Source organism: Lepus europaeus, chromosome 18 (assembly GCF_033115175.1).
Source record: "Lepus europaeus isolate LE1 chromosome 18, mLepTim1.pri, whole genome shotgun sequence".
Classification (NCBI taxonomy): Eukaryota; Metazoa; Chordata; class Mammalia; order Lagomorpha; family Leporidae; genus Lepus; species Lepus europaeus.
The window spans coordinates 46,955,815-47,430,080 of NC_084844.1; the positions used below are offsets into that span (position 1 = coordinate 46,955,815).

At 50.1% G+C, this 474,266-nt stretch overlaps 10 protein-coding genes and 3 non-coding genes across 24 annotated transcripts; 6 read left to right on the plus strand and 7 right to left on the minus strand.

Annotated features, from left to right (window-relative positions):
* Positions 1–12,917: 12,917 nt before the first annotated feature.
* Positions 12,918–87,524, minus strand: RTN4RL1 (reticulon 4 receptor like 1). The gene is made up of 2 exons (XM_062174969.1): positions 87,335–87,524; positions 12,918–15,942 (listed from the first exon to the last, which is right to left on the minus strand). Exons 1-2 carry the CDS (start codon positions 87,345–87,347, stop codon positions 14,609–14,611), a joined length of 1,347 nt encoding a protein of 448 aa, XP_062030953.1. The 5' UTR covers positions 87,348–87,524; the 3' UTR covers positions 12,918–14,608.
* A 3,839-nt stretch (positions 87,525–91,363) lies between these two features.
* Positions 91,364–103,265, plus strand: DPH1 (diphthamide biosynthesis 1). Of its 2 annotated transcripts, none has more exons than XM_062216193.1 (13): positions 91,364–91,473; positions 93,344–93,496; positions 93,616–93,679; positions 95,164–95,285; positions 95,698–95,855; positions 95,971–96,092; positions 97,490–97,558; positions 97,857–98,013; positions 98,110–98,210; positions 101,753–101,831; positions 102,109–102,249; positions 102,425–102,532; positions 103,180–103,265. In XM_062216193.1, exons 1-12 carry the CDS (start codon positions 91,413–91,415, stop codon positions 102,512–102,514), a joined length of 1,317 nt encoding a protein of 438 aa, XP_062072177.1. In that variant the 5' UTR covers positions 91,364–91,412; the 3' UTR covers positions 102,515–102,532; positions 103,180–103,265. The 2 variants fall into 2 exon arrangements, with proteins under 2 accessions (XP_062072177.1, XP_062072178.1); XM_062216194.1 differs by having other exon boundaries at positions 91,407–91,473; positions 93,399–93,496.
* On the plus strand, positions 102,708–103,679 carry OVCA2 (OVCA2 serine hydrolase domain containing). The gene is made up of 2 exons (XM_062175097.1): positions 102,708–102,876; positions 103,180–103,679. The coding sequence occupies exons 1-2, from the start codon at positions 102,708–102,710 to the stop codon at positions 103,677–103,679; spliced, it is 669 nt and encodes a 222-aa protein (XP_062031081.1).
* A 7,845-nt stretch (positions 103,680–111,524) lies between these two features.
* On the plus strand, positions 111,525–115,522 carry HIC1 (HIC ZBTB transcriptional repressor 1). Of its 2 annotated transcripts, none has more exons than XM_062175688.1 (2): positions 111,525–111,678; positions 113,124–115,522. In XM_062175688.1, exon 2 carries the CDS (start codon positions 113,144–113,146, stop codon positions 115,301–115,303), a length of 2,160 nt encoding a protein of 719 aa, XP_062031672.1. In that variant the 5' UTR covers positions 111,525–111,678; positions 113,124–113,143; the 3' UTR covers positions 115,304–115,522. The 2 variants fall into 2 exon arrangements, with proteins under 2 accessions (XP_062031672.1, XP_062031671.1); XM_062175687.1 differs by lacking the exon at positions 111,525–111,678 and adding an exon at positions 111,999–112,064.
* A 789-nt stretch (positions 115,523–116,311) lies between these two features.
* SMG6 (SMG6 nonsense mediated mRNA decay factor) lies at positions 116,312–377,789 on the minus strand. Of its 5 annotated transcripts, none has more exons than XM_062175680.1 (19): positions 377,609–377,789; positions 373,843–375,598; positions 373,120–373,312; positions 372,238–372,348; positions 365,384–365,490; positions 365,047–365,125; positions 352,590–352,700; positions 352,007–352,219; positions 313,839–313,900; positions 303,904–304,049; positions 252,716–252,832; positions 250,711–250,882; positions 236,404–236,605; positions 139,543–139,719; positions 135,460–135,606; positions 125,434–125,587; positions 121,946–122,157; positions 121,571–121,652; positions 116,312–118,052 (listed from the first exon to the last, which is right to left on the minus strand). In XM_062175680.1, exons 1-19 carry the CDS (start codon positions 377,694–377,696, stop codon positions 117,922–117,924), a joined length of 4,260 nt encoding a protein of 1,419 aa, XP_062031664.1. In that variant the 5' UTR covers positions 377,697–377,789; the 3' UTR covers positions 116,312–117,921. The 5 variants fall into 5 exon arrangements, with proteins under 5 accessions (XP_062031664.1, XP_062031665.1, XP_062031667.1 ...); XM_062175681.1 differs by lacking the exon at positions 377,609–377,789 and adding an exon at positions 377,352–377,441; XM_062175683.1 differs by lacking the exons at positions 373,120–373,312; positions 373,843–375,598; positions 377,609–377,789 and adding an exon at positions 372,768–372,828 and having other exon boundaries at positions 116,316–118,052.
* On the plus strand, positions 360,197–360,603 carry LOC133777290 (protein Churchill). The gene has a single exon (XM_062216800.1). The coding sequence runs from the start codon at positions 360,197–360,199 to the stop codon at positions 360,557–360,559; it is 363 nt and encodes a 120-aa protein (XP_062072784.1). The 3' UTR covers positions 360,560–360,603.
* LOC133747362 (U6 spliceosomal RNA) lies at positions 368,000–368,102 on the minus strand. The gene has a single exon (XR_009864318.1). It is a non-coding gene; the product is annotated as a U6 spliceosomal RNA (small nuclear RNA).
* Positions 377,790–377,900: 111 nt separating the features above from the next.
* On the plus strand, positions 377,901–394,118 carry SRR (serine racemase). 5 transcript variants are annotated; one of them, XM_062175690.1, is made up of 8 exons: positions 377,904–377,988; positions 386,383–386,554; positions 390,955–391,081; positions 391,230–391,333; positions 392,633–392,752; positions 392,866–392,940; positions 393,415–393,624; positions 393,906–394,118. In XM_062175690.1, exons 2-8 carry the CDS (start codon positions 386,387–386,389, stop codon positions 394,116–394,118), a joined length of 1,017 nt encoding a protein of 338 aa, XP_062031674.1. In that variant the 5' UTR covers positions 377,904–377,988; positions 386,383–386,386. The 5 variants fall into 5 exon arrangements, with proteins under 5 accessions (XP_062031678.1, XP_062031674.1, XP_062031676.1 ...); XM_062175692.1 differs by having other exon boundaries at positions 377,913–377,993; XM_062175693.1 differs by lacking the exon at positions 377,904–377,988 and adding an exon at positions 378,049–378,749.
* TSR1 (TSR1 ribosome maturation factor) lies at positions 393,243–409,023 on the minus strand. The gene is made up of 15 exons (XM_062175686.1): positions 408,888–409,023; positions 408,589–408,692; positions 407,809–408,028; positions 407,570–407,704; positions 406,772–407,196; positions 405,203–405,362; positions 403,812–403,969; positions 401,432–401,628; positions 398,683–398,845; positions 397,898–398,008; positions 397,074–397,206; positions 395,439–395,555; positions 394,895–395,035; positions 394,729–394,803; positions 393,243–394,599 (listed from the first exon to the last, which is right to left on the minus strand). Exons 1-15 carry the CDS (start codon positions 408,982–408,984, stop codon positions 394,421–394,423), a joined length of 2,415 nt encoding a protein of 804 aa, XP_062031670.1. The 5' UTR covers positions 408,985–409,023; the 3' UTR covers positions 393,243–394,420.
* Positions 396,858–396,951, minus strand: LOC133747406 (small nucleolar RNA SNORD91 family). Its single transcript, XR_009864358.1, has one exon. It is a non-coding gene; the product is annotated as a small nucleolar RNA SNORD91 family (small nucleolar RNA).
* On the minus strand, positions 397,665–397,758 carry LOC133747407 (small nucleolar RNA SNORD91 family). Its single transcript, XR_009864359.1, has one exon. It is a non-coding gene; the product is annotated as a small nucleolar RNA SNORD91 family (small nucleolar RNA).
* Positions 409,024–410,153: 1,130 nt separating the features above from the next.
* On the plus strand, positions 410,154–453,715 carry SGSM2 (small G protein signaling modulator 2). 2 transcript variants are annotated; one of them, XM_062175707.1, is made up of 24 exons: positions 410,154–410,270; positions 414,357–414,432; positions 428,889–429,051; positions 429,316–429,477; positions 429,754–429,821; positions 429,915–430,060; positions 430,388–430,522; positions 431,042–431,166; positions 431,525–431,592; positions 431,835–431,995; positions 432,136–432,262; positions 433,772–433,906; positions 437,597–437,747; positions 438,492–438,556; positions 438,640–438,785; positions 439,209–439,337; positions 439,614–439,796; positions 449,373–449,753; positions 450,008–450,132; positions 450,618–450,700; positions 450,853–450,962; positions 451,333–451,429; positions 451,898–452,065; positions 452,245–453,715. In XM_062175707.1, the coding sequence occupies exons 1-24, from the start codon at positions 410,214–410,216 to the stop codon at positions 452,331–452,333; spliced, it is 3,150 nt and encodes a 1,049-aa protein (XP_062031691.1). In that variant the 5' UTR covers positions 410,154–410,213; the 3' UTR covers positions 452,334–453,715. The 2 variants fall into 2 exon arrangements, with proteins under 2 accessions (XP_062031691.1, XP_062031693.1); XM_062175709.1 differs by lacking the exon at positions 433,772–433,906 and having other exon boundaries at positions 410,155–410,270.
* Positions 453,716–456,127: 2,412 nt separating this feature from the next.
* Positions 456,128–471,258, minus strand: MNT (MAX network transcriptional repressor). Its single transcript, XM_062216114.1, has 6 exons — positions 470,805–471,258; positions 465,185–465,764; positions 464,685–464,726; positions 464,450–464,561; positions 459,784–459,976; positions 456,128–459,599 (listed from the first exon to the last, which is right to left on the minus strand). The coding sequence occupies exons 1-6, from the start codon at positions 470,875–470,877 to the stop codon at positions 458,836–458,838; spliced, it is 1,764 nt and encodes a 587-aa protein (XP_062072098.1). The 5' UTR covers positions 470,878–471,258; the 3' UTR covers positions 456,128–458,835.
* Positions 471,259–474,266: the final 3,008 nt, after the last annotated feature.

Genomic DNA, 474,266 nt, shown 5'->3' on the forward strand with positions numbered 1-474,266 from the left:
GTCTCTTTCCTGGAAGGTAAATAAATCAGCCCGATGCACGATCCAGAGGTGGCGGATGGCACTGTATACGTACACGACGTCCCGAGCCTGGCTTCTTCAGAGTGCTTCAAACGCTGATTCATGACGCCTTCAACCGGGCCAAGGAGGGAGGGAGGTGGTGAGAATTACTATCCCGGCTCTAAAGCCAGGGCCCGAGCGAGGTTAAGAGGCAGTGAGTTGGGAGGAGAAGGCGGCAGCCCAGCCACTCGATCGTGCTCCACTTAGAAACTAGTAATTGTCAGGTAACCTATTTTCCGGGGTCTAATTTCGGCCTGGGAGGGCTTTGTCTCCTCCATATCTGGGAAACCTATGAGCTTCGGGGCCGAGCATAGCTGAGCAGGATCAGGTGCTAAGCTCGTTAAGGGCCCACAAAGCAGTGAGGCAGCAGGTGAATCTTGCGCACCTGCCTCAGGCCCCACCTGCGGGGAGGCACATGGGCTCGGAGTGGAGCACGTGGAGGGTGTGGAATCGGGGCTGATCGCCCGGGGGTCCCGAAACCGTGGGTCTGAAGTAGCTTTGTCCTGAAGAATCTTCCGAGCAAGTATCCCGAGAAAGGGCTTTGCCCAGCACTGGCGGCCGGAGGCGCCGGCGGGCTGAGGGTTCCGCCCAGGCCCCTGTGCTGGAAGATGGAGTCCCAGGTGAGGTTTGCACAGGGGTCAAGAGTGCAGCCCAGGGCAGGAGTCCAGCCCCACCAGTCCAGTGGGAAAGCCAGGCGGCGGGGAAGGGAAGCCATTCGGATCTCAGAGGGCAGGTAGGCGGAACAGAATTCCCTACATTTTTGGCACTGTGTGTGCACTGGACAGTGTGGGGTGCTTCTCCTTGCCCCACACCCTACAGCCCTCCCGGGGCACCCAAGAATAGGTGAGGGCAGGCTAGGTGCCGGCTGAGCTCTGCCACGCAGGGCACCAAGCAGCGAGTGAGCAGAGGAAACTGCCTTGAGCGTCCCCAGAGACCAATTTGCCCCTGCCCCTGCAAGTACCAGGTGTTAGAGTGGCTGCGCCGGCACTGGCATCTTCCTGATGGCCGGTGCGGCACCGCGCCATGCTCCGGATCCGAGGGAAGGCACATCCGGGCGTGCCAGCCTGGGTGGAGGGAGCGGCAGCTGCTTACCGAGCCTGGAGCCGCAGGGCCCTGACTGATCCCCGCGCTACCAGGCAGGCCCTACGGGCTGCCGCCAGGACACCTCCCGCCACCGCTGCTGCGGGAGCGGATGCTCGCCTGCTCCCCACCCCTCTTGCCTTCGCTCCCTTCTTCCCCCCTTTCTCTCTCTCTCTCTCTCTCTTTTTTTTCTCACTCTGTCTCTCTGCTGAATTCTGCATTGACATCAGCACTTCCAAAAACAACAACAGAAGAAAGTAGGTCACCGGCAGCGCTGGATCGGAGCTGGGCCCCGGGGCTGGCGGATGCTGGGGCTGCGGCCCATCTCAGAGAGTCGAGGGACCCCCTGCCCACATCCGCTGCCTTGCAAGCGGACCGTGGTTCCTCTGTGTTCTTACGGGGAGGGGAGGCGTGCGTGGCTCATGGGCCGTACACTGGCTCTGGTTCTGGTCATGGTGCTGGGGGGTGGGCAGGGCCGCAGGAGTGGGAAGCCAGCCTGCACATGTGTGTGTGTGTCCTCCCACATGTGTGTGCACGGGCTCAGCAGGACCCGCCTTCTCTGCCCTGTTCCTTGGGGGCTTCACACGTAACATTTCCTCTGCTCTTTCCACGGTCATGGAACTCCCAGTTCTACTTGAAAGATTACCCAACACGCTAATTGGGACTCCTGCTATGATTAAAAAGAAATTTCAGATTAGAGCCACCATGCCATAGAGCTCGGCAAGAAAACAGCTCTTTATAGACCCAGCAGGGGCAGACTTTATTTATTTATTTTTTTTCCTAACTTCGAAGCGAGCTGCATCTCGCTGCTGTTTTGCCCACGATGACTCAAGTACAAATAGCCACCAGGTACTGCCTGGGCCTGAGGAGTGGGGCATCTGGGAGGAGAGCAAATGCCAGCCTTTGCCCCACCTGCTAACAGGGCCCACAGTGGAGCCATTTTTGTGAGCTTGGAGCCTAGCCCGGGCCAGTGCCTGTGGCCGCTGCTGGGGGTGCCACCCAGGATACAGCTGCTGTGAGCCGCAGACTGCGAGGAGCACGTTTCAGTCCCACTCCCTGAAGCCCTTAGCCCTGGAGGTCCTCGGAGGTGGCTGAGGGAGGGGAGGGGCGGAGCTGTGGTCAGTGAGAGGCAGGTGCCAGGGCAGCACGTCAGGACGAGCTGGCTGGCAGGGCTAAGCTCATGGCCCCGGGTACTTTTAGATCTCATTAGCTTGGGGAGGGAGGGAAGGCCACACACTGCACTGTCCCTGGGGCATCGTGCCGCTTACAACAGCTCCTCCTGTTTCAAGAAGAAAAAACCCCTCCCAATTCCTTTTCTACCCCAAATCTCCATTCCTTGGTTAAGATTTTAAAATATTAAGGGGCCAGCACTGTGGCGTAGTGGGCTAAGCCTCTGCCTGCGGCACTGGCATCCCATTTGGGCGCCGGTTCTAGTCCCAGCTACTCTTCTTCCAGTCCAGCTCTCTGCTATGGCCTGGGAAAGCAGTAGAAGATGGCCCATGTGGGGGACCCAAAGGAGGCTGTTGGCTCCTGGCTTCAGGTCGGCCCAGCTCTGGCCATGTGTCCATCTGGGGAGTGAACCAGTGATGGAAGACCTTTCTGTCTGTGTCTTCCTCTCTCTGTTTGTAACTGTCTCTCAAATAAATAAATAAAATATATTTTTTTGATAGGCAGAGTGGACAGTGAGAGAGAGAAAGAGAGAAAGGTCTTCCTTTTGCCGTTGGTTCACCCTCCAATGGCCGCCGCGGTAGCGCGCTGCGGCCGGCGCACCGCGCTGTTCCGATGGCAGGAGCCAGGTGCTTATCCTGGTCTCCCCTGGGGTGCAGAGCCCAAACACTTGGGCCATCCTCCACTGCACTCCCTGGCCACAGCAGAGAGCTGGCCTGGAAGAGGGGCAACCGGGACAGGATCAGTGCCCCAACCGGGACTAGAACCCGGTGTGCCGGCGCCGCAAGGCGGAGGATTAGCCTGTTGAGCCACGGCGCCGGCCAATAAATAAAATATTTTTTTAAAAAATTGAATCCAAATCTTTCCAAAAGGGATTTTTTTTACTTTATGTAAATAAAGCATCTCCTTGATGCCAGCTTCCTTAAAAGACCCAAGAAAAGAACATCAGTGTTTACTGCTAGAGCAGCGTAATGGACTTGAAGGGTGACTGGCTACTTACGGAAAATAGCGGTTTGAAAATAATGGAGACACAGGCAACAGCGAGGAGGCAGGTTGTGCAACAGGGGCCAGCACAGGTAACCAGGCCCCTCTGCCCGAGCAGCATGGGGTTGGGCCTGCAGACGGAGAGAAGCAAGCAAGGGCCACAGCGCCAGGCTCCCCCCAGCGCCACCTGCCCAGGGTTTGGGGATTCCACAGAGCAGTAACTTCCAGGAAGCATTTGGAGGGCCTACCTCGGGTTGCCAACATTTTATTTGGCTAAGTAGAGACTGAGAAGCAGCTGCTGCTGTCCATCACTAGTGGCAGTGCCTAAGAGAGAGATCTTTTTAGGACAGCCTCTCTCTCTCCAGCCAAGAAGAGGGACATGACTACAAAATAAAGGATTAGCTTTAGATGGAATAAATGTGGCCTAATGAAACGCTCACTTTATTTGCAAATCAGGCCAGTCACAGGCCCGGCACCCTGTCTTCCTGCTGAAGTCTGGGAACCATGCTGTGGGCGGGGCTTTGCCTGTACAAGCAGCCACTGCTTCCAGTGGAGGGAAGGTTGACGGTCTCCAGGACGGTGCTGTCTCCTGGGATCTTCTGCCCTTTTGCCCTCCTACCCTCACACCCTTTGTGTGAGAGTGGAGGAATAGACAATGTGGTCAACACCAGAAGTGTTGGGAGTACAGATTGGTCAAGCATCATTTTCCGTCACAGCCTCTGCGGCTCCCGGCGCCCTGCCCTCCTCGAGGCACAGCGCCTCCTATGGTCGGGGTGTGCAGGTGCAGCGGTGCCTGGGATTAGGATACATGAATGAGGCGGGTCCTGGGGCTCTCAGCCTTTTTCAGGATTTTTCAGGAAAAGCTCTCTCTAACCCCTGCACCTTCCTGGAAGATCTTATTGCAAATTCCAGAAGGTTTCTGGGCACCTCTTCCTCCTGCACCCCCTGATCTTGGAGGGGGCTGCTGGACAAATTGTTTTCTCTTTACCTTTCTTGGTCCAGTGACAAAAATACACTTCAGATCCTCGTGTTGGGGAGGCACTTAGCCTAGGATTTAGGACTCCCACATGGTAATTACCTGCTTCCGAGACTGGCCCCTGGCTCCGGCTCCCTGCTAATGCAATCCTGAGAGGGGGCGGTGCGGTGATTGGCTTCCTGCCACCTACCCCGGCATCAGCACAGCCCTGTCCCAGCTATTGCGGGCCCTTGGGGAGTGAACCAGCAGAGGGGGCCTCTCAGTCTCTGTGCGTGATTCTCTCTCTATATAGGTAAATAGGGAAGGGTGTTTGGAGCTGCAGTTGTGTCGCTGCCTGCAGCCCATAGCAGAGTGCATGTTTAGAGTCCCAGCTCCTCCACTTCCAGTCCAGCTTCCTGTTAATGCACACTCTTGGAGGCAGCAGCTGGAGACTCAAGTACTTGGGTCTCTGCCACCCGCGTGGGAGGTGGGAGTTTCATTCAGAAACATCAAAGCATTAAAAAAAGGGAACATTCCTTTCTTTGTCCCTGTTGGAAACCTTAGCTTTATCAAAGTTTTTTAAATATATGAAAACTAGGGTGGACATTATGAAGCAGTGGGTTAAGCTATTCCTTGGGACACTCTGCGTCACCTATGTGCCAGGTTCAAGTCCCGACTACTCTAATCCAGCTTCCTGCTAGTGTGTACCTCTCTCTGTGTCAATCTTTTCTTTCTTTCTTTCTTTCTTTCTTTCTTTTTTTTTTATTTTTTTGACAGGCAGAGTGGACAGTGAGAGAGAGAGAGAGAGAGGTCTTCCTTTTCTGTTGGTTCACCCTCCAATGGCCGCCGCGGCCGGCGTGCTGCGGCCGGCACACTGTGCTGGTCCAAAGCCAGGAGCCATTTATTGAGGCCGGCACCACGGCTCAACAGGCTAATCCTCTGCCTAGCGGCACCGGCACACCGGGTTCTAGTCCCAGTCGGGGCGCCGGATTCTGTCCCGGTTGCTCCTCTTCCAGGCCAGCTCTCTGCTGTGGTCCAGGAGTGCAGTGGAGGATGGCCCAAGTGCTTGGGCTCTGCACCCGCATGGGAGACCAGGATAAGCACCTGGCTCCTGCCTTCGGATCAGCGCGGCACGCCGGCCATGGCGACCATTGGAGGGTGAACCAACGGCAAAGGAAGACCTTTCTCTCTGTCTCTCTCACTGTCCACTCTGCCTGTCCAAAAAATTTTGAAAGGCAGAGTGTTGGGGGGGCAGAGACACCAATCTTCCATTTGCTGGTTCACTCCCCAGGTGGCTGCAACAGCCAGGGCTTGGCCAGGACAAAGCCAGGACTCCATCCAGGTCTCCCACATGGATGCAGAGTCCAAGCACGTGGGCCATCTTCTGCTTTCCCAGGTGCATTAGCAGGGAGCTGAGTCAGAAATGGAGCAGCAGAGTCTCGAACTGGAGCTCACATGGGACATTGGTGTTGCAGGCCCCTGCCTGTTCATTTTTTTAAAAATATTTATCTATTTATTTATTTATTTGAAACAGTTACAGAGAGGCAGAAAGAGAGAGAGAGAGAGGTCTTCCATCTGCTGGTTCATGCTCCAAATGGCTGCAATGGCCAGAGCTGCACTGATACAAAGTCAGGAGTGAGGAGCTTATTCTGGGTCTCCCACGTGGGTGCAGGGGCCCAAGGACTTGGGCCATCTTCTGCTGCTTTCCCAGGCCACAGCAGAGAGCTGGATTGGAAGTGCAGCAGCCCGGTTTGAACCAGCGCCCATATGGGATGCCGGCACTACAGGCAAAGGCTTTACCCACTATGTCACAGCACCAGCCCCCTGCCTATTCTTTTTTAAGCCAATTCCACTGTTAGACAATAAAAAGTTGGAAACAAAATTTTAAAATCATAAAAATATTCCAAGCAAGTGAAGTAGACATACTTGGTTAAAAATGCATGTGAAATTTTTTAAGTGAATTTTTCTAATGAACAATTAAAAAGAAAATGCAAATTCCCAGAACAGTCCCAGTATTCACAAAAGCTCTGAGAAGAGCCCCAAAATGGATTAGCGAAAGTGCTTGAAGCAGAAAGAGCTATTAAAAATGGGGCCACTTGTGGGGGTGACAAGGGACGTATCCGTTTCATGTCGGCATCCAGGAGCCCCCGATGGTCCTCAGTGGCTTGAGTGGCTGGGGAGCACCTCGGCTCGGTCCGCCTTGTCTGTGGTAGGAGGAGCGCCTTGTGCAGCCTTGCGGAGCCCTGTGGGAGGAAGGGCATCGGGACCAGGGCTGCTTCCTCCGCCTGGATTGCTGGAGTCTGTTGCACTCAACATGGGGTCCTTTTGGGGAGGGGGATGAAGAACCACCCGGGTCACTTTCTGGTGGTTTCTGCCACAGCACTTCTGTTCTTGGTGGGAGGAAGACAGGAGGGGCTCTGGTCTGGGAAAGTTTGAGGGGTCAGAACAGCAGAGAGAGCCTCCTGGACCAGCCTCCCCAAGGCTTTTGCACATCAGCTGTCTTGGGCTTGAAATTCCTGGGGGTGGGAAGGACGAGTTGGCTCCCCCTAAGGAGATCCCATCTGCTGTGGGCCTGGGGGACGGGGTCTCCTCTAGTGACACCTTGGGGTCCTTCCGCGCTGGGCGAGGGGCAGGGCCGTTGTGGGGAGAGAGTCCCTGTCTCAGACTCAGCAGCACAGACCCGAGGAAGAAGGCCAGTTTCCTCCTGTGTGGAGTGGGGGTTCTAACCCAGCCTCCCAGGGGGACGCTGCTCAGACGGGAGACAGAGGCAGGTGTTTGGGGCAGTGGTTAAGATGTCAGTTGGGGTACCTGCATCTCCTACGCCAGTGCCTGGATTTGAGTCCTGGCTCTGTCTGCAGGCCCAGCTCCCTGCCAATGTGCACCCTGGCTGCAGGTGACGGCCTAAGTCCTTGGGTCCTTGCCCCCCACTTGGGAGACCCAGATGGAGCTGCTGGTTCCTGGCTCTGGCCTGGCTAAGCCCTGGCTGTTGCGAGCATGTCTCTGTCTCTCTGCTTTTCAAATAAATAAAAATATTTTTTAAAAGACCATAAATATCCAACTCTGTTACTTTTTTTAAAAAAAAAATTTACTTATTTTTTAAAGTCAGAGTTACAGAGAGACAATGCTATTCCATCCGCACTTCACTCCACAATGGCCAGGACTGGGCCAGGCCCAAACCAGCAGCCAGGAGCTTCGTCCAGGTCTCCCACATGGGTACAGGGGCCCAAGCACTTGGGCTATCTTCCACTGCTTTCCCAGGCACATTAGCAGGAAGCTCGATTGGAGGTAGAGCAGCTGGGACTCGAACTGGCGCCCATACGGGGGAATGCTGGCACTGCAGGGGTGGCTTTACTCTCTGTGCCACAGCTCCGGCCCCTCTAAGTTATTCTTTCTGTTGCCACTGGTCTGAGGAGGGGAAACAGAGTGCAAGGAGACGGCTGTGGCCTGGCTGGAGTCCGCCTCAGGGGTTGCCTGAGCAAGAAGGCCGAAGGGGGAGTGGCAAAGGTCAGGCAGCTTCCCACAGGGCTGCTGGGGAGGTTGAGGCCAGCATGGGCCCCATGTGAGCATGGTGGGGAGGAGGGAGGTGGCAGAGCGCCCCACCCTGTGCCTCACCTATGAGGCCGGTATGAACATTTCTCTGCTGGGTGGAGGGACCGGGGCATCTCAGAGGCTTGGGGCACAGAGCAGCTGGCTGAACCTGCCTCTGGCTCTCAGCCCCTGGCGGCTGAATGCCCAGTCTCTGCCTGGCCTCCCTCTTGGGGCATCCTGCAAAGCGGGCCCCACCCCAGGTGGACTTGAGCCTCTTCTCTGATGGGCTCTGATGGGCTCTGCTCCGGCCGCAGGCACAGACGCAGGGGCCCGCCCTGGGGGCAGCTCCCGAGAAGGCCGCTGGTGCGGAAATTCAGAAGAGCCTGGCTTTCCTCTGCCGGCCGAGCACCAGACGCCTGGTGACACTTGAAACGCCACAGATGAAACCGCGAGAGGCGCCCTCCCCGGCAGGCGAGACAGGGGTCAGGGACCTCAGGGCCTCTGGGTCTCAGCACCGGCATAAGGAACAAAAACACCTTGGAGACCCGAGTGACCCCTGGCACGGGGGGCGAATGTCAATGTGGCCTACCCAGGCGGGGAGTGCAGAGCCTGCAGGCACACATCAGACACGGGGGCCTTTGCGGGCTGCGGCTCGGCCCCCACCACAGAACTCCCCGCAGCCCAGACCCACGGTCACCAGCAGTCACCAGTATATGAGGACGGTGGCAGCTGGTCCCACCCTTCACTCTTCCCAAGTGACTCCCCTGGCAGACCCCTTTGCCCCTCTTCTGGTGAGCATCCCTGCGATCGAGTAAAGGGGGGTGTGGGTTTCTCCTGCTACCTCTCACAGGTAGGGAGCACTGGGCCTGGCGGGGGCTTGGAAGGTGGCCAGGGCTCCAATCTGTGGACCACGTGGGTGTCCCACACTTGGCAGCAGGGACAGGACACCACACCCGCGGGGTGTGAGCATGGGCACAAGGGCCTCCTCCTCACCTTGCCCTCCCTGCCTCTGACCCTGGCCGCAGGACTGCCCTGTAGGGCTGTGCTTTTTGCTCCCCAGCAATGCCACCCCTGTGTGCCCTCGGGGGTCTGCCCTGCAGGACCCCCTCTCCCACCCCACTATGCAGCCCACACATGCTTCCCTCTGTGGCTTTGTCCTGCTGGCACCTCACCACTGAGAAGGTCCAACTTGGTAATTACCTCTTTTTTAATTAGATTTTTTTATTTATTTGAAAGGCAGCATTAGAGAGAGGCAGAGGCAGAGAGAGAGAGAGAGAGAGAGATCTTCCATCCGCTGGTTCACTCTCCAAATGGCTGCAATGACCCGATCTGAGCTGATCCAAAGCCAGGAGCCAGGAGCTTATTCCGGGTGCAGGGCCCAAGGACTTGGGCCATCTTCTACTGCTTTCCCAGGCCATAGCAGAGAGCTGGATCAGAAGTGGAGCAGCTGGGACTCGAACTGGCGCCCATATGGGATGCCGGCACTGCAGGCTGCTGCTTTACCCACTACGCCACAGCACCAGCACCGGCCCCAGGTAATTATCTCTTGAATCTCATTTTGCCTGGAGCAGAGAGCGACCTCCTGGATGCTGCCACTCAGAGGGGATCAGTGCCTCTGGGTGACTGTCCCCAGGGCTGTGGGGGTGGGGAGAGGCAGCCTCCGAGGGCTCCCAGCTGTGTAGGTCCTGAGCACTTGCATCGCCCTGTGCCTCGTGCCTCCGACTCGGCCTCCTGGGAGATGGCACTTAGAGAGACCGGGGGCTTTAATACATGTCTGGATTCCTCTCTCTTCTCAGGGCCCTCCAAGGGAGTCTCGGAAGCTGCCGCTGGCAGGGGCTCTGAGAGGCCTGGGAGAGAGGGGCGGGGGTGCGGTGGAGCCTGAGCCAATTTGGAGAAGCACTGTGACCTGAGCACAGCCTGCAGCAGCGGTGTCACATCCTCCGTGCAGGCATGCCATTAGTGTGCCCGCTGCCACAGACGCCGGTGGCACAAAGACAGAGCCTTCTCCACCCTCCCGGTGCTTAGAAACTAACGGCTCTAATGAGGAATGAGAGCTGAAAGAAGAGAGACGGGGGGCGGGCCGCACAGTGCAGGCTGCTGCTGCGCGTGAGGCTGACCCACTTCTTTCCCAGGGAAGGGGCCTTGGGAGCCAGGCACGGAGATGATGCTTCGGTTGCGCCCCTGGCGCTCGCGGCTCCTGGGGCGGGGCCCACGGACCCTGCATGGTACCTGCTCTCTTCCCTCTCTCCCCTGGGACAGCCTCTGTCCCTTCAGCCTGTGGACTTTTCAGGGCCACAGACTACTCAGATTCCAGCAGTCCTCTTAAGACAGGTGAGGGAGAAAGTGCAGGTGGCAACTGTGGTGCCCAGCCCCGCCCCCAGCCTCCTCCTCTTTTTTTTTTTTTTTTCCCCCATGGCTTTTTGGTTGTGCTGTGAGTTATTTAGCCAACGATCCATGTTTCTGTTTTTTTTTTTCTTCTTCTTTTTTTTTGGTGCTCATAGTTATTAGCAGCATGAAAGGGGGGAGCCCGGAAGATTTCTACTGAAACCACCGTGAGTTAAAAGGGACAATTGTAGGAGCCGAGAGGGAGAGGTCCAGCACAGAACTGAAAGGGTGTTTTAACGCACAAAGGTTCCTGACATTTTCCCAGAGTAGACAGAGGTAAAGCAAAATTGGCCCATTAGAGCTGATAGTGGGGGACTGGTGACATGGGGTGGGGTGGTGCTGCACTCCCACTCGGAGGACAGCGAGCCCGGAGAGCCTGGCTGGGAGATGAGCCCGCACAGGGTCACAGCCGTGTCAGTCAGAGGATGAACACAGCAGGCGGGGCTGGCGCAGGCGTTGGGAGCAGTCCTTAAGCTGCCAGTTGGAGGGCCTGGGTTCCAGTCCCCGCTCCACTCGACTCCAGCTCCCTGCTAACGTGCACCCTGGGAGGCAGCAGGCGATGGCTCAGGTGCCTGAGTCCCTCCTACCCTCCTGGCAGACCTGGATGGCATTCCTGGCTCCTGACAGCAGCCTGGCCCAGACCTGGTTCTGGTGGGCATTTGGGGAGTGAACCGGCAGATGGAAGATCCCCTTCTCTCTCTGGCTCTCCCTCTCTGTAACCCTGCCTTTCAAATAGACAAAACTGTATTTAAAAAATTTTAAAGGCACACAGAGAAAGACAGGCTTCCTCCAGGTCAGTGAGGGGTGGAGACTTGAGGAGGGGGTCTGGCTGGGTATGGGTGCGGACAGCCCATGCAAGTCTGAGGGAGGAGGCCTCCCAGGGAGCCTCCGTCTCCAGTCTCCAGCAAACTCAACCCTCTCTGAGCCCAGGCCCCGCAGCTCAGCCTTCGGAAGCCTTCCCGGAGCTGCCAGCTCCCCAGACCTGCTCGCAGGCCGCGCTGGTGCCTGCTGGCCCTGGTGGCAGAGTGCTGAGTGATTAGCTAGGTGATGAGTAAACATTTGCTAAATGGGATTCTTGGCTCCCTGGCAATGCACAGGCCCAGCAGGGGAGGGAGCGGGGTATGGGTTGGGGGCGGGGGCTCTTCCCTGCGGTGAGCAGAGTGAGCCAGGGGGTGTTGGGCAGGCCAGGAGAGGGGTGTGGGTGAATGGAGAGCTGGGGGTGCAGGGCTTCTGCGCTTAAACGGTTACGGTTACGGGAACACTTTCCCAGCGTGGAAGCAGCAGGTGTCTGGGAACGGGACTGTGGCCCTGGCAGGCTTCCAGTGAGCAGGCGAGCGCTCCAGCTTGCTGGCACCGGGGAAAGCTCTGGCTGTGTGCTAGAGGCAAATGGCGCGGATGGAACCCTCTGTTGAGGAGCACTGGCATGGGGACCGCGAGCTCGGGGAGGGTCTGGAGGGTCTGGGGGAACCCGAGTGGGGAAGCTCTGAATTCCTCCACTGCCAGGGCACAGCCCAAGGGCCTCCCCCTTACCCGGCTGGTCTCCCACACCTCCTGGAAGCAAGGGTCTGCAGAGCCAGCGTGTGCCCCCAGCCCTCTGCCCAGAATACGCCCCACATGTTGGCCTGGCCGACTCACCAGGAGACCCGAGACCCGATGGGGTCTCTTCCAAGTCCTCTCTGACTGCCCCACCCCCGCCGAGTTCCCCACTTCCGGGGCGGGGACTGTCGCAGGCAGGGATCCCACGCTGGTAGTCACACTTGTTTCCACTTCTAGGCCCCCAGCTCCTTGCTGAGAGCCACCTCTTATCCCTTTGATGTACCCAGAGCCTGACAACGGCTCAGCATCTGTCTGTGGCATGCACTCTAGGGGGTGGCCCTTCTGGGGGCCATGGGAAGAGCTTGTGTGGGGAGACCCTGAGGCTGGCTCTGCTCCCGCGAACCCAGAGTGGAGAGCATGTAGGGGCGGAAGTGGCAGAGAGAGGCAGCTCCTCCTGGGCCCAGCCAAAGTGCAGAGCAGAGGCTGAAAGTTTTTTGGAACTGGGAAGGTGGCCGCAGCCTCAGAGTGGAGGAGGGGCACCTCGGCACACCTCTCCCTGCCCTGAACCCAGGTCTCGGTGGCAGCATGTTTGGGGCAGCTGTGTCACTGCGTGGCAGGTGAGCTGCTGAGTGCCCTCGCCTGTGTCAGAACAGGGCCACGGTGGGAGCCCCCACAGGCCCAGGACTGCTCGCTCTGCCACCACAGGGCTCCCGGTCCCGAGGATCTGTCCAGAAGGGCCTGAAACCACAGGCCTTCTGCCCTCCGTGTGGGCAGCTCTCTCCTCCCTGCAAAGCCAGAGGGGCCCGTGCGACCTCCAGGCCCCTCCTGCAGCTACGTGGGCCGCTCCCTGGCCCCCTGGATGACCCCAGGGCCCAGGGAACTGGCTGTTCCCTTGCAGCCCCACCACCACCCTCTGAGAATCAGGAGCTCTTGGGAACAGGCCGGGAAGGATCCGGGACCAGCCTGCTCTGGGGAGAGGCGCAGACAGGCAGCCAAATCAGCGCTGCCAGAATGTGGGAAGTGAATCATGCAGTGTGCGGGCGAGGGGAGGACTGGGGGGAACAAAGAACACGTGTGTGCGTGCGTGTGTGCGCTCCGCGTGCCCCTGTCCCCCATGGCTCCTCCCGCCAACAAAGCCGTGCCCAGCCAGCCTTGCCTGCCAGAGCCCGGGCTCCGCTACCCGTCAGGAATGCGGGGTTTGGAAATGAAATACAGGGTTCTTGTCCAAGAGAAACGTTTTTATTGGTATCGTTTTCCTCCCTTAATTGGATTCGGCATTTCTCTCTCCTTGTACACATCTTCTCGGGTGGGAAGTTCAGGTCTGTGCAAAGCGCAAAAGAGATTGTGCCCACCTGGCCCGGTCAGCAGCACGGCCAGTTCTGGTCCCCGTGCACCATCTGCTCCCACTCCTGACCCCTGAGTCTGCCACCCCCTGACCTCTGTCTGGCTCCGGGCACCTCCTGGCCAGGGCCTCCATAGTGTGGAAGGGCCTGAGAAGATTCTGGAAACGCCCTCAGGGCTTCCCTTCTGCTAATGCCCCAGGTACATCCCTCTGGACAGCCTACACAGCGCCCTCGCCAGGCTGCCTACCACATAGCGGCAAGGGGAACTTCAGCTGTGGTGGAGGCCCAGGCCATGCTCGGTGTCCACACTGTCCACACTGTCGCTGGCCAAATGCTAGGCCGATGATCCCATCCAGCCTGTGGACTAACACTGTGGATGCTGCCGCGTCTGCTGGTTTCAGAAACCGAGGCCCCCTTTCTCCCCTTCTCCAGCCAGCCAGGCCCGGGCTTCCCGCGGCTCACCCTGACGCCAACAGCTACTGTAGGAAGAGGGGAGGGAAGCTCGGGGCGACAGACAAGCTGTGTTGCATAAAAAAAACCAAGGTGATGCTCTAAATGTCTAAGAATATTGGTCCCCTGAAGTGATTCTCACCGCCTTCCCTTCTCCCTAACCCTCATTGCTGCTGGCAGGCCCCTGGCAGGTCCAGCGAGTGCAGGGGCCCCCGTAGCCAGGTTAGGGATGCCAGACACAAATGCTATACCTTGTTCTTGCTAGAAGTCCCTAGTACGATCCTTAGTTCAGCAGACATAGTTTTCCGTGTAGTTTATAAACATGATGAGACGTAGAGTTTGGAGCTGGAGTGGGGCGGGCGTCCTGTGCATGTGAGTGTGTGTCTGCGTGTGTGTACATATACGTGTCGGGTGTGTGTATATATATATGTATATATAAGTGGACGTAGGTAGAAAACTGCACCTTCCGAGAACCTCACTGCAGGTGGTGAAGTTCTACGTTTCAGCCTCTGATGATCTTTCCTTTGGTAATTGGTTCTTGGACCCCAGCAGTTGGGCCTGGGTCTGCCAGGGTGGCCTGAGACATCAGGAATGAGAGGCGTTGCCCCCCAAGGAAGGGCCCAAGGTGGAGCGGGATTGCATTCAGGGCAGGGACAAGTTGCCACCTGCTCCAGGGCTCCCGGGCTGCTGGTCGACCCAGCCTCTTGGGTGAGTCTGGTTGTTCTCCTCCAAGCCCTAACAGTGGGCCCTTTGGACCTCTCTCAGCGGTCAGCATCCGCAAGAGCCCAGGTCCTGGGAAGGGCGCTCATCCCGTCGTTGCTAATGAAGGATTCGAGCTGTGCGCCTTTCTCTGCCTTGCTGGAGCCCACACTGTCCGTGGGCGGTCGGCTCAGCGGGGGCTGGCGGGGACAGCTGGTGCTAATCCCCTCCCACCTAGGGCTGTACACTTTGGGTTTATAATCCACGGGGTAGGGTCCAGCCAGCGGCCGAAGGCTCTCTCAGCCATTTCCTGCTACCCAGCAGCTGCTCCCCTGGTTAAAAAAAAAAAAAGAAGAAGAAGAAGAAAAGGAATTCTGTCCCTTGGTGGACACGTGGCAGTGCGGGGGGCCAGCACCCTGGGTTCTCAACGGAGAGTGACTGCCAGCCCCAGTATCCACGCCAGGAGCGAGGCCCCCAGGAAGCTGCCTGAGGAGGCCTGCTGCACCCCGCTGGGGGCACGGATGGGGGTCCTGCGGGCACACTTGCCCTTCCTCTTGGGCCGTGCCGTGGGCAGAGTGTCGAAACTGAACTTGTGCTGGTAGTCGGGGACGTAGTCCTGCAGCTCCTGCACCTGCTTCCCGGAGCCGGCCTTCGAGACCTGGTTGCGGTTCCTGTGGCTGGTGCAGTTCTTGCCTGGCTTCTTGTGGCCCGGCCGGGAGCCGGGCAGGTGGCCATGCGGGTGGCCCTTGTCCCTGGCGGGGCCGTGGGATGGTGGGTGGTGCTCCTTGCGGGCAGCCCTGTCCGTGGTGGTGAGCGTGTGCGACTTGATCTGGTGCGGGGATGCTGGCCCGGTGCAGTTCCGGAAGTCCTCGGCCCTTAGCAGCTTCAGATCCTGGCCCTGCCGGGGCTCAGGCGATGCACAGGGGACAGCCGAGCTGGAGCCGCGGAACCTCCGGAGCCACTCCCACAAGGAGCGCGCCCGGCAGCCGCAGTCCCAAGCGTTGCCGTTGAGGCGGAGGAACTCCAGGGCGGCCAGTGGGGCCAGGCAGTCGCCCTGCAGCTCTGTGAGGCTGTTGTTGAACAGGAAGAGAGTGGTCAGCCTGTGCAGGTCGTGGAAAGCCCGGTGGTGCACCCAGCGCAGCTGGTTCTCGTGCAGCAGCAGGCGGTCCAGGTTCACCAGCCCCCGGAAGGTGTCCTGACCCAGGCTCCACAGCTTGTTGCCATGGAGGAACAGGTGGCTGAGGTTGACCAGGTCCACAAAGATGTCATCCTGGAGGTACTCGATGTGGTTCTCCTGCAGGTAGAGGTACTGCAGGCTGTGCAGGCCGCTAAAGATGCCCGCCGGCAGGGCGCTGAGCCCGCACTTATAGAGGTAGAGGGCGTGGAGCTTCACCAGGCCCTGGAAGGTCTCGGGGGCCAGCGTCCGCAGCTGCCGGTTGTCACCGAGGTCCAGCTCCTCCAGGTGCACGAAGCCCTCGAAGGTGTTGGGGTCGATGAAGGTGAGGTTGTTGGAGTAGATCCACAGGGTGACCATGGCGGGGCTGAAGTGGCCGGGCTGCAGGAGGCTGATACGGTTGTTCTGTAGGAAGATGCGCTCGCTGTCCTCAGGGATGCCCTCGGGGATGGCAGCGAAATTGTGCGCCTGGCAGCTGACCGTCATGGGTGCCGGGTAGCACACACAGTCCCTCGGGCAGCCGCCGCCCAGCGGCAGCTCCCCGGCCAGCAGCAGCAGCAGCAGCAGCAGCTCCACACAGCACCCTGGCAGGGAGACACAGCACAGCCAGGTCAGGGGCCGCGCGGGGAGGGGGGGCGCCGGCAGGAGACGGGCACGCAACCGCCCCCCCCCCCCCAAGACACGGATGCTCTTTACGTTGGCTGCTGGGAGCCACTTGGGACCAGGTGCTTCTTCCTCCTGCCGGGCATCCACACCTCTCCTGGGGCAGGCAAGTTTGGGGTGAAGACCCTGATCACCCCCACTCCACAGTGGCTGAGCCCTGCCTCTCGGGCTTAGTCAGGCATGCCGGCTGGGGTGGGGCCGCGGCCTCTGTACACAGCCAGGCCGCTGTGGGCTCTCATCCCAGCTCTGCCGCCTGCTTCCCGCTCTCTGAGTTCACAGTGGCGTGCTGTGGTTCCAGCAAAGGAAATCTCTCACAGAGCACCAGGTTATTCCCAACCACACAGTGTGCACACGCCACCAAGGTGCACTGCACGAGGTGTCCTGTTCACTTTGTCTTCCGTGTCCCCCAATACGCAACACCTCCTCCGTGCCTCAGTTTCCTCTTATCTAAAATATGCACAGCAATGGCTCTGTCTTGCACAGTGTTGCAGAGGTCCCAAGAGGGGGCCTGGTCGGGTGACAGCAGGGCCGACACAAAGCCGCTGTGGAGCCCACGAAGCTGCCCACTGAGGCCTAGTGCTTCCCTGTCCCTGCCCCGCCCCAGCTCCCAGGCTGCGGCTGCACGACCAGGCTTACCTCTCGACCGTCCAGATCATTTCCTCTGTAGCTTCCCCCTAATTGGGCATTAATTAGGCATTCTTTAATGGATCCTTAAAATAATTTATTTTCGGATGCGTCCAGCCTGTGGTCGGATAAGAGCCCCACGCTCGTTACCAGAGCAGCCTCATTATGGATGCTCATCGTCACCTGCTTTTTCCAGGGTCACAGCTGTCCCGAGTGGCCTGTGAGGTGCGCCAGGGTGTGGGCGACAGGCTCCTCCCTGCCCGGTTGGCCTCTTGCCCCTTCTGTTCCAGCCTTTCCGGCCAGGCCTCTGGGGACAGCCACAGTGCCTGGGGCAGCTCAGCGGGTTTTTCTCCTGCCAGCTGCGCCCCGGGCATGCAGGACGGGAAGACCACCCTCCTGGCCACCCCCACACCCAGCATCTCATCGGCCGGACGCCCATTCTCCGGGGCCTGCCACTTCTCGGGCTCTGGGCCGAGCAGGCCTCATTGCCACCGCTGCCCCCTCGTTCCAGGCAGAAACGGTGCTGTAAATAAGTGACAGCTCCCAGCTGTTGGGCGTTATGGGCTCCCAGAGTGGCAGCTGTTTCCCGTCCCCCTGTAATCACCCGGCGCCGACCGAACGTTTCCTACATACAAAAATCATCGCACATAATTTGCTTTCTGCATAATTGGGTTCGGTTGCGATTTCAGAGCAATTATGACCTGGGAGGCGGTGGCAGTGCGGCAGCACGGCTTGGAGGGCGCTTTGTGGGCGCGGCCGTGCTCCATGTGGCCTCTGCTGTGCCCTCAGTCACCCCAGCCCCTGGACAGCCCACAGGCCAGGCCAAGCTGCTGCCCCTCAGCTTCAGTTCCTCCCCGCCAGAACGTGAGTGGCCACAACCGCTGAGGGCAGCCCTCCCCACTCCAGTCCCCCAGTGCCCGTTTTGCATAGGGAGGCGGGGCAGGGGTGTAAGACAGTAGGGGTGGGGCTCCAAATCCCAGCCATGCCAGGGGACCCTGCACCTGTCTCCTGCTTTAAGCCCTACAGCCAGGGCTGGGGGGGGCCCAACCTTAGGCAGAGACGACGAAACCCCTCACCTCGCTCCGTTCCTGCTGCTCACCCCTGCCAGAGCCTCCCCCAGGAGCGGCTCTGGGGGCACCAGGCCATCCCTCCTGGCCCCCGGGGTGCCCGTCCCACAACTCAGGCAGAAGGGCCCAGGCCAGGGCTGCACAAGCCCCCAGGGGGTCCTGCACACGGGAAGGCATGGCTTCCCCGTGGGCAGTTGTGAGCGGGGGTGAGCCGTGGGGCTGGCGCTGACCCGACCTGACATCTGTCCAGCTTCGTGGAGTTTACAGCAGGCGCTGCTCAGGGTCAGAGCTGCCTCCCCCGCTGGACCGTGGCTCTGTTTCTGGAAGCCCCAGCATGGGGCTCTTTGAAATGACATCCAGAGAAGCTGGGAGCCCCCTGGGGAGGCGTAGCCCCCTCGGAAAGCAGTGTCAGTGGGCACAGGGGAATCAGGGGAGGGGCCCCCAGTGGAGGTGAAAAGGCCAGACCTCCCAAAAATCAAGATGTGGGTGGGAGGAGCCTGGGGCAGGGGTGGGGTGAAGGCGGGGTCCCTGGAAGGAGCCTCCTGCCCTTCCACTGTGAGGGCCACAGAAGGGGGAGGCAGGGGCCCCAGCCAAGGCCTAGCTTACACCCCCTGTTATCTTGAGGAAGATGGGTTGGGTGATGGGGCAGCCAGGCCACAGCTAATACAGCACAGGGACTTCCTTCCAAAGGCCCGAGGACAACTGAGGCATCTCTGGAAGCCGGCTGGTGGGATCCGAACCCGGGGGAGCTGTTTCTCTACCCTGCGGTACTGCCCGGATGCCAGGGGCACCAGAGAGGCTGCCCCTCCTACAGGAGGATGGGTGGTCCCAGCCAAGTCTGTGTCTCCACCCTGGAAGCCTGCTCTAGTCCAGGACCCTGGATCCCCTGTCTCAGGCAACTGCTTCTTCCCAGGGAGGCACTCATTTCCACAGCTCCTCCCCTGGCCCTCCGTGCAGCCCTTGGGAGCCCTGACCCGCTGATCACCAGATTAATGTAGTAACAGCGAGGCCCTGTTGCTGTGCATTGTAAGGTTGCAAATGAGCAGGGATCCAAGTCTCCCTGGAGGAGCCTCCCAGCCCCCTCCCCTATTGGGCAGGGGTGGGGAAGAGAGCAAGGATGGGCCTTCCCCAGGTCTCCCCCCCCCCCGCCCCCGCAGGGCTCACTCTGCTCTCCACTCAGCCACTCCTGAGGCCCCTGGCCTCTCACACCTGAGCTCACCTGCATCCCTGCAGTCTATTCACTTGCCGCCCTAGCCTGGAGCATTGGCGGTACCTTCGTGGGAGGGGCCCTCGACAGGGTGGGGGGGCTCTTAGGGGTCTTGGGGGAGGGCCCATCCCAGGTCGGTGCTGGGCACTTGGGCGTTTGTGTGGAGAGTGGTGGGGCTCAGTGAAGCCCCCCACCTCACCTATGCCACCATGCACATCGCTCTGTCACGGCTCAGCTGCCAGACACGGGCGGTCCTCAACTTGCTGGAATATTTAATGAAAGGGGATAAGAAGGGTCCTGGCCCCATGGGGTTGCCTTGGAGTCAGTGAGAGGGTGCATGCTTGGTGCCCAGCCCAGAGTGCAGCTCCAACTGTGTGGTCTGGGAGAGCTGGGATTGTCAGGGCCTCCACCCAGCAAACCCCAGACTTGGCCTGCTGGACAGACTGGGGGCAGAGAGGAGAGCATGGAACCCAAGGCCGCCCAGCAGCCCCCAGATGTTTGTGAACGAACGATCCCGCGGGGGCCGGACTTGGTGGGGATGATGGACAGGGAAAGGCAAAGGACACAGCGCGTGCAAAGGCACGGAGGTTCGACAGCAGGTGACAGGGGTCCCGCTAACCCCTGCCGCTCTCTCAGGCTCTATGTGTGCAGAGCTCTCCTGGGTTGGGGGAACCCAGGGCCAGGGAGGCAGAGAGCTCCCGATGGCACCAGGACTGACTGTGTGTCGGGGACCCTGCAGCATCCCAGCCCCTAGGAGCAGGAAGGAAGGTGAGGAGGACCCAGGCCTAACAGGGCACCGAGTTCTCCCTGCCCCGAGATGGGCTGGCGTCCCCATGGCACCCAGGCAGCCTGGGGTTCCCGGAAACCTGGAGACTGGGCAGCTGCATGAGCAGCCCCTCTGGCCCTGCGGCCGCCCCCGCCCCCACAGGACTGAGGTTCCCCTCTCCTGCCGCTCCCGCCTTTGCAGCTGCTCCTCTCCAGGCTGATCGATGCTAACCCAATGCTCTCTGCTGGACGGATAATGGCCTCAGGCCAGGCCGGCAGTGCTCACAGGGCTGCTGGCGCCTCGGGTCACTAGGCATTGTCCTTCTTTGTTGGACCTAAATGCAGGCTCCTACTTAGTGAGTGCCCTCTGCCCTGGCAGCCCAGCCCAGCCCTGGAGACAAGGAGGCTGGCCAGGGCACAGCAGGGCTTCACTGGGCAACCCCCACTGCTGGGGTGGGGTGGGGTGGGCAGACCAGCCGGCCACACCCTGTCCCTGGCACAGGGCAGCAGGAAAAGCATGGGCGTTGCAGCCAGAGAAACCTCAGTTCGCATCCTGCTCCCCCTCTAACAAGCATGTTGTGTTACTGGCATGAACCTGTAAAACAGGGCAGTCATTTAAAGCTCCAGCCTGGCCCTCCGGCCTGTGGACACTGGCGTCGCCGTCTCTACCACATGGCCATCACTCAGATGTCACCTGATCCTCTCCACCCCAGGTTGAGGTAGCTTCCTCCCTTTGGCTGTTTCAATCACAGCAAGTCCGCCTCTCTCACTCACACCCACCTCTCAGAAATCCCGTGTGAGAGTGTGGGGGTGTGTGTGTTGCGGTACAGCGAGTTAAGCCTCCACCTGCGATGCCAGGATCCTGTATTTGAGCACCGGTTTGAGCCCTGACTGCTCTGTTTCTGTCCAGCTCCCTGCTAATGCACCTGGGAAGGCACTGGGTGGTGGCCCCAGTGACTGGGCCCCTGCCACCCACGGGGAAGACTCAGTTGGAGTTCCAGGCTCCTGGGTTAGGCCTGGCCCAGCCCTGGCTGTTGGGGCCAGTTGGGGAGTGAACCAGGACACAGATCTCTCTCTCCCCCTGTCACCCTGCCTTTCAAATAAACACATCTTAAAAAATAAGAAAAGAAAGAAAATAAATTCTGTCTGCTCAGCTTCAGAATCGACCCTGCCTCTGCCCACCTCTCACGGCTGTGACCCTCATCTCTCACTGGGACTGGTGCTACAGCTGCCAGTGGCCCCTCTGCCACACCCTCGCCCCTAGGGGTCGGGTCCACGTCAGAGCAGGCCGCTCCTCTGCTCCAGCCCTCCCGGCTCCCACCTCACTCAGCAAGGTCCCTCCAAGTCGGTACCATGGCCCCGAGGCCCCGCTGATCTCAGCCTCCCCTTCTCTGCCCTCCGTGCCTCCAGCCTTTCACATATCTGCTGCCCAGCCCAGGGCATCTGTGCAGCCCGGCTCTCCCTGGGCAGCCACGTCGAAGGCCTCCCTTCCCTGTTTTGCTCTGCTCTTGGCATGCGTCCTAACGTGCACACAGCTCACTGCTGTCTCCCCTGCCCCGGGACCACAGTGATTTGTCTCTGTTCCTTGCGCACCGTCCGGAGCTGGGGAAAAGCCTTTCTGAGGCTTTGGGAGGATTGAGGCCACGCCCAGAAGGCCCTAGGCCTGGGGCCTGGCTCCTGGCACGCGCTTAATAAACACGGAGGCTCCAGGGCGACAGCAGAGATTTGGTCTTGGCTCTGTCCCCAGGCCTCTTGGTCCATCTGAGAGGTGACCAGATGGGAGCACGGCTTTGAGGAAGGGAATGCAGTCCCAGGCGTGCCCAAGGCCATGGGCAGGGTGAGCAGCCAGGGCAGGTTCAGCTGAGACTGAAGGCCTTCCCAGGCCTGCCTCAAGCAAATCAGGCTGAGTCCCTCAGGTCACCCCCACCCCAAGGCCAGGACTGTGCCCACCCTCCACAAAAACCCAGCTCAGGCTGCAGGAGAGGGTGCGGACAAACAGCACCAGGAGCCCGGGAAGAAGGCCTGGGCCCAGACCGAGCCTGTGTGTGGCTGTGGGCACAAGTGCATCTATGTGTGAGCATGTGCCTGTGCGTGCCATGTGCACACGTGTGTGTGTGCACGCAGCTCAGTCACATATCTGCACGTGTAGAAGCACACTTGTCTCTGGGGACCGCATGTGATGTGGCTGCATGTACGTGCCATGTGCACGTGTGCAGGCATGTGTGTGTGCACGTAGCTCAGTCACGTATCTGCACATGTAGAAGCACACTTGTCTCTGGGGACCGCATGTGGGGCTGGCGGCTGGGCCCCTTTCCTCCTGCAGCATCCTGGGCAGGAGGAGCACACGATGTGGGGGTGTCCTGTCTCATCTCATGCTCACTGGCTTTGCCTTGAGCTCCTGCTCTCCCCCAGCAGCGACCCGCTGCTTCCTGGGTGCACCGGGATCACTCTCAGGCTCCTTTCTGGAGTAATCTTTCGGCTTTCATCTGCCCGGCTCGTCCCCGGCCGTGGGCCTGGCCAGGAACTAAGTGGGCGGCCAGATTCTCAGGGGACCGTGCTGGAGCTGCCCCTGGCTCCCCCACCGCTTCCTGGCAGTGGAGGGCTCCACACGAGGGTGGGGGCCAGAGGCTGGCACACCGGCAGCTCTGCTCCTAGGCACTGCCCCAGCTCAGGGCCAGCACCTTTCACCTGGGCAACCTTCCAGCAGGTCACTAACCCAAGGTCTCGGTTTCTCAGCCTGGAGACTGAGAGTCAAAGCACCTGCCTTGGAGGTACTGGGAACGCTTACTGGAATTGTTGAACACGGGGCTGCTGCATGGGGGCCTCCATAAGGGCTGAGGATTGTGTTATTGCTTTTGTCAGAGAGAGTTCTCTCCCTCCTGGGGCTCTGTCCCGCCCTGGGGACCCCTTGCCCCCTGTTGCTCCCAGGGCCCTGCAGATGGACCTGCCAGATAGGGTGGCCAGGGCCGGGCTTGGCCTCGGGACTGAGGTGCCCTGCCAGGCTGCAGCTGCAGGTGCGGCTGCCCCTGGACCTCTCCCCGAGACGACCTTGACTCTATCTGGACCTGGCAGCCCATGGGCTCCACCTCCCCCTCCCCCTCCTGCAGCCCTTCCACCAACCCAGGGTTTGTAAAATGCATCCTCATGTCACATTGCTCCTCGTGTGGGGGCCTCAGAACCAGGCTGCCGCAGCCCAGGTTCCAGGGCTGAGGACTGGGGGCTTCTGAGCATCTGTGCTCCCCAAGAAGTCTCAGTGGGAGGCCTGCCCCCCCCCGGGGGGGGGCTCTCTTGTGGAGCCAACTGCTCCTCCCGAACTGCAGCCAGTGTAGACACCTGCACCATCGTGGGTGTGTCTGGGGGGAGCAGGACAGTCCTCAGCAGCAAATGTCAGCAAGGAGGCCTGCAGGGGAGTGAGGCGGCCTCTACCAAATCCCGCAGGCCCTGGGCCCGGGCAGGTCTGAGACAGGAGCTGGTCTGAGGAACAGGAGCCCTGGCCCCGGTCCCCACAGGGGCCGCCCCTTCCCTGCTGTCAGTGAGACGAATTCAGAGCTGACCTCTAGGCTTTGAGCACAGCCCTTGCCCTCTGAACCCATCACCCACTCGTTCTTTCACAGCAGCAGCTGAGCCCTGGCCTGGGAGATCCTCCCCTTGTGGGCCAGCATCCTGGGAGGAATGAAACAAGAAGAGACAGAGTGGCCCAGAGCAGAAACTGTGGCCGCTGCCTGCGACTTAACCAGTGCCAGTGTCTCATACGGGCACTGGTTCCTGTTCCAGCTGCTCCACTCCCAATCTAGCTCCCCATTAACGTGCCTGGGAAAGCAGCAAAAAACGGTCCAAGTGCTTGGATCCCTGCACCCACGTGGGAGACCCGGAAGAAGCTCCTGGCTTCAGCCTAGCCCAGCCCTGGATGTTTTAGCCATTTGGGGAGTGAACCAGTGGATGGAAGACCTCTCTCTCTCTCTCTCTAACTCTGCCTTTCAAACTTTCAAATAAATAAATAATTCTTTAAAAATAATAAGTCTGCTCAGAGACCCATCTCCTGGCTTCCATGAGCTGACCCGCAAAGCGTCCAAGAGAACGTAGCTTGCACTTCTGTTGCTCTTCTATGCCTCAGCCTCTGCCTGTAGCCTACATTCTTTTTTGTTAAACATTTAAATATTTTTTGCTTGAATGAGGTAAGGCTGGTGTTACATGCAAATAAGAATCCTCACCAATGTGAGGTCCCTGTGCCTTAGCAGGGCTGACGCTCACTCCCATCGCAGCTCAAGGCCCTCCCGCTCCCCTGCCCTGCCTGCTTGGGGGGGCCGCCCCTCCTCCGAGGCAGATGAGGAAGCAGGGCCATCAGTCGACTGACGGGAGTAGATTCGTCCCCCAAGAACTGGCAGCTGAGGCACAGTGACCTGCTGGGAGACGTGTCCTGGGACTGCCATCCTGAAGCAGCCCCCAGAGGCACCCAGGCATCCTGCTGTCCCCAGTTTCTCTCCAAAGGCATCCACCCAGCTCCCTCTTCTTGGGTGGCCACATGCTCTAGAGGAGCTGGGCTCCCCACACACAAACTCCAGGAATGAGTCTTTATTTAGCTGCTCCATTGCCAGTGATTGGTTTAAATAGGAGCTTGTGACTTGATTCTGACCAATGAGGCGCAAAGGAAGGGCCACCAAGGGACTTCTGGGAAAATTTGCTTCCCCCTTTAAAAGGATGCAAGGAGAGTATGTTCCTGCCTCTGGGGGTGCTGGGGTGAGGACCCACCAGCGCACAGGCCAAAGCCCGCCTGCCAGAGGCGACCGGAGCAGAACTCTAGGGAGAGCCTGGCTCCAATCCTGGAAATGCCGGAACTTCTCTTGGGCGGCATGCTCAATCCTCTTCCTGTGAAGCATTTTGGGTGGGCTTTCCAGTAGCTGCAGCCCCAAGTGTCCCAACACAGCTCTCAGCCTCTCATCTGTGCTTAGCCAGCCAGGGGGGGCTTCCTCTCGCTTACAGCCAGAGATCTAACCCAGCCCATTCCTTGTCCTTCCCTGACCCGGCTCAGACAGGACCCGCTCCACGAAGCCTCCCCAGGCCCTTCTTGGTTAGGGGCGCCACCCCCTCCAAGCCCACTCTCCTGACATCACCGGCTTCCACCCCCAGAGCTGGCGAACTTCCGGGTGAATGGCGCCTGGTATATACAGACCATCCAGGCTGTGTGCGACTGAATGAATGACTTAGTGGATGCAATTCTAGCTGGACTCAATGTCGCCCAGGTGGCCTCACTGTGGGTAAATGCGGACCCACGAGAGCTTCCAGCTGCCCCAGTGCAGCCCCTGCCTCCCACAGGCAGCTCGGAGTATTCAGGGCCCAGCCCAGCTGGCCTCCCCTTCACTGCTGACCTGGGCCCAGCTCTGGCACGTGGCAGCCCCAGAACAAGGAGGTTTGGCCCAGGCAGCAAGGTCCCGAAGCCCCGCTTTCTCCTCTAAGGCTTTTCTTTAAAGTCACTCATCCAATTTCCTTTCACTTTAAGGTAATTCTTGCCAGGTGAGGAAAACATGAAACACACTGAAGTTAAAAAGAAGAAAGCTCACTACAGCCCCATTACCTTTGACAACTGTTGACAGGCCCTGCCGCATCGCCTCTCCAGACGGCCTTCATTTGCATAGGGCTACACAATTAAAATAAACATTTATCTAAAGCGCTACATTGGGAGTGTGCTGTCCCATCTTCCCCTCCTCGGGCCGTTCCATTCCCTCGGCACCGCTCTGCGCTAAGGAAGCTGTGGGGAGCCCAGCAGGCAGGTGGGCCCAGCTCACAGCTGAGAAGGATCTACTGGGGAGACAGGCCCAAGGTCATTGCACCTTGTGACGGCGAGTGTAGACAGCCGCCCACGAGACCATGAGAACTGTGGGGGCTCTTCTAGACAGTGGGGGTAGGACCCCCTCAGAGGCCAGGGAATTCCAGCCAGAGGGAACAGCCCGTGCTAAGGGCCTACACACACACTCACACACACTCACACACACGTTAAGTAATAGAAGCAAGAGTGATGCAGTAGGGGCCAGCGCTATGGCATAGCGGGTAAAGCTGCTGCCTGCAGTGCTGGCATCCCATATGGATGCCGGTTCAAGTCCCAGCTGCTCCACTTCTGATCCAGCTCTCTGCTATGGCCTGGGAAGGCAGTGGAGGATGGCCCAAGTCCTTGGGCAACCTTGCACCTGCGTCGTAGACCTAGAAGAAGCTCCTGGATCCTGGCTTCAGATTGGCACAGCTCTGGCCATTGCAGCCATTTGGGGAGTGAACCAGCAGATGAAAGACCTCTCTCTCTCTCTCTCTCTGCCTCTCTGTAACTCTGCCTTTCAAATAAATAAATAAATGTTAAAAAAAAAAATGATGCAGTAACAGGCAGGATTTTCAGACTTCAGAGTCTCCTACTGGATGGATAGACCATAATTTATTTATCTGTGAATCTTCCTTATCTATGAAACATTTAGATTGTTTCTCATTTTTCACTGTTATAAACGATCATGGCAGAGATTGGTAATACCAGTGGCCTCCTGGGAGGGCCGCCAGGAAGCCCAGCATCCGGGATGGGGCACATGACTGACACCTGTCAGGAACTTGCGACTGATTTCTGTGTGAATGCGTCTAGTGACTCCTTTAAGAAAGCGGGACAAGTTTGGAATGCACATTTTTGCGCACATTGCTTTGTCTGATTCCTGATCCTTTCTTAGGGCAGGTCTGCGAGCTCAGGGCCTCTCGGTGCACACTGGCAAGTTCCCTTCCGGAGGGTTCAGCTCAGAAAGCCTTAAGTTCTACACCCAGAAACCTCCACCTTTCCTGCCTTTGCCCTTCCAAGCAGACTGTGAGTCCCCCCCAAAGAAGCAAGACCCCCATGCTGCACAGAAAGGGGGGGGGGTGCTGGCTGCCCTCCAGGCTCCAGCCTATCCATGCTGGGCACTCCACATGCACCCCTTGAATACCCCCCAAAGAATTACACAGGTTTTCTTGTCCCTGTATCAACCACCGTCAAGACTGTGCTGGCCCCAGCTGGTGTGGCACCTGACACCCACGACGGGAGGGGCCTCTGCTGACTCCCAGACACTCTCCCACCCCCACACGCAGCTCCGCAGAAGACAGCCCCTTCCCTGCCTCCCGTGAGCCTGGTCCTTGCTCTGTGTTCCTCTCCCTGTGCTTCACACCCTGAGGCCAGGGGATGGGAACAGAAGCGGGGATTCTGTGCGATGCCAGCGTCTGTATCACAAAACTTGTCCCAAGCGCCAGCCCCAGGGATTTGTTAGAGTTGGTGCGGCCGAGGTGGGGCTGAGGTCAGATTAAATTGGACTAGTAACTCCCAGAGGGGCACTTGCAAGAGACGGACACAAAAACAGTTTCCGGCAGGAGAGTGGGAGGCGGCCAAGGCGGGCGGTGGGCAGTGCGCGGGGCCAGCCGGGTCCAGCTCGCTTAGCGGGCTCTGGTGGTGACAGGCCTGGGTTCACATGTCCTCCCCCAGAAGCCTGAAATCTTGCCTTTTTCTCCCAATAATGAGTTGGTATAAAAATGGATCTTGAATAAAATTGTCTGCAGTTTTCAAATTTCAAACTGCATTAGTCAAAATACATCAAATTTCCATGTGCTGACTTTTCCACCTGCTTAAAAATCCGATCCTTTTCAGCGGGAGTAGATTGAAAGTGGAGTCACCTCCTCAGGCAAAGGGGAAGGGGGGTGGAGGGCAAGGCCCTTTCAGAGGGGGTGGGAGGCGGGCTGCAGCCCTAGCTGCTCTCCGCTCCCCACCTCCACCTTGCAATGGTGTCTCAAAAAGGAAAAAAAAATGCTTATTTGAGAGGCAGAGACAGACAAAGCAAAGACAGCTCCCCTCCTTTGGTTTGGTCTCCAAATGCCCACAGTGGCTGGGATCTGGGATATCATTCCAGGACGCCCACGTGGGCGGCAGGAACCCAAGTACTGCAGCTGTGACTGCTACCTCTAGGGTCTGCATTAGCAGGAGGCTGGAATTGGGAACTGGAACTGGGCATCAAACACAGGCACTCTGAGCTGGGCCTAGGCGTCTGAACGTGTTAGTTTTTTCCTACTTATTGGAAACACAGACAGAGACAGCAAACAGAGTTCCCATCTGTTGGTTCACTCCCCAGATGGTCACAGATAGAAGGGCTATGCTGAGGCCAAAACCAAGAGCTAGGAACTCAATCCAGGTCTCACATGTTGGGGGGCAGAGGCCCACATCTGAAATCCTCCAGGGTGGGGAGGGCGTGGTGGCGGAGCAGGTTAAGTGGCCACTTGGGACCCCCACATCCCAGGCTGGAGCGCCTGGATCGAGTCTCACGTCTGCTTCAGCCCCAGCTTCCTGTGAACGCAGACTCTGGAAGGCAGCAGACGATGGCTCAGGTCTTTGGGTCCCTGCCACCCACATGGGAGGCCAGGAAGGAGTTCTTGATTCCTGGCTTCAGCCTGACCCAGCTCTGGCTGTTGTGGGCATTTGGGGAATGAAGCAGTGGATGGAAGATCTCTCTCTCTCTCTCTCTCTCTCTCTGTCACTCTGCTTTTTGATTATAAATGAATAAATAAACTTTGCAATAAATCTAGCAGTTTTTATTAAAAGAAGAAAAGGAAAAAAAAAAAAATCTTCCAGGGTGGAACAGGTCACGGAACCAGGACTCAAACCCCAGGCAGTGTGACAGGGGATGCACGTGTCCCAAGTGATACCTTAGCTGCTGCAACAAATGCCAGGCTCTTGGCTGGCATCTTAATCACTACGCCACACGCCCGTCCCAGCAAGGGCTCCTTTTATTTCCTAGGTGGCCCAAGCCCCTCGGCCACTTCCCCTGACCCCAGATTCCCAGCTCAAAGCCCTCTGCTCTGGGCAGTCTGTAGCACACGGCACAGAACACAGCATTCATGCCCTGGACTTCTGCAACTCACCAGGGAGGCCTGCCATTACATTCCAAGCCGGGAGAGGCTTGTTTGTCCTCATCTGCTTCCCCTCTTGAGTACTGGACACAGTTGGCCACTCTTCTAGAACTTTGTTCCCTCCACTTCTGAGACACGGCTCTGCTGGTTTCCCCAGCCTTGCCAGCTGCAGTTTCTCTGTTTGCTATTTTGCCACCTCCTCTCTACACATCCCGACTCCCCAAGGCTCAGCCCCTGGACCTCTTCCCCTTCACTGCCACAGCTCTCTGAAGATGAGCTCACAGCTGGCGCTGTGGCTCAACAGGCTAATCCTCTGCCTTGCGGTGCCGGCACACCAGGTTCTAGTCCTGGTCGGGGAGCCAGATTCTGTCCCGGTTGCCCCTCTTCCAGGCCAGCTCTCTGCTATGGGAGTGCAGTGGAGGATGGCCCAAGTGCTTGGGCCCTGCACCTCATGGGAGACCAGGATAAACACCTGGCTCCTGGCTTCAGATCAGCGCGGTGCGCCGGCCACGGCGGCCATTGGAGGGTGAACCAACGGCAAAAGGAAGACCTTTCTCTGTCTCTCTCTCTCTCTCTCACTGTCCACTCTGCCTGTCAAAAAAAAAAAAAAAAAGATGAGCTCACTCAGACTCATGGGGCTGAGGGTAGATGTACATCTTGGCCCTGAACTCCAGCCCTGCCACACGGGCACCTAACAAACAGTTCAAGTTTCCTGTGAGCTCTTTTCCTAAGCCCCACAGGTTACACCTTTGAAACATATCTCGGTGGGGCCCGGTATTGTGGCACAGCAGGTAAAGCTGCCACCTGCAGCTTTGTGCGTCTCCCATATGGGTGCCAGTTCGTCTCAGCTACTCCACTTCCAATCCAGCTCCATGCTAACGGCCTGGGAAAGCAGTAGAAGATGACCCAAGTGCTTGGGCCCCTGCACCCATATGGGAGACTTGGAGGAAGCTCCTGGCTCCTGGCTTCGAATCAGTATAGCCATCTGCAGAGTGAACCAGCAGATGGAAGACCTCTCTCTCTGCCTCTCTGTAACTCTACCTTTCAAATAAATAAATCTTGAGAGAGGGAGAGAGGGAGAGAGAGAGAGAAAGAGAGTTAGCAGGTAAAGCAGCCGCCTGTAGTGCTGGCATCCCATATGTGCACTGGTTTGAGTCCTGGCTGCTCCACTTCTGATCTACCTCTCTGCTACAGCCTGGGAAAACAGTGGAGATGGCCCAAGTCCTTGGCCCCTGAACCCATGTGGGAGACCTGGAGGAAGCTCCTGGCTTCAGATTGGTGCAGCTCCAGCCGTTGTGGCCATCTGGGGAGTAAACCAGCAGATAGAAGATCTCTCTCTCTCTCTCTGCGTCTGTAACTCTGCCTTTCAAATAAATAATAAATAAATCTTTCAACAACAACAACAAAAAAGAAAGTGAACCAGCAGATGGAAGACTTCCTCTGTCTCCCTCTCTCTGTAACTCTGCCTTTCAAATAAATACATCTCTCTCTATCTCTCTCTTCTCTCTATCGCTGTCGTTCTCTCCAATCTGGGGTAGGTGTTTGGCACAGCAGTTAAAGACAGAATTTGGGACACCCACATCCCACACCAGAGTGCCTGGGTTTGAGTCCAGGCTCAGGTCCGGATCCAGCTTCCTCCCAATGCACACGTTGGGTGGTAACAGGTGATGGCTCAAGTACCTGGGTTCCTGCCACTCCCAGGGGAGATCAGGATTGCGCTCCAGACCTTGCCTCTGGCCTGGATCAGGCACTTGTTTTAAGGTTTATTATTTATTTATTTGAAAGGCAGAGCAACAGAGAGCAGAGATAGAGATCCTCCATCTGTTGGTTCACTCCCCAAATGACTGCAAGAGCCGTCTGGGCCAGGCCTATGCCAGGAGCCAGGAACTCTGTCCTGGTCTCCTACATGGGCACCTGGGCCATCCTCCCTTGCCTTCCCACAAGCCTTAGCAGGAAGTTAGAATGAAAACAGAGCAGCCAGGACTCGCACTGGTGCTGTAACCCACTGCCCCATTTCAGGCATCTGGGGAGTGAACTAGTGGATGGAAACTCTCTGCCTTTCAAACAAAATGAAAATAAAGCTTTTAAAGATTGCCAATCCACGTCACTCTGGCCCAGCTTCCACACCCCATCCTCATTGCTCCCTGTTCCTGGTTCCCCTTGAGCTGTCCCCCTGGTGGGTCTCCCCAGCCCCCCACCCTCCACAGCCAACCCCATAGCTGGATCTTCAGACACAGCCAGTGCTGCCCTGTTACTTGCTTGCTTTCTGTCTTCTAGAGCCTTCCCCAGGACACCAGAATTGGATGCAAATTCCTTCCCAGCCCACAACCCTCCCACCAGGCACCCTGGCCGACTCTCCGTGCATACTCCTTCCAAGCTCCTTCTTGCCTTGGAGGCTTTGTCTTGTCTTATGGTAAAACACAAATATTTATTACAACAAACATGACATTGACCATTGTAAAGCATGCACCAGGTCGTGGATGGGTATCCCCAGCGCTCGCTCCAGGTCCATAGCACTTCCAGCCCCCTCAAAGGAAACCCCAGCTCCAGAATCACGCACCCCCCCACTCTTCCTCCCCCAGCCCCTGGCAACCGCTCATCTGCTTTCTGACTCTGCGGAGTTGCCGATTCTGGAAATTTCACACAAATGCAATCATGCCACGTTTGCCTGGGAGTTTGAGCACAGACAGATCCTGCACAGCCCACTCTGCCCCAGGCCTTGCAGAACCCTCTCCTTCTTAGCATTCAGTCCTCAGCTCAAACTCACCCCTGTCTACGCAGAGGCTCCCGCCACCCCCAGGCTCTCCAGATTTCTTGAGTACCCTGTGCTATTTACTTCCCTCTCAGCACTTCCCACTCAGAGAGCACCTGCTTAATCATTTGTTTACGGTTGATTGTCTTTCCCCTTGTTCCTGGGGGTTATCATAGGACAGTGCCAGGTATCTCAGAGGCGGGAGGCATGCACTTGACCATGGTTTGCGGATTGCATGAGGCAAGGCTCTGATGGGGCGGGAGTTGACTGCAGTGGATGAGGAAGGAAGAGGGGGAGGCTGCTGGGGAGCGGGAGGCTGCAGGGATGAGGGGAGCTGGGCTGGCACTCCGGGAGGACAGGAGGGCATTCCTGGGTGCCTGAGGTCTGGGGTCCTGTTGGAAGCCTGTGCATCCTTTCTAGTTCTGTATTTTGTCTGTTACTGGTTTCCCTAGCCTTCCACGAAGAGGAGACACCATACCAGCGAACCCCAAAAAGTTCCTCGGAAAGTGGGATGAAAAGATCAGTTTATTTTGGTGCAAAGAACCCTTGAAGTCCTCACATATTTTGGGGAATTCAGTTTGACACAACATATAAGTTCTTCCAAGGAGAGGAATGATGGAGCCCCTTGTCTGTTTCTCCTCCACCCACCCCATAGACACAGACTAGTGCCCAGTTTTCTGATTTTAAAAAATTATTTACTTTTATTTTACTTAAAAGGTAGAGAGAGAGAGAGAGAGAGAGAGAGATCCTCTATCTGCTGATTCACTCCCCAAATGCCCTCAACAGCCAGGGTTGGGCCAGGTCAAAGCCAGGAACCCAGGACTCCATCCGGTCTCTTACACAGGTGGCAGGGACCCGTCTCCTGAGCCTCCCTGGGAGTTCAGCAGGAAGCTGGATGGGAAAGCAGAGTAGCTCAGACCCAACCACTGCACCAACCACCAGCCCTGGTTTTCTGATTTGGAGTCATCCTGCAACCACCTTTAAGAGAAATGAGAAAGGGCAGGCACCTGGCGCAGTGGGTGAAGTGCCACTGGGGATGCCTGCAGGCCACTTCGTAGTGCCTGGGTTCAAGTCCCTACTCCACTGCCAATTCCAGCCTCCTGCTAATGCGCACTCTAAAATGCAGCAGGTGACAGCTCAAGTACCTGGGACCCTGCAACACATGCAGGAGACCTGGACTGAGTTCCAGGCCCCTGGCATCAGCCTGGTCCAGCCCTGGCTGCTGCAGGCATCTGGGGAGTGAGCCAGTGGATAGAGGGTCTCTCTGTCTCTCTTTCAAATAAAATGAAAATAAATTTAAAAAGTTTTCTGTTACAAAAAGAGGTGAGGTGGGGAGCTAGTGATGTGTATGTCAGACAACTGGAACGGTGTTTGAGGGTCGGGAGAGCGGCCCAGATCTTTGAGTGGAGCAGAGCTAGGGACACCCTCCCCCACTGCTGTCACCACTGGCTCTCCCCAGCCTCATCTTCCTGGCTGAGCCACCAGCCCTCTGGGCACTGGGCTGTCTGTGAGCCCTGTGCCCTTCATTTCTCCTGATTGAATCAGGCCCAGGGGACCCAGGCCCTGTGGCTCTTGAAGTCTAGCTGAGCTTCCAGAAGAAGAGGCCCTTCCCCCAGAGCCACAGGACTCAGGAGGGGAAATGCAATTGTGTGCAGGGCAGGAGCCATTAACCCATCTGTGGACGCAGCACCGGGGCTCCTATCACCCCAGCCTCTTGGTGCAGAGTGGGTTTTAAGCTTAACCGATGGGGAATCTTCCCCAGGTTTGGAGCCAAGCCTGGCTTCCGACTCTGCCCACTCCTGAAGCTCTGGGGCGCATCCCCCTCAAGAGTCTAATGAGGGGCTGGCGCTGTAGTGCAATAGGCTAAGCCTTTGCCTGCAGCACCAGCATCCCATATGGGTGCCGGATCAAGTCCTGGCTGCTCCACTTCCCATCCAGCTCTCTGCTGTGGCCTGGGAAAGCAGTGGAAAATGGCCAAGTGCTTGGGCTCCTGCACCCGCTTGGGAGACCCAGAAGAAGTTCCTGGCTCCTGGCTTTGGATCAGTGCAGCTCCGGCTATTGTGGCCAATTGGGGAGTGAGGCAGTGGATGGAAGACCTCTCTCTCTCCCTCTGCCTCTCTAATAAATAAATAAATCTTTTATAAAAAATGTCTAATGAAGGGGCTCTGGAAGTGGAGGCTGGGGCGATTAGGTCAGGGAATCTTTTTTTTTTTTTTTTTTCCGACAGGCAGAGTTTGACAGTGAGAGAGACAGAGAGAAAGGTCTTCCTTCTGTTGGTTCACCCCCCAAATGGTCGTTACGGCCGGCACGCTGCACCGATCCGAAGCCAGGAGCTAGGTTCTTCCTCCTGGACTCCCATGTGGGTGCAGGGCCCAAGCACTTGGGCCATCCTCCATTGCACTCCCGGGCCATAGCAGAGAGCTGGACTGGAAGAGGAGCAACTGGGACAGAACCCAGCACCCCGACTGGGACTAGAACCCAGGGTGCCGGTGCCGCAGTGGGCAGTGGTGCTAGCCCAAGGTCAGGGAATCCTGAGATCTCCAAATAGCAGAGGGTGGTGGCAGGGTGTGGAGGTGCAGTGCAGTGCACCCCCAAGACATGGCTGCTGCAGTGCCGACATCCCATATGCGCACTGTTTCAAGTCCTGGCTGCTCCACTTCCGATCCAGCTCTCTGCTGTGGCCTGGAAAAGCAGTAGAAGATGGCCCAATTCCTTGGGCCCCTGCACCTGAGTGGGAGACCTAGAAGAAGCTCCTGGCTCCTGGCTTTGGATCAGCACAGTCTGGCTGCTGTGGCCAATTGGGGAGTGAACCAGTGGATGGAAGACCTCTCTCTCTGCCTCTCCTTCTCTCTCTGTGTAACTCTGACTTTCAAATAAACAAACCTTAAAAAAATGAATTTCATCTGTAGCTTTTTACTTTTCTTTAAAAAAAAAAAAATTTATTTGCTTATTTATTTAACCTGAAAAAAGCAGAGACAATCAGACAATGAAATCTTCATCCACTGGTTCACTCTCTAGATGCCGGGAAGAGGCAGGGCTGGACCAGGCCAAAGCTGAAATCTAGTACTCAACCCTGGTTGAGTGGCAGGGACCCAAGCTTGAGCCATCAGCTCCTGCCTACCAGGGTGCGTGTTAGCAGGGAGCTGGAATCAGGAGCAGAGCTGGGCCTGGAACCCAGGCCCTCCCCTATGGGATGTGGATGTGCCAAGCAGCGTCCCAACCACTACACCAAGCGTGGCCCCGCTTTTTACTCTTCTGGACTGCTTAACTGCCAAGTGTGAGGTGCAGGTGGCTCAGCTCCCCGCGGGACAGAGCTGGTGCCCGGGGAGGGACGCAGGCTCTAGGTGCTGCATCTCCTTGGCCCTGTGGGTTCACTGCTCTGTGTGTGCGGGTGTGTGGTGGGTGGGGGGAGTAGCAGGAGCGGGTCAGGTGGGGCCCTCTAAAGTGGGTGCTGCTTGGAGACTGGTCCTGACACCCCCACAGGGCTCCCCTAAATGAGCTCTGGCAGGCCATGGACAGGTGAGCCTGAGAGGCCCTGGAGGCAGCCCCCAGGGAAGGGCATGGCCTGTGCTGCCACCCCCTCCAGCACTGGTGGAGGTGTCTGTGGCTCCCCGGGGCCCCGTGGTCACCGCTGTGGGCAGGACAGATGCGGTGGCTGCCTGGTGGCTCACACGGTCCTGGCACAAGCAGAACCCCCTGGAAGGCTGGGGCAGAGGCAGAAGGGGAGGGAGAGGGTGAGCGGTGCCCAGAGGAGGCCAAGGCAGACAGGTGCCTGTGGGCTGCAGTGCCAAGGCCTGGGCTGGGGGGGGTGGTCCCACCAAAGGACAAAGAGTGGGACTGAGGAGACTGCCTGGAACGGGAACAGAGTACTCAGAGGCTGCACCTGCCACCCCAGCTCCCTGCAAGGAGAATGGTGCCACATGAGGACACACCAGTGGCCTGATGGCCATGGTGAAGGAGGGGCTGTCCCCGGAAGTCCAGGCGAGCAGGGTGGGGGCCTCTCCCAGGGTCTGCCCTCCTCTGAAGACCCTGCCCCAGGCCTCCCTTGGCCCTATCCAGCCCCTTCTCCCACGGGTCCGCTCCTCTACCTCAGTACCCTGCACTTTCAGCCAGGCTGGTCTGGCAAAGGGCCAGGGAGCTTCTGCCGCCCACGCCCCAACGGGGAGGCCTTGCCCACTGCCTGCTTCAAAGTCCAGAGTGTGCTTTCAGGCTCTGGCCTCCTGCACAAGAAAGAACGGGGCCAAGGAATCAAATCGCCAGGTGCTCCGGGGCTGAGTGATCTGAGCTTCCGCACGGTCAGCGGCCCCACCGCCCCACCCCGGGAGACAGGTGGAATTTCCCCACCACCGCCCACTTACATTCCAATCCTCTGCGAGTGTCCCCGAGGCACCCGCAGTCCCCAGTCCTACCACAGCGGCGGCGGGAATGCAGATGGTGTATGTGGGGAGCCCCAGCAGGACACCCAGCAGCAAGCCCACCTGGGTAAGTGCAGAACCGGGCACAGGGCCACAGCGGGACACCATGGGAATTCTGCGTGGGAATCTAGGGAGCACCCAGGCTTCTCAATGCAAGGGCTTGCCCACCTGGGCCTCCTCCCAGTGCTAAGTGGGAGGTCTCAGGGTTTTCTCAGCCTAGGACAGTCTCTGGCCTGGGGTAGGGTGAGCTCTATCTTCTGGGGGCCCCCATCTGCATCCAGGGACTGCCCTCACCCTCCAACCGATGAAGGGACACTGGCACTGTGGGAGACACAGCGGGGGCCTCGGCGCCTCGTCCTCGCTACAGCCCTTCTTGTCACCCAGTGATGGGAACTGGAGCCACTGCAGGTCCCTGGCTCAACCCCTTAGTAGGTGGCAGCATTGTCACTACCCCAGCACTCTTCCAGGTGGCCTTGACAGCTCCCTCCCCCACCTTCTCCCTCACCTTCCCCCAGGCAGGGAGCTGCAGGCCTGGGGCTTCCCACCCAGGTCCTACCCTCCCAGCACTAAACACTTAACAGGGCCAGGCAGGAAAGGGGTAGGGGGCAGGTGGAAGCCAGGCCCCCAAGGCTCCAGACTCAGAGCATCTTTGAATGTTGCCTGAGGCTGGGAATTCAGATATTTTTTCTTTCTTTCTTTTTTTTGGCATGAAATTGGTTGGCAGCAAATTCAACAAAAAACAAAAACAAAGCAGTGTGTGGGCTCACACAGCTCCACCTGCAGCCTGGATTCGCCTGAGGCCGCCGGCTCTGACAGCTGCCTTCCCTGTCTCGTGTGCCCCCTCCCACACCTGCAGCTCTGTGTAGTAGAGGGAGAATTCCACAGAACCAACTCCACCCAGCGCAGCCTCCTCGTAGGCCCCCTCTCTCTCCTCCCTTCCCTGGGCAGCTTCTTGAGAGAGCGGTCTCCGGTCTCCAGGGCTGGCACTTGGCACAGCGGTTAAGTTGCCACAGTGGCCGTCTGGGAGGCCCGCATCCCATATCAGGGTGTCTGGTTCGAGTCCCGGCTCCTCCGCTTCCTATCGAGCCTCTTGCTGTGAGGCAGCAGGTGGTGGCTGAAGTGCCTGGGCCCCTGCCACCGGAGCAGGAGACCCAGATGGAGCGTCTGGCTCCCGGCCTTGGCCTTGGCCTGGCCCAGCCCCCGCTGCTGCAGGGATTTGGGAAGTGACCCAGCACCTGGAAGCTCTCTGTCTCTCTGCCTGTCAAACAGAAGCAGATTTTACAAGAGAGCAAAGTGCTGCTGTCCCTGAGAAGTGGGCTCACTGCCCTCCCGCTCTCCCCAGGCCCTGCCCTGGGATTCTGCTGGCCCCGAGGGCAAAGCCCCGTGACCTGGAGACTCCTCCCTCGATGTCCTTGGCACAGCTCTCTCCCGGGTCTGCTCTACCTCTTGGGCCCCTCCTCTTGCCCACAGCCCCGGGTGGGAGTGGAGGGCACCATGACTGCTCCAAATTCATCTCCCCTTGCTGCTGTCCTGACCCCACGTCCGCGTGTCCACTGGCTGCCTGCACACACCCTGCGGGGTCTCCCAGGCTCTACCACTCAGCCTTCCCCAAACACATCCATCAGCCCCTCCGAGAGCACACCCTTCCCCCGCCCCCTCTCCAGGCTGCCAGGAACCTGGGGCCCTGCATCCCCTCTTCCCGTGAGTCCAGCTCACCACGCCCTGCAGCTCCTGAGCCGCACAGCTGTCTCCCCACCGTCTGCCTCCGGCCTTGCTCTCACCACCTTCTCCATCGGAGTTCTGAAACTCAGCTCTATTGATATCACTCCAAATTTCTCTTATTTCAGGAGGAATTCTTTAAAATCTTTACAATTTTATTCTTATTTATTTATTTAAGAGACCGAGGGAAAGCTCCCGTCTGGTTCACTCTCCAAATACCAGCCAAAGCCAGGATCCAGGATCTCAGGCTGGGTCTCACACACAGGTGGTGCAGGGATTAACTCCTTGACAACCTGCTGCGTCCCAGGGTGCACCTGGGTAGGAGGCTGGGACCGGCACCCGGGAACTCTGATAGGGGATGTGGTGTTCCACATGGAGACCTTGCCCCTGGGACCAACGCCTGCCCCCAGGAGGTTTTTTTCCTCCCTGTCTCGCACCCTGGGCCCTGAGCCCATGTTCACCGGTGCTGCCCGCCCAGCCACATGGGTCTGAGATAGTTCCTGGCACATGTCCTGTTCTCTCACCTCCAGGCCTGGGGTCATGCTGTCCCTGCCACCTGGGATGCCCCCCACCCCTTCCCAGCCAATTCCCACCTCTTCTGCACACTTGGCAGAGGCTGGGCGGGAGGATCCGCCCTTTGGCTCGTCCAGCACAGCATCCGTTCACCGTGGCCCCCTAGTTGTCCATTTGCACGTTCCTATCTATTACCGAGCGCGAGACTGAACAAACGAACAGGGTCAGATCATATGTAAAGATAGGACTCGGACCCATAGTCTGAAGCCCCACCCAGGAAACCACCCCACGATCTCCAGGAGGCAGCCCGCCATCCACAAGTCACTTGCAGGAAGCGAGAGAGCAGCATCTGAACAAACGGCCTTTACCCGTTCCTGCTGGGTCGGTCTTTATCTCCACATACTCCAAAGGCGGGGCTCTGTCTCCTCCAAAACTGACCTGGATGCTTTGTCCCAACACAGCAGTGCTGGGAGGTGGGCCCAGCTGGGGGCATTGGGGTCACGAAGACAGAGCCCCTGTGGATGGGTGCCTGCCTTTCTCCTGGGAGTGAGTTACAAAGTGAACCCCATATTCTCTCTCTTCCACGTGTGCCGCCGGCCCTTCTGCCCTCCGCCAAGCACTGGAGCAGCACGAGGCCCTCCCCAGAGGCTGAACAGCTCCTGGGCTTTCCAGTCGTCATAAACCTCTGTCCTTAGAAACTAACTGGCCTGGGGTGTTCTGTTACAGCAACAGGAAACACACTTAAAACCATTTCGGGCTGGGCATCGTACAGCGGGTTCAGCTGCCACTTGGGGTGCTCATAGCACATGTCAGAGTGCTGGTTCCAGTCCTGGCTACTCTGCTTCCAATCCAGCTCCCCACTAATGTGCTCGGGAAGGCAGCAGGTGATGGCTCAAGAACTTGGGTTCCTGCCATTCACATGGGAAACCCTGATGGAGCTACTGGCTCCTGGCTTTAGCTCAGCCCAGCTCTGGCTGTTGTGAGCATTTGAGGAGTGAACCAGAAGATGGAAGATCTCCCTTCCTTTCTGCTTTCCCCTCTCTGTCTACCACTCTGCCTTTTAAATAAATAAATATTAAAAAAAAAAAATCCATGACCTCCTGTCCCTGTGGGTCAAATGGACTCCTAGGCTGGGCTGTTGTTCTCAGTTGGGGCTCATATGGCTGCAGTCACACGATGCCAGGAGCTGGGGACATCTGGGGAGTGAGCTCAGATGCTGGGACTCTGGGCCTCTGTCCGCTCCAGGGGCCCCAGAGCTTCTCCTCTCGGCCCGTCTCTATGCATACTCTCGCTTTCTAGCTAGTGGATGTTTCCATAGTGGCTCAAACCTTCCCGAAGCACAAAAGCAAAGCTTCTTAAGGCTTAGGACCAGAATCGCCACTGCATCCACAATCTATTATGTTCTACTACCAAATCAAGTTGCAGACCCAGCCCAGATCCCACGCAGGGTGGAACCCTCACCAGCGCATGACCAGCAAGAGGTTGGGGGCCATCTTCAGAGAGGGACGGGGTGCCCTGGGCATCTCGCAGGGGGCCTGCGCCAGAGCTCGGTGCACTTGATAACCAGGGGAGTGGATGAAGAATGATGGAGCCAACAGATGGACCCAAGGGCTCCATGCCAGCTTCCCTGCCCCCAGGCCCTGCCACCACATTCAGCTCACATCAACACTGCTCTCTGCTGCTTAGTGCTCTATTTTTAAACCTCTCAAGCAATGAGTGGTGCTTAACATTTTTTTTAATCAGCGACCCCTTAAGGAATCTCATGAAAGCTGCAGGAGACCCTGTCCCTCGAGAAACACGCTCAGTGCCAGAGCAATGCGGCAGCATATTCCCGACAGCAGCCCTGCCCCGAGCTCCCACTGAGCACCAGCAACTGTGGACGCACTGCAAGTGTGCCACCCGGCGCGTTACTCCAAACGTGCTGGGTAGCAGATAACACCATGGAGCTCCACTGTATAGAAGGGAAAGCTGAGGCTCAAAGGGGTCAAAGAATAACTGGGGGAGGAGGCGACACTGTGGCACAGCTGGTTAAGCCACCGCTGGCATGCCCACATGGGTGCCAGTTTGATTCCTGGCTGCTCCACTTCCAGTCCAGCTGTCTGCTAATGCTCCCGGGCAAGCAGTAGAGGATGGCTCAAGTGCTTGGGCGCCTGCACCCACGTGGGAGATTAGGGTGGAGTTCCAGGCTCCTGGCTGTGGGCCCAGCCCCAGCCATTGTAGACTTTTGGGGAATGAATCACTGGATGGAAGATCTCCCCGCCACCCCCCCCCCCCCACCTGTCTCTCTCTGTATACTGTGCCTTTCAAACAAACAAAACAGAAAAAAAATTTTTTTTTTTTTTAAAGATAACTAGAAAGTGGCCAAACGGGGACTGAAAGGGCCTATCAGCTCCACCATCCCCCAGCACCACACCCTTTCTAAAGGTTCAGGCATACTCTGAAGTCCACCTGTGAGCCCCGGGTTAAGAATTTCTCCTTTACAAAAGAATAAAGGCCTCCTCCCCCTGCTCCTAAAGCCTGCTTTCTGACACCCTACCTGGGACAGGTGTTTGGTGCTACCGAGAAAATGCTGCCTGGGCTCCACTCCCAAGTCCAGCTCCCTGCTAATGTGCAGTACCTGGGTCCCTGCCACCCATGTGGGAGACCTGGATTAAACTTTCGGCTCCTGCCTTTGGCTTGGCCTAGACCGAGCTGTTGCAGGCACTGGGGCAGTGAACCAGTGGATGGGAGATCTGCCTCTGTCTCTGCCTTTCTCCCTTTCCAATAAGATGGAGACAAATTTCAAATTCAGAAAATAGGTAAAGACTATTGAAGACCCTGAGTGAGACCCTGGCCACCCCCTGTCCCTCTCTCTTTGGGCTCCGCCCCAAAATGCCCCTTCCATCCTGTCTGCACCAGAAGATCAAGGCTCCCTTCTCCGGGAAGCTTTCCCTGGCCCTGGTTGCCCAGACATGCACCTGCCTGCCAGCGGGGCTGCCTCTTCTGCTTGGGCTGCCATCATTCTCTGAGTGCTAACTGCCCAGCAGGGCTGTGAGCCCCTCTGAGCAGGACACCCCCCCCACACACACACACAGGCCTGCGCATACACTCTGCGGCACAGAGACTCCTCCCAGGCCCGTTTTCCATGCTGTCCTGTGGGTCCTGAATCCCGAAACCCCAAGCCTGCAAGAGACTCCAGAGTGGCCCTGGGCAGACAGGGGCCACCTGCAAGTGGTCAGGCCTCCTCTTTGCTGAGAAGCAGCAGCTGGAACCCAGCCTCAGGGCCGCCCCCACCTGCTGCTCCAGCAGGGCTGTGTGGTGTCATCTGTCCCTTTGTTTGCATTCTCAGGGGACTTCATGTTACATGAAATCTGTAGCTGCTTTGTTTCCTGATAACCAGAGGTAAAGCCCAGAAAGAATACGCACCATCAGCAGGATGGATGGCTTCTTTGGAAGCTCACAGGACAAAAGAAACAGCAGTGTGATGATCCCACGAGAGTCTGCTCCCTGGGGCCTCCAGGCCGCTGGTCAGCAGCAGCCGGCACAGGGCGACAGACACGACCTAAGACTGCCATCCGTCCTCGGACAGAAGTGGCCAACCTTCCTTGCCTCCTTCCGCCACTTCTGGCTGGCACCAGGCTCATGACCAGCCTGTAGGTCAAGGTTACTACTCTCTAGGCCCTGGGTGAAGCTCTTCAAATACAGTGTTCCGTTTAGTTCTCACTACAACCACACAAGCAAACTGCTTAATACTGACTCCACTTTAGGGGCAGGCATTCGTTTGTTCTTGCAACTAAAACACCTGCATCCCGTATCTGAGTGCCTGGGTTCGAGTCTTGACTCCAGCTCCCGATTCCAGCTTCCTGCTAATGCAGATCCTGGGAGGCAGTGCAGTGATGGCTCAGTTGGTTACTTGTCACTCACGTGGAAGACCTGAACCAGCAGGTGCAAGATCTCTGTCCTATTTTTCCTCTCTGTTGCTCTGCCTCTCTAAATAAATAAATAATAAGGGACAGAAGCTCAGAGAGGAAATGACCTGTCCATTTAATGAAGGGACAGCTGACACAGATGTGGGCAGAACCTGGGGTATCCTCGCAGATAGCAAACAGCAGTCAAGAAAACACTGGCAGGGGCTAGTGTTGGCAAAATGGTGAACATGCCCTTGAGAGACCCCACATCCCACATTGGAGTGCTTTGGTTTGAGTCCCGGGCTATGCTTTTATTTTTATTTTTATTTTTTAAGATTTATTTACTTATTTGAAAGTCAGAGTTACACAGAGAGAGGAGAGGCAGAGAAAGAGAGAGTTCTTCCATCCACTGGTTCACTCCCCAATTGGCCCCAATGACCGGAGCTGCACAGATCCAAAGCCAGGAGCCAGGAGCTTCCTCCGGGTCTCCCATGCGGGTACAGGGGCCCAAGGACTTCGGCCATCTTCTACTGCTTTCCCAGGCCATAACAGAGAGCTGGATCAGAAGTGGAGAAGCTGGATCTCGAACTGGTACCCATATGGGGTGCTGGAGCTTCAGGGTAGGGTATTAACCCGCTGTGCCACAGCGCCAGCCCCCTGGGCTCTACTTCTGATCCAGCTTCCTGCTGGGAAGGCAGCAGGCTCAAGTGGTTGGGTGTCTGTCACCCACATGGGAGCTCCTAGTTTGTGGATATTTAGGAAGTGAACCTGCAGAAGCCAGATCTCTGAGTCTCTTTCAAGTAAAGTGAAAATAAATAAATACAATTCTTTCAAAAAGAAAACACTGGCCTGAAGGGGCAAGAAAAGGGGCCCCAGAACCCAGAGCCCAGAACCCGAATGCGAAGGGCCAGGGCTGAAGCCACTGCGGGGACAGCCGGCGGGCAGGAGGGTGAATACTGAGCCACTGCAGGGCCCTGGTGCAGGAGGGAGGGGGATTTCCCGGGCTCTCCACCAGCTGGGACAGAACAGAGCCCTCATTCAAACTCCGGCGCACCCGTGTCCAAAGCCAAGATTTAGCCTGTCCAAGGTTAGAAGCCAGAGGGGCCCAGGGGGGTGTGCTCAAGCCTGAGGTTCCCCACCGTCCTAAGTGTTGCCACCCCTGTGAACCCCAGCACCGCAGTCCCACACCCCCTTGATTCCCTACTTCCTTGAAAAGATCTGGCGCAGGGAGCCGAAGCCCCCAGCGGAGGCGGGTGTGGCTCTACAATTAACCTAAAAGCCTCTTATTACCATCTTGGCCTGAAAGGCCCTAAACGCCCACACAGAAAGTGGCCTCCCCCCGCCCGAGTGGCTTCCAGCGTGGGGTAGAGAAAGGGTTTCAGCAAGGGTGCAGGCCGAGGCTGGGCAATTGGGAACATCCACAGAGAGCCCAGCCCCTCGGCTGGGAGGCGGAGCCGGCTGCACGCCCAGGACGGGAGGACCCAGGTGCGCTACCACCACCTCATCTCACCAAGCCCGGCCCCTTCTGCAGATTTATTAAATCAAGAGCCAATTCTGACACGCTTTCTTTCAAGCAGCTTACCTTGCAGGTGTGCGGAATTTGTCTGAGATAAAGAAAACCATTACAGAGAGAGCACAGCCTTCAAAGCCCACCTTGGAGACTAGAAAGAAATAGAAACAGTAGCCCGGACAAATGTGCAATTAACTTTCCAAATACTTGGGAGCCTGAGAAACAACATCCCCGCAGAGAGCAGGTCTTGAAGGCAATTTTCTTGAACTCCATTCAGTACTCACTCAAAATGCCTTTTAAAAATAACACACGATTTCCCTCCCTCTCCAAACGCGCCCTTGTTCTTTCTCTCCCAGGTAAGAATGAGCTGGCTCTGGAGTGAGAAATGCAGCCACCGATTTCGACAGGGGGTGATGGGCTGTGTTTTCCAGGAGGGCAGGTAATGGAGCCAACAAACACCCCTGCCGGGTAGGACAGGAGCTGGGCTGGGTTGTCGGAAGAGCTGGGTCTTCAATGGTTCCAGGGACCAGGCTGGGCTCCCAGGGCTGGGCGGGGTTCAACAAAGGCCCAGTCTCCCCAGGTGGAGATCTGATTCCCTGTGAGAAGGGGAAGGCTCAGGCTCAGGTCTGCTTTGCTAATGAAAGAACCAAGGGAGTGGGTGTTGGGCTCAGCAGCTAAGCTGCCACTTGGGATGCCCGTGTCCCATATCGGGGTGTCTGGGTTCGAGTCCCGCTTCTGGTGTCTGACTGACTCCGGCTTCCTGTTACTCTGGACTTTGGGAGGCCCTGATGATGGTCCAAGTGATCGAGTCCCCACTACCCACGTGGGAGACCTCAGCTTTGGCTCTGCTCTTTGGGGAATGAACCAGTGGGTCCGTAGATGATAGCGTTCTGTTTCTCTTTGCCTCTCAAATAATGATTTTTTTTAAAAGGCTGGCCTTAAACTGGGACTCAGTTTGGATCCTAGCTTGTCATTCAGTGTCTGTGTGCCCCTGGATAAAGCCCTTGGCTATTGTGAACCCATTTCCCCTTCTGTGAAATGGGGAGATTAATAATAAGAGATCAAATAAACTAATCCATGTAAAGTGCTTAGCTACTGCTGGCACAGCGCTAAGTGCTTAATAAGCAGTTATTTTGTTATCATTACAGCCCTCTCAGATGGGGCTCCATGTGCTAAAATTTAATTTCTTTGTATTTATTTTTGCAGTTCCTGTCTATTTATGGCAAGCGATACTGAATCTCCGTTTACAAAAGTGTTATCAAGTTTCCCTTTAAAATACATTTATTTAAGCTAAAGTGGGTCAATCTACAAGAAAAAAAAAAAGACGTGGAAAAAAAAAAAACAGTGCAGGCGGTGCACAGATGCGTGAGGCAGGGACCCAGATCTGGGGAACACCCAGAAAACAATCTGGGTGTCAGGCGAAGGCACCCACCCCAGGGTCGTTCTGAGATTCCTAACCGTGGCGGTGACCTTGGAGCCTGCTCTGGCGCACCTCGGGGCTCCTCCTGGACCCTCCCACATCGTGTCCCAGGCGGAAGTCCCCAGCTCCCTTGAGGATGACTTTCTCAAAGAGGAACTGCGCAGAGCCGCCCTAGGGCCCTGGCCTGCCTGCCTGCCTCCCTCGGGTCTCTGGGATCCAGGCGAGGCCCTCGGCCCTGGCTGCTGGGCGGGGGACTGGAGCCGGAGCGGGGGTGGGGCGGGATGGGGCGCTGGCTCTTTGAAGACGGGAGCCTAACGAACGCCAGCCTTCTGCAACTTGCGAGAGGCTGAGAGCAGCTGGGAGACACAACACCCTCCTGGCTCTCGCTGAGGTGTTACAACTCGGGCCGAGTTGCCTGGCAACCGTGCAGGTGTCTGATAGGGCGAGCAGCGCGCCCGGGAGCCAACCGGGGCGCGTGGGGCCGGCCCAGGTGGGTGCCCATAAAGGGGCCCGGCCGCACCCGCTCTCCACGCCCCTCCTGCTGCTTCCCGCCCCTTGCACGCGGGTGCGAGGTTGTGGCGGCTGCCAGGCCCACCGTGCTCCTGCCTCTGGGAGGGGGTTCAGCGGCAGAGCGCCTCGACAGGTGCCGGCCGGCCTCCTGGGCCCCACCCGACTCCGGCCCTAATTCAGCACTTGTGAGAGACTCACGAATGGGGGCAGGTGGCATCCCCCACGCTAGCACCCGGGCTCTCCCGTGTCATATAAGCACACTTTCTTCCGTCCCCCAGAGAAGGTGCTAATGGAGCAGGCACCTTGAGAGGAGGGCCTGGGTGGGAGCCATTTAGGTGGGTGGGTTCTGAGTCACCAGAGAGCAGGCAGGAAGAGCTGCTGTGAGCTCTAGGCGTCCGGGCTCCATTTGGGTTCCAGCCAGTGACTGAATGGCTATGGAACCTTGAGCTGCTCTCTCAACCTCTCTCTTTGCTCATTCCTAAAATGGGGGAAACCAGGACCCACTCTGCAGGGCAGCAGTGTGGATTAAGCCAAGTGATGCCCATGGGAGGTGCAGCTTGGTGCTTAGCCAATGCTTAATCCAAGAAACATAAATAGCACTGGGGCGTCGCTGTGACCCCTGGTTAAGCTGCCACAGGCGATGCTGGCATCCCATGTTGGAAGCACTGGTTTGAATCTCAGCGGCTCCACTTCCAATCCAGCTCCCTGCTAATGTACTTGGGAAAGCGATGAAAGATGACTGGAGTGCTTGGGTCCTTGCCACCCATGTGGGGACCAGAAGGAGTTCCTGGTTCCTGGCTCCAGCCTGGCCATTGCAGCCCTTTGGGGAGTGAACCAGCAGATGAAAGATCTCTCTCTTTTCTATATATAATTCTGCCTTTCAAATAGATAAATCTTGAATAAACAAATAGTTCCATTTGGATCTGGAAGCTGTTGCCTCTGGGCTCAAGTCACAGAGTGGCTCCTACTCAGCACCATGGTGTTCTGAGCCCCTCACCAGCCCCACTCCCAGTGACCCGTGCAAGTAGCTACTCACAGCTGGGTCCAGAGAGCAGTGAGCTCTCTGACTTCAGCTTGCAGTGGCTACCCCCAGCCAGCAAATGGCACAGCCCCATTTTCAATAATCCTAGGGAGAATGGGGCATTTGGCTTGGTGATTAAGATGCTAGCTGTCGGGGCTGGTGCTGTGGCGCAATGGGTTAACGCCCTGGCCTGAAGTGCCGGCATCCCATATGGGTACCTGTTCTAGTCAGGGCTGTTTCTCTTCCAATCCAGCTCTCTGCTATGGCCTGGGAAAGCAATAGAAGATGGCCCAAATTCTTGGGCCCCTGCACCTGCATGAGAGATCAGGAAGAAGCTCCTGGCTCCTGGCTTCGGATGGGTGCAGCTCTGTCTGTTGTGGCCATCTGGGGAGTGCACCAATGGAAGGAAGACCTCTCTCTCTGTCTCTCCCTCTCACTGTCTGTAACTCTACCTCTCAAATAAATAACTAAAATCTTAAAAAAAAAAAAAAAAAAGATGCTAGCTGTCGTATCTGAATGCCTAGTCCCAGCTCAGCTCCGGATTCCAACTTCCTGTTAGCGTGCATTCTGGTAGACAGCAGGTGGTGGCTCAAGTGGATGAGTCTCTGCCACCCACATGAGGAGACCTGGGTTGAGTTCCAGGCCCCTACTCTCTGCCTCTCCAGTATAACTAACTAACTATCTAACTAACTAACTAACCAAACCTAGAGAAACTCCGCCTAACCCAGCCGCTCTCTCCCAAGCAGCGTTCTCTGCAGGGTCCTCTGTATGAGCTGCTCCGCCTTCTCAGGGCACAGTTGCTCACCTGAATTCCACAGGGCCAGGCACAGTTCCCCTCTCCCCAAGAAAGGAAAGGGAGAGACAGGTCAGCCAGGTCTAGCTCTTCCCTCCCCATCACAGCCACGACGTCCACTCACTGCCAGGCAGGCAGGCCAAATGCGAGAGCACCTGCGCCGGGCAGTGCGTGGCCGAGGCAGACTCCACCCAATCTTCTGGAGGCTCCTGGGAGGCCAGGCTGAACCCCACGGGCTGAAGGCCAAGATGTGTTTGCCACACACACCCCCAGCCTGGGGACATCTCAAAACCCTGCACTCCAAATCCACCTGGCTCAGATACGTCTTCTGAAAAAGATTCATTTCTGTTCCATGGGATCCCAGGCAGCCTCTGACATTGGTGTTTACATGGGTTTTCAAAGCTTTGGCTTTTCAGTGAAAGTCAACAGACTAAAATGTTACCAGTGGCGTTTGGGCTTCCCCCAGTTTTTTCTTTCTTTCTTTCTTTCTTTCTTTTTTTTTTTTTTTTTTACTTATTTGAGAGGCAGAGGGAAGGAAAGAGAGAGAGAGAGAGACTCCCATTCACTGGTTACTCCCCAAATGCCTGCAACAGCCAGGAGCTGAGAATTCAATCCAGGTCTCCCACGTGAGTGGCAGGAACCCAATTACTTGGGCCATCACCTGCTGCCTCCTAGAGTTCGGATTAACAGAGTGGAGCTGGGGCTCAAACACAGGTACTAGGGTGTGGAACGCAGGTGTCTCAGCCACTAGGCCAAATGCTCACAACCCACCCCCCACCCATTTCGTTATAGTTTTCCATATGTTTCACATTTTCCACAGATGATGTGTATTGCTTTTACAGTAGCAAATGAAAAATAAACAAAAAACAAAGATTAATTAGTGGGCCCATTCAAGAATCTGTTTAAATACTTATCCAAGGAAGAGCAAGGCTCCCTAGGGGACTGGAATGGGCCCCGACCCCTGGCTGCTTTGTGGAGCCACACGGCAGGGACTGCGGGGTGGGGGTGGGGGGGCAGTGGTGGGAGGAAGAGCCCAGGGAGGCTCCTGTGAGCACCCCCACAGGGCACCGTGAGCAGCAGGAGCCTGGCTGCTTCCTGGGAGCCTGCCCAGGGCCCTAGCCAGAAGCTGCCCTCCTAGGAGACACGAAGCTGACTCCATCCTTGTGTCTTGTCTTTGTCCAGCTGGCTCTCTCTCCACGGGGACTTTCGGGAGATAGAAGAGGTGGCTCCGCCCATCTCTCATCCACTGCAGCTGCCCATCAACAGGCTGGTTGCCCAGAGCCCACCCTGGCTCAGCCCCACACGAGTTGCTGCCTCCCTCCAGCTCAGCCTGCTTCCATCCTGTGGCCGATGGCACCCACACGTGGGTATTGCTGGGGCATCTCTCTCCATGTTTTGGCCTTGACCTCTCTTCTCCCAGAAAGCTCTAGAACTTGCCAGAAAAGGAGCTTCCGCAGGATGCCAGGGTGTAAAGTCCAAGAGGCAGGACGGTGCTTTCAAAACCATAGCAGTGAGCGCGGACAGGTGGTGAGGGGCGCCAGCACTGTGCTCAGCCCGACACTGTGAGATCGCTCATCCGCAAACACCCCCACAAGCCGGGGTGACTGTCCATTCTCTGGAGGTGAACTCGAAGCTCAGAGAGGCTCAGAGGCTGCCACAAGCACCCAGAAAGAGCAGAGCAAGGGCCAAAGCCGGGTCCTCGGTCTCAGCCTCCTCCTGCTCCTGCGAGCATCTTCCTCACCAGCCTAGCCCCAGGGCAGTGTCTGGCTCACAGCTAGTACCCAGCAACCCCGCGGTGAATGAAGAAGGCAGGGACGGAGGCAGCTCACGGCTCCTCCACCCCAGTGTCCTGCTCTGCTCATCTCTACAGGAACACTGGGAAGGGGCACTGCCACAAACACGGGGCCCCTCCGTGGGTGCCCTGTGGGAAGCGCTCTCCTCCTCCCGCTCCGGGGTGCACTGCCAGCCTCCCTGACAGCTCTGCCCGCTGGCTAACCCTCGAAGGGGGGCCAGGGAGGGGCACTGGCCACAGGTGACTTTATAACTGTTGCTGCGCCTCCCTTTTTTTTTTTTTTTTTTTAAATTTATTTGACAGGTAGAGTTATAGACAGAGAGAAAGGTCTTCCTTCCATTGTCTCACTCCCCAAATGGCCGCCACGGCCGGAACTTTGCTGATCCGGAGCCAGGAGCCAGGTGCCTCCTCTTGGTCTCTCATGTGGGTGCAGGGGCCCAAGCACCTGGGCCATCCTCCACTGCACTCCTGGGCCACAGCAGAGAGCTGGACTGGAAGAGGAGCAACCGGGACTAGAACCCAGCATCCATGTGGGATGCCGGCGCTGCAGGTGGAGGATTAGCCAAGTGAGCCACGGCGCCGGCCCCTGCACCTCCCTTTGCTGGGAGCTCCAGGCCCTGGGAGGCCATTTATTTGGGGGGTGAGCTCCCTGAGACCTCACATTCTTCTGAGGATTTTTTTTTTCTCACAGGCAGAGTGGACAGTGAGAGAGAGAGACAGAGAGGAAGGTCTTCCTTCCATTGGTTCACCCCCCAAAAGGCCGCTGCGGCCGGCGTGCTGCGCCGATCTGAAGCCAGAGCCAGGTGCTTCCTTCTGGTCTCCCATGCAGGTGCAGGGCCCAAGCACTTGGGCCATCCTCCACTGCACTCCCGGGCCACAGCAGAGAGCTGGCTTGGAAGAGGAGCAACCGGGACAGAATCTGGCACCCCAACCGGGACTAGAACCCGGTGTGCCGGCGCCGCAGGTGGAGGATTAGCCTAGTGAGCCACGGTGCCAGCCTCTGAGGATACTTTTTAAAAATTAAATTAGAAGCTTTTTAAATTCAAAGATTCAATCATTATTTGAAAGGCAGAAAGAGAGTTTTCATCTGCTGGTTCAATCCCCAAATGGCTGAAACAGCTGGGTCTAGGCCAAGCCAAAACCAAGAGCCCAGAGCTCCGTCCTGGTCTCTCACATGGGTGGCAGATGCCCAAATACTTGGGCGATATTCCAGTGCCTTCCCAGGTGCAATATCAGGGTGCTGGATGGGAAATGGAACAGCTGGGACTCGAACTAGCGCTCTGATAGGGGATATCAGCATTGTAGTTAGTGGTTTAACCCACTTCACCACAGTGCTGGCCCCCCTGGGCCTAACTGGGTACTCAAGAGTTGTCATGCTTTTTCAGAAAAGAGGGCACAGAAAAGGATGTTTTTAGGTTCCACAAAATCAACCTGGTCTGGAATGCCAAAGCCCGGAAACCCCCTCTGCCAATGGCAAGGCCCATAGCCTGCGCAGCTGACACACGTGAGCTGGTTTGCCTGTAGAACAAAAGCTAGGCTGGGATAAGGGCCCCAAGGCCAAGGCAACCCCAGGTCCTGTATCAGGGCCAGACGTACATAAAATGCAGGCAGGAGGAGTGGGAAGCACCCTCTTCCCCCACCCCCATTTAGTCACACTATCATATAGTCCAAAAAAAAACCTTTTTAAAAAAGATTTATTTATTATTTGAAAGGCAGAGTTACAGATTTTACAAAGAGGGAGAGTCAGACAGAGATCCCATTCACTGTTCACTCCCCAAATGGCTGAAACAGCCAGGGCTGGGCTAGGCCGAAACCAGGAGCCTGGAACTCCATCCGGGTCTCCCACGTTGGGGGCCCAACCACTTGAGCCATCTTCTGCTTCCTTCCCAGGTGCATCTTCAGGGCGCTGGATCAGAGTGGAGCAGCTGGGACTGACACCAGTGCTCATGGGGGATGCTGGTGTTGCAGGCGGCAGCTTAACCCATTCCAGTTGACTTCATGAACAGGGGATCCTTTTGAGAGTCTGATGAAGGCTCTCAAGCTCTCTCTCCTGGAAGGCACCTGTGCACAGAGCCATGCCTATTGTTCTATGGGCTGTGGATGCCAGAGCCCCACCAGGCCCAGGTCAAGATGGCATCTGTGGAGGCAGAATGACATGACGCGGACCGCGGTGACAGTCAGCAGGCTGCGTGCCATCCCAGCTTCGAAGTCTCATTTCCCCAGCTCCACTGGGCTTTACATTAGGTGCTCTCACCATTCCTTCCAGGTCTAGAATTCTGATTATTTCTTCGACTTTCATCTTCTGCGGCCTGAGCACTTCCCCCGCCCCTCACCAGGCCTTCAGGAAAAATAGGAGCAAGGGAGCTGGCTTATGCCAAGCAGCCATCATATGCAGCCCGCATTTTTCATACACTGCTCGCTTAGTTCTCTCAATGACCCTGCGGGGCAAGCGTTCTTTGTGCCTTCCTACAGATCAAGCCACTGCTTTAGTCACCTACATCCCATACCGAGTCCCGGCTCCTCCTCTTCCAATCCAACTCCCTGCTAGTGGACCAGGGAAGGCAGCAGAGGATGGCTCAAGTGCTTGGGCCCCTGCACCCACGTGGGAGACCCGGATGAAGATCTGAGCTCCTGGCTTCAGGCTGGCTGCTGTGGGCATTTGGGGAGTGAACCAATGGATGGAAGATCTCTCTCTCTCCCTCTGTCACTCTGCCTTTCAAAGAAATAAATAAAACTTTAAAAAATAAAAAGAAACTCCCCTGCCAAGTGAAGGCACTTCCGCAAGGGTGCAGGGTGAGTGGTGGCACTTGGGTTTGACCCTGAGCATGCCTGTGCTGTTCCCATCAAGGAGGCCACTTCCCCTGTACTCTGCACCAGTGGTCCCGGGCCCCTCCTCCTCACACCCACTGTCACCTCTTCCTTGAAATATAGGTCTTTCCTTCCACATCTTGCACCTCTTGACCTCAAGCAGCCTGCCCTGAACTGTCCCCAGGGGCAGAAGGCCCCATTCCCATCCATCTGGGTCAAATCCCCCTGGGGCCACGGCTTCACTGGGGGACAATTAATGGCTACGCTTGATGGCTGGGCACTTATGCACGGAGCAGCATAAACCAGGTTTGCATTCCCAGCTTAAAAGCCCAGATTAATCGCCTTGGGCTGGTTCTGTCACACACAGGGATATATTTTCTTCTTGGAATTTACAAGTAGTTCCATCTGAGAAATAAACAACCAGAGATAAAAATTACATTGTCACAGTGCAGGTGTGATCGATGTAGGTAGCAAGCCGCCGTGGTCGCTGAGGGGGTGCTCCGCCAACAGATTCTACCAAATGAGGCCTGGAGGAGCCCCAGGTAAGGGGAATGAGATGCTGATGGGATCTGGGACTCGCGGGAAGCGGGAGTCGTGCAATTTACATTTCATCACTCTAAATCATAGGGTTCCCAGGCCGCAGGGTGAGGGGTCATCTGGAGGCCTCCGCGGGCTGCCCGCCTCCCAGCCGCGGGCCTCAGGAGCTCCCGCCTGCCCCCGCTGGGACAATAGGATGGCCTCAGCTGAGGACACTTGGCGGTAACCTTGACAGCTCTGCCTCTATGAAGACATCCACTACTTGTCTCACGTCTACTACCAGCTGGGGGGCACTAGGCCTTGCCGTGGGAGGAAGTCGCCTTGGCGAAGGCCACGGGGAGACCAGACAATAATCATAACCCCAACAACTAACACTTATTAAGCACCCATATGAAGGGCTCAAGGAGGATGAACTTGTATTGGTCCCTAGGACGACCCCATGAAGTAGGTACTGTTACCTCCATTTCACACCACATAAACTTGAGATTCAGAGGTCGGCTTGGGGCAGGTATTTGGCCCGGGGTTGAGCCCCTGTCTTTGGTCCCCGGTTCTGGTTCCTGACTCCAGCTTCCTGTTGATGCACAGCCTGGGAAGCAGCAGGTGATGGCTCAAGTGGTTAGGTTCCTGTCACCCACATGGGAGGCCTGGACTGACATCTTAGCTCCCAGCTCAGACCCAGCCCAATCCTGGCCATTGTGGGCATCTGGGGAGGGAACCAGCAGAGGGAGCTCACTCTGTCTCCTTCTCCCTCTCTCTAACAAATGCATTTTTTTAAAAAAATTTAATTAAAAGTTAAAATTAATTAAAATAATGAGCCTGCCCAAGCTTCCTGGAGTGGACTGAATGATGGCTTCCCCCAAATGTCCAAACCTGGAACCTGGGATGTGAGCTTATTTGGGAAAAGGGTCTTTGCAGATGTAACCAAGTTAAGGACCTTGAGATGAGGCATCCTGGGTTACCCAGATGGGCCCGAGATTGAATGACAAATGTTCTTATAAGAAACGAAGAGGAGAAGATGGAAAGAAGCCACACAAAGTCGGAGGCAGCGACCGGAGAGACGCAGCCACAAGGAACGCCCACAGCCACACAGGCTGGAAGAGAGGGAGCAGATCGGCTCCTGCAGCTTTTGCCCACCCCTCGATTTCAGAGCTCTGGCTCCAGAACCCTGAGAGACCAATTTCTCTGTCTTCAAGCACTGAGTTTGTGGTCACTGAGGACAGCCCTGGGAAAAGCACAGAACCCCACAGCTCACGTGCGCGTGCGTCACAGGCAGGATTCTGACCCAGCAGGCTGACCCCAGCCCCGGGCCCACTGCTGGGCTCCAGTTCCAGCTCGGCTGCAAGTGAGCTGTGTGACCTGGGCACGCTGGCTAAGGCTCTGCTTCCTTATCTCAAAACGAGGGGGCTGGACAAGATAAGTGCTGTGCCTTGGGCTGCCACTGTGGACAGCAGGGACAGACAGGGCTCTGAGCACACAAGCCAAGTGTGAATGAGGAAGAAAACAGGTTCAGCAGATCACCGTGGACAGCGGTGTGTGCGGTGCTCCGGCCGCCTGTGGTGTGTTCCCCTCCTTTTGGCCCCGGCGGCCCCAGCTCCTCACCCAGGCGCTTTGATGGAGCTGAGCTGGTGGCTGTCCCCACCTCCAGCGGGTGGGGGTGGGCTTGTACCCACTCAGCACCTATTCTCAGAGCTCAGTGACTGGGCCAGGGCTGCACCTGAGCCAGTGACTTGCAGCCCACGAAGTGGTGGGGGAAAGGGAGGGAGACATGGGAAACCGGAGACTTCTGAGCACCAGGGCCACTCAGAGAAGCCATGCCAAGCCCTCGACGCTGTGTGATCAGGTGGCACCTGAAGATGCGGCGTTCAGCTTCCTGAGCTGGCGGGAGTCCTTTTCCGTGCCCAGGTGTGGCCATTTCTCAGGGTCCAGCCAGCTCAGAAGCGGTGTGATTTCGGGGCTGAGGTGTCACTGTGTACACTTTCCATGCAGGATCCCCGACATCTCTGTCCCGAGATGAGCGAGACCCCAGCCCCATGAACACCTCCCTCAGGAAGTGGTCCCAGCCAAGTCTTGCCAAACTCTTCCTGGATTCTCCAGGTAGCTTCCAGAGGACACCCTGGAGCCTTCAAGGTTTCCCCCAAATCCCTTCCTCCAGGCAGGCGACCACATGACTCCTTCCAGCAGGGGTGGGGAACAATTTTTCAGCCAAGTGCCATTTGGATGTTTATAGCATCATTCACAGGCCATGCAAAATTACCAACTTAAAAATTCACCTGCCTGTGTTTGCCTTGGCAGGGCCAGATGACATGACTTCTCGGGGCCTTATACGGCCCACGGGCTGGATTGTCTCAGCCCTGCTTCAGGGGCTCCTGACATGACCCGCTGTCTCAGCGACTTCGCTAGCAGAGCCAGGGCCCACAGTCAGAATTCACCAAGCACTCAGCATGTGCCAGGCGCAGGGCTGAGAGCCGAGGTCCCTGTAGACCGTAAATAAGCAAACACAAGCCGGTCCTCACGCACCCACACCCCGGGCTGGCATGGCGAACCCAGCGCCCCACCCTGAGTGGACGCCTCTCTCCTTCCCGACTCCGCCTCGTTAGCGTGGCCCCTCCTCTCGGGCCCTGCAGTGTCTCTTAGCTTCTCTCTCTGCTCCCACTCTTCCCTCTCAAAGCCTCTTTCTCACATGGCAGTCAGGGTGATCTTTCCAAAATAAGAATCCTTTAAAAATGTAAGCCAATCCCTCCCGTGGCTCCCATCACACAGAATAAAATTCAATGACCTCACCATGGCCTGTCTCCCCGGCCCTCCATCCCTGTACCCAGCCCAGAGCCACGTGCTGCTCCGTGCGTGCACCAAGCACCCCCTCTCCTTGGGTCCCTGCATTTCCTATTTCCTCAGCCAGGCTCTGATCCCCCACACTCCCTGGCAAAGCTTCCCTGAACACCTTAATCCCAGCCACCACCTCTGCACTTCCTTTTGTTGTTAAGATTTACTTATTTGTTTGAAAGGGGGAGTTGCAGAGAGAAAGGGAGAGACAGAGAGACACTGGTTCACTTGTCAAATGCCCACAGTGGCTGGAGCTGGGCCAGGGCACGGGCAGGAGCCAGGAACTCCATCTGGGTCTCCCATGTGGGTGGCAGAGGCCCAGCTACTTGAACCATCCTCTGCTGATTAGCAGGGAGCTGGATCGGAAGCAGAGGAGCCAGGACTTGGACTGAACCTGTGCTCTGATAATGGGATGCTGGAGCCGCAGGCGGTGGCTTAACCTGCTGGGCCACAAACCTCTTCACTTTGTTTGCCTACCCCTCCGTGGCCCTGTGACAATCACGCTGTGACACTGCTTGATTGTCTGCCACCCTTGCTGCAATGTCAGCTCCGTGAGAGCCGGGGCTGTGTCTGTCTCTCAGCACCCTGGAGTGTGCCTGGCACCCAGCTGATGCCATTACATCTTTGCTGAATAAAGGAATACCTGGTGCTGCGAGCTCCGAGACCTGACCTGGAGGGCTCAGGGCCACTTTCTTCTCCTCTAGAGGAAAAGAAAGAATTCTCCAGGGGAGTGGAGTGGAGTGGGATGGGGGGGGGGGGGCATTCCCGGCAGCACATCCACATGGGTGAGGCCCCTGCGTGTCCAGGACCCTGGCCGGGTGAGGACAAGGAAAGAAATCAGTCAAGGGGCAGGCATTTGGCGCAGCTGTTGAGAACGTCTGCAGCTCCTATCAGAGTGCCTGGGTTCTGCTTCCGCTTCATTTCCTGCTATGTGCAGGAGGGGAGGCAGCAGGTGGGTGGCTCAAGTGCTTGGGCCCCTGCCACCCACGGGGGAGACCCAGATGAAGTTCATGGTTTTGTGCTTCAGTCTGGCCTAGCTCTGGCTACTACAGGCATTTGAGGAGTGAACCAGCAAATGGAAGATCGATCTCTCTCTTTCTGTCTCTGTCTCTATCTCTTTCTGTCTCTTTGCCTTTTAAATAAAATGAAAATAAATACATTAGGGGCCGGCATTGTGGCACAGTGGATTAACACCCTGGTCTGAAGTGCCGGCATTCCATATGGGCGCTAGTTTGAGACCCAGCTACTCCATTTCCGATCCAGCTCTCTGCTCTGGCCTGGGAAAGCAGTAGAAGATGGCCCAAGTCCTTGGCCCCTGTACCCACATGGGAGACCCAGAAGAAGCTCCTGGCTCCTGGCTTCAGATCAGCACAGCTCCAGCTGCTGTGGCCAATTAGGGAGTGAACCAATGGATGGAAGACCTCTCTCTCCTCTCTCTGTGTAACTCTGACTTTCAAATATATAAATAAATAACTACATTTAAAAAAAGAAAATCAGCATGAGGGAAAGTGGTAGGGGGCAAGGTGGGAGGACAGGCAGGGGCCGAGACTCACACGGTCCCGAGTGAGAGGCCTGTTAAGAGGGACTGTACCCCGAGAGCTGTGGGACGCCACTGAAGAATGGCAAGCGATCAAGGGATCTCACTGACACGATCAGACTACGGCCCCTCACACGCCCTGGTATGGACAGGAGACCGCAGATGACAGAGAAGACCCTAGAACGCCAGTTAGGGGTGCACCGCCAACATTCCAAGCTAGAGAGATTTAAGACGGCAGTGGTGGGGAGATGGAGAGAAGGGGACGGCTCCATGGGTGGAGGATGACGAGGGAGAAGATGACTCAGTGGGTGCTGAGCACACAGCGAGCCAGATTCCGCACCGTCCCAGATTTGGACGCTTCTATTAATGTGGTCAAAAATTATAGATGCTTTTTTTTTTTTTTTGGAAGGCACATCAAACTTTGTGACTCACTGTGCTAGCAGGCAAACGCTTCCTCATCATAATAACCCTTGCTGGGACAAGCAGCCTCTCTGCCAGCGAGCTGCAGGATCACAGCGGTGGGTGCCGAGGGCATCCCACCAGGCGGGGCCAGCCAGTGAGGGGCTGCATCCCAAGAATGCAAAGGTGGGTGTGGGCCAGGGAGAGGTCATCTCTCTCCCTCCTCCAGGCCAGGGGATTTTGAGATATGAGAAAAATGGAAGGAGAAAGATCACCAGAAGGGCTCACCTTCACACCTGTTCTCTAGAGGATTGCATGTATCCCTGATCTGCTGGTGCCTGGGGATGGTCTCAGACACAGAGGAGAAATCCAGCAAGCCTGAGGCCCCAGAAGCCAGTGCCTGGAAGATGCAAATGGAACACAGGCCAAACCTGAGACAAGGCCACCCCGGGAGCGGAAATCTGGTGGCCAAGAAGAGGTGCCGCTCACTGCTGGGACCATCAGCAATGGCCAGGGGGCAGCCCTAGGCGCGAGATTAAGATGCTGGCCAGTATATCACAGTCCTATAGCAGAGCCCCTGGCTTGATCCCCAGCTCTGGCTCCTGAGTCTGCTTCCTGCTGAAGCACACTCTGGGAGGTAGCAGGCGACGGCTCAAGCAGCTGGGTGGCTACCACCTCACTGGAAGACCAGGATTGGGTTTCTGGCTCCTGACTTCCACATTATTTCCACCCTGGCTGTTACGGGCATTTGGGGAGTGAAGTGGGCAATGCGAGCTCTCTGTTTGTCTCTCTCTGCCTCTCAACTTAATGTATTTAAAAACAATTCCCTCTTTAAAAGAAAGGTCAAAATATGTTGCATGACAATGTGAGTGCCCTCAATGTCTCAAAATTGTACTTAAAAATGGATCAAATGTGGGACAGGTGTCTGGAATGGTGTTAAGATGCTGCTTTGGGGACCGGTGCTGTGGCATACAGGTAAAGCCACCCCCAACAGAGCTGGGATCCCATATGGGGGCCAGTCCGTGTCCCTGCTGCTCTACTTCCAATCCAGCTCCCTACTAATGGCCTGGGAAAGCAGCAGGAGATGGCCCAAGCGCTTGGGCCCCTGTACCCACATGGTAGACCTGGAAGGACCTCCTGGCTTTGGCCTGATGGCCCTTGCAGCCATTTGGGGAGTGAACCAGCAGATGAAAATCTCTCTGCATTTCAAGTATCTAAATAAGACTTAGTAAAATGATCCACTAGAATAAACAACTACCTCATGCTTTAATTTCAACAAAATGCCTGCTGGTGGTCGCTTTCCAGCCTGTGGTGAACACATACAACAGGCCACCCATGCCCACATGAGCAGAGAACTCCATCACTGATATATTTATTGAAGAGTTCTTGTAATAAAATCTAACTAACTTTAATTTTAAAAAAATAATAAAGAAGGAAGGAAGAAAGGAGAGGAAAGAGGGAGGGGGGGAAGGAAGGGCGAGAACTAACCGGAGCCTTTGGGGCCGCAGCTGCTGCTCTGAGCCAGGAGCTCTGCAAAGCTGGGTCTGCACGCCCATCACACTGGCGCACTTCCTGGCCTGCTTCCCACCGTCGCTCTGGGCTGTGTCTCCAGGAGGGAGGTGGCACAGCCCCAGCCCTGCACCTGCCCTCCTTCCTTGTACCTGTGGCAGCCCTGGGGTGAGGACTGGGACTGCACACAGGGAAAGAGTCCCCCCTCAATTCAGAGACAGCCAACCTGTGTGGGACTCGGATGCCTGACCTTGGCCAATTAGTCCCGTGCTCGGTGTAACCAACCGAGTCACAGATTCAATTTGATTCAGCAAACACTGACGGAGCGTCTCGGTGCCAGCCGTGCAGTGGAGCTCAGCCTTCTGCCCGGATTAGAGCTATTTGTATTTCCAGGCAGAAAGGTAGGCTTTAAGCACCTGCAAGAGGCGGTAATATTATGGTGCCTCAGGGAGGGGTGGGCACGGGCTGGGGCAAAGCAGCAGGACCTGGCTGGAGACACGGAACAAAACAACCTGAGGAGGCAGCTAATGCCTGGGGATTTGTGGACACCCCCCTCCCCCGCCCTTTCCTTTTAATGGAAATGATAATGCATGCACATAGCAAAAAAATTTTTTTTCAAAGAACACAAAAGTGCGTACAATGAGAAATAAAGTCTCCTTTCCTCTCCAGACCTCCAGGATCTTTCTTCAGAGGCATCTCACAGCTACCAGCTTCTTTTGTGTCTTTCTAGAAAATTTCTATCACGTACAAGTATATCTTTCTTTTTAAAAGAAAGCGCAGTACACACATCACCACTGCTTTTCCACTTAGCAATACATCTTGGCACCTATCCCATGTCTGCGCATGCAGAGTCACCCATTCCTTGGAGCGCGGAATCCAGTGCCGGGTACTACTGCCCCTACTGCCGGGTATTTAGATTGTTTCCAGTTGCTGCTGCTACAAGCAAGGGCAACATGCAGGCTGCTCCAGGAGCACTTCTGCCCACAGGTGCCAGGGTATCACTAAAACAAATTGCCAGGAGTGGAATGGCTACTTTTACAGAGCTGTGCCCATGACTCTGTTTAAGTCCAGCTTGGAGCCACACCCAACCACCTTCCTTCCTTGCACATCCACACGAGCGCCTGTGTGCACACATACACACACGCACGTGCGCTCCCAGTTCCCTCAGGACCTGTAGCTACATCAAAGCAAGGGATTACCTGCAGGGAAAGAGTCCTTTTCTGGATTCAGACAGAGCCAGCCTGGGTCGCTGGAAACCCAACTGGGGGCTGAGACAATACGGATTCTGCTACGTTGGGAGCTATGAGCATGGGACTCCAGCTTACCGATGCAATGCCAGGGCGAGGAACACGAGTGCCCCAGCAGCATCCGCTGTTGTCACTATTGTTATTATTACTACTAACATGACCCACAGGGAGCCCCGGCCAGCCAGTGGCCAGGAAAGCTCCCAGGACTGGTCTGTGCAAGAGTCCATATGATTCAAAGGCATTGAATATGAAGGCCTGCTCAGCTCCCGGAGCTGGACGAGAGCTGAGCTAGGCATTTCCCACAGTTCGCGGGCCTTTGCCAGGACCTAATAAGCACCATACTTCATGCCTCGCCATTGTCACCCACATGTCCCCCGACGCTGCTGCCACTACATGCAGTCAGCAATTCACCCTGACACATGGCTCTTCGTGACCTGCTTTCCTTTTCCAGTGAATGTGGCCTGAATGACATCACTGGGACACAATGAAAGCACAGTTGCGTATTTCTGGGGATGGGATGAGTGAGGTAGATCTACCAGAACTTACGCATCCAGAAAGATTAGCCTTGACTTTGGGGGCTAGGCAGATCTGGATTCAAATCTTGGCCCTCATACTAACAAGCTCAGTGGCCTTAGGACGTCATTGAATTCCCTGGAGTCTTGATTTCATCACCTGTGAAATGGGCTAAGCGCTTGTTCTAATACAATTATTATGAGGAGTAGGCAAGAAAATGGATTATTTATGAACTTTTTAATAGACAGGCTTTATTCCAAGAATGACTTCAGCCCGCTGAGATAATGTGTATGTCAAGTGCCTGGCCCGTAGTAGCAGCTCAGTAAGGAGTCCACTTCCGTGCCCTGCCCTTGTGCCTGAGTGGTCACTTCCAGGCCCAAGCCCTCAGGCGCTGCCATCCCTGGAACCTTTCTAGACTTTCCTTTCCAGAAAATGGGCTCCATTCTTTAGAGTCCCCTCTTGTTTTGGTTCTTTAAAAAATAAAAGGGAATAAACTCCCCCAGACAAAAGCAAATCCCATTCTGCAAGTCGCACATCCCTTTGATTCTCAACACATAGCTTCACCTTACTTTTGGCCTTTCCTGAAAAATCAAACCCACCCTCAAAGGTCACGGAGGAAAATGCCGAGCCGAGCGAGTTGAAGGAGTTTCCCAAGGAGAACTCGACAACCGTTCTGAGCAAAGCAGAACCGGAAGGCACAGTCTCTAGCCCTACCCTGACCATGCTGAGCCGGCCCCTTCCTTGAGACTCATTTGAATCCCAGTACAGGGAGCTCTGCCGGGGGGGGGGGGGGGGGGGGGCGCGGCTCCCCACAGGAGAGAGTATTTCCCAGTGGCTGGGGCAAGAGCGGATTTTGCCGCCGCTGAGGCGTGGGTGCTCAGGTGGAATTCACAGACACCGTGTGAGATGATGAGGGGCTAGTAGGAGGTGCTAGCAAGTTTGAAAGCACAGAGGGGCTTTTCCCTTCCGTCTTTTAACATTTTATTTATTTTCATTTTATTTGAAAGGCAGAGAGACAGAGAGATCTTCTATCTGCTGGTTCACTCTGTAACTGAACACAACAGCCAGGGCTGGGCTAGGCTGAAACCAGGGGTCCAGCCTGAATCCGGTCTCCAGTTGTGATGGCAGGGACCCAAGTACTTGGGCCAGCACCCCTGCCGCCTCCCAGGGCACGCATTAGCAGGAAGCTGGAATCAGAAGCAGAGCTGGGACTCAGACCAGGCTCTCCGATATGGGATGCCGATGTGCCAAGCAGTGTCTTAAATATTTTTTTAAAGATTCATTTATTTGAAAGAGTTAACAGAGAGAAAGAGAGACCTTCTATCTGCTGGTTCACTCTCCAGATGACCACATGGCCAGTGCAGGGCCAGACCAAAACCAGGAGTCAGAAGCTTCATCTGGGTCTCCCACATAGGTGCAGGGGCCCAAGCACTTGGGCAAACTTCTGCTATTTTTCCCAGGCCATTAGCAGGAAGCTGGACCAGAACTGGAACAGCTGGGACTTGTACCAGTGCCCATATGGGATGCCAGCTTTCTGGGAATCGGCTTTACCTGCTATACTACAATGCTGGCCCTCCCACGCAGTGTCAGCCACGGCACCGAACACTCAGCCTTGAAAGACCTTTTTGAAAAAAAGAGAGGTTTATTTTTTTCTTGAAAGGCAGTTAGAGAGAAAGAGATCTTCCATTTGCTAGTTCACCCCAACAGGACCGCAACAGCCAGGGTGGGCCAGGAGCTTCTTCCGAGTCTCCCACATGCGGGCAGGTGCTCAAGAACTTGGGCCGCCTCTGCTACCATAGCAGGGAGCTGATGGGGAGTGGAGCAGCCTGGATTGGAACTGGCGCCCATATGGGATGCCGGTGTTGCTGGCGGAGGCTTGACCCACTGTACCACAACGCTGGCTCCAAGCAAGATCTTTTGCCTTCCTCTCCTATGGAGGAGGGCACTGCCTGTTGCTGTCAGCAGAAACCCCACCTGCTAGAAGGCAGTAGAGTGCGATGGGCGGGCCTGCATTTGGTGCTGAGGACACACCTGTATCTCACTATCATCCCTCTCAATGGCTCCCTGCAACACCTACAGTGAGTGAAGGATAAACAGTCCTTAACCTCTGGCTAATTGGTTCAAATCGATTGACCTTGTAAGTGGGTCTAATGTACGATTGGTAAAAGATGGCCTGTATGCCCAGCAACTGTGCATTTAGCTAGATGTCGCTCAAGCAACTGAACAAGGCTCTTTAAACTTTCCTAGCTCGCCTGCACCTCCTCCATTGGGCTAAAATGCCTGCTGTGTCACCAGGCCTGCTACAGGCACCCATATCCTTTTAGGAAAGTGTAACAACACTAGTGTAGGGGTCGGCGCTGTGGCGCAGTGGGTTAAAACTGTGGCCTGAAGCGCTGGTTCTAGTCCCAGGTGCTCCTCTTCTGATCCAGCACTCTGCTATGGCCTGGGATAGCACTAGAAGATGGCCCAAGTCCTTGGGCCCCTGCACCCACATGGGAGATCGAGAAGAAGCTCCTGGCTCCTGGCTTTGGATCAGCGCAGCTCCAGCTGTTGCAACCATCTGGGAAGTGAACCAGCGGACAGAAGACTCCTCTCTCTGTCTCTACCTCCTTCTGTAACTCTGTCTTTCAAATAAATAAAATAAATCTTAAAAAAACAAACAAACAAAAACAACACTAGTGTAGGCCTCTGAGGGGCTGGGCGTGGCTGCACCTGTGGCTAGGTCCCTAGCCCACCCAGCCCTGCCCTGAGCTGGCTCAGGCTGCCTGACAGGACGAGGGTGCTGAGTCCCAGAGTCCCACGCATCGGCAGAGGAGCAGCAGGAAAGCAGTTTTCCTGGTACTCTCAGGACCCGGTCTTCCCCCAGGAGAGCTTGAGTCTGTCTCACGGAACCCATCTCCGAGGCTCCCCACCGCTGCTGTCCAAGCGGGAGCTGGTGCTCCGTCTTTTGTTGGTGCCAGTGTCTGAGATGGCTCGAGAACTGGTAAAGACAACAGGCACCGGGAGATGGCCTAAAAATCCTGGCCTGAGTACAGGTGAGCAGCAGCTCTCAGAGCTCCCCGCATGTCCCCTTGCGGAGGGCTGGCTGCTGGCCAGCGCTGCCTCTCAGCCCCCCGGGGAGCTGGCCAGTCGCCCCCAGCTTGCCTCTGCTCCCTTAACAAACCTCAGCTGAGAGCCTTCGGCGCCCCTCCTTGGGGCTGGATCCTCGCTGGTTTGCCTTATCAGCCTTGCTTTTCACGAGCACTTAAATTCACGAGAAAAGGGAAAAAGTGAAATCAGATAGAAATGCAGGTCTGTTTGCTGTTTTCTCCAATGAAATGGTTCTGGGTAAACAGCAGACGCCTTTGATGAAATCCCAGCAGGCTTAAACAATAAAGCTGGTTACAAACTCAATCTGGCGGAGATATCAGATCTGAAATTGTTTCAAAAAACATGTCAACATTTTCTAATGCTCCTTAAAAAAAAAAAAAAAAAAAAAAATCCTGGGCTGCCCACTGTGGAATGGGGTCGAGGTACAGGACCCGAGCAAACCCGGGTGCAGGCCTCTTTCCAGGCCTCCGGGGACTGCTGCACCAGCAGCGCAGGAGCCAGCTGTTTGCTCCTGGCTGCTAGGGGTCCGGGTCAGCCGCACAAATGTAAACAGGCACTCCACAGCCATCGCTCCAGCCCCCCTTATGCACCACCCCTCCACTCGGTGCCCCACCTCCCTCCTTAACTCCCTATCTTCCATGCGCCCCACTGCAGCCAGCTGGAAGCTTTTAAAAATGTAAATCAGATCATGTCATTCCTTCACTTAAAACCTCTAATGCCTTCGCACTGCACTTAGAATAAAACCCAAACTCCTCCCGAGGCCCACAAGCCCCTAAGGGATCTGCCACTGCCTGCTTCCCTCCCACTCACCACATCCAACCTCCCTGGCCTTCTTCCCACCCCTGGAACACACGGGCTTCTTTTCTGCCTTGGGGGCCTTTGCACTTGCTGTAAACTCTGCAGGACCCATTGTCACCAGTCAAGCTCCCTGGCCACAAGATCACACTATGGCTTTATTCTCCACACGCACTTCACCCAGCCCTGAAGTCACCCTTTGTGCTCACTTACCAATCTCCTTCCGAAGGCACTTTCTCTGCAGGCCAGGACCTGCGTCCCTCCTTGCTGGGAGCCTATGACTGGCATACAGCTGGTGCTCAGTCCTGACCCACCTGCTGCATGAATGAGTGAGCATCCAGGAAGTCATCACCCCCTCTCGGTAGCCGCCGGGGCAAAGGCCAGGAGCACGGAGTAGGTGCCCTAGGAACACCTTTCCATCCTCCCTCTATGGGCTCCCTGTCCACCCTGCCCCATCCAGGTCCCACCTAGGTAAGACTCAAGTTCTCTGCCAGCTTTAGGTACCAGGCATCAGCTGAGTCAGGGCCGGGGGGAGGGGGAAGGTGCCCCATCCCCTTCACCACTCCCTTTCCACCAGCTCACCCCTCATTCTCTTAGAAGGGAAGTGGGCAGGGGCCAGCCCATAGCAGGGAGCGCAGGGCAGTTCCCAGCAGGCCTTTTAGGAAAAGCATAAGTGCAGGTGAGCTCCAGAGAGCCCCCAGAGTATGGGGAGGGGGCGATGCCACCCCTAGGGTGCAGGCCTCCCCACCCTGCCCGGGGCGTGATCGATCCCTGCCACTCCCGGCCTCATTACCGAGGAGAGCTCCCGGGGCTGGCAGAGGAGCCAGACGGCTGCGGGAGGGGGCGGGGAGGCCTCCTTGGCTCCCTGGCTGGAATTAAATATTTACTATGTTTTGTTTGGCCTTTGGGGGCGGGGCGGGGCGGGGGAGGGCTGTCGCATCGATCCGGAGCTGCAGGGCGAGGCCGGCCGGCCCAGGGGGCCAGGGCGGTGCCCAGCCCAGCGCCGGCGCGCCTCCTGCAGGCCGCAGGGCCGCGTGGAGAGAACCGGGTTAGAGCGCGAACAAGCCGTGGCCCGCTCGGGCGCTGGTTCCCTCCAGCAGGGCGGCCGGCCGGGTCTGAGCGCGAAGCCAGGTCGCGACCCGACTCTCGCTGGCTCTCCACAGCAGCCCATTCTACAGATGTGAGGTCTGAGGCATAAACAGGCCGGTGTGGGGCTCTCGAATTCGGGGGGTGACCCCTCTGGGCCCGCCGGGGATCTGGCTCTCCACGGGGCCCCGACGGCTTCCTACTAAAGTTGGAGCTGCCTGAGCATTGGCCTGGCGGCGTCCAGGAGGGCTCCAGACCCACCTGCTGGGCGCACCCTCAGGCAACAGCCCAGTAGGCCCCTAGAGCCCCTTCGCACTCTGGGGGCACACACGCAGTTCCTGGTTGTCCACTGAACGTCCCACACGGTTAGCACCCAGGTCCTGGCCGTCTGCCTCTGCAAGACCTGAGCGGCTGTGGTCTCCTGACTGCCCCAACCGCTGCCCATACACATTTGCCCTACAGGGCTGCCCGCCTTACCTTACACATTCTGCACACACACGCATACACACACACACTCACGCCCTGGCCTGGCCTGGTCCATATGTACGTGTGCACAGATGCTCGCACCACACAGAAACTAAAGAGCAGCTGCCTCACTCCACGCGCACCCACGAATATAAACCCGCACACACAGACACGTTGAGAACTGCCCATCCCTGTACACCCGTGCATTGAGCAACCACACACAAAGAACAATTCTCCCCCTTCCCTGCATACATGTTGGCTGGTGCAAGGTACACAGAACTAGCCACATCACGGAAGTGGGCACTCCACCCCATCCCTGTGCATGTGTCACACACGGACACACGCGCGCGTGCACACACACACAGGCACACACGCGTGCCTGCTGACTGCAGGCGGCTGGGGAAGAGCTGCAGCCTCCAGCCCTGCTCCTATTTAAAGAGAAGCATTGCTGGAAAAGGAACAAAAGCAAAGCTGGCTATAAATAGCCGCCTCCCTCCCTGCTTTTCCTGCCCTCCGGCCTCCAGGCCTTGCCTCTCCTCTCCCCTCCTGCCTAGGGCTCACAGCAGCCAGGGCAAGCCTGTTCCGGGGTGGGGGTGGGCAGCAGGACCCCTGAGGGCATGAGCACTGGGGCAGGCCGGGGACTCCAGGCTTGGGTAGCTGCAGGGGCATTGGGCGGCCACCTGCAGCCCGCCCTGTATGCATGTGCCTGGCACAGAGGGAGGGGTGGCTTGGGCCAGGGCAGCTGCCTCAGCAGAACCGCAGAGGTTGGCAGCTGTGGGGGAGGAGAGCAGGTGTGGCCAGCAGTAGCCACTGCTGCCCCAGGTGCTCCTTCCCCGCCAGTATCTTTCCGTGCGCCCCAGGACGGAGATGGGGATACTAGGTACCCTGTCAGGAAGTGGCACAGAGAAGACTAAAGTGTATCAGGACAAGAGATGGGGACAACCCAAGTCCTGCCTGGGTTCTAGTTCTGACAGCCCTGAGCAAGGCTCCTGACCACACCACGCAGCCTCGGGTTCAACCCCCTCTTCCAGGGATGTTCAGGAAGCTGCATGAGAAACTGTGGCAGGGCTTGCCGTAGTGATTCGGACACCCGCGCCCATCCTGGTGCCTGGCTCTGAGTCCCGGCTCCTCTGCTTCCGCTAACGCACACCCTGGGAGGCAGCACCCGATGGCTGATGTACTTGGGTCTCTGCTACTCACGTGGGAGACCTGGAGACCTGGGTGTGGCCTGGCCAGCCCGAGTTATTGCAGGTCTTTGGAGTGAACCAGCAGATGGGAATTCTCTGTCTCTTGCCTTACAAACAAATAAAATTAATTTTAAAAAGATTTATTCATTTTACTTTAAAGTCAAAGTTACAGAGAGGCAGGGGCAGAGAGAGAGAGAGAGATGTCTTCCATCTGCTGGTTCACTCCCCAAATAGCCGCAACGGCCGGGGCTGCACTGATCTGAAGCCGAGAGCCAAGAGCTTCTTCCAGGTCTTCCATGCAGATGGATGGGCCCAAGGACGTGGGCCATCTTCTGCTGCTTTCCCAGGCCATAGCAGAGAGCTGGATCGGAAGTGGAGCAAAGCCAGGACTCGAACCAGGGCCCAAATGGGATGCTGGCACTGCAGGTGGCGGCTTTACCTGCTACGCCACAGAACTGGCCCCAACAAATAAAAGTATTAATCACTGATTTTAGTTATTTTATATTTATCCTGGTGTGGGACACCGGACTCTCTTAGCTAGTTTGATCCTCTGTGAGGTAGGTACTGTCATAATCCCATTTTACAGATGAAGAAACTGAGACTCAAGTACTTGCTCCAAAGTCACACAGGCCCCTAAAGTGTAAAGTGGAGCTGGGACTGTCTGAGACCAAAGCCTGCCTTCCTACACGCTGTGCTGGTGTGGGCGTGTGTCGGGAGGTCCCTGGCTCACAGGTTGGCCCCTCTTCAGCGGCCAGAGAAAACAGGGCTGGGCCAGCCTGTCTGCCCCAGGCCATCGCAGGCCTGGATGGCTACAGGGAGGGCCAGCTTCCTGGTCCTCCCTCCTAGGGTCCCCAGCCAGGATTTGCTGCCGGGGGGCCTCTCCACACCAACCCTGGGGGCAGGGAGGGAGGCAGTGGGGGAGAGCTCAGGCAGACCTACTTTCAAGGCTTTAATCCTTTTTGCTTAAAGGATTTCTCTCTCTCTCTCTCTTTTTTTTTTTTTTGCTTGGGGAAGACTTGGTCTGATCAGAGGAGAGACACAGGGAGCTGACAAGCTTCGGAGGGTGGGGGGTGGCGAGGAGAAAGAAATACATATTTATTACTCTCAATTATTAAAAAAATAGATAGTACCAGATCTTAGGTCCTGGCAGGCACTGCAGCGGCATTTGTGCAAGGACTGTTTCCTTCTCTCTTTTGTTAATTCTGTTGAGAGTGTAACACGGTTAGCTCCTTAGTACAGCCAGCTAGTTCTCAGCAGGGGGGGCCAAGCACTAGCCAGGCCAGCAGAGCCAGCAGCCAGGGAGTCCCGACGCCCCAGGTATGGCCAAGGGCCCAGACCCCCGGCAACAAAGAGAGGGTGGGGCCGGGGCGGGATCTGGCCCCCATCCTGGGCTGCACAGGTTCAGCCAAGGCAGGCACGTGTCCCAGCTGTTTCCTTGTGCCCCCTCTGGTCTCTCAGAACAAACCTCCACCACCACCTGGCCTCCCCCGCCCAGCAACCAACACGCCCCTCCCGCCACTTCCTACTGCCCACTGCCCACTGCCCACTGCTGTTCTTTTCAAGGGAGTGGAGAAAAAGAGAAATCTATTGCAGCTTCCTCTGGAGGGGAGGTGACAGCACTGGCCCCAGGCTTCTGGGGGCTTCACCTGGGGGGCTGGCCCTGGCACCTAATCCTGCAGGCTGGCGGACACGCACCTCACACCCCAGGCTCTTCCGTGGTGGCTCCTACAACCGTGCAAGGCCGGGCCTGGAATGAAGAAGGGGGCTGCACCCTGAGGACAAAGGCCAGGGAGGCAAAGCCACCCAGACGAGGAGTGGCGTCCCTCGGGGCACGTATCCTCCCGGTGCGTGACGCACAGAGGCTGCTGAACATTGCTGAGGCTGAGGGAGACCGACAGCACCGCTGTCTCTCTCAGGCCTTGCTCCCTGCCAGGAAGGCGCTGTACATCCGCTTTGTCACAAATTCGCAAAAAAGCCCAAGAGGCAAGTGGCATTGAGGGCACTGGTTCCCACCTGGCTGGCTCCACAGCCCTTGCCTCTGTCTGCCTGACTCAATCTACGGCAGTGCAGAAAAACCCCAGCAGACCAGCAGGAGGCGCACGAGGAACCAAGCAAGAGGCAAGTCCATTGTGCAGGCCGAGAGACCGAGGCACTGGGCTGGGGCTGGGTTTTCCTTTCTGAGCAGGGAGTCCCTGAGAGAGAAGGAAGAGGCCAAGGAGCAGCAGGCGTGGGCTGGCAGAGGTGGTGACGCAGCAGTCCTCTGGGGAGGCCTTCAACCTCTCGTTACTTCTCGAAGCAAAGACCACTTGCGCTCTCCCAGCCCCCCACTCCCACCCCGCCCCACCTCAGGGGACTTCTCTGTGGCCCTGGGCATGAAACAGAACCCCTATCAAGTGTCCCTACCAGCAAGATGTCAGTGAGACCAGCAGCCTGCCACCTTCGCCCAGGGTGTCCTTGCCAGTCCTTCAGGATCTACAGCGATTCACTGAATTGAGAGTAACACAGCTGGCCCTGCCAGGTTCTCATCACCGGACTAAAGCAGTCGTTAGCAGGACTGGCTTTGTGGTGCAGCCGGCTAAGCTGCCATCTGCAATGCCGGTCTCCCGTATCTGGAGCACCAGTTCAAGTCCCACTGCTCGGCTTCTGATCCAGCTCTCTGCTCATGCACCTGGGAAGGCAGCGGAAGATGGCCCAGTGCTTGGCCCCTGCCACCTATATGGGTGATCTGGATGGAGTTCCTGGCTCCTGGCTTTGGCCTGGCCCAGCCCCGGCTGCTACAGTGAACCAGCAGATGGAAGAGCTCCTTCTTTTTCTGTCTCTCCACTGTCTGCCACTCTGCCTTTCAAATAAATCTAAAAGAAAAAGAAGTTATTTGCTTCTCCGATAGATGAAACTGTGGGGAGGGGCCATTTAGGGAAAGTCCAGGTCTGGGGCAGAAGGTAACTAGCACCTGCAGGCTACCCCTAGACTGACTGAAGCCCACTTGGCCACTGTAAAAACTCCCCCAAGAGCACAGCATTGTTGGCCAATCAAAGGCATCTCACGAGCATCACTGACCAACCAGGAACTTGGACGTGAGCTGAGCACGCTCCTCCCAGTTCCAAGTTCAATTTCACCCCAACTCCTCCAGGAGCCCAGGAATTTAAGCCATAGCTGTCCAGCTCCTTATTCTGTGCTTTGCAATAAATGCTTTCTTCCACCACCCCATGCGCATCAGGCAGGTGGCTCCAGGTTTGGAGGTTCCATAGCAACACCTCCAAATAGTCTGGGGAATTGTTCTGCACCAGGCAGTGTCCAGGACAAAATACAGAGGGTCCTCCCCAAAGGGGGTGGCTCCCCTCACCCTTGGTGACCTGTCCCTGTGGTCTTGAGGTTCCTGCCCCTGGTCAGGGCTAGCATGTGCCTCACCTCTGGATGCAGAAGGCAGGACTTCAAGGACAACTCTGTCTGGGCAGAGCTGGGGGGAGGTACCGTGGCTACTGCTGATCCCGATGGCAGCCTGCACTGAGCTCTGGTTCTGGGTCAGGCCACGGTCAAGTGCTGAGAGCTTCCTAAGCACTGTCTCCTTTGAGCTGCAAGATCCTATGAGATGGGACTACTATGAGCCCTATTTACAGATGGGGAAACTCAAGTCCAGGAACTAAGTCCGGCCAGACCCTGTGGGCTTAATGACCTCACTCGGAGGTGAAGGGCTTGGCCGCTGACCTGGGGATGAGCCCTCTCCACTGAGCAAAGTCAGCCACCAGTGTGGCCAGAGAGGTGGCGGCAGAGGCTCGGGACAGGTCCTGGAGGTGAGTGCTACCAGCCAGTGTGGTGGCACCGTTGTCATACCTGTCCCTGGTAGCTTCCTCCCCTGCCTCACTACGTACCCTTGGTCCATGTCCACTGGTGTCTAACTGCATGGATTCCACCCTGAATCCCAGCCACACCCACACCCACTCCTCAGACTCCATGCGCTGACTTCATCCCGACCTCATTGCCCACTGCTGGGACCACCCTCAGCCTCTGCCTTGCCCTGCTGGAACCCCAGCTGCCAGGGACAGGTGTGAAGGGGGTACTACCAGCCAGTGCATCTCTCAGTCATTTCTAATGCTCTGTGACACTGGGCAAGCCTCTGCCCCTCTCTGAGCTCCAGTTTTCTCAGCCGAGCCATAAGGTTCCTTCTAGCACCAAATCTGAAAGGGTCTCAAGCTGTCAGAACCACACAAAGTCAGGGGCATGGCCTTCTCCATACTCCACCACCAGGCATTTTCTTTCTTTCTTTTTTAAAAGATTTATTTTATTTATTTGTAAAGCAGAGTGACAGAGGGAGGGTAGGGGAGGTGGGGAGAGGGAGGAAGAGAGAGGGAGAGGAAGGGAGGGAGAGAGGGAGAGAGAGAATCTTCTATCTGCTAGCTCACTCCCCAAATGGCTGCAATGGCAGGGACTGTGCCAGGTCAAAGCCAGGAGCCAGCAGAAGCTCAAATCTACGTCTCCCAGGTGGGTGGCAGGCCATTCTCTGCTGCTTTCCCAGGTGCATTAGCAAGGAACTGGATCAGAAGTGGAGCAGCTGGGACTTGAACTGGCACTCTGATGTGGGATGCCAGTGTTGCCAGCACCGATTTAGCCCACTGCATCACAATGCCAGCCCCCATCCTCAGTAGCTTTCTAGTGCCACCCTAGTCCCCAAGAACATGTCTCTGTGCATCGTCCCCTCTGACCCGTGGGTTCACTCACAACCTGTGTCACTGGAGGCCTAGACCATGCTTATGGGTGCTACGCACATGCACACACACACACAACATGGGTCCTCCCCAAAACTCTCAGGTGCCATTAGATCCTGTCTGCCTGTAGCTTGAGACAGTGCCAACAGGTGTCATGGACCGCCCACAGCCTCCACCTGCTTGGCTCCCTGCAGAGGCTCCAGCCTCTCATACTCCTCTCCTGCTCCTGCTCAGAGGCCCACGAGCTGTGGCTTCCAAAGGTTGGCTGTGGCGTGGGCCCCAACACTGGCCTTGCCGTCCTGACTGGCAGGTCACACGATGGAGCACTTTGCAGCCATTAAAACTGAGGCTTGGAAAGGTGGGTGAGGAGCCACAGCTATGGTGCCATGGGCTGAGCTGCCACTGGAGACACCAGAGCACTGGTCCCAGCTCCCTGCTAATGAACTCAGGAAGGCAGAAGATGGCCCAAGTGCTCAGGTTCCTGCTGCCCACGTGGGAGATCCGGATGGAGTTCCTGGTTCCTAGCTCCTGGCTCCAGCCTAGCCCAGACCTGGCTGTGGCAGCCATTTGGGGAGTGAACCAGCATGGGAGATCTCTATCTTTTCTCTCTGTGGTTGAGCTATGGTGTTAGCCAGACAGGACACCGTGCCAATGGAGGTACGAAAGAAGCAGAGGATGCACACAGCCACCCATGCCCAGAGGGGCGAGTCCTCCGACACTTTGCTCTGAGTTGAGAGATGACAGTGGTTTTCCGATGTGTTGTGCCATGGGCAGGCATCATTTGGAAAGTTTAGGAAATCAAGCACATGGCTGTTGGGTGAACCAAGCCTTTTGTTCCTGGTACTTAGGGACTGGAAGAGGCTCCTGCCAGTGCAGCTCTATTGCAAACATGACCATGGCCTCCTCCTCCTCGCCAGCTTGCCCACCCTGCCTCCAAGGCCCTCTTCTTCTCTCAAAGACTCCCAGGGTGAGTCTGGCTGCTTGCCCACCCTGCTTGCAAGGGCCTTCCTTCAAAGCTCCCGCATGCTGTCACGTCTCCTGGCTGGGTGGCTTCCCTCGCCCATCAGCAGTCAGTTTCCTGACGGTGAGAACCAACACTTGGGCCACTGCTCAGGTCCCACCATAGCTGGTCCACAGAGAGCGTTCGGCTGTTCAGGAGATGCCCACGGGCTACAGGGAGTTCAGGCCTGCTCAGAGCCGAGGGCCTAAGTCGGGGAGGGAAATGGTGTGTGAATGAGACAGTGGTGGAAGAGATAGGAGCACCCAAGAGCTGAGTTCTGCATTGGATGTGTTGGAGGAAAAGGGAGGGGTTTACAGGAACTGACCTTGTGCTTGGATTTCGGTCTGTGCCACAAAAACAGCCGAGCAGGAGAGGTGCATGAGCCTGGTGAACAGGGAGAACCCCAGACCCCCCTCTCTGCCGTAGCTGTTGCCCTGGTCTCTGAACCCAGCCAGGTGGCTGATGGACTTGGGGACTAGTCCCGAGGTCTGACCCACTCCAAAGAAATCCGAAACTACTCCCCAGGAAGCCTGTCCTGCCACAGCCTCAGCCATTCAGCCAGTAGGGGCTGCACCAAGCCCCGCCCTGCCGCAGCGCCTTTCCACCTGCTGCTGTTCCCTCAGCCCGCAGAGCTCCTCCCAGGCAGAAGCAGCTCCCTCTCTCTCCACTGAGGCATCTGGGGCAACCTCCTCTTATCGGAAAACCTTCCCAGCCCATCTCTGTCACTTATCAGCTCTCTGGTCACCTTCAGTTCTTTTCTGATCTGAATCGAGTTTTGTCAACGGTAATCTACCTCCAATTAGAAGGTATGCTCCAAAAAACCAGGCACGTAGTGTTCAGCCTTTGTTCCACCCTCAGTGCCCACAATAGGCAGGCAGTCAAGAGATGCTAAGTAAACCCATGTCACACAGAGAGCCCACCTGTGCCCCTCTGTGCAGGCCAGGAGGGGCCAGCTCATGCGTGGAATGGACAGTGTGCAGGCGAGGCTGATTTGTAACATGATCTGACATGAGCCACGGCATGGCTGGTCCAAGCAGCCTCTCCCTCTGGGAAGATGCTGCTCTGAGGCAACCGGCTGTAGGAGGGCAGGGTGAAAGGTCACCTTGATGAGCAAGTGGGGCAGCCTGTGCAAGATGAAAGTCCATGGTGCAGACCGTGGGGCAAGAGCAGGCGCTGGCTGGGTGGAGGGAGAGGCCAGGGCAGAGAAGCCACAAGAGGGACCACAGAGGAGCTGGGTTTCCTAGGGCGACCCCCTTTCTTAGAGGCTCCTGAGAGCCCAGGTCACTCATCTCCTTGCAATAACCCCCCATGTCCAACAGGCTGCCTGGAACCTTTGCAGTCTGACTTGTCTGCCAGCCTGTCGGGGCTGTGGGCCAACGACAGGAAGATGATACCCACTAGGTCCTCCAGGCAGCCCCAAGGGACTGGGTGGGGAGATGTCCCCTTCGGCTGGCCCGTGCCCCTGAGTGTGGCCCTGGGAGCCACCCCTGCCTCTTTCCCTCTGCTCTGAGATTCTGTTTCAACCTCAGGCCTGGACAACAAGGCGAGGGGGCATTTTCGCATTTTCACAGAGGGGAGAGGAGACAAAATGGGCAGGCTTCTCACCCTGGGCACCCCAGAGCTCTGCTTTATCTGCCAATTTTATTTGTTCATGTTCGGTCCAGCCTCATTTAAACATTTCAGATCTCTGAAGCCCAGAGTGTCCACGAGAGGTTTTCATTTGCCACGGAATCGATAGTGCAAATTTTGTTCCATAAAATTCTGCCAAGTACAACTCTGAACTCCTCCAGGTGTGAGTGGTGCTTCTGCTCCCAGCCCAGCGCCTTTCCTGCTGCCTTCTTGGGGAAGCTACGCAAGCTCTGTAGCCTCCCGGAGCCTCAGTAGCCTCACCCGTAACTGCAGCTTTGAAGGAGGCATCGTGCAGGGAAAACCTGCGTGGTAGGCCTCGTTCCTGCATGCCGCTCACTGAAAAAAAATCCCTCTTCCCACCTGGGTTCTTGGTACTGAGTTTCTTCTTTTCCTTCTTTCTTTTTCTCTTTCCCTAAAAAGCTCTAGGTTACCATGATCTGATGGTTACAGAACAACCTGAAACTGAGTTTTTGGTACTATGTTTCTTGTGTTCCAACCTATATGTGCAATCATTCAAATCAACATTGACTAGTCATCTCACAAAGCCACGCACGCATTTATTGATGCAACACGTTTTACCCGAGGTTACTGCCTGCTACATTGTAGTGCATGCTTGAGTCCGGTCTTGGTAGGAAGCGGCGGGCACCCTAGGATTGAGTGATTTGGTAAGGAAAGAAGGTGTGGGCTGGTGCTGTGGCATAGCAGGTAAAGCCGCCGCTTGTATTGCCAGCACCCAGTATGGGCACCGGTTCGAGTCCCAGCTGCTCCACTTCCGAACCAGCTCTCTGCTATGGCTTGGGAAAGCAGTAGAAGATGGCCCAAGCCCTTGGGCCCCTGCACCCGCGTGGGAGACCTAGAGAAGGCTCCTGGCTTTGAATCAGCTCCAGCTGTTGCAGCCATCTGGGGAGTGAACCAGCAGGTGGAAGACCTCTCTCTGCCTCTCTGTAACTCTTTCAAGTAAAATAAATAAATCAAAGAAAGAAAGAAAGAAAGAAAGAAAGAAAGAAAGAAAGAAAGAAAGAGAGAGAGAGAGAAAGAGCAAACAGGGTTGGGAAATCCTGGAGATAGTATATTACTCCCACTGTAACCACACACGTCCAAGCCTGAGATGGGGGTAGAGGATCTTAGGGAAGCTAGAGCTACAGGGACAGCTGTTTGGCCTGGTGGTTAAGTACTAGTTAAGACACTCCAGTCCCATATCGGAGTGCATCAGTTCGATTCTGTTTTTTTTTTTTTTTTTTTTGTGACAGAGTTATAGACAGTGAGAGAGAGAGACAGAGAGAAAGGTCTTCCTTCCATTGGTTCACTCCCCTAACGGCCGCTACGGCTGGAGCTACGGCCGTTCCGAAGCCAGGAGCCAGGTGCCTCCTGGTCTCCCATGCGGGCGCAGGGCCCAAGCACCTGGGCCATCCTCCACTGCCTTCCCGGGCCACAGCAGAGAGCTGGACCGGAAGAGGAGCAATGAGGACTAGAATGCGGCACTCATGCGGGATGCTGGCACCGCAGGCGGAGGATTAGCCAAGTGAGCCACGGTGCCGGCCCCCTGCTCGGTCTTCTGATTCCAGCTTCCTAGCAATGCAAACTCGGAGATAACAGGTGATGGTTCAAGTAGCTGGGTCCCTGTCACCCATGCAAAAGACCTGGACTTAGTTCCCAGCTTCCTCCCCTAGCCCTGGCCTTTGCAGGCATTTGGGGAGTGAACCATTGGACTGCAGCTCTCTGTCCTTCTCATTCTATCTGCCTCTTGAATAAAAATAGCTTAAAAAAAAAAAAAACAGCTGGAGAGGACCTCTGGCAGGCGCTGTTTGACAGATGCCGCAAGGGCCCGCACACGGCCCCCACTCTGCCCGGTTCTGCACGCACACCAGCCTGGCTTCGCACTGCCCAAACCGTATTCTTTTTGCCTGAGGGCTTTCTCTAGCAGTGGCGCTGGCTTTGTTCACCCACAAAGCAGGCCAAAGGGCTGTGGAATTAAAACCTCCAAGGAGCTGCACTCGGCCATGACTGATGGGAGCCCCGCCCTCCCCACTGGTGGGATCACTTTGAGGTGCATCCCCAGTCGCCCAGTGGCATTAGCTGGGGCTGCCCTGCACTAAGTGGGCCGCTGGTGTGCCCTCTCCTGGCTCCTTCCCTCCTCTCCCTCACTTCCTTACTCACCTCACGGCAGCTCCTTCTATTACTTCCCAGATAAACCACTTGCCTGAATCCAGGTCTCAGGCTGTGCTTCTGGGGAAACCTGTGAGTGACCTTTGGTGGGGGGAGGCAGAGAGCCCATGGCGACTCCCCAGTGGGCGAACCAAGCTAGCAGCAAGGGAAGGCGGAGTCCATTGTTGAACCTGGGCAAGCCAACCTCAGGGGCAGGTAGCAGGTCTAGAGGGGCAAGGGTGGAAACAGGAACCAGTCACCTCACGGAGCCGGCCAGACAGACCAAAAAGTCAACGCAATGAAGTGGGTTGAGTCCCGTGACAGGGATGTACGATGACAGGTACTAGGAGCCTCCCTGTAGCCCTGCGCTAGTCCAGGGGGCAGAGGGTACGCTGAGACCTGAAGGAGAGGTGTGAAAAGAAAGACGCAGCAAAGAACGAGTGCTGCGTGTTAGCCCGAGAGACAGAGAGCATGATGCAGTCAGCCTGAGACAGGCTCAGTGGGCCTGGAGCTCAAAGCAGGAAGCGGGCAAAGAGCAGCCCAGAGCCGCAGGTGCGGCAAGGTGGAAGGATCTGGCACCTGGGCTGGACATCAGGCCAGCTCCTAAAGGAAAAGGGAATGGAGGGGCCAGCGTTGTGGCCTAGCGGGTAAAGCCGCTGCCTGCAGTGCCAGCATCACGTATGGGCGCCAGTTCAAGTCCCGGCTGCTCCACTTCCAATCCAGCTCTCTGCTGTGGCCTGGGAAAGCAGCGAAAGATGGCCTAAATCCTTGGACCCCTGCACCCACGTGGGAGACTCAGAAGAAGCTCCTGGCTCCGGATCAGCGTAGTTCTGGCCATTGTGGCCAACTGGGGAGTGAACCAGTAGATGAAAGAGCCCTGCCTCTTCTCTCTCTCTCTCTGTCTCTCCTCTCTCTGTGTAGAAAAAAAAAAAAAAAAAAAAAAAGAGGCTAGAGGTGAAGTGAGTGAGTGACAAGACCAAGTAGCCTTGGAGAGTCCAGCAGAGAGGCCAGAGAGGAGGTGAGGAGGCTGCTGGGCTGGAGAGGAGGGGTCAGCGGGCTGGGCTGGGCTGGAGGAGGGGCCAGCTGTGCAGGACTTGAGGAGAGAACAGGAGGACTTGTGATGGACCACAGGGAGTGGCCATCACCTGTGACTGCAGGTCTTGGGCTAGGGGTGGCTGTGAGGCCACTTCGGGGTCACCTGGACAGATGGCTCTGGACATCAGATCAACATCCAGGCAGGACATCCAGGGGACAGTCAGTAAATGTGTGTGGTGAAGCCCCCAGCGCAGGGCATAGAGGGCAGAAGGGGCACTGGCCAGGGAGCCACCTCCCTGAGGGATGGCAAGAAGAGAAGCTGGCCCGGCCGCGGAGCAGCAGCAGCCACAGTCCCGGGAGGAAGACCAGGGACGCTGCATGAGGGCAGCTGGGGCAAAGGGCACGGCCACCAGCGTCAACTGCTGCCGGAGGGCCCGCGGGAGAGGGCAGTGTCAGGCGGGCTCAGCATGGGGCTGGGGCGGCGCTGTGGAATGACCCGGAGAAAGCCAGAAGTCTGGCGAGGCAGGTGTGGGCAAGGAGGCTACAGGTGTAGACAACTCCTTCCCTCCAGGATGCTGGGAGGAGACAGCCAGGTGGGCCCAAGCACTGACAAGGAGAGAGAAAGCAGCCCACCAGCCGCCGAGGCCCGTGGCTCACAATGCTCAGCACACACGCGGCTTTCTTGTGTGCAGTGTCTGCCTAGGAGGGACCCCGGAGGACCCCGGAGTGTCCAAACTGCAGGGACAGTGGGGTAGCAGGGAGGCCAAAGGAGGAACACCCCCCCCCCCCCGCCCATACATTTCGTGTTCTGCAGAAAGTCCTCTCCAAGAACACTGCATCACAGATGGGGAAGCTGAGCATCCAGGGTCCACAAGGTCAGCCACGGGGAGGGAACCGAACCCAGCCCCAGGGACGCCACCATGCCACAGTCAGGCCCACGGCAAGGCCAAAGCCAGGGTTGTCAGAGGGCTGCGGCGGGAGCTGGGGCCGGCAGCCAGTGGTGGAGAGAGGGGAGAGAGAGAGAGAGAGAGAGAGAGAAAGAGAGAGAGAGAGACAGGGGAGTAAACACGCAGTGGGTGGCGGGCGGCGGCCTGCGGTGCAGGAGCTCAGCTGCTGCCCTCCAGCGTCCGGCCTGCCACCCGGTGACCTCCCCGACTCTGGCTCCTCCAAGGCTGGCAGGCCTCAAGCTCCCCCAGCCCACCTCTCCGCATGCCCCTTCCTTCCCCCAGCCTGCTCACACAAGTCCATGAATAGAACATTAAAGGCAAAGCCTTCTAAAAGCAAAAGCAGCTCCCCGGTAGGAGTCACCCCACTAAATGTCAAACGCAGAGCAGGGCTTCCTGCCTCGTGTGCCTCTCACTAATGGAGGCACCGTGGCCTCCACATCCCCATCATCCAATCGCCCTATAAATAAATCATCCTGCGAAGAATGCCAGTTTTCCCCCCAGGGCCTCATGAATCTGCAGAGGGCAAGGCCCCTTCACTAGGACTTGGCTCGGGCGCGCAGAGAGACACAGCAAACCCCACTAGTACAGTCTTGGAGGGAGAAGCAAACTTCCACGCCACCTGGCCGGGCCGAGGCGCGACAGCCTGCATGCCTCCCGACTCGGTTCATTTCCAGCAGGCCACCCTGGCTGGTGCCATTATCCTCGGGATCCCACCGCCCAGTGAGCGCGCAGGAGATCCCATCTCGGGCCTGCCGTGGTCTGTCCCCGGGCAGCCACAGGATGCGTCATGCCCACCCAGCCCCTGCGGGGGCAGCCCACACACCCACTCAGCAAGCTTTGCATCCATCACATGGCAAACCCAGTGCCGGCCCACCCACTCTTAGGGGCCCCAGTGAGTGGTGGACGGAGGAGGGTGTGGGTGCCAACGTATGCTCCAGCACACTGCAGGGAGACTGTTGCACGCTCACCAGGTGTGTTTCTGTCTACAGGAGCACACATGTGCGCACGCACACACACACACACACAGAGTTTTGTGCCAACCCTGGTGATGCGCCAGTACAGAGGCCTCCAGAGTGAGTCTCCTGAATCAGATCATGGGGTCTGTGTGCAGTTTTGTATCCAGACTTCCCTGACTGATTAGACAGTAATCACAGGCTCGGGAGCACCAGCACCGCTGAATCTCTTAGATAAGACACCCCGCCTCCTGGGCGGGGGAGCAGAGCCTCGGCTCCTAAGCGGGATTCTGCTCCTCTCCTGCCCGAGATCACTGAGAAGCCCCGCCCGCCTTCAGCCTCTTTCTGGTCCAAAAGAACTGTGGGAAGAATGTGGCCTCTCTGGGACTCAGTAGTGGCTCAAAGGGGTCAGAAGCGCTTTCTGGAGGTCAGCTCTGGGTCCTGCAGTAGCCACCCTGGCTGGCAGGCCAGGGCTAGATCAGGGGAAGGCCCCAGGGGTGAGGGAGTACTTTGCAGGAGGAGGGGCAGGTGCAGGGGTCTGCCTCACCCAGCCAGTGTGAGGTGTGGCTGTGCTAGCAGGTGCATCAGGTAAGTCTGGAAGGGGAATCAGGGAGAGCAACCTAAGGGGAGGGCAGAGAATCAGGCAGTCCCTGCCCCCACGGAAACCATGGCTTTGGGCTCTTCTCAGGGGAATGAATGGAGGCAGGAGGGGACCGGGGCCCATTGTCCCATTTCTGTCCCCAGTGAAGAAACCAGAGCAGGAGACAGAGGTGAGGGTGTCTTCCAAGACATGGAGAATAGAAGGCATGAGAGAGCAGCTCATCCAGGAGCCCTGGATCTAACCAGGGAGCCTCCCGGAGGGACACCAGGAAGGGAGTGCGTGGGAACTACTGGGGACCTCTGCAACAGGACATAGATGATTCAGCAGTGCTCGGCACCCCACAAAACACATGTCACAGAGATGGGGACAGATGGGCACGTGAGACAGAGGAGCTGAGGGACTGAGACAGCAAAGGAAAGACTGGGTTTGGCAGATTGTGTCCTGACTCAACAACGTGCCAGCCAGGTGGCCCAGGGCAAGAACCTGCATTCGGCCGGCGCTGCGGCTCACTTGGCTAATCCTCCGCCTGCGGCGCCGGCACCCTGGGTTCAAGTCCCGGTTGGGGCGCTGGATTCTGTCCCAGTTGCTCCTCTTCCAGTCCAACTCTCTGCTGTGGCCTGGGAAGGCAGTGGAGGATGTCCCAAGTGCTTGGGCCCTGCACCCGCATGGGAGACCAGGAGAAGCACCTGGCTCTTGGCTTCGCTTCGGATTGGCAGAGTGCGCCGGCTGTAATAGCCATTTGGAGGGTGAACCAACAGAAGGGAGGACCTTTCTCTCTGTCTCTCTCTCTCTCACTGTCTAGCTCTGCCTGTCAAAAACCTGCATTGATCTGAGCTGCAGGTTCCTCTCTTCATTACTTTTTTCTGTATTCTTAAGTAAGACTTGTTTATTGGACATGCAGAGTTACAGAGAGAAAGGAAAAAACAGAGAGTGATCTTCCATCCACTGGTTCACTCCCTCAAATGACTGCAATGGCCAGGGCTGGGCCAGGCAGAAGCCAGGAGCCTGGAACTCTATCCAGGTCTCCCAAATGAGTGCAGGGGCCCAAAGACTTGGGCCATCTTCTGCTGCTTTCCCAGGCCATTAGCAGGGAGCTGGATCAGAAGTGGAGCAGAGGCCACCGCTGTGGTGTAGCGGGTAAAATCATTGCCTGCGCCGGCGCCGCGGCTCACTAGGCTAATCCTCCGCCTTGCGGCGCCGGCACACCGGGTTCTAGTCCCAGTCGGGGCACCGGATTCTGTCCCGGTTGCCCCTCTTCCAGGCCAGCTCTCTGCTGTGGCCAGGGAGTGCAGTGGAGGGTGGCCCAAGTCCTTGGGCCCTGCACCCCATGGGAGACCAGGATAAGCACCTGGCTCCTGCCATCGGATCAGTGCGGTGCGCCGGCCGCAGCGCGCCTACCGCGGAGGCCATTGGAGGGTGAACCAACGGCAAAAGGAAGACCTTTCTCTCTGTCTCTCTCTCTCACTGTCCACTCTGCCTGTCAAAACAAAAAACAAAAACAAAAACAAAAAAAACCACTGCCTGCAGTACTGGCATCCCATATGGTTCGAGTCCCCACTGCTCCACTTCAGATCCAGCTTTCTGCTATGGTCCGGGAAAGCAGTACAAGATGGCCAAAGGCTTGGGTCCCTGCACCCACGTGGGAGACCTGGAAGAAGTTCCTGGCTCCTGACTTTGGATTGGCACAGCTCCGGCCGTTGCGGCCAATTGAGGAGTGAACCAGCAGATGAAAGGACCTCGCTCGCTCTCTCTGCCTCTCCTTCTCTCCCTGTGTAACTCTGACTTATAAATAAAATAAGTAAATAAAATAAAATAAAAATAAATAAATAAATAAAATAAGTAAATAAAATAAAGAAGTGGAGCAGCCAGGACTCTAACTGGCTCCATATGGGATGCCGGCATCAGAGGCAGCGACTTAACCCGCTGTGCTACAACGTCAGCCCCTCAGTTTCCTCTCTTTAAAGTAGAAATAAAGGACAGGCATTTGGGGCAGCAGTTAAGGTGCCATTTGAGATGCCTGCATCCCATACAGGAGTGCCTGGGTTCAAGACCCAGCACCACTGCCGATTCCAGTTTCCTGTAATGCACACCCCAGGAGCAGCAGGTGATGGCTCAAGTAGCTGGGTTCCTGCTACCCAATTGGGAGACCTGGATGGAGTTCTAGGCTTGTGGTTTTGGCCTGGTCCAACTTGGATAATGTGGATATTTGGGGAATGAGCCAGCATCAGATGGAAAATCTCTGTCTCTTCAAATAAATAAAAATTTAAGTAGGAATAAGTACAGATAGAACCTGCAGGGTAGTTGTGGAAATGGTATGAAGGCACAGAATACACTTAGCTGTCCAGGACCCACACTCCCAGCATGGACGTGAGTCCCCCCATTACAGGAATGAGCCCTGGAGTTTCTGGTCTCTCTCTGCCTGGGCTCACCAGCCCCGAGCGGGCCCTGTGGAGGTTACACAGTGTGGCTCCAGGAGACCAGGTAGGGACCTGGAGCAGGCGCGCACTTGATGCGGGTGAGGTGCTTGGCCACGTTGGGAAAGGGAAAGTCTCGTTAGGGAAAGGGAAAGAGAAGCCTGCTGACCTGTGGCACCTGTTCAGCAAATATGAGCAGCTATTGTGAGCACGGGGCCAGGGATTGGAGCAAGGGGTCCCAGGGCAGGCTGGGAAGAGCAATGCATTCCCTGCTGCCTGTTTCCACTTAGCACTGCGTCTCCTCCCAGCAGACCAGCCAGGCATGCTCTGTGAGACTCAAGGTGGCTTCGCCTCACTCCGGTGATGGGCAGCAAGTCAGCTGTACCTCCTCTCCCCAGTTCACCGCTATCCTAGGTGATCCGTGCTCCAAGGACCCTAGCCTTGAAGTTGATGGCTTCCCGGGTCTCCTTCCTGGCCTTTGGGGAGACCCTTCTGCTGAGGCCACACAGCCTGGCTCCTCTCGCTCTGACTGACTTCTGCCAGCGGTGGTCTGGCCTCGGAACCCCAGGCAAGGGCTGCTCCCGGCACTGTGCGCGGAGGTCCTGCCTTCTGCTGTCCCTGGAGGCTCCGTTCCCGTTTCGCCAGCTATTTTGCTTCCTCGGCCATCTGTTCCCTCGCTGTCATCTCCTCTCTGCTTTAACCTTACCCGCTACTTCACTGCAGATGGTACCAAGCAGATCCGTTCTTGACATCCTTCACGATACCTGCCCCTCCTCCCCTCTTCCCCAGCAAGTGAACTGCTCTGTCCTTTTCCAGGCCCTGAAGACACAGCCAGAACTTGGAGTTGAGTCACCCCACAAGGCTGCCCTTCCTGGGGCTCACCTACCATGGGTCAGCAGGCTTTTCTCTTTCCCTTTCCCAACGTGGCCAAGCACCTCAGCCGCATCAAGTGCGTGCCTGCTCTAGGTCCCTACCTGGTCTCCCGGAGCCACGCTGTGTAACCTCCACAGGGCTCGCTCGCGGCTGCTGAGCCCAGGCAGAGACCAGAAACTCCAGGGCTCATTCCCGCAATGAGGGGACTCGTGTTCCACGCTGGGAGTTTGGGTCCTGGACAGCTTCCTTGGGAAAACAGAACTCAAGACTCCACAGTAAGGACCTGGCCCTGTGTTGGCATGACAGGGCCAAGCGTATTGTCCATGTTGTCCGTCTTCACGGGGGCGCGTTGCACTGCTGTTCTTCCTTTTATCCTAGCCACTGATGAGCAAGTGCCCACATGAGCTTCACTTAGCAACTCATTGCCTCTCTGTCGAGGCGTCCTGGTGCCCTCCTAAAATTCCTCCTCTTGGCTTCTCTTTCCTGGCATAGGACCAGGAGCTTTGAGGAGAGAAGCTGCCCAGAAGCTTCTAATGAAAGAGGCTGGCTGGGCCAGATTGGTTCCACCAGGCTGACTCCCTGATCTGGACAGAAGTGGGCTGGGAAATCTGAAATTCCATGTCTGCACCTGAATTTGGGCTCAAAAGCCACACTTCCTCTGCAGCAAAAAAGCGCACCTTGGGTCCATAGACCATTCTTCCCTCTCATTGTTGGAGCCAAGAAGGGCCCTCTTACCAGTAGCTCCAAACCCTGTTGCCTCCCAAGAGAAGTAGAGATGGAGCCCACTCCCACCTGCCCATGAGGAGGCCCCCTGGTCACCTGGGGAAGCTCCGGATTCAAATCCAACAGCCACCTGACAATACCATTCTTCCCACATAGGAGAAGGCCAACTCTACCACCAAGCCAACCCATCTGGCTATGGGAACCAAGAACAAAATGCATCTTACTGGGTTGCAGGCCTTAATCTAGCTCTTTGTGAATTATTCAGGGATGGCATTAACTTATAAATGAGTGTGTTTGACTGATTTTGTGGTTGATGTACAGATAAATTCTAATGAAAGACAGCTACAAGATTTTAAATTATTAATTAGACTGCCACTTAACAAAGCCTATTTGGCACTCTATTTCCTTGCTTAACAAGACAAAAAGTTTAAGGAAAGGCTCTGTATTAGCCCAGAGGCTCTTGATTTGCATTCTGTTTTTATAACTCTAAAAATGAAAACCATAGATCCCCAACTTCAGCAGGCTGCTTCTGGCAAAGCAAAAACCCCCACCCAGCAGGCTGCCCTTCCTTCCTGGACACTGCTGGTTGGCGGGGCCTCAGCTGCCCTGCCTGCCTGCCATCTCTTGACCAGAGGCCTGCTTTCTCCATCCCAGGTTTTGCCAGGGCAGGCGAGGAGATGGGAAAGCAGGCAGGGAAGCCACCAAAGCCTTCAGCCCCCAGCCCCATCAGCAGTAGGCCCCACTGGGCTGTTTCTGTTCACAGAGGTGGGCTGTGGCCAGTAGAATCTGCTCATCAAGAAATGCAAGGCCCTCAACCCCCTAAAAGGTCCTGCCAGGGGACAGTTTTAATAGGACACCCTGAAATCAGTGATGGTTCTTATGGTCCTAGGACTCCTCTGGGGGCCTCCTACCACGGAGCCCCCTAACTCCACAGGGCACTCTACCATCAGCACCACGAGCCCCACCCTTTGCAGAAAACCAAAAGTATTTTTCTCTTCCTCCTTCCCCCAGGATTATCCTTCAAATCCTTTTTTGGATTATAAATAGAGCATTCAACTTCCTCAGGTCCAGGGGCAGGCTCTGCAGCAGCGACCGGAGCCCATCCTACAGCATGTTTGCAGTCCTCGAGAACGAATCTAGAAGCAGACACTTCAATGGCGCCCCTGTTGGCATCAGCCTCAGGCACAGTCTTGGCTTTGGGCACACACCTAGAATCCACACGGAGAATCTGAGCTTCCACTGTGTGTGTGCAGCAGAGACAAATCCAAGGCATCAGGACCAGGGCTGAGGGAGAAAAATGCCCAGCAGGGGACCCAAACAGAACTCATTTGCCCTTACAACATCCCAGCAGCAGGCTCCAGGCCACCCAAGCCGAGCCCAGCCCAGCAAAGGGCTTCTGTGTGCTGCTCTCCTCAGGCCAAAGCAGGTGCAAACCTCTTTGTTGGTGGAACCTCTCCTGCTACCCAAGCAGAGCAGGAAGGGAAAAACAGCCCGCGTGGTACACGCACACGTGACCACCAGGCCTCCAGCGGCCACCTCTAGGGCAGGGTAAGGAGCCTCCCCCAAGGGAGCGGGCCCCAGAATGCACCGGGCTCACCCAGAGTGGGGCCCGGGGATGGTGGGGATGGGAGGGAGGCTCCAGGAGGCTGCCTGGGCACCTAAGCCATGTAAACAGCCCGTGTGGGCCGTTCCCAGGCTCTTTTTTAACTGTAAATTGCCCAAAGACCAAAAGGGAGATCAGGTGCCAGTTCCTCTCCATCATCTCCATCACAGACCTGCAGCCCAGACACCGCGGCCTCCTAAAACTGCCTGGGAAGCCTCTACCTCTGGGGCAAGGCTGCACACTCCAGGCCTATGCTCCCCAGACCAGGGCCTGTGCTCAGCTCCGCAGGCAGCAGGCACCTTCTCCCGCTGAGAGGACTTCTCGTCCCTTTCTGCAGGAACCTGGAAGCGGGGCGCATCGCTGGAGCAGACTTTTCCCACACCACAGCAGAAGGCAGCAGCTGCACCCAGCCACGTGGAGGACACAAGTCACACACAAGTTTGCGACTGTGCCCACACCGCGGGACAACCCAGCCTCCTCTCTCGGCCCATCTGCGACCACCACTCAGCCTTTGCTGCCTCCACCGAAGGCTTCTTCACCCCCACATCTGACCTGCTTATCTGGGTGGGTCTCGCTCATCACCCCCACATCTGCTTCTCCCGGCCCACCCTGGGGCTTCGCTCCCCGCTCCCCACCTCCGCCACCTCCCCCTGCCCGTTTTCTCCTTCCCCATCCTGCTGTGAGGTCAGAATGCTGTGCTTACGACACCTCGGTCTGTTGCCATGGAAACAGGGGCGGATTAAGGCTGGAGCGCGGTGCGCAGGGATCAGGCCCCTCCAATACCTGAGCTCCCGCCTCAGCCCGCTCCCGCAGGGCCGGGGCCGCCAGCCGCAGGCGCCGCGGCGCGTCCGCCGCTCGACCGGGACCAGGGACCGGGGTGGGGGTCCCTGCGGGGCGCCACAGCCCGCCACCGGGACTCGGGATGGGGGGCGAAGCAGACGCAGAGACCTGAGCAGCGGGTGGCGGGTGCCGAGCACGCGGGTTCAAGGCTGGTCAGCTGCCCTCCCTGGGCCCCGAGAGACGGCGCCCCGCGCGGCCACCACGTGGGGGCGCGGCGGGACTTCCAGGAGCCAGCGCCAACTTTGCCGCGCTTGGTTCCGGGGACCCGCTGCCTGAGTACCCGGCTGAGATGGTCGCGCAGCCAGCTGTCCTCAAGTTGAGCCTGGCACCGGCGGCACACACTTGCCGGCGCGGCCTCCGCTTTCGCGTCCCTCTGCCCCAGCCACAAGGAAAGTTTGAGCGTCCGGCCATCACGCGCTTGCAGATCCCCACCCTCGGCCGCGAAGTGCCCGGAAGCCGTCCCTGAGTATGAGGCAGGGCTGCAGGGAAAGTGCCCGCGTCCGTGCCGCGCGTGTGGAGCCAGGGCGCGCGCCGAGCGCCGGGGCAGCGCGGTGACCGGCCGCCGTCTGCACTGGTTGGGAACCGGCCTCGCCGAAGCGGCAGAGGCAGGAGCGGGTGCCCGCGCAGGGAACGGAGCCTGGAAGTGCAAAACTTTATAATGGCAAAGCAAAGGTCCCAGGAGACCGGCTCCCCTTTCGCCACGGGCCGCTCACTCTGTCTCAGACTGACCCCTCTCCCTAGGCCTGCCCACTTGATCCACGGAGCAAACCCCGCGTTTCGCAACCGGCCGCCGACGGGAGCTGAGCTCCGGCGGCAAAGCTCTTGGTGGGTGCGTCCGGCAAAGCCCGCCTGCCCGCCAGAGGCCGCTTCCCGGAGCCAGAGCCCTGGCGCCGGGCGGCTCCCGGGCTCGTGGCTCTGTCCCGTGCGCACCCAACTCCAACTTGCCCCTGAGGCTCCAACTCACCTTTTCGAAGCATGTTGGCCGCGGGGCCGCCGCTCCGAGGTCGGCCTAGGCGCGCTTCCTTTCGAGGTCCAGATTCAAATCCCTGGGCGCCAGCTGCAGCTAATCCGAGCGCGTCGAGGCGGGGGCAATCCCGGGATCTGCTTGTGCCCGGCGGCCCGGCCCCGCAGGGGCATGGTGAGCCCAAGCCCCGCGCCGAGGACACCGGCGCCCGCCAGCAACCGCGGCGCTGACGGGCAGCCCCGCGCGCTCGCTCAGCCCCCGGGCGAGCGCTTTGCTCCGCGCCGCCGGAGGCCTGCTTCTGCCGCCCCGAGCACTTTGCAGGCGGCTTTGACGGGGGACGCCGCCCCCTGGCCGGCCGGCCGCGGCCCCCTCCTCTCCGCCCCCTCGGGCAGCGGCCGCCGCGGCTGCTGCAAAAGGGCGCTCGCACGCACCGCCGAGCTCCGGGGAAAGCGCCCGGCGCGCGTTTGCAGGACCGAGCGAGCGGCGGAGCGGGGCGCCTCCCTTCCTCCCCCCCGGCTTCCCCCACCTCTCCTCCTCCTCCTTCCCTCCCTCGCTCGCTAGCTCCCTCCCTCCTGCTCCGCTCCCCGCCCCCGCTCACGGAGCGCCTCCCATACAAAATTTATGAAAGTGCTCTCAGCTCGCGGTGCCGAGCGCCGTCCTATTCCCAGGGCAGCGGCGCTCAGCCGCGCGGCGCCGCCTCCCAAGGTGTTTTCGCTGCGCCCGCCCCCGGGGACGATCCTCTGCCCGCGTGCGTCCCAGTACCTTCCCGGGCCCCTTTGGTCGGTCGTCGGGCCACTTGAGCGCCCCTCCCTGGCCCCGCCAGCTTCCCGGAGCCCGCACCCGCAGCCCAGCCCCCTCCCGCTCGCCCTTCGCGGCTGGAGGTCATCGGGAGAGGCTGCTGGAAGCGTGCGCCCTGCCACCCGGCGGGGACGGGAGGACGGCGGAAACCACCCCCAACCCCAAGTGTGCACCCCGGCCCCCATCTCCACGACCAGCGCCCCTTCCTCCTCCAAAGCTCGACGGCTCTTCCCCGCCCGGAGCATCTCCGGCGCGCCCAGCCGCCCCGCATCCCGTGCCCCAGGGGGAAGGTGAGGGGCGCGAGCACTCCGGGAGGCCCAGTTGCAAATCCCAGAGAGGGGAGGACCAATGCGGGATTTAGTCGGCCACCTCCGCCACGGGGGTCTCTGCTCGCCCTCAGCCCACCCAGACCCCGCCCCGGAGACTGGAGAAAATGGAGGAGACACGGCTTAGAAAGCGGGTCCGGCAGGGGGCCCGGTGGGCTGGGTGCAGGGAAGGCTCAGGCCGGGCGAGATCCTGGGTGGAGGCCGGCACCCCCTACTGGCCCGGGATAAGAAGGATCCAGAGGGAGGAAAATGGAGCGAACAGTCACTCAGGCAGCACCAATGAAGGGGCGCTACTATTCCTGGAAACTGAGCCAACGACAAGGGTGGCATTTACATTTTTCTAGAGATCAAATGAGGGAAGTCCGGATGCTTGGAAGAAAACAAGCTGGGTAGAGGGGTCAAGGAAACTGCTCTGAGCAGGTTGCACGAAGCACAGACCTGGCTGCCGCCCTCCTTGGAGGGAAACTGGGCGTGACAGGAAGTCAGAACGCGGGGCACATTCGCTATCCGGAGGCTCCAGGTCGAGCTGAGGACAGGGGCGTGATGGGAGAAGACAGACCCAACGACCGCCCGTCGCAGGCATTTGCTGCCGCAGTGCAGGCGCTGCTTGGGATGCTCTCAGTCCATACTGGAGCACCTGGGTTCAAGTCCCGCCTCCACTTCCCGCCCGGCTTCCTGCTAATGCACACCCTAGTAGGTAGCAGGTGATGACGGCTCAGAGTACGCGGATCTCTGCCTCTCAAGCGAGAGATCCAGCTCCTGGATTCCACCTGGCCCAGCCCTGGCTGCTACAGGCTTTTGGGGGGTGGGGGGGAGTGAACCAGTGTCTTAGAGCTCTCCTCTCCGGCCCTGCCTCTTAAATAAATAATAGATAACTATTTACACCATCTTAGAACAGTACTGGTTACATGTGGCACCTCTGTAAAGGGGTGAAGGACATTGGGGAACAGAAGAGGTGCCCGTAAGGGTCGAGATCCTTAGGCCAGGGGGCCAGGACATTCCAAGGAAGAGAGAATGCACTAGTGCCCAGAGGGGAGATGTGGCCTCCTTCTAGCCACGAATTAGCCCTGGTTCCTTTTGGGGGTGGGGACAGAGGGGAGGCATTCCTTCTCCTAGCCCCCACCAACTGCAAGTCTGCACTGACCCCACATCCTGCCAAGCCTTACAAGGCAGGTAGGTACCTGAGCTAACCTCCATGCTGCCGAGGGCTGCACAGAGCCTCCAAGATACACTGAGGTTTCACACAGCACGTCGGTGATAAAGGTGTGCCAGTCCTTCTCCTCCTCCCCAAGCCTCCTCCCCATGACCCCTACCCCACAACAGCAGCGGCTTAGGCAAAGTTGGCTGGAACTGGGCGTGAGTGTGAGAAGCAGAGTTATTTCAGGCCCCAGGAGGGCTGAGTGCTGCCTTGGAGTCCAGCCAGGGGGTGGGGGTGATTGTAGGCGGGTGTTGTGGTATCATGTGGGGGTGCACGGTGCCCGCCTTCTTGTCAGGCAGTAATTACTCAGACTGCTGAGTAACTGAGGCAGGGAGACCCCCCACAGCCAGATGGAGGTGTCCTTCGCCCAAGCTCCACGGCAGCCCCCAGTGTCCTCCCCTGCAGGGCCGTGGGGAGCGAGCGTCCTCACGGCTGGGTCGATGTCCAGTTCTCTGGGTGTTGCCTGACTTCCTAACGTTCAGCACAGGGGCTTCGGGGCGATGTCAGGAGAGGATGGGGCCTTCACCGTCAACAAGCCCCAAGGCTGAGGGGAGAAAGGCCCTGTGGGAGGGGTACCTGCTGGGCAGAAGCCACTGGTTCTCTGTAGCCAGAGCTAAAGTCGCCCACACCCTGGGCCTGCTGGCCTAAGAGGGCGGGGGCTAGGCTGATGGAGCCAGACTGGACTCTTACCAAGGCGAGGGGGTTATTCCTAGGACCCGCCTCAACCACGTTCTGGCCCAAGACTGCAAGGGTTCTCAGAGTGTCAGGGTCCTGGGGGCAGAGTGCTGGCCCCTTCCCATCCTCCCCTTGGCTGCCCACTCCCAGGCTGCCTAGCTTTGCCTTTTCTCTGGGCAGCCTCCCAGGCAGGGCCAGTCCCTGGCTGCTTGTTTTCACTTCTCCCTGCACCTTAATTAGGGGTTTCCAAGCAGGGAGGGCCTCAGGGGGAGCCTGAGGCCACAGAGCTGCCTTAAAGGGCCAGCTGTGCTCACAGCACCACTACAGAAAGAGAGGAGGAGGATGCCGGGGGCTGGGTGGACAAACAGCCCTGGGCAACACTGCTCCCCTGGCAGACATAGCTGGAGGCCAGGCCTGCGGGCCACTTTGTTGTTCCAAAGGTCAAGGCTTTCATTGGAGGCTCTGCTTTCTCTTTGGGGTCCCAGGATCTCTGGCCACTGATCAAGATAAAGAGACTCCCTGGACCCAAAGGCAGCCTGGGCAGGGCCAAGGTGGGCCAGAATCTAGAAGGTTAAGGCAATGGAGACCCCACCTTCCGGTGGAAGGAAGCCCTGGGATCCTGGCAAGCCAGAATCCACACCGAGATTCAAGCCCGGCTGGTGAGCCAGGGTTCTGTGCGGCCAGTGCAGAGGCAGGAAGTACAGCTCCACCCACACACGCTTCGAGCAGGACCGACCAGGAGAGGAGCCGAGGACGCTTTGGGGGGCGTGCCCATCCCCACGTATAGGAGCACTGCTCCAGGAGGGCCAAGTTCGGCACTGGTCGGGGAGGGGTGTGGGGCAGAGATCGCCTGGAGAGGGCTACTGCGCTGGTCGGAAATCGCTAGGGGATCCTGAGGGTCCGGACCTTGGAGAAGGCAGACAGGCAGACGACTATAGCCCCGCCCATAACTCCTCCCTCACGGTCACCGCCCAGTGAGAATCCCCGCCCCTCGCTGACTGATCGGCGATCGACTGCGATGTCTGCGCTCTCCTCGTTCCTCTAGCGCTGTCTTTTTGGTCCCCACGTGGGCCGGCGAGTGATGGCGGCGCTGGTTGTGTCTGAAGCCTCGGAACCAAGCGGCCGAAATGGCCCGGGTAGAGGTGGGTGCAGCCACGCTGCGGCCTCCAGACCTCCAATTTCAGGGTGGGTGGGCCCCCCAAGTCAGGCACAGGACCTGCCCTGCTTAACGACGATGGCGCCTTTCGCCACCAGATCCGGAAGTCCCGCTGTTTGCTGTGGGCTGCTGTCACCGGAGCTTTGAGGGACCGGGCTTTTCTTCTGCACCTTTAGGGTGCGATCGAGAGCAGCCCCTGTTGGGGAAGTCACCTGGTTATCGGGAAATCAACGTGATTTTCTTGCTGCTGGGCACTGTCACGGCTTATTACCATTTACCAGGTGCCGGGGTAACCTAGGAGCTTGGTGTCTTGGACCGAAAACTCGCCCTGCGTTGGCTGGCGGACAGACGCATGCAGATCGACTAAGAAATGGCTAAGAGTGGCCCTGTTGCAGTGGGCCCTCAGAGAAGGAGCGCCCGGTGTGGCTCCCTAGGCCTTAACTGAACTCCCGCTGAATTCCGGGCCTGTCCTACGAGTAGAATATAGTCCTTGCCCTCAGGGGTTTCAGTCTCCCGGGGAATACTCATATAAACAAGCTCACCTCCCCACGGTACCATGAGAGGAGGCACCTGTTCACCCAGGAACAGGTCTAAGTCTAAGAGCAGCAGCTACCGCACCCGGACTACCACAAAGGGCTGGGGGCTGCCAGAGGAGGTTATGCGTGGCCCCAGGGAGGCTCAGCTGGTTACGCGAGGCCTTCAGAACAGTGGTAACGTTCAAACCTGCTCTCAGGACCCCGGCCTGCCAGGCCAGGTCTCCACAGCACCATCACCACCTCCCCACCCACCCCGACACACAGCGGGAGAAGGTGCAGACCTGGGAGGGTGCCTCTAAAATGGGGCTAGATGGCAGAGCTTTATTTTGGAGCAAACATTTTTGAAATCCATGCGTAATTTTGTCGTCATGCACCATCTCCATGTACTTTTTTGAAGACCCTGCTGTCATAGGGGCCCTTGCAGAAGTAAAGTACAGGCTTAGTGTAGGTTCTTGGGAAAAGTTAAACTGTTGCCTTTTCACACTCCCAAACTGGCTCCTAAAGAGAGAAGTGGGGTTGGACTGAACTGAATTACTGGGAGAGGGTGAGTCCTGATCGAGGGCTGTAGCCCTGTGCATGGGCGGCCATATTTTCTTCTTTATTCAAGGAGTTGTAAGTGTTGTATTCCTGCCTCTGTCCCCACTGGCCTGCTGCCCCTCGAGGGCAGGGGCAGTCTCTCTTTACCGAATGTCCACAGTCCTGTCGAGAGTGTTATTTTCTGTCCTTCACGGAGCAGAATGGACTAGGGAACTCATCAATCACTTAAATGTACGGTGTTCGTTCCTTTTTAAAGGAGGAGAAGGAAGGATACAGGAATTAGCCGGTGCAGGTGTGGTACAGGCGTGGGACAGGGGACCAGGAAAGAGGGCAGTCTGCTAAACGAGTACTTATAACCATTTGCCTATAGAGCTGGGATCTGGGACCTCAGAAACTTCCAGAGGGAGCGAAGGGGATGAGAGGAGAAGGGACTTCCTCCCAGACTGGTTGGGCTGGCCAGGTTCTTGGGTTTTCCCAGGGTTGTTCTCTGTAAAGGAGCTGTATGGACTCCAACTCAGTCCCCTGGAGAGACCCCTCCTCTGGCCCCTGCTCATGGGCTCAAGACTTTGATTCCCAATAAGGTCACAGTGAGGAAGTCAACGATGCAGGTTCCCTCCTGGCCTAATATCCTGCCACTCTACCTTCAGAATGAACTGTGGGGAAGAAAGCCAGGCACCTCCGTGGCATCTGGGATCTGGGCCTTAAACCTGGGGGAGTAGGAGCTTAGCTCCGCGTAGCCATGGTCTAGGTGAGACGCTGACTCGGGCCCTACATGTGTCCTAGGTCGGGTCCCTCGGGGCCGCTTGGCCAATCGGATCCCCCCTGACATCCTAAACAGCCCCCAGCTGCAGGCAGCCATCCAAGTCCTGCCTTCCAACTACAACTTTGAGATCCCCAAGACCATCTGGAGGATCCGACAAGCCCAGGCCAAAAAGGGTGAGCCGTGGACATCAAGCTGGGAAGAGGGTGGAGAGGTTGCCTGGCCGGATGAGACGGTGGTGCCATCCCAGGCTCTGCTGTCCCTCCGTCTCTCATGTCTCTGCTCTGTCTTGCAGTGGCCTTGCAAATGCCGGAGGGCCTGCTCCTCTTTGCCTGCACCATTGTGGATATCTTGGAAAGGTAAGACTTGGGGTGGCTGGACCCCTGCCGCCACGCCGTGCCTGCTACTGTTGTCCTGTAGACCTCTGCCTAGCCCCTTCCTCTCCCACAACCATGCACGCACCAAGGGAAAAAAAAGCCAAAACCAAGCTCCCGGCGTGTGAGAAGCACTGCTTGTCCATGGAAATCTCCTCTCTGACAACTGCTGGGGAGAGGAAGAATTCCGGTCTCCTCACAGCCAGGCCAGGAGTGGGCGGTGGGACCTGCGCAGGAACCCAGGACTGCAGAGCTGGCCCTGAAAGGGGCTGAGGGGTCAGTGCGGGGTCTGGCAGGGGTGGCGGCAGGAGCGAGGTGCCTAGGGGAAGGTATTTAGTTCCTCTGTGGAACAAGTCCCCCGTTCTAAGTTTCTTCAGCGCAGTGAGCCACGCTCGGGAGGGGGAGTGCTCAGCCATCTGGAAGCAGCCAAGGCAGAGGGAGGGGGACTGAAGAAAGGGGAGGTCATCTCGTGCTGGGAACCTCCCACTTCCCTGCTGCCACCCCCCTCCCCCATCCTCTGCCACAGACTCACTTCCCTGCTCCCACCCTCTTGCCCCTTGGGGATGCTCTCTGGGGCTCAGGCCAATTTGCATACATTTTAATCTATAAAAAATTAAGTGCTCTGGCTGACTCAGAGCCTGGGCTGCATCCTAAGGAGCTGAATAATCTGCTTCTGCGCACAGCCTGATTTGGGGAAGGGGGCGGAGGGGGGCTGGCTGGTGGCAGCTCAGTTTCCCCGCCGCCGCAACCTTAGGGGAAGAAGGAGGGGCCTCAGTCCCTGAGCCAGCCTCCAGGCCCCTGCTCCCAGGGGTGGGGGTCCCTTTCAGGGAAGAACTTGTCCTGCTGCTTTTTGGTGAGTTTGGGGGGGGGGGTCTTGGCCACCCTCCCCCGCCCCCTGGTGATTCAGGCCTGGCAGCGGACTCCTGAGGCATGAGGCGCGTGGGTGGCGCCATGTGCTGTGGGGGAGCTGTGCATGGGTCCCCCTCTCCTGGGCACTGAGGGCCCTGCCGATGGGAGAGGAGTAGCGGGGGTCTGGGCGAAAGGGAGGCGGTGTGCATCCACACATGCGTGCCCACGTACAGGCCGTGGGAGTGGGTCCCTTGCACACGTGTGCACGCTCCCTGCTCTTCGTGGGGTGAGTCAGGGCACTATGGGTCTGCATTTGGCCCCAGGTGTGCTGGGCTGGGGCTGGGGTCCCTGCTGCAGCCTGAGCCTGAGCAGAGAGTCAGAGCACAGCGGAGACCCCCGCCCCCCGCCCCCCGCAGCAACAGTTCTAGGAGCTGCTGCCAGGGCTGAGCGAGGCGGCAGCTGTGCCCCTCCTACTCTTTGTTGGCAGAAGTGGCAGCTGCCAACCCAGGCAGTTGGGAGAGGTAGGGGGAGAGGCGCTGGGCCCCGAGACACCTCACAGAGTTAGATCTCTCACCTACCCTGGTCACTGTCCCTTTGTGTCTCCCCCCGCCCCCGCACAGGTTCACAGAGGTCGAGGTGATGGTGATGGGGGACGTGACCTACGGGGCCTGCTGTGTGGATGACTTTACCGCAAGGGCCCTGGGAGCTGACTTCTTGGTGCACTATGGCCACAGCTGCCTGGGTATGGTGGCCTGGGATACCCGCATCCTGCCGGGGCTGGTGGAAAGGCGTGCCTTCTGGCCCCACTCGCAGACACTTGGTCCCTCCTGGCTTCTGGGATGGCCTTGATCTTCCTGCTCTGGAGGTGGATCTTTCCTTTGGATTTGTTGCCTTGGAAACCATGCTGCTGCCCCAGATGCGGGTGTTTGAAAGGCTGTTGGTGGTAGAGCAGGGCTGGACCCCTGGCCGAGGGATGGGAAAGCCTGACCCAGAAGGAGCTTCTCGGGGACCTGCGACCCTTTTGCCAGCTCCCCTGTCACCCTCTCACTCTACTCCCGAGCTGAAGCCACCAGCTGCTCAGAGAGCACAGGACAGGCAAGGCCTCTGCCCCTCCTGCCTTCCACTACAGAGTGTCCTGAACTCTCTCCTCCCAGTTCCCATGGACACCTCGGCCCAAGACCTCCGGGTGCTGTATGTCTTTGTGGATATCCGCATAGACACCACCCACCTGCTGGACTCCATCCGCCTCACCTTTCCCCCTGCCAGTGCCATCGCTCTGGTCAGCACCATTCAGTTTGTGTCAACCTTACAGGTAAGGGGAGTGAGGACCCCCGCGTCCCTGGGACCGCCACAGCCACCCTCAGGCTGTCGCTCTGGCCCTGGCTCTCCTTCCCCAGCCCCTTGCTACCTCCTTTCTCTGCCTGCAGGCAGCTGCCCAGGAGCTGAAAGCTGAGTACCGCGTGAGTGTCCCGCAGTGCAAGCCACTGTCCCCCGGGGAGATTCTGGGCTGCACGTCCCCCCGACTGCCCAAAGAGGTGGCAGCTGTCGTGTAAGTGAGAGACGGAGCCAAGGCGTAGAGACGCAGCAGAGGAACCTGGGTCTCAGCTCCTTCCTGCTTTGCTCAAGGTCACACTGTGAGGTGGGGGCCAGAGAGAGCTGGGACCTGAGGTGTGCCGTCTGCCTCCCCAGGGCCCTGCCCACCATCCATCCGCGAGGCCGGGCCTGATGGCGAGATGAGGGTGGGCTAGAAAGGGTGGGAACATAATTGGGGAAGATGGATGGGCACGCCCAGGCTGCAGCCCCATTAATTTAGCATCCGGACAGCTAACAAGCAGGAGCAGCGTGTCTCCTGCCGCCTAATTATTTTAGGTAATGGAAATGCTTAATGTTGTGTGAATGCAGCCAGCCTCAGAGCCAGCAGCTCCCCCAGCTGGGACTGGGGAGGGCAGCCCCGTTCCCAGCTAATGGCAGGAAGAGAGGGAGGGGCACTCCCTGAGTCAGTCCTACCTCTAGGGCTTCAGATGCCGGTTCCAAAGCCCACTGCAGCCGCACAGGACTCTCTGCCCCTGGACAGACCCCGCCAGGGCCTCTCCCTGTCCCCCGAGGGCGTTCCCCCAGGGCCAGGGCCTGGGCCTGAGTGACTCTGCTCTTGATGCCTTCCCTTGGGCCATCAAGGTCCATGTTGGAGGGACCCTGCATGTTGGCCATTCGTCTAAACGAGGTGTGGTCTCAGCTCATGTTCACAAGGAGCCGTCAAGGGCAGATTACCTTCCATGGCCTGGGAAGGAACTGCTAGGGACTGCTCCAAAGCCTGGAGTCAAGCCACTGACACATGGCTTAATAGCTGTGTGACTTTGGACACGTTTCTTAACATCTCTGAACCTCAGCAATGTCATTTGCGAAACGGGATACTGCAGGTGTCTTGGAGGATTACTTGATAGGACCACGTGAACTCCTTGCCATCGGGTACTTAGTCTGGGCCTGGTACACGGAAGGCACGAGGGACATAAACACTCAGTGACTGGGCACACGAGCTAATCTGGGTAGTGAGTAGCTAGCGCATGCCCTGAAACCTCATTTCCGGCATTGCTGGCCCCCGGGGGGGCTTCTCACATCTGCATGGAGCTTGGCGAGGGAGACTCAGTCCCCAGCCTGCACATCGGCGTCTCTGGAGCCCCCGGCAGCTTTCCCGCGGCCCTGGCTCGCTTCTCCTCTTCCCCCGGAGCGCTGGGGCAGGATGCTTCCTGGATTCTGCCTTACATAACCAGAGGGAGCTTGCAGTCATCCGATCCAGACTCCTCACTTTACACGCGAGAAAACCAAGGCCCCCAGAGTGACATGATGACTTGTCCCGCTTCACAGCTAGCCGGGAACTGCTCCTCTAAGCCAGCGAGGGCCTGTTCTGCCCGCCCCACCCCCGCTTACAGTCTCCTTCCACCCCTGCAGGTATCTTGGAGATGGCCGCTTCCACCTGGAGTCTGTCATGATTGCGAACCCCGAGGTCCCTGCGTACAGGTAGGGGCTGGGCTGGCTGGGCTTTCCTGTCCTGAGGCCCCCAGTCTGCCAAACCACCTTTGTTCCCCGGCCCCGGAACCACCCTGGCCCTAGGATCTAGGCATTAGGCCCGAGTCTCCTGGGATGCAGCCCGAGCTGTGAGCTCCTAAATCCCTCCCCGGTTCTTGTCTGCCCCAGGCGTGGGTCTGAGGCTGCTGGCAGTAATCCCGGCTTCCCGTTCTGTTCCTGATGACCGGTGTGGGGTGGGGTCCGGGAGCTGAGTGGGCTGACACCCTGACCCCGACTCACTCATTTCCAGGTATGACCCATACAGCAAAGTCCTGTCCAGGGAGTACTATGACCACCAGCGCATGCAGGCCGCCCGCCAAGACGCCATAGCCACCGCCCGCTCAGCCAAAACCTGGGGCCTCATTCTGGGCACTTTGGGCCGCCAGGGCAGTCCCAGGATCCTAGAGGTCAGCGGGCCTGGGTGGCCTCTGGAGGAGGGGACTGGCTGGGGCGCCAGCTTTGGCTGCTTGGTCGTGGTGACCCAGCCCTGCCTCTCCCGACAGCACCTGGAGTGTCGACTGCGGGCCTTGGGGCTCCCCTTCGTGAGGCTGCTGCTCTCGGAGGTCTTCCCTAGCAAGCTGAGCCTGCTTCCGGACGTGGATGTGTAAGTCTCCTGCATGACTCCAGCTAAGGGAGCTTCAGGCTGGGTCCTGCCCCAGCACACGTCCACGGCTGGAGTCCGTGACAACTGCTTTTGTGCCCATGACAATTAAGAGATTTTTTTTTTTAACCTATCATTTTATTGACTTGAAAGGCAGAGAGAAAGACAGACAGAGAGATCTCCCATCTGCTGGTTCACTCCCCAAATACCTGAAATAGCCAAGACTGGGCCAGGCCAAAGCCAGGAGCCTGGAATTCAATTTGAGTCTCTCACATGTGTGGCACGGACCTAGTTATCTGAGCCATCAGCTGCTGCCTCCCAGGGTGCCTGTCAGCAGGAAGCTGGAATCAAGAGCAGAGCCAGGACATGAATCCAGGCACTCTGATAGGAGATGTGGGCGTCCCAAGTGGTATTTTAACCACTGTGCCATATGCCTGCCTCTTTTTTAAATTATTATTTTTTTGAAAAGCAGAGAGACAGAGTGAGACAGAGCTCTTCCATTTGCTCGTTCAGTCTTCAAATGCCTGCAACAGCTAGGGTTGGAGCCAGGAGCACTGTGCAGGGTGCGGACCCAGGGACTGGGGCCATCACCTGTGCCTCCCAGGATGCCATTCGCAGGAAGCTGGAATTGGGAGCAGAGTCAGGATATGAACCCAGGCACTTCAGTATGGAATATGGGTGTCCCAAGGGGCATTAGTCACTGTGCCAAACAACTCCTCCCAATTGCTTGTCAAGAAATTTGAATATTATTATTTTATTTTATTATTATTTATATTCATTTTATTTGGAAGGCAGAGAGAGAAAGAGAGATGGATCTTCGATCTGCTTGTTCATTGCCCAAATTTCAGCAGTAGCCAAGGCTAGACCAGGCCAAAGCCAGGAACCCAAAACTCCATGTGGGTCTCCCACAGGGTGGCAGGGGCCTGAGCACTTGGGCATCATCTGCTGCCTTTCCAGGTGTATTAACAGGAAACTGGATAGGAAACGGAGTAGCTGGAACTCAAACTGGCACTGTGATGTGGGAAGTGACAGCAACTTAACCTGCCACGCCACCGTGCTGGCCCACAAAAAAAATTTTTGGCTGTATTGAGAATCAGAGACACAACAGAGAAAGAGCTGCCATCTACCAGTTCCCTCCCTACATGCCCACAGTGACCCCCAGTGGGGCTGAGGCCGTGTGAGGCAGAGGGTAGGAGCCAAGAATCCAATCCAGGTCTCCCATGTGCATGGCAGGAACTTAGTCACTTGAGATAGCACCACTGCCTCCCAGGGTTGCATCAGCAAGAAGCTGGAGTTGGGTCGGTGCTGTGGCGCAGTGTGTAAAGCCGCCACCTGCAGCACCAGTGTCCCATACAGGCACCAGTTTGAGTCCCGGCTGCTCCACTTCTGATCCAGCTCCTGCTGATGCATCTGAGAAAGCAGTGGAGGATGGCCTAAGTGCTTGGGCTCCTGTACCCACGCGAGAGACCCAGAAGAAGCTCCTGGCTCCTTGCTTCAGCCTGGCCCAGCCCCAACTATTGTGGCCATTTGTGGAGTGAACTAGTGGATGGAAGACCTCTTTCTCTCTGTTTCTCCATCCCTCTCTGTAACTCTGCTTTTCAAATAAAATCAAGCTTAACAAAAATAAAAAGCTGGAGTCAGGATCGGAGTCAGTATTGAATCCAAGTACTCTGATATAGGATGGGGCATCTTAACTACTACAAGTGCTTGCTCCCTTTAACATTTATTTGAGGGGCCTGAGTGGTGGTGTAGTGGGTTAAGCCTCCGCCAGCAGCGCCAGCATCCCACATGGAGGGTGGTTTGAGTCTCAGCTGCTCCACTTCCAATCCAGCTCCCTGCTAATGCACCAGGGAAAGCAGCGGAGTATGACCCAAGTCCTTGGGCCCCTGCACCCACACAGAAGACCTGGAAGAAGCTCCTGGCTCCTGGCTGCAGCCTGGCCCAGCCCTGGCTGCTGCAGGCCATTTGGGGAGTGAACCAGCAGATGGAAGATCGCTCTCTGTCTCTCCCTCTCTCTGTGTCTTTGTAACTCTGCCTTTCAAAAAAAAAAAAAAAAATCTTTTAAAAAACCACTGCATTGGGCCGGTTCTGTGGCTCACTTGGCTAATCCTCTGCCTGTGGCGCCGGCATCCCATATGGGCCCTGGGTTCTAGTCCGGCTGCTCCTCTTCCAGTCCAGCTCTGCTGTGGCCCGGGAGGGCAGTGGAGGATGGCCCAGGTGATTAGATGCCTGCACTCGCCTGGGAGACCAGGAGGGGGCACCTGGCTCCTGGCTTCGGATCGGCACAGCTCCAGCCGTAGCGGCCATTTGGGGAATGAACCAAGAGAAGGAAGACCTTTCTCTCTGTCTCTCTCTCTCACTGCCTAACTACCTGTCAAAAAAAAAAAAAAAAACAAAAAAAACACACTGCATTTATTTGAGTCACAGAGACAGAGCTTATCAACTGGTTCACTGCCCAGATGCTCACAGCAGCTGGGGCTGGGGCTGGGCATGACGCTGAGAGCTGGGGATGCAGTTCCCGTCTCTTACACGGGCGGCAGGAGCCCGGCCACTTCAGCCGTCATTGCCGCCTCCCAGGGTTTGCATTGGCAGGAAGCTGGAGCCTGCTGTACAACCCAGGCACTCTTAACCACTAGGCTAACTGCATGTCCCGCGCTGTGAAATGTTAATGTTTATAGAGCATTTACCCAACAGGGGGTATGGTTCTCACTTTCCTGACTATGGGGTGCAACATCATGGTTGTTCTGTGTGAGAAGTGTTTTATTTTTTTTTTTTTTAAGATTTATTTATTTGAAAGGCAAGAGTTAGAAAAAGAGAAAGAGAGAACTTCCATCTGCTGGTTCACTCCCCAAATGGCCACAAAGGCCGGGGCTGGGCCAGGTCGCAGTCAGGAGCCAGGAGCTTCTTCCTGGGTCTCCCATGCAGGTGCAGGGGCCCAAGCACTTGGGCCTTCTTTTACTGCTTTTCCAGGTGTATTAGCAGGGAGCTGGATCAAAAGTGGAGCAGCCGAGACTCCAAATGGGGCCCATACTGGATGCCAGCCTTGCAAGTGGCGGCTTAACCTGCTGTACCACAGCACCAGCCCCGAGTGGGAAGAGCTTTGGTGGGGGGGGGGGGGTAGAGCACTTGCGCTGTAGCAGGCACTCAGTCCGACAGCTCCCCCAGAAGGCGGGAGTCCGGAGGAAAGAAGCAACAGTCGGGCTTCCCTCCGGGCCAGCGTTTGGCACAGTGCTTCAGATGCTGCTGTACACAGAGCCTGGGTCTGCTCCTGACTCCAGCTGCCTGCTCGGGAGCACCCTGGGAGCCAGCAGCTGATGCTCAGGTGTCTGGGTCCCTGCCGCCGGGGTGAAAGACCTGGGCCAAGTTCCTGGCTTCTGGCTTTGTCTTGGCCGGGCTCTGGCTCTTTAGGGTCTGATGAACTAGCCAGTGGGAGCTCCCTTTCTCTCTGCCTTTCAAAACCCTATCAGTTAACGATGTGTTGGAGACATTGTTGACCCCTGAAGGGTAGGTCCGTGCCTTGGGCCTGACGGGACTTCCCTTCCCAGCTGGGTGCAGGTGGCCTGTCCTCGCCTCTCCATTGACTGGGGCACAGCCTTCCCCAAGCCTCTGCTGACGCCCTATGAGGTAATCCCGTTTCCAAGTTCCCTGGGAGAGGGTGGGCCCTGCACCTTGATGTATCAGGGTAGAGGTCTAGCGGAGTGGGAGGGCTGGGCAGAGGTCCCCGGGTCAGACTCCACAGTCCTTGAGCTCTGGGCAAGTCCCATAACCTCTCGGAACCTCGCGTTTCCTTCCTGCGGGTTGGAACCATCCGCCCTTCTTCACGGAACTGGTGAGGACTGAAGTCTGTGAGCAGGCCCAGAAAAAGGTCGCCAAGCGTCGCCGTCCGGTTTTCTTGCCCTAGGCGGCCGTGGCCTTGCGGGACATTTCCTGGCAGCAGCCCTACCCCATGGACTTCTATGCCGGCAGCTCCTTGGGGCCGTGGACCGTGAACCACGGGAGGGAGCGGCCCCCTCAGCCCGCTGGCCGGCCAGCACTCGGGAAGGTAGGCGGGAGGCACTAGGGAGGGAGGAGAGACCGCCCCTGGGTGCGGCCTTGGCACTGGCTACCTCCCTGGCGACACGAGCCGAGACCGCCGCCCTGCGGCCACGGCGGTAAGCGCACGGGAGCGGGGCAGAGGACGTCGCAAAAGCGAAATCCTGCCCGGTCTGCGGCCCTAGGAGCAGGAGGGATTCACGCGCCCGTCTCCAGCCGCGGCTTGCGAGGATTGCAGCTGTAAAGGCGAGGAGGTGGCGCCGCCTGCTCCGTGAGACGCTCCGGGGTCTCAGGTATCCGCCCCTGTTCTGGCTGCGCTCTGCCCCTCCCTGTTGTCATGGGAACCCCTGCTCGCTCCGAGGCCCACCCCCGAGGGTGTGGCGTCGGCGTGTGGCCCCGCCCCCTCGCGTTCTACTTCCGCTCGGGGAAAGGCCGCTTCCGCCGCTTCTGGAGCACGCCACCCGCATGATGGCCGCGCGTCGGCCGCTACGGGTGTTGTGCTTGGCGGGCTTCCGGCAGAGCGAACGGGGCTTCCGCGAGAAGACTGGCGCTCTGAGGAAGGCGCTGCGAGGCCGCGCCGAGCTCGTGTGCCTCAGCGGCCCGCACCCGGTCTCCGAAGCGGCCGAGCCTGACTGCGGTGAGACGAACCCTGCTTCCTGCTCCGGAAATGCATCCAGAACGTCCTCTCCGTTTTGCTTCCCCGCGCCGTGTACCCCCTCCGTCCACACCCTCATTCCTCCTGCCCTAGCCCCTCACCGATTCCAGCCTTGTCCTCCCAGGCCTCGGGGTCCAGGGCCACGGGCTCACTCCCTGCCTCCTTTCTCCACGTGTTCTCCCCTCAGCCCTCCCCCGCTCTCTCGCCCCCCAGCCTCCCCCACCCCCATTCCTCCCCTGCAGGGTCCTCCTTGCGCTCACCCGCCTCTTCCCCGTGTGCCTGCAGGTCCCTGCGCCCCGGAGGAGCAGCCTCGAGGCTGGTGGTTTTCAGAGGCTACAGCGGACACCTTCTCCGCGCTGGAAGAGCCCGCCGTGTGCCGGGGGCTGCAGGAGGCCCTGGGAGCGGTGGCCCGGGCCCTGAGCAGCCTGGGGCCTTTTGACGGACTCCTCGGGTTCAGCCAGGGGGCCGCGCTGGCCGCCCTGGTGTGTGCCCTGGGCCAGGCGGGAGACCCGCGCTTCCCCTTACCGCGGTTTATCATCCTGGTCTCTGGCTTCTGTCCTCGGGGCCTTGTTCTCAAGGAACCCATCTTGAAGAGTCCCTTGTCACTGCCTTCCCTGCATGTTTTTGGGGAAACCGACCGTGTGATTCCTGCTCAGGAGAGCGTGCAGCTGGCCAGCCGATTCCCCGGAGCCGTCACCCTCACCCATTCTGGTGGTCACTTCATTCCTGCAGCTGCAGCCCAGCGCCAGGCCTACCTCAAGTTCTTGGACCAGTTTGCAGAGTGAAAAAACAAAAGCCTCTCCCCTGGCCTCCCCACGCGGGGCAGCCTCTAGTGTCTTCCTGCTCCTTTCCCTCACCTCCCGACGGCCACTGCGGGAGCTCCTTGCCATGGTCAGCCTGAGGACTCAAGTCATGTGAGCCCTGCTTGTCACTGGAGGAAAGGGGAGGAGGACACCTTGATGGAAGTTTTGAGTTCTGATACTGAAACGTGAACAAAGCCAGAGAAGCCTGGGTGAGAGGAGAGTGACACGGGAAAGCAGGGGCTGGCCTCACCGTGGCCGCCACACAATAAAGCGGTGACTTGGATGTGGAGCAGAGAGTCCCACTTAATGGAAGTCCAGTTCCGTGGCCATGCTGGGCAGCAGGGAGATAATCCCAGTTGTGAGCTCCCAGAGCAAAGCTCATTCGGGTGTGCACGGACGTCTGCAGTCCCAAGTGGGAGGAAAAGGGGCCTCGGTGGCTGAAGCGGGGAAGGATTTCCATCCAGCGAGGATCTCCCCGAGTTTGCTGACCTTGGGCTTCCTCCACCGTAGTCCCTGCAGCTTGTACGCCGGCCTCCCCTCCAAGCCTGTGCTCCTCCCGAGGGGAAGGCCAGAGACAGCAGAGAATAAATGGCCTCTTCCACACTTGAGCCCACCCACGGGGTTTTGGGGATTGATGCTGGTCGTCATTGCTGTAGCGAGTGCAGCCCAGCTGGTCTGAGAGCAAGGTCACTGCTGCCCAGTTTCCTCCCGCCACCATTGCCCCCGCCCCCGCTCTGACTCAGGACAGAGACCTGTCTCATCTCAGGAGGAGCACGCAGACAGGCGCAGCCCCTAGTGAGCTTAGTCACTGAGCAGGAGCGGGGGGGGGGGGGGGGTTCAGCGCAGGTTGTCCAGCCCTTGCTTCTCACAACCCCACTGAAACTGCCTCAGTTCTAAGCTCCTCACTACAGATAGCTGTCCAAGTTTTTTTTTTTAAAGGTGGGGGTGTTGGCAGCATGGGTTTTCTGTGTGGAGTCTGAGTTAGTGCAGAGAGTGCTGGGAGGGGTGGAGGGCTCTTCTCTCACTACAGTTGGCCTCTGCCTTGCTCTTGGTGTTACTTGTGTATGCCTGTTGGATTTGACCCATGAAGCTTTAGAAGATTCCAAAAAAAAAAAAAAAAAAAACCTTTAAATGCTAGGTATTTCACACAGAAATTCGGATTTCTGCCTTTTCAGGAAATAACTTGGATCTGCACTGAAGGGCTCATGTGCCCTGGCGGCAGTCTGTGAGCAGTTGTATGCTGCCCCCTGTGGTTAGGCCCAAGAGGTAAAAATGATGCCTTGCACACCCTTGCTGCTGCAAATTGGGATTATGACAGTGAAGGGACAGAGGGGAAGGAATTTCCAGCCCAGGCTTAAAGCCAGAAGTGTGTATGAGGGAGAGGGGCAGGGCCAGGAAGGGTAGGGTAGGGTGCTCACGCTGGGGGTAAGGAGAGAATCAGAATGCAGGCTGGATGCGAGGGAAACGTGTGGCCCACTGGCTCCTGACCCGCGAGCTAAGTCACCAGCCAGCATGCCCTCAAGGAACAAGAACTTCAGCTTGTGCCCTCCCCCCTACATATACAGAGGCCCACTCCTACCAGGCTCCTCTGTTGAAACGTGGAATCCTGGGGCCAACTCCAGAGCAAGTGAGTCACAATCAGTGGGGGCCAAGAGCCTGCATCCTGGCGACCACCCCTGGGCATTCCCATGTGACACACTATTGAATAGCACTGCCTTGGGGGTGGAATAGAAGTTTCTGGTATGTATGATTAGGGGAAAACAACGAAAACCATGTGATGCTCATGCAATGCACCAGGGACAGGGAGGAAGCTCCCCAGAAGGGTCGTTGATCTAAGGCTTGCAATGCGTAGCCATGGAAGATGAGGTCTAGAGGCTAGAAATAGGAGCAGCATAGTTACTAACTGCGTGCCAGACGGTGGTAAGCAGCAGCTGTAATGTTGCCTAATTGGGTCTCACACCTTCCTGAGGTAAGCACTATTATTAGCCATTATTAGCCTAGTTTTGCAATTAAGTAAACAGGCACGAGAGGCTCAGTAACTTAGCCAGAGTTGGGTTTGGGTGTAAGAACTCAACATTCTTGACCTTCACTGTTGCTTTTCTGCTCTAGAAAGTGAGCGGAGTGCTCGCCCTCCCCCGCACACCTGTTGGGCTGTGTCCCGTCTGGGCTTCAGGTCCCCAATCCAGCAGATGTGTGTGCACACTGGATGATTTCTGAGACGGTGAACAGCTCTGTGGGTCCTCCGGTGGTTTCCACCTCTGGCCTCAGTCTCCAGAATATCCCTACCATTTCTTTTCTCTCTGACTCCACCTTGGATTCCTAAAGCTCTTGGGAGAAAAAGTCCCTTAGCAAAGAGCCCCTCCGCAGCAGTCCTGCTGCACTGGAGCGCCTGCTCAGGGACCTGTATCCCCCTGCACTTTCTGCTTACGTGACCAGAGCTCCGGCAGTAGCCTGACAGAACGCTTAAGAAATAGCATTCTGCTGTGCACATGGTTTTTCTTAACTTACCTGAGCCAATTGGAAGCTCACAGTACACTTGCCAAGAGAGATTATCATTCCTGTTTTAGAGAGGGGTCAGAAATAGAACCTGGCCCCTTAACCAGCTGCTGAAGCCAGCTTGGACCTCCTGCTTCCCCCCGCAAACACTGCAGTCTGCCCACGGGTGGCCCCTGGAATGCAGAGTCAGGTGCACGGGGATCTGTGGAAGACCTCAGGGTCCTGGGCGGGCACGGATGTAGGGCAGCATGTGGATGCTGATTACCAGGGAATCGGCCGCAGCCGCTTGAGTTCTTCAGCGAAGCAGGGAGATATGTGGAGACGTAATGAAAAGCTGGGTTAATGAGCAGAGGGGCTGGGCTGCACGAACACGTCCCAGCACTGCCCCTGGAGGATTCGCACCTGACAGACAGCAGCCGGCCCCTCAAATGAGTGGCAGATGACCTGCACGTGTTTTGGGTTTTGTTTTTGAAGTCATTGCTCACGCTTCTCTGGTATAACAGGACCTTGGCACCTGTGATCCTCCTGTCTCCTCTTTAGGGCTACTTTGACACCTAGAGAGGCTGAAGTGAGCACGCAGCTGCTCGGACGACGCTTCGGAGAACAGGTTAACTTTCCTGGCCCACAGGCATGGCGAGGGTTGAGAGCCTCTGTTATCCTCTGTGGGGAGAAGTGTGTGCGTGGCGGGGGGCGGGGCTCCTGCGGGATGAATGGAGTAGTAGCGTGTTTAAGAAGACTTTCCTCCGTCTCCTCCTCCAGGCCCCGGGAGGCAGAGAACATTTTCCCGGGCCTCGGGTCCCAGTAGCTTCCCTCCCGCCGAGCAAATAAAAAAAATCCCAACCCCAGAACTAGCCCTTCGCCCACCCCTGCTCTGCTCCCCTGGCTGGGACGGCGGGACGGTCAGCTTCCTGCTCTGCGTCGGCGGCTGCGGGAGGCCCTTCACCGCGCCGGCGGCCGCGTGGATCTCGGCTGCCCGCCCCCGCCTCCTCCTCCTCCTCCTCCTCCTGCTCCGCGCCCCAGGCTGGCGGGGAGCGGCGCGGCGCGTGGGCGTGCTGCGGGGCGACCATGGCTGTAGACTGTTACCTCCGGTTCCCACAGTAACAATCGAAAGCCACGGTTGCCCTGGAGACGCGGGGGCGGGGTGCGCGCTGCTGACGGCACCGCGGCGGCTCGGAGCAGGCTGACGTCAGGGCCGCGGGGCAGGGGCGCGGGCGCGCGGCGGGGACCGAGCCGCGGCTGTGGAGCGTGCGTGCGTGCGGGCAGGCCTTCGCAGCCCCCAGGGGCCCGGACGGCCCGAGGGCTGCGCCGCGCTGGATCAGCACCGCGGACAGCGGCAGCGCAGGGTGGCGGGCCCCCGGAGGGGGCGGCGGGCGGCCCGGTCGGAGGTCCTGGGGCGGGGCCAGGCGTCGGTGGCCGTGACTGGAGACTGTTACTGAGGGCGGCCCGGGCAGTAAGCAGTCTAGAGCCAAGGTGCCGGCGCTCTGCCCAGGCGGGGGTGCCCCCGGCGCCCTGCTGCTGCTCCTCCCCCACGTCTCCCGCCCTTCTCGGCCCCCGCGCTCGCGGACAGGCACGCGACCCCTGACGTCAGAGCCTTGTGACGTCAAAGAGGTCCCAGCGGGGAGGCACTTCCGGTGGCGGGCGGGCCGAAGCCCCGCCCCCGCCTGGTCCTGAGAGGACAGCTCCGCTCGCAGAGGCGGGAAGTCGTGGGCGCCGCGGGACAAGTCCGACGGGGCGGGACGAGGAGGGGGCGCCCCAGCGGCATGCGGGGTGGGGGTCTCGAGAGAGGGCCAGCCTGGTCGGCGGGCCGGTGGGCCCCTGTCTCTTGCCTGCGCCCCCGCTCAGCCGGTCGGGGGCCGCGCGGCTGAGTCACCGCGCTGCGGGGAGGGGAACGAGGGGTTGCGTCTCCCGGAGCGCCAGCCACCTTCTCGCCACTTTCTTGCGAGGGTGGCGCAGGAGCCCCAGGGAGCGCCACGGGGTCTCTGGGGTCCGTCCTCCGCTCGCTGCTCCTCCAGAGTGGCCGCGTCTCCATCTGGGCGCAGGCAGGTGCTGCGCGGGCTGGTGTCCGCCTCCGGCCGGGCTCCCCCGGCTTCGAGGGACCCCGGCCGGCCCTCTCCCACCTGCCCCGTGTCCGGCCCGAGGGGCCCTCCAGCCCACCGCCCGCGGGGCTCCTCCTCGCCCTCCCGCCCGTGTCCGCGCGCCGGTCCCTCGGTGGCGCGGCGGCCGCTCAGTCCCCCTTACCTGGCGGGCCGCGTCGCCCGGCGCCCGCTCGCCTCCCGCAGCCCGGCCCGGCGCGGCGGCTTTTATAGGCGCGCGTAGTACTCGTGCGGCGGCTCATTCATGCGGCCGCGGCTCCTACACACTGACGCGCTGCCGACGTCAGCAGGGAATTTAGGAAACGGGAAAAGGGGCTATTTATAGTGGCGAGGCGGGGGGGGGGGGACCGAGGCGACAGGGCGCTGGAAGGGGGAGGAGGTGCACGGAAGCAGGACCGGGGTGGACGGAGCCCGCGCCCCCTGGCGAGGCCCACAAGGGGTTAACTTTCCGGAACTGCGGGCTTGGGGCTGGAGGTGCACAGCGCAGGCAGGGTGCGGAGGGCCGGGTACATGTTTGTTCACTCTCTTCTTCCGGAGCTTCGGACTCCCAGGGACACAGTCCCTGCCACGCCGCTCTTCACTTGGTAGCCCCCACCCCCACGCCTCAGTACTGGACTGACCGGCCCTATGACGTCACGCCCGCACGGCCACTGCGGTGTCGTCACCTTCTGGGAGGGGGTGTGGAGGGCGGGAGAGGAAACTGGACCCAGAGGGGATTAGGGCACAGCCGGGGGGGGGGGGGCCGGGGGCGAGTAGAGGAAGAATAGTTGGGGAGCCCCAGGGGTCTGGAGAGAGATTCAGGCAGGGGCTGAAGACCCCAGGGATCGCAGGGAAGTAGAGAGATGAGCAAAGGGGTCTTCTGCGAGGGATTGAGGGATAAGGATCAGGACTAGGGGAGAAGAGGAAGACGCACCCAGGAGCTACCACGGGGCCATCTGTGGAATGATGGGCACTGGCAGGGCTCCTAGGAGGGTGGGGAGGAGAGGAGACCAAGGGCCCAGCAGCTTGGAGAGGGGCCGCTTCCTAGAGGAATTGAGTCCCAGAAATAGGGAGAGCCTAAGCCGGGGGCGGGGGTCTCCCTGAGCAGGAGCAGGGAAAGGAATGGTCCCTCCATCAAGGTTAAGCGAGGCTGGCCCCCGGCAGTACGGGGAGCGGCGCGTTCAAAGAGGAGCTGCCCAGGAGTGGGGAGGGGCCGCCAGGCACGGCAGGGGGAGTCCAAGGGTGAAGTCCACAGGAAGGCAAGAGGGCCCCGCGGCTGCCACCGCTGGGAGCAGGGCTGTGCGACCCTTCCTGGGGGAAGGGGCCAGGGGCAGTGAGAGCTGAGGAATGAAAGCGGAGCAGTCCCTGGGTGGGACGGGTTGGCGGCCCACAGTCACACCGCACAGAGGACCCGTGGGGCTGGGGGTCCTTGCGCGGCTGGGCTCTGACCCCTCGAAGGGAGACGTGCGAAGCAGACAAGCCCTGCTTGCCCTTTGGGATCTGACTTCCCAGAGCTACTCCTTTCCTGCCACCAGCCCCTGTTCCGTGTCTTCTTGCTACGTGGGAGTACTCCTATTCAGCCTCAAAGCCCACTTTCAAAGCACGTCTTCTGGAGGCCTGCCAGCGTCCATACTCTTTCACCTGGTCCCACAGCACGCCCCTTAGCCGGTGCGCCTCGGGCCACCTCCCCCGGAGGCCCGCAGGCCCGGTGCCCGCCGTTTTCACCTCCGGGACCGCAGCACTTCTCCGTGGGGAGCCGGGGAGGAACTGGTTAAGACGGATCTGGAGCAGCGGGCGGAAACGGGCTGGGCGGCGGGCGGCGGGCACCGGGCGTACATGCGTGGACCACAAGCCGCCGCCGGGCATCCGAGGCTTGAAGCCGCCTGCGAGGAAAGCAGCCTCTGGGGGGCGCCCAAGGCCTTGCTGTCTGTCAGGGACCCCTGGTGGGTCCTGAGTGGCCGCCCCTCGCGGAATGATTCAGACACCACCTCTAGCGGGGACGCGGGGGCGCGGGGGCGCGGGGGCCACGCGGGAGGCAGCGAGAGCGGCCCCCGCCCCGCTGCGGCCCCGCGCGGTTGCTAAGCTCTCCAAGGCCGCGGAGCTGCGCGGTCGGGGCGCACCTCACCGGTTACCATGGTTACCCGGCACTCCAGCCTGTCGCGCACGGCCGCGGAGGGATGCGCAGCCAATCAGAAGCTGCGGGCGTTCTCGGGGCCGCCCCCCCGTGTGTGGGCGGGGGTCAGGAGCCCTGCGGAGGAGGCGGAGCGTGGGCCACCGAGACGCGGGGCTCGCCACCCTCGCGTTTAGGTGGGGCCGCGTGGGGACACTTCCGGAGTGGCCGTTGGAGCACCTGCGCGCCAGTGCGGGGGCCTCTCCCTTCCAGGACAGCCGTCACCCTTATGAGCCTGGCCTTTATGTGGGATGCAGGACCTTTGGGGAGGGGTCCCGAATCTCAGCCCCTTCTGTCGTTTTTCTCTCGGGACGGGGGAAGGGGGGTTGGAATTAAAGCACTCATTCACGAGAAGTCTCTCCAGACGGCTCCCTTTGGGAATCTGGGGGCTGGGGTCCCCAGGAGGCGCCATCCAGCCATTTGCAGTTCGTTATTCTGATGCCCCACTGGAGACCCGCAAGTCCAGGGAGGGCTGTTTGGGGAACGCCTCTCCCCAGGTTCACGGAGAGCGCTACCCTACGCGGCAGCCCCTAGATTGTCCCAGGGAACTGGGCTTCTGGCAGCGGTGGTGCGTGTCTGCAAACGCGCGCACCAGCGTGGAGAGGGTGTGGGCGCGAGTGGCTTATGATGTGCAAACCTGATCTAAGGACCTGAGTGAGGGTTGGTATGCTGCATATGTTGGGTAGGCCCGAGTGGACAGTCCCTTACAGAGATGTCTAAGGAGAGGCACCCAGAACTTGTCTACCTTGGTCTGGTTTAGGATTTCCACAACCTCCCTCCCACCACCTACTGCCACCAAGAGTCCCCTCTTCCGCAGGCAGGAATTTTCTGGATCGGGGCTCAGTTCAAGGCGCCATGGTTGGGAGGGGATCGCAGGTCTGGGGTCCGGGGCCCCAGGTGGGCACATCTGGGAGCGCGAACCTGCGGGTGGATCCACCGCCCAGCTGGGCATCGGAGCGGCGCCCGCCCAGGTGTGCGGAAGAGTAGTCGCGAGCGTGCCGTGTAGCGCCCTGCGCGGCCGCGAGGTGGCGCCACAGCCGCAGCACCGCCCGCCGGCCCGGGCCGCTCCAGATAAGAGTGTGCGGAAAGCGCGGCGGGGCTGAGACGCGACCAGGACGCGGGGAGGACGGAGCAGCAGGACAGACCGACCGGGGGCCCGGCGGGCGGAGGGCAGCGCAGCGCAGCCACGTCCCCCCCTGGATCCGCCGACAGCCGGGCCCGGGGCTTCCGACATGCCCCCCAGGTGGGTCCTGGGGCTGGGGACCGGGAGGGACAGGGGACCCGGGACAGCCCGGTCGTCGCGCGGCTGGCCGCCTTGGGCGCATCCTCTGGCGTGGGCGCCCCAACGCGCCCGGCGGCTGGCGCTCGGGGCTCTGGCTGTCGCCCCTGGAGGACGGGGGACCGCCGGGCCGCTGCTCCGCGCCGGGTTCACGCTGGGGTCAGCGGCCCGGGGCCGGCTCTGCCCGCACATGGGCTGGAAAGGCGAGGGGAAGGGAAGGGGAGCTGGCGGGCGGGGCTGCAGGGGCGCTGCCCTGGCACAGCTCGGCGCCTGGCAGCGGGGTCTGGTGGGGCGCCGGCTAGGAGCTGCCACCGCCGCGGGGAGGGCTGCTCGCCGGGCTCCGGCCGCAGGTAACCAGCTGCGAGGCCCTGCGGGCGAGGCGGGGAGCAGGGTGGGGCGGGCGAGGAAGCTCAGGGCTCGGGCCCCACGGCCGCCTGACCGCCGCCGAAATTGGGGGCCGAGAGCAAAAAAGCTGGGAGCGGAGGGACCGGGGCCGGCGCGCTCGTCCCGCCCTGTCTGAAGTTGGGAAAGTTTCCCCCCAAGTTTGGGGCGGCAGAGTTCCGGGGGAGCAGGGGTCCGGGGAGCTGCGGAGGGAGGCGCCGGGTCCGCGAACGTCGGGCCGAGGCCGGGCCCGGGGCCGGAACGCGGGTGGGGCGCAGGCCAGGGTCAGGGCCACAGCCGGCTGCGCGCCGTGCCCGCCCGGGGCGCTGCCCCCTCCCTCCCCTGGGAGCTGCGTGGCTCCCCCCTCCCCCCCACCTGCTTCCTGCCTCAGCCTCCTGCCCCGATATAACGCCCTCCCCGCGCCGGGGCCCGGCCTTCGCGCTCTGCCCGCCACGGCGGCCGCTGCCTCCTCTCCCCGCGCCGCGGCCGCTGCCCGGGCCCCGAGCGAGGGCCTGACAGCCCCCGGCCGGGGCGGCGCCACGGCGGGGCCCCGCGCTCCCGTGCTCCGTATCACTTCCCCAAGCTGGGGCAACTTCTCCCGAGGCGGGAGGCGCTTCTCGCTCGGCTCCCCTTCTCCCCACTTGAGCAAACTTCTCGGCCCTGAATGACTTTTCCTGAAGCGGACATTTTACTCAAATCGGGTAACTGTCTCCGAAAGGGTCACCTCGCCTGAACAGTTTTTTTCTCCTGGGAAGCACCCAGTCCGTGTGCCCAGCAGCGCCCGGGGCTCCGGGGCGCGCACAGCCCCGGCCGGGCCTCCTCTCCACCCGCTGGGCGCTCTGCTCCGCTCCTCCTCTTGCTTCGGCCCAGGCGGCCTAGGCGCCCACTCCCGGAGGCCGCTGGTCCTCCGCCAGTGCCCAGGCCGCGGTGCTCCATGCCCCTGCTCAGCTGAGGGGAAGGGGAAGGGGAAGTGCCGGCGGCCGGGTCGCGCTGCGGGCCTCTTACCCGGCTGCTGTGTGTCCCCGCAGGAGAGTGTGCTGGGCAGACGATGCTGGACACGATGGAGGCGCCCGGCCACTCGAGGCAGCTGCTGCTGCAGCTCAACAGCCAGCGCACCAAGGGCTTCTTGTGCGACGTGATCATCGTAGTGCAGAACGCCCTCTTCCGCGCGCACAAGAACGTGCTGGCGGCCAGCAGCGCCTACCTCAAGTCCCTGGTGGTGCACGACAACCTGCTGAACCTGGACCATGACATGGTGAGCCCGGCCGTGTTCCGCCTGGTGCTGGACTTCATCTACACCGGCCGCCTGGCTGACGGCGCGGAGGCGGCGGCGGCGGCGGCCGTGGCCCCCGGGGCCGAGCCGAGCCTGGGCGCCGTGCTGGCCGCTGCCAGCTACCTGCAGATCCCTGACCTTGTGGCGCTGTGCAAGAAGCGTCTCAAGCGCCACGGCAAGTACTGCCACCTGCGGGGCGGCGGCAGCGGCGGCGGCGGTTACGCGCCCTACGGACGGCCGGGCCGGGGCCTCAGGGCCGCCACGCCCGTCATCCAGGCCTGCTACTCCTCCCCAGCAGGGCCGCCGCCGCCGCCGCCGCCGCCGCAGCCGCCCACCGCCGAGCCGTCGTCTGGCCCCGAGGCCGGGGTCAACACGCACTGCGCCGAGCTGTACGCCTCGGGCCCCGGCCCCGCCGCTGCGCTCTGCGCCCCGGAGCGTCGCTGCTCCCCGCTCTGCGGCCTGGACCTGTCCAAGAAAAGCCCGCCCGGCTCCGCGGCCCCCGAGAGGCCGCTGAGTGAGCGCGAGCTGCCCCCGCGCCCGGACAGCCCGCCCAGCGCCGGTCCCGCCGCCTATAAGGAGCCGCCGCTCGCCCTGCCGCCGCTGCCGCCGCTGGCCTTTCAGAAGCTGGAGGAGGCCGCGCCGCCTCCGGACCCGTTCCGCGGCGGCGTCAGCCCGGGACCCGAGCCCCCCGGCCGCCCCGACGGGTCCAGCCTTCTCTACCGCTGGATGAAGCACGAGCCGGGCCTGGGTAGCTACGGTGACGAGCTGGTCCGCGAGCGCGGCTCCCCCGGCGAGCGCTGCGAGGAGCGCGGCGGGGATGGGGCCGCCTCGCCCGCGGGGCCCCCGCTCGGCCTGGTACCGCCGCCGCGCTACCCGGGCAGCCTGGACGGGCCAGGCCCCGGCGGCGACGGCGACGACTACAAGAGCAGCAGTGAGGAGACTGGCAGCAGCGAGGACCCCAGCCCGCCCGGAGGCCACCTGGAGGGCTACCCGTGTCCGCACCTGGCGTACGGCGAGCCGGAGAGCTTCGGGGACAACCTGTACGTGTGCATCCCTTGCGGCAAGGGGTTCCCCAGCTCTGAGCAGCTGAACGCGCACGTGGAGGCGCACGTGGAGGAGGAGGAGGCGCTATACGGCCGGGCCGAGGCGGCCGACGTGGCCGCCGGGGCGGCGGGCCTAGGGCCCCCTTTCGGCGGCGGCGGGGACAAGGTGGCCGGGGCTCCCGGCGGCCTGGGAGAGCTGCTGCGGCCATACCGCTGCGCATCCTGCGACAAGAGCTACAAGGACCCCGCCACGCTGCGGCAGCACGAGAAGACACACTGGCTGACTCGGCCCTATCCATGCACCATCTGCGGGAAGAAGTTCACGCAGCGCGGGACCATGACGCGCCACATGCGCAGCCACCTGGGCCTCAAGCCTTTCGCGTGCGACGCATGCGGCATGCGCTTCACGCGCCAGTACCGCCTCACGGAGCACATGCGCATCCACTCGGGCGAGAAGCCCTATGAGTGCCAGGTGTGCGGCGGCAAGTTCGCACAGCAACGCAACCTCATCAGCCATATGAAGATGCACGCCGTGGGTGGCGCGGCCGGCGCAGCCGGGGCGCTGGCGGGCCTAGGGGGGCTGCCTGGCGTCCCCGGCCCGGACGGCAAGGGCAAGCTGGATTTCCCCGAGGGCGTCTTCGCCGTGGCCCGCCTCACGGCCGAGCAGCTGAGCCTGAAGCAGCAGGACAAGGCGGCCGCTGCCGAGCTGCTGGCGCAGACCACGCACTTCCTGCACGACCCCAAGGTGGCGCTCGAGAGCCTCTACCCGCTGGCCAAGTTCACCGCGGAGCTGGGCCTCAGCCCGGACAAGGCGGCGGAGGTGCTGAGCCAGGGCGCTCACCTGGCCGCCGGGCCCGACGGTCGGACCATCGACCGTTTCTCTCCTACCTAGAGCGCCCCTCGCTGCTGCCGCGCGCCCCTACCCATGCCCCTAGGGAGCGGTGGCGGCAGCGGGCAGGCACACCGAGCCCGGGACAACTGTAGCAGCAGCGGCAGCAGCGTCACCGCAGTGGCGGCCCCACCTCTCTGCGGCCTCACCTGGCCTCACTGCTTTGTGCCTTAGCCCCGGGGTGGGGGTGGGGGAAAACCCCGGGACAGGGGTGGGATGGGGGAGGGGAGATTTATATTTTTGATATCAGCTTTGACCAAAGGAGACCCCTGGCCTCTCCCCGCCTCTTCCTGTGGTTCGTTGGCCCCTCTCCCCCGGCTCCGTGCTGCTCTTGGGGGAGGGGTGTCACTGTTGGGGCGCTCCTAGCCCTACCTCCGGCCCTTGCGACCACACCCATTCTCACTGTGAATCTCCCCGCTGGGGTCGGAGCGTCGGGCAGAGCTGGGGGGTGGGGAAGGGGACTGAGCCGGCCGGAGGGCCCCCCGCCCCCACTCCCGCCCGCCCCGGGACTGATAATGTGAAGTTCCTCATTTTGCACAAGTGGCACTAGCCCCAGGGCCAACCTTTCCCTCCCGGACCACCAAGGGCCGGGAGTTCCGGAGGAGTCTGGGCTAGGACAGCCAGCTCAGGCCTACCGGGGTCTCCCACTCCCGCGAGGTCCCGTCCCTTCCCTGGGGTCCCGGACCGTATTTATTGCATGCGCCCCGGTGGGCTGGGCTGGAACGCGGTCTCTCTAGCTCCCTCCCTCCTCGTTTGTATATTCCCTACCTTGTACACAGGCTCTTTTAGAGCCGCTTCCATTTTCTATACTCGAACCAAACAGCAATAAAGCAGTAACCAAGGACCAGGACCTTGCCGCTGTCTTCCGCCCTTGCAAAGACCTGGGTGGGCTGCACCCCGGTGCTTGGAGGGGCCAGTAAAGGCTGCCCTCACACAGGTGCAGAGGCTTGGATCTGCTTCCCCTCCCCAGCCCCAGAAATAGATCAGCAAGAGGTCAGGTATGTTTCATAACTACAAATTTATTAAGGAAACAAAACCAGCGCTGCAAAGGGGACAGAGAGGAGAGATGGGTCTTCCCCCTACCCAGTCACTGGCCTTCCGCCAGGGGAGAGCTCAAAGGAGAGGCTGGGGCCCCCCGCCCCCCCCCTCAAGAGCCCAGCCTTCTGGGGCCATGGCGGGCCTCATCCCCCTAACCCCTGGCCTCAGCCTCCTGCAGAATGCTGCCTCCTCCTGGCATAACCTTGGGCCTCAGGGAGGGCACAGTGTCCTACTGTACTCTGGGCAGTCTGGACAGGCAGTGGGCTCTAGGGGGAACTCTCCCATCGGCCCATCAAGATTTATCCCTGGTTCCACCTAAAACCCTCTCTCCTTAACTCCTCATCCCCGCTCCTGGGCTGGAAGAACTTATTTCCAGCAGGAAGCCTACCCGGTGAGATCTGGAGTATGGGCACCAGCTAATGTAATGGCGCAGTACAAAACTGGAAGGCTTTCAAGGGGCCCCCGTGGCAGTTCTTCCGGGAAGGCCGGGCAAAGCTAGAAACAAGGTGCAAAGCCCAGGCTGGGCTATGCTCCCTGCAGGCCCACGGGCTGGGCTCTAACAGCCTGCTAGTTTTGAGGCTGGGGCCTGGCAAGGAAGGGCGGGGTGGGAAAGCCTTCTCGGGCTCCTGCCACAGGTAGCAGAGCAGGAAGAGAGCGAGTAGGCCCTTGACAAGGAACTGAGGTGAGGAAGTTGGGGGGACGCGGGAGGTGAAAGGGATCAACCTGAAAGGGCAGGAGGAGGAGGGGTGGGGATGGGGGTGGGGGGATGTGTGGATATGTGTGCGTGGGTGTGGCGCTGAGAGGAGTTCGAGGAAATTTCCCAAAGAGGATACTAGAGCAAAAGGCAGGCCAGTGAGGGAGAAGGGAGCAGGTGGAGGCCCCCAGGGAGCATGGGCCTGAGACCCACGTCCCTTCCCTCTAGACCCATGGCCGTAAAAGGTGAAAACTAGTGTCTACAAGGGGCTACACTGCTGAGAACCAGAGGAGCAGTGGGGTGGGGTGGGGATGTACTGGGGTGGGGAGGAGGAGGGAGCGGTGGGGGCCTGGGGCTGCTTTTAGGGAAATGGGGTCCAGAACCCAACTTGTGGATTTCCGGGGGAATCCAGGCCTCTGAGAGATGGAGACATGCCCCAGGCACTCTCTTCAGGAGACTAAAGCCCTGCGGACACATTCGCGACCTGTGATTTCACCTCCGTCGGATGGAAACTAAAACCTCTGCCTCATCTCCACTGGGGAAAGTGGCTGAGTCCCTGGGGTGAGCAGGCCTTCCCCAGCCCTGGGGTGAGATAGGGGAGGCAGAAAGGCTGACGGCATGGGCGGCCCAGCTGGCTTGCCCACCTGCTGCTGCTGTAGCCAGCCACCTCCCTGCAGCCCAGAAGGGTCCCAGCAGCTTCCGCCCAGCCCTTGGGAGGGGCTCTGTGAGGAGCAGCTCCCCCACAGCACGGCCACGGCGTGGGTTGAAGAGGATGGTTTATTGTCTGGGTGGATTGGTGGCTCAGGCACGTGGACATCTTCCGTGCTACACTGGGTGCCTGGTGGCCTCTCAGGAACGGTTCCAGGGGGTGGGCCCCAGCATGGCCCCCTCAGCCCACCTGGGCCCACGTGAGGAAGGCAGGGATGTCCCGCACAGGCACATTCCTGGTCAGTGCCTTCACACGTAGGTTCCGGTCATCTGTCAACAGCACCACCTCCCGCAGCAGCCGGATCGGCTCTTCTGTAGGCACAAGAGAGCAAAAGGAGCTCACTCAGGGCAAGAGGCAGAGGCCCTGGCTGCTGCTGCTGATCCCAGAGGAGAACGTGGTGCAGAGGAGGGTCGGGGCAAGCCATTTCTTGGCCCTCTCCTTCACTCGGACTCTCAGTCAACAGTGGTCCTCCCCTGCCTCTTCCCCTACTGGCTCAGCCAACAATGGCCCACCGTGCACAGGACTCAGTTCTGCCTTAGGTCTGACGGCCCCGCCAATCCTGGCCTCCCAGGCCCCTGAACTGAGGGAGTGGAGACCCTTGCCCGCTCCTCTGACTGCATGGCCGGGCCTGTGCTCACAATAACCCCGCCTTTTCCCGCATCTCCTCCCTCCAGAGCTGGCAGGCCGATGCCATATACACCCACAGGGAGAAAACTGGAGACAGGAGAGGAAGTGTATGTGGGGCTCTGGGGTGGGGAGAGGGGTCAGCTTGAAGGGGTCTAAGGAGAGGTGGGGCAGAGTTCCTGGCAGAGCAGTGCCAAGGGGGATCGTGAGGCTAAGGCCAACTGATTTCCTTTGTTCAATCAAAGTAATCCATATACACGGAGAGCAGCTCTGAACAGGAAGAAGAGTAAACAGGGAAAGCAGGGAAGACCATGCTCTCAGCTCTCCCTCCGCCTCGCACCAGGGCTAGATCTGAGCATCCTTCTAAGTTTCTTTACGCACGTTTGCCAACACTCGTACTTGTATATAAGCTTTTACTCCGACAACACTGCACTCATACCTGCCACACTCAATTCAAATTTTTTTTTTTTTTTTTTTTTTTTTTTTTTTTTTTTTTTTTTTAATTTTTGACAGGCAGAGTGGACAATGAGAGACAGAGACAGAGAGAAAGGTCTTCCTTTTGCCGTTGGTTCACCCTCCAATGGCCGCCGCGGTAGCGCGCTGCGGCCGGCGCACCGCGCTGTTCCGATGGCAGGAGCCAGGTGCTTCTCCTGGTCTCCCATGGGGTGCAGGGCCCAAGGGCTTGGGCCATCCTCCACTGCACTCCCTGGCCACAGCAGAGAGCTGGCCTGGAAGAGGGGCAACCGGGACAGGATCGGTGCCCCGACCGGGACTAGAACCCGGTGTGCCGGCGCCGCTAGGCGGAGGATTAGCCTATTGAGCCGCGGCGCCGGCTCAATTCAAATTTAATACACATAAAAAGATTTTCTGCCGGCGCCGTGGCCCACTAGGCTAATCCTCTGCCTTGCGGCGCCGGCACACCAGGTTCTAGTCCCGATCCTGTCTTGGTTGCCCCTCTTCCAGGCCAGCTCTCTGCTGTGGCCCAGGAGTGCAGTGGAGGATGGCCCAAGTGCTTGGGCCCTGCACCCCATGGGAGACCAGGAGAAGCACCTGGCTCCTGCCATCGGATCAGCGCGGTGCGCCGGCCACAGCACGCTACCGCGGCGGCCATTGGAGGGTGAACCAACGGCAAAAGGAAGACTTTTCTCACTGTCTCTCTCTCACTGTCCACTCTGCCTGTCAAAAAAAAAAAAAATTTTTTTTTTCTGTATTGGCAGAGATAACCTCCATCCTTTTTAGATGAATCTTTAGCACAATTTCTCTACCACCTCTCTCCTCCCAATTCCCTAACCTTCAATGTACCAGAGAATTTAAAATGGGGCCACACACTCACAAGCTGACGCTGCGCTGGGGTGGAAGCCCACTCCTTGGTCCAGGCTGGGCATTTCCCGGCGGACGCCTGGCAGGCAGTGAGGCACAGGACACGTCCTGCAGTGCTCACTGGCTGCGTGGGCTGGCGGGGACGGGGATTGCAAACATGCGTGTCTGACCTGAGCCTCGGGCTTGCCAGCTCCAGGCAGGGAAGCTGAGAACTGGCTTTCAGCCTCAGAAACGCGGGGAGCAGGGGGGGGGGGGGGGGGACGGGGAGGGAGGGAAAGGCTCGTGGGGCTGACAGTGGTGAGGAAGGAAGGGAGAGCAGGGGAGGGTGTGACAGAGGCGAGGGGCTGTGGCGGCAGAGGTGAGGGGATGCACCAAGACCACTCGACTGCCTGGGCCTGGCCCTGGGCTGTGTTAGTGTGGGTGGGGCATGCGGTGCTCTGCGGGGCTCCCAGCGGCCTGTCCAAGTCTGTGTGCAGCCCCACCACTCCTGCCTCGGGCCTCAGACCAGGAGAGTCCCAGGCCTTGGGTCAGCCAGCCAAGGCCTGGTGCTGCTGGCAGGGGTCTGCAGGGGTTTCTGTGGATACTTTGAGACATTTTTAACAATAAACATCCTCTGTTTTGACACTGGTAACTTCACTTTGTTAGAAACCAGAGACTGTCATCTTGTCAGGCCCCATCCGCCATAATCCACATGATTTTAAAATTCAACATCGTTTACACATAAACATTTGGTGACGGTTTCTCTGTGAATCTGACAAGTTAATCTGCTAAGAATTCACACTGACAAATGGGGTTTGATTACACGAGCCGTTGCTGATGTAATTCTGATGGGGCGGTCCCCAGGATGGCAGTGGGTTCCTGTAGGCTGTGTGGAGTAAAGTGGGGGTTGGGGTGGGGGTAATAAGGCCAAGGCCCACATGTGTCTGTGCAAAGGAAGAAACCGTTCTGAGGCTGAGCACTTCCCAACAAGGCCCCTGCGACCCTCGGGAAGCTGCCTGCGAACAGAGCACAGCCCCTCCGCTGGCTCAGTCAGGACTCCCTTTCATCCTTGAATGCTCCAGAGGTGGCCCTGGGGGACACTACACATAAGGCATGCAGCAGGGCCACTCTGAGGGACAGCTGTGGGCTCATTACCGGCCCCAGGCAGACTCAGGCCAGAGAGAGGGGCCAGCCTATCACAGGTGGGAACAGCTAGAGGCAGGGGAAGAGGATGGCAACCTATAGACATCCTGACGGCCCCTCAAGCCCCACTGACACTGAAGCTGTGCGGGAAGAAACACAAAGATGTGGATGAAGTGGTCAGGAGCTTGGAATAGCGCCCCGGGGGAGCCTTTGGCCCAAAGGTGGGGTTTTTCTCACCAAAAAGGGCTGAGTGCTCAGGCTCTTATCTCCTCCAACGAGGAAAGGCCCACTACTAGCTGGGGAAGTGTCCCTGCCCCAGGCCTGATGCCCAGTCAACATACAGGGGTGAATTGAGAACATGGCCAAGGAAAGGGGGTGTGCCCCAAAGACCACTGGGGCTGTCCTCCTCAGAGCTGCAGAGCGCTGGGCTCAGGAGACCATAGCCAGAATTAAGCTACACTGAGTCAGACATTGTTGCTATCCAGGAGAAGTCACTGAGGACCCAAGAAAGGAAATGGATGTACACGTGGTGGGTCAAAGCTCACACCTGAGACAGGCTGCCCGGGCCAGCCTCGCCTCTGATTGGCCTAAGGCTGACCCACATCCCCGCGTGTGGGGAAGCTGTGACAGGGAGGCCTGACCCAGAGGTGCACAGGCCCCTGAGAGGACTCCTCAGGCTCCCCGGGCAGAGTCCGTGGCCTGAGGACGGGAAGGATGAGCAGGGCAGAGGGTGGATGACCCTGAGGCAGAGGCAGAGCTGTACCTTTGCTTGTAGGCATGAAGTCCTTAGCCTTGTCTTTGCAGTAGTGGAGGCAGCAGGAGAGGATCAGGTCATCGTTGTTACCCTGGAGGAAGACAGTGTGAGAGGAGCCACTGGGCAGGAGAGGGCGCTGTGTGGAGGCAGCAGAGCCCTGGAAGGGCCACATCCCCGGTCCCTCCCGGGAGTGCTCTGGCCCCGCCTGGCTGGGTCTAACTGTGCCGACAGTGATCTAGCGGACAAGGAACTCCCCCGTCCTGGGCCTCAATGGTGGCTGTTCCCTCAGCTGCCAAGGCTGATGGACCTTTCTTTAGCCCTTCCCTGCCAGAGTCCCTGGCTGAAGGCTGGCTGGGGACTTTCCCTTCCTGCCAGGGAGCTCACCAGTTGGCCAGTGATGTCCTCACTGCGGAAGGCGATGGATTCGAGTTCATTGCCACGGCTGGTCAGGGCCCGCAGACAAGAATCCCGACTCTCGAATCGCCGCTCGAGGAACTCGATGGACTTGCGGGCCTTTTCTTGTACCACGCGGGCGTAGCCCCCAGCCCGGTGGTCTGTCTCTTGCCCTTTGGCCAGGCCGTCCAGCTCATTGATCACTGATGAGACAGAGGCCCACAGTGTGTCAGCCACCACAGTCAGCAACGGTGTCTGTGCACCCCAGGCCTCTGTCCACTCACTTTCCCAGCCAGCAACTTTCCAGGCCACACGGTCCACCCTTCCCCTACGGCGTCTTCCCGTGAAGTGAGGAGAGGAGGGGAGCTTTTGGGGGCAAGAAGTATCCCAGACTTTCAATGCTCTATCCTCTTCTGCCTCTCCTCCTAAGCCCCTCCCTGCTCCTGGGAGGAACTTAAAGGGATGTTCTGAAGCTGGGTATTTAGAGGAACAAACCTGGCTCCCAATGATGCATTTTTCAGTTATAGGATCAAACTGGAAGGCCCTCTTGGGAGAGGCAAGGGTACACAGCAGCAGCAAAAGAGGAAGTGAGGCATTCTCCCTCACTATGGGCCCCTAACCACAACAGTCCAAGAGGGTCAAGTCCTACGACCCCTCTTCTGGATGGGGTACAGGGAAGTCACCATGGAGGAAGGGGCAGTGAAGCCTTGCTTGCCAGGGCCCTGGCATTCCTCAAAACCATGCCCTTGGCACATCTACTTCCTCTGATGCTGCACGTGTGTGTGTGTGTGCGCCTGCCTGCCTGCCTGTCTATGTGTCTGGGACACGGCTTCATTTTCTGGTGAAGATTCTTTCCAAAATTCCAGCCAAAAGCCTGAGGTCAAGTGGGAAATATGCACTCCTTGGGGGCTCCGGGAGAGTTTGGGGTCTGAGGCCTCTCCTCAGTACAGTGATTCATGGCTTGGGGAGACGGCATGAGCACGCTGTTCCATGGTGAGCCTGGCACTCATTGTCTGGGTATTCCGAGACACTTTCTGGAAGGGGCCCATGTGGGAACACACACACACACACACACATACACTGTGTAATGCCCATGCTTTCAGCAACCTGAGGCTGCAGTGTATATACAATGTATGGAGGAGACTGGGGAGCAGTGATGGATAGGTGTATGGTACAGCAAACAGAAGATCAAACAGGAAAAACTGGTATTCTATCCCAAAATCTGCTTTCCTGCTTCCAAACTAAACAGGCTTCAAAGGAGAAGCTTGTTTGTGCTTCTGCACCAGGCGGGGCTTCTCAATGCTGGGGTCAGACCTAAGGAGCACAGAGCAGGTTAAAGAGCACAAGAAACAAGCCGGGAGAGCTCTCAGCTTAACCCTCTGCTGCTCTGGGAAGAGGGCAAGAGACCACGGTGGAAAGCACCGGGGAACAGGAGACCCTCTTATAGCTCCCGAGAGTCCAGGGACCCACCCAGCTGAGGCAGGTTCAAGACGCTGGCCTGAACTGCCGTGAGAGCCTCAGCTACCGCCGGCCTGTTCAGATGCATCCTCTTGGGTTTTCTCCGTCTTCACCAAATCTGGATCTCCTGACGAAATCATAAGCTCCTCAGGAGTGAGGGCCAGAGCTCTGTCCTTCCCTAGGCCTGGGAAACAAGGAGACTGGGCACACAGCAGGGGCCCAATCAGTGCCTGTGACCAAGAACTTACTCTCCTGGGACGGTATCTGAGCCACTGAATCTGAGGGGCTCCTGTGATGCCAACAACCTCCACTAGTTATGCCATTTCCTGGCAAAAAAAAAAAAAAAAAAAACCCAAAAATGACCAATTCACTTTCCTTCTCCCTCAAAAGCTTCTGGGAAGGAAAGTACAGACATTCTGTCCTGAAAGGCAGCTCACCCCAGCACCCAAGGAGGGAAGCTGGGAAGCTTGGGACGTGATGGTCTCACAGCTCTGCCTTAGTGACAGAAGTTGCTCTTCTTTTGAAGTACAGAAAACCTTCCCGTAGGTCTAAGGGCCTGGGTTTAAGAGGCTCTGGCCAGGCCACATGGGGAGGGGAAGGAAGACAGGGAGGGTGGAGGCGAGGAGGAGGGCTGCTTCAGTGCCAACATTCTCAGGTGGTGCTAGCGTGTTTCCCACAACCCCCCAGGGCTCTACCGCCTTTGCAGGGCGGATGCTTCCTGCCCTTTGTTTCCACCCCCATCTGGCACGAAGACACTGGGGACTGAAAGGGAAGGCCCCATGGAACACCTTGGCATGGGAGTCAGAGGTGGCCTGGCAGGCAGACTGCCAGTCTGGTGGCTTTTTCAGAGAACAAACTTGCTCCAAGTGGCTGCTGAAAAGAAAGCTTGGGCTAGCGGTGGGTGTTTGGCCTAGCAGTTGAGCTGCTGGTTGGGATGGCCACATCCCTGCTGCAGTGCAAGGTTCGAGTCCCAGCTCCTGACTGCAGCGTCCTGCTAATGCACACCTGGGAGGCAGTGGTGTTGGCTCAAGTAACTGGGCTCTTGTCATCCACGGAGGATACCTGGATTGTGATCCCAGATCCCAGCTTTAACCTGGCCCAGCCCTGGCTGTTGCGGGCATCTGGGGAGTGAAACAGTGGATGAGAGCTCTCTGTCTCTGTCTCACAAAACAAAACCAAAAACAACCAAAACACCAAACAAAAAACACCCAAACAAAAACGCCAGGCCCTCCAAAAACACCAGGCCCTCCCCCTCACAGTATAGCCATCACCTATATTTGACAGGCGCCCAGAGCCCAAAGCCCACCCTGAGGCTGACCCACCACAGAGCTGAGAACTAAGAGTGCCCAGACAGTCCTCTGGAGACAGCCTAGCAGGGCTTCTCTGGCCAGAGTGTGGAAAAGCAAGCTAGCTGGGTTCCAACAGGCTGACCTTGTACCAGTACCAATGACCAGATGGTGGTAAGGGCCCAAGTGGTAGGAACCCACAGACATGAGCCAGGGGCTTGCTCTGGATGGTTCCTGTCAGCCTGGCCTTAGGGTGACACTGGCCAGAAGAATGCTACCTCGAACCAACAGAATGATCATGAAAAGCTACAAGACAATCAGACTAAAGGCATCTAACCACTTCAAAATCCTCCCAGCCTCCCTGCCAGACCACCCAGCAGCACTGCCGTTATCTGCCAGGGCTGAGTGTTTACCAATAACGGGAACCAGCTTTGCTGTTTTACTGCAAGCTTTATAAGGATAAAAACAAGGGCTGGGCTCATGCAGCCTCTGGTTGCTGGGACACAGGAGTCCATTTGCTCAAGCAGTTTAAGCCACGGATCAGCCATAATAATTTGAACTGCTTTGATTATTAAACACTTTTCCTTGCCCCACGCATTCCCTACCTCCCTGCAAATCCTGTCTTATACACGCACAGCAGGGCTCTGCCTGCCTGGCCCCTGGCCATGGGGCATCTGTATGGGGGCGGGCTGCTGTGCACGTGCAGGGCTGCTCTGCCCTTCCCGCCTGACTCACCGATGAGGGGCACCACCAGGATGTACTTCCTGCTCTCCAGCAGCCGGGCTAGACTGGCCAGGTGGTCGATGAAGCCATTGGTGTCTGGGACGAGGAACAAGGGTCTGATCTCGAGCTCCATCTGCCTCATCTGACTCTGGTCTTCCAGGACAGCCTATAGGGACACAGTGAGTGAGCCAGAGTGAGCAGGCAAGCAGGTGGGTGAGCCAGGGCCCTGACTCGGCCGCACGTCAGCTTCCTGCTCCCCACACCCCTTCCCTTCCAGAGGAACCAAGGGCTGAGCAAAACACTGTATCACAATTAATACAGATCAAGGGGCTGGTGGATGGAGCATGATTAAAACCGTGCCTAGGACCGAGAAAGGACCCTCATGGTATGAAAACAGTAGGTCCCTGAAAGTAGGGCTTCGGGCTAAAAATCAACAGGAAAGAGTGGTTTCAACATACAGAGGGCCCTTCTCAGTCCAGACACTTACGCATACCCTGAGCAGAATTTACTAGTTCAACTTATTTCACTGTAGCCAAAAAAAGAAGTTACACTCAAAGGCTAGGCACAAAGTGATGCTGATAACACCAAGCCAAGTCTCCCGCAGCAGCAGGGGCCACAGGTGGTTAATTCTGACCCACACTGGTGCTGCCGTACAATGGCACCCAGACTGACTCCAACTGCCACCTTCTCCTCAACTGGCATGGTGAATCCTAAACGCTGGTCACTTCTGTCCTTTTTTCCCTCGTTTGTCACAGCCCTGGACAAACGACACTACTCTTCTTCCATGTGACGCTTTCCTCTAAACGGCCTTCTAAGTCAAGTCACTTCTTGTCTTCCTCAGCAACGCTCTCCATGGTATCAAGGGCTTGACAGCCCTGTCAAACGTTCCCCAGTGCAAGCTAGACTGCTAGAAGACAAGGTCACACTGTCTCCTCTGCAGTGTGGAACACACTCCTCCAGTGGCACCAGCCCTCACCCTGGGGAACCACGGGGCTGTCTGTCTTCAGGACTTCCATGTCTCTCACGGAAGCTCTGTGCACATTTGGGAAAGCCCAATTTTCTCAAGTGTGCGGCAGCGGCCCATCCAGATAGGCTATGGGTATGTCTGTGACTACAGAACATGGTCACTTTCGTGCTGCTTCCTCTTCTGGGGACCACGGCCAAGAAGTGAACTGATCTGCTGCCATCTGCCCAGCCTGTAAGCTCTCTGGGTAGGGAGCTGGCGGGCACCAACACAAAGCTGGCAGGGGCCAGGCGAGCAGCGCAGCCTCCTACGCCCTCTCATGGCCTTCTGCCACACCGCAGCTCGCAGGGACGACGGATGCAGGTTCAGGGCAGGGGCAGTGGTGTGCGTGCCAACTGAGATGGGGCCCACGGCGCCGGGCCCAGCCACCAACAGTCAGCGAGGAGGCTGCTCAGGTTTCACTGACAATGACAGTAAAACTGAAAGGGCATGCCTTCAAATGATGGGGGTGGCTTCTCTGTGACCTACCAGGGACCTCTCCCTATGAGTAAGTCGTTGCTGCCACTGCCACCACAGCTGGTGGAAGGCACACGCCACAGGACGCTGGCAGGCATGAGAAATGCAGCCAGGAGGCTCAGGCCGCTCAAGTCTTCCCACTGATCTCACCTCTGAAGGGGAAGCACCACTGCTGCTGGCCACTTACCCATGGGACTTGGGTCACCGCCCCTCCCCATACGGCTGCCAGCTAGAGGGTGACACACATTCTACCAAACCTGGCTGGGGCATTTTGCAAGAGCAGGAAATGGTCCTGCTCAGGTTCAGTAAGCAACTGCCCTTTCTCCTCCGCAGACGAGCAGCAGTGCTGCTGTTCCTCATTTTCCCAGCTGCACGCTCTGCCTCTAGCTCTTTCACTGCCAGGACACTTACCCTGGTAGCCCAGGCCCCCTGCTCTCTCTGTCTTTCTGGGTGAGGAGACAGAACACGCACTGAAGGGCCAGCATTGTGGCACTGCAGGTTAAGCCGCTGTGACACTGGCAACCTACAGGAACTCCAGTTTGAGTCCCAGCTGCTCTGCTTAGGATCCAGCCCCCTGCTCATGTGCCTGGAAAAGCAGCAGAAGATGGCCCAAGTGCTTGGGACCCTGCCACCCATGTGGGAGACCTGGAGGGATTTACAGGCTCCTGGCTTCAGCCTGGCTCAGCTCTGGCTGTTGTGGCCATCTGGGGAGTAAATCAGTATATGGAAGCTCTCTCTGTGTCTCTCCCTCTCTCTTGCACTCTGCCTCTCAAACAAAAACAGAGAACGTGCACTGACACTGACACAGGCTGGAGGAAGATGAACGACAGGGGTAGGGTCCTAACTGAGCACCATCCCTCTGCCGCATCCTACCAAGACTCCACTCACACCTGTTGTCCTGCCTCAAGAGATGAGTTCCAGCTTTGGCTTGGTTCTGTCAAAGAAGTGGAACTGGCTGCTGCTTTTTACTCTATGCAAGTCATTAGCTCCTTGGACCCTGCTCAATGCCCAAGCCTTTAGCTCATCTGACTTTTACTGGTGGCAACGGGCAGGTGGGTCTCTCAGCCAGTTGGCCTTGGGAGGCTGGGAGCAAACTAAGCCTACTGTGTGATGTGGTGATAGGACAGAAAACCTCTAGGAGAAAGGTTCAGGGACGTTCTGACTTTCCTGAGTTCTTGGAGCTCTGGCACATGGCCAGAAAGGTGAACAGGCCACAGCCCCTTAGGGAGGTCTGGTTCCCTGGAGGTGGGGTGGGGCCAAGCTGCGTGAGGGTGGTCAGAGCTGTGCTGCCATCATCCGGTCCCAGGGTCACCCGCAGACAACTTCCCTTAACCTGGCTCTGCCCAGTGAGTCACCACACAACTGCTTCCTGTTCCCCACATACCCTCAGGAGTCTCAGGAGACTAAATGAGGCTGTTCTCTCTTCTCCTGGGGTGCCAGTGGGCCTTGGAGGGGGTTATACCTGGGTCATGAGACTGACTCAGTCCCTTAACGAAAAAAAAAAAAAAAAAAGGGCAGATGTAGGATGGAGGAGGGCCTGGGAGCCCACAGGCCCTCAGATGGGTGTCTGCATTTCCGGCCCTTTCTGAGTGGTGCTGTGTGTGTGTGTTTAGCATTTGCCCTCCCAACTTTTCCAGATTTTACCCGTCAGATTCCTGGCAGCTGTGCACGGCGCCTGTGCCGGCCGTCACGTCCCATTCCGATCCCTGGGTCGCACGGTGAGAGAAGGACACAGGATGCGCAGGGAGTGAAAAAGTGATGTCGGTGGGGAGAGTGCCAAGTCCCCGCTCACAGCCATGGGACGCTTGGGGAGAGGGGAAGCATGCGGCTGTGGAGTTCAGAGGCCGGTAGTGAGATTTATTTTTGTTTGTATGAGTAAAAAGCTGCAGAAGCCTCTGGTGGGGGTGAGGGGGGGCACAGTTGGAATGCTGTGATTCAGACAGACTGGCCCTGGCCTGGAGTCAAGCGTGCTGACCCGGAAAGGAGAGTTCCATAGGATCCTTGCTAACTGCAGCTGAGGCTGGACCACAGTGGTCCTTGGATGGTGTGCTGGGAACACAACAAAGCAGGGACACACCGAATCAAACTGATGGCAAGAAGGACTGTCACTATAAACTCGGAAGAGCGAAAGAACAATTTTGCTTCTGGAAGGTGCTTTGTAAGCAAGCTAGTGATCTGAGTGAGAGACTGTGTGCAACACCACCTGAGGAGGAAGCAAACAGGTTTGCGAACCCAGGGAGGGCTCCTTGCACACAGTGGTGGTGAAAATGGAGACACGAGAATTACAAACAGAAGTAGCTCAGCCGGCTGATACAGGACATGTGGGACTTGGAGATACCCAATCATGAGGCAGAGCCACCAGGAAAAGGCCTGGGGGGTCTCCCTTCTGCGTAGGGACTCCACGTGGACTCAGCCGCTTCTTCCCTCCCACAGGGCAATGGGGGCACTCACCCCGGGACTCACGGGCCTGAGCAATGTCTACACCAGAAATTGCAAGTCTGATGACAGCACATTTCCATGTTCACCTGTATGTCAAAGGCCCCAGCAAAGGGTCTGACACATGCATTAGTAACTCAACAAATGCCTGTTTCCTTTCTTCTTGCCCAGGTCCATTTTTCATTTTCTATATATCCAGAAGGAAAAATATCTGGGGAAACCACCAGGGAGAAGAACTGGGGTTTTGGAGGGATGAGGCAGAGGACCACTGATTGTGACTGCAAACTTCACAATACTGCTGTTTTTTGTGTGTGGATGTATATGAAAAATTAAAAAAAAAAATGGAAATGAAAATAGGAATAGTTAGTGAGATAACCACTGGCAGGCAATTCCTTCTTGAGCCAGCAGAAAGCAGCTACCGTATCTGCTGTCAGAAGCAGGCCCAGCCACCGCAGTCACCGGAGAGCAATCGGGGTCAGCAGCTTAACCTGGGGTGTACTGCTAACAGGAAACCTGCTGCTTAGGACCCCTTTCCTAGATGTCCAAAAGCACCATAGCACTTAATATACAGTTGCCTTCTTTCTTAAAATTATGACCTCTTGTTTGCTGTTCTTGCTTTATGAGGACTGATTTTCAAAGTACACTGTCAGGTGCTCAAGAATGGGAAAATCGGCTGCTTTCCTTGTAGTTTCTTTTATAATATCTAGCATAGCACTCAACGTACCACACAGGCTCAGAGTTGAAAGGTATTGTAAAGATAATCTGAAGGATTTTAACCAGTAACTCTTGTTCTGAAAAAGCCAAAGAGGTTAAGCGTGACAGCTCTGAGCTGGCTCCAAGCAGCAGCCTAAGGGGGTTTTAGGCCACAGCCTGAGCACTCTATCGGAGGATGGAACCCCATGAATGTTGCTGGAGTCAGGGAGGTAGCAGCAGCTGAAGCACTTGGACCCAGGAACAGTGCGTGCAGAGCAGCTGGAGCCGGCCTGGGTGGGGTGGGTGGCTGCCTGGCTCCGCAGGCTGTGCTTTCCTGCCCTGGCGTGAACGTGCCCCTGGCCTGGTAGTGTGCTGGCTCCCACCCTGCCTCCGACAGCTAGGAGCCAGGGCTGAGTGTCTGCCTTCCGCTAGCTTCCATACAGGTGTGGGGGGCTCTGTGCATACCCCATTGTTCCACAATGCCCCCCCACCCCAGCTGGGTGACAGTGTGAATGGACTGCAGCTATATTTAGAGTGAAACTCCTGGGGCCGCCACAAAGGAGTGACTGCATCTTCAGGAGGGTGGGTGGGCGGGAAGGGGACAGGGGAGCAAGGCTATTTTCAGAACACATGTCATTGCTGGCTACAGAGCAAGACTGTGGCCATAATGCGGAGGGAAACAATAGCTGTGGCCAGAGGAAGAGCCTGTTATGTTTCAGGTGGGATGTTTGCAGCAGCTCAGGAAACCTGACCCCGCCCGACAGCAGCACAAATCACAGCAAAGCCTCATGCAGGCAGCGAGGCGGCAGGGGATTCACAGAGCCAGGGCCAGTAAGAGGTGCCAAGAGGCCACGCCTCAAGCCTGGAGGAGGATTTTCAGTGACCGCTTTGCCCTGGAGGCCTGGTTAGGAATGAAACACTTCTGACCAGTTCCCAGACAAATCATGTACCGGTGCTGGTCTCTGGACATCTCCCAAGAATGGCAGTGGGAATGAAAAGAACTCAGGCGGAGAGCAAGGTGGGCAGAACCAGCCCACTAGGAGGAGCTGTCTCTGGCAACCAGGCCAAAGCCTGGGCTGAGCCTTAGAGTGGGGCCTCAAAGCCCCCCCGGGGTGGGGGAAGGACTTGGCGCCCCCAGCATCCAGGGGCCTGCCTGGGTGCTGCAACTCCAGCTGCATGGGCCCCGAGAGCTCCCCACACCCCTTTTCTGACCTCCAGTCGGCCCCACTCACCAGCCTCTGTGCAACGCCGGAAGCTGGGAGGGACAGGCTGTGGAGGGAGGCCAGGCCTCACCTCCCCCTATCCCTACAGATGAGCTTAGGCCCAGGGGTCTAGGTGGGAGCAGGGAAGTGGGGGCGTGGCTACAACCCCAGATCTCACTTGGACTTTATGGCCATCATGGGGGCCAAGAGGATTTTTTTCAACCCTATCTTCATATCCCCTTCCCAAAACATGTGTGGTTCCTGTTTGCTGCATCTGTAAAAGGCGCTGGGAGCTGGGGACTTGCCTTACACCTCTCGGTTAGCACCCTGGAGACTGGTGGAGTTCGGAGCAGTGTAATTTACAGCCCATCTCTCCGATCTTAATTCACTCGATGCTCCTTTCTTCCTTATTGTATTAGTGTGACCCAGGTACCTGCCAACAATAATGGCCTCTCTAGCTAGAAGCCTCTCCCCCACTCCCAGGACAATTTATACCTTTTCCTTGGGATTTTCCCCCCCTTAAATTAAACAAAAAGAGGAAAAATAAGAAAAGGTTAACATGGGTTTGGAGCACTGAAGCCCCCGTGGTTCTGGGCAGGGAGCCAATGGCCCGAGGGCACACACATGTGTGTGCTCTCCCAGAAGGGCCTTCACCGGCCCTGTTTTACAGCCACCTCGGCACAGACTCCAGGGTTCACGCATATGGCCAGACAGATGTGTCTGGCTTACGTTCAAGGCTGGAAAATGAAGAATTATGGAAGTGAAGGGCCCCGGGCATTAAAGGGGGGGGGGGAAGGGAAGGGGGGAATTTTTCCTCTGCTGAGAAATCCTCCTGTGGCTGTGAGGCTGGAGGAAGGAGGCTGACAGGAGGCAGGGCCGCCAGCAGTGGTGCATGTGGGGCCTGTTCTTAAAGGGGCCACAGCAACTCATGCTCTGCTGGTCAACAGCAGGCCCTCAAGGCCAGGGTTGGAGCAGCTTTCTCTGCACCGAGCTGATGGGAAGAAGGGGGCACTGGAGGTCAGGGCTTATGACGATCTCTAATTTTCAAGGTACTGCTTGTTGCCAGAGGGGTAAAGCTGAACATGGCGCTCCAGACAGGGACCGCACCATGTACTCTGACAACATCTTGTCTTTCCTTTTTGCACAACACCATTCACACCTCCAATCAGTTGTTTAAAAAGAATGGCTTTGGGCCAGTGCTGTGGCGTAGCTGGTTAACCTGCTGCCTGCAATGCCAGCATCCTAAATGGGCAGAGTACCGGCTGCTCCACTTCTGATCCAGCTCCCTGCTAATGCAACTGAGAAAGCAATGGAAGATGGCCCAAGTGCTTTCCCCTGTCACCTGCCCCTCCCACCCATGTGGGAGACCTGGATGAAGCTCCTGGCTTTAGCTTGGCCCAATCCTAGTCACTGTGGCCATTTGGAGAGTGAACCAGGGGATGGAAGATCTATCTCCTTCTAGCTCTCTGAAACTGCCTCAAAAAAAGAAAAAAAAAAAAAAAAAAAAGACAAGACTGGCTTCTCCGCTACACAGTAAATGCTCAACATCACTTGCTAAACTGAGTGAAGACATGGTCCCTGATTCCAAGACAGTTCACAGTACAGAGGGGAAACGGGTCCAGAAATAACTGTAATATGAGACATGATAGCAGTTCCACCCGTGAGGTATAAATCAATGCCACAGCAAAGCTGAGCAGAGATGGATTCCTCCTAGGGGGAATCAGGGAAGGCTTCACTGGGGAGATGGGGTTTCATCTGGGGATAGAAGGAGGAATAGAATTTCAACAGGTAACAGGAAATGTGGGGGAGAAAAAAGGTACTCTGGTTTGAGGGACAGCACTGAGGAAGACCCGAGGGTGGTAAAGGGCAAAGGGTATCTAGGGACACTAAGAGGCAAGTTAGTGTGTTGTCCAGGCAGGAAGGCCTTAGTGTCTGGACAGGCACTTTCAGGCACTATCATTCATTCTGAGGCTTTGTGACAGCTCTAATGGGCAGGTGCTATCACCACTTCCATTTTACAGATGAGGAATCCGGCTCAGGGAAGTTAAACTTTGTCTGATATCACATAGCTAGCAGGGGATAGCAAGTGGGGTAGTGGTAGAAGTTGGAAATACAGAGTGGGAACGGACCAGAAAGCCTTAAATGCCATAATAAGGATTTAGACTTTATTCTACTAGCCAAGCAAAGGTACTGATGATCTCCGGGCAGAGGATTGGCTGTTGTGGGAAGAAAATGATGCACTGGAAAGTCTGCTGGACAAGCTATGGACTACACAGCTCTGGGAAGGGGCAGGTGCCATTCACAGACTACTCAGCAAGTGCAGCCCTATAGCTGTGTAATGGAGAGGCCTTGCTGCTACAATTCAAGCACACAGCAGACCCACAACAGCAGCGGCAGCAATGGTATCACAGAAGAGGAGGAAATGAGTAAACAGTCAGGATTTGGTAAATTGGATGCAAGGGATTAAAAGGCAGGCTGGAATTTAAGATGTTGCCCTAGTTGGTACCATCTATTAAGTCACTGAATAAATATTTGCTGAGCAACAACTCAACTTGCTGAGCCTAAGTAATGGGAAGGAAGGAGATTAAAAAAAAAAAAAAAAGAATGAACGAAAGAAAAATGGTGGTGAGAAGCCTAGAGTGGTCCAGTCAGCAGAGAGAAGCCAAGAGGTTATTAGTTTGTGCTAAGGGAAGTTGGAGGAAGGGGGCTTCAGGGCCCAAAGATACAGGGATGTCAACTATGACAGGGACTGAGATTTGATAAAGGCAGGCCCTTGGTGATTTCTTCTTTTTTAAATGTTTGTTTATTTTCATCTACTTGAAGGGGGGAGGGAGAGAGAGAGACAAGGAGGGAGGGAGGGAAGCAGAGATATCATCTATCTCCTGGTTCACTCCCCAAATGGCTAAAACTCCATCTGGGTCTCCAACGTGGGTGGCAGGGGCCCAAGTAATTGCACCATCACCTGTTGCCTCAACAGGATATATTAGCAGGGAGAGGATCTGGGACTCAAACTGGTTTTCAATATGAAATATGGGCATCTCAAGCAGTGGCTTAATCTAATGCACCACAATGCCAGTCCCCACTGGTGATTTGACACAACACTTTTGTATAACTGCTGGGTTGCAAGTCAAGAAACACGGGTGGTGAGAAGAGACAGGACTTTAGGACTGATGGTGAGGGAGAGAAGAGCCACAGGGCAGGAAGAATATGAGCTGAAGGAGGAGCTGCACTGAGGGCTGAGGCAGCCGTCACTCTACAAGAGACGAGTTGGCAGAAGTATGTATTGTGCGCTGGATTCCAAGGGCAGTGAGGATGTGAATGCATCTAAAGAATGACACATCCCAAGTGATCTTGGTTCCCCTTCCCAGAAGGAGCGATTAGGCTAATATCAGACACCACCACTTATGGACTGCATACAACGTGCCATGCATTGTGCTCAACACTACACAGGCACAGAAGCAGGTGCTGTCTCCACTTACATGTTACAGATGAGGAAGCTGGCTCTGAGGAGTTACTTGTCCAATGGCACAAAGCTAGTTAAATGGGGCCTGCCCTACCACATGCACAAGGAGAGGGGGCCACAGAGGGGACTGGAAACAGACATCTCTAAGCAGCTGAGCACTGTGGCTCTCTGCTTCCTCATGCAGTCAGTCTTTATATGGGGCTGCATGACTGGCTCTTCCCTGAAGCCCAGATAAGGGAGATTGAATTTACTGTGCAAGGGGACGGACCTGGAATAGCCATAAAGGAAACCTGCTGGACTTGAAGCTGTGAGTCCACCAGAGGGCTGATGGTGGTGAAGCAAGTGCACAGAGAGTGCACAGTGCCCTATCTAGAGGGGGTTCTGCCATCACACTGGGAATCCAGTTAAGTAGACTGTGGCTGGGGCCTCTTCTCCCCCTGAGAATTCATGGCCTCTCCATGAGAACAATTCAGGGGAACTCTGAAATCCCTGAACTGTATGAGAGGCTTGGTGTACATTTACAGATCTTCACTGTGGTAGGAGCTGTCATCAGAGGTTCTGCCTGCTGCTGGGGCCCAGGATGAGGGCACCCATAGGCATCAAACATGCTCCCAGAATTGAGCTGGGAGTAAGAAAACTGGCAGGCAGCACGAGACAGCACATTGTGAGACCCTGCCTGAGAGCATCCTAACTCAGCTCCCCCCATGTCCTGTACAGCCACCACCTCAGTAGGAACCACACCACCCTCTGCAGCCAGGCCCTACCTGGATCTTTTCTTGGCGACGCTGCTGCTCGGCTATCTTCCTGGCCAGAGCCAGCTTCTTGGCTCGAAGTTCCCTGATGTCATCCTCGCCTCCGCTGCCTTCAGCCTCTGAGTCTTCCTCAAAGTCTTCAATCACCACGTCCTCCTCCTTCAGGTGATAAAGACAAGCAAAAGGGGAGACTGTAAGCCCACAGCACATACTGAGCCCCATACCCTGTGCTGACTGGGAACATTCTTTGCAAAGGGTCCTACTGTCCCTGAGGGGCTGAAGGGGATTTGAGAGATGTTCCCCTTCCCCAGTTGCTCCCCTTCACACCCCAGGCTGCTTCTTAAGAGGCACAATCACACATACACAGTTGCAGGCTTGTCTCACTCTCTTGGTTCACCCTTGCACATACTCAAAAAGCCAAATATTGGGCCTGTTTGCAACATGAAATCATAAAGGATTCAAGGGGGAAAGGACAGACAGAGTTAAACCATTCAATTTAAATCTAATTCACACTAATGATCTGATAGCAATCAACTCTGGCCAACAGCTGGGAGTTGGGCGTGGAAGCGCTCTTGCCCCAGACAGCATCAGGGAGCAGATGCTGTAGCTCAGCAGACATTGCCCTGCTTTCTTTTCAAGACCACAGCCTGATGGTGTGGGGGCTGCTGGGCCCCACTGCAGGAATTCACATACTCCAGCCTTGCTCAGCCGCCCTCCCAGAGCCTGGGCAGGGTAGTGAGTGGCTGGCGAGTGTAAGGAGCCTCCTGCCAGGTTGGTGGAGCAGTCCCCAGGGATGGCACCGCCCTACTTGCAGCCTTGGCTCTCAGCAGCCATCACTCCCCGGGTGGTCCCAGACTCTATTCCTCACTCTCTTACTTTTGGCCTTGGTCAGTAGAGAACATGCAGCTGCCCCAGAGAACTTCCTGTGGGGGATAGCATGGGTACACAGGGAATGAAACAGCAGGAGAAGATTCTTGGGTTTCTAATTGGATGACAATGATAACAATGATGACAACAGCTACCATTCATGGAGTGTTTATTGTTGGCCAGGTAGTGAGCTAAGCATTTCTCATGTATGGACTCATTTTATTTTCACAATGGCCTGTGAAATACTCTCTATGGCATAGAGAGTAAAGCCAGCACCTGCAGTGCTGGCATCCCACATGGGTGCCGGTTTGAGTCCCGGCTGCTCCACTTCCAATCCAGCTCTCTGCTGTGGCCTGGGAAAGCAGTAGAAGATGGCCCAAGTCCTTGGGCCCCTGCACCCATGTGGGACACCCATAAAAAGCTCCTGGCTCCTGGTTTGGATCAGCCCAGCTCTGGCTGTTGCGGCCATTTGGGGAGCGAACCAGCAGATGAAAGATCTCTCTTTGCCTCTCTGTAACTCTGCCTTTCAAATAAATAAATACATCTTAAAAAAAAAAAAAAAAAGAAATGTAGGTGCTGTTATCACACCTATTTTATCAATAATCAAACTGAGGTTTAGAACAGACAAGCTGCTTAAGGTCACTTAGCTAGTGAGTGGAAGAACAGATTCAAAATCCAGGGCAGCCTGACTTCAAAGTCTGTGCTCTCAACAAACACACTGGGCAAATCCACAGAGCTCAGATCCTGAATCCAGAGAAAGCCTATGTCTGGCCTCAGTGGCTCAGCTTTGACAGGCCTGCCCACTCCTCTCCCCAACTATCCACCTCGTGACAGTATCTGGACAGATTCTCTTGGGTTGCAGGTGGTTAGGGAAATGTGTGGGTGGGGAGGTGATACAGGTGCTTTGTATCAGGAGAATACAGGGATGAGAAGACAGGTGTTTCAGTGGCATCTCCAAGGAGCTACACCCCGTTATGTTCATGACAAGAGATTTTCTGAAGCGAGAACTCTCCAGACCTCTCCCAGGAAGCTTAAGTGACTCAGGCTTGCAGCCTGAGGAGAGAGGAAATCTGAGGATGGGGCCACAACTGCTGCTGTCCCAAGAGGCCTCAGGGGTCTGGGGCTCTGCCCACAGTCACCCTCGCTGGACAACATGCGTGCTATAGTGTCACACGGCTCACCTCCAGAGAGGCCCAGGTGACGGAGAAGAGGAAGGCTCTCTGTACATTACTTCCCTGTTTGTGGGGTTAACCTGGAGGCAGTAAGAGGAATGGGATGCCTGTTTAGCCCATGGCGGAACACTGCCTCTGCCTGCTCTGAACAGGGTACGCAGGGTTATCATGGGGCTTGAATGAGGTCAAAGGAGGGTCAGAGAAGCTTGTCTGAGGTTCGCTCAGCTCTCACAGCAAACGAGGAAGTGCTGGGTTATGAAATTACACAGACCAGGGTAAGTAGGGTTTCCCAGGGGCCACTAACCTACAGGAACACAGGAGGCTCGTGGGAAAAGGAAGAAGTGGGCAGCTTGGTGTGGGTCACAACCTCTGTCTGGTCAAAAAGCCTCAGAAGGAAGGAGAGTGTGGCACAGCCAAGATCTGAACCAGAGAGCTAGCGTGCTCTTGTCAAAGTGGAGGGGCCTCCTTGGCTCTGACACTGCTGCCTTCTCTCTGGGCCTCACTTGCCTGAGTTTCCTGCTGCTGGCTCCACTGGCCAGAACACATTTCTTATTACAGCAAGCCTGGCAAGCTGGCCTTGCTCATTCTCCACGGCCTGCCTCAGCCCTGCAGTATGGGTGAGATATCGGGCTGAGGCTGACCCCACCCCGTGCTTCCCGCACAGTACCCAGAGCTCGGTGGCACTGTTCTCCTCGCCTGATGTCTGGACACCAAGACGGCTTTGGCAACCCCACCATCTCCTCCCACACGGACAGCTCATTCTTTCCCGTTGTTCCCTGCCCAGGTTTCATGGGGAGAGTCTGGAATCATGGGCTCAGCTTTATCCCTGGAACCACCTCTCTCCTGGAAGCTGAGCCCTGTGTCATCAGGGTGGAGTGGGTTCTCCAGCTATTCTAATGAAGCCAGTCCAAGACTCGGCTGCTCTGAAGACTGTTCCGAAGGTGGCCACTCTATCACTGCTTCAGATCCCAAACGACAGCTTCCAGCTGACATCTGGCTTCCCTGGCCTGGTGCTGATTTCATCCCTGCACCCCGCCCTGCTCCACCGGGCGCTTGAGACTGCTGCGGGCCAAATGACTGGGTTGGCCTATGGGTGACCTGGCCTCTGGCTAGAATTGCTTCCGTCCCTTCCCTCGATCCCACGTTCCTTCCCACCTAAGGCTCCTCTGTCTTGAACACTGTGGGGGTAAAGAGTGAACCTTCAGGCAAAAGTGAGGTGTGTGCACGCCCACACCCAGACACACAGCAGGGCATCTGGCAGCGATACTAAATGCACACACAATCTGACACCATCACACACTCACACTTGCTCAGAACCACACACAGCAAGGCAGTCAGTGGTGGTGTTCACTTAGACTGACACACACACACCCAGCTCATGCACACCCACATCAACAGTCACCTCCAGAAAAGCCACATATGTAGATGGCAAGGCAACTGCCAGTGGGATTTTGCAGGGGTGGTACACGGGCTTGCACACTCACACGCATACACACACACAGTCTGGAGTGAAACAAGGGCTACAGGAACAACCAAGGGCAAACAAACAAGAGGAGAATTCCTTAATCACATCAGGATGTGCAGGAGGGAGGGAGGGAACAAGGGAGGGAGAGTAGGCCGGGGGAGGGGGTGATTTTCCACACGGGGCCAGCAATGTCAGTTCTTCCTGTACGTGTGCTGGAGGCTGGAGTTCAGGCCTGTGCTGCACTGAGCTCCACACATCTATAAACTTGATCCTCAGCCTGAACCCTAACACCCCCCTCTCTTTCCTAAGCCTCCAGAGCTGCACATTATTAAACTCTTTCTTTCTTTCCCTCCCTTCTCCTCCAATGCAACATTAAAAAGAAGCATCTGGAACTCGTAGCAGAGTGAGATGAAGGTACTGGGGTGGACTGGCAGGAAGGGGCACCACAGAGCGCACTCTTGAGAGGCTGGTTGGTCACGTTAACACAGACACTGCTCTTAGTGGTTATAAATAACCCGGAGTAGAAGCTGAAGCCATGGGCGGGGGAGGGGAGCCTTCCCTCTGCCACAGCGGGCTCTTCCCGCATAGTACCTCATCTTCCAGTTGTTTTCCCTCTTGGCTTCCCATTTCCTTTCCCATGGTGTCTGGGACGGGTGCCACTGACACATATTTTCCACCCTTGAATGCCAGCAGAGGCTCTTCTTGTCCACAAAGGGCTTCCAGAAAATACTTCAGCACTGTGACCCTTTTGCAGTCGGCTGCAATAACCTACAGGGCAAGAGGGAGAGAAGAAAAACAGCATTTTCTGAAACAGAGATGAAGATGAGAGACGCTGTTGGCTGAGGGGCATAAAGAAGTATGTCACAGTTCCTGGACAAGGGAGGTGGAGTGGGAGTGGGAGTGAGGGGGTGTGCATGTGTGCTGTAGTGAGGGCCAAAGTCGGCTCAACCAAAGACGTTGTCATAGTCTCTCCTCAGGTCATCCCTGGGGCAGCAGACAACCCCAGGACCAATGCCAGGTGCCCCTGGGATTTTGTCTTTCTTTTCCCAAAGTCCTGATATAAAGAAAGAATAAATGAAATTCTTCTAAGTTTGGTCTGTAATCAATGGAAAGAGCAGGGTGCAAGCACTGGGTCCCACAGAATGCAGCCTCGAGTGCCTCTGGCTCAGCTTCTTTCTCCCCAGATGGCCAAAAGGAGAACTTTCCGCCCAAGTGCAAAATGAATGATGAGGGCTTTCTTGGCTGCTCCATGTCAGCCAGATCACGCTGGGCTTCCCCTGACAGGTTCCTGCCCCACCTCAGAGCTTCTCATGCTCTAGAGACTGGGGCCAGGCAGGAAACCATCAGGAGCAGGGAGACAGGCAGAGCAGGTGGTGGGTGTTTGGCCAAGCTCTGCTTCTTCAGGATCCACATCGACGGCTCACATGTGCCCATGCTGGCACACAGACCAGTGCTTCAGAGGCCGTGGGACTGATTCAGCATCTCAAGCAAGCGTCACATTTTAAGTGTCCACAGTCACCCAGTCTGGGATCCTCCTTTGAGACCAGAAACACATACCCCCCAACCTCCAAACCCGCTGTCTTTGCTTACACCCGTTACCACCCTTGTCCGTTCGTGTCCTCTTTCTGACCTCAGAGACTGCTCCCCGCTGCAGCAGGGTACTCACCAACAGAGGGGGGCCCTGGCTGACCTGCAGTCAGAAAGCTAAAGGCCATTCCACCAGGGAAACCCATAGCAGTGGTCACATGTGCCACCAGGGCTTGGTCTCGGGGACTCCAGCCCAGAGAGCACCTTGCCGCTGCTGCCCTTCACATGTCTCCTCATTTCTGAATGTGGAAGGGACTTTCGGCACTACACAGGGAAGGGTCGTGGAGACCTTTTCTGCTCACTGTCTTACAGGTGCTTGTGCAATCTCCCTCATCTGGACAGCCACCGCTCTGGTGGACAGGACCACAAAGACTACATGGAACCACTCTCATACTTCACTGGCTAGAGCTGTTAGGGCACATCCAGGCACAGAGTAGAGACTGGGAGGCATAGGGAAGATCGGAGGGGCAGCACAGGGAAGGGGTGCAGCAGGCATGACCCATGTCCTTTGCCACTCTCACTCACCAAGCTCCCGTTCCCTCACTGCCCGAGGGTGGTCTCCACTTGCCTTTACCACTCTAGGCCAGAACTCTGAGGCCGAGCCCTTGACCACCAGCACCTGAGAGGTTGACCTGAAAAGCTCCAGGCTACCCAGAAGAGGTGTAGGACACAGAGATCCTCTGGAGCTTAGGGCACCTGGTCCTGGGGTCACCTCCTTGAAGAAGGAAGGAAGCTCTCTTTGGGCCAGGGCAGGTAACCATGGTTCCATCGCGTGTGTTCAAACATGTGATGAGGAAGGCTAGAAATACAGAAGCAGGGGCTACAAGGCATTAAAGAACAGAGCTGAAATGAGTAATGGCCTGGCAGGCAGCACGCACAGTGGCCTCCCTGCATCCCCAGCCTCTCACTTGCAGAGGAAACTTCTGCATTTCCACAAGACTGCCAGTTTCCTCTCTGTGGTCTAATTTTAACCACCTTGTCGTTACAGTGTGTGTCAGCCACCTGACCCCACTATGACCTCTGACCTTATGCCCCAGCTACTGCTTGCACTATGGAGAATTATGTAATGGGTCCAGGACTTTCCTTTCTGGTGTGAGGCTGCTGCCACTGAATGGAGAGGAGGTGGGGGCGAGGAATGGGAAGAGGATTGAGGAAAAGCTTGCGATGGTCCCTGGCCTTGTCTGGCTGGTGAGCACAGGCAACCCTGCGCAGCGTGCAGCAAAAACCTGCCCTGGAGAGAAGAGGGTCTCCTGGGGGTGCACTGACAGGGGCGAGGAGCACTGTTGCTGGCAGGGCACGGCTGGTGGCTTGTTGACTGGCTTGGGAAGAGTGTGATGCCGGGCCAAGGAGAAAGGCCACATGTATGGATGTAGGATTCCTGCCGCTGGGGATTTCCAGGGCACAGAGGGACCCAGGGATGCAGCCATCCTGAGCCTGCTCAGGGACCAGCCTTAGACAGTCAGTAGGGATTGTCTGCCACACAGACATGCAAGCAAGAAGAGGTTCTTCCTTCTTGGTTTTCATTTCATGCCATTCAGAGGGAACCTGGTTTCCTTTGGGACTTGGCCATTTTTCCTTTCCCTAGGGCCAGGACACCCCTGGCTGATTTGCAAAAGGGCTCTAATCCACTGAGGGGCCTAAGCTGGTGCTAAGAAGTCTGAAAAGGATTCTGTTTGGAGAAAGCAAAGCCATCCAGTCTTTGGGAGGTGCTATCTGTCCTTTGTAACCCAACTAGCAGGGAGAACAGCCAAGGCCATACACAATCTCTTAGGTTTCTAAAATGTATTATGAGAGGAAGAAATGTGGCGTTCAAACTGGGGAAACTGAGAGGCAGGATGTCCAGGGCATACCCAGGGGCCCAGAGAAACCTCTGTCTCTAGTCTGCTGGCCTGTGACAGCATTCTGTCTTCAGGTGGCAGGAATAAGCCCAGCGAGAAGACCTCAGCCTCTCTTGCTCCTGGAGGTCCACAGGAAGCTGATGGGAATATTCTCCTTCACAAGGCCTCCAGCATTTGAGGGGAAAAAACCCAAACAACAGTTTAAATAAGGTTAATAAGGGCTATCACGATGGAAAAAGTCTTTTAAAGCTTCTATGAAAAGCAGACTCCAGGATTATCTCTGCTTGGCCAAGGAAGACTCCCTGGTAGGAGAAGGGTTAAAGCTAGGCTCCCCGTAGGAGGGGAAAGAGTCCAGATGAAGTCTGTGACATAATCCGCACAGTAACTGTTCATGAGCACATTTTTCCATTCTGTATCAATGAAAAGCAGAGAATGTAAGTAGCATGTACATGGCAGCTCCAGGGGAGCCAGGCTCCCCAGCACAAGAGCGAGGCAGCGGAAGCATCCTCCCCGGGCTCTAACAGAGGGGGCTAAAGTGCAGCTGGACAGGGGGTGAAAGGGCTGCTGACCAGGGAACACGCTGGGGAACCTGGGAACCTTCTCATTGGCCGGTCCCCCTCCCGAGGGAGAATCACAGCATAGGAGATTATCTGGAAGTCCAAAGTTCATGGGCAAAATGTCTCACATGAATCATTCCAATCAGCTTTCAAAAGAATACTAGGGCTTTAGGTCAGGGAAGAGTGGAAAGAAAGGTACCCAAAGAAAACCCCATCCCCTTCCCTAAAGCCCATTGGAGGCAGCTTGCCCCACCAGTGGGAACTGAAACCTCTAGCTTCAGGACTCCAGCTATCACCCTGATCGGTCCACACGCAAGGAGCCAAGCAGAAAGGAAAACTGAAAGTGCGATGAGAAGAGGTGACATGGGGGCCCTGCCTGCCTCAGGCTCAGCTCCTTAGAGAGTCTGTGAGCCAGTACCAGGTGAGTGGGGGCTGGAGCTAAGGAGAAGGTTAAGACCCAGATGAATGCAGGATGAAACCCCTAGGTCGAGAGAGAAGAAAGCTGTGGCATAGCAGGTAAAACCAACCCCTGCAGTGCCAGCATCCCATATGGGTGCCGGTTCGAGACCCGACCACTCTACTTCTGATCCAGCTCTCTGCTATGGCCTGGGAAAGCAGCAGAAGATGGCCCAAGTCCTTGGGCTCCTGCACCCGCGTGGGAGACCCGGAAGAAGCTCCTGGCTCCTGGCTTCGAATCAGCACAGCTCTGGCCGTTGCAGCCATTTGGGGAGTGAACCAGTGAATGTAGTCCTCTCTCTGTCTCTCCTTCTCTATGTGTAACTCTGCCTTCAAATAAATAAATAAATCTTAAAACAAACAAACAAACAAACAAAACTGAGCTCTTGCTCTAGGGTGGAAAGGTGGGTAAAAAGAATGATGTTCTATGAAAACTTGTGACTCTTCACACATAGCTACTCGGCAAGGGACAAGCCCAGCCTGGGCACATGCCTAGAAAGGGACAGAAAAGGAGATCTATGCTGCCTTATGGAAGGTGGGGGAGGGTGGCAGAGAAAAGGAATTGAATACCAGACATCACGCTGATGTACTCTGAGCTGCAAGACTTCATGCCTCTATGAACACAGCCGCGGGGAAGGGAGAAACCCCCAACCTGGTCAGGACTGGTTGGAGAGCTGAACCAGGCCTCTGGAAGCAAGCTCTAGGGAATGCGGGACTTGCTCCACTTTTATTGGGTCCTTGTTTTCTCCAAAGAGAGTTTTGGGAGGCACAAGCACCACGGTGGCTACTCTGCAAAATTTCTTTTTCTCAACCTTTGGTTTGGAAGACTCAGAAATCAAACTTGTACTATCAGCCAGTTCTTTTTTTCTGGTCTTAAAAAGTCCAGCTTGCTACTGCTCCTCTGGTTAAAGAGAAAAATCACACGGGTTTCCCCAACAAACTCAAGTTTACAGGTTGTTTTTCTTGTTTCCCTAAATGGAGCCAATTATTCTCACATTTGCTGAAACCTTCAATCAAACTTTATAGCTTGTTAATTTTACAGAATGTCCTTAGAGCAAATAAGATGCAGACAGGAAAGTGAAGTCTTGCTGAGATTATTAAGAAACCTTAAAATAGCCTCCAAATCCACCAGCAAGGCTGGTAAAATACAGGCTGCTTGGCTGGCTTCTGAGGTCAATTAGCAATGGGTTAATTATCATCTTTAATGAGCCAAGCTTACAGGACTGGCTACAAGAAATTTAACTCAGACTAACGTGTTTTCACAAACCAGGAACCTCCAGTTACGCACGACTCCCCTTCACAGAAGCCTGATGGGTGGGAAGCACAATTCTGTAGTGGCCAAGGGTGGGTTGGCCTGAGATGGGGTCTGCCAACGAAAGTTCAGACATGAGACATAAAAAATACCACACAGGGAATCCTCTGGAACTGGGAGGACAGAGGAAATGGTTTATCCACATTCCTAGGGCAGGGGCTTCCTGGCAGGGAGCAGACTCCACAGGCAGGAGGGAAACTGGCCACAAGGATGCACAGTCATTCTGAAGACTGGCGGTCGTTCAGGGAGGCCAAGAGACACCCACAGCCTACCTGAAACAGATGAGCTGGGATGCAGAAGGAAGAGGGAATCAAGGGGGAAAGAAAGGAGGAACCTGTGCAGGAGCTAACAACAAAGGAGATGCAGGGAGAAAAGCACAGGTCCTGTACCAGATGTGGCTCTGATGACTGCAGGCATGGTGTCCAAGGGACTAACTCACACCAGTATTCCATGTCCCCTACACATCCCTGCTGCACCAGGGCCTCGATTCTATGCAAGGTGCTAAGCATAGGTCACTTCCTCAGTCACTGTTGATCCCAGTGTTCAGTCATAGCCCTCCCTAGTCCTATGGTTGGTCTTCTGTGCCAGGGCAGGGGGTCAAGAGTTATGAGATGAAATGCTAAAATCACTAGTCAAGCCACAGCAGCTACACTATTCCACATGTCAGGTCCTACCAGCTGTTTTCTTCTGAGCAGAAGTGATGTGGGCCATTGCCCATCAGTTGGCACTAGACACTGGCAGCGAGTGTTCTCAAGAGTGGAAGGTGGGAGCTGACAAAAGGCTAGTGGGGAAGACTTGTGGTGGTGGAGAAGCTACTCCAATTAGATTTTTGTCAATGATTCCAAAAGGTTCAGGTACACAGCTACTGGGAAGATTATGTTCACACTGGATTGAGAGCCAAGAGGAACAGAGCAGCTGTGAAACATACAGCAAGGAGGAAAGTATAGCAGGAAACATGGGTCCATTCTGGGAAGAGGCAAGACAAGGAAGGAAACACTGAGAGTTGAGTAAGAGCCCGTGCTTCATAGTCAGAGAGACCTAAGCTCAAGTCTTAATTCCCACCTCCTAATTGCATATCCTGTGACAATTTACTTACACTCTCTTGAACCTCTGTTTGCTCAAGTTTTCTGTAAAGTTTAAAAGAAATGATGCAGGGCCAGCAGGTTAAGCCACTGCCTGTAATGCTGGCATCCCATATGAATACTGGTTCGAGTCCCAGCTGCTCTACTTCCAATTCAGCTACCTGCTAATGTGCCCAGGAAAAGCAACGGAAGATGGCCCCAGTACCTGGGCCCCTGCCACCAATGTGGGAGACTAGGATGAAGTTCCTGGTTCCTCACTTTGGCCTGACCCACTGACTGTTGTGGCCATTTGCAGAGTGAACCAATGGATGGAAGATATCTCTCTGTAGCTCTTTCAAATAAGTAAATCTTAAAAAAACCAAAAAACAGAAAGAAGAAGAAGAAATGATGCGTATCAAGTACTGAACAAGAAGCCTGGGCCCCCTAAATGCTCTCTCTGCTTCAGTCTGCTCAGAAGTGGGAGAGGCACTCAAACACCATGGAGATGTTTGCAAGTGAGATTCAGAGGCAAGATGGGAAGCATGGAGCTGGCACACAGCCTAGGGCTAGGGCAAATGCCTATAATGCTCACCTTGCTGTTGATGCTTGCTGAGTTACTTTATTCAGAGCTAAGGTGCCAGACTGAGACCACTCTGTAGGCCACTTGGTGGAGGGAAGGCCTGGCTTCTCTCCTGCAGTCCCTCTTCCCCTTCTCCAGAAGATTCCTGGACCTCACCAGGGGCATGAATGCATTCTACAGACTCGAGTGGGTTTTAGATGAGCATGCCACTAATACATATGTTGGAAACAAAACCCTGCAGCCAGTGGCACAGCTATCTTGTCGATTTGGTCCCTTCACAGTGGGGCTGAGTGGTGACTCTGCCCTTGCTAATGGCATTTTCCTTACCAAGATTCAGCTGGGGGCTCACACTGTGGCACATCAGGTTAAGCTGCTGCCTGTGACACCAGCATCCCATATTGGAGTGTCGGTTCAAATCTCAGCTGCTCTGCTTCTGATTCAACTCCCTGCTAATGTGCCTGGGAAAGCACCAGTAGATGGCCTAAGAATCTGGGCCCCTGACAATCATATAGGAGACCAGGATAAAGTTCCAGGCTCCTGGCTCTGGCCTGGCCCAACCCTGGCTGTTGTAGCCATTTGGGGAGTAAACTACCAGATTTCTGTTTCTCCTTCTCTCTCACTCAGCCTTTCAAATAAATACATCATACATACACACACACACACACTCGGCGGTGGTGGTGGTGGTGGGGGCTGGCATTGTGGCATAAAGGATAAAGCCACCCACCCGTACTGCTGGTATCCCATATGGGTGCTGGTTTGTGGCCTGGGAAAACAGTGGAAGCTGACCCAAGTGTTGGGCCCCTGCTACCCATGTATGAGACCTGGAAGAAGCTCCCGGCTCCTGGCTTCAGCCTGGCCCAGCACTGGTTGTTGCAGCCATCTGGGGAGCTAGTCAGTGGATGGAAGAGCTCGCTCGCTCTCTGTCTTTCCTTCTCTCTATAATGCTTTCAAAAAAAATTTTTTTAAAAGATGCTACTTGGAATGCCCATATCCCCTCTCCAAAAATAAAAAAATAAAAAAAGGACTAAGCTGAATTTTTGCCCCAAGTCTTCCAATGTGAGAGAAATGATGAGACACTTCCCAATATGGCATTTTCTACTTACCTGAATTTCCTGAATTTGGTTGGACATTCTGAAGAAAGTCAGAGAGGAGTCAGGTCTCCCCTGGGCAGAGATAGCTTATGCATTTTGAACTGTTTCCCCATGGGAAGAGGTGGTTCTTTATCCTAGGGCTCTGAGTTCTGGCTATAGCAGCAAGGTGCCTTCTCAACAGTTAGGGCATCTCAGACAGCCAGCTATAGGCAGCAGTAGCTTGTGGGCTGCAGTCCAATCCTGCTTCGACTGCACAGTGCTCTGAGAACAGCCACCCACATTGGCAGGCGCTGGGGCGGATATTGGCACTGCCAACACAAGCCATTCAGGTCTGGCTGGCTTCAGCTAGACTGAAACCTGGAACGCAGGCACTGGGGCCCTCACTTACTAAACCAGCAGGGGAGGCTACAAGCTCAGCCCCTGGGGGATGAAAGTGCTCCAGTCTGTCTCAGTCTGCAAATATCCACATGCAGTCTGCTTCTACACTGCCAGTTAGTTCTGGGCTGGGAGCACTCTCAGGCTTCTGTCACTCACTCTGAGCTACTTGCTCATTTGCCATCAAGACAGCCAGGGCCAGGAGGCTGCTCCTTCCCCAAATTTTAGTTTTATTGTATGTGTGGGGGAAGAGCGGCTTTTCTGAGACATCCACAGCAGTCAGCACATTTAGTTAACATTCCATTCAGCAAATATTCATTAAGTGCCTACTGTGTGTGAGGTATTGTTTGGGTCCTAGTGATTCTGAAGAGAACAAAGCAAAATCCCCGTTCTGTGTGTGTGGGTGGGTGGGGGTCACATTCACACCAGGCACATCAGAAGACTCTTGGGACAGGTGTCTGGCCTAGAGGTTAAGACACTGTTTGGGACTCCTGCATCCCTTATGCCTGGGTTCAGGGCCCAGCTTAGTTCCCAATTCCAGCTTCCTGCTAATGTAGACTCTGAGAGGCAGCAGAAGATAGTTCAAGTAGTTGCATCCCTGCCACTACGTGGACAACCACACTTTGGCCTGGCTCAGTTTTGGCTGTTGCAGGCATCTGGGGAGTGAACCAGCAGATGGGAGCTTTCTGTCTCTCTGCCTTGCAGATAAACACATTTTAAAAAAAGACTCATTCTGGTAAGAGAAAAATATATGTCCTTTCCCCATTATCCATAGCACTCAGGAAGGCAGGAGGGAGAAGAGGGGTTCCTTGCAGAGACCTGGAACACTGCTCCTTCATTCCTTTCTGGCTGATGTGTCCTGAGGACGTCTGCAAGGAGACTTGGGCTCAGCTTTGCTACAAGAGGAAATCCCAGTCTCCCCCACTGCGCTCTACTCCTACCTACCCTCCCTACACAGTCACCCCTGTTATTCCCTAATCTTGACTCTGGCTTCAGAAAGCCCTGTTTGCCATCCTTCTGCAGGGCATCTGTTCACTCTGGCACCTCTAAACTTCACAGATGACCCCCCTTACCCTACAGTGACTTTACCTTTACGGAACCAATTAATTCATTCCTAGTCTTTATTCAAGTTTGGTGAAAACCCTGTCTTTTCAAGAAGCCAGTCAGCTACTATCCAGCCTGCTGGCCAACCATTCAGAAATCTTTCCTAGGGTACTACTGGGTAACAGGCACTCTCCAGCTATCCTGAGTACACAAGAGAAGAGGGCAGACGCAATCCCTGACATCACAGCACTTTCATCCACAAAGGACTCCACAGTGACCTGACCACTCGAGGCTTGTCCCTTTGGCATATGTGAGTTAGGCCTACACTTTATCCATCCTCTCTGACCCCACTGGCAGCCCTCAATATTGACACCACTTATACATCAGAAACCGAGCGACCTTACCCTGTGTTTAGAAAAGACCTCGATAGGCATTCAGAGCCACAAGAAAATGTCCCCCAGGAACTTAACCCTTTCTTGAATACTACAGGTGGAGAGGATTCAAGTTGCTGCTGGGGGTTGGGGGGGTGGCACTATGGCACAGCAGGTTTAAGTTCCAGCCTGCAGTGCCAGTATCCCGTATGGACGCCGGTTCAAGTCCCAGCTGCTCCACTTCTGATCCAGCTCTCTGCTATGGCCTGGGAAAGTAATGGAAGATGGCCCAGGTCCTTGGGCCCCTGCACTCTCGTGGGAGACCCAGAGGAAGTAACTGGATCCTGATCAGCTCAGCTCTGGCCATTTTAGTCATTTGCGGAGTGAAGCAGTAGATGGAAGACTTCTCTCTCTCTGGCTCTACCTGTCTCTGTAACTCTTTTTTTTTTTTTCTTTTTTAAAGATTTATTTATTTGAAAGTGAGTTACACGGAAAGAGGAGAGGCAGAGAGAGAGAGAGAGAGAAGGGTCTTTCATCCAATGGTTCACTCCCCAGATGGCTGCGACAGCCAGAGCTGTGCTGATCCAAAGCCAGGAGCCAGGAGCTTCTTCCCGGTCTCCCATGTGGGGGCAGGGGCCCAAGGACTTGGGCTATCTTCTACTGCTTTCCTGGGCCATGGCAGAGAGCTGGACATGTGGAGCAGCCGGGTCTCGAACCGGCACCCATATGGGATGCCGCGTTTCAGGCCAGGGCGTTAACCCACTGTGCCACAGCACCGGCCCCAACTCTGTCTTTCAAAAAATTAAATCTTTAAAAAAAAAAAGATGCTGGGGAAAGTTTTAAATAATCATTACTTAATATCCAAGAGATACAGAAGTGATTTTTATCATTAACTGCATTAACAGATTTTTCTTTTCACTGTTGATTTCCAGTCCTGGTCATGCTGTGTCAGAAGCCTGTTATTATCTTGAATCTACAAAAATTGCCTACCAGGAGCCTGTTCCATTTTACCCTAACTGGTGGAAATGTCTATCCTTTTTAAGCCCATATGTGCCTCAGAGCTATTTTTCTTTTTCTTTTTTTTTTTCCTTTAGATTTATTTATTTATTTGAAAGAGTTAAGAGTTGGGGGAAGGGGGAGAATTTTTCATACATTGGCTCACTCCCCAGATGGCCTCAATGGCCAGGGCTGGGCTAGGCTGAAGCCAGGAGCCAGGAGCTTCATCCAAGTCTCCTATGTGGGTGGCAGAGTCCCAAACACTTTGGCTATCTTCTGCTGCTATTCCCAGGCCAATGGCTCGGAGCTGGGTCAGAAATGGAGAAGCTGGGATACAAATTGGTGCCCATGTGGGATGTTGGTGTCGTAGGTGGTGGCTTACCTGCTATGCCACATCTCCAGCCTCAACTGCTTCTAATTCTGTTCTCTAGGGCCCCATAAAATTGCTGCTACCTGACTGGCTTCGCTTCAGTTGAGGCCTTCTGCGTTAAACTTCTCCAGGGAGACAGTCCCACTTCCTCCGATTCAAGTGTTCAGCTTCTTCTCAACACCCTGCTTGTTCTTTCACTAAGACTTTCCTAAAACTAAGGTGCCTCCTCTGTTGGTGGTAATGCAAATTAGCACAGCCATTATGGAAAACAAAGCCATTATAGAGGTTCTGTAACAAGAAAGAAAGAGGGAAAGGAAGGAAGGGAAGGAAAGGAAGGAAGGAAGGGGGATATCTTATGTTTCAGATAAAACATATATACCATTACTGGAAATATATCTAAAGGAAAAGAAATCAGTATATCAAAGACATCTGCACTCCCATGTTTATTGCAGCACCACTGACAAAAGCTAAGATATGCAATCAAATTGTCCATGGAATGAATGGATGAAGAAAATGTGGTACATACACACACAGACTAGTATTCAGCCACAAAAAAGAGTGAAATTCTGTCACTTGTAGCACCATGGATGGAACTGGAGAAATTCATATTAAGTGAAATAAACCAGGTGCAGAAAGACAAGCACTGCATGTTCTCCCTCAAATGTGGAAGCTAAAAAGTTGATCTCATATAAGTAGAAAGGAGAATGGTGGTCATCAGAAGGTAGAAAGGGTAGGGGACTGGGGAGAGGGGGGAGTACCAAATAGTTACACAGTGAATAAAGTCCTAGTTTTGCCCCCCCCCCTTTTTTTTTAAGATTTACTGATTTATTGAAAGGCAGAGTTACAGAGGGAGGGAAAGGAGGAGGGGGGAGGGGGAGGGGGAGGGGGAGGGAGAAAGAATGAGAATGAGAATCTTCCATCCACTGGTTCACTCTCCAAATGGCCACAATGGGCAGAGCTGAGTTGATCTGAAGCCAGGAGACAGGAGCTTCATCCAGGTCTCCCAGGTGGGTGCAGGGGCCCAGACACTTGGGCCATCTTCCACTGCTTCCCAGGTGCATCAGCAGGGAGCTGGATCGGATGTGGAGCCGCTGGGACATGAACCAGCCCCCATATGGGATGCTGGTCCCACAGGCAGCAGCTTAACTCGCTACGCCACAGTGCTGGCCCCAGTTCTAGTGTCCTATATAGCACAGTAGGGTGGTTAGAGTTTAAAGCAATTTATTATATATTTTATAAAGAACTAGAGAAAAGAAGTTTCAAAGATTCCAACACAAAGAAATGATAAATGCTTAAGGAGATGGATATGCTAACTGCACTGATTATACATTATATACATATATCAAATTAGCACAATGTACCCCATAAGTGTGTACAATTATGTGTCAATTAAAAATTTAAAAATTAGGGGCCAGCACCGTGGTGCAGCAGGTAAAGCTGCTGCTTGTGATGCCAGCATCCCATATGGGCACTGGTTTGTGTCCTGGCTGCTCTACTTCTTCTTCTTCTTCTTCTTTTTTTTTTTTTTTTTTTTTATTTGACAGAGTTATAGACAGTGAGAGAGAGAGACATCCCATATGGGATGCTGGCAACACAAGGTGGAGGATTAACCAAGTGAGCCATGGCACCGGCCCTGGCTGCTCCACTTCTGATCCAGCTCCCTGAAAATGGCCTGGGGAAAAGCGGTAGAGATGGCTCAAGTGTCTAGGCCTCTGCCACCCACACAGGAGATCCAGGTGAAGATCCTGGCTCCTGGCTTTGACCTGGCCCAACTCTGGCCATTGCGGCTTTCTGGGGAGTAAACCAATGGGTGGAAGATCTCTCTCTTTCCCTCTCTCTGTTAACTCTTACTTTCAAAATAAATAAAACTTAAAAAAATTAAAAATTATTAAAAGGCTAATGTGTCTCACAAAGTAAGTGCCCATCTGTGATGTGGCAGCTGAGAACAGAGCAGAACAGCTCCTCTCTTGTTCTGTTTTGGAATCGTCAATTCTATGAATATACCAAAAGGTAGTGATGTTGTTCACCACCTTGTGCTATCAACAGATTGGGAGTTTCTGATCACCAAATCCCCAAACTGTTTTCACGTATGTGACTGATTCACATCCCACCAAGTGTAAGCCCTCCACTATCATTAGGTTCACTGAGGTCTCCCCACACTGCAAGAAATCCTATTTATTATTTTGCTACATGCTACTTCTTATGTGTTGCTGACTAAAATTTTTAGATAAGTGTAGAATTTTACAATTATATCATTTCACTTTGTCATTTACCTTTTCCATTGCAGTCTATCAAATACTTTTTGGATCCTAAATTTGTTATCTGAGATTGAATTCCTTCTCAAGTTCATGCCACTCATAAATTTGACCAAGTGATCAACTGGTTTGTTTACGCTTCTTAATATTTTTCTACCATTAATCTGTCTTGTTTGCTCTCCTAAGTAAGACTCTTAAGGGCAGGCACTGTGTGTGTAAAATAAAACCTGGGGTCAGCACTGTGACAAAGAGGGTTAGGCCACTGCCTGCGATGCCAGCATTTCATATGAACACTAGTTTGAGTCCTGTCTGCTTCACTTCAAATCCAGTTCTCTGCTAATGTACCTAGGAAAGCAGCAGAGGATGGCCTGAGTACTTGAGCCCCTGCCACCCACGTGGGAGACCTGGAGGGAGTTCCAGGATCCTCGCTTTGGCCTTGTCCAGCCCTGGCTGTTGCAGCCACTTGGGGAGTGAACCAGCAGATGGGAGACCTCTCTCTCCACTCCCCTCTCTCTCCTGATCTCTCATTCTCTAACTCTGCCTTTGAAATAAATTAAAATAACAAAAAAAAGTAAAACTCATTTCTGCAGTATCTAACACACACTACAGATACCTGGACAATGTGCATGGCTGATCATGTAAGGCAGCCTTTAGACAATTCCAAAGGATAGGAATTCTAGAAGATGTTTCCTTAAAAGAGTTGCACAGAGAAGGAGAGGCAGAGAGAGAGGGAGGGAGGGAGGAAGGAAGGGGTAGAGGTCTTCCATCCACTGGTTCATTCCTCAATTGGCTGCAATGGCTGGAGCTGCACCAATCCGAAGTCAGGAGATAGGAGCTTCTTCTGGGTCTCTCGTGTGGGTGCAGGACTTGGGCCATCCTTTGCTACTTTCCAAGATGCATTAACAGGTTGCTGGATCAAAAATAGTGCAGCCAGGATGCGAACGGGTGCCCATATGGGATGCTGTCACTGCAGGCGGTGGCATTACCTGCTATGCCATAGTGCCAGCCCCCGAGTCCAAAGTTCTTGCCACTTCACCAGAGGTGACTTTTTCCTGGGAGTGTCAGGGTCTTCCAGCGCATAACTTAACAAAATCTGCTGCAAGCTTCACTCACCTGTTCAGTTACAAGCAACATGCAGTGAGTGGTAACTACATGCCAGGTACTGTGCCAAATGCTTTACACCAACCAACTTATTTAAACCCCACAACCTCGTGAAGCCCCTCATGAAGCAGGTACTGTTCAAGCACCTCCACTATGCCGATGAGGAGATCAAGGCAGAGAGGTGAAATAACATACTGAAGGTTATGCAGCTCGTAAGTGGAGGAGCTGGGATGTGCTTATTCTTATGGAATAATAAGAACTTATTATTCCAGCTGCCCCAGGAACTCAGTGATGAGAGTATTTGCATGTGCTTCAGAGACCCTCCTCGTCTTCACAAGGGGAAAGGTCTGGTCTAGAAGACAAAGTCACAAGAGAAGAGAAACTGGCAGTTTCTTATTCTCACTTCTTGAAGGCTGATTTTTTCCTGGCTTGGTACATTTTTCCTGGGCAGCTAACATGGCACAGGTCTAGAGAAAGCAGACTACAGATCCTCACTTGTGGGATCATGGATCAATTACTAAACCTTGTCTGTAAAATGCTGGTGAATTCTGAAAGCTTCTTTCCCTACTCTTTTAAAGTTTTTGATGTAAATTGGCAATTTGTAACTGCATATATTTATGGTACAAAGTGATGTTATGAGGCCAGTGCTGTGGCATAGCGGGTAAAGCTGCCACCTGTAATACCGGCATTCCATATGGGTGCCAGTTCGTGTCCCAGCTGCTCCACTTCAATCCAGCTCCCTGTTAATGGCCTGGGAAGAGCAGCAGAGGATGGCCCAAAGTGCTTAGGCCTCGTTTACCCACCTGGGAGACCTGGAAGAAGCTCCTGACTCCAGCCTTTGGCCTAACCCAGCCTTGGCCGTTGTGGTGGAAGATCTCTGTCTCTTCCTCTCTCTCTGTAGCCCTGACTTTCAAATAAGTAAAATAAATTAATTAAAAAAAAAGGTAATGTTATGACTTAAGAACACAATGTTGAGTAATTAAGTATAGCAAGTTAAATATATCATCTCAAATATCTATTTTTTTTTGTGGTAAGAAGATTTGAAATTTAATTTTGATAATTTTGAAACATACAATTCACTAATTTTTAAAAAAATTATTATTTTAAAAAGATTTATTTATTAATTTGGAAGGCAGAGTGACACACAGAGAGGAGACAGTGAGAGAACAGGAGTGCACTCTTCTATCCTCTGGTTCACTGACTAAATGGAAGTAACATCCAGGTCTGGGTGAGAAGCCTGGGACTCCATTCTCATCTCACACATGGGTGGCAGAGGCCCAAGTACTTGGATCATCTTCTGCTGCTTCCTTAGGTGCATCAGCAGGGAGCTGGATCAGAAGCAGAGCAGCCAGGATTCAAAGAGGCATTCTAATATAGTTTGCTAGCATCGGCATGCCAAGTGGTGGCTTAACCTTCTATGCTGCAAACCCAGTCCCATGATATACTATTTAACTATGTTCACCATGTTATGCAATAGATCTCAAAAACAAAAAAATCTATTCTTCCTGTCGGAGATTTTGTATGCTTTGATCATTGTCTCCCCATTCCTTTTACCATCAATTTGGGTAATCACTATTCCACTTCCTATTTAAAATTTTTAAAAAATACTTAATTTTTATTTGTTTGAAAGGCAGAGGGAGAGGGAGAAGGCTGGGCCAGGCTGAAGCCATAAGCCTGGAACTTGATCTGGGTCTTCCACATGGGTGGCAGGGACCCAAGTACTTAGGTCATCATCTGTTGTTTACCAGGCATGTTAGCAGGGAGCTGGATAGGAAACAGATTAGACAGGACTAGAACTGGCACTCTGACATGAGATGTGGGTATAGATGTAGTCCCCACTGCACCACACTGCCTACTGTTACTCTCTGCTTCTAAAAGTATGACTGTTTTAGAGTTCACATATAAATGAGAACATATATTTGTCTTGCTGTTCCTGCTTTATTTCTTTTTTTAATTTATTTTTTTTTTTAATTTTTTTTTTGACAGGCAGAGTGGACAGTGAGAGAGAGAGAGACAGAGAGAAAGGCCTTCCTTTTGCTGTTGGTTCACCCTCCAATGGCCGCCGCGGCTGGCGCGCTGCGGCCGGCGCACCGCGCTGATCCGATGGCAGGAGCCAGGTGCTTATCCTGGTCTTCCATGGGGTGCAGGGCCCAAGCACTTGGGCCATCCTCTACTGCACTCCCTGGCCACAGCAGAGAGCTGGCCTGGAAGAGGGGCAACTGGGACAGAATCTGGCGCCCTGACCGGGACTAGAACCCGGTGTGCCAGCGCCGCAAGGCGGAGGATCAGCCTAGTGAGCCGCGGCGCCGGCTCCTGGTTTATTTCTTTTATAATTTTCTGATTCCATCCATGTTGTAGCCTATGACAGTAATCTCTTTTTTAAAGGCTGAATAGTACTCCACTATGTATGTATACTACATTTTCCTTATCCACTCATCTGCTGATGGACACTTAGGTTGACTCCGTAACTCTGCTATTGTGGACAGTGCTGCAATGAGCAAGGGAATGTAGACACTGCTTTGATAAACTGACTTCAAATCTTTTAAGTCAACTCCCACAAGTGGGGTTGCTGGAACTCTCTTTCTGTTCCTACAGGTTTCTATGTTTCTGAGCAGTCATCTTGGAAAGGAGGAAAGAAAAGACAGTTCTGCCACCGAGTTCAATGCTGGAGCTCAGATTTGTCAGAGGTCAGTGCCAAGAGCTGGACTTCACCTTTTTGGAGGGGTTGTAAATGCAGAATTTGAACTAACATGATTCTGATGGAAAAAGGTGGTAGATGCTCTTCTCATATGATAAGGCACTCATGAAGACTTGGAGAGTTTTATGGAATCATTAGCACAGAACTTCCCTCTGGCCCCGGAGCAGAGGAAGAAACGGCAGACCAGTTTATAAAGCTCCAGAGCGGAAAATTTCTGTTGGTGTCCAAACTAAGGTTTTGGCTTTCTGCAGAGCTTGGAAAGGCTTATACTGATGTTTTAATCACCTGTTTAGTGTTCTGAAGACTCTTGTCAGCGGCCTCACTGAGCTTGCTCCAGCCGGCAGTGGGGAGAGCTAGCTGGCTCCTGCACCCTGCTCTTTGTGTGAGCTGTTGCTTTCCCATGGTTGTAGCTCCCTGGGCACTTGGCAGGTATAAGCCAAACCTGTGAGATTGCAGGAGACTCAGGACACTCCTTCTAGCTAACTTCTCACCAGATCTAAAGTCAGGAAGAACCCCTTAAGAAGAGCCAAGGCACCATGAGTGGTCTGTGGAGATCAGACTGCCTGCTACACGCCTGTGGCAGCACACAGGAAACAGGCTTAGAACTACCAACCAGACACTCTAAAGCACTTCGGTATCTGTCATAAAAGATGTTACTCCAAGTGAAAAAGAATACTGGACTAAGTACAGGACAGGACGAGTTCCAGAAACAAAAGTAATGAGCCTGCAAGAAGATCACTGTGAAGGTTCAGGATGGCAGCAGGTAGAGCAAGTCGGCATTTTACTGCCTCTGCAATTTTCGGCAGTCACAGCTGCTTGGTGGCTGAAATGTCCCACCTTACTGGGAAAGTAGTAGTGCAGAGGAAGTGGTGACTGACATGTTATTTTATTTGATTATTACAGTAACCCTGTGAGATACGAAGAAGAGGAAACCAATGCTCAGAGAAAAGGAACATTCAGCAAGTGGTAAATCTGGGATTTGAACTCAGTCCATTATACCTTGTGGTCTCTTAAGAAGGTAAGGTGCTTTTGCTAGGAGCATAGGGCACTTCCGGAGAAAGGGACCCACTTCAAGTCCTTCTCACTTAAAGGGTACCACACTCAGCCCAAAGCCCAGAATAAAACAAACAGCTGTGATAAATTTGCCTCTAGATGAGCACAAACTGAATGGGGGCTTGGCGGAGCTACAGGTAAGAAAATAAATACTGAATTTAAACATTTCTCTGGATACCCGCCCTGAAAGCAGTTCTATCATTTGAATTCATTTCACTGCCTCGGGTATGACATGGTTAGGACTTCTGCTGATCAGCTAATGAAGTAAAGGTACTTGGGAAGCCAGTCTCTGCTGGATGCCAAGCGAAGACCTAGCCACGAGGGTCTCCTGAAAGCTCTTGGCACCACTCTTGACCTCTTAAATCGATGCACAGCATGGGTACAGGGAAAAGGAAACCTAAGCTCCCTCTGTCCATCTGGCACCCAAAAACTCTGACAATTTGTCTTCCCAAGAAAGTTATGATACAAGTGACAGGCTGTGTTGCTCATCTGGCAACCCTTGATTTTGGAAAAAGGCTTCTATAGAGGGGAAGGGAGAAGGAGCGATAATTTACTTCTCAGGGGAAGAACCACGCTCAGAGAGAAGAGGTGTATTTCTGATTTGAGTCCTCAGAGAGCATGTCCCTACCACAGAATTTTCCCTCCGCATCCTAACCCTCTTCTTTTCTCTGCAGAGGAAGCCTCTTCAACTGTCTCCTCTCCCAGGCTGAGAGTCAGCTTCCCTCTGCCTGGCCAGACCACTCTGCATATGCCATTGTTCCCTGCCTGGTTACTCCGGAGTTCAAACAGACATGCTGCCAACACACTTTTAATGAAGGAAGGGAGGGGGTCTCCCAAAGGAACTCTGCTCACTGAGGGAAGAGACTCGTATGGCAGCACACGGCACATACTGCCCTTCCTCGGTGACCTCAGAGGAACCTACTTACAGAGCTTCCAGCTAGAGAGGGCAGAGCACAAACGAGGAGAAAGAGAGGGGACATGATCCGAGAGGTCTTCAGTCCCATAGGAATGACTGTGAGGAAGGGAAAAGGCAATCCTGTCACAAGGGCAAAATTAGTCAGACCCACCTGATCCTGACAGGAGGAAGGAGGGTGCCAGGAAAGTGAATGGGGCAAAGCTTACAGACCACTGCATACCCTGGAGCAGGGGGAGGGAGGGTGTAGGAGGAAAGTGCTCCAAAGCTGATGACAAGGCAGACAGGAAACCTCCATGTCCTTGCTGACAGGAAAGAAAGGGTGAGATTCTGGGCCTCCTCTCTCTGCAGGATTTCTAATCGGCTTCTGAAGCTTCCCTCTTCCCAAGGGCGTGCTGACAGCTGGGAATACTGCCCTTCAGGTCAGGCAGGGCAGGGATCTAGACCTCTGAGGAGTTCAAGAAGTTCAGTAAGGACTCAAACCACGAGCCCAAACACAAATGGGACTGCCATTTCCTGTTGGGTTTCCATGCTGTAAAGAAGTAGGGGAAAATGACAACTACAAAGTGCTCTTGTGTTTGCCGTGGAAAGTGGAGTGGACGATGGATCCTGTTCCAGGCTCTGACGTGTAAATCTAAGTGAGAACTCCCTGTGTGCTGCTAGAGGCTCACGGCATTAAAGAGACATCGCACCACAGCCTGCCAGCCTGCTCACTGTCCATAGACTTCTAGGGAGCTGATGACAAAGCTGTCGAGCCACCGAAGAAAGGGCAGTCAGGTTCTGGCAGCTACTCCTGGACCCTAGTTCACCGTCCTCTGTGTTCTTAAACAGCTTGGATGGAACACGCCATCTGTGAGGGCTATTTAACTTGGAGTTGGAAGAGGATGAGGATGTGGAAAAAAATAAACTGAGCAGCCAAAGGATAGAGCCAGAGAGAGAGAGAGAGAGAGAGAAGGCAGGTGGCATGTTTCTGGGACTATGTGCCACGGCCAACAGTGGGGTGGGAGTACAGAAAGGAATGGTGCCGAAAGGATGGTACCAAAGTCTATAGAATGCTCAGGATATCATAATTTTTATTTCCAAAGTTGGGTTTTGTTGCTCTCTTTAAAGGCTCACAAACCTTACTTGAGGGTTCCCATTTATACGAGAATCCTGCGATGGTGTGACTGTAAGCTCACGTTCCTTGCCTTCTGAGAAGCTACCTGAACCCTCCCTCATTTCTGGCTGATTCTGGTTCTTAGCCTCTGAGGCAAATATTTTTTTTTTTAATTTTTATTTATTTATTTATTTATTATTTGAGAGGTAGACTTACAGAGAGAGGGAGACACAAAGAGAAAGGTCTTACATCAGCTGGTTCACTCCCCCAAATGGCTGCCATGGCCAGAGCTGGGCCATTCCGAAGCCAGGAGCCTGGAGTTTCTTCCAGGGTTTCCTGCATGGGTGCAAGGCCCCAAACACTTGGGCCATCTTCCACTGCTTTCCCAGGCCATAAACAGGGAACTGGATTGGAAGAAGAGTAGCTGGGAATGGAACTGGCGCCCAAGTGGGATGCCGGCGCCACAGGCAGAAGCTTAGCTTACTACGCTGCAGTCTCCTACCCCCACCCCCTGCCAGGTAAATCTAACAGGTTTTCTCTTCCCAAAGTCACAAGATAATGGTAACAACTGAAACAGGAGAAATGAAAATGGTAGAGGATCTAAGAGAATACATATGAATTCTGGAAAGAGCAACAGAAACTGCAGGATGATTTGGGAGTCCAGATGACTGGACTGAAATTGCTTGTCTAGGGGCTAGCACTGTGGTGTAGTGGGTTAAGCTGCTCTGTAGCACAGGCATCCCATATGGGCACCGGCTAATGCACCTGGGAGAGCAGCGGAAGATGGCCCAATTGCTTGGGCCCTTGCACCCAAATGGGAGACCCAGAAGAAGCTCCTGGCTCCTGATTAGCCCAGCTCCAGCCGTTGCGGCCATCTGGGGAGTGAACCAGTGGATGGAAGACTTCTCTCTCTCTTTCACTCTCTCTCTCTCTCTCTCTCTGTACTTTGCCTTTCAAATAAATAAATAAGTCTTTAAAAAAAAAAAAAAAAAGAAGAAGCTGCTTGTTTGTTTGGGGTATTCCTAGTTGTCCCTCTGCTCTCACTATGAAAACACATACCAAGAAAGATTTTTACTTTCTACAATCTAGGCTTTTTCACGTTAAAAAAAAAATCTCATTAATTCTTTCTTTTTAAAGTTTTATTTACTTGAAAGGCAGAGTGACAGAGAGAGGAGAACAGGCAGAGAAAGAGATTTTCCATCTGCTGGTTCATTCCCTAAATGGCCACAATGGCCAGATCTGGGTCAGGGCAAAGCCAGGATCCAAGAACTCCATCTGGGTCTCAAACGTGGGTAGCAGGGGCCCAATTAGTTGACCCATCTTCCACTGCTTTCCCAGACACATTAACAAGGATCTGGATTGGAAGCAGAGTAGCTGGGACTCAAATCAGCACTCTGATGCGGGACGCCAGTGTTGCAGGTAACAGCTTAACCCCTGGACCCCAAAGCCAGTCCATCACTTAGTTCTTATGTGGTGATTTCTGTCATCCCCATTTTACAGAGAGTAAACTGAAGTCCAGACAGAATAAATTAACTACCTGGAAATTTCTTGTGACTAGCACTGAGCATAATGAAGACTATGACTTCTATCTAGAACAGAGAGATGGGTTTTCCTGCAGGTTGTTCCGGAAAATGGCATTTGAGTTGATGGTGTCTCATCTGATCCATTTCTGATCATCAACCCTGTGTAGCAAATCCTTGCAGGATTTGAAAAACAGACCAAAAAGCTGCTGTTAAGCATATATTTCTGATTCTTTACTAAATCTTTCTAAGTCAGTAGACTAAGCACAAGCTTAGAGACAGCAACCCAGTTACTATGAATGTAGCTTCCTCTATTTTTGAAGCCCACACCTAGAAAGACATGCAAATAAGTTTCAACGACTTTGAAGTACCATTTTAGTGCTTTATACTAATATGACAGAAAGAGATAAAATTTCAGGATTAGCCTTTACTAGGGAAACCTACATACAACCTGAACTGTTTTAAAATTGACAACACAGAACTGAAAGCTGTCCTGAGAAGGTAATGCCACTCTTGCTCTGATAAAGTAGTAAAGAAGTTCAATGAGTGCTTCTCTTCTGGGAAGCATTGAAGATACGGCAGCACCCGACCTTTAAGAACCAGGCCCGACTGAAGCAGCTTGGTAATGTGTAGCTTAAAAATGTGCAGGGGACCACTGCTGTAGTGTAGCAGGTTAAGCCACTGCTTCCAGTGCATACATTCCATACTGGTTCAAGCCCTGGCTACTCCACATCTGGTCCATCTTCCTGCTGATGCACCTAGAAAGGCAGCAGAACACCGCCAAGCTCTTGGGCCCCTGCCAGCCATGTGAAAGACCTAGATGGAGTCCCTGGCACCCAGCTCTGGCCTGGCCAGACCTGTTATAGCCATTTGGGGAGTGTATCAGGGAACAACATATTTCTTTCTCTCTGACACTCTGCCTTTTAAAACCAATCAATCTGAAAAACAAAACAAAACAAACAAAAAAAAAGTGTGGGGAATGCAGAGTAAAAACAAAACACACAAAAGACCGAATTTAAAACAAAATCTTCCTATTTCCTATTTCTGGATCCTCTTTTTTTTTTTTTTTAATGATTTATTTATTTTACTTGAAAGAGTTACAGAGAGGCATAGGGGAAGAGAGAAAGAGAGAGAGGTCTTCCATCCACTAGTTCACTACCCAAATGGCCGCAACAGCCGGAGCTGGGCCAATCTGAAGCCAGAAGCCAGGGCCTGAGCCATCTTATACTGCTTTCTCAGCCCATGGCAGAGAGCTAGATCAGAAGCAGAGCAGCCAGGACTTGAACTGCGCCCATATGGGATGCTGGCACTGCAGGTGGTAGCTTTACCCGCTACGCCACAGTGCCGGCCCCTGGATCCTCTGTTCTATAGCTTTACTACCAGCTTCCAGAGTGTCCTTCAGAGGTATTTATGTATATACTGCCACATGCAATTTCTACTCTTTTAAAAAACAGATTTATTTATTATTTAGAAAGGCAGAGAGAGAGAGAGAGAGAGAGAGAGAGAAAACGAGAGAGAGAGAAATGATGATGGAGACAGATAAAAAAAGACCTTCCATCGGCTAGTTCACTCCCCAAATGGCAGCAATAGGCGGGGCTGGGTCAGACGGAAGCCAGGAGCCAGGAGGTCCATCTGGATCTCAAGCACGGGTAAAGCGGCACAAGTACTTGAGTCATCATCCACTGTTTTCCCAGGTGTGCTGGCACGAAGCTGGATCTGAAGAGGAGCAGCCAGGACTCAAACAAGCATTTGGATACGGAATGCTGGCTTTGCAAAATAGCAGCTTAACCAGCACTGGGGCTAGCGTTGTGGCACAGCAGGTAAAGCTGCTGCCTGCAGTGCCAGTATCCCATATTTCTGCCCTCAAAAGCAGTGGAAGATGGCCCAAGTACTTGGGCCCCTGCACCCATGTGGGAAATCTAGAAGAAGCTCCTGGCTCCTGATTTCAGACTGGCCCAGCTCTGGCCACTGTGGCCATTTGGGGAGTGTGCCAGCAGATGGATGATCTCTTTCTCTCTGTGTCTCTCCCTCTCTTTCTCTGTAAACTTGCCTTTCAAACAAATAAATCTTAAAAAAAAAAAAAAAAAAACCTACTGTGCTACAAGCCTACCTCTGCTATCAGCTCTCTCTATACTTTTTAATCAATATTTTTTGTATACATGATGATAAACTATGTAATACACATATACAAATTAACTTAAAATCATATCTTAGAAATATTCAGCATTATTTTTTTAAAAAAGATTTTATTTATTTGAAAGATAGAGTTACAGAGAGGGAGAGACAGAAAGAAACAGAGAGATCTATCCACTGGTTCACTCCCCAAATCGTTGCAACAGCTGGGGCTGTGCCAGGCTGAAGCCAGGAGCCTGGAGATTCTTTCAGGTCTCCCACATGGGTGCAGGGGCCTCAGCATTTGGGTCATCTTCCTATGCCTATCCAGGTGCATTAACAGGGAGCTGGATCAGAAGCAGAGCAGCCAGGTCTGAAACCGGTGCCCATATGGGATGCCAGCATTGCAGGCAATGGTTTAAGCCACTATGCCACAACGCCAGCTCCTCAACATTATGTGTGAAGCATAATTCATACCAAATGCTAAGCATCAACAATAAGGCTCTGGAACAGATTCAGAAAACCTAATGTATTATTCCAACGTTTCTCTGGATTGGAAGGACAGACAGAAAGACCCAGCAAAAGCAGGAGAAAACCCCCTATAAATGTATAATCAAGTTCATCAGTCATTGTCAAGTTCAACAGGACTAGGGGAGGTCAGCAACAACAGACTCCTCAGCTAGGCAGGGTCTCAGATGACAAAAAGTTGGGCAAGAGAGAGAACATTTACCTAGAAGAGAAGGTGAAACGTGAAGAGAAGGTGAAAAGTATAGGTATGGGGTCTGGTCCCCATGCTGCCCAGAAAGAGCTCCCATATCACAACAATCAACATCAGAAAAGTCTTCAACAAATTCAAGGCCAGAAACAGTAATGCAAACTATTTTTTTTTTTTTTGACAGGCAGAGTGGACAGTGAGAGAGAGAGACAGAGAGAAAGGTCTTCCTTTTGCCGTTGGTTCACCCTCCAATGGCCGCCGCGGTAGCGCACTGCGGCCAGCGCACCGCGCTGATCCGATGGCAGGAGCCAGGTGCTTATTCTGGTCTCCCATGGGGTGCAGGGCCCAAGCACTTGGGCCATCCTCCACTGCACTCCCTGGCCACAGCAGAGAGCTGGCCTGGAAGAGGGGCAACCGGGACAGGATCGGTGCCCCGACCGGGACTAGAACCCGGTGTGCCGGCGCCGCAAGGCGGAGAATTAGCCTGTTGAGCCACGGCGCCGGCCTATTTTTTTTTTTTTTACTGTAAACATTAAACTGTTCTATCCACCATTCCACATCTTTGTATAAGCCAGGCACTACAGCTAGGCTTATATCTAAAGGCTTATGTACCACATGAAGTGCTATTTTAATGAGGGGCCACAGATGCAGAGAGCAATCATAGAACGGAGTCAGATATATGAAGGATTTCAGGCTGAACTCACAGTCTGTGCATACTACATAACTCACTACTTCCTAGATAGCATTTCCTAAGATATTTTAAGGTATTCTAGTAAATTCATCCAATAAATATTAGGCACCTACTATATCTGGGCCAGCCCTATTCAAGGAGTTAGGAATAAAGCAGTCAGTGGTGAATAAAGCAAGGTTCTTGCTCTCATGGAACTTAACATTCTGTGGGATGGCGAGTCAAATAAGCAGACAGTGGTGGCAATATGGTGAAAAGGGGGCAGGTATTGTGGCTTAGCTGGCACCAAGTACATAATTATGAATTATGGCATTCTTTATCAGTGCATCGGTTTGAGCCCTGGCTGCTCTGCTTCTGATCCAGCTTCCTGATAATGTACTTGGGAATGTAGCAGACAATGGCTTGAGTCCCTGCCAACCACATGGAAGACCCAGGATGGAGTTCCTGGCTTTTGGCTTTGGCCCTGGCTGTTGTGACATTTGGGGAGTGAACCAGCTGGGAGCGCATTCTCTCTCTCACGTCTCTGTCTTTTCCTCCTTATAACTCTGCTTTTCCAAAAAAAAAAAAAAAGTAAATAAATCAATCTTTAAAATACTGTGAGGAAAGTAAAGTAAGGCAAGAAAGAGAGGAAACAGGGTAAGAAAGATTACTGTTATTTTATGCACACTAGATAGGGGAAGGCTCTAAATAAGGTGACATTTGATAAGACCTGAAGATGTGAGCCACCAGGCAAAAAGGGCCTTGGGGTAGGCTTGTTGGGTGGGTGTTTAGAGTACCAAGGTGTCCCTTCTCAGAGGGCTCATGAGCCACACAGTACAAGGGAAGGAGAATGGGTTTTTCTAGCCCAGCCTGGTGAGAGTTTATGAATGCCCTCCATGCAGTTTCTGGAAAGCTTCTATCACAGATGAGAGTTTTATGTTGAATTTAAAGTTTGACCACAAATATTTAAACTTCCCTGGACCACTAATACAGTATCTTCTCTGTGGCTTAGCTGGCACCAAATACATATTTACAAATCTTTATATGTCTGCCTGCTATTTAAATTTCTTACAGAAGTGCCAAGGTCTTTAGTTGTGATTTATCCCCTCCTACCCCATTTTGGGGTATGAACATTGATTAGGCCTAATTCTTGGGGAAAGGAGAGCTCTTTACAATTGAAGTTTAGGGCTTCCTACTTGAATTTCCTATTACTCTTTTTTAAAAAGTCAATGAGAAGACCTATTCCAAGTTCTTGTATTTGAATTACAATATGTAAATTGAAAAATTTCTGTGCTTTGCATCCACAAAGGTTAACAATAAACCTTAAAGATAAAGAAATCTTTAGTTTGTCCAATGTTGTTATGGAGTGAGCTAAGCTACCTGCAATGCTGGCATCCAGTATCGGATGCCATCCAGTCTGAGTCCTGCTGTTCTGCTTCCAATCCAGCTCTCTGCTAATGTGCCTGGGAAGGCAGTGAAGGATGGCCCAAGTGCTTGGGCCCCTGAAAGATGTGTGAGCTCCGGGTTCCTGGCTTCAGCCTAGACCAGCCCTGGCCATTGCAATCATTTGGGGAGTGAACCAGTGGATAGAAGATCTCTCTCTCTCCCTCTCTCTCTTTCACTCTGCCTTTCAAATAAATATAGCTTAAAAAAAAAAAAAAAAAGGGCAGTAACAAGTATCCAACTTCTAAATTATAGAGTATAGAGTAGGCTAGTAAAAAAGCCTCACAAGTTAGAGCTATGTACTGATGTGTTTTCAGTATGATGAATAGGACTTAATTTAAAACCTCCAAGAAAAAAAATCTGGCAGGAGGACAAGAAAAATGATTAAAAGATATTGGGAAAGGTTGATAACTGCTCAAGCTATGTGGTGATTCATTATACTATTTTTTTCTCTTTTTCTGCGTTTAAATTTTTTAATAGAAAAAGCCAAACTCCCAAGAGCGAAAGTAGACACATTGAATTTTAAAAGACAGCAGGGGCCGGCTCCATGGTGCAGTAGGTTAATCCTCCACCTGTGGTGCTGGTATTCCATGTGGGTGCCAGTTCGAGTCCCGGTTGCCCCTCTTCCAAACCAGCTCTCTGCTGTGGCAGGGGATAGCAGTAGAAGATGGCTTAAGTGCTTGAGCCCCTGCACCCGCATGGGACACCTGGAAGAAGCACCTGGCTCCTGGCTCTGGATCAGTGCAGCTCCAGCCATTGTGGACATCTGGGGAGTGAACCAATGGAAGGAACACCTTTCTCTGTCTCTCCCTCTCACTGTCTGTAGTTCGACCTCTCAAATAAATAAATAAAATCTTAAAAAAAGACAGCAAGATAAATAAAAGACATTTAATTCTATATGTTTTGTTACTAGGATTCTGAAATAGTTAAGATGGTCAAAAATTACTCCTCAAAGAAAAGATACACAATGTAAAAACATTTAATGATTTTGAAATCATTAACTTGTAGAGTGGTTAATCTAGGTATGATGGCATGAGTTTAAATTACTGGATGCTAGACCTTAGGTAAGGCCTAATATCTTTCTGGGTCTGTAACTATAACTCTCAAAAATAAAAAATAAAAAAAAATAAAATGAAAGCCACATCAGCAGACCAACAAAACAGGAAGAGCCTGGGTTCTAGACACTGCAGAATCCCAACCTGGAAAACCTCTGTGCTGGTTCTACTTGAGAGGGCATCTATTTTTATCCTGAGTTACTGTTATCTTGGGATTTTCTGTTTCTTGCAGCTGAACATAATCTTAGCTAAAGTGAGAGACTGTTACATTCTGTTTAATTCTTCCAGTGGATAAGTACAGAAAAAGAATTGAAAGCATTTTATTTTAAAAGTTAAAAATGACTGGAATTAAAATGCAATGTATATAGTAGTGGTGACTGTGTAACACTGTGAACATTCTAAATGTCACTACATTGTTTAAATGGTTAATATTATGTTATGTGAATTACATTTCAGAGAACACATTTTTAAAATACATTGTATAAATACTGTTTAGAAAAGATGCTTACAATGAGATTACAAAACAGGGGGAGGGTAGGCTTTAGGCTTAGCAGTTAAGATGACTCTTGGGGCACCCACATCCCATATTTTCGTGCTTGGCTTCAATGCCCACCTCCATTCCTGATTCCAGCTTCAGGCTAATGTACATCCTGGAAGGCCACAGATGATGGCTCAAGTGTTTGGGTCCTTGCCACGCATGTGGGAGACTCAGATCAGGTTTCCAGCTCCTGGCTTTGACCTGGCCCAGTGTTTGCTGTTATGGGCATTTGGGGAGTGAATCAGCAGATGAATGATTTCTCTATGCCTGCCTGCCTGTCTGTCTGACTCTACCTTTCACATAAAAATGAAAATTATGAGGGCTGGCGATGTGGCGCTGGCATCCTATTTGGGTGCTGGTTCTAGTCCTGGCTGCTCCTCTTCCAATCCAGCTCTCTGCTGTGGCTTGGGAAAGCAGTGGAAGATGGCCCAAGTCCTTGGGCCCCTGCACCCATGTGGGAGACCCAGAAGAAGATCCTGGCTCCTGGCTTCAGATTGGCACAGCTCCGGCCGTTGCAGCCATTTGGGGAGTGATTCAGCGTTCGGAAGACCTTTCTCTCTGACTCTCCCTCTCAGTGTTTGTTAACTCTATGTCTCAAATAAATACATAAAATCTTAAAAAAAAAAAAAAAAAAAAGATAGGAAGTAGGAAGGTATAGACCAAAATCTTAGGCAAAGACTAAAAAACAAAACAAAAAAATCTAAGCAGGATTCAAGGCAAGAATGAACATGTAGTAAACAAAATTTTTAGAAGTACCAGGAGAAACTGAAAAAATCAACTGCAGTGGTAGACTAACACTACTTTTACTCATCAAGGAACTGATACAACTAGAATAATGTAATTACTAATGACTGATAGCTACGTATTGGGGGACCAGTGCTATGGTGCAGCAGGTAAAGCTATCACCTGCAGTGCCAGCATCCTATATAGCTGCTGGTTTAAGCCTCAGCTGCTTAATTTCTGATCCACATACCTGTTAATGTACCTGGGAAAGCAGCAGAAGATGATCCAAGTGTTTGGACCCCTGCCACCCATGGGGGAGACCTGGATGGAGTTCCAGGCTCCTGGCCCAGCAGCACCACTATGGCCATTTGGGGAGTAAACCAGCAGATGGAAACTCTTTCTCTTTCTGAGACTCTACTTTTCAAATAAATCTTTAATAAAAATTATCTCATATAATTTTTTTATTTTTATTTTTTATTTTTTTTTATTTTTGACAGGCAGAATGGACAGTGAGAGAGAGACAGAGAGAAAGGTCTTCCTTTTTGCCGTTGGTTCACCCTCCAATGGCCGCCACGGTAGGCGCGCTGCGCTGTTCCGATGGCAGGAGCCAGGTGCTTCTCCTGGTCTCCCATGGGGTGCAGGGCCCAAGCACTTGGGCCATCCTCCACTGCACTCCCTGGCCACAGCAGAGAGCTGGCCTGGAAGAGGGGCAACTGGGACAGGATCGGTGCCCCGACCGGGACTAGAACCCGGTGTGCCAGCGCCGCAAGGCGGAGGATTAGCCTAGTGAGTGGCGGCGCCGGCCTATCTCATATAATTTTTAAAATCAAACAGAAAAAAATCAACATAAGGACCAATTAGAAAACAACCATTAGAACAGTACATATTTAAAGTTTTATTTATTTATTAAAGATCTATTTATTTATTTATTTGAAAGAGTTACAGAGAGAGGAGGAGAGACAGAGAGAGAGAGGTCTTCCATCCGCTGGTTCACTCCCCAGATGGTCACAACAGCCAGAGCTGTGCTGATCTAAAGTCAGCAGCTAGGAGCTTCCTCCAGGTCTCCCATGCGGGTGCCAGGGCCCAAGGACTTGGGCCATCTTCTACTGCTTTCCCAGGCCATAGCAGAGAGCTGGATTTCAAGTAGAGCAGCTGGGACTCAAACTGGCACCCATATGGGATGCTGGCACTGCAGGCGTCGGCTTTACCAGCTATGCCACAGTGCCAGCCCTTAAAGTTTTATTTATTTTAAAGACAGAAGTACAAAAACAGAGACAAACATAGACAGAGACAGAAATAATGTCTATATACTGGTTTACTAGTTAAATGTCCGCAAGTCTCAGGGAATGGTTGGACCAGAGCCAGCAGCACAGAGCCCTACCTGGTTTTGGCATATGGGTGGCAGGGACCCAAGTACTTGAGCCATCATTTGCTATTTCCCAAAGTGCACATAAGAAGAAAGCTGGGATGGGGAGTGGAGCAGCTTCTGGCTCCTGGCTTCAGCCTGGCTCAGCTTTGGCTGTTGTGGCCATTTGGGAAGTGAACTAGCAATCAAATCTCTCTCTCTGTCCCTCACTCTCTGTAACTCTGCCTGTCAAGTAAATAAAATAAAATAAAATAAAATAATTAATATAAAAAATCAGGAACAAGGATAGGAAGCCCACTCCCAATAACATACCACCCGTCCCAGAATTGCATTGATTAAGAAAAACAAATTTAGGGGCCGGTGCCGTGGCTCACTTGGTTAATCCTCCCCTGCAGCGCCGGCATCCCATATGGGCGCTGGGTTCTAGTCCCAGTTGCTCCTCTTCCAGTCCAGCTCTCTGCTGTGGCCTGGGAAGGCAGTGGAGGATGGCCCAAGTGCTTGGGCCCTGCACCCACATGGGAGACCAGGAGGAAGCACCTGGCTCCTGGCTTCAGATCAGCACAGCGCCAGCCATAGCGGCCATTTGGGGGGGTGAATCAACGGAAGGAAGACCTTTCTCTCTGTCTCTCTCTCTCACTGTCTAATTCTATCTGTCAAATAAATAAATTAAAAAAAAAAGAAAAATAAATTTAAAGCATAAAAATAGAAGTGTTACCTCTGGTTGCAGTTGTCATGACCATTTAATACAGAAAATCTTAAAGAAACTATACATTAATTACTAGAAAAAGTCCGAATAAGAACACCAGATGGTGGCGCCGGGGCTGTGGCATAGTGGGTAAAGCTGCTGCCTGCAGTGCCAGCAACCATATGGGCACTGGTTCAAGTTCCAGTTGCTGCACTTCCAATCCTGTTCTCTGCTATGGCCTAGAAAAGCAGTAGAAGATGGCCCAAGTCCTTGGGCCCCTGCACCAGCGTGGGAGACTAGGAAGAAGTTCCTGGCTCCTGGCTTCAGGTTGGCGTAGCTCCAGCCATTGCAGCCATCTGGGGGAGTAAACCAGCAAATGGATGACAGCTAGCTTGCTCTCTCTCTCTCTCTCTCTGCCTCTGCCTCTCTCTAACTCTACCATTCAAATAAAAAAAAAATTAAAAACACACACACACACACACAAGGTAAGTGTTCTGCCTCTGCCTCTCTATAACTCTACCATTCAAATAAAAAAATAATTAAAAAAAAAAAAAAACACAAGGTAAGTGCTTTGTCTCATAGTTGAGATTTTGGTTAGAAGTCCTTGTCCCACAACAGAGTGCCTGAGTTGACTCCTGCTTGCTATCGTAGACCCTGGGAGGTAGCAGGTGAGGGCTTAAGTTATGGGGTTCTTGTTATGCACATGACAGACCTGGACTGAGTTTCCAATTCTTGGCTTTGGCCCTGTTCCACCCTGGCCATTGTGCGTACTTGAGATTAAAAGCAGATGTTGGAACCCTCCTTCTGTATATCTTTCAACCTCTCCAAAAAAAAATAAATAAATAAAAACAAAGGTTAATGCAAAATGTGCAGTATTCAAAAAAATAATTCAGAGGCTGGTGCAGTGGCACAGTATGTTAAGCCTCTGCTGTGGCACTAGCATCCCATAAGGCGCTGGTTAGAGTCCCAGCTGCTCCACTTCTGATCCAGCTCCCTGGTAATGGCCTGGAAAAGCAGAGAAGATGGCTTGGGCTCCTGTGCCCACGTGCAAGACCTGGAGGGAGATCCTGGCTTTGGATCAGCCCAGCTCTCACAGTTGCAGCTGTTTTGGGGAGTGAATCAGCAGATGGAAGACCTCTTTCTCTGTCTCTCCCTCTTTCTCTATAGCTCTGTCTCTCAAGTAAGTAAATCTTTAAAACAATTTTAATAGGATTGGAGGACACATTAATATATAAAAATCTGTATATCTCTGAATCTGTACATTTTAATATTCTGGAAGCAAAATATTAGTAGATAAAACTTAGAAACACTGGTAGATAAAATTTAGAAGTGTCAAAATACTGTACTGTACCCCATAAAAAAAGTATTACATATTAAGTATTACATAAAGTATTACATATTAAGAATTCAGGGGCCAGCGCTGTGGCATAGCGGGTAAAGCCACCACCTGTAGTGCTGGCACCCCATGTGGGTGCTGGTTTGAGTACCAGCTGCTCCACTTCCAATCCAGCTCTCTGCTATGGCCTGGGAAAGCAGAAGATGGCCCAAGTCCTTCGGTTCCTGCACCCACATGGGAGACTGGGAAGAAGCTCCTGGCTTCGAATTGGCGCAGCTCCGGCCATTATGGCCAGTTTGGGAGTGAACCAGTGGATGGAAGATCTCTCTCTTTCTCTCTCTATGTAATTCTGACTTTCAAGTAAAATAAATAAATCTTTAAAAAAAAAAAAAAAAAGTGGGCTGGTGCCGCAGCTCAATAGGCTAATCCTCCACCTGCGGCGCCAGCACACCAGGTTCTAGTCCCGGTCAGGGTGCCGGATTCTGTCCTGGTTGCCCCTCTTCCAGGCCAGCTCTCTGCTATGGCCTGAGAAGGCAGTGGAGGATGGCCCAAGTCCTTGGGCCCTGCACCTGTATGGGAGACCAGGAGAAGCACTTGGCTCCTGGCTTCGGATCAGCGCGGTGTGCCAGCCGCAGCGCATGGGCCGCAACGGCCATTGGAGAGTGCACCAATGGAAAAGGAAGATCTTTCTCTCTGTCTCTCTCTCACTGTCCACTCTGCCTGTCACACACACACACACACACAAAAAAAAAAGTGGAGCTGTGGGGACTTGAACTGGCATCCATATGGCTTTTTAAAAAAATTTTTTTTTAAAGATTTATTTATTTGATAGGCAGAGTTACAGACAGTGTGTGTGAGAGAGAGAGAGAGAGAGAGAGAGAGAGACAGAGAGAAAGGTCTTCCTTCCGTTGGTTCACTCCCCAAGTGGCCACAACGGCTGGAGCTGCGCAGATCCGAAGCCAGGAGCCAGGTGCTTCCACCCGGTCTCCCATGCGAGTGCAGGGACCCAAGCACTTGGGCCATCCTCCATTGCCTTCCTGGGCCTCAGCAGAGAGCTGGACTGGAAGAGGAGTGACCGGGACTAGAACCCAGTGCCCAAATGGGATGCCAGTGCTGTAGGCGGAGGATTAACCTAGTGCGCCATGGCACCGGCCCCACCCATATGGCTTTAACCTACTGTGCCATAGCACTGGCCCCTAAACTTACCTTATATAAAAAAAAGAATTCAACAAAATGGGCTAAGCTGCCACTTGGGTTGCCAGCATCTCTTATCAGAGTGTCAGTTCAAGTCCCATCTGCTATGCTTCTAATTCAGCTTCGTTCCAATGCATTCCGAGAGGTATTAATGATGATTCATGTGCTTGGACCCCTATCACCCACCTGGGAAACCCAGACTGAATTCTTGGCCCAGCCTTGGCTATTGTGAGGATCTGGGGAGTGAACTAGTAGATGGGAGATTGATCTTCCTGCCTCCCAACACAAACTGTTTCTATTGCTCTGCCTTTCAATTAGATATAAAACAGATAATATTAAAAGAAGTCTTAAAATTTTTTAAAAACAATAACTTTAAAAATTCTAGTTTAGAGGCTGGCACTATAGTACAGTGGGTAAAGCTACTGCCTGAAGTACCAGCATCCCATATGGGTGCCAGTTGAGTCCCAGCTGCTCTACTTCCCATTCCAGCTCTCTGCTATGGCCTGGGAAAGCAGCAGATGATGGTTCAAGTGCTTGGGACCCTGCACCTGTGTGAGAGACCCGGAAGAAGCTCCTGGCTCCTGGCTCCTGGCTTCAGATTGGCCCAGCAGTGCAAAATGGCCCAAGTGTTTAGGTCCCTGCCACTCACGTGGGAGACCCAGATGAAGCTTCTGGCTCCTGGCTTCAGCCTGTCCGAGGGCTGACCCTTGCCATCATCTGGGGAGTGAACCAGCAGATGGAAGATCTCTCTCCCTGTCTCTCCCTCTCTCTCTGTAACTCTATTAAAATAAATCAATCTTTTTTAAAAAAAGATTTTATTTTTATTATTTATTTGAAAGGCAGAGTTACAGTGAGAGAAAGAGAGAGAGAGAGAGAGAGAGAGAATCTTCCAACTGCTGGTTCACTCCTCAAATGACTACAACATCCAGGGCTGAGCCAGGCCATAAGCAGGAGCCAGGAACTTAATCCAGGTCTCTGACATGGGTACAGGGGAACCAAGGATTTGGGACATCTTCCACTGCTTTCCCAGGCTCATTAGCAGGGAACTGGATCCAAAGTAGAGTAGCTAGGATTTGAACCCTTGCCCATATGGGATGCCAGAGCCATAGGTGGTGGCTTAACTCATTACACCACAACACCAGCCCTTGTACTAGGATTATTTTTTTAAAAAAGATTTTATTTATTTGAAAGGCAGAGTTACAGCGAGGCAGTGGCAGAGCCAGAGGCAGAGAACAAGAGGTCTTTCATCTGCTGGTTCACTCCCCAAATGGCTGCAACAGGCAGAGCTAGGCTGATCTGAAATCAGGAGACAGGAGCTTCTTCTGGGTCTCCCATGTTGGTGCAGGGGCCCAAGGACCTGGGCCATCCTCTACTGCCTTCCCAGGCCATAGCAGAGAGCTGGATGGGAAGTGGAGGAGCTGGGACTAGAACCAGCACCCATATGGGATGCTGGTACTGCAGGCAATGGCTTTACCTGCTATGCCACAGAACAGGCCCTCTGAAAATAAATCTTAAAAAAAAAACCAAAAAACAAAAAACAAATGCAGAGATGCAGATGTTTGGTGCAGCACTTAAGAAACAGCTTGGGACTTCTGTATCCCATAGCAGGGTGCCCAGTTCAAGTCTCAGCTCCTTTGCTTCTGATCTAGCTTCCTGCTAATGTGCACCTTATAAGGTAGCACATGGTGGCTAAAGTGCTTGGGTCTTTGCGGGAGGCATGGATTGAGTTTTGGGCTCCTGGCTTTGGCTTGGCTATGCATACGTTTGGGGATTAAATCAGTGATGGAAGATCTATCTATCTGTATCTCTGTCTCTTTCCCATAAAATAAGTTTAAAAAATTAAAAACAATTTAATTCAAAATGGTAAAACAAGTATTACAGAAAAAACCTCATAGACAATGTATAAGACCTACATAAAGAACACTATCAAAGAAGACCTAAACAAAAGGAATACTGTACCTGTTTAGAAAAAGAATGCTTTCAAGATGTCGGTTTTTCCCAAACTAATATTCAAACAAAAATCACTCTTAACTATAATTCCACTGTTAATCATAAAGATTACTAAATAGATTAATGAAAAGAACAGGAGATTCCCCACTTATATGCTACGTGATACCTAATAAAAGTGGCATGGCAATTCACTGAAGGTAAGGAATGACTTCTCAGCAAATGGCACTGGGGTGAAAGAAAATGAACCTCAATGCTTATCTTCTACCATTTACAAAATAAGTGTGAAATGGATCACAGATCTATTGTAAAATTGAAATAATATAGCTTTTAGAGGAAAACCAAGTAGAAGACCTTCTTGACTTAGTTTTTTTCTTGTTGTTTCTTAGATTTATTTATTTGAAAAGAAGAGTTACAGAGAGAGGGAGAGTCAGAGAGAGAAATATCTTCATTTGCTGGCTTACTCCCCAAATGGGTACAATGGCCAGGGCTGGGCCAGGTGGAAGCCAGGAGCCAGAAGCTTCATTTGGGTCTCCCATGTGGGTGCAGGGGCCCAAACATTTGGGCCATCCTCTGCTGCTTTCTTAAGCACATTATCAAGGAGCTGGATTGGAAGTGGAATAGCCAGGACTTGAACTGGTGCCCACATGGGAAGCTGGTGCTGCAAGGGGTGGCTTAACTTGCAGTGCTGGCCTCTGAGTTATGAGGTTTCTTTAGCTCTCATAATGTAATATTCAAAAAATAAAATCATGAAAAATTCAGTTTGAGAAAAATTAAAGCTTTTGCTCACCAGAAGACATAGTTATGAAAATGAATAAGAAAGTAACAGTGAAAATATTCTCAAATCATATATCTGACAATGTACTTGTATCCAGAATATATATAAAAAAAAAATAGGAAATCAAACAGCCCAATTAAAGAAAATGGGCAAAAGATGTGAATAGACCCTTCAGAAAAGAGATAAATATAATGGTCACTAAGCAGAAATAGAAGTAACCTTGTTCATAAGTCACCAGGGAAATGAAAATTAAAATAACCCATCACCACAAATCCACCATAATGAGATTGTGGAGCTACTTGAACTCTCACATAATGTTGGGAGATCCTGTGGTACGATGACCTTTGGAAAAAGGTCTAGCAGTCTCTAATAAAAAAAAAAATGTACATCTTCCCCATGACTCAGCAATTCTAATTCTCGGCATTTAACCGAGGAAATCACCTGTCTGCAAAAAGATCTGTATATAACTATTCACAGCAACGTTATTCATAATAGACACAAATTGGAAATAGCTTAGATGTTCATAAATTGAAGAATAGATAAAATGATATGTGCCTAGAGTAGAATACTGCTCAGCAATAGAAATGAATGTGGCCGGCGCCGTGGCTTAACAGGCTAATCCTCCGCCTTGCGGCGCCGGCACACCGGGTTCTAGTCCCGGTCAGGGCGCCGGATTCTATCCCGGTTGCCCCTCTTCCAGGCCAGCTCTCTGCTATGGCCTGGGAAGGCAGTGGAGGATGGCCCAAGTGCTTGGGCCCTGCACCCCATGGGAGACCAGGAGAAGCACCTGGCTCCTGGCTTCGGATCAGCGTGATGCGCCGGCCGTAGCGGCCATTGGAGGGTGAACCAACGGCAAAAAGGAAGACCTTTCTCTCTGTCTCTCTCTCACTATCCACTCTGCCTGTCAAAAAAAAAAAAAAAAAAAAAAAAAAAAAAAAAAAAAAAAAAAGAATCTATTACTTACATATCTAACAATGTAGAGGAATCTCCTAAGGGGGGGCTGGAGCTGTGCCAAAGTGGGTTAAGTCACTACCTGCATATGGGTACCAGTTTGAGCCCTGGCTGCTCCACTTCCCATCCAGCTCTCTGCTATGGCCTGAGAAAGCAGTAGAAGATGGCCCAAGTCCTTGGGCCCTGGCACCCACATGGGAGACCTGGAAGAAGCTCCCGGCTCCTGGCTTTGGATCAGCGTAGCTCCGGCTGTTGTGGCCAAGTGGGGAGTGAACCATCGGATGGAAGACCCCTCTCTCCCTCTCCCTCTGCCTTTCCTCTCTTTGTGTAACTCTTTTAAATAAATAAATAAATCTTAAAAAAATTATCCTAAAAACAAAATAAAAAGTTTAAAAAAAGATATGCTAAATGAAAGAAACCATTTTAAAAAAAGATTTATTTATTTATTTGATTGGTAGAGTTACAGAGAGAGGGACAGACAGAGATAAAGCTTCCCCACCCATTGGTTCACTACCCAAATACGGCCAGAGCTGAGCCAATCCAAAGTCAGGAATCAGGAGCTTCTTCCAGGTCTCCACATGGGCACAGGGGCCCAAGCACTTGTGCCATCTTCACTGTTTTCCCAGGCCACAAACAGAGAGTTGGATCAGAAGAGGAACAGCTGGGACAAGAACAGGCACCCATATGGGATGCCAGCCCTGCAGGCGGAGGTTTAGCCTACTATACCAGGCCCTGAAAGAAACCACTTTAAGAGTATATATGAGGGGGCCAGCGCCGCAGCTCAATAGGCTAATCCTCCGCCTTGTGGCGCCGGCACACCAGGTTCTAGTCCTGGTTGGGGCGCCGGATTCTGTCCCAGTTGCCCCTCTTCCAGGCCAGCTCTCTGCTGTGCGTGGCCAGGGAGTGCAGTGGAGGATGGCCCAAGTGCTTGGGCCCTGCACCCCATGAGAGACCAGGAGAAGCACCTGGCTCCTGGCTTTGGATCAGCGCGGTGCGCTGGCTGCGGTGCACCGGCTGCAGTGCACCGGCCGCGGTGGCCATTGGAGGGTGAACCAACAGCAAAGGAAGACCTTTCTCTCTGTCTCTCTCTCTGTCCACTCTGCCTGTCAAAAAAAAAAAAAAAAAAAAAAAAGAGTATATATGAGGGGCTGGCGCTGTGATGTAGCAGGCAAAGCCACTGCCTGTGGTGTCGGCATCCCTTATGGGCTGCCCCACTTCCAATCCAGCTCCTTGCTAATGTGGCTGCTGAGAAAGCAGAGGAAGATGGCCCAAGTGCTTGGGCCCCTGCACCCACACAGGAGATTGGAAGAAGCTCCTGGCTCCTGGCTCCTGGCTTTGGAACAGCCTAGCTCTGGCTGTTCTGGTCATTTGGGGAGGATGGAAGAACTCTCTCTCTCTCTCTCTCTCTCTCTCTTTCTAACTGCCTTTCAAATAAACACAAATCTTACAAAAAAAAAAAAAAAAGAGTCCATATTATATTATTCCACTTACACAAGGTTCTGAAATAGTGATGGGAAAACATCTGTGGTGGCCTCTAGAGGTAGAAGTGGTGATAAGGGACAGGATAAGATCTTACATTCTGAGGGGTTTCAGGTTACACAAGTGCATGCATGTGTCAAAACCTAGCAAAAGTTTACTTAGTACTAGTGGATTTCACTGGATATAAATTTTAACCTCAAAAGAAAAAACTATAAGTATTAAGTTCTGGTTAATGAATGATATACAAATGTATTAAGGACATACAGCAAAGAAAGAAAGAAAAAAGAAAAGGAAAATGCCTGGATAGAGAGAATGGAGGACAGGTAAGGCAAGTACAGCAAAATAAGAATTACAGAGTCTAGGTGCTGGGTAAAAATGAACTCACTGTAAAATTCTTTCGGTCTTACTATACAATATGGGGGAGGGTAGAAGACACAGATGGCACAAGGTTGATTAATGGGCATTAAATTATATCAGAGTAAGATGTTCTAGTCTTCTATACAGATAATGTACTGTATACTTTTTTAAAAAAAGATGCACATTTATTTATTTGAAAGGCAGAGTTGCAGAGAGGCAAAGGCAGAGAGAGAGAGAAGTCTTCCATCCACGGTTCACTCCCCAAATGGCCGCAATGGATGGAACTTCTTCTAGGTCTCCCACAGGAGTGCAGGGGCCCAAGGACTTGGGCCATTTTCTAATACTCTCCCAGGCCATAGCAGAGAGATGGATCGGAAGTGGAGCAGCCAGGACTCAAACCGGCACTCATATGGGATGCCAGCACTGCAGGAGGCAGCTTTATCCGCCACACCACAGCACCAGCCCCTGCACTGTATTGTATACTTCTTAGACAAACTTGGGAGTAGGTGATTAGCCAAGCAGTTAAGAAACACTTGTTAGACATCATAATGCCTGTGTGTATTTCCCAGTTTCTGCTCCTGACTCCAGCTTCATGATAATGCAGACCCTAGGAGGCAGCAATGATGGCTCAAGTAACTGGGTACCTGCCACTCATGTGTGAGACCTGGACTCTGTTCCTGGTTCTTGCATTCAACTCCATTGTGTTGTTACAGGCATTTGGGGGAGCTAATCAGCACATGAGAGCTCTTCTCTCCCCTTGGCCTCTCAAATAAAGAAAAAACAAACTAGAAGGGCTTTGAATGTTCAATGTTTGAGGAAACAGGTATGTCTATTCCAATTGGACATTACATAATATGTATACAAATACTGAAACATCATGTGGTACTCCATCAGTCTGTACAATTTTTGTCTGTTAGTTAAAAATAAAAAAATAAAATTAGGAGGACCAATTACATCACTAAAAACAAAAAGATAATGAACATCTGGAGGCACTGGACATGAATTAAAAGAGAAAATCTGCCTTTATTCCTGTCATTTTCAGTAAATATCTATTTGATTAGCTATTAAGGAAAACATGGTTAAAGAAAGCAGTGTCAGAATGCTGGTTTTATTACCTAAAAGAAGTCTTTAGCTGCTTATGTCGTAACACTAGTTCTCACAAATCCCCAAATTCTAATGGCTGGATGTGCTGAAGACAGAGGCAGTTTTGATATGCAGGAGGCAGGACTGGGATCGAGAAATACACACTGGGCTCTAGCAGTAGGTGAGTGTGGGGGGTGGCAGCTGGGAAGCTGTCAGAAGCAGCCAGTCACTTAAAGAGTCTCTCAAACTCCAGTAGTTCTGTGTCTGGATGTCAGCCCCATATACTGACTTAAAACCTTGAGAAATGAGAAGAGCTCGCCAGAGTGGGACCAGCCAGAGCAGCTGAAACACATCCTTGTAAACAATAAATGTTTATCTGGGCAGATAACCTGGCAGAGCGCCTTGTTCTGATCATAGGCAACTTGAAACCTCACAGTACAAGGCCAAGCACAGAGGGGCCCTTCATTTTTGCCACATGGGTAGGAAGCAGAGATGGAAGGTGGTCCTGGCTCCTGCCACAGGAGAGGCTTCAGGAAGCCACTTTCTCCAAATGCCAGCTAGCTTCTTCCCTGCTGGGTGACAGCCAGATTCCCTTAAACACAGAGGGTGGGGACAGAGAAGTCAAGTCAACCAACACTAAACAATGCCACCGCATAAAGCTGGCTGTTACACCACAGCCCTGAAGGTATGAGGAGCACTGGCGTGTTTGGCTGCTGCCACAGGAACCACATTGGCTGAGGGCTTCCCCAGGCCTGGGTGGGAAGCTCATCATTGACTCCGGCCACACACACAGGCTCAGTCGCCACCTCGGTCAGTGGCAAACAGCTGCTGAGAAGGAAGGAGCAGATCCAGGGGTGCTGTGCACTGCATAGCAAAATTTTCCACTTAAGGAGACTCTAGACAATAATTTTATAAGAGCCATATGGCTTAAACTCCACGGAAATGCCAGGGAAAAAAAGAGGCAGCTGGAAGGAATGAAGGTGTGCTGATGGCACAGAGATGCCTTTTACTGACAACTAACGCTGCACACAATTTTACCACCAGTTCTAAAGCCCCACTCCCTAACTAAGGGATTAAGTCTTGGCACTTGGTTACCCCTTCTTTCTCTATGTCTCTTTCTACACTCTTCTTGGAAGGGGAACCTAGAGCTTGCTTCAGGGAAAGTTCAGCAGACTACTGATGAGTTCTCTTCTAAGGAAGAGAAGGGAGATAGTTTAAGAAAGGTTTGTTGCTCTGAAATAGTACTAAAGTTAAGCAGCAAAGAACAATAAGGGTGTGGATCTCAGATGGAGTCCAGAGGAGGAGAATGTATGTGTGTTTGTGTTCATCCAGTGTTTTTTTGTTTTGTTTTGTTTTAAGGCGAGGGGATGAGAAGATGCCAATCCATTCTTTTGACTTCATTTGCACTTAAGGCTGCTTTATAATTATTTCCTGAAAACACAGTAGGATGAGTGTGGTATGTGTTTACCCCACCCTCCATCTAACACTGCCTCAGCTATCCAACTATGTGCTCTACGCTGAGAAGAGGCCAGCTTTTTGCCTTTGGCAGCACTAAAGGCCAGACATTACCAGTACTCCTGTGAACAGCTCAAGGCTCCACCCAGATCAGACTGCACACACTGAAATCCAAGAGGAGCATCATTCCAGCACGACCCAGGAGTGACAGAGAAGAGCTGAGGAGGCTGGGTGGGGCTGCTGGGACACTTCTAAGTTCTGACAACAGAACACCCAAGTGGTCAGCCAAGGGATTTTGGTAGCAGGGTGACAGATCAACTATAGTGTGGGAAAACCCAAAAGCTGTAATAAAGATGTTATCTCTGGACAAGAAGCAGGGTAACAATAAGGGTTATGTGCAGGCCACAGGTCAGCAAGGTGGGGAAGTCATTTTTAGGGAACTAGTTATCTGCTGGTCTAGTCAATTCTCAATATCCAAGAGATGTTTCAGCCAGTTTTCAGAGCTTGGCTCCTGACTTTGGCTTGGACCAGCTCTGCCACATCGCCAACTGGGGAGCGAACCAGTGGATCAAAGTGCTCTCTCTTTCTGTGTCTTTCCCTCACTCTCTGTAACTGACTCAAATAATGAGTCTTTAAAAAAAAGAAAACAAAAAACCCCACTGTTCCTGGATGTCCAAGGCCAAAAGCATCTTATTCCTGGAGAACTTTGTCTCATAGCCTTTAGGCTCAAAGACTTCCTATTTTACTTATAAAGTTTTCCTGTGTACTCTGAGCTCTGTAGATCTCACTAGGGAGTCCTTAGCTAGATGCTATGGAGGGGCACAGCAGGGAGACTGTTGGGAACAGTACCAAGGACACAGTTTTTCTGCATTTTCAACATTACTTCTCACATGATAGGGAGGAGTATGGACCCTGAGAGTGAGTTTCTGAGTTTAATTAACTAAATACTTATACCATTTGTCATTTACTTTTCATGATGTGCAGGGATTGACTCTTGACATCAAGGAAAATAAAATGGAAGTTGTAACTGTTATTTTAGGTTCTTTTTTAAAAAAAAATATTTATTTATTTAAAAGGTGGAGTGATGGGGCTGGTGCTGTGGCCAGTGGGTTAAGCCATCACTGCAGTGCCAGCATCCCATATGGGCACTAATTTGAGCCCCGGCTGCTCCACTTCTGATTCAGCGCCCTAGGAAAGCAGCAGAAGATGGCCAAATTGCTTGGGCCTCTGCACCCATGTGGCAGACCCAGAAGAAGCTCCTGGCTCCTGGCTTCAGTCTGGTCCAGCCCTGGCCATTGTGGCTATTTGGGGAGTAAACCAGCAGATGAAAGATCTCTGTCTTTTTCGCTTTCTCTCTCTGTAACTCTGCCTTTCAAACAAATAATTTTTTTAAAAGGTACAGTGAGAGAGACAGAGACATCTTCCAGCTGTTGGTTCCCTCCCCAAATGGCTACAACAGCTTAGGACTGGGCCAGGGTGAAGTCAGGAGTCAGGAGCTTCTTCTTTGTCTCTCACATGTGTGGCAGAGGCCCAAGAACTTGTGCTGTATTTCGGTGCATTAGCAGGGAGCTGGACTGGAAGCAGATCAGCTGGGTCTCAAATCAGTGCTCCAATATGGGATGCCAAAATCACAGGTAGTAGCTTATCCTGATATGCCTCAATACCAGCCCCTCTCCCTTTCTATTGTTTGGAATAGTTTGAGAAGAAATGAACTCTTTATTACTGATTAAATCTTGTCACTGGTTAATTTTCTGCTCAGGTTTTCTATAATTTCATTATTCAATGTTGGTGACTTATGTGTTTCCAGAAATTTATTTTTTTTCTAGGTTTTTCAATTTGTTGGCACATGATTATTCATAGTAGTACTGATTCCTTATATGTTTGCAGGTTTGACTTCATTGATTTGAGTCTTTTTTCTCTTTTCTTCATATTTTCATTTTATTTAAAAGCTATGGACAGAGAGAGAGAGGGAGGAGGAGATCTTCTTTCTGCAGGTTTACTCTCCAAATGCCAGGGATGGTTCAGGCCAAAGTGAGGACTCTATCTGGGCCACCATGTGGAGACCTGAAACACTAGGCACATTAGCAGGAAGTTACAGACAGGACTCGAATCTGAACTCCAATATTGGATGTAGGTGCCTCAAGTGAAAGTTTAAGTTGCTGTGCCACACACACCAGCTGTCTGTCTCTCTAGAATTCTATTTATTTATTTGAAAGGCAGAGTGACAGAGACAGGGACAGAGAGGTCTTCCACCTGCTGATTCACTCCCAAAATGGTTGCAACAGCCAGGGCTGGGTCAGGCTAAAGCCAAGAGGCAGGAGCTTCTTTCAGATCTCCCACGTGGATGGCAGAGGTCCAAGCACTTAGGCCAACATTCGCTGCTTTCCCAGGTGCATTAGCAGGGAGCTAGATGGGAAGTGGAGCAGCCAGGAATCAAACTGGTGCCCATATGAGATGCTAGTGTCACAGGCAGTGGCTTTACCTCTTATGGCACAATGCCCTCCCCCTACCTTTATGTAGGTCTTTATTGCTATAAACTTTTCTCTTAGTACTGCTTTTGCTGTATCCTGTAAGTTTCAGGTTTTGTTTTTGTTTTTTTTTTTTAAGATATATTTATTGAAAAGCAGAGTAACAAAGAGAGGGACACAGAATGAAAGAAACCTTCCATCTGCTGGTTTACTCCTCAAATGGCCGCAACAGCCAAGGCTCAGCCAGGCTGAAGCCAAGGGCCTAGAATTTCGCCTGTGTCTCCCACTTGGGTGGCAGGGGCCCAAACACTTGGGCCATCTTCCACTACCTTTCCAGGTACTTTAGCAGGGAACTAGATTGGAGGTGGAGCAGCCAGGACTTGAATATATGCCTAAATGGGATGGTGGCATCACAGGCCACCTTAATCCGCTGCAACAAAACACAGGCCCTCTCAGTCAGTCTGTATCTTTTAATTGGGGAATTTAGTCCATTTAAGATCAAGGTAATTACTGATAATTAGTGACCTGGTCCTAACATTGGTCTTTTAAAATTCCTTTTGTTTGTTTTGAATGTCCTTTGCTCTTGTTCTAGGTTCTTCTTTTAATAAAGATTTATTTATTTTGAAAGAATTACAGAGAGAGAGAGAGACACACACACACACACACACACGCCACAGCAAACAGCCCCGAATGCTCACATCTTTTAAAGCTAGGTAGAGTGAAACTAAGTGTTTTTCAATTATTTTCTGTATTTTCCTTTAATATAGGAATCATTTCTTTTAAAAACCCCAAGTCTTTGGGTAGAAACCAGGATCAATTACCAAAACAGTTCTAATTTGAGCAAGGGGAAAGTGCAGCCTGATTTATGACTGCCACTTACTATCAGTTCTTCTGCTATCAGGGCAAATAGGAGCACAAAGCAGTAGGTGCTAGAATAAGGTTACCTGACTGACTAAATCAATTCCCACCATCCATCTCTTATCAAATTGCCATTTTATTTCCTTCATAGTGTTTAATACACACTAAATTTATTTTGCTTATTTCCTTCTTCTTCTGTTTCTTCTCTGTCTCCCCTTAATTACAACATAAGGTCCAGGAGTTAGAGGTGGTATCTGTTTCTGTCTCATTCAGCAGAGAACCTCCAGTACTGTGAATAGTGCCTGGCACACAGCAGGTACTCAATAAATATCCAATGTTAAACGAATGCATTAGTCCAGCCTGTCAGAGTAAGTTAAGAGGCAATGGCTGTCCTTGCAGGGGCCCAGGCTACACATGGACTGAAGCTTAAGCATAGTCTCTGTGAGGTGCAACTGGGAAAAGCATGCAACGATAAACTGCAAAAATAAATGAAAAGAGAAAATAAAAAATTGTTTTTGGAACCCAAATTTCTATTAACAAGATATGGAAACTTTGAACTTCTGGAATCTCTACAGACATCTAATTAGTTACCCAGCACAATGTTCTCATGCAAGTTCCAACATGAGTTACAGGATATGAGTTTTCTGAAAACCTAAAGCATATCACTCAATCTCTTTTCTCAGCCTCAGGTGTAGGAGAGGGACTGAAGAAAAAGGGTACATAAAATGTAAAAAGAAGACACATAAAATGTATGGTTTTTAATACAGTTTTTCAATAAACCTGAGGAGGAGGACAGCATGCTGTTAGGTAAGTAGCTTGAAAGACTCTCTTGCCTGGGCTGGAGTAAAGGCCACCACTGACCCCTAGGCAATCATAGCCATCCTCCCTCATCTTCAGTCTTGCTTTCTGAGGTCTCAGTTATCCATAGTCAACCATGGCCTGAAAATAAGACATGGATTCCAAGATGTCGTACAGTGAGGTGGAGAAGGCTGTGTGTCTGCCAACATGGTGAAGCCAAGAGGTAGAGTCTACACAGTAGCTCCAAGTTGTCTATTTCTGGACTCTTAATGTGACAGAATAAATCCTTTTGTGTGTAGGCCTCTATAATGCAAGTTTTTAATTCACCTGAACCTAATACTAAATGATGTATCTTAATTCTGGTGTATTATTGTTATATGATCACAAATAAATTAGTCTCCCTAGGGTTGGGCACGTAAGATGCTGCTTGCCCTACTGGAGTGTCTGATTTGAGCCCAGCTCTGTTTCTGACCTAGTTTCCTGCTAACATGCATCCTGGGAAACAGAAAGCTATGACTAAGCACTTGGGAAACCTGTGTTAAGTTCTGGGCTCCTGGCTTCAGCCTGGTCCAACTCAGGCTGTCATAAGCATTTGGGGAATGAAGTAGTAGATAGAAGATGTCTCTCTGGCTTTCAAAAATAAAATGAAATAAAAATTATTCTAAATCTTTATTTATTTATTTATTTTTTATTTGACAGGTAGAGTTACAGACAGTGAGAGAGAGAGAGACAGAGAGAAAGGTCTTCCTTCTTCTGGGTCACTTCCCCAAATGGCTGCTACGGCTGCAGCTGTGCCGATCCGAAGCCAGGAGCCAGGTGCTTCCTCCTGGTCTCCCATGCGGGTGCAGGGACCCAAGCACTTGGGCCATCCTCCACTGCCCTCCTGGGCCTAGAAAGCTGGACTGGAAGAGGAGCAACCAGGACTAGAACCCAGCACCCATTTGGGATGCTGGCGCTGCAGGGGGAGGATTAACCAAGTGAGCCATGGTGTCGGGGGGGGGGGGGGGGGGCCCTAAATCTTAGTTTTTTCACATGTAAAATAATGCCTCATGTAGCTGAGAGGGAATCAAGTAAAATAACACATCACAATAGCACTGTATCAATGAAAACAAGAACAGAAAAGTAGGTGTTAATGATGGGGCACACAAAGATAAATTAAAAGAAGATACTTTGCTTATAGGAGTAGAAAAATTTCTTACAGATCATTAAAATTGATCACTTTGGAAAGATAATATCCTGTATCCTGCTAGATACACTACTAAATTACCTCCACAGGAACCTTGTAATTTTCCACTCATTGAAGTCCACCACCTCTGATGCTGACTCATTTCTAATTAGATGACTTTAGACATTCAAATCCCAATACCTTCTTTCCCATATCCTCCCTGTCATTACTTCAACACTTTTTAAAAAAATGTTTTATTTTCAATTGCCAAATAGCATATTTATTAGGCACAATGTAATGCTTTGATAAATCTATATATCATGAAATGATGAAATTAGGTAAATGAATACAACCAGCACATCATAGATTTATCTTATGATTGTGATGAGAACACTTAAAATCCATTCATTCAGCCAGTGCCGTGGCTCACTTGGCTAATCCTCCGCCAGCGGCGCTGGCACCCCAGGTTCTAGTCCTGGTCGGGGCACTGGATTCTGTCCCGGTTGCCCCTCTTCCAGTCCAGTTCTCTGCTGTGGCCTGGGAGTGCAGTGGAGGATGGCCCAGGTGCTTGGGCCCTGCACCCGCGTGGGAGACCAGGAGGGACCTGGCTCCTGGCTTTGGATTGGCACAGTGCATGTGCATCAGCTGTAGCAGACATTTGGGGGGTGAACCAACGGAAAGGAAGACCTTTCCCTCTGTCTCTCTCACTGCCTAACTCTGCCTGTCCAAAAAAAAAAAAAAAAACCCAAAAAAACAATTCTTTCAGTTCTTTATACATTTTATACATATATATATATATATATATGCACATACACACACACACACACACACACATATATATATATATATATTATTAGTATTAACTATAGTCATCATGCTGTGTAACAGACCACCAGAACCTATCTCACTTATTTAATTGAAACTTTATACCCTTGGACCAATATCTCTCCTCTTCCTCTCCATATTCCCAACCACCATCAAATCATGGCGTAGTAGGTAAAGCCTCTGCCTTCAATGCTGGCATCCCATATGGGTGTAGGTTTGTATCCCGGCTGCTCTGTTTCCAATCCAACTCCCTGCTAACGGCCTGGGAAAAGCAGCAGAAGGTGGCCCAAGTGCTTAGGCTCCTGCCACCCATGTAGAAGACCCAGACGAAGCTCTGGCTTCTGGTTTCAGCTTGGCCCAGGGCAGGCCAAAATGACTATCTGGGGGATAAATCAGTGGATAGAAGATCTGTCTCTCTCCCTCTCTTGCTCTCTGTAACTCTATCCAAATAAATAAATAAGCAAATAAATCTTTAAGAAAATCAAATCATACTTCTTTACCTGAAAGGCAGAGTGACAGAGACGGAGACAGAGACAGAGACAGAGAGGTAGAGAAATCTTTCATCCACTGGTTCACTCCCTAAATGACTACAACAGCCAGGTTTGGGCCAGGTCAAACACAGGAGTCATGAACTCCATTCCTGTCTCCCATGTGGGCAACAGGAACCCAAGAACTTGAACTACTGTCTGCTGTCTCCCCTATGCATTAGCAGGAAGCTGGATTAGAAGTGGAGTAGCTGCGACTCAAACCAGCATTGCAATGCAGGATGCAGTTGTCACAAGGGGCAGTTTAATCCATTATATCACAAGGCCTGCTCCTCAAGCTGTACTTCTTGACTTTATCAGGAAGCAGACCTGCCCAAGAGAACTTCTGGCAATGATGGAAATGTTCTGTATGCATTTTTTATTTTTTAAGATTTATCTATTTGAAAGGCAGAACTACAGAGAGAGAGAGAGAAGGAGAGAGAGAGAGAGAAAGAGAGAGATTTTCCATCCATTGTTTCACTTTACAAATGGCCTCAATGGCAGGGCTGGGCTAGGCCAAAGCCAGGAGCCAGAAGCTTCTTCCAAGTCTCCCATGTGGGTGCAGAGGCCCAAAGACTTGGGCCATCCTCGATTGCTTTCCCAGGCACATCAGCACAGTTGGATTGGAAGTGAAGGAGCAAATATGGGATGCTGGCAATGTAGGTGGAGGCTTAACCTTTTACGCTATGTCAGCCCCATATGTATGTATTCTTGACAATACAGTAAGCATTAGTCTCATGTGGCAACTGACCACTTGAAATGTGGTTACTATGACTGAAGAATTAAATTTCATAATCAATTAAATCATTAAATTTTATGTTAAGATTTCCTTTATATATATATATATTTTTTCTCTTAAGACAGGCAGAGTGGACAGTGAGAGAGAGACAGAGAGAAAGGTCTTCCTTTTTTGCCGTTGGTTCACCCTCCAATGGCCGCCGCGGTTGGCGCGCTGCGGCCGGCACACCGCGCTGATCCGATGGCAGGAGCCAGGTGCTTCTCCTGGTCTCCCATGGGGTGCAGGACCCAAGCACTTGGGCCATCCTCCACTGCACTCCCTAGCCACAGCAGAGAGCTGGCCTGGAAGAGGGGCAACCGGGACAGGATCGGTGCCCCGACCGGGACTAGAACCCGGTGTGCCGGCGCTGCAAGGTGGAGGATTAGCCTAGTGAGCCGCAGCGCCGGCCCTCCTTTATATTTATTTATTCATTAATTATTTTCATTCATTTAGCAGAAATAGAGATCTCCATCTGCAGAATGGGCTGGCCAAAGTCAAGTGCTCAGAACTCCATCTTGGTATCCCTCATAGGTGGCAGGGACCCAAGTACTTGAGATGTCATCTGTTGCCTCTCTTAGAATGCACATTAGCAGGAAGTGGATTGGGAACAGATGAGCCAGGACTTGAATCAGGTACTCTGATACAGCATGGGTTCATCCCAAGTGGCAATTTAACCACTGTATCTTTGAAAAAAATATTTTCCTTTTTGTTTGAAAGGAAGAGAAGAGAGATTTTCCATTCACTGGTTCACTCTCACAAATACCTGCAACAACTAGAGGTAGGCCACATGGGTGGTAGGGACTCAACTACTTGAGCCATGGCCTCCCCCATCCCAGGGTGCTAATTAGCAGGAAGCTGGATCCAAAGTTGAACAGGTGAGACCCAACCAGGCACTCAGATATGGTATGTAGACATCCCAACTGGTGTCTTAACCATGCAAATATGACTAGTGACCATTATTAGTTATTTAGTCAGCCTCAGAGTGAGCACTAAGAAAGAGAAGCAAACTGTATGTCACTTCTTCATTCCTATCTAATTTTTTTCTCATTATCTATGCCAAAATGCTTTCTTCTAACTTACTTCTGATGTGACTAAATCCTTGAAAAGCCTTATTTCCCTATTTGGAATTTGGGTTTTAAGATCTTCCCAGAGGAAAAGAGATGTTCAAAACACAAACACACACACACACACACACACTCCTGAGACAGAAAGACATCCTAAGGGCAAATGTCAATGAGCAAACCAGAATAACTAGATTAATGGAACCCACAAAAACTGTACCAAGTAAGATTTAATCCCTGAAAAGACCAGAATTTGTGTTTCTTTTTTTTTTTTTTCTTTTTTCTTTTTGGACTAAAGACATCATCAGTTCAATTACAATTCTTTGTGAGTTCTATGCACTCAATTTAAATTTATTTTATTCTTTTTATTAAAACAAGGAGAAATGGGCATGTCCTGCTCCTGGGAGATCAAACTAAAAGAAACATCCCAAATTACAGTTTGTAACTGCGGAAAGCTTTTTAGTATAGTAAACAAAGCTGTCAAAACAAGTAGTTTGTGAACTTGAGGAACTAGTATCTTCATCATCAGGGATGGGAGGTTGGTTAAAATAAGACTGCAGATAATTTACCTTCTAAATTACAGCTCATACCTCTCACCAATACTAGCCAGATCCCAAGAGGGATAAGACCAACAACTGACTAGCCTCTTTCTATTCTGTCTACACATTTTTAACTATGATCTAAGTACTTCAACTCAGCACTGGGCAGCTTCTCTTGGGTTTCTACTATTAGGCTGATAGGCAGGCAGGAGAAAAGGAACACCAGAAGAGGCTACCAGAGGTGGGATAAAACACAGAGAAATGTTTTCATGCTAGAAAGGCAGAGTCACACTCACCCTGACCTGATGACCCCTCCAGCCTGCTACTCAGGTGTTCATGTTTTAAATGTGAGCAAAAGTTAAACTTGTTTAAAAGTCCGTTGATGTGACTCCAAGAAATGATGAGACTGTACTTGATGCAAATTTCCCTTAGAGGCATACCAACACGACCTTTTACAAATGCAAACTGGTTTACTCATTATAGCTGTCAGGTTTCTTGGCGGAGAGTTTAAAAAGGCAATGCTTCCTTCAGACTGGGATGAGGAGCGTGGCTGGCCCTGATTAAGTGGGAACGAAGGGACAAAAGATACCAGGAGAGTGATCCCTGTGAGCAGAAGGCACCATAGGACTCAACCTGGTTAGAAATGGATGGGAAATGGAAGTCTGTGGCTCTGCAGATTCTCTGTTGAGTCAGACTACCAGCATTGATTCTGGTACACCACCCCCATGTTGGCTTAGGTATTCATTGATCTTAGAACCCAAAAGTCCCCTGGACCTCCAAGTCAGATCTCCCTTGTCTTGAGGGCAGGAGTGCCCGTAACAATGTCACTCAGCTATGCCTCACCGGCTCTTAATCACACAGCCCTCACCAGATACACAGCACCACAACAGTCACTTGAGGTGTTAATTATAGAGTAGTCTCATAGAGCTTGCAATCTCATGTTGAGTGTATAGTCTTTAGGGGAGGTACAAACAAGAGGGATGAAAGATGACACAGGAGAATTGTGCCCACGCTTGGAAAACACCTGTGGTCTTTCTAGGGGTTATCATATCACAACATGGAAATACAGTTATTTAATAGGAGGTGGAAGGGGGGGTACCTGGAATTTCAGAAACCAAGGGAAAAAAGTGAGGCAAATGAAGGCAGTGACTGAGATTAATGAAAATGACAGATTAGAAGCTTTAGATTCTTTCAAATATAAAGACTAAGGAAATGAGAACTGGAAATTCAAACATGCCTAGATTAAGGAGCCTGTTCTCATCTACAGGAAGTTTATCCCTAACATCTAAATAGTCATGTTTTAAAATCAACAACTTTGCTGCTTTTCAGCTGCCACTGACCGGAACCCCCAGTGGCTCTGGCCCACAGTGTAGGCAGACTGTGCCCAGCCAGACTAGATGAAGACATGCAGCCGGAAGTTAACCAGCCAGCAAGGACCCCTCCCAGACTGAGGCAAAGTCTGAGCAAACAGCTACCCAGCCAAATGAGTAGTAGTCAAGATGCTTTAATCCTAGGCTGCACAGGGCTGTATCAAGGATTCTGTATCTCCATCAGCAAATTCAGGGAATTAAGTGGTCTAGGACCAGAGAGGAGTCCAAGAATGAGAACAGAAATCCACCAGCAAGTTCAGCAGAACTTCTGGTCATCTCCCCCAGACTCTCCCCACCCCCACCCCAGACCTCTTTCCCTTCCTGTCCACTGCAGTTGCACATTCACATCCACAGCCACATATCTTTAAAATTCGATATAATTATCTCCTAGAAATTATTGTATGTAGCCTCTTGGGAGCTAAAGCAATTAAGTGAAGATAAATTTCTTTCATGGAGCAAGCTGTCAAAGGATGAAGCAATTTCATTCCCCATTTGAAGTGGAAGCTTTGGGTCACGCATGGTTTATTTGAAACAATGCCATCACCTAAAGCTGCTGATCTTATCTCAAACTCAGTTCTCCATTTCAAACTGCTGGAGATATGTAGCGTGGCACTGCCTGAAGTTATGACATCTGGCTCACAGCCAGCGAAAAGAACAAGCCAACTCGTCTTCTGGGTTTCAAGTCGAAGAGGAAAAAAAATCATATTAAAAGAAGATAACTATATAGGTGAAATCTGTTAAACTCTAAAACAAGGAGATGTTCCCAGGGCACCCAGGTTTGACTACAGGAACAAGCAGAAACGCCCCCTTAAGGGGAATGGGTGAAATACATGCCAAGGAGCCAGATTTTTCTCTTCTAGGAGACACCAAACCAAACAAACAGTGGGACCTCTTTTATGAAACAGCATGATAGATGGAAAGCATACCAGGCCGAAAATGAAGAGCCCAGGGTTCTAATTCCAGGACTGTAATATTGTGTGCTAGATTTAGAAGAAAGTTCCCGTTAACTATTTATTTTTTGAACTGCAGCTAACAATTAATTTTTTTAAAAAATTCCCCATGGCCACATTTTACTTGCTTTATAATATGCAGTCAATGTGTTACCTACATAATAGTAATCAATTTTTTTAAGTCATTGAAACTGTCTTCAGGAGAAATCCATGCACGTCAGACTATGTCTGAGTACTGCTTTTAACAGAAGAACCAGAATTGGCTTATAAGTGTTAGTGTGCTGTAATCATCTGGAGAACTTGTTACAAGAGTTTGCTTATGTTCATAGGTCTGGGGGAGTGTCCAAAATCTGATGTTAGGCCGGCGCTGCAGCTCAATAGGCTAATCCTCCGCCTTGTGGCACCAGCACACCAGGTTCTAGTCCTGGTTGGGGCGCTGGATTCTGTCCCGGTTGCCCCTCTTCCAGGCCAGCTCTCTGCTGTGGCCAGGGAGTGCAGTGGAGGATGGCCCAAGTGCTTGGGCCGTGCACCCGCATGAGAAACCAGGAGAAGCACCTGGCTCCTGCCTTCGGATCAGCGTGGTGCACCGGCTGTAGTGCGCCGGCCGTGGCCGCCACTGGAGAGTGAACCAACGGCAAAAGGAAGACCTTTCTCTCTGTCTCTCTCACTGTCCACTCTGCCTGTCAAAAAAAAAAAAAAAAAAAAAAAGAAAGAAAGAAAAAGAAAAAGAAAAATCTGATGTTGCTTGTACCTTACCTTACACCTTACCATACCATACCATACCACACCACCCCACCCCACCCCACCCCACCCCACTCCACCCCACACCTACACCATACCATAGCATACCATACCATACCATGAGAATCAGTGGTTTACAGGAATCTGGCCAGGAGAATGATATGGAAATTGTAGTGCTTAATATAGTAGCTACTACCTATATGTGGCTATTTCAATTTAATTAAAATTATATTTTGTTGGGGGTCGGCACTGCACCCTGCATCCACGTGGGAGACCCAGAAGAAGCTCCCGGCTCCTGGCTTCGGATCAGCCCAGTTCTGGCTGTTGCAGCCATCTGGGAAGTGAACCAGCAGATGGAAGACCTCCTTCTCTGTCTCTACCTCTACCTCTCTGTAACTCTGTCCTTCAAATAAATAAAAATAAAAATTTTTTTTGACAGGCAGAGTGGACAGTGAGAGAGAGAGATAGAGAGAAAGGTCTTCCTTTGCCGTTGGTTCACCCTCCAATGGCTGCCGTGGCTAGCGTGTTGTGACTGGCACACCGCGCTGATCCAAAGGCAGGAGCCAGGTGCTTCTCCTGGTTTCCCATGGGCTGCAGGACCCAAGCACTTGGGCCATCCTCCACTGCACTCCCTGGCCACGCCACAGCAGAGAGCTGGCCTGGAAGAGGGGCAACTGGGACAGAATCCGGCGCCCCGACCGGGACTAGAACCCGGTGTGACAGCGCCGAAGGCGGAGGATTAGCCTATTTGAGCTACGGCGCCGGACAAAAATAAATCTTTTAAAAAATTATATTTTGTTCCTCAGTTGCACTAACCACATTTCAAATGCTCAATATTTACATGCAGATATTTGAATTTAAATTTAATTTGTTTCTTAGTTGCACCAATCACATTTCAAATATTCAACAATCACATATGGCTAGTGGCTACTGTACAGGATGGTATAGAAATAGAATGTTCCTCATCATCACAGAAAATTCTATTTTTATTTTTTTAAAAAGATTTGTTTACTTATTTAAAATGCAGAGTTAGAGAGAGGCAGAGCCAGAGAAAGACAGAGAGAGGAGAGAGACAAAGGTGAGAGGTCTTCCATCTGCTGGTTCACTCCCTAATGCCCATATGGGATGCTGGCATTGCAGGCCCGGCTTTACCTGCTACGCCACAGGGCCAGCCCCAAGATGATCACTATTAAAAATCATTCCTTCTTGGCTGGTGCTGTGATGTAGTGCCTAAAGTGCCAGCATCCCATATGGGCACCAGTTCGAGTCCTGGCTGTTCCACTTCCAATCCAGCTCTCTGCTATGGCCTCAGGAAGCAGTGGAGGATGGCCCAAGTCCTTGGGCCCCTGCATCCACATGGAAGACCCAGAGGAAGCTCCTGGCTCCTGGCTTCAGATCAGCGCAGCTCTGGCCGTTGTGGCCAACTGGGGAGTGAACCAGCAGATGGAAGACTTTCTCTCTCTCTCTCTCTCTCTCTCTCTGCCTCTCTCTGCCTCTCCTCTCTCTCTGTAACTCTGACTTTCAAATAAATAAATAAATCTTAAAAAAAAAATTAGTGATCAACTTAGAGTGAACAATGGAAAGTATCTAAGGGAGAGGCTAATCCTCATGGTTCTAAGAGGCCTTTGACCTCTATGATTCTTCTGTAATCAATCAGATCCAATTTTACAGTTAACTATTATTACTCCCCTTTAAAAATTTTTTTTAATCTGGGATAGTTTTCCAAAGTATATACATCAGGCAGAATGAACTTCCTCTAGTAAAGATATCAGGTGATAAACTCAGTTTTTATTGCTTAGGAATGTCTTTATAATACCAATGCATAAGTCACAAAAGGAAAAACCAGATTAACTGGATTTCATCGAGATTAAGGACTTCAGAGCATGCCTCTGGTCTAGTGGTTTGGGAAGCTGGCTGGGATGCCTGTATCTGAAACCAGTGTCCACTCTGGATTCCAGCTTCCTGATAATGAGCACCCTGAGAGGCAGCAGTGGGAGCCCTGGATTGAGTTCCTTGCTCCTGGCTTTGGCCTGGACCAGGCCTGGCTGTTGTGGGCACTTGGGGAGTAGACCAATGGATCACAGTTCTCTGTCTCACTTAAATAAATTTTAAAAATTAAGAAAATTTTTGTTTAAAAAACTTGAAGAAAGTAAAGCCAACCAGCTCACAGAATGCCAGAAATACTTGCAATCATATCTGATAAGATACTTGTGTCCAGGAAATATAAGTAATGGTAACTCAACAATAAAAGACAAATAACACACCTTAAAATAATGTTCCAATCACTGAATACAGTTCTCCAAAGAAGATATACAAATAGCCAGTATGCATATAAGAAATTATTCAGCCTTGTTAGTTTCTGAGAAATGCAAACCAAAATCACAATGAGCTATGTACTCCAGGGTGGACAGAATCAGAAAGAACATATAAGTACTGGTAAAGATGTGGAGAAACTGAATCCTTATAATATCTAATCTAGAGAGACTGTAAAATGCTGCACTTTGGAAAAGTCTAGTCTGGAAATACTTCAAAAAATTAAACCTAGAATCTATCATTTGACCAAATAATCTCATTTCTAGTTATATATGCAAGAGGAATGCAAACTTACATCCACACAAAAATGTGTAGACATATGTTCATAGCAACATGATTTGTAACAACCCCAAAGTGAAAATAATCCAAATGTCTATCAAATGATGAACAGGTAAACAAACAGTGGTTATCCTTACAGTGGAATATTATTCATCCATACAAAGAAATGAAGGGATAGATATCTGATCTAGTAATTGAGACAATTTCATCTCCTACTGGAGTGACTAGGCTCCATATCCAAATCTGGCTCCTGACTGCAGCTTCTTGCTAATGCAAACCTGGGAGGCCATGATGCTGGCTCAAATAATTGGGTACTTGCCACCAACATACAGGAGACCTTAGCTACCAGCTTTGGCCTTGCCTTGCCTGTAATGGGCAGAGGATGGTGGCTCTCTTTCTATGTCTGTCTGTCTCTGCTTCTGAAGTTGAAAAAACAAAAACCAGGGGGCTGGTGCTGTGGTACAGCAGGTTAAGCCACTGCCTGCAGTGTCAGCATCCCATATGGGCACTGGTTCGAGTACCGGTGAAGATTTATTTATTTGAAAGACCGAATTACAGAGAAAGGGAAAGAGAGAGAGGGACAGAGAGGTCTTCCATCTGCTGGTTCACTCCCCAAATGGCCACAACAGCTGGGGCTGGGCCAGTCTGAAACCAAGAGCCAGGAGCTTCCTCCAGGTCTCCCATGTTGGTGCAGGGGCCCAGGCACTTGGGCCATCTTCCGCTGCTTTCCCAGACACACTGGCAGGGAGCTGGACTGGTAGTGGAGGAGCCAGGAATCGGAACTGGTGCCTACGTGGGATGCTGGCACTGCAGGCGGAAGGAAGCTTAACCTGTTATGCCACAGTGCCAGTCCCTAACATAAATCTTACAAAACAAAACAAAACAAAACAAAAAGTAATGAAAATTGATACTTGCTGCATCACAGATGAACCCTGAAAACATTATGCAAAGTCAAAGATGCCAGATACAGAAGACCAGATAATTTTGTCTGAAATGTCCACAACAGGCAAATCCAGAGACTGAAAGTAGATGAGTGGTTGCTGGGGATTAGGGGAGAATGGGAGTGACAAAATGGGTAGGGGGCTTCTTTTTCTGAGGTGATTAAAATGTTCTGGTATTTGATAGTGGTGACTGCTGTAATACTACAAGAATACACTGAAACTACTGAGTTATAGATTTTAAAGGGATAGGATAAACTTTTTTAAAAAATGTACTTATCTATTTGAAAGTCAGCGTTACAGAGAAAGAGAGGGAGAGTCAGAGAGAGATATCTTCCATTTACTGGTTTACTGCCCAGATGGCCCCAGTAGCCAGTGCTGGGCCAGGCTGAAGCCAGGAGCTTCATCTGGGTCTTCTACATGGTTGGCAGGGACCCAAACGCTTTGGCCATCTTCTGTTGCTTTTCCCAGGCCATTAGCAGAGAGCTGGATTGGAAGGGGAGCAACTAGTACATGAACTAGAGCCCATACAGATGCTGGCATTTCAGGCAGCAGCTTTATCCGCTGTGCCACAATGGCAGCCCCTAAAAGGTAAGCTTTTGGGGATGTGAATTACAAAAATTATGAAAAAATTAAATTCTTATTTTTCAGTTAGTAGATAATCAAATGTATATTTCTAACCTAAAGGGATTTGAAAAAATATCCTTTTATGGATATTTTTAGGGAGGTGGGTATTTGGTGCAGTGGTTAAGTCACCACTTGGGATACCTGCATCCCAAATCAGAATGCCTGGGCTAGACTCTTAGCCCTCCTCTCCATTCCAGTTACCTGCCAATGTGCACTCTTGGAGGCAGCAAGTGGTGGCTCAAGTAGTTGGGTCTCTGATACCATGTGGGAGACCAGCATTGAGATCTGGTCTCCAGTTTCAGCATGGCCTAGCCCTGGCTGTTGTGGGCCTTTAGGGAGTAAATGATCATTAGATTCTTTTCAAACACATAAATTATAAAAGTTTAAAAAATATCCTTTTAGCCTTTTTCTTACAACTTTGAGTTATAACTAAAGTACATCAAAGCACAGAACACATATATATGCTATATATGTTTGTGTGTAAGAGAGAAAGAAACCACCACCATCGTCAAGACATTAAACATATCCATCATCTCCAAAAATTTCCTCATAGACACATTTGAGGATGGTAGGGAAAAAAAACTTGAGACTTTCAAGTATAATAAGGTAGTTCAGGTATAGAAAAACTAGATAGTGAATTTGAGAAAATGTGTCAGTATTATTTTCTTAGTGCAAATGTAATTATGTTAATATTCTTTCCTATAGCATTTCTTAAAAAAAACACAACAACTAAATAATGTATTTGGGACATCTCCTCTTATTAATACATGTAGATATAGTGGGCTTTCATTAAAATATTCGTTCCTCCACCCCCATCTCCAGGACATCACTGATCTACTTTGTCACTACAGATTAGTTTGAATTTTTGAAACTTTCATATAAATGAAAGCACACTACATGTACTTGTTTTTGTCTGGCTTCTTTCATACAACATAACAATACTGAGATTCTAACTACTTCACTCCTTTTTATTGCTGAGTAGTATTCCATTGTATGGACATAAAAATCGTTTATCCACTCACCTCTTGACGGACATTTGAGTTGTTTCCAGTCTGGGGGTATTAAGAATAAGGCTGCTATGAATATCTGTGTACAACTCTTGGTGCACATGTTTTTATTTTTCTCGTGGTTTTTGCTTTAAAAGATAGTTTTGCTAGGAATAACAATTATTTTCTCTCAACATATTAAAGAGTATAGGCTGATTTCCATGAAATTTTTTCTTAAAGAAAATTTATATATTTATTTGAAAGGTAGAGTCACAGAGAAAGAGAGAGAGAGAGGGAGAGAAGGAGAGAAGGAGAGAGAGAGAGGAGAGAGACAGAAAGAGAGCTCAATCTTCCATCCACAGGTTTACTGCCCAAAATGGTCACCATGGCCAAGGTTGGGCTAGGCTGAAATCAGGAGCCTGGAACTCCATCCAGGTCTCCCACATGGGTGACAGGGGCCAAAGTACTTGGGTCATCATCTGCTGCTTTCTCAGGAACATTACCAGGGAGCTGGATCAGAAATGGGATGCCAGCATTGTAGGTGGTGGCTTAACCTGCTGCAACACAACGCTGGCCCCATCGATGGGAATTCTTGTGGCCTGAGTTGAAGCTGCATTCCCTCAGAGAAGTTTTGTTGTTGCTTATGCCAGCCACTCAGGGACATCATCACTTAGAGGTCACTTTAAACAATCTGCCCGAGGTTTTCCAGAGTACATAGGTGATATAAATTCAGACTAAAAGCCCATACAAGGGTTAACTCATGGTTATGCCATCTCATAGGTATGTTTATCAATTCCCCTACAGTGAGTCCCAGCTTTAGGCAGGGTCTCCTATAGGATTCCTCACCTAGGATAGGTCCTACTCTTTCTTTCCCTTTTTTTTTTTTTTTTTTTTTTTGTGAGCAGAGTAAGATTGATTTAAGTCAGAAACCTGCTGCAGCAGCCAGGAGAGAGGCTCCAAGAGAGGCAGACCCTGGGTTCTACACTTTCCTGCCTATCCTCTTATAAGCCCAAGCAGCTTTTAAAACATAAGCTCAATGTTTCCAGGGTTTGACAGAAATCATCAGGGCAAGCACCAGCCCTAGCCTTCTGTACTCAGTCACTTACTTCTAAACAATCTTGTTTTTATTTAGTTCTTAAGATCCATAGATTTCGTGTTTTCATGTCAGCTCAGGATGCATCATGGTCAGCATTTTAGTTGTATCAATCAAGAGAAATGTTTAGGCTGGCGCCGTGGCTTAACAGGCTAATCCTCCGCCTTGCGGCGCCAGCACACCGGGTTCTAATCCCAGTTGGGGCGCCGGATTCTATCCCGGTCCCTCTTCCAGGCCAGCTCTCTGCTATGGCCCGGAAGGCAGTGGTGGATGGCCCAAGTGCTTGGGCCCTGCACCCGCATGGGAGACCAGGAGAAGCACCTGGCTCCTGGTTTCAGATCAGTGAGATGCGCCGGCCGCAGCGGCCATTGGAGGGTGAACCAACGGCAAAAAGGAAGACCTTTCTCTCTGTCTCTCTCTCTCACTATCCACTCTGCATGTTAAAAAAAAAAAAAAAAAAAAAAAAAAAAGGAAGAGAAATGTTCAGTGTATCAAATGCTACCAAGCAACTAAAATGGAAGAACCTATTAAACTGAGTCTTAAACTCATCATGTAAAATTGGTGGAACTAGAGTAGGTTCTTTTTCTTTGAAAACTATTTATGATTCATTGTAAAAGCAACACATATTTACAGTAACAAAGTTAAATGGTGGAGTTGAATAAAACATCCTCTCTTTTCAAATCCTATTATAATTTTGTAGAGTATTCACTGTTGATGATTTCACTTGTAGCTTTCCAAAACCAACAAAAACACTATCTTATGTACATTGTCTTCTGGGTTTTTCTTTTGAAAACACAAATGTAATTATGCTATGTATTTTTCCTGTAGCTTTTTAAAGAAACTCAACAAGGTATCTTAGACATGTTCTCTTGTCAGTACATGTTGACTGAGGTTGGCACTGTGGTGTAGTAGGTTAAGCCTCTTCCTGCAGCACTAGCATCCCATATGGGTGCTGGTTTAAGTCCCAGCTGCTCTACTTCTGATTCAGCTCTCTGTTGATGGCCTGGGAAAGCAGTGGAAGATGGCCCAAGTGCTTGGGTCCCTGCACCCACGTTGGAGACCTGGAAGAAGTTCCTGGCTCCTGCCTTTGGATCGGCTCAGCTGAGACTGTTACGACCATTTGGGAAGTGAGCCAGCAGACGAAGACCTCTTTGTCTCTCCCTCTCTGTGACTCTGAGTCTAAAATAAATAAATAAATCTTCAAAAAAATGTTGCCTAGTATCTTTCTTAAGATGAGGAAAGAGATTCGAAATGGTTAATATCACAGATTTTGGAGTCAGAAAGACCTGAATTCAAATCCCAATTCTGGTACTCAATAAAAGTGTGATCTTGTACAGGTCACCTTTATTTATTTATTTATTTTTTAAGATTTCTTTACTTATTTGAAAGGCATAGTTACAGAGAGGCAGAGGCAGAGGCAGAGGCAGAGAGAGAGAGAGGTCTTCTATCTTCTGGTTTACTCCCCAGATGGCTACAATGGCTGGCGATGTGCCGATCTGAAGCCAGGAGCCAGAAGCTTCTTCTGGGTCTCCCATATGGGTGCAGGGGTTCAAGGACTTGGGCCATCTTCTACTGCTTTCCCAGGCCACAGCAAAGACCTAGATCAGAAGTGGAGCAGCTGGGACTCAAACTGGCACCCATGTGGAATGCTGGCGCTGCAGGCAGTGACTTTACCCGCTATGCCACAGCACTTGCCCCACAAGTCATCTTTTAAGCTTCAGTTTCCTCATTGTACAAATGGGGACAGTAATATCATATCATCATAGGGCTCTTGTGAACATAAAAGAAATTCATGCAAAGTGTTTACCATGGCTGAGTATATAATTTCACAGTTGCAATTGCTATTATTATAGTAATCATCTTCATCAAATAGGCCTATGGGTCCATAAAAACTAGAAGCTTCTCATTTTGTCTTTTTAGAAAAAGGCCTTTAGGAAAATTAAGAGAGTCAGAGTATAGGAAAGAAAAGGATTGAGTTAGGGGTGGGGAATGTCTAGGCCTGTGGGCGTTTAAGGCCTGCAAAATCATTTGGTCTGGCCCTGCCAAAGCAACCGCAGGTGGGACTTAAAATTCAATAAATCTACAGCAGGCTAATTTTTAAGTTGATAATTTTGTATGGCCCGTGAATGACACTATAAATATCCAAATGACTCTTGGCAAGAAAAAGGTTCCCCATCCCTGAATTAAGTAGAAAGATCTTTATAGGTCCCTAAAAATCAGCATCTCTTTTGAACCAAAGCCTCAGAACTGAAAAAACAAAGGCAATAATTGTCTCTTCCTTTGGTAGCAGCCCTGAATTTACCTAACAATACTGTCTTGGTCCTCCTTGGTAACTTGGTACTCCTTGGTAACTTGGATAGCAAGGCTGCAACAAAAATATCATGGTTACTGTGAGAAGACAATGTAAATCTCTATTCCTGTGGAAAGCCAAGACACTGTGGCAAAAAATGACCTACATAAAAGATCTCTGTGAGTGAGATCCCGGTGGAAAAGAAGGGGCCATCAAAGAAGGAGGTACTGGGGCCGGCCCTGTGGCTCACTTGGTTAATCCTCTGCCTGCAGCGCCAGCATCCCATCTGGGCGCTGGGTTCTAGTCTCGGTTGCTCCTCTTCCAGTCCAGCTCTCTGCTGTAGCCTGGGAAGGCAGTGAGTGGAGGATGGCCCAAGCGCTTGGGCCCTGCACCCGCATGGGAGACCAGGAGGAAGCACCTGGCTCCTGGCTTCGGATTGGCGTAGTTCCAGCCATTTGGGGGGTGAACCAACGGAAGGAAGACCTTTCTCTCTGTCTGTCTGTCTCTCTCTCACTGTCTAACTCTGTCAAATAAAAAAATAAATAAATAAAAGAAGAAGGAGGTACCTTTCTCTGAAGGGAGGGGAGAACTTCCACTTTGATTATGGCCTTGTCTAAATAATGTCAAAGTTTGTGGACTCAAGAGGCTTCCAAAGCCTTGGCAGCTCGTAACAAGAACCTTGGGTGATCACCGACGTCATAAATAAGAGTGTCAATTGTTAAATCAACAACGGGAGTCACTGTGCACTTGTTCCCCATGTAGGACCTCTGTCCTTAATGAGTTGTACTATGAGAATTCACGGTAAAACAAGTCTTCAGACAGTACTTTATACTTTGTGTGTCTGTGTGGGTGCAAACTGTTGAAATCTTTACTTAGTATAGAGCTGATCTTCTGTATATAAAGATAATTAAAAATGAATCTAATGAAGCGTGGGATGGGAGAGGGAGTAGGAGGTGGGATGGTTTGCAGGTGGGAGGGAGGTTATGGGGGGAGAACAGCTATAATACAAAGGTGTACTTATGAAATTTATATTTATTAAATAAAAGCTTTCTATAAAAAAAATCTCTATGCCTGTTAGAGACGAAGTGTTGTGGAAAGCCCCCTTTCCCTTTAAATTTTTCCAAAGAAAAACGCACATAGCATTCTGTCCAATCAACAACCACAGGGAGGGAAGCACATTCCTGCTCACCCATTCTGAACTCAACAAGGGAACTGTTTGGTACCTGGAATAATCCTGGAAGGCACAATTCATCTTGAAGTCTGGATCAGCCTAGATCCTAACTTTCTGAGACTATTCCCACCTAGGCGAATGATGCCTCAATCTAAATGTTAAGGTCTATTTCAAGTCTTTAGTTACTCAGATGCTACCTTCTTCCCTAAATACTTCTCTTTTCTGCTGCAAACAGAAGAAAAACAACAGGAGAAACAGGAGTCTAGGAGATATGACTAAATGAGTTTATGTGGGAGCTCACCACCCCAAATGGATGACAGTGTCACAAAAACAGGATGCTGTGACACCTGGTGAGGTGTGTGGAAAGCATGAACACTGATGCTTGGTACACAGTAAGTAGGAAATATGTACATAATACACTTACTTACAAGTGAGTGACAAGCCAATGCATCCATATCCCTAAGCAAAGCTGCTCAGACTTTGTGGTCATGACAGGGAGAAAACCATGCTAAGCACTTCATCTTTGCCTAAATTCAGAGGAGACAACTCCATGCTGCAGGATGGAGAGATGGAAGAAAGTAGATCACCTGTGCTCTGCTCCCCTCATCCACCAAAGAAACCTACACCCTCTGGTTTAAGGCCGGATAAATGAATAAATAAATAGTAAATTTATCTTTCTATCTTGTTTGATGAAAAATTTCAGCAACTATGGACTTAAGATGTTATACCTTTATAAAATCTTTACAAGGTACTTTCACAGATCTTAGCTCTTTTTATCCTTACGACAGCTTTTTGAGTTGGTTAGGACAGTTATAGGTTCCCTTGTTTTGCTTAAAAAGATACAGAAACCTAGAGAGGTTGTATGAATTGTTTTACGGCTACAAAAATAGCAAGAGAAGATCAGAACCCTGTCAGATAACTTTTTAAAATTCCATTTCTGCCTCCTTTTGTCTCAAAGGGAGAAAGTTAATGTTCAGACATTCTAAGGCCAATCAACTGAGAAAGGAGAAATTCAAAGAAATTCCATTTTTTAACATGTACACAAAGAATAAGCACATGAAAAGATGCTCAACATCACTAATTATTAGGAAAGTGCAGACTCAAAACCGTGATGAGAAAATCAAAACCACGTCACACTCATTAGGATGACTATTAAAAAAATCAGAAAATAACAAGTGTGGTGAGAATATGGAAAAATAGAGTCCCTGTATACCGTGACAATATAAAATGGTACAGCTACTGTGAGAAATGGTATGATGATTCCTAAAAAATCAGAACACAGAATTACCTTATGATCTCACAATTCTATTTCTGGGTATATACCTAAGAGAACTGAATGCAAAGTCTAGAAGAAATCTTTGTGCATCCATGTTTGCTGCAGCATTATTCACAACAGCCCAAAGGCGGGAGTAACCTAAGTATCCACCAACAGATGGATGGATAAAGGAAAGTGTAGTATGTACCTGTAGTGGTATATTAGTCAGCTTTTTGTTACCACAATGAAACACCTAACACAAGCTAGTTATGAACGAAAGAGAGCATTATTCAGCTTATATTTGAGGCTGAAAGTCCAAACAACAGAGTACAGACCTTGGAGAAGGTCCCCTGGTGATGTCAGAGTACACAGGCAGAAAGGATCATGTGGCAAGCCAGGAAGCAGAGAGTGGGTGGGCCCACACTCAGGCTTTTATAACAACTCTCTGGAGAGAATGCCTTCTGAGGGCATGCGTCCAATGACCTGAGGAACTCCTACTAGGCTTCATCTCCCCAAGGTTCCATCACTTCCCAACAGTGCCATCCTAGGACCAAGCTTTTAATATATGGGTCTTTGGAGCACATTCAACACCCAAACCATAGCAAATGGAATATTACTCAGCCTTAGAAAGGAAGGAAATTCGCCGGCGCCGTGGCTTAACAGGCTAATCCTCCGCCTTGCGGCGCCGGCACACCGGGTTCTAGTCCTGGTTGGGGCGCCGGATTCTATCCCGGTTGCCCCTCTTCCAGGCCAGCTCTGTGCTGTGGCCCGGGAGTGCAGTGGAGGATGGCCCAAGTCCTTGTGCCCTGCACCCACATGGGAGACCAGGAGAAGCACCTGGCTCCTGGCTTCAGATCAGCGAGATGCGCCAGCCGCAGTGGCCATTGGAGGGTGAACCAGCGGCAAAAAGGAAGACCTTTCTCTCTGTCTCTCTCTCTCACTGTCCACTCTGCCTGTCAAAAAAAAAAAAAAAAAAAGGAAGGAAATTCTAACATTTGCTACAACATGAATAAACCTTGAAGATATTATGCTAATTTAAAAGCCACCCATCAAAGAACAAATAAATTCCATTTATATGAAATTCACAGACTAGCCAAATTCATAGAGACAGAAAATAGAATAGTGGTTGCCAGGGACTGGAGAGTTCTAATTTAATATGTATAGAGCTTCACCTGGGGAAGATGAAAAAGTTCTAGAGATGGTTGGTAGAGATAGATACACAACAATGTGAATGTACTTAATGCCACAGAACTGTATACTTTAAAAACTGTTAAAATGGCAAATTTCATGCTATGTATATTTTACCACAATAAAAATGGAATGAGTATGTTTTATTTATTTAAAAACATTTAAATTTATCTGAAAGGCAGTGGGGAAGAGAGACAGCCAGACACAGATATTGCATCCACTGCTTCACTCCCCAAATGCCCATAATAGCCAGGGCTGAGCCAGGTTGAAGCCAAGCACCTGAGAACCAGTCTGGGGCCCCTATGTGGGTGGTAGGGATCCAATTACTTGAGACTTCAATGCTGCCTCCCTGCTTCAGCTTGAAGACAGAACTGCACTCAAACCCTGGCACTCTGAAACGGCACGTGGGTTTCTCAAGCAGCATCTTAATTGCTATGCCTGCCCACCTAAATATGTTTCAAACAGTAACAGTAATTAAAGGAAAACCTCCTTTAACTATCTCCTCACCCTCTTAAGTTGTCTAACATAGGCATTGTGCAACTATTTCCATTGACAACACCAGGAAGAAGAGATAAAAGCTACCAGTGAACCAAAAGGAGCTACCCGGTGACTCTAGTGCGTTTGGAGCAAAAAAGCCACAGAGGTAGGCTTGAGGCACTCTCAGACACTGCAGTCTGACTGTCAAGGCCGAAGGCTATTCTCAGCTCTGAGACAGAGATGAAGGAAGAAAGACCAAAACCAAAGAATTCCTTCTGTTGTCAGTCTATGGGCTGGGCACTCTAGGAGACAAAGCTGACCCTTAGTCCTAGAAAGCTTGCCTTATGTCAAAAAGTAAATTCATGGCAAAACACCAATTCCAATATTTAAGTTCTATGTCCACAAGACTTTAATGTCCCCACAGAGATGATCCTTGCTCATGTTTTGTAATCCTGAAAGGCAGAAGTGCCTGTTTTTAAGGTTCAGTTTAGGTTGAAGACTAGAAAGGATACAGGTTAGATTCTGGGAAGACAGCTTCCTCTAGTTGATTCCACCTATAGGTTACAGCAGGGGTGGCGAACCTTTTTCTGCCAAGGGTCATTTGGATATGAACATAATCATCTGAGGGCCATACAAAATTATCAACTTAAAAATGACCCTGCTATAAGTTTACTGAATTTCGAGACCTACCTGTAGTTATCTTGGCAAGGTCAGACCAAATGACTTTGTGGGGCATACATCATCTATAGGCTGGACCTGCACCTGGTTCCCCACCCCTGGGTTACAGCAACAAGGGCCTAATACCCTTGCATTGGACAGGTGTTGTTAGTGTTTTCTACTGTTTATCAATATCCCCCCAAGAAACAGATACACACTCAGTCAAGGGGTAGCATGTTCTCTCAGCCTATAGATGTTATGGAAGTGATCAGACTCAAGTCTAATGGCCATCTTGAGTTTTCTTATACATTGCACTTTATATTGCTATTCCCAGAGTCAGAGAGAGGCAAATCACAAAAGGTTTCTGCCTACATGAAGTGTAACTCTAAAGTAGTAAGATATGTTTTTAAAAATCACAAATGAGTACCGGTCTCATTAGGATACTTGACAGTTATACCTTACATAGTCTGTGAAATACCTTTTCCCCCAACTTACAAGCCCAGATTGCAATTGAATGTGGAGGATTTTTTTTTTTTAATATCCATAATCCAGCTGTGACACTTCCATTTCTACCTGTACATCTGTTTCCTACAGTGTACTGCTGCCTCAAGTGAGATGTGTGAGGCTTCTGGAGATGCTAGGGAACAAGACAGAACAAAAATGCTTCACACCTGGCTCCCAAATTACAGGAACGCTGGACTGGAGCCAACATAAGCTGGCACAACACCAGCTGAGATGGACATCAATTAAGGAGCCTGTCATCTTTCAAGACTACAGGGTCTTTTTTTCACTCCACAATCTGCACTGCTTCACAAACCAGCCACAGCACCACTGGTAGGATTTTCCAGATGGGATCATTTCCCTTAGATTCTGCATTTGCAGATTTATTGCAGAACTTGTTTTTAACCCCTCCCTCTGTTTTAAAAGCCTGAACTATTATGCTACATTTCAGTTTTATCTTCAATTAAATTTATCTGTCCTTAATAAATAGAGAAACTTGTACCTTTATGAGCAGAAAAAGAGAAGTTTTAAACTTGTCTACAAACTGTTGCTTTGTTTATAAAAAGACATTCAAATAACTGAGATTAGTGAAGGCTCAGAAATTCTTCTCTGAACACATCACTCCCACTGGGGTCAGAAGCCAGAGAGCCTCTAGAGGACTCCATGATGCTGGAGGAATGGAAGGGCCTCCAGCAACAATGCAGGCCTCCTGTGACCACCACATGCAGTGAAGTGGTCCATGGCATGCCCAGAAAGGAAAGGGACGCTCTCCTAGTGTCCAGTTAGCAGCAAATGCTGTTTAAGAAAAACTTCTTTACAGGGACCTGCAATTAAAGAGTGATAAGACCCACAGAGCACCTTCACTGGACTTTTGTCTAAAGGCCAGGGCATACTTTTGACTCTATACCTAAGTGGGCTACTCGGTAGAAAAAATTCCATGCAACATGAAAGGGTCCCATGATAAATAAATATCTCATCTACATTTAATATGTGTTCTGAGAAAGTGAATTCCATTGCCTCAGGGGGCTGTCTGTTGCTGCCAATTTGCTTCTCATGGCAGAACCCTGAGTGGCAGAGCTCTGACTCGGCCCTGCTGATGCTTGTTTGGAAAAGAGTCCAGCTGGAGATGAAAGCAGCTCTTCAAAGCGGGTGACTCCTTGGAGGCTCTCACTTTAGGGCTTGGGAATGATTACTTACTAGAAACGACTTCAGTCTGGGATATGCTCTCGGCAAGAAGTGGGGCTGCCCTCTCAGGTATTCTGCTGGAGTTTGCAGAGCTGGAGAGGTCTCAGTGGGTTCAGGGTGATGGCAGGAACTGAAGAACCCAGCTGACGGTAAGAGCTCAGAATCTACAGTACTGGAGAGAGGGAAGGAACTGAAAACAAGCTTCAGCCATCCTCTCTACACAACTCAACCTTGGTCCAACCTTTACTCCCCTATTTTATTTTATTTTTTTTGGTGGAAAAACATATATTTAGAATTAGCCAGCTGGACTCAGTTCAGATGATCCCAATTTTGTTGGCAACGTCCAGAGCATCATAGTCAGGAGCCAGCCGCACATAGGCCTTCTTCTCTCAGTCAGGTTTGATCAGGGTGTTGACTTTGGCCACATCAATGTCATAGTTTCTTCACAGCTTGTTTGATCTGGTGCTTGTTGGCCTTGACATCCACAATGAGCACCAGGGTGTTGTTGTCTTCTATCTTCTTCATGGCCGACTCCGTGGTCAGGGGGAACTTGATGATGGCATAGTGGTCAAGCTTGTTTCTCCTGGGGGCGCTCTTCTGAGGGTATTTGGGCTGCCGTCGGAGGCGTAGTGTCTTGGGCCGTCGGAAGGTGGGGGATGTGCGGATCTTCTTCTTGTGGCTGTGGACGCCTTTCAGCACTGCCTTCTTGACCTTTAAGGCCTTTGCTTTGGCTTCAACTTTAGGAGGGGCAGGAGCTTCCTTCTTCGCCTTCGGCGCCATCTTGGTGAAAAGCCCCTCTTTTATTTTAAATAAACAGCTTCAAACTGGTGGTCCCCATATCTTTCTGTTGACTAAGGTCTCAATTTCCTTACTTTTCTCTATCAAGAGAGCCTGAAACTTCTAGCTCTCAGCATTTAATCAGTCAAAACTTAGTCTCTGAAGTGAAAAGACAAGCCACAGACTGAGAGAAAGTATACGCAGTACATATTACCTCTGACAAAGGACTTGCATCTAAAATACATAAAGACTTCTCAAGACTCAGTAAAAAAAAAAAAAAAAAAAAGCAAGCAATGCAATTTAAAGATAGGCCAGAGAAGATATACAGATGGCAAATACATACATGAAAAGATGCTCATCAGCACTAGTCATCAGAGAAATGCAAATCAAAACCACAATGCGTATCTTAATAGAATGACTTAAAAAAGCAAACAGACAGTATCAAGTGCTGACAAGGATGCAAAGCAACTAGAATTCTCATATAGTTTCTAACAAAGTTAAACATACACTTCCCATATAAACCATCCATCCAGTCCATTGCAAGGTATTTATCCAAGAGAAATGAAAACTTAAATTCACAGAAAAACTTATATGTGGTAAAAATGCCTGCATGCCACAATCAGAGTACCTAGGTTTGAGTCATGGCTCTAGTCCTGACTCCAGCTACCTGCTAATACAGATCCTGTGAAGCAGTGGTGATGGCTCAAACAACTGGTTCCCTGCCATCCACATGAGATATTCAAATAGATAAAAATACATTCTGAAGATAAACAATAAATTATTTTGGTGTGAGGAAATTTTTAAATCCATGCAATAGTTTTTTCCTAATATGCATTTTCCTAAATGTCTAGGTTTTAAAAATTTTATTTATCTAATTTATTTGAAAGGCAGAGAGTCAGAGAGAGATCTTCCATCTGCGGGTTCTCTCCCCCAATGCTTGCAACAGCTGGGGTGGGGAATGCCAAAATCAGGAGCCCAGTCCTCATTCTGGGTCCCCCATCACCAGCTACCCTCCAGGATGCACATCAGCAGGGGGCTATTGGGAAGTAGAACCAGGATTTGAACCCAGAAACTGTGGTAAGGAATGTGGGACTCCCAAGCAGTGAAGTAACTGTTGGCCAAACATCTGACTTTCCATAAACTTTTCAAAAACCTTCACATATGATGGGATACTACTCTGTAACAGGAAAGAACAAATTACTGATTCAGGCAAAAACATGGATGAACCTCAAATGCATTATGCTATGTGAAAAAAGGCAGAATCAAAATGCAAAGTTATATACAGAGAAAACAGATGAGATATTACTAGGGTCTGTGGGGAGGAAGAGTAGTTGGTTGCATGAGGCAAATTTTGGGGGTGATAGAAATGTTCTCTCTCTTAACTATGGTGATAGCTACATGACTGCCTGTGTTTGGTAACTGCATAACAAAGAATATATTTTACCATATGTAAGCCAATTAGTCTCTGGGTCTCAAGAGTCCCTAGAGAAGGGGAACATCTCCATCCTGTGATTTGCAGCCACAGTGTGACAGGGCTGAGAAAGATTCCACTTTCATCCTGAAATCAGAAGTAACACTAAATAGACTCGGATTTCTGTTGGAAAAAAAAAAAAAAAAACTTTATGCCCTCTGTCCCCCAAAACTTTTCATTATTGGGGATAGTGCAACCCTCTTTATGCAGATAAAAAGATACCAAGTTCCAGCTGGTTTTCCTCCTCCCCCTTCATTTCCTGTTTCATTTGGGCAGAGGTCTCTGTTTCTGCAAAGAGCAAAGTATATTCAAGTTTAAATCACAGGGGAAATCAGAGGCCTAGGCTAACCAGAGGCCTCTTGGCCCGAATGGGTTAATGTACACAGACTCTAATAAAAATAAATCCTGAAACACATTTTTAATAACAAACAAACACCTGTCAACTTCTAATTAAAAGTACTCCAAGAAATCTATGTTTTCAGTGAGTGGGGTTAAAAACATAAAATATTCCTGAAATAATACAGCTTCTTTTAATATCATTATTATCTAATAATGAAATGACAGGAATCTCCCAAAAGTGCAATAGTTGGAAAGAAAAAATATACTTCTTATAATGAGGTCACATGACTATGGGGAGCAGGTAGGTTGTGTGGATAAAAACATACATTGTAGCATTACCTGGAGGGCTGTGAAAGTAGTTAGCTTGAAAAAGAGAATGTATTCCCAGTCACAGGGTAGTGGCTGATTTTCACACCTATGCTTCACGACATAGTCCTTCTAGTGCTTCTTGGGTGAGGAAGGAAACGGTACTTGGAAACTACAGCTCAGCTAGAAACTCTGAGGTCTCACCTTCCTAAGCTAGAAACTCTGAGGTCTCACCTTCCCAGAGCACAAGCATATAAGCGTATGCACACATAGAAATGCACAGAAAGAGCTTTTTCATTTAAATGGAGGAAGCTGTCGTGTCTACCTCTATAACCTAAAGTATTAATCATCCACCGTCTGGTTTTAATCCACATGCTCCTGATCTTGCATCTGAATGTATTGTTATCAAGGGAAGGAGCATTTCTGCTCAATCTTATTCACTGGCCAAAAACCTGAAAATGTGAAAACCACATTGGTGAAGTACCTTCTTGGGGACCCGAAAACTCTGAGCTGAGCTGCTGCTTTTTTATTGTTTTCTTTCTTTCTTTCTTTCTTTTTTTTTTAAATGATGAACAAATGTGAATTTTGGGGAGGGAGGGGAAGCTGGAAGGAGAAAAAGAAACGGCTCAAGTTACCCGTCCCTCATATCTTGGAGTGACACTATCCTCAGGGAAATGAGCACTTTCTCTTCTGTATTTCCCAAAGGGCATCCAGCCACACAACCTGTCAGATGCTACCTTGGGCACCCAGGTGCATCCCTTATGAGCATTTACAAATGAAACAGCAAGCCCAAACAGCAAGCTTTCCCTCTTGTCTCCATTCTTCCCATTCACGCCTTGCCAGCAGTCAAAGCAGAGACTGAAAAAGCATCTGCCCGAATGAAGAATGCTTGTCCCACTGTCTGTGCTGGACCCTCCCCTGCCTCAGGCTAGTCCTCAAGAGGATCCTGATGCCCATATGTGGGCTTCAGTACCTTCAAAGCCGTTAGTCACCACCCTTGCAGTCTCACTCCAAACTGTGCATGGGGCCACCCATGACACACAAACTCTGGCAAGATCAGGGTCTAGCAAGAGCAGAAGAAACCACAATACGCCGGAGACTCCCTGGAGAACAATGACTAGCGCGGGTAGGGAACAGACTGACAGAGCAGACAGACTCTACCCAGGCCTTGCTGTTTTTGATGCAACACAAGTGTTTTCCATTAGAAGTTCCCTGCCCCACAAACACTCATATATGCGGCTATGAAATCCACATACTTCTGCTTTTCTGGCACTCTGACCCAACTACCTCTCCTGTTCCTCTGGAACAGAGCAAAGATGAGGGGGAACAGATGCCAGTACCCCCAAAGGTAGGTGAAAGAGAATCAGCTGCATGCTCGCCAAATACCATCAGACAGGGGTATGCCGAAGGGAAGAAGGGAGAAAACAAGGACTTTCCTTTTGTCAAAGTCAGTCTTCTAGCTCTAGATCTTACTGGTGGGCTCCCATGCCTTCGCCTTCAAGTCTGGCTTTACTTTCTAGTAAGGTCTGCAGCTGATCTTCGTCAGGAGGTGCCAGTCGCCATTGAAAGTAAAGCAGACAAAAATCTCAGAGAGCACTCATTTTACAAAATTTGCACAACTCTACTATTAAGAAATTAGGGAATGCTGACTGACTGTGACCCATATCAGACACACAAAATCAGCTGAATCAAAAACCATTAAGGCAACAGTTACCTCTGCCCCAACCACCAGCACTCCTGCCCAGGTCATTTCTACTCAAAGTCACAGAGGTGGAGAAATGTCGATGTTTCATTAATCCCTTAAAGGAAGAAAAGGAAAACAGAAACCGCAAATAAGTGAGAATTTAATGAATAATAAAAGGAATTGAAAAGAAGGGTAAAAGTGAATTTTTAAAGTGGCATGTAAAAAATAAAAAGGAAATCCCCTATCCCTATTCAGGCAGCTCTGGAGTTCCCTAATTGCACAAGAGCAAAGGACACCCCCAATGTGTATGCCTTGTTAAGCAATTGCTCAACCTACACTCATTGTGCAATCCAACCTTCCAAGGCTTTCTGCTGCACATATGCAAACCACGTTTTCCTCCGCACTCTAGAATTAAGAACAGTTTCTCATTCTTCTCTTCTTCATTTTAGAGGGTATGTATGCATGAGCCAAATAAGAAAAAAAAATAGTACTAGATAAGCATTCACAACAAATGAGGTTTTACGTAATTTCATCTGGTTATTTCTGAGTTTATTGGTAGGTAAGAAATATTTGAATTTACGCTTAGGCAGCTAAGTTCCATTTTTTCCCTGTCACCGACAATAATATCACACACACATACACAAAAAACTGTCTACAAAAACATCAAACCTTTAAAAGCCTTTGTTCAGTATTTGGAGCAGTTAAACGCAACAGTAATTCCTTCAGAGTCAAAATTCCAATGGAAACCTGGATAAATCATGGTGATTCTTTTAATTAGAAACTTTCCTTTTTAGAGAAATTAAGTTAAACAATCAGCAAGAACAATACAGGTATGTGTGAAGATGAAGGATCCATGAAAAGGTAACTCAGAAATTACACAAGAAAAGAGCCATGGGGGACTCTACAAAAATTTTATTATTGTACTCATAAATATGTTAAATCATTGTCAGTTTAAAAATCTTAAAATTTAAGTTGTACAATGTAAAAACTATAAACAAGATTATAGAAATAAGCTAAATCAGGAGAAAAATATTAGCAATATACAAAACAAAGTATAACCATATAAAGCACATGAAGAACTGGGGCAGGAACTGTGGCACAACAGGTTAAGCCACCTCCAGCAGCACAGTACCAGCATCCCACATGGGCGCCAGTTCCAGTCTCAGCTGCTCCACTTCCAATCCAGCTCTCTGCTAATGTGCCTGGGAAAGTAGTGGAAGATGGCCCAAGTGCTTAGGCCCCTACAAACACATGGGGGAGACCCAGAAGTAGCTCCTGGATTTGGACAAGCTGTTGCAGCCAGTTGGGGAGTGAACCAGCAGATGTAAGATCTCTCTCTCTGTAGAACTTCTGCCTTTCAAATAAATAAATAAATCTTAAAAACAATAGATTAGAAAGTAAGGGTCAACTTCTAGAACTATAAAAACTTCCTCTAGCACTGCTGGACTTCTATCATAAACTAGAAAGTCATCTTCTATTTCTGAACATAATAATGGAGTAGCTGGCATAGTCTGCTCATCATAAACAGCTATAAAACATATGAGGCAATTTTTTTTAGGCAATGGACAACAGGCAATGCAAGACAGTGATCCCTGAGAGAACAGAAACTCACAAGATGGGCCTGTGATTATCCAGTCCTCTGCTTTGGGATAATTCCCCAATAATGACCCAGAAAGCTGGTCAAATTATGGTGATCCTGCTGAGCTGAGGAGGTAACAGCAGAATCTGAGGCAGTCAAAGTAGCTGGAATCTGTGAGCAGGGAAATGGACAGGAAGACGTTGTACAAAGAAAGGGCATGGAGTGCATGTGGAAGTCCTCAAGAGAATGCCAGTGATGGCATATGCCAGCCAAGACCACCAAAGACTTTCCAGATTGCAGCTGCTATGGAGTTGAAGATAGAACACAGAGATAGCAGAGGCTCAGCAGTGCTGCCTGGGGACAGAGTTACAACACTGCCAGATGAAGAGATGTTAATACAGCCAACACTCAGCATTCTTTATGAGTAAGGGCCATATCCTACATTTAGACCTGAATCTGCATAGAAATAGCCCAGAGACTGACTACTGCCAAGTTATTCGGATTTAGAAAGTACTCTGGGTTTAATATGTATCTTTACTAATAACACAAGTTCAAGATGATCAGGCAGTAATTTATATACCAGTTAAACTAAATAAACAACACAACAAAAATCCACAATACTCTCCAGAGGAAGAGAATAAGAAGATCTAAGGTCTCCACAACAAATTATCCAAAGCAAGAGAAAACAAAGAAACAGGAAAATGCAATCCATGTTCAACAGAAATCCAATGTGAGATGACCCTGATGTTGGAGTTGGCAAACCTTTTCTTTCTCCCTTTTTTTTTTTTTTAGATTTATTTTATTTATTTGAAAGAATTAGAGAGAAAGGTAGAGACAGGGAGAGAAAGAGAGCTTCCATCTGCTGGTTCACTCCCCAAACGGCTGCAACGGCCAGAGCTGAGCCGATCTGAAGCCAGGAGCCAGGAGCTTCTTCTGGGTCTCCCACATGGGTGCAGGGACCCAAGCACTTGGGCCATCTTCTGCTGCTTTCCCAGGCACTTTAGCAGGGAGTTGGATCAAAGTAGAGCAGCCAGGATTTGAACTGGTGCCCATATGGGATGCTGGCGCTGCAGCCTGGGGCTTTAACCTACTGCACCACAGCACTGGCCCCTGGCAAAACTTTTAAAACAACTATTACAAAGATGTCCAAAAAATTAATGAGAAAGATGTCCAAAGAATTAAAGGAAAATATGGTCTTAATGAGTGAACAAACAGGAAATGTCAGCAGAGAAGCAAAAATTAGAAGAACAAATCAGAAATCTGAGCTGAAAAGTAAGATAATGAACAAACAGTAAAGTAAAAATTTCACTAGAGGAGTGTTTTTTTTTTTGTTGTTTTGTTTTTGTTTTTGTTTTTGACAGGCAGAGCGGATAGTGAGAGAGAGAGACAGAGAGAAAAGTCTTCCTTTTTGCCGTTGGTTCACCCTCCAATGGCCGCTGCGGCCGGCGCATCTCGCTGATCTGAAACCAGGAGCCAGGTGCTTCTCCTGGTCTCCCATGCGGGTGCAGGGCCCAAGGACTTGGGCCATCCTCTACTGCCTTCCCGGGCCACAGCAGAGAGCTGGCCTGGAAGAGGGGCAACCGGGATAGAATCCGGCGCCCCAACCGGGACTAGAACCCGGTGTGCCGACACCGCAAGGTGGAGGATTAGCCTGTTAAGCCACAGCGCCGGCCTCACTAGAGGAGTTTAACAACATAATGGAAATGGCAGAAAAGTCAGTGATCTTGAGGACAGATCAACAGAAATCAAGAAATCTGAAGATCAGAGAGAAAAAAAACACTTTAGAAAAATGAAGTATCACAAATCTGTGGGACTAAGAGTATAGCAAAATGTTTAACATACACAAACTTCCAGAAAGAAGAGAGAGTAACTGCGGCAGAAAAAAGAATCATCTCTGAAATATAGCTCAAACTTGACGAAAAACACCAGAAGGCTCAGTAAACATCAAGGAAGACAAATGTAAAAAGAACTACACCCAATACATACCTCAAAATCAAACTTCTGAAAATCAAAGATAGAAAAAATTCAAAGCAGCAGCTTCTCTCAAAAGATACGTTACAAAGTGGGGCATTAGAACAGCTGCTGACTTCTCATGAGAAAACAGTGGAAGCCAGATAACAGAATCACTGTTTGAAAATGCTACAAGAAAAAAAAAAAAATCCATAATTTTACATCCAGTACAAGAAAGCAAATAAATCTTTAAAAAAGGTGAAAAAAAGAAAATCATTTTAAGATAAATAATGGTTATGGGAATTTGTAACTAGTCAAACTGATAAACTGTAGGCTAAATAAAAATGGTATCAAATGGAAACTAGGATCTACAGAAAAGAATGAGGGGCCGGTGCCATGGCGCACTAAGTTAATCCTCCGCCTGTGGTGCTGGCATCCCAAATGGGCACCAGGTTCTAGTCCCGGTTGCTCCTCTTCCAATCCAGCTCTCTGCTATGGCCTGGGAAAGGCAATGAAGGATGGCCCAAGTGCTTGGACCCTGCACCTGCATGGGATACCAAGAAGAGCTACCTGGCTCCTGCCTTCTGTGGCACTGGCCGCAGCGGCCACTGGAGGGTGAACCAACAGTAAAAGGAAGACCTTTCCCTCTGTCTCTCTCTCTCTCACTGTCTACTCTGCCTGTCCAAAAAAAAAAAAAAAAATCTAAAAAAAAAAAAAAAAAGATTGAAAAACACCAACAAATAAGTGGATAAACATAAGTCTATGTTTTCTTTTTGTTTCTATTTTATAGACAACTAACTCCTTATGCATAAATAATAACAGTCCAGTAGGGCTCAGAACATATGAAAACTAAGAGAAAACAACTGCACAAAACAAGTGGGGAATGGGGAAATGGAATTATATTGTCATAAGGTTATTACATTTGTGAGGTGTGAAGCAGGAAGTATAAAGTGTGAAATATCAAGCGGTACAATATCGTCCCTAAATGTATTCTGAAAAGTTAGGGATGCTAATTGTAAATCCTAGAACAACTAATAGAAATAATAATAAAATAGAAATCAGTACAGTTAAGACAAAAGCAGAAGTGAAATGTAAGGTTAAAAGCAATGGAGAAGGGGGCTGGCGCTGTGGTGCAGTGGGTTAACGCCCTGACCTGAAGCGCCGGCATCCCATATGGGCGCTGGTTCTAGTCCCAGCTGCTCCTCTTCCAATCCAGCTCTCTGCTATGGCCTGGGAAAGCAGCAGAAGACGGCCCAAGTGTTTGGGCCCCTGCACCCACGTGGGAGACCGGGAAGAAGTGCCTGGCTCCTGGCTTCGGATGGGCGCAGCTCCAGCCGTTGCGGCCATCTGGGGAGTGAACTATCGGAGGGAAGACTTCTCTGCCTCTCCTCTCTCTGTGTAACTCTGGCTTTCAAATAAATAAATAGATCTTTAAAAAAAAAAAATGGAGAAGAATCTTCATGATTTCAGGGGTTGGGCAAAGATTTCTTAAGACAACAAAGACACTAATCATAAAGGAAAATGCTGAAAAATTTAACTTTACCAAAATAAAAAATTCAAGACTATATAAACAAACACAAAAAAGGGCAAACTAGCCATATACAGTGAGAAATATTCACGGGACATACTCATATATCTGACAAGTATTTGTATCCAGAATATATAAAAAATTCTTACAACTCAATAAGGAAATATCGCTATGTTTACAAATGGTCAGTGGATTTGGGCATTTACCCAACTGAAGATACAAATGGCTTGACTAACAATCTTTTTATTTTTATGATGGTATGAAAGCTATATATATGTGTGTGTGTGTGTGTGTGTATGTATGTGTGTATATATATGTATATGTGTATGTTTGTGTATATATATATATATATATATATATATTCAGTAGAAGCTGAACTGTGAATTTAGTCCTTATCCAGGGCTAGCAATATGCAATACAATACTCTCTTGCAATGTTGGGCAGGGACAGGGAGTCAAAGCTCCCAGTAAGCCATGCAATTACGAGGACAAACAACCAAGACTCTAGTGTACTGTGTTGTTAGGCTACGGTGTTTGGTAGGTTAGACAGGCTAAATACATTTTTGACTTACAATATTTTCAATTTACTTTTTTTAAAAAATGTATTTATTTACTTGAAAGGCAAAGTTACAGAGAAAGAGGGAGGGAGAGGGAGGGGGAGGGGGAGGGAGAGAGAGAGAGTGGGAGGGGGAGGGGGAGGGAGAGAGAGAGAGTGGGAGGGGGAGGGGGAGGGGGAGAGAGAGAGAGAGAGAGAGGGAGGGGGAGAGAGAGAGAGACCTTCCATCTGTTGGTTCACTTCCCAAATAGCCATAACAACCAGGGCTAGGCCAGTCCGAAGTCAGGAGCCAGGAGCTTCATTCAGGTCTTCCACATGGGTGGCAGGGGTCCAAGCACTTGGGCCACCTTCTACTGCTTTCCCAGACACATTAGCAGGGAGCTGGATTGGAAGTGGAGCAGCAGGGACTCAAACTGTTGCCCATATGGGATGCTAGTGCCGTAGGTGGCAGTTCAACCTGCTATGTCACAGCAGTTTAAATGGCCCTAAATTTACAATGGATGTATCTGCACACAACCCCATTGTTTAAGTCAAGGAGCATCTACACATGAACTGTCAACAGAGCAATGAAGAGATGCTCATCATGAATCGGGAATGAGATACTACCTCACACCTACCACGGCTAAAATTATAAAGATTAGAAATATCATGTGTTGACAAAGATGTAAAGCAAATGGGACTTTCATACATTGCTAGTGGAGTATAAAACAGCGCAATCACTTCAGAAAATAATTTGGTAATTTCCATTAAAGTTCAATTTATGGGGATAGCATTGTGGCGTAGCAGGTTAAGCCTTTCCTGCGACGCCAGCATCCCATATGGGCACCAGTTCAAGACCTGGTTGCTCCACTTCCAACCCAACTTCTTACTAAATGCACCTGGGAAAGCAGCAGAAGATGGTCAAAGAGCTTGGGCTCCTGCACCCATGTGGGAGATCTGGAAGAAGTCTTGAGCTCCTGGCTTCAGCCTGGCCCAGCCCTGGCTGTTGCGGCAATTTGGGGAACGAACCAGTGGATGGATGATCTGTCTCTCCTCCCTTCTCTGTAATGCTGCCTTTTGCATAAATAAAAAATAAATCTTAAAAAATTTAGATTTGTATTTATTATAAGGCTAAGCAATTCTACTCCTAGATGTTTACCCAACAAAAATGAAAACATGCCCATGAGAGACTTTTATATTAATGTTCACAGCATCTTTATTCCTAACAATGAAAAAATGAAAACAGCCCAAAAGTCCAACATCAATTGAATGCATAAACTGATATATCCATAAATGGAATATCAGTTATCAACAAAAAGAGTGACCTTCAGACAAAACACAATGCCAGGGTGGATGTGTGGCACAGCAGTTAAATTTCCACTTAGACGCCTGCAACCTATATCAGAGTGCATGGGTCTGAGTACTTGCTCTGTTTCTGATCCAATTTCCTACTGTCACATACCCTGGGAGGCATCAGGTAATGGCTCAAGTTTCCCACTCACATGGGAAACCTAGACTGAGTTCCAGGGCCCTGGCTTGGATCTGGCCCAGCCTTGGCAGTTATGGGCATTTGGGGAGTGAACTCGCAGATAGAAATCTCTCTCTGTCTGCTTGCCTCAGTAACTCTTGTCTTTCAAATAAATACAAATTTTAAAATAAATTAATTAAAATTACTTATAAGATGGGGCTGGCGCTGTGATGCAGAGGATTAAAGTCCTGGCCTGCAGTGCCAGCATCCTATATGGGCACCGGTTTGAGATCTTGCTGCTCCTCTTCCGATCCAGCTCTCTACTATGGCCTGGGAAGGCAGTAGAAGATAGCCCAAGTCCTTAGGCCCCTGCACTCAGTGGGAGAACTGGAGGAAGCTCCTGACTTCGGATCGGCTCAGCTCTGGCCATTGCAGCCATCTGGGGAGTGAACCACTGGATGGAAGACTTCTCTCTCTGTCTCTGCCTCTCTCTTTAACTCTGTCTTTCAAATAAATAAAAATAAATCTTTAAAAATAAAATAAAATTACATATCAGTAAGTTGATAAATAAAAGTAATGGTGTTAACTATAAATTACCTAAAACTATGAAGCAAAATATGTACTTTTATGTAAGAGGAAATTATATTAGTAAAGAAAAAAGAATGGGACAGGAAACACTGAGGCAGAATAGTTTTTTCTCTAATTGCAGTATATCCTCCTTTTACCAATTTCAGTTTTTAATTAGGATCCATATTTACTAAGTCTGGAGCCAAAGACTGTTTGTATGTAGATAGGTAGGTGGGTAGGAAGGCAGGGGTGCACTGCACAGCTTATCTTCAGGTTTTCATGTCTCAGTCATCCCCATCAGCCAACTTCAAGACTCACCATTCATCTACAAGCAATCCTGCCTGCGAAGTTTAGAGGCTACGACAGCGTCCTGACCTCTGGTCCTTAGAAGCTGTACTGCCACTACTCTTAGATTTCTGCCCTTTGACACACTTTCAAAACAATGTAGATCATCCTGTGAATGCAGTCGGCACTCCTTACAGTACTTTCAAGGGTTTGCCTTAGAACAAAAAACCGTCACACTCTCTCTCCAAAGAGACACAGGTGTCCGAATTCAGGGCATTTCAAGACTTGAAAAAAGTACAACCCCAAGAGAGACACGCAGGCAAATTCAACCTGGGCGTCCCATTCCACTCATACGAACTTTTACTTCTTTGTTCATCCTTAAAACTATTCTGGGAAGATCAGATAATCTCCCTAAAACCAGGTCAACAGTTCCCAAGTTCCTGGTGAGAAATCAAGCTTCTAGTGAAAAATAAAACTGTCAAAGTCAAGAGGAGAACTAGAAGTACTGAGTTAATATGTATGTTCAATCACTCTACTACCATATTTTTATTTAATTAAGAATGTGCCTTATGGGGGTTGGCGCCGTGGCTTACTTGGTTAATCCTCCACCTGCGGCGCCGGCATCCCATATGGGTGCCAGGTTCTAGTCCCGGTTGCTCCTCTTCCAGTCTAGCTCTCTGCTGTGGCCCGGGAGTGCAGTGGAGGATGGCCCAAGTGCCTGGGCCCTGCACCCGCGTGGGAGACCAGGAGGAAGCACCTGGCTCCTGTCTTCGGATCGGCACAGCGCCGGCCGTAGCGGCCATTTGGGGGATGAACCAACAGAAGGAAGACCTTTCTCTCTGTCTGTCTGTCTGTCTTAACTCTACCTGCCAAATGGAAAACAAAAACAAAAACAAAGAGTGTGCCTTAGAGCCCGTGCTGTGGTGTAGCCGGTGGGGCTGCCGCCTGCAGTGGCAGCATCCCATATGGGTGACAGTTCAAGACCTGGCTGCTCCACTTCCAATCCAGTTCTCTGCTATGGCCTGGGACAGCAGTAGAAGATGGCCCAAGTCTTTGGGTCCCTGCACCTATGTGGGAGACCCAGGCTTTTGGGTTTGGATTGGCCCCAGCTGTTGAGGCCATTTGAGGAGTGAACCAGAGCATGGGAGACCTTTCTCTCTCTCTCTCTCTCTCTCTCTCTCTCTGACCCAGGCTTTTGGGTTTGGATTGGCCCCAGCTGTTGAGGCCATTTGAGGAGTGAACCAGAGCATGGGAGACCTTTCTCTCTCTCTCTCTCTCTCTCTCTCTCTCTCTCTCTCTCTCTGCCTCTGCCTTTCTGTAACTGCCTTTCAAATAAACAAATAAATAAAACATTAAAAAACACTTAAATTCATTAAAAAAAAAAAAAGAGTATGCCTCTAAACTTGAATTGCTTGGATTTGATTCTGTTATTTTTAGCTGTATCATCCTGGGTAAGCTCTTTCCTGTAGTTCAAATTCCCATAGGGCTTCTGTGAAATTTAAATGGAGTAATGTAAAGCATGAACACAGTGCTGAGAACATGATAAGCACTCACTGCATGTTGGCTATCTGGCTGGATATCCAGACTTGAGGCTCTTCACATACATTTATAACATGTTCAGTACAACTGCGTTCTGAAGAGTTCAGAAAACTCTATGGCAAGTTGAGGGCAAAATCTATAAGCTCTCAGGTAATATGCTCTACATTCCAAACTCTAAGAATTAGGAAGACTACTTATACCTGGGATCTTTATTTTCACCTGGGCCAAATTCTTTGCCTAATTGCTACGATGTTAGTCCTAAGGTTCCTAAAGAGCAATGGTTCTCAATGTGTGGAACCCAGACCATCAGCACCATCTGGCAGTGTGTTAGAAATGCAATTTTCAGTCTTTCCTCCTCCCCATTAATCGGAAACTTTCAGCATAGGCCCAGCAATGGCTGTTGTAACAAACTCTCAAACATGATTCTGATGAATACAAAAGTGTAATTATTATCCTTGGACGACATGGTCACTGATCTATCTGTATTCTGAGCACAAGGTAACTGAGTTTAACAGGGTCCATTTGAGGAAGTAGACTTATAAATTAGGAGTAACTGATATAATCTGAATGGGAGTAGAGGGAAGTGGTAATTAATATTTTCATAAATTTAGGGCCGGTGCTGTAGCGCAGCGGGTTAAAGTCCCCGACTGCAGCACCAGCATCCCATATGGGTGCCGGTTCAAGTCCTGGCTGTTCCACTTCCGATCCAGCTCTCTGCTATGGCCTGGGAAGGCAGTGGAAGATAGCCCAAGTACTTGGGCCCCTGCACCCATGTGGGAGACCTGGAAGAAGCTCCTGACTCCTGGCTTCAGTTCAGTACAGCTACAGATGTTGTGCCATTTGGGGAATGAACCAGTGGATGGAACACCTCTCTCCGCCTCTCTCTGTAACTCTTTCAAATCAATAAATAAATCTTTAAAAATATTTTCATAAATGTATAACCAATTCATAGAGATAATAGCATTAAAATAGGTGAGGGCAAAACTGAAGGAGGTGTAGAGAAATATACAACATAAATGGTCAGTACCAAAAGGCCACTGGCAAAATAATGCACTAAATGAAGATTTTCATTGCATCCAGAACAAGAGGTTAAAAAAAACCTTGAATTTGTTATATTTTCTAGATATAAACCTAGGTATTTTTCTTACTTTTTTAAAAGATGTATTTATTTATTTGATAGGCAGAGTTACAGAGAAAGAGAAGGAGAGACAGAGATCTTCCATCCACTGGTTCACTGCCCTAATGGCCATAATGGCCAGGATTGGGTCAGGCAAAAGCCAGGAGCCAGGAGCTTTTTCTGTGTCTCCCACATTGGTGCAGGGTCCCAAGCCCTTGGGCTATCTTCTACTCTTTCCCAGGCACATTAGCAGGGAGCTGGATCAGAAGTGGAGCAAGCAGGACTTGAACAGGGCCCATATGGGATGCTGGCACTGCAGGCTATAGCATAACCAGCTGTGTCACAACGCTGGCCCCATCTGGAGACTTTTCAAAACAACATATAATTTTTACTAAGGTTAACTACACAAGAGGCTCCTTGGATTAAACCGGCGAAACAGAAAAGGAAATGATCCAGTTCATAGTTCATTTCTATATACCTGACTGGATATGATTTTTCTTTAGATATCTTTGAACTGATAGGGAGGTCTAAGGAGAAACTCACAAAGGATGAAAACAAAGGAAAGATCTTATCTAGCATGACATGGCAAAAGAATATTTCTTTTTTGTTAAGATTTATTTTATTTATCTGAAAGACAGAGTTACAGAAAGAGGTAGAGGCAGAGAGAGAAAGAAGTCTTCCATCCACTGGTTCACTCCCTAAATGGCCACAAAGGTTGGAGCTGAGCGATCTGAAGTCAGGAGCCAGGAGCTTCTTCTGGGTCTCCCATGTGGGTGCAGGGGCCCAAGGACCTAGGCCATCTTCTATTGCTTTCCCAGGTGAATTGGCAGGGAGCTGGATCAGAAGCGGAGCAGCCAGGACTCGAACTGGTGCCCATATGGGATGCCAGCACTGCAGATCAGGGCTTTAACCAGCTGCACCACTGCGCTGGCCCCAAGGGAACATTTCTTATTGTCAATATAATAGTGTTACACCTCTGCTTTTAGTTTTTAAAAGTTCTCATTTCATTGAGTACCATTAAGAAAAAAATATGCATGAGCATTCCAATGCTAAAAGGGGCAAAAGACACAGAGGCAATTTAGGATAAACATAACACCAATACATAGAAGCGACAAGCACAATACTTAAGAGAAAACCCAACCCTACTGATAATTAAAGAATGAAAATCAAAGCAAGAAGGACCCCCCCCCCCAATCTCAGGGAAAGATAATAAAAAGTTAAACTATTCAGAATTAGAATGTAAGAAGACAAAAAACTTCATTTTCTGTAGTTTAACTGGTATAACCTTTTTTTTGGAGAGCATTTTGTTCGTATCTGTCAAAAGCCTTTATAAGAAATGATTCCATTTTGTTAAAAAGCAAAAAAGTCACATATTTTCAGCTATCCATATGTCCATCCATACAGGTTGGAAGAATAAGGAATGAAGCGTTTACGAGTGGTTATGTCTGGATCAAGGAAATCTTGTTTTTAATTGCTAATCTTGATTTTTTAAAATACTTTTAAAATGAACTTCTATTTTGTAATCCAAAAAAGATTATTTTTACAATATAAAAACTTGAGAGCAGAGTAAGACACAGAAGTCCCATCAACTGGTTCACTCCTCCAATGACCAAGGTGGTTGCAGATGGGAACTCAATTCAGGTCACTTACATAGGTGGTAGGGACCCATCCATTACTTGCTGCCTCCCAGGGTCTGCATTAGCAGGAAAATGGAGCTGAGAATCAAACCCAGGTAATCTCATGTGGTATGCAGGCATCTTAAAGCTTAGGCCAAAAGCCAGCCTGTAAAAGAAACTTTAAAAGCATAGATTTCTGGGGCCAGTGTTGTGGTGCTGTGGGTTAAAGCCTTGGCCTGTAGGGTTGGCATCCCATATGGGTGCTGGTTTGAGTCCCAACTGCTCCACTTCCAACCCAGCTCTCTGCTATGGTCTGGGAAAACAGTAGAAGATGGTCCAAGTCCTTGGGCCCCTGCACCTGCTTAGGAGACCCGGCAGAAGCTCCAGGCTTCGGATCAGCTCAGCTCTGGCTGCTGAGGTTATTTGGGGAGTGAACCAGCGGATGCAAGACCTCACACTCTCTCTGGCTCCCTCTCTTCCTGTAACTCTTTCAAATAAATCAAGTTGGGGCTGGCGCTGTGGCGCAGCAGGTTAACACCCTGACCTGAAGCGCCAGCATCCCATATGGGTGCTAGTTCTAGTCCCGGCTGCTCCTCTTCTGATCCAGCTCTCCTCTATGGCCTGGGAAAGCAGTGGAGGATGGTTCAGGTCCTTGGGACCCTGCACCCACTGGGAGACCCAGAAGAAGCTCCTTCCTGGCTCCTGGCTTCGGATCGGCACAGCTCCAGTCGTTTTGGCCATTTGGGGAGTGAACCACCGGATGGAAGACCTCTCTCTCTGTCTCTACCTCTCTGTAACTCTGTCTTTCAAATAAATAAAATAAATCTTTAAATAAAAATAAATAAATAAAGTTAATATTAAAAAAAAGCGGCCGGCGCCGTGGCTTAACAGGCTAATCCTCCGCCTTGTGGCGCCGGCACACCGGGTTCTAGTCCCGGTTGGGGCGCCGGATTCTATCCCGGTTGCCCCTCTTCCAGGCCAGCTCTCTGCTATGGCCCGGGAAGGCAGTGGAGGATGGCCCAAGTCTTTGGGCCCTGCACCCGCATGGGAGACCAGGAGAAGCACCTGGCTCCTGGCTTCAGATCAGCGCAATGCGCTGGCCGCAGCGGCCATTGGAGGGTGAACCAACGGCAAAAAGGAAGACTTTTCTCTCTGTCTCTCTCTCACTATCCACTCTGCCTGTCAAAAAAATAAAAAATAATAATAATAATAAAAAAAAAGCACAGAACTGTAAGTTAGATAACCCTACTTCCAATACTGTAATAGAAGTGATCAAACTGATCACACAAAGTATACCCTTCCAGCTCCATGAAGCCTTCCTTGTCTATTGTGTTCACTGCTATGGCTGTAGTATGCAGAACACTCAATAGCTGTTATATGGGGAAGTGACATCCATCTGCCATAAATCACAAGGAATTGTTGCCAGATGACAGGGTGTAGCTGGAGACAGGTCATTAAGAGAACATTCACAGCTGCCCTTCTTAAAAAAGCAACTTTTAAAAAAAAACTTCATTCTGTTTAATGCTAGTATGCAGATATGGAATTGATTTTTGTATACTGACCTTACTTATATTCAGAAACTCTGCTAAATTCACTTATTAACTGGAATAATTTATCCTTATGCTATTTTGGGTTTTCTACGCATTATGTTATTTGCAAATAAAGATAGCTTCATTGATTTCTTCCCAATAACTCTTTTAGTATTTTTATTTCTTTTTTTTTGTCTTCCTGTACTGGCTAGGAACTCCAACACAAACTGAATGGAAAGGGCAACTAATTGCCACTGTCTTCTCCTATTTCTTGATCTGCTTGGTGTTTATAGGGTTGCTTGCTTTGTGGTAACCTGCTATGTATGTTTCATAATAGAATGAATTAAAAAGGGAGAGAGAAAGAATGCTGCAGGAAAGGTAAATATCAAAAAGCCTGGCAAAATTCTCCAGTTTGGAAGAGAGTACTAGTTTCCTACTGCTATAGTAACAAATTTAAAGACTTAAAACAATATAATTTATTACCTTACAATTCTGAAGGTCAGAAGTTCTACAATCAAGGTGCTGGCAGTACTGCTGTTGCTCAGGGGCTCTGTGGGTGGCTTTGTCCTTGCCTTTTCCCTTGGGACATCTTCTACTGATTTCCCAGGCCATAGCAGAGAGCTGGATTGGAAGAAGAGCAGCTGGAACACGACCCGGGGCCCATATGAGTGGCAGTACCACAGGCAGAGGCTTAAGTCTACTGTGCCACAGCATCGGCCCCTCAACTGAGCTTTTAAAATCATGGACTCTGGGATCAGCACTGTGGTATATAGCAGGTTAAGTCGCTGCCTGCAGCACCAGCAACCCATATGAACACTGGTTTGCTTCCTCCTATTGCACCTGGGAAAGCAGTGGAGGGTGGCTCAAGTGCCCTGCACCCACCTGGGAAACTTGGATGAGCTTCTGGTTTCAGTCTGGCCCAGCTCCGGCCATTGTAGCCATTTGGGGAGTGAACTAGTAGATGCAAGACTTCTCTTTCTCTGCCTCTCTGTAATTCTGCCTTCCAAATAAATAAATAAATCTTTAAAAAAAAAAAAAAATTCAGGCCGGCGCCATGGCTCACTAGGCTAATCCTCCGCCTTGCGGCGCCGGCACACCAGGTTCTAGTCCTGGTTGGGGCGCCGGATTCTGTCCCGGTTGCCCCTCTTCCAGGCCAGCTCTCTGCTGTGGCCAGGGAGTGCAGTGGAGGATGGCCCAGGTCCTTGGGCCCTGCACCCCATGGGAGACCAGGAGAAGCACCTGGCTCCTGCCTTCGGATCAGTGCGGTGCGCCGGCTGCAGCGCACCGGCCGTGGCAGCCATTAGAGGGTGAACCAACGGCAAAGGAAGACCTTTCTCTCTGTGTCTCTCTCTCACTATCCACTCTGCCTGTCAAAAAGAAAAAAAAAAAAAAATTCACAGGCACTGTGAAGTACCTTAAAAGATAAATGATGGGGGCTGGTGCTGTGACACAGTGGGTTAATGCCCTGACCTGAAGCGCCGGCATCCCATATGGATGCCGGTTCAAGTTGCAGCTGCTCCACTTCTGATCTAGCTCTCTGCTATGGCCTGGGAAAGCAGTAGAAGATGGCCCAAATCCGTGGGCCCCTGCATCCACGTGGGAGACCCAAAGGAAGCTCCTGATCGGCGTAGCTCCAGCCATTGCGGCCAATTGGGGAGTGAACCATCGGATGGAAGACCTCTCTCTGCCTCTCCTCTCTCTGTGTAACTTCTTTAAGTAAAAATAAATAAAATCTTTTTTAAAAAAAGATAAATGATGGAGACTGGCATTGTGGCAAAGTGGGTTAAGATGCTGTTGCCTGCGATGCTAGTATCCCACTGAAGCACCGGTTTATACCCCAGCTGCTCCAGGAAAGGCAGCAGAAGATGGCCCAAGTACTTGGGCCCCTGCCACCTAGGTGGGAGACCCGGATGGAGTTCCAGACTCCTGGCTTCAGCCTGGACCTGGCTGTGAAGGCATCTGGGGAATAAACCAGTGGATGTAATATCTGTCTTTCCCCTTTCTCTCTGTCACTCTTTCACATAAATAAGTAAATAAATTTTTTAAAAACTCCAGAAAATAACAAACCATATATTATATGATCTCAATTTTATGAAAGGCAAAGAATAAGTAATACAAGGGCAGAGGGGAATGACTAATATATAAACTATAAACACTGGGTAACTCCTTTCTCTTTCTCAGAGGCGGAGAAAGACAGATATACACACACATATAACTGGGGGTGAGGGGGGTGGCAACCAAGCTCCAATCCATTGGTTCACTCAACAAATGCCTGTAATCATGGGCTGGGCCTGGGACAAAGCCAAAGCTGAGAGGCAGGAGCATGAAACTCAATACAGGTCTCTCACCTGGGTGACAAGAATCCAGCTGAACCATCACACTGCTTCTCAGGGTCTGCGGTGCAGGAAGCTGGAGTCAGGAGCCAGAGGGGAGAACTGAATCCAGGCACTCTGATGTGGAATGCAGGTGTCTTAATTGCTAGGTTAAACAATTGTTCCTAACTTTTTTTCCCTTCCTATTCACACTCCTATCCATCTCCTTTCCCCAGACTACTCTGAAGTATATCCCAGACATTAAATCACTCATCAGAACATTTTTTAAATTAATTAATTAATTTGAAAGAGTTACACATAGAGCGAAGGAGAGGCAGAAAGAAAGAGGTCTTCCATCCACTGGTTCACTCCCCAACTGGCCGCAAAAGTCGGAGCTGCTCCAATCCAAAGCCGGGAGCCAGGAGCTTCTTCTGGGTCTCCCACGCGGGTTCAGGGGCCCAAGGACCTGGACCATCCTCCACTGCTTTCCCAGGCCACAGCAGAGAGCTGGATTGGAAGTGGAGCAGCCAGGACTCGAACCGGTGCCCATATGGGATGCCGATGCTGCAGACGGCGGCTTTACCGGCTATGCCACAGCACCGGCCCCATGAAGAACATGGGGTTTGAAGTCATGCATGTAGGAGTTCTAATCTTACACTTCCCTACTAGTTATATTACCTTGGGTAAGCTACTTTGTCTCCAAGTTTAGGTACCTACCAGTCACTCACAGAATGCAAGATCACTTTCTCTCCCCTATTGACTGCAATTATTCTCTCTCTCTCTCTCTCTTTTTTTTTTTTGACAGGCAGAGTGGATAGTGAGAGAGAGAGAGACAGAGAGAAAGGTCTTCCTTTTTGCCATTGGTTCACCCTCCAATGGCCGCTGCAGCCGGCGCATTGTGGCCGGCGCATCGCGCTGATCCGAAGCCAGGAGCCAGGTGCTTCTCCTGGTCTCCCATGCGGGTGCAGGGCCCAAGCACTTGGGCCATCCTCCACTGCCTTCCCGGGCCATAGCCGAGAGTTGGCCTGGAAGAGGGGCAACCGGGATAGAATCTGGCGCCCCAACCGGGACTAGAACCCGGTGTGCCGGCGCCGCAAGGCGGAGGATTAGCCTGTTAAGCCACGGCGCCGGCTTGCAATTATTTTCGACACCTGTGATGTTTCTCTTAAAGTACAGTTGGCTTGGAGCCGGCACTGTGGCGCAGTAGGTTTATCCTCTGCCTGCAGTGCTGGCATCCCATGTGGACACCGGTTCTAGTCCCAGCTGTTCCTCTTCCAATCCAGCTCTCTGCTATGGCCTGGGAAAGGAGAAGAGGACAGCCCAAGTCCTTGGGCTCCTGCACCCACATGGGAGACCAGGAAGAGACACCTGGCTTCTGGCTTTGGATCAGCACAGCTCCAAGCATTGCGGCCATCTGGGGAGTGAACCAACAGATGAAAGTCCTTTCTCTCTGTCTCTACTTCTCACTGTCTGTAACTCTAATCTCAAATAAATAAATAAAATCTTTAAATAAAAAAGTACAGTTGGCTTCAGTCTACTGCTTTTACCCTAATCTATACTCATTTTATATTACTCCTGGGTAATTCCAATAACAATCCATTTTTTGGGTCTGGTGCTGTGTCGCCACAGGTTAAGCCTCCACCTGTGATATCAGCATTTTATACAGATGCATGTTCAAGTCCTAGCTGTCCATTTCCAACTGAGCTCCCTGCTACTGCACATGGGAAAGCAGAGAAAATGGCCCAAGTGCTTGGACACCTGCCACCCACCACATGGGAAACCCAGATGAAACTCCTGGCTCCTGGTTTTGGCTCCTGCCATTGCAGCCATTTGGGGAGTAAACCAGAGGATTGAAGACCTCTCTAACTCTGCTTTTCAAATAAATAAATCTTTAAAACAAACTAAAACCTATCTTACCTCTTGCTTATTCTATACCTGGGTTTTCTACTATTGTTTGTTTAGATTTTCAGTAAATCACAAAGTTCAAGAGAGAAGCAAGTTTGGGAAATATTATAAAAGCTATCCTACTTTTTTTCTAAAAAGGATTTGTTTATTTATTTGAAAGGCAGAGTCACAGAGATGCTGAGGTAGAGAGAGAGACAAAGAGAGAAAGGGAGAGACAGGTCTTCCATCCACTGATTCACTCCCCAAATGTCCGCAACAGCCAGAGCCAGCCCGATCTGAAGCAGAAGCTTCTTCCTGGTGTCCCATGTGGGTGCAGGGGCCCAACAACTTGAGCCATTTTCCACTGGTTTCCCAGGCCATAGCAGAGAATTGGATCAGAAGTGGAGCAGCTGAGACTAGAACCAGTGCCTATGTGGGATGCCAGCACTGTAGGCAGCAGCTTTTACTTGCTATGCCATAGCACCGGCTCCAAAGCTATCCTTCTCATAAATGTACACTATAACATTAAAATATCCAAGAAGTCTCACTGTAATGGGCTCTAACACTGTTTTACCCTTATATGATCACATATCCCCCCACCATAACAATTAGGAACCTACAACACAGAACATGCCTGGAAAACATAATGATATACTAATACCACATCAGTGCTCTTAAAGCAATGCCTTCATTGGAATACTATCAGCTCAACAAAACGTCAAGACCTCACAGCCAGACTCAAAGTGACACATGTTGCTATTGGATCTCCCATGTCATATGACAACACACGCTCAGTGAATTCTGTTCAATGAACATCAGGCTAGACCAAATAACTAATATTGACCAGTAATGAAACTGCTCATGAAATGAAATTGCTGCTACTGACTAGTCCTTGAGATATATTACATTTCTTAGTAGTGAACATCAGAATCTGGAGAAAACATCTAAGACATTCTTAGATTTCTAAAAGGTCATAAGTTCCTAAAGAGTCCTTCTGACACACCCATACTGATTTTCTAGTTCATCCTTGGAATGACCCACACAAGTTAAACATCATTCCTCACTCTTGAGCTCCAGTCTCCTCTTTAAATGGGGGTACTAACACTTACATGGTAGGCTTATTAGGAAAACATAAAAACTGATGGAAATCTATATCCCAGGGACTGACACATGGTAGATGATTATTTTTCCTTGCCATGGAGAACAATAAAGCTGAGTAAAATGAAAAGAAACATGGATAACACTTTATACAGAATGGCAAGGGAAGATCTCTCTAATAAGGTGACATTACAAAAGGAGTGAGAAAGCCACATGACTATCTGGGAACAGAGCATTCCAGGCTTAAGAAAAAAGCAATGGGGAGACCGGTGCTGTGACATGGTGGGTAAAGCCGCCGCCTACAGTGCCGGCATCCTATATGGGCACTGGTTCGAGTCCTGGCTGCTCCACTTCCAATCCAGCTCTCTGCTGTGGCCTGGGAAAGCAGTGGAGGATGGCCCAGGTCCTTGGGCCCCTACACCCACGTGGGAGACCCAGAAGAAGCTCCTGGCTCCTGGCTTCAGATCGGCACAGCTCCGGCTGTTGTGGCCAATTGGGGAGTGAACCAGTGGATGGAAGATCTCTCTCTCTGCCTCGCCTTCTCTCTCTCTGTGTAACTCTTTCAAATAAATAAATAAATAAATAATTTTTTTTTTTAAAGCGATGTCAAAGACCCTTAGGCACAAGTAGTTGATTTGCCCAAGGAACAGCAATGATATCAGTGTGAGCAGAACTTACTGGGAATGAAAAGAGCAGTAGCAGATGAGGTCAGCGTTGCAGTGAGGAGGGATTGAGGTAGGATCAGACCATGAAGGTCATCATAGGCCATTTTTAAAATCTTAGCTTTTACTCTAAGTAAGAAGAAAAGCCACTGGAAGATTTTGAAGACAGAATTGACATAATTTCCCGATCTTTTAAAAAGATTATTCTTGGTGCTGTCTGAATATAGACTTGGGAGCAGGAAGAGGGAGGAACTGAAGAAACCAGTTAGAAGGGGTTTCAATGAATCAAATTAGGGCACAGTGATAAGAAGGAATTGCATTTGCTTGTATGTTGATGGTTAAGTAAGACATTAATTATTGGTGGGTTAGATAGAGAGTCATAAGATAAAGACAAGAATCAAGAATAACCCTGAGGGGCTGGCGTGTTGCATAGCAGGCAAAGCTGCTGCTTTAAATGCCAGCATCTCATAAAAGCGCCAGTTCCTGTCCCAGCTGCTTCACTTCCAATCCAGCTCCCTGCTAATGGCTGGGAAAAGCAGCAGAAGATGGTCCAAGTGTTTGGGCCCCGGGCACCCATATAGGAGACCCAGATGAAGCTCCTAGCTCCTAGCTCCTGGCTTCAGCCTTTCAGCCCTGCCATTGTGGCTATCTGGGGAGTGAACCAGAAAATTGAAAATCTTTTTCTCTTTCAAATAAATAAATAAATAAATCTTAAAAAAAAAAAAAAAAATCCTGAGAATTGTGACATAAAGAAACCTAAAAAATCAAAGCTGCCATTTACCAAGGTGGGGAACAATGAAGGAAGAGCAGACTTTAGAGGTAGGGGAGTAGCATAGGATTTAGGAGTATAGATTTGGAGATGTTAGATTCAGCATACCTCCTTCACAGCCCTTGAGTGCAGACCTACCTTAATCTGAATGTGGTGGATTCCTGGGTAGCCTGTGAATCACCAGTACAGGCTGAGGGCTGGACTGCTGGCTCTGTGCTCGTCCCTAGCCAGATCATATACTCACTATCTGACACTAAAGCTGGTGGAGCTGATGAGCTAATGAAAATGGGGCTTGGGAAGTCTCAAGCTGGATAGGACTCCTCCCTTTGTTCTTCACTAAAGAAAACTAACTCAACAGGCAAGCCATCAAAGCACTCTCTGGAATCATTGTTAACCTGTGATCCAAAAAGAAGAGTACCAGAATCCTTTGGCCCGAGTCAAGGATGTCCAGTTTCTCTTCGAACCCAATATTTTCCACAAAGTATAAACAACTTGTTCACTGTCCTCAGCCTTGCATACTATACATGCATATTACTGTCCCTTTCTGAAACCAAAGTGCAGAATTTCACTCCAAAGTTTTGCTGGCAAGGCATAAAATGATCTAATCACTAGGTTAAACACCTGTTTCATGGTGGGCTTATTAGGAAAACATAAAAACTGATGGAAGTTTTAGCCTAGGGACTGACACATCATAGATGATTATTCTTCCTCACCTTGGAGAATAAAGCGAAATAAAATGAAAGGAAGGCAGATAACACTTTGAGAAAGACAGTTTCTCTCATCCCTAGGATCCATGAGTCATTAAAGGGATCCAAAAGTATGGATTTTTGATCCATCAATGTCTAGAACCTTTATCTATTTACAGAAATTTAACCAAAAGGAATATATGCCCTAATTCAGCTGTAAGGCATCATTACTGTTTATGGCAGTGAAAAAAGATGATAACATTCTCTGTTCAATAAAGCAAAGATGGTTAAGGAATTTTGGCATATAAAAGAATACCAGGCAATGACCAAAAATGATCCTGAGTTGTGTATTTGGCCTACCAGTTCAGATGCTGGTCAGGCCCAGAACGTCCCACATAGGCGTGCCTGGGTTTCAGTCCTGGCTCCACTCCAGATTCCAGCTTCTTGTAATGCATGTCCTGGACGGCAGCAGGAGATAGCTCAAGTAGCTGGGTCCCTGCCACTCCTGTGGGAGATCTGGATTGAGTTCCCAGATCGTGGCTTTGGTCCTCCTGCCACTGTAGGCATTTGGGGAATGAACCAGCAGATGGAAGCTCTCTTGTCTGTTTTTCTCTCTCTCAAATAGTAATAATAAAGATTGAATATAACAATATGTTAAAAATACTAAGCAATGAAGCAGATTATATATACTATGAGTAATATGGACCCCAGTTTTTTTTTTTTTTTTTAAAGATTTATTTATTTATTTGAAAGTCAGAGTTACACAGAGAGAGGAGAGACAGTGAGAGAATCTTCCATCTGCTGGCTCACTCCCCAATTGGCCACAACGACCAGAGCTGTGCTGATCCAAAGCCAGGAGCTAGGAGCTTCCTCTGGGTCTTCTCATGTGGGTGCAGGGACCCAAGGACTTGGGCCACCTTCCACTGTTTACCTAGACCATAGCAGAGAGCTGGATCAGAAGTGGAGCAGCCGGGACTTGAACCAGCGCCCATTTGGGATGCCAGCACTGCAGGCGGTGGCTTTACCTGCTAAGCCAGTTTGTTTTTAAAAACAATGTGTGGGCCTGCCACTGTGGTGCAGTGGGTTAAAGCCCCAGCCTGCAGCACCAGCATCCCTCATGGGTGCCAGTTTGAATCCCGGCTGCTCCTCTTCCAATCTAGCTCTCTGCTATGGCCTGGGAAAGCAGTAGAAGATGGCACAAGTCCTTGGGCCCTGCACCTGTGTGGGAGACCTGGAAGAACTCCTTGCTCCTGGCTTTGGATTAGCCCAGTTCTGGCAGCTGTGGTCATTTGGGGAGTGAACCAGCGAAATGGAAGACCTCTCTCTCTCTGGCTCTACCTCTCTCTCTGTAACTCTGTCTTTCAAATAAATAAAATAATTCTTAAAAAAAAAAAAGTGTGTGTGTGTAGTGAAAGTTAAATAACAGCATATACAGTTAACAAAATAACATTGCTGTTATCTCTGGGTAGTGGAATTAAGGACAAATTTTTATTCTTTTTATTTGTCTGTGATTTCCAAACTTTCCACAAATATTCTTCTATATTAAGAACAAGTTTTTAAAATTTTATATTCAATATAAAATCTCATATTTGCATTATTTGCAATTCATGCTTGGAATTATTTTTTACTTATTTTGTTTGTTTTTAAGTTTTTAAAAACTGGCTACCAATGTCCCTAGAACACACCTCACTTAGATAAAAAGACTTCCTTCTGAGAAACCATTTGTGGGCTCCTCTCCAAAGGCCTCTCTCCTCTCAGAGTTTATAATGCTAACAATTCTGCAGAAAATCAGAAAGTCAGTTGCAGGGTACCCCTGCCTCAGCACAGGTGGCCTGCTGCCACACCCACAGCCTAGTGACTGCTCCTTGGGGAAATGTGGAACAGCGTGGAATGCCCTGCCCTCCACCTGGCTGAAGACCCAACAGTTAAGCAGGGACTAGGAGCCCCATAGTCCCCACCGGCGCAACATGGAATGAACTTTGTTTTCTATAAACAGACAGACAAGAAAAAAAGTTTAAAACATAATCCTTAGAGGAAAGAAAATAGAAACCAGGCAGCGGGGAATGCTTCATATTCCTAAAAGCTTTTTTTGTAAGTTAACACATGGTGTCTGCTTCTCTCTAGTCACCTATTTATCACTCTCCTCCTTAGAGAAGGGAAAAAGCCCTGGCTGTTTTCCTAGTGCAGAGTTTTGTGGCTGGGGGGAAGGAGGTAGGGGGGAGGAAGGAGGGTGCTTTAAGCATGATGCAAACCATTTGGAGCTAAGTGAGAGCACTGCCAACACAAGCTGCACTATTTAAACAAGTGAGGAAATGATCGTATATACAACATGCCAGCGAGCACACACACACACACACCAAAGGAAGTCGAGAGGGCCTTTTTTTTTCTTCAGGACACAGAGCTGGATGTCAGCGGCTAAAAGGTCGATATTTTCCCTTAACACCCTTCTCAATGACTTAATCATGTTCCGTTTGCACAAAAAACTTCCCAAGAATAAAAAAGTCTGGAGAATTAAGAGGACGGGTGAACAGGGAGGGATATTTGGCCGGGGGCTGACCTTCTCCGAGGTTTTCTCCACGTAGCAGGGGTCCTGAGGGGCAGCCAGCAAGGGGACAAAGCCCGAGAGAAGCCGATCCTCTTCCAGGATGAGAAGGGTGAGGTCATCGTCCGGGTCCTTATACAGTGGCACCTCTGACTGGTTCACTGCAGTCAGTATGTTACAGAAATCAGCCAGCGTCGACCACACATCCACAGCAACCCTGTGAGGAATAAGATAAGAAAAGAAGTGCAGCTCTAAAGTGGGACCAGTAAAAATGCCAGTGGTGTATGTGAGCAGGAAGGTCCTGGCAGCCAAGGCTGTTCTACGCTGGCAGCTGCTAGGAAATTGCACCAGAACGCTAGGACGGGGAACTGTCTTGCATGGCAGTCATCTGGGGTGTATGTGTCCACCCATGCACACTTTAAATTGATTAGGGGGAATTTTTAATCCTAAACAGAAAGGAGAAAGAATTCAGAGAACCAGTTGCCTAATGCAGGTCCTGTCACCTTTCCAGACAGTGTGCCTGAGACACTTACTCACTCTAGACACGCAGTGCCCCAGGCATCTCCCAGAACTGCCCCCTCCTGTGCAGCCAAGTATATGCCACCCAGAGAGCAGCAGGGCATCAGCCTCCCTCTTCCAGCCACAGTCACAGACAGTCCAGTTACTGTGCAGTCATGTGGGGCTTTCCCCTACAATGCTTTAGGACTATATATGTATAAGCAGGAAAACAAACAAACTGTCAAACACTGATCCAACAAAAACCTCATTTCTGCCTGCCAAGATCCTCCCAGGAAGGTGAAGTCTCTCATGCACTCCAGCAGACGCATCAGCCTCAGTGCTGTCTCAGCCCTCCTGGGCCCTCTCCCTTCTCTCACTCACCTGACACTGTCCCAGTTTTAGCTGAAAGTCCCATTTCCCCAGAAACCTCCCAGTCCTGGGAAAACCAGGCTAGTTGGTCATCCTAATTGTGTATCTCAGGTTCTGGCTGAACCTGAGAAAAAAACCCTTAAACTATGGAATCTGGCTCTCCCCAGGTGAAATTCCATTAAAGAAAGAGGGTTCATTTCTCTGTCACCATCACTTGTCAGTAGATGTCATCATTTACTGTGGTTGAGATTCCTGTGTTGGTGGGTGCTGCGAATTCATCAAGTATTTGTTGCTGTGGTTTTTGCTTGCCCAAGATACCTCAAATTGTGGTTAGATACAGGGGCTGACAAGGATACAGACTTGGCTTTTCTTCTCCAGAGAAGCACCTAACCTGGGAGTTTCAAACAGGTGGTACTGTCTGGATGCTAAGTTTTAGTCCTAAAGGAGTGAGATGCATAGGAGAATTACAAAGAAAAACTTCACAATTAGGTTCAAGAGGTGGAATGGCAAGAGGCAGTAAGTAGAGATCCCTAAGAATCATCCTGGAATTACCCTAGGGGAGTTACTGCACAGGAGCCCCACCTGCTAGGGAGTGACCTCAGACCTAAGCAATTTGTTTCTCCTGGTGACTAGCAAAAAGATGGCTTTCAAGGGACAAGCCGCTGGAGAAAGTGAGGTAGAGGTATGGGAACTCCCTGACTGGCTCCAGGTGGAAGGAGGCTGCACTGGTTTATTTACTGTAATCACTGCACTAAGAAAAGGCAATGAAATGAAACATCTTGATTTCAATAGTGTCCTGGGAACCAGGTGGAACACAGCCCCATTAATCACACAAGGCACATAATCAACACACGTGTACTGCAGAAGTAACTTGCTTCATAGTGTTTGCCCAGGAAAAAGAACATGTTTGGGAAGAATCACCGGAGGGACAGGAGTTTTCCAAAGCTTCTCTCTGCACAGACACCAACAACCAGACTCATTCACAAAGCTCCATCTTTTGGCTCAGCCTGGTTTGGCTGTCAGAAATGTTTAAATATGGAAAAAAATAAACAGTTGCAACACGTTTCTGCGAAGAGATCTGCCTGAGCCCCTTTGTGATGTAATGGGAAACTCGGCATTCAGGCTACCAGCTGTAGAATAAACAGAACTTCGAGGGTTAAAAGGAACTGAACTTTCCACGACCCCATCTGCAGAGAAGAAAATAATAAGAGGAATGATGCACTGCCCCACAGCTCTGATAGTTTATCCTCCGGTCCCGGCTGCAGAGACAAGCACCGGATGTGATAGGGCTGCTCAGGGCCGCCTCCGAGGTTAGCGCTGCCCATGGGAGACGCACAGGGAGGCTCTTCCAGTTCCCCGCTTCCTCCCCCAGTGCCCTGCTGGCCACTTGAGCCCACTGCCTGAGTCTGATCCCACAGCGCTAGTGAGCTCTAGCCAACAGGCATTGCTCGGCTGCAGAGCAGCAATTTGGAAAATAAACAGGAAAGACGACAGTGAGAAGGAAGAAGGTGAAAAGTCTCCCAGCTGAATTCTTGGCTTAGGGGCCCTGGTTGGTGCAGAACAGGTCAAGGCTGCTATAGGACATAGGGCTGGGGTGGAGATGGGGAGAGCAGCAGCATCCCCAGCCAAAGAGTGGCAGCAGAAAATTACCCATGGCTGACAGTGGGAGGCCCCACATCTCTCTCTCTCATCCTCCCACCCCTACCATTTTGGGTCCAAGACGAAGAAATATGTGGTACCATGTGGTTCTCATTACCAAGCTCTCCTGTCCCCTAAGGCTCAGATAAACCAAAACTGACTCCTCCCAGCCATTGCTGGCCACCACTAGGGACCCCTGCCCACATCTGCCTTTTGCCCATTACCACCCACCTTGTACCAAAACCTTAAGACTCACTGCAAAAATAAGGTGGATGAGAGTTCCTACTCCAAGATTGATTTGTAAGACAGAAGCTGATGCCAAAAGACATAGGAAGTGCCCTGAGTTCCCAATTCAGAAATATAAATAAAAGTGGTCAAAGGGCCAAGCTAAACTGAGCAGAACCAAGGGAACACACAAAATTCTTCAATGAAAGGTCATTTCTGCCCTGATCAATTCAAAGTGATAATGTTTTGAACTCTAACTCTGAGAAGGTGATTTCTTCTGCTGTCCCAGTGGGATCATCCAAGCTCAGTTCACATTTCCCTATCATTATCTCCACTCACTGAATACCACAGACATGAATACAAGTATGTGTGTATCCACAGGTCATGCATGGCCCTACAGGGGAGTGGGCAGTGTTAAGAAACTAATCCTAAAAGGAAGAGGTGCTTCACAAAATTAGGTGAGTTGGGGCCGGCACTGTGGTATAGCAGGCAAAGCTGCCACCCGCAGTGCCAGCATCCCAAATGGGCGCCAGTTCAAGTCCCAGCTGCTCCACTTCTGATCCAGCTCTCTGCTATTGCCTTGGAAAACAGTAGAAGATAGCCCAAGCCCCTGGGCCCCTGCACCGCGTGGGAGACCCGGAGGAAGCTCCTGGCTCCTGGCTTCGGATCGGCACAGCTCCGGCCATCGGCCATTGTGGCCAATTGGGGAGTGAACCAGTAGATGGAAAACCTTTCTCTCTGCCTCTCCTCTCTTTGTGTAGCTCTTTCAAGTAAATAAATAAATCTCTAAAAAAAAATTAGGTGAGCTGTCTGAAGTCACAAGTCAAGATATCTGCAAGAGGATGAGGTAATTCCTGGAATCCGGGCAACAGCACCTTAGCTTACCCCCATCAGGCCTCTGGCTGGGAGGTCAGTTCCATGGGTGAACACAGGCCTTCCTGTCTGTGTAGAAGGGGAAAAGCTTAGCTTTTTCCTGCTTCAGTTCCTTTTCCCAACTAGGAGCACTTTTTAACCTTCACCTCACAGCAGCCCTTGGACCCTAAAGAATTCAAGGTTGGCCTGTGCCAGAGTCCAATGTCAACTGTGGGTGGCTGTGAGGAACTTTAAACAGCTCCCAATCTTCTGGAAATGCTTGGGAAATGATTTCCCAAAAGGTTTTTCTGACCATCTCAAACCACCTCTGACTCTAAATGGACTGTGGGCTCAGGCAAGTCCTCTGGCTCGTTCCAGTTCAACTTGGACTTGGGGGAAACTCTCAGAGCCCACAAAATCCCACAAAAGTTAGGGTGTAGCCTTCACCAAGCAGACACAAAGCAGCCAGAGAATATGAAACTGTCCAGTGAGCCCATTTATGACTCCCCAAATGGTGGCAAGGGAGTCTCTCAACAGCTGTGATGTGATTAGTGAGCCGGGATCAGCAGTTGCAGGGCGACCCACTGGCCCAGCCCCACAGAACACACCACACACCAGGAGAGCAGACCCCTGGCTGGAGTCTGAACACCAGATCCTAGCTGGGGACAGACCAGCAGTGAGTAGTGAGAGGTATGCACTCAGAACCAAGGCTCACTCACTTCCCTACAGACATGCATTCACTTACTCCACCAGGAAAGGAAAAAAATAAGAGTTAATTTACTTTTTATTGCCTTAGAATTCCAAGGTTTAATGTAGCTGTCAGTTTGAGTGCAGTGCAGCTGCTGGCCGATACAATGCAGCCCAGGCCAGCCCAGGTGACTGGGGAAACACATTTCACAGAAATGAACCAACACACACTCCTGGCTGGTTGTTTGGGGGATATTGACTTGGGGAATCAGATTAACCCTTCAGGCTGGGGTTAGTTCTGCAAACAGTATTAGAAAAGCAGCTTCAGTCCAGAGAACTGAGAAGTCCTACTCCCAGGCGGGCCAGTCGGTTTCTGTGTTTCTGAGTTCAGAATTTTCTCCTGGGACAGGTTACCCAACTACAACATGCTCCAAAGATGAAGGTGTGAGGTATGTGAGGCATACTATATCGAAACGATCTACTGTCTAGCCTGGAGCTCAGAAAGAAAGGCAGATCTGCCTGCTTTACAGGAAAGGGGTCAGGTGGGACTCTCCTGAAAACATCAACTGAGGTGGGACTGAGAGATGGAGAGAGTTTGGAAAGAGCAGAGTGCCAAGGCTCAACCAGAGCATGGTCTATCTTTCTGGCAAACACAAGGAGGACTGAGTGCTCACTCCTTCATATTTTTACTGGGGGAACAGGCTGACTGGTGATTAATATCAAGTACAATGACCCCATGTTACAAGCCTGCAGGGGCCTGTGGAGGTGGCCATTTCCTGTGTAATACCAGCTTGTTTAAACACTAACATTCAAACTCCACAGCTGCAGAACAAACCCGGAAAGAGTTGAGTGAGAAGAAGCCCTGCATTGTGTTTCAGAGCTATAGAAGATCAGAGAAGTAGTGCAGATGGGAAAGGACTTGGGTCTTCTGGCTCCTGGGGTGAGGAGATCTGGAAATACAGCTAAAGTGGCACAGAAACTGGGCACCAAGAAGCTGAAAAATTGAAAATCCATGGACTTGGACACAAAGGGGAAAGACAAAAAGCTACAATAAGGAAAAGTCTTCTGGATACATAATATCTCATTTTTAAAAGGGTCAAGTAAGACCACCTAGGCTGTGGAAGCCCTCAGTCAACTGGAGAAAACTGCAAGAGATGGGCAGCTAATAGCAGAAAGGGACCCGGTTCCAAAATACCTGGTCTTAAAACACAGCTTAGCAGCCCCTTGGAAAGCCAAAATGTCACGCTGCCACTGCTTGCGACAGGCTGAGGATCTGGTTGTAGTGCCAGAGTGCTAGGTAGTTCAACAGGCCCTGGGAGGAGGTGGTGAGATTTAAGAAATGAAAACAGTATCTTCCAGATGCCACCATGACACACAGACGAGGCAAAGATGACAGTGGTCACCATTCTAGAAGTTAACACATGGGCAGCAAGATAATTTTCTCCAAAAATACAAGATGTTTATTGGGTCACCCAAAAGAATCTAAGATGTAGTTGAAGATGAACCTTTCCACCTTTCTAGTTTATAAAAGCAAATCAACTTGGGTATTTGGGAGAGTATTCAACTTTAAGTCAGTTTTGTCCAATAGGGCAAATCAGATTCTGAAGCTCGGTCATCCTGTACTACTGCAAGAACATGACCTTCATGTTCAAAGCAGTGTAGCTGGAACCTTATGGCCAACAGCAGGTCACAATAACCTTACCCTGGGATTTCTCAAGTACAGACCACCTCTCTACAGTGCCCCTCAGCCCTCAACCTCTATCTAGGTCAGAGCCTTATTTGATTTCAGTTCTAAGCTGCACTCTTGGGTATAGCCTCTGTCACATCACTGCAGTGTGTTAAACCCATCAGCTCTGTCTGTTTGGGAAACAGCAGCCCCTAGGGAATCTCGACATCTCCACGGCATGAGTAGAGACCTCGGCGGCCTCCCTGGTGCCGATTCTCACGGTTCCTGCCTCTCCAAACTTTTAGCTGTAACCACTCCAACACGTCTTCTTAGTTTAGCACACACTGGACCCAAATAACCTCAACCCAGAGCTGGAAAGTACTCTCTCTGGGGTCAGCTGCTGTACCCTGCTGGGGTCAGACTGCAGCCTTAGGCCAACACCCCTTCCTCTTACAAGGAGTCCTGTGGGAGGAGTGAGGAGGGGATGCAGGCTCCTGCCGTGGGAGAGATCACGTGTGCCCCACATCAGCACTTGGAGGAAGAGGAACCCCCTGGTGCCAGGCTGTAGTGCTGACGCCCCAACCCGGAGCCAGGGAGACTGGGTGGGGAGCCAGGGTAGCAAAGGGGCTTCCCACAGTCACCACCACTTCCTTCAGGGAAGTGCTGATGGACTATTACTTAGTGACCTCCTAAAATGCCCTTTTGGGAACACGTACTAAGCGTCCTTGAAGGGGTGCCGATTAGACTTGGGATTAGTTCCTATTTCAGACCTGCCCTATGAGGCTGAGTGTACTAGCAGTTTTTTAACTCAAGAATTTCTATCTCGTCGTAGGTTCAGCACTAGTAAGCTCCCTGAGGAAACTGACTCACTGCACACTCCCTTGTATCTCCAGTTCTCCCATGTGACAGTACTTCAGAGGGCTCCCTACAAGCCTTTTCCAGTGTACTCTGTAGACTATATAAGACAAACCATGAAAAAGCAGCAGGTCCAGGAATTTCTGGAGTTTTTTTTTTTTTTTTTTTTTTAACAGTACTCCAATCCAACAGTGTGATAAATGCATCCGAGCTACAATTAGGAAGATATATAGCATCAGAATGCGAAGGTCTGGGCAGCCTGGTGAAACGCGGGCTCTCCAGAGCCCCAGCTATGTTTCCCATTATGTAACCCTGGTCATGGGCAGACAGCCAGACTCCAAATGAAAAAGAGACTCTGGCTTGGCACTGGTTCTATTTTCCTATCCTCATTCGGGGTCAGCGCAGTGTCATACAGCTGCAGAGAAAGCTCTGGGGATTAAACCTGGGAAAGCCTCCAAGACCAGGACCTGGGTTCAAGTACCAGCTGAAAGCAATAAACCAACTGCCACAGCTGGGCTAGGTTTGGATGTTCTCAAAGTCCCCTGATTCTTTCACTTACTGAGAACCAGAGATCAAGATGAGGGAAGATTTGGCTTCAGCAGAGACTGTGAAATGAGGTAGGTTGCACCCTGCCCTGGCCTTGCCACAGGTCCAGGGATGCAAGGGTTCCCTTTGCTGCTGCTCTGCTCCTCCGCACAGCTGACAGGTACACCTTTCCTCATGCTCACCTGGAGGGCAGAGAGCAGCTGCCTCTCCCTTCTCACAAGAGGCCTGGTTTAGAAGCTGAAACTATGCCAACACACGGGGTAAGTAGATGGTTCCTCCAAAGATGGTGGTCTCTTTGAAACAGACCAAAGAACTTCATACTGTGTTTTACAATGGAAAAGGCCACTTGTCACACCATGCTATAATCCTCTACACCAAAAATCTCCTGGGATAGGAAGCCGGCCTATTCTAACAGGTAATATGCTGGCTCTGGCACACACTGTGAGGGAAGGCACCACAGAACCTGCAAACTTGCCTGCAGCACTCTCCAATGACAGTGCTGCTCTATCACCATCAGCGGCGGTATTCTACATGTGCCACCTACTACCCAAGAAGAGCAGATTTTAGCAGTAAGAAGGGGATTGTGGGCAAAGAGGAGAGAACCAAGGACACTAATCATGAATTCTGACATTTCCCTAGGACAGTGGAGGATGTTGTGCAATGATTCTCTAACTGCACAAGAAAAGAAGCAACCAAATGAAAGACAGGGAGGAGCTGGAGTGGGTAAGATGAAATAAGGGTCCAGCAGGTCAAAGAGACTATTTGGGAGCGGGCTTTCTGGAGGAAAAGCAAATGGAAATACAGACTATCTGGTCACCCTATCTTAGGGTCAGAGGAATTTGTCTTTGCAGAGAACAAATGCAGGCAAAAATCAAAGAAAGCAAGCAAAGGAGAGGTGTTATTTGGAAGCTGTTTCCTTGCTACTCCCTTGAGAGCATATCTAGACCCTCCAAAATGAAGAGCTGCAACAATAACCTTTGGAGTGTCAGGGGGTTACAGTTCTCACATCTACAGAACCACATGTAGGGGCCAGTGCTATGGTGTAGCGGGTAAAGCTGCCATAAAGTTTGAGTCCCGGCTGCTCCACTTCCAATCCAGCTCTCTGCTGTGGCCTGGGAAAGGGCCCCTGCACCTGCACAGGAGACCTGGAGGAAGCTCCTGACTCCTGGCTTTGGGTGGGCATAGCTCTGGCTGTTGCAGCCATCTGGGGAGTGAACCATCGGATGGAAGACCTCTATTTCTCTATTTCTCTCTCTCTCTCTCTCTTCGTCCCCCCCTCCCCCATCTCTCTCCCACTCTCCCTCTCTCCCTCTCTCTCCTTCTTTCTGTGTAACTCTTTCAAGTAAATAAATAAATCTTTTTTTTTTTTTATTTTTTATTTTTGACAGGCAGAGTGGACAGCGAGAGACAGAGACAGAGAGAAAGGTCTTCCTTTTGCCGTTGGTTCACCCTCCAATGGCCGCCGCGGTAGCGCGCTGCGGCCGGCGCACCGCGCTGATCCGATGGCAGGAGCCAGGTGTTTATCCTGGTCTCCCATGGGGTGCAGGGCCCAAGGGCTTGGGCCATCCTCCACTGCACTCCCTGGCCACAGCAGAGAGATGGCCTGGAAGAGGGGCAACCGGGACAGGATCGGTGCCCCGACCGGGACTAGAACCCGGTGTGCCGGCGCCGCTAGGCGGAGGATTAGCCTATTGAGCCGCGGCGCCGGCAAATAAATCTTTTTTTAAAAAATAACCACTTGGGGTGTATTATTCTTAATAGAAAGGACCCCAAAGTATGGGAGATCAGGGAGCATGAGATCCAAGTCTGAAAACCCACAGAACCACGGTACCTTGCCAATCTCTCAGCTTTGGTATGGACTCAGCAAGTATTAGGGAGTTACCTGAGAAACTAGGAAGGAAGGACATAAAATCCTGATCTTTCTTGTGCTTGGATCTGACAGCTACAAGGTGGGACTGTTCAGGGGCATCAGGTTTGCTCTATTGAACTGTGACACCAGTCCTTAAACAACCACATGTCTTAGAGTCAGACCCCAGGACAGCAAGCCCTTCCTTTATGCTTAAACTTGCACCCCAAACACAGCCAGCTGCTGATCCTGACTGCAGAAAGAGTGCAGCAAGTATTTTATCCTTGATCACACTGACTTCTCAAGCCCAGACTGGACTCACAAGAGACCAAGTGGTATCCACAGCTACAGGAACTTATTTACTGGGCAATCTGATTCAATATATTCTTTGGTTAGATTTGCTCTCCCTGTGAAGAAAAGTCTGAAAAGACTAAGCAAATATGATTCAAGTTTCCCAGCCCCAACCCCTCCCTCTTCCCCTACCCCCTGCCTCTCTGTAGCCCAGGATGTGAAGTCCAGCTGGGGATGGCTGTAGCTTGGACCACGTGCCCAGCTGCAGATTGAGCCCTTGCCCAAAGATGGGCAGCAGCTCGCAGAGCCGGCAACGGGCCATTTGCTGCAGCATCCAAAGGGAAAACAGACTCAGCACCTCAAGCATATGAAGCCCAGCACTTCCTGTGTGAGCTTTCCATTTCCTCGGCCAAACAAAAGCCAAAGGGAGTGAGAGGGAGGAGGGATGAAGGGAGACATGTGGCAGCAGAGAGCTAACAGACCTGACAGCTCAGGCTATGGTGAACAGAGGCTGAGTGGATCACATCTAAGGAACCTGTGGTTGTGAGGCGAGGTGACCCAGAGAAGGCCCACGGACAGAGGGTCTGCCTCCGCACCCTGCAGAGAGGAATGCTCAGAGACCACAGCTTAGATACTTGAGCTCGTTCTTGGCATTTTCTTCCCAAAACTGCAGACTGGCCTAGTCTACATTATACATGAAAAGTTTGAGGCTATGCATGTTAACTCTTTGAGGACCACTGCTGGGAAACAGCTGACCCCTACTAGCAGTTTTGTCACTTCCTTTGTGTGGCCCCCGCTGCCCAACTCAGGGTTCAACCCTGGCTCATGATGGGAGTGTATTTTGGAAACCTAGGAGCATTCACAGGAAGGATGCAGAGAATGGTCCAAGGCCATGAACATTATCTATTCAGTTATAGAACTATAGCTGGGAAAGGAACAGGGAGAGCGGAATAAACAGTTCAAGGGTCCTGGTTGGATTGAGGAATAAGAAAAAAAATCTAAAGGAGGGAGAGTCAGACTACACGATCCACACAGAAAAATCAACAACTGCTGCTGTAGCCTCCCCTGTGGGTTACCCAGGAGTTTAGGGGAGCCACATGGTGTTCCCCCAACCCATTCCAAGGAGGTGTCACGAGTGCAGTGAAGGCCCCCTTACTCATCATCCTGTATTTGCCCCACTCCCAGCCCCATCCCAAGAGCACAGGAGATGAATGCTGAGGTACTGGGTATGGATACCTGTATTGAAACATATGCTTTCACTCCACACAGAGCCTGGTGAGAACCTAAAATGCAGAGAATGGGGGACGGGGAGGTCCGGGAGAGAAAAGAAGGAGAAGGTAAGGAGAAACATAGAGGGAGGAAAGAAAGCAAGGCAAAGAGACTGAGAGAGTTGGAAATAAGAAAAAAAGAGAGTGAGGACGGGAGCAGGAGGGAAAGAGATGAACAGTGAACACAGATAAACAGAAAAGCAGCCTACTGCACACACATGAAAACAGCCATGTGCACATGAGCACAGAGACACAGACACAGAGAACAGAACACAAGGGAGCACGGACAAAATCAGCAAGCCTTTTCTGTAATGGGCTGGACAGTAAATATTTCAGGCTTTGTGGGTCATCCCATCTCTGTGGCAACGACTCAGCACTGCTGCTGTAGTGTAAAAACAGCCACCAATGGGGCAGAAACAAGTATGTGTGGCTATGCTCCAACACCACTCTAATGGACGCTGAAATCTGACTTTCACATCATTGTTATAACTCATTAAACAGTATTCTTTTGATTTTTTAAATCATTTAAAAATGTAAGCCATTCTTAGCTTGTAGGTCATAGTTTGCTGACACCTGATATAGATACACACACAGCAGAGGTAGACAAGAGAAGCAGGCAAGGGATAGACGGAGTCAGGGAAGTGAAGACCAAGCAAGCCAGGCAGGCAACAGGTGAGGCAAGCAGAAATGAACAAAAATGAACACAGATGTAGATATTCACAAATATATAAACATACACTGTCACAGCACAGGGTTGCATACAGCAATACCAAAGGGACCAAGGCAGACAGACACAGACAGACAGACACACACACACATACACCAGACCCTATGTGGACATATGAACCTCACATGGTAACACATATATCCAAGGATACCATATACTGACAGACACAGACATACTCTATAGACACACATGGATTCAACACATGTGGCCACAGATGGTTACACATAGACATATATACACAGACGGACATGGACAGCAAGACCCCAGCTATACAACTTCCCAGAGGCAGATACACAGAGACTTTCAAAGTCAGACACATATCAAGAAAGGTATAAGAGTCAGGCAACCCAGGCACAGATATAGACAAAGATACAGCAAAAGAAACAGCTATACATGGCTGCACAACATTTTAAATGTAATTTATGTAACAGAATTGTAAACTTAAAAACGGCTAACAGGGAGCTGACATTGTGGTCCAGTGAGCTAACTTGCGGACTGCAATGCCAGTGTCCCATATCAGAGTGTTGAGTAGAATCCTGGCTGCTCCACTTCTGATCCAGCTCCTTGCTAATGTGCCTGGGAAGGCAGCGGAGGATGGCCCAAATGCTTAGGCCTCTGTCATCCACGTGGGAGACCCAGACAGAGCTCCAGGCTCCTAACTTCAATTTGGACCAGTCCCAGCCATTGTAGCCATATGGAGAATGAAACCATGGATGGAAGATTGATATATTTCTCTCTCTCATTCTGCCTTTCAAATCAATCAATCAATCTTTAAAAAAAAAAAAAAAGTTTAAGGGGTAGGTGTTGTGGCACAGCAGGTTAAACAACCACTTGTGACATTGGCATCCATACTGGAGTGTTAGTTCGAGTCCTGGCTAAGCTACTTCTGATCCAGCTCCCTGCTAATGTGACTGGGAGGGCAAAAGATTATGTCCCAAATGCTTGAGGCTCCTGCCACTCACATGGAAGATCAGAATGGCATTCCTGGCTTTGGCCTGGCACAACCCTGGTTGTTGTGGTCATTTGGGTTATGAACTAGTTGATGGAAGATCTGTCTCCCTCTGCCATTCTGTCTTCTGGAATAAATAACTAAATCTTTAAAAATAAAAATAGTTGCAAAATGATCAGTTGAGAAGAAATGACACATACTGAGCAAATACTATGAAAAATGATAAAGATGGAGAATTTTGTTATATATAAAAACCATGATTTTTATGTTATATATAAAGCCATGATTTTTTACTAATTAAAATATTTTTATTTTATTTATTTATTTATTCTGAAAGGCTGGATTACTCAACAAATGCCCACCAACAGCTAGGGCTGGCCAGGTCAAAGCAAGCAGCTAGAAATACAATCTGGGTTTCCCACATGGGTGATGGGGACCCATACACTGAAGCCATCATCTGCTGCCTCCCACAGTATGTATTAGCAGGAATCTGGAATCAGGGATGGAACTGTGGCTCAAACCCAGGCAGTCTGATCTGTGATGCAGGTATCCCAAGTAGCATGTTAACTGCTGCCAAACACGTGTCCTTTACCACGATTTTTTTTTTTTTTGGACAGGCAGAGTGGACAGTGAGAGAGAGAGACAGAGAGAAAGGTCTTCCTTTTCCTTTGGTTCACCCCCCAATGGCCGCTCCGGCAGTGCGCTGCAGCCAGCGCGCCGCGCTGATCCGAAGGCAGGAGCCAGGTGCCTCTCCTGGTCTCCCATGCGGGTGCAGGGCCCAAGGACTCCCGGGCCACAGCAGAGAGTTGGGCAGGAAGAGGAGCGACAGGGACAGAATCCGGTGCCCTGACCAGGACTAGAACCCGGTGTGCCAGCGCCACAGGCGGAGGATTGGCCTATTGAGCCGCGGTGCCAGCCTTACCACAATTTTTAAAAAGAGAGTCAAAGGCCACACAAATACATAAACAGATGTACACAGACACACCCAGGCAGCCACACATACTCCCAGATCAACATACCCCAGCTGACAAATGTTTTGAGGTACTATGTTGAGACAGGAGACAGAGGTAGACATGGTGAGAAGGAATGAGTGAATGAAGACAGATAGGCACTCATCCTCTTCACACATGAAGATCACATGAAAGATGTACACTGGGGCCGGAGCTGTGGTGTAGCGGGCTAAAGCCCTAGCCTGTAGCACTGGAATCCCATACGGGCACTGGTTCGAGTCCTGGTTGCTCCTTTTCTGATCTAGCTCTCTGCTATGGCCTGGGAAAGCAGTAGAAGATGGCCCAAGTCCTTGGGCCCCTGAACCTGTGTGGGAGACCTGGAAGAAGCTCCTGGCTCCTGGCTTCGGATCAGCTCAGCTCTGGCCATTACGGTCATTTGGGGAGTGGACCAGCAGAATGGAAGACCTCTTTCTCTCTCTCTGGCTCTACCTCTCTCTGTAACTCTGTCTTGCAAATAAACAAAATAAAAATCTTAAAAAAAAAGAAAAGAAAAGAAAGATACACACAGAAAAACTAAAAAGGGAGAGCCAGATAGAGATCAAGTCTCTCATATATTCGTTTACATACATCCTGACTCTAGAGACAGCTGCAAAGAGATGAGCATGAACCACATGAAGAGAGGATGGAGGATCAAGAACAAGGACAAAGACCAAAGAGTGAGCAAGCTATGGGGGAAAAGATAGAGAGAGACTAAGTACTCGTGCAAGAGGAGGAGGAAGAGCACTGGAGGATAGGTAGACATAACCCAGAGCATCAAAGGACAAGGGAGGTATGCACGGAAGGGAAAAACCAAAGTTCACATGAAGAGGGAACAGAGAAACAGTGGGTTGTGGGAAGGAGGAAACAATGAGCAGTGGCTGAGGCTAGCAATGAAGGAGTGGGCAGGCCGACTCACCGCGAGGGCAGATCCAGGGACGTGGGTGGGGGATTCCAGGTGTCTGGATGCCCGAGCATCCAGTCTGACCAGACTTTCACACTGGGAAGTAGTTCCTTCAGGTCTGGGACGAAGGAAGACACCTTGATGTCATCTTGGTCCTGATCCTGATCCTCAGGAGAGGACAGCTGAGCTGCAGAGGCAAAGGGTGAGAACTGGGACTATGTCTGCTACAATTTCCAAGTGACATCTGGGGAGCTCGGACAGTAGCAAGCTCTTAGGCGAGGGAGAATAGATCTAAGGGAAAACTGGGTCCAGAGGTAAGCACAAGTGCCTACCCCTAAGAGGATTCTGAAAAGCAGAACAAAGAAGCAGTGCACCAGGTTTGCTCCTTGAGACAACTGTTTCTGCCTCACTCGAGGCTTGGCTGAAGTCACTACTCTGGCCTCAAGACCACCCTTTAAACTTTCCTTCAGCACAGTGCCAAGATGGCACCAAAGTTCCTGTCAAGACTGCATAACCTGAATTGAATCATGAAGAAACATCACAAAAACCCAAACTGTGGGACATTGTACAAAATAAATGGCTTGTACTCTTCAAAAATGCTAAGGTCATGAAAGACTTAAAAAATAAATAAATAAAAGGCTGAGAAACCAGTCCAGATTAAAGGATACTAAAGAGATAGGGTATCCTCATGCACCATGGGATCCTGAAGCAGAAAAGAACAGCTTTGGAGGCTACAAAGAATGTTATTAGGACAACTTCTACAAACTGAGTAAGGCCTATAGACTCAGTGATGGTATTCTATCAGCGTGATTTCTTGATTTCAGTTGTAGAAATTAAGAAAATGTCCCTTTTAAGTACTTAAGGGTAAGCACTACCATGTCTACAACTCCAAATCAAATGGTTAAGAAGAAAAAGAATGAGGAGGCCAGCACTGTGGCATAGCAGGTAAAGCCGCCGCCTGCAGTGCTGGCATCCCATATGGGCACCAGATCGAGACCTGGCTGCTTCACTTCCAATCCAGCTCTCTGCTATGGTCTGGGAAAACAGCAGAAGATGATCCAAGTGCCTGGGTCCCTGCACTCATGTAGGAAACCTGGAAGAAGCTCCAAGTTCCTGGTTTTGGATCAGCTCAGCTCTGGCCATTGAGGCCGTTTGGGGAGTGAACCAGTGGATAGAAGATGTCTCTCTCTCTCTCTCCCTCTGCCTTTCTAATAAATAAATAAATCTTAAAAGAAAAAGAAAAAAAAAGAATAAACTTAAGCATATAGGTGGGCGGGTAAAGAATTAAAGTAACAAAATGTTGGTAACTGGGGGAGTCTGGGTGAAGAGTACATTAAGAATTCTTTGCATTAGTTTTGCTACTGTCTTATAAATATAATTGTTTTCAAATAGAAAAAAAAAAGGTAGCTGGAGGCTGGAAGCATTCATAAAGCAGGTGTGGTAGGCAAGGGGTAACAACGGGGTCTCATTACTCACTAATACTGATCTGGGAGCCAAAAGAAAGATGCAGCCTTCAGCCCTACCTTACACTTACTGCTACATCAGTCTTGCTTAGAATTCCAAAGGCAGCCATCCAGGATATGGGTTATGGGATACTACCTCAACCCAAGGGCTAAGAATAGCACCCACTCCTACCCAGTGAGTCTCCCAGGACCATGGACCTATGGTGCTTCAGTGACCACCAGGTACCAGCCAAAGAGAAGCATAGGGATACAGGGGGAAAACCAAAACATCAATTATGAATAAAAAGGTAAAATCTACTCTTTTGATTTTTTAAAGGTGCAAGAACAGGTAGCACCTCATAGGTACAGGCAAAAATCTAACTATTAAAGGAGGAAAGCAGGGGAGACTAGCTCTACAAAGAGGAATGAGGGCCTCAGAGGTAATCAGGCTGCAAAAGGAGATGGGCAAAGGGAAAGGGTTTGCATTGGGAAGAGGAAGAACAGAGAATGAGAAGACACTGAGAAAGCAGCACAGCAGTGTCAGGCAGCTGGAAGGTCAGGGGCCCCCTCCTGCTTACCTTTGGCAGACTCCTTAAGTAAGCAGGTGCAGCGGCGGACCAGAAGAGAGAACATGGCCAAGCCCAGGGCTGCAGCCTGCTCCTGGATCACGGAGCGGCACTCCTCCGGGAAGCAGTCTGAGGGGAGGGAAAGGAAACTGCATCAGGACCCCAGGGCCACCATCTACTTACTCTTCCCTACCTAATGAGCTGCACATCCTCACCCTGCTTCCTCCTCTTCATCTAAGATGGGGTGGTAACATTCCCTCTCCCAAAGGGAGACTGTACAGTTAAGTCAGATAATGCATGTCAAGCACTCAGCAGGATGCCTGGTGTGCAGGTAAGCACTAACACTGTATCAAGATCGTCAGTGTATATTTTGCAGCCCAGCACTTCCGTAGGACCAGCTGCCTCAAGGTGGGCACTTTGAGCAGAGTTGGAGGAATTCTGCCTTTAATTGGCTATTGAAAATGGAAAGCTAACAGCAACAAAAACCCAAATTCAATTTACTCAGTCTCTTTAATGTATAGCTAGCATGAGCACAACATTAATTAAAATTAGAAAAATAAAAATTTGGCCGGCGCTGTGGCTCAACAGGCTAATCCTCCGCCTTGCGGCGCCGGCACACCGGGTTCTAGTCCCGGTCGGGGCACCGATCCTGTCCCGGTTGCCCCTCTTCCAGGCCAGCTCTCTGCTGTGGCTAGGGAGTGCAGTGGAGGATGGCCCAAGTCCTTGGGTCCTGCACCCCATGGGAGACCAGGAGAAGCACCTGGCTCCTGCCATCGGAACAGCGCGGTGCGCCGGCCGCAGCGCGCTACCGCGGCGGCCATTGGAGGGTGAACCAACGGCAAAAGGAAGACCTTTCTCTCTGTCTCTCTCTCTCACTGTCCACTCTGCCTGTCAAAAAAAAAAATAAAAAAAAATAAAAAAATAAAAATTTAAAAATTGTCTCCTTGAGGGGCCAGTGCTGTGGTATAGTGGGCTAAGTTCCGCCTACAGCACTGGTATCCCATATGCGTGCTGGTTCATGTCCCAGCTGCTCCTGTCCCAATTCAACTCTCTGCTATAGCCTAGGAAAGCAGTACAAGATGGCCCAAGTGCTCCCCTGTACCAGTGTGGGAGAGCCAGCTCCTGGCTCCTGGCTTCTGATTGGCTCACTGTGACCTTCTGGGGAGTAAAACAGCAGATGGAAGACCTTTCTCTCTGTCTCTCCCTCTCTCTATCTGTAACTCTACCTCTCAAATAAATTAATAAAATCTTTAAAAAAATTATATTTTTGAATCACAAATCTTTGGTTCCATCTGCACCTCCTTTATGTACCTCCTCTTAATTGAACACATGATGACATAAATAACCCATTCTTACAGAATGAGTTAATTTCTTTTTTTTTTTTTAAGATTTATTTATTTATTTGAAAGTCAGAGTTACACAGAGAGAGGAGAGGCAGGGAGAGAGAGAGAGGTATTCCATCCAGTGGTTCACTCCCTAGATGGCCGCAACGGCCGGAGCTGTGCCGATCCAAAGCCAGGAGCCAGGAGCTGCTTCTCGGTCTCCCACGCGGGTGCAGGGGCCCAAGACTTGGGCCATCTGCCACTGCTTTCCCAGGCCATAGCAGAGGGCTGGACAGGAAGTGGAATAGACGGGTCTCGAACCGGCGCCCATATGGGATGCCGGCTCTTCAGGCCAGGGTGTTAACCCACTGCGCCACAGCGCCGGCCCCGAATTAATTTCTTTATTTTATTTTATTTTTTTTAAAAGATTTATTTATTTATTTGAAAGTCAGAGTTACACAGAGAGAGGAGAGAGGAAAGAGGAGAGAGAAGAGAGAGAGAGAGGTCTTCTATCTGATGGTTCACTCCCCAACTAGCCGCAAAGGCTAGAGCTGCGCCAATCCGAAGCCAGGAGCTTCCTCCAGGCCCCCTGTGAGTTCAGGGGTCCAAGGACTTGGGCCATCTTCCACTGCATTCCCAGGCCATAGCAGAGATCTGGATGGGAAGTAAAGTAGCCGTGTCTTGAACCAGCGCCCATATAAGATGACAGCACCTCAGGCCAGGGCATTAATCCACTGAGCCACAGCACTGGCTCCTTTATTTTATTTTTTATTTATTTATTTTTTGCCAGGCAGAGTTAGACAGTGAGAGAGAGAGAGAGAGACAGAGAGAGAGAGAGTTATAGACAGTGAGAGAGAAAGGTCTTCCTTCCGTTGGTTCACTCCCCTAATGGCCTCTATGGCTGGTGCTGCACTGATCCGAAGCCAGGAGCCGGGTACTTCCTCCTGGTCTCCCGTGCGGGTGCAGGGACCCAAGCAATTGGGCCATCCTCCACTGCACTCCCGGGCCACAGCAGAGAGCTGCACTGGAAGAGGAGCAACCGGGACTAGTACCCGGCGCCCCAACCAGGACTAGAACCCGGGGTGCCGCGCTGCAGGCGGAGGATTAGCCGAGTGAGCCAAGGCGCTAGCCCGAATTAATCTCTCTTTTTTTTTTTTTTTTCTTTTTGACAGGCAGAGTGGATAGTGAGAGAGAGACAGAGAGAAAGGTCTTCCTTTTTGCCGTTGGTTCACCCTCCAATGGCTGCTGCAGTCCAGCCTGCAGCCTCAGAGGAGGAGACAATCCAACACCCGAAGGAAATGGAGGTAGGGGGCCAAGCTCACTAGCTCTGGCATCAACTAATCTGTTAATCCCTTCTCTAACACAGAACTCTCAGAAGCTTCAAGTGTTAAAAGGATAATTAGGGGCATGGCAGGTAAAGCCGCCGCACGCAGTGCCAGCAACCCATATGGGCACTGGTTCGAGTCCCAGCTGCTTCACTTCTGATCCATCTCTCTGCTGCGGCCTAGGAAAGCAGTAGGAGATGGCCCAAGCCCTTGAGCTTCTGCACCCACGTGGAAGACCTAGAAGAAGCTCCTGGTTCCTGGCTTCAGATTACTGCAACTCTGGCCATTGTGGCCATCTAGGGAGTAAACTAGCAGATGGAAGACACCCCCCCGACCCACTTTTGCCTCTCTGTAACTCTGCCTTTTTTTTTTTTTTTTTTTTACAGGCAGAGTTAGACAGTGAGAGAGAGAGACAGAGAGAAAGGTCTTCCTTTTTGCCATTGGTTCACCCTCCAATGGCCGCTGCGGCTGGCACATCACGCTGATCTGAAGCCAGGAGCCAGGTGCCTCTCCTGGTCTCCCATGTGGGTGCAGGGTCCAAGCACTTGGGCCATCCTCCACTGCCTTCCCGGGCCATAGCAGAGAGCTGGCCTGGAAGAAGGGCAACAGAATCCGGCGCCCCGACCGGGACTAGAACCTGGTGTGCTGATGCCGCAGGCGGAGGATTAGCCTATTGAGCCACAGAGCCGGCCCTGCCTTTCAAATAAATAAATAAATCTTTAAAAAAGAAAAAAAAAAAGGATAATTAGTCACATGTTTGATCTCTGTCCCTGCCTGCATTTTAACCTCAGTAGCCAAGAGGGAGCCTACTTTCCGTCAGCTCACTAGTCTTGTCAATAGGGCCTAATTGAAGCCATTACTCCAGGAGATGCTACACAACCACAGTTATTGCTAACAGTCTTCACCACAGGAGCAAGTGTGACTGGAGTATCTAATGCCAGCCCCAAGCCACTCTGAAAATCCTAAGAGGGAGTAGACTGCTGCTCTGGAGGGGCCAACATATGAGCAGCATCAAAGCAGCAATTCTTCTCCTGGGGCTTTCCCACTGTCCTTCCAGATGCCTACTGGTCCTGAATGTCACCCTCTAACTTTCCAACGTAACTGGCAGGCACAAAGGAAGCAGTACATTCCATGAGATTAGAATAGATCACGACTCTCATTCTTCTAAGACCCTAACCCTCGTCCTCTGTTACACAGAAAACAAGCATCCGAGAACCAAGAGGAGGAAGGATGGGAAGATGTGTAAGTCATTCCAAAACAAGTTGCCAACCTCCCCTCTCCACCGCTGAGCAGCAGCACCGTCGGTTCCGCCCTAGCCAAGCATTGCCAGCCGCCTGCCTCTAATTAGTCACAAAGCCTAGAATGAGGGAATAAATCCAGAACAGAGGAAGCTGGGACAGAATATATGGAGGCTACATCCTGGTGACTGACAGAGCCAACATTATTGTCCTTTCGTCAACTGGGCATCTTAGGCAGAGGTTACCCACACACTGAAGGTGAGGAGGTGGCTCAGCTCCAAAAGACCGGCATTTTGAGAGGCATAAGGCGACAGTAAGATACTCTCATTAGCTATGAAAAGGGTAAGATTGAGTGGGTGGTGATTGTTCTTACCAAGCCCATTTCTACTTTAATGACAAATAGCAGTCTACGGCTATGGTGCCTCTCACAGTTCCAGATGGTCACCAGGAATCAAGGGTGAGAAAGAGCTTCTTAAGAACAATGATCGGGGCCGGCGCTGTGGCTCACTTGGCTAATCCGCTGGCACCCCGGGTTCTAGTCCCAGTTGGGGCGCCGGATTCTGTCCTGGTTGCTCCTCTTCCAGTCCAGCTCTCTGCTGTGCCCCGGGGGGGCAGTGGAGGATGGCCCAAGTCCTTGGGCCCTGCACCCACATGGGAGACCAGGAGGAGGCACCTGGCTCCTGGCTTCGGATCGGCACAGTGTGCTGGCCGTAGTGGCCATTTTGGGGGGTGAACCAATAGAAAAGGAAGACCTTTTTCTCTGTCTCTCTCTCTCACTGTCTAACTCTGCCTGGCAAAAGAAAAAAAAAACAAAACAACAAAAAAACAAAAACAATGATTGGGGCCGGCGTTGTGGCTCACTCGGTTAATCCTCTGCCTGCGACAACAGCATCCTGTATTGGTGCCAGGTTCTAGTCCCAGTTTCTCCTCTTGCAGTTTAGCTCTCCACTGTGGCCAGAGAAGGCAGTGGAGGATGGCTCAAGTGCTTGGGCCCTTGCACCCGCATGGGAGACCAGGAGGAAGCACCTGGTTCCTGGCTTCGGATCGGCACAGTGCGTTGGACGTAGTGGCCATTTGGGGGGTGAACCAACAGAAGGAAGACCTTTCTCTCTGTCTCTCTGTCTATAATTCTACCTGTCAAATAAAAAAAAAATTTAAAACAACAATGATACCTGCTGGCCTCTGACACCCTCCTTTACGCCTCCTGCAAAAAAGTCTGGGACAAAGTAGGGTTGGATTGACGGGGAGGTATAAACCAGTAAGCTGTTCTGCCCTGATCAAGCAGGTAGAGGTATTACAAGTTACGCAGGGGGCCAGCCTTCTGAATGAAGCGTGAGCTGGAAGGCCTGTTCTTCTCCATGGCTCAGTTATGAACCCTGTAATGTGTTAGACCCTGTGCTGGGTATTGTGGAGAACACAACTACATGTAAAACACAGTCTCTGCAAACACAGCACGCCTCAGTAGGGTACAGAAAATCGTGATTTACTGTAGTAATCTCAGCAACTTGGACCCTGGCCTCAAGGAAGGAATGTACTTGGTGCAGGTATCTTCAAGAGATGCTCCTGGGCTCACACAGGCGTCCATGGGCTAGAAGCCATAATATACTGCTCCTTGAGAGTATTCACCATTATACAGTGGGTGGGAAAGCAGCATCTGCATCCACTTCTAGGGAAGTCCACCCACTTCAGGGATAGACCTAGGAAACCGGCCCTAGTCTGATGCATGCCCATATATATCCCTAGAGTTGGGCTGGGTCAGGCCAACAAGCCATGTGGGGTGGGAAAGGAAAAGGCATTGTTTGCCTTGGTATTTGCCTGGGTTCCTCTGGCTTTGTGTCAGGTAGCAGGAGCCTGACTGAGCTGAGGAACTCATTAACATTGTGAAATAGCCTTTCCCCTTCTTTCCGAAAGCACACTTGCTCAAGGGTTTAGGGGGATGGTTTTGGCTAAGGAAGTCAGACGGAAATATTTCTTACCAAGAAAGTCACCTGAGGTCTGAACTTGGATCTGTCCCTTCCCACATGTGGGCACATGACCACAGATCTCAGTATTCCTGTGGCCAAATACCTGTGCACACAGAAATATTCTTTTCACTCTCATGTAACAGGGATACTTTTTCATTTTTCTGAGAACATATTCATGGAAAACATAAACCAACTGTCGTCAAAGTTGTATGAAATCAGGAAATGGAGCGGCCGGGAGAAGGCTGCCATGTGGCCGGATGTTATGTATTTCTAATTAGTGCTATACATCTTTCAACAGCAAGTGTCCTTCTGCTGGGAAACACAACACGCTGCCCTTGTTATTGTAACTGTCAGAGAAGTGCTTAAACAGATAATCTCCAGGAAAAGTGATAAACACGTCCCCTCTCCCACCAGTGTGTGTGTGACGGTGCTGCCAAAGCAAAGCTGTGCCTGACGGCTCCAGGATGGCAAAGCATCCTCCGGCAGGAAATGGGAGTGAGGCAGGAGGGGTGGAGAAGGAAGGGGAGGGAAGGGGAGGGGAGGGGAGGGGAGGGGAGGGGAGGGGAGGCAGGTCCACCTGCTTGGACCTCTAAGCCTAGCCAAGGGACAGTGGTTCAAGACCTATTGCTTCTGTTCAACTCGTGGGACAGGGTACCAAGTTTTTTGTCAGGGAGATGTTTGGAGAAAATCATGTATCAGTGGGATGAGGTTTGGCTGATCACAAAAAAATCTGGCCATGGTGGGAGCAGCAGAGTTTCCTTGGCCCACACAGCCACCTTGCTGGCAAGAGGATAATGGGAATAATGAAAGGAAGACACAGGATGGATGGATGAATGGCACGTTAAGTCTGATACCCTGGAAGCAGCAGAAGAGATCTGGAGGGCACTGTGGCCCTCTAGCCTTTCTAGCAGAGAAAACCAACCATCTGCTTGACTGCTTCACTAACAACTGGAGAAAAATGCAGGCAAGACCATTCTTTCTCCCATTCCCTGCCCACCATCTCCTCCCAAAGAAAGGAAATGAATGGTCAGTCACCTCTAAAATAACACCACCTGGAGGCGATTTGTTGGCTCTGATCTTTCAGACATAAGGCTGCTTTTCTCATGAGTCACCAGTCAGACACAGGGCTAGCACAGTTCCTGAGCAGCCCACCAAAATGTCCTTGTCTACAGGAAGTGGGCAGTGAGAGCATCTTTCAACTGCTGCTGCTTGAGCCATAGAGTTCCCTGTGGCAACTGCTGGCTGAAGAGGAGGAGGGGGAGGAGGTCACTACATAGGAACCAGACAGCAACAAAACCTCAGAGCAAAAGCAGAGATGTCCATGCCCTCAGGGCATCATTTTATTTCCTGGGGAGCAGAATGAGTGACTCAGAAGAATCAGGCACTGATAAACTCAAGCAAATTTCTCACACACAATGGCAGAACAGAGTGATATTGAGAGGGTAAGCCATGACATATGCCTGAACAGAGTATGTTAAGGGCAGGCAGAAGATCACAGAAAGTAATGTTTCTTTCTTAAGAGCAGTCACTGTCATACCTACAGCTCCATTTGGATTTTCCAGGATTGTAAAACTCTGGCTTCTTCTAGAGCTGTTCCGAAAGTGAGATGTGGGGGAGTAAAAAAAAAAAAAATTCCAACATCCTAAGAAAGTGACTACTCCCATTAATTCCAAAAACAGTTATTTGGGTGTCCAGCTGTGGAGGATAAAAAGACAAATAGGATCCTGTCTCAGATAAAATGATAATCCAATGAGGAAGACTGGTAAAGTACACATACCCAAGTAACTATAATTCAACACAGTATAGTGCGTGCTGTAAGCAAGATGGAAGGAATATGCTTTCTGTCACCAGAGGGCAAGGAAAGCACTTCAGTCAGTGTATGTTAGAGAAAGTTTCATGGAAGGGACTGTGTCTGAATGGGGCTGCAACACACACACAAAGATGGGACTGGTGGGTACAGCAGGGACTGTGTGTGCTACATGAAGCACACACAGGTAGGAACATACAGAGTATCACAATCTGCCTACATGTGGCTGGACCACCAAGTACAGAGCCTTCAGTGCTAGAACAGGGAACAACAGATGACGAGGGGGCATGCACTCCAAGTTTCTGAATGAAGAAATGGTGAGTAGCTTAGTTAAAGCATTCAGAACTGATATGGGTAACTGGAAAGAAGTAACAGGCAGGAAGACCAGTTGGAAAGCCGAGAGGGCTTGTTTTCATGAAGAGAAATTACATGTAGACCATGATGTGAACTAAATATAATATCTTCCTTCTAAGAGAGAACAGGGAATGGAAAGGAGTGTGAAAAATGCTGCAGAAAGAGAATCAAGAAAAGGTAGTGATGATGTTGGTAGGGAGGGGAGGCAAGAGATTACTGGAATAGATCAAGAACTCTAACTGATATTCCCAGTAGGTTCCAAATCCTGGGGACTCAAGAAGTGGTAACACCCACCAAAAAGATCTGAGAAAGGGGCAGAAACTTGGAATTGCAGAACACCTGGTGGGGTGGGGTGAGGGGGTGTTTCACATCAAGGAGTCCCCAGGCTCCTACCCACCTGGCTCTGGGCCAAGTCCTGTCTTTCCAGAACAAAGACACTTCAGGGGATCAGAAACATTTGAGGAAGACCTTGCATGAGGAGGCCTGGGAAGTCTGAACTGGCTCTCCCTGTGGAAGCCATTAGATATTCAGCACTTCATTTGTTTCCAATTCTTGTAGGGGTGCAACTCCAGGCTGTGGGGTGAGAGGCTCCTCTGTGACGTAACCAGGAAGCAGCTGCAAAATTAAGGAATCCCTCATGACATCATAAAAAGCGTCAACGGTTTACTGGGGAAAGTATAAAAATTAATTACATATTCCCACGACTCCATCCCTGCACATGACACCCCTTTTTACCGCATACATTCACCCATCAACAATACCCAGAAGCTACCCTGATGAACAGGGCACAAAAGGAAAAACAAAACCCTGGAAAAGAAAGCTCTGCAACACACACACTGCCTGACCTCTGTATGTGGAACTTAACAAGCAATAATACCTTGTCCTGGAATTTTTATACATATAGCATGTTTCCCCAACAAAATTATAAGCCCCTTGAGGGCAAGAGCTATGTCAAGACTTCACATCCTTAAAAATTAGCACAATGAAAAAGGTTCAAGAAATATTTGCTGGGGTGGGTATTTGGTGCAGCAGTTAAGACACTGCTTCAGGGGCCAGCACTGTGGCACAGCAGGTTAACGCCCCAGCCTGAAGTGCCAACATCCCATATGGATGTCGGTTCAAGACCCGGCTGCTCCACTTCTGATCTAGATCTCTGCTATGGCCTGGGAAAGCAGTAGAAGATGACCCAAGTCCTTGGGCCCCTGCACCCACGTGGGAGACCCGGAAGAAGCTCCTGACTCCTGGCTTCGGATTGGCGCAGCTCCAGCTGTTGCAGCCAATTGGGGAGTGAACCATCAGATGGAAGACCTCTCTCTTTCTCTCTCTGCCTCTCCTCTTTCTGTGTAACTCTGACTTTTAAATAAATAAATAAATAAATAACCATTTAAAAAGAAAAAAAAAAAAGACACTGCTTGGGACATCTGCATTCCATATTAAAGTGCCTGGGTTCAAGTCCTGGTTCTGCTTCCAAACCAGCTTACTGCTAATCTGCACCTTGGGAGACAGCAGGTAATGGTTCAAGTACTTGGGTACTGCTACCTATGTAAGGAGACCTGAATGAATTCCAGGCTCCTTGCTTCAGCCTGGTCCAGCCTTGGCCTGTGACCCTTTGCAGAGTGAACCAGTGGATGGGAGATCTCTCTATCACTCTGCCTTTAAAATAAATAATAAATAGTTGTTGTTCACGATAGTAGACACTTGCCTCTCTCACTTGTGAATCTGAAACATGAACATGATTCTACTGTGGCCAGAGGTAATACAAAGATATATTGAGACCTGTGTTAGGCACAGAGGATTTTCATGTATTATTGCAAGCCTTTACAGAAGATCTGCAAAAGAGGCATTATTCTCCTCCTCCTTTTAAAAAAGATTTAGTTGAAAGAGTTGGGGGTGGGCAGGGGAACAGAGTGAGATTTCCTCTGGCTCACTCTCTAAAGGTTCTGCTGGTTCACTCCCCAAAGACCACAGTGTTCAGGGCTGGGACAGGCCAAAACCAGGAGCTTGGAACTCCATCTGGATCTCCTACATGGGTGGCAGGGGCCCAAGTACTTGGGCCATCAGCTGCTGCTTTCCCAGGCCATACCAGAGAGCTGGATAGGAAGTGGAGCAGCCAGGACTCAAACCGGCGCCCATATGGGGTGCCGGCACTGCAGGCAGCAGAATTACCCACTACGCCACAGCACTGGCAGCCCATGGCTGGTTTTCAAAGGCCTATGACTCAAGCTTCACACTCCAACAGTTCCTCTCTCCTTTACTGTCAGTACAAAGAACTCAGACCACTCCAACCACAGTTCTGCACAAAAAGTTTTGATATAATGACACAATACCATTTACAATATTGCCAAAGTAAATAAAACACTTAGGTATAAATCTCACAAAACATTCAGAGGATCCCTGTGCTAAGAATTAGTGGTTAAGATATCAGGTAGGACGCTTGAATCCCACATCAGAGTAACCAGGTTCAATTCCCACTCTGGCTCCTGACTCAAGTCTCCTGCTAATGTGCACTGTGGGAGGCCGCAGTGATGGCTCAAGTAACTGGGCTCCTGCCACCCACATGGGAGACCTGGTCTGAGTTTCTGGCTTCCAGTTTTGGGGCCCTTTGGCCCACTGTGGGCATTTTGGGAGTAGGCCAGCAGATGACAGCTTATCCTCTCTCTGCCTCTCAAACTCTTAAACAAATTTTAACTAGGAGTCAGCACTGTAGTGCAGTAGTCTTGAACTGCCACTTGAGACATTGGCATCTCATATTTGAATGCCAAGCTGGAGTCCCAGATGCTCCACTTCTGATCCAATTTCCTGCTAATGTACCTAGGAAGGCAGTGGATAATAGCACAAGTGCTTGGGCCCCTAACCCACATAGGAGACTAAGATGGAGTTCCCAGCTCTTGGCTTCAGCCTGGCCCAGTCAGGGCCATTTGTGGAGTGAACCAGTGGATGGAAAACCTCTCTCTCCCTTTCTGTTACCCCCATTTCATCCTATCTCTCTGACCCTTTGCCTTTTAAATAAATAAATAAATCTTTTAAAACATTTTAACTAAAAAAATGCTGAAAGAAATCAAGGACAATATAGATAACTGGAGATTTTACCATTTTCATGAATTGAGAGACTCCACATTGTAGAGATGTCAACTGTACTCTAATAAGTTTAATGCAATTGCTATCAAAATCTCAGAAAAAGGCCGGTGCCGTGGCTTAACAGGCTAATCCTCCGCCTTGCGGCGCCGGCACACCTGGTTCTAGTCCCAGTCGGGGCGCCGGATTCTATCCCGGTTGCCCCTCTTCCAGGCCAGCTCTCTGCTATGGCCCGGGAAGGCAGTTGAGGATGGCCCAAGTCCTTGGGCCCTGCACCCGCATGGGAGACCAGGAGAAGCACCTGGCTCCTGGCTTCGGATCAGCGAGATGCGCCGGCCGCAGTGGCCATTGGAGGGTGAACCAACGGCAAAAAGGAAGACCTTTCTCTCTGTCTCTCTCTCTCTCTCTCTCTCTCACTATCCACTCTGCCTGGCAAAAAAAAGAAAAAAAAAAATCTCAGAGAAAAAAAAAATTTTTTTTTGACAGGTAGAGTGGACAGTGAGAGAGAGACAGAGAGAAAGGTCTTTCTTTACCGTTGGTTCACCCTCCAATGGCCCCTGCAGCCGGCGCATCATGCTGATCCAAAGGCAGGAGCCAGGTGCTTTTCCTGGTCTCCCTTGGGGTGCAGGGCCCAAGGACTTGGGCCATCCTCCACTGCCTTCCCAAGCCACAGCAGAGAGCTAGACAGGAAGAGGGGCAACCGGGATAGAATCCGGCACCCCGACTGGGACTAGAACCTGGTGTGCCGGCGCCGCAGCTCAATAGGCTAATCCTCCGTCTTCGGCGCCGGCCTCAGAAATAATTTTTATAGACAAAGAAAAGCTTATTCTGAAGTTTACATGGAAAGGCAAAGGATCTAGAATAGCTCAAATAATTTTTAAAAAGAAGAATGAAGTGAGAAGAATAATACCTCTGATGTAAAGTCAAAGGAAGAAGACTAGCCTTTTCAACAAATAGTGCTAGGTCAATCAAATCTCCATATGCAAAAAAAAAAAAAAAAAGCCTTACAGTTTCACAGCTTATTCAAAAAATCATCTCATACTAGATCAAGGATTTAATATAAAACCTAAGACTGTAAAACTTTTAGAAGAAAAACTTCAGTATCTGAGACTAAGTGAATAAGTTTAAGATTTAATGGCAAACGCACAATCCACACAAAGACTGATATATTGGATCTCATAAAAATGAAAAGCTAGTGTTACAAAGAAGACCCTTGTAAGATGATGAAAAGGCAAATTACAAAGTATACATTACAGAAAATACATTTGCAAACTAAGTATCTGTCAGAGGACTAGTATCTAAGCTATATAAAGAATTCTCTAAACTTAATGGGAAGAAAACAAACAATACATTTATAAAATGGGTAAAAGACACAAACCAACATTTTACCAAAGAGGATATTCAGATGGAAAACACCAACGAAATGATGTTCTTTATCATTAACACTAGGGAAATGAAAATAAAACAAGTATCACTATACATATATCAAAATGACTAAAACAAAAAACAGAACCACCACCAAATATTAGTGAAGATGTAGAGAAAAGGTATTACTTATATGCTGATGATGGGAATGTGAAATTGTATAGCCATTCTGGCAGTTTTTTCTAGAACTAAAAATATACTTATGATACAACCCAGCAGCTAAACTCTTAGGCTTTATCCCAGAAAAATAAAAACCTACATTTAGATAAAAACATACACGAATGTTCAGAGTAACTTTATTTTAATAATAACTCCAAATTAGAAACTCAACTGTCCACAAGTAACAGCTACAGAAACTGTGGAACATCCATATACAAAACACTACTCAGCCATAAAAAAGAACAAACCACTAATACATGCAATAAGCCAGTTAGAACTCCAGGTACTGTGGCATAATAGGTTAAATCTTTGCCTGCAGCGCCAGCATCCCATATGGGCGCCAGTTCGAATCCAGGTTGCTCCACTTCTGATCCAGCTCCTTGCTGATGGCCTGGGAGCAGCAGAGGATAGTCCAAGGGCTTGGGCCCCTGTAGCCAACTAGGGGACTGGGAGGAAACTCCTGGCTTCCAATCGGCCCAGCTCTGGTCATTGAGGTTATTTGGGGAGTGAGCCAGCAGATGGAAGACCCCTCTCTCTGTTTGTAACTCTACCTTTTAAATAAGTAAGTATTAAAAAGAATTTTTAAAAAGGCTATGTACTGTATGATCCCTTTTATATAATATTCTTGGAATAATATAATTACAGAGGTGGAATATAGACTAGTAGCTGTCAGGAGCTAGGATTTGGGAATGGAAGCAGATAGTGATGATTCAAAAGGGGTAACACAAAGGAGTCTTGTAGTAATGGAACTGTTCTGCATCTGCACTGTGGCAGTAGTTACATGAAGCTACATGTGTGACAAAATTAGAACTACACACACACACACAGTATAGATATAACAGGTGAAACCTGAATAACGTCTGTGGGTTATAGGAATACAATTTAATGATGTTGTTATGCACTCAAGTTATACAACATAATACCAGGGAAGGAGAGGTGAAAGGTACACAGGATCTCGTGTACATTTTGAAAGTAACTTCTTAGGGTGAACCAACGGCAAAAGGAAGACCTTTCTCTCTATCTGTCTCTCTCTCTCACTGTCCATCTGCCTGTCAAAAATAATTAAATAAAATAAAAAAAGAAAAAAAGAAAGTAACTTCTTACAAATCTATAATAATTTTAGAATAAAAAGTTTAAAATGAACAAAAAGAAAACAAGCAAAATCCAAAATGATCTAGCACAGAATTCTAGAAACTTTGTATTTTTCACAGAGGTTACTTGGGCTTTTTGGGGACATTTTCTCAACTAACTGGCTGATTACTCTGTGCAAATGCTGACTTGTGCTGCCTGGTTCTTTCATCTGGCCTGAGCAAGAAACTGTCAGGAGCATCCAAAAAGAAAATAAAAAAGAAGGTAAAGTTCACTGAAGACAGAACTCCTGTCTAAAGAATAAGGGATAATGCAGAAGAACTTCATCACCAAGGCTGTGATTCATCTGCTCAGTAAAATCCATGTCAAACAGAGCAAAGTGAAGGTGAAGAGCAAGTGAGGAAAGAGGACAGAAGCAAATCACAGGAGCTAAGTGAGCTGTTTCGACACGCTCTTGTGTCTCAGAAAATAAGCAAAGGTACAAATTTCAAACCAATGGTATGTGCAGTCTTCAGGCCAAAAAAAAGCTGCTTAAAACAGGAGCGCTGTTTTCTTCATGAATGGAATTGCACATTTTTAGTGGGGTTTGTGGACCATTAATCAAATGTATATAAAGATATATTTTTTAATTTGCAGCATCAGCTGCAATACTCTGTTAAACAGCCTCCGGGCCACCACTCTATCTGTAAAGTTCAAAGTTTAAGAAGAAAAAGATAATTTCTTCAAAGTAAAAAAATGTTATTTTTCAAAAGAAAAGAGAAGCCACAGAAAGTGTTCTCACTGGGAGAAAATATTTGTAAAACATGTATGACAAGGGACTCACATCTATAGTATATAAAAAACTCTTTCAACTTAATAAGATAAACAAAATATAAGACAAAGAAGATTTATGGATGACAAGTAAGTACATGAAAAATGCCCAACATAACTAATCATTAGGCAAATGCAATTCAAAACCAGAAATACAACTCTATATCCAATAGGATGGTTGTTTTATAAAAGACAGACAATACTAAGCGCTGACTAGGATGTGGAATAACAAAGTGGAACACAAAACTCTGAGGATGTAAAAAGATGCAACTGCTTGAGAAAACAGTTGGGCAGTTTTTCAAAATGTTAAAACGTACACTTACCAAAAGACCCAGCTATATCACGCCCAGGTATCTATCAAGAGAAACGAAAGGGTATGTCCACACAAAGACTTACACTTGAATGTTTATAGCAGTTTTATTCATTTCAGTCAAAATCTGGACAAAACCCAAATGTCCATCAACACGTGAGCGAATAAACAAATTGCGGTATATCCATACAATTATTACTCAACAATAAAAAGAACAAATTATTCGATCACTCGACAGCATGGATGAATGTCAAATCATTATGCAAAATGAAAGAACAAACCGTCAAGATCCATTTATATAATGGTCCAGAAAATGCAAACTAATCCATAGTGACAGACAGCAAATCAGTGGTTGCCTGAGGATGGGGAGGGGAGGGCTAGGGAAGAATGGATTACAAAGAACACAAAGAAACTTGGTGGTAAAGGATACATTCAGTATCTTGATTGTGGTGATGATTTCACAGATGTGTGTATAAATTCATAAAATTGTATAAATAGACATCATCTAAAAAGCATATTGTAATTTAATAAAACTTTAAAATTTTTTTAAAAAATAAAGGAATGACATTTAGAAAGACATTAGCTTAACTTATCACTTCAGATGTTAAGAGTTCATTAATTAGAGGCTGATTTGATAAAACTGGGTGAGGCAGGTATTTGGTACACTGATTAAGACATTGCCAGGGAGGCAGGGAGGGGGTGGCATTGTGGAATAGCCAGTAAAGCCACTACCTGCGATGCTGTCATCCCAATATAGGTGCCCGTTCATGTCCCAGCTGCTTTACTTCCAACCCAGCTCCCTGCTAGTGGTCTGGAAAAAGCAGCAGAAGATGGAGTAAGTGCTGGGGTCCCTGCACCCATGTAGGAGACTTGGATGAAGCTCCTGGCTCTTTGTTTCTGCCTAGCTCAGCCCTGGCTGTTAGAGCCCCTTTGGGGAGTAAACCAGTGGATGGAAGACTTCTCTCTCCGTAACTTTAAGTTTCAAATAATAAATCAATCTTGAGAGAGACAGTCAGATACACAGACACTGCTTGGGACACCCACATTCCCTATTGGAGTGCCTGGGTTTGAGTCCCAGCATTGCCCCCATTCCCAGCTACTTGCTATTGTGCACCCTGGGAGGCAGTAGGTGAATAGTACTTTGGCCCTAACACCTATGTAGGAGTCCTGGATTGAGTTCTGGGCTCCTAGTTTCAGGCAGGCTCAGGCCTGGCTTTGTGGGCATTTGGGGTAGTGAACTAGCTGATGGGAGAGCTCTGTCTCTTTTTCTCTCTCTTTGGCTTTCAAATAAATAAAAATAGACCATTTTTCTTTTGAAAAATAGACATCTTCTAAGTGCCTAGTACATACCAAGGGCCTGGGCAAGGTTTTTTTTGTTTTGTTTTGTTTTTTTGCATAAGTTACCTAACATTCAGGAAAACCTTAGAAATTGGCATTGATAGCCCTACTTTATAAACAGGGAAATGAAGCCTCACAGAGGGTTATGTAAATTTTCTTCATTAAGGTCATACAGTTGTTAAGTGACTGAGTGGAAAATTTAAATCCTGAGTAAAGTTGAGTCCAAAGCTCTTTACAGCATTGTAACATAACCACTACCTTCTAGAGGTGAGAAAAAAACACCCAGGAGTGCTAGGACCTCTCCAGAGGAGAGTGTGGCTTCCCTTCTGCTTAATATGGGACACTAGAGGCAAGAAATGTCCTGGAGGCTCCATCAATACATCTCGGCAAGAAGTACAATATACCATCCACTCTCCATAAGGAAAATGATAACACGTCTAAGTGACTGTTTAGCTGTCTCCTGGAAATATCCATGCAATTTTAGTAACAATACTCCTACAAACTGCCTGGAAAATTAGCAAATAAATAAAGTACCAGTCAAAACACACACTGGCAATTTCAGGTTAGTTGCATCTTTGGATTGATATTTTTATCACTCAGAAGTTCCTGTTTAATTCCAGGGTAACTGAAATACATATCCTTCCTTGTGCAAGCAGAACTACTGCCAACAGAGCATCATGCTGGCACTGGAGATGTCTCATAAGAATAGGGCCCAGGACTAACTGATATAATCAAAAAGGGAGAGAACGATCCCGCTTCCCACAGCAGACTCATAGAATGGCAGATGTCCTAAATAGCACTCTGGCCTCAGAATCAGCCCTTGAGACATTTGGATATGGCTGAAGAGCCCATGAGAGTATTGTAGGCATGGAAAGCCAAGACACTCTGGAAAGAAAAAAAAAAAAGAAGAAGAAGAAGAAGAAGAAGACGACGACGACGACGACCTACATGAAAGATCTCTGTGAGTGAGATCCCAGTGGAAAGAAGGAGCCATCAAAGAAGGAGGTACCTTTCTCTGAAGGGAGGAGAGAACTTCCACTTTGACTATGACCCTGTTGGAATAAGATCAAAGTTGGCGAACTCAAAAGGCTTCCATAGCCTTGGCAACTCATGACTAGAGCCTAGGGAGATTACTGACACCATAAACAAGAGTGTCAAATTGTTAAGTCAACAACAGGAGTCACTGTGTACTTACTTCTCATGTGGGATCTATCCTTAATGTGTTGTCCAATGGGAAGTAATGTTATAACTAGTACTGAAAGTTTTTTACACTTTGTGTTTCTGTGTGGTGCAAACTGATGAAATCTTTACTTAATATATACTAAATCAATCTTCTGTATATAAAGATAATTGAAAATGAATCTTGATGTGAATGGAATGGGAGAACGAGCAGGAGATGGGGGGTGCGAGTGGGAGGGAAATTATGGGGGGGGGGGGGGGAGCCATTGTAATCCATAAACTGTACTTTGGAAATTTATATTTAAAAAAAAAAAAAAAAAAAAAAAGAATAGGGTCCAGGAGAGAGAGCCAGCCATTTTAGCAGCTCATTTGGAAGAGGTACAAGTAGACCTTGCAGGACAGAGTTTCTACTTCTACACTGTTTACCAAAAGTTTTAGGAGGCTTGCCTCTTTCCCAATATTTGGGGGAAGCAAACGTTTGGGGAAGCAGAACAGAGTGGTAGCTCTGTAATTACATCAGATAGGTGAGGCCATTTGGAATTCCATACTGCAGATTTGAGGTGTCTGAAGTTATTTAAGGCTGTGGAGGAGCAGAGAGGTGAGGAGGTTTCAAAGAGGCATCCTATTAGCATTAGCCAACCTAGACCTAGAACAAGTTTTTAACGCAACAGTGAGAAGGGATAAAAACAGCTACATTCCTTCTGATGGACAGGGAGACAGCTGATTTAGACAAACAGCTTGAAACCCACTTCTATTATATAAAGCCTTAGGAGCACTTTGATTCTAAATTAAGAATTAATGAGAGGGGGCTGGCACTGTGGCATAGCAGGTTAAAGCCCCAGCCTGAAGTGCCAACATCCCATATGGGCACTGGTTCTAGCCCTGGCTGCTCCACTTCTGATCCAGCTCTCTGCTATGGCCTGGGAAAGCAGCAGAAGATCGCCCAAGTCCTTAGGCCCTGGCACCCACGTGGGATAGCCAGAAGAAGCTCCCGGCTCCTGACTTTGGATCGTGCAGCTCTGGCCGGTGCGGCTAATTAGGGAGTGAACCATCAGATGGAAAACCTCTTTCTCTCTCTGCCTCTCCTCTCTCTGTGTAACTCTGACTTTCAAATAAATAAATGAATCTTAAAAAAAAAAAAAAAAAAGTTAGCTCTTTCTGGAAGCTTCCAGAATGCAAAGAAGATTAGAGTCATCAAAGTTTGAGGGTTAGTGCTGAAAAAGGAGACCAAAGAGAAGACAACACTCTCTGGTGGATTTTCTATGAAAAGCCAGATCTGCACATTCATTCGGCTCTGCTCCAGCTAATTCAACTTGAAAGGGTTCCTTCAAAACTTACTATCCAAGATCAGTACCCAAACTAGATCCTGTAAATAATGACCTCATCCAACCCCACCTACTGTGTGACACCTGTTTTTTTTTTTTTTAAACTTTTATTTAATAAATACAAATTCTGAAAGTATAACTTTTGGATTTATAGCAGTGTCTCCGCCCATAACCACCCTCCCATCCGCAAACCACCCCATCTCCTACTCCCTCTCCCATCCCATTCTTCATTAAGATTCACTTTTAATTGTTTTTATATGCAGAAAATCAACTTAGTATATACTAAGTAAAGATATCAATAGTTTGCACCCACACAGAAACACAAAGTATAGAGTACTGTTTGAAGACTAGTTTTACTGTTAATTCTCGTAGTATAGCACATTAAGGACAGAGGTCCCACATGGAGAGTAAGTGCACAGTGACTCCCGTTGTTGATTTAACAACTGACACTCTTATTTATTATGTCAGTAATCACCTGAGGCTCTTGTTATGTGCTGCCAAGGCTATGGAAGCCTCTTGAGTTCACAAATTCCGACCTTATTTAGACAAGGCCATAATCAAAGTGGAAATTCTCTCCTCCCTTCAGAGAAAGGTACTTCCTTCTTTGATGGCCCCTTCTTTCCACTGGGATCTCACTCACAGAGATCTTTCATGTAGGCATTTTCATGTAGTCACAATGTCTTGGCTTTCCATGCCTGAGATACTCTCATAGGCTTTTTAGCCAGGTCTGAATGCCTTTAAGGGCTGATTCTGAGGCCAGAGTGCTATTTAGGACATCCATTCTATGAGTCTGCTGTGTAAAACTTCCCCAATATTAAGTCCTTGTTGAATTTGATAGTTATGTACTTATTGTTTATAAACTTGCATCACACCCCAGTAACACTATATCAGTTTTTATTTTTATATGCAAGAAGAATTGATGTTATTTTCTATAATACTAATTTCTGTCTAATCTGACCCCACTAGCTCCCACAAACAATGATGTACACATTATAATAGCTTTGTCTATTCCCAAGTCCTGAAGTACATTTCACAAGAAGGTTTTCCTCAGTTTTAGGAAGTTACTCTATTTGTGTCTTAATGGGATGACTGTACATCTTCAAAGAGCCCATTTCCCAATACCTGTACATGAAATAATATTGCCTGTGAAATCTGAAAAGTAGTAAATAGCAATGAAAAAAAAAATACTTAACCCTGAAAATAAAAATACCAAAGTAACAACAACAAAACAAAGAATCAGCAGATCTCTCTCTCTCTCTCTCTCTGTAACTCTGACTTTCAAATAAATAAATCTTTTAAAAAACAAAAAGAGGAGCCAGCGCTGTGGAGCAGTAGGTTAATCCTCCACCTTCAGCGCCAGCATCCCATATGGGCAACAGTTCTAGTCCCAGCTGCTCTAGTTCCAATCCAGCTCTCTGCTATGGCCTGGGAAAGCAATAGAAGATGGCCCAAGTCCTTGGGCGCCTGCACCCTTGTGGGAGACCAGAAGAAGCTCCTGGCTTTGGATGGGCGCAGCTCCAGCTGCAGGCGGCCACTTGGGGAGTGAACCAGTGGACAGAAGACCTTTCTCTCTGTCTCTCCCTCTCACTGTTTGTAACTCTCTCTCTCAAATAAATAAATAAATAAAACATCTTGAAAAAAAAAAAAAAGAAAAAGAAAGTACTCTAAGGAGCTTAAGGACAAGGTTATAGGCAGGCCTCAGAGGGGAAGGGAACCAGGAAAACCTTTTTCTGCTTCTCTGCTTCTTTCAGCATTTCACTTGCACCGCTGCTTCCTCCCCTTCCTGGCACACAGTAGGGGATCAACAAATATGTCATGTCATAGATTTAATTAGTGCATCGGGTTTTTTTAATATATGTATTTTTATAAATAGAGCTATCTCATTCTTCTTAGTGCCAGTCAATTCCATTGTATGTTCTATATGCTCTATAATTTAAGTAGTCCTCTATTCATGGAAATTAGGTTTTTTGCCATCTTTCCCTTCCAAACTATACTTGCTTAATAGCAAAGTTCCTTATTCATATCATTTCCCATTATCACCTTCAACCCCGAAGACATTTTTTACTTTCTTTGATTTGTAGTTAACTGCATGCAAACGTCCTGTAGTACTTCATCTTCTGGAGGGTCTGTTTCATCTTTAAAAATGAAATGCCTCACATAGGTCCTTGCATGTAGTAGCTGCTCAGTAAATGTGTATGTGACTGAAGAAATTAACTGGTCCAGTTCTATGTGAAAAGTTCTATCAGATCACATAGAACTTTTCAACTCAGAGCAGATCAGCTCCAATGTGCACACACTACAGTGAGTGCTGGAGTCTGTGCTATAGCCCCTGCCCTGTTGGGATGTCCAGTCTATTGAGGAAGCTTAAGAGATTGGAAGTCCTGTGCTAGGGCAGCTTTGAGCCACATGGCCAGCCAGTGTTATGGAAAGAGCTATTTTTGGAGTCCAGAGGAAGGAGACCTTTTAGGGAGCACAGTCCAGGTTTAATATATCTGGATCTGGGGCCAGCGCTGTAGCATAGCAGGTAAAGCTGCTGCCTGCAGTGCTGGCATCCTATATGGGCACCAGTTCAAGTCCCAGCTGCTCCACTTCAGATCCAGCTCTCTGCTATTGCCTTGGAAAACAGTAGAAGATGGCCCAAGTCCTTGGGCCCCTGCATCTGCATTTCAGACCTGGAACAACCTCCTGGTTCCTGGCTTCAGCCTGGCACAGCCCCAACCATTTAAGCCATTTGGGGAGCAAACCAGCAGATGGAAGATATCTCTCTCCCCCTCTCTCTGTAACTCTGACTTTCAAATAAATAAATCTATCTGGATCTTGGGGGCCGGCGCTGTGGCATAGTAGGTTAAGCCTTCGCCTATGGCACTGGCATCCTGTATGGGTGCTAGTTCCTGTCCTGGATGCTCCTCTTCCAATACAGGTCTCTCCTGATGGCCTGGGAGGGCATGAAAGATGGCCCAAGTGCTTGGGCCCTGGCATCTGTGTGGAAGACCAAAAGAAGCCTCTGGCTTCTGGCTCCTGGCTTCGGATCAGCTCAGCTTTGGCCATTTAGGGAGTGGACCTGAAGAGAGAAGACCTCTCTCTCTGTCTCTCCCTCTCTCTGTAACTCTGCCTGTCAAAAAATAAATCCATATATATATATATATATATATATATATATATATATATCTGGATCTTGAAGGAGGGACTTAGATAAGGAGAAGGAAAGAGGGAAAGAGGCATGGGCATAGATGCACAGCTGCTATTTTGTTTCTTTTTGGCAGTGGTCATCCACCATCTTTTGCTGTGGAATCTTTTTAAAGAAAAGGCAGTGTTCTATAAATAAACCTTTTAGGTCTTTTGAACCAGGCAGAAGCAGGTCAATTTTTTATCCTCCAAATGGAGGAAGTCTCAGCAAGAAAATGAAGCTGAATGGGTACTTTAAAAACTGGCAGGGGGTGCTTATCCTAGAATTATAGAGCTTTGTTCCATATATCAGTGTTCAAATATAAATTCGGCTTTAGTGTCCTCATGATTTATAGCTATTATATCTTCTGTTCTGGAAATACCCAAAATGTGCATAAATTGAATTTTACAGTGTAGACAACCTCCCTTTCATATCCATATAGCTGCTCATATATTCATATATTTAATTGCATATATATATTAAAGATTTATTTATCTACTTGAAAGTCAGAGTTACAGAAAGGGAGAGGCAAAGAGAGAGAAGTCTTCCATCTGCTGGTTCACTCCCTAAGTGGCCATAATGGCCAGGGCTGGGTTAGGCTGAAGCCAGAAGCCAAGGAACTTCATCTGGATCTCCCACGTGGTTGCAGGGCCCAAATATTTGGGCCATCTTCTGCTGCTTTTCCCAGGCCTTTAGCAGGGAGCTCGACTGGAAGTGGAGCAGACAGGAAGTGAACCAGCTCCCATGTGGGATGCTGACTTCAGAGGTGGTGGCTTTACCCACTGTGCCACAGTGTCAGACCCCATTCATGATTTTTTTTTTTTAATTTACTTGAAAGGCAGAGTTATATAAATAGAGGAAGAGACAGAGAGGGAGGTCTTCCATCCGCTGGTTCCATCCATTGGGTTCACTCCCCAATGGCCATGGTTGGGCCAGGCTGAAACCAGTAGCCAAGAGCTTCATCTGGGTCTCCCATGTGGATGGCAGGAGCCCAAGCACTTGGGCCATCCTCTGCTGCTTTCCCAGGTGCATTAGCAGTGGACTAGATTGGAAGCGGAACAGCCAGGACTTAAACCAGTGCCCATATGGGATGCTGCCCCTGTAGGTGTCAGTTTAACCTGCTACACCACAATGCTAGCCCCTCACGGATTTGTTTACTTGAAAGTCAGAGTTATGGGGCTGGTGCTGTGGAGCAGCGGGTTAAAGCCCTGGCCTGAAGCACTGGCATCCTATATGGCCACCGGTTCTAGTCCCTGCTGTTTCTCTTCCAATCCAGCTCACTGCTATGACCTGGAAAACCAGTAGAAGATGGCCCAAGTCCTTTGCCTCTGCCTTTCAAATGAATAAATAAATCTTTAAAAAAAAAAAAAATGAAAGAAAGAGGGGCCGGCGCTGTGGCTTGGCGGGTAAAGCCGCATCCCACATGGGTGCCGGTTCGAGTCCCAGCTGCTCCACTTCTGATCCAGTTCTCTGCTGTGGACTGGGAGACCAGTGCAAGATGGCCCAACTCCTTGGGCCCCTGCACCCGTGTGAGGGACCTGGAAGAAGCTCCTGGCTCCTGGCTTCAGATCGGCACAGCTCCGACCATTTTGGTAATCTGGGGAGTGAACCAGCAGATGGAAGACCTCTCTTTGCCTCTGCCTCTCTTTAACTCTGCCTTTCAAATAAAATAAAATAAATAAATAAATAAATAAATAAGAAAGAAAGGAAGGAAGAGAGAGAGAGAGAGAGAGAGAGAGAGAGAGAGAGAGAAACAGGCAGAGAGGAAGGGGAGAACAAAGAATTATTAAACTGTGCTTCTGGAAAATATGCAGTAATAATGCCTCTCTCTCTCTCTTACAAACACAGACACACACACACACACAGTAAGAAGAAGCGACCTAATGAATGTTTAACAAATCCTTGCTATCTGAACTGAGTGGAACACATGGCCTGCAGGATGCTCAGTCTTTGTAGGATGTCTTCAGCAGCTTCTGTCCTACAGGAGGCAAGCAGAGAACCTATCTCAATGCCCAGGAGCAAAACCCACCATGATTAGGCTGATAAGCAAAGAAAAGCTGAAATGCTAGTACATAAACCTAAGTAAGCCAAGGCATAAGTCAGCTGCTTGAACAATCTGGAAGAAACCCCCCTTGTGAAAGGCTTCTTTTAAGAGCATTCCCAGCATTCTTCTGAACAAACAGCTGGAATCCTTGAGAAGGATCATGGTCTTCACCCACCAAATTTCACCCTTAGTCACACCCAAGGACTTTCAAATAGACAGACCTGATTCTAATACACCTAAAAGTAAAAATAAAAATACAGGTGTTAAAGGGAGAAGTGGGGTAAATAATTTACAATATTAGCAATATCATCATTGCTTTGAATGCAAATAAATGAACTCTTCTTGGTCATGGCATTCTAAAGAAAATAGCAAACAAAACAAACAGGTGTTATGTGACCCCCAAGCTTGGTTGGAGCAGTAAACAGAATTTATCTTTTGTGAAAAGAAGGAATTTACCTTCTGCTCCTGTGCTCAACACAGCTATGCAATATTCAGTGACTCAATGACTTCCCCTATTTTACTCTGGGTGTGGCTGGGAATCCCCACATCAACATCTGCCCTAAATCCTCCTGCTCAACCTGCAATCCAAGGCCAAGGCACAAAGTGTCACAGACTCCACGAGAGCCACTGTGGCTTTATTTTCTGTAGAGATCTGAAAACCTGTTGGAGTTCCAAAAGTCAGCACCAATTTCAAATCTGATCAGCGTCTCTGAAAGTCACAGTTAGCATACAGCTGAGTAAAATATTTTTTCATAAATTTAACGCCAGTGTGTCTGTTTGGAAACTTTGAAAATACATGTTGTATGGTTTACTGCATTGGAAAAGGTGCCAACAGACTTTCAAAGGAAGGGAAGTGTATAACTGTTTCCTTTCAAATGCATTTTCCAATGGGATCCATTCAGGGAAAAGGCTGGAACTAACTAAAACATTATTAAAAACTGTTATGGAAAGAGACAGAGAGATGGAAAAAGATAGACCCAAAGAAAGTGAAACACACTACCCAGAGTGAGAAAGACATACAAGGAGAAAGAAGGGGATCTGGGCAGAGATACAGGTTGGAGAGGGAAATGGGGTGAGATGGAGTTTTGTCTGGCAGTCGCTGTTCGTGGTTTCATATTGTTGCAGATCAATCGATCGGGACTGCAGCGCTGCTGGCCCAGTGGCACAAGACAAACCACAGAGTTGGCTTCAAGTGCGGCACTTGCGAACTGCTGACCTTCAGTTTTCAAACCAAAAATATTCTTTGGGAAGCAGTAATACCAGGTTCAGTCCAACCAGCCAAGCAAAAACAAGGACTACTAACCTGAAGTAACACCCTATTCAGTTACATCAGGCACCAACCCTTCACAGACATCAGCCCTGGGGAAGTCTGCAAACCTGAAACCACACCCAATCATGCTAACTCCAGGTTCTGACTTAACCAAGCAGGCAATGATAACCAGAAATGCTAGAACAAGTGACATGCTGTTTCAGAGTTGGCTTAACCAGGACCTACTCAAACAGAAAGGCTGGTCCTTGCTCTCAGTGCCAGAGATAGAGCAATTCTTCCTGGGTCACATGTGTACGACTCCAGTGGAATCTGCAGGCAACACTTAAGGCAGGGTTTGGCATCGCCTGACATGGCCATTATATTTCTAGACAAAGAATTAACAGTTTGTAGGGAGTGGGGTTTTTCTCATTTGTTTTTTCCTAACTTCATCTAAGCTAGTGTGATACTAAAACTTCCTGCCTTACCTTGAGTGAAAGGGTGTGCTACTTACTCACTCATCTATCCCTGGGCATACCATGACTCACAGTCACCCTCACCTAAACTATAGTAGCTTTTCTCTTCTCTGGGTCAACATTATACAATTTTAGCTCAAAAGAATTTTTTTTTTTTTAAGGCAGAACTGCTCCTGATTAGTGCCAAAGCACTTTCTTTGTGAGCTCCTCCAACGGAGAGGTAAACAAATCAATTAAGTTAACTGCAAAAACTAACAAGAAAGATTGAGCTGACAATCGGGATTCTGGAGCAGCTCAAAATTCCAGGCAGCAGCTCCAGGGGAAAAGGGAAATGTGCCACAGATGGAGCTGCGGAGGCTGCTCCAGCAGGCCTCTCAGCGCTAGGCCCTGATGCCTCCGCCAGCTTCAAACAGCCGAGTGTAGGGCGGGCAGACCTTGGTGCGAGTTTGCTGAGTTCCAGGACATCATTCTTGAGGGTGTAATAACCATGGGCTGTAGCACACATGTTGAGGGATGAGGGAAAAAAATAAACAGAGAGACAAAAGAATGAGGATGCACTGCCAATTTCAATTGTGCAGCTTTTATTTTTAAATGCTTATCAAGCTGAGAGAGAGCAGAGTTCTTGGAAAACAAGGTTTCCTTTTTTCCAATGCCAGCGTAAAACACCCTCAAGGACGGGCACTGCACAGACTGTAACAACAAGGAACGTGGCTCTGCATCCTCCTTGCAGCACAGTCCACCACGGGTCCCACGCTGCTCTGATTTCGGCTCAGCCGAGAATGTAAAATAACAGGCCTACCGCCTCTGGTAAAAACTGCTCTTTTTAAATTTTTTATTAATCTCCAAACTGGCTGTGTTAGAATTACAGTTCACTACCTACCAACTCTCTTCTCTAATAAAATAAATTTGTAAAAGGCCTAATTACTACTTTTACTGAACTATACTGCTTGGGGATCAAGTACAGGAAGCTGAGGGCTCAAGCAGTTGTCAGCTAGGGGACGATGGGGAGGGGCTAGGGGAGGACCAAGAGTCAGCAGCAGGAAAGAACATAAGGTCCAGGAACAAGCAGGCCCAGGAACAAGCCTCAGAGCCCATGCCCCCCCCCCCACCGCCCAAAAAAAAAAAAAAAAAAAAGGGCACTAACCCTGTTTCTGTTGAGAACAGCTCCATGAGGATCCATGCCATCATGGCACTTTGGGAGGCCTGTCACGAGTTACAGAGGCCCATGCTGCCCACGCCCCAGCTGAGCTGAGAGAACTGAAGGCCAAGCAGATGAATCCTGCCTGGACTCTCAGCAGAGAGCCTGGAGAGTCTGACCAGTAAGAAAACAAACAACCAAACTTCCCACCTATCCCACTCCATCCTCCCAACTCAATCAAGAGGAAAAACAAACAACAACAAAAGCAGGCACTGCACAAGAGCTATATCATAAAGGCAAGGCGAACTGCAACAACTTCTGGGCTATGCCCCATACCTTATCCCAGAACACTGAGTATAATAAAGCTGGAAATGTTCCTCACATGCTGAGCCAGTCAGCCCCTCACCCAGGGCTGGTGCTGAGAAGCCTGATGAGAAAACAGCAGTCAACTCAGCCACTCATTGTAACACAAGGTGTGTGTTACACAGACCAGTCCAAACCTTAAACAAAAAGTAATGGCCAAACATGAGTGTCATTCCTAACAGTGCCCACAGTTTCTGCGCAGCAAATCCCAGGTGTCTCTTGGACTTTGATAAACATTACTTCTCCTCCAGAGAACATAAAAATTCAACTAGTGAAAGAAACCTGATAAGCAAACCTGTTATGGTAGGTGAGTTAAACCTGTGGTGGGCGCCCCTTTTGGGGAGCAGCAGACTAGCACACAGAGACAGCGGGGTCTGCAGTGACTCTGTATGCAACACAGCTAGCCCTGAAGAACCGAGGAACGCTCTCAGCGGGAGAAACACGGCAGCAAATGCTGGGATACCAAAGCCACAACTCCACAGGCCCCTGGAGCCTCTAGAGCTCGGCTGCCAGCTAGGGAGCTAACACTAGCTTTGGATAAAACACAGCTCTGCTAGAGTAATTAATTTTTTTCTTAACTAGGATTACATTAATTTTCAAGGACTAATGGAGTCCAGCTGTAATGGGAAGAGCGGCTGCCGATGTACAAAGGCACTTGTGCGTACAACATTATAAACACACACATACACACACACACAGACCTATAAAAAGGATCCACTATAACAGGATATTTTTAGTTTCTACAATGCTGCACTAAAAATACAGCCCCGGCTGATACATCATAGCAGAACTATTCTCTCTCTGTCCCTTCAGGAACAGTTTAAAACATTTATTTTTGTTTCCTTTTGTGATGGTCAGAGTAGAGAGAGAAAATAGCAACTCATTGATAAGAGGAAACGAGAGAGACATGAAAAATTGAAAACTACCTAAAAACTCATGGAGAGGTTTATTTTATTAGTTCTTAATAAATATCTTGCAGATTTCCTCAGGAAATACACCAGATCACATGTAAAATAGTTTGATACTGATGTCAACTGCATCAACATATGAAGTCTATTAGGATGAAGCCGCAGCAGGGTGATCAGCGTGCTGAAAAACTCCACAGTACTTGTGGGGGGGGGGGGGAATCTCACGGCCTTCCAAATTCTTCGAGAGGTAAAAAAGTCAGCCAAGACGCAGAGAGAGAAGGAGAAAAAAAAAAAGATCCCACATCCTGCTTTCAGCTGCCAGCAATGTGAAGTGCCCAGAGATTAATTCTACGTCTGGCCTGGAAATGTGACTTTAAAGCATGAGAGAGGGGAGTGGGGGGGGGGGGGCGGAGTGTACAACGAGGAGGAAAGAGGAAAGAGAAGGGCAGGCTAACTGAGGCTGGCAGCAGGCCACCAACCCCCTCTCAAGCCATGTTTCAATGTAGACAGAAGTAAACCCCAATAGACAGCAGCGCCTCAGCCTGCCAGGGCCTTACACCAGCTGCAGCGCATCTCGCTTTCTCCACTCAGCCCCAACTGCAGATGTTCCCTACAGCATCACTTCCGCTAGACTTTCTTTTAAAGAAATAGCACACATATGTGGAAGCATTTCCACCCCTTCCCACCAGGGCTCTTTGCCTTTAGGGGCCTCGAGCAAGGTCAAAATTCTGATGGTTGGTATCACGACAGCAGAGCCAGGTGCTCTAGTCTCCCTTGGAAGGGAAGAGCATCCTGGGTTAAAAAAGATTAGTTAAGTAATAGCAATTACTTTCTAACTTTGGCCTTCAATTGTCTTCAGAGGTAGACAGACAACCATATAGTTTGCAGCTAGGAAAATGGGGGAAAAAAAACACTGAAGATTTTAATCCTGGTTTTTTTAAGCAGTCTACTGTAGCATTGCCATCTAGAAGGGATTCACTGTTATTGCCAAACATTTTTAGAAAATATAATCTAGGGGCTAGGTTATGGAATAATGGGTTAAGCCGCCAGACTGCAAAGCCAGCATCCCATATAGGCACCAGTTCAAGTCCTGACTGCTCCACTTCTGATTCAGCTCCCTGCTAATGTGCTTGGGAAAGCAGTGGAAGATGCCCCAAGGGCTTGGTCCCCAACACCCATGTGAGAGACCAGGAAGAAGCTCCTGGCTCCTGACCTCCGCCTGGCCCAACCCCAGCCACTGCAGCCATTTGGGGAGTGAACCAGCAGACAGAAGATTTCTCTCTCTGTAACTCTGCCTTTCAAATAAATAAAATAAATCTTTAAAAATATATATATATAATTCTAACATTAACATTTTGCCAGCCAAAATATTAAGAAATTTAAAGAAATATTTAAACTTCTTTAAAAATTAACAATGTATTAATTTATTTGCCTACACTCATTTTATATGTCCTTAGATTCTAATCAATCATTATTGATCAAGCAACTAATTCTGAAATCATCCTTAGACACTGTTAAGAATTTGATAAGGGGCCAACACTGTGGTGTAGCAGGGTAAACTACCACCTGCAATGCAGGCATCCCATATGGGTGTCGGTTCGAGTCCCAGCTCATCCATTTCTGATCCAGCTTTCTATTTTGGCCTGGGAAAACAGTAGAAAATGGCCCAAGTCCTTGGGCCCCTGCATCTGCGTAGGAGACCCAGAAGAACCTCCTGGCTTCGGATTGGCACAGCGCTGGCCATTGTGGCCATCTGAGGAGCGAACAGAGATGGAAGACCTCTCTCTCTCTGTCTCTCCCTCTCTCTGTGTGTAACTCTTTCTTTCTTTTTTTTTTTTTTTTTTTTTGACAGACAGAGTGGACAGTGAGAGAGAGAGACAGAGAGAAAGGTCTTCCTTTGCCGTTGGTTCACCCTCCAACGGCTGCCACAGCGGCGCGCTGCGGCCGGTGCACCGCGCTGATCCGAAGGCAGGAGCCAGGAGCTTCTCCTGGTCTCCCATGGGGTGCAGGGCCCAAGGACTTGGGCCATCCTCCTCTGCACTCCCTGGCCACAGCAGAGAGCTGGCCTGGAAGAGAGACAACTGGGACAGAATCCAGCACCCCAACTCCGACTTTCAAATTAATAAATAAATCTTAAAAAAAAAAAAGTCGAGGCCGGCACCGCGGCTCAATAGGCTAATCCACTGCCAGCGGCGCTGGCACCCCAGGTTCGAGTCCCAGTCAGGACGCTGGATTCTGTCCCAGTTGCCCCTCTTCCAGTCCAGCTCTCTGCTGTGGCCAGGGAGTGCAGAGGAGTATGGCCCAAGTCCTTGGGCCCTGCACCTGCATAGAAGACCAGGAGAAGTGCCTGGCTCCTGGCTTTGGATCAGCACGGTGTGCCAGCCACAGCGCGCTGGCCGCAGCGGCCACTGGAGGGTGAACCAACGGTAAAGGAAGACCTTTCTCTCTGTCTCTACCTCTCTCACTGTCCACTCTGCCTGTCAAAAAAAAAAATTCTATAAAATATCATAGTCTTTTGTCTTCATGGGGACATATTCTAGTTGAGGGATCTATGCATTTAATGAAGCTAAAATAATTTCATTTTCAAGTATAGCTAAATATTCTCTAGTTGGTCTTGTCAGGTTGTTGGATCTTCTAGAATGAAAGAAGAGTTGAAGAATCAGCAATATCAAAAGAAAAGCAGCCAGCTGATAAACCCTCAAAATCTTTTTTTCGAAATTCAAGTTCAAGAGAAGAAACAAGCTTCCATGAGAGAAGGAGAAAAATACTGGCAATCAGTAGCAAACGTACTATGGTGGGAAGATTTAGTTCAATAAACACTTAATGAATGTCTTCTATGCACATGGTGCTAATACAGTACCAATCCAAGGATAATGACTATCTGTGGGGCTTTCTAGATCCAGTTAGAACGAAACAGAGCAAGATTGCTCTAGCACAGGTTTAGAAGTGGTAGTAATCTGCATGATACAATAAATAAATAAGCAAATTAGAATTTAGTTTCAACTAATGTATTTGGTTTTTCTCATTACAATTTTTAAAAATGTCTCATTACTAAAATATTGTGATCATCACAGGATATACAGGAAACATATGGAGATCAACAATAAGAAATCTAAGATACCCAGAATTCTACCATTCTAAGAGAATCTTGGTTTTCATATACATGCATTAGTTTTTAACTCATATACATATGTATATTATAATTTTATAAAAATATAATAAATTACAAAGTTCAACGTCATGATGCCACATACCCTTCAGAGAAATGTGAAATCACATTTTTGGCAGCTGGCCCACCTCCCAAGTGCCAATCATCCAGAAAAGGGAGAAATCATGGCCGGACTCTCCACATTGGGCAAGGCACAGTCTCTTGTACCCCTACACCTCCCTCTGAGCTCCTAAAAGCACAGAAATTTCAAATATCATACTTTCCCCTGTATATCACTGAGAACCTGAGTCAGCGAAGTGTACTGATTAGTAAATCACAAAGAGCAAAAAAGATACCCTCGGCACACCTTCCACAGCACACCTTTGACTACCAAAGCCAAGGAATACAACTAATGATGTGAGCCATTGGAGAGTACAGAAAACATCTGTATCCAAAAAACCCGCTGAATATAGTCATGAGGTGGTGCCCAAGAAGCGGTACCACATAAGCCCCATAGGCACAGCCAATTCCCTTGTTGTTCAGCTCAATAAATGGTTTTATCTTGATAAGCTTTTACTCCAAAATAGATATATTTCTCACATAACATTCTGTTAAAGCACACACTATTCATCTATTACTGAAAAATAGGATAACCACAAAAGACAGCTACATTTTTTCCTTACCAAAATCGCAAGCCAACAAAACTCCTAATTTATATCATGTACTCATGCCAACCTTCTAAGTTTGAGCCTTTTCTGGCTGGAAAGTTCTCACCTAAGGTGAGGTGAAAGGTTTAACCCTGATATTGCAGTGCATGACAACTCAAACCTTACCTCAATCAAAGTAATGTATAAAAAGAGACTGATCTGTTGGCCGAGAACTTTTATATCTGATGCAAAAGATCTATCCTCACAACACATTTAATTAAGCATGTAAGGCTCCTCACATCTCTTACCAACTGGATGAAATTACCCAACAAACATGCCAGAATTCCCTCCAGCTGACAGAAATGAAAAAATATTTGCAGAGCCTAATAGCTGCATCTCAGTGGAAATACCTTTATGTGAGCTTAAAAGCAATGGAATACATCACAAAAGAAGAAAGCATAATTAACTACAAAAAATGTTACAACTTTTGTACACTAAAGAAACCATAAACATAACAAAACCAACACAAATAAAAAATTAGATTTACTATTTGAAAAGCCCAAATTGATATTAAGCTAGAAAAGAAAAATGAGCAGAGAACAAGACTACACAGAGGTATAAATGGTTAATAAAATGAGAAGAAAGTGTCTATTCTCACTAGTAACAAAAGAAATTTAGGAAAAGATGGGTTGGAAGAGTTTGATAGTTTCTTACAGTCCAACAATCATGCTTCCTGGTATTACTCAAAGGAATTGAAACCTTGTGTCTGTACAAGTTGGTAATAACTATAACTGCTAATACTTAGAAGCAACCAAGATGTCACTCACTAGGTGAATAGATACAAAGACTAGTACATCCAGACAACGGAATATTACCCAGTGCTAAATACAAAGCAGCTATCAAGTCATGAAAAAGACACAGAGGAGCCTGGAATGTGTAAATTATAAAGTCAACCTAAAAGGAATACATACTGTATGACTTCAACTATGCGACATTTAGGAAAAGGTGAAACTATGAACATGGCCAAAAGATCAGGGGTTTTCAGAGGCTAAATGGGAGGAGAGATGAAGAGGCAGAACACAGGGTTTTTAGGGCAATGAAACTACTCTGTATTATACTCTAGTGGTGGTCACAGGTCATTATACACTAGCTAAAACTCACAGAACACACAACCTTGAGTGTACCCTAATATATACTACTGATTTTGGGCTCCTCAACAAGCAAACGTGCCATGCTGCCATGGGGATGCTGACAGTAACGCAGGCTGTTTCACGTTTGGGGTACCTAGGAAGTCTCTGGATTTTCTCTTCCATTTTGCTGTGAATGTAAAACCACTCTAAAATTTTAAGTTTTTTTTTTAAAGGACAGGTTTTTTGTTTTGTTTTGTTTTGTTTTTCTATCACTTCTTCAATAAACATATGAGAAAGCCTACACTAGTCCAAGGACTATAAAAAATTAGAAATGCTCACAGGAAGGTAGCTGGGTCTTCTCAAACACTGCTGATAAAGCGTATGCTGGCACGGCTGATGCTGTGGCATAGTGGGCCAAGCCTCTGCCTGCAGCACCAGCATCCCATATGGGTGCTGGTTTGTGTCCCAACTGCTCCTCTTCTGATCCAGCTCTCTGCTATGGCCTGCGAAAGCAGCCAAGTGCTTGGGCCCTTGTACCTGTGTGGGTGACCCAGATGAAGCTCCTGGCTCCTGGCTTCAGTCTGGTTCAGCCCAGCAGTTGTAGCTACTTGGGGAGAGAACCAGTGGATGAAAGATATCTCTCTAACTCTGCCTTTCAAATAAATAAAATTAATCTTATAAAAAACGTGTGGGTCCAGAGCTGTGGCACAGCAGATTAAAGCCCCAGCCTGAAGTGCTAACATTCCATATGGCTGCTGGTTCAAGTCCCATCTGCTCCACTTCCAATCCAGCTCCTTCCTAATGACCTTGAGAAAGCAATAGAAGATGGCCCAAGTCCTTGGGCCCCTGCATTCACATGGGAGACCTGAAAGAATCTTCTGGCTCCTGGCTCAACTCCGGCCATTGCGGCCATTTGGGAAATGAACTAGCAGATGGAAGACCTCTCTCTCTCTCTCTCTCTCTCTCTCTCTCTCCCCCCCCTCCCTCTCCCCTTATCTTTCAAATAAATAAATAATAATAATAAAAAGAGGTCATTTTTAAAAAAGGAAAGAAAAGAAAAAAAGGAAGAACATCTAAACTGGCACAACTTCTTAAGAAACCTAGCATTGTGGCCGGCGCTGCGGCTCAATAGGCTAATCCTCCGCCTTGTGGTGCCGGCACACCAGGTTCTAGTCCCGGTCGGGGCTCCAGATTCTGTCCTGGTTGCCCCTCTTCCAGGCCAGCTCTCTGCTGTGGCCCGGGAGTGCAGTGGAGGATGGCCCAAGTCCTTAGGCCCTACACCCACATAGGAGACCAGGAGAAGCACCTGGCTCCTGCCTTCGGATCAGCGCGGTGCGCTGGCTGCAGCGCGCCGGCTGCAGTGGCCATTGGAGGGTGAACCAACGGCAAAGGAAGACCTTTCTCTCTGTCTCTCTCTCTCACTGTCCACTCTGCCTGTCAAAAAAAAAGAAAAAAAAAAGAAACCTAGCATCGCGTACCAAACGGGTCAAAAGACTTGAAACCCTTTAACCCAACAATGAGCTTCTATAAACACATTCTAACATATAATATGAAATGCAGACAAGGTTTTATGTATACATATGTTAATCACAGCATTATTTATAATACTAGAAACCTGGAAGAAAAAATCCCGAAACTAGGGTAATGATTAAATGAATGTTAACATGTTCATATGAGAACATTATTCAGCCATTAAAAATGTTTACAGGGGCTGGTGCTGTGGCGTAGTGGGTAAAGCCACCACCTACAGTGCCGGCATCCCATATGGGCACTGGTTCAAGTCCCAGCTGCTCCACTTCCTATCCAGCTCTCTGCTATGGCCTGGGAAAGCAGTAGAAGATGGTCCAAGCCATTGGGTCCCTGCACCCGTATGGGAGACTCGGAAGAAGCTCCTGGCTCCTGGCTTCAGATCGGCGAAGCTCCGGCCGTTGCAGCCAACTGGGGAGTGAACCAGCAGATGGAAGACCTCTCTCTCTCTCGCTCTCACTCTCGCTCTCTGCCTCTCTTCTCTCTCTGTGTAAATCTGACTTTCAAGTAAAATAAATAAATCTTTAAAAAAAAGTTTACAAAGAATTTTAAAGCTCTGAATATTTACAAGTGCAAATAGTAAAATCAAACATTGTCAGAATCTTTTCCATTATGAAAAACTCTTGAATATTCACACATAATACAGAAAGGAATGTCATTGCCAGGAAGTTGGTTTATAGGCAGTTTCCACTTTCTTATCTTTTTCAGTATTCTCAAAAAAATCCAAAATGTTAAATCTTAAGATTATGAGCAATAACCCAGTTAACAGATGCCCCCTGGCCTTCCCATTCAACCTTCACAGGCCAGACTGACTTTAACTAAATCTGACTGGAACTCAAGTCCACACATGTTTATTGAGAACTTACAAAGAACCAGCCCTGATTCAGATGCTCGTCATACTTTAGTGAATAAAACAGGCCAGAGACCTCCATTCTCAGGGAGCTTACACTCATGAAGCAGTGTAGCACAGGGGAAGCAGCAACAAATACAACAATTACATTATCCACATTTAGAGAGAGAGAGAGCAGGATAGGAAGAGCAGAGTATGGGATGGGAGCAGAAAACAGCGGTGCGACGCAGGGTGGTAGGGAAGGCCTCACAGAGGGAACAGTAAGCAGACTGACTTCATCACATGGATAGCTGGACACCGAACATTCCAAGCGAAGGGAGAGTCCAGGGCTTATCAGAGACGGGCAAGGCCAGTGTGGCTGACAAGCCACAGAGTAACCAGGCCATGGGAGCACAGCAGTGAATGAGGTCAGCGAGGAAACGTGGGGGGCAGGAAAGCCTGGAACACTGTGGCTTTTACCCTGAGCGAAACAGGAGCCAGTGAAGGAGTCTGAACAGACGAGTGACTGGATCTGACATTTTTAAAAGAACCACTGCTGTATGGGATGTAGATTATGAGTCTGTATGAACACACATGTGTATCTAAAAGGGAGAGGAAGGCAAAGGGAACAAGAGAGATCATTTAGGACTTTCAAGGCCTTCTGAACTGTCTTTCCATGCTCAAAAAGAAGTTTTATCCTCAAGGGGAATTAAAGCCATGTTTGCAAAGGTTTTTCTCTTACAATGAGGAATCTTGAAGAATGTGTCAATGGCCTGCACTCATGTCCATAGCAGGCATCTCAAAAATCATGATTACCAAACACTTCCCTCTGTTCACTGCCCTGACATGAGTTCTGGGCATCACCCTCTCTCAGGGGAGAGGTGAAAAGAGGTTATGCAAAACAGATAGTGATAACAGGGTGATGTCACATGTGTGCCTCACAGAGGTCCCCAGTGAATTCAGCTCATAACCACTCTACAGTGATTTACGCTATCCTGCCAACGCCAGCTGGAGAAGAAATGAAGAAAGCTGACACGGTCTTAAGCCCTGGGCAGGCATTGTAAGATCCTTCTCCCTCCCATTCCCTGCCAGTCCCTCCCCACTTTCAACCGCTGATCCTTGCCTCAGAAGCCAAAGTGTGAATAGCACGTGTCTGGATTTCAAAAACCTGCCCAGCAGTTGGAAATTCCCTGCAGCGTGTCAATTGCTGCATCTGCTGTTGGCACTTGGGGCAAGGGATCACACGGGCATTTTCTGAGCATAAAGCTTCAAGATGGGAGTTTTGTATCTGAAGAGAGGAATGAACAAGCTAGAAAGCTCCAATTACTGTAAATATATCGCTAAATACATGACAGTCTGCCTTCTTAAAAGGAAACGAAGACATGCAAGCACACTGAAGCACTAAGAAGAGCAGCAGCACAGAGTACCCTGACTAATGGAAAGGATTTTATGGACCAACAGGGTTCACCAGATATGCAATGTGATATAGCTGAAACAAGAGAGCACTTTTTCCCAGATCCCTAGCTCACACCCCTTTAGCAAATTATAAATGGCTTCTATCATCTCTGTTGCATAGTTCCCTCTCCCCTCCCTTTGCCATTCTTTTCCACCTACTTAGCCTTCTGAGTAAGTATTCTATACACTGAACACCTCTTGGAAAGATCAAAAAATGAGTCCACTAGCATCATCTACCATAAGCCTAGGCTACAAATGGACAGGAGCTGGAAAAGGAGCTGCCTTTTGGAAGAGTAACCCACATGCCTTTGCCGCTCTGGACAAGGTGGCAGTCACACTGCTCACAGGTAGAGCTTTTAAAAGGAAGGGGGTGGGGACAGCGCTGTGGTGTAGCAGGCAAAGCCACCACCTGCAGTGCTGCATCCCATATGGGCGCCAGTTCAAGTCTCAGCTGCTCCACTACCGATCCAGCTCTCTGGTATGGTCTGGGAAAGCAGAAGATGGACCAAGTTCTTGGGCCCCTGCACCGCATGGGAGACCTGGAAGAAGCTCCTCGCTCCTGGCTTTGGATTGGCCCAGCTCCAGCCATTGTGGCCATTCGGGGAGAGGACCAGCAGATGGAAGACCTTTCTCTCTCTCTCTCTGCCTCTCCTTCTCTCTCCGTGTAGCTCTGACTTTCAAATAAATAAATAAATCTTAAAAAAAAAAAAAAAAAAAAAAAAAAAACCTTTACAGAAAGCACTAGTAAGCCAGTAATATAAAAGGAAATCCTCTGGTTGGGGACTGAGTAACAATAGGAAACTAGAGATGCAAATATGGCAATTAGCCAAGCTTTACCCTCATGATACTTACTACTGATCCACTTGAGCTTTGGTTTCTTTCTTTTTTTGGTTGTTGTTGTTGTGTGTGTGTGTGTGTGTGTTTTGACAGGCAGAGTTAGACAGTGAGAGAGAGAGAGAGACAGAGAAAAGGGTCTTCCTTTTTCCATTGGTTCACCCCCCAAATGGCCGCCATGGCTGGCGCGCTACAGCTGGCGCACTGCACCGATCTGAAGTCAGTAACCAGGTGCTTCCTCCTGGTCTCCCATGCGGGTGCAGGGCCCAAATACTTGGGCCATCCTCCACTGCCTTCCCGGGCCACAGCAGAGACCTGGCCTGGAAGAGGGGCAACTGGGACAGAATCCGGCGCCCCGACCGGGACTAGAACCTGGTGTGCCGGCACCACTAGGCGGAGGATTAGCCTAGTGAGCCGTGGCGCTGGCCTTTTTTTTTTTTTTTTTTTTTTGTAAACATTTATTTATTTACTTGAAAGTCAGAGTTGGAAGAGAGAGAGAGAGACAGAGAGAGAGAAAGAGAGAGATCTTCCATCCACTGGTTCACTCCCCAGATGGCTGCAACAGCCAGAGCTGCGCCCATGTCCTTGGGCTCCTGCACCTGTGTGGGAGACTCAGAAGAAGCTCCTGGCTTCCCATCGGCATAGCTCTGGTGGTTGCGGCCAATTTGGGAGTGAACTGGCAGATGGAAGACCTCTCTCTCTCTTTCTCTCTCTCTGCCTCTCCTCCTCTCTCTTTGTAATTCTCTTTCAAATAAATAAATACTTTTTTTTTTTTTACTTTAAGGATTTATTTATTTACTTGAAAGTCTGAGTTACACAGAGAGAGAAAGAGAGGCAGAGAGAGAGAGAGAGAGAGAGAGAGGCCTTCCATCCGCTGGTTCACTCCCAACTGGATGCAACAGCTGGAGCTGCACTGATCTGAGGCCAGGAGCCAGGAGCTTCTTCCGTGTCTCCCACACAGGTGCAGGGGCCCAAGGACTTGGGCTATCATCCAATGCTTTCCCAGGCCATAGCAGAGAGCTGGATCAGAAGTATAGCAGCCGGGACTCAAACCCACATGGGATGACAGTACTGCAGGCGACCGGCTTTACCCTCTATGCCACAGCGCTGGCCCCAAATAAATAAAGCTTTAAAAAAAAAAAAAAAAAAACCTTAAAATTGAAAACTGAATGGAGCATATTTAATAGCAGATTAGATATTACAAGAAGATTCAATGAGCCACAAAAGAGTAAAGGAATTTAGGAAGTTATCAGGAATGCAGCACAAAGAGAGTTGGGAAAATAAAGCTTTCAGACATGTGAAAGAAAGTAATTCTAACATGTCTAATCAGAGTCATAGGAAAACAGACAAACATGGGTAATTGCAGTATTTGAGAAAAGTGAGAATTCTCCAAAACTGATGGGAAAAAAATCAACTAAAAATACATGAAGTCCAACTTATCAATAGCAGGAAAAATAAATCTAAGCTTAGAGAAATCATTAAAATGGCAGACTATCAGATTTTTTTTTTTTTAAAGAACTAGAAATCACCCTGAGAGAAAAGACAGAATCTTTTTTTAAGATTTTATTTATTTATTTCAGAGGTAGAGTTACAGACTGAGAGAGGGAGAGAAAAAAGACAGAGAAAGTTCTTCCATCTGCTGGTTTACTCCCCAAATGCTCACAACTGCTGGAGCTGAACAGAAACGCAGCCAGGAACCAAGAGCTTCCTCTGGGTTTCCCATGCAGGGCAAGATGCCCAAGCACTTGGGCCATCCTCAACTGCTTTCCCAGGCCATAGAGAAGAGAGCTTGATGGGAAGAGGTGCAACCAGGACTAGAACTGGCGCCTAAATGAGGTACTGGTGCTGCAGGCAGAGGTTTAGCCCACTTTGCCAGAACACCGATAGAATTATTTTAAAAAAGAAACAATCAGAATGATAGTTGACTTTACCCAGCAATAGTAGAAGCTCAAAGATAGTAAAATACCTTAAATGGACTGAAGAAAAGCGTCAACCTAGAATTCTAATAACCAGTGACTATAGATCTTCACAAATAAGGGTAAAGCGAAGATTTACTCAGATGAATAGAAAGCTAAGAAAGTATGCTATCAAGAGAACTTCACTAAACAGACTATAAAGAATATACTTCATGTTGAGAGAAAATGAATCCAGGAAGAGAGTCTGAAATGCAAAAATGAATGTAATAGTCAATATATGGGTGACTCTAAACATTTACTATCAAAATAATAAAAATAAACAATAACTTACCTTAAAGGGCTTAAAGGAAAAAAGGAGTTAATATATATGACTACAAAAGCACATAAATTAAGAAGAAACCGGGAACTGAATGAATAGAATTTAAGTGTTGTGTGGTACTGTTTGTATTGTCTAGCATAGTGAAAATGCTGATTAACTTCTGATTTTTGGCAAGGTAAGTATGCATGCTGTAATTACTAAAAGAAAAGGAAATCAGTGAGGAGGAGGTAATGAAATGGAAAAAATAAAAGCCATCCAAAACAAAGCAGAAAGAGAAAAGAAGAGAAATGGCACAGGCAAGAGAATGAGAAAGCACTGGAAAAATACGTTTGCAAAACATATATCTGATAAGAGACTTATGCCTAGATTATATAAAGAACCCTTAAGGGGGCTGGCACCGCGGCTCACTAGGCTAATCCTCTACCTGCGGTACCAGCACCCCTGGTTCTAGTCTCGGTTGGGGTGCTGGATTCTGTCCCAGTTGCTCCTCTTCCAGTCCAGCTCTCTGCTGTGGCCTGGGAACGCAGTGGAGGATGGCCCAGGTTCTTGGGCCCTGCACCAGCATGGGAGACCAGGAGGAAGCACCTGGCTACTGGCTTCGGATCGGTGCAGCGTGCGGGCTGCAATGCGCCGGCCATAGCAGCCACTTGGGGGCGAACCAACGGAAAAAGGAAGACCTTTCTGTCTGTCAAAAACAAACAAACAAAAACCTTAACGGGCTGCGCCATGGCTCACTTGGTTAATCCTCCGCCTGTGGCACCGGCATCCCATATGGGTGCCAGGTTCTAGTCCCGGTTGCTCCTCTTCTAGTCCAGCTTTCTGCTGTGGCCCGGGAGGGCAGTGGAGGCTGGCCCAAGTGCTTGGGCCCCTGCACCCACATGGGAGACCATGAGGGGGCACCTGGCTCCTGGCTTTGGATCAGCACAGCGCCGGCCGTGGCAGCCATTTGGGGAGTGAACCAGCAGAGGGAGGACCTTTCTCTCTGTCTCTCTCTCTCACTGACTATAACTCTACCTGTTAAATAAACTAAAAAAAAAAAAAAAAAAAAAAAAAAAAAAAAGAACTCTTAAAACTTAATAATAAAGACAAACAATGGGGCTGGTGCTAAGGCATTGTGAGTAAGGTCACTGCCTACAGTGCCGGCATCCCAAATGGGTGCCAGTTCAAGTCCCAGCTGCTCCACTTCTGATCCAGCTCTCTGCTATGGCCTGGGAAAGCAATAGAAGATGGCCCAAGTCCTTGGGCTCCTGCACTCGTGTGGGAGACCCGTAAGAAGCTCCTGGCTTCAGATCGGCACAGCTCCGGCTGATGTGGCCAACTGGAAAGTGAACCAGCAGATGGAAGACCTCTCTCTCTGCCCCTCCTTTTCGCTCTGTGTAACTCTGACTTTCAAATAAATAAATAAATCTTAAAAAAAAGATGAACAATTTGATTTCAAAATAAGCAACACATTTGAACAGATACTTACTAAGAAAATACACAAATAGCAAACATGCAAATGAAAAGTCACCTATAATTCTTAGTAATCAGGGAAACACAAATTAAATCAAAAGTGAAATAGTACTGCACAATCACCAGAACAGTTAAAATACAAAAGCCAAAAAAAAAAAAAAAAAAAAAAAAAAAGGCTAACAATATCAAGTGTTGGCAAAGATGTAAAGAGGTAGAACTCTTAAAACAGCTGTGGGAATGTAAATGGTCCAACCTCTTTGCAAAACTTTAGCAGTTTCTTTTAAAGTTAAACGTACACTTCCTATATGATCGAGCAAATCTACTCCTAGATATTTTCAGAAGAGAAAAGAAAACATGTCCACAAAAAGACTTGCATATAAATGTTCAGGGACGTTTTATTCATAACAGCCAAGTGTTCAACAAGTAACTGGATAACGAAAACCTTAGTATAGCCATACAATGAAGCAGTACTCAGTAATAGAAAGGAACAAAATACTGATACATGTATTAACAGGACTGCATCTCACAAACATAATGATGGGCAAAAGAAGCCAGACATAAGAGTACACAATGTGTCATTCCATTTACAGTAATCTCTAGAAAAAACAAATCTAGTACACAGTGGCAAAAAAGCAGCTCAGTGGTTGCCTGGGGCCAGGAGTATTACTGAAGATCACCCGGGATGGAATGTAACTATTAATTACTTAGACAAGTAAATTAACAAAACTCATAAAAATGAATGCTTAAAATGGGTGCATTTTATTATGTATAAACTTTACCTCATCAAAATTGATTTTTTTAAAAGATTTATTTACGTATTTGAGAGGTAGAGTTACAGATCGAGAGAGGAAGAGAAGGAGAAAAAGGTCCTTCATCCACTGATTCACTCCCCAAATGGCCACTAGGAGCCAGGAGCTTCTGGGTTTTCCACGCGGTGCAGGGTGCAGGTTCCCAAGCACTTGGACCTTCTTCTACTGCTTTCATAGGCCATAGCAGAGAGTTGGATTAGAAGAGGAGCAGCTGGGACTTGAACTGGCGCCCATATGGGATGCTGGCACCACAGGCAGAAGCTTAGCCTACTCCACCACAGCACTGGCCCCAAAATTGATTTTTAAAAAATAGAATGGGAGGGGCTGGTGCTGTGATGTGGCAGGTAAAGCCACCACCTTAAACGCCGGCATCCCTTATGGGGGCAGACTTGAACCCGGCTGTTCCACTTCCGATTCGGCTCCCTGCTAACATGCCTAGGAAAGCAGCAGAGGATGACTGAAGTGCCTGGGCCCCTGCACTCACATGGGAGATCCGGATGAAGCTCCTGCCTCTTGGCTTCAGCCTGCCCACCTCCAGCCGTTGCAGCCATTTGGGGACTGACCCAGCAGATGGAAGACCTCTCTCTATCTCTCCCTCTCTCTCTAACTCTACCTTTCAAATAAACAAAATAAATCACAAAAGAAAATACAGGCCGGCGCCGCTGCTCACTAGGCTAATCATCTGCCTGCGGCACTGGCACCCCGGGTTCTAGTCACAGTTTGGGCACTGGATTCTGTCCCGGTTGCTCCTCTTCCAGTCCAGCTCTCTGCTGTGGCCCAGGAGGGCAGTGGAGGATGGCCCAATTGCTTGGGCCCTGTACCCACATGGGATACCAGGAGGAAGCGCTTGGCTCTTGGCTTTGGATCGGCGCAGCATCGGCCGGAGTGGCCATTTGGGGAGTGAACCAATGGAAGGAAGACCTTTCTCTCTGTCTCGCTCTCTCACTGTCTAACTCTGCCTGTCCAAAAAAAAAAAAAAACCACAATGGGAACATGTAAATCTAAATATACTAATAATTACAATAACTGCTAATAATGATCGTAACAGCCTTAAAACTAAAAAAAGGCCATCAAGAGATGCATGGATAAACTAATAAGTGAATAAAATGTAGTATTACAGTGGCTGGTGCTGTGGTACTGCCACCTGCAGTGCTGGCATCCCACATGGGAACCAGTTCGAGTCCCAGCTGCTCCACTTCCGATCCAGCTCTCTGCTATGGCCTTGGAAAGCAGCAGAAGATGGCCTAAGTGCTTGGGCCTCTGCACTCCCATGGGAGACCAGGAGGAAGCTCCTGGGTCCTGGCTTCGGATTGGTGCAGCTCCAGCCATTGTGGCCAATTGGGAAGTGAACCAGCAGATGAAAGACCTTTCTCTCTCTGTGCCTGTCCTTCTCTGTGTAACTCTGACTTTCAAATAAATAAATCTTTTTTAAAAATGTAGTACTACAGCAATGAAAACAACTGAACTATAACTACACACACCAATGTGGAGAGAACTCACAAACATCACATGGAATGAAATAAGTCAGAGAGAGAGAAGAATATAAATAGTAAGGTTAGCATGATTCCATTTATATGCAAGTGAAAGAAAACTATATTTTGTGTAGAGGCATATAATTAGATGATAACACTATCAGGAATAGCAAGGGTCTGAGCTCCACCAGTCAGAGTGATGGGATGAAGCACAAAGGTGCATCTGAAGCCTCAGACAGAGTTCTATTTGCTATTATTTGTGGCTAGTGCTCATGCCCTCTGAGAACTGCACTTCTGACTACACACCAGTCCATGTGTATTCACTTCACGTGTTTTATACTCACACTCTTTTTCCACCTAGGCTAGCTATTCAGAGAGGCTTTCAAATGTTCTGGTAAAGAGGGCTGGACATGAGACCTGGATGTAATTTACTAGATGTGGGATTCTGCTTATGATACTTAGTTTTTGTGAGGTTTCTCATCATCTATGAAAACGGATACAAAATATCTGCACAGCCTATCTCAGAAGGCTGACAAGAGAATTAAAGAAACCACAAACTTAGCAACTATAAAGTGCCATGGCAGATTAGAAAAGAGTTGTTGCTATTATTTCTGACTAAGACTCATGCCCTCTGAGAACTGCAATTCTGACTATACACCAGTATTCAACACACAGCACATATCTGGCCTGAGAACACCCTCTCCCTGCGAACTATACATTAAGAATTTTATCTCAGGAAAAACTTTTTTAAAGATTTATTTATTTATCTAAAAATCAGAGTTACATAGAGAAGAGAGACAAAAAGACAGAGATCTTCCATCTGCTGGTTCATATTCCAGATGGCTGCAATGGTCAGGACTGAGCCAGACTGAGTCAGGAGCTTCATCCAGGACTTCCATGTGGGTGGCAGGGACCTAACACTTGGACCATCTTCTGCTGCTTTTCCCAGGCCATTAGCAGGGAGCTGGATTAAAAACAGAACAGCCAGGATTGTGAATCAAGAGCCCAAATGGGATGCCGGCACTGCAGGTAGTGGTATTACCTGCAATTCACAATGCTGGCCCCAGGAAAAACTTTTAAAAAAAAAAAGAGATTAGAAAGGGAGGACATTTGGGCCGGCACCGCAGCTCAATAGGCTAATCCTCCCACTGCAGCGCCGGCACCCCGGGGTTCTAGTCCCAGTCAGGATGCCGGATTCTGTCCCGGTAGCTCCTCTTCCAGTCCAGCTCTCTGCTGTGGCCCGGGAAGGCAGTGGAGGATGGCCCAAGTCCTTGGGCCCTGCACCTGCGTGGGAGACCAGGAGAAGCATCTGGCTCCTGGCTTCGGATCAGCGCAGTGCACTGGCCACAGCGTGCCAGCCATAGCGGCCATTGTGGGGTGAACCAATGGAAAAAAGGAAGACCTTTTGCTCTGTCTCTCTCTCTCACTGTCCACTCTGCCTGCCCAAAAAAAAAAAAAAAAAAAAAAAAAAAAGAAAAGAAAAGAAAGGGAGGACATTTGGTGCAGTGATTAAGATGCTGTTGGGGGTACTTCCATCCCATGTCAGAATGTCTGCGTTTGAGTCCTGGATCTGGTCTCAATTCCAGCTTTCTGCTAATGTGCACATTGAAAGTAGCAGGTGAGGCTCAAGTACTTGAGTCCCTGCCACCCAAGTGAGACCCAAAGTGAATTTGTGGCTTCTGGTTTCAGCCTAGCATCTGTGGGCATTTGGGGTAAATCAATGGACACAAGATCTCTTTCTCCTCTCTGTTTTTCAAATAAACCTAAGCAATTAGTTTAAAAAGGGAGGTGGGGAGGTTTGGAAAAGGTAGCTGAAAATCCTGCACCTAAAATTCCCCCAATCACTTTCCTTCAGAATATGTCCATCCTGGGGCAAAACAAAACAAAACAAACAAACAAAAAACTATAAAATGGCAACAGAAATGCAACAGGAATCTACAGCTCATATTAACCCTCGGCAATCACACTTTTGAACTCCACAACCAAGCTGCCACAGACACCAAACCAGATTATCTTGGGGCAAAAACAAAGACCATTTCTTGATGAGAAACTTTATTAATTCTATTGACAGGACTGAATTTTCTCACATCTTTAGCTCTTCACAACTGCTTCTCTTTCTGGAAGCAAGAAGGACCACAGAACTCAGAACTGTAAAGTTAGGTAGACCCCTTGACACACTCACTTTTTTTTCCTGTTCCTTCTCTTCCAGGGAACTAGGACTAGATCCACACGCAGAGACTGCGCTCCAGAGTCACCTCTCCCCCAGAGGCCCAGGGCACAGAGCTTCGACACTGGAAATCTATTTCGCACAACACTCATGGGCCAGGCTGCCTCTTTCTTTGTTGATTTATTCTAAACTGAAGAGTCATAAAAATAAAGGTTAGGTAGCACTATCAACTGTAAAAATTAGGCCGGCGCCGTGGCTCAATAGGCTAATCCTCCACCTGAGGCGCCAGCACACTGGGTTCTAGCCCCAGTCGGGGCACCGGATTCTGTCCCGGTTGTCCCTCTTCCAGGCCAGCTCTCTGCTGTGGCCCGGGAAGGCAGTGGAGGATGGCCCAAGTGCTTGGGCCCTGCACGCCATGGGAGACCAGGAGAAGCAACTGGCTCCTGCCTTCAGATCGGCATGGTGTGCCGGCCGCAGCGCACCAGCCCATTGGAGGGTGAACCAATGGCAAAGGAAGACCTTTCTCTCTGTCTCTCACTGTCCACTCTGCCTGTCAAAAAAAAAAAAAAAAAAAAAAAAAAAAACCTGTAAAAATTTACCCATGGATGCTTGTAGAAAAAAAGCCCCTGGGCTTCTAAAACCAGATATAGAAGGAGGAACAAGGAGGACAGTTTACACAGCTAAACTCAAGCCTAACCCCTCATGAAAGGTGGATTTCCTGTACAACTGTTCTGACAAGTGGAGGATTAGGCACTTCATACATTCTGCTTGGGTAAGAGACTCAGACAGAAGTGAAATGCCACAGGGGAGAAATGACTTCTCTAAAGGTCTCTAATGCTATTGTATGCTGGAAGAACCAAAATTCTCAACCAGAATCAACCCCCATACATAGCAATTGCAGGAAGTGTCCCAGATCTACAGGATAAAGCTCTACCCACCCCCCCATAGACAACTGCAGCTGTCTATCCCTCTGGGTCTCCTCCACAATGCAGGACTGCTAGCATGGTAAAAGCTGGCACAAATGCTAACACAGGGCTATGAACCCTGTTCCACCGCAATCCTAACCCTCAAAAGTTCCTTAAGAGCAGGCAACTCCAACAGCACAGGCAAGAAGTGTCTCTTGGGTGCCCTCTTGCTGCCATCACGGCTTTTCTGCAAGGTGGAATACTTTATGAATTGATAGAGGAAAAGGGAGGCCAGGGCACAGAAAAGGGAAGTTATTCCAGTGGCAGCCAATGAGTAAAATCCAATGATTTATAGGAAGTATAATCCAATAATATAGTAAAATAAAACAGTGTGTGCCTGAGATGGTTTTGATTCCAAAAATTATAAAACATATTTTTAAAAAAGAGAGCAAGAGGGCGAGAGAGAAAGAGGAAGGAGGGAGGGAGAGGCCAGACTGGAGCAAATTGGGCACAGATGGGGGACGCAATGGGGCTTCAGTGATGCCCTGCCACAAATGCGGCTTCAATTATTCCTTTTCAAGAAGCTAGAGTTTTATTTCCTTAAATTACAAATTTTTTTTTAAATTAAAATTCTTAGAGTGGTTGTAGTTTAGAACAACAGTTCCCCCTCCACATCACGTCAGCCAATCAGATGGCCACTGATGTATTCAATATTAAGGCACATGGAGAAGACCCTTTCTCCTCTCGGGCTCAGAATGCCATAGGAATTATCAACTGTGACGACACTCTGGGAACCACCTACCTCACCACAAGCTTGGGACACAGGAATGTGAGGAACACACTGCTCAGGGAGAGCTGGCAGAACTGTGGCTTTTCCCCACCCATGCATGCAACAAATACTAATCAATACCAGCACTATGCCAAGATACAAATGTATCTGTCCTCAATCATGAGGATTAGGATTCTGGACTCCCTGTAGTCCCACTGAAGTAGAATTTTGACAGAACCCATATCAAAAGAAGAAATAAAGGTCTTCCCAGAAATGGACCTTAAGTTTTAAGATTATTGCTGAGACCTGAAAGTTTAGTTGGCTAAATTAAGTGACATAACTTAACTTATTTTCCCCTATGAGAAAGGGGCAAGTCTGACCTCACAATCTCTGCCTTCATAAGCAGAGCTGGCTCCAGAGAAAACTCCAACCCAAGAAAGTTGCCGTTTTCTTACCACCATATAAGCCTTTTCCTCCATTTTGCCTTCTGTAGTGTCTGAAGCTTTTAAATAGCTCTATGTCCACAAGGAAAGCAGAAATGAAAGGGCATCATGGGGCTGGCGCTGTGGTGCAGCAGGTTAAGCTGATGTCTGCAGTGCCAGCATCCCATACTGGTGCCAGTACAAGTCCTGGCTGCTCCGCTTCCAATCCAGCTCCCTGTTAATGTGCCTTAGAAAGCAGTGGAAGATGGCTCAAGTCCTTGGGTCCCTGCACCCACAAGAGACCCAGAAGAAGCTCCTGGCTCCTGGCTTTGGCTTGGCTCAGCCCTGGCGATTGCAGCCATTTGAAGAGTGAACCAGCATATTGAAGATATGTGTCTCTCCTCCCCCTCTCTGTAACTCTTTCAAATAAATAATTTTTTTTTTAAAAAAGGGCTTCACAGTAAAGTGTCTGTAACAATATGATTTCCATCCTTGGACTGCAGATACTGTGAAAGGAGGACAGTTATACAAGGGTAGCACTGAACACAAAACATGAGTGATTCATTATAGTACTGGGCACTGGCAAAGCACACACTGTTTAAGTAAGGACTTCCCTGTTGCTCTCCAAATCATGTGCCCTAGGCACTACATCTACAGTGAAGGCTTGAGCACAGACTGAGAGGATCTGGACTGCTGTGTGGGCCACAAGATCTTCCCTGCTTCAGGCTGGAACGCTCCTTCTCCGCAGAGTCCAGGAACTGACATACACAAACACCCACCCAGAAGGACACGTCCAAGGAGAAATGGAAAGAAAAATGATGGCCCAGATGTTCTGTAACGCACAGCGACTGCCAAATCACCACAGACCCAAGCACCTGGGAGGGCCAGGCAGCGTCACACTCTTGCTTCCCGGTCTCAGCCAGACAGGGACCACGGCTCGGTGGTGACTCTGATAGCACAGAGACTAGCCTGGAGAAAAACCTTTAGAAGGGCACTGGCTGACAGGACAAGGGGGCTGAACATGCAGGGCTGATTTATCACTTCCTTACTCATAAAAATGTGACTCAAACTGCTGCTGATTAGTGAAGGATTTAAATCTTTACCCTCTCCCCAACCCCCTTGCCTCTCCACCCCCGGCACAGATGCTGCTACTCAGCCACAACACCCCCTTCTTGCCACTGTCCGTGCAAGCACAGCACAGGGGCCCAGAGAAGATGACTCATGTGCTGGGAAATGGAAAAGTGCATCTTCCCACCAACCAGCCCTGCTGAGCGCTCTGCTCACCCCTCTCCCAATGGCAGCCCACACAGTGGGGTCTGGACAGCTGCCTCAGCTGCACACCGGGTCCTTGGCAGCACGTCCACAGAGCTCTCTGTCCTAGTTGAGTGTTATATCCTGTGGCCTGGGCTGTTTTTCCCTGAAACACCCTTGGAGCCTCTGACCACCTCAGTCCATACTCCTCCTGGCCCCAGCTGTCTCATGGAGGTGAGAGTCAGGAGGAGCAGGGTCTCAATTACAGGCTTTTATGTGTCTTTCCTGACTAGAGGGTCCTCATTACAACAAACCATGAAAAAGAGTCCTAGAAAAAAGTACCTTGATCCCAAATCGGGGAACCATCCATTTCCTTCTTTCTCTGCAGTCACCATCTCACCTTCCTTTCACCCATATTTTCTTAACCTTTACTTAACAACAGCTATAAGAAAAGGACTCACTGGTGGCTTATGAAAATGCCAAGGTATTCCTTTTCACAGAGCAGAAGCTGCTAAAAACAGATGCTTTGCAGGCGAGAGCTGCAGGTCCTTTATATTCACACCTGCAGAGGCCCCAGGTCAGTCACTGCTGGAACAATACCCTGGCAGAGGTTGCAGCTCTGTACAGGCGCCTCACTGATCGCTAAGGTTTGTTTTCCATGGGAAGCAGGAAAACCAAGACGAGGGCATCTCAGGAGGTCCCTGCTTCAAAGTCTAGTGAGCCTCCTATTGGGGAGCAGGAGCTCCCTCCCCTTTGCATTTTACGGTTTCCCGGGACAGCATTTTACAAACTTTATTTTCTCCTTTTTGGAAACCAGTGTAGGCCCCCAGTACTCCGTTTTTCCTCAAGGCCATTTAAACAAATAGCTATCTCAGGAATAATTAGCCAAGTTCTAAAAGGCATCTGAGTCTCTGCATCATGCCTTATGCTGGCAATTCTAAATGCTATAGCAGGCAGCATAAGAGTAGGGAATTCTCTCAGATTCAGATGAGACTAGCAAAAGCCCTTGCTGGGTCCCAGAAGGAGCCATGTTTCAAGGGAAGGTGTGGCATACTTACTAACCAGGGACGTTCCCTGCCAGTAAGATGGGCATAACTCCCAGGTACAAGTGAGAAGGGAACTACATCAAGCTCAGAGAGAGAGAAAACAGGCTGAGAAAAGGTATGACAAGAGAACCTGCAACACTCAGTCCAGCAACACCAGGTCTGTTTTACAACAGTCTCCATAGGGCAATTCCTACTTCCTGGCATTTCAGATAATAACCTGCTAGCCCTGGGACAGAGCACTCTCTGTCTATTCTCTCAAATGATTTCTTGGCAGCATGGACCAAATCCTCCTTACAAACAAACACAAAAAATAATGCCAATTCCATGCTACACATATTTCCATCAGGGAAAACCACAACACCCTTATCTAAGTGGGGTGGAGGGAACAGAACAGATTCTGGTAACATCCTTTGACTATGACCTGGTCATCAGAACAAGCTCCCCACCCTACCCCCACTCCCATCCACCACTTTCCACCCTGCCAAACATCTCCAAAGAGGGTTAAGAGAAGTGTTTCAGAATGCACACTAGTATACTAGTCTAATTCTGGGTCGGGGAGATTTTGTGCTTCCAGATTTGAGTCACCAAAGCTCATCAATTCTCTGTTCTTGCTCCCTGGCAGGCTCCCACAAGGGATATCCCATAGGGAACTAGACTTTTCCATATTGAACAAACAGGGTACATGAGTCCAGAAACAGCTATTCCCAATCCCTGCCAAGCGTATGGTCTCTGCAATGAAACATTTCAACAATGCCTCTCCCCTGGGAGAGGCTCTGGGTCTGCAGCCTCCAAGAGGCCTTGCTGCTGCCTTTAGCATGGCCAGATGTGTAAGAGCATCTCTGGGTTTGCAAATTAAGCTCTATACCCATGATTCCCTCCTCCCATCCCACTCAAGCACTAGAGTCAGAGATTTTGGAGAAGAAACTAAAGATCCAAGCAGCAATGGTGGAGAGGGCAGTGTGTGTGTAGCGGTATGGTAGCACAGGAAGGAGGCAAGATTAATTTCTATCTGTAAAGAGAAAGAAACTGGACATTCCTTACCTTTCAGCTGGGAGTTATGTACAGCAAACATGTTGATGGTCATAAGCTGCAGCATACGGATACTTCCAATAGGAGAGGGGCTGTGCTGCAGTAACACCTGGAACTCCTGGAGGACCTTCTCAGCCACTGCAGGGAATGTCTCCATCCTGCAGGTAACAGCAAGCCCACTGGTGAGGCATAGCCCTGAGAGCACTTGGTGTAGACAGACAGACACACACACACACACACACACCTCTCTCTCTCTCTCTCTCTCTCTCTCTCTCTCTCTCCCTTTTTTCCTTCCTCTTAAAAAGCAGACAACTAATGCCCAGGACATTTCTTTGCTATTTTCACAAACTTCCTTGGTATCCTGTGATTTCGAACAAATTTGAGAAAGAATAAAGCATTTGGGACTCAGAGATGGAAACAATGCAACTCTTGGATAAATCATTATGAGTTATTCTGCTTTGGTATGCTATTTCCTAACCCCTGGCAATCACCGGACTCAAGCTGATATTAAAGATTCTCTCTCTGAAACAAGCAGCTTTTCTAAATAGTGAACAAATTTTCTTACAGTCCCCAAACTCTCTGGTATGAAAACTGTATTCTATAAAAAGAGTTACATGAATCTAGAGAGTCTTTACTCAGAATTTACTTCAGGAAACCTGACACAGTTCCACTGTTGTCTTCTTAGGTGTGATCACACTAACTGGCCTACTGAAAGATCCCTAATCTCCCCTTGAAGAGTCCTAGACGTAAGACCCCAATGTCTGTTTCCATCTTTCCTACATGGCTGTCCTACCCTCTCACAAGCCTCCGTTCATCAGGGTCTGTATGTTTTCAGGCCAGTGGAAATACAATGCCCTGGCCAACTGCCACTCCCAATACAGGAAGAGCCTGTAACATAGGGAGGCAGAAATCCAGCCAGTGACCTAGGGCTCCTAAGGAGAGGTCATTCAAGCCATTGCTTGCCAAATGTGGCCACTGGATCCTAAACAGTGGTGCATGCCTGAAGCTCCTTTGGCAATAGGGACAAACCACAGTTGAAGTCCTCAGAAATAAAAAAGCAAATTCAAACTTAGTGCTAGAGAGAGAAACCAGGCACACTGGGCCTTAGGACCATGCCCAATGAACAATTCGTGGTCAGCAAAGTATCTTTTATCCACCCTCACCCCCTCCCCAACCAAATAAACTACTCACGGTACACTAAGGGGTTGGATGGGGAATGGCTCTAGGCTGGATTAATAAATGGCTTTTAGAAAGCCACATAGAAGGGAATCCTTCTCAAAAGATGTAAGATTTTCAAGTCCTAAAGAAAGGTCCTTCTAGTTTCACTATCACCTAGGCCCTTTCCCCACTGAAGAGTACCCTCCCCAGATTAGAAAACTCCAGAGCTTTCTGGAATTTTGGCAATCGTCATTCTTCACCCTTGGATGGCAACTCCTATCTTGACCCTCTAGTGCCCAGAAGTCATGCCGCGGCTATGGGTCAATTACAGTTTACATTCCAATTCCCCTCTGTTGAGCTAGCCTCATTTTCATTGGTACAAAACATGCCATGCATCTGTCCCCCCACAGCACAGGCCATTTCAAGTGCCTCCCCCCAAACAAAACAAAACAAAACTTTTTCTTTTTTTGTCCTCTAAAAAGTTTCAGAGCCGTTAAAACTCTTGGTAGATTTGGAATGGCAGAGAGTGATATGTTTGGGGCTGGATTGGATCCATTTTTCCCCATGGGCTATAACAAAGGTTTCATTTTAAATCCTGACACTGTGCAGCACTCTTTCTGGTCGGAGGTGGGGAGGGGGGCTAGCACTTCTCATTACGAGAGTAGCAGAGTTCACTCTGCTTGAAACGCAGCCACACTGGGCGAGTCTCAGAGCCATGTGTCTCCGTGTTGAAAGGCGGTAGAGAGCCAGCACAGAACGACAGGACAGAGGTGTCACGTGGGCCAGATGGTCTGAGGAAGCCTCTTCCCCAGGGTGGGAATTGAAACAGACCCATTAACACTCCCTGGGTCAGAATGAAGTCTCAAATGAGCAGCTGGTCAAACATCCACATTCTCTTTGTTAAAAAAGTCTGAAAAAAAACAAAAACAAAAACCACTCTTTGCCTTGCAACCAGTTCAACATGATCAAAACAAAAGAAAAAAATAAAATGCATAAAATATAAGTTGAAAATAACTTCAAATGTGAGATGTGAAAGAATGAGGATCTACTCAGGCAATCAGTTTTGTTAGGCAATAACTGAGGGAAACACAGAGTAAAAAATTTTCCTCCTGAGGACTCAACAACAAAGTCTCTGGTTACCAGTTTTGTCACCAACATGCTGTCTTGATTTTGGCCCCAGACTACCTGTAAGTAGTTTTATGTTTTTCTCTTTGAGGAAATCATCTTTGTTCCACCCTATTTTACAAAAAAAAAAAAAAAAAAAAAAAAAAAAAAAAAATCATACTAAAACTGAGATAGTGATGGTATACAATCTATGTTTAGGAAAAAAGCCCACAAAATAAAATCATGTGTTTTTATGGGCACATACTCATAGCATGGCATGCAAACTTCAGTAAACAGGTTTGCAGAAACATATAACCTGATGTCTAGTATAAGGCACAGGGTTGGAGGATAGCTGAAAGAAATTTTAGCCTTAGCTGTAATGTTGTGTTTGCATAAGGATTTGGGGGCATTACTTAAGTAATAATTATAAAAATTTAGCCAACAAGAAGAAACTACAGTAGCCAGCAGCAGTAGAGGAGGAAGATGAAAAACACAAAGCACAAAAGACAGTCATTTGTAACAGCAAAAACCTGGGAGCATCCTAGAATGCCCAACACAGGACATAACTGGGCTGACATCCACATACTGAATACTATTGCTGTAAAGCTATATTATGTTTTTAATCATGTGGGGGAAAGTTCAATATATATTAAATGAAACAGTTTTAAGGCAAGTTAGTACGATCTCTTTCTATTTGTAAAAAGTAAGTAAGTGCGTGTGTGCAGTACACAGAGAAAAAGACTGAAAATGTATATACCAGTGGTAATGGTAGATAGTTACCTCTGAGCAGTAAGAGGACAAGTAATTTTTTTCTTTCTTGTTTTTTGTGATTTTTCTAAATATTTTACAGTGAGCACTATATGGTAAGAAAAAAGATCCCTCCAACAATGAGTATTTAAAACATTTGTTAATTTCAAAAATAAATCAAAACACAGATATTACATTTTTTAAAATTCTAAGTCCAAAATAAATGTCAGTCTTTGAGTTTCAAGGGAATTTACAGCTGTGCATAGGAGAGCAAATAAAGACTAAAGCGATAACTTCAACAGCAAAATTATTCTATTTGCTACGAATCAAGAGTCTACAACCTCTCTCAGTGGATTCCAAGTGCAGGTCTGATCTGCCTCCCCCAAGGAAAGCGCCAGTTAGGAGCCATATGGCACCCTGACTGAGTCTTCCGTCCCTATTCTTAAAACTGCAGAAGGGACAATCATTTCGCTGATTTAAGTGGCTGCCTTGCGAAGGGATCTCTGCAGACACCTTGTCTTGTTTGAATAGCAGTTTCCAGAAACCAATCTTTCAGACAACACTGGAACCTAGACCCGAGAGTGAGTCAGACAGTGACTAACGGGGCAGCACCGATCCCTCAGACGCTGAGGAACACAGCTGGGCCAGACAACATTCTCCGTGGAAAAGAATCAGGCTTCCTAACTTTTCTCAACTTCTTAACCTTTAAAAGCTAAGCAAGATAGGAGCAATTCAGGAGCACAAAACCAAAACCAAAAATCAACAGCACAGGACAGAGTGGAAATGAGAGAAAATGATCCTAGTGCCATACAACCTAAGGACTGGAATGGACCTCAGAGATCATCTAGTTAAACCACTGATAAGGAAACTGCCACCCACAGAAGCTTTGACTTGTTTACTCCCGCGGTCCTAAAACTAGTAAGTGGTGAATAACAAACTCTTCCTGGCACCTAAGCTCATCTAAAGTGCTGACCCTCTTGCCAGCCGCTGCTGAGTAGGAGGCCGTGTCTGGCGCACAGTAGGCACTCAAGCATTTGCTGAGGCAATGTGGAACATGAGGCACAGAGCAGCCCGAGACGGTGAGGGCAGTGCCGGGTTGTTCTCGGGAAGTTGGGCGGGCGGGACAGTGATGTGCCTTCAGCTGCTCCCCATTACAATCTCCTCAGTCTTAATTCGTTTTCAACGCCTCCCACATTTCACATCTTCTTGGTAATTAGGCAACAGTCCATGATGTTGTGTGTGGCTTGCGCTCCTTGCTTTTCTAGTCTTACAGACTTCAGCACTCTTCCCCCAGTAGAAATGTTATTGCTGTTCCTGCCTTCCTGAGTAAATCTGAGGCTCAACTCTCTGTTACCATCAGGAGAGTACAAAAGGAACTCTCATCGAGGGACTGGAGTGCCTAAAGTTAACATCTATTTTCCTCACTGAAAGCTACTATTACTCATTTTTATAAAGGTGAAAATGGCTTTGTCTTGACAACAAAATGTTGTATAAGGAATGAAGAGACCTTATACAATGATCTGAACCACAGTAAACCATGTCAGGCAAATGAGATAACCTATTGTTTTCTAAACCCCCCCAGAGAAGAAAACTCCCAATCATAGTCCCTCTGAGAAATCTTCTTACACCTAATGCAAAGCTCTCCAGCTACAACATAAGCCTGTTTTACTGTCATCCCATAAAAATCTGGTTATAATTCTTTTATATTTAAAAACAGGGCACCCTACAGCTGTCTCTATATAAATATTTTACGTTAATTTTATTAAGATTAATTTTGGCCTCCAGATCTTTTTCCAGGTTTTCAATCATTGGTTCTTTTCTAAACTTCCTCTAAAATATCTGTGTTTAAATATAAGAATTTGAAAAAGAGGTTGGGGGAGGGCCTAATTAATGCATAACTTAATAAAAACATATGCTAAATATTCCTTCATTTGGGACCAAGATTTATAACATTTTTAGTCCTAAAAGTCTCTGGCAGAGCAAGAAATACCTAGAATAGTGGTTCTCAGAAAGGGACAATTTTGCACCCCAGGGAACATTTAGCAAAGTCTGAAACATTTTTAATCACAACTCAAGAGGCGAGGTGTGCTCCTGGCATGTAGTCGAGAGAAGCCAAGGACACTGCTGAACATACTTAATTCAAAGGAGAGCCCAACAAGTTATCAGCGCAAAATGTCAATAGTCCTGTCTTACAGCAACATGACACAAGAAAGAATGAACAAACACGGGAAAAGGAAAACAAGGAGAGAAAACATCAAGTGAAAAGCTAGTGAAAAAAAATAAGAACTAAAAAAGACCACAATAAGGATTGAAAGCACCATCAGCTGCTATCTGGAGTGCAACACAACAGTATTTCCTGCTGTGATGTCTTGTGTCATAAGATCAAATTGAAGTCACCTAATCCATTTAAAAAATGTATTTATGGGAATGGCACTGTGGCACAGTAGGTTAATCCTCAGCCTGCAGTGCCAACATCCCACATGGGTTCTGGTTCTAGTCCCGGCTGCTCCACTTCCAATCTAGCTCTCTGCTATGGCCTGGAAAAGCAGTAGAAGATGGCCCGGGCCGGCGCCGTGGTTTAACAGGCTAATCCTCCACCTTGCGGCACTGGCACACCAGGTTCTAGTCCCAGTCAGTGCGCCGGATTCTATCCTGGTTGCCCCTCTTCCAGGCCAGCTCTCTGCTATGGCCCGGGAAGGCAGTGGAGGATGGCCCAAGTCCTTGGGCCCTGCACCCGCCTGGGAGACCAGGAGAAGCACCTGGCTCCTGGCTCTGGATCAGCGCGATGCGCCCAGGAGAAGCACCTGGCTCCTGGCTTTGGATCAGCACGATGCGCCGGCTGCAGCGGCCATTGGAGGGTGAACCAACGGCAAAAAGGAAGACCTTTCTCTCTGTCTCTCTCACTATCCACTCTGCCTGTCAAAAAAAAAAAAAAAAAAAAAATTAAAAAAAAAAAAAGAAGAAGAAGAAGATGGCCCAAGTGTTTGGGCCCCTGCACCCACGTGGGAGACAGGGAAGAAGTGCCTGGCTCGTGGCTTCGGATCAGCCCAGCTCCAGCCATTGCAGCCATTTGGGGAACGAACCAACAAAAGGAAGACCTTTCTCTCTGTCTCTCCCTCTCATTGTCCCTCTCAAATAAAATAAATAAAATCTTTTTTAAAATTATTTAATTTGAAAGTCAGATGGGGGCCACTGTTGTGGTGTAGTAGGTTAAGTATCCACCTGTGGCTCTGGCATCTCATAAGGGCACCAGATCGAGTCCCAGCTGTTCTACTTCCAGGCCAGCTCCCTGCTGATGGCTTGGGAAAGCAGTAGAAAATGGCCCAAGTACTTGGACCCCTACACCCACACAGGAAATCTGGAAGAAGCTCCTGGCTTCAGATTGGCCCAGCTCCAGCCGTTATGGCCATTTGGGGAATGAACCAGCAGATGGAAGACCTTTTTCTCTGCCTCTCAAGTAAATAAATAAATCTAAAAAAGAAAGAAAGAAAGTCAGTCAGAATTAGAGAGAAGGAGAGACAGAGAAATCTTCCATCCATTGGTTCACTCCCAAAATGGATGAAACAGCCGGCACTGGGCCAGGCTGAAATCAGGAGCCAGGAGCTTCTTCTAGGTCTTCCATGTGGGTGCAGGGCCCAAAGCACTTGGGCCATCTTCTGCTGCTTTTCCAGGAACATTAGCAGGGAGCTGGATTGGAAGTGGGGCAGCCAGGACCCCAATCAGCACCCATATGGGATGCCAGCTTTGCAGGTGGCAGTTTAACCCACTATGCCACAACACCGGTCCCCTACTTGATCCATTTTAAAGGAAAAAATATATATTTATTTATTCCATAGGCAGAGTTACAGAGAGGCAGGGGTAGAGTGAGTGAGAGGTGTTCCTCCACTAGTTCACTCCCTAGATGGCCACAAAGGATGGGGCTGTGCTGATCTGAAGCCAGGAGCTTCTTCTGGGTCTCCCACATGGGTGCAGGGGCCCAAGCACTTGGGCCATCTTCTACTGCTTTCCCAGGTCATAGCAGAGAGCTGGAAGTGTGGAGCAGCTGGTACTCAAACCGGCGCCCATATGGGATGCCAGCACTGCAGGCGGTAGATTTACTTGCTACACCACAGCGCCGGCCCCTGATCCACTCTTTTTTTTTTTTTTTTTTTTTTTTTTAAGATTTATTTACTTATTTGAAAGTTAGAGTTACACAGAGACAGAAGGAAAGGCAGAGCGAGGTCTTCCATTCCACTGGCCGCAATGGCCGGAGCTGCATAGATCCGAAGCCAGGAGCCAGGAGCCTCCTCCAGATTTCCCATGCGGGTGCAGGGGCCCAAGGACTTGGGCCATCCTCCACTGCCCTCCCAGGCCATAGCAGAGAGCTAGATCGGAAGTGGAGCAGCTGGGACTTGAACCGGCCCCCACACCGGATGCCGGCACTGCAGGCGGCGCACCCCGTCCCCCCATCCATTCTTTAAGCAGCTTTACATCATTCACTAGTGACTGGCTTGGGTCTACTACAACCTATTCAGTCATTCTCTCCAGTCTTTTCACAATCCATTCAATCTTAAGATTCATTCATTCATATCTTAAATATTAACTGAGCACCTCTTATAAACCTAGGTACAGAACAGCGTGGCAAAAACTTGCCAAGGTGGAGCTTACACTGGTGGGTAGAGGGAAGCACAGCATGCAAGAGAGCGAAGCATGGATGCATCTAGTTTCTTTTTCCTACATAAATTACTTCACAATTATTTTGACTGATAAGAGGTTCACCTTTTGGCATGTCTCCAATTTTCCCAAGTTATTTCAAATAAAAACTCCCCTCCACCATGGGCATTGTGGCGCAGGTTAAGCCACTTCTGGGGAGGGCAGAATCCTATACTGGAGTGCCCGGATTCATTCTCGCCTTTGCTTCCTACTCAGCTTCCTGCTCATGTGCCTGGGAAGCAGCAGATGATGGCTCAAGCACTTGGGTCCCTGCCATCCATGTGGGACACCCAGATGGAGTTCTTGGCTCTTGGCATCATTGGTCCAGCCCTGGCTGTTGCAGCCACTAGAGGAATTTAACAGCAGAAGATCTCTCTCTCTCTTTTTTTAAAGACTGATCTATTTATTTGAAAGACAGAGTTAGAGAGTTAGAGATAGTTAGAGAGAGAGAGAGAATGAGAGAGAGAGAGAGAGAGAGAGAGAGATCTTCCATGTACTGGCACACTCCTTGGCTGGGCCAGGCTGAAGCCAGGAGTCAGGATCTTCACCCTGGCCTCCCATATGGGTGCAGGGGCCCAAACACTTGGGTCATCTTCCACTGCTTTTCCAGGCACATTAGCAGAAAGCTGCATTGGAAGTGGAGCAGCTGGGTCTCGAACCATATGGGATGCTGGAACTGCAGGTGGCAGCCCAACCCGCTAAGCCACATGCTGGCCCCATGGAGATCAATCTCAATCTCTATCTCTCTCTCCTTCCCCACTCCAACCCCATCACTCTGCCTTTCAAATAAATAAATCAATAAATCTTTAAAACAAAACAAAGCAAAATAAAAAGTCCCTGGGGCAAGCATTTGGTGTAGCAGTTACGATGTAGCATCCCATATCAGAATGCCTGCGTTGGAGTACCAGTTCCATTCCAAACTCCAGCTTATAATATGTACACTCTGGGAGGCAGCAGCTTATGGCTCAAGCAGTTATCCCCATCACCCACATAGGTAGAACTGGATGAGGTTCCTGGCTCCAGGCTTCAGCATGGCCCAGATTCGGCTGATGTGGGCATGTGGGGAATAAGCCAGCAAATGGGATTTCTGTCTATTAAATAAATAATAAAAGGGAGAAAAACAAAACAAAACCTTGCCCCTGCAATGGCCATCACCATCACTCTTGCCCAGACTGATGCCAAATGAAATGCAATAAAGAACGCTTCTAGTTCACCATCCATGGAACAATGTTTCTTCAAGCAGGCCAAAGCCTTTCAGCTTCTCAACAAAGCATAAAAGTTAAGTGGAAATTACACAGCTCCTCTTCTTACTAAAGAAGCCTCCTAGAGCATTAATGGACAAGCGTACAAAGTTATGGCAGACAGGGAAAGGGAAGCACTGACAACAACTGGGGTATTCAGAATCCCAAACAGATCCCTTCCAAAGGTGGCTCACAACAAACCACTCGCTTGGATACAATTGCCATCTAGCAGGACCTCTGTGGAGAACTGCCACCTATTCCTTCCTTTACTCTCCTGTACCGAGAGAGAGCCTACACAAGAGAGCCATCAGCACACATCTAGTGTGTTGTGCAAGCATTATGTCAGGAGTTAGGAGCACTAATTTTCACAGTGAGGAAAAACTCTGAACCACCACAGAATTCTCCAAACTTAACCACTTCCCAAGGATTAAAGAAGTACAGTAATAGGGCTATGCACACACTACCCTCCCTGAGATTTATATGTGAATCCATGCTGGAGGATGACACTTTACAACAGTCTTGCCATCTACTGAGATAAGCAATATGGTACAGGAAACTGAGCAGAGAAGGAAGGGGTAGGGGTCGAAGGACATGGAGGAAAGAAAATGAGGGAAGATTTGTGGACAGTGTTCTCCCCAAGGAGGATCCCTGGCAGTGCACCCAGGGAATTAGCAGGACTGCCTCGAGGAGTGCACTAGAGACTGGGCCGGAAGGCAGAGGAAAGAAAAACCCAGAGGGACTGGGGGTGGGGACTGGGAAAAGACTGTGTTTAAGGGGGGTCTTAGTAGAGGTGGAGAAAGAACAGACAGAGAGGTAGCAGGCAATATTTCCCTAACTTCATGAGCACAGTAGGAGAGAGGGTGAAGGGAAGAGAAGAGAAGGTGGAGACCTCTAAGAATTCACACCCTGTGCCCTCAGTTACAAACACAGTCTAGTTGCTAACAATATTAAATTCCAAAATGACTTGTAATGTAGGAAAATAAAATAAACATCCTGCACACTTACCCAATCCGGGTAAACAGCTTCCCATGGGCATGGAGAAAACTGAGGATGAACCTTTTGTTCAGCTGCATGGGAAAAAGGGAGAGGAGAAAACAATTAAACTTTCCCCAGTTTCCTGTTACTGAACAGAGTCCCCAGTGACACAATAACCTGGCCAGGGCCTAAGGGGTGGGCACTAGGGATGGGAACCAAATGGACATGCCCAAACTCTCACAGAGATCAGGGCACATGCCCAACAGCTGCCGCTCAGCTGAGGCAAGATGAGAGTAGGCTTGGTGAGCGAACAGCGCCCTCTGCTGGCAGTGGTGCCTGTGTGCAGGGGATCAAAGAATGAACTGGTAATAATAAGCAGGATATAAAGATGACTACTGCTTTCTAAGATCCAGAGTCACTCTGGCTCCTTAATCATAGAAATGAACTCTGACAGAAGGAGGTTAACAGTAATTTTGGATAAATCTCTTTATCTTATTTATGAGCTCTTTTCCTACCTTTCCAGGAAAGCAGGACTCTTCTTTGATAATCAGTGATAAGATAACCTACCACTAACCAGCACATCAAATTGTACATCATAAACTTTTAAAATTAGAGTTCAAGTGCAGGCATATGGCCTAGTGGTTAAGACAGCAGTTAACATGACCATGTCCCACATCAGAGAATATGGGTTCAGGGGCAAGGGTTGTGGCATAGAAGGTAAACCCACCACCTGCAGTGCTGCATCCCACATGGGTGATGGTTCAAGTCCCGGCTGCTCCACTTCTGATCCAGCTCTCTGCTATGGCCTGGGAAAGCAGTAGAAGATGGCCCAAGTGCTTGGGTCCCTGCACCTATGTGGGAGACCTGGAAGAAGTTCCTGGCTCCTGGTTTTGGATTGGCCCAGCTCCAGCCATTGTAGCCATCTGGGAAGTGAACCAGCAGACGGAAGATCTCTCTCCCTTTCTCTCTCTCTCTGCCACTGCCTCTCTGTAATTCTGCCTTTCAAATAAATAAATCTTAAAAAAAAAAAAAAAGTATCTGGGTTCAGTGCCTGGCTCTAGCTCCTTACCCAATGCAGATCCTGGGAGGTAGCAGTGACGGTTCAAGTAGTTGGGGTCCTACAATCCACAAGGGAGACCTTGACTGAGTTCCTAGCTCCCAGAGTCAAGCTCACCAACCCCCACATCACTGCAGACCTTTGAGGAGTGAACAAGCAAATGACAACATGCTCTCACTTTCTCTCTCTCTCTCTCTCTGACTCTCAAGTAACTAAAAAAATAAATTTAAACATAAAATAAATGTGGAGTTCAAGTTCCAGGTCTGGAGCTGAAAATGTCTACAAGAGCCAAGGCATGAAGTAGGTTCATTGGGATAGTAGCAATCTATGGCTATTCCCCACTCGTTCTAGCCAAATTCTCTACATATGGGGCCCAAAATTGGAAACTGGAATCTGGATTTTTATGTGAAACCCTCTGGCTTTAAAATTTTGTTTAGTAATAAAAAAAAAAATCTAAACATTAAGCAAGTCCCGAACACATACTTGCTAGTCATATCTGTCTGACCCATGAGCCACCAACTTACAAACTTGATCCAAAGTCCTAAAAAATCTATTTCCAACAAAATGAAGAGTTCCCTCTGAGCAAAACAATTCAACTCCAAAGTGGAGACTATCTAAATACCAGATGTCTTTGTCATCTTCCCTGGTCTCCCAGGGCCCTGTAGTCAGCCAGGAAGAAGAGTCAAAAATTTATAACTTTTCAAATTTGATAGACAGAGTTCCTATCAGTCAATACATTCCTCAAATGCCTGTGATGGTTGTGGCTGGACTGGGCTGGAGTCAAGAGCTAGGAACTCAATCCAGGTCTCCCATGTGAGTAGCCAACACCCAGCTATTTCAGCCATCACCTGCTGCCTCCCAAGGTCTGCATTAGCAGGAAGTTAGAACCAGGAGCAGAGTCAGAACCTGAACACAGGTACTCGGATATGGGACACAAGCATCTTTTTTTATTTTTTTTCTAACGGCTTATTTATTTGAAAGTCAAAGTTACAGAGAGAGAGGGAGAAACAGAGATCTTCTACCTCCTGGTTCACTCTCCAGATGACCAAACAGCCAGGGCTGAGCCAGACCAAAGCCAGGAGCCAGGAGTTTCATCCAGGTCTCCTACATGGGTGGCAGGGGCCCAAACACTTGAACCATCCTCTGCTGCTTTTCCCAGGCCATGAGCAGGGAGCTGGATTCAAAGTAGAGCAGTCAGGATACAAACCAGTGCCCATATGGGTTGGCAGTATTGCAGGAGGCAGCTCTACCTGCTACACTACGGCACTGACCCCCAGGATGCAAGCACTTTTTTTTTTTTAATAAAGATTTCTTTATTTTATTTCAAAGGTAGGTAGAGTTAGAGAGAGAGAGAGTCAGAGAGAGAGAGAGGTCTTCCACCTGCTGGTTCACTCCCCAAATGGCCAAGATGGCTGGAGCTGAGCGATCTAAAGCCAGGAGCCAAGAGCTTCTTCCCAAGTGCGTGCAGGGGCCCAAGCACTTGGGCCATCTTCAACTGCTTTCCCAGGCCATAGCAGAGAGCTGGATCAGAAGTGGAACAGCCAGGACTCAAACTGACACCCAGGCGGAGGCTTAGCCCACTACTGCCACAGCGGTGCCCCGATGAAAGCATCTTAACAGAAGTTTTAACTACTAAGCCAAATGCTGACCCCAGGTCAAAAAAAATTTTGATCTAAGCAGGATGGTTAGAGCAAGTAACAGTCTGTCACCCAGTCTGCCCAACATGAAATATTCTTTGGTTTACCCCCTTGTAAAACTATGGTGGTTCCATCTATATATGAAATAGGTTAATAAAAGGGGGTACACATTTCTACCTCACCAATGACTTTGTCATCAAACTACATATAGGAATCAGTCTTTATTTTTGCCTTAAATGACTTAATCAGCAATTCTAGCTCAAAATTGATTTCTATAGTTAAAAAACTCAGGATACTTCATTAAAGATAGTCTGTCTTTAGAGCAAAGTGAGTCAGGGCCAGGGATATTGGGTTCTATCAACTGAAGGGAAAGGTGAGGAACAGCCTCAAAATAAATTGCTCTGTGCTATTTTGATGATAGTGGCAAAACCCAGGTTAGAATGCAGGTCTCTAGAGCTACTAGCAAAGGAAGATGTGAGAAACAAGGACCTTCCTGCCAGACTTGCGTTTGAATTCCACATCTGCCATTTACCTGCTGTGGGATCTCAGTCAAGTGATGTAACCTCCCCAAGCCCCAGTTCTTTCTACACTATGGAAATATGTTAACAGATTGTTTAAAAGGTTCAATTAGGGAGCCGGTGCTGTGGCGTAGTGGGTAAAGCCACTGCCTGCAGTGCCGGCATCCCATATGGGTGCGAGTTCAAATCCTGGCTGCTCCACTTCCGATCCAGCTCTCTGCTATGGCCTGGGAAGGCAGTAGAAGATGGCCTAAGTCCTTGGGCCCCTGCACCCATGTGGGAAGACCCGGAGGAAGCTCTCGGCTCCTGGCTCTGGCATAGTTCAGCTCCAGCTGTTGCAGCCATTTGGGGAGTGAACAGCAGATGCAGGACCTTTCTCTTTGTCTCTTCCTCTCAAATAAATAAATAAAATCTTAAGGAAAAAAAAAGCAAGAAGTCAAATGCTAACAACTGGAGAATCTGGGAGGATATGTAGTTCTCCATTATTCTTACAACTTTGCCACAGGTATGAAATTATTTCAAATAAAAAGGTAGGAATATACAAATATACATCCTCTATTTCTCTATTTTTTCTTGCTTCTTCAAGAGGCAGAGACAGAAAGTGAGCTCTCATTTGCTGGTTCATTACCCAAATGCTTACAACCAATACAGGAACCCAGAACCCAATCCAGGTCACACATGTGGCAGGCAGGAAGCAAATTACTTGAGTTATAACTGCTCTGTCCCAGGATCTGTATTAGCAGGAAGCTGAAGTCAGGAGCTAGAATCAATCCCAGATACTCTCATACAGGATAAAGGGATTTTAACTGCTAGGCTAAATACTTGCCTCTCTATTCCTATATTATCTCACTTCTCATAGCTATTGGTCATAAACTGGCTAGCTCATTCACAAGCAGAAGGAATCTTTTATGAGATGGTTACATTATTCCTATTTAAATGTAAAGGGTACAGGAATAGAATGATACTAACCCATTTCATTCAAGCCTAATACCATTCCCCCAGTCCCAAAACAACTCAGAAATTTAAGCAATTTTAAACCAGTAAATGGCAGAGTCAAAACATGAACATCTAATTTAATGGTTAGGATGTCTGTATCCCACATAGAGGTGCCTAGGTTCAAGCACCAGCTCCCTGCTAATGCACATTCCTGGGAAGCAGAAGGTGATGATGCAAGTACTTGGGTCCCAGCCACCCATGAGAGACCTGAATTTTCACGGCAACTTGCTATGGACTGGCCAAGTCCCAGCCTTTGTAGGCACTGCATTTAGCTGATGGGAGCGAGCGAGCTATCTCTCTCTCTCTCTCTCTCTCTCTCTCTCTCTCTCTCTGCCTCTCAATTACAAATAAAAACAAAAACCTTGAATCTAGTTCTTTTGATTGCAAATATAGTTTTCCTTTTTTTATACTGCATCTATCTCAGGAAGAGAAATGGTGAGTTCATTCAATGAAAGGCTGATGAAGAAGAAACAAGATACCTAAAAAGTAGTTTAAGTTTTAAGTTCTCCTTAATGATTGAGTGGGAAACTCAAACCACCATATTTTCTGGAATAAAACATGAGCCCGCAGAGGCTTTGTAACATCATGGTTCTACCTATACTTCTCAAAGATCTCTCCTTTAGGGTAGCAGATAAAAAATACCTAATTATCTGAATTAAGTAATTCAGCTATCTGGTAAAAAAGTGGATTTCAATGTACTGTTTTTCAACTAAATGGGAGTGAAAAGAACCTTATGAACTTTTTTCAAACTACACATTATCCCTGATCTTGGTTAATGAGAACCACTGCTTCATTAAGTATGAGTATCTATCACCCTAAACACACCTTCTCTTTATTGTCATCAATATTACTTCAATACAAAAAGAAGTTTAAAATGTAGATGCATCCAGAAGATAAGGCACAATACATGGAGGGAACAGATCTGTTACGTGTTGATCAGAATGGGCCTAAACCACAATCATAGGTGACAGCATCAAGTCAGCAAGCACCGAGTCAGAACATCTAGAGAATTCTTAACTGATACCAGTACCACAGTCAGGGAAGACTGAATCTCAGCTTCCTCCCTCTTCCAGGGATTAGCTTCCATTTCTGAAGCTGTTTCATTTGAACGATACATCTTCATTGATGGTCTTGCTCAGGAGGAGAAAGAAATGCTACACCTCAAATTGTAAAACTATCTGCTTCCAAATATCCCTTGCACATTTATACTTAGTGTTCACCAGAGACTAAAAATGCTTCTGGATATAGGACCCTGGGAGAGTGCTACAATTATTAAAGGCCCCCCTGGCTCCTAGTTTATGACCAAAACCAATTAATTCACTGTGGATTCCTGAGCTTAAGCCAAAGAGACACAGATGGCAGTGGTTGGATGGGTAGGACTCTGGACACTCCCAATAAAGTCTGCCCTGCCATCAACTGTGGGATACACTAAGTAAAATGTTTTGGGTTATTCCTCAACTGTAAAAAGGAATCTCTACCACAGACATATCTAACTCTGAGTTGAAAGTTTCATATGAAATGAAGTAATACAAATCAAAGCAGTCTGAGGAGTATATGTTTTATATAACTTGGAAATCATAACTCAGAATTGGGTCTAGATGTTTTATGAACCTCGAAGCAAGGAAGGAGAGAAATGCAGAGTTACAGAGAGACAGAGGGAGAGAAAGGAGCTTCTTCCAGATCTCCCACATGGGTGCAGGGGCCCAAGCTTTCCCAGGCACGTTAGCAGGGAGCTGGATCAGAAGTGGGGCAGCCAGGACCCAAACCAGCACCTATATGGGATGCCACCTTGCAGGCAGCAGCTTTACCCACTACACTACAATGCCATTCCTCTATTTTTATATATACAAATATTTTTTAGAACTTGGTTGCATTTTAAAGAGGGGCTTATTTTCTTAGATATGAAACAACATAGGTAGAAACCCAATTTCAACTTATGGGAAATTTAACTTGTTAGTAAAATGTCCAGGGCTTTCAGAGCATCTGACCAAGACCCATTTATCAGTCTCTGTAAAGCACCGAGACCACAGGGTGGAGGAGGATGTGGGTATATTGGTAAAGTTGTCTGTATATTACACCCTCATCCTTGTGCTCCTATGCCAGGAAGAAAGAAGAACAAACCAACAAGACTGCATCCCATTTGCCAAAGAGTTTACAGTCTAAGAGCAAAGATAAACAGTCCGTTCCCGACCTGCCAACTTCCCATTTATGCTCCAAAACCTAAGACAAGGCTTATCAACTATAAAGCTGCCAGGAGGCACTGTGTTTCCCTTACTGTCACTGCACTTAGAAAGGGAAAGTCCCAGAGGTGGAGGGTGAGATCTAAGACAATGATAAGGAAAGTGAGGAAGGGGGATCTGGCACTCAAAATGTGGAAACTTACCAGTAACACAATAATTATTTAAGAGAGACTAAAGTTATTGATACTTTCAGCATTTCTCTTTCCAGGAGATAAAGAAGGAATTAAAGGCAAGCCAAGTAACAGGACTCAAATGTCTTGTAGGAAGACAGAGTAAATCATTATCAATCCTCAAATCTTTGACTTGGACCAGTGAGCCGCACCTGAGGTACAGCAGGGATAGCGATTACTCCTCACCCTCTACTTTCTCCACCCCTGAACTGTCCTGGGCAGAATGACAGCTCAATTAGCTGTAATTAAGCATGAGCTCCATGTATAGATGCTCTGCTTAGATGGCTGGATCTCAGCCAAGTGAACTTAAGTGTAAAATGTGCCTTTTAAAATCAACTCTTGGAACCAATGCACCCCTTGAAAGAATGGTTCTCAGACTTGCACTGCAGGTTAGTGCTGTCTCAACAAAGTCTGACACATCATTAAGGCAATTCACCTACTATTACTTTATTATCTCTCCTAGTGAAAACCAGCAGACTGAAGGGAAATTGGGCTAAATGTCAAATCAGCAGTCAGCTACAGAAAACGCAGCCAGTAAACACAGGGACAGCTGAGTTCAGAGTACCTGGCTGGCTCTCAGGAGGAAAATCAGCAGCAGGTATGAAGAAAAGGAGTCACAAATATGTATTTATTGCTGTGTGGTTACTGGGGAGGAGGGAATAGCACAGAATGGTTTGAGCAAAGACCACCAATCTCAAAGTAGAAAACCCGAACTCAAATTTTGGTTATATTATTTATTTTCTATGTAACCATTGGCAAGTCATAACAACTTTCTACAGCTGCTTTGTCAACTATAAAATGAGAAGGCTGGGTGACATCAGTGTTGGTGATTTTATAACCCCAAGTGATTGTACCACCTGAACAGCTTCTGCCAAAAATAACAGATTCCCAGAGCAGGCATTTAGCCTCGTGATTAAGATGCTCACATTCCACACCGGACTGCCTGGGTTCTACTCGACCACTGCTCCTGATTCCAGATTCCTGCTAATGCAAACCCTGGGAGGCCATGGTGACAGCTCGAGTAACTGGGTTCCTGCCAACCATGTGAGAAACTTGGATTGAGTTTCTGGCTCCAATCTGGGCCCAGCTCTGGCCATTAGCAGCATTCGGGGTGTGAGCCAGCATAAGAGAACTCTGTCCCTATGTATTTCGCTCTCTAAAAGTAAAAAATAATTTAAAATAAATTTTAATGTATAGATTGCTCAGTCCTACAAGAATCAGAATTCTCAGGAAGAAGTAAAGGGAACTTCTAATAAGCAATTTTAAAGGTTTCCAGGTGATTCTGGAACCCAGCCAGATTTGGAAGCACTGAGCTGAATCAGGGGTTGGCAAAATACAACCCACATACCAAATCTAGCCTGCTACCTGTTTATGCATGGCCCATAAGTTAAGAATGGATTTTACCTTTTTTTAAAAAGTTGAAAAAAATAGAAAGAAGAATACTTCATGTCATGAAAATGATAGGAAATTTAAAATCAGTGTCCATAAATAAACTTCTATTGAAACACAGACACACTCACTGTTTACATATTATCTGTGGATGCTTTGCTCCCACAAAGTCAAGACTGAGCAGCTACGGCAGGGGGCCTGAAATATTTACTAACTGGCCCTTTACAGAAGAGTCTGCTGATTCCTGGGCTGAATCACCTACACCACTAATGTGCCAGGAAAGTTTTACACTGCACAGCTCCTGAGGACTACTGCACACAAGTACTGAAAACAGCAAGGACTCTTTACTTGCTAATAAGTAGATGGGGCAGTAGTGAGAAGTGGAGTTTAAAAGAACCCCCAGTCCTGGAACATCCTCATATCCACCCACTTCTTACCATCTCAGGGGTATCACCAATAGCATTCCTTATAGTGCTAAAAGCCCATAAGCATATGATTCTAACAGAATATAATCTTTCTCTCCAGCTTGTATACAAGCATCATCCTATTCCACGATAGCACAAATGATACCAAATAACAGACTGCTGCTCTCAAAGCTTTTGAAATCAAACACTCCAATGGCTTCAGAGAAATAGAAATGGGGCTCTCCACATTTCCGCCATAGAAGCCACCATGGGACTAAGTGACAGGGTGGAAAGAGAACACACCTACGCCAGTAAAGATTTCACTTGGGCCAAAAGGCCTCTAGACATTTCCCAAAACACCCCTAAATCAAGGAAAAGTGCCAAATTAGGATTTATGAATCCCTTGTGCTGGGATCTGACAATCTATGGCAATCAACTCAAAAATGCCACCAGCTTAGCATGTCAAGGTATATAGAAAAAGAGAGAGAAAGTTCAGCCAAAGGGCAACACTGTTGCTCTGACTGGGTTACTTTCTGAATGACTCTTCTTTCTGACTCATCTCTCTCAGTGCCTGGGAACTCTCATACCCATCAACCCCAAAAATAAGGGAGCTGGGACACCTTGTGTGTACACCATAAGAAATGAGAAAGAAAAAGAAATGGGTGAAGCTGACACTTTATGATCAGGTAAGCAACCAGAAAATAGTTCTCTAAGGGCATATAAACAGGCACAAATTCATCTTATAAGTGAATGGGTCAACAAGCTGTAACTGAGGGGCCACAATGTCTGCCTTTCAAATAAATAAATATATAAAATATGAGGTCCTTTTCATACTACTGGTTCATCCATTTACTCATCAAATAAAACAGGTATGATCCATGTACAGAATACTGCACAGTGAGCAAGGTAGAAACAATCCTTGCTGTGTTAAGTGAAACAAAGAGTGCCATGATAGGAAAAGAACAAGATGCAACAGAAAGACACAGCAGGTGCATAACAGAAGTAAATCCTCTCAGAGGAGGAGACCCTAAGTTGAAACCTGACAGTTGAGGAAATTAATCAGTTGATTTTGAGAGAGCAGGGAGTCACGCCTTGGTGTGTCATAAGCAAAGGGAGCAGCATGTGTGACAGTCCCCAGAGTGGAACACTACACTGGCATGGTTAGATGACTTGACTCTGTGAGAGATAGCTGAAGAAGCAGGCAGGGTCAAGCCGCAGAAATCCTGGTAACAGTGGCCGGCGCCGTGGCTTAACAGGCTAATCCTCCACCTTGCGGCGCCGGCACACCGGGTTCTAGTCCCGGTCGGGGCACCGATCCTGTCCCGGTTGCCCCTCTTCCAGGCCAGCTGTCTGCTGTGGCCAGGGAGTGCAGTGGAGGATGGCCCAAGTGCTTGGGCCCTGCACCCCATGGGAGACCAGGAGAAGCACCTGGCTCCTGCCATCGGAACAGCGCGGTGCGCCGGCCGCAGCGCGCCTACCGCTGCGGCCATTGGAGGGTGAACCAACGGCAAAAAAAAAAAAGGAAGACCTTTCTCTCTGTCTCCCTCTACTGTCGCCTGTCCCAAAAAAACCCAAACAAACAAACAAAAAAAAAAAAAAAAAGAAAGAAAAAGAAATCCTGGTAACAGAGATGGATCTCATTTAAAGCCACTGAAGCAACAAGGACAATCCAACATTTTTGAAGGTCATTCTGGGGGGTGGCACTGTGGAGCTGCAGGTTAAGCTGCTACCTGTGACACCAGCATCCCATTGGAGCAGTGGTTTGCATTCCAGCTGCTCCATTTCCAATCCAGCTCCTTGCTAATGTGCCTGAGAAAGCAGCAGACAATGGCCCTGCACCCATGTGGGCCCCTACACCCACGTGGGAGACCCTGAAGGAGTTCTAGGCTCCTAGCTTTGGCTTAGCTCTGCCCTGGTGGTTGTGGCCATTTGAGGGGTGAATCAGTGGATGGATCTCTCTCTCTCTGCAACTCTGCCTTTCAAATCCTTCTGGTTGTTTTAAAACATGTAGGGTTTTGGTGGGTAGGAGGGTTGGGTGGGGACAAATGCACAGAGGACCGGAGACAAGGTAGGAGACTCTTGCTGAGATGGCACTGGCGATAGAGAAGAGAGGAAAGACAGACAATCATTCTATACTTGAGACAATCATGATCCCAATGGTTCTAGTTTCAAGTAACTTAATTTCAAGACCAGCAGTGGCCCAAACAAGTATGAATCTTTCTAAAGACTTAAAACTCAATGAAACACTGATTTCATTTTCAGAGACAATTTAGATGCTCTTAGTTTATTTCCTTTCAATATTTTTAATTGTTTTCATTTCCTTTCATATATTTTTAAATAATTTAGCATTAGGTGTGTACTAAGTACCAAACACAACAAATGACTGGTAAGAACCTATTAAAACCTATGGACTTGATAGAGGCTAAACAGATTACCCAGGTAGTATATACAAAAAAACTCACAAGAATAACAGGGCTAATATAAAAACAGTGTACTAATATTAATGTTGCAAGGAAATAGCATATTCATGACTATCTCTGAGAACTTAAATTCATCTCTTTATGGAGGGTAATTTGGCAACTCAAATAAATACAATTCAAAGGCAATCAGAGTTCTGTCAGGATTTAAGACGAGTTTTGTTCAGAACCTTCTATGATGACGGTAACCACTGGGTGATAAGCTAGTATAATAAAGATGGCTAGTGTAACTGAGGAGCTGAGTTTTATTTCAGCTTATTTAATTAAACAGTCACGTACAACTAGTGGCTATCTACTGGTAAGCACAGCTCTGGACTGTGATCTCCTTCACTGAGATCACATTTCTCTATCCAGGACACAGAAATTATCAAGAGGTGATAAATGAATAGAGAGATGAATGAGTCAGATGGTTGGCTCCAAAAACTAAAATACCCCTAGAATTTTCAACTATCCATATGGTTGGCACAGAAGAGACACTGTGACACTGAAATAGAGCTCAGGGGCTGGCACTGTGGCACAGCAAGTTAAGCCTCCAACTACAGCACTGGTATCCCATATGAGCTGCTCTACTTCTGATCCAGCTCCCTGCTAACGAGCCTGGGAAAGCAGCAAAAGATGGCCCGGGAGTGTGGGCACCTGTATCCACATGGGAGATCTGGAAGAAGCTCCTGGCTTCAGTCTGGCCTAACCCTGCCCGTTGCGGCCATTTGGGGAGGGAATCAGTGGATGGAAAACTTTTCTCTTTTTCTATTTCTCTCTGTATCTCTGCCTTTCAAATAAACAAAAAATAAATCTCTTTAAAAAAAAAAAAAAGAAATGGGGCTCAGTTAATGGGAGCAAAGTACTCAAAGAACCTATCTATCTTATACTGTTACTACTCTACCCAATTATATAACCTACACAGAAGGCAGTGTTGCCTGACACTCAATCTTTTTTTTTTTTTTTTTTTTTTTTTTGACAGGCAGAGTGGACAGTGAGAGACAGAGACAGAGAGAAAGGTCTTCCTTTTGCCGTTGGTTCACCCTCCAATGGCCGCCGCGGTAGCACGCTGCGGCCGGCGCACCGCGCTGATCCGATGGCAGGAGCCAGGTGTTTATCCTGGTCTCCCATGGGGTGCAGGGCCCAAGGGCTTGGGCCATCCTCCACTGCACTCCCTGGCCACAGCAGAGAGCTGGCCTGGAAGAGGGGCAACCGGGACAGGATCGGTGCCCCGACCGGGACTAGAACCCGGTGTGCCGGCGCCGCTAGGCGGAGGATTAGCCTATTGAGCCGCGGCGCCGGCCATCAATCTTAACTCCAGAACTACACCTATCAGAAGCTTGAGGGCAGCCCTCCAACTAAGGATAGGTGGACCTTATAGAACTGGTTCTATACTTTAACAATTAAAAGTACTCCAAATTACTCCAACACAATTGAGATGCAAAGGGCTTAAGTTTCTACAGCTCAACAAAACGAAGTGTCACACTAAACCAACTGAATAATAGTAATAATGAATTTTCAGCTAGCCATATGGTAGGCCCAGAAGAGACACTGTGACACTGAAATAGAGCTCAGGGGCTGCTGCTGTGGCACAGTGGGTTAATCCTCTGCCTGCGGTGCTGGCATCCCATATGAGCACCGATTCTAGTCCCAGCTGATCCTCTTCCCATCTAGCTCTCTGCTATGGCCTGGGAAAGCAATAGAGAATGGCCCAAGTGCTTAGGCCCCTGCACCCATGTGGGAGACCTGGAAGAAGCTCCTGGCTCCTGGCTTCGGACTGGCCCAACTCCACCCGTTGTGGCCATTTGGGGAATGAACCAGCAGAAGGAAGACCTTTCTCTCTCTCCTTCTGTCTGTAACTCTATCTCTCAAATAAATAAAATATTTTAAAAAATAATAATAATGGTCAAAAACTATGTATTGGGCACAATTCTAACCAGTAATGTCTATTAACATCTATTAACTCAATGAACTTTACAACAATCCTGTGAGGTAAGCACAGTTCAGGAAACTGAGCAACTGAGCGGTTAACTGACTTGCCCAAAGTCACCAGGCAGTCTGGTGTCTGAGTCTGAGCTCTTTGTCTTTCACCTTTAAAAAAGGCAACCTTTCAGCAAAACCAAGACAGGCAGACACTGGGGATGTTTATATAAAGACCAAAAGCTAAAGCATACCCAAACAAAACCCACCAATGGTCCCAGCTTTCATTCACTGAAAGACCACCAGGCCAAACAAGCTGAGAAGTCCTGCAGATTAAGGGAAGTATACACTTGCAGTCCAGATAATATCATACAAGTTAGTGGAAGCACTTAACAACTGCGCAGCACGACAATGCCAGCAAGAAGAGTTATAAAAGTCAATAAAAGCTTATTTTCCATGGCAATAAAATCATAAAAATCCTAACATTTTTCTAGATAAACCCACAATCTGCTTGATCAATAAGGAGAGCATTCTTCAAGAGGTAAGAAGGCATACATGTGGCATTCACATGCTATAATCAAAGGACCGGGCACAGTCCAGAAAAATATCTGAAAACGACCTCTGCCTACCCACCTACAACAATACAGGAAAACCTCTGACTCTCTCAGGAAAGGGAGGAGCAAGAACTAATCTAAGAACCCGAAGGAGAATGAAGCGTCAGTTAGAGGCAGATGTGGTTACAAAGATTTCACAAACCACTCTGCTGTGGGTACCAAAAAGCAAATAATCAGCATACAGGGAGCTCTGGCAACCTCGCGCGAGCTTCAGATTTAAGCAAGGCACCAAATAAGGGAAGGATTCTGGCGCATCAACTCCTAGGAAAAGTGTTTCAAGTTAAAAATGGTTATTCAGGTTTGGATGTGAACTCCTGTATCTGCTCTTTATCAACAGAGGCAACTCTACCTCACTGGCAGCTAGCAAAAGAGAGAGAAAAAACTGTTAGAACAAAAATGGATTACACAAAGACAACAACATGGCCCAGTACAGCCTAGCATTTACCTTGACACCAAAGACAAAGCTGTAAACACAGCAATGCAGAAGTCCTGAGATTCCACATCTGAACTGAACCAAGTGCGTTCAGGAGCTAGCAGGCCATGATGTCACTTCTCCCCTCAAAAGCCAGATAGTTCAACATTAAGGCTGAAAACCACAGCACTGTTGGTGAGAGACTGAGTTTCACTGTGGCTGGAGGCAAGGCCTACATCCAGCTGGTTTTTGGTCAGTCACATCTTTTCTGTTCTAGTTCCCAGACTCAAACTATCTAGTTCAAAAAAACACAACAAACACCTTTAAATTTCTTATCTTTTATCCAATTATTTATCTTCCAAGATCTCCCCTCATTTTCCTGATCCTCTCTCAATAGTGAAAACCAATCTTAACAGGCAGACCATCCTTCTTGATTTATTCACAGTGTGCCTTTCCCTGTTTCTGTGACCACCAAAAATACAGGAAAAATTTGAGTTCAGAGTTAAAAGGGAAGAAAAGGATGAAAGTGACAAAAATGAAAAAACTATAAGTATGCTCAGTTTGTGACAATTCATCAATCTATATGTGTATATGTACTTTATTGTCCTGACCACTATAATATTGTAGTAATTTTTTTAATTACCACAATCTTTTCTATTATTCCATAAAAAGCCTTTATTATCAAGTTCTTTGCTCATACATCCTAACCCCAACTGCAGAAAGCTGCACTGGTAGTGGGTGAAGTTGCCACCTGCAATGCCGGCATCCTTTATGAGAACTGGTTCGAGTCCCAGTTGCTCCACTTCCAATGTAACTCCCTGCTAACATGCATGGGAAAGCAGTAGAAGATGATCAGAGTGTTTGGGCCCCTGCCAACCACAGGGGAGACCTAAATGGAGTTCAGGCTCCTGGCTTTAGCCTGGTTCAGCAGCAGTTCCAGCTATTTGGGGAGTGAAACAGTGGATGGAAGTTGTCTCTCTCTCTCTTTCCCCCCACCCCCACCCCCATTCCCCACCCCTCTCTCTCTGTGACTCTGCCTTTCAAATAAATAAATGTTTAAAAAAAGAAAAAGAAGGCTGGCTCTGTGGCTCAATAGGCTAATCCTCGCCTGCGGCATCAGCACCCCGGATTCTAGTCCCGGTCAGGGCGCCGGATTCTGTCTCGGTTGCTCCTCTTCCAGGCTAGCTCTCTGCTGTGGCCCCGGAGTGCAGTGGAGGATGGCCCAAGTCCTTGGGCCCTGCACATGCAAAGGAGACCAGGAGAAGCACCTGGCTCCTGGCTTCGGATCACCCGGTGCACCGGCTGCAGCACACCAGCCACAGCGGCCATTGGAGGGTGAACCAACGGCAAAGGAAGACCTTTCTCTCTGTCTCTCACTGTCCACTCTGCCTGTCAAAAAAAGAAAAAAAAAAAAGAAAAAAGAAAAAAGAAAAGAAAGTCGGACTGGTATTAAGTAGCAGATTTGTTACCGATGTTGACTATATATTTTACAGATACAGAAACAGAAGAGACAAAGAAATTTGGGAATGCAATCCAGAAGACCTGGCTCTGAGTCTGCACTGACCACGAGGGACAGATTCTCAGGGGTACCAAGGGCATCTATTAATGACTGATTCAACCTTTTGCCACTTGTCACTTGTAAGTATTTTAAAAGCCATACTGTTTTACAGATCTGTCCAGAAGTCTAAAGGAAAATCTGCCAAAGAAATTCCTCGGAGAGAATGTCAACTGCCTTAACATAGTTTGCTTTACAAATTAGGACCTAGCATCTCAGAGATTTGTGGCACAAATCAGATAAAAATCTCATTAGACAGAATAAAATCTAGTATGTTTACCAAGAAAAATCCCCAGGAAAATGCAAACTCACAGAGGGTATTATTCCAACTCCTCTTTCCCACATGCTTCAGTAGCTGCAGTCCTACTGTGCACAAAAAGAGCAAGGATAAAACTTATTGCCAATGGTTACAACACAAAGCATAGCTTACTCCTAAGCCAAGCTGGGTTTGGCTCAGAAAGCTTCCCAGAATGATGGAAGGCATGACTTCAGGGTGAGTCAACCTTTGCTGATGCATAAAATAAAGCAGAGAAGACCTATCTGAAGGATTCACTCCTAAGTTTGGGCCAAGTCAATCTACTTTGTGATGACTCTTCAGATCCAACCAATTGATTAGACAACATCAATGTGGACATCTGTGCCATGGTCCAAGACAGTCTAATGACAGACTCTTGGCTAGAAATCTCAGAAGCAATCGCCCCTTGCAGTTTCTAACCACATCGTGTTTTTATCCATGTTGTTTCTTACTGCCCATCTCTACCTGAAGAACTTATTTCTGCCTCCAAAAAAAGGACACAGGTAACCTTTCCAGTTAGCTTTCTCTGTTTTCCCTGAGTTAATCTCTTTCTCCTATGTATGACCTCTGTACAGTGAACACATTTCAATTATTACACTTGTAGTATTTTACTGCAAGTGTCTATTTATATATATATATATATATATATATTTTTTTTTTTTTTTTGACAGGCAAAGTGGATAGTGAGAGAGAGAGAGAGAGGGAGAAAGGTCTTCCTTTTGCCGTTGGTTCACCCTCCAATGGCCACCACGGCAGGCACATCTCGCTGATCCGAAGCCAGGAGCCAGGTGCTTCTCCTGGTCTCCCATGCGGGTGCAGGGCCCAAGGACTTGGGCCATCCTCCACTGCACTCCCGGGCCATAGCAGAGAGCTGGCCTGGAAGAGGGGCAACCGGGATAGAATCCGGCGCCCCAACCGGGACTAAAACCCGGTATGCCGGCGCCGCAAGGTGGAGGATTAGCCTGTTAAGCCACAGCGCTGGCCATATTCATTTTTCTTATTAGACTGTATCTTTGAGGGAAGAACTATCATTCCCCTTTCTATGTACAGTGTCCTGAATAAGAGCATATAAAGGTACTTACCAAATATTTATGGAAATGATCTGAAAGGCAATAGGGAAAAACTTGACCTCCTCCTCCCCCGCCCCCCGGAGAGTATTAGGTTGAGAAGAGGTTTTACAACTGAGTAAACAAGTGAAAAGAGAAAAATGTCCACATAAAAATATGAAGACAGGGGCTGGTGCTGTGGTTTAGCGGATAAAGCCACCGCCTGCAGCACTGGCATTCCATATGGGCACCGGTTCAAGTCCCAGCTGCTCCACTTCCAATCCAGCTCTCTGCTATGGCCTGGGAAAGCAGTGGAAAATGGTTCAGATCCTTGGGCCCCTGCACCCACATAGAGACCCAGAATAAGCTCTAGCTCCTGGATCCTGGCTTCAGATTGGCCCATCTCTGGCTGTTGTGGCCAATTGGGGAATGAACTAGAGGATGAAAGACCTCTCTATTTCTCTTTCTCTCTCTCTCTATCTCTCTCTCTCTCCGCCTCTGCCTCTCTGTAACTCTGCCTTTCGAATATATAAATAAATCTTAATAAAAAACATGAAGACAGTTACTTAAGGTAACACATAAACAGGTGTGTTTGTATGTGTGGTACATATATACATAAATGTGTGTGTGTGTAGCAAAACAGACTAAAAACAATAAAGAAAAGCCAAAGAGAAAATGATAACCTAAGAGGTCATTAGTAATAAAGTTACAACACAAAATGTATGCCAGTAAATCCTGTTTCCTTATTAAAGGAAGATATAAATTTGGCTACAACCTTTGTAACAATTAAAGAGAGACTATTCTAAACAACAAATTCATAAATTTACAAATAAACACACATACACCGAACAACTCTCTGATACCAAAAGCCAAATTCTTCCCATTAGTTTCTACAAATGCATCACATGGAATACAAATCACAAGGATTCTTTAGGTCTGTCTATTATCTGTCTTAATATAGGCTGAATATACACCAAGTACAAATCAGTACTTGTGGTACTGGTAACCAACTGTTACCTAGTTACATAGCTCTCTGATGGTACTAGGCATGAATGGCATGAGAGATGCCTACCTATTTCTATAATGATAGTCAACAAATTTTGAATCAGCCAATGGAAGAGAGCTAAAAAAAAAAAAAAAAAAAACCACTGACATTCTTAAATATATATATATATGTGTGTGTGTGTGTGTGTGTGTGTGGTTAATACGAGAGTGCTTCAAAAAGTTCACAAAACATAGAATTATCTTCATTTAGGGGAGCAGGCATTTAAGTGGTTAAATGCCTGTATTCCATATTAGAGTACCTGGGTTTAATTCCTGGCTCTGGCTCCTAACTCCACCTTCATGACAATGCAGACCCTGCAAAGCACCAGGGATGACAGCTCAAGTGACCAGGTTCCTGCCAGATGGGAGAACTGGATCGAATTCTCAGCTCCCTACTTCAGTCCCAGCCCAAAACCAGCCATTGTAGGCATTTGGGGAAATGAACCAGCAAATGGAAAATCTGTCTCTCTCAAATATATAAATTAAAAATTTTTAAATAAAAGATAAGTTTACGTTGGTGCAAAAGACATGTTTTAAAATCTGTGCACACAGAAATATTCAAGAAGTTCAGGGAAATGTGTACGATGAAAAAACTATGCAAGAATTTCAAAATTTTTGCACCAAAATAGACGTATCTTTTAATTCTGTTTTTCCACAATCTTTCTCAAGTACTCTTATCTGTTTTATAGGAACTTTAGCATCAGAAAGACAGGGTCTACATAGTATTTTAGATTCCTTTGGGTCTAGGGTCAACACAGCAGTAACTTTATTTTCATTTTATTTGAAAAAAGCGGAGAAACAGAGAGAGCTCTCCCATCCACTAGTTCATTCCCCCCAATGTCCTCAACAGCCACAGCCAGGCAAGGCCAAAACTGGGAATCCAGGTTTCCCTTCATGAGTGGCAGAGAGCCAACCAAGTACTTGAACTATTACCTGGTACCTCCAAAGACGTGCATTAGATTAGCAGGAAGCTGGATAAAAAACAGAGTAGACAGGACTCAAATACAGATACTCCGATACGGGATGCAGGCATCCCCAGCAGCAACTTAATCACTATGACCCAAGCCTTACCCAAGCAGTAACTTTAATACTAAATATTTATGAGTAAAATGAAAGGTTTCCAACAGGGGAAAAACCCAGAGCTTTCCCCTGGAGCCAAACAAACGGTCTACTGACTAGGGGAAGATCATGAGCCAAGAAAACATCGATTTTGTATTCTCCATCTTAGCCCAAACACATCACATCCAGGACAGCACAGAAAGGGATTACCAAATGACACAACTGTAGGTATTATCTCTCCAAGAGTACAGATGGAAATAAAAACTAATATAGGAAACTGGTGAGAAAGGCAACATGGGAAAAACAAAAAGACTGGTGCAGTTTCCTATCCCCTATCATAGGCAATGTGTTACTACATAAAACGAGCTGCTCCCACAGGAACATCACCTCACTACCCTATTCCTGTAGAGCAGCTGCACACTGAATAAGGATCCGATGTATGGGTTTCATTGTCATTTGGAAGGCTCTTCACAGACTAGGAGCTGGATCCTGAGGGACGATTTATAGTACATCCTACATACATTCCAGTTGGCTGGAACTCAGGAGCTGATTGCTCCCTTGTCTAAGTTGGTAAGAAGCCAAAGGAGGACTTTTCTCAGTCAACTCTCCCAGGCCAGAAATTCTCTAATGCCAGAGTTCTGGCTTAAGTCTGGATATCAGGTTATTCATGAGATGCCAAAACTACATCTTTACATTGGCTTTGAACAAGTCTCTCAAGTACACCATACAGATTCCCACAGACTTCAAAATCATCTGGACACTGAGGCCAAGGGTGGTTACTCTTCCTCTCACATAGAGAGGAACATTCTTTTCAAAGTCAAGTTCTTGGGTTCCTGCCACCCATGTGGAAGACCCAGATGGAACTCCCAGGTATTGGCTTCAGCCTGGCCCAGGCATGGCTGTTGAGGGCATTTGAGGAGTGGATAAGCAGGTGGAAGATTTCTGTATCTCTCTGCCTTTTGAATAAAATGAAAATAAATAAAGATTTTTAAAATGGATTTGCAGTGCCAGCACTGCAGTATAGTAGGTTAAGCCTTGCCTGCTGCACCAGCATCCCATATGGGTGCTGGTTCAAGTCCTGGCTGCTCCACTTCCAATCCAGCTCCCTGCTAATGCACCTGGAAAAGCAGCAGAATATGGCCCACGTACTAGGGCCCTGCAGCCATGTGGGAGACCCAGATGAAGCTCCTGGCTCTGGATCGGCTCAGCTCCATCCATTGCAGCCATTTGGGGAGTGAACCAGCAGATAAAAGACCTCCATCCCTCCCTCTCTTTCTGCTTCTCAAATGAAAATAAAATAAAATGAATAATAAATGGATTTGCTCTCTATGTATAAGCAACATCCAAACAAACTTTTCATATATCAGTCTCAACAATTCTTGACATGGGTGCACAAACGAGAAATATATTCAATAGAAGGTTTCCTTACATTCTTTTATTCTACCCTACTGAAAACTTTCCCTATGTCACTAACTACTCCAATTCTCTCTCAGTATTGTTGATCCTGATGCCATAAAAACCCAAATTGCTTTTGCTCAGAAGAAATCAAATGGAAAAAGTAAACATTGTGTTTTTGATCTGATCTTAAATTAGGGTTTTCAACCAGTATAACACAGTGTGTGGGGACCACTACTGGCATCTAATGGGCAGGGCCAGGAGTGCTAAACACCCATAAAGACAGGCCTGTATGATGAACTGTCTGCTGGAAAAGGAGATAACACTCTCATTAACAATCAGTGTCCTTGGGGCCAGTGCTGTGGTATAGGAGGTAAAGCTGCCACCTGCAGTGCCGGCATCCCATATGGGTGCTGATTCAAGTCCTGGCTGCTCCACTTCCAATCCAGCTCTCTGCTGTGGCCTTGGAAAGCAGCAGAAGATGGCCCAAGTGCTTGGGCCCTGCACCCGCGTAGGAGACCCGGAGGAAGCTCCTGGCTCCTGGCTTCAGATCAGTACAGCTCTGGCAGCCAACTGGGGAGTGAACCAGTGGACAGAAAACCTTTCTCTCTCTCTCTGCCTCTCCTTTTCTCTCTGTGTAACTCTAATTTTCAAATAAATAAACCTTAAAAAAAAAAATCAGTGTTCTACAAGAAGGACCTCAGTATTCACAGCCTCATCCCTTTCAGCCTCTAGAGCAGTGGGAGGCAAACTCTTCCTGTAAAATGGTCAGGAAGGAAATAGTTTAGGCTTTCTGGACCAAATACATCACTGTCACAAACTCTTTTTAAGCAACTCAACATAAGAACACAAAAACCAGCCGGCGCTGCGGTTCACTTGGCTAATCCTCCACCTGCCGTTCTGGCACCCCGGGTTCTAGTCCCGGTTGGGGCGCCGGATTCTGGCCTGGTTGCTCCTCTTCCAGTCCAGCTCTCTGCTGTGGCCCAGGAGTGCAGTGGAGGATGGCCCAGGTCCTTGGGCCCTTCACCCACACGGGAGACCAGGAGAAGCACCTGGCTCCTGGCTTCGGATCGGCGCAGAACGCCGGCCGTAGTGGCCATTTGAGGGGTGAACCAATGGAAGGAAGACCTTTCTCTCTCTCTCTCTCACTGTCTAACTCTGCCTGTCAAAAAAAAAAAAAAAAAAAAAGAATACAAAAACCATTCTTAGCTCACAGGTTGGAGCAGCATTTTGTGTACTCTTATTCTAGAGCATTACTTGACTCATTACAGTCTGTTTATGTTAATTTAGAGATATTAATTAAAACACAATGGGATCATAAGGTAAGCATTTAGCACAAAGGTTAGAAATGCCACTTGAGATGCCTGTATCCCATACTAGAGTGCCTGGGTTTGAATCCCAGTTCTGCTTCCAATTCCAGCTTCCTATTGGAAAGAGGAAGGCAGCAGAAAAGGTGGCTCAAGTACTGCCACCTATATGGGTGACCCAGATTAAGTTTCAGGCTCCTGGCTTTAATCTGGCCTACCACCAACTGTTGCAGATATTTGGGGAGTGAACCAGCTGATGGGAGGCCTGTCTCTGTCTCCCTGACTTTTAAGTAAATAAAAACAAATAAATTTCTTTAAAAATCAAAAATAAGCCAGCAAAATGTGAATGTTTTAGAAACAACTCCAATAACATATATTACAAGAAAAAAAAATAATGAGAACTTCAGAATTAGCCTTAAAGCCCAAGAACTGGGCACGTGCTTGACCACTGATCACCTCTCGTCCCCTTCCCCTGGGCATTTCAGTTGGTTCAAGTTTTCTTCTGAATGTCCACTTTCAAACACTGGACTGAAAAGAGCACAGACACTGCCTGCCCCCTCTGTACAAGATGTATTACTTCCTATTCACCATGTGTGCCACTCACAGTCTCTTGACAATTATTACTGTCAACATTTTCTAAAATGTCTAAACCAAACCAAAGTCTGGAAATTCTGACTGGTATCTGGGTCCTGACTTTCCGGATGGTAACCAAAGGTCACGTGGGGTGGAAAGTGGCCTGTGGGTAACACAGAATACACGCACGCACGCGAACAGGATATGCTGGTAATCCGGCTTCCTGAGACCTGGTGAGTTGTGAGAGTTCTCATCAACACCCTTGGGGAAGATGAAAACCCTGAAGACAGAAAACGCTCGACTTCAATGAAGTGTCCAGTCTTAGAATGAGATATCTGGCTAAAGCAGAACGGGAAGATACACCTTACCTTCCTCCACATTTTACTTGTCTAAAAATACAAAACAAACACAAAAAATACATGAAGTGAGAATCTGACGAGGTGTCCCCACAGTGTGGAAGCTGGTGCTTGCAGCATGGTTCAGGTCACGTCGCAAGCCCAGACAGACGAAAAGTGTGGTTTTAGTGTTTAACCAGCCTCAGCTGCACCCTGGCACTCTGTTTCTCCCCCTAGAGAATTTTGATCTGTTAGAGGAAAGAAACCAACCTCACATCTTGAATTGAACGGCCAGGATAAAAATAAAGCCCCGAAGTGGTTTGGTGACCGAGGTCATATGGGGTGTTAAGGGTTTGTAGGTAGGGCCAATGTACTTTGAGAAACTTCTACTTACTGCCAACCACAGAGACACAAAGACATCAGCCCTAGCGTCCAGCAGTGAGCCAGGAAAGCAGCCCCTAAGATCCAACAGCCCCTAACTATCAAGCACTACTACTTCTCTCAGCACACTTCACATGCCATTACATAAAAAACCCAGTTCTGGTTCTGACCTTCTTTGCGAGTAATCGCACCAAGCTTTGTTTCACGGCTTAAGAAAAAGAGAGACAATCTGGAGTTTCTTCCCATAGAAGTAGGTTTTTAAGAACTCTTGTCGGTGGCCGGCACTGTGGCTTAACAGGCTAATCCTCCACCTTGCGGCGCCGGCACACCGGGTTCTAGTACCAGTTGGGGCGCCGGATTCTATCCCGGTTGCCCCTCTTCCAGACCAGCTCTCTGCTATGGCCCGGGAGTGCAGTGGAGGATGGCCCAAGTCTTTGGGCCCTGCACCCGCATGGGAGACCAGGAGAAGCACCTGGCTCCTGGCTTCGGATCAGCAAGATGCACCGGCCACAGCGGCCATTGGAGGGTGAACCAACGGCAAAAGGAAGACCTTTCTCTCTGTCTCTCTCACTGTCCACTCTGCCTGTCAAAAAAAATAATTAATTAATTAATTAAAAAAAAAAAAAGAAAAAAACAACAACTCTCGTCCTGGTCGGGGCACCGGATTCTATCCCGGTTGCCCCTCTTCCAGGCCAGCTCTCTGCTATGGCCCGGGAAAGCAGTGGCCATTGGAGGGTGTCTCTCACTATCCACTCTGCCTGTCAAAAAAAAAAAAAAAAAAGAAAAGAAAAAGAACTCTTGTCACCACATGCTGACAAATCTCAGTCCACAGGAGAGATCAAAATACTCCTCCAGGGTCAAAGAGTACAATGGGGGCCGGTGCTGGGGCACAGGTTAATCCTCCGCCTGTGGCACCAGCATCCCATATGGGCACCAATTCTAGTCCCAGCTGCTCCTCTTCCGATCCACTCTACTATGTCCTGGGAAAGCAGCAAAAGATGGCCCAAGTGCTTGAGCCCCTGCACCCATGTGGGAGACCCAGAAGCACCTCCTGGCTCCTGGCTTTGGATCAGCGCAGCTCGGGCCATTGCAGCCATTTAGGCAATGAACCAGCGGAAGGAAGACCTTTCAATCTGTCTCCACTCGCTCTCACTCTCTGTAACTCTACCTCTCAAATAAATAAAATGTTAAAAAAACAAAAGTATAATGGGAAATGCATACTACAAACTACAAGAATAAAGGAGTAAGAGATGACAGGAGGTCAACAAACAGCATCCCCAAAAAACTATGTGATGCCTTCCTTAAAGATACTGAATCTTTACACCCCACACCTCTAAGGTTAAAAAATTAAGTTCTGGGGGCCGGCGTTGTGGTGTAGGAGATTAAGCCGCAGCCTACAGTGCCGACATCCCATATGGGCACCGGTTCAAGTCCTGGCTGCTCCACTTCCAATCCAGCTCTCTGCTATGGCCTGGGAAAGCAGAAGATGGCCCAAGTCCTTGGGCCCCTGCACCCGTGAGTGAGACACAGAAGCAGCTCCTGGCTCCTGGTTTTGGATCAGCGTAGCTCCAGCCATTGCAGCCAACTGGGGAGTGAATCAGTGGGTGGAAGACCTCTCTCTGTCTCTGCCTCTCCTCCTCTCTCTGTGTAACTCTGACTTTCAAATAAATAAATAAATCTTAAAAAAAAAAATTAAGCTCTACCTGTCACGAAGATATGACAATGGGGCAATGAGATAATCAAACTATCACAGATAAAACATTCACCTACTAGTACAGACTCAACCCTTCTCTCACACTGTAGATTAATCTGATGCTTATGCACTCCAGACAAAATCAGGCCAAAAGCTTTTCCCAAGTTTCCTACTGGTACTAGCTCTGAAACTGTAAGCCTAATGGCTCCCAATATAACTCCAGCATGGAACCAAAGGAAGTAGGTCTTCTTAATTTATGCTCTGTATTACGGCTATGTTAGGGGGAAGGAGGAGGCTTCACCTACTACCCACACATAGCTCTCTTCAGCACTGTGGTGGCAGCAGCCATAGCTCAGCTACATAAGCAATAAGAGGAGCACTGAAAAGCAAGGCAAATGATGGGTCTGAAGAAAATGCCACCTGTATAACACAGTTAAAAAAAAAAAAAAAGCTCTACATTAAACACACACACACATCCCAAGCTAAACATGGAAAAGCTCTGTCCCACAGGCCACCTGGCCTACGTTGTCCACAGTAAAGCTATGCTCCTTTGCTAACCAATTTATATTTTGTTGTTCTACTGATTAAGTGTAGGGAAAAAAATATGCTCATAGACTATCCAACCTTTTAAAGTCACATGTTCAGAGTAGGAAAGAAGAAACAACCAAAAAAAAAAAAAACAATTGTTGTCAACTTTTAACAAAGCCTTGAAGTAAAACACAAAGGATTCAGGTAAGGGCAACATGGAAAATGTCAGAAACTATGATTCCCAACTCAAGGGAAACAAGGTTATCAGGATCATCATTTTATAAATGAAGAAACTGAAATTCAGACAGGTTAAGGATATTTAATAAAATGAGAATTTGGACTCAGGACATTCCAAAACCCATAGTATTAACCTATGTACTATTCTGCTTCTGAGAAAGTAATGAGTTATCAAACTACCAGCCTCTAGAGAGATACAAGGCACTTGAAAGCAATCACTCATAGAAGGATTTTCCCAAGTCCCATGGCAACAATAATAATAAAAATCATGAAAATACACTATATGACATGCCATTCACAAAGGAAGAAAGATAACCATACATACACTCAAGCTCAAATAACATGACTCATTTTGAAATATCTCTTTAATTGGGCCGGCGCCGTGCCTCACTTTGTTAATCCTCCGCCTGCAGCGCCAGCATCCCATATGGGTGCCGGGTTCTAGTCCTGGCTGCTCCTCTTCCAGTCCAGCCCTCTGCTGAGGCCCGAGAGGGAAGTGGAGGATGGCCCAAGTGCTTGGGCCCCTGCAACTGCATGGGAGACCTGGAGGAAGCACCTGGCTCCTGGCTTTGGATCGGCGCAGTGCCAGCCATGGCAGCCATTTGGGGAGTGGACCAACGGAGGGAAGACCTTTCTCTATGTCTCTCTCACTGTCTATAACTACCTGTCAAAAAAAAAAAAAAAAAAGAATATCTCTTTAATTAAAATATTTTAAAAGGCAAACAAGGGAGCTGGTGCACTGGCGCAGTCGGTAAATCTGCTGTCTGCAGCGCCAGCATCCCATATGGGCACCAGGTTTGAGTCTTGGCTGCTCCACTTCCGATCCATCTCCTTGTTAATGTACCTGGGAAAGCAGCAGGAGATGGCCCAAGTGCTTGGGTCCCCGAACCCATATGGGAGACCTGAAAGAAGCTCCTGGATCTGGCTTCAGCCTGGCCCAGCTCCAGCCATTGTGGACATCTGGGGAGTGAACCAGCTAATGGAAGCTCTAAGTATCCCTCTCTTTGTCTCTCCTTTTTTTCTTTGTAATTTTTATAAATAAATCTTTTCAAGGGGCTGGCACTGTGGCGTAGCAGGTAAAGCCACCACCTGCAGTGTCAGTATCCTATATGGGCACATGTTCTAGTCCTGGCTGCTCCACTTGCAAACCACCTCTCTGCTATGACCTGGGAGGGCAGTGGAGGATGGTCCAAGTCCTTGGGCCCCTGCAACTGCATGGGAGACCCAGAGGAAGCTTCTGGCTCCTGGCTTCAAATCGGCGCAGCTCTGGCCACTGGGGCCAATTGGGGAGTGAACTAGCAGATAGAAGACCTCTCTCTCTCGCTCTGCTTCTCCTTCTCCGTGTAACTTTTTTTTTTTTTTTTTTTTTTAAGATTTATTTATTTACTTGAAAGCCAGAGTTACAGAGAGAAAAGGAGAGGCAGAGAGAGAGGTCTTCTATCTGCTGGTTCACTCCCCAGATATCTGCTACCGCTGGAGCTGCACCGATCCAAAGCCAGGAGTCAGGAGCTTTCTCTGGGTCTCCCACATGGGTACAGAGGCCCAAGGACTTGGACCGTCTTCTACTGCTTTCCCAGGGCCATAGCAGAGAACTGGATTGGAAGTGCAGCAACAGGGACCCAAACCGGCACCCATATGGGATGTTGGCACTGCAGGTGGCTGCTTTACCCGCTATGCCACAGCGCCGGTCCCGACTTTTCTAACTTTCAAATAAACAAACAAATCTTTAAAATAAAGACTGATGTATTAAATAAATAAATAAATATTTTAAAGATAAACAGGGGGCTGGCACTGTGGCGCAGCGGGTTAATGCCCTGGCCTGAGGTGCTGGCACCCCATATGGGCCCGGTTAGAGTCCCAGCTGCTTCTCTTCCTATCCAACTCTCTGCTATGACCTGGGAAAGCAGTGGAGGATGGCCAGGGTCCTTGGGCCCCTGCACCCAAGTGGGAGACCCAGGAGAAGCTCCTGGCTTCGAATCGGTGCAGCTCCAGCCGTTGTGACCATCTGGGGAGTGAACCAGTGGATGGAAGACCTCTCCCTCTTTCTCTACCTCTCTAACTCTTTCATATAAATAAAATAAATCTTAAATAAATAAATAAAGGCAATCACTCCTATGTGAGATCTTTTTAACCTCTGCTCCCACCAACCAACCCTAGAATTACAGCAAGACTTCTCCAACTATAATCCAGTTTTTTAAACAAAGTCACCAACTTTCTATGCCCAGGTAGCCTCAAATTAATTCCCTAGGGCCCAATTTATCACTAGTGCAAGATGCTTTCTGGTGATATGGACTCAATTTCAGACTCAATCTTTCAAATCCACGATAGAGTGACTAGATGTATAACCTTTCTTGAAGTTGCTCTTTGCTATGCATGAGGCTTGAGAAGTTTCTCTTAATACATAAGAAAGAGAGGCTGGCGCTGTGGCTTAACAGGCTAATCCTCTGCCTTGTGGCACCGGCACACCAGATTCTATCCCGGTTGCCCCTCTTCCAGGCCAGCTCTCTGCTATGGCCCGGGAAGGCAGTGGAGGATAGCCCAAGTCCTTGGGCCCTGCACCCGCATGGGAGACCAGGAGAAGCACCTGGCTCCTGGCTTCGGATCAGCAAGATGCGCCGGCCGCAGTGGCCATTGGAGGGTGAACCAACGGCAAAAGGAAGACCTTTCTCTCTGTCTCTCTCTGTCTCCTTATCCACTCTGCCTGTCAAAAAAAAAAAAAAAAAAAAAGAGAGAGCCTTCAAATGTCACTCAAATAGTGCTATTTTGTTATTTTATATACATACTGTATATATATACACATGTGTATATATATACATACACATACACACAGATAACTATCGAGCTAAGAAATTAGAATATCCCTTTTCTTTCTTATTTTTTTTTAAGGATTTATTTATTTTACTTGAAAGTCAAAGTTACACAGAGATAGAAGGAGAAGCAGAGAGGTCTTCCATCCGCTGGTTCACTCTCCAGTTGGCTGCAACGGCTGGAGCTGCACTCATCTGAAGGCAGAAGCCAGCAGCTTCTTCAGGTCTCCCACATGGGTGCAGGCGTCCAAGGACTTGGGCCATCTTCTACTGCTTCCTCAGGCCATAGCAGAGTTGGATCGGAAGTGCAGCAGCCAGGTCTCAAACTGGCACCCATATGGGATTCCAGCACTGTAGGCGGCGCCATTACTTGCTATGCCACAGCGCCAGCCACAGAATATCCCTTTTCAAATCTGATTCTGGTTTTTCCTGACTTCCCAGGTTAACAGGCATTAGACATTTTAAATGCTGTGTCATGTATAAACGTGCAGGAAGAGCACATCCTAGGATTTTTTTTTGTTTGTTTTTAAGATTTTATTTATTCATTTGAGAAGCAGAGTCACAGACAGAGGGGGAGACAGAGAGAAAGGTCCTCCCTGTGTTGGTTCACTCCCTAAATGGCCAAAGCGGCTGGAGCTGCGCTGATCCAAAGCCAGGAGCCAGGTGCCTCCTCCTGGTCTCCCATGTGGGTGCAGGGGCCCAAGCACTTAGGCCATCCTCCACTGCCTTCCCAGGCCACAGCAGAAAGCCAGATTGGAAGAGGAGCAGCCGGGACTAGAACCAGCGCCCACATGGGATGCCGGTGCCGCAGGCGGAGGACTAACCTTCTGCGCCATGGCGCTGGCCCCCATCCTAGGATATTAACAGTAATTCTCACTAGGCATTAAAGATATACTACCTGTATTTTAAAATTTTGTTTACAGTAACTACCTGTTAGTTTTGTAAATTTTTAAAAGCAACAACAAAATTTAATAATGAGAAAAAAAGGTTTGTGCTACTTAATTCAAGCCATTGGTAGGTTCTTCCAAAAACCAAGACACAACGAGATACAACTATGTTTGAGTTCAGAATGCCTCAATTATTGTCCAAAAAAGGAAATTTTTTCAGCCAGCAAATTGTGGGGCAAAAGGAAAAAAAATCACTTTCAAACTTATCCATAAAACTAACCAGTACAGGAAAGGAAGCATTTAATCTACCGATTAAGAGTCCCATGTATTAAATGGGGATACCTTGGTTGGTTACCCGGCTTCAGCTTCCGATTTTGGCTTCCTAATGCAGACCCTGGAAGGCATGGGTGAAGGCTCAACTAATAAGCTTCCTGCCGCCCACTAGGGAGAATTCAACTAGCCTAGCCCCAGCCATAGAGAGCCAACCAGTGGATGGGAGCTCTCTCCCTCCCTGTCTCTCAAACAAATTTTTAAAATTTTAATTGAATCAACCTCCATCTTAGCAAATCTTTTTTAATGACTTATTTATTTGAAAGGCTCAGTTACAGAGAGAAGGAGAGACAGAGAGACAGAGAGAAAGAGAGAGAGAGAAAAATCTTAATCTTCCATCTACTGGCTCACTCTCCAAAGAGCCTCAATGGATGGGGCTGGGCCAAGCCAAAGCCTGCAACTTCATCCAGGTCTCCCTCCCACATTGGTGGCAGGGGCCCAAGAACTTGGATCATATTCTGCTGCTTTCCAAGGAGCATTAGAAAGGAGCTGGATTGGAACTGGAGCAGCCGGGTTCAAATTGGCACCCGCATGGGATGCTACCATTGCAGGCTGCACGTTAACCCACTGTGCGACAGTGCCAGCCCCTTTCCTATCAAATTTAATGGTGGCCATTTTTTTTTAATTATTGAATTACATATCAAAGAAACAATGAGAAATCCCAGAAACATGATTATTTCGGGAATACAGAAAGATATTACAGGGGACTAGCTCATTGACTACCTTTCACACATACATACCCACCACATCACCCAATGAGAATGCCCACTGGAAAGTTCAGACTCCTAGCTGGCGCCGTGGCTCAATAGGCTAATCCTCTGCCTAGCGGCGCCGGCATCCCAGGTTCTAGTCCCGGTGGGGGCGCCAGATTCTGTCTCGGTTGCCCCTCTTCCAGGCCAGCTCTCTGCTGTGGCCCGGGAGTGCAGTGGAGGATGGGCCAAGTGCTTGGGCCTTGCACCCCATGGGAGACCAGGAGAAGCACCTGGCTCCTGCCATGGGATCAGCGTGGTGTGCTGGCCACAGCGTGCCGGCCGCAGCGGCCATTGGAGGGTGAACCAACAGCAAAGGAAGACCTTTCTCTCTCTCTCTCTCACTGTCTGCTCTGCCTGTCAAAAAAACAAAACAAAACAAAAAACAAGAAAGTTCAGACTCCTTTCTACCACTCCAACTTTCTCACTTTATCCCCATATTACTACAGACATTTAGGTTCCCCACAAACCTCTGCTGTTTCACATCTTCTCTGTCTTTGCTCATGTTGCTCCTACTTGCAACACTCTCCACTCTGTCCAGTTAACTTTTCTAGGTAGCCTTCCAAATTTCCTCTGCCTTCTCCTCAGCCCAATCAGAACTAGACCAGTCGTTCTTCTCCATGCTTCCACAGTACCCAATCCATACCTCCCTCACAGCACTCACTACAACACAGTCAGTAAGCATGGATTTTGTATCTGCTAATTCTCTAACTCTCTAAAACTTATCTGTAATCCCTAAGTCAATAATCCTGGTGCTTTTCTGGCCATTCTCAGACATGCAGAGCAGCAAAACATGTGTCCCTCCAATGTAAATATTCCTAACTATTGTCTAGCAAAACAACTCTGTCTTCTAGTTTCAAGTCAAACTTTAAACAAATGTCCTTTTCATGGTCTACTTATCACTACATTTTTGTTTTTTTTTTTGTTGTTGGTGGTGGTGATTTCACTGTTTATAACAGCCCCCAAGTATAGTGTTCAAGGGCTATCTAGTGGGGCCAGCATTGTGGCGCAGTGGATTAACGCCCTGGCCTGAAGCGCCGGCATCCCACGTTGGCACTGGTTCAAGACCCAGCTGCTATGGACTGGGAAAGCAGTAGAAGATGGCCCAAGTCCTTGGGCCCCTGTACCCACGTGGGAGACCCGGAAGAAGCTCCTGGTTCCTGGCTTTGGATCGGCACAGCTCCAGCCACTGCAGCCAATTGGGGAGTGAAACATCGGATGGAAGACTTCCTCTGTGTAACTCTGATTTTCAAATAAATAAATAAATATTTTTTAAAAAGTGCTATCTAGCGCTCATAAAACCAAGAGGGCTATGATACGCCTTTCAGAGAAAATGTGAACATTAGATAAGCTCTGTTCAGGTATGAACCTGTTGGTCATGAGCTCAATGCTATTGAATCAATGATGCATATTAAATAACATGTTTCAAACAGAAACACATACAAATCAAGGTTATATACTGATCAGCTGACCTAAAATACGACCAGCGCCTTGAAGAAACCTAACTGTGTTTCTCTTAGGAGCAGTGTCAAGTATTTACTCATTCAGTGTTTGTGGCAACTTTTGGAATGTAATAACAGAAATAATAAGAATCAACTGTAGGGGCTAGCACTTGTGGCATAGAGGGTTAAGCCTCTACCTGCAGTGCCAGCATCCTACACGGGTGCTGGTTCGAGTCCTGGCTGCTCCTCTTTTGACCCATCTCTCTGCTATGGCCTGGGAAAGCAGCAGAAGATGGCCCAAGTGCTTGGTCCCCTGAACTCACGTGGGAGACCGGGAAGAAGCTCCCGGCTTCAGGTGGGCAAAGCTCTAGCTGTTGTGGCCATTTGAAGAGTGAACCAGTGGATGGAAGACCTCTCTCTCTGTCTACCCCTCTCTCTGTTAACTACCTCTCAATAAATAAAAATTTTTTTTTAAAAGAATCAACTGTATACTGACCATTTTGTTGATGTAGCCATTTCTTTCACTAGACTAAGGCAAACTAGGCAAACAAGGCTCACAGGCCAAACCCATCCTACCACCTGTCTTCATGAAGTGTTATAGGTAGGGCCAGTGTTGTGGCACAGCAGCACATCCTACATTAGAGTGTTAGTTCAAGTCTTGGCTGCTCCACTTCCAATCCAGCTTCCTACTGCACACGGACGGCAGCAGAAAACGGCTCACGTGCCTGGGTCTGGCCACACATGTGGGAGACCAGGAGTTCATGGATCCTGGTTTTGGCCTACCCTAGACCTGGCTATGGCACCCATTTGGGGAGTGAATCAGCAAATGGAAGATCTCTGTCTGCCTTTGAAATAAATAAATCTTAAATTAAACAAATAAAACTTAACTGGCACACACCTATTATCTATGACTACATGATCACTACAATAGCAAAGGCAAGTAGTTGTATCAGAGACCATATGGCCCTCAAAGCCAACTTACTGTCCAGCTTTTCAAAGGAAAAGTGCCACCTCAAGGGCCAAGCTGATAAAGCAGTACCAGCATTCCATATGAGTGCCAGTTCAAGTCCTGGCTGCTCCACTTTTATTTATTTTTTTTTTTTTGACAGGCAGAGTGGACAGTGAGAGAGACAGAGAGAAAGGTCTTCCTTTGCCGTTGGTTCACCCTCCAATGGCCACTGTGGCTGGCAGCTGTGGCCGGCGCGCTGTGCTGATCCGAAGCCAGGAGCCAGGTGCTTCTTCCGGGTCTGCCATGCCGGTGCAGGGGCCCAAGCACTTGGGCCATCCTCCACTGCACTCTTGGGCCACAGCAGAGAGCTGGACTGGAAGAGGAGCAACCAAGACAGAATCTGGCGCCCCGACTGGGACTAGAACCTAGGGTGCTGGCACCGCAGGCAGAGGATTAGCCTATTGAGCTGCGGCGCCGGCCCACTCCACTTTCAATCCAGGAAAAGTGCCACCTCATGCACTAGACTCAGAAAACAATGTTGTTACTCATCTTTACAATCCTAGTGCAAAGCTAGTACAATCACACAGGTAAACTAAGTTTTATCTAGTAAAGCACTACACACAGAACATGGCCTCCTACTCCAAAAGCTCAGTGGCAATTGTATTAAATTCTCCAGACCTGAAGACGTCCTGAAAGAGACATTATGCTAAGACATAAAATAAAAATGGTATACAACAGGGAATAGGAGCAAAAGATGCAAGGCTAAGCAAACACGATGATTTGTTGGGTGAAATAAGGTGAGAGATTCAAATGGAACTACTAAGGTATAGTCCAGTCTGAACCCCAAATCAAATTCAGAGAGGCCAAAGAGAAGGAAGGTTTGACAACAGCATGGTCAAATACACAATGACATTTCCTTCTTCTAAATAAACATTTTTCTACACAGAGTACCAAGCATGTTGTAGGCATCATATTCACAGCAGGTTACAGAAAATGCCAGGAATGGTAAACCAAATCATTAAAGAACATGAGGACTCACTGAAGTTTCAGAGTCAAATGTCCATCATGCTCATTCTTCCCCAGCAGACACGATTACATTCAAGATGCTAACAGAGAAGAGAGATCTAAAATATTCTCAGGGCCGGCATTGTGGCGTAGTAGATAAAGCCACCCCCTGCAACACCAGCATCCACATGGATATCCATTCATGTCTAGGCTGCTCCTCTTCCGATCCAGCTCTCTGCTAATGGCCTGGGAAAAGCAGCAGAAGATGGCCCAAATGCTTGGGTCCCTGCACTCACGTGGGAAACCTGGATGAATCTTCTACCTCTTGGCTTTGGCTATTGTGGCCATCTGGGGAATGACTCGGTGGACAGAAGATCTCTTTTTCTCTATCTCTCCCTAACTGTAACTCTTTCAAATAAATACATCTTTTTGTTTTTGTTTTTTGTTTAAATTTTATTTTTTTTGACAGGCAGAGTGGACAGTGAGAGAGAGAGAGAGACAGAGAGAAAGGTCTTCCTTTACCGTTGGCTCACTCTCCAATGGCCGCCGCGGCCAGCGCGCTGTGGCCGGCGCACCGCGCTGATCCGATGGCAGGAGCCAGGTGCTTCTCCTGGTCTCCCTTGCGTGTACAGGGCCCAAGGACTTGGGCCATCCTCCACTGCACTCCCAGGCCACAGCAGAGAGCTGGCCTGGAAGAGGGGTAACCAGGACAGAATCCGGTGCCCCGACCGGGACTAGAACCTGGGGTGCCGGCGCTGCAAGGCGGAGGATTAGCCTATTGAGCCACGGCGCCGGCCCAAATAAATACATCTTTAAAAACAAACAAAAATCCCCATCAGAGATTCTTGCCCTTCAGTGTGAAAATGATTTCTGATGCTGTAACTTTTTTTTTTTTTTTTTGACAGGCAGAGTGTGGACAGTGAGAGAGAGACAGAGAGAAAGGTCTTCCTTTTTGCCGTTGGTTCACCCTCCAATGGCCGCCGCGGTAGGCGCGCCGCGGCAGGCGCACCGCGCTGATCCGATGGCAGGAGCCAGGGGCTTCTCCTGGTCTCCCATGGGGTGCAGGGCCCAAGCACTTGGGCCATCCTCCACTGCACTCCCTGGCCACAGCAGAGAGCTGGCCTGGAAGAGGGGCAACCGGAACAGGATCGGTGCCCCAACCGGGACTAGAACCCGGGTGTGCCGGCGCCGCAAGGCGGAGGATTAGCCTAGTGAGCTGCGGCGCCGGATGATGCTGTAACTTAATATCCTTGATAATCTCATTGACTGCCAATGACCACCCATTTCCTAATCAATACTTCTTTGGACTCTTTTCGAAAGAGAAAATAGTGTAGCAGAAAGTATATTCACTAAATAAAGAATGCACACAGTCTGGCAACATTGCCTTTGAGTGGCCTAGCTGGCAGGGGGAAGTTTAAATATGATTCTCAACAGGACACCACTTGTAGTTGAGGTTGGCAGTCCCTCCCCAGGCTGGATGTTCAACCCAAACCACATCGCAAGGCTGAAAACCAACAACCCACAAGCTAACCTCCTGCTACCATTCAGAGAGAGAGAGAGAGAGAGAGATCCAAAGCCCACACCAAACAGCACACTAGTTGTTACTATCACTTCTAACAACCACCTGAAGCAAAGCTTGGTTTATTCATCTATCTGAATTTTAAGAGTTTGTGTTAGAAATTTTCTATTTGTCAAAGAAGCAAGTCTTATTGATGCTAATCATCTGAGAAGGACAACTAAAATGAGCAAGCAATGCACAAAAATATTTAAATTATGTAAATTAAATAAGTGATACACATCTTTGTAAGAGTATCATACAGCCATACTAGAAACATATTAGAAAAGATAATCTTATACACATCCATAAAGTTCTGCTATAATGCTCATTTTGAAAATATGAACTTGTTCAACAGTGACCAATATATTAAGGGACAATTTTGAACACAACACAAATTCTTCATTTGTTTATACATGGTTTTGTTCTTAAGAAACACCAGGTGTTGGCCAGTGCTGCGGCTCAATAGGCTAATCCTCCGCCTGTGGCACCGGCACACCAGGTTCTAGTCCCGGTCGGGGTGCTGGATTCTGTCCTGGTTGCTTCTCTTCCTGTCCAGCTCTCTGCTGTGGCCCGGGAGTGCAGTGGAGGATGGCCCAAGTCCTTGGGCCCTGCACATGCAAAGGAGACCAGGAGAAGCACCTGGCTCCTGGCTTCGGATTGGCACGGTGCGCCGGCCACAGCACGCTGGCCGCAGCACGCCAGCCGCAGCAGCTACTGGGGGGTGAACCAACAGAAAAGAAAGACCTTTCTCTCTGTCTCTCTCTCTCTCACTGTCCACTCTGCCTGTCAAAAAAAAAAAAAAAAAGAAAGAAAAGAAAAGAAACACCAGGTGGGGGATAGCACCGTGGCACAGTGGGTTAATTCAGCATTTGCAATGCCAGCATCCCACACTGGGTATCCCATATTGGAGTGCCAGTCCGTCAGCACCGTGGCTTAGTGGCTTAAACTGCTGCCTGCAGCACCAGCATCCCATCCAAGCCTGGCTGGGGTCCCAGCTGCTCCATTTTCCATCCAGCTCCCTGATAATGTGCCTGGGAAAGCAGTGGAGGATGGCCCAAATGCTTGGGCCCCTGCAACCCACATGGGAGACCTGGATGAAGCTCCTGGCTCTTGATTTCGGCCTGTCCCAAACCTGGCCATTGCAGCCATTTGGGTAGTAAACCAGCAGATGGAAGGTCTCTGTCTCTCCCTGTCTCTCTATAATTCTGATTTATAAATAAATAACTCCTTAATTTTTTTTTTTTTTTTTTTTACTTGCATCAAGCAAAAAAAAATCCCTTCATCTGTGCTCTGGATCCTATTCCTGACCTCTCCCTGCAATCAATCACCTTACTTTCTTAGATTTTCAAATGATATATAATTCTACATTTTTTTTTCCTCAAGCAACTTAATCAACTCCCATGGCTTCATTACCATCCATAATCATCTCTAGTCTAGACCACTTTCCTCGGTTTCAGACATCTATCAGTCTCTGAATATTTCCACTTCAGTGTCCTACAGAGGAGTAGCAAATTCAGCATACCTAATTCAAACTGGTCAACTTTATCCAAAAACCAGCTCCACATTTATTCCCTATCTGAGTGAACACACCATCATCTACCTAGTTTCCAAGCCAGAAACCTAGCCTGACTCCTGACCCTTCTTCTTCCTGAGCTCCCCATGCCCTTAAGTCCCTTATGTCTGTTAGTATTAACAGTATACCTTATGTCTGTTTTCATCCCCTCCATTTCCAAAGCCATTTCTTAGTTCAAGTCCTTTTCACATCTCCCTTGTATGACTGCAGCACCCCACCTGTCTATTTCTAGTCTTATTCTTCACACTTTTCACAAAGCAGCCAAATTTCGAAAAGGCAGATCTGCCATGTTATCCCCGTTTAAAGTATCAAATAACTTCCTACTATTTTCAGGATAAAGGTATAATTATTTATTGAATGACTTCAACATCTGGTCCCAGCTTACCTCATCACCCACTCCATTAAGAACTCTACTTTCCGCAGCCGGCACTGTGTGATCACAGGTAAAGCCACCGCCTGCAGTGCCAGCATCCCATATGGGCACAGGTTCGAGTCCCAGCTCTCCTCTTCAATCCAGATCTCTGCTATGGCCTGGGAAAGCAGTAGAAGATGGCCCAAGTCCTTGGGCCCCTGCACCCATGTGGGAGACCTGGAAGAAGCTCCTGTCTCCTAGCTTCAGATCAGTGCAGCTCAGGTTGTTGTGGGCAATTGGGGAGTGAACCAGTGGATGGAAGACCTCTCTCTCTCTGTCTCTCCTTCTTTCTCTGTGTAACTCTGACTTTTAGAGAAATAAATATTTAAAACAAAAACAAACAAACAAAAAACAAAAACCTCTACTTTCAAGGCACAATGAGCCAGGTCCTTGCAGTGTTCTAACGACTGTGCTCTCTCCTCCTAGCCCTAAGCCTCTGAACATGCTATGTCCTTTGCCCGCATATGCTTTAGCAGTCTCCTTTCTCTTCTCCTCTAGTTAACTCTTACTCATTTTTTCTACTTTAACTGATGAATAGTTGCTTTGGTCCCACAGTTGTGTGCTCCCATAATATTGGATGTGAACTCCTAAACACAACTTATTATACTGAATTCTGACCTCCTATTCACTCTTGTGTCTTCCACTAGAATGTTCTCCTTGAAGGCAAGGTGACATCTTGTTCACTGTTATCTTTAGTGCCTGGCACACTGTAAGCACTCAATAACCATCTGAGTGAATAAAGAGGAAACTGTTTCCATGCAAGCCTGTGATTGTCATTTCTCCTGGCTTCAAGGAAAAAGTCCCAGCTGAAGAGTCATAAAAAAAAATTACCCATAAAAGGCTAATCACAAACCATACTAACCAATATACCCATGTTGCTTTAGTTCATTTTCAAAATGTAAGGTCGACTAAGAGAAGAAAAAAATACCTACAAAATCTCATGGAGACTACTAACACATCATACTGGGAACATCCAACAGAAAGAGGCAAAAAAACTTCATCCTACTTTTACTAAATTCTACAGTGCCACATAGTGGTAAGATAAGGGAAGTGCATAATAAAGATGGAGGTGTAGGTGAAAAGGAAGCAGGTGTCAGAGAGCCTCCACTAGTCTGTCTTCCCTGTCCTCAGTGGGAAGGGTCCACAGAGTGCCTCTCAGTGTATGACTGGAGCACCAGGTTTACTTATAGCTAGCTGGCTCACTGAATCACTCTCAAGAACTTACATCACTGGGGCTCAGGCTGCCCAGTCCATTTTCCTGCTCGGAATCCTTCCCAGACTCGGTGCCCTGGGAGGACCGGGGATGGGATGGATGGATCCAGATCTCCAGGCGAGTAGTATCATCTCCAACATGCCGGAAAGTAGACTTCTTTCCTTTCCGCCATAGGTCAGAGCTCAGGTCAAGTTCCTCATGCTGCTTCTTTTCCGTTTGCTCTGCCTGTGCAACACATACACATGTACAAACTCAGCCTCCCTCAGGATTCAGCTAACCAACAGAAAAACCTTACCGCTTCTGTGGCTGTTTCCTGAACTATAAAAGTAGGACCTGTTCCAAAGCAGCATGGTAATATCTGCTCTGTCTCAAAGCTACTAATTCTGTAAACTGGATGCTATGGACCATGTACACCCAAGGGGCCCCTGCAAGCTCTCCTGAGGATCAGTTGCTTCTGTGCAGGGGCTGACAGATTATCCATGAGCACAGCCTGACGGGACCACTGCAGACAGTATTAGTCACTCTCCTGAGGACAACGGTACTAAGGGAAGTCCATTTTCTAGAAAGGCAGAATTCTGCCTACATCCCCACTCACCTTTCGTTTTGTCTCTTCAAACAAGCTCATGAGACTTTCCTTGGCAGTCAGGATAGGGTTGCTGGCAGCTAGGCTGCGCATATAGTAATACACAGCATCAAGCTTCCTCCTCTGTGGAAAGACAGCAGAAACATTCAGCCAACCAATTCTCCTCCTGATTCCTGCGTGGGGCCGCTGGCCCAGGACACCCCAACTCTCCCAGCCTGTCCCCCTGAGCTCTGAGGAATTCCAGTAAGAACATGAGAATGCAGCCACTGCTGTGGCATAGTGGGCTAATCTTCTGCCTGCAGACTGGCATCCCATATGGATGCTGGTCATGTCCCAGCTGCTTCTCTTCCAATCTAGCTCTTTGCTTATGGCCTGAGAAAACAACAGAATATGGCCCAAATACTAAGGCCCCTGCACCCACATGAGAGACCTGAAGAAGCTCCTAGCTCCTGGCTTCAGATTGGCCCAACTCTGGCTGTTGCGGCCATTTGGGAAATGAACGGGCAGATGGAAGATTTTTCTCTCTGTCTCTCCCCAAGTCTGTAACTCTACCTCTCAAATAAATAAATAAATAAATCTTCAAAAAATAAAAAATAAAAAAAGGACACCAGAACACTATCTATGAGAATGCACACCAATTTCAGCAGGAGTCTCTTCTTGCACAGTTCTTTACTTTACTGCAGGGGTGTTCCAAGAACAAGTACAGTCCTGTGCCATATTAGATGCTGATCAACAGACTGCACACAAAATGGTGATCCAATAAGATTATATCACCCAGTATTGTCACAGCCATTTTAGTTTACTTAGGTGTACTCTATGATGTTTGTGCAACAATGAAATTGCCTAATGTTGCATTTCTCAGGACACAGCCCATTCATTAAGCTACACAGGACTGTACTCATGACAGGGAGAAAGTAACAACAACAAAAAAACTCTTAAAATATAAATTGCTTTGTTCTTAAACAAAGAATGTTCAACTCATCCTGTATCTCCTATCCTTATATGAGAACTGGTATGATACAGCTAAATCATGAAATTAGGATCTAGATAGACCTATGTCCAAATACCAGCGTGCCTAAGATTTGACTTTGACTTGGGACCAGTTATGTACTCATCTTCCCAAGCTCCCATCTCTTCACCTTTACAATGAGAATAATACCACCCAACGAGCAGTGCCATTAGGTTTATAATATCTCTGCTGTACTCTCACCATTTTCCTCACCCTAAGTTGTACTTAATGATGCTGTCACTGCTACTGATAATTTTTATTATACAACTAGGTGTGTTGAACATTTTTTTGGATATTGTTCAATGAATTCAATAAAGTACTTCTATTCCTTTTTACAACCAATTAATGGGAGAAAGAAGTAAAGGAAAAAGAGGGTCAGAAAGAAGGAAAAACACTGAAACCAAGAGGGAAAGAATAGCCAGAAATTTGGCCGGCGCCGTGGCTTAACAGGCTAATCCTCCGCCTTGCAGCACTGGCACACGGGGTTCTAGTCCCGGTTGGGGTGCCGGATTCTATCCCAGTTGCCCCTCTTCCAGGCCAGCTCTCTGCTATGGCCTGGGAAGGCAGTGGAGGATGGCTCAAGTCCTTGGGCCCTGCATCCGCATGGGAGACCAGGAGAAGCACCTGGCTCCTGGCTTCGGATCAGCGAGATGCGCCGGCCGCAGCGGCCATTGGAGAGTGAACCAACGGCAAAAAGGAAGACCTTTCTCTCTGTCTCTCTCTCTCACTATCCACTTTGCCTGTTAAAAAAAAAAAAAAAAAAAAAAAAAAAAAGAATAGCCAGAAGCCTTTCTCACTGTCTCTCCAACCTCATATACCATTTCACTATTTTCTCTGTCTCAAAATATACCGTAAGTACCAGCATCTACTTATTCTTCAAAACTCCTATCTTTTATCCATGAGCATGGTTAAAGGTGCAGGTTCTGAGATCAATTGCCTGGGTCTGAATCTGCCTGCCATTCATTAGGCATGACAGTAAGCAAGTTAACTTTAAGAGGTTTCCTCAATTGTGAAATGCAGACATTTACAAACTCTGGAAATACTAAATTTTCATAATGCATATAGTTTAACAGACTATCTGGTACAACATTACACTCAATTAAGTAGTTGCTATTTTTTGTAATCCATATTATCTCTACCTATACCACTCACTTGATTTGAGACTGCATTTTATGGATTCTGACACAGGTTTTAACACATGTGAAACTGAGATACAACTTACAACTAATATTTACCATTATATATTACTTTAATTCATAGCATTTTTCTTTCTAAGTGGATCAAAATATAACAGTGTATCTAACAGTCTATTAAATGTTATCAAGTCTAATTTGTATTATCCATACACCTCCCTTGTTTTCTCAACAAAGTTTTTTTAGAAACCCAATCACATTTTTTTTTTTTTTTTTGACAGGCAGAGTGGACAGTGAGAGAGAGAGAGACAGAGAGAAAGGTCTTCCTTTGCCGTTGGTTCACCCTCCAATGGCCGCCGCAGTAGCGCGCTGCGGCCGGCGCACCGCGCTGTTCCGATGGCAGGAGCCAGGTGCTTCTCCTGGTCTCCCATGGGGTGCAGGGCCCAAGCACTTGGACCATCCTCCACTGCCTTCCCGGGCCACAGCAGAGAGCTGGCCTGGAAGAGGGGCAACCGGGACAGGATCGGTGCCCTGATCGGGACTAGAACCTGGTGTGCCGGCGCCGCAAGGCAGAGGATTAGCCTGTTGAGCCACGGCGCCGGCCTCCAATCACATATTTTATCATTCACAGCATCCAGCAAAGCACTGTACACAAGTATGTTCTCAATAGGCACCCTAGATTCAGAGAATGACTAACTGGAGGAGAGAGGAAAGTTGAGGAACCAATGTTAAGACAACTAGGCTGAAAAGAAGACAGAACAAGTGACAGAGGAAAAGAACTTTAAGGGAGTCAAAGTTTTTTTCAAGGAAAAAAAAAAAACCGATTTAATCAGAACGGCAAGAAGTCATTTAAAGAACCTAGCAAAGTCATAAGATATAAGATCAACGCACAAAAATTAATACATGAGCATACATAAAACATTAATGGAAATGGCAATAAAAGCTAAGTTTATTTTGGTGCAAAGAAGTTTGAAATCCACGCATGCAAAAGTTCTTCAAAAAGTTTATGGAAAATGAGTATTATGAAAAAACTATACATAGATTTCAAAACTGTTTTTGCACCAAAATAAACTTACCTTTTAATTCCCTTTTCCTATAAACTTCTTGAAGTCCCCTCATATTTCTATAAGTTAGCATGAACAATCTGAAAGGAAATTCAGAAAACAACTCCGTTAACAACAGCATCAAAAAAGAGAAACATATCTAAGAATACATTTAGCTAAGGAAGTATAAAACATACATATCAAACATTATAAACAGTACTGAAAGAAATTAAAGATGACATAAATAAATACAAAGATGGAATTACTATAAAGATGGTAACATTTCCCAAAGCAATCTACAGATTCAATGCAATATTTATCAAAATCCTGATGACTGCTTCTATAGAATGAAAAAGCCAATGCTAAATATATACAAAATAGCAAAGGATTCCAAATAGCCAAAACAATATTGAGAAACAAAACTGAGGATTCCTAGTTCCCAATTTTCTCACCACAAATGAATAATTAGAACAGTTGGAGTTATTGTAAGGATAAATACATGAATCAATGGGAAAGAACTGAAAGGACAGAAACAAATCTAAATATAAACTGATTTACAACAAGGGCACCAAGACCATTCAGTGAAGACTCCACCACAAATGGTGCTGGGAGAATTGGACATTCACGTGCAAAAGAAAAATCAAACTGCTTACCTCCCATTACAGGTAAATTAACCTTAAAAATGCTATTTGTCTCTCAAATATTTTTTTCAAATAAATTTTTAAAAGAGCCTGGCCACTGGCTCCTGACTCTAGCTGACTGCTATTGCAGATCCTGGGAGGTAACAGTAATGGCCCAAGTGGCTGGGTTCCTGCTATACAAGTGGAACACCTAGATTGAGCTCCTGACTCTCAGTTTCAGCTCAGTCCACCCCAACTATGTAGAGCATGGAGGGAGGGAACCAGGGGATGGGAGCTCTCACTTTCTCTTTCTTTCTCCCCAACCCCCTCATAAAAATAAATAAAATTAGTCTAACATGAATCAAAAACATAAATTTAAGAGCTAAAACTATAAAACTTTTAGAAGAGGAGCCAGTGTTGTGGCAAAACAGGTTAAGCTAGCACTTGTGATGCCAGCTTACTTGGAGTGCCAGTTCAAGTCCACTCTACTTTGCTTCCAATCCAGATCCCTGCTAAATGCACCTAGGAAGGCAGCAGAAGACACCACAAGTACTTGGGCCCCTGTCATTCACATGGGAGACCTGAACTGATTTCCCAACTCCTGTCTCTGGCCTGGCTGTTGAGGTCATGTGGCAAGTGAGCCAGTAGAAGGGAGATTCTCCTTCTCTATCGATCTCTGACCACTTTGTCTCTCTGTCTTTCAAATTAAATAAATGGAGTGCCAGTGCTGTGGTGCAGTGGGTTAAAGCCCTGGCCTGAAGCACTGGCATCCCTTATGGACGCCAGTTCGAGACCCGGCTGCTCCACTTCCGATCCAGCTCTCTGCTATGGCCTGGGAAAGTAGTAGAAGATGGCCCAAGTCCTTGGGCCCCTGTACCCACTTGGGAGACCCAGAAAAGCTCCTGGCTCCAGGCTTCAGATCAGCTCAGCTCTGGCCATTGCGGCCATCTGGGGAATGAACCAGCGGATGGAATACCTCTCTCTGTCTCTGCCTCTCCTTCTCTCTCTGTGTAACTCTGACTTTCAAATAAATAAATAAACTTATAAATAAATAAATAAATGGGGGCGAGCACTGTGGCATAGAGGGTAAAATCGCCACCTGCAGTGCCAGCTTCCCATATGGGTCCTGGCTGCTATACTTCGGATCCAGCTCTCTGCTAATGTGCCTGCAAAAGTAACACAGGATGGCTCAAGTCCTTGGGCCCCTGCACCCATGTGAGAAACCTGGAAAAAGCTCCTGGCTCTTGGATTCGGACTGGCCCAGCTTCAGCCACTACAGCCATTTGGGGAGTGAACCAGTGGATGGCAGATCTCTCTCAGCAACTCTGAGTTTCAAATGAATAAGTCAATCTTAAAAAAATATATTAATTAATGAATAAATAGAAGATTCACTGCAGCTAAAGTTTTTAAAAATAACAATAAAAGTTTTAAATTAAAAAAGATATTTCCCAATGGCCAATGGACTTAAAAAACAAATTTCTCCAAAAGGCAAATTAAGCACATAAAAAGAGGTCCAACATCATTAGTTACTAGCGAAATGCAAATTAAAACCACAGTGACTTATCACTAAATTTGTAGATACCAACAAAAGATCCAGAAGAGCCAACACAATACTGACAGAGAAGCAGGAAATTGGGAGATTGACACTATCCAACTTTAAGACATATGGTAAACCTACAGTAATCAAGACAGTGGGGCTGTGATCAAAGAACAAACAGAGCAATGAAACATGACAGAGAGCCCAGAAATAAACCCAAACATACATACTCAGCTGATTTTTGACAAAGAAGCAAGGGCAATTCAATGAAGAAAGGACGATCTTTTCAACAAATGATGCTGGAACAACTGGACATACACATGCAAAATAAGTCTATGTACATACCTTATACCTTTCACAAAAGTTAACTCAAAACAGACCAGAGATCTAAATATAAGATGTAAAATTATGCTACTCCTAGAATATAATAAAAGGGAAAATTTAGGTAACTTGTGTTTGATGATGACTTCTTGGACACAACCCCAAAAACAAAATCCGTGAAGAAAAAATTGGTAAGTTGCATTCCATTGAAATAAAAACTTCTGCTCTGTGCTGGCGATGTGGCTCAACAGGCTAATCCTCCATCTTGCGGCGCTGGCACACCGGGTTCTAGTCCCGGTCGGGGTGCCGGATTCTGTCCCGGTTGCCCCTCTTCCAGTCCAGCTCTCTGCTGTGGCCTGGGAGTGCAGTAGAGGATGGCCCAAGTGCTTGGGCCCTGCACCCCATGGGAGACCAGGAGAAGCACCTGGCTCCTGCCATCGGATCAGCGTGGTGCGCCGGCCGCAGCGCGCCAGCCGCGGCGGCCAATGGAGGGTGAACCAACGGCAAAGGAAGACCTTTCTCTCTGTCTCTCTCTCACTGTCCACTCCGTCTGCCAAAATAAATAAATAAATTTTTAAAAAACAAAAACAAAAAAACTTCTGCTCTGTGGAAGACATTTCTAGATAACAAGAAGACAAATTATAGATTGGAAGAAACTATCTGCAACACACGTACATGATAAAGGACTTAGACCCAAAATATACAAAGAACTCTTAAAATTCAACAATGGGGGCCAGCACTGTGGCGCAGCAGCTTGCCAGCATCCCATTTGGGTGACGGTTCGAGACCTGACTGGCTCCTCTTCTGATCCAGCTCTCTGCTATGGCCAGGGAAAGCAGTAGAGGATGGCCCAGGTCCTTGGGTCCCTGCATCCACGTGGGAGAACCAGGGGAGGCTCCTGGCTCTTGGCTTCAGATCAGCTTAGCTCTGGCCATTGCAGCCATCTGCGGAGTGGACCAGTATGGAAGACCTCTCTCCCTCACTCCCTCTCTCTCTCTCTCTCCCACTCCCTCACTCCCTCTCTCTGCCTCTCTGTAGCTCTATTTTTCAAATAAATAAATAAATCTTTAAAAAAAATTCAACAATGAGAAAAGAACACCCAATTTAAAATGGGCAAAAAATCCAAACATCTCACCAAGTAAGATATACAAATGGCAAATGAACACATAAAAAGATGCTCACATATGGCATGAGAGAATACCAAATTACAACAAGACACAACTGGATACACCAAATGCTGGCAAGGATGGGGATAAACAGGAATTCTTATCCTTTGCTGGCAGGAAAGTAAATGGCACAGCCACTATGGAAAGCAGTTTTGCAATTTCTGAAAATGCTAAATATATTCTCATCATTTGATCTAACAATTTCACTCCTAAGTATTTACCTGAATAAGTTGAAAACATTTCTACATTAAAAACTTGCACATAAATGTTTACAGTAGCTTTATTCATAATCACCAACCAAGATATCCTTCTATAGGTGAATGAAGAAACTGTGGAATATCCCTTAGATGAAATATTATTCAGCAACAACAAAAAAATGAGCCCTCAAGACACACAAAAAAAACCTTAAATGTATATTGTTAAGTGAAGAAGTCAGTTTGAAAAGGTTATATAGTGGTGCCGGTGCTGTAGTGTAGTGGGTAAAGCCGCCATTTGTAGCGCCAGCATCCCATATGGGCGCCAGTTTGAGTCCCAGCTGCTCTACCTCCAATCCAGCTCCTCACTAATGGGCCTGTGGAAGATGGCCCAAGTGCTTGGGCCTCTATACCCATGTGGGAGGCCTAGAAGAATCTCCTGGCTCTTGCCTTCAAATCGACTCAGCTCCGGCTGTTGCAGCCATTTGATGAGTGAACAAGCAGATGGGAAATCTTTTCTGTCTCTGTCTCTCTCAATCTGTAACTCTGCCTTTTAAATAAATAAATCTTTTTTGTTAAAGATTTATTTATGGAGGATGCTCCCTGTGGACGGCTCCGCGCTGTGTGGGGACTGTGTGGAGAAGGAATATCCCAATCGGGGTAACACTTGTCTGGAGAATGGATCTTTCTTGCTGAACTTTACAGGTTGTGCAGTGTGCAGTAAGCGGGATTTTATGCTGATCACAAACAAATCTTTGAGAGAGGAAGATGGAGAAGAAATAGTTACCTATGATCATCTGTGTAAGAATTGTCATCATGTAATAGCCAAACATGAGTATACTTTCAGTATCATGGATGAATTTCAGGAGTACACCATGCTGTGCATGTTATGTGGCAAAGCTGAAGACACGATCAGTATTCTCCCCGACAATCCCCGACAAATGACCTTGTTATTCTAAGGATCCTTCTGCAGTTCTGTTGTGACTGTGTTGGGCTGGTTTGCAATACAGCATGTTGGGCTGGTTTGCAATACAGCATATGTACTGGTTTGTCTTAGCTAGTTTATAATGAAAACCCTTTGCATGTTTTTTTTTTTTTCCTCCCTTCTCTTCTTAGTTTTTTGGTGAGAAAAAGTACCTGGAGGGCTTGCTGTTCTCTGGAGCTGAGCTTCCCTGCTGAAGTCTCCAGTTCCCATCGGTGCAGCCAGAGAGAGACTATGGGCAGTTACACAGCCAGAGAATACCCAGAGAGGACATGCACTTAGTCTAGGTCTCAGGTTCAGAAAGGAATCAGGGCCCCTTGGAATGATGGCTGATTCTGGGACTTGAGCAGGAAGTAAACCAGATGAGTCTAGAACATTTTGTGCCAACTCCTCCACCAAAAAAAAAAAAAAAAAAAAAAAGGCAGTGCTAAACAAATGACAGTGATTGCTGGTATGTCAGGAGAGGAGCCAATTGAAGGCCTCCAGTCACCAAAACTATCTAACTATGAGGCATGGCATACTAGTGAATTGAATTTGTTTGTGCTTGGTCAAACAATTTGGGCAATAAAATAAAGTAGTATTGAAAAAAAAAAGATTTATTTATTTATTTAAAAGTCAAAGTTACACAGAAAGAGGAGAATCAGAGTGAAAGAGATACCTTCCATCTGCTGGTTCACTCCCCAGTTGGCCACATAGGCCAGAGCTGCGACGATCCGAAGCCAGGAGCCAGGAGCTTCTTCCAGGTCTCTCACGTGGGTGCAGAGGCCCAAGCACTCGGGCCATCCTCAATGCTTTCCCAGGCCACAGCAGAGAGCTGGATAGGAAGTGCAGCAGCTGGGACTCGAACAAGCACCCACATGGGATGCTGGCACTGCAGACAGCGGCTTCTCCCACTATGCCACAGTGCCAGACCCTCAAATAAATAAATCTTAAAAAAAAAAAAAATAGCACTGTGGCACAGTGGGTAAAGCCACCATCCCATATGGGTGACAATTCATGTCCCGGCTGCTCCACTTCCGATCCAGCTCTCTGCTATGGCCTAAGAAAGCAGTAGAAGATGGCCCCTGCACCTGCATTGGAGACCCAGAAGCAGCTCCTGGTTCTGCATAGGCCCAGCTCTAGCCGTTGAAGCCATTTGGGGAGTGAACCAGCAGATGGAACTCTCTCCCTGTGGCTCTGCCTCTCTGTAACTCTGCCTTTCAAATAAATAAATAAATAAATAAATTTTCCAAAAAAAAAAAAAAAAGGCTATATAGTGTATGACTCCAACTACATGACATTCTGGAAAAAGCAAAACTGTGGAGACAATAAAAACATCTCCTGATGCTGCCAGGAGTTCAAGTGAGGTAGGAAGGATGGGGCAGGGGCTATTCTGAAGGCAGTGAAACTAAGTTCTGTATGATACTTATGTCCGTAACAGTGGACATATGTCATTAACCATCTGTCCAGATCTATAGAATGTACAACAGTAAGGATTTTGGCTAACAATATTGTATCAATACTGGCTTACCAATTATAACAAATGCACCCCAATAGACAGACAATGTTAACAATAAGGGAAACCATTATTTTTAACAAGCTATTAACACTAATAAGGATAGGGGAAGAGTTGAAATGGAACTGGACTTTCTATTCAATTTTTCTATAAACCCAAAACTGTCCCCCAAAATCAAGTCCATTAAGGAAAAAACAAAACAGTCTCAAGTAGGAAACAAACCAAAACTCACCCAATGAGATACAACTTTACACCTACTAGGTTGGTACCAATCAAAAGACAGAAAGAAAGAGGGATGGGGCCAGCGCTGTGGCATAGCGGGTAAAGCACCTGCAGTGCAAGCATCCCATATGGCGCCATTCCAAGACCTGGCTGCTCTACTTCTGATCCAGCTCTCTGCTATGGCCTGGAAAACAGTAGAAAATGGTCCAAGTCCTTGGGCCCCTGCACCCACGTGGGAGACCCAGAAGAAGCTCCTGGCTCCTGGCTTCGGATCAGTACAGCTCTGGCCATTGCGGCCAATTGGGGAGTGAACCAGTGGATGGAAGACACATCTCTCTGCCTCTCCTTCTCTCTCTGTGTAACTCAAGTAAAATAAATAAATCTTATAAAATAAAATAATGAAAGAAAGAAAAAGAGAGACAGAGAGAGAGGCTGGCACTGTGGCGCAGCAGGTTAAAGCCCTGGCCTAAAGGGCCAGCACTGCGGCTCACTAGGCTAATCCTCTACCTGCGGCGCCAATACCCCGGGGGTTCTTGTCCCAGTAGGGGCACTGGTTCTGTCCTGGTTGCTCCTCTTCCAGTCCAGCTCTCTGCTGTGGCCTGGGAAGGCAGTGAAGGATGGCCTAGGTCCTTGGGCCCTGCACCAGCATGGGAGACCAGGAGGAAGCACCTGGCTCCTAGCTTTGGATCAGCGCAGCATGCTGGCCACAACGCGCCGGCTGTAGCAGCCACGTGGGGGGTGAACCAACAGAAAAAGGAAGACCTTTCTCTCTGTCTCTCTCTCTCTCACTGTCTAACTCTGCCTGTCGAAAAAAAAAAAAGCCCTGGCTTGAAGCATTGGCATCCCATATGGGCACCAGTTCTAGTTCTGGCTGCTCCTCTTCCAGTTTTCATCTATGGCCTGGGAAAGCAGTGGAAGATGGCCCAAGTCTTTGGGCCCCTGCACCCGTGTGGGAGACCCGGAAGAGCTTTTGGCTCCTGACTTCAGAATGGCTCAGCCCCGGCCATTGCAGCCATCTGGGGAGTGAACCAGCAAATGGAAGACCTCTCTGTCTCTACCTTTCTCTGTAACTCTGTCTTTCAAATAAATAAAATAAATCTTAAAAAAAAAGAAAGAGAGGAGAGGAGGAGGGAGGGATAGAGGAAGGGAACAAATTTTGATAAGAATGTGGAGAAATCAGAACTCTATTATACACTGCTGATGAGAATACAAAATGGCACAGCCACTATGGAAAAGAGTTTGGCAGATCCTCCAAGAGTTAAACATATAATTACCATTTGACTCAGCAGTTCCACTCCTAGGTACACACCTAAAAGAACAACTATTACTTTACAGCAACACTATTCATAAAACAGCCAGAAGGGGGAAACAATCCCAATGTCCATTAATAACAAAACAGAGCAGGTGTGTCCACATAATGGAGTCTTCTTCAGCCAAAAAGATAAATTATGACTGGTAGATGCTACATAAAGAACTTCAAAACTTGACACTAAATTAAAATCAGACACAAAAGGAAACATATTTTATGGTTCCATTCACATTAAACATCCAGAATTGGTAACTCAGTAGAGACAGAAACCAGACTAGTAGCTGCCAAAGGCTGGGGGGAGGGAAGAATGGGGGTAATAAGTACAAGGTTTCCTTTTGGGGTACTGAAAATGTCTTGGAACTAAATAGAGGTGACAATTATTTTTTTGATCAACAAGGAACGTAATATTACATTCAATAATTACAAAGAAGAGAAGCTGGGAAAGGAGACCAAGAATAAGAAAGAAGAAAACATTGGCTAAGGAAAAGATGGTTAAAGAGAAAGGGAAAAGAAAAATAAAAACATAAAGCAGGGTGGCCAAAAATACCAAGTGCCCACACAAAGAGAACAGGACAGAGGTTTGAAAAAAGAGAGAGATCCAGTATTTTGAAGGAAGTTTTTCAGTAACACATTACTCTATCAACTATTTCAATCCATAATTCTTAGGAATTTCCTGAATGTTGTGGAATAAATATAAACTCCAGCACTGTTTATTTGGACAATGAGTTTTACATCATTAAGAAAACTTTCTCCTTGGTAATGCATGTGTTAACTACTTCTTATACCCGAAACTTTGGTACCCAGCACTGGCTGCCACTTCTCCCCTTTCAAGTGAACTTCCTTCCTGCTTAGAGCCCTCCCAGCTCCCAAGGCCCATTTCTCTTTGGCAGAGAAACATGCAAAGGAGGTTGATAAGATCTAGAGAGGTAAAATCTGGCATTCACTATGCTTCTGCAAAGCAGGCACCTTGGTTAAAAAGTTAAGAGTGGTAAGATGATATGGGGAAAGGAAACAAGGATCTGACCACCTAGGGCCTGGTGAGGACTTCAAGAGAGTGAGGTAAAGGAAGAGTTGTTTTCCTTCTAGAGTGAGTAGCCTGTATCAACAGGACAGGAAAGGGAATTGGAAGCAAGACAAGATTCAGAGCAGCAGCTCTGGTCAGAAACAGAGTGGTGTTTGCCTGGACGGAGCAGAGCACTCTCTCAGGAACTTGAGCGCAAGAGGTAAGTGGATGAAATAGGTCAACTGAAGTGAGGATCCCTGACAACTTACCTCTCAAAGTACAGGGATATAAGGAGTTGGAGGATGGGAGGCACAAGGGGATACTCTTTGGACTACTTTGATCAGATGAAATCAAGCTCCAGGAGCTGATGCTATCAAAATTCGTACTTTAAGATACTGCCTGCAAAATACTTCCTCTGTCCACAGGATTTCTTACCGTATACACTGCCAGCAAAGCCAACTGGTTATAGGGGCGCCCATTCTTGGGAGCAATGTGCTGGGCCTTCAGGTACCAACTAGAATAGAAAAACAGTAAGAAAATGCTAGCTCCGTATCAACTCCTTCCCAATTCATCCTGATAGCCCTACTACTTAAAGACATAAACTGGAGTGTTAGTTAGATGTGGCCCTAGAACAGTGAAGCATCACTACGGGGACCAACAGGGACACCTGTAGGACAGCGTAATGGGAGGCAGCTCAAGTGCTCCTTGCTCTTAAGACAGCTTAGCTTAAGGTCAGACAAGAAAGGGAAATAATGAACTAGAGGGACAATACCTGCGTGCTTTCCCGTAGTTTGCTGTATCATTGGCTTGTTCCCGATACCTAGAGATATCTCCTTGGCATATCATACATCGCTGGGCACTGATCAAGGCATATTTTACCTTCAGGAAAAACAATCAGTTAGAAAGTATCCAAGAAACACTAATTTCAGCCCCCAAGGACAGGGATGGAATCAAAATGACAAAGCAGTGTTGATAGGGCACTGGTAGTCTTCAACAAAGTATAAAGTTTTGGCACCAGTCTTGTGATGTAGCAGCTGCATAGTGCAGGCGTCCCATATCAGAATGCCAGTTTGAGTCCCGGTTGCTCTGCTTCTGAGCCAATTTCTTACTAAGGCATACCCTGGTAGGCAGCAGAAAATGGCCCCGAGTACTTGGACTCCTGCCACCTACATGAGAGAAAGATGGAGTTCCAGGCTCTTGATTTCAGCTTAACATAGTCCCAGCTGTTGCAGTCACTTAGGAAGTGAACCAACGGATGTGAGATCTCTATGTCTCTGTGTCACTCTGCCTTTCAAATAAACAAATCTTAAAAAAAAAAAAAAAAAAAAAGTAGGGGACCGCGCTGTGGCGTAGCAAATAAAGCAGATGTCTGCAGTGCCCACATTCCATATCAGCACCGGTTCAAGTCCCAGCTGCTCTACTTCTGATCCAGCTCTCTGCTACGGCCTGGGAAAGGAGCAGAAGATGGCCCAAGTCCTTGGGTCCCTGCACCCACGTGAGAGACCCAGAAGAAACCCCTGGCTCCTGGCTTCAGATCAGCTCATCTCCACCTATTGCGGCCAACTGGGGAGTGAACCAGTGGATGGAAGACCTCTCTCTCTCTTTATGCCTCTCCTTTCTCCGTGTAACTCTAACTTTCAAATAAACAAATAAATCTTTAAAAAAATTTTTTAAAAAGGGCCAACGCCACGGCTCAATAGGCTAATACTCCACCTGCGGCGCCGGCACCCCGGTTGGGGCGACGGATTCTGTCCCGGTTGCCCCTCTTCCAGGCCAGCTCTCTGCTATGGCCCAGGAAGGCAGTGGAGGATGGCCCAAGTGCGTGGGCCCTGCACCCGCATGGGAGACCAGGAGAAGCACCTGGCTCCTGGCTTCGGATCAGCACGGTGCACCGGCCACAGCGTGCCGGCCGCAGTGGCCATTGGAGGGTGAACCAACAGTAAAGGAAGACCTTTCTCTCTGTCTCTCTCTCTCTCACTATCCACTCTGCCTGTCAAAAAAAAAAAAAAAAAAAAGTATACCGTTTTCAGCTTAACCTTTATGACCAAAAATCAGCCAACAATATGATATAAAAATTTACTGGCGCCAGTGCTGTGGTGCAGCGCTGAAGCACCGGCAACCCCTATGGGCGCCAGTTTAAGACCCGGCTGTTCTACTTCCGATCCAGCTCTCTGCTATGGCCTGGGAAAGCAGTAGAAGATGGCCCAGGTCCTTGGGTCCATGTACCCTCATGGTTTGCCATCTGCAGTGCCAACATCCCATATGGGCACCAGTTCAAGTACTAGCTGCTCTACTTCCGATCCAGCTCTCTGCTGTGGCCTGGGGAAGTAGTGGAGGATGACCCAAGTGCTTGGGCACCTGTACCCACATGGGAGACCCAGAAGAAGCTCTTGAATCCTGGCTTTAGATTGGCCCAGCTCATTGCGGCCACTTGGGGAGTGAACCAGAGGATGGAAAACCTCTCTCTCTCTCTCTCTCTCTCTCTCTCTCTCCCTCTCTCTCTATGCCTCTGCTTCTCTGTAGCTCTGCCTTTCAAATAAATAAATCTTAAAAAAAAAATTACTGGGGCCAGCGCTGCAGTGTAGTAGGCTAAACCTCCACCTGTGGCACCAGCATCCCATACGAGCACCAGTTCAAGTCCTGGCTGCTCCACTTCTGATCCAGTCCCTGCTATGGCCTGGGAAAAGCAGTAAAAGATGGCTCAAGTGGTTGGGCCCCTGCACCCACATGGGCGACCCAGAAGAAGCTCCTGGTTCCTGGCTTTACATGGGCCCAGCTCTGGCTGTTGCAGCCATTTGGGGAGTGAACTAGCAGATGGAAGTCCTTTCTCTCTGTCTCTCCTTCTCCCTGTCTGTAACTCTCTCAAATAAATAAATAATTCTTCAAAAAAAATTACTGAGAAAGCACAAAGGCAGAAAGTAGAGGGGGTGATTGTTATTTCTAGGCAAATGAAAGAAAATCTTACAAAACTCAGAGTCAGGAGACCTGACTATGTAAACAGTGTGTGATCTCAAGAAGTCATTGCAACATGCCAGGACTGTTTCTTCTGCAGAACATAAAAATACCTGTTCTGTAGAATAACTGGATTGAATGAATGTAAAAATATCTTATAAACTATAAAATGATAAACAAATATTAGGAAAACTGTTGGGGCTGACACTGTGGCATAGCAGATTAAGCTACCACCTGGACGCTGGCATCCATTATTGGCTCTGGTTCCAGACCCAGCTGCTCCTTTTTTTTTTTTTTTTTTTTTTTGGTACCTATTTGTGGTCTCTGATTTATTGCCAGATGTGACTGGTAAATGACAGGTTCCATAGGCCTAATATACTCATAAAGTTTTTCTCTTATCTGGGTGTGTTGGTGCTTACTGAAGTTAGAATTTTTTAAAAATATGGAACATTTCACGAATTTGTGTGTCATCCTTGCACAGAGGCCATGCTAATCTTCTCTGTATCATTCCAATTTTAGTGTATGTGCTGCCAAAGCGACCAGTGCTCCATTTTCAATCCACCTCCCTGCTAATGCGCCTAGGAAGGCATCAGAAGATGGCCCAAGTTTTGGGTCCCTGCACCCATACAGAAGACCTGGAAGAATCTCTGGGTTTCATGCTTTGGCCTGGCACAGCTGCAGCTGTTATGGGCACTTGGAGAATGAACCAGCAGATGGAACATCTCTCTTTCTGTCTCTCCCTCTCTCTAACTTTGTCTTTCAGATAAATAAAAATAAATCTTTAAAAAATAAATAAAAAGAAAAAAATTGTTTACTGTTCTTATCCTGTCATTGTTAGTCTTTTTCTCAGTTATTATCAAGGAACTGTACCACTAAATTATGCTCCCTTTGCCAAAAACATTAGGAGGGTACCTCAAAAAGTTAATGGGGAAACAGAATTAAAATAAATGTTTATTTCAGTGCAAAAATACTGAAATCCATGCACAGTTTCTTCACAATACATATTTTTGTGAACTTTACAAAGACCCTTCACCCTTTTCCAAACACCTGCAACACACCGAGGATGGTGTAGTATTACAAAAATGTTTTCTCACTGACAGGCTCAGTACCTGTCACTCAATGAGGAAACAAAAGAACAGACCCTTAACAATCCCAAGACATTCACCCAATCAAAAGTTTTCCCAGAGACAGGCATTTGGCATAGCAGTTAGGATGTCAATTAAAATACGTATATCCCACACTAGAATGCCTGAGTTTGAGTCCCATCTGCACTCTCAATTCCAGCGCCCTGCTACAGCACACCCTGGGAGGCAGTACTTGAGATGGCTTAAGTACTTGTGTCCCTGCCACCCACATGGGAAACCCAAGCTGGGTTCCCAGCTCCTGGCTTCTGCCTGGCCCAGCCCTGGTCATTGCTGAGGAGTGAACCAGTAGATGGAAGATTGAGCTCTCTTCTCACTCCCAAAATAAGTAAAATAAATAAAATTTTAAAAAATCTCCTTAAGGAATACCATTCACAACATACAATTCAACTGCACCCAACACAAAACAAAGGAACAAGTCACTGAATACAGAACAAAGCTCACCTGAGCCGATGCTGACCTTCAGGAAGGCTTACTCACTAGCTAACTAAACAGCTACTGTACATCAATCTCTAGCACAGAACTCAAACTTGTGACCCAGCAAAGTTTCATGTCACTAGATGCCATATACCCTCAAAGTCCTTACTATTCAATTCTTTTTATCAATGAACACCAAGAACTTTGTGTATTTAACTGATAAAGCACAAAAGGAAACTGGTTGTATGTCCACACTACAGTCACTTTGCCATCTCAGATTCTTTCAAAGGCTCTCCATCATCCTCAGCTAGAAGTCCTGGATGACCTTAGCCCAGGCACCTCTTCAGCACCACTTTCCTGCTCACTCTCCATTCTCTGAGACGAGGTTTTGCTTCCATTCCACTAACCATAACACACCCCACCACGGGACCATCAAATACACTTTTCTCTCCACCTAGAATGCTGCTCTTTTGCATCTTCACATCCACCTTCACCTGGCTAATGTCTCAGGGCTTCAGCCTCAGCTTAACTATGATTGTCCTTAGTTCTCCATAATTCTCTAAACCACGTGAACCCTGTGAGACCATGGCTTTCTTGCTCAACACTGAATTGCCTCTGCCTAGAATGGCACCTTCCATGTTGTTGGTACCGGCACTGTGGCATGGTTAAGCACCCACCTACAGTGCCAGCATCCTATATGGGCACTGGCTCAAGTCCCAGCTGCCCCACTTCTGATCCAGCTCTCTGCTACCGCCTGTTGATTTGTGAGAGAGCTTGTACATAGCAATTCATCAGAAGGAAAAGTCAGGCAAGAAGCAGCCTCTGCTCCACACATCATACTTTCCTCTAATTAATCTCTAACCTCTCCCTAAATATGTTCCAGGTCACTCTCATCTTAAAAAAACAAAAATTTCTCTTAACCTTATATTATCTTCTAGTTTCCTTCCCTGCCTTAATAGCCAAGATTTTTTTTTTTTTTTTTTTTTGACAGGCAGAGTGGACAGTAAGAGAGAGAGACAGAGAGAAAGGTCTTCCTTTTGCCGTTGGTTCACCCTCCAATGGCCGCTGCGCTGATCCAAAGGCAGGAGCCAGGTGCTTCTCCTGGTCTCCCATGGGGTGCAGGGCCCAAGACTTGGGCCATCCTCCACTGCCTTCCCGGGCCATAGCAGAGAGCTGGCCTGGAAGAGGGGCAACCGGGACAGAATCCGGTGCCCCGACCGGGACTAGAACCCGGTGTGCCGGTGCCGCAAGGCGGAGGATTAGCCTGTTGAGCCACGGCGCCGGCCAATAGCCAAGGTTCTTAAAAGAATAGTCTATATCATTCTCTTGTTATCTCTGCAACTCCTCTCTTCACTACAATCTGGCTTCCAACTTGTCAAACTAAAACAATTCTTAATAAGGTCATCCAATCCAGCTTTCAGTAATCTTAACATCTGACAACTCGAGGGCCGGTGCTGTGGCATAGTGGGTAAAGCCGTAGCCTGCAGTGTTGGCATTCCATATTGGTGCCAGTTTGAGTACCAGCTGCTCCAATTCAGCTCCCTGCTATGGCCTGGGAAAGCATCAGAAGATGGCTCAAGTGCTTGGGCACGTGCACCAGTGTGGGAGACCCAGAAGAAGCTTCTGGCTTTGGATCGGCCCAGCTCTGACTGTTGTGGCCATTTGGGGAGTGAGACAGCAGATGGAAGAATTCTTTCTCTCTATCTTTCTCACTCTGCCACTCTGTAACTCTGCCTTTCAAATAAACAATCTTAAAAAAAAAAAAGCGTATCTGACAACTCTAGTGCACTTGACAATTTTGCCCACTCTGGCCAGTTTTCTCAGTATCCCAACTTCTGTTTCAACTATCACTCACACATTGATGACTTCTGTTTTACAGCCCAGTTCTTTCTCTTGAGCTCCAGATAGACCAGAATATTCATTTGTTCATTTTCAAGTTCCTGATAGATACGTCCAGTTAAGCACATCCAAATCTGAACTATCTTCTTCCTTTGCAACCACTCCCCTTAGGCCACAAATTGGGAGACAATATAGATTCCTCATACCTCCAAGTCTCATTCTTCATACCAAATCAGCCAGCAATTCAATTCTATTTCCATTGTATCTTCCCAGTCTGTCTTTTCTTTTTTACTTCTATTACCTCTACATTAGCTAGGCCTACAACCTGACTCCCATAGCTTCACTGTTGCCCAACTCCCATGTAAACTCACCAACTTACCAGGGTGGTTCTAGCAGCAAAACTATCAATAGCTCTCCAATGCTTTCAAAGGAAGTCTAAACTTTTCAGGATGGCATATAAGTTTATGATCTAGGGGCTGGTGCTGTGGCGCAGTGGGTTAACACCCTGGCCTGTAGCGCCAGCATCTCATATGGGTGCAGGTTCGAGACCTGGCTGCTCCACTTCTGATCCAGCTCTCTGCTATGGCCTAGGAAAGCAGTGGAAGATGGCCCAAGTCCTTGAGCCCCTGCACTCATGTGGGGGACCCGGAGGAGGCTCCTGGCTCCTGGCTTCAGATCGGCACAGCTCTGGCTGTTGCAGCCAACTGGAGAGTGAAGCATCGGATGGAAGACCTCTCTGTCTCTGTCTGTCTGTCTGTCTCTCTCTCTCTCTCTGCCTCTCCTCTCTGTGTAATTCTTTCAAATAAATAAATTGGCCTTTAAAAAAAAAATAGAAGTTTATGATCTAGTCACTTCCTACTTCATTAGATTTACCTCCTATAACAGCCTCATATCACACAACAAACACCAAAATACTCAACTTCTTGAACTTTCTCAATAATACCTGGTTGTCTCTGGTTGTGCCCTCTCTCTAAACTGCCCCTCTCATCTTTCATAGTCATATTTCAAGAATCAGCTTGACAGTCTCTGAGGAGCCTTCCTTGATCCCAATTAGACTAAATTAGATCCATTTCCCTCTATGCCTCTTCACCATACATACCACTACCATAGTACTTACTACATGGTAAATACTGATTTAATCTCTCTCTTCTCCTGCTGGATTCTATCTTTCATGCTTATATCCTCAACATCCAGCATAGTGCCTAACACATAACTAACACACAACTAAGTGTTTACTAAATGGATTAATTAATTTGAGTTAAAGAAGCTGACTTACTGTCTTGCGTAATGGCTTGCTGCGAATGGCAAGACCGTCCATGTAGTCCTCCAGTTTGAACTTGTAAGTAACCTGCAGCTTCTGAAGCAAACTATCAAAGAAGTCACTACCCTATGAAGAGAAAAAAATAAGAAAGAGCTGAATTAACCTGTCCTGGTCTAATCTACCCAAGAGAAACTGGGACAAAGTTCTGCTAATGCTCAGATACCCTATATAAAGGGAGACACACAGTTGTGTATTGGCCACCAAGTGACCACAAGACAAATGCATTGCATCAGCTTCTCCCTTTGTATCAAAGATATAAATTCCCGACCGCCTCCACTCCATCCCTCCCCTAGGCCAAGACATTCAAAAAGCTTTTAAGCTCAAAACTAATCAGGATTAACACTAAGTTATAGCCCCAAGGTAGCAATACTGGTAGGTAAGGGTAGGCCAAAACCCAAGAAAAAAGTTTTAAGCTTTTTGCCAATGTTATATTCTAAAACACAGACGATAAAAACCCATCACAAGGGGCCGGCGCCGTGGCTCACTTGCTTAATCCTCCGCCTGCGGTGCCGCATCCCATATGGGCGCCGAGTTCTAGTCCCGGTTGCTCCTCTTCCAGTCCAGCTCTCTGCTGTGGCCCAGTGGAGGATGGCCCAAGTGCTTGGGCGCCTGCACCCCTGAAGGGAGACCAGGAAGAAGCACCTGGCTCCTGGCTTCGGATCGACATAGCTCCAGCCATAGCGGCCATTTGGGGATTGAACCAATGGAAGGAAGACCTTTGTCTCTCTCTCTCTCTCTCACTGTCTAACTCTATCTGTCAAATAAATAAATAAATAACCCATCACAATTACATGACACTAAAGCCAGTATCCTGAAGACAAAAAGATGACAATTTACCTCATCTAAGAGTTCCAAAAGTCTGTTCCGAATCTGTTCTGGATTCTCAACATTCGGATCCTTGAGAAGCTGCCTGAACTTCTCAATCACCTGATAGAAAGCATTCTTCCACAGGATCTGATCCACATTCTGATTATCAGAGAACTCAATATCTAACAGAATACATCGCTCATATAGCTGCAGTAGTTCAGCTCTGGAATAAAATACACACAACTTCTAGTTCCAAATACACCACAGAAAAGGCCAGACCCAAGATTTGAGCTTCCTGTAAATTAACCGCCTCCCTTGGCAAGAAATCCAAAATGTGACCAGGTATACTACTCATACTACTTCCCATTCTGCACAGTAAAATGTCATTTTAAAGATAGTTAATGTCTAAGAAAATAGGTTGTCCCCATATGTCTTCATCTAAATTTAACAACTGAAATAAGATCTTCACTGCAAGTTAAATGTTGTTCAATTCTGGAAGTCTTTCCTTTTCCATTTGAAGATTCCACATTCCCTTAAAGGCCTCTTTTTTTTTTTCCTTAAAGAAAAAGTAGGAAGCATAATTATTTCTACTAGGAATGTTCTTTTTCCAACTGTCCTTCCCTTACAAAAACCAATGTGAAAGGAAGACAATACTCAGGGGCTACCCCAAAAGCTTAGACCATCTATAGCCACAGGAGCCTATACACTCTAGCTCACCCCCAGTCCTTCTAGCCAGGGTGAAACACACCATACCTGAGCTGAGCCATCTTCTCCAGGCCCTCAGGACTGATGCGGTCCCTGGAGAGCAGGTTGCTGAGCTGCAGTTCCTGGTTATCAGCCACCCGGAGAAGCCTATGTAGCTCCTGTTGCTGAACATTTCTCATGTGCTGCTCTATCTCCTCAGGGCTCATAGTGCTGGCAGGGACAGGGCTACAGACATACTGTCCAGATGGAGTCGGGTAGCCTGGGTAGTAAGGTCCTGGGTACACACCATTTGTAGGGCCCATTGGATACTGTAAAGGGCTATAGCCTGTATAGGGATACTGGGAAGCAGGCCCTGGTGTCCGGGGGTAATAATAGGGGTTGTCAGAATTTTGAAACTTATAGTAAGATGCTTGGGCCTGGCGAGAGTCACTCCAAGATGTAGGGCTGACTTCATCATCAGTGTCCAAGAAATGTAGCTGGGGCACCTGGCTCTTTAAAGCTGGCTTCTGGTCAGGATTATTTGGGTCCCATAATCGGCGGGTTGTGCCTCCACGGCCCCAGCTCCGAGACCCCTTACTACCAGATCCAAATAAAGGCCGAGGTCCCAAAGGTGTAGACTCTGGAGAGCCTGCCGAATTCACAGACAGAGTGGTATGGGCAGGCAGAATCAGAATGCCACGCCCACGACCCCGAAGTTCTTGTTTCAAGTTTTTAGACTCTTGCTTCTCAGAGCCCTTGCCCCCACTGCTCAAGCCTCTGTCAAGCTTTACCCTCTCCACATCCCCCCTGGCTGACCTCACCATAGGGGAATCTTTGTTCATGGTTTCTGCATCAAAAGTGACACGAAGAGTGCCTCGATTTTCTTTACCATTGCTTTTCTGCTCACCCTCCCCATGGCCAGACCAGTTTCTTTCTAAATGTTTCTTCCTTTCTGAGCTCTTCCTGGGCCCTAATCCATCAGGCTCATCAATTTTATCCTCATCTAAGGAGTCAGTTGAAGACATCGATACTTGCTTCTTCAGTCGTGGCCTCTCCTTGGTCCGATCCTGTCGGCGGCGGCGACATCCGTTATCGGTCAGGCCAGCTCCCTCAGCACTGTTGTTGCTACCCGCCGAGCTGGTACTACAAGTGCGGTAACGGTTCCTTCGTTTGTCTGAGCGGGAGTAGCGCTTTGCAGAACCTGGCTTCCCCTGGCCCACATCATCAGTCACTTTCTTCACCCCCTCCCCTTTTTCAATCCTCTTTCCTTTTTCTCCCTTTGCAGTCCTTACTCTGTCACTATTTGGGCTCTTGTCTGTCTCAGTTTTATCTGTCTTATTCACAATTTCCTCTTTCACAATTTTGGCCCTATAATCATCTTCCTCTACTCTCAGCTGTTCTACCTGGTTGAGGATTTCTTCCTCATCCGCCCGAACAGCAGGTTCTTTGGTAATAGTTTGTAAACGCCGCCCAGGCTGATAGATCTGCAGGTCCGGTTTCTTTGTTCTCTTGATAATTCTTAGACTTCGATCCTCTTGTCCAACAGTCCTAGGAAAGGATTCCTGTCCCCGATTATTTTCTAGGTCTATAGGACCATTTTGCTGTTGGCTGTCCAGGTCTTTGCAGACATCTTTAATGATCTGTGTGCCATTTCCAATAGCAGACTCTCTGTCATTAGCAATTTCATCTTTGAATTCCTCACTCCCAGAGGGTTCCTTGATCTTAGGTCTGTTCCTTAGTCGAGAAAGACCAGGCTTATAGATTTCCAGATCTGGGCGCCTGTTATCTTTACGTGGCCTGGGCTCCTTTAATTCCTTCATGTTTTCTGTTGTGTTGGGGAGAAGGTTGGGGAAGAGTGAAGGAGGGAGGGGAAAATACTGTCATTCTGGTTAAGTAACACAAAGGCAAGCAAGAACTACAAATCCAAATGCCAACATTATAATAGATGAGGAAGGACATTTATAATATTTGTTCAACAACTGGCAAGGCTAAGAATTTAATTGTGCCACAGCTAAATACACATGGGGGAGGAAAATGGGGGAGAAACCCATATACTCTTGGGTTATTCAAGTCATATTCTGAACTTAAAATCTGAAAGAATAAAAGATTGCTAACATTTCCAGCATTAGATTGTTTTCTGTCTATACAGCCCTTGCTCTACAGACACCTCAGTCTTTTCTTTCACCTGGAATATTTTTCTAGGGTGGCTAAGTCTGTTTAATGTATTAATGAGGAGTAAGGGTAGAAGAAAAAGAATATGTATAATAATCTACAGTCCTGAGCATCTCTGCAGGGGGAAAAAAAAAAAAGGTAATTCCAGGTTCTGAACTTGACCAGGATAATTCTATTCTTAAGGATACCACGCCTCCTACTGAAACAAACAGAAAGCAGTTCGTTTACGTTCTCCAACTCTACTTATTCTCCCAATTCTCTAACCATAGCCAGCAGTCACTTCAAGGGAATATTGCTCAGACTATCATCACCAGAACACCACAATTAACTGCTAATAGCATGATGGAATATGAGAAGAAAAAAGTTCCACAGGGGAGTTTCCCTGGACATTGGAAAGATGGTGACATGCTCTCAAAATACCAAGAACTGGGGCATTCAAGAGTAAGAATTCAGAAACCACACTGGAGGCTCCATGAACTTACTGAATGTTAGATGAGCAAAACTATGTCTTTTGTAAAGATCTGTTACTTGTATCTATTCAAGAGGAGACAACTGTAAGTATGCCCTAAACATTTCAGTGGGAAAGTGACAGGAATCATTGAGAACATTATCACCTACTCAATATGCAATGCTACATAAAATCCCAGTACTGTACTGTTTTATAAACACAATTACAAACAAATCCAGAATAGGATCGCATGGTCCTGCATTTACACCTTCAAACAGGAGTAACAAAACAGAAAATAAAGCTGAAAAAAATAAACTAGCTGTAGTTTAAAGATACCGCATCGGTATCTTCAAAGAGCCTTTATGAAGTATGAACAAAGATAAAGCAATTTAACCCCGGAATGGCTCACTCCCAGCAGTCTTTGTATCTTAGGAGTGGGTCAGGAGAGCTACTACTACTTCGCACAGCAAAGGGAAAAAGCAGCCTGAGTAATCCAATTCGGTGGACTAACAACTTCAGACTGTGGCCACAGGTCTGGAAAAGGCACCTACCACAGCTGCCGTTCTGCCCTAACAAAGAAAAGGTGCGACCCTAGAATCTTTCTTGCAGTTTTCCTGATGTGATTCGAGACTTTTAAATAAACTTGCAAAATGAGCATGCTCTCTGATAAAAACTGCTCCCACACATGCCAAGGCCAAACCAGAGCGGCGTCAGCCCTCGGAGGTCCTGGATCCCTGCAGTGGCGCAGCTTTGAGGAGCCTGCCTTAGGGGAAAAAAAAAAAAAAAAGTTCACCAAGGAAGTCTCAGGCTGTAAAAACTGTCTCAATTTCCCGGTTCCTCCTCTCCGAGGCGGCCTGCGGGTGACTGCTTCGGGACACACACACACACCGGGGGTCTCGCACACCCCACTGGGGGTCCAGAGGTTGGTCGGGGAGGGCTGGGCAAGGGGAACAGTCACCTTCGCGCTGAGACGCGGGTGGGGGCAGAACGCAGGCAGGGCTCTCCCAGAGGGAGACCCAGGTCGTGGCCGAGCCGGGTCCCACACCGGCCCTGGAGCTGGGAGGGAGGCGAGGGGACCGCCCGCGGCCCCCGCCCCCACTGTTGGGGGAAGGGGCGGGGGCTCCCGAGCGCCGCCGACCGGGCAGGGAGGAGGCAGAGGAGGAGAGGGAGGCGGGGCGGGCAGGCCCGGCCCAGGAGCTGGGCGGCGCGACTCACCTCTGCTCCCGGCCTGCGGAGCTAGAGTGGCCAGGATCCCTCTCAGCTCCGACGCGGAGATCCTCACACGCTCTAACCCCTCCGCCATCTTCGCGACTGCTGCTACAGCTGCAGCTACTTCGCCACCGCCGCGCGCAGCCAGGAAACCACGACGGACGGGCGGCGCGCGCGCTCACCCACTCCCACCCTTCTCCCCGCCCCCTCCCTCCTCCCCTCCCCAAACGACGGTGGCCGCACTGGGAGAAAAGCGCCGAACGCACGTTCGAGACGGCCAGCGCCGGAGCGCGAGCCCGGGCGCGAGCGGCGTGCGCTGCGCGTGCGCAGAGGTGTGGTCGGGGAAGGTGTGCAGAGGCTGGAGTTGGAGGCGCGGCGCCGGTGAGGTGAGGTGAGGCCGGGCCGTGCCGGGCCAGGCGGGCGTGCACGGCGGTGGCCGCCGTCGCTGCTGTGGTGGGCACCGAGAACACTGGTGCCGATCTGGGGCTAGGGTTGATGGAGACGACCGCAGTCCAGCCTGCCATAGCCATCCTAGGCCACGGTCCTCCGCCACAGGCCGGGACTAGCGCCTCAGGCTTGTACTTGGGGATCCTAAAAATCTTGTAAAAGTAGATCTTATTCCCGTTTGTAAGATTAAAAAACGGAGCCCTAGAGGACCGAGGTAAACTGCCCCGTCTGGTAGTACCTGGGTATCGAAGGCTTTTTCTTTATGGCGAACTACATCTGCAAGCCTCCTGACTTAAAATGGACAGCAGGGTTGGCTCCTGCTGAGGGAAGGAGTTGTGTGGAAGAGGAGGAGGTACTGTAAGTCACCTGGGGAATTTTTGTATTTCTGTGGATTCTTGACAAAGTTACCCCCATGCAGTTCCGGTTGATTTTTTTCTTGCTTCAATCTTTAAAATTTAACTAGACTGGAAGACTGATACTTTAACCTTTCTTGTCCCTGAACTGTTGTAAACCTTGGTGTGGTGGAAACTCCCTGTCCCAAGGTCGCCGGCCTCCCCCTGTTGCTCCTGCACGGTCGCAACCCGACTATGCCTTAGTTGGAGCCCAAAAGATTTGAGCGACCTGTGAAGTAACACTTTGCCTCCAACAGGTTAAAGAGATTCAACAGTTCCAAAGGAGGAGAGCGACTTGAGTGGCCAGAGCAAGACGTGTTAAACGCTAATTCGTTTTGACATGGAAATTTGAGAGAATATTGCATCATTAAAAACAAAATCGGAAACAGACAATTAGAACAAATATGATTGCCAATTTAATGCAACAGTGTCAGTGAACTGCAGATTAGATATGCCAAAAGTTAAACCAGCTCAAAAAAATTTAAGAATTTGGGAATAAAATAGTAGGTAATAACTGAGAGATAATGATGGGAGACATAGAGAATGGGTGCAAAAACTAACAATTAAATATGATTCCAGAAGGTGATAACTGATTGAGTAGGAGTGTAGTCAAATAGAGCAAATTTTACTAAGTTGATGGAAGAGTTTGAATTCTCAGATTTAAAGAGAATTTAAATGAAAAGGCAACCATATTTAGACCTGTACCACAACAAAAGCTTCTGCTTTTAAAAAATTAAAATGTGTTTATGTATTGACATGCAACAGTCTTCAAGATGTATTGTTTAATGCTTTCACTTTTAAAAACCACTTGCAGATTGATATATATATATAGTATGAGTCTATATGTGGCAAAATCATTTGTGATATATGTAAATTTCCATATAAATACATCCAAAAAGGGTGTGGAAGTACTTTGAAAACCAGCTACCCTTATGGAAAAAGAGGGGATTTGGTGGTAGAGAGTGAAAGTTCTATGTAATTCTGTAATTTTTTAAATTCTTAAATTAGGGGTTGTATCACATTATAAACCAAAAATAAAGCAAATTTGGATAAAAACTGTATAAGTCATATTTATTGAGCATACAGTAAGAAAAGTAGAAATTGAATAACCACAAATTAAGCAAAAAATTCTAATCACAAAAAAACCACTAACTTTAGATAACTTGTGGATCAAAAAATAAAATAAGGCTAGGATCACTGATTTTTTTAGAAATTAAGATAATGAAAGTATTCCATAACAAAATCCATGATATGTCATTAAAGCATTTGTGTGTAGCTTTAGGTACATTTATGTAAAAAAATTAATAAGCTAAAAAAGAACAGTACTTGATAAATAAAAAGAAAGCTCATTCTGTAGGAATAATATAAGACATTTGTGGCAAAAAATAAGAAAGAAAAAGACATCCTCTTGGAGGTCTCACAAGCAATTCAAACTTAGTTTATCAAATCTTTGATTTTTCTCCTCAAACACATTTTTCTTACCCAGTCTTAAATCTCAGTAAATTATATTGCCATCTAAGTAAAAGCTCAGGCAATATCCTTGGCCCCTCCATCTCCCTCACATTCACTTGATCTTAGCAAAAGGCTGAGAAGCGATTCCCTCACATTCATTCCACTATCAGGATATGCCTTTTCTAGCTCTGTATTGAACATACATGGAATCATGTCCCCAACATTTCCCCCTTCTTTTTCTGTTGAATACTTTCACTGACATTCAGAAGTATGTTTTTTTCTTTCTCTTTTTTCTTTATTTCCTTCATCATTCCCTACTTTTGCTGTTATTTTTCACACAGATGCAGACAGTTGAGCCAGTCATATTATTTTGTTCATACTATCATCAACAGGGCCTTTCATTTTATCTTTAAAAAAAAAAAAAGATTATTTATTTGAAAGACAGAGTTACAGAGAGACAGAGAAACAGAGAGATCTTCCATCCACTGGTTCACTACCCAAGTAGTTGCAACAGTCAGGGCCGGGCCAACCTGAAGCCTGGAGACTGGAACTCCATCCAATTCTCTATATGGGTGGTGGTAGCAGGGCCCAAGCACATGGGCTATCCACTGCTTTCCCAGGTGCATTAGCAGGGAGCTGTTTTGGAAGTGGAACAGCCCATATGGAATGCCAGCATCCCAAGAGGCGGCTTAACCTGCTGTGCAACAAAGTTGGGCCCTCATTTTATCCTTTTGCTCTTTGTTCTAGTTCCTACTCATGTTCCATCCCTGCCCTCTTTGTGACTCTAATATGTTTGATATGTGTCTTTGAATATATGTATCTATGTATCTTTGAATAATATGAGATTACTTGAAAACACTCATGGAAAATAGAATTAAAAGATGGTACAAAATATTTTGAAGTCCATGCATAGTTTTTTCACAGTATACATTGTTTATGAACTTTTTGAAGATTCCTTGTGTGCATAGATTTCAGTTTTTCCCAAAATAAACTTGTCTTTTATTATTTTTATTTATTTATTTTTTTATTTTTTTGACAGGCAGAGTGGACAGTGAGAGAGAGAGAGACAGAGAGAAAGGTCTTCCTTTTGCCGTTGGTTCACCCTCCAATGGCCGCCGCGGTAGGTGCGCTGCGGCCGGCGCACCGCGCTGATCCGATGGCAGGAGCCAGGTACTTATCCTGGTCTCCCATGGGGTGCAGGGCCCAAGGACTTGGGCCATCCTCCACTGCACTCCCGGGCCACAGCAGAGAGCTGGCCTGGAAGAGGGGCAACCGGGACAGGATCGGTGCCCCGACCGGGACTAGAACCTGGTGTGCCGGCGCCGCAAGGCAGAGGATTAGCCTAGTGAGCCGTGGTGCCGGCCTAAACTTGTCTTTTAATTCCATTTTCCACTTCTTTCAATTCCATTTTTGAAGTACCCTTATATAATGTTTTATGTACGTGTTTTAAATATACATAACTGATACAGTAGTATAGCTCTCATTCAGTTTCTTTTGGGGAGGTGGTGGGGAAGAGAAATACAGACAGAGAGCTCCCATCTGCTAGTTCACTCCCCAAATGCCCAGGGCTGTTGTGGGGTGGAAGCCGAGAGCCATGAATGCAATCCATGTTTCCCACTTGGGTGGCAGGAATCCAGTTAGTTGAGCCTCACTGTTGCCTTCCATGGTCTCCATTAGCTGGAAGCTGAAGTCTGGAGATAGAGCCAGGTATCAAACCCAGGCACTCCAATGTGAGACATGGGAACCAGCATCTTAACCACTAAGCTAAACACCCACCTCCTGTTTTCTTTTTCATGTTACTGTGAATGCTTCTGACTGTTGCATAGGATTGTCTTAGTGACCTCATACCTTTGGCCAGTGGTCCTAGGCCAAGATGGATCAGTCAGAGTCCTTACCCAGAATTTTTATAATTGAAACTAAGAAAGAAAGCAAATTCCTCTTCAGTGTGGAAGCAATAAAATGTAAAACACAGGAGCTGTCAGTATCCAAGTGTCCTGCCATATGGAACCAGCTGGTATGCAGTGGAAAAGAAGCCGACATGCAGAAAGCAGCAGAGGTGAGAAACAGAGCCCTGGATCCAGTTGTTCCTGACGCTCCATATTTGTGCCCTTCCTGTGCTTTGTTCAGTTCTTGGGTTCCATGAGCCAGTAAATCTTTTTTTTTTTTTTTTTTTAATTTATTAATTTGAGAGACAGAGTTACAGAGAGAGGGAGAGACAGTGAGGTTTTCCATCCACTGGTTCACTCAAATAACCAAAACAGCAAGAGATAGGCCTATCTGAAGCCAGGGGTCAGGAGCCAGGAGCTTCTTCCAGGTCTCCCACATGATTGCAGGGGAGCCAGTAAATTTTGACACCCTCATCTTATACCTAAACTAGTTCACTAGTTTTGATTCTGTCACTTGGCAACCAAGATGCCCATTATATCCTCCAAAATCTCTATTTTTGGTAGTAGTGGCTTTTTTAAAAACTTGTGGTAAAATATACATACAGTTTACCATTTTAACCACTATAAGTCTATAGTAGTGTTAAATACATTGACACTGTGCAGCAAATCTGTGGAATGCTATACCAATTATATAACAGCTCGCCAGTCCCCTAGCCCCTGGCAGCAATACTTCTTCCTGTCTTTGAATGTGACTACTCATATAAATGGAATCATGCAGTATTTGTCTTCTGTGATAGCTTAATGTCCTTGATGTTCATTCAGTGTGTCAGAATTTCCTCCTTTTTAGTTAGGGTTGAATATATTACATTGTATATACATACCATATTATGTATAGTCATTCATCTGTCAATGGACACTTAGGTTACTTCCATTTTTTGGTTACTATGAATGATGCAGCTATGTACATGGTTGTAAAAATATCTTTGAGGCCCTACCTTCAGTTCTTTTGAGTCTACTTCCAGGAGTAGAATTTCTAGATTATACAATAATTTTGTTTACATTTTTAAGAATCACCATACTGTTTACCATAACAGCTGTACATTCTACATTCCCACCAGCAGTGTACACGGGATTCCAATTTCTCTGTATCCTCAAGGGTCTACATTTAACTTTCCTTTTTTTTTTTTTTTTTTTTTGACAGGCAGAGTGGATAGTGAGAGAGAGAGAGAGGAAGGTCTTCCTTTTTGCCGTTGGTTCACCCTCCAATGGCCGCTGCGGCCGGCGTACCACGCCGATCCGAAGCCAGGAGCCAGGTGCTTCTCCTGGTCTCCCATGCGGGTGCAGGGCCCAAGCACTTGGGCCATCCTCCACTGCCTTCCCGGGCCATGGCAGAGAGCTGGCCTGGAAGAGGGGCAACCGGGATAGGATCCGGCGCCCCGACCGGGACTAGAACCCGGTGTGCCGGCGCCGCAAGGTGGAGGATTAGCCTGTTAAGCCATGGCGCCGGCCTAACTTTCCTTTTTTTTTATAGTAGGTATACTCAGGGTATGAGGTAGTATCTCATAGTTTTGATTTGCATTTCCTTAATCATCAGTGATGTTGAGCATTTTTCATGTGCTTGTTGGCCATTTGTGTATCTTTGGAGAAAATTTCATTCAAGCTTTTGTCTTTTTTAATTTGGTTCATGTTTCCAAAATGTATCCTAAACTATTTTTTCCAGTCTCCATTTTTGCCATCAGATCCTTCCAAATAGAAGACTGCAAAACCTCTTAATCGTACTCCCTGATTCCACTCTTGTCCCCTTTGCATTCACCACAATGTAGCCAGAATGATTTCTAAAAATATGGAATCTTACATGTCATTTACCTGTATAAAATTCAGTGGCATTCCATTACTCGTATGGAAAAAAATAAATCCATGAATCATAGTCCCAAATGATCTGGACTCTACTTTGGTCATTATTTTCAGACACATTAGCTGTGTTTTAGTTGCCTGAATATGCCTGCTCTTTCCCTTCTTAAAGGCTTATATGTATTTTCCACTGCCTGAAACACTTTTTTCTCTATTCCACCTGAATAAAGCCCATTCACACTTTGGGTCTTAACTTATATTTCCCTTCTCTATAGAGCCCTTTTATTAACCTCCTTCCCCTATTTAAATAAGGCCCCCACCCCACCTACTTTCCTAATAGCAACTATCAAAATTGAAAGTACATATTTATTTTTGCATTATTTATTACAGATCTCCTCCTGGGTTGTAAGGTTTAAGAGGGCAAGAACATGTCTATTTTTCGTATTTTAATAATAAATTTAGTTGGAAGATTTAAGGATTTCTAACATTTTCCTATATTCACTTCTTATGTGTATATATATACATTCAGATGTAATACTATTTTTTTCTTGAAAACAGGGATATTAATATCAAAATGAGGGAATCATGATAATGATAACTTGGGGTAGGATAAGTATATTTTTCTAACACCTTATCTCCAGACCAAATAATATCTAACACATAGAAGGTGCTCAATATTTGTAGATTGAATAAACAAAGGAGTGAACAAAGGAGTGAAAGTTATTTAGGAATATTAATATGTCCAACTTTTTACTAATAAATGTTATATTTAAGTTAAATGTTTTGCAAAAAAATAGAAATTACTGAAATTATTTCAAGAGGAGGTGGTAAATCCACAGAAACTAGTAACTGTGAAGTCACTGAAAAACTTAGTAGAGGTATACTTATAAGGTAAACACATTATCTTTATTTGCATGTAGAATGATTATTTTCTCTAAAATGGTAACAAGGATCAACTATAAATATGAGATCTAAAAAGATCTAGTAAAATATCATTATGTGATAAAGATAAAAAATCTAAATTTCATGTACATCATTGGTAATTTTAAAATCTAATAAAAAAATGCCTTATTTCAAAAGTAGCAAAAATAAAAATAAACTGAGATATACAAAATACAAATAAACTGAGAATTCTAAAAAGGACAGCTGTGTTTTATAAGAAAATATTTTTAAATGTCAGTTATGCCAATTTATATATTTTACAATAGAATTTCTGGAGCCATTGACAAAGGAATTACAAGGTTTGCTTGAAGCCAACAACTTTTAGAAAAAGAATCAGAGAAGAACTTACTAATACAGTGCATAACTGGAAAAAGCAATTGGCAAATCTAGTCAATGGAATACAATACAAAAGTCCCAAGCATTAATAGAAATTTAATTTTTGACAAATGTGGCATTTCAGAGGCAAAAGATGATTCAGTCAGTAAATGATATATTGAAAAATCACAAAAGAACAAATGGCCAATAACTATACAGTAAAATGTTCCATTCCTGGTGATTTATGTAAATTAAAACTACTAGACATGTTTAATTAAATTGACAGATAAAGATGAGTATGAAGCAAAATGAGCATTCCTCACAAACTCCTGTTGGAAGTATGAATTGGTGCATTCTGCAGCCCTTCTTGCGGTCAGTTTGGCAGTGGGTGTCAACTGTCTTAGGAGGATGCATGCCTTTTGATACAAATTGGCATTTGGTGGAATATACTACAAGGATGCACAGAGGTGCACAAAAGTTTTGCAACAATTATTTACATTATTATAGGGAAAAAAAGGGAGGAATTCTAAATGTAAGTATTCAATGGAACTGTGTAAAATTTAAATGACAGCATATTTGTAAAAGAAGTACCATGAAGCCATTTTAAAAACTGAATAAATGTATCTTGATACAATTAGTAGATAGTCATAACATTGTCTGAATAAAACAAGTTACTAAACATGTCAAAAGAACTTTTTTCCATATATATATATATATATATATATATATATATATATATATGTATGTATGTATGTGTGTGTGTGTGTGTGGACCTGGTGGTGAGATAAACCACAAGAGCTTAGAAAGCAATTGTATTTGGGAAGGAAAGTTTAGTGGCTATTTTCACATCTCTGTATTTTTAGATTAAATTGTTTTTCTATTTAACATGGATAACTTTTACAATAAGGAAAAATAGAAATTTCATGTTTAAACACAAGGGAAAATTGAAGCATAATGTGGTTATTGAAAATTATTATGAAAACTGAATAAACAGCCAAATATAGGAGTAAGAAAAATGTTTGCTTTGACTTTAACTATCATGTAATGTTTGTATATTGAAAACACATAATGAAACAGAAAATGAACATAGTTTACTTATTAAAATGCTAGGATTAGAGGCAGTTTCTTACTAAGTTAATTTTTGAAATAAAAATTTACGGTACGTCTTGAACCCAATATATTCAAACAACTTCACAACAATGATGAAAAGCGAGGTATAGACCAATGGCAATGCCAAGAAATGGATGTTAATAGATGGAGGGGTGAGGCTTAACCTTCCATTAGCACCTTCAATTCCTATAAAGCTTCACCAGAAAAATTTACTTCAGCTTCAAGACAAGTCACCTATACAGAAATTCTGGCTCTCTAGTGATGGGGACAACTGGATATAACACCACAGGCCTCAGGTGTATTCTGTGTTATGCATTTTCAAAAAATATCAATAAATACACTGTTTCAGTCTTCACTTTGACCCCTTCTTATTCCTGGGTTTCAGAACCATGTGTGCTCAGTACTGCATCTCCTTTGCTGATGTTGAAAAAGCTCATACCAACATTCAAGATTTTATTCACCTCACACCAGTGCTAACAAGCTCCATTTTGAATCAAATAACAGGGCGAAATCTTTTCTTCAAATGTGAACTCTTCCAGAAAACTGGATCTTTTAAGGTAACAATCTTTTTTGTTAGTGAATCATGTATATTTTCAAGCCCCTTTCGTATATAAATTTGATTCGCCAGTGAGGTAGGTAGGAGTAAATCAATACCTTGTAGTTGAAAAAGTGTTGGAGAAATGTTGAAGTCCTGGTTGCCTAGCATCATAGTAGAGTCCTGGCTCTGTTAGATTCTAGCTTCCTGCTAATGTGTATCCTGCAAGGCTGCATGTGATGACTCAAGTGCTTGGGGCACTGCCAGGGAGGCCTGGATTAAGTTCTGGGCTCCTGGCTTAGCCTATCCCGGCCCTGGGGGTTTCAAGCATATGGAGAATGAAACAGCAGATGGGATCTCTGTGTTTATCTGTCTCTGCCTCTTGAATAAAATAACTTTTAAATGGTTAAGACAGTGTGGGTATTTGGCACAGTAGTTCACACCCCACTTGGGATGCCCACATCCCATACTAGAGTGCCTAGGTTTGAGTCTTGGTTCTACTTCTGATTCCAGCTTCCTGCTAATGCACAGCAGATGACAGCTCAAGTCTTTGGGTCCCCATCACCCACTTTGGATGCCCAGATTGAGCTCCTCACTTTGGCCTGAACCAGCTGCAGTTACTGCGGGCATTTAGGAAGTGAAACAGCAGATGGAAGATCTCTGTGTTCAAATAAGATGCAAATAAGTTTAAAAAATATTAAATGCTCTTTTAAAAGTGGTTAAGATGGTAAATTAAGGGGAGGCATTTGGTGCAGGAATTAAGTCACTGCTTATGAGGCCTGTACCCCAGAACAGAATGGAGATTTCTCTCTCTCTCTCCAAATAAAGAAATAAAGATTTTAGGGACAGGCATATAGCACAGAGATTAAGTTCCCAGTTGGGACATCTATATCCTATTTCAGAGTACTTGGGTTCAAGTCCTAACTCTGCTTCCAATTCCAGCTTTCTACTATGTACAACCTAGGAAGCAGCATTGATGGTTCAAGTATTTGGGTTGTTGTTGCCCATGTGGGAGACCCTGATTGAGTTTGGGCTCCTGGCTTCAGCCTGGCTAAACCCTGGCTGTTGTGAGCATTTGGGGAATGAACCAGCAGATGGAAGACCTTTCTTCATCTGTCTGTCTCTCTGTCTCTGTTTTTCAAATAAAGTGAAAATAAGTACATAAATATCTTAAAGGAGTCAGCATTGTGGCACAGCACGTTAACTTACCCCTGTGATGCCTCGTCCAATATAAGAGTGCTGGTTAGAGTCCCAGGTACTACACTTCCAATTCAGCTTCCTGCTGATGCACCTGGGAAAGCACTGAAAGATAGCCCAAGTATTTGGACCCCTGCCACCCATGTGGGAAACCATGATGGAGTTCCTGGCTCCTGGCTTCAGAAACCAAGCCTGGCTGTTGTGGCCATCTGGGAAGTGAACCAACAGATGGAAGATCTCTGTTTCTCCCTCTCTTCCACTGTCGCTCTGCCTTTCCAATAAATATGATTATTATTATTATATTTTATTGATTTATTTGAGAGGTAGAGTTATACACAGAGAGAGGGAGCAACAAAGAGAGGTCTTCCATCCACTGGTTCACTCACCAAATGACTGCAATGGCCAGAGCTGGGCCTGTCTGGAGCCAGGAGCTTCTTCTGAGTCTCCCACATGGGTGCAAGGGCCCGAGCACTTAGGCCATCTTCACTGCTTTCCGAGGCCATAGCAGAGAGCTGGATCAGAAGAGGAGCAGCCAAGACACAAACAGCACCCATATGGTATACCGGCACCACAGGCAGAGGCTTAGTCTACTGTGCCACAGTGACAACCCCTCTCTCCTTCTCTGTCTCTGTAACTCTGCCTTTCAAATAAGTCTTTTATTAAAAAATTGCACATATCTAGGGTGTAGGATGTACAATTCATAGATTAGATATGCAAAGTTAGAAAAGTTAGAAAACCTAGGAAAGCTTGGTTTTTTAAAAGAAACTTTCAAGTCTAGTAGTCATGTTCTGCATAATAGCATTTTGGCCAATGATAAACCACATATATGATGGTGGTCTGTAAGATACAGGAGTTAAAATATTCCTACCACCTAGTAATGTGTTAGCCATTATATTATTGTAATACATTACTCATATATGTTCAGTGATGCTGGTATAAACGAGCATGCACTGGCAGTCATATAAAAGTACAGCATATAGGGCAGGCATTTGGACTAGTTAAGACAGCAGTTGGGATGCCTGCATCCCATATTTGAGTGCCTAGGTTTGAGTCCCAGCTTTGCTCCCAATTCCAGCTTCCTGCTAGTGCCCTGGGAGTCACTGGTGATAGATGAACTAATTGGGTTCCTGCCACCCACATGGGAGACCTGCATTGGGTTCTAGGCTGTTTCCCTGGCTGTTACAGACATGGGGAATGAACCAGTGGATGAGAGCTGTTTGTCTCTCTGAAATAAATGAATACAGAAAAGTAGCACATAAAATTATATGTAGTACCTATATGATAATGATGATGATAAGTTTATATATTTTATTATTTTAGGGCATGTGCCTTTTACTTAGACAAGTTAAGGGCAGGGCTGGCACTATGGCCCCTCCCTGAAGTACTGGCATCCCATATGGGCGCCAGTTTTTGTCCCAGCTGTTCTTCCGATCCAGCTCTCTGCGATGGCCTCAGAAAGCAGTAAAAGATGTCCCAAGTCCTTGGGCCCCTGCATTCTGGTTCCTGACTTTGGATCGGCTTAGCTTGAGCCATTGTGGCAATTTGGGGAGTGAACCAGCAGATGGAAGACCGACCCCTCCCTCCCTCCCTCCCTTTCTGTAATTCTTTAAAAAAAAAAAAGTACAAAACAGACAGTTCTTTCAGGGGATAACTCCAGAAGGCACTGATGTCATAGATGACACTTCCATGCATGTTACTGCCCCTGAAGACCTTTCCAGTGGCACAAGATGTAGAGATGAAAGACAGTGATTCCGATGATCCTGACCCTGTATAGGCCTAGGCTAATGTGTTCGCCTATAAGAAAACTTTAGATATAAGGTAGATATTTTTAAAAATTTGTATTTATTTGTTTGAAAGGCAGAGTGACAAAGAGATCATCCACCCATTGGTTCACTCCCCAAATGGCCAACAACCAGGAGCCTGGAACTACATCTAGGTCTCTCACATGGATAGCAGGGGCCTATTGTCCTTGGGCAATCTTCCACTGCCTTCCCAGGCAAACTATCAGGGAGCTGGATTGGAAACAGCAACTGGGACAGGAACTAGTGCTCTGGGACAGATATGGGTGCTGGTGTTACAGGTAGCAGTTTAACCCATTGACCTGCAACTTGAGCCCCAAGGAAATATTTTTGTATGGTTGTACAATGTGTTGTTATTACAAGAGTCAAAACATTAAAAAGGGGCTGGCATTGTGGTTAAGTCTCCACCAACACTGGCATCCCATATTGAAGCACTAGGTCAAGTACAGGCTGCTCCATTTTTTTTTTTTTTTTTTTTTTAAGATTTATTTATTTCAAAGGCAGAGAGTTACAAAGAGAGAGAGGTCTTCCCGCTAGTTCGCTCCCCAAATGGCCGCAACAGCCAGAGCTGGGCCGATCCAAGCCAGGAGCTTCTTCCTGGTCTCCCACTTGGGTACAGAGGCCCAAGGACTTGGGCCATCATCCACTGCTTCCCCAGGCTATAGCAAAGAGCTGGATCAGAAGTAGAGCAGCAAGGACTCAAACCGGCGCCCATAGGGGATGCTGGCACTGCAGGTGGTGGCTTTATCCACTATGCCACAGTGCTGGCCTCTGGCTGCTCCACTTCTAACCTGACTCCCAGCAAAGCAAGAGAAGATGGCCCAAGTGTTTGGGCCCCTGCCACCTATGTGGAGATCCTGGATGGAGTGCCTGGCTTCAGCCTGATCTAGCCCCAACCTTTGTGGCCATTTGGTATATAAACCAGCACATCGATCTTCTGTCTCTTCTCTGTCACTCTGCCTTTCAAATAAGTAAAATCTTAAAAAAAAAAAAAAAAGGTTAAAAAACTGAAATTTACAGTAAGGTTAATTTATTAAAGAAAAATTTTATACATTTAGTGTAACTCACATGTAGTATTTATGAAGTTTTCAATAGTGTAATGTCAGGCCTTCACAAGCACTCACCTCTCACTCATCTCTAACATCAAGTCCCATGGTAAGTGCCCTATACAGGTGTACTGTTTTTTATCTTTTATGCTGCATTTATATTGTCTTTTTCTATTTTTACATCATAGCCTCTTACCATTGTTAGAGTTGCCTATAGAATTCAGTATAGTGACAGTTGTGTTTGTAGCCGAGGAGCAATAGGCTATACCATATGAAAGTACACTCTAATACTTTCAAAAGTGCCTAATAATGCATTTCTCAGAACACGTCCCTGTTGTGAAGTAACACATGACTGTGTGAATTCACCATTCGTCTTCCAGATTCGTGGTGCTCTTAATGCCATCAGAGGCTTGATTCCTGCCACCTCAGGAGGGAAGCCTAAAGCAGTTGTTACTCACAGCAGTGGAAACCATGGCCAAGCTCTCACCTATGCTGCCAAATTGGAAGGTACCTAATTTCTCAGACCATTGCATAGGATCATCAGAGAGGAAAAGTATCTTTAATTTCAGTGAGAGTGGTGATGGACATGGGAAGTTAATCTCCAAAGGAGTTTCCACCATAAACTCTACTGACTTACACTGTTTTCCCCACCCAGGGATCCCTGCTTATATCGTGGTACCCCGAACAGCTCCCAACTGTAAAAAACTAGCAATACAAGCCTATGGAGCCTCTATAGTGTACAGTGAACCAAGTGATGAGGTAAGAAAGCAGTCTCATTTGATTGACTGCTTTTCTTGCCTTACTGGCTGCTGCTTTCCAGTCTCCTTCATTGATTCCTCTTCCAAACTTTTCGTACCTGTACTCACTCAAACATTGTTAGTCTCATAGTTTAACATATCACCTATATTCTAATAACCCAGATTGCATATCTGACTTTCTCACTTGGATGCCTCAAGAGGCTTCTCAGACTTGCTAGTCTGCAACCAAACTCTTGATCGTCCCAGTTATTCCCATTCCAGTTCTCCTTATCTCAGTAAATGGCAAAACAAAACAAAAATTTGGTGTTATCTTTGATATTCTCAAACCCCACATTCAAAACTCAGTGCTTTCAAAATATATCCAAATCCAGCTGTTTCCAACAGCCTTTTTCATGGCTACCCTGGTTCAAACCGACATCAACCCTCATGTAGATTCAGTAACCTAACTGGTCTCTTCCACCCTTGCCCCACTGTTTAAGAGCAACCAAAACTATCCATTTACTAAATGGATAAATCAAAACCACCCAATCCTTTCTTAAGTCCTCTCATCTCCTTTCACTATTCCCCTGTCAAACACCATGCCAGTCACACTAACTGCTTAGCAGTTCCTCAGAAAGGCCAAACACTCCCGCTTTGTAGTCTTTGCACTTGTTATTACCCACTTGAAATGTTCTTTAAAAACCCACAGTACTGGCCAGCGCCGTGGCTTAACAGGCTAATCCTCCGCCTTGCGGCGCTGGCACACCGGGTTCTAGTCCCGGTTGGGGCACCGGATTCTATCCCGGTTGCCCCTCTTCCAGGCCAGCTCTCTGCTATGGCCCGGGAAGGCAGTGGAGGATGGCCCAAGTCCTTGGGCCCTGCACCTACATGGGAGACCAGGAAAAGCGCCTGGCTCCTGGCTTTGGATCAGCGCGATGCGCTGGCTGCAGCGGCCATTGGAGGGTGAACCAACGGCAAAAGGAAGACCTTTCTCTCTGTCTCTCTCTCACTATCCACTCTACCTGTCAAAAAAAAAAAAAAAAAAAAAAAAAAAAAAAAAAAAAAAAAAAAAAAAAACCCACAGTACTTGCTCAAATTTGTTACTTTACTAGAGGCCCTTCATTTTTCTCCGTAGCTCTTAAATGTATCATATATTTACTTCCCAGCTCTCCCCACCATGTAAGAATATAAACCTTTTGAGGACAGGAACTGTTAACTGCTGTATCTCCAGTGCCTGAACAAAATCTGAAAAGTAAATGAATCAGACTTGTTGGAAAGTCTATTAAATATAAATCAAGTAAACTAATCCAATGTATTTCAGTCTAGAGAAAATGTTACAAAACAAATTGTGGAAGAAACAGAAGGTATCATGGTACATCCCAACCAGGAGCCTGCAGTGATTGCTGGGCAAGGGACAATTGCCCTGGAAGTGCTGAACCAGGTAATATAGCATACTGGTAAAGCTATTTGGCTGCCAATTCGGTTATTTAATATGTGCACCAAAAATTGCCTATTAATAGAACCCATTTACACTTTATATTCTTCTTACTATAGGTTCCCTTGTTGGATGCATTCGTGGTTCCAGTAGGGGGAGGAGGAATGATTGCTGGAATAGCAGTTACAATTAAGGTGAGGAAAAGAGCTTCCAGAGGACTTCCTGCTTCTGTTATAGAGGATTTACTTTATATCATAGTACATTGTGGATACTTGCTCAGTAATCTCCCCAAATTTTCATCCAGTCATATAATCCCTTGGCACTCTGAAATGAAAGGCCTTGTCTGCCTCACCATCCTCTTCACTGAGCAGTTAGAATGAGTGATAGATACCCCACATCCTGTCCCTGAATCCCATTTCACTCATCTGTCCACAGAAGGGGCTTCCTTTTCTCCAGATTACCACTGGAACCAGATGTAATCCAGACAACTAGAGGATATTATTAAACAAAGAATTTATTTATAAAGTGCTTCAAGGTCATAATTTCATAACATGTATCAAAGGGAAAGACTCTTTGGCAGAGACATGTTACTTTTTCAGCCTATTTTATTTTAGGCACGCAGGCAGTGCTGTGGTTAGTTGTAAGGTGTCTAATATTCCTTTTCCCAGGCTTTAAGACCTAGTGTGAAGGTTTATGCTGCTGAACCCTTGAATGCAGATGACTGCTACCAGTCCAAACTGAAAGGGGAACGGATGCCCAATCCTTGTCCTCCAGAAACCATAGCAGATGGGGTCAAATCCAGCATTGGCTTAAACACCTGGCCTATCATCAGGGACCTTGTGGATGACGTCTTCACTGTTACAGAGGATGAAATTAAGGTAAGACCCCGAAAGGAAAAAAGAAGACTCTAGGCATAATAACTTTCTTCTGCTAGGAGTAGCAGGAGACCCACAGGGACCTTAACTTCATTCCATGTTGTAGTATAACCCTCTTGATGGCAGAAGCAGTGTTAAAGTATAAGAGCCTTGCTCACTGGCAAGCACACATACTTAATAAGAAAATTCAGACAAGGCATGTATGTTCTTCTGGCCTTTTATGATTAAACCCCTTAAACTATTCTTCTCATGTTTCACTAATTCTCACTCTTCTGTACCAACAGAATGCAACCAAGCTGGTGTGGGAGAGAATGAAACTACTCATTGAACCTACAGCTGGTGTTGCAGTGGCTGCTGTACTGTCTCAGCATTTTCAAACTGTTTCCCCAGAAGTAAAGAACATTTGTGTTGTGCTCAGTGGTGGAAATGTAGACTTAACCTCTCTGACTTGGATGAAGCAGGCTGAAAGGCCAGTTAATCAATCTGTTTCTGTTTAACTTATACAAAACAGATGGATGCATTGTCTCAGATATGTGTAACTTTGTTTCTAGTCACTGTCAACATTTCATCTTTCTTTCTTAAAGAGATTTCAAAATCCTAGTGGATAGAAATTTCAATAAGATTTAATAGTTTTTTTGGATTAAGTAGTAGGAGAAAAACTTCATCCTTAACTGAGACACTTGTCAAAGCCAAAAAAATCTTTTGCAAAAACCATCAGATTAAATTAGAAACAGTAAACTCTGCCCAGCCACAATCTGTAGGCTCCCCAATGTATAGTGACAGAAGCCCATGAAGTCCATTATTCTGGGTCCATTTCAAGCACAGTTGAAGGAATCTCACTTTTTATCCAAGGTACTGGTTCTGGTACATAGGGATCATAAGTCCATTTGGGGAAAACTCGTTTATAGAGGTTCATCAGTACTGTGTCTTGAGATTTTAGCTTCCCATCAAAACTGCATTTCATGTGGCCATGGGTGCCTAGGAAAACACCAGAGCAAGTTGGTAAAATTAAAAGTGGGAATTTTTAAAGCAATGAACTCCCAACCCAACAGTCATTTGGTAACACTGGGGAAATCTTGACAAGGTCCCAAATCCAGATTCTCTTACCTAAAGGCTCTTTGATGTGTCCCCTTCGGCCCCACTTTGTTCTCAGTTCCACTGGTTTAAACCATAGCACATCCTCTTAGAATGGAACACATAGAAAACCAAGATGAAATATGTATCCACAAAATGTAAAATAGCAATTAGATTCCATCGCCTCCTCCATGCCTACCTCTATTGAAGAACATGTAACGTACTACTGCTGTCTTAGTAAAAATTTTGAAAGGATGACCACTCAGAACAACTCTCTTGATGACCATTCTGTCTGGATCCACTGACAACAGATGGCCTGTAGCAATGAGGTTGTGCATTCCTAAGAAAAAAAAGCAAAGCAGCTATTCAGTTTATTGTTGCAATTCTTCTAAAGATCTATGTAAGACTTTCTTGGAGGAACATTAATAACAATGAACTATGCTGCCCTCCTGCGTCCCAGGCAGAGAGTAATAAATGATATTCCTACTTAGCCTGTCCCAGAACCTATCCTACATATAGCAATGTGAGCAACCTCTACCAATTAGCTAAGGTTTGCAACCAAGATCAAAACGCAGTTTGGCATCCCTTAGATCCTCCATGAGGATCTTATATAATCTTATATAATATATATATAAAATCATTACTTTCTTCACACCATTTGGTTCTCAACCTAAATATAGAAGACAAATTAAATCCTCTTAAGGACCTTACTGCAAGCCTGTTCACCTCGGAACTCAACTTACCATTGCTTTTCTGTTTGAAAAGCAGCACAGATGCAGGAGGAAAAGTGATTGGTGCATATACTGTTACCACTAGGGCCACATCAGCAGTCAGGAATCTCTGAAATTTATGTTTATCCGCTGCCACAATACACAAATGTTTTGGTTAGAAAACAACAAACATTTTAAGAAAAATCATAGGTAATCTAGGGGCCCTTGAAAAGCCCTAATCACCACAACTCGTAAACCCAAGGTAGCATGTGTGTCTGCCCTATTAATTCTCAAAAATATCTTGCATTGATACAAATGAAAGTCACAAGCCAGTCCTGTTAGTGATTTTTCAACCAGAGATGGATACTTGGAGACTGGACTATGATTTGGGGTTTGAAAAGTTCTCCTGGTGACTCTGATGCCTATCACCCCTACCTCATGTGAGAAATTATTGCTTTATAAAGATTATCCTTACTAAACCAACAACTCGATCCTGAACATAGACTGGCAAACATTTTCTGTAAAGGGCCAGAGTGAATAGTTTAGGCTTTTGTGGCCATGCAGTTTCTGTCAAACTACTCAACCATTGCCGTTCTAGCACAAAGGCAGCCATACATTGAATATTTTAAAAAGTATAGGGGCAGGCATCTGGCCAAGCATTTAAGATGCCTATGTCCCACATCCAAGTGCCTAGATTCGATCCCCAGCTCTGGTTCCTGACTCCTGCTTCCTGCTACTATGAACCTGGGAGGCAGTGGTGATGGCTCAAATAGTTTGGAAGGGAGGGAGACAGGGTTCCTGCTACCCACTTGGGATACTTGCATTGAATTCCTGGTTTTGGCCCCCAGCCATTGCAGGCACTTGGGGAGTGAACTAGCAGATTGGGGCTCTCTGTCTTGTCTCCCTCTCAAATAAATTAATTTAAAAAATAAAAATTCTGTGTTCCAATAAACCTTTATTTACAAAAACAAGCGATGGGGCAGATTTGGCCTCAAGGCCAGTTTGCTCACCCCCAATCTTGAGACTACCTGGAACTTCAGTTTTACTTTCAATGTAACCCTCCCCCCCATTATATAACTTATAACTTAAGGAAACTTAGGAAAATGGAATACTTTAAGGGAAAGAGAAATGAATCCCTTATTTAGAGAGCATGGTTGATGAGAATAAAAATTCCTACTGCTTTCATCCATCTCTTGCTGTTGCTGAGAGCCAAGCGAGCAACCAGTGTGCTGTGCAAAGGTGATACTCAGAAGGCCCTTTTCCCTGGTCACCACCCTCCAAACTCTCATCCAGTCTCAACATCTCAAAGCCTACACCTCCCTGGCTTTACCCAACTATGGCCATACCCAGCCTCCATCCCTTCACCCACACTGGCAAAGTGTCCAACAACTTGACACAACCTTTTTATAAAGTTGCCATCTATGGTTCAAAACCTACACTGAAACATACTCATGGCAGAGAAGCCTCAGCACCACATAGAGATGCATCACTGAGATGCGTCAGACAGGTTCAGACATTTTGTATAAAAACATCATTGGCTCCTAAGCCAGAGTACTGACAATAACCTCTAACCCAGAGAGTTTGGAACTATTATACAATCCTCCCCCAAGTCAGTCTCCCCAAAGACGGTATGATGGACAAGAACCCAAAAGCTTCCCCACTGCTGACCTGCAGTGTGCTGAGAGAATAAGGGTGAAGCTCGGAAGCGCCGGAACCCACAGTGGAAGATCAGCTCCTCTTTGGCTTTCACAGGCTCTGTGTCACCAGGGTTCCGCCTCACCACCATATTCAATACTGACATCTGAGGACCAGGTAAGGGGGAAAAAACACACACACACTTCAGTCTGGAAATACAATAGCCTGATCTGAAAGAAGGCAAATCAAACTAGCAGGCTGCTCAGATTCACCCTAGGGAGTAACAATGCTAAGGGTAGAGAATAGATGATAGCACATACTCTTCCCTCTACCAAGCACTAGGATGAGAGCTCTCACCATGCACTCCTCTATGCTCGCTTACCTTCTGGATCGCCACAAAATCAGGGACCTCCAAGTTACTCGCTCACCACTCACTTCAAAGCCACATCCATTCGAGCCTCTGCTTCCTCAACCCTTACCCTTACCGACACTGACTAAAGGCCAGGGATGGTACATAACACCCAACATACACCAATATGGCCACCGTCAAGTCTGCACCTTGGCATAAACCTTTATTTTTAAAGCTGCCAACTTGTTCAAAGTCTAACCTGAAAAACCTTCGTATCTCAGAGAAGTCTCAGAACCACACAGAAAAGCATCACTAAGATGCTTCAGACAGGTTCAGACATTTTGGGTAAAACCATCATTGACTTCTCTCCTAGCCTCCAATTCCTAATCATAAAGACACAATTTTCTCATCTCCATGAGCAAAATGCCAGTCACATAAACAGAATTCTAGACTCTGAGGACAGTTTTAAGTTTTCTAACTCCCATTTCCCCACAAGGCATTAATTCACCTTCTGTTCATGAGGGAGTAAAGAAAATGCAATCATAGGTGCTCCTCGCCTGAAGGACTCCGCTACTGAGACAGGAACATCCGAGACGTGAAGTGTGACATACCAGCCAACCTATGAGCAAAAAGCAGGAAACAATCAGTTACCCTTCACGTTACAATGACAAAGTCATCTTTCCAAATGTGTGAGTCTCCCAGACTACCCCAAAACCCAACTCTCTCTTCAAGAAATACTTTTTTTTTTTTTTTTTTGACAGGCAGAGTGGATAGTGAGAGAGATAGAGAAAGGTCTTCCTTTTTGCCGTTGGTTCACCCCACAATGGCCGCTGTGGCCGGCACATCTCGCTGATCCGAAGCCAGGAGCCAGGTGCTTCTCCTGGTCTCCCGTGCAGGTGCAGAGACCAAGGACTTGGGCCATCCTCCACTGCCTTCCCGGGCCATAGCAGAGAGCTGGCCTGGAAGAGGGGCAACCAGGATAGAATCCGGCGCCTCAACTGGGACTAGAACCCGGTGTGCTGGCACCGCAAGGCAGAGGATTAGCCTGTTAAGCCACAGCGCCGGCCTCTCTTCAAGAAATTCTTTCACAGATGCTTTTACTACTCAGATGAAGCTTTCTCCGTTAACAACTCTGATGCTCTGTTCCCTTTATCACTCTTGCTGAGTACTCACCTATAGGCAGCACAGAACTAAACTATTAGGTCCTCATTCTCAGGCCAAGACAAGCAGTAAAGTAGGGAGCATTGTGGCAAAAGAAAGCAAATTTCAGGATGGACAAGAGAAGGTAGGTACCTCAGCTCCTTCAACCTCTTTTTCATCAATCTCTTTAAAGATGCTTTTCCTGGTATTAGCAAAGTTCTGAAACTGAAAGATCCGAGCATAATCTCGAGGAAGGTTTTCCTTAGGATCCCATGGAGATGTCCGGAAACTCTTAAGGCCTCTGTATTTCTGAAATCTAGAATACAGAATTTTAAGAAATTAAGTTAATTTATGCGGTGCTACATAAGACCCGAGTCATAGCTAAGACTCTAGCTTAAAAGAACTCTAATCATTATCTCTAATTGCTTAAGCCAAGACCACACTTTTTTTTTTTTAAACATTTATTTATTTGAAAGCTAGAGGAAGAGGCAGAGACAGAAAGCTTCCATCTGCTGATTCAATCCCCAAATGGCTATAACAGCCAGGGCTGCGCCAGGCTGAAATTAGGAACAGGAGTTTCATCTGGGTCTCGCATGTGGGTGCAGAGGGCCAAACATTTGGGCCATCTTCCATTGTTTTCCCAGGTGTACCAACAGAGAGCTGGGCTGGAAGTGGAGCAGCTAGGACTCAAACTGTTGCCCACATGGGATGTCAGGGCTGCAGGCAGCAGCTTAACCCATTGTGCCACAACACCAATCCCACTCTAAAACAACTTTTAACAAGAAATTAAGAACCAAACACAAGACTGTAACTGACAGAGTACTTGCAATGGGAGTGGGTGTTTGGCATTTAAAATTCCACTTAGGATGACTGCATCCATACCAGAGTACCTAGGGCTGAGTCCCCAGCTCTGCTTCTGATTCCAGCTTCCACTAATGTGCACCCTGGGAGGCAGCAGGTGTTGGCTCAAGCCCCTGTGACTCACATGGGAGACCCAGGTTGAATTTCAGGTTCCTGGCATTGGCCTGACCCAAACCTGGCTGTTATAGGTATTTGCGGAGGGAACCAGTGGATGGAAAATCTGTTCCTCTGCTTTCAATAACTAAAAAGTTATTTATAGTGGCTCTATGAGGGCCGGCATGTGGTGTAGCAGGTAAAGCCGCCGCCTGCAGTGACAGCATCCCATATGGGCACCAGTTCGAGTCCCGGCTGCTCCACTCCCAATCCAGCTCTCTGTTGTGGCATGGGAGAGCAGTAGAGATGGCCCAAGTCCCTGGGCCCTTGCACCCATGTGGGAGACCTGGAGGAGGCTCCTGGCTCCTGATTGGTGCAGCTCTGGCCATTGCAGCCAACTGGGGAGTGAACCTGCAGATGGAAGACCTCTCTCTCTCTGCCTCTCCTTCTCTGTGTAACTCCAACTTTCAAATAAATAAAAAAAAAATAGTGGCTCCTTGTCACCTCAGTGGTAGGCTTTTTAACCTGACAAACAAGAAGGTAGGAAATAACCTTTTCACTCTAATATTTCATGTAAACTCTGAGTTTAATCAGACTCACCTCTAAAGCAAACATAATCTACACCTTCATGCTTTCATTGTTGCTGTTCTAACCCCCAAAACCTCCAAATGTTATATATACATCAACTGAGTACTGGCTCCAGCAGGAAGTATCTGGTAGTTAACCTTACCACTTCCCCTTCATTAAAGTCCTATAATAGTAGTCTATACCCCGATTCTATTACCGTTTCCAGGATGTATGCAGCAGCTTCCAATATAGAATGTTAGCCTTGGGGGCCGGCATAGTGGGTAAAGCCACCGCCTGCAGTGCTGGCATCCCATATGGGCGCCAGTTCAAGTCCCAGCTGCTCTGCTTCTGATCCAGCTCTCTGCTATGGCCAAAGAAAGCAGGAAAAGATCACCCAAATCCTTGGGCCTCTGCACGTTTATGGGAGACCCAAAAGAAGCTCCTGGCTCTGACTTCGGGATCAGCCCAGCTCAGGCCATTGTGGCCATTTGGGGAGTGAACCAACAGATAGAAGACCTCTTTCTTTCTCTGCCTCTCTGTAACTCTTTCAAATAATAATAATAAAGAATGTTAGCCTTTCAGGAGCAGTGACAGTGCTGTTTTCTTTTTAAACATAACCTCTGTTCTTTTCTTATTCTTTTTTTTTTTTTAAGATTTATTTATTTATCTGAAAGTCAAAGTTACGCAGAGAGAAAGAGGTCTTCCATCTGCTGGTTCACTCCCCAATTGGCTGCAATGGCCAGAGCTGCTCTAATCCGAAGCCAGGAGCCAGGAGCTTCTTCCAGATCTCCCATGCAGGTGCAGGAGCCCAAGGAGTTGGGCCATTTTTTACTGTTTCCCAGGCCACAGCAGAGAGCTGGATTAGAAGTGGAGCAGCCAGGACTCGAATTGATGCCCATATGGGATGCTGGCACTGCAGGTGGTGGCTTTACCTGCTTCGTCACAGCGCCGACCCCACTGTTTTCTTCTTTGGCATCGTGTTGACATTCTAAACCACATAAGTTTTGTTTGTTTTGTTTTTTTTGACAGGCAGAGTGGACAGTGAGAGAGAGAGAGACAGAGAGAAAGGTCTTCCTTTTGCCGTTGGTTCACCCTCCAATGGCCGCCATGCTGCAGCCTGCGCACCGCGCTGATCCGAAGGCAGGAACCAGGTACTTCTCCTGGTCTCCCATTGGGTGCAGGGCCCAAGCACTTGGGCCACAGCAGAGAGCTGGCCTGGAAGAGGGGCAACCGGGACAGAACCCGGCGCCCCGACCGGGACTAGAACCCGGTGTGCCGGCGCTGCAAGGCGGAGGATTCGCCTAGTGAGCCGCGGCGCCGGCCTAAACCACATTAAGTTTTAAACAAAACCTTTCAACTGAATTTAAACTCATGAACTAACCGAATTCTGGCAGCCACATCACGGGGGGTGTCCACTTCATCCGGAAACATCTCTTCCAGTCTTTCTTGTTTATATTTCTCCAACATTTTTTCCTCAGCCTCTTCATCTACATTCTCGTCATATAGATCATCACGTACAGAGTCCCCTACAGTCATAGTTTCACATTCCTCCTCTTCTTCCACTTCACTACTCTCGTCCTGTAGAACACAGGGTTAGTTATTTACATCTGTCCCTACCCCAAGTCCACTAAGCTAAGAATATCAGATACCTGGTCCCAACCAGCACAAAACCTAATGGCACCTAAGTTATAAAACACAGATTCTCAGCACCTACAGAAGCCTGCCTTTTTTTTTAAGATCTTATTTATTTGAAAGGCAGAGTTCAGGGAAGAGGGAGAAGGAAGAGAAAGGAGAGACAGATACCAAGATATTCCATCTGCTGGTTCACTCAACAAATGGCCACAACAGCCAGGGCAGGGATGGGCCAAAGCCAAGAGTCTGGAACTCTATTTGGGTCTCCCACGTGGGTGGCAGGGGTCCAAGCACTTGGGCCATCTTCAGCTGCTTTCCTAAATGCATTAGCAGGGAGCTGGACTGGAAGTGGAGCAGCTGATACTCAAACCAGTGACCATAAGGGATGTCAGTGTTGCAGGTGGCAGCTTAACCTGCTGCACCACAATACCAGCACCAAGAGGCATTCCTTTTTTTTTTTTTTTTTTTTTAATTTATTTGACAGGCAGAGTTACAGACAGTGAGAGAGAGACAGAGAGAAAGGTCTTCCTTCCGTTGGTTCACCCCCCAGATGGCTGCTACGGCCAGCACTGCGCCGATCCGAAGCCAGGAGCCAGGTGCCTCCTCCTGGTCTCCCATGCAGTTGCAGGGGCCCAAGCACTTGAGCCATCCTCCACTGCCTTCCCAGGGCCACAGCAGAGAGCTGGACTGGAAGAAGAGCAGCCAGGACTAGAACCGGCGCCCATATGGAATGCCAGCGCTGCAGGTGGAGGATTGACCAAGTGAACCACAGCGCTGGCCAGAGGCATTCTTTTTTTTTTTTTTTTTTACAGGCAGAGTGGATAGTGAGAGAGACAGAGAGAAAGGTCTTCCCCTTTGCCGTTGGTTCACCCTCCAATGGCTGCTGCGGCCGGCACATCTCGCTGATCCAAAGCCAGGAGCCAGGTGCTTCTCCTGGTCTCCCATGCAGGTGCAGGGCCCAAGCACTTGGGCCATCCTCCACTGCCTTCCTGGGCCATAGCAGAGAGCTGGCCTGGAAGAGGGGCAACCGGGATAGAATCCGGCGCCCCAACTGGGACTAGAACCCGGTGTGCCGGCGCCACAAGGTGGAGGATTAGCCTGTTAAGCCACGGCGCCGGCCCCGAGGCATTCTTAAGAGACTGACCCCACACACCTCTCAAGGTTAGGACCACCATTTGCTTTGTAATTGGAGCTATACACAGAAATGGCTTTAAGAACCCATTTTCTTCCTAAGATTTATTTATTGAGGCTGGTGTTGTGGCTTAGTGGATAAAGCCACCACCTGTAGCGCCAGCATCCCATATGGGAGCCAGTTCGAGTCCCCACTGCTACACTTCCAATCCAGCTCCCTGCTAATACACCTATTAAAGCAGCAAAAAATGGTCCAAATGCCTGGGTCCCTGTACCCACCTGGGAGACCTGGAAGAAGCTCCTGGCTTCTGATTGGGCAGCCATCTAGGGAATGAACCAGTGGATAGAGAGTATCTCTCTCTTAAGATAGAGTTACAGGGGTATGCACTATGGCGCAGCAGGTAGAGCCACCGCCTGCAGTTCGAGTCCCAGCTGCTCAGCTTCCAATCCAGCTCTCTGTTATGGCCTGGGAAAGCAGCAAAAGATAGCCCAAGTGCTTGGGCCCCTGCACCCTTGTGGGAGACCTGGAAGAAGCTCCTGGCTTCAGACTGGCCCAGCTCCGGCCATTGCAGCCATTTAGGGAGTGAACCAGCAAATGGAAGACTTCTCTTTCTCTACCTCTCTGTAACTCTTCCTTTCAAATAAATAAATAAATCTCTGAAGGGCGGGAGGGATAGACAGAATTACACAGAGAAGAAAAGAGAGATCTTCCATCCTCAGTTCATTCCCCAAACCACCAATGGCCAGAGCTGGGCCAATCTGAAGCCAGAAGCTTCAGATCAGACATAGTGAGAGATTTTTCAGTTACTGGTTCACTTCCCAAATGGGTCAAAGTATTTGGGCCAGCAATGCTGCTTCCCAGGTGCATTAGTAGGGAGCTAGATCAGAAGTAGAGTAACCAAGACTTGAACCCACACTCCAATATGGGATGTGGGTATACCAAGTAGTGGCCTAACCCACTGCAACCACAACACTGGCCCCAGGCCCAATTTTCTTACCTGAGATTCCTCTTCCATAAAATCCTCATGTTCTGTATCATCATATTCATCTCCTTCCCCACCACTGTCACCATCTTCATCCAAAATCCATTCAGCTTGGTAACTGGATGTTCCTTTGGGGACCTTCTTTACCACTTTGGAAGTTTCCTTTAATAAGTCTGTAAAAGCCCAAAAGAATTAAGCAAATTATATACCACCTTTTCCCATCACTCTGGGATTTCTCACCTAGACAAGATGCTAGATAGTGAGTCCAGCATTGTGACAGAGCAGGTAAAACCTCTGCTGCAATGCTGACATCCCATGTGGAACCAGTTCAAGACTTTGCTGTCCCATTCCGATGCAGCTTGGGGCCCTGCACCCAAGCTGGAGACCTGGAAGAAGCTCTGGGCTCCTCGCTTTGGCCTGGGCTGGGCCACACCACTGTAGGCATGTGAGGAGTGAACCAGTGGATGGACGATCCTTCTCTCTGTCTCTCCTCCTCTCTGTAACTCTTTCAAATAAGTAATAAATCTTAAAAAAAAAAAAAAAAAAAAAAAGCTACATAGTGCTGCTAACAATCTCTAGTAGACACTATGAGTAGAAAATACGTCCAAATTTAATTTGGGTACCTTATACCCAGCAATATTTACATAGCTAGATAGATAAGCCTTGTTTCTTTTCTTTTTTTTTTTTTTTTTTTTTGACAGGCAGAGTGGACAGTGAGAGAGAGAGACAGAGAGAAAGGTTTTCCTTTGCCATTGGTTCACACTCCAATGGCCGCCACGGCTGGCGTGCTGCAGCCAGCGCACCGCACTGATCCGAAGCCAGGAGCCAGGTGCTTGTCCTGGTCTCCCATGGGTGCAGGGCCCAAGGACTTGGGCCATCCTCCACTGCACTCCCTGGCCACAGCAGAGAGCTGGCCTGGAAGAGGGGCAACTGGGACAGAATCTGGCGCCCCGACCGGGACTAGAACCCAGTATGCTGGCACCGCAAGGCAGAGGATTAGCCTAGTGAGCCGCGGCACCAGCCAGATAAGCCTTGTTATAAAGTTTATTCACTGTAAGGCAATAAGATGGAGTGGGTATTGTGGCACAGTGGGTTAAGCTGCTGCTTCAGACACCTGTATCCCATATTGCCAGTCCTAGAGATTGAACCAGCAGATGGAAAATATCTGTCACTTTGCCTTTCAAATAAATAAAAAAGTAAATTAACATTAAAAAAACAACTTTGAGGAATGGAACAAATCTGTGTCTAATGTTTGCTTAAATGCAAACACACAACATTTAGGGATGAGAGGACATGACATACCCTCAAGTACATCTGCATTCCGCTCTACCCTATGGGATCTTCACAGTGAGCAGCTAGACAAAATCCACAATTCCACATTAGGTAAGTAACCTACCAATACCAACCATTTGCTTCCCTTAGCTCCTCCTCAGTAGGCCAAGTCTGCTCCCCTTCCATTGGATCTGGGATAACCTCTGTTTGCAAAGATTCCTGTTTCTCAGGGTCTGCCTTCATTAGGACTTTAATGTCTTCTTCCATATCAGTTACAGCATCCATAGCACAAATCTGAAAACCAATCATGGTCAAACATTAACCCAAAACCCATTGACCCAAAACCCACTAAACCAGAAGATGGATGAAACAGAAAGCCAAAATCTGTCAACGTTTTCCAGATGGCTGCTTTATGGCATTTTAAGTCTGTACCTATTGCCTGGCTCGAGGCCTTTTTTTTTTTTTTTTTGACAGGCAGAGTGAATAGTGAGAGAGATAGAGAAAGGTCTTCCTTTTTGCCGTTGGTTCACCCCACAATGGCCGCTGCGGCCGGCGCATTGTGCTGATCCGAAGGCAGGAGCCAGGTGCTTCTCCTGGTCTCCCATGCAGGTGCAGGGCCCACGCACTTGGGCCATCCTCCACTGCCTTCCCGGGCCATAGCAGAGAGCTGGCCTGGAAGAGGCGCAACCGGGATAGAATCTGGCGCCCCAACCGGGACTAGAACCTGGTGTGCTGGCGCCGCTAGGCGGAGGATTAGCCTGTTAAGCCACGGCACCAGACGAGGCCTTTCTTAACCTGGTCCCACTCCCACTTGTTTATACCTCACTTGTTTGTGAGGTATCATTAAGCTGATTTCTTTAGAATTCAAAAAGAAACCCTCCGACCCATCACTGTGCCTAGTTCTGATATTGTTTCTATTTTCTAGCATATTCTTTGATCTATTCAACTCATAAATTACACGTGGCTCAAGCTGGATCTCTTCAGTAAAGCTTGTCAATTTATTTTCCCAGTTCCTAAGGCATTTCTCTAACTTAACCATAGAGTCTCGCAGTCTGTACTTCAAAGGTGTTTGTCATGTTTTTCTGACCCAATTAAATTCTCTAAGGAAAGTAACCACACCTTGAGTCTTTTATAAACGCAGAGCCAGCAGCAGGGTACCTAGAAAGTACCGGATACATGTCTGACTTAACGTATCTAGAGTTGATTGTTGCCATAGCTCCAAACTAGTAATCTCCTCATTGGCTTGAGAGTGCAGACTACCTTCTCTAAATTCAAGTTTCCATTCCATGCCAACTTACATACAAATCTGCAAGAACAAATCTTTAAGAACATCAATCTTGGGCTGGCGCTGCGGTGCCGCAGGTTAACGCCCTGGCCTGAAGCGCTGGCATCCCATATGGGCGCTGGTTCTAGTCCCTGCTGCTCCACTTCCAATCCAGCTCTCTGCTATGGCCTGGGAAAGCAATAGAAGATGGCCCAAGTCCTTAAGCCCCTGCACCTGCACGGGAGACCGGAAGAAGCTCCCGGCTCCTGGCTTCAGATCAGCGCAGCTCCAGCCATTGTGGCCAATTGGGGAGTGAACCAGCAGATGGAAGACCTCTCTCTCTCTCTCTGCCTCTTCCTCTCCTCTCTCTGTGTTAACTCTGACTTTTCTGACTTTTGAATAAATAAATAATTAAAAATAAAAAAAAAATCAATCTTACCTCCATCGCCATGCCTGGGTCCTTTTGGGGTTTAATCACTCTAGTATTTAAAGGAAAAGGGTCCGTGGGGGCGTCTATCTGTTTCATCTGGAAATCACCATGTCCAACAATATGTAGCAAGCTATTTACATTCAGAGCCTGCCCACGAACATAGCCTGAGAGTTTCAGGGTGCCCACCAAGTTATTCTCTTCACTAGCCACAAAATCAGCAGTATGGGCAAACAGGTAGGCCCGCCGATCTCGAAAAGCAAGATGCCGCTGCTTCTGGTTAGCCAACTGCCTCAACAGCATCCCTGCCTCCTGTTGAGTGTCCAACAGGAGGAGTTTGTCATCAGGAAAGCGCTTCTCCACTGCTTTACTTAGCTTCTTTCTGGCATCTATGTGTTTCTTCGGTGGAAGGCCAGAAACCCCCTGGACAGCTAGTGCTGTAAGCAAAACAGAAAGGCTTTTATGACCTACTGCTTCCCTACATGAAAAGCCCCTAGGTCACACAATCTAACAGTTCAACTGTGAGCCCATGGATTACCAGGAAAACCAACACTTGGCTATCCTAAAGAAATGTCACACTGAAACAAAACTTTTCTTCTTCCTCTGGTCAGCAAATAGCCCAGAGATTTCAAAAAACTAAAACTTTGATGATTTGTAAATAATTGGACAAGTTTAATCTGCACATGTATGTTACACCACCAGCTAAATAAAATCCATCAGTATCCCCGAATCAAATGCCAATAATGCATAGTATAACTGCACAGTAAGTGCTAATTAATTCCCTAGTAGACACTACTCCAACTCACTTACTGTAAGTGGGGAGGCCCTGAGCAAAGAGGCAGGAAAGACAGTAATCCCCAGTGCTGTCCCAGCCTTCTAGAGGATCAAGGAGGAACACGATGGTGTCCGCTACTTTGGCCATATCTAACACAGTATGCAGATCCCCTGGAGATGGAAAACAGGAAGAGATGATTGGCACCAGCACGTCCTGTTCAAAATATATGACCATTACTCACACATAAGGATAAAAAAACATTGGGTACTCTAACCTGGCCTTGCAGACGTGAAAAACCACCGGTGTTTCAACCGCGGACATAGCAGCATAAAACTTTGGGTGCTGCCCCATACATTCAAGTGGACTGATCCAGTGTCCGTATCCTGAAGCAGACGAAAGGCCTCTGACAAGGAAACCCTATTGTGCAGAGGCACCACCAAGACTTGATGAGGAGGGCCATCTTTGCTGCCTAGGTGTCTCTTCTCTGCCAGAACCTGATAACAGAAAGATCAGAGAACATCTCAATCCCTCTATTTCGCTCCAGTATTGCACTTCTAACAGTGCAGATACCCTCACCCCAGCTAGATTCCTCGTTAATGGCCACATGTATGCCAGGGAAGGTGTGGCAGGAACTTCAACCAATGCAAAAAATACTCTAGCACCAATCCAGGCCTGCACATCCGACATGTGCTTTAGGGTCATTCTCTGTCCCTGGCTGCTTCCCTGGATCACATTTTCTAGTTAAAGGCCTAGAATGGTATCATTTCTGGGGGGCACTACAGGCTAGTGGGTAATGCCAGCCATCCCATAGAGGCACAGGTTGCTGGTTGCTCCACTTCCGGCCCAAGCGCCTGGGCTTCTGCCACCCACGTTGGGAGACCCAGATGAAGCAAAGCTCCTGGCTTTGGCCTGGCCCAGCCCTGGCTACTGTGGCCCTCTGGGGAGTGAACAAGCGGATCTGTCTCACCCCGTCTCTCTAACTCTGCCTTTCAAATAAAATAAATCTTTATCAAAAAGGGGAGCGGTATCACCTCCCAGCCCCAGTGCCTCTCACCGCCTCCTTCTTCTGCTTTCGGAGCTGGCTGGCGCGATGCCTCTGGTCGACTCTGCTGAGCTCTTTCCTCGCCTTCTTACATAAGGCTTTCAGTGCTAGACGGCCTGCAGGGCAGACCAGAAGGGGTTGTTGAGCTCTGCGCCAGAAAAAAAATCAACAAGGGTTCCCTTCTCCACCCGCTTAGGAAAGGGCCTTCCGCGAGAGGGGCCCAGGCCGAAGTCAGCAGCTCAGTCCGAGCGAGGGGAAAAGCACTTAATACAGACAAAACAGTCCTTCTTATTCCCACCCTAAGTTCTCACCCTTGTTGTCTCGCTGAGCGGACCCCCGGCCACGATGCCGCCCGCCTTTATGGGCTTTATTCTGCTGCTTGAGAGGGCCCGAGCGGTGAGCCGCCATGCCGCGGTTCACGTGCGCCCGCCAGCACTACTTCCGGGCCAGCTCGAGTGCTTCCGGTGTCTCCCTCGGGGGGCGGGGCGGGGGCGGGTCCTCTTCGGGGCGGGGCGGGGCGGGGGCGGGGCTCACGCGTCCTGTCGCTGGGGTCTTTGCCACCCGCCTCTGAAGCGGCTCTCCGCAAAGCGGCTGTGGAAACTTTGCCCACGCCGCAGTCTGCGGCTGGGGGCTTCAGAGCCGCGGATGTAAGCTGTCGGTTCAGGGGGGCTGTTTTGGTCCCCTGTGTTTTCAGTTTTTGCGCCATAACGTTGCATCACGCAGGAAGATGAATGAAGAGTCCCTTGGTGCGGGAGGCCTAAGCGCATCCTCTCCCGTGTTTCCAGGCACGCTGGCGCTCTTCAGTTTGCAACAGCAGGTGTTCTTTGCCACTTTGAGCAACCTCTCCTCTCCCTCAACGGCCTTGCAGTTCTGAGGAGAATCTCGTGCAAGGCGCTGCTGTCACCCTCAGTAGCTGCCTCCGAGTCTCCGCCGTCCCCGCTGCCCCAGCCCACGCCCCCACCCCCACATAAAAACGCCAGTGGGGCCATACCCAACATGGCGACCCCGAGGGGGACGGACCCTCGGGCCCGCAGCGCTCCCACTTCCTCGCGACTGAGGACCCCGGGGCCAGGCGAAGAACGCTGGCTTCCCCGTGGGCACTCGGGCCCTACCAGCTCCCTGTTCTTGCCCTCCCGTCGGAAGAACGAGCAGGGAGGCGATCGGGGGCGTCTAGCTGGAGGGAGGCCACCCCTGGCGCGAGCTGCCTCCTTCCCCTCAGTCGCAGGGCCGCGGGCTCCCCCGGTGCCGGGCGGCGCTGGCGGCCGCGGCCGCTCACAATGCGGGTCCGCGCCCTCGAGGCGGGAGCGGGCGCGTTGCCATGACAGCGGCCCCGCGGCCCGCGCCCGGCCCCGCCGCCCCCAGGCACGCAGCCGCCTCCCGGCCGGCCCCCGCCCCCGCCCCCAGCTGTGGGAAGGGGCGGGCCCGCCGCCTGACGTCGGTGCAGGGCTCGGAAGATGGCTGCGGCGCCCGGCACCGGGCAGCGGCTGCTGCGGCGGCGGCGGCGGCGGGCGGGCAGCGCGGCGGGCGGGGGCTCTGCCTGTGGTGCGGGGCGCTGAGCCGAGGGGCGCGGAGGCGGAGAGGGCGCGCGGGGGGCTTGAGGGGCCGCTCGGCGCCGACTCCCCGCCAGTCGCCGCGCCATGGGCAGCGCGGAGGACGCAGTCAAAGAGAAACTGCTGTGGAACGTGAAAAAGGAGGTAAAGTCGGGGCGAGGACCCTCCGCGGGGGCGGCGGCGGGCAGGGACTCCGAGGGTCTCGCGCCAGGGCCCGAGGGGCTGACAGGTGGGCGCACACACCCTCCCGCGCGGGCGCCCACGGGCAGGGCCCGGGCCGGGCGGGGGCGGGGTCCCGGGCGGGGGTCAGCGCCCCTCGGCCGCAGGGGCTGAGCCGCTGCTCCGGGGCTTGTTTGCTTCTCCGCCCCGTGACGGCAGCAGTGCCGGGAGCCCGAGGCCGGGGGAGGGGTGGTAGCGATTTCTGGACAACCGCGGCTGCCCCTCCGCTGCCCGCGCCTCCTGGGGAGGGGGCGGGGCCGCCCGGCGGCGCTCGGAGCGCCTTTAGGGGGCTTGGCGCCCCTCGTCCTCCACCCCTTCCTCCCATCGCTCTGGCAACCGAGTCGTGGCTGCCGGAGGGTTCTCGGCACACCTCCCTGTTTCTCCCTCCACGCCCACCTGCTTCCCCAGCGACCCGGGTGTGTTTTCTTGAGAATGGTTTCTTAAGACTCTGTTTCTTTCTTTCTTTTTGAGGGAAGCCCCCCCCCCCACGGCAGAATGAAAAATGCTTTCCTCCACTGACCCCTTTCCTGTGACCCTGCCCAGGAGCCCATTTCGGTTTCCGTGGGGATGGGGGCGGGGGCTGCCCATAGGAATGACTCACCAGGGTTTGAGAGCTGGAAAGCTCCAACCCTGAGGAATAGATCAGAATGAATTGGACGCCCTCCCCCACCTGCCTCTGTGGCCGTCATCTGCCAGATGTGTCAGAACCCTGAGAAAGGGAACCCATCTGTTATGCCCTCTGTATCTGTCAGTGACACTGGGTGATCTTGGGACTGCACGGCCTGGTGGGGAAGCACAAATTTTGGGATAGTGTGAACTTAGAAGTTACTCAATCTCTGAGTAGTAATAAGGCTCTCATCTCTGAAATAGCAATAAGGCTCTCAACCTCCTGTATAAGGGTTTACCGTATTGGGTCCTTTACCCATTCTTAGAATTTCAGGATCCTTGCGGCGCCGGCACACCGGGTTCTAGTCCCAGTCGGGGCGCCGGATTCTGTCCCGGTTGCCCCTCTTCCAGGCCAGCTCTCTGCTATGGCCCGGGAAGGCAGTGGAGGATGGCCCAAGTGCTTGGGCCCTGCACCCCATGGGAGACCAGGAGAAGCACCTGGCTCCTGGCTTCGGATCAGCGCGGTGCGCTGGCTGCAGCACGCCAGCCGTGGCGGCCATTGGAGGGTGAACCAACTGCAAAAAAAAAAAAAAAAAAAAAAAAAGAATTTCAGGATTGGAGAAGACTCTGGATTCTGATAAAAATCCTGGGAAGCTCAAGATGGTTCTATGTAAACCATGACCTGGTTCCCGTGTCCTGACATTTGTTCCCTTTCCCCTCCACTGTCAAATATTCGTCCACATTTGAAGCTGTCAACCTCTCCAGCTTGTGTGAGAAGCTCCCTTATGGTTTTGCTGTGAAATAGCCAAGGAATGGCTTCTGAGGCCAATGATGTATCAGTGAGCATTTAAGCGCCAACTCTGGGCTCCCCAAGGGAAAGAGAGATCTCAGTGATTAGCCTCAGAAAGGATGCTGCGCACTAATGGACACTTGGAGGGAGAGTGTAAACAAACACAGAAAAGTCCCAAGACCCCAGCTGTAGACAGATGTGCTGAGATTATTGGTGTGATCCAAATGTGGGGGTCTGTCCAGAAGAATGGGAGAGATTTCTGAGAAGACATTGCTTTTCCTACGGTACTCAGAAGGTTCCCTGTACCACCTGATTCCTGAGGGAGGGGGTGACAGAGGTACAGAATATAACAGAGCTGTGCATCCTACCTGAAAGGGCCATCCTGTTCTGCACTCCCCTTTCAGCTCTTGATTTCCAAAGAAACATATCCTTTCCTCTCCTACGAGAAGGGACAGTGGACACAACTAGGCAATGATGGCCTTTCAGGAAGGACCCCTGGTGTAATCCTAGGAGCGTGGGAAGGTCCTCCTAACCACGATGTCTGTTCCACCAGCCTGCTTCAGATGCCTGCAAGTCTTTAGTTGTGATATGTTCGGTTTCAGTCACTCCCAATGGCTGGAGCCAGGCCAATCCAAAGCCAGGAGCCAGGAACTTCTTCCAAGTTACCCACATGGGTACAGGGGCCCAAGGACTTGGGCTATCCTTTGCTGCTTTCCCAGGCACATTAGCAGGGAGCTGGATTGGAAGTGGAGCAGCTGGGCCTCTAACCTGCGCCCTTATGGGATGTAGGCAAGCAGGCACCAGCCCCATCTGGGAAGCTTTTAGCAGTCTGGATTGCATGAATTGGTCTGGTCTGGCCCCCTTTTCCCTAACTTCTGATCAATGCGCAGTTTCTGGCAGGGAGGAGCCTCTGGGTCCTTCTTCCCTCTTCCTCAGGTTTTTGAGGCTATAGTATCCTCCAAACTGCCCAGTCCTGGATGAGGGACTTAGGGAGGGACAGCAGCATGGGGACACTGCGTGCCTGACCAAAGAATGGCAAACACAACTCTGCATAGAGTTTCCATTATCTGTAGTATTTTACCCTGGGTCTGAAGTAATACAACTTTCTAATCTCCGGTAGTAGTATCTGTCTCCTGGCAGGATTCCCCAGGACATCAGCAGTGTTTCGCTCAAATTTTGGGAGCAACTGGAACTTCCTGCACTGCTGATGAGAGTGTAAATTGGGACAATCATTTTGGAGAGCAATTTGGCAATATCTAGCAATGCAGAGCATATGCATCAGAAATTCCTTGCCTAGAATATAAATTTTAAAAACCTAGCAATATGTTCACCAAAAGACATGTCCAGAATTTCATAGCAGCAGTCTTCATAACAGCCCCAAACTAGAAACTACCCAGATGACAGTCAGCTGAGATGTGTGAAGAATGAACAATCTATACCTTTCCACAATGTGAACAAAACTCACAATCACACTGGTGAGCAAAAGAAACCAGACACAAAACACAGCACACTAAGAAATTCCATTTATGAACAGCATAAAACCCCATGAAAGAATCTGTGGTGTTACAGGTCAGGACAATGGGTACCCTTACATTCGAGGGTTGACTGCAAGGGAACATGGTGGTGCTTCACATGTCCTCTCTCTTCTCCAGATGTTGGTTTCCCAGGAGTGTTCAGTTTGTGAAAATCCCCCGAGCTGAGTAATTATAAGCTCTTTCCTCTATCTTTACTGTACAATAACAGTAAATACTTTAAAAAGTAGGTTTTTTAAATAGTGCTTCCTAAAAGAAAAATGTGATACTGCCCACCTTACATGGTATTTGGAAGCCATTATATCCAGATAGGAACCCAGACATCTGAGTGTTAGAACCTGGACAGAAAGAGAGCTAGGCTTATAAGCTTGTGTCCCTAGGCAGGGAGCCTACCTGTGACCTCAGAGAAGGGGGCAGAAAGGAGTGGCAAGGTTTTTAGCTGCAGCCTGTACTGAAACAATTTGTCCTAAAGGGACCTCTGTCTGCCAGGAAGTCCTCCTCCAGGTGAGCACAGATGAGCAGCCAGCATCCTCTCCCTGACTTTCTTTCTTTCTTTTTTTAAAGATTTATTTGTTTATTTATTTATTTGAAAGAGTTTACACAGAGAGAAGAGAGGCAACCTCTCTCTAGCGGTCTTCCATCAGCTGGTTCACTCTCCAATTAGCCACAACGACCGGCACTGCGCCGATACAAAGCCAGGAGCTTCTTCCAGGTCTCCCACTCAGATGCAGGGGCCCAAGAACTTGGGCCTTTTTCTGTTGCTTTCCCAGGCCATAGCAGTTGGAAGTGGAGCAGCCAGGTCTCGAAACGGTGCCCATATGGGCACTGCAAGCGGCAGCTTTACGCACTGTGCCACAGCGCCGGCCCCTCTCTGACTTTCAAGGCAGGGCTAGACCCTCTTCAGTGATTTGTTAGTTGGGTTTTGTAATCTTTTTTTTCCAGGTTTCCTCTCCAAAAGGCTTGGAACAGGCTGTGCTGGACAAATTTCACTTCTCTCCCTGTCCTACCTTTATAATCTCTGCAAGTAAACACTCAGATCAGGCCGTTTACTTGCCCATAACCGTGCTGTCCATTTGTCCACAGGTGAAGCAGATCATGGAGGAGGCTGTTACCAGGAAGTTCGTGCATGAAGATAGCAGCCACATCATCGCTCTGTGTGGTGAGTGATGGGTGAGGGGTGTTGGGAAGCGGGTTCAGAGCTGAAAACACTGCTAGGAAGCTAGAAAAAGATGAGTCCTCAAATCTGGCTGCAAGTCTGAATCAACTTGGAATCTTTTGAAATCATGGGCTCCTATCCAGACCTACTAAATCGGGATCTTCAGGGTCCAAGAATCTGTATATGTTTGTTTCCTTAGGAAAATTTTCTCAAATTTTCACATGCATCAGAGTCGCCTGAAGGGCTTGTTGAAACCGGATTCCTGGGTTCCAGCTCTGGAGTTTCTGATTCCAGATGGTTGGGTGGGCCTGAAAATCTGGATTTCTACCAGGGTCACAGATGAGGCTGGTTCTGCTGATCTGGGAACCACACTTAGAACAAATGTCCTGGGTGATTCAGATTCAGGAGCCACTGCTCAGATTTATCCTCCCTTCAACTTTGGGGAAAGGCTGGTTCTTTTTGGATGCTTCTGTCACTTTTACTTTCTGATGAACCCCACCTGTGTTTCCCAAGCATCCTGACTCTAAGCACTCAGCTGGATGTAGAAGAACATGAGCATGGACTAGAAGGGCTAGCCAAGAGAGGAACCCAGCCTTTGAAGAAAGAAGTTTGTAGTAATCCATTGCATCTTTCTCAACAGGAAGACTTGCCTTGAAAGGGCAAGTCTTTCTCTACATTTGGAATTTTCTTGGATTTCCAGGAATTTGCCCTTCCTGTAAACTCCCTCTCTGAAGTGTTATGCCATTTCTGTGTTGTTTTCCCTTGGCCTCTGAAAGAGCAGATAAGGGAGTGGATAGTTGTTGACAGCAGAGTGGTCAGACAGCCACTCTTTCCATCAGTCTGTCAACAGACTCTCACAGAGGCTTCCCAGGTGCCAGGCATTGTTCTTGCAGTGAAATGACAGTGACGATATGGGCAGAGTCTCTGCCCCAGGAAGTTACATTCTAGGGCAGGGCGGGAGGGACAAAGCAAATGTACACATAAGTATACATGTAATAACAGTTAGTGATAAAGCAGAGAGACATGGGAGGGTGCGCAAGGAGAGGTGGCTGCGCGTGGAACTGTGTGAGATTCGGCTGTGGGCTTTGAATCCTGATTCTCTGGTTGCTTCTCAAGTCATGGTGAACAAGTTGTTGTTATTGTTACTATTTGAAAGACAGAGAGAGATGTTCCACCTGCTTGTTCACTCCCCAGATGCCTGCAACAGCTGGGCTGAGCCAGGCTTAAGCCAGGAGTTGGCAAGGACCCACGTACTTGAACCAACACCTGCTGCCTGCCTCCCAGGGCATGCAGTAGCAAGAAGCTGGAATCGGAAGCAGAGCCAGGACTTGAACCCAGGCAGTACAGTTGTCCCAAGTGGCCTTTTATCCACTGTGCCAAATGCCTGCCCCATAGAAAAGTTTTAAAATTCCTTTACCCTCAGTTTGTACCTCCAAACATCAAGACAATGATTCCCACCTAAGGAATGTTTGTGAGGATGAAGATAATAAACATGGGTACTCCTCACCTTGTAAAAGCTCAGAAAATGTCTTTGTTTCCTTCTTTGTGTGTTGAGGCTGAAGATTTGCAAGAAAAGTTCCCACCATTTCTCCTCTGGATAAGTTTTCCCAGTTCTTTGAGATGATATAAAGTTTCCCAAGTTTACAAGGAACAGCATAATCTCAGCTTTTCTTGGCAGAACCTGTGATAGGGAAAAAGGTAGACCACAGCATGGTGGCACAGTAGTTTAAGCTGCCACTTGGGATGCCACTATCTCAGAGTGCCAATTCAGGCCCCAGTTACTCTGCTTCTGATCCAACTTCCTGCTAATATATTTGAGAAGGCAGCAGGTGATGGCCCAAGTTCTTGGACCCCTGCCACCCATGTGCAAAATCAAGATGGAGTTTGTGGCTCCTGGCTTCAGCCTGGTCCAACCCGTCTGTTGTGGCCATTTAAGGAGTGGACAAGTGAACGGAGAACCTCTCTGTGTTGTGCTGCCTTTCAAATAAATAAATCTTTACAAAAAAAAAAAAAAAAAAAAGGAAAGAAGTATGTCCATCTTCTAGCAGCAAGTAGCTCTGATGAGTATTATGACTTTGCTCCTTTCCACCGTGCTGTGTTCCCTTTATGTCAGCCAGTGTCTGTTGTCACCAAAGGGCTCTGCTAGTGGCCCAGTGGTGTATGGCATGGTGCTAGGCTTTGTCAAAACACACATACTGGAACAAACAGGATAGAATAGTGCAGACAGCTTGTACATGGGCGCCATGTGTGGGTAACCATAGGAATGAGGGAAAGGGGGTTGGAGGGAGAGAGGTAGGAGAAAAGCTGTGGGTGTCCCCCAGTCAGGCCATTAGGGTGAGAAAAAACTGTCAGCTCTCCTCTGATCAGTCCAGGAGCTCCTGGGGAGCAGTGGGGTTTTTCCTTTTGTCTCCTGCCTGGAAGCCTGGGGCTCTATACAGGCAGGTGTATCACAAAGGAATGATTTTTCCACTTCCAGCCAGTTTCGGTTGCTGAAATAGAACAAGGCCCAGGTCTCCAGGGTTCTAAACTCAGCCCAGGAGTAAGAGGACTCCTGTTCTGCTGTTTCTCAAGAGGTCCCCAGGTCCACCAGTGCAAATAAACACCTACAGAGCCAGTGAAAATTGGCCGTAGGGGACAGAGGTGACCTGGATAGCACTGGCCCTATGTGAAGAGGGCTAGCCACTGTTCAGCTTCTGCAAGAGTGCAAGCCTGAGCTTCCTATGGCCAGAAGTCTAAGATTTTACATGAAATTTCACACTTTATGAACACTGACAACTCGTTCACATTTGAAAAACAAAAACTGTGTGGGCCAAACAGCAGGCATGTGCAAGCCTCTGCCTATTCGCTGCCTCTGCCTTGGGCTCAGTGTGCAGTCGCTGAAGCGCGCGTGAGTAAGAAGAGTTGCCAACAATATCCAGTGAAGTCGAGCTGGGATATCTAAGATGCATGGGAAAAGGAGTCCTGTGTTTTCTCACATTAGTGTTCAGTGGTTAGATAAAGCCCAATTTGGGCTCAAAATAAGGTGGGTTTAAAGCAATGAATATCAACCTTTTTGTGATAGTCAGGTTTATGTCACTGTAACAAAATACCCCAGGCATCCTAACTCTGCCAAGGTTTATTTGGGCTCGCAGTTTTGGGGGTTCATAGTCCCAGATCAGGCAGGCCCCAGTGTCTACCCTGGTGGGGGTGCTCTTGCTGGCAGAGCTCCAAGGCAGTGCAGGCAATTATATGGCAACAAGGAGGACCCATGCTATGTCCTTTTAAAGCCACCAGGATTTAGACATGGGGGCTAAACCCTAACAACCCAGTCCATTCCTGTCACCTCCCAAAGCCATACCTCCACACACCATCACTGGATTAAGTTCCCACCCTCTTAGTGCCATTAGCATAAGACTTTAGGGACCAAACCTTTAACACATATGCCTTTGGGAGACATTCAACATCCAAACTGATACCTAGAACCTAGCACATTTTGTCCTGCCTGGAAGCCATGTCCCTGCATCACACAGTAGAAGCACAATAAGGGATTCTTAGGTGGGAAGGGGAAGAAGATTAAATAGGTATTGATTGGAAACCCCACCCCACTGGCTTTCTGGAGATTCAGATGTGCCAGTCTCCCTCATTCCCTGGGATAATGCTCAGGAGAGCATTTTCAGTCTGAAGTAGATCCACTGGGTCTTACTGTTGCCCTAGCCACATCCAGATTTCAGCTGTGCTCTGGGGAAAGTGGGCATGCAGAGGAAACACCAGAGACCAGGAGCAGAGTGAAGGCCGTGGCAGCTGGATTAACCGTGGAGTGGCCTTGTTCTCTAGAGCTGCAGGGAGTACTGAGGTCTTCGGCCCCTCGACTTCACACTGTCCCTTTGTGGAGGGAAAAGAGGACTAGGGGAGTGACAGAGGAGAGGTGGGCCTAGACGAAATGAGCTTCTCTGAGCTTCTTTAGAATGCAAACATTTGGGCCTCACTCGGCCCACTTGGCTAATCCTCTGCCTGCGGCACTAACACCGCGGGTTGTAGTCCCCGTAGGAGCACCGGATTCTGTCCCAGTTTCTCCTCTTCCAGTCTTGCTCTCTGCTGTGGCCCAGGAGGGCAGTGGAGGATGGCTCAAGTGCTTGGGCCCTGTGCCCACATGGGAAACCAGGAGGAAGCACCTGGCTCCTGGCTTTGGATTGGCGCGGTTCACCAGGCGTATTGGCCATTTGTGGGGTGAAAACGGAAGGAAGACCTTTCTCTCTGTCTGTCTGTCTGTCTCTCTCACTGTCTCACTGTCACTGTCTCACTCTGCCTGTTAAAAAGAAAAAGATTGCAGACATTTGACTCAGAAGAGAACCTTCCTGGAGAGCCCTAGAAATGGAACCCAAGAATCCCTGGCCATGGACAAGGCAAACCCAGGATAGTTGTGGACAGAACTAACTGCCCAGCTAATACACACTTATTAGCTTGGCTAGGGGCAGGAGTCCCAGCACTGCTGAAAAAGGTGCGTTTGTTGAGTGTTTGCTGAAACCTGCCAGTCCAGAAGTTACTCAGGCCCTGGGAGTAGAAACCTTCCTTGGGTGGAAGATTTGCTAGCAAACCTGGCTGGTAGGAATCCTATTACAGAACACAGCTGCAGTGCAGCAGCTGCCCCCAAACCTGAGGCCAGCTCAGCACCTGTGTGACTGTCTCCCACACGCTGGTGAAGAGTGAGGCTTAGAGAATGGGCAGGGCTCAAAACTACCACCGTTGGGAGAGGGATCTCTGATATTCCCTTTAGTCTGAAAAGTGTCAAATTTGCATCCTGCTCCATACTATAGCCTTTGCATTCTCTTATTTTAATATGAAGGCCTACTGTTGGATCAAATTAATGCTTCCTGTTTTCCCTGTTGTTTCCTGAACCACCACTGGTAGGCTGATATCTCCTGCCATCATCCTCTCCCCTAGAAGGGAGTTAAACAACGAAGTGTCCCATGTTTTGCCTTTGGACTTTGTATTTGAAATAGCAATCCATTTGCTTAAAGAAGGCACAGTTGTTCTCTTGACATCAGGGGGTCTGAGATCATTTAATACCTACCCATGAGCCTTGGAGAAAGCCATCATTTCTCTGGGCCTGCCCTCTCCTCTGACTCCGTTTTGGGAGTGTCTGTCTGCACAGTTTTTCTATTTACTCTCTTCTGATTGGGCTCTGAGGCTGGATTTTTAGCTTTGGTGGGTAGAACAGGTTTCCCAGGCCCACAGAGAGGCTTGTAGCCTGGCAGAGTAGGTTCTCAGGCTGAGTAATGTTACTACTACTACCGCCACCCTCAGTGTCCACCCACCCCCACCAGAAGCACAGGGGCAAGACCCAGGCCAGGCGGGCCAGGCCGTGCCTCAGTCGGCAGGCTCCCTGCACTCCTGTGTGCAGGTAGGTCAACCTGCGGGTTGCTCAGGCTGAGGATGAGCTGTAATGGGAGACAGGGGAGGAGTCTGTGGAGCTGGGAATAACATCAGGCTTTATTAACAAGCTCCCTGTTGCTAAGCAGTTTTCATTAGCTAGGAAGGTCTGCCCTGCAGTGAGCTCCTTCAGGGAATGGCAAGGGGATGCTAATGAGCTGGGAGCCAAGCAGGTGCTGGGAAGGCTTGCATCCCACCTGGGATTTTGCAGCCAGAGATATTTCAGCACATTCTGTGATTCAGACTCCAGGCAGTTTTCAGCCTGGCTCTTTTCAGAAAAAGGGATTCCTTCTTCCCACCTGCGTGCAGAGTGAACAGCTCATTCTCAGGCTACCTGACTTCTTCCTTTCATTCAGAAATGATCAAGTAGGAAGGACCTCTAGAAGAACTGATTTCCTTTACCCTCTCTTGGGGCATGGCTGAGGGCATATGGTGGCACTCTGTGGCAGGGACTTGGGAGTCAAACAACCCAGGCTCATAATAAGTATGTGACCATAGTCAGTTATTCATCTCTGATTCTGTTCCCAGAAGTCAATGTGAAGACTAGGGGAGCAACACAGGTAAAGCCCACAGCATGGAGTAGGCTGTGCAGTAGGTGTTCAGTAAGGTTCTATTTTGTTTATTTTTAAAATTTATATTTGGGGGCCGGTGCTGTGATGTAATGTGTTAGCCAGCATCTCATGTGGACGCCAGTTCAAGTCCTGGCTATCCCACTTCTGATCCAACTCTCTGCTGGTGTGCCTAGGAAAGCAGAGGAAGATAGCCCAGGTGCTTGGGCCCCTGCACCCACGTGGGAGACCAAGAAAAAAGCACCTGGTTCCTGGCTTTGGACCAGCCCAGCTCCAGCTGTTGCAGCCATCTGGGGAGTGAACCAGCAGCCAGAGGATCTCTCTCTGTCTCTCCTTCTCACTCTCTCTCTGTAACTCTGCCTTTAAAATAAATAAATAATTTTTTAAAAAAAATTTATTTATTTACTCAAAAGAGTTACACAGCGAGAGAAGGAGAGGCAGAGAGAGAGCGAGAGATAGTTCTGCCATCCACTGGTTCACTCCCCAGTTGCCGCAACAGCTGGAGCTACGCCAATCCAAAGCCAGGAGCCAGGAGCTTCTTCTGGGTCTCCCACATGGGTGCAGGGCTCAAGGACTTGGACCATCTTCTACTGCTTTCCCAGGCCACAGCAGATTGGAAGTGGAGCAGCCGAGACTCAAACCAGCACCCATATGGGATGATGGCACTGAAGGCAACGGCTTTACCCACTACGCCACAGCGCCAGCCCCCAGATACATAAATATTTAAAAGAATTATTTTGGAGGCTGGCATTATAGCATAGCAGGCCAAGCTGCTGCCTATGATGCCAGAATCCCATATGGTTCGAGTTCCAGCTGCTCTATTTCCTATCCAGCTTCCTGCTAATGACCTGGGAAAAGCAGCAGAGGATGGTCCAAGTATTTGGGCCCCTGCCACCCACATGGGAGACCCGAATGAAGCTCTTGGCTCTTGGCTTCAGCTTGGCCCAGTTCTGACAGTTGCAGCCACCTGGAGAGTGAACCAATGGGTGGAAGATCTCTCTCTCTCTCTCTCTCTCTCTCTCTCTCTCTTTCCCTGTCTCCCTCTCTATAACTCTGACTTTCAAATAAGTAATAAATCTTTAAAATTTCTTTTTATTTTCATTTATTTGAAAGGCAGAGCAACAGAGACAGATCTTCCATCCATTGATTCCCTCTCCAAATGGCTGCAACAGCCAGGTCTGGGCCAGGCCAAAGCCAGGAGCTTCATTCAAGCCTCCACGTGGGCAGAGGGACCTCAGTACTTAGACCATCTTTCTCAGGCATCTGAGCTGGATTCAAAGTGGAGCAGCTGGGACAGAAGGCATCCCAGGTGGCAGATTTGTCCATTATGCCACAGAGCCAGCCCCCAACTTGATTGTTTCAATTGAAGGTTCTTTACTCCTGTCCCCTTTACTTTTATATTTGTTTATAATTTTCTGTAATGACATTATTTAGAAAAGAAAAAAGGGAAGAGGAAGAGATAGCGTTAACAAATATAGACAGCTTCCTGGGAAATTTTACATAAAGGTTAAAGTTAAATGGGCCATACTAATATGGCCACACTAATAATACCATACTAATATGGCCACACTAATAATACCATACTAATATGGCCAAGGAAGGTGGTGGTGGCACTTTTATTTATTTTTATTTTATTTATTTATTTATTTATTGACAGGCAGAGTGGACAGTGAGAGAGAGAGACAGAGAGAAAGGTCTTCCTTTTGCCGTTGGTTCACACTCCAATGGCCGCCGCGGCCGGCGCACCGCGCTAATCCGATGGCAGGAGCCAGGTGCTTCTCCTGGTCTCCCATGGGGTGCAGGGCCCAAGCACTTGGGCCATCCTCCACTGCACTCCCTGGCCACAGCCAGCAGAGAACTGGCCTGGAAGAGGGGCAACCGGGACAGAATCCGGTGCCCCGACCGGGACTAGAACCCTGTGTGCCAGCGCTGCAGGCAGAGGATTAGCCTAGTGAGCCGCGGCGCCGTATTTTATTTTATTTTATTTGTGACAGGCAGAGTGGACAATGAGAGAGAGAGAGACAGAGAGAAAGGTCTTCCTTTTTGCCGTTGGTTCACCCTCCAATGGCCGCTGCGGCCGGCGCATCTTGCTGATCCGAAGCCAGGAGCCAGGTGCTTCTCCTGGTCTCCCATGGGGTGCAGGGCCCAAGCACTTGGGCCATCCTCCACTGCGTTCCCAGGCCATAGCAGAGAGCTGGCCTGGAAGAGGGGCAACCGGGACAGAATCAGGCGCCCCGACCGGGACTAGAACCCTGTGTGCCAGCGCTGCAGGCAGAGGATTAGCCTATTGAGCCGCGGCGCCGGCCTATTTATTTATTTTTTTAAGATTTATTTATTTGAAAGCCAGAGTTACACACAGAAAGAGAGGCAGAGAGAATGGTGCTTTTTTAAGTTGAAAAAATTATGGAATGTTTATATTCAAATGGAAACTGTCTACCAAGGGAAACTTGAATAGGGAAAGAGAAGGCACATTTGGTGGAGCAATGTCCTTGGAAAGGTGAAAGGGACCAGCCTCCAGTGTGCACATGTAGAGGGTGGCCTGAGAGACAGGCACAGCCAGACCACCCATAGGTGCAGGAGAAGGGGGCAGGCCACGGGCACGAGGTGCCCAGAGGAAAGGCCCCAGCGTTCACTCACACCTTCAGAGTGCTGGGCGGGGATCAAGGCACCTTTTGCACCTTTGTGTACATGTGCGGTTGCTTTTCTCAGCTTGGTCACCCAGTACCCATTGAGACCCAGTGAAGCACAGAGAAATTTAGTGATTTGCCCAAAGTCAAACAGCTAGTAAGGAGAGGAGCCATTGCCTGAACCACCCACATGTGTCTTGCTGGAAGCTCTGTGCTGCCCAGGAATTGGTGCGCTGTGAGGCCTACCCAGGATGGGGACTAGAGGACTCCTCCATTAAGGAGGGTCAACTGTCAAGTAGACACAGCCCTGGTCATTGCACAGTGGACCCAAGGTGTCCAGACACTCTGAGGGACAGTGGGTCCAAAGTGGATGAGTGTGCTCACACCTCTGTCCGCTGCACGAGAGGCTGGCCCTGTCCTGGTTCCCTGGGAAGCCACCTTGAGTGCTGTGCATGCAGATTCTGCCCCACAATTCTTGGGAGGGGGAGAAGGGGAGGGCAAGGACAATGTGTGCTTTGAATCTCATGTCCCTCACCTTGGTTCCAGAAAATCAGGGCAGTTCTTTCTCCTTCCAATCGAAGTCTGGACGAAAGTGCTCTTTTTTTTAATTTAGGGAGTTGAGCAAGACCAGATGCCCCCCCAAAGTTGCAGCAAACAGCCAGTATCACCAGTGCAAACTGGGAAAACTGGTAACCCTGGTTACCATTGAAATGCTCATTCTGAGCGGAGGCAGCTATTCAGGTCCCTGGGTGGAAATAGCCAGTCAGAGAGTCCGGAGGAGAGGGGCAGATGGTGCCTGGCAATGCTTTTCTGCTCCTCCCACCTCATCTGCTGCAGATGAAACCTTGGCTTCTCCAGTGGGATTGGGATACAGCTGCTCACCTCCCCTCGAGCACCTATTTGTGAAGAGGTCACCCAGCTCTTTATCTGTTTCTCCCTTGCTTGGCAAGCATGGCTCCTCTATCTAGGGGCCCAGACTAGTGACTCTGGCATTTGGCTTCTGAAAATTCTGCTCTGAGTAGTCCCCAAAGCCTCAGGACCAAAATGGACTACCTGTGGCTGCCTGCTCTACCTCCACTTCCTCACTTGGTTCTCTTGCACAGATGGCAGCTGGCAGTACAGGATGAAACACGGCCAGAGGTGCGAGGGCAGCAACTACACTTGCCACAGCCACCCTCTGGTCGTGTGCACCTCTCCTGGCTGAGCACCTGGGCCTAGCATCTTGTCATATGATGCTAACTAGGGATGCTATACCTCTGAGCCTCAACAACACAGGGCTGGTCCTCTGAAGACCATCCTGCAGGCCCCACTGTTACCAGGCCAGACAGGGGCTGGCCTTACTTGGGCCCCTTAGTTGCTGAGCACGGCAGTCCACTGTGAAAGTTAAACGGGCAGGGAGACTCCTCCACCCAGCCTAGTTCCTGAGGACCCCTTCCCAGCCTCTGCTGCGTTTCCTGGCAGCCATGGCTTTAGTTCGTTTTTATGAGCTCCTGAGACACCTAGGCTTGTCCCAGCCCTCTAAGTTGTTGCCCTGATCCCTGTCCACTTCAGCTCATCTGCTGCTGTCCTAAGCAGAGCCCAGATAGCCTTCTAAGGGTGGGGAGCCAAGCCATCCAGGAGATTTATTTGCTGAGGAAGCTGCTAAAAGAGTAGATCCCAACCTTTCTGGATTGTGTGAGTTTTGATTCACTCCTGGGTTGGAGATGATCTCATTATGAAAACTGGTGGTATCCAAGCTTAATGGTCACCTATGCAATTATTTTTTTCCTGATACAAAAATCAAAACTATATAAAAAGTATGCGAGGAAAAGTCTTGTTCCCTCTCCTGTCCCCATTTCCCTACTTTTACTTACCAGTTGCTACACAGGTAACCATTTTTGTTTCTTGTGCATCCTTGTACAGTTTATTATTATTATTATTTATTTGAGAGAGACAGACAGAGAAAGCTCCTATCTGTTGGTTCACTCCCCAGATGTGCACAGTGGCTAGATTGGGTCAGAGCCAGGAACTGGGAACTCGATCCAGGTCTTCCACGCAGGTGGCAGGAGCCCAGCTACTTGAGCCATCACTGATGCCTCTGAAGGTCTGCATGAGCAGGAAGCTGGAGTAAGGAGCTGGAACTGGGAACTGAACCCACACGCTCCAATGTTGGACATGGGCATCCTACATGCTAGGCTAAATGCCCACTCGGTTCTGAACTTTGTTTTCTTTTAAAAAAAAAAAAATTTTTTTTTTCATTTTATTTGAAAGACAGAAAAACAGAGATCTTGCATCTGCTGGTTCACTCCCCAAATGCCTGAAATATCCAGGACTGGGTCAGACCAAAACCAGGAACCTGGAATTCCATCCAGGTCTCCCATGTGGGTGGCAAGGACCCAAGTACTTGAGCCATCATTTGCTGCCTCCCAGGTACACATTAGCAGGAAACTGGACTAGAAGCAGAAGTAAGCAGGATTCAAACCAGGCACTCAGAAATGGGGATGCAGGAGTTCCAAGCAGCGACTTAACTGCTGGGCCTGGTGTCTGCCCCTGAAGTTTTTAATAATAATAAAGAGATTATATTCTTTGTTCACCCACCCTTTTTGTAATGAAATAGTATCATACATACTGTTCTGCCTTTTGCTTTTGGAGAGCTTTCCATTATTAGTTCCTAGAGAGTATCCTCATTCTTTTTCTTTCTTTTTTTTTTAAAGATTTATTTATTTGAAAGGCAGAGTTACAGAGAGGCAGAGAGGAGAGAGAGAGAGAGAGAGAGAGGTCTTCCATCCACTGGTTCACTCCCCAAATGGCTACAATGGCCTGAGCTGGGCCATTCTGAAGCCAGGAACCAGGAGCTTCTGCCATGTCTCCCATGTAAGTGCAGGGATCCAAGGATTTGGGCCATCATCCGTTGCTTTCCCAGGTGCATTAGCAGGGAACTGAATCGGAAGTGAAGTAACCAGGTCTTGAACCAGCACCCATATGGAATGCCAGCACTGCAGGCAATGGCTTTACCCACTATGCCACAGTGCCAGTCCCAGGGGCCCTCTTTCAGAACTTGAAAGCCATGGATCCCTTATCCAGAAAAAAACTCAATTACATATGCATTCTAGAGCTCATCAATAATTTGCATGTACACTTCACACAATTTTAGGGGGTCTTTAGAGCCCCAGAGGCCTAAACCCAGAACCTCCTTAGGATAATAGTTCTCAATTGTTAGTGTGGTTATTTTCCTACATGCTGCACACACTAACATTTTCATTACATGTGCCAGTTCTCAATGGGGACACCCCACTGAGAATGGGGAGGGACAGTTGTGGTTTGAACAATCACTGGCCAAGGAGCCCCTGGAACTGGCTCAGGACTACCTGCTGTAAAGGTCTCAGGGAATGAAGGGATTTTGCCTTCCCCAGACGTTGTCTGGGTTTCACAGAAGGAATGGAGGGGCAAGAGGTGGCCAGGGCACAGGACATAACATTTGCACTTCTCTCAGCATTCCCTACTTGCAGTAATTTCTGAGGAGTCCTCCGCTCACCCGAAATGACCCCATGCTGTGCCTGAGGTGGGTAAGGCCAGGCAGGATGGGAGTGCCAGGGCCAGCCCCTCCCCAGCTCCCAGGCCTCACTGCATTTGCAGTCGCCTGGGGAAGGTGGGAAGGCTAATGACTCATTATCTCAGCAATTAGTCACATCATGGAGGCACATGATTCCCTGCAGGACTGGTGCCACCTGCTGCCACTGGCTCTGCTCAGTGCTGTTTCTCTCTCCATTCTGCTTGGAGAGTGCAATCCCAGGAAATGGTCACTGGCTTCCCACAGGCGCAGATTGTATCTGCAGCATTCCCAGGACCAAGAGACTGGCACAAGTCATTCTCCTGTTCACCCCAGGGCCACATGGGACCTCCAAGGACCAGGAGGCTGACATGGAGAGGAGTCTGTGGACACAAGCCAAAGCCTTCCCCACATGCTCCTTATGTGTGTGGTATGTGGAAGTACGTCTGTCTGCATGTGCACAGATGTATGAGCCCACTGTGAAGGAAAGGCCCAGGAGGAAGGCGCTCCCGCCTGCTTCCCCTCCCACGACGCTCTCACTGCACTGCTGTCCTCAGGTGGGTCCCAGGGCCTCACTCTCCCTTCTTGGCTTCATTCCAAGAGGCTGCCAAACAAAACTCCAGCGTAGGACAGCAGTGACTGTCGGTTACTCAAACTGAAGGCAAAAAATTTTATTTTTGGTAATTATTCTCTAAGTCATGTTTTATAGTGCTGGCCAAAATAAACTTGACAGGGCCTGAATTCCCCTGTTTCTGAGAGAGTGGCTTTGAGACCAGCACTGTGGTATAATAGGTTAAGCCTCCACTTGAGGCACTGGCATCTCATACGGGCACTGATTCAAATCCTGGCTGTTCCAGTTCTGATCCAGCATTCTGCTTATGCACGTAGAAAAGCAGCTGAAGATGGCCCAAGTGTTTGGGCACCTGTACCCACATGGGAGACCTGGAAGAAGCCCCTGGTTTTGGATTGGCCCAGCTGCAGCTGTTGTGGCCATCTGGGGAGTGAACCAGTGGAGAGAAGATTCTCTCTCTGTCTCTCCCTAGGGCAGCCTGTGCCTCTCTCTCCCTTACATCCTTTTCCTCTCCTTGCCAAGGAGGTCCTGCAACAACCCTGCCCTTACAGATTTGCTGGGGAATAGGATTGGAACACAAAGGATGAGGAGTCAGGAGTTGGCATGGGTGTGGGTGCAAGTGCCTCCCTAGAGCCAGACCTGTGCTAGGCATTTCACAGGCTTCATCTCTTGTCATGCCTCACACCAGTCCTAGGAAGCCTTCCCATCTCACAGGTGACAAAACTGAGGCTCAGAGAATTAAGTCATTTACCTGCCCAGAGTCCTCAGAAGCAATGAGTGGCTACAATAAGGTCAGACCCTGTTCTGTCTGACTTCCTGTCTCCAGCACAGCTCAGTTTTTCGGTCCATGTGAAAAAGAGTACCTGTAACAGAGAAGCCCTTCCCCCAGCTGCCCCCCAAGCCCACCTGGAGGTGACGAAAGGATTCAGGGCAGGGCTGGGGCCCTGGCTTCTAGTTCTGGCCCTGTTGCTGTGTCACTGTGATCAGATCCCTCCCCCTTCCAGCCTTTCCCCTCTGTACCTGTAAAGCAGTCAGCTGGGCCTCAGCAGTGCCAAGTCCCACCTCTCCCCACACAGATATTTTTAGCAACCGTCCAGGCCAATTTTCTGCCTTCCTGCACCAAACTCTTCTTTCCATCCTGAGGGGTCTTTCTGTGGTAAGCAGGATCCAGATGGAGAAGTTAAGCCTAGCCCCTAAAAACATGAATGAATGAAGGGAAGCCCGCCCAGCAAGGAAAAGAGAAATCTCTCCCTCTTGGCTCCCAGGTCCATCAATAATCCAGGGGCCGCTGTTGGGTTTGATCTCTGCAGTGGCCTCATCAATATTTTAGCTCCTCCAGAACCCCATTCCTTAACAACCATGTCACCACACTTTCCAGGCTGGCTGCTGGACCATGTGCCCCCTGTGTCCCCTGTCCTATAGGTGCTGTCCCTTCTTGCCCTTGGGGTCAGGGGTGAAGCCACTCAGGCTGAGCTAGTAGGGGTACTGGACAGCTTTGGTCCTCACAGCTCGTGGTGGCTTTGCTGTATACAGGAGGCACGCACCTCAAAGCTCTCAGGTCCATGCTGGGCAGAGGCAGAGGGAAGGGAAGGGGGGGTGGGAAATGTCTGTCTCCTTGGCCTGCCCCTAGTCATGGCCTGGGTCAGTGTTTCCCTTGCCTCCACCTGTCCACAGGTGTGGGAAAGAGGAGAGTGTTTGTCTGTTTACCTGCTCTTGCCCAGGCTCAGGTACTACTGTTTTCCTCCGTGGCCCAGGTGCAGTGGAGGCTTGCCTCCTGCATCAGCTGAGACGCCGTGCTGCTGGCTTCCTGCGCAGTGACAAGATGGCGGCCCTGTTCACCAAGGTGGGGAAGACGTGCCCAGTGGTTGGGGAGATTTGCCACAAGGTACTGGAGCTGCAACAACAAGTGGAGGGCAGGTGAGCCCTGGGACCTCCCTTCTGCTCTTTCCATTTGCCATTTACTGCTACCAAGGATGACCCGCCTGGAGCTTGGCTCCCAGCGCCTGTTTCTTGCATCGGGATCTTTGGGTAAAGGGTTGGCCTGAGGGCAGAGCTTGGCCTCTTCTAGGCACATCTGTAGCCCTCCTTCAGCTCGCTACCCTAGTCAGTCTTTAGGACTCCTGTGTAGTGGCACCAGGGCCCACACCCAGTGTCACTCCTGAAGTTCTCCCTTCTTTTCAGGAAACCCTCAGGAAACAGCCAAGAGGCCCTGCGGAGACAGGGCTCGGCCAGCGGGAAGGCCCCAGCCCTCAGCTCACAGGCCTTGAAACACATATGGGTACGCACCGCGCTCATCGAGAAAGTTCTGGACAGGGTTGTACAGTATCTGGCGGAAAACTGCAGGTGACTGCTCCATCCCACAGCAGCCTCTTCCTCAGCCCACCTCCTCAACAGCCCTCCAGCCCCACCTCTCAGGATACCTGGCTGTCTCTGACAGCCTGTAGGCCTGCCTCTATCTCCCCTTTTAGCCTCTGAAGCACAGACCACACCAGGCACCTCATAATTTAGCTCAGTCCTTGTAGATCATTTCTTGGTGGGGATGTCCCTGCCTGCTGAGCTTGACCATCCTGGAATGAGTGCAGGAGCCCTGGCAGTCACCCGATCTGTCTCTCCTGGCAGCAAGTACTACGAGAAGGAGGCATTACTGGCAGACCCTGTATTTGGCCCGATCCTGGCCTCTCTTCTAGGTGAGTCTGAGACCAGAGGCCTGTGCTTGGCCACTGGGCCGAGGGACAGGTGCCAACGGAGCCCCACTAAGCTGGCCATTCCTGTCTCCACAGTGGGACCCTGTGCTTTGGAATACACAAAGCTCAAGACAGCCGATCACTACTGGACCGACCCCTCTGCTGATGAGCTGGTCCAGAGGCACCGTATCCGGGGTCCCCCCAGTCGCCAGGACTCTCCTGCAAAGCGCCCAGCTCTCGGGGTAGGTGTCCCTGTCCCCACCCCATAATCATCCAGTCTGTGCCCATGGGCCTATGGGGAGAGGAATCTGGTGTCCAGACAGGATGGGCCTCAGACATATCCCAAGGCACTGGACACCCCAGGAGAGTCTTCTGCCCACACTAGCACTTATGTAAATGCTGGGAGCCCCGCTGGCCCATGGCTGGAGCACAGACAATAGCAGAGCACACGGGGCAGGGCAGACCCTGGTGTTGGGTCAGCTAGAGATGGTCAGCAGAGAAGCCTGAGGGTTCTCCAGCCCCAAGTGGGATTTCCCCAGGCTAGCGGCTGAGCCATGGCTCTCATACAGATCCGGAAGCGGCACTCAAGCGGCAGCGCGTCGGAAGACAGGCTGGCTGCCTGTGCACGGGAGTATGTGGAGTCTCTGCACCAGAACTCAAGAACACGGCTGCTCTACGGCAAGAACAATGTGCTGGTGCAGCCGGTAGGAAGGCTCAGTGCCACCACCCCTTCCTCTCAGTCTCCCGCTCCTGCAGCTCCTAGAACTGGCAGCCTTTAGCCATGGTCATTCCTTTTCTAAGGAGCTTGGCCAAAGAACAGGGGGAAAGAACCCACCCCACCCCTCACTGCACTGTTTCATTTGACTCATGCCCAGCCTCGGGCTGACAGGACTATGGATGGCATCTGCTCTGGCTAACTGAGAACCTAGGCCATCCAGGGGTAGGAATGGCAGCCAGCAGGCAGGGAGTGTGCCCAGCTTGGGTGTGGCTGGCCCAAGATGTATCTGGCATCTAGGAGTCTGATGGAATAGAGCCAGTGGCACCAGGCCAGCCAGGGAGAGGAGGTGCCCAGGTCTGCCATGTGGTCCCTGTTCTTTGCTTCTGCCCAGCCCTTGTGACAGGCATGACTTTCCCTGCTCCCACCTGGGGCTGTTCCCATAGCATTCCCTGAGAGCCTATCTGCCCCTCGTCGTCTCTGTCTTCTGGTATGTGGCTCCCTATAGAAGGAGGACATGGAGGCTGTCCCTGGCTATCTCTCCCTGCACCAGTCAGCTGAGAGCCTAACTCTGAAGTGGACCCCCAACCAGCTCATGAACGGGACTCTGGGGGACTCCGAGCTGGAAAAGAGGTAGGGGCTTTGGGACTTGCTCCCAGGAGCCAGGGAAGGAGGCAGTGGGGTGGAGAGATCTAGCCAACTCCAGGGGGCAGGCCTTCCTCCACATGTGGCTGCAGCATCAGAGAGCCCAAGCTCTCTAAGCCAGCGCCAAGCCTGGGCGTGAAGAGGCTTGCCTGAGCCAAGCTCTAGGTGACTGAGACTGAAAGATTCAGTGCCATGAGGCAGCGCAGGGGTCAAAGGGACAAGGCTGGCTAAAGTCACATCTCAGCAATGGTCATCCTATCTGCAGGATGGCTTCAAAGGGTATTAGAGCCAGGGGACAAGGAAGGTAGGATGGCAGGCCTTATGACACCACGTGGTTCCTTTCTAGTGTTTACTGGGACTATGCCCTGGTGGTGCCCTTCAGTCAGATCGTCTGCATCCACTGTCACCAGCAAAGTAAGCCTGGCTTGTCCTGGGCACCAGGGGGAAAGGCAGAGTTGACCTCTTCCCCACTGTGCACTTGCATGGGGTCTGTTGAACTTCTTGTCCTCTCACTTCCCTATCAGTAAGGCTCCCAGGTCCTGCTCCAGCCTGACTAGCCTCCTCCCCAGCCCACAGGCCTGGTTGATATGGCCATGGTGATGGCTGGGGAGCTCTCAAGGAGGACCCCTGCCCCATTTCCCCATGTCACCCTCCAGAGAATGGTGGCACTCTTGTGCTGGTGAGCCAGGACGGCATCCAGAGGCCGCCGCTGCACTTCCCACAGGGAGGACACCTGCTGTCCTTTCTGTCCTGCCTGGAGAATGGGCTGCTGCCTCGAGGACAGCTGGAGCCCCCGCTGTGGACCCAGCAGGGCAAGGTACCTCAGGGCATGGGAGGCTCTGGGGCCCAGACTGAGCGGAGTGGGTCTTCCCCTTCCTTCCTCCGTGAGGAGTTCTTGGAGGGGATTCTGAATGGGACTTTGCCCTGGCCAGGCTGACCACCCCTCACCCTCCGCAGGGGAAGGTGTTCCCCAAGCTACGGAAACGCAGCAGCATGCGGTCTATAGAGGCGGAGGAGCTGGGCGTGGGGCGGGCCACAGACTACGTGTTCCGGATCATCTACCCTGGGCACAGGCATGAGCACAGTGAGTGTCCCAGGCTTCCTCTGGGGAGGAGGAAAGCTGCTCAGGGAGGTGGGGGAGCACAGCATCGCCCCACAGGGGTGGCAGACAGGCCAGGCCGAGACAAGAGGTCCATCCCGTGACCCTCGGACCACTCCTGTGAAAAGTTGCCCCTCTTCTGCCCAGCCGTCCTGCTCCTCATCCCCATACTCTTGCCCCAGCAGACCCAGGAGTCACGTACAAGACTCTTAGTCATCCTCTCATGCCCTGCCCCAGAGTGTGAATGTGGGACTAGACATAGAAGGTGGAGAGCTATCTGCTCCTCGTCGGCCTGCCGCCCGACCCCTACACGGTGGCCTGGGTGTGGGGCCAGTGCTTCTTTTTGGATGGTGCACATTGTTCACTGACTGCTCCACAGTCAGAGCCCTCCTCAGACCAGCTGCCAGCGAGGAAAACTGTCGCTGAATTAGGGGCTCGCATCCGAAGAGGGTGAGGTTTGGAACTGCCCAGGGGACTTTGGAAGCTGGGGGGCCTGAAGTGGCTTAGCCCTCGTGGGTCAAGCCCTATCCTGGACACAAACCCCTGGGCCCCAAGAGTCTGTCGGTGCGTGTCTGCCACCCCCAAAGTTCCTTTTGTGGTCAGTTTTCTCTAGACCAGGCTTGCTTATCTTGTAGATAAGGTCAGGGAATTTGCCAGCCCAAAGCATTTATTGCCAGCCCGCCCACCTGCTCCCTAAATTTCCTAACTGGTGCCAAAGAGTCGTCAACAAGTTGTTTCTGCATCAGTGGGCAGGTGACCCCAACAACCCACAGAGAGCCACAGCACACACCATCCCAGCAGGCTTGGGGGGCACAGGGTGTGGGGATTCTCGCCCCCCTCTCAGATGTGCCTGGCAAGAAGACACATCTTGTGCCAGAACGTGTTTGCAAACCTAGTGTTTTATCACCAGCTGTTGCTCGGTTTCAATTATTCAGTCCCTGCTTCCCTTCTTCAATCCTTGGCATTTCCCGATTCTCGTCCTGGCAAGGACCACCTCCCCAGAGAGCCAGCCAGCGCACCGTGGAGCCAAAGCTCAGGCTCCTCGAGGACAGCTCTGGAAAACCCTCGGGGGAGCAGGTTGAACTGACAGCCTGAAAAGAAGGATTTAGGGGTAATCTTCAGGTTTGGTCCAGCCTGACCATGACGGCAGCTGAAGAGTGAGCAGGATCTGTCTGCCAGGGCTGGTGAGCTCCTGAGCGCCAGGCCCATCTTTCACATCCCCCTCCTCAGTCTCTCTCTTCTGTTCTTCCCAGAGAGGGTCTCCTCCAAAGAACGGAGCTTGGAAGCGGGCTGCAGCCACCCACCTGCTTCTGTGCTCTCCCAGTAAACCAGTGAAAGAGCTCTGAGGGCCTCTCCTCACCCCCCTTGTCTCCCCTGCAGGTTCAAGGTGATTCCCCGCTTCATTCCACTTACCTTACGGAGGGAGTCTGGTCCCTCCTGCTCAGGGACTAGGGTCCTCATGCCTCTGCCTCTCTTGCTCTTCTCTTTGAGCAGTCACTATTAACTACCACCACCTAGCGGCCAGCCGCGCGGCCTCGGTGGACGATGATGAGGAAGAGGAGGATAAACTCCACGCGATGCTCTCAATGATCTGCTCGCGGAACCTCACAGCTCCCAATCCGATGAAAGGTTTTTATCCTTCCCCTCCCCCTGACCCACCTCGTCCTCCATCCCACCCCTGGGACCACCTGCCACCCACCGCCCGGGCTCCAACGGCAGTGTTGGCATTAGGGGACTTGCACCCAGGGCAGTTCCCTTCCATCAGCAGGATTGTCAGGGAGGGTGAGAAGAGGGCAGACAGGTACCAGCAAGCAGAGGGGACACCACAGGGAGGAGCTGTGGGCTGTAAGGAGTGGCTTCATGCCTGAGAGGGAAGAGGAGCCACCGACGGGAAGGTCTGGTTACCTGACTCCTTCTTGGGGGGGGCACCCTACATGGCTCTCTGAGCCCATTCCTCTTCCTGGGAGTCATGCTGGCCATCGCCAGATAGTGGTCTGTTTCTTACTGCTAATTAGAAAGACAGGCCCTGTGCTTCTGACTCCCTACTGAAAGGAAATAGGACTGAGGTGCCAGTCCCTTTCTAGGGCAGGGGTAGAGACTGGACAGGTGTTGAGTCCTGTGGGTCAAGTGAGATTGGGGACCGCCAAGGAAGAGATTACAGGGTTGTTTTCCCAGCAGGCATGGCCTGGTAGCTTAGTGTGAAATCTAGAAATACCTGCAGGATGGTGTCCAGGAGGGAGCACAGGCGCAGGTGTGTCCCTGGTGCACGGATGAGGGTTTTGAGCAAGTATCTCGCCATCCCAAAGCTGTCTCCTCGTGTGTGCCTGGGGCTGTGCCAGAGATAAAAGACAGGCCTGTCCCTACCTCGTGGACCTCAAAGTCCACTATTGCAGAGTTCTCCTTCTTTAGAAATGTCACAGCCCAGTGCCCACTGACCCTCAGCGTTCCTCTGTCACCACCCATTGTTCTTGGCACAAAGGTGGGTTGGCAGAGAGGGAGCCTCTTCATTTGGGAGCTCTATCAAGCCAGGGGACCTGTAAGACCCAGATAGGGTTCACAAGGAAAGGTTGCATGGGATGAGGCTGAGGCCAGCTCTCTTGGAGATTAGGGATCTAGCCCTTCCCCCACCCAATCCATGCTACAGAATCAATATCTTCTCTTTCCCTGCCCCTGTGGAGGCTACCACAGACTATATCACATTTCCCCTTGCTTCCACTAAGTTCTGCCAAGGAGCTTAGCTCCTTAACTCAGCTGTGAAGCTAGTAATCAGTCTCTGTACCCTTGAACAGCCAGCCCCATGGCCTGGGACACGCCCAGCACACCCTCAGCCAGCCCTTCTGCCACCTGCCCCATCTCCAGGCCTGCCCTCCCTTCCAGCCTTTCCAATACAAGTCTATAGGCCAGGCCCTACTTTTTGGGGTATTGCCTGCACACATGCCTGCCATATGGTTTCTTGTAAACCTGGACTTGGGGCTGATGCTTATTCACAAGCTAACTATTTATTTATTTGAGTAATGTGGGAAGGTTGAACTCTGGACAGTGAGACACAGAGCACCTTCTTACCCCATGAACTGCTAGTCAGACTGGCGGATCCCAGCAGAACTCTTGTCTTGGCAGATTTGGCAATAGAAAGCCTATCCCTGACTAGTTTTAGGGCTGAAGCCTGTGGGATCGGAGAAACTTCCAGGCCCATGGGGCCTAAAGGCCTCAAGGCTTGTCTGGGCATCCTCTCGGGGAACTCAGGGGCTAAACCAACAGAGTATGCAGCCCCGCAGCCCCCAGCTCTTGAGGAAGCAGAGGGGGCAAGAGAGCCAAATCCATGGGTGCTGGGGTCAGGAGCCACCACCTCCGCTCCAGTCCATAATGACAACACTGTGGAGGCCGTTCTGCTAGCCGTTGCTTTTCAGGCCTGCAACATGCTTGACTTGTGCATGTGAATCAAGTGGCGGGTGTCCAGATCTCCCTTCCCTCCTTCTCCTCCCCCTTCTTTCCTGCTTCCTCTCCCTCAGAGCAGAGATGCTGTTCACTCTAATTCTGCTCCAGGCCAGGCACCTTTCACTCGGAGTCTTAGGGGCTGTGGGGTTCACCCACCCTGGCTGTTTGTCCTCATGCTCAGAGGGGAGAGTCAGAGTCCAAGCTGACCCGGCAGACCCCATCCAGCTGCTGCCCCTCACCCAGGCACTCCAGAGCTCCAGCTGTTGCACTGGGCTAACTCAGAGAGATGCAGTGTTCAGTGCTGGCAGGTTCAGCTCCTTCCTGGAGAATTAAGGTGAAGAGCATTGACCCAGGAGATCGGCCTTGGTTGGGCCCTGCTTTCGGGCATGAGCTTGTATCCCTTTGTGCCCACTCCCTGCACCTGTTGCCCTTCCTGCCTGCCCGCCTGCTGCCTGCTGCCTGCCTGGCTGGGCCTACTCCCACCCCAGCTCTTCCCAAGACTGGCCTCTTTCCTGCCTGCTGCAGGACTCAGCTCCTGCCCCACCTCACCCCACCTGCACTTGTCCCTTCCCTCTCTGATTCCCTGAGTCTCGGGCATGGCTTGTTGTCCCTCGCTCCCAGAGCCGCAGCCCCCCCTCACCAAATATGTTCCCTTAATTTGCCTCCTGGTGGAGCTGAAGGGCCAGACATCTACGAAAACTCCGGCCAAGGGTTTGGAAAGAGGGCCCTGGGGCCAAGGCAGGGCAACCCCTGCTGAGATTAACGGGGGTTCAGTCAAGCCCGTCCACTAAGGCACACCCAGGCCAGAGCCTGGCTCCTACCCAAACCAGGCCAGACTGCGACAGGCCAGGGCACACCGGATTCTCTGAGAGAAGCACTGCTGAGAGGCCTCAGCACACAGCAGCACACACAGCTCTTCCTCCTGTTCTTCACTCTTCACTCTGTTCTCTCCCTCCTGGCGTCACTCCCAGTCCCTCTCACTTTATGCCCTCACTCTGCTCATCCTTGTGGCTCATTGGCCATACCAGCTTCCCCTCAGGCTCTGGAAACTCTCAAGAGTCTTGAGTTCAGATTCAGCCAGTGGGGCTGGCAGGGAAGGCTGTGTCTGCAGGAGGTATAGATGCCCCAGGAGCCGTCTCCAGAGGCTGCACCTGGGCATGTTCTGTGACTGGCGATTGGAGGCTGTGCCTGGCTACCACCCGCATGCCCAGAGCAGCCTGGCAGCCCTGGGAATTCTGCCCTTTCAGTTCCCTGTTTCCAGGAGACCACCAAGCCAAATGCAGTTAGACAAGGCAAGAACGGGGAATCAGACAAACTGCCAGCAGGGGTGCCTGGCCTGGGTAGAGAGCAGTGTTCCTATTTACCACTGGCCACAGATCTAGAAGCCCTCAGACAAGCGAGGCCTGTGGCCCAGGTGGCCCTCCCCTGGAGGGGAGGCTCCAGAGTTGGAAGCATCCTGAGCACCTTCCTGAACATCTCAGCGCTTGCCCATGAGGCCCAGGCTGAATCATGGAACAGCAAGAGAGGTGGTCACCCCTTGGGCAGATCTGGCTTTTGCTGTTCCCTCTCTTTCTTTCCCTTCTTCTAGAAAAGCAAGTGTTTTCTGGTGGTGAGGCAGAGACAGACAGACACATTCATCCACAAGTCAGTCCAGGTATTTTGTCAGATGCAGAGACACCTTGCCAACCCTCTCCAGGCTCAGGGGAGGCTCCCCCTCCCCACCGTTTCCTTCTCTGGGCTTTGGACCAGGCAGGCACCATCCTTGTGATTGTCCACTAGCAAGTGGCTTCATGCTGCAGCTCTGGGCACGGAGGTGGGCATGCTGCAGGGTGCCTGGGGGACCAGACCTGCTGGGCCTGACCTCAGCCCCCTTCCTGCCCCTAGATGCTGGTGACATGATCGAGATGCAGGGCTTTGGGCCCAGCCTGCCACCCTGGCACCTGGAGCCCCTGTGCAGCCACAGCTCCTGCCTTTCCTGCTCCTGCAGCAGCTCCCCATGCACAGCCCCCTGCCACTGTCGTTGTGTCCCTGACCGGTGAGTGAGCAGTGCTGGGACACCAGCCTTCCCTGCCATGTTCGTTCGTGTGTGCCCATCTGTCCTCAGAGGCTGTGTCACTTGCATGACAGGGTGGCCTCTGGAGTTGGACAGACTTGGTCTCAAATTCCACCACTGCTACCCACATGACTCTGGCAAGTTACTGAGTCTCTTTGAGCCTCTAGGTTCATTTCTGAACCTGTTTCCTCACCTGTAAAATGGGGATCATATTACCTGCTTTCGAAGGTGCTCCTAAGGACTGAATGAGTTGTAACCACGTGAATGCCCAGGGTTGTGCCTGGCATGTAGGGGTACAATGTGGAATGATGCTGCTGTCAGGCTGTATGTCTGAGAACACGCCCCAGACATCTGGGCAGCTGCCGTGGGCTGGGAGCAGTGTGTGTGAGTGGCCGCCATTGGCCGGGAGCTCTCCTTCACCTCCCTCTTCATTGTTGCCCTGTCACTCCTGATGATCCTCTGGCACTCTGCGATTTTCACATGAGGAAAACAAGATTCATTCATGTAAAATCAGTTGCCCAAGGTTCCTGGGTAGTTGGGGACCAGAGTGGGCCCCCAGCAACTCTGCCCAGAGTGGCTGGCAAAGACAGTAGGTTCCTACTGATGGTTTCTGGGTTGAGGGTCCTCCTGCCCCATTGGTCTTCCCTTTCCCTGCCCCCACAGGGATGTCCTCCTCCCAGCAGACGGGCCACGGCCCCTTCCCTCTGAGACACATTGTTCCCACAGGTTGCCCCTCCGGCTACTGTGTGAGAGCATGAAGAGGCAGATTGTGTCCCGGGCCTTCTACGGCTGTGAGTGTGCAGTGGGGTGGGGCTGTGAGGGGCTAGCCACGGGGAGGTGCCTCAGTCACAGCCTCCTGGCTGTCCCACTGCAGGGCTGGCCTACTGCCGCCACCTGTCCACAGTACGGACCCACCTGTCAGCGCTGGTACATCACAACATCATCCCACCTGACCGGCCCCCCGGGGCCTCAGGAGGCCTCACCAAGGACGTGTGGAGCAAGTATCAGAAGGACAAAAAGGTGTGAACTCTGGGGCTCTCTGGCCAAGAGGCCAGTCAGGGGGCCAGAGCTGGAAGCAAGGAGAGGTCTGGGAGAAACTTGTAGACCGAGTGGGCATTTGGGACTGGGGTTCCAGGCCAAGGTGGGTGACTGGGGGGTTACCTGGGTCATTATGTAGCTGAGTGTGTGGATCCACCCTGAAGGTCTGGGCTGGAAGTGTCATCTTTATGTTTGTCTAGGCTCCTTCGACCCTGGGAGGGAGGAGGGGGGACTGGATCTCATCTAGGGCACAGGAGGACGTGGCTGCCCCAAGCAGGGTTTCCCTGGGCTCCAGCAGAGGGGCAAAAGCACCCTCCTGGGCCCCAGCTCTCCGTGGGATGGGGACACCCACCTGGGCTAGAGGGGCTGAGGGGCTGCACAGCCTTCACCTGCTGGGCCCCTCAGAATTACAAGGAGCTGGAGCTGCTGCGGCAAGTTTACTACGGAGGCGTGGAGCATGAGATCCGCAAAGACGTCTGGCCCTTCCTGCTTGGCCACTACAAGTTTGGCATGAGCAAGAAGGAGATGGAGCAGGTAAGGGGCTGCTGTTCCCATGGGCTTGGGAGCTGGGCAGCTGGGCCAAGGGAACACAGGGAGGAGGCCTCAGAAGGCTCAGCCGGCCCTTCCTAGCTGGAAGGAAGATGTTAGTAAAGCAGCCCCAAGGTCTTCTCCCTGGCCCTACCCTGCCACCTGCCCCCCCTGCAGCCCAGCCTCTGAGACTGAGAGCCGGAGGTCCAGTGCCTGCCCAGCCCCTGAAGAGGAGGGCCCAGTGCGCCCATCCCCCATGGTTACACTGTGGTTTGAGTGTAGGTGGACGCAGTGGTGGCAGCAAGGTACCAGCAGGTGCTGGCGGAGTGGAAGGCCTGTGAGGCGGCGGTGAGGCAGCGGGAGAGGGAGGCTCACCCCACCACGCTCGCCAAGTTCTCCTCGGGCAGCAGCGTCGACAGCCACGTGCAACGCCTCCTCCACCGGGATTCCACCATCAGCAACGATGTGAGCCAGCTGGGGCCTGGGGGTGGGGTTCCGTGGGGACCACAGCATTTTGGTTTTTTTTGTTTGTTTGTTTTTTGTTTTTTTTTTTTTTTTTTTGTATTTTTGGCAGGCAGAGTGGACAGTGAGAGAGAGAGACAGAGAGAAAGGTCTTCCTTTTGCCGTTGGTTCACCCTCCAATGGCTGCCGCGGTAGCGCGCTGCGGCCGGCACACCGCGCTGTTCTGATGGCAGGAGCCAGGTGCTTATCCTGGTCTCCCCTGGGGTGCAGAGCCCAAACACTTGGGCCATCCTCCACTGCACTCCCTGGCCACAGCAGAGAGCTGGCCTGGAAGAGGGGCAACCGGGACAGGATCGGTGCCCCAACCGGGACTAGAACCCGGTGTGCCGGCGCCGCAAGGCGGAGGATTAGCCTGTTGAGCCACGGCGCCGGCCTGGACCACAGCATTTTGTAACCAGCCCAGCTTCTGACACTGACTGGCAGTAGAGCCCTGGGAGGAAAGCTTAGTGTCTATATATAAATTCCTTCAACTGAAAAATTTATTAACTCCCTGGGTGTTGTAGGAATAAAATAAGATAGTGCATTGTGTTCTGTTTTAACAAACTAGCAGGGAAAGATGGGTTTATTGGGATTTAGGGATGCCTTCCTTCCTTGAACCTTGGTCTCAGTTTCCCTGCTATGCTTTCAAAGCCTCTGATTGTAGAGGCTTCACCGAGACTGTCAGAAAGCAAGGGGGCATGTCGGTGGCCCCCTGGGTCTCCTTAGCTGTACAGAACCGACTGTGCGGTGCTGGTTCGCATTGTGGATGGGGGATCCTTCATGGTGTCACCTTGGCCTCTAGTCCCATTTTTAAGGACATCCTGTTTGCTAATTTGTGTATTTTCTTCAAAATTCTCTCTTTAGATAATGTGTATTCTTGTCACTTTACTGTACCTTTAGTAATAAGAGAAAACATAAGTTGGACCAAGACTTATAGAAGTATTATGAGTAGCAATGCGTACTCTTCTTTTCCATGTGCTTTGTTCTTTTTTTTTTTTTATTTTTTTTTAACTTTTATTTAATGAATATAAATTTCCAGTGTACAGCTTATGGATTACAGTGGCTTCCCCCTCCCATAACTTCCCTCCCACCCGCAACCCTCCCCTCTCCTGCTCCCTCTCCCCTTCCATTTGCATCAAGATTCATTTTCAATTCTCTTTATATACAGAAGATCAATTTAGTATAAAGGTTTCAACAGTTTGCACTCACATAGACACACAAAGTGAAACATACTGTTTGAATACTAGTTATAGCATCAAATCACAATGTACAGCACATTAAGGACAGAGATCCCACATGAGGAGCAAGTGCACAGTGGCTCCTGTTGTTGACCCAACAAATTGACACTCTAGTTTATGGCGCCAGTAACCACCCTAGGCTGTCGTCATGAGTTGCCAAGGCTATGGAAGCCTTCCAAGTTTGCCGACTCTGATCATATTTAGACAAGGTCATAAAAGACAGAGTGAGGATAGTAACCAATGATCCTAACAGTGGCATTAACCAGGTTTGAACAATTATACAGCATTAAGTGGGGAAGAGGACCATCAGTACACACAGGTTGGGAGTAGAGCCATTGGTGGTAGAGTAGAGGTTATGATTACGAAGGAATGAGGCCCGAGTACGCTAGACAGGGTCTAGAACAAAGGACAGAGTCATTATTAGAGGAGCTAAGAAAGGTGCTGTCTAAGCTACAATTAAGTTTTCTGATTGAGAGGCAAATAGAACCTGATAGAAGGGGCTTGATAATAATCTGGTGGGCTTTAGGCTTTGTAAGTTAAGAGGCCCAGACCTATCTATCTCTTCACATGGGGTATATCCTAAGGGAGGTGTGAACCTCCTAGGGGAAGGCACTCTGTTGACTTTCATGACTTGGCTGGGCTGGGAGGAGAGCTGGCCAGGTAAAGGCAGGGGGCATCTCTAACAAGAAATTTACAGTTCTGCCTGCAATGTTGCTGACCCTACTTGACCACACCCTCAGCTGCAGTGGTCACTTTGGAAGCTGGGCTGAGTGAAGGGCTTTTCAGCTTAGAGCCAATAAGATCTGTGGCTCTGACCTGGGCATCCTTCGACTCCAGGGCAGGTCCATTTCCAGTGATCCAACTCTTGGCAGAGCTGCCAGGGCTCTTCACAAGCTGACTTCTGCTGAAGGCCAGGCTTACCACATTGAAAGCCACTGCAGTGGACTGGCCTGTTGGGTCTCCTTGAGGGCAGATCACTGTACAGATCAGCCATTAATAGGCCTGCCACCCATTGCTTCTGATGCCGAGCTTTCTTTTCCTCCTGGTTTTTGTTAAAGCAGACCAGAGGATGCAAGTCAAGGGAGTGCCCTTGTCCCATCTCTAATCTTCGGTGGCCTGAACTACAAGTCTATAGTCACAGGCATGTTCTGTAGTAGTTTTTCTAAGGTAGACAATGCCCATGAGGAAAATTATATTCTCACTTTAAAACTTTCTTTCCCTTTGGTCTGAAAGGGAGGTTTTTTCTACTTACTGTATACTTTGCTGATGGCGAAGTGAATCTAGCTATGAGATTATTATTTAAGTTCTTATTTTGGCTATGCTATTACAGAAAAATGTTAGCCATCTCTTATATAAGGTCTAAAGATTAAATTGTGCGTCCTACAGATTCCTTCATAATAGAATTAGTTTCCTACCTTGAAGAGAATAGAGAAATGAAAGAAGAAGTTGGGCTTAGAATAGAGAAATGAGGGAGCAAGTCCTAGATCGCTTGCTGACAATAGCAATATCACATGAATACTTAGCAAACCGTTTCAACCATTAGATAACAACTTAAGAAAACATTTACCAGAAGGTCCAATGCCTTCTATAAATTTTAAGAATCATGTATTTGAAAACACCTCTTAAATATCTAACATGGTGTAGTTTGTTTAACCAGTAAACTTAAGCACAACCATATAAAATGTTTTTAGTTTCTTTCTACCAACAAGTTTAAAACATATGATACACAGATTCAGGTCACACAAATTAAAATGTATCTTTGATTGATTTTAGCAGCTTAAATTTATGGACAATCTTATCTATAAGCCATTTAAAATAAAACTCTTAATAAAATTTCCCCATGTGGACATACAATATGTACACACATATAACATAGCATAATAGACCAATATAGCATTTTTAATAATAGCTTTTAAAATCTTTAACTCTTTTTGTAGATTGCCAATTGATTTGAATTGCTTTTTTAGTAACCTCAGTTAACCATACTTTCTCTCAGTTGGTACTGTTAATACATTATTGGCTTCATCTGTTTACAGAGCCATCCCAAAGTACTGAATACAATGGAAGTGGCTGGAAAAAGTCCATAGGAACCTATAGGAGGACAGCTACACACAGAACCAACAACGCTTTAGTTTTATGAGCAGCACATCATATATAACTGTGGATGGCAAAAGACTTTAAGTCGCCATGTTTAAAATTATAAACTCATAGACCAAATTTGATCTTGTTACAAGGTGATTATTCAAATCTTTGAAAATAAGCACATATTTACATAACCCATAGCTCTTAATAAAAATTCAGCTGTTTTTGAACAATTAGAATTTAACAGACATCAAGAGAACATAATAGATTACTTTAACACATTGCTTTAACAGAGCATCAGAGTTTAATTCTATGTCAAAGAGAAATTGAGCTTCCTGTGATCTTTTGCTGTGAGGTTTCCTTCCTTTACCTTCTTTCATATTGGTGACCATGTTTCTGTGTTTCTGTGTGTAAGACATCTTTAAGCATCTTTTGCAGGGCAGGATGAGTGGCAACAAATTCTTTCAGTTTCTGTTTGCTATGAAAAGTCTTAATTTCACCTTCATTCACAAATGAGAGCTTTGCAGGATATAATATTCTGGGCTGGCAGTTTTTCTCTCTTAGTACCTGGGCTATGTCTCGCCATTCCCTTCTAGCTTGTAGGGTTTCTGATGAGAAGTCTGCTGTGAGTCTAATTGGAGATCCTCTAAGAGTTATCTGACGTTTCTCTCTTGCACATTTTAGGATCTTTTCTTTGTGTTTCACTGTGGTGAGTTTGTTTTTTTTTTTTTTAATTTTTATTATTTTTATTATTGTTTATTGTTTATTTTTTTTAAGAATTTTTTTTTAACTTTTATTTAATGAATATAAATTTCCAAAGTATAGCCCATGGGTTACAATGGCTTCCCCCCTCCCATAACTTCCCTCCCGCCCGCAATCCTCCCCCTTCCCGCTCCCTTTCCCCTTCCATTCATGTAAAGATTCATTTTCAATTCTCTTTGTATACAGAAGATCAGTTTAGTATATATTAGGTAAAGATTTCAACATTTTGCCCATATAGCAACACAAAGTGAAAAAACTACCATTGGATTACTAATTATAGCATTAAATAGCAATGTACAGCACATTAAAGACAGAGATCCTACATAATTTTTTTTTCAAATTAATTAATTTTCTATGCCATTTCCATTTTAACACCAGGTTGTTTTTTTTTTTTTTCATTTCCAATTCTCTTTATATACAGAAGATCAATTCAGTATATAATTAGTAAAGACCTCATCAGTTTGTGCCCACACAGAAACACAAAGTATAAAAATACTGTTTCAGTACTAGTTATAGCATCACTTCGCTTTAGACGACACATTAGGGACAGATCCCACATGGGGTGTAAGTACACAGTGACTCCTGTTGCTGATTTAACAATTTGACACTCCTGTTCATGGCGTCAGTAATCTCCCTAGGCTCTAGTCATGAGTTGCCAGGGCTATGGAAGCCTTTAGAGTTCGCTGACTTTGATCTTATTCCGATAGGGTCATAGTCAAAGTGGAAGTTCTCTCCTCCCTTCGGAGAAGGGTACCTCCTTCTTTGATGGCCCTGTTCTTTCCACTGGGATCTCACTCACAGAGATCATTCATTTAGGTCTTTTTTTTTTTTTTCCATGATATCTTGGCTTTCCATGCCTGCTATACTCTCATGGGCTCTTCAGCCAGATCTGAATGCCTTGAGGGCTGATTCTGAGGCCAGAGTGTTGTTTAGGACATCTGCCATCCTATGAGTCTGCTGTGTATCCCACTTCCCATGTTGGATCTTTCTCTCCCTTTTTGATTCTATCAGTTAGTATTAGCAGATACTTGTCTTGTTTGTGGGGGGCCAGATGGATTCACTGCTGAGTTCTACCAGACATTTAGAGAAGAACTAACTCCAATTCTTCTCAAACTATTCAGAGCAATCGAAAAAGAGGGAATCCTCCCAAATTCTTTCTATGAAGCCAGCATCACCTTAATTCCTAAGCCAGAAAGAGACGCAACATTGAAAGAGAATTACAGACCAATATCCCTGATGAACATAGATGCAAAAATCCTCAATAAAATTCTGGCCAATAGATTGCAACAACACATCAGAAAGATCATCCACCCAGACCAAGTGGGATTCATCCCCGGTATGCAGGGATGGTTCAACATTCGCAAAACAATCAACGTAATACACTACATTAACAGACTGCAGAAGAAAAACCATATGATTCTCTCAATAGACGCAGAGAAAGCATTTGATAAAATACAACACCCTTTCATGATGAAAACTCTAAGCAAACTGGGTATGGAAGGAACATTCCTTAATACAATCAAAGCAATATATGAAAAACCCACGGCCAACATCCTATTGAATGGGGAAAAGTTGGAAGCATTTCCACTGAAATCTGGTACCAGACAGGGATGCCCTCTCTCACCACTGCTATTCGATATAGTTCTGGAAGTTTTGGCCAGAGCTATTAGGCAAGAAAAAGAAATTAAAGGGATACAAATCGGGAAGGACGAACTCAAACTATCCCTCTTTGCAGATGATATGATTCTTTATTTAGGGGACCCAAAGAACTCTACTAAGAGACTGCTGGAACTCATCGAAGAGTTTGGCAAAGTAGCAGGATATAAAATCAATGCACAAAAATCAACAGCCTTTGTATACACAGGCAATGCCACGGCTGAGGAAGAACTTCTAAAATCAATCCCATTCACAATAGCTACAAAAACAATCAAATACCTTGGAATAAACTTAACCAAAGACGTTAAAGATCTCTACGATGAAAACTACAAAACCTTACAGAAAGAAATAGAAGAGGATACCAAAAAATGGAGAAATCTTCCATGCTCATGGATTGGAAGAATCAATATCATCCTCCCAAAAGCAATTTATACATTCAATGCAATACCCATCAAGATCCCGAAGACCTTCTTCTCAGATCTGGAAAAAATGATGCTGAAATTCATATGGAGACACAGAAGACCTCGAATAGCCAAAGGAATCCTGTACAACAAAAACAAAGCCGGAGGCATCACAATACCTGATTTTAGGACATACTATAGGGCAGTTGTTATCAAAACAGCATGGTACTGGTACAGAAACAGATGGATAGACCAATGGAACAGAATAGAAACACCAGAAATCAATCCAAACATCTACAGCCAACTTATATTTGACCAAAGATCCAAATCTAATCCCTGGAATAAGGACAGTCTATTCAATAAATGGTGCTGGGAAAATTGGATTTCCACGTGCAGAAGCTTGAAGCAAGACCCATACCTATCACCTTACACAAAAATTCACTCAACATGGATTAAAGACTTAAATCTACGACCCGAAACCATCAAATTATTAGAGAGCATTGGAGAAACCCTGCAAGATATAGGCACAGGCAAAGACTTCCTGGAAAATACTCCAACAGCACAGGCAGTCAAAACCAAAATTAACATTTGGGATTGCATCAAATTGAGAAGTTTCTGTACTTCAAAAGAAACAGTCAGGAAAGTGAAGAGGCAACCAACAGAATGGGAAAAAATATTCGCAAACTATACTACAGATAAAGGATTGATAACCAGAATCTACAAAGAAATCAAGAAAATCCACAACAACAAAACAAACAACCCACTTAAGAGATGGGCCAAGGACCTCAATAGACATTTTTCGAAAGAGGAAATCCAAATGGCCAACAGACACATGAAAAAATGTTCAAAATCACTAGCAATCAGAGAAATGCAAATCAAAACCACAATGAGGTTCCATCTCACCCCGGTTAGAATGGCTCACATTAAGAAATCGACCAACAACAGATGCTGGAGAGGATGTGGGGAAAAAGGGACACTAACCCACTGTTGGTGGGAATGCAAACTGGTTAAGCCACTATGGAAGTCAGTCTGGAGATTCCTCAGAAACCTGAACATAACCCTACCATACAACCCAGCCATTCCACTCCTTGGAATTTACCCAAAGGAAATTAATTTGGCAAATAAAAAAGCCATCTGCACATTAATGTTTATTGCAGCTCAATTCACAATAGCTAAGACCTGGAACCAACCCAAATGCCCATCAACAGTAGACTGGATAAAGAAATTATGGGACATGTACTCCATAGAATACTATACAGCAGTAAGAAACAACGAAACCCAGTCATTTGCAACAAGATGGAGCAATCTGGAAAACATCATGCTGAGTGAATTAAGCCAGTCCCAAAGAGAAAAATATCATTTGTTTTCCCTGATCGGTGACAACTGAGCGCCAAAGGGGAAACCTGTTAAGTGAAATGGACACTATAAGCAACAATGAACTGATCAGCTCCTGTCCTGACTTTAGATGTACAATGTAATACTTTATCCTTTTTAGTATTTGTTGTTGTTGTTGTTGTTCTAGTACTATTGGTTGAACTCAGTAATTAACACACAATTATTCTTAGGTGTTTAAATTTTAACTGAAAAGTGATCCCTGTTAAATCTAAGAGTGGAAAAAGAGAGGGAGGAGATGAACAATTTGGAACATGCTCAATCGGACTGGCCGCAAATGGCGGAGTTAGAAATGTGCCAGGGGATTCCAACACAATCCCATCAAGTTGGCATGTACCAATGCCATCGCACTAGTCCAAGTGATCAATTTCAGCTCACAATTGATAGTTCTGATAGGTCTAAGAGTCACTGTGGTGAGTTTGATTACAACATGTCGTGGTGAGGATCTCTTTTGGTCATGTTTATTAGGGGTTCTATAAGCTTCCTGTACTAAGATGCCTCTGTCCTTCTCCAAACCTGGGAAATTTTCTGCTAGTATGTCACTGAAAATGCCTTCTAATCCTTTCTCCCTCTCCATGCCTTCAGGAACTCCTAGAACCCGAATGTTGGTTTTTTTAATAGTATCCTGTAGATTCCCGACAATATTTTTTAGATTTCTGATTTCTTCTTCTTTTCTTTGGTTTGCCTGCTTCCTTTCCTGTTCTCTGCCTTCTAAGTCCGATATTCTCTCTTCTGCTTCGCCCATTCTGTTTTTAAGGCTCTCTAATGTGTTTGTCATTTGATCTATTGAATTCTTCATTTCATTATGATTTCTCGTCACTATCAGAGTTTCTTGTTCCACTAATTGTTTCATTTCATTTTGATTCCTCCTTAATATTTCACTTTCACGAGAGAGATTTTCTATCTTGTCCATGAAGGATTTCTGTAGTTCAAGAATTTGTTTTTGAGAACTTCTTAATGTTCTTATCAATTTTTTGAGATCCGCTTCTTGCATTTCTATCTCATCATCTTCATAATCTTGCATTGGGGTGTCTTTTTCATTTGGGGGCGTCATAGTGTCTTCCTTGTTCTTGTTACCTCGATTTTTGCATTTGTTTGGCATGTTGGAGATATTTGGTTTCTTCACTGTGGTGTTTTTTCTTGTTACACTATGGCTCTATATTAAGTGGACTGTCTGCTTTCGGTGGAGCCTTAGAGGCTTGAGATGAGTGTGGACTGAGAGCTGTGTTTGGTTCCTCAGGGCTGAGGGTGTGTCCGTGCTTTGTTCTTAATTCCCTATTCATGAATATGTTCTCCTTCTGTCTGGGTTGGGTTCTGTGACAACCCAAGCCTGCCCCAGCTCCCAGACTTCCTTGCTGGCTCTCAAGTGCCTCCAGACTGTGGCCTTATTCCGTATATCTTGCTTCTTTCCCAGAATGAGAAGCACTCTCAGTACCCTTCCCGTCCTAGTCCAGGTAGAAGAAGAGTCTGTTTGCCTCTGACCCCTCCTTAGCAGACTGTCCCCTCCGTAGAGGATGTTTCCTTTCATTTCTTACCCCACATCAGCTGAAGGCTGATGTGACCGAGCAGATACTTGCTATGGAAGCTTTTGTCTTGCTGAGCATTCAGTTCCGGAAATAAGAAATTTGTTTTTCCTAAAACCTCTGGACCAGCAGCCATACCAAGCCACTAAGGAAGCTCTGCTGGTCTCATGACTTCATTTGTGGGTTGCAGATTGGCTCAAGCTAGCATCCAGTGTCCAGGCCTCTGGTCCCCCTCCTTCCTTGCAGCAGCCACAGCAGGGACAGGGCAGGGCTGAAGATGGGGTCTTCAGAGCCTTATTTCTCTCCTGGGTGCCTGGGTCAGAAGCCAGCCTGGCGCCTAGGTAGCTGTGTTAGAGGCCATGAGTGGGAGGAGGGGGAGTGAGGAAAATTCTCCATCCAGATTCCATTCTGACCCAGGGAGGAGGCGGGGACTGCAGGAAGGTCCTGGTGTGCAGGTAGGACTCAGCATCTGTTCACCCCCACCAGGTGTTTATCTCTGTGGATGACCTGGAGCCCCCAGGGTCCCAGGGCCCGGAAGATTCTCCACCAAAGCTGGAGCAAGAGCCAGGAGCAGGGAGCCCGGGCACTGCCGCGGTGGAGCAGCAGCAGTCCGTAGAGTTCGACTCTCCAGACTCAGGGCTGCCGTCCTCCCGCAACTACTCTGTGGCCTCGGGCATCCAGTCGAGCCTGGACGAGGGGCAGAGTGTGGGCTTCGAAGAGGATGGTGGTGTGGAGGAAGGCTCCGATGGGCCTGTCCCTGCAGCTCACACTGCCAGGCCCCAAGAGCCCAGCCAGGAGAAGGATCCACAGGCCAGCGAGCTGGAGGCAGGAGAGGACCTGGTGGCTGTGTGCGCTGCTGCCTACACTGTATGTGGAGAGTCCCTGGGCACTGTTCCCAGCTGGCCCCAGAGGTCCTTCTGACGTCCCAGAGCTTGGGGATGGCATGGCAGGGTGGATGTTGGGGTGCTCTGACTATCCTGGAGAAGAGCTCTGAGCTCTTCTCTGCACAACTCCAGAGGACGCTGTTCTCAGCTTCCCTGGGTGCCCTGTCTTGTTGCCTGTCTTTGAGTACATGGGACAGGCTGGCAAGTCTCACCCCTGAGGGCCTTCCATTCTTCCAGATAGAATTACTGGACACCGTAGCCTTAAATCTGCACCGCATAGACAAGGATGTGCAGAGATGTGACCGCAACTACTGGTACTTCACACCCCCAAACCTCGAGAGGCTCAGAGACATCATGTGCAGGTGCCTTTGTGGGGCAGGGCTCGGGGGAGGCAGGGACCCCAGCCCCACCACAGCTGCCGTCAGTTGCTGTGTGCAGTGTTAGGTCTAGAAGGTGCCATGTTCCTCGCTCCTGGACCTGGCTCGCACTCGGCCCCTGCTGTCTGGAATGCTTTCCTCCTGTGGCCCCTCACCCTACCACCTGCATTTTCAGGGGTCTCTTAGATCCCAGCTTTGACCACACTCCCAGGAAGCCTCATGTGGTTTCCTTCCTCTGCCCTATATTCCAAGCCTCAATGGCCTCTTGTCTCTTTCCCTGAGTGCCTTGGGGGCAGGGGCGTGGGCTGCCCAGTGTGCCCCGGAGTGGGACCCACACCGAGTGCTCCAGGGTCATGGGAAGGCTGACTTTGGGGCCTGCTCAGAAGGCTGCTCGAGAGCCATCTCCCCAGGGTAGGGTCCCTGAAGGCAAGGGCCTGGGGCAGGGCCGCAGTAACTGTCCCTGCTTGCAGCTACGTGTGGGAGCACCTGGACGTGGGCTATGTGCAGGGCATGTGTGATCTGCTGGCACCTCTCCTGGTCATCCTTGACAATGGTGAGGGACGGGGTCATGGGAGTCCCCAGAATGTTACTGGGGTTGGGTGGACATGAGCTGGAGAGTCGGCCTGGTCTGGAAGGTGGGCATGGAAGCCAGCCCTGTCCTCAGTGGTCTGCCGCCCTGCCGGTCTAACTCTGATCCCCTCTCAGATCAGCTGGCCTACAGCTGCTTCAGCCACCTCATGAAGAGGATGAGCCAGAACTTCCCTAACGGAGGCGCCATGGACACCCACTTTGCCAACATGCGCTCCCTTATCCAGGTGAGCTCTGCATGAGGTGGGGCAGCCCAGGGCTTATCGCTCCACACAGGAGGCCAGGGGACGGTTCCAGAACCTTTACCTTCATAGCAAAGCATCATTTCTTTTATTAAAAAGCAATAAGAACCCATTGCTTTCACTATCACAAGTCGAGGAGTGAGGGTGTGTAGATTCCTGGAAGCCTCTACGTCTACAAGGAGTACAGCCCGAGAGCCTGGGGGAGGCTGAGCATGGGCACTGGGCCCCTGCGGGGAGAGAGTGGGGCTATGGGACAGTGGGGTGCAGGGCAGCATCCACGCTGACCTTCCTGGCCTGGAGGGTTGGAGGCCAGAGAAGCAGCTTCCAGTCATGCTCTCCCTCTCCCCCATCTAAGATCCTGGACTCAGAGCTCTTCGAGCTGATGCATCAGAATGGAGACTACACCCACTTCTACTTCTGTTATCGCTGGTTTCTGCTGGATTTCAAGAGAGGTAAGAAGAGGTCAGACCGTGAGGCAGTGGCAGACACCTCTTCCCCAGAGGCTCAGGTGTTCCATCCTAACAGCACTTGGGAACTCCCTGGGGGCTTTGGGAACCGGCCAGAGCCCTGGGCAGGGAGTTCTTCTAAGTTCCCTAGGTGATTCCCAAGTACAGTCGGGTGACGGTCACACCCTGACACGTAACAGTCTTCAGAGTTCTTTCAAAGCAGGTCTTCTCTGAGCTCCGAGAAGTAAGGCCTGGGGAAGGTGGAGCTGCCCTGAGGTCTGCAGGAGCCCATCTAGGGCAGCAGCCAAGGGGAGGGTGGGATCTTACTCTGAGGTACGAACTCCAGTCTAGCACCAGACTGCGTGAAATGGAGTCATCTGGGGCTTTGGCCCCTGTGCTGCCTCCCCAGCTGGCTCACCCAGAGGCCCGGTGGCTGTCTCTGGTGATGGACCGCCAGCCCTTTCCCGTCCCCAGAGCTGCTATACGAGGACGTGTTCGCTGTGTGGGAGGTGATTTGGGCGGCCAGACACATCTCCTCAGAGCACTTTGTCCTGTTCATCGCCCTGGCCCTGGTGGAGGCCTACCGAGAGATCATCCGCGACAACAACATGGACTTCACTGACATCATCAAGTTCTTCAACGGTATGAGTGGGTCCAGCCACCCTGACTGCCCCCAGCAGGGCTGTGGGGGCCCTGCTCCTGACCTGGGCGGAGCTGGCGGGTTCTTGCCCCAGGAGGAAACAGACTAGTCAGCCACAGGGCTCCTCCCAGCCTCCTGCCCTCTCTCTGGGCCACCCTTCAGTCATCCATGTTTCCCCCAGAATGGGCTGAGCGTCACGACGCCCAGGAGATACTGCGGATCGCCCGAGACCTCGTCCACAAGGTGCAGATGCTCATAGAGAACAAGTGAGGGCTGTGGCCAGGAGACAGAAACTGTGGAGAACCTGGGTACCGGGTCCCTGGGGTGCGGCAGGGGAGATGCCGGGGCAGCACAACACAGACTGCCCCAGTCCCAGCCCACCCTGCCTGCCCTGCTGTGTTGCTAACAAAGTGATTGTGAGCCTGGGATCTGACTCCAGGCAGTGCTGGCCTTGCTGAGTGGGTCAGGATCACAGCTGGGAGGGGAGGGGTCAGCCTCAGGAAGCAGCTGCCTTGGGGGATCACCTACTCTGCTCCCCTCTCAAACAACTGGGAACAGCCCCACTGCCACCTGCAGCCTCTGCCTGGACTGTTCCCCACTCTCTCGTGGGTCAACCTGGGACCCTGTAGGGTTGGGAGGGGCTGTCAGTGACTTGGGCCCCACCTAGCAAGAATTGCATGGGTCCAGGGGCTCCCAGCTGCATCTCTTCTGAGAGTGGCTTTCCAGCCCCTCCCTGGTGGGGCAGCCAGAGCAGCCAGCAGTTTGGGCACATGTCCCTGGTGCAGGAGACCAGGGCTGCCTTTCAGGAGATATGGGCCAGGGTGGGAGCAGCCCACCTTAGTAGCACTGCCACTGCCTTTGGCCACCTGAGGTGACTCCCACACACCCACACACCCTGTGAGGTGCACCCACGTGTGTCTACAGCCTCACTCCCCCCAACCCCCCAGCCCTGCTTTATGCATTAGATACATCCCTGACGATTGTGTAAAGCTCTTGCCAGCCAGGTGATCTGCCATGTGATGGGAGCACATGCTCTCCAGGGAACCCTAAGGTAATTCTGAAGGGAGGGGGAGGGACAGGACCTGCGGCTTTGAGGCAGCCCCTTGCCAGTCTCAGGCATCTACTGAGTCCCTGGGGCCAACCTTCCTTGTGCTTCTCGGAAGGTGGATAGGCCTAGGGGCTCAGAACCCCTCCTGGAGGAGCCACACAGCCAGGAAGGGCGCAGCTCCTAACCCAAGGCCCAGGCATGTTGCTTGCTCTGTCATCCTCATCCCCCCCACCCCCCAACTCATGCTGGCTAGATCTTGCCCTGGGATCTGGAGGCCACGCCTGGGCCGTGGCTGCCAGCAATCATCAACAGCTGGCAGGCTTCCTGCACTTGAGAAACTCGAAAGGGCCCAGCAGCCCTTCTGCATCCAGCAAGCACAGCCTTCCTGGCCCGCCCCTGCCCCGGGGCGCTGCACGGCCTGTTTGGGGGCCAGCCCACCCCCTTGCCCACCCCCCGTCATCCATGACTCCTTGGCCTCCACCAAGCACGGGTGGCCGTCGTATGCCTGCCTTAGTGACTCAGTGGTTTTGTGAGGAGCAGAGTGTGTCTGTTTTCTGGCTCAGAAACTATACTCCAGTGTAACCCACCAATAAATACAGCATTTGGCAACACTTGAGGCTCCGGGGGCTGTGTGTGGGACAGGCCCAGGACACGGAGTGACTGTGTTGGGGAATTCTGTAAGCTCTACAGTCAGTAGAGAGCCAGCCCCCAAGGTAAGGTTGGCAAAATGGGAACCAAGGTCTGCAGGAGAGGGGTGCTCTGGAAGGCAGAGCGATGGCCAGAACAGTGGCCCCTGGGCTGTGATGAGCAGATCCCTGCTCCCCAACCCGGGCTGCAGTGTCTTCAGGGGCCTCCTGGCCCCTCCAGCCAGTGAGGAAGGACCCTGTCCTGCTGACCATGACTCCTGGGTCAGGAAGGGCCGGGCAAGCCTGACTAGTAACAGATCCCACCTCTCCAGCCTGCCCCCATCCATGTCACTGCTCACATCACACACGGCTCCAGGTGAAGGACTTCCACATGTTTCCTGGTTCTGGGCATTAAGAGCTCTTTCTTTAATGATTTATTTATTCGAAAAGCACAGTTACGGAATGGGTGGGGGGCGATCTTCCATCTGCTAGTTCACTCCCCACATGGCTGACAACAGCCTGAGCTGGGCTAATCTAAAGCCTGGAGCTTCTTCCGGGTTGGGTCTCCCATGTGGGTGCAGGGGTCAAAGCACTATGGGCCTTCCTCCACCGCTTTAGCAGGGAGCTGGATCCGAAGTGGGGCAGCCGGGACAGGAACCAGCACCCATGTGGGAAAGTAGATGGCGGTTTTACCCACTACACCACAGTGCCAGCCCCAGCATTAAGGCCTCTGTTGACTGTAGAACTCACCATCCCAGGGGACTTGCTCCCTGGAGAGTTGTCTGTCTTCATTCACAGAGCAGGAGCTTGGAAATGGCAGTGACTGGATCCATCCTTGAGATTTTTGTTTCCCGTTATCCTGGCCACAGGCCCCTCCCATCCAGGCTCCAGCTGAGGCGGGGGCTTCCACCTACCCTTAAGATGTATTGATAGGCCGGCGCCACGGCTCAATAGGCTAATCCTCCGCCTTGCTGCGCTGGCACACCGGGTTCTAGTCCCAGTCGCCCCTCTTCCAGGCCAGCTCTCTGCTGTGGCCAGGGAGTGTAGTGGAGGATGGCCCAAGTACTTGGGCCCTGCACCCCATGGGAGACCAGGAGAAGCACCTGGCTCCTGCCATCGGATCAGTGCGGTGCGCCGGCTGCAGCGCACCGGCCGCAACAGCCATTGGAGGGTGAACCAACGGCAAAGGAAGACCTTTCTCTCTCTCTCACTGTCCACTCTGCCTGTCAAAAAAAAAAAAAAGATGTAGTGATAGCCTTCAGAGAACAGTGGGCCATCACCACCAGAGCAGCCAGAGGCTTCAGCTGTGTCCCCGATGCTGGACACCACATGGGCCACCAGGAAGGGTTAGCCCTAGCCCTAGCCCTTCCCCGAGATGGTGCCAGTGGGCCACTGGAGGTGACCCAGCCGTTCCTAGAACTACCAGTAGAGGGAGCGCACACCTCACAAGTGAAAGGACCAGTGCTTCCATAGCAGTGAGGACGATCACCCTCCATCAGAGAACAAGTCAGACATTTGTGGCTACCACGCCCTCCCTCAAGGGTAACCACCCCACACCTATCCCTGGAAGAAAAGCGTCCCAGTCCCCTTTGCTAGGGCTGGAGTTGGACAGGTGTGGTGAGGGAGTAGCAGTGACAAGCAGCAGCCTGGCATATACCTGGGCCCAGCTCCCTGTTCCCTGCCTCCACCCTCTCCCCACTGCCAAGGGGCTGCTTCCCCTGCACTGGGGACAGATACCTCTGTGGGGACGAAGGTCTTCCAGGTCCAGCTGAGACAGGGTTCTTTGGCCTCTGACCTCCAGCCTCTTTTCCTTCTTGTTCTTTTCCTTGAATGACAGCTGCCCATGTGCTCCTGACCATAACTCTGAGTGGCTTTTCAGGAAGCCTCGCCCTCTGTGCCCAGGTCCCAGGGCTGTTCCCCTCTACCTTGTGCACCCGATCTCAGGTTCCAGCACAGGCGCTGCGGCAAAGATGGCAAATGCTAGGGCAAGAAGTGTCCTGAGTGACGGCTGCAATGCCAACAAGGGCCCGGCTAGCTGCGCGACCTTCACAAGTCACTGGGCCACCTCAAACCTGTTCCTTATCTGCCGGAAAGGGAGCAGGGCTAGTTCTTGGCTTTATTTACTTCGCTGGGCTGTTGTTAAAAGATGAAACAAGATAATGTTTGTGGAAATGGCTTGAAGGAAGTATAAAACACTGCAGCCAGAGTACAAGGAAGAGGACTGCAGTTTGAGAACTTGAGGCTTAAGGATCAAACTGGACATTAGAACCATCCAACCTGGAACACCAAAGTGGAGGACAGGTGCCCCTGCTGCTTCAGGCTGGAGTCTTTCTCTACAGGGCGCCACCTCCTTCTGCAATAAAAGGCACCAGACGCTGCAGGCTGGCAGCTCCGTCTCAGGTTTCAGTGCAGGTTTATTTCAGTTTTATATTTTATTCCAGGCAAGTGCTTATTACATGGGTAGTATTCATGTCTCAATACCTAAAGTCTTGGAGCATGAACAGCCACTAGAATACAGTTCAATAGTAAAAATACAATATGTACAAAATTAGGGTTTTTGTAGTCTTTTTTCCCCCCACACAGCAGATGTATCCAAACACATAAAAATCTCTACATCTGGGGTCACTACGTTCATATTTCAGGAAACGGAGACACAGGGACCGAGTCCTCACTGTAAACGAGGGCCGCCTCCTTGGGGACTGGGGATGGGACCCTGGGATGGGGGGAGAAGCTGTTCCTGGAGAGAGCCCGGGGTCACGGTGACCCCCCAATTACCCTCCAGGCATTCCCTGCCCTTCTTTGGCCCCCCAAGGAACCAACCTCCCCTTGTCCCCGAGGTAAGAACTCCCAGCCAGTGAGCCACTCTAAACATCAACAGGTAAAACACGCATGAGAGGTAAGATGTGTGTGTGTACATGTGTGTGTGTTGTGTGTCCCAGGCTGGAAGGACTAAGGAGGGAAGGCGCAGGCAGTCCCACTGGACAAGGCCAGGTGGCCCGAGCACTCTCAAAGGGGAGATGCCCAGGGAAGGGCTGGGTGGTGGCTGCCCGCTAGGGCACACAGCGTCACAGCGTTCACCAACAATGACAACACAACAGCAACAACACCCATCATCACCAATCTGGACATAGTCATTCGGCACTAATCTGGAGGCCCCCACTACTGGGGGCGGGGGGGGGGAGAGGGGTGGCGGGTGGATGATGAGGTATCTGCTGGCCCGAGGGGGCGCCTGGCTGCCGCCACAGCTTCAGCTCTGGAACTGGCCTCAGGATCAGTGGGGAGGTGGCAGGCTTGCGGGGGTGGGCTGGGCACACACAGGGCCACCAGGGCTGCTCAGCCTGCCCCAGACTCCACTCTTGCCATTGTCACAATGGGAACAGCCCCCTAGAGCAAGGGTGTCAGTGGAGGAGGGGGCAGCAAGCTTGGGGGGGGGGGGCCTGCTACGCCAGAGGGGTGGGGAGACAGCTCCCACTGCAGGCTGTCCTTGCCCCACCCACCAGGAGAGGCAACAGACAGAGGAGTCCCCTGGACAGGAAGGGGGTGAAAAGCAGTCCTGACTCAGAAGGAGCTACTCAAGAACTTTGTGCTGGCTGCCTGGGGGCCAGCTGGTGGACACAAACTTCACACCTGGGGCCACTCGCTCGCGCCCCACCCTGAAAGGCCACTGGTGAGTGTGTGTCCCGGTGGGGAGCTGAGTGTGCACATGCGCGTGTAACTGAGTGTGTGTCTGACACAAGGCCACTTGTAATAAATATCCACATAGAAAGAGAAGCCGAAGCAGTCTGCGTGGGCAGAGACTGGGAAAGCAGCATCCTCCAGACAGGCCCCCTCGCTCCCCAAGCCCAGGCTCGGCCACGCCCTCTCTCGGAGGGAGGGGTGGCACCCTCAGAACTGCCCGCTGGAGAAGTGGGGTGTTCTGGGGGAGGAATGACAGAGGCAGAGGTTGGAGCTGGAGTAGGAGCAGCAGCCTCTGAGGCCCTGGATCCCCTACTCTGGGCCTGCTCCTTTCTCAATGAACCCCCAGGGCCCATCTGGGGGTGGGGGTGAGGGTATGTGTGCGCACAGGGTTTTGGCCAAGCTCCTGGATCTAACTTCCTAATGCCTCAACAAGGTGGCTCCTAAAACCAAGACCAGATGCTGGTCTAGGTCTCCCCCGTTGCAGGAGGCACCCAAGTCCACAGACACCCAGGCCCACCTATCCCTTGAGGGAGCACACAGCACCGAGCCAGGATCATGGAACCCTGCTGCCTTCAGAAGTCGGGAGCCAAACCCAGGGATGGGGACACAGTGACCCTCCTCCCAGGCCAGACCCAGGCTGCAGGGATGCGGTGGGAGGCAGGGCAGGGCAGCCAAGTCCTTCCTTCCCCACACCCAGCCCTTCCTGAAGGTCAAGAGGCCGAAGCAGGGGGCAGCCCTTCTTGGGCTTAGTTTACTGCCGGGAGAGTCACTCTCAACAGTTTCTACCATGAGGACTCACAGCGACTACAGCGGAGTCCCACGGCCCCAGGCTGGGCACCCACCAACGGCAGAGGCTCCCCAGGAGCCGCCACCTATGCCGAGGGAAGGACCCCCAGCCGCCAGAGCTTCCTGGACTGAGTGGCTTTGGCCCTGCCCCTCCCCCTTTCCCTTCTGAAGGCCTGGGCAAACACTGAGGCTGGGGCGGGAGGCCGGGCTCGGCCGCCTCACAAGACGGCAATAGCAGCAGCAGCAGCAGCAGCACGAGAAAGCAGGCAGGGCAGGGAGAAGTCAGAGATCACCAAGTCCGCTCCGCACTGACTGCAGGGAAGGGTGGGGAGCGGGAACGGCGTTGTGGGTGGCACCCGGCCCAACCAGGTGGCAGGTTCACCAGAGCGTCCTCATCAGTCATTTCATCAGGTCCTAGCACGGCGGGTTCACCCCTGCCCTGCGCCCAACTCCTGGGGGGGGCCCCTCCCTCCCCTGGCTCAGAGTCTCTGCACCCCCTTCCCCTAGGAGGCCTGGGGGTGGGCGTGGATGGGGCGGGCCTGGGCCTGGCTGGAATGTATGGAGCTGGTGGGTGGGAGAGTGGAGAGCAGTGCCCTCCCCCGCCCCCTCTGGGGGCCTCTGAGCAGCCTGATTCTCAAGCCAGCTTGAGCGTGCTGACCGGGAAGGAGGGCATGGTGACCATGGTCACAGGGTTGAGCACTGTCTGGCCCACCAGCTGGGGGTGGTGCACCACCTGGGCCCCCACGGCTGGCTTCGCCATGACTGTGGCTGGGGGCCCCAGCCCAGCTGTGCCGTTCACTTGCTGGTGTGAGAGGGTGTGGGCGATGTGGCTCACCGCCACCGGCTGGCTCACCGCCACGGGCTGCGGGTACAAGGGCAGCTGGGAGCCGAGGTGAGCCACGTGGTTGAGGGTGGCAGGGTGCACTGTGATGTGGCCGATGGGGGGCGTGGCGGGCGCCAGCTGCACAGCAGGGCTGGGGGCTGAGGGGGCGATGTGGGCGATGTGCTTGCCGCCTGGCCCCTGGAGCACGTGGTTCACAGTCTGGATGACTGAGGCATGGGTGGTGGCCGTGTGGGCGATGACCGTGGAGCCTCCCCCAGCTGTGGCCACCAGATGGGCTGGAGCTGGCACCAGTGTCTGGGCCGGGGCAGGGGCGGCCGGTGGGGGAGGAGGGGCTGGGAGAGGGGTCTTCTGCTGTGGCGGAGGTGGCGGCTGCACAGGGAGGTGGGCAGGGGACAGGGCCACCGGGTGGGGGTGGGGCGGCAGAGGTGCAGGGGCAGTGCTGGTGGGCGGCAGTGCAGACTTCAGCAGCTCTGGCTGAGGACGATGGCTCAGCTTAGGTTGGCCCAGGCCTGCCCGGTCCTCCTCCATGTCCTCGTCTATGTTGTCCTCACCCTCTGTGGGGAACACCGAGCAGACAGCGGGTTAGAAACCAGTGGCTGCAGGCACGGAAAGCCAGGGGGTCTGGATCCATAATGGGGCTGGGGGGGGGCGGTCTTTGCTAGCAGTGAAAGCCTGGCTGAGCTGGCTGGAATCTGAGGTGCAGGGGATACCATCTGAGGGCAGGGGGCCAGCGCTCACCAGAGGCCGTGGAGGTGGACGCCTGGTCGTCCTCGGGTTGGCCCGTCTGCCGGAGCACACGGTCGATCTCCAGAACGTCCATCCACTGGCTCAGCTCGTGCTTGAGTTCCGCCAGCCGCTGCTGCGTGGCGATCTTCTCTCGCGCCAGCCGCTCCATCTCGTGCTCGTACTCCTTCTCCTTCCTCTTCAGGGACTGCGGGGCGGGGCCGGGACAGCAGGACACCCTGAGCAGCAGCTCCAGTGCCCAGCGTGCCACAAAACACCCCTCCCTGTCACATCAGCTGGCCCACAGGGACAAGTGTGTGCCACCAGGGCCCATGGAGACCACTTGGTGGGTGGGAGAGTGGAAGGCAGTGCCCTCCCTGCCCTCTGGGGGCCTCTGAGCAGCCTCATTCTCGAGCCAGCTTGAGCGTGCTGACCAGGAAGGAGGCCAAGGTTCTGCTGGGGGCGGTGGACTCAGGTGCACACCCAGGTCAGCCCCAACTCGAGTATGGGGCCCCTCGCCATACAGACCTCGCCCTGTGCTCCTCTTCAGAGGCCTCCACCACCAGTCACCCTGCTCTGTGACAGGCTACCCTCCTTAGAACCCATCCCCCAAAGACCCTGAACGGCACCACGCGTCTACCATTCACCTGGCTTTGTGAGCCCCTCCGTGGCCCATCCTGCACTCTGCCTCCATCTCGTCCCCAGCGCTGCTGGCTGTGCACCTCGCCTCTCCTCTGAGCTGGGGTACTGGCCCTGATGCCCGCCCAGGCCCCTGACATCACCCAGTTCACATGCTACACCCATCATTCCCCACAGCCTTGTCTGCAACCTTCCAAGAGTCCCCAGGCTGCCAACACCCCCAAACCTCTTCCACACATGCACCTAGGCTGCATGGGCGCTGAGAAATGGTTCCTGGGGTGCCCAATAGCTGAGTGCCCTCACGAGGCCTCTGTCCTTCCCCACGGCTTCCCCATGGGCCCTTCCCTGCAATGCTGATGCCACCCAGGTCCCTGAGAACATTAGGAGGGCACTCCCTTACCCAACCTGCTGCCGTCTCCCTGTCATTCCTCCAGGCCCCCACTGCAGCATCCCCGCGCACCAGACTTGTTAAAGGGCCAGCTCACAACCCATTTCTCAGCTCCCTCCCACACACCATCTTTCCTGGGCCTCCATGACCTCACAGCCCTCCCTGCTGGCTGTGGTGACCGCTACGTGGACCACACCATGCAGGTGCTCTTACCCTTCCTGACCTGCTCGTGAGCGCCTGGCTTCCGAGGTGGCCAGACACATCTAGGGCAGAGCCCACAGGCTCCTCCAGCCACCCTCTGATCCCTGACTGCCCCCAGTCTGCACTCCCCCACACCCTGTCTTTCCCAGCCTAAAGCCTCACCAGTACTGCCTCGGGCCTCAGCCCTTCTCAGCATCCATCCTACACGTTTTGTTAAAATAAAATCTTAAGGCGGCGCCACGGCTCACTTGGCTAATCCTCCGCCTGCGGCGCCGGCACCCCAGGTTCTAGTCCTGGTTGGGGCGCCGGATTCTGTTCCAGTTGCCCCTCTTCCAGGCCAGCTCTCTGCTGTGGCCCAGGAAGGCAGTGGAGGATGGCACAAGTCCTTGGGCTCTGCACCCGCATGGGAGACCAGGAGGAAGCACCTGGCTCCCGGCTTTGGATCGGCGCAGCGCGCCGGCCATAGCAGCCATTTGGGGGGTGAACCAACGGAAAAAAGACCTTTCTCTCTGTCTCTCTCTCTAACTCTGCCTGTCAAAAAATAAATAAATAAATAAAATATTAAAATGCTAATTTATTTAAAAAGCAGAGACACAGAGAGTCTATCTATTGATTCACTACCCAAATGCCCACACTGCCAGGGCTGGCCAGGCTGAAGCCAGGAGCCCGGGACTTTCTGATTCCCTCCCAATACATCCTGTCCACGCTCCCTGTCCAACCTGCACATGGGTATGCGGACTGCACCCAGGAAGTTCTTGTCTGCACCCTTGGTCCCTGTCCCCCCGCCAAGGCTTACGAGCCCAGGGCTAGGTGTGGAACCCGGTACCTCCCTGCCTGTCCCGTAGCTGCTCTCCCTCCCAGCACCCAATAGACTGGAGTGTCCTCCCCTCTCCCAGTACTCCCTAGGGGTAGTTCTGCCCACACTGCCAAAGCGTTTCCTGACTGGGCTCTGAACCCTGGCCCAAACCCTCCAGTGAAAGACACCTCAAGCCATGTGCCCAGAGAGAGCCTTGCTCTGGCCTGGCCTCATCTGTCACCCTGGCTTTGAGTGTAACCCTCATCTCCACTTCTCCCCATACTGCTGCCAGAAAGGTGGAGTGGGAAAGACCTGCTCTCCCCTTCACACCAGGCCCCGGGGAGTCAGCGCTCCTTCAACCTGGCTGCTGCCCCCTGGGCAGGGGCCTGCAGCCTGGGGCCTGGGAGCCAAGAACCAGGGGCCAAACCTCCTCTTCTCACCTAGTTCTGTTCTCCACCAGTCTACAGGCCCCAGAAACTTTCTCCTGACCCCAACTTCAGCCCACTGTGCTTCAAATTAAATCCATTTCCTTTTCCAACTACCTGGACACACCCTCCGGTCTCTGTCCACTTCACCATGGCTGTCTTCAGATGCTTCAGCCCCACCCCCCAGGGCACTCTGGAGTCTGGCTGGAGGCCTTCCTGCAGCTTCCACACCTGCTGTCCACACCCCCACAGGGCAACGCTCCCGACCATACTGTACTTCCAAAATGCACCCTGCTCCCTCCTCTTGGAGATGCGTGGGCCCCGCGCTGGGCTCTCTGCCCTCCACTGAGCCTGGCTCACTCTGATGACCTGCAGCTTCCCCAACTCCTCAGCACAGGGACTGCCACCCCTGTGTCTATTCCGCCCTCACAGCACGGAACCCTGCAAGTCTGCTTGTTTATAATCCACCACAAAACCAAACCCACGCAGACGGTCGGTGACCCACTTTTCTTTGCTCTGCACTGTATTCTTAGATCCAGGACCTGGCTAAAGCGAAACAGAGGGCTCAGTCTCGTGATCTCCGACTGCCTCTGCTTCCAATCAGGCACCAGGATCGTCCCACTACAGCCAGCCTGGCGTCCACCCCACTGCCTACTCGGCTTCATTCTGCGGCTTCCGTGTCTCAAAAATGCCTACTAAGTCCATGTTTGAACTGCTCTAACAATCATTTACAGAGGCGATCTCAATTAACCCTCCCAACATCCCCATGACGAACAATTATTTTCCTATTTAATATCCTATAGGAGAGTTAAGCCGGATATGCATAGAAAGCATCATAGCATGTGGGCTGAGATTTTCTCCAGACAGCACTGCAAAAGGACCAGTAACCTACACCCAAGCCCAAATTCTGCAAAAACTACTCCAGAAATAAGCCAGTCAGGCTCTCTCAGCCTCCTGCGGAGCCTCCGCAGCCCGGAGGCCCCGCCCCCCCGGAGCACGCGCGCACCCACGCGGACCGGCTTTGCTGCGTCACTGCCCGCCCGTCGCACCCTCCCCCCGCGCGCTCTGGGGCCCCGCCCCCGGCCGACCCGGCCAATCCGCGGCCTGGTCCCGCCCCTGCCGGCTGCCGGGAAGCAGCCTGGAGACGCGCCAGCCCCTCCCCCTCGGCCGGGCGGGCGGGCGGAAAGGCGCGCGATCGCGCGGGACAGGGAGGGCGCCGCGGCCGGGCGCCACGGCGAAGCGGTGCCTCCGCCCCCCGAGCGAGTCAGGCTCCGGTTACTTCAGGGCTGTGACCCCGCAGTCGAAGCCAGCCGGGGGAGGGGCGGCGCCCCGCCTCAGGCTCCTCGTTGGGCCGGCCCTCCTAGCCACTCCTCCCGCGGGGGCCGCGACGCCTCCCGGCACCCCAGAGCTCCCCGAGGGAGCCGACGGGGAGACCCCGAGGCTGCTCCCGCCCCCGCCCGCGACGCGGCAGGGAGCCCGAAGTCCCTCCCCTGCCCCAACGGCTCCGCGGAAGCCGGCCGAGGCCGCCCGCCCCATCCCCCACAGCCTCCCGGCGCGCGGAACCCTCCGCTGGTTTCCAGGGAAACCGAAACTCCGGCCGCCATGGCAACGGTCTTATCTGGCAGGGCCGGAGGGAGGGGGCGCGCGGCTCGGGGGCCCTGAGAGAGACCGTTGTATAAACCGAGAGGGAGGGAGGCGTAATGTGGTAAGGCTCGGTGGCCCTGGAGCTACTCATCACCCACGCAGACGGCCGCATTCCAACCCCAACCCGGGCCGTGGCTTCTCGGCGCGCGCGCCCAGAGGGCAGTAACCCGTTCAGGGGGCGCTTCAGGCCCGCGGTGAGACCGGAGACCACGCCCGGGGCCCCCTCCCACCCCCGCACGCAGGCTGAGTCCGCGGGGAGGCGCCCAGAAACGGGGTCGGCCTCGGGTTCCCCACGGAGCGAGACCGCAGAGCGCGCGTCGCGAGCCTCGGGGACGCCAGGGCGCGCGCGCGGGGGCCCAGGCGCGCGGCGCAGGGGAGGGAAGCGCCGCCGCCGCCCCGCGCACGCGCGCCCTCCGCCCGCCCCCTCCCGGGCAGGGAGCCCCACTGACGTCACCGGGCCATGTGCTCAGCGCCCGCGTGGAGGCGGGCGGGGGAGCCGGCGGAGCGGCAGGGCGGGGCGGGGCCGCAGCCGCAGCGAGGTGGGGAGGAAGCTGGCGCCCTGCGCGCGGCCGCTGCCCTCCCCCGTACCTGGATGTACCGCAGCGCCGTCCGAAGCACGCTCAGATTCGACGTCTTCTTGTCGTCCACGTTGGGGATGTTGCGCTTCAGGGTCTCAAAGCATTCCTTCAGATGGGCCCTCCTGGGGAGAGGGAGCGAGGGGTCAGCCAGCGCCGAGGGGCCTGGAGAGGCCTGGGCTGGGGCACGCACAGAGGGCAAGCCTGAGGGGACCAGGAGCGGGCGGGGCGGGCCCGGGGTCACACACCTGTTCTTCTCCAGTTTGTTGTGGACTTCTCTGGTTCCGATCCTGAAACCCAGGCAGACAGGAGGACGCATTAGGCGGCCTTCCGGACCTCCACCCCACCCCTACCCCACCGCCAATCCCCAAGAGCGGCAGGCTTTTTGTCCCCAACATTCTCTCTGTAGAAGCAGAGGTGGCAGATCCCCAGCCCCTGGAACCCTTCATCCCACACACCCAACCGCAAGGCCACAGGAGGGCTCCTGGGCCTCAGAGAAGCTGCCAGTGACCCCAGTCCTTATCCAAAGGGCCCACAATCCAATACTCGGGCTAAAGGCTTGGAAATGTCATAAACCAACCCCAGTGCTGCAGGGGTCAGAGGACATCAGCAGTTGACTCCCAGGCTAGAGACACAGTGAGAAGGCGGCGGGCAGGTGGGGCTGGCCTCTGGATGGCTAGCTTGGCAGGGCCCCTTCTCTTGCACGCTCCTCTCCAGCCCCCAGCCCCGACTGCCACCCCTCACTCACCCCCCGGGCCTCTTCTTCTGTTCGCTGGATTTGACTTCTTCAGCTGGTGCCAGCTTCAGGGTCCCGAGGGTGGTTGGGGGTGGCTGCTGGGGGGCCAGCTGAGGCTGGACGCCAGGGTGTGGTGCTATGGTCAGGATGGGTGTGGGCAGGGGCTGCAGAGGTTTGGGACTGCCGGTGGGTGGGACTGTGGTCTTTGAGTCAGGCAGCAGGGGTGTGGGAGTGGGCACCTGTGGCCTGGCGGGCAAGGGTGCTGGCTCCTTAATGCTGAGTCCAGGAGTGCCCACCAGGGCTGGCTGGCGAGGCGCCAGGGGCAGAGGCTGGGCTGGAGGTGGCAGTGGTGGGGGTGGGGGTAGCGCCTGAGGGGAGTTGGTCACTACAGGAATAGGAATGACAGTGAGTGGGGTGGGAGTGGCCAGTGGAGGAGGGGGTGCCGGCGGGGGTGCTGGGGGCGACAGAGGCAGTGGTGGCGCCTCCACGCGGGGCTCCTCCAGAGGCAGGGCATGGGCCAGCCTGGTCAGGCTACTGGTTTTCTTCTGCTCCTGCTCTCGTTCCCGCTCCAAGCGAAGCCGCTCCTGCTCCTCTATGCAGAGAACACGGGGAGGAGGGGGTGTCTCAGCAGGGCCAGTGGACCTGGGCCCCAGCCTCACCTGTCCTCTGGCCCTAAGCCATCCTTGGACCCCATCCCAGACAGCTCTCAGTGACCCCTGTGCCTGCCCCTGGGGGCTCACAGTCCAGGGCAGGGGGCAGGAGGACACACAATGACAGAACCACTCAGCGGGGTAAGGACCGGGTGGCCGGAAGGCCGAGCAGGGGCTGCCAGAGACCACGCAGCAGGCAGGGCAACTTGGAGGTGCAGGGGTGAGCAGGGAAGAGTCGGAAGCAACAGGGCTGCGGAGCTGGGCAGAGATGGGCACACAAAAGACTTCGGTAACCACAAGACAATGGAGGCTCCTTTGGAAGCCGGTATCTGCTGGAGGGCAAGCGGGGCCTTCGTCTCACAGACAGAAGCAATGAAACCCAGAGAGGCACAGTGACCCGCTGAGGGTCACACAGCAAATCTCCCGACGCTGTAGCGGATGCCCTGTACTTGCTGGGTCAACACCTCCTCACTAGGAGTCTTCTCACATCCATTCCCATCTGCCTGGGTGCTCGCAAGAGCCCACATCACAGGCACGCATTGCCCACTCCCAAGCTAGGGTTCAAGGCCTGCTTTCTTCAGCGAATCGCTCAACACACACACACACACTTGGCTCCCGCCTGCCCCTTCTCATGCTAGAACTCATTTCTCTCCAGCCCCTGCCCCCTGTGCCCACCATTTCCAGCACAAACTGGAGAAAGAGGTGGACAGAAGCTGGGCTTTTTCCTAGGGATCAGACAGGGCAAGAGCAGGCAGCTGCACCCTGCGTGCCCCTGGTCTGTAGCCCCCAGGCCAGCCCTCACCCTCTGCTGACTAACAGGCTGGGAGACACACCCCAAACAGGTGGGAGCGCATCACTGCCCCCCCACAAGTCTGACTGGCTCAGAGGCCCCAGCAGACCTGAGTCCTTAGGGCCCTCTGGCCAATCAACAACTTGAGAGTGAGCCAACCCTGCTCCCAGCCCCGCCCTGCTGCAAAGGAGAAGAGGCAAAGGAGGAAGTGGAGGGGGAAGGCCCGGAGGGGGGGCGCTCGGCGGTTTCCAGCAGTCCAAGGGCTAGCCAGTCAGGAGGCCTCTTCCGTGTCCCCCCTGGCCTGCAGGAAGGAGAAATGCCGGGCCTCCTCCCTCCCTGCCCCCGGCACAGGCATGCTGACAGCCACACAGAAAACCAGCTCTCTGCACTCCAGCTCCCCACAAACCACAATGGCACAGAAGCCAGCTGAGTTCCAGCTACAGAGCCCTTCTCAGGCCCAGCCGGGACACCCTGTCTGCTCTCCCACCCCGCTCCCTCCCTGCCCCCAAGGTGAGGTCCTCAAACTCAGGGCCCCACACAGCCCCATCTCCATTCCTTTGACTGACTTAAGACCCAAACTTTCATTAGCCTTAGGGCCACTGCTCCACCATACACAAGCAGAGGACAGACAGGGCCCCATGTCCCAAGCACAGGTGCTCTGAGAACCCAGACTGAAGTCAAACCCCGTATTCTCATATTTTATTTTTAAAAATTTATTTCTGCCTTACTTGAAAGGCAGAAAGAGACAAAGGGAGATCTTCCAACCACTGTTTCACTGCCTCCCAAAAGGCCCACAGCAGCCAGAGCAGGGCCAGGATGTAGCCAGAAGTCAGGAACTCAATCCGGGTCTCCCACACAGGTGGCAGGGGTTCAAGCAGCTGGACCACCACCTGCTGCCTCTGGGGTACACATTAGCAGGAATGGTGGACTGGAAGTGGAGCCAGGACTGAACCAGGCACTCCAATGTGGGATGCAGGTGACCCAAGCAGTGCCATAACCACTGAGCCACAGGCTCAACTCCAAGGCTCACCTAGGAGATAGCCACTTCCTCCTCACCTAGCCTCTTGCAGAGTCGGGCAGGTATACCTCACAGGTGCAGGGGAGGAAGAGCGCTGTGGGACCTAGGCCAGCATGGCACAGCTTGCCTGCTGCTGAAGAAGGGGGCATCTCAGGCCGATCTAGTGCATCAAAGATCTCTGCCCCCTCCCCTGCTCTGATTCCTTCCTGGGCCACTGCCTAAGAGGGGAAGCGAACTGGCAGTAGCCAGGGCCTCCCTCAGGAGCAACTTGTGTTCAGGCTCTTTCAAAGAGCACCCTGCTGTGTTCACAGTGCACACCCTCTCTCACATTCCCGCACCTTCCCTGGGTTTCCCCAGAGGCTGCCCCCAGAGAACTTATCAGTGATCCAGGGACCAAGGCTCTAGTCCCCAGTCAACAGCACAGACACTGTGCCCCCTGTGGTCCAGGGTCTCAGCAGCAAAGGGCTGGCCTTGAATCTGCACAGGACTGCTCCCCTTCTGTATGCCAGCTAACAGGGAGCCGGGCACAGCAGGCAGGACCAGGCTGAGACCAGCAGCAGTGTGTGTCAGGAGGGTTTGCACATCACAGCCAGCCCCTCCCATCCAAGCCAGTTCCATGGATGCTAGGAATGGCCAAGCCAGGTCTTCCTGATGAGCACCAGAATCAATGGCTTTATGCTCCTCTCTCTCTCTCAATCTCAGGTTCATCAAGTGCACAAGCCGTGTGATCTAGGTCAGGACACCCACCCTTGAGCCGGAAAGGGGGAAAGGACAAGGGGATTCCAGTTCAGCCAGCATGTTCACGTGCCACCCCCTTCTCTCCCTTTCTTCCTGTCCCAAGTCAGAGGACAGAGCCTCAGGTCGGAAAAGAAAATGAATTCTGGAGATTAAACTGTTGGGAGTGGGTCTGGTATGGGAGACCCAGCTCTCCAGCACCCACCCATCCCATAAGGCCCCTTGATCTGAGACACTGTGACAGGGCAGAGCTTTGCAAACTCCTTAAGAGAAAAGCTTTGCTGGGGCTCCTGGCAGCGCTGCACATGGCAATCCCTTCCACCTTCCTGGTCAGCTCTGGCCTCACTTACTAGGGAAAAGGCAGGAGGGATGGCAGTGGGGGGGTCTCCTTCCCTTCCCCCATGGCCACCCAGCCTTTGGAAAAGGCCAGGGTGAAGTGTGCATCTCCTGGGGGCAGTAGCAGGATCAGTCGTGTTCGCCCCCAGCACCACGCCTGGTGCACAAAAGGCGCTCTCCAGTTGCATTGTGTTGACGGTGGCAGCGGTGACTCCATCTCTTCAAACCCTGTGCACACTCCTCCCCCCACCACTGGGCCACAGACAGGAGCTCAGCGCCCCGCGTTGCCCACTGTCTGACCCGGCTAGGGACCCCAAAGACAAGGGGGCGGAGCGTGTCAGCGGATGTCCCAGCCCATCAGTTCCGCAAAATCCAAGCATCTGGGTCTCACATATCTCCAGTGACTCTTGACCTTGAGCGGCCGGGCGGCCAGCCGGAGCAGGCCTGCGGACCCACAGCGCCTCCGCCCCCTGCCCGTGCTCTGCTCTCGCTCTCACCGCCCCCCCCCCGCCCGCCGCAGCAGCACTGGCTGCGGGCGCGCGCGCACACAACACACACTACTACCTCCTGCATGACTCATCATTGAAGCAACAATAGACGGAGAGAAAGGAAAGGAGGGCGAAGCACTCTCCATCGCCAACAGCCAGGCCAAGAGGCTCTGGGGGTCAGGACTCCCCGGGACTGCACGCACACCACCCCCGGACTGTGGCGCTCCAACCAGAGGCCTCGGTCTCTGCAGCCCTGAGGTTAGGGACCACCACCAAGGGCGCACGGGGACAGCAGGCATTACGTCCTCGTCCTCGGCGCTTCTTGCTGCGGAGAGGGCGCCAGAGTTTGCCCCCTCCTCAGCCTGTCTGCTTCCACAGCGTGGTCAGGGGTGCTGCCGGGAAAGGCCTGGTGAGGACGTTGGGGGGTTGGGGATGGCAGTGAAAAGATGTTAGCTCTAAATGTTTTGTCAGCCTACGATTCTGAGGTATTCCCACAGCTTAGGATCAAAAACAGGAGGTTCGGGGCGAGAACCGACAGGTGGGCTAGCTCAGCTCCTGCTAAGCAGGGCAAAGGCCCGCCCCGGGTGGTGCCCAGCGGCCAGGGATGGGGCCCAACCCGGCGCAAGGCCCCTCGCCGGCCCCGCCCAGGCCCCGCCCCCGGCCGAGAGCGAGGCGGCTAGGAGGGGCCGGGCCGCGCCGTCCCCAGCGGGAGTGTCCCCCGTGCACGTGGTCGGGGGCGGGGTCCGTCCACGTCACCACCCGGTGTAACCAACGGGCTTGGAACGCTGGCACACGCAACATTCCAGCCGAGAGCGGGTTTGGAACGCGCAGACACGCCACATTCCACACCGGCTACGGCGGGGCGCAGCCAGGGGGGGCCGGGGCAGCCCCCCGCGCGCTGCCAGCCCTCCCGCCGACACCCGGGCAGCGCGGCCCGCACCCCAAGTCCTGACGCGCGACCCAGCCCAGCGCTGGGAGGCGGGGTCAGGCGGGGCTGGCCGGGATCATAAGACACGCGATGTCATTTCATTCTGCAAAGGCCGCCTCCGCCCCGAGCGGCGCGCCGACCTGCCGGGAGCGCCCCCCGCACCCTCCACGCGGGGCCGGGGAAGCCGGAGAGCCGCTCGGCGTAGAGTAATCCCCACCCCCACTCGTTACACACACGCCCACCCGTGCGCTCCACACACGCCCGTGTACACGACCGTCTGTCCGCTCGCCCCGAGGCTCCCAGCACACACGCCCGTGCACACTCGCACGCACACGCGTGTCTGCCACCCCCACGCACCGCCGTGCTCGCCCCAACCCCCCGGCTCACACGGCCTTGCCGTTACCGCGGACGCCGCCGGCCCGTGCGGCGGGAGCGCCCCGGGGCGCCCGGGGGCCGGAGGGGCGCCCGCAGGAGCGGGGTCCCTAGCTGCATGCTAATGAATTCATTAATTAATCTCGCTGCCAGACCTCTCCTCCTCGGGCGGCGCCCCCGGCCGGCAGCCGCGCGACGTCCGGCCCCGCAGGCCGCCCGGGCGGGGGCCGTGCCAGCGGTTCCGCGCGGGTTCGGAGGCCGGGGTCACTCGCCTCCCCTTCCCCGGAGCCCCAGGGGCCCTGCCCGGCCGCTCACCACGTGCTCTCTGTTGTTGCTGCGCTTGCCATTCCAGGAAGCGGGCCGCCTCCAGTAGCGTCTCTATGCTCATCGCGCCGAGAGCGGCCGGGGGCGCGCCGGGGCCGAGGCTGCGGCCCGCGAGCCAGGCACCGGTCAGGCTGGCGGGCAGGCGGGAGCGAGGGCTCACCTCCGGGGGGCGACAGGGCTGGGCGGCGCGGCGCACTCCGCGAGCGAGAACGGGGGAGCACGGGTGGAAAAAATCAATGTCTCCCAAAATATTTGCAAAATAGAAATTTGCAAATTTAAAAAAAAAATCGATGCAAAAAAAAAAAAAAAAAAGAGGCGGCACTGCCTCTCTGCTTCCCCGCCCTCTCTTCCTCCCTTCCGATGCCTCCCGCCCCGCAGCCCCCGGGAGTCCCGCCGACAAGAAAGGGCTTTGCAACAAGATGGCGAGGAGGCACCGACACACACAACAAGGGAAGGAGCCGCGCTGCCCCCGGCCGCCGCCCCCGCTACTACACCGGGGCCGCAGCCAAAGCCCGGACCGGAGCCCCCGCCCGCAGGGCCGCGGCGCCTCGCCGAGGAGGGGGCGGGGCCGGCGCTGGCCCCGCCCCGCAGCCGGCGCGCGCGCACGTGGCCGGGAGCGGGCCGGGGGGCTCCGCGCGCCGCGTGTCCGCTGTCCTGCCCCGCCCCGCGCGGCCGCGAGCCACAGGTTGACGGAGGGCTGCGTGCGCGGGGCGTTCGCGACGAGCTCGGTCTCCGCCGGAGGGGACACTCACGACTTCTGCGAGCTCCAGCAAGGGACACCTGCGGATGGCACGGGCTGGCCCGGCTCCCGGGGCCCCGCGCCCCGCCACCCGCCGGCTGTTGCAATTCCCCCGGGGCCCGCCCCTGGGCGGGGCTGGCGGCGGGAGCCCGGCGGAGGGGAGCGGAGCGCCGATCCGGCTCCGCGTCTTGCCGCCGTTCCTCCCCCCGCAGTGCGTTCGCATCCTATTAGGCGACGTCATCGGGCCGCGGGCCAATGGGCGGGCAGGACAACACGGCATGGAGCAGCTCCACATGGACACCCCGCGCCGCCAGCCCGCTGTTTAAAGGGCCAGCGTCCGAGGGGCCCGGCCGCGGTGCGGATGGGGCCGCGGGGTGGACGCCGCGGGGCACCCCGACGCGGGAGCCCCGCAGCTAAGCCCCGGCCTGCCCGTTCCGTTCCGCTACCCTGTCTCCGAAGTCGAGTCTCTCTTTGCTTTTCCTCAGCGCGCGTCTTTGTCCACGCGTGCCTGACACGGGTGGAGACGCCCACTGTGCCGCTCCAGAGGCCAGCCTTTGCTCCAGGGCCGCGGCCGGGCCCGTTCAGGGAGAAGCGCCCGCAGCCCGGGGCCGCGGGGGCGTGGCCCAGACCGGGAACAACAACGTGGAGGGCGGAAGCCCGGCCCCCCGGGCGACCGGGGCGGCGGGCGGGGCGCGGGCCGGAGCCGCGTTGGGCGCGAGGGCGTGGACCCGTGGACCCCGGGACCCCTTCGTGGCCGGCTGGCCCAGAGCCTCTCACAGGCAGATAAGGATGTTGAGGCCCAGGGACTGGACAGGACTTGTCTAAGGTCATTCAGCCCCTTGGGGAGGCGGAGAGCAGCCACTTCTGGGGTTAAAAAAAAAAAAAAAAAGGAAAAATCCAAACACCCAACAGGAAGTGGCGGCGGTACTTGGCATACTGTGACTGGGGCTACAACAGCAGTAGCAGGTTTCAGCTGAGCCCCGGCAGAGGCCACCCGGAGCGCACGGTGCCGCTGGGGTTGGCTGACCTGTCCTGGCCGGCTGAAGGCATATTTGGGGCGCCCTGGTGGATGTCCAGTGGTCAGCCTAGGCCCCTCCTTTGATAACCAGTCCCCGGATAGAGCGATGTGCTTTCAGGACCCCACCAGCATAGTCAGGAAGCATGCCGCCTCAGGGGTATCTTCCTGTTTCTCCCACTAGCTGGAGGAGAGCTGGTGTAGAAGGCCCACACAGGCCAACACTTGCTGGAACGGCCACAGTGCAACCCACAGAGCGAAAACCTGTACAGAAATCCCTGGAAGTCAGGAGTCCCGTGAACAGCAGCCTCTGATCTTGGCATATTTAACGCATCTGGGACTGAGTGTCCTGTGGATTTTGCTTATGGGCAGCGGGATGGAGTGGAAGGGGATCAGTTCTCCAGAGTGGGGTGGGCGCCCTGGTCCTGGGAGAGCTGCATCTGTGCTGGTCGGCACACAGCTTCCTTTAAGGTGTCTGCCACCTGCCACAAGTGAGCTGTGGCCTGGCCCCACTCCGTACGGAGAAAACAGCCTGGGGCTTTTTGTAAGGCAATATATAAGCTGGGCGTGGAGGCCAAATGGCCATGGCCGTAGACGGGTTCTCATTCTGTTGGGGGTCAGCACTGCCTTGTGCTCAGAGCCCCACCCAGCGTGCCTCTCTGCCTTCCCAGGTTGAATAGGCACTCACTCACTGGCTGGCCGACAGCAAGTGGACATCTATCTGAAAGGCAGGGTTCTGAAGAGCTTTTCCTGCAGGGGCGGAGAAGCGGGGGCTCCAAGTGGGGTGAGCCAGCCTCTCCTTGCCCCCAGTACCCCATCTGCTCGAGGGCTTAGTGGAGATGCTTGCTATTTAAAACAAACAGCCTTCCTGCCTTCACATGACCATGTTTATTTGGGTCACATGGGGACAGCAGCCAGGGGATGTTAGGCAGAAGCCAGGGCTTAGACAGGAGGCTTTTGGGGGGCCTGTTACTGCCTGCAGGAGTCTGAAGTTCTCATCCACCGAGGTTTTTGTAGTTGGAGAGTGGACAGTAGGGGTAGGAGACACCCATGGAAGGGGTGCAGTGAGTGGGGGAGCACAAAGCGGAGGGCTGTTCACCGTCTCAGTCCCAGCTTCCGCTCCCAAGGGGCCAGAGAGGGACGATTCGCTGGCAATTGTATTCACTCCAGGGAAAGAGGAGTCTTTCTGATGCTCCAGCAGAAGGGCCAGGCTGCTTTGGGGAATTCCCCAAAGGCCAGGAACCTGCAGAACACTGTCCCCGAGTCTCCTTCCTGACTTCTCAGTGCTTAGCACTCGCAGGGCAGGCGGACACGTGGGTCACCGTCACTGGGCACTGCCTCCGGACTTCCACTTTGTCATCTTCCTCAAGTCGTGAGAACTCCAGCGCCCCGTTCAGATCCTGTCACCTCCCTCAGTTGTTAGGCGGAGCCAGAGACATGGCCGCACTGAGCGACTATCTTCCTAGCGTCCACCTCGCACCCCAGCTAGCACATGCAACTCCAAGGGTGCTGTGAGAATCAGGTCCCTGGCTGCTTCCAAGAAACGCGGTGTGAAGCGGGACATGCACATGTTCACGGGAGATCCGGGAGCCGTGCCAGACTTCTGGGCCAACCCCACGTCTTCTGTAGGTGACCTCAGGGGGCTTCTCACCCATCACGATGAAAGCGAAACCAGAAGCAAAAGTCAGCCACGGGTGAG

Coding starts and splice junctions, on each gene's coding strand:
- DPH1 (XM_062216193.1), top strand. CDS start 91,413: ATGGCGGCGCTGGTTGTGTCTGAAGCCTCGGAACCAAGCGGCCGAAAT. Junction 96,093..97,489: donor AAAGAGGTGGCAGCTGTCGT/GTAAGTGAGAGA, acceptor CCACCCCTGCAG/GTATCTTGGAGATGGCCGCT. Junction 97,559..97,856: donor CCCGAGGTCCCTGCGTACAG/GTAGGGGCTGGG, acceptor ACTCATTTCCAG/GTATGACCCATACAGCAAAG.
- OVCA2 (XM_062175097.1), top strand. CDS start 102,708: ATGGCCGCGCGTCGGCCGCTACGGGTGTTGTGCTTGGCGGGCTTCCGG. Junction 102,877..103,179: donor AGCGGCCGAGCCTGACTGCG/GTGAGACGAACC, acceptor GTGTGCCTGCAG/GTCCCTGCGCCCCGGAGGAG.
- HIC1 (XM_062175688.1), top strand. CDS start 113,144: ATGCTGGACACGATGGAGGCGCCCGGCCACTCGAGGCAGCTGCTGCTG.
- LOC133777290 (XM_062216800.1), top strand. CDS start 360,197: ATGCTCCCTGTGGACGGCTCCGCGCTGTGTGGGGACTGTGTGGAGAAG.
- SMG6 (XM_062175680.1), bottom strand. CDS start 377,696: ATGGCGGAGGGGTTAGAGCGTGTGAGGATCTCCGCGTCGGAGCTGAGA. Junction 375,599..377,608: donor TCCGCAGGCCGGGAGCAGAG/GTGAGTCGCGCC, acceptor CCAACACAACAG/AAAACATGAAGGAATTAAAG. Junction 139,720..236,403: donor TGGAGAAAACCTCGGAGAAG/GTCAGCCCCCGG, acceptor CTTGCCCTGTAG/GTTATTGCAGCCGACTGCAA.
- SRR (XM_062175690.1), top strand. CDS start 386,387: ATGTGTGCTCAGTACTGCATCTCCTTTGCTGATGTTGAAAAAGCTCAT. Junction 386,555..390,954: donor AGAAAACTGGATCTTTTAAG/GTAACAATCTTT, acceptor TTCGTCTTCCAG/ATTCGTGGTGCTCTTAATGC. Junction 391,082..391,229: donor CTATGCTGCCAAATTGGAAG/GTACCTAATTTC, acceptor TTCCCCACCCAG/GGATCCCTGCTTATATCGTG.
- TSR1 (XM_062175686.1), bottom strand. CDS start 408,984: ATGGCGGCTCACCGCTCGGGCCCTCTCAAGCAGCAGAATAAAGCCCAT. Junction 408,029..408,588: donor GAAAGCAGAAGAAGGAGGCG/GTGAGAGGCACT, acceptor TTCTGTTATCAG/GTTCTGGCAGAGAAGAGACA. Junction 407,705..407,808: donor TTTCACGTCTGCAAGGCCAG/GTTAGAGTACCC, acceptor TTCCATCTCCAG/GGGATCTGCATACTGTGTTA.
- SGSM2 (XM_062175707.1), top strand. CDS start 410,214: ATGGGCAGCGCGGAGGACGCAGTCAAAGAGAAACTGCTGTGGAACGTG. Junction 431,593..431,834: donor CATCCACTGTCACCAGCAAA/GTAAGCCTGGCT, acceptor GTCACCCTCCAG/AGAATGGTGGCACTCTTGTG. Junction 437,748..438,491: donor TGTCGTTGTGTCCCTGACCG/GTGAGTGAGCAG, acceptor TTGTTCCCACAG/GTTGCCCCTCCGGCTACTGT.
- MNT (XM_062216114.1), bottom strand. CDS start 470,877: ATGAGCATAGAGACGCTACTGGAGGCGGCCCGCTTCCTGGAATGGCAA. Junction 464,562..464,684: donor AACAAACTGGAGAAGAACAG/GTGTGTGACCCC, acceptor CCCTCTCCCCAG/GAGGGCCCATCTGAAGGAAT. Junction 459,977..464,449: donor CGGCGCTGCGGTACATCCAG/GTACGGGGGAGG, acceptor CCCGCCCCGCAG/TCCCTGAAGAGGAAGGAGAA.